This window comes from Cetorhinus maximus, chromosome 7, assembly GCF_964194155.1.
Source record: "Cetorhinus maximus chromosome 7, sCetMax3.hap1.1, whole genome shotgun sequence".
Lineage (NCBI taxonomy): Eukaryota > Metazoa > Chordata > Chondrichthyes > Lamniformes > Cetorhinidae > Cetorhinus > Cetorhinus maximus.
In genome coordinates, this window is record NC_135885.1 from 52044983 (window position 1) to 52573437 (window position 528455).

At 41.2% G+C, this 528455-nt stretch overlaps 3 protein-coding genes across 3 annotated transcripts; 2 read left to right on the top strand and 1 right to left on the bottom strand.

Annotated features, from left to right (window-relative positions):
* Window positions 1–100266: 100266 nt before the first annotated feature.
* Window positions 100267–388795, bottom strand: ddx10 (DEAD (Asp-Glu-Ala-Asp) box polypeptide 10). The gene is made up of 18 exons (XM_078545489.1): window positions 388567–388795; window positions 368977–369037; window positions 361769–361899; window positions 359797–359955; window positions 351376–351496; window positions 343974–344163; window positions 337136–337262; window positions 335870–336032; window positions 331833–331917; window positions 319918–320019; window positions 315514–315601; window positions 314689–314777; window positions 310665–311103; window positions 237043–237174; window positions 233938–234096; window positions 208997–209047; window positions 133570–133715; window positions 100267–101059 (listed from the first exon to the last, which is right to left on the bottom strand). The coding sequence occupies exons 1-18, from the start codon at window positions 388759–388761 to the stop codon at window positions 100855–100857; spliced, it is 2643 nt and encodes an 880-aa protein (XP_078401615.1). The 5' UTR covers window positions 388762–388795; the 3' UTR covers window positions 100267–100854.
* A 26833-nt stretch (window positions 388796–415628) lies between these two features.
* On the top strand, window positions 415629–470901 carry LOC144683114 (uncharacterized). Its single transcript, XM_078546132.1, has 6 exons — window positions 415629–415918; window positions 433212–433369; window positions 446297–446474; window positions 449008–449065; window positions 461190–461310; window positions 461609–470901. The coding sequence occupies exons 1-6, from the start codon at window positions 415629–415631 to the stop codon at window positions 470899–470901; spliced, it is 10098 nt and encodes a 3365-aa protein (XP_078402258.1).
* A 16604-nt stretch (window positions 470902–487505) lies between these two features.
* poglut3 (protein O-glucosyltransferase 3) lies at window positions 487506–508532 on the top strand. Its single transcript, XM_078545490.1, has 8 exons — window positions 487506–487844; window positions 488315–488512; window positions 493817–494097; window positions 494198–494408; window positions 501095–501291; window positions 502986–503180; window positions 504975–505079; window positions 507797–508532. Exons 1-8 carry the CDS (start codon window positions 487637–487639, stop codon window positions 507920–507922), a joined length of 1521 nt encoding a protein of 506 aa, XP_078401616.1. The 5' UTR covers window positions 487506–487636; the 3' UTR covers window positions 507923–508532.
* The last annotated feature ends 19923 nt before the right edge of the window (window positions 508533–528455 follow it).

The following is a 528455-nucleotide window of genomic DNA, read 5'->3' on the forward strand; positions in this document are numbered from 1 at the left end:
CCCATACTCCCTTCCCCTCCTAACCTCACCCATCTCTGACACCTTAGTTTACCGCCACCCCCCCCAACCTCACTCCACCGACACATCTTTCTCTCCCAGTCAAACCTACACCTTCCTCTCCCCACCCCCAGTACCACTTCCTCTCCCCATCCCCGGTACACCTTCCTCTCGCACTCACAGCTGACCCTTCCTCTGCACCCCCTCAACGATCATCCATAACAGACCACGGCCAAGACACTGAAATCCTGAAGCAGACCCTCAAATGTGATTTTCCACCTTCCGTGAGCTACTTCGTAGCGGAGCCATGTCCATAAGAATCCTCCCAGCATGCGATGGACATTCCTCCAGGGCCCCATTGTACCTTCTGCTCCTCAGATGTCCGCGATGTGAGCAAGGCCCTGCAGACTTCTACACATCACACTTGCCAAGACATGTTCTGCACCGGCATGTTTTCCCGCCGACATGGGCGGTAAATTTGACATGGGGGGTCGATTCAGGCGAGCTGTCCTTATAATGATATGCAAATGTATTACAATGAAGTTCCCAACGTCCGACGGTCTGAATCGTGGCCCGCCAATGTCATGAAACCGATTTCTGGCCTTCCCGCCATCTTGTTCGCTCACGCCCACCATGATGCTTGATGCCAATGGGCTCAGAAAGTTCCGCCCATAATTGGCTTTTCATCTGGTGACTCGCACTTCACAAGTCAACAAGATGGTGATGATAGGGACAGCAATGGAAGGACTGCATCAGAGGGCAAAGGCTTCTCCAAGACGTGCTGAGCTGGAAGCAGAAGCTGAAGCCCAGGGGACAATGATGAAGAGGGTAATAACTGAATAGCAGCAGAGAATGTGCAATGTACTATAATCAAAACAGAAAGTGCTGGAAAAACTCAGGCGGTCTGGCAGCATCTCTGGAGAGAGAAACAGAGAACATTTCAAGTTCAATGTAGCTCCTCCTCAGTTCCAAAGAAAAGTCATATTGAATTTGAAATGAGAAGCAGTCAGCCCACCAGGATGTTGGGGTGCTGGCTATGGTAACATGGCTATGAGGTCTCCATTGACATTGTGACACTACACTTCTCCTTGCATTGATTTAGCAATTAAATGGAGAATGCAGATTGCAGATACCTTATACTTTCACCAAAGGCAAACACCAGAGAAATAATCATCGATGCACAGCCACATGTGGAATAGGAAAATAAAGTGGCTGCATCTTCGTTTGGATGTTTGTTTATGACTTGGTGGTTGGAAGGATATATAAATGTTGGTGCTGAAGGTAAATATTTTTGGCTGGTGGTGAGCTATGCATATGGAGGTCATGGAACATTTTTGTGCATTAAAGGCGCTTTATAAATAAATGTAAGTTGGTGTTTTATAAATTTACAGCCCATTTTACATCCTGCCCAATTTTGTTTTTCATTGTGGAATGTAACATGGACCGCTGCACCTGGTTGAGTTACTGCCAAAGGCAAATTTCATCCTAAATGTGTATATTTCTCATTCCCTTGCTCCATTTCTAAGGCTTTTCTGCTATTGAAATTTTTTTCTTTTTCAAATCACTGCATTATAAATAATCATTAATCTCATATGCTTCCAGTACATAAAACACAGACCTGATTAAGCTTTTGGTATTGCTGGCATATCGCTCAATCTGCTTAACAATAAAGCTTAAATTTGGTATGTTAAAAATAGTTAATTTCCACATCAGCTATTTTGAAAAGAAAATCACAGAAGAATTTAATGCAAAGCTGATGGATCCCTTTTTCTACATCAATAAGCACTTTTAATTAGCTTTACAGATCAGGAAAAGTCAACTGACTAAGTACCTTAAGTGACAGACTAATACTTGAGTAACCCACCGGAAAGGTACAAGTTCAGATTTTGAAGATGCATGTTCCTCAAATGTGTTTGCCCATTTTGTTGAGTTTTGTTCACTGGAAGAATTGAGAGAAAACATGATTTGAAAAAATGGTATCAAATTAGCCCTCTTATGCCAAAAAGGAATAAGGGCGATTGTTATTTGTTGGATATAGCAGTCTGACGATTTGGTTTGTACTGGATCTCTGTTCAGACTTATAATAACCAAACCATATTTTTTTATTAATATTTTTCATATTCTTCTCCTATCTCCGCGCTAAGGTTTCTTAATCGTAAATTGCTCTCAAATGTTTTCCAAACATTCCTCAAAAGCATTAATGTGATGACGCAAGTCCCTTTCCATCAAAAGCAAATGTTATACTGCAAGTTATTATTCAATAAAAATTGATCGTTTTCAGAGAGTGCATAACGTAATCTAGTTTAACAGCAAAATGGTGCAAATAACGTCACCTTCAACAGCTGTACTCAGGCTGGCGTTTCCATTACTGTAAGAAATACTAATGTGCAAATTAGATTTTCTTTATCTGTATTAAAATTGATTTACCGTTTACAATAGTCTCACCTCCATTTTGTCTAAAGTTATTTCCCCTTCAGCTTTTAGGTTGCTTCATACTTCTCCCTGACACGGAACCCCAGGATCACCAACTTGACCTCCAGACTCAGGCGACACATGGTTCAGAGCAGACAAGATGTGGCCTCACGGTTAAGCAATGCCTCCCTGCTGGTTCTCCTCCAGGCTGTCCGGGAACGGCGAGAGGTGCTCCTCCCTACTGACGGTCGACATCAGAAGACCCTCCCACCTGACCAAGGCAACCTGGACGGAGATTGCAGTGGAGGTTAGCAGCTGTGGAGTCCACAGGCACACCAGTGAGAAGAGGGTCATCAACCTCCTCCACACCGCCAGGTTGAGTAGAATGGCGGCGTTAGATCAACATGGCTCTCATGATGGCAACAAGCAATGTGCCTCAGCAAGGGGAGGATATTGTGGTGGGAGGATGAAGTGTAAGGCACAGCTACAGGTGCATCATGAACCTTGGTGGATTTGGGCCTAAATTTGTAGGCTCGCACTTCCATCGCAGTTCAAGTGCTGAGATTGGGTATGGACAGGTTACTTGGGAGGTGCCATTATCTGGAAGAGGAAGGGAGTTAGGTGTTAATTGAGCTCAGACTCATTCTCCCTTTTGTCTGCAAGAGAAAATGACACATAACATCAAGGAACAGGTAAAGATGGGTGAAGGAATGCCTGACTTTAGGGCACACACACAACTGCAGAGAAGGAGGCAGTGGAAGTGGCCAGAGAGCAGGGAGGCCAGGCAATCGAGGCAATGAGGCCAGAGTTCAGAGAGAAAAGAGTGAGGAGACCTCAAACCACTGGCAGAGCGGAAATGTGCATCACAGAGGAATTGGATGGGTGATTTTGAATAATGTGAACCTAATTCTTTCTGTTACTTTGTGAACTGCAAATTCTCACATTCCAGAGGGCCAGCCTGCTCCATTGTGTGTGACCCCGCAGAGCAGTTCTGAGGAGGAGGGCATTGATGCCTCAGAGAGTGCAGCGTCATACCTTTCGCCCACACACTCCATCAGTACAGATACAGTCATCTCAGTGGGAATGCAATTGTGATTAAAGCTGGGGTCACACTCCAGTGAGCACATCACAGATATGCCGGAGCAGCTGATGGAGGCTGTGACAGCTGAAAGCCCTGACAGTCAGAAGACTGTTGGAGGCCAGGCCCATGCTGAGTCCCAAACTGATGACAGGCCTCTTGTGATGGCTACACAGACATACTGTCAACGCAGCGACAGGTGAGGAAGCCTCTGGCAGCACCACCAGGAATATATGCAGTCATGTGCAGACACTGGGGGAATCCATCCAGACCACGAGTTCCACCATGTCTCAGGTGTGTGAGCACATGGCTCCCTCTATAGAGAGGTTGGCGACCATCATGTAGAGCCAGATTCAGCAAACCACTCAGTGGCCATGTGTTGTATGAAGCAGTAGCCAGACGTGAGGGGATACAACTGGCTTGGACCTCCCTCCAGCTGCCCTTTCTACCCCAGTAGTCAGGGAGGAGAGGGCTCCTCTCAGGGTGACCAAGGTGAGCAGCTGCTCCTCAGCCTCCCAGCCAGTGACCCCAGTGCTTCTAGTAACTGAGGCCAAAGAGGAAGCACCTGGACCCATGCAAGAGCCCCTTAGCATACCAGAGCCCTCCAAGCCTCAAATAACCAAGGGACGGTTGCCAAAGTCATCTCAGGCAATGGGGCCTCACACTCAGCCTCCAACTCAGCCATGGATGTTGGGTTGCACCACATCGTAATGACTGAAAACGTAAACAAAAGAACACGTAGGTGTTCAAACATTACATTGCAGTCAACGTTAGTGTGTGATTAAATAGTCTTGTTCATTTTATTCACCCTGTTTGTGGATGATCTTGTTGTTGGGACCTGATTAACAGTGCGACCGCTTGCATAATAAGTTGCAAGCCTATATGAGTAAAGGGGGAGTATTGATATCTCTGTGATTTGGGTGGCAAGGATGGAGTAGCTTGTTGGAGCACACCTGTGAAGTGCTGTCAAGTGGGGATGCAGAGGTCCTGTGTAGGTAAGGCCTGGAGCTGTTGGCTTCTCAAAGGTATCATCCTTGCTGGAACCAGTTCAGAATGAGGGTCTCACCATCCATGGCCGTGGCATCCGATCCTGAAACCCCAAAAAGGTAGCCCTTCCTGCTCTGATGATTCCTCCCCATCACCCTGATCCAATGGGGACTGTGACTCCTCTTTGTCTGTGGATGCCAAGTCCACTCCCCTCTGTTGTGTGAGGTTGTGCAGGATACAGCAGACGGCTTTAATCCTCAACACTCTGTGAGACCCAAATTGCGGAGTTCAGCCAGAGGGGTCCAGGCAGCTGGACTTCATTTTCAGTAAGCCAATGGTCTGCTCTACTGCAGCTCCTGTGAAACCATGGGAAACATTGTAACGTTCCTGGACTGGGTTTGAGGTGTCATCAGCCAGGATAATGGAGTGAACGCTTTCCTGTTTATGAGCTTGCAGGCTGCTCCCAGGGAGTACTGATCGCCGTATGCGTGCAGGCGAGTACCCAGAACCTGTGGGAAACCCACGATGGCTGCAAAGGTCACTGATCTCTCGGCCTGGCTCTCTGGATCCGTTCTGAAGGGCACAAACTCTCCAGCCCTATTACGAGGGCATTCGTCACCTCTTTAATGCAGCAATGTGTGGCTGCCTGTGGGATGGCACACGTGTCCCCCTGGATACTAGAAGGAGCTGCTTCTGTAGAAGCTCATTACTATAGTGATTTTTAAAGCCACTGACATTGGGTTTCCTCTCAGTCCAAGGGGCCACAGCTCATCTTGTAGAAAGAGCACATTGGTCAGTGACTGCCTCCCTAGACATCCTCAACCAGAATTGGCATTGCCTCTCCAATATCTGCTGCTAGTTGAGACAGGGGCAGTAGACGCTGAAATGCACCAGTGCTCTGTGTTGTACTGGACAATGGTTGTCTCCTTCCTGACTGCCCTCAACATCTGGTCCCACAGCATGTGGCGCACTTGTAGCCCTTCAGGCCACTTTTTGACTCACCTGGTTCCATCTTTCTTCTGCACTGTTCCTCCTCCAGCTGAGGCTTCAGGAACATTGGGTTTAAAAGACCCATTTTTCTTGTTGAAGTTCAGCAGAAGGCAGAAACCTGACTAGGGTGTGTCCTGCATTGGAGGCCTGGCTCTTATCAAATACCTTGCACCTATGGCCAAAAGGCACTCACTTTATTCTTAGCAGAGTTCACCCTTGTCCTGCTTTCAGTGACCCTCAACCTCCCCTCAGTCACACTCGACCTCCCCGCCAGTGACTCTTGACCTTCTTTCAGTTGCACTTGACCTCCCAGTGACCCCCAACCTTCTCTCTGTGACTTTCAACCTTCCCTCAGTCACCCTCGACCTCCCCTCAGTGACCTTCAATCGTCCCTGAAATGCTTTTCAGCCTCCCCTCCACTCCCAAAAAAATCTCCAAGCGGCGAAAGGCAGCTCCAAATTGCTCGGCTTCCACCTCGAGGGCTGCCTCAGCTTCCACCTCGAGGGCTGCCTCGGCTTCCACCTCGAGGGCTGCCTCAGCTTCCACCTCGAGGGCTGCCTTGGCTTCCACCTCGAGGGCTGCCTCGGCTTCTACCTCGAGGGCTGCCTCACCTGCTCACCACCAGCTTTAACCAGTTGTGAAAGTGAAGGCCTCATGTTTCCCTTGTGCCTCCAACTTAATTGCTAAGGTAGCATTTAATTGCTACAAGTTGTTGTTTACTGAGTAGTCATTGCATGCCTATCCATTATCGTTTTTATTCATTCTCGGGATGTGGGCTTCGCTGGCCACAGAATTTATTGCCCATTCCTAGTTGCCCTTGAGAAGGTGGTGGTGAGCTGCCTTCTTGAACCGCTGCAGTCCATGTGGTGTATGTACACCCACAGTGCTGTTAGGAAGGGAGTTCCAGGATTTTGCCCCAGTGACAGTGAAGGAACGGCGATATATTTCCAAGTCAGGATGGTGAGTGACTTGGAGGGGAACTTCCAGGTGGTGGTGTCCCAATCTATCTGCTGCCCTTGTCCTTCTAGATGGTAGTGGCCATGGGTTTGGAAGGTATTGTCTAAAGGAGCCTTGATGAATTCCTGCAGTTCATCTCATAGATGGTACACACTGCTGCTACTGTGCATCGGTGGTGGAGGGAGTGAATGTTTATGGATATGATGCCAATCAAGTGGGCTGCTTTGTCCTGGACGGTGTCAAGCTTCTTGTGGGAACTGCACTAATCCAGGTAAGTGGGGAGTATTCCACCACACTCCTGACTTGTGCCTTGTAGATGGTGGATGTTGGGGAGTCAGGAGGGGAGTTACTCGTCGCAGTATTCCTATCCTCTGACCTGCTCTTGTAGCCACATTATTTATATGGCTAGTGCAGTTCAGTTTCTGGTCACTGGTAACCCCTAGGATGCTGATAGTGGGAGATTCAGTGATGGTAATGCCATTGAACATCAAGGGGCGATGGTTGGATTCTCTCTTGTTGGAGATGGTGATTGCCTGAAACTTGTGTGTCGCGAATGTTACTTGCCACTTGTCAGCCCAAGCCTGGATATTGTCCAAGTCTTGTTGCATTTGGATATGGACTGTTTCAGTATCTGAAGAGTCGCAAACGGTGCTGAACATTGTGCAATCATCAGCAAACATCTCCACGTCTGACCTTATGATGGAAGGAAAGTCATTGAAGAAGCAGCTGAAGATGGTTGGGCTGAAGACACTACCCTGAGGAACTGCTGCAGTGATGTCCTGGAGCTGAGATGATTGACCTCCAACAAACACAACCATCTTCCTTTGTGCTAGGTATGACTCCAACCAGTGGAGAATTTTCCCTCTCATTCCCATTGACTCCAGTTTTGCTAGGGCTCCTTGATGCCACACTCGGTCAAATGCTGCCTTGATGTCAAAGGCAGACACTCTCACCTCACCTCAGGAGTTCAGCTCTTATGTCCACATTTGAACAAAGGTTGTAATGCGGAGCTGAGTGACCCTAGCGGAACCCAAACTGGGCATCAGTGAGCAGTTTATTGCTAAGCAAATGCCGCTTGATAGCACTGTTGATGACCCCTTCCATCACTTACTGATGTTCGAGAGTAGACTGATGGGGCAGTAATTGGCCGGGTTGGATTTGTCCTGCTTTTTGTGTACAGGACATACCTGAGCAATTTTCCACATAGACGGGTAGATTAAAATGACCTCCCTGCTGTGTGCTATTGGCATTGCCATCCCGCTTCCTCCCCGTCTCCAAGATAATTCAGCACTTTCAACCCAACATCAGGGACTCGACACTGCACTTCCCGTGCTATTGAACACCCTCATCCATCTCTTTCCCTGCTCTCTCGGCCAATATTAAATTCTGCCCTTAGTCTCCTGATTTCCAGATTTTCCTATTTTCAGTTATGTTTATAAATGAAAATCAGAAATTGCCACAGTGAACACGTACGTTTCCTGCCTCTGAAATAAGCAGAGATTGTTGAACCCAATGTTGCCCTCACCTCACATTTAATTTTAGATGTTCAGTTCTATAAAGGAAAGTGATAAACATTTTCATGAGTTTGGGAGGAATTTGCAGCAACAAAACTGATAAACTTAGCAACTTAGATCAGAATCTTGAGAGCAAAAATATCTTTTCTCAACAATTAAGAATCGTGTTGCAAAAACAGTATTTTATTTCAGAACTGTGTTCACTAACCACCTTTTTTGCTTCCAGGCAATAGATTATTTCTTCCATACATACCACAATGAGCTACTCCTGTTTCAATGTTTCTTATCAATTTCTGAATCTACCTGAATCACTTCAATCAGGAGACATCTCCCTGAACAGGCATTCTGCACAGCACACATGCAATGTTTACAAATGCATCATCATAAACAAAAGATCAATGGTTATATACAATAAATGCTACAGCTCAGAGGGTGTAGAAATCCCAAGCTAAGGATTGTGTCTTTGGGCCCCACAAGGTCGTGGGTTGAAGTAATAACAGGAAACTTTTTCACATTGCATCCAAATATGAGGGAGCTGGATGAAAGCATCGATTGGACCAAAGAATGTGGATCACAAATGGGAAAGAAATATGCAAAAGGTAATTTAGAAAGAGACCTAGGGTCAAGTGTAGAACTGTTTCTTTCCACATTCAGACAATAGACAAAACCATTAAAAATATCTATTGGAGCGCATGAATATATTTAGGATAATGGAATAGCAAGTACACAGAAGCTGTGGTAAAGTGTTACAACTTACGTGCAAGCCTTACCAGAATTTATATTACAAAATGGACTGAAAGAAACAAATAAAGGTCACCCCCATGAAAACACTCCTCCGCCCTCACCAACCATGTCTCCCCCCCACCAGGTTACAAAGAGAACAAAGAAAAGTACAGCACAGGAACAGGCCCTTCGCCCTCCAAGCCTGCGCCGATCATATTGCCCGTCAACTAAAACATTTTGCACTTCCGGGGTCCGTATCCCTCTATTCCCATCCTATTCATGTATTTGTCAAGCTGCCTCTTAAACACCACTATCGTACCTGCTTCCACCACCTCCCCTGGCAGCGAATTCAAGACACTCACTACCCTCTGCGTAAAAAACTTGCCCCGCACATCTCCTCTATAGTTTTCTCCTCTTACCTTAAATCTATGTCCCCTAGTAATTGACTCTTCCACCCTGGGAAAAAGCTTCTGACTATCTACTCTGTCCATGCCACTCATAATTTTGTAAACTTCTATCAAGTCGCCCCTCAATCTCCGTCGCTCTAGTGAGAACTATCCAAGTTTCTCCAACCTCTCCTCATAGCAAATAACCTCCAGACCAGGCAGCATCCTGGTAAACCTCCTCTGCACGCTCTCCAACGCCTCTATATCCTTCTGGTAATGTGGCGACCAGAATTGCACGCAATATCCCAAGTGTGGCCTAACCAAGGTTCTATACAGCTGCAGCATGACTTCCCAGCTTTTATACTCAATACCCCTGCCAATGAAGGCAAGCATGCCATATGCCTTCCTGACTACCTTATCCACCTGCATTGCCACTTTCAGTGACCTGTGGACCTGTACACCCAGATCCCTCTGCCCGTTGATGCACTTAAGGGTTCTGCCATTTACTGTATAATTCCTGCCTGTATTAGACCTTCCAAAATGCATTACCTCGCATTTGTCCGGATTAAACTCCATCTGCCATTTCTCCGCCCAAGTCTCCAACCAATCTATATCCCGTTGTATCCTTTGATAATCCTCTTCACTATCTGCAACTCCTCCAACCTTAGTGTCGTCTGCAAACTTACTAATTAGCCCAGTTACATTTTCCTCCAAATCATTTATGTATACTACAAACAGCAAAGGTCCCAGCACTGATCCCTGCAGAACTCCACTAGTCACAGCTCTCCATTCAGAAAAGCACCCTTCCACTGCTACCCTCTGTCTTCTATGACCAAGAGTCAGTCAGGTTCTGCCTGACTGACCCCACTGATCTTGACCTCACTTATGTTGGTCTAAGTGTAATATCCATGATGCTTCTCTAGGCCAGGTGCAGTCCCAGTAGCGGCCAGTATTCCCAGAGGTGTTGCTGGGACTGAAGAGCTGCTGGACCTCCAATTGGCCAGCAGTTTTTGGATATGGGATATCGCTCCTTAAAGGGAGGGGAGCCCGGATGCCAGACAGGTAATTGTTTGATTGCCACAGAACCAGATCGGAGCTCCTGAAACAGCTGATTCGGGAAATTACCCCCAGTTTGCTTGCTCGCCGTGACAGAGCTCGTCCCTGCCCCTCCCCTGCCCATCAGCCCACACAGCCCCTGCTTTTTGTCACTTCACTTTACTTGCCTGTATTCCTTTAACTTCGATCCATTCTGCAATATTTTGCTGGGCCACGAGGTTACAGATTGTGGTTGAGTCCAATTCTACTTGTGCTGATGGCCCACAGTGTCTCATGGTTTCCCAGTCTTGAGTTGCGAGATCTGTTTGAAATCTATCCCATTTAGCATGGTGGTAGTGCCACACAACTCGATGGAGGGTATCCTCAATGTGAAAACAGGTCTTCATTTCCACAAGGACTGTACGATGGTCACTCCTATTGATACTGTCATGGACAGGTGCATCTGGGGCAGGCAGGTTGGTGAAGATGAGGTCAAGTATGTTTTTCCCTCCTGTTGCTTCCCTCACCACCTGCTGCAGACCCACTATCAACATCCTGGGGGTTGCCATCGACCAGAAACTGAACTGAACTAGCCATATAAATACTGTGGCTACAAGAGCAGGTCAGAGGCTTGGGATCGTGCAGTGAGTAACTCACCTTTTGACTCCCCAAAGCCTGTCCACTATCTACAAGGCTCAAGTTAGGAGTGTGATGGAATATTCTACACCTGCCTGGATGAGTGCAGCTCCAAGATTCACACCATCCAGGACAAAGCAGCCCAACTGATTGGCGCCCCATCCACAAACATTCGCTCACTCCACCACCAAAGCACAGTAGCAGCAGTGTGTAGCATCTACAAGATTCACTGCAGGAATTCACCAAGGCTCCTTAGGCAGCACCTTCCAAACACACGACCACTACCATCTAGAAGGACAAGGGCAGCAGATACGTGGGAAAACCTGTCGCTGGGTCAGAATCCTGGAACTCCCTCCCTAACAGCACTGTGGATGTACCTACACCACATGGACTGCCGCAGTTCTAGAAGGCAGAGCACCATCACCTTCTCAAGGGCAATTAGGGATGGGCAATAAATGCTGGTCTAGCCAGCGACAACCACATCCCATGAATGAATTTTAAAAATTCTAGCAACTATGTCCTTTAGGGCTTGGCCAGCTCGGTTTGTAGTGGTGCTACTGAGCCACTCTTGGTGATGGACATTGAAGTCTCCCACCCAGAGTTCATTCTGCACCTTTGCCACCCTCAGTGCTTCCTCCAAGCGGTGTTCAACATGGAGTGCACTGATTCATCAGCTGAGGGAGGGCGGTATGCGGTAATCAGCAGGAGGTTTCCTTGCCCATGTTTGACCTGATGCTATGAGACTTCATGGGGTCTGGAGTCGATGTTGAGGACTCCCAAGGCAACTCCCTCACGGCTGTATACCACTGTGCCTCCACCTCTGCTGGGCCTGTCCTGCTTGTGGGACAGGACACATCTAGGGATGGTGATGGTGGTATCTGGGACATGACCTGTAAGATATGATTCCATGAGTATGAATATGTCAGGCTGTTGCTTGACTAGTCTGTGAGGCAGCTCTCCCAATTTTGGCACAAGACCCCAGATGTTAGTAAGGGGGGCTTTGCAGGGTCAACAGGGCTGGGTTTGCCATTGTCGTTTCTGGTGCTTAGGTCAATGCCGGGTGGTCTGTCCAGTTTCATTCCTTATTGACTTGTTTTTAGTGGTTTTATACAACTGGATGGCTTGCTAGGCCATTTCAGAGGGCAGTTAAGAGTCAACCACATTGCTGTGGGTCTGGAGTCACATGTAGTCCAAACCAGGTAAGGATGGCAGACTTCCTTCCCATTCCTTGCTTCCTTTGCAAAAATCAACAATGGTTTAATGGTCATCATTATACTTTTAATTCCAGATTTTTTTTATTGAATTCAAATTCCATCATCTGCCGTAGTGGGATTCAAACCTGGGTCCCCAGAGCATTACCCTGGGTCTCTGGGTTACTAGTCCAGTGACAATACCACTATGCCACCCGGGGTTCAATGAAGACAGCAGGAGGCTGCATGTGCTAGGTATGACTCCAACTGGTGGAGAGTTTCCCCCTCATTCCCATTGACTCCAGTTTTGCTTTATTGAGAGTAGACTGATGGGATGATAATTGGCTGAGTTGGATTTGTCCTGGTTTTTGTCTACAGGACATACCCGGGAAATTTTCCCTATTGCCGGGTAGATGCCAGTTTTGCAGCTATACTGGAACATATTGGCTAGGGGCTCAGGAAGTTCTGGAGCACAGGACTTCAGTACTATTGCCGGAATAGTGTCAGGGTCCTTAGCTCTTTCAGTATCCAGTGCCTTCAGCCATTTCTTGATATCATATGGAGCGAATCAAATTGGCTGAAGATTGGCATCTGTGTGTGCAGGTGACCTCTGGAGGAGGCCAAGATGGATCATCCACTCAGCACTTCTGGCTGAAGATTATTGCAAATGCTTCAGCCTTATCTTTTGCACTGATGTGCTGAGCTCCTCCATCATTGAGGATGGGGGTGTTTGTGGAGCCTCCTCCTCCTGTGAGTTGTTTAATTGTCCACCTCCATTCACTCCTGGATGTGGCAGGGCTGCAGAGCTTGGATCTGATCCGTTAGTTGTGGAATTGCTTAGCTCTGGCTATCACTTGCTGCTTATGCTGTTTGGCACACAAGTAGTCCTGTGTTGTAACTTCACCAGGTTGACATCTTATTTTTATGTATGCCTGATGCTGCTCCTGGCCGTTTCTGGTCAATGGTAACCCTCCAGGGTGTTGATAGTGGGGGATTCAGTGATGGTAATGTCATTGGATGTCAAGGGGTGATGATTACATTCTCTCTTGTTGGAGATGGTTATTGCCTGGTACTTGTGTGGCACGAATGTTACTTGCCACTTTTCAGCCCAAGCCTGGATATTGTCCAGGTCTTGCTGCATTTGGACATGGACTGTTTTAGTACCTGAGGAGTCATGAATAGTGCTGAACATTGTGCAATCATCAGCGAACATCCCCACTTCTGACCTTATGATGGAAGGAAGGTAATTGATGAAGCAGCTGAAGATGGTTGGGCCGAGGACACTATCCTGAGGAACTCCTGCAGTGATATCCTGGAACTGAAATGATTGACTTCCAACAAACACAACCATCTTCCTTCGTGCTGGTATGTCTCCAACCAGTGGAGAGTTTCCGCCTGATTCCCATTGAACCCAGTTTTGCTAGGGTTCCCTGATGCCACACTTGGTCAAAAATTGCCTTGATGTCAAGGGCAGTCACTCTCACCTCACCTCTGGTGTTCAGCTCTTTTATCCATGTTTGAACCAAGGCTGTAATGAGGTTAGGAGCTGAGTGATCTTGCCAGAACCCCAAATGAATGTCAGTGAGCAGATTATTGCTAAGCAAGTGCCGCTTTCTGGCACTGTTGATAACCCCTTCCATCACTTTACTGATGATTGAGAGTAGGCTGATGGGGCAGTAATTGGCCGGGTTGGATTTGTCCTGCTTTTTGTGTAGAGGACATACCTGGATAATTTTCAACAATACCGGCTAGATGCCAGTGTTGTAGTTGCATCAATTCTTAACTATTAAAACAGAAATGCAACAGTGCACGAAAATCAATAGTCAATGTTTCTTCACTCCAAGGCATACCAACTCTAGACCAACTCCATAAGCACTCTAGTTTGACAGACTACTCTGAGTACTCCTTTTCAATTCTGTGGGATATTGTGGGTTGGGCATTACTATAATGTATTTGTAATTCAAAAGGAAACAGCATCACATTTGTGAGGAAAGAACAATGTTATCTTCTACGGTAAATGATCACAGAAAACACAATGTGAACTTATTCACTCTATGGCCAGGAATTTTAGGATGGTGGGGTTTCCAGTCCTGCCATCCAAATAGTCGGTGGGGCACACATCTCCGCCAATGCCCTGCAGTGATTTCACTCTCCGCTGAGCATTAATTGGCTGGAGGCAGGACTTCCACCCCTCAGGAGGGAGGGAGTCCCACCTCAGAGAGCTACCAGCCAATCTGATTGGCCAGCAGCTCTATAGTCCCTGCAGCACATGAAGCTGCAGTGGACAGGACTGGGAATGCATGCAGTCCCCGGAGCCTCAATCCTGGGATTTCAGAAAGAGGTAAGTTTTGGGGGTCTCAGGTCAGGAAGAGTGTGGGCAGCCTGGGAGATGGACAGTGGACGATAGGTGTCGGGGAGAGCCCAGGGGGGCAGGGAGGTCAGGTGGTTACCATACCTTAAGGGTTGGGGGTGAGGGGAGGAGCGCCTGAAGTTAATAGGGGGCTTCTGATGGTGGTGGCCCCAACCAATTCCCACCATGGCCTGGATCTGATTATTTTCAGTTTCCCCTATACCCAGGAACTCCACCCACCAGCCTAAAACTTGAGACTGGGCGTGAAATGGCCCTTAAATGTCAACTAAGTCTATAATTGACCACTTAAGGGCCTTATTTGGGGCAAGGGCAGGTGGCCTATTCAAGGCCTCGCCCAGTGTGAAATTGCAGAGAGGTCAGGGTGGGTGGGAAGCCAACAGGAAGCCCATACGAGGAATTTTACATTCACCTCCCTCCACCTACAAACCCGCCGGCAGGCGTGGGTAAAATTCAGGCCTATATTTTAAATGCTCTTTGAAATGCTAAGAAACTGTTTGCTTATCCGCAACCTATTTTATTGCTTAATGATATATGTTTCATATTCTTTTGGGAGGATCCATTTCTGTTCATTTGAAAGTGTTACAGAGCATGTGAAAATCTGAACTTCTCCCAAACAATGCAGTCAGGGTAGGTCAGCACAAGGGGCCAGTGTTGGTTGGAGGTCAGTGATCTCAGTTCCAGGACATCACTGCAGGAGTTCCTCAGGGTAGTGTCCGAGGCCCAACCATCTTCAGCTGCTTCGTAATGACCTTCCTTCCATCATAAGGTCAGAAGTGGGGATGTTCGCTGATGATTGGACAATGTTCAGCGGACGAGATTCCTCTCTGGAAGCATATATTCAGAAAAGCAACCCTAATGTATTTCAATTTAACCAAAGTCTCAAAGCAAATAAACTGAAGAAGAATGTAAACTCATATGATTGACAGCAGATCCTGTAATCCTGCTTTCATGATGGCAGATTGACTCTCAAGCCTGTAAAATCCCGATATAAAGATTAGCAAGGCAATGGATAAGGATAAAAAACACAATTTCAGTCAGACAAGAACACACAAAACAAAAGAGTGCAGCAGTGTTCATGTGCAAGTAAAATGTTAAGTAGGAGGCTGAGAAAATTGAATCTGAAGGCTACAATATTCTGAAGATAGATCTGTAGGACTGAAGGCGAAAAGTGCTAAACAATCATTCATGGTGCATGGTAGATGAATAAAAAGACTGGTGTAATGAAGATTAAAACTGCTGTAGTTGTTACTTTAGTGCAAATAATACATAATTTCAGGCAAAATTAGCACATTAGATAGTCAGGTCTTAGACCGTGAATTACTAATAACAAAGAACGATGATTTACTCTTCTTAGAAGAAAGGTATTGGAGGAATTCAATTAGACAAATCCAGAATTAATTCTGTATCTGTTGTATACAAGCTGCAAAGAAATATTGGACGTATTCAGAATGAAGATGGGCACTTTTAAGTCTAAAGGCAAGATTAAAGGTAACTGAAAATCCTGCACATTGGGCTACATTTTCCCAGCCCTATGGCAATGGGCTGGAGGGGGTATCAGCTGGCAATATGGCAGGGAAAAGCACCAGGAGAGGAGCACAACATCTTCCCAGCACCATGGCAAATTACCAGCAGCGGGAGCCTCAACTGCATGGCTGCCTGGCAGATAGCCAAGTGAGACACTTAAGGGCCATTTCCTGCTCCTGCTGGCATTTTGAGGGGGGTAAACCCTGGCAGCCTCCAGCGGATTCCCGCACGGGCCTCCTTAATGGCCACTCCATGGTCCACAGTGGGCCTCCCCAGCAAAAATGACCACACCCACGTCAACAGCACTAACTGACTGTGCCCGCCCACCACTCACTGGGGGCCTAAATGCCTGGCCCTGGCAAGGTCAGAAAATAAACCTAACTTGCCGTCAAAGGTGCCTTGGCTTTGTGACACTCTCCCCTTCATCCTGCAGCTTCATCAGTGGCCACCTGTAATAGGCCAACAGGTCTGGGAGGTGGGCCGTCATCCTCATTTGGATGGTGGTACCAGCAGCAGCCAATTAACAGGCTGCCCTGAGCAAAATGCCATTCCAAGGCTCCGCCACCCACCAGCACATGTTCGGCTCTGGCTTTCAGCCCCAGCATCGGGACTACTGCCATGGCAGCAAAACTCAGCCCTTCCTTGTTTTTAAACATAGGCTCAGTCCTGAGGGTAGAGAAGCCGATAGAGAAATTGGAATCTGTACGTCACTTCAATGATGTATAGTGAATGGACGGCTCCTGTTGGATCCACACACAAATTTGATGGAGCTTTCAGCAATAAAAGGAAAGATGCTGGAAGTGCACAGCAGAGCCATCAGCGTATGAAAGGAGAAAAATGCCGATGTATTTTCTGCTTTAATTTCAGCATTTTTGTTTTTATTCAGTACTCTAAACGCTTGTGATCAAGTAGAAAATGAGCACCAATCCACAGTTAAATATGAGCCAGTCTTCATTTCCACAACCTCTGTATTTGTTTGTTGAACTTGTGAAAGAGCAGAAGATCCCAGTGAGAGCCCTCAAAGGCCGACCAACATTTCACTTTCGATGACACCTCTATCCAGTGCCCCACTGATGTTGTGTCTTGATTAGTTTGCCATTACCTTCGAACGTTTACATCAGATAAAACTAGACAAAAGGCTCCACACAACATCTAGAAATACTAAAATGTCTGGGAATTATTGATTTGTATTATGCTGGGGTGCATATTACCAAAAGTCAAACCAAGTGGAAAAACCATTTGGGCTCATTTTTTGCACTCAAATTATTAAGAATGAGAAACATGAGATAGTGGCAAGGCTGGAAGTAAAACAGAGCTTTTAAATGATTTTCACTGTAAGAGACCTTGATAGCATTCCCAAGCTGATAACTAAAGTGGTGGAGGATGCAGGCATTTCTATGGATGAGAGAGTAATTATTAATTGATTAGCCATTGTGAAACATGATTTATTTAATGACCAATGAAAGCCCAGATGAGGCGCATCCAAACGTACTATAAAGAATGAAGATGGTGCAGAATGGGTACATAAATTTTATGAATAGTTTTCCAGTTACTAAATAGGATCATTCTGGGAAATAGGGTGCTGATTTTTCAATAGGGGCACAGTGGTAATGCACCAGAATTGTGTGAGTATATCTAATGGAATGAATGTCACAAGTGTTAACAAGAGCCATGCATTTAAATAAATGTTCAGCAGTCCCAGTATTGATTTAGTCCAGCGCTGGCTGCATTCAGGTCACAAAAGCAAACTATCCAGCCGTGCAGCAGATTTAAAGACTGCTGCTGTGCCTTAAAGGGCCAGACAATATTTCAGCAGTGAAAGTTTGCAACAGGAAAACTGATGTTGCACACCTTGAACCACACAGCTGAAGGTCATGCAAAGAGCCCAGGGAAGAGGCAGCATAGCCTCTTTCACAACGAGAGCCTCAGAAATGATGATATGGGAGATGCAACAAAAAATGGATGGCTGCCATCTGTGGGTCAAAGGGGTACCTTCTTCAGAAGTCTGCTTCTTGGACTCCCTGGAAGAGATGACAGAGCAAGTGAAAACCGTACACATCAGTACACGTGGTAAAAATGTAACGTGTTGGATAAGTTTCCAAGCACCTTGAATGTAGATGTTCGGTGTAAATAGACGGCATGGCTGCATCATACATTTTCACCTCAGCCAACTGCAGGGGCAGGATTTTCCACACCCACCCACTGCCGGGATCGCCCGGTCCCGCCGCAAGTCAATGGAATTCTGGCTGGGGCACTGCCTCGCCCATGGCGGGTCCCACCCACGACAGGGCTAGAAAATCCCGGCCCAGGTTTGCTGTTGGATGCATCATGATCATCTGGGAACCCTTTCTCACATAATCACAAGGCCTCCTATATTTGTATATGATGCGCCTCACATCTTCCCAAAAAAAGCTTTCAAAAGATGTAACTCAGTTATCAACACATGTGGGCATAAAAACAAACGCTTACAGCAGATTATGGGCTGAATTTTCCCCCCCGTCCGGGGGGGGAAGGTTGATGGGGTGGGTGCATACGGGTGCGCGCTTCCGATCAGTGCCCCCGATTGGAGGTGCAGCGCCATTTTATGTGGGCGGGCCAATTAAGGCCTGTCCTGCATGACGTCCACACAGAAGCGCTATGCGCTCCCTGTACGGGCGGGGGGGAGATTCCCAAAACAGAGAGTGCGCGCTTTCGCGCATGCACACAAAAGAGCGCACTCATCTCCCTGAGGCTAAGTGCAGCCTCAGGGAGATTGCTTCTACTTTCAAAAATATTAAAAATAGAAATAAAAAATTTCCCTTACATGTCCCCTCATGTGACAAAGCCACATGAGTTGGGACATGTCCATAATTTTTATAAAATCTTGATTAAAATTTTTTTAAATCCCTACATGAAACCTCATCCCGCCTGTGGATGAGGTTTCATGTTTTTTCTAGTTCCCGCCGGGGCTCCTGGCCTGCCTGCCAACCTTAAGGTTGGACGGGCAGGTCCTTTAATTACTTAATTGACCCAGTCAATGGTCTCAATTGGCCATTGACAGGTCGGCGGGTGCGCAGCTGATTTTGCTGCGCTCCCGCCTTCCTGAAAATTTAAAATCGGGCGCGGTGATGTCGGGAGTTCCCCCCGACATCACCGCACGTCATTTATGCGTCGGTGAGCGGGCCCCGCCCCCACTCGCCAACTCGTAAGATTCTGCCTATATGGGTTTGCATAGTGGTTGAAGTTTTCTTAGGATTGGTATATTGCACAAGGAGGGAAGCAGCCTGTTTCTGAAAAGACGAGATTGGAATTTTATTTTTAAAACTTAAATCAGCTTCTTTACATAGGGAGCTGAGGGGGATCTTGAAGGGGCCTCTAACACGCTCAGCCTAAGTGTGGCAGTGAGCGGACATTGTGGCTGCATGCGGTGGTAGAGGTGCACTCACAGTGGCTTGAGTAACCATCAGCCCCGTGCACCCGAGGTCCCCGCTCTGTGACTTTCACAAACTCCAGTTGAGGTCAGTGCTGGAGGACACCGGTGGATCAAATCCCAGTGTTACTGCCAGGAATGGGGCCATAAATTTTTAGAGCTCTAAGGCTTACAAGGTAGATAATAAAAATGAAAAACATGACTAATACAAAAGATAAGAAAGCTAGAAAATTGGAGATTAGAAAAGTTAAGAGAGAACATTTTCCAAAATAAACCTGAAGCGCAATAAAAAGATTTGTTATAGATCCATCAATTGCATAAGAATATTTATTTATGAGAGTTGAAGGATTTGACAAGAGACGGAGGAGGTATGTTTCTACTGGTGAATAAGCGAATAAGTACTTCACCCCAGTTTTCACGGAGTAGGTGGATTTCCGGATTGTAAGTTAGGATTTTATGTGGAGACAGTGGGTCTGCCCCTCCACTGCATCCCCACCGCTGAAAAGCCAGGGGCGAACCTACCTCCGCTTGGCCGGGTCATTCTGAGTCAATTTTACTGCCGTGATACTGTTAATTGGCTCAGGCGAGTCTTGCGCCCCCATCTGGGAGGAAGTAGGTCCCACTCAGATGGCTGGCAGCTCTCTGGTCTCAGAAACTCCGCTGGGAATGGCACCACTGCTGGCAATTCATCCAGTCCCCATCGATGATCATCAATGCAGCCGGATTAGAAGGAAAACTGGTGTCTTCTGTTGGGGCCAGTCTGGCAGGCCCTAGCAAGGGGGTAGTGGAGGACTGGGTTCAGGGGGCCTACCTTTGCAGTGAGGCCTCCATTGGGCTCAGGCTTCCCAAGCGAGTAGGAGTTCACACAGCCTGTAACAGGCTGTCAGGTTTCAGGCGTGGACACTGCTCATTTGTAAAATACCAGCAGCAACTGGAGGAGGCCCTTAAGTGACCATTAATTAAACTTAAATTCTACTTATGGGACAATGTAAAGTATATCTGTGAAATGTGTTTATTGGTTGTGTTAAAAGTAAAAGGGGAAACTTCTGTTCTGTAGTTTAAAATATAAGTTGCCTACAAAAATAGTGTTTAGCCAATGTTACTCCTCGTTTGCTTGTCACAGAAATAGTCTTAAAACATGAAACTTTGTCGTGTCATCCATGCAGCTATTAACTGGAAGTTCGAATTTCTTTTTTAAAAGTTACTGGTCTCTACAGGGATCATAACACATTCTAAAAGGCAGTGCGGGGGCAGGGGGACCTGGAGGTGTATGTGTACAAATTGTTGACAGTGGCAGGGCAGGTGGAGAAAATGGTGTATAAGACATATTGGGTCCTGGGCTTTATAAATAGAGGCCTAGAGTACAAAAGAAAGGAACTTTTATAAAATATAGGTTTGGCCTGAATTGAAGTGTTGTATTCAATTTGGGGCACTATACTTTAGGAAGGGTGTGAAGGTATTAGAAAGGGAGCAGAAAAGATTTACGAGAATGGTTCCAGTGATCGGGGACTTTAGTTTCATGGATAGATTGGAGAAGCTGGGGCTGTTCTCCTTGGAGTAGAGAAGGTTAAGAGGAAATTTGATGGAGGTGTTCAAAATCATGAAGGGTCCAGGCAGTTTATATAGGGAGAAACTAGTCCCATTGGTGGAAGAGTCGAGCCAGACATTACTGATTTAAGGTAAATTGCAAAAGAACCAAAGGCAACATGAGGAAATACTTTTTTATACAGCGAGTGGTTAGGGTCTGCCTGAGTGTGGTGGAGGCAGATTTTCAAAAATGAATTGGATAACTATGAAGAGAAAAACTTTGCAAGGCCATGGGGAAATGGGTGGGGTCTGGGACTCGGCGAGTAGCTCTTGTGGGGAGCCAACACCAACACAAAGGGCTGAAAGACCTCCTTCTGTGCTGTAACCATTCTATGCTTCTATAAGTTGGCAGCAAGAGTGTGGATCCTCGAACCTGGAGACAATGCACCAAGGGCATAAAGGAGCCTCAGAAGGGTGGGAAAGTGGAATTGCATAACACCTTCAAGTACCAAGCTCCACACTCTGACTTTCCCAGCAGTCTCCTGATTAACATTGCTCAGAACAACACACCTTGCAATTCGATTCATTCTTCTCCCTCAAGGCACCTCCTTATATCTCCATTTGGACAGCCAACATTTACACTCACCCTCATTCTATTGCCCTCTTGCCCCCATGCTTCACAGCCATCACAACAAATGTTATCCTTCCCTCCTCTCCACACAAGCCATTTCTAACGCTCATAACTCGTTTCTTTCTCTGCAGAAGAGGAGAGCACATAACCTTAGGGAGAGGCAGAGATTCAGGGGTGAGGCGATGGCCTTCCAGTATCAATCACCTTGACGGCTGTTGGAACAGTCTGTCCACTTGGTCCACTAGGGAGGAGGTCTTGTTCCAGGAGGCTTCATATGTTAGCAATGACATGCCTGAGAGCCTGAGCTTCCTGAGGCACTGGTGCTCAGACATGTTGAGAGAGCTGATCCTCTGCCTGTAGGCCCTGAATTAGGGATCTGGTCCCTGTGTGGAATGGTATGTGACCAAGGTGAAAACAGCTGGTGTTGCTTCTGCTGCTTCTGGTGTTTGTGTTGTTCTTGATGCTTTTGGTGTTGGCGATGCTGCTTCTCTTGGTAAAGGCTGACAGCAGGGAGGTGCAGATCAAGGTGAGTGAAATATAAGACAGGTGAACTGACTTCAAAGAAATTGGTAATCACCAATCAAGCTCAGTGAAAACACAACCTCAAAAATATTGAGAGCGGTGGCCGCTAATGTAGGCAGGGCTGCGGCTCTGCTGTTTCACTGTTCAAAGGCTTCCCAGCCTGTCAGGTTCACTGAAGAGGTTCTCCCCATTGTGCTCACACCTAGCCGACCCTGCCAAGTCACTAATAGCTCAGGAAATAGTTGTGCTGGTTGTTGAAACCGGAATGCTTGGTTAAAACTGCAGCTAATGATCTATTTGAATATTTGAATTACTTACCTGACAACTCCAAGGGGTTTCCCCACTCACCTGAAAAGATTCCCCCCCCCACCCAGGTGAAACTCAAAAGTGGGAGGGATGATGTCAGGATCCTGACCTGACCTGACCTGACTTTGAGTGGATTTAATTCCCTGCACATAGCCCAGCCCAGACCTCCACTGGCCTGTTAAAATTCACCCTGTGGTGTGTCTTCCACTGGGGTGTGTGTTGGGGCTGCTCTTATTTTTTTATGGGGTAAAAGTTCCATGGGAGTCATGGGGGGGGTGGGGGTCCCCAAACTTGCCAAATTCAGCAGAAGTCCCAGAGAAACTGTACTGTTGCACTGAGGTTTCTGCCATTTTCCATCAAAGTTACAGCAGGGGATCAGGGTAATCAATGCCTATTACTTAAATAAGCTGCATTTATATATTTAGGGAACAATACTGAGGCTTGCTAATGACACTAAATTGGGGGTATAGTAAGTTGTGACAAAAATTGTTTAAAGACTACAGAAAGCCCTAGGTAAGTTAGTAGGCTGGATAGCCTTTGGAAGGTGCAGTTCAATGAAGGAAAATATGGAGTAAAGCATTTTGGAAGAATAAGGAAATAAAATATTCTTTAAATAGCAAGATCTTAAATGAAGTAGTGGAGCAGAGTCACCTTAGTGTGCAGCTACATCACTCATTGAAGCTGGCATGCATGTAGATGAGGCCCTAAAAAAAAATGGAAGCCCCAGTTTTGTATCTGGGGCATAAAATATAAAAGCAAAGAGGTACTGTTGACATTGTCTAAGACCTTAGATAGGCTGCAGTATTGTGCATCATTTTGGTGTCATTTCAGGTATCGCTCTGACACAATTGCAAGCATGTGCAACATTCTTTCAATAAAACCAATATGCTCTTTATTGACCTGATCTAAAGGACAATCTGTCTCTGATTGTTCTGAGGAAAACCATTATAGGAACAGGAGTATAAAAAGACTGTTAAAAGTAAAGTGAGGGGAATTGCTTTTAAAAGTGATTAAACTGTACAGCGATGCATACAGTATCTGTAATAAAACATGGGAACTGAAGGTAATAATATGTTGGGAGGAATTAGATAAAGTAGGCATTCCTGAGACATAGACACAGAAAAATCAAGACTGGGTATTAAACATTGCAGCGTATAACATATTTAGAAAAGATAGAGAAGAGAAAAAAGGGAGGTGGAGTAGTTGTACTTATTAGGGATAACACCATGGCGGTAGGAAGAAGTGACTCAAATCACAGGCAGCAAAAGCAAAATGACAGGGATATTAAGTAATTACTTAGATTCAGTATTTACCAGTGAGCTAGATCAGGTGGACATGAAATCAGTATTTCATTAGTCAGACAGGAATAGAATAATGTGAAAAAGGTGAAGGATAATAAAGAATGAATCGCATTAATGGGGTTAGTCTAATGGTGAAAGGGAGGTGTAGGACAAAATATGCAAACAAGTAACAACAATGAGTGAAAAAAACATAGAATAATAATCATGAGGGATTTCAACTTCCCCAAAATTAATTGGTCGGAAAAGGCTGAGAGAATGGCATTCCTACAATGCACACAGGGCTCCTTTCTAACCCAAAATCTAAGACCAACAAGGGAGGATTTGCTGCTGCATCTAGTAATGGGGAATGAACCATAGTAGAGAAGAGAAGTAAAAGCAGGGGGAAATCTAGGCAATAGTAATCATAGTAATACATCTTAAAGGAACTAACTAAGAAGGACAGAAGCATGACAAAGGCTAGTGTAATAGATTGGAGAAGGGGGACTGGAGATAAAACTTGGGAAAATAAAATGGACAACAGTGTAGCAGTATTGGCAAACAATGGTGTGGAACAGCAATGGGAAACGTTTAAAATGGTGTTCAACAGAGTTCAAGTAAAATACATTTTGCTAAAAATCAAGAGTAACTGAAAACTCATGAGACACCATTGATGAATAAAAGCATAAGGGAAAAATTAAGAATACAGAAAGCAGAAAGAGGCATATACTAAGTACATGAACAGTAGGGAGAGCATAACAAAGCAGGATATGAAGAGGTTGGGGAGAAGTCAAAAATCAATTACAAAGGAAAAGTGGGGATGATGAAGTTGAATTATCAAGGAACATAAAACAAAAGAGCAAAATATTTTAGAGTCACATCAATAAAAAACAGAGAATCAGATTGTGAATAGAACCCCTAAGAGATGGGCAAGATGAAGTCACAGGCAGCTGTAGCAAAATGGCAGAAATATTAATTAAGTACTTAGCTTCAGTATTTACCAGTGAGACAAATCAGATGGACATGAAATTGAAAGATGAGATCAGAAATTATATAACTGCATTTAAAATAAGGATGAGAAATATTAAATAAACTGATCAATTTTAAAAAGACTAAAATCCCAGGTCTGAGTGGGTTGCATCTGTATATTTTATAAGAATCTAGAGAAGGAGTAGCAAAGGCAATATTAAACACACTAAATAATTCATTGGAAGCTCCATGCCTCAGGGAGATTTCTGTGCTCTTTCGTGTGCAGCCGACCGAGGGTGGCGATCGCCACGCGCCCGCCCACACCCGCTCCTGACCGGCCCGGCCAACGGGGAAAAAATTCTGCCCATGGATTTCAGAAGGAAAATTTTTGCTTAGCCAATCTCATTGAATTCTTGGGAGAGAATTCTCTAACAGAGAGGGTAGACAATGGTAATTTGGTGGACATAATCTATTTAGATTTCTGAAAAGCTTCTACATAACAGATAGATGAATAAGGTCAGAGCGTGTAGAGTCAGGGGACAATTAGAAGGATGGATAGCTAGCTCACTGCAAGACAGAAAGAAAAGAATTGGTATTCAGTGGGGCAGGAGGTGGAAAGTAGGATCACACAAGGATCAGTGCAGGGACCACAGTTGTTCACAATATGTATTAATGATTTAGACATTTGAATCACAAGCTCAATTTCAAAATTTGCAGATGACACCAAATTGAGGGAGAGTAAATACTGAGGGGTACTGCAACAAATTACAAGACATTAATAAACTTGCAGCATGGGTATATAAGTGGCAAATTAATTTAAACACAGGAAGTGTGAGGTATTACATTTTGCTAAAGAGATTGCACATTACTTGGAAAGGAAGAATCTAAATTGGGTAGAGAAGCAAAAGGAATCTGGGAGTTTAGCATAGACTTTAAAAATCACTAAAACAATAGTAGTGATGCAGGTTAATAAGGCCATTAAAAAGCCAACTAAGCATTAGGCTAATTTTTAGAGGGCATTAAGACCTTCTTTGGAGGTCAGGAGCTCGGGCTTCCCGTGTGTGCTGCACATGCGCAGTTCAGTTATTTTACGCTCATCAGGCTGAGGACTTGCTCTGCATGCCTGCACAGAAGAAAAGAACAGCGCAAAAATGCGGGTCAGATGACCTGGACCAGAGTGCCATCGGGCTGAATTTTCCCCCCGTCTGGGGGGGGGGTTGTGTGGGGGCAGGTGGGAGTGAACACGAACCCGATCGGCTGCGCGCCGCCATTTTACATGGGTGGGCCAATTAATGCCTGCCCAGTGTGACGCTCGCCCGGAAGCGCTGAGCACTCCCTGTGCGGGTGGGGGTGGGGGCGGATGGGGGGATTCCCTGAGTCCGGGCCTGAGTTCGTGCTTGCGCGTGAAAGCACACAGAAATCTCCGAGGCACAGAGCTGCCTCAGGGAGATTTGTTTAAGGTTCAAACCTTTAAATAAAGAATTGAAAATATTTTAAGGCAGGTCACCTCCTGTGACAGTGTCACATGAGCTCGGACATGTCAAGGAACGTTAATTAAAAAATGTATTTAATTTATAGACACTTCATGAAACCTCATCCCACCCGCGGATGAGGTTCCATGAAAAATGCGAAGGCCGCCTGGACTCTGCGCCTGCCCGACAGCCTTAAGGTTGGACGGAAAGCTCGTTTAATTGATTTAATTACTTTTAAACAGGCCTTCATAGGCCTTTGACAGTGCAGTGGGCACGCAGCTGACTTGGCTGAAAATCTAAATGAAGCGTGGTGACGTCGGGACGCTCGCCCAATGCCACCGCGCGTCATTTTACGTGTTGGTGAGGGGGCCCCGCCCCAGAAAATTCTCCCCATTATCTAGTCGGTGTTCCAGGGAGGAGGACATGGGAGGGGACATGGAGGGATCCCAAACCAGGGAGAGGGACAGGGAGAGGTCCCAAAAAGGAAGTTCCAAGTAAGGGACAAAGCCAGGGGACAGAAATAGGTCCCGAAAAGTTACGTTAAAAGAAAGGAACAGAGAAATAGGCTTAAAATTAAAGAGCGAGCTGTGGGGAGAAGGCTTTAAGTGAAGTGGGCATGAGAGAAGCCTTGAGGATTGAGAAGGCAGCTGAAGGGCCGTTGGGGCAAAGCACCCCTTTGGAGCAGTGGTGTTCTGCTTGGCATGGCCAAAGACCTGAAATGTGCTTGGAAGGTGCAGCTTGAGCATACTCGGAGATCCAGGGGAAAAGGATCTCAGAAGGCGAGATTCAAACCCTGCGAGGCGGGTCATTGTTGAAGCCGTCTGACTGGGAGTGACTTTTGGAGACAATTCCAAGGCAAGATCTTCAAATCTCATGAGAAAGATAAAGTTTCAGTGAGATTGGTTGGCTCATAATGTGACAAGTGCCTGGGTGGGTTGCTGAGAAATCCATAGAATTGGGTTCGGTCGCACCTGTCATTTTTTAAAAAATTCATTCATGGGATATGGGCTTCGCTGGCTGGGCCAGCATTTATTGCCCATCCCTAGTTGCCCTTGAGAAGGTGGTGGTAAGCTGCCTTCTTGAACCGCTGCAGTCCATGTGGTGTAGGTACACCCACAATGCTGTTAGGAAGGGAGTTCCAGGATTTTGACCCAGCAACAGTGAAGGAATGGCGATATATTTCCAAGTCAGGATGGTGAGTGACTTGGAGGGGAACTTCCAGGTGGTGGTGTTCCCATTTATCTGCTGCTCTTGTCCTTCTAGGTGGTAGCGTTCGTGGGTTTGGAAGGTGCTGTCTCAGAAGCCTTGGTGAATTCCTGCAGTGCATCTTGTAGATGGTACACACTGCTGCTACTGTGCGTCAGTGGTGGAGGGAGTGAATGATTGTGGATGCGGTGCCAATCAAGTGGGCTGCTTTGTCCTGGATGGTATCCAGCTTCTTCAGTGTTGTAGGAGCTGCACTCATCCAGGCAAGTGGAGAATATACCATTACACTCCTGATTTGTGTCTTGTAAATGGTGGACAGGCTTTGAGGAGTCAGGAGGTGAGTTGCTCGTCGCAGGATTCTAGCCTCTGACCTGCTCTTGTAGCCACAGTATTTATATGGCTAGTCCAGTTCAGTTTCTGGTCAATGGTAATCCCCAGGATGTTGATAGTGGGGGATTCAGTGATGGTAACGCCATTGAACATCAAGAGGCAATGGTTGGATTCTCTCTTGTTGAAGATGATCATTGCCTGACACTTGTGTGGTGCGAATGTTACTTGCCACTTGTCAGCCCAAGCCTGGATATTGTGCAGGTCTTGCTGCATTTGAACATAGACTGCTTCAGTTTAGTTTACTGTTTAGTATGGTGTGTTTGACCACACTTTGCCTGTTAATTCACATACCTCATACTTACCCTGAATGTTAAAGTATAAGATAGATATTATAAATTGTTTTATCTTTCTGAGATTGTATAGTAAAATTTATTTTTGTTCGGTCCAAACCCATGGAATCTTGTGGTTTTACTCACTCAGTAAGCATCTTGAATCTCAAACTTTATCTATTTTAAACAAAACATTATTGGTCCCTAACTGGATCTCTCCCACAACCCAGGGTCTCTCCAAGTATCATAATAAGGAATAGAGTTGAAAGATATAGAAATTATATTAAACTTGTTTAATCTTGTCTAACTTGGTTAGATGACCCTTGGAGTGCTATGTATAGTTCTAGTCGCCATATTATAAAAAGGATATAGAAGCACTCGAGAGGGTGAAAAAACATTTATAATAATGATATCAGAAATTCAAGGCTATTTCTGTCAATAAAGAATGGACAGGCTGAGATCTTTTCTTTTGAACAGGCTGAGGAGTGACTGAATAGATGTCATTCAAATTGTGAAAGGTTTTGATACAGTAGGCACATAGAGAATGGGCTGCATTTTATGGTCCCTTGGGGTGGGTTGGCAGGTGAGGTGTAAAATTCCGCACCGTGTGATGGGTGCCATTCCCAATGCCTGGCCACTCACCCTGCCACAATTTTATCAGCAGGGGGAGGCATCAGTAGGCACACACATGGGCTAATTGGGGCCCTTAAGTGGTTAAAAAATAGTCACTTACAGACCTCATCCTACCATTGCTGGGATTTTACCAACAGCAGGAAAGGTCCATGCCAAATGTGCAACTGGCAGTTCTTACAGATTGGGCTGGTCAAGGGGAGTGCCTCATTTACCGGCACCGGAAGCACCCCCGGGTCTTCCCACACCCATTTTTCTCCTCAACCCCTGCCCTGTCCACAGACCCCCATCCCAACTAGGACCTGCCAGCCTGGCTCCAGCAAGACCTCGGTCTAGGCCTGGCTCCATCACAGCACTTCTTCTGGACTGGCTGCAGTCCCAGAAATGGCCACCACTCCACTACTAGAATCTGAGAGCTACTGGCCATTTGATTGGTTGGAAGCTCCTAGAGGCAGGACTTCCTCCTCGGGTGGGAGTGGAAGGCCCGCCTCAAGCCAATTAATGGCTCAATGGTTGTTATATGGCTGCAGGGTGAGACAGCCAAGTGGAGATGGGCCACCCCACCACCAAACCTGCCACAGGGGGAAGGTATTAAATTCCACCCACTGAGACTACTGGACCTATTGGAAGGTGAAAGTTTTGATTACAGTAGGCATTCTTGCCACCCAAAAGGTTATACTAGATACTGTACTATTTTGTGCATGTACATTAATAATGTGAGGTATATTCCTTTTGCAATAAATGTACTGTTACAACTGTAAAATTAATCTAAATTAAAAATTGAAACATTTTTAAAATTACCCTCTATTAAACTCTATTTAAATTCAACCGAACATTAACTTCAAATTTTGAATCAAAATAACAGTTGAAACTTTTTAATATAGTCAATTATTATTTTGGCACAAAGTTATTTCAGAAAAGCTGAAATTTGAATAGATTTATATTTGTGTTCAGTGTAGCTGAGTAACAAGCCTTTGCAGTAAATCAATCCGTTTGCATTGAAGTAATGGAATAAGGGTATTATTTGTAGTTGGACCGAACAAATTTTGGATTGATGTTGGTCCTTCTTCATAAAAGAGTGATTTCATCATGATTATGTAAGATATTACCTCTGATAAAAATGATTGAAAAATATAACAGTGTGGATTTATTCTGCCTTTCAATTGCCATCTCATTTTAAATATTTAGACATAGGTAACACTTGTACTGATGTTAACCATTTATCAGTAGCCCCCATATAAACCTCCTCTCCTGGTAAATTCATAACTTTAATATTTATAAATAGGCCATGTTTAATTCTCTTTTATTTGTAAAAATATAAGTATAGGTAATTTTAAGTTTTTATATCATAATATGGATTAGTTTTTTCAACAGGCTTCTTCATAACTTTAATAGTTTATATATTTCTGTCCAGTAAATCAACTTTACTAACATGAAAATGTAAACCACAGTCCAACACACAATCCAGGGGAGGCAGTGGTATCATGGTAACATGACTGGACTAGTAATCCAGCAGCCCAAGCCAATGCTCTGGTGACATGGGATTGAATCCCACCAAGGCAGCTGGCAGAATTTAAATTCAGTTAATAAATCTGGAATTAAAAATCTAGGCCTGAATTTTTTGGGTGCGAGCGATTGGCGGGCCCAGAAGTGGACGGGAAATGGACCTCCGAACGCGATCAGCCCTGACTGCAATTTCACGCTGGCTCGCCAATTAACAACCAGCCAGCTTGAAAGGCTCAGCACTGCCGGGGCGTGGGCGTGGGCGAGGGGGGCGGGGCAGGAAGAGGGCAGGCACCAACCCAACTGAGGGTGTGGGTGAGCACTTCTAGTGAGCTCCTTGAAGGTAAACAGCTGCCTCAGGGAGCTGCAGACCTCCACAGAGTAAAAGACACGACAAAAATGCTGAAAAATATGTCCATGTGGCACAATCAAGCACCTGAAAGCATACCTCATAAAAAACAGTACCTAGATATCTCTTTATTTTATCTCTCCATGGAGATTTCATCCCGCCCTGGGTCAAGATTTGAGAAAAAATGTGAATGCCACCAGGCCTGTCCGCCAAGCATAAGTGTAGACCAGCCACATAAAATCGCTGTTTATTTCATCATTATTGGGTTTAATTACCCACTTAATTGTCAGCGGGCGCGCTTCCCACTGCCTCGCACACCCACTGAGCGGAATATCACGCGAGTGCACGATGACATCGGGACACGATGTCGTCTCGCGCTATTTCACATCCGTTTGGGTCAGGCATGCACCCACCCGCGGGACATAAAATTCTGGCCTTAGTCTCAGTAACAGTGACCATAAAATTATTGTCAATTGTTGCAAAAACGCATCTGGTTCACTTAAGGAAGGATCAATCATCTCAGTTCCAGGACATATTGTGGCAACAAGGGCAGGTCAGAGCCAGGAATTCTACAGAGAGTAATGCACCTCCTGACTCCCCAAATCCTGTCCACCATCTATGAGGCTTAAGTCAGGAATGTAATAGAATACCCTCCGCTTTTCTGGATGAGTGCAGGTCCAATAACACTCAAGAAGCTCAACGCTATCCGGGGCAAAGCAGCTGGCTTGATTAGCATCCCATCCACCACCTTCAACATCCACTCCCTCCACCACCAACACACAGTGGCAGCAGCGTGTACCATCTACAAGATGCACTGCAGCAGTTCACCAAGGCTCTTTCAACAGCACCTTCCAAACCCGTGACCTCTACCACCTAGAAGTACAAGGGCAGTAGATGCCTGGGAACATCACCACCTTCAAGTTCCCCTCCAAGCCATACACCATCCTAATTTGGAAATATACCGCCGTTCCTTCACTGTTGCTGGGTCAAAATCCTTGATCTCCCTCCCTAACAGCACTATGGGTATACCTACACCACATGGACTGCTGTGGTCCAAGAAGGCAGCTCGCCACCATCTTCTCTAGGGCAATTAGGGATAAGGAATAAAAATGCTGGCCTAGCCAGCGATGCACAAGTCCCCTATAAGAATGAAAAAACTATTCATTAACATATGAAATTGTAGTGTTTTTTTTGAGATTGTGCTTCAACATTGAGTTAGGAAGTATAAAATAATATATAACACTAAAATCCTGTGCTTGGTTAAAAAAAACTGATGTTATAGATGATAAAGCACAAAATTATAAAAATACATAGCTTGAGGATCAATACTGGAACTGAAAAAAATTCCAGAAGGCAGAATATTTGAAGGATGAGAAGTTCCTCTGTTAATTTAAGCAAACCTTATGTCAGCTTCTCTCCATAACCTTTATTGCTATTTAAAAAATACAATAGGCTCTCTCTAAGAAAGATTTAAAGGGGACAGAAAGGAGTAGCAGAGAAAAATGAGACCTGATATAGAAAACGATTGTGAAGCCATAAGGAACTACAATACTGAAAAAGAGAAATACTACCACGTTAGAACCAATCTTGAAAGCAAAGCACCACTGCTATCTACAGCAAAGGCAGCTGAGAATGATTGAGAAGTGTGAAGTAGTGATTAATAATAATGAGTTCCTTTAGTGTCTCTAAAGTGGATCATATGGAACTCCACGAATTGAAAAGAGACCATGCACAACTTGAACAAAATTAATTTAAATCTCCAAGGAATTCAGGAAGTGGCACAGGACTCTGAAACGAACTATATATCTCTGGACTTCTATCAGATAAAGAGTAAATGTTAACTTCACTGGGAATATATCACATCTCCCTAAAACCAAATGAGCTTACCCAGTAAGTAGCTAAGTTCTACAGATCATGCATCCTCAGGTTTGATCCCCTGGTCTTTAATGAGTTAGCTAGCCTCAGTTAGGATCATGGTTACAATTTGTGAATATAAGCTGTGTCTCAGTTTGTGGTAATTTAGCCTCTCAGTCAGAAGGTTATGGATTCAAGTCCTGCTCCAGGATTTGAATACAACAATTTAGGCTGACACTAGTGAGGGAGAACTGCACTGTTGGAAGTGCCATCTTACAATAAGATGTTAAACTGAGTCTTTGTTTGTCCTCTCAGATAGTTGTAAAGGATCCCACGGCATGATTTTGAAGGAAGAACAAGGGAATTATCTCCACTGGCCAATATTTATACTTCAATCTCATCACTAAAACAGATTATCAGGTCATTGTCCCATTGCTGTTTGTCAGAGCTTGCTGTGCACAAATTGGCTGCCACATTTTCTACATTATAGAGTGGCTACACTTTAAAAATTACTTAATTGGCTGTAAGGTACTTTGGGACATCCAGTGGTTGTGAAAGGCGTTAAATAAATGCAAGTCTTCCTTTGATTTCGCTGCCGCTAGGGCAGGGAGAGGGTAACAAACCTGTGTTCCTATGCTCTTGACCACCATTTAGTGAAACTGATGAAAGTGTGGACATCAGGTAAAGACAGTATCCAAATCGGCTGTGATACCTCCCACAGTTAAATGGTTTGCTGGGATTCACTGTGAAAGACCATCCATAGACAATAACCAGTTGGGTGAAGTACCCTCCCTAATAGCACTGTGGGTGTGCCTACACCACATGGACTGCAGCGGTTCAAGAAGGCAGCTCATCACTACCTTCTCAAGGGCAATTAGGGATTGGCAATAAATGCTGGCCTAGCCAGTGAAGCCCACATCGCATAAATGGTTTTTTTAAAAACTGAGAGGTTGGAACTGTACTCCAACAAAGAGGTAAAACATTCAAGAGAGAAGAGACTTGATAGAGGTATTAAAGATCTTGAGGGGTATGAACAGGGTAGATAATGAGACAATGTTCCCACTCAAGAGAACGTCAAGAACTAGAGGGCATGAGAACTAGAGATTCAAGATAATTGACAAAAGGAGTTAGTATGATGTGAGGAAAAATTTTTTCACCCAAAGGGTGGTTGGAGTCTGGAACAAACTTCCTGAAAGGGTGGTGGAGGCAGGTTTGATTGAGGTTTCAAAAGGGAATTGGATTGCTACCTGAAAAGAGAGAATGTGCAAGGTTACGGGGATAAGGCAGGGGAGCGGGATTAGGTGGAATGCTCTTTCAGAGAGCCAGTGCAGACTCAATGGGCTGAATGGCCTTCTTCTGCACTGTAAAGATACTGAGGTAGAGGAGGGATGGGAAGATCATTGGTGATACAAAGGGAAACAGCAAGAAAGATCCCAACATTTCCTGACTAGTTTCAGTTCCATGGTGAACAGATATCTTTGCTTTAAAACAATAATGTAGAGGTCTTTCTTCTTCAGGCAATGTTTAAAGTTGCACCTTCAGTGATCATGTTTAGCTTCTGTTGATTGTAACTTAGTCATTTAGACACTTGAAATACCTTGGCACAAGAACCTGTAGGTCAGTGGGCAGATTTCTGCAGTGGACCAAGACAAATCTGAATTTCAACCTCATGATGTGCATCTGGTCCTATCCAAATTCCTGGGAGTAGTGGTATCTGATAAATGTTGGTGAATACTCATACCATTCTCATTAACAGGGCAAGGTGCCAAATTCACCAGTGGGGCTCAGTGGGAGAAAGATGTGTCTGGCTCTGGCATATTATCAGAGTGAGAGGGCTGACAATGCTGGGTATAGAGATTTAAGATTTTTTTGTGAAAGGCTCCAGTTTTCAATTTGTTGCTTTCCTCGTAGAAATTAATCTCTCTGTGTGGAAACTGGCTTCTAAAAGAAAAGCCAGCCTCATCTCAGGAAGTACTTCATGCAGACATCTACAGCAAAGGGGCAGGGGATACCTAGGTGACATCATCCTGCCATTTCTGCCTTTTAATATAACTGTTACATGGAACTGAGCAAACACAACAATCGCTTTGCATAGAATTTTGATGAGATGTGCAGAGAATGTAAAGGAGCAGTCAGCATAGCTGGTAACACCCAGATCTATGGTGCAGATGGAAAAGATCATGACTCTCATCTACATGAAGCCATGAAGAGAAGCAGGAAAGCTGGGATCAAGCTAAACACAGAAAAATACATTGTGAAGGTGACAGAATGCTAGTTCTTTGGAATGGTGTACACACCTGATGGAGTCAAGCTGAGTCCTGAAAAGTATTACAGCTAATTCTGAGATGTGTTATGATCCTGGACCAGACCCCTGCATTTTTAGTACGATCCAGTTAGGGACTAGTAATCTCTTGTTTAGACAAAGTTTGAGATTCAAGACACTTGCTAAGAGAATAAAGCAACAAGATTCCACGGGTTTTGAACGAACAAAAAAAACTTTACAAGACCGGAAAGATAAAACTATTTACAATATCTATCTTATACACTAACATACAGGGTTAACATGAGGTACATGTGAATTAACAGGCAAACTGTTGTCAAACACACCGCACTGCACAATAAATGCCAGGTCTGATCAAGACAGATTCCAAGGATTTCTCAACAACCAACCCAGATGTCAGTAAACACTGTGAGTAAACCAATCTTGAAACTCTGTCTCTCTCATGAGGGATTCCAGCCTATACTACAGGCATAAGGACATATCCACTATACAACCAAACCACTTTAAAATACCTGAGTTTATACATGGCCCAGGAATGATTTCCGGATTCTTCCAGAAGTGTGTCTGTGGGCCATTTGGTCTTTCAGTGCCACATTTGGACATATGCCCCCTTTGTAGGCTCCTGCACCAACCAGTCAACTGATCCTGACTCCTGGATTTGGGATGGGCTCTGTACCTTCCTTCATGGGTGGATAGGAGTTCCACTCTACCTCACTTTCATCAGCTGAAACACTAAAATTTAAAGCCTATGGATATGAAGCAACGTACTCGTTCTGCATATTTTCTGTTGTAATTGATCACCTCATGCCGAGTTAATCACTTCTAATAAACGAAGCAAACTGCTCACATATATTATTTAATGGTTAATTCAATCTAATTGAACACTCAGTTATGTCCTGAATTTAAGCTAATACACCCATGATTAACGGGGTTGTACCCCCAATTTACACCGCACTTAATTTTCAACTCCATTTGAAGTCAATGGAGCATAAAATTGGGCGTGGCCCAAAAGCATCCCATTCTCTTTGGGTACATTAGGTTAAAATTGGAACTATAACATGGATTCCAGTATGATGACAATGTCACATGCATAAACACAAAGTAGTGCAGTCTTGCCCATTAATAATAATAAATCACAATGGAAGCTGGTGCTTCCTAATGCCAATGTTCAATGACATCAATCTTTGAAGATTGGAACTTGAGATAAACAGAAACTGTTCTGTTTAGCAATCTATTGTCTCAGCCCTATGGTGTCAATCATTTCAGAAGTGCCTGTCAGCAATTGCAACTCAGCTTCCTTCAATCCAAAATTCTTATTATCAGCCTCACTTATTCTGCCTTCACAGATGGTTGCACTTTTCTATACTTTGAGACTTTGAAAATACTACAACTCACATTTACCCCAGGATATCTAATACAGAACTGTGTTAATTCTATCCTCACATCATACCTTCACAACAAAAATCTCAATTCAACATCTGGCCATTCCATCAAAGCACAAAGTTGCTGTGATATAGTCGAACATCATAAAGCTGTCAGCAGGTGCTATCAAGTCATTACAGTCCATCGAGTCCATGTTGACTCTCTGCAGGGCAATCCAATCAGTCCCATTCCCTCGTTCTATCCTCGTATCCCTGCAAGTTTATTTCCCTCAAGTGCCCATCTGAATTTGTTATTCCTAATCTCTACCCATACTAAATCTACTTACCCTTTTTCTGAGCCAAGGTCCTTTCTAACTTCTGTCCTTATGACATCCTTTATCAGGGCTACCCCTCCTCCTTTCCCATCCTGCCTGCCTTTTTGAAACATTATGGTAACCTGGAATTTTTATTGTAACCATGGCTGGGATTTTATGGGGCCCCAGGAAATGTGCTGGCAGGCAGGTTTCGGGGGTGATGGATGAACAATCGGTGGGAGTGTGGGAAAGGTGGCATACCTGTTGCCTTCCTGCCGCTGTTGGCATTTTATCAGTGGCAGGGAAGGTGGTGGACAGTGACCCCCCCACACACCCCCCCCCCCCCCCCCCCCCCCCCCACCACCGCCCACCCCAACCTTAGGCTAATTGAGGTCATTAGGCTGCCAATGAAGGGACACTTAAGGGCCTCTTCCTGCCTCCCTTGGTATTTTACCCTGGCAGCCTACATGTGGGCTCAGTGGGAGCCCTCGGATCTGGAACCTTCTGGCCTGCAGAGAGCGCCCTTGATGACAAGTCTCAGCCCCTCAGTAATACCTCCCCTGCCCAATTCCCCTGCTGCTGGTACTGGAGAGCTGCCAGCCCTCTAATTGGTTAGCAGCTCTTGGGGGTGGGATCTCGTCCTTTAAAGGGATGGGAGCCCTGGCTGCAGCTGCCTGCTGCACATCAGCTCGGGGCTCCCAAAACTGGCCAAGGCGGGGTTGACCCCAACTTTCTGGCCAGTGGGTGGAGCCACCACCACCCTGCAAAATCCCAGCCCATGTTTCTGCAATGGCGATTAGGTCCAAACCGCTTATGGTACAATCAAACTGAACTCTCTCAGATATGCGAAGATTTACCAAACAGACCCAAATCAAAACCTCAATGTTCACTGAAGATTGAACAGATTGGTCCAGAAAACTGGGCATACCCATTTTTGGAACATTCCCTGAGCCTGAATAGTGAGATTTGAGGGTGAGGTGGGGTGGGGTGGGGTAGGGAACAATAACCGGGGGTGGGAAACACTGACCTAGAGTGAGGGAACACTGACCAGGGGCGGTAGCGCGGCGAGAGAGCTCTGACTGGGATTGAGGGAACACTGACTGGGAGTGAGAGTGTACTGACTGGGGGTGTCAGGGTGTGAGGAGCTATGGTAATTGAAGGGGAGAATGGGATGGTATCACTCACGTGCTTTCAATAGGGGATCAGAAGGAACTCACCGAGCTCCACATTCAGGTAAATATATTTAAAACTCATGCTTAAAACTCCTGGATGGTTCAGGAAAACCAATCTCGCAGTGAGGTCATTAAATGATCATTAGTTCCCTAATTGCATATATAAAGGGACTAAGTCCTGTTTCAGGCATGAGCACTGCTCACAATTCTTGGTCTTTACCAATATGGCGGATGGCACATATCCAGCTCATATTGAGTTTGTATATATTGCCTGCTACATTGGAGGATTTGGAAGCAGTCTAGATCAAATTTCTAGGCCAATTGTTTTCTAAGTGTGCAATTTTTACAAAAATGCACCTATTACACAGTGTACTTCCCTAATCTTAATTTGTAAAGCTTCCTAGGTAACTAAAAAGATCAATAATTATGGATGACTGTCCATGCTTGAATCATAAATGAATACTTCCTGCTGCCAACTGAGCTTTTGTCCAAAAGAAAATTGGATTAATATTTGTAGTGAAGCTGGAAGTTGCCAATACAGCAGGGTATTTTCTATTTGTCTCTTTCTGGATTTTGGAAAAGCCTTCACTATTAATCAAATGAAGTGCCCCAAACTAAAGTGTCCATGGCCAAGTCCCATTAGCATGATTGAAAATTATTAAACAAAGCCATTAAGTTAGGTAAAGTACTCGAGGAATACTGAAAGTACATGAATGATTTATGATGCAGCCATCAACCAATTACGTCGAAGTACAATAGAATATAGAGCACAGAAACTGGGCATACGGCCCAATTGGTTTGCGTTGGTCTTTCTACTCCACGCAAGTCTGCATGAACAAAAACTACATGCCTATACAATTATACCAAATTTCACCTTGTGAATCATGTACAAAGCTTCTTCTGGATGCTGTGATTCTAGCCAGTCTGACATTTTGTTTTGTCAAACTCAAATTCTGTTATCATAGAATGCAGGAATGGTTACAAGAGGCCTGTAGAGTCCACACCAGCTCTCTGCAGGAAAAATTCAGCTGGTTCCACTCCCCCCTGCTTTCTCCGTAACCCTGCAAATTTGTTTTCAGGTGCTTATCCAATTCCCTTTTTAAAACCACAGTGAACCTGCCTCCACCACCCTCGCAGGCAGTGCATTCCAGATCTTAACCACTCACTGCAGAACAAAATGTTTCCTCACGTTGCCTTTGTTTTTTTTTTGTTTAGTTTGTTCTTGTCTTTTTAACAGAAAATACTTTTCCTGGGTGCTGTTGAACTTCATTTTAATCGTTTCACATTGCTGTTCTGCATCATTATTTACCAATATCGTTCAACATTTTATTTCCTAGGTTTTGTCAGCCCCTTAAAATCAGTTTTGCTGCAAAGAATTCTCATGGTCTTTGTCATATTTACGTCCTTCTGAATTATCATTTTAAAGCATAAATTTTATGTTTTCGTTATAGTCTCAGCTATTTTCATTAAATGATAACTTGCATTTTTGTAGCAAATTTAGTATAGTGAATCCCTGATTCTGCAGTAAAATTAAACATGAGACCATCAATGCACACCACTATTAAGGGATAAATTGTATAGCATCTTCCAGCATCCAGGCATGTGCAGTTAAAGACAGGAATCAGGAAGTTGAACTGCGTTGTCCTGCTCATCCACAAGTTTCTCTATAAACAGTATCAGCGAACACTTATATGGAACAAAAAGAAGTTGCAATACTTACCATCAAATACCTAATAAACATGCCAGGAAAGGTTAGAGTTTGCCCATTCATGTGTACATGAATTTTTAATAGAGTAACATGTCTTCATTACTGCCAAACAACCTCTCTGGCACTGAGCATTATCTTTTAAATGTTTGGAGTCTCATTGCTTCATATTTTAATTATTGTTGGAGATCTTTAAAGAAATAAAACGTTTTTCACTTTTTCTTTCCCCTTTTATTTCTCCCTCTGCGGGCAAGACTGTAACCCATTCAAAATCCACCCACTGACACAAAGTAATAGACACATGACTCAATTTGATTAGTTAAGGAGTTACATAGTTCAACAGGTGCCGGATCGCCTGTAGAGGGCACCACACTGTTTACAATTGCTAGTAACTATAAGTTGAATTGTAAAAGCCCACAGAAAGTCTGAGGCCAAGTGTTATGAATGGCTCATCCAATATCGAGGCTATTATATAATTTCATCAGAAATATAAATATGAGGCCTTTTACACATATATTAAATAATATTGACCATAAACTGTTAAATGTTATAAATTCTCTAAAATCGTTTTAATCATGTCCAAATTGTTTGATCTTGTGTCCAAGGCTAATACAATCTGCAGAACCTGCCATGGATTCCAACCAAGATTTTTTTTTAATCATTCATGGGATTTAAGCATCACTGACAAGACCAGCATTTATTGTCCAACCCCATTTGCCCTTGAGTAGGTGGTGGTGAGCTGCCTTCTTGTAACGTTGAAATCCATGGAGTGTATGCACACCAACAGTGATGTGAGAGAGGGATTTCCAGGGTTTTGACCGAGTGACAGTGAAGAAGCGGTGATATAGTTCCAAGTCAAAATGGTGTGCAGCTTAAAGGGGATCTTGGCGCTAGTGGTGCTCCCATGGGCTATATTTAATGCTCTCTCCCATGGCGGGTTTGGAGGCAAGAAGGGCATTTAATCAGGTGCAGACCCTGACACCTTCAGCCCTCCAGCCTGATTAAGTCCATGACAGGAAGGGCCGTGGACAGCCTTCCTGCCCACCACCAATTAATGCCCAATTAAGGGTCTCATCTCACCAGCACTGGTATTAACCCAGTGGCAGGTGGGCCTGTAGCCACGTGGAAATCTCGACTTGCAGACCTGCGTGGGTTGCTTGTGGTCTCCCAGGGGGTGGGAGGGGGCCAGGGAGTGAATCCTTCATTCGTAGGCACTCAATGCTTGGTTGAGGGATGCAGCATCAGAAAGAGGGGCCAACTGAGAGCCACACCCCTGCTCTTCCTGCCGACTCTGCCTACAGTCCTTCCCATGCGATCCCCATCCCGTGAAACACCTTCCACCATCATTTAACTCTGGCCTGGGTCGCTCTACAATCCTGGGACTCCATTGGGTGTCATTCTGGCAACAACCACCACCTCCCTGGTGTCGCTGCTGAGCTATAGAGCTATAGAGCTATAGGGCTTCTGATTGGCTGACAGCTCTCAACAGGCAAGACTTCCCATCCCCAAGGTCCTGATCCCTTGGAAGGCCTCTCAGCTACCCGATTGACACATAATACACGTGGGCCTTCCTGGAGGAGGAAGTGCAGATCTTTCACTGGCTCTCCAGCCTGCAGCTGAGACCCCTGTCACCTCCATAAGATTCCCCCCATATGTCTGCTAAATATGTCAGATTAATGGTAGAGGTCGCAGGTTTGGAAGGTGTTGTCTAAGGACCCTTGGTAAGTTGCTGCAATGCAGATTGTAGATGGTACATACTGCTGCCACTGTGCACCAGTGGTGGAGGGAGTAAATTTTTAAGGTGGCAGATGGGGTGCCAATCAAGCTAGCTGCTTTGTCCTGGATGGTGTTGAGCTTCTTGAGTGCTGTTGAAGCTGCACTCATCCAGGCAAGTGAAGAGTATTCCATCACACTCCTGACTTGTGCCTTGTAGATGGTGGACAGGCTTTGGGGAGTCAGGAGGTGACTTACTCACTCCAGAGTTCCCAGCCTCTGATCTGCTCTTGTAGCCACAGTATTATATGGCTAGTCCAGTTCAGTTTCTGGTCAATGGTAATCCCCAGGATGTTGATGTTGGGGGATTTAGCGATAGTAATGCTGTTGAACATCAAAGGGAGATAGTTAGATTTTCTCTTGTTGGAGATGATCATTATTTGGAATTTGTGTGGCGCAAATGTTATTTGCCTCTTAAGGTATTGAAATTTTTGAGAAACCATTCTCACATCTAAGGTTAAAAATGCCAACTCTCTCTATTGACCCAATTCTCCAGTCTCAGCTAAATCATTCCTACAGGTAATGTTCAGTCCCAGCAGCAGTGAAACCATTGGCCTCTGTAGAGTATTTCATCTCCTTTATAACCTTCACTAGCATCCTATCCAGATATTGATTTTTTTTATTGTATAAGAGTGCATCTAAAAAATATCAATTGCATTTTTAAGGATTGATCCAAGATAAATAGTAGCCAACAGTTTAAAGGTGTGGACTATGTTCCCTCTTGTTTTCTCTTCTTCAGTGAAAACCAGTGCAGTTCTTAGTCACTCCTCACAACCTAAAAGCTCAGTTTTGGAATCACTATTCAGAAAAAATATTGCGGCCATAGAAGGATAGAAAACGGATTGATTAAGATGATAGAAGAGATTAGCTGCTTTAGTTAGGAGGATAGATTGGAGAAACATGTTTTGATCAAAGCATTACACCAATATGTGATCTGACACAAGTGTTCAAATCACAGAGGATACTTCGTAAGGTAAATAAGAAGAAACTATTTCCACTGCTGGTGAGCCAGTAACTATAGTGTATAAATTTGAGACCATCACCAAAAGAATGAAGAGAAAAGGTGGGAATTTTTTTTAATACAGAGGGCTGTTGAAATCATTCCACAATCCGCAATGACAATCTTTTTGGAACTTTCACTAACACACCAATCTTCTTTGAAAGTAGCTTATCTAAAATTACTCAAAATATTCCATACCCGACTCCTCTAATGAACTACACACAATTAAAATAGTTTGCTTGTAATTGTATGCTAATGTCTTTAGACATAATTAGCCATGTTCAAAAAGAGAGGGAAAGGGGAGGAAAACAAAGCAGGAGAGAAGCAAAGAGGAAAGGAGCAAAGCAAAAGAGGTTAACAGGAATCACAGGCAAAAGCAAAGGAGGGAAGGGAATCTGAGTAAAATTGTGATGAGAAATAGAAAGAACAAAGCAACAAAAGACTTTCAAAAGACTTGAAAGCAGGCAAATAGGAAGAAAGTAAAAAAGAATGAGAACAAAGAAAAAAAATATTGAAGCTAAGTAGTATAATGACAAAAAAATATATAAACAGCCAGTAATATAGCTGTTTGTCACAAGCTTGGGTTCTTGTACACTGCAGTGGAAAAAAGCATGGACACAGCTGGATTATCTCAGACATGCTTTTGACATAATTATGCCTGTGCGTACAGGAAAACATACAGAACAAGAAGGAAACTACAGAGGAAGTGGTATTGCATAAGGAGAAATCTTATATGGGAGATATGGGAGGACGAACTGGTTTGAAATTTGTATTCTTTCTCCATCCACTGATGGGATTGCCAATTTGGAGAAAAATGCCAAATCTTAATATTTTAAAAAGAAGATATTATTATAAAAGATTGCACAGCCTTAAATTTGTGGTATATGCTTTTAATATTCTTTGACCCTTACACCTAAATAAATATCCACTATGATTTTAACATTCTGCACAATTTGCTGTCCAATTTAAAACTGCGCTTCAGAATCAGAATGCAGAATCATTGGCCACATGCAGTTTTCAGATAAATGATGATCACAACATTTAAAACTACATTCATGGGTATTATCATTAACTATTTATGCTGAGAGTTTTATATATTGATTGGATGTATATCAAATTATAAAATTTCCATAATGGATTTAATGATTTGTCATAATCATAAATAGTATTTCTATTTTTTTAATTGCTATTTCCCATTTTACTGGAGGACTTACCAAAACATTGCTGTGAGTTAAAATAGATACCTTTCTAACCTATATAGCTGTGGTTGCAAATTGGTGTAATAAAATACACCAATCAATTTCTAAAATCTATTCAAACATTAAGACAATGTGCAGATCATTAATCACAAACTCAAGATTGGCAAGGCATAGCTGGATCAGGGGATGATTTTTTATATTTGGTAACATTATGGATAATTTTTTTTAGAACATCTGCAAAGTGCACATAAAAACAAATATATATAGGGTGTGAAACTTTCTTTAAATGCTAGTTTTAATATCCTAGGATGATGGAATGAAGTTTTTTTTTCCCTGTAGGAATCACAAGAACATAAGAAATAGGAGCAGGAGTTGACCACACAGCCCATCGAGCCTGCTCTGCCATTCAGTACGATCATGGCTGATCTTAGGATCAACTCCATTATCTTGCCCACTCCTCATATCCCTTAATTCTCTGAGAGACCAAAAATCTGTCTATCACAGCCTTAAGCGTATTCAACCATGGAGTATCCACAACCCTCTGGGGTAGAGAATTCCAAGGATCCACAACCCTTTGAGTGGTATTTTTTCCTCATCTCATTCCTGAATGATCAACCCCTTATCCTGAGACTGTGCCCCCGTGCTTCAGATTCCCCCGACCAGTGGAAACAATCGCTATGTCTACCCTATCAAGCCCCTTTAGAATCTTGTATATTTCGATGAGATTGCCTCTCATTCTCTAAACTCCAGAGAGTATAGGTCCAATTTACGCATCATGAGACAACCCCCTCATCCCAGGGACTAATTAAGTGATCCTTCTGTGCACTGCCTCCAATGCAAGTATATCTTTTCTCAAATGTGGAAACCAAAATTGCACACACTACTCCAGACACGGTCTCACCAAAACCCTGTACAATTCTTGTAAGACTTATTTATTTTTGTACTCCAATCCCTTTGCAATAAAGGCCAACATGCCATTTGCCTTAATCCTTAATGAACATATTTTGGAAGCCCTGAGGTGTAAATTCAACATACTTTGCCTGTTTTACAGAACACAATGGCCCAGATCTTCTGGCCTCCGGATCGTCAGTGATCGGATGTATCCCCCAAGATGCGCTACAGAATCCCTCAGAAATCCCAACGCACTGACTCTTTGGGAGTTGCCTGGGAAGTTTGAACTTCCAATGGGCAATTGTCCTGCGCCCTGGACCCTCTGAAAAAGCCATCAACTTGAGATTGAATTGGATACTTCGGACAGCTCCGACTTACATGAATAGTTACCAAGGAAATATTAGACAGAAATGTCTTAGTCTAACTTCTGGGTAACTATACAACTGACCCCCTTCCCCTGAAACCCCTTTTGACCCCCCGACCCGACTAACCCCGACCCAACTAACCCCGATTCCCTGGGCAAAATTTTAGCAAGGCCTTGTGGAATTAGCAGTCTCCCACATGCACAAGCAAACTGAGCATGGGCCTTCCCACAGCAAATCTTGTTAATGTTGCACTCATTGGCCTAAATCTTCCAATCAGGGTCAGAACCCCCTTTTCCAACCCTGATGAGATAAAAAATACACCTTCACCTTCTTTTGATTTTAGCAACAGCCGCCATTTTCTGGTAAGTAAATATCTCAACGTTTCTTTAAAAAGCTAAGAAGAAAAGTTAAGTAGATAAGGGGGTATGTGCAGGTGGGCTCATGCCCAACCCGATAGAGCATAAAACCAGGTGAGATGACATCGGGATATCATGCACTTGCGCGGAATTTCGCTTGGCGGGCATGTGAAAAAAATCGGAAGCACGTCAGCTGACAATTAAGTGGGCAATAAACACCAGTAAAGTGCCAGATTTAATTCTTGATCTATACTAAGATAGCTGATCTCAGCCAAAGAGGCTAAAACTGGCTTCAGCACCTATTGGGCTAGCAGGGAAAATCTGCCAGGAAGTTCTGGCTCTGATGACCATCCAGTGCTGGGACTTGATGAGTAGAAGTTAACTGAGGAGGGGATTGGATTTCACTTTGATGCTGTTACAGATGTTGTTCATTCGGAACCACACATCATGATGTTGGGAATAATGGTGCAGAACCATCAAACTATCTTCCCTTTCATCTAGAGGATTCATGGTAATGAGAAAATATGGGGGGAGAAATTAAGATATATAATAAAAGGAGATGGGATTAAAACTGGGTGCAATAAGGTAATGGTCAGTCGGGAACTCAAAACAATTATATTGCTGCATTAGTGACAAAAAAGAGAAGTATTAAGAATGTAATACTTGGCTAAATCACAATAATCTAAAAAAAGATTCAAGTCAGATATAGTTAGAATATAAATCATAAATAAAGATTTAGCATTTAACATAACAGTTAATAATCATTCATTTATATTGCCTTTGGATAAAATGATAGATTTTCACATTAACATGCTTATGAGCATTTTTGCATTAGCAAACTAACACCTATATTTCCTCCTGTCGGATTCAAGATAATGAATCTACTTTTTTGGCAGCAGCCGGCACTGTTTTTTAAGCTATTCCCAGCATTGTGGCTATAATTCAAGGAAAGTTGATGCCAAATAGAAAGTGAAGAGTCAACAGTGAGTACTTATTAAGGGTGGCAACATGGACAATGTTTGGTATCAAATCCTTTGTAAATCATGCAGTCATCTGGAGCATCAGCAACAGAACATTCCAGAAACGCAGCACAGTGTAATAGAACACCAACATGTGGCATCAGACACTGGCACAAATAGATTTCTTTCCTAGCCTGCTGAACTTCCTGGGCCAAATTTCTCTTCATCTGCAGAGGCAGGGCCAAAAGTAGATCCGCCCACAATTTCCCATTATCGATGCCGTGCCCACCTCCTGCCATGGTCCCGCTTCCGGGCAATTTTCCTGGAGGCAGGATCAGGGGAGTAACAGCTATCTACCCATAAGGGACAGGTAACCAATTAGGGTAGTTAAAGAGGATGTCCTATTTAGGCCACACTGCAGATGCCGACTGAAATTTTCACAGCGAGGGATTGGGGTGGCCTCCCAGTGGCAGACTAGGGGGTCAGCGCTCCGTCCTTCTAGGAAAACACCACCCACCATAGTCAGAGGACTACAGCTTTGCTACTGGCCGACTAATGGAAGGCTCGCTCCTCCATGATGATAGCCTGGCATCTGTGGCCTCTGATTTTGAACATTTGTAAAAGCTTTTCAGCGGGTGCCTCCAGTTTAAGGCGTCCTCTCTTTCTCCCACCTACATCGGCAGCTCCCACCTCTGATAGTAGGGCATATCCTCCAGCTTCAGGAGCCCACCCACCAACTTTAATTGGACACCCCCACGAATATCGCCCCCTGAATCCAGGTACCAGCATGCGTGGATTCCCACCACTCATTTCCTCCAGACAGCAGGATCAGGAGCCACAAATGAAAATCCAACCCCCTATCTCAGATGTGCTGCTATGGAGAAAAATGTTTGGCATTTTGGTACCAATTACAACCAGAGCTCCAATGAAATGGAGGATGTTATTGCTCAGCTTTTCCCATTGGAGGCCTGGAAATAAGTCTCCCTCTCACAATCTCTGTCAGAAATCCAATGAAAGAAAAACTGAGACAAAAAAATTCAGGAGTATCCTTGTCCTCAAAAATATATTTTTTAATTTTCAGTTATGGTCAATTATAGTTAATAAAGAGAGAAAAAAATAGAATGTCTTTGCAGTCAAGTGGAGCATCCATCTCTGTACCGAAGTAGACCACTCAGTCCTCAAGATAATCATGGTTGATCTGAATTTTTAAAAGTTTCCTTCTATCACTAGACGTTAACATTTGACAACACAAATTAACATGTCAGCTATCACCATTGTTTCTAGCTAGAGATGAAATCACTGTTGTTGTTTTCTGGAACAATTGTACATTAAAATTGCTGCAGTTTTGAATGGCAGACTTGAGTCATCAAATTCAGAGGTTTTTTTTTACTTATTCTTTCACAGGATGTGGGCTTTGCTGGCTGGGCCAGCTTTTGTTGCTCATCCCTAATGCCCTTGAGAAGGTGGTGGTGAGCCACCTTCTTGAACCACTGCAGTCCATGTGGTGTAGGTACACCCAGGGTGCTGTTAGGGAGGGAGTTCCAGGATTTTAACCCAGTGACAAATGAAGGAACGGTGATGTAGTTCCAAGTCAGGATGGTGTGTGACTTGAAGGGGAACTTGCAGGTGACAGTGTTCCCATGCATCTGCTGCCCTTGCCGTTTTAGGTGGTAGAGGTCAAGAGTTTGGAAAGTGCTCTCAAAGGAGGCTTAACAAGTTGCTCCGGAGCATCTTGTAGATAGGACACACTGCTGCCACTGTACATCAGTGGTGGAGGGAGTAAATGTTTAAGGGGATCGATGGGGTGCCAATCAAGTGGGCTGCTTTGTCCTGGATGGTGTCAAGCTTCTTGAGTGTTGTTGGAGCTGCAAGTGGAGAGTATTCCATCAGCATCAGACTTGCCCCTTGTAGATGGTGGACAGGCTTTGGGGAGTCAGGAGGTGAGTTATTTGCTTCACAATCTCCAGTCTCTGACCTGCTCTTGTATCCACAGTATTTATATGGCTGGTCCAAGTTCAGCTTCTGCCCAATGGTAACCCCAGGACGTCGATAGTGGGGGATTCAGCAATGGTAATGTCATTGAATGTCAATGGGCAAAAGTTTTTTTTGTCGGAGGTGGTCATTGACAGCACTTGATCGACGCAAATATTATTTGCCATTTATTACGTCCTGGTATCAGAAGTCCTCAAGTCCAGATCCTGGAGGTTTGAATCTTAATTTCCATGTTCAATTAACCCAAACTAGAGTCATCGTGAAACAGTGTGAAACCTGGTATTAGCTAGGAATTCAGGAAGCTAACGTAGAGTTCATAAGCACCATGGGCAGGATTTTCCAGCTGTCGGTGGGGCCCAGGAGTGGCCGGGAAGTCGACCACCGCCCGCGATCGGGCTCTAACCGCGATTTCACGCTGGCCGGCCAGTGTGAATCCCGCGCTGCAGCGCTGCTGGGGTGGGGGCAGGAGGAGCACAAGCATAGAAGTGTGCACATGCATGGGGGTGTGTGCATTAAAAGCTCCCTGAGGCACAGAGCTGCCTCAGGGAAGTGAAGAATTTTGAAAATAAAAAATAAAGTTAACAAGGTTAATGACATGTCCCCTCATGTGACTATGTAATGTGACTATGTCACATGAGCAGGGACATGTTAGAAATTAGTTTGAAAATTTTTTATTTTTTGAATCACTGATCGAACACTTATCCCGCCTGTGGATGAGGTTTCGCAAAAAATCCAAAGGCCGCTTGGTTAAGGCCATAAGGTTGGACAGGTGGTAAAAAATTTAATTTAATTAGAACTTTAATAGCCTTAATAGGCCTGTTAATTATTAGTGTGCACATTGCCAACTCCCGCCAAGTGAAATGTCGCACAAGTGCGCAATGATGTTGGAACGCTCACCCGACATCATCACGCTTCATTTTACACTCACTTTGATCAGGCGTGCGCCCGCCTGATGAGTGCAATATTCTACCCACGTGTTCTATGCTGCAGCAGATGCAGCAGGACACCCATTTCACTTTAAATTTTTACATCCTACTCTCAAATCCAAATAAAATATGAACAGCAATAATCCTCTTAATAAGCTCTTGACTGAATTATTGACCATTTTGTAGAATTATCACCCAACTTCCCCTCCTGGCCCCCATGTTAGCTAATATTGCAAATGGCTCTCTATCTTCAGATGTTGTTCCTCTCTCCTTTAAATCTTCCATCATCACCCCACTCCTCAAAACAAACCCTTGACCCCACCATCCTTGAACTACCACCCCATCTTCAACTCTGGAATACCCTCCCTACACCTCTCTGCCTCTCTACCTCACTTTCCTCCTTTAAGACACTCTTCCCTCCTTGACCAAGCTTTTGCCTGTGACCTAATATCTCCTTATGTGTCTCAGTGTCACACTTTGTTTTATTATACTTTTGTAAAGCACCTTGGGACATTTCATTACATTAAAGTCACTATGAAAATAATAGTTGTTGTATTATTGTAATTATCACGGTTTTAATTAGCCCACGTAAAAATAAAATTTATAGTCAAACTGACAGTATTTTCTATCCAAACCAGCCTGAAATTACTTTTCACATCCAAGATAAGACTGAAGTATTTGCAACCATCTTCAGTTTCAAGTGGATGATCCTTCTCAGCCTCTCCCTAAGGTCCCCATCATCAGAGAATCATAGAATGGTTACACCACAGAAAGAGGCCATTCGGCCCATCGTATTCATGCTAGTTCTCTCCGAGAGCAACTCACCTAGTCCCATTCCCTTGTATCTTCCCCATACCCCCTGCAATTATTTTCTCTTCAGATAATTATGCAATTCTCTCCTGAAAGTCTGAATTGAATCTGCCTCTACCATCCCTTCAGGCAGTGCATTCTAGATCCCAACCACTCGCTACATTAAAAAGATTTTCTTCATGTCACTGTTGTTTCTTTTACCAATTAGCTTAAATTGGTGTTTTCTGGTTCTGGATCTTTCCACCAATGGGAATGGTTTCTCTCCATCTGCACTGTCCAGAGGACACCACAACTTGTCTCGACAGGGTCCTGACCAATTCTAGCCATCAAGGATTGGACTCATTTTCTGAAGAGAGTTTATTAAGTATCACAAAGATATACAAAGCTAATACTTAACAACAGCAATAGAGATACAGTGAAACTCAGCTCCAACGGTTCCTTCTTCTGAGCTCTGTGGGTACAGTCTTCTCTTCTCTTGTTGTGTTCTGTTGACTATAGCCTGTCTTCTTCCTCTAGCTGTGTGCCAGTGATGTCTTGTAGCTCCTTTCTTTTATCCCCTTTAGGAGACCCTTACCATGTGTATCAGGCCATAGATTGTTCAGCCAATATGATTGGATCAAGTTAAGGTCATTGATAGTTGACCCCCTTTGCTCCAACACATAGCAAAACAGGAAACACCTGTCAGGGTCTAAAGGTTCTAAGATTCACATTTCTGTTAATGGCTCAACTTCTGCAGTTTCACTCATCTTACCCTTTACTTTCTGCAAATGAATTCTAAGTCTTATCTATAGTCTAGTCCTTACACAAAGGTTTTAACAGATTAAAGCTTTGAAAAAACAACTTCATAATAAAACAAGCTTTAACTCAAACAGACTTCAATATATTAGTGCACATAATATATAATTAGTTCTATTAGTTTAACTGTTTCATCCTTTACAAGCATAAACTATGTTTTTGTAACTCCTGCTTGAATTGTATTAGTCAATGCACCCTTCAGGGTGAGTTATGTGCTGTTTTACTCACACACATATTAAAGCCTTTACAAATTGACAGTTTTCAGTGAAGCTAACCATCATGCTTTGCAGGTCAACCTTGACATTACAGTTTCTTAAGAAGAATATTACAGAATGATTATTATAAACAACCCATGAAAATATACTAAACCCAGTAGCCTTTCACAGTTTAAAATACTTCCAAGTTTTCTGTCATCAGTGAAGTTTGAAATTGTGTCATGCACACTCAAGGTCAAGGTCATTAATATAGGTCAAGAAAAGCAGTGCTCCTAACATTGACTCCTGAGTAACCCCATTATATACCTTCCACCGGTCCGAAAAACAACAATTCATCATCATTCTTTGTTTCCTGTCATTCAGCCAACTTCATATCCATGCTGCCACTATCCTTTTTATCCTATGAGCTTTAACTTTGATAGATGAAAGTCTTCAGATAATTCAATTCATTCAATGTGGTTACAGGAAATGGCTGAAGGTACTGGATACAGCAAAGGCTATGGGCCCTGATAACATCCTGGAAGTAGTACTGAAGATTTGTGCTCCAGAACTAGCTGTGCCCCTGTTACAGTACAAACATAACACAGGCATCTCCCTGACAAAGAGAAAAATTGCCCAGGTATGACCTGTCCACAACAAACAGGATAAATCCAATCCAGCCAATTACTGTCCCATCAGTCTACTCTTAATCATCAGCAAAGTGATAGAAGATGTCGTTGATAGTGCTATCAAGTGGCATTTACTCAGCATCAACCTGTTCACCAATGCTCAGTTTGATTCTGCCAGGACTACCTGGTTCCTGACCTCATTACAGCTCAATTCAAACTTGAACGAAAGAGCTGAAATCAAGAAGTGATGCAAGAATAATTGCCTTAACATACAAACATACATACAAACATACAAACAAGGAGCAGGAGTAGGCCATTCAACCCCTTGAGCCTGCTCCAGCATTTAATACGATCATGGCTGATCTGATAGTAACCTGAAATCCCACCTATTCCCGATAACCCAAACTACCCCCTGCTTACCAATCTACCTCTGCCTTAAAAATATTCAAAGACGCTGCTTCCACCACCTTTTCAGGAAGAAAGTTCCAAAGACTCACGATCCTCTGAGTGAAAAAATTTCACCTCATCTCTGCTTTAAATGGGCAACTCCTTATTTTTAAACAGTGACCCCTAGTTCTAGATTCTGCCACAAGAGGAAACATCCTCTCCATGTTCACCCTGTCAAGTCCCCTCAGGATCTTATATGTTTCAATCAAGTCGCCTCTTACTCTTCTAAACTCCAGCAGATACAAGCCTAGCCTGTCCAACCTTTCCTCATAAGACAACCAACCCATTCCAGGTATTAGTCTGGTAAACCTTCTCAAAACTGCTTCCAATGCATTTACATCCTTCCTTAAATAAGGTGATAAATACTGTGCATAGTACTCCAAAAGTGGTCTCACTAGTGCCCTGTACAACTGAAGCATAACCTTCCTACTTTTGTATTCAATTTCCCTCGCAATAAATAACATTCTATTAGCTTTCTTAATTACTTGCTGTATTTGCATACAAGCCTTTTGTGATTCATTAAGGCAACATTTAACTGAGAGTGGCATCATACCTAGGACAGAGCTCAATGGTTGTGTTATGATCCATGGCCAGACCCCCAAGTTGTTGGTTAGACCCGGTTAGGGACCAATGACTTTTTGTTTAAAATAGATAAAGTTTGCGATTCAAGATGCTTACTGAGTGAATAAAGCCACAAGATTTCACGGGTTTGGAACAAACAAAAATAAATTTTACTATACAGGTTCAGAAAGATAAAACAATTTATAATATCCATCTTAAACTCTAACCTTGTAAGTACATGAAAGTACATGCGAGTACATGTGAATTAATAAGTGAGCTGTGGTTGAACACACTTCCCACCCAGACATCAGTAACACTGTGAGCCAACCAATCTCACTGAAACTTCATCTCTCTCGCAAGGGTTTCCAATCTCCACATTCAGAGATCTCACCTTGGAATTTTCTCCAAAAATCGCTCCCACTCAGACAGCTTGAATGGCAGCCCACCTCACAGGATTTCAATCTCACCTTCCGGGATTCCATTCCCCTGGATTTCTGAGTACACTCAAGCATCAACTTACAAGCACAATTACAGATCTTTGGCTGTGCCAAGCAGAACACCACAGCTCCAAAGGGGTACCTCTGCCCTAGCGGCCTCTAGCACAGAGTCACCAACCTTTGGCTGCCTTCTTGGACCTTCAGGGCTCCTCTCATGCCCACTTTGCATAAAATGTCCTCTGGGACATTTCCTGGGGCCTTCTCCCTATCCCTCTGCCTGATCCCTCCCTCCGGGACACTTGTTTACTATGGCATTCCTCACCCAGTCACCTGAGCTGCGTTTTTGCACTATTTTTTTTTTCCTATGCTCAGGCACACAGGGCCTGGGGCCCTGGAGAATATGAAATGTCTGAACCGCGCATGTGCAGCCAGTTCCCAGCTGGCGCATGCACGGGAGACTCAGGGTTCATCGGGAATTGGAGATCCTGACCTCTCAGGTAAATTTGAGTTTATTAACAGTGTGATTGTTAAATGCCAAACATCTCAGTCCCAGGATATTGCTGCAGGAGTTCCTCAGGGTAGTGTCCAAGGCCCAACCATCTTCAGCTGCTTCATCAATGTCCTTACCTCCAAAAGAAAGACAGAAGTGAGGATGTTCACTGATGATTGTGCAGTGTTCAGTATCAGTCCTGGCTCTTCAGATAAAGGCTAATAGAATGTTGCCCTTTACCCCAGGGGCTGGAATACAAAGGGGAGGAGGTGAGATTACAGTTATATAAAGCTCTGGTACAGTTATATAAAGTCTGTACCCGCAGTTAGCAAAACCTGGAAAACATTCAGCCTTGGGCTGATAAGTGGCAAGTAACATTCGTGCCACACAAGTGCCAGTCAATGACCATCTCCAACAAGAGAGAATCTAACCATCACCCCTTGACATTCAATGGTTTTCCAATCGCTGAATCCCCCACTACCAACATCCTAGAGGTTACCATTGACCATAAACTGAACTGAACCATCCATTTAAATATTGTGACTACAAGAGCAGATCAGAGTCTGGGAATTCTGCAGTGGGTAACTCACCTCCTGACTCCCTAAAGCCTGTCCATCATCTACAAGGCACAAGTCAGGAGTATGATGGAATACTCTCCACTTGTTTAGCTAAGTGCAGCTCCAACAACACTCAAGAAGTTTGACACCATCCAGGACAAAGCATTTCAATTGATTGGCACCCCATTTTCCCCACCACTTTAAACATTTACTCCCTCCACCACTGGCACACAGTGGCTGCAGTGTGTACCATCTGCAATATGCACTGTAGCATCTTGCCAAGGCTCCTTCATCAACACCTTCCAAATGCACAATCTTTACCATCTGGAACAAGGCCAGGTGCATGGGAACACCACTATTTTCCAGTTCCCCTCAGGTCACGCACCATTCTGATTTGGAACTATATTGCATTCCCTCACTGTTGCCGAGTCAAAATTTTGAAACTCCCTTCCTAACAGCACAATGGCAGTGCCTACAACACATGGGTTGCAACCATTCAATAAGGCAGCTCACCACCACCTTCTCAAGGGCAATTAGCAATGGCTAATAAATTCTGGCCTAGCCAGCGACACCCACATCCCAAGAACGAATAAAAAAAAGTGTGTGGCTTGCTGAGGTCGAATTGGCGTTTATAAATGCGTAACTCGTTTCATAGCTCCCAGGATAATTAAAGGTGACTGTGCAGACTCTTATCCTGAAATCTTGCCCATTACTCACATATCAAGGTTTCAAGTCACATAATGTGTGTGTAAATATATATATAAATGTGTGAGAGAGAGAGAGAGAGAGAAAGGGATATTTTCATGGTGCACTTCAAACCTCACACTGTCTCTCTTGAAAATGATGAAACTGGAACTACAGCTTCTCCTGCTAAAATATCACAAATGGGAGCTGCTTGAAGGTGATTATGCTAACTGCAGTGCTTCTCACCATGGAAAAAGCTTTTCTTCAAATTAGGATATAAATACCGGCAAACAAGAAAATCTTAACATACAAAATTCTTAAAGATTGCAATTATGAGTCAGCACAAAGATCCATTACCTGCTGAAATACTTATCCGGGATTTGCTTTTCCAAAATTGCAGTAAAGCAGCTTTTTTCCTCACATGATCTTTTTCAAACAGCCTTTGGATATACACCAAACCCTACTTAGCATATTCATGCCATTCTCCATATATTTCTGCATTTTAATTCATGTCTCAAATTAACATTGACGGTTCATGGTGGGCTCAATAATAATGGCAGCTAGGGGTTAAAATCTGGTTTATTGTCATATCACAACAAAGAAAGAAAGAAAGAAAGACTGCCATTTATCTAGCACCTTTCAGAACTTCACAATGTCCCAAAGCACCTTACAGCCAATGAAGTATTTATGAAATGTATTCACTGCTGTAAATTCGGAAATGTGTTAGCCAATTTGCACTCAGCAAGCTCCCCCGAACTGCAATGTAATATGTTTCTTAATCAAATTATCTGGTCATTATGTTAGATCTTGCATTATAAACCCACCACCTCACAGATTCTTATGCTGTTGTCCAAGGAATCAGGTTGAAGTAAGAAAAAACTCACATTTTGTTTAATAATGAGAGTTGAACCCCTCTTTTGTTTCTCAACATACAGTTCAATGAACCTTTTCAAGTATCAGCTGTTGGTAGCGCTCTTGCCTCTTAGTCAGAAAGCTGTGGTTTCAAGTCCTACTCACTCCAGAGCCTTAAGCACAAAAATCAAGGCTGACACTCCAGTGCAGTACTGAGGGAGTGCTACACTGTCAGAGCTGCCGTCTTTCAGATACGACCTGAAACTGAGGCCCTGACTATGCTCTTAGCTGGATACAAAAAATCCCATATTGTTCAAAGAACAGCAGGGAAGTCATGCATGGTGTCCTGTCCAATATTCATCGTTCAATCAATATCACAAAAGCATTTTATCTGATCATTATCATGTTGCTGTTTGAGAGACCTTGCTATGCACCCATTGGTTGTTGTGTTTCCTCTATTACAACTGTGACTACACTTCAAAAAGTACTTCATTGGCTGCAAAGTTGCTTTAGGGTGTCCTGTGATCAGGAAAAGAAATGTATAAATGTAAGTCTTTCATTCTTTTGACAAGTAGCCTGGTATCTCAGTAACAAGTTACTTTACGCTACTGTTTTCAGGTTTGTCAGATCTAGCAGCATCTGATGCGCAGATTTGTCAGACATATGCATCATGTGTTTTCTTATTTCTCTGAAAGACTATTGGATAGTTGAAGCATTTTGCTTTTGGCACGAGTGGGTGAGAATAACACCATCTAACCCACAATACAAGCTCATGCCTTGTTAGATGAGTCCACTGCACAATGACAGATTATAGAGGAGTGAAAATAAAGAAAGTTTATCTAAGTAACTTTGGTTTTGTTTCCAAATAGTTCAATGATAGCTATTGCTTATTGTGCTAATGCGCTACATAAACCCATTACTGTGCTGATCATTCATTCCCTTTAAACATCCGTGGTGCCTATGAAAAGTTTCAAAATTTCAATCTCTTAGAATGGGGTTCTCATCATTGTCATCAATCCCTCAAAATGAGGATGACATCTGGCAGGCTTCATGATTCATGTGTCCTCAGATGACTCAGCTGGCCAATCTGGAGCTATAGGCTTTTGGGCAGAAAGGACAAGTGTAGCCCTGAGGGAGGAAAGGGGGTTCCTGAACCAGGGTTCTGCTCTCCTTACCCTTCTGCTGCTTCTCTGCACAAAGTCCATGCAGGCGGTTTCTGACTGTGTTGCGGGTTATTGGATGAGGCGCTGCCACATGTTACGATATGTGGTAAATTCTGCACACGCACCGATGTCAACTTGCTCCCTCTACTGATGCCTCCAAAACATTTCCCCTGTACTTCCTGAGGTTAGGTACCACCCCCAAGTTGTGAAAAGAGGGGCTGCTTTGGGAGCTGAGTATTTGTCATGTGGATGCAGTGTCAAGACCAGCTCACCCCACATGACCACTGGATGCTGAAGGAATTGGCCTCTGTGAGGACGTTGGATTTTGTTCACCCGTCTTCCCACCTGACCTTGTGTATCCTGTCGAGACATCACTGGTGGAAATTCTCAGGTGCCTTTGGTAGGTGACCCAAGTCTCGCTGCCATATAGAAGGGTGGCAACAACAGTGCCACAGACCAAAGCCCCTGTCTTGCCATAGAGGTCCCCGTTATCAAAGACCTGCTTATGCAATTTTTGGAAGACTGCACCAGTGAAGTTCTAAAGAGGTGCTAACTGATTATGTGCTCCCCTGCCAGTCAACTTTCAGCAGTATTATTACATAATAAAATAGTGATTAATCCACTCCCTTGGCAAGCTAGTCAATACTCCAGTTATAATTGAAGTTAGCAGGCCAACCCTGGCCTGTTTTCATCAAGCACTGAAAACCCTGGGCCTTTATGAAGTGAGCAAAGACCATAAATCTAAATGGAGAAACAATACCTAACGTGTCTGCCAGGGCAGTGAACTGTGGTGTTTGCAGCAGCAGCGCATATTGCAATTCAAATTCTGTACACGAGATAAGTACTTGTGCAAACAAGAGACCTGTACCAGCTACATTCCGTCTTCTAGAAGCAGAGTCAATGTTGAAAGAACTATCCCCTTAAGCTCTTGTGATGGAAACTAAGAAGAGCAGCAGTATGTTGATGGAAGCTAAGTTAATATAATAGCACCATAGAACTGGAGACAAATCAACTGTTCAAGCATGGAATAGAACAAATGGAGATTAGGTGTTGCCAAAAACCTCAATTTTGCTTCCAAGTGTGAACCTGACATTGTTGCAATTTTAACCCTTTAACCTTCCACTTTCTGTTCACGCAACGTGCTCCCCATCTTTGGCTCTCTACACTATTCTAAATAAAAAAGCCTCAATGCAAGTGTCAGGAACAGCATCAAATCTTTTTCCAAGGAATCTTCAATTTTCTGATCTGAACACTGATTTGAGTAATTTCAGAATTTAGCTGTCCTTTGTCTTTAAAGAAAAAACATACAATTGGTACAGGTGATGTGAGGTTGATCGATCAGAGCCATGGTAAAGGGTGGAAGATTGATAGTTTGAGCACAGACCCTTTGCCAGACAGAGAATTAGCATCTAGTACAGGTGGAGGAAGGGATGTCGGCCGATATTTTCATTCCTCTCAGCTTACTGGATATTTCTTGCAATGTCTTGTCATTTCAAATCTCCTGCATTGACACTTTCACCCATTTCATTTTTGTTTTCTCGGCCTATCCCTTGTTTTTTTTCTCCAGCTTACCCGTAGTTTTGTCCTTCTAATGGCTTTACATCGAGCGGATTGTTTACATCGAGCGGATTGTTTACATCGAGAGGATTGTTTACATCGAGAGGATTGTTTACATCGAGCAGTTTGTTTACATCGAGCGGATTGTTTACATCGAGCAGTTTGTTTACATCGAGAGGATTGTTTACATCAAGTGGATCGTTTATACTGAGAGGATTGTTTACACTGAGAGAATTGTTTATACTGAGAGGGTTGTTTACTCTGAGAGGATCGTTGATACTGAGAGGATTGTTTACACTGAGGATTGAGAGGATTGTTTACACTGTTGTTTACATCGAGCAGATTGTTTACACTGAGGATTGTTTACATCGAGCAGATTGTTTACCGAGCGGATTGTTTACATCGAGAGGATTGTTTACATCGAGCGGATTGTTTACATCGAGCGGATTGTTTACATCGAGGAGATTGTTTACATCGAGAGGATTGTTTACATCGAGAGGATTGTTTACATTGAGAGGATTGTTTACATCGTGGATCGTTTATACTGAGAGGATTGTTTACACTGAGAGAATTGTTTATACTGAGAGGATCGAGAGGATTGTTTACACTGAGAGGACTGTTTACACAGAGAGGATTGTTTACACAGAGAGGATTGTTTACACTGAGAGGATTGTTTACACTGAGAGGATTGTTTACATTGAGCGGATTGTTTACATCGAGCAGGTTGTTTATACTGAGAGGATCGAGAGGATTGTTTACACTGAGAGGATTGTTTACATCGAGCGGATTGTTTACATTGAGCGGATTGTTTACATCGAGCAGACTGTTTACACCAAGCGGATTGTTTACATTGAGCGGATTGTTTACACTGGGGGGATTGTTTACATCGAGCAGATTGTTTATACTGAGAGGATCGAGAGGATTGTTTACACTGAGAGGATTGTTTACATCGAGCGGATTGTTTACACTGGGGGGATTGTTTACATCGAGCAGATTGGTTATACTGAGAGGATTGTTTACACTGAGAGGACTGTTTACACAGAGAGGACTGTTTACACAGAGAGGACTGTTTACACAGAGAGGATTGTTTACACAGAGAGGATTGTTTACACTGAGAGGATTGTTTACACTGAGGGGATTGTTTACATCGAGCAGATTGGTTATACTGAGAGGATTGTTTACATCGAGCAGATTGTTTACATCGAGAGGATTGTTTACACTGAGAGGATTGTTTACACCGAGAGGATTGTTTACACCGAGAGGATTGTTTACATCGAGCAGATTGTTCACATCGGACAAATTGTTTACATCGAGCGGATTGTTTATATCGAGCAGCTTGTTTACATCGAGCAGATTGTTTACAGCGAGAGGATTGTTTACACTGAGAGGATTGTTTACACTGAGAGGATTGTTTATACTGAGAGGATTGTTTACACCGAGAGGATTGTTTACATCGAGCAGATTGTTCACATCGAGCAAATTGTTTACATCGAGCGGATTGTTTACATCGAGCGGATTGTTTACACTGGGGAGATTGTTTACATCGAGCGGATTGTTTACATCGAGCAGATTGTTTACACTGGGGGGATTGTTTACATCGAGCAGATTGTTTACATCGAGCAGATTGTATACATCGAGTGGATTGTTTATACTGAGAGGATCGAGAGGATTGTTTACACTGAGAGGATTGTTTATACTGAGGATTGTTTATACTGAGAGGATTGTTTACATCAAGAGGATTGTTTACACTGGGAGGATTGCTTACACGAGAGGATTGTTTACACTGAGAGGATTGTTTATACTGTGAGAGTTGTTTACATCAAGAGGATTGTTTACACTGGGAGGATTGTTTACACTGGGAGGATTGTTTATACTGAGAGAGTTGTTTACATCCAGTGGATTGTTTATACTGAGAGGATTGTTTACTCTGAGGGAATTGTTTACTCTGAGAGGATTGTTTATACTGAGAGGATTGTTTACTCTGAGGGGATTGTTTACTCTGAGGGGATTGTTTACATTGAGAGGATTGTTTATACTGCGAGGATCGAGAGGATTTTTTACCTTGAGCGGATTGTTCATACTGAGAAGATTGTTTATGCTGAGAGGATTATTTACATAATCTTTTTCTATTAAATAGTTAACAGATTATTCAACCTATTAAACTTGCTTTCTGCAAGCAGAGTTTTCATTATTTCTCTTCCCCAATGTGTGAAATCATTCTTGACACTGAAGGAGATAGTTGTGGTCATCAGACAGGAGTCACTTAGACTCAGGATATCACTGCTGTAGTTCCTAAGTGAAGCAGGCTTGGCAGACAAGTCTTCAGTTGATTCATTCTTCTTTCTTCCACAATGTCGGGAAAGAGCATGTTCACTGATAATTCCACAGTTTGTTACCTATTGCAACATCTCCAATCATGAATCAGCCTACGCAATCCTACAATAGGGCCTAGATACCGTCCAGGTTTGGACTGACAAGTGGCAGATAACATTCGTACTGCATAAGCCACCTTTCCCTTGATCTTTAATACCACCACTACCACAGAGTCTCCAACCAAAAGATATATTAAGGGGCCACTGCTGCCCAGATGCTTAACTGGACTAATTATATTAATATTGGGCTGGATTTTACGCTCCCCCGCCGACAGGTTTGAAGGTGGTAGGGCTTGTTAAACCCAGTGGGCGGCTTGCCCACCGCCTACCTGCTGGCCACCACCCCAACATGCTTATACCAGCGGCCAGGTGCTGTCGGGCAGCCCATCCACCAATGGGCAATTGAGACCCTTAAGTGGTCAATTAATGCCCACTTAAAGGCCTCGTTCCATCACCACTGGGGTTTAACCAGCAGTGGGAGAGGCCCATGCCAAGTGGTCACCGTGGTAGGTTTCTCCATGCAGGCTGGTGGTGGTTGGGGGTGATCCCTCCTTAATGGGCCCCCTGGGCCAATGGTAGGCCCCCCCTAAGGTTTTACACCCCCAGGTTGCCCTTCCCCCAAGCCCTCTCAATCCTCCTTGCCCACTCACTATTACCTGCCAGTTTGGCACCCAGCAAGGCCCCCAAACATTTATCAAAATCCTGATCAAATGCTGCATGCCTCTGTCCCAAATTGCTGGAGAGATGCCTCTTTGAGGTGGAACGTCCTGTTCCTGAGAGGCAAACGTCCCAGCTCCAGTCTTTTAATGACCAATGGCTGTGAAGGGGCCTGTGTTCCCCTCAGCAGGGTCCCCCTTGACTTTTTGACCAGAGAGGCAGGGAATCCAGCACCTTGTATAATTCAGCCCATTATGTCTAACAAGTAGGGCGGAGCCTGGACATTCTGTAACAAGTGGCTCACCACAAGAGTCTTCAAAACCTCTCCACCATCTAAAGAGTTCAGGTCAGGAGTCTGATGGGATAACCACAACACACCTGAATCCATGCTGCTACATTTATACTTAATAAGCTCAACACCATCCAGAAAAGAGACATTTGCTTGAATGGCACACTAGTCACCAGATTTAATATCCATCTCCTCCATCACCAATGCCTCTATCTGCAATATATACTGTAGAGTAAAGGGTTAATATCAGAAGCATCAGAAGATGTTGATGTCATGACGATGTAACATCGCATGGTTGAGTAACAGAGACCTGGAAGAAGGAGAAGTTCCAACCTCATGCAGAGGTCCCAATATGTATGAGCTGCCTAAATTCTAATCACAGGACCATATCCCCCTTCCTACCTAAGAATGTGTCTAACCTGGTAGCCACATCCATTATTGTCAGTAAGTACTGATTTCCACTTTTAGCCTTAGGAAGGGGTCCTACACAATCAATAATTACCCTAATAAAAGGTTCTTCAAATGCTGGAATGGGAATTAAAGGTGCCGGCTTAATCACTGCTTATGGTTTCCCTATCACCTGACATGTTCTACATAATTTGTCTACATCCTTATGCAACCCAGGCCAATAAAAATGTTTTTGTATTTTTGCCTGTGTCTTTCTAATTCCTAAATATCCCCCCATTGGAATTTCATGAGCTATCCTCAGGATCTCATTCCTATATCCAAATGGTATTACAATCTGATGTACCTCCCTCCAGCTTTAATTTGCTGAAGCATGATAAGGCCTCTATTTTCTCAAAAAACATTACCCTTAAGGTAATAACATTCTGGAATACACTTCACTTCTGTTTCTGAGTAATCTGTCTGATATAACTGTTTTATTTGCATATTTTTTTCTGTAAATCTACCAACAGCCTTCAGTTAAACACCTCAGCTGCATTGAACTCCAGTCTTTCTTCCTGAACAATCTTATCAAACACAGTGTCAGCTAATTGGACTTCCACACCTTCTCTCTGTCTTTGAACTTCCTGTTCTTCTTGCTTTAACCTATGAGCCTGTGATCTTGTAATCACACAACCTGGAAACAATCCAGGATGCTCTCTCTGCAACACCTCTGTTGAAAACACTTCTACAGGCTGCTCAACTACCAAAGGCATCACCCACATCTGTGACCCAGCTATATCATTACCCAGAATAAATTGAACTCCTGCAATAGGCAATTTTTCCACTACTCCAATTGTCACCTCACCTGCTTTATACTTACTCTTTAAATTTACCTTCCACAATGGAATAGGTTTAGCATCTCCATGAACCCCACTTATATGTGATAACCTGTTCCTGCAATACTCCCTTTGAACAACAAATGTCACTATCCCACAACATTAAGGATTGACTAGCCCCTGTGCCTCTTAAAATTTAAAAATCTTTACCTACTCCACCCTGTACACATGGAAAGACTTTCCCTTCACACACAAAATCTCTAAACATTTCTGCAACCTGCTCCTCAGAATTCTCTTGGGTAAATTGTGAATATATTCCCACTTCTTTACCTAACACTGATTCTCCCTGTTTTACCTGTACACAGCCAACTGGTTTTTCCTGTGCCCAAACCTCAGAACCCACAGTACTTTTACTTCCTGTACTTTTCTGCACCCCTATAATTCCAACAGATTTTCCCTGCAATTTTCAACACACTGACTTTGTGTGTCCAACTTTATTACAAAGAAAACACCTCAACTTTTGACTGTCACTTCTATCCCCAGCATATTCTGAGAAAAAAAAATTGTGAATTTCCACCTAATCCTTCTCTTCCCTCACTACCTACCTTCCTTTCACCTTCCTACTTTCTACCCGTCTCTGTTTTAAAAGAGTGATGAGAGAAGGTTTAGCTCTATGAACCAACTCAATCATCAGCTATCTCTGCTGCAAGTTCCTACCAAATTTGGCTGAGACAGCTATTGAGACAGGGTCAACAGTTGTGTTGGAACATGTACCAGCAAAATGCTTTTGTAAAGATTAAACAACATTTAATCTCCTCCAAAATTTTGGCACATTACAACCCAGAGCTACTGACTATAGTTACAGCAGATGCATTATCAACAAGTCTGGAGGCAGTACTATTTCAAATGCAGAGAGATGGCAAATGAAGACCAATTTACTATGCCTCAAGGTCATTATTGGAAACAGAACCAAGATATGCCACAATCGAGAAAAAAGCATTGGCAACAGTGTGGGCATGTAGAAAATTCTCAGACTATGTTATGAGGTTGCAGTTCAAGATTGAAACAGACCATAAGCCACTAATTACTCTTCTGAACATGAAAGAAATTACAAAGATCCTGCCCAGAATCCAGCGGTTCAGGTTAAGATTAATGAGATATGACTCCATTGCAGAGTATGTTCAAGAGAAGTATCAAATACCACCAGAAGGAACCAAACAAGAGGATTTACACTTCATTGAGGAGGTGAAAGCATATACATCCCTAATTACTTGACACTTACCAGCTACTGCAAAAAAGATTCATGAAATAAAACAAGCACAGCAGCAAGATGAAGAATGTCTCCAGGTTAAAGAATATTTTCTGGATCAATGGTCAGACTATACCCCGTGTAATCTACTATATCCCGGTAATTGGTACACCAATACTTTGAACAGCAAAAGCACCTCACAGTCATCGACGATGTATTAGTCTTCAATAAGAGAATTGTCATACCAGGAGCACTTCAGCTTAATATTCTTCAAAGGCTTTCACCAGGGTCACTCAGGGATAACAAAATGTCATGCAAGAACCTAGCAATCAGCCTGGTGGCCAGGCCTTACTCGTTCTATAGAAGAAACGATTTCTAATTGTCTTACGTGTGCATTAAACAACCAAGAGCAAAAAGAACCACCATCACCATCTACTTTTCCATCAAGGTGGTGGGAGCGCTGAGAATAGATTTATTTGATTTTAAGAGGAAAACGTTCCCTGTTGTCATTGATTACTACTCAAGGTGAATTGAAGTAAACAAATTGCAAAGCATCACTGTGGAAGCAGTCATTTAATCACTGAAGAGAATTTATGTAACACATGGCATTCCGGACATTGTAGTGTCAGACAATGGGAGCAATTTGCTAATGAGTTATTCCAAAATTTTGCAAAGAAATATGGATTCGGTTTTGTAACCAGTTCACCTCGCTATCCTCGAGCGAATGGAGACAGGCTCTTAACTTTAACCACAAGCACAGAGCACAGGAGTTACCAGTGCTGAAGCCCGGGGAGAGAGTATAGGTACCAGACCAACAGAGAGAAGGCACAATCATCGAAAAAACACTATAACCAAGATCATACAGCGCGAGACTGGGGAAGCAGATAAACAGCGCGAGAGTGGCGGAGCATATAAAACAGCGTGAGCAGAGGGAGCAGGTAAAACAGCATTAGAGGAGGGAGCAGATAAAACAGCACAAGAGGAGGGAGCAGATAAAACAGCGCAAGAGAGGCAGAGCAGATAAAACAGCGTGAGAGCAGCAGAGCAGATAAAACAGCGTGAGAGAGGCAGAGCAGATAAACCAGCGCAAGAGAGGCAGAGCAGATAAAACAGCGTGAGAGGAGGGAGCAGATAAAACAGCGTGAGAGAGGCAGAGCAGATAAAACAGCGCAAGAGAGGCAGAGCAGATAAAACAGTGCGAGAGGGGCAGAGCAGATAAAACAGTGCGAGAGAGGCAGAGCAGATAAAACAGCGCGAGAGAGGCAGAGCAGATAAAACAGCGCGAGAGAGGCAGAGCAGATAAAATAGGGCGAGAGGAGGGAGCAGATAAAACAGCGCGAGAGAGGCAGAGCAGATAAAACAGTGCGAGAGAGGCAGAGCAGATAAAATAGCGCGAGAGAGGCAGAGCAGATAAAACAGTGCGAGAGAGGCAGAGCAGATAAAACAGCGTGAGAGAGGCAGAGCAGATAAAACAGCGTGAGAGAGGCAGAGCAGATAAAACAGCGTGAGAGAGGCAGAGCAGATAAAACAGCGTGAGAGAGGCAGAGCAGATAAAACAGCGTGAGAGAGGCAGAGCAGATAAAACAGTGCGAGAGCAGCAGAGCAGATAAAACAGCGTGAGAGAGGCAGGGCAGATAAAACAGTGTGAGAGAGGCAGAGCAGATAAAACAGCGTGAGAGAGGCAGAGCAGATAAAACAGCGTGAGAGAGGCAGAGCAGATAAAACAGTGCGAGAGAGGCAGAGCAGATAAAACAGCGTGAGAGAGGCGGAGCAAATAAAACAGCACAAGAGGAAGGAGCAGATAAAACAGTGTGAAAGGAGGGAGCAGATAAAACAGTGCAAGAGCAGGGAGCAGATAAAATAGGGCAAGAGCGGTGAAGCAGATAAAACAGCACGAGGGAGGCTGAGTAGATAAAACAGCATGAGAGCGGCGGAGCAGATAAAACAGCTGGTGTAAAAAAATTAATTGCAATAAATTGTAAAGAGCAGGGGCTTCTTCAAGTGTAAAGAGCAGGGACACTAGAGTAATTAATTAATTAAATTAAATACGGTAGTGATGTTAGGATGGGTGATGTGTTGCTGCTGCAGCATGTGGGCGCTGCTGGACACCAAGGTGATCCAGAGCACACGCATCTGTAGTAAATGTTTACAGATCGAGTAGCTTTGGATCTGAGTTGAGGAGTTAGAGTCCGAGCTGCAGACATTGCACCAAATCAGGGAGAAGAAAAGTTACCTGGTCACATTGCTCCAGGAGGCAGTCATAACCCTCAGATGAGGTCATTCAAATTGGGTCTGTGATCAGGGACAGGAGGGTGTGACTGCAGGTAAAGCAGGTATGGGGACCCAGAGGATAGCGTTCGAGGAGCCTTGGACCCTGCAACTGTCCAACAGTCACAAGGTTCTTGCAAGCTGTGTGGATGAGAATGGGGACGGAAGGGAGGGTGAGCAAACTGACCATGGCACTGTAGTACGGGGAGACATTCAAGTGGGGGAGGAAATAGGAACTTAGTAGTGGTAGGGGACAGTATAATTAGGGAGGTAGATACTGTTCTCTGCAGCTGTGAGCACGAGTCCCGAAGGCTGTGTTGCCTGCCCGGTGCCAGGGTTAAGGACATCTCCTTAGGACATAGGGCAAATAAAGTCAAGGAGTTAAATGCATGGCTCAAAGGTTGGTGTGGGAGGAATGGGCTTCAGTTCATGGGGCACTGGCACCAGTACTGTGGTAAAAGGGAGCTGTTCCAGTGGGACAGGCTTCACTTGAACTGTGCTGAGACCAGTGTCCTGGCGAATCAAATAACTAGGGCTTTAGGTAGAGAGGGCTCTAAACTAAACAGAGGAGGTGTGGGGTGTGGGGTGGGGGAGGGTTCTGGAGAGGCCAATAAGTCCCCTGGACCTGATGGGCTGCATCCTAGGATATTAAAGGAAGTAGCTACAGAGATAATGGATGCACTGGTAGTAATCTTCTAATAATCCTTAGATTCTGGAAAAGTCCCAGAGGATTGGAAAACTGCCAATGTAACATCCTTATTCAAAAAGGGAGGGAGACAAAAAACAGCTAACTATAGGCCAGTTAGCTTAACATTTGTCATTGGGAAAATGTTTGGCATCCATTATAAAGGATGTAACAGCAAAGCATTTAGAAATACGTAATCTAATCAAGCAGAATCAGCATGGCTTCATGAAGGGGAAATCATGCCTGACAAATTTATTAGAATTCTTTGAGGAGCTAACAAGCAGGATAGATAAAGAGGAACCAGTAGATGTATTGTATTTGGATTTCCAAAAGTTGTTCGATAAGGTACCACACATAAGGCTACTTAATAAGATGAGAGCCCATGGTATTGGGGGTAGTATATTAGCATGGAAGAGGATTGGCTAACGAAAAGAAGACATAGAGTTGGGATAAGGGGACAATTTTCAGGATGGCAACCTGTAACTAGTGGAGTGCCACAGGGATCAGTGCTGGGGCCACAATTATTTACAATATATATTAATGACTTGGATGAGGGAAGTGAATGTACTATCGCCAAGTTTGCGATATACACAAAAATAGGTGGGAAGGCAAATGGTGACAATGACACAAACAATCTACAGAGGGATATAGACAGGTTAAGTGTGTGGGCAAAAACTTGGCAGATGGAATATCATGTGGGAAAATGTGAGTTTATGTACTTTGGCAGGAAAAGTAGAGGAGCTGAATATTATTTAATTGGAGAAAGAGTGCAGAAAGGTGCAGCACAGAGGGATTTGGAGGTCCTTGTTCATGAATCACAAAAAGCTAGCATACAAGTTCAGCAGGTGATAAGGAAGGCAAATGGAATGTTAGCCTTTATTTCAAAGGGAGTGGAGTATAAAAATAGGGAAGTCTTACTAAAACTATACAAGGCACTAGTTAGACCACACCTAGAATACAGTGAAGAGTTTTGGTCCCCTTATCTAAGAAAAGATATACTGGCATTGGAGGCAGTCCAGAGAAGGTTCACTAGGTTGATCCTGAGTACGGAGGGATTTTCTTATTGGGAGAGGTTGAGTAAGTTGGGCCTGTACTCATTGGAGTTTAGAAGAATGAGAAGCAGCCTTATTGAAACATATAAGATCCTTAGGGGGCTTGACAAGGTAGATGCTGAGAGGTTGTTTTCCCTTATAGAAGAGTCTAGGACCAGAGGGCATAATCTCAGAATAAGAGGTCACCCATTTAAGACAGAGATGAGGAGGAATTTCTTTTCTCAGAGGGTAGTGAATTTATGAAATTTTTTACCGCTGAGGGCTGTAGAGGTTGGGTTGTTAAGTATATTCACGGCTGAGATATACAGATTTTTAATCAGTAAGGGAATCAAGGGTTATGGGAAAAAGGCAGGTAAATGGAATTGAGGATTATCAGAACAGCCATGATCGCATTGAATGGCAGAGAAGACTCGATGGGCAGAATTGCCTACTTCTGCTCCTACATCTTATGATCTTTATGTCTTATGGTACAGGATTGAGACAGACCAGAGTATCATTAGGAGAAACAGCAGTGTCTTAATATTCTTGGAAAGAAAACCAATAGAAATTTGGGCTTACTACTCAGATTCTGAAGAGAATGAATAGGTCAGACATAGTTCTATAGCTACCCAGGAGAAGAACACTCACACCGACAGAGAGGAGAGGGGAATATCCCCAACCTCAGAAAGAGATCAGAACATCAGGGAGACTTTGTTCCCTCCTGCTACTACTAATGACAAGTGATGGGATGTATCATCAAATTCCACCCTAATACTACCTTGACCTATCACTGCAATATTCTTATTGAAATAACTAGTCAGTTTCACACCAATCTTGTACAAGGGAATGTGACTCGGACTTCTCGTGCTCTACTTCTGAGATAACAGATATTGCTATAGCTATATCAATGATGAAAGTAAGACATGGATCTCAGACTTTCATTTGTACTGTGGGCACTGGAATTATATCTTCAGCCCTATTACTCTTGTCTTCCATGTGCTATTTTTCTTGTTCTCTGATTGAATACAATGCTTGATTTTTCTGCTTGATAACATCAACTTCCATTTCCACATCTATCTTAAGCACATTCAAGGAATTCCAGACTCCTGAACTAGCTTTAAATCTATTATGGTCTCAATCTGGTGCATGGCTGTGATCTGGAGCTTTACCATGACCTGGAGCATTACTGTTTCCTCTACTCCTGCATGCCATCTGGATATGACCAACTTTCCCACAGGCATAGCTCTTTGACTGGAAATGGGGGCATTTAGATGGTTGGTGGCTACAATGGCAATGGTAGGCATCTAGTTTTCTGACTTTGAGGCCATGAACTTGGCTGCTGTGGCCTGGATCTTGCTGAAATCTGGTGGACATCCCCTGCTGGCTCAGAAAAAAAACTCCCTTTCAACCTGCAACTCTCTCTTTCTGCCATTTCCATGGCTGCAGCCTCAGTCCAGACCTCTTTCCATGTCAGTTGTTGTCTCTACTCAAAATCTTGGCTCAGATTTTTATTGTTTTCTAGGCCTCCTACTAAAGCATCTCTAAGGTTGCTCTGTAAGTTTTTGTCATAACCACAATGGCGAGAGAGTTTCTTTAACTGCAAAATGTAATCTGCTACACTTTCATTTGGCAACTGCTTCCTTTGACTGAATACACCTCTCAGAGCAATTTTATTCTTAATTATGCCATAATATGAGTCCAATATCTCATTAATTTCAGCATATTCCATCGTACTGGGGCCTTGCAGGCAACACTAGTTAGAAACTACATCAAAAAGCATCTGGTCCCAACATGGTGAGGAAAACATTTACTTTATCCATATCTCCTATTTTATTTAAATATCTAACCTTTGTTCATAGTTACTCATAAGTCCTCTTTGCTAGGGTTTAAATCCCCCATTGTCTTCAAATATGTCTTTTGTGCCATTTTTTTCATTCAGTTATGTGCCGTGGTGACTCACTGTGCTGCACATGAATACATGGAGCAACTTTTCAAACTTCCCAGAGTTCCTCAAAATCAACTCCAAGAGTTGCAAAAAGTGTGTAACAATGTTCTCTAGTCCTTATTTCATAAGCGAAATGTTAAAAGAAGCCCATCTGACTCTCATCGCCACCTTTCAGTTGTATGCTGCACTCAAAAAAGAACATGTGGGCTGGAATTTTCCCAGAATTCCACCAAGTGCAGTGGCGGGCGTGAAGGAAGTGATTTTTCCCACTGGCTGCAATGGCGGGTTTTTGCGCCAAATTGTCGGCTTCCCGGCACGCCCCGTCTCATTAATAATGCATGCACGGGAAACACGCTGGATCACTGGTGGGCGGGCTCGGATTTGCCCACCAGGCCGTGACCTCAGCGCTTGTCCGCTCCAGGCGCCATATTTAAAGCGCACCAGAGCACAGCCTACTTCAGATCTACAGACCAGGACTGCTCCAGGCGACAGGGGTGGCCCCAAAAGCAAAGAAGACGGCAGCCCCCAAATTTAGTGATGCCTCTCTGGGGCACCTGCTAGGTACATTGGAAACATGTGCAAACTCCTCTACCCCTGCTCTGGGCAAAGACCAGCCACCAAGCTCACCAATCCAGCATGGGAGGTAATGGCAGAGGTGGTGAGCACCAACGCCCCCCAAAAGAGGACAGCCACCCAGTGCCCCAAGAGGGTGAAGGATCTCTTCCATTCCACCAGGGTAAGTCATTCTTCTCATCACTCTCAACTCACATACTCACAAACCCATCACGCATCCACAGGGACCTCACTCACTGCCAGCTCAAGGGACATCATCATTCACTCTCTCACAAGCACCCTCATCTCCCTTGCCCATTGTGTCCTCATCCCGTCCATGGCACCACTCACACATCCCAGCCATCCTTCTCATCTGGCCTGGCAGGCATTTTGCTTACACTCTCTCCATCTGTCTCGATGCAGGATAAACTATCCCACAACAGGAGGGAGACATTCCAGACTGGGGGAGGAATACCCAACATCAAGGTCCTCACAGCCTTTGAAAGTAGAGCCATCCAGCTGGCTGGTGAGGATGTGGACCATTCCTGTGCAGATGGTGAGGTCAGTGGCACTCAACTAGTTAGGATTCTGCACTGAGACAACCATCAGTCAACCAATCCATCAGACAACCATACTGTGAGTGATGTCTCCTGATTCACAGTTCCCTGCCATGCACTAATTATCTCTCTTTTCTCTCACAGGCACACCAGGGAATCAGTCGAGAGTGGCCACGAGCCAGGTCATTAACTCCAGCCTCGAGGACACTGCAGACACACCATTTGAAGACCCATCACAGTGCTCATCCACACCCTCCACCAGCACAGAGATACACACCTCAGTGGGACATAGACCTAGATTAGCCTCGGGGTCACAATCTGATGTGCACGCTGCACTGCCTGATCCACAGCAGGGGGGAGGGGACAGGGAAATCCAAGGGTGCCAGGGTGGATGTGGAGAGGACGTTTCCTCTTGTGCTCTTGTGGGAGAATCTAGAACTAGGGGGTCACTCTTTAAAAATAAGGGGTCGCCCATTTAAAATGGAGATGAGGTGAAATTTTTTCTCTCAGAGGGTCATGAGTCTTTGGAACTCTTCCTGAAAAGGCGGTGGAAGCAGAGTCTTTGAATATTTTTAAGGCAGACGTGGATAGATTCTTGGTAAGCAAGGGGGTGATAGGTTATTGGGGGCAGGCAGGATCATAATAAATGGCAGGGTAGGATTGAGGGGCCGGCTGGCCTACTCCTGCTCGTTGTTTGTGTCTCTGGGGACTTGGGTTCAAATCTTGTGATGGAAACTAATGGAATTTAAATTCAATCAATTAATTTAAAAAACAGGAATATAAAGCTAGTCTCAGTAATAGTGATGATGATAACTATCATCAATTGTAATATACCTTTACAACATGTTTACGATGCTTATTACACATTGTTTAAAAACCCATCTGGTTCACTATCGTCCTTTAGGGAAGGAAACCTGTCACCCTTACCCAGCCTGGCCTACATGTGACTCCAGAGCCACAGCAATGAGGTTGAATTTGAGCTGCCCTCCGAAATGGCCGAGCAAGCCAGTCAGTTCAAGGGCAATTAGGGAACAAGTGCTAGACTTGCCAGTGGCGCCTGCATTCCATGAAAGAATAGAGAAAAAGAACCTGACCTCTGAAATGGCCTGGCAATCCACTCAGCTTTAGGGATGGGCAATAGATATCATAGTGCCACTCACCTCATGTAACTGCATTAAAGAAAGTTGGTTTTCTTTAAAGAAATCGATGAGGAGAGGGGTTGCGGGACATGGGGGAGGTGTGGGTTGGTGTTAATGCTGAACCTGGAGATGGTTTAGATTTTCAACTTGCTGTCCACATTCATGGAGAAACACTCCCTAGGGGCAGGAGACATATAAAGGAACTGTTTGTAGAGCAACAATTCCTGTTTTGGAGAAGCTGCTGTCCATTGTACCACATGAAACTGTTACTTTATGATGAAATCCTGTTGTTAACTGAACATGTCACTATTGGATCCAGTGCCTCTGGTTTGTAGGGGCTAAAAGATCCGGTTTGCACACTTGTTTCGGGGTGACTGAGTTGGTACCCAGACAGAGAAGATCAGTAGGCTGTTCTTAGAAGAAACACATTCTGTTTATTTACAAAAGGAACTCGGCAGCTACACTTGTGTGCTTACAACTCAAATCTCTGTCTTTACTCTTCAGAGTCTAACTCAAGACTTCTCTACAGAGGTAGCCTGCGCCACTCTGCTATTGGGTATCAACATCATGTGATCTTACATTACAACATTTGTCTTAAAGGTATATTACACATCAGATTACTACAGTCATACTAGCTGTGGAATTTGTATATGAATTCCCAGTAATGTCTTAATTTCCCAGTAATCTCCTCTGGATTCCTGCAATTGTTAAGAGCTGGGCTGATATTGATATTTTTCCACAGAGGCCCAGAGAAAAGGCCAGCCAGATTTAAACATGGCCAACGTCATGTGTCATCTGAAAATGTCTTGATATCACTGTGTTAAATGATGGAATGATAGCAGTATAAAGAACCAAGAATTAAAAAGGTCATTAAACCTTTTTCTTCTAAACAAATCCAGTGGGAAATTCATTCTTGTGCTCATTTGGTGGGCCAGTGCAGACACGATGGGCTGAATGGCCTCCTTCTGTACTGTAAAAATTCTGTGCCAGAACTCAGAGGAAAGCTGGAGGCCAAGAATCTGCTGAGTCCGAGTCAGATGACAAGCCTCTGGACTCGATCATACCTCAGTTGCTGGAGCTGCAAAGACAAACTCGGGTGCATCAGGAAGGGATGTCCGCTGCACTCCTCAAATTGCAAGGCACGATGGAGGAGTCTATCCGCCTTCAGTCTGAGGTGATAGCACCAGCATAGCAATGCAGAGAGGTCAACACTGGTAGGATGGCAACCACCATGGAGACTTGGTCCAGGTCATTGGTTCTGCACTGCTGCAGGAGCTGCACTCCATTGCTTCTTGCTGACATTCTTCAGTGTCAATGTGAGAAGGGGCAGGGCATCTCAAACTCATTCCAGCTGTCCCTTCCTCTCAAGGAGTCAGCCAGGGGCCCTCAGGCACCCATAGGGTGGAGGATCAGTAGGTGCACACCCCGGGGCCATCCACCCAGGTGACTCTGGGAGTGTCCAGTGCATCTAATTCCCCTCTTCCTGTGATCCCAACAGCTCCAGCTCTGCAGACCAAGTAGGGTGCCAGTGCCACACAGCAAGACCCTGAACACAGGCCGGGGCCCTCCAGGTCTCGGCCCTGCAGAGGACACCAGCCAAGATCACCACAGACAGGGCGCAGCAGTCGGCAGTCTGCATCCACCTCTGCTGTGGATGTTGGGGGAGCACCAAGGGTTAGGAAGGTTGAGAAGACATAATTGCACAGCGTGAGCACGAGTGTTAATCACTTGTACATAATTTCACTATTGCAAATAAACTCCCAAGAATGTCTCCTTGTCTATGGCTCCTTGTTATGATGAGCCGTGTTTGTGTCAGATGTGAAACCTTGGTTCCTGCACAAGATGAAGACAAGTGTCTCAGTCCAGGGCCTCTTCCCTGTGCAGTGTGTAACCTTCAGAACAAAGTGATGGTCTGGCTTCACACTCACTGGGCACATTACTGATTCCTGCACCTCGATGGTGCTTGTCATTGCTGCCAGAATGTTATGGGCAGGTGTCACAGAATTCCGTCATTCTCTCTGTGTGTGCAAACCTGAATAAAAACATTGCAAGAGGCTCTGAGCATCTCCATTAGTGACTGTTCCATGCCCATCTTTTGCAAGGTGATTCTACAACTTGCCCAGTCATCCAGTTCTGCTGCCCCCTAAAACGCACATTAATTTGCAGTCTGTGCCCAATGGGTGATAGGCTCTGGAGCATTTGGTGGCACTTTCATGCTTTTACATTGCTTGAGTGGGTAGAAAAGCTTCAGAGGCCCGACTCCCAGCATGTCAATGGAGCTGCTGCTGAACGGTCTCAGCTGCGGAAGAATGCTCACTTTTGACAAGCTTTTCCAAGTGTGTGGCCACTTTCCTCACCCTCCCGTGCCCCAAACATGTGCATGTGTACTTCCATCTATCTGTGCTGCCTTGCCCCTAGTGGCCTCACATGCACTGGAGCCCTTGCCCCAGCACTGCACTGAAAGCCAGCCAGGAAAATGCAGCTTGCCTGTGTCCCACCCTGAATGCGCGATGCCTCTTCCTCATGTCCTATGGGTGATCCTCATGAGTGCTGCGCAAGGTTGTGTGCACTCACCTCCAAGTTTCCCTCGAGGTTCAGCTCACCAGGTGCACACCTTTTAAAGGCAGCCGTAAATCACGCCGTTCTGACGTCACGCCGACTTGGGAATTAAATTTGACTTTGAGGGGTGATTCCGTCACGCGGGCACAATAATAGGATGCAAATGAATTAAAATTAAATTCCCGACATTGGCTGCGGAACCGCAGCCTCCCACTGACGGGGGAGGAGACCTTCATCTCCTGGAATCACGTTGCTGGGAAATCCAATGTGGGCCACCTTGCGATATTTTCCACTCACACCACCAAGCGTGCCCACTGCAAACAGGAGAGGAAAATTCCGCCTGTGGACTCACTGCAAGTAGCCATTGTTGAACTAATTTTATTTACACCTCCCCAACAGAGAGGGCAGCAGAGAGGCAGCAGTAATATACAACACTTCTAACAGTAAATCTAATCCTCATACACCCATATTGCCAGTCACCCCAAACGGTAAATTTTTTCAAATTACTTTTTGTTAATATAGTGTCTTTTATTTGTTTGTTAGCTTGACTCATTAGGAACAAACGTGCGCCTTTTACATCCTTAAGACAACCCAAACTGCTTTCATTGCTGATTCAGTAATTTTGCAGTGAGGAAAAAACAGATCTGAAGTGACGGTAAATTAAAGTTAGCAGAATGCTTTAAAAGTGATGTTTCTGTTTAGCGATTAGGGAACCATCCCACCAACTAATGTGTTCTTGAACTACATAGTCTAGTGAGGTAACAGCTTAATCCCTTATCTGTGCTGAACGAGGTAACCTTACCTGGGGAAGCATGGCAAGTGTTAAAATTGGCATCGGTGTTTCCAGACTTGCCTGTCATTCCTGGTTCTGAATGCTTTGCAAGCAATAACCCTTGATGGAAAGTTGTGTGGGTGGACATATGGAGATAATTGACTTCATAATAATTGCCCCAATATGTGAACAATGGCGATGTGTGCAAAGTTATGGATGAACACCAACTGTCTATGAAAATGCATCTCAGCTTGAAGTGAAAATTGAGAAGAGGAAAAATATGAGGTGGGAAATAAAACAAAATCCTTCTATATTATCTTCCCACTCACCAAAAATTGTTTTTTTGAATTTTAGCCTGGGGAAATAAGATTTATTAAAATACATTCCTCTTAAGTATAGAGGAGGACATAGTAAATAGTGAAGGGGATAGTAACAAATCTCAAGAGGACATAGAAAAACTGGTGAAACAAGTGAACAAAACAGAGAGATGTAATGTAGAAAAGTGTAAAGTGATATGTTTTGGGAGGAAGAATGAGGAGAGGTAAAATGAACTAAATGATACATTTCCAAAGGAGTTGCAGAGAGGATCAGAGAGACCTATTTCACATGTATCAATCCTTGAAGGTGGCGGGACAAGTGATAAAGATGTTAAAAAAGTATATGGGATCCTTGACTTTATAAATAAAGACAAAGAGTATAAACGCAAGGAAGGTTTGTTAAACCTTTACACACCAGCTGCACTCTTGTGAGCAATCATTTAGGAAGGATATCAAGGCCTTGGAGAGGGTGCAGAATTGGACCATAGGTGAGGGACTTCAGTTATGTGAAAGACTAGGGAATTGGCATTGTTTTCATTAACACAGAGAGTTAAGGAAAGATTTAATAGAGGTAATCTAAATGATGACAGATGTTGATAGACTAAGTATGAGAAAGCTGTTTCCATTAGCATGGGGATCAATAATTAGAAGACACAACTCTAAGGTAATTAGTGAAAGAATCAGAGGGAAGATGAGGACTTTGTTTATGCAGGTAGTTATAATATGGAATGCACTGCTTAAAAGGGTGGAGGAAGGAGATTTTTATAACTTCAAAGGGGAATTGGGTAAATGATTAAAAAGGAAATATTTGTACACTCATAGGAAAGGAGCAGGCAGGTCAGACTAATAGGTAGTTCCTCCAAAAACTGGTACAGAAAGAATGGGTCCCTCTGTGCTGTATTATTCTGTGATTCTAAAGCTAACAGATATCCTGCTGTAGGGCAACCAGAAAACAGAATTTTGCAACCCTGGAAGCAAGGCATTACACAGGAAAGAGTCATATTCAGTTATGTCTTTCTATAGATCTTTCTGTCTTAATAGTACTAAAGGAAACTTCAAATATAGGCTACATTCAGTAGCTTGAAGCCCTGCAAGGCAGCCCAGGCATCTTCAGAGACAGAATTGTTAATGAATGAGTGAAAGGGCTAGTTTTCTATAAAAGATTAGTTCTGCTTTAAAGAGCTACAATCCTTCTTGCCTGCTTCATGTACATTTAGGGAATGGAACTATTTGTTAAGTAAAAAATGAAAATATATCAAAGACCATTCAGAGACAAGTTATTTAATCCAAAAAAAAATCATTGTATACATCCAGTAATATGTGTTTTTCAGAAAGGGAGTGAATGACCCAGTACATTGTATTCAATTCCTCAACACTGTGTGACAGTGTAGGAGCTTATGCAAGAAAGTCAGGGTAAAAGATGCAGTGAAATTGGTAAACTGTAGTATAAGGGTTAACATGGGATGGGGTACAATGCTGCCTACACAGTGATTTAAAGGAACACATGACCCAAGTCTAGATTGCAGTCTTGAACTGGACAGAGACGTGTGTAGAGGCAAGCATGGAGACAGCTCCTAGCTTAGACTTTATACTGTATATATGTACATAGTTATGAGTAGTTAATAACCACTTACTGTTAAGCTATACAAGACTCAGAACCTCTTAGTGAGATCTACCAAGCTACACAAAATATCTTATAACATGGTGGCAGTAATCGGAACAACCAGAGCCTCACAGGAGCTGGAGAAGAAATTTAAAACCTGGAAGGTTGAAAAAGTAGCATTCTGGCCTGACGAAAAGCACCAGAAGTGAAGGCACAACAGGAGATTAGCAGAGAAAAGTTCCAAAGCAGGATTGAAAGCAGAAGGCAGAAATTAAACTCCACACTGCAGCAGAAGATTCCATTGATTCCCTTGGAAGTCCAGCTTCAATACTTAGAGAACAGAGTCAGAAGACCTAGCAGGGGTGAGCTAAAAAAACTTAAGTTCTTGGCAAGAACGAGTTTAAAAAAGCTTTTAAATCAGCAGCAGTCAGGATTGCTGTTTTAAAATGCACCTCTAACAGCCCACGTCCCAGGTAATGGCCTTAGGCACATTCATCAGTTTGCATGTTATACAGCACAAAATGATCTGATCAGTGTAGCCATAATCTTTCAAGATGTCTTTGATGTGCCCTATTTCAGCATCAAGCTTGCATGGTGAGCAAATGGCTCGGGCCCTATTTACAAGGTTGCTAATAAGGTCAATCATTTTTGGCCCTGAAAAGTACCCAGTCTACCTCAGATTATGCTGAAAGGGCAAGCTATCCCAAATATTTGAGCAACAGGTGAAGCTAGCTGTTTTACGCTGCTACTATGCATTAGCAACACAAGTGGTATTCGCCACTAACCACATGCTGCTGTCAAGCCAGAAAGACTTTCTGCCTATCACACAAATGAGTTATGTGATATATGAATTTCAGTGCCAGTGTGGTATGAAGGACATAAGTCCCAAAGACTGGTGAATCATATCAAACAGCACATCCCTTCCGCTGTTCACGACAGGAAAGGTACAGGCCCTATCCAACCAGCCCTTGCTGGCAAAACTCAAAACACAGTGTACAACTTTAGATGTGATTCTGCGATTGGACAACATTTGCTAAATAACCCTCTGTGTGCTAAGAATTACGCTGACAGCCAATTTAAGATTGTCAGTCAGGCTCGCAATGTGGTGCATTTGCGTGTACTGGAAGCTACATATATTAATACACAGGACCCTGTTCTTTGCAGACAGAAGGAATATATACACACATCATGCCTGTTGCAGCTAAACAAAATAACTGACAACCATTTGCTGGTTCATTCTTCAGGGCAATGCCTTGACAATCAGAGTCCAGAACCAGGGGGGCACTGTTTTAAAATTAGGTGTTGCCCTTTTAGGACAGAGATGAGGAGAATTTTTTTCTCTGAGGGTTGTGCAACTTTGGAACTCTCTGCCTCAGAAGGTGGTTAGAGGCGGGGTCACTGAATATTTTTAAGGTAGATAGATTCTTGTTAGGCAACAGAATCAAAGGTTATCAGGGGTAGATGGGAATGTGTAATTCCAAACACAAACAGATCAGCCATGATCTTAATGAATGACGGAGCAGGCTCAAGGGGCCGAATGGCCAATTTCTGCTCCTATTTCGTATATTCGTATGTAGAGATGTAGGCCCATGAAAATCAATGGTAATCATGAATGCATTTAGTTGAACCCATCTCTCTTCTTAATAAGTAAAACAACAATAAATTTAAATATTAAAGTCTTTTTTTACCCAAATGAATTTTAAACAAAAATAAAATTAAATAACAGAGTCTTGAAACACAGAAGTTACAACACAAAACAAGCCATTTGGTTTGAGTTCATCTCAATGTTTAACCTCCATCCAAGCAAACAGTGCATTTGCATTCTCTGTTTCCATATCCCTTTGGTCCCTTTTCCTTGGCCCACCTATCCAATTTAATCCTGAATGTTGACATGGCTTCTGTCTCAACCATTAACACTGCAACTGAATCCCACACAACTCTCTGTGTGAAGAAGTTTCCCTTGCTCTCTGTTCTAAATCTCACCCACTAATGTTGCAGCTATAATCCTTCATTCCAAACCCCTCAACTACTTCAAACAGTCATCTTCTATCTATCCTGTCCTATCCTTTCATTATGGAAACAAAGCTGTCCTGGAATACTACATCACACCAATTTTGACAGAAGTGAGTGTTGAACTATCACTGAAGCAATGCGGAGAAAAAAATGAGGCTGCAAGTTGTGGTTTTTGAGGCAAACAATGAAGATATCTTGGAAAAGCCACACCACCAATGAAGAGGTGCTGATAACTTCTAAGACCAAAAGGACCCTGCTGACCAAGATCAAGAAGAGGCATTTGGCATTTTTTGGGCACTTAATAAGAAACCATAATATAGTAAGTCTGAGGCTGATGGGAAAAATTGATGGTAAAATAGATCGAGGTAGACAAAGAATGACCGTTCTAAAGAGACTAACAAACTGGATGAATGCACCATCAACAGAGATGATCCACGTCTCCAGAACAAGATTAACATGGAGTTCCATGGTCATCAATGCCCTCTCAGGGCATGGTAGCTGAAGACAGAGAGATTTAGTGGCTCTGACAAAGACCTAATTTAAAAATGGAGAATAAAGGGAACTAAGTACTTCTGGCTATGATGTATTCAGGATGGATAGGGAAGGGAAAAAAAAAGACAAGAGGGATTGGGGGTAGCAGTATTAATCAGGGCTGATATTTCAGCTCTATACAGGGACAATAGATTAGAAGGTTCAAAGACTGAATCTATTTATTTAGAGGAAAAGATCAGAAAAGGAGTTCTTATGTTGTTGGATGTTTACTATAGATCCTCGAATAGTGAGAAGGAAATAGAATAAATCTATAAGTAAATTTCAATTAAATGCAAAATTAATCAGTAGTAAATGCAGGAAATGTCAAATGCCCTAATATAGACACAGGGTGGGCAGGGGGTGGTGGTGGGAGGTGCGGGGGAATAGAACAAAGGACAAGGAGGGTGAAGAATTCCTGAAATGAATACAGGAAAACTTATTTTTTAATCAATGAGTTTTTAACTCAACAAGGAAGAAAGTGGTGCTGGATCTAATTCTGGGGAAAACGTAAGACAAGTGGAATATGCTGCGGTGGGAGAATATCTGGGAAAGAGTGATCATAATGAAATTAGATTTAAAGTAGTTATGAAAAGGGTCAAAGAAAAATTAAAGATGAAAATACTTAACTTGGAACGAGCCAATTTAAGCGATTTGAAAAGGGATCTAGCTCATGTGGATTGGAAATAAAGAATGGAGTCATGTAAACAATAAATTATCAATAGTAGGCCTTCAAGGTGGAAATATTTTGAATCATTGGGCAGAATTTCCATCCCCAAAAGATGCAGGTACGGAGATGAGCGGTGTGAAAATTTGCGCTGCTGGCCAGTGCATCAGTACAATCTCCCTACCCCGGGTCATTATCCAGGGGGTGGAATGGGGGTCGGCAAAACTACCTGCCCACATTGGCCAATTAAGGAGCTAAAATGGCCAATTAAGGCCTATTTTCAGAGGTCTACTGGAGCCCCTAAGGCATCGGGGACTAGGCCAGATGCCTGGAGGCAGCTTCCTGATGGTAGACCAGGGGGCCAGCGCTCCATTCAGGCACTGGGGCTCTTACCCCCTGCCTGGCCTCAGCTGAGGGGTTCCCGCTCCACAATAGTGCCTTAACTGATGATGTTTTTAAATTTAAAAGTATAAATAGTTGGAAAGAGAGCACCTCAAAATCGAGGCACCCTATCTCTCACTGTCTCTCACCTGAGCTACAAACTTTATCTCCTTCCATACTGGGGGGACTCTTGTTGGTCCTCCAGCTTCGAGAGCCTGCCCACTATTCTTAATTGGTCAGCAAGCCCACTATCTGGCCAATTTGGGGAAAATCATTGCAGGGTGATTGTTTCTCAAACAGTGCAGGGTTGTGACCCCCATTTGACCCCGACACAAAAGACGAAATCCTGCCTATAGAATCATTGAATGCTTACTGCAGGGCAGGGAGCCATTGAGCCTGTCGAATCCGTGCCAGCTCTCTGCAAGAGCAATTTAGCAAGACCCTCTCCTCCACCCTTCCCCATAACCCTGAAAATATTTTTCCTTCACATGCTTATTCAATTTCCTTTTAAAAGGCACAATTGAATCTGCCTCCACCACCAGACACTCTGAAGATCAGAGAGGGCAGCCAAAGGTTGGTGATTCCGTGCTGTGGGCCGTAAGGGCAAAGGTACCCTTTCGGAGCAGTGGTGTTCTGCTTGGCATGGCCAAAGATTTGAAAGTGTGCTTGGAAGGTGAATCTCGGAAGGCGAGGTTGAAACCCCAGAGGTGGATCCTTGTTGAAGATTTCCAAGTGGGAGCAATGTTTGGAGAGAATTTCAAGGTGAGTTCTTCAAATGTGGAGATTGGAAACCAAGTGAGAAAGACAGAGTTTCAGTGAGACTGGTTGGCTCAGGATGTGACAAGTGTCTGGACGGGTTGTTGAGAAATCCATGGAATCTGCTCTAGTCGCATCTCTCATTTACTTTGGAGTGTGGTGTGTCTGACCACAGCTCGCCAGTTGGTTCACATGTACTGCATACTAACCCTGAATATTACAGTGTAAGAAAGATATAGTAAATTATTTTAACTTTCCGAATTTGTGTGTCTGTAAAGATCTAGCTGGGGTGAAGGAATCGTGAATATTTGAATTATTTTCTTGTGCTTGTATTGAGATCTTTCCAACCTTTTTTGCTGGTGTAATATCATTCATTTTTCTTGTTTTATTCTTTGTGTTAAAAGTTCATCAGCAGACTCCTGTGAATTTGTTTAGTAACTTTTCTCCATGGTTTAAAAATAAAGTTAGGATCTATCAAGCCATGTTCCCCCTGGAATCTGGCTTGTCCGGTAGTAACATCAGCTGGGATTGTAACAGTGGCCAGCCTTTCTCATACTTCCACTTTATCAATTTTTAGCCCATCTATTGTCACAACTACCTCCTCTTTCAATATGACTTTGGTCGCATCTTCTTCCTGCCAAATTCTGATTCCAGTTTCCCTGTGACGTATCAGTTCTCAACCCACAGAAGTTGGCCCTCCTCCAATTAAGCGTTTTTACTCTACACTCTATTATTTTTGCACTTCGCTGTAATTTCCTTGCAAATTTGTTCCTCTATATCTTTCTTACCAATTTGCAGCCTGAAGAATACACCCAATGGTGTAATGTCACACCAATTGTTTCTTAACTCGAGCCAATTAGATTCTTCACTTGATCCCTCCAGGATATCCTCTCTCTGTGGCACTCCTTAATCAATACCGTCACCCCTCCTCCTTTCTTTCCTCCCCTATTTCTCCTGTACATTTTGTATAGGAATATTTAGTACCCAGTACTTTCCCTTTTTTGAGCCAGATCTCCATTATTGCCACAACATCATATTTCCATGTGAAATATTTCCATATTTCAATCTACACCTGCTCCTCATCAAACTTATTTACCAAGCTTTGTCTTTTACATACGTGCATCATAAACCTGAATTAGATCTCATCATATTCCTCCTTAGTCTGACCCCATGTAATACCTTACTATTTCTTACTTTAGTACCATCTATCTCTTCCAATCCTTTTTGCACCTCGTTTCTCCTTTCTAATGCTATACCCTGGTTCCCATTCCACTGCCAAATTAGTTTAAACCCTCCCTCAAATCAGCCCACAAAGACATTGGCTCTGGCTATGTTAAAGTGCAACTTGTCTGGTCTTTATAAGTCCCGCCCCCCACCCCCCCAGAACTAACCCAATGTCCCAGGAATCTAAAGCCCTCCATCATGCACCATCTCTCCAGCCAAGCATTCATCTACTCTGTCCTCCTTTTTCTACACTTTCCAGGGCATAGCACTGGGAGTATTCTAGAGATTACTACCTTTGAGGTTCTTCTTTTCAGTCTTGCTCCTAGCTCCCTAAACTCTGCCAATAGGATCTCATCCCTCTTTCTACACATACTGTTGATATTGACATGGACCATAACCTCTGGCTGTTAACCTTCCCCACTCAGAATGTTCTGCCGTTGCTCAGTGCTTTCCTGGGCTCAGGCATGGAGGCAATGTACCATCCTGGAATCATATCGCAGCCATAAAAATGCCCGAATGTTCCCTAACATAGAATCCCCTATCGATATTGCTTTCCCAATCTTCCTCCTTCCCACCCCACCTCATAGCTGAACTACCCGTACTTCAGGTACAAACCAGCCATATTCCTATAAAAAGGATTTCCAAAAGGCACTTGATAAAGTACTACACAACAGACTTGTATGAAAATAATAGAAACCCATGGTATTAAAGGGACAATGGTAGTTTGGGTACATAATTGGCTAAGGGATAAGAGACAGAGTGTAGGGGTAAATGGATATTTTTCTGACTGGAGAGCAGTATGCAGTGTGGTCTCCCGGTGGTCACTATTAGGGGGCATTACTTTTCTAGTGATATATAAATGACCTGGACTTGGTTACAGCGAGTATAATTTTGAAGTTTGTGGATAACGCAAAACTTGGCAGTGTGGTAAATAGTAAGCAGGATAGTAAAAGACTTCAGGAGGACATAGACTGATGAAATGGATAGACACATGGCAGATGTAATTTCATTTAGATAAGTGTGAATTGAGGTACATTGGTAGAAACACCAAGCAGAGACAGTATAATCTAAATGGTACTATTCTGAGGGGCTCCAACAGCAAAGGGACCTGCGGGAAGCACATTCACAAATCCTCCAAGGTGGCAGGGCAAGTGATAAGGCAGTTAAAATGGGATTTTACTCTGAAGAAGTCATACAAACTCGAAACGTCACCTCTGTTTCTCTCTGCACAGATACTGTCAGACCTGCTGAGTTCTTCAAGCATTTTCTGTTTTTATTTCAGATTTTCAGCATCTGAAGTATTTTGCTTTTATCTTAGTTAAAATTAGATATTTGACTTTGTAAAAACGGATATTGAACACAAAATGAAGGAAGTCATGCTAAACCTTTACAGATTACTGGTTAGACCTCAGCTGGAAAATTGTGTACAATTCTGAGCACCATAAAGGATGGCAAGGCCTTGGAGAGGGTACAGAGAAGGTTTGCCAGAATGATTCCATGGATGAAGGATTTCAAATATCCAGACAGATTGGAGAAACTGGGGTTGATCTCCTCAAAGCAGAGAAAGTTAAGGGAAGGCCTCGTTTCAAAATTAGGAGGGGTTTTGATAGGGCAACAAGAACCATAGAAAAGTTACAGCACAGGAGGAGGCCATTTGGCCCATCTTGTCCATGCCAGCCCAGGTGCCCTTTCTAATCCCATCTTCCTGCACCCAGCCCATAGCCCTGCAGCTTTAGGTGCAGATCCAGGTACTTTTTAAAAGAGTTTAATGTTTCTGCCTCTACCACCAACTTGGGCAGCGGAAGGAATTGTTTCTTTTCGCAAGTGGGTTGATAACCAAAGGTCTTAGATTTAAAATAATTAAGAGTACCAGAGGGATACAAGGAGAAATAATTTTACAGAATGTTGTGATGATCTGGGTGGGTGGTTGTATCAGATCCCTTAAGAACTTTCAAAAGGCAGCGGGACATGTATTTGAAGAGAATAACTTTGCAGGGTTATGGGAAGAAAGCTGGGGTGTAGGATAAAATTGGGCAGTACTTTCAAAAAGCCAACACATCCGTGCCAGGCTGAATGGCCCCCTTTTGTGCTTCAAGATTCCATGATTCTACTTCTATTTTTCTTGTTGTAAGCGTTACTTGTTTCAGGTATTGTTGTAATCCTTAAAATCTAACATTTAACACTCAAGGCAGGATGTCAAAGTGACCTAGATCAATGTAGAGCGCTGGCGTAGAGCTGTCAGGTTTTAAAGAATCCTAAATGAAATACGTTTGGAAATCTCAATCTAGTGCCCCTAAATCACACAGAGATGAGTTGAAACAAAACTATAATGGTTTGCTAACAATTATATTTAGAAATCTAGTTCAGATATGTCACATAAGCATAGGCTATGTGAGAAATGGGAATGCTATTCTAGTATAACATCCATGGTTAATCAAGGTGACCCTGGTTGGAAGAGTACTTGAGTCTGCATATGAGGTCAGGTTCAGGTTCAATTTAAATACCTCCATTGATAAAATAGTCTGCTGATAGCCATAATCTGGATTTGCATGTGAAGAATAACCATTTGAGTGAGGTGCTGGAGGACACATACTAGGAAATAGGGCATCATGAAATGCCTCTGAGAATTCTTAAGGAAATGAGGATAGTTATTTAGCCATGGCTGAAGTGTTTCACAAATCATTAAGTACAAGAATATCAGATTCCTAGAATAAGTAATGTTCTGTTATTTTAGAAAAATAGCTCTGAGACAGAACAACAGACAAAAGGGAGAAAAATATATTTTTATAATGCCTTTCACATCCTAGGGCCTCCCAAAGCTCTTTGAACTTTTAGAGTACTTTTAAAGTGCAGTTACTTTTGTAATGTGGGGAAAAGAGCAATCAATTTGCACTTAGCAACAACACACAAACAGCAGAGATAAATGGTCAGATATCTGTTTTTGTGATGCTAGTTGGAGGATAAATTTCATCACAAATCACATTAGGAGAGCTCCCTTTCTCTACCTTGAATAGTGGCAAAAGTTGTTTTATGTCCACCTGAGAGGGTGGATAAGGTCTTAATTTAATGTTACATCCAAAATACAGCATTTCTAATGCTGCAGATCTCCCTCACCAAATTAACAGTTTAGCTTATGTGTTCAAATCTCTGGAATGGCTTTCAACCCACAGAGGCAACTATGTACCACTGAGACAAAACTAACAGCTAAGTAGCAACCACCCATTGAGAATTATAAAATAAACAATTTAGCATGAGACATTATTTACTTGCCAGTTTGTATATGTTAAAGGTACACTGTAACAAATACATTCATCTCAATTTCTTGAGGAATTGAACGTTAACATCGTCACTTTTTGTTAAAGTGATTGATAATGGCCCTCACAAGTGGCACATCTGAGTAGCGGGGGAAAAAAGAATGAATGAACTTGCATTTATACACTGCCTTTCATACATTCAGAATGACTCAAAGTGCTTCTCAGCCAATTAATTACTTTTAAAGTGTTGTCACTTTATGTGATAATAAGCCTAGATGGCATGCTCAGTTGCCTGAAATGAGGTTTGAATTCATAATATTCTAACCAAGAGACAGAATTGCAACTATTGAACCCATCTGACACTACTTGATAATATGCTGGCAAAATAAGTGTTACAATCTTGGTACCGGTACTTTGAAAAAGAAATTCGAATTACTAGTTATTACTGAAAAGACTATGCAACAAGATTTTACACATTAAAGGTAAAAATTTTTACTGACAAAAGAAAAGAGCAAGCACTATTAGCTTAACTGTAAATCACATAATCACTTATACTTTAAGCCGGAATTCCATCAGAACTCTCCCCGTTCTAGTTATCTTCATCTGAGAACTTACTTTCCACGTTAGTTAATTGAAATTATTCAATTCCCTGGAACCAAACCAAGGTGTGGTTAGGGTTAGCTCCCAGGAATTCACCTTGATTATCCTTAGTTTCTCAGTTATCTTCTGAAGTGAGTGGGTTCTAGGGGTTCTCCCACTAGCATCCAACTAGGTGAATCCTCTAGCCCTACTTCAAGGCCTGATGAATTTGGATTTCCACAGCCTGAGCATGAGCCTGACTCGCATTCTTGCATAATGACTCCAAATCAGGAACAACACTGGTTCCTGATGGTCCTCTGCTCCTTGTCTTTTCTGCTGACAGGTTCTCTCTCTGTCCTCTTCAAGCTGCTCAGAAAACAGACTGACCAATATAGGTGAAATATACCAAAACAGAAAGAAACTTCCTTACCCCACAACCAATCTCAAATGTGACACACATAGCTGTTCCCAGATAGAAAAGCAAGTTAACTATCTTTAACATTAAATCTGCCCTTTGATCTGAAAAGTACATGGATACTTTTGTTTACCAGGTGCCTTCAAACCTGCCTGTGATCTTATTACATGAATAATTTACAAAACTCCAGTTTACACCTTAATTTAAAACCCTCTCCCGAGATCCCTACAGACAGCTCATCTCCTCAAGAGATATTCAGAGAGGCCACTATAATTCTAGGTGGATTCTAGTGAATACCCCTCACCACCATTCCAGCAACGCAATAAGGTTTCTCCTTTGATCTGAAACTTCAGGCCTATCAGATAAGCTATCCAGGTCATGCTTTCTCTCATCTAGCCCACATCTAAAATCAGTCTCCTGAAGCAGAATATTATCTCATAAACCAAAAGTTACAATGCTAAAACATGTTAATCCTACATCTATACATTTGTAATTTAAGAGATTAAGGTTTGCAAGCCTGGGTAATTTTCATTGTGCATATGATAAGCAGAATGCAGCATGGATCAGATCTGGGCTATCCTCGTTCACAATATTTGTAGAAAGAAAGATTGATTAAGGTATTAAAAACAAAATCAGTGGAATTTTAGAAGGGAGGCTTGTGAAATGCAGTGTGTGGCCTGCCTGCCGCCTACTCTTCTGTCCCGATCTGTCTTCCATTTTATGGGGATGGGGGAGGCATCAGATGGCCTTGGGCTTTTGAGGTACCTAAGTAGCCAATTAATGGCTACTTAAGTGCCTCATCCCTACCCCACTGCTACTTTTCCTATGGCAGGAGGAGGCCCACACCAAGCGGGTAGCCTGGTAGCTTTAGTTGCGTAGGATGGTATCAGGCAAGATGGGGGTACCTCCTTTGTGGGTCACCTGTGCCCATCAGAGGCATCCCCTCCTGAAGGCCATATCTCCTCCTTTATCCCTGCCCCTGGCCTCTCAAACACGGCCTTCCAACCCCCTCACTCTTTTTGCTGGGGCCAGCCAGGCCCTGCCGATACCCCAGACATCACAACCTCCTTGTCTTTGGGGACTGGCTATAGTCCCAGCAGTGGCCACCGCTCGAGTCTGGCAATGCTAGGACTACAGAGCTGCTGGCAATCTGATTGGTCAGCAGCTCTTTAAGGCAGGACTTCCTCCCCAGATGGTGGCAGAAGTCTCGCCCTTAGCAAATTAAGGCCCCGCCAAACATTGAAAACATATGGGGGTAGCCCATATCTGTGGGGACGTGTTCCCTGCAAACTCTTCGAGTGGCAGGGTGTCCACAAAATCCTGCCCAATGTCTAAATTTGTTGGCGATCCCTGGGTGAGTAAAAAGGGAAACAATTAAAAATTCAAAAATAATTTAATTTGGAAATGCAAGATGATATACAGTAGTACAAGAACAGCAAATAAAATTTCAAATTGAAGGCTAGATTATTGAATAATGTGTCAGGAAAAGATTTAGGTACAATAGTGGAAGTGTAATGAGAGGTCCAGTTCCAAAGAGAAACATACGGGTCTATTCATAGAATGCAAGCCCACTTTATAAAGCAACAGTGCTCGTGTGGAATAGTGTGGCCATTGTGTGAACAAAAGGATGGAGAGGTGGGAAAGGTATTCAAGGAAGGATAAAAAGATGATTGCAGGAGATATGAAGCTCTGCTAAGTAAATCTAATTTTATTCGGAAGAAGAAAATTAAGCATGCACACAATTCAGGTTTTAAAATAACTAACAATCAATAATCTAGATATAAAGAGGTATTTTTCAGGCAGAAAATGCAACTAGGAATTCATAGAATCATAAAATGATGACAACACAAATCATTTGCCCATCATGTTTGTGCCAGTTCTTTGCAACCCAGCCCGTCCCACTCATCCACCTTTTTCCCTTAGCCCTGCAATTTCTTTTTCACTTCAGATAATTATCTAATTCTCTTTTGAAAGTCATGAGATTGAATCTGCCTCCATGACTCTTTCAGGCAGTCCATTTCAGGTCCTAGCCACTTGATGATTAAAAAAAGGTTTTCCTCATGTCACCTTTGGTTATTTTGCCATTCAGTTTAAATCAGTTTCCAACAGTTCTCGGCCCTTCTGTCAATAGAACAGTTTCTCCCTATCTACTGTGTCCAGACAAACCTGTAATATGGCCCTAGATCAAACACCTTTTAGAAGCCCATATACACATCACCCTCATCAATCCTCTCTGTTAGGTCATCAGAAAACTCAATCAAGTTAGTTAAACACCATTTGCATTTAACAAATTTGTGCTGGTCATCATCGAGATTAAACCAACTGGCTTATCCTTATAGTTTTTTAAACAAGGGTGTGACCTTTGCAATTCTCCAGTCCTCTGACATCACCATTGTATCTAAAGAGGGAGGGTTGGAAGATTACGGCCAGTGCCTCATAATTTCTACCCTTATCTCCCTCAGTTTCCTCGGATGCATCTGATCTGGTTCTTGTGACTTACCAACTTTAAGTACAGCCAGCCTTTCTAATGTCTCCTCTCAAACAACTTTTAGCCCATCCAGTGTCTCAGCTACCTCCTATTTCACCATGGTTTTGGTAGCATCTTTTACCTTGGTAAAGACAGATGCAAAGTACCCATTTAATACCTCAGCCATTTAATACCTCATGCCCCCTACCTCCATGCATAATTCTCCTATGTGGTCCATAATTTGCCCCACGCCTCCTTTTACCACCTTTTTACTATTTATATGCCTATAGAAGATTTTTGGACTTCTCGTTATACTAGCTGCCAGTATCTTTTCATATTCCCTCTGTTCGTTTCCCATTTCTTTTTTCACTTCCACTCTGAACTTTCTATATTCAGCCTAGTCCTTACTGGTATTTTCAACCTAACATTTGTCATACACACTCTTTTTCTGCTTCATCTCACTCTCCATCTTTTTTGTCATCCAGGGATTAACAATGGCATAAGCTAAATTTGAAGGAGAAAAGTCTATGATTCATTTTCAATAGAAGCAATTCCTATCTGCATAACACTATATATGTGTGTTTTTTAAGCGTATTAGTCCCCGTTGGCCTTTAGTGCAGTAACATTTCCCTCCATATTTGGATGAGATGTTAAACCAAGGTCGGTGTGCTTGCTCAGGTGAATGTAAATGATCCTATAGCACTACTTCAAAGAAAAGCAGGGGAGTTATCCTTGTGTCCCAGTTAATATTTGGCCCACAATCAATGTCAGAAAAAGAGATTATCTGGTCGTTGTCATGTTTCTGTTTCTGGGAAGTTACTGTGCACCAATTGGCTGCCACATTTCCTACATTACAGCAGTGGTTACACTTCAAAAGCACTTTGGGATGTCTGATGGTCAGGAAAGGCACGATATAAATGCATGTCTTTCTTTTTTCCTTCCTTTATCACGGAGACCCTCTATTTCAGATGCCTGTTCACACTGCATGCCACTCTGATGATGTGATATATGGCAACCCAGTGCAGCTCAATTCATTACTGGGGAAATCACCTCTTTCAAAAAAGCCCATCAGAGTTTGGAGCGCAAAACCAGACCAGTGCATGACAGAATATTGCTAGAGCAATCCAGTACAAATGTCATTATTCTAGGGTCTCCGCATAAGCTCATGTCTTCCCCTGCTTCAAATATTTTTCAATTTTCTCTTATAAGATGTAATGATCTCTGCCTCAGCCACACATGTGGTAAAGCATTTCATGGTCCAACAACACTGTAAAGAAATTTCTCCGCCCTATCTTAAAGGCAATTTTAAACTGATGTCCACCCTCACCCCTGACTCCCTAAGCAGAAGGAATAGTCTTTCCTTATTCACCTTTTCAAGAGCCTTCATTTTAAAAATTGCCTCTTAGCTTTCTCTCATTGTGAAAATAGCCCTACTGTCTCAGGAGTTTAGGAAATACTAATATATATTGGGGCACTTGATAATAAAGCAAGTGAAGTGCGCGTTCTGTCCATTTCATACTTTAGACCAATGTTCCATCTAATTTTTTTGTTGTGAGTGGTACATTTAGAATTTTTGGATTCGCCACGTGCACACATTGACCCAAACTTTCCAGTCTCCGGATAGTTGGAGATGGGACATAAGTTTGGAAATGCCCATCTGGACCCTGCAGAAGTCCTGACATACCCAGAAATTGCTGGAGAAGTCTAAACTTCTGATAGGCTGTGTCCTGCTGCCTTAGACCCTCCATGAATGTCTCCAACCCTGAGGTTTGGGCCAATGTGTGTGCGTGGCGAATCCAAAAATTCTAAATGTATCACTCACAACAAAAAAATTAGATGGAACATTGGTCTAAAGTATGAAATGGACAGAATGCACACTTCACCTGCTTTATTATCAGGGCCAAATACCCCGGATTCTCCCTGGACACCCCTCCAAGTTGACCCATCTATCCCCTGATCAGACCCGACTACCCACTCACCCACCTATATCCACCTCACCCACCTCATTCACTCATCATTCACTAACTCACTCACTTACTGAAAGACATGAGCCTTCAAAAGCTTACCTGAAAACGGCAGCTATTGCTGCGTAAAGGGAGCGTGTTCTCCCTTCTTCCAACTCTTCCTGCGCCCAATGATCTTTCCCTGGAGAGGCTGTGCTGACCCTTCGATGCTTCAGCTGGGGCTGGAAGATACGGTTGAAAAATTGTAGAACGATTGGGTCACAGGAATCTTGGTGGGCAGCATCAATGTGCTCAGCATTGACCCTGACCGAAAGGTTTGGATCATTATTGTCAACAGGACAATTTGTGAGCAGTCTGTACAGTACCTCCCGAGTCACTCTGTGCACCTTGAATGTTGACTTAGACTCATGAAATGGAAGATCTCTCTTTTAGGCAGTTTTAACCCAATTCCAGAACTGTTAGAAAGATCAGTACAGATGAAGGCAAATCAGCCCAACTAGTTCACCTTTCCTTAGATTCCTACAGTACCCCCTTCTCCCATCAAAGTATCTAACTACCACTTGAATGAAAGCAGGGTTTTTGCCTCCATTACCCATCTAGAAGATGGTTCTGGATATAATTAGCTATTGCTTTAAGTGCTTCTTGATATCAGTCCTGAATTTGCCTTTTGCCAGTTATTACTATTGGCTCTTGTCCTGCAGTCATGGTTTAATTTGATATTTTCTTCCAGAGTTGACTATTTAAAAAAACGCGTAGTAATAAAGATGCATCTACATTGCTAGTTTGGCAATTCCCACTTCACACTGATGCTGAACACGTAAAAGATTGGGGCCTGAGCTGTCTTTTGTAATGAAGCAGTGACACTTCCTGGAGGCGTTAGTCTCACACTACTTCAGTTTGACACTATATTCAAGTGTAATTCCAGTTCAATGTCAAAGCTGACTTAATTTAAATGTTTAAAAAGCAGAGACTCTTCCAAATGTCTAAGCAGTTAACTTTTAAAATTATGGGAGAATGCTACCCACGTGCATGAGTCAAGCCCTCTCTTAAACAGAACCGTTAAAATTCTAGCCAGAGAACATCCAAGCAATTTAAAGAGGGTTCTGCCTGGCTAGATCTCAAATTGCAATGACCAGACTCAGATCAGCAGCTACATAGAATATACAGCACAGGAACAGGCTATCCACTCCTACTAGTAAGCCGTGAAGTTTATGCTCCACATATGCCTCCTCCTATTCTATCGACTTCACCTCAGCCTTACAGCTTATCTTTCTACAGTATTTCCTTTTCTCCCATGTACTCACCTAGTTTCCTTTTGAAAGAATCTAAACTATTTACCTCAACCATTTCCTGCGGTAGCGAGTAAACATAATGTAGTCATTGCTGAGTAAAGAGATTACTCTTTATTTTTCTATTGGATTTGTTAGTAACTATTTGGTTCATAGATTTGGATTCTCCCACAAGTGGCACAATTCTCTCTACCTCTACCCTGTCCAACCCATTTCTAATGTTAAAGGCATCTATCAGGTCAGGTCCTCTATCTTCTCTTTTCTAAAGGAAAAGTAAATCTAACCTTTCAATCTTTCCCAATAACTGGAATCTCAAGTTGGTACCATCCTTGTAAATTTTTCAGCATTTCTATGTCCTTTTTATAATATGGATGCCAGGCTGTGTGGTGTATTCTTCTCCTTCTCCAGGTAGCATCCTCAATTATTCGAGGGTCACCAAATCACGGCTCATGCTGTGATTTTACTACCAGGCAAGACGAGGAGGTGGGTCCCAAGTGTACCTCAGCCAGAATAGGAATTGGACCCCGTGTTGTTGGCATTTTTCTGAACCACACACTAGCCAACTGAGCTAATCAGCAACCCCCACAGGATACTCCAGATGTGGTCTCACAAGGGTCTTAAACAAATTTAACAGCTTGAATACTTATGAATTTTATACCCCTAGAAATAAATCCTTGTGCTTTGTTAGAACTTTTCATTGCTTTGTGTTTTTCACTTGTATTTCTAGATCTTCTACCCCATTCAGTTTATTTTCTGAGGCACGGATAATATTTCTGTTTTTCTGATCAAAGCGCTTCACCTCACATTTATCCATATTAAAGTTCATTTGCCACTTAACTGTCCAGTCTGCAAGTTTTCTAGTGTCTTCTTGTATTATGTTGAGTCTTCCTCAATGTTAGTTATATTCCCATCCCCATGCCATGTTAATCCCCACTGATCCCAGTTTGGTATCATCTGCAACTTTTGCTATTGAGTTATTTGTTCTTCCTCCTCCTTCAGCTTCTGCCATTTTACTTCGGGTTGTCACAATGCTGGTTGACCACTCTTCTCCATCTCCTCTAATCAGTCACCCATTCCTCTTCCAATCCTGCTGCGTTTAAGGGCGGAATCATCCCAGAATTACACAAAATGCGGTAGCACGCGTGAAAAAAGATGTTTACCCACCAGCCGCAATGGCAAGTTTTCACGCCATATTGTCCGCTTCCTGCCTCAATAATTATGCAGCACAGGAAACACACTGTCTCGTTGGTGGTTGGCCTCTGAATTGCCCGCCACACTGTTACCTCACCATTTCCTCATTTTGGGTGCCATATCTAAACTGTAGCCGCACACACAGTTCACAATGCTTGTAGCCCAGCACTGCTCCAGTGAAGACATGGACCTGTCACTGGAATGCCTTTTGGAGGCCCATCATGATGTCCTCCACCCCCAACTCTGGCCGCAGAGGGTCCAGCAATCTCACCATTCCGGCTTGTGAGGCAGTGGCAGAGATGGTCAGTGCCAATGCTGCACAGAAAAGGTCAGCCGTCCAGTGCAGAAAGAGGATGAATGATTTCATCCGTGCTTCCAGGGTAAGGCAACCATCTCATCACTCTAAACTCACACATTCACAAGCCCATCACACATTCACTGGCATCTCACTCACTGCCAGCTCAAGGGACATCACCATATGCTGTCTCACACACACCTTCACATCTCCATCTGGCCTCATGTCTGCTGGAGACTGCCTCCTCAGCCCTGACCATCTTGAGGTCACTAGCACAGATCAACAGGTGCCCCCACACACATCCTGGGATATTTCCCCCCCCCCCACCCCCTCCCCCAGTAGGCCCTTGCCTGAGGCCACTTCTCCCCCTTCCCCAAGCAAATCCTAGCCCTGCAGCCATTGAAAGGCCACCCCCGCCTTACGGCAGGCCTGGTAGTAGAAATCTGCTTGTGAGCCCCCCTAAAAGTGATGTGGTGCCGCCTGCGGAGCCTGGCGCTGATGACTGCGAGTGCTGCCCGAAGCAAGGTAGGCAAACAAACCTTGAAGTCCTGAGTGAAGTGCAGCTTGTTGGGTGCACATCGCTTATGTACAGTTGTAAAACATGTCGGCGTGCTTATAATGAGATGCTAAAGTATTGAAATTAGGTTCCCGATGTGTGGTGGTGGGAAATGTGGCCCGCCGTTGACGGGTGGAGCGGACGATCGCAGATTGGTTTCATGATGGCGTAAAACCAATTTTTGGCCTTCACACCATGATTTCATGGAGTATCCATGAGTGCACATCATCCAGACCTGGAGCTTTCTCCCCTTTCAGTTTTGTTAGTTTGTCAATTATTTTCTCCCCATCACAACTACATTAATATTCTTTTTAAGCTTATTACTGACTTAAGTATATATTTTGTTATTTTATTTAGTAAAAGCCAAGGCAAAGTAGTCAATACTTCTACCATTTCTCTTCTAATGGCCCCATCCTTAATTTAACTTTCCTTTTGTTATGTGTGGGCATGGAACACTTTTTTTAATGTTCCTTAATAATTTGATCGCTTAACTTCTCTTTGCTTTACTGACGCTATTTTTTTTTGTAAGCTTTTCATAGTCCCTTTTTGTCCTCTGTTCCTTTAGTGACTAACTTCTTATATGTCTGTTTTATTAGATTCAATTTTCCCTTCAAGTCTTTATTCATCTACAGTGCCCCATAATTAGCTTGCTTGTTTTTGGCTTTTAGTGGAACACATTTCTCTTGAACTCTATTGATTACTCTTTTAAAGATTTTTTTTGTCTCATTGTTTTCCAAGATTTTTTTTCTGTTTACCTTTATTTCCACCCTCATTTGCAATCTATTAGTTAAGTCATTTTCCAACTTGCCTTACTCTCAATTCTAATCTCAAATTTAAGATGTTGGTAATGCACCCTTATATACCTCTATAAGATTACAACACCTCATATGCTTCCTTTTAAGTTTGCTGTGCAAGTTTATCTCGCTTTTCCTCCTAACTTTACGATGCTACAAACTTAATCCTCTAATACTATGGAGCAAAGTAATGCCCCTAGTCTGCACTACTTCCAGATCTTGGGATGTTTCTCTTGCACCTCTGAACTATACCAAGATACAGCCTGATCAGATCACTGCACAGCCTGAACAGGACTGCAGATTTACATTTTACTGATGTAGCAATAAACAGTTATTTGTTTGCTTTATTCATTACTGCTCTGCAATGACTGGATAGGAAAGAACTTGCATTTATATAAGCACCTTTCACAACCTCAAGACCACCCCAAGCACTTTATAACCAATTGAACGGCAGCCATTGTGTAATGCAGGAAACACAGTCGCCAATCCCACAAACAATGTGATGAATGGTTATCTGTTTTTATGGTGATATTGATTGAGGAATAAATATTGGCCAGACAAGGACATGGTCAGTGTTGAATTTACGATCACTTCCAGATCTCTTTCAGGCTCTCTCCTAGTTCATTCCACATCTTTCACTAATGATTTTTTTTTTAAAAATCTGTGTGCAATACCTTGTACCATTTACATTGAACTCTCCCTGCATGTTTCTGCTCACTTGAACATTTTATCTAAGTCTTTCTGAAATTCTTTACCTGTTTTATTGGATTTATGTCATTAAAGCAATTATATTTCCCACTGAAAATACAGAGTTATAGCTTGCTAACTCAGAAAAGAATCTCATTAACATACTAGTCATATTCATGAGAACCTGCATTGTTTATCACAGTAGTCTGGAAGGATAACAAGAAAACAGCAGAAACACAGATATACTAAAATCTAATTTTGGGTGACAATACCACAGGTGTTCTTTATTGCTGTACTGCATGCTCCATCTAAGGTGTTTGCACGCAAGAACAGGGCAATTTGTTTCGGTTGACGTGAATCAAAGTCGCACTGCGTTTTGTACTGTGGATGGATTTGATTAAGTAGATTAAATTGGTTCTATTCAGAAATCACCACCACACCCTCAGGAAGCGCATTCCAGGTCCCACCCACTCATGGAGTAAAAAATATTTTCCTCATGATCAATTTTCCTTTGGCAAAAGATCATTCACCTTAAATCGGTGTACTCTGGTTCTTTTTGCCAATGGGAACAGATTCTATTTACCTATCCAGACCCCCCATGATTTTGAACACCCCTATCAGACTTCCTCTCAACATTCTTCCCTGTAAGAGCAGCAGCTTCAGGTTTTCCAATCTGTCCACATAACTGAAGACCCTCATCCCTGGAACCATATTTGTAAACACACTCTGCACCCTCTTCAATGCCTTCACATCCTTCCTAAAGACCAGCTTGTCAATGTCCTTTTGAAGTCTTTCACTATCCTCCTCAGTTTACAACACTTCTAAGTTTTGTGCTGTCAAAAAATTTTGAAATTGTGCGCTGGTCCAACCCCAAGCCCACTGTATATCTTCCTAGAGTCTGAAAAACAATCACTACTCTGTTTTATGTCAATTAGCCAACTTTCATGCCACCACTTTCCCATTTATTCCATGGGTTTTGACTTTACCGACAAGTCCATTATGCAGCACTTCGTCAAATATTTTTGGAATCCCTTGTACTTCGCATCAACCAATTACCCTAATCTGTTGGTTTATTAAAAGACTCTAATCAAGTTAGTTAAACACGTTTTGCCTTTAACAGGTCTGAGCTGGCTTTCCTTAATTAATCCACGCTTACCCAAATTCTGTTAATTTGTGTTTCTAAAAGCTTTCTCACCACCAAGGTTAACTGACTGGCCTTTTTGTTGTTGGGCTTATCCTTACACACTTTTTTGAACAAGGGTGTAAAATTTGCAGTTTGCAATTCCTAGTTCTCTGGCACCACCCCCGAAGCTGAGGTGAATTGGTAGATTGCCATCACTTCTGCAATTTCCACCCTTACTTCCTTCTGTCTCCTCAGATGCATTTCATCTGGTCCAGGTGACTTTATCAACTTTAAGGACAGCCAGCCTTTCTGAACACCTCTTTATCCACTTTTTAGCCCACCCAGAGACTCATGTACCTCCGCTTTTGTTATCACTTCGCCAGCATTTTCTTCCTTTGTAAAGAGTTGTGCATCAGCCATGCCCGTTGCCTCCATGTGTAAATCCTCTTCTTGGTCCCACCCTTCCTTCTGCTATTCATATCCCTATAGAAGACTTTTGGGTTACCTTTCATATTAGCTGGCCGTTTGTTCTCATACTCTCTGACCTTCATTTCCATTTTCATTTTCTGTTTGAACTTTCTATATTCAGCCTAGTTACTTACATTATCAACTTGACATCTGTCATACGCACTTTTTCCTGGTTTACGAATGTACCTTTACTTTGGTACATTTTTTCCATTACGCTTCTGACAATCTTTTAATTTTAATTTATCTGGGCCAGATCTAGTTTTGCCCCACTGAAATTGGCCCTTCACCAATTAATTACTGTTTACTCTCGATTGCTTCTTATCCCTTTTGATAGTTAATCTAAGCCTAATGATATTGTGACCATTGTCCTCTAAATGTTCCCCTACTGCCTCTTGATTCACTTGACTCACCTCATTCCTGAGAACCAGGACCAAAAATGCCTCCTTCCTCTTTGTTCAGAAACATACTGATCAAAAAAATTCTCCTGAACTCACTTCAGAGACTTGTTTGCCCCCCCTTCCGTTTACATTATTACTATCCCAATCTATATTAGGATAATTAAAGTTTACCATTATAACTACTTTATAGTATTTGCACCTCTGTCATTTCCTGGCAAATTTGCTTCTCTATATCCAGTTGGTAGCCTATAGAATATACCCCATACTGTAATGATATCTATTTTGTTGTTTTGCTCTAAGCGAATAGATACTGCCCTTGAAGGAGGTCGAGAGTTTTCCGTGTTATCGCAATTAAATTAAATCTAGATTGCACTTTTGGAGTTCTAACATCATAAGCACGCCAGATCCAAATATCTGTCTCTGACTATGATTCACTTGCTGGCTAAAAAAATGGTGGAAACATGCAAGAAATGACCATACAACATATCCATAAGGCAGCCTGGAGGCTATTTAAAGATACACAAAGTCCTTTCAGATTGAACAACTACTTGATGTATCATAGAACAGTGGATGTGTATAGCAGATTCCCGAACAAAACCATTAATTTCTTCAAAGACAGCGGGCTAATTATCTGGCTATTTATAAGATTGATTTATAAGAATATGTATAGGTACTCTTTGTTGTGTGTGGCTGACACCAAGGAACTGTCATACGGAAAGCAACTAGCTAGAACTTAACAGTAGAGACAAATAGATGAGGCTAAATGGTTTTGTTTTGGATGGGGAAGAGACAGCTGAAGTGTTTGATGTTCAGAGCCTGCATAATATAAGGGGACCTGGGTATTTTGCTCATTCGAAGTGACCACACAGTCATGCAATATCTCCAACTGCTTCTGCTCAAACTCAAATACTCTGAGCTTGCGAAACATCTGGAGATATATTGTTTGGCAACCCTGCAGGAATTGGTGAAGAAGCAAAGTTGGTGACCAGAAAGAAAAGGCAGTGCATGGAATTCACAAGAGCACTGAATTGACCATATTTGTGACAAGGACAATATCATGCATCATGTGGCTACTAAGGGCGTGGAGGCAGTGAAGTGCAGAAAGATGGTAGTAATTTGTGATTTCATAGTCATGAGAATAGACAAGTGGTTTTGTATTCACAACCAAGATTCCCAAGTACTGTGTCATAGTCAGGAGCTTAGGGAGATCACAGTTATTCATTCAAGGAGTTCCTTGAAAATAGCTGTTGTGCCGATGGAGTGCTAATGCAAAGTGCCTATTAAAAAAGGGAGAAAGGGATAAAACAAGGAAGTATAACCACCAGTTGGCCTAACATTAAAGGATATAATACAAGATAAAATTAATACTCACCTAGAAAGATATAACCAAGGACAGCTTCAATGGATTTGTTATAAGTCTGACGGATTTAATACAGATCTTTGAGAAATGTTAACAGCGAAGAAAATGCACTGGATGTTGTGTATGTGAATTTTCAAAATATGTAGTCCTCAACCCCAAAGTGAGTTTCCATCCCCATGTCAGTCCCATTAACAAGACTATCTTTCACCTCCATTACATTGCTTGTTTGTGACACGTGCCCCTACTGCTGAAATCCCAATCCACATCTTTATCATAAAAGGCCCGATTTGGTCTCTGAGTCAACCTCCACCCTTCAGAAATGAAAACTTATTCAGACTAATTGGTGAATTACTAACAAGGGGGCAATTGCCCACCACCCCAAGTGCACAAAATCCCAAACTGCCACATCCCTCTTTGCCAAGCTCCATTAGATCCTCATTCCCGCTTCCCATGCCTTGCCCACCCTGCCTCAGCTATGTGTGCTCATACATAACTGCCGCTCTCTGAAACTTATTTTCCACTTTCTCCCCTCCCTCAGTGGCTGCCTTTCTGACCACAATGGTCTAATCTCTGACACTGCCTCCCTCAGTCATTCCATTCTGTCAATCCCTCCCTGTCTTCAAAAGCCATCTGAAATCCCTTCTGGTCAACCATGCTAATGTGCTTTTCAGCCGCTCTGTTCTCACAATTTTTTCTCTTCCTGCGCTGCATCCATTGTTTTTTCCTTCCATCATACCCTCTGTACACAATTATCCCCTCTGTTTTGGTTGCATAATCTCATAAGTACCTTACCACTATCATGCAAAAATATCAATGGTTCTGCAAACAGGAAGTAGCAGAACTGTTAATATGTTGATCTGCTGCCCATGCACCTTTATAAAACCAATTAGATGACAAGATTATTGTATGAAAACCCTAGGAAATTGTGAAATTATGTTCCTAAAAGTTGACTTGCAGAAGCAAGGGCAAGATAACAGGAAGTGAAATAACATAAGATCCATGATCAGAGCTGCATGTGAATGGAGCAGACCAAATAAATTAGGTGTACACAGCACTCAACTTCACAAATAAATCTTTGTATTTCTTACATATTTTCATCCCAACAAAGAGTCTGGAAAACTAATGACTGTAATTTAATAAGCGAATGTCTTAATTTGAGGCTTACTCTTGTCCAGTTCATTTTAGTTTCCAGCTACAAGCTAACACCTGTGTATAAATGTTACTTTATTATAGAGAAACTGATTGGTCACTTCAGTCAAGTACAATGTGCACATACAGGAACCTATTGTAGCTTACTGACAACTGACAATTTTCTCAGATACTCTTCATATCTGAAGCCATTTATAGGTTACTTGGAATTAAAACATTTATAACAGACTGTCAATTATATAAATCAGACATTTTAACAAGAAAAGTTATGTAGAAAATCCAACTTTTGTTGCCTACTGAAGGGTAACAAAGATTTTTCACTCCTGCTGTAAAGCAGACAGTGTCTTGGCAGTCATCTATAGATCTGCAGAAACCTGTTCAGAAAGCACTCATCACTGTCAGACAGGGACCACCTGCTCTGGTTTGATTGCAACAGCACGAACGTGGCTAGAACAGTAAAAGGAATGACCCAGATAACTGCCTGGGGACTACAATTAGTTTCTGCTGTTCAACAGATGAAGCACCAGCTCTTCATCTTCAGCCAGAGAGAGACCTGTGTCCAATGGCCTGTGCTCATCAGAGTCAATTTCAGACTTCATTCTCCTCTTCCCCTTCTGAGCTGCTATCATCTCTTCACATTCGTCATTGCTACTGCAGCTGTCATTTCTCTTCCTTTTGAATTTCCCTTCAGCTGGTTTGCTGCATTTTAGAGAAATGAAAAAAAATCAATAACAGGCTTTAAGCGTGACAATAAATTACCTATATTACAATGTGAATCAATTATTTAATTTGGAAGGTGAATTTTAGCATACCGAAAGAAAGGTAATCCATAAGTGGCACAAAGAAAGTAACCAATATCAGGACTCGGCTATTGCCACCCCTGTGAAGAAACTTAATTAAGCTGCTAATTCATTCCTGCCTTCAGCTTATTACAGGCAGACTGACCATGAAATATTTCTTTCCATTCATAGAGTACCACATAAATTATCGCGCTAATGCATCCACAAAAACACAGATTTATTATACTTTCTAAAGCAAATGCACATGCAATCAGGATTCATTGGCAGTTAATAAAATAATTCATAGTGCAAAATAAATATTCTGTCTGAATTAAAATCAGCCTGTTACACCACATAATGCATTGTACTTACGGCATAGGGGGTCAGTCAGCTCAGTAGCTAGGTGGTTATAGTGTGGTGCAGAACAATGTCAACAGCATGAGTTCAATCTCTGTACCAGTGGTGGTAGTTCACGGAGGCCCTGCCTCCTTGTCTTACCCCATGCTTGGAGTGGAGTGATGCCCCTCAATCTATATAACAAACTGTTTCTCTCTAATGGAGAGAGATGCCTAGGGTCCTTCATGGACCATGATTAATTACCTATCTACCTACCTACAGCGCAGAAACAGGCCTTTTGGTCCAACAATTCCATGTTAAAGTTTATGCTCCACATGAGTCTCCTCCCACCCGTCTTCATCCAGCCCTATCAGCATAACCTTATATGCTCCTTCAGCTATTGATCTAGCTTCCCCTGCAGTGCACCATGCTTGAAGCCCCAACTACTCCTTGTTGGAGAGATTTCAAATTTTTCACCACTCTTTGGGAGAAAAACTTTCTCCACTATTGGATTTATTGTGACTACCTTATATTTAAAGCCTATTTCTGGCCTCCTTCCATACATCTACTCCATTAAATCCTTTCATAATCTTAAAGGCCTCTATCAGGCCATCCCTCAATTTTCTTTTTGCTAGAATCAGAGCCCAGTCTGTTCAATTTTTCTTTGATATGTTTCACCCCTCGGGTCTGGCATCATCCTAGTAAATCTTTGTTGCACCTTCTCCAGTGCCTCTATATCCTTTGCACATCATGGAGAAACTATTCAAAGTACTCCATGTGTGGTCCAATGGAGGTTCAATACAAGTTAAACATCTCTGCTTTTCAGTTCTATCCCTCAAGAAGGGAACCCAATGTTTTGACAACTTTTTTATGGCCTTATTAACCTGCATCACTATTTTTTAGTGATTTGTGCATTTGTACTCCCGCTGTTCCGCAAGCTCATTTAGACACCTTGTGTAGATGGCCCCCTTATTCATCCTACCAGAAATGTACCACTTCGTACTTGTTGTAATATACACATACACACTGCAATGTTACATCTGCGAATGGCACCTCTAAGTACAAATATTCCATTACCGGCAGAACTCATGTTCAGCAGGCTAGTGCATACTAATCTACCTACTCCTACCCATTCTACTTTCTCAGAAACTAGAAAGCAACTTTTAGAACTGCAAGAAAAGGTGGCCAACATACATGATAATGCATGTACAGAATTGCCAAGTTTGCAGTTGGGACAAGTTTGCAACCAGGATCCCACAGATAGGTTACGGGGAGAAGGCGGGAGAATGGGGTTGAGAAACTTGTCAGCCATGATTAAATGGCGGAGCAGACTCGATGGGCCGAATGGCCTAATTTCTGCTCCTATGTCTTATGGTCTTATGGTCTTATGGTCTTGTGGTACATGGCAAGCAGCCGAGGTGACAAGGATTTGTTCAAAAACAAGGTGCTATGAAGTCATTACAAAGGCGCAACAGTGAGGTGTAACCGAGGACAAATCAGAGCCATTCCAGCTCCTCAGCCACTGTACAGTCCTACTGCATCAAGGACAAGATCCCAAATGTAACCAGGACCAACATCCAAGAATGAGAATCCCACAGATCACTGTGAGCAATTAAAGAAACCTCCAGACATGGTTACCATCACAAGATCTGGGCGTACCAGCAGGTTACCTTTATGCTTAGGAGACTCAGATTAATTGGTTCTATGGCACTATGTAATGGTAACTAAACATGAACATGTATTGTAAATAGTTATACTTCTCTAGAAGGGGGAAAATATCTTTAAAAAGAAAGGTGGATGTTGTAATATGCCTTTAAGGGATAGCAGCATGCTGTTCACCAGAAAGGAAGTGTGTCATGCAACTCAATTTTAGTTTCACTTAGACCTGGACACAAATACAGCTCTGATGTCCTCAAGCTTTCTGTCCATGTATATATGTTCACATGTGCCTAGAATTAATAAATGAACCCACAATGTGTTTACAAAATCCCTCGAGTGATTAGTGCCTTTATATCATTATTAACACATGCGAGGACTCATTCATGCTGAAGTTCATTTGCCTATTATACACCCATTCTGCAAGTTTTCCTGTACTTTTATTGCAGTTCTCCTGTATTGACTATATCCAGCAATTTGCTGACATCTGTAAATCAATGCAATGAAATGGACCTCCATATCGTGTATAAAAATGCTATTTTAGTCAGTTTCAGATGTTAGACTGTTAATTATTGACAAATATCAATGTCACCCAATGCACGTGCAGTTTTACATACATGCTACACACAACCCACTATCAACATCCTGGGGGTTACCATTGACCAGAAACTGAACTGGACTAGCCATATAACTACTGTGGCTACAAGAGCAGGTCAGGGGTCAGGAATCATGCGACGAGTAACTCACCTCCTGACTCCCCAAAGCCTGTCCACCATCTACAAGGCACAAATCAGGAGTGTGATAGAATACTCTCCACTTGCCTAGATGAGTGCAGCTCCCCCAACACTCAAGAGGCTTGACAAGGGGTCCAGGACAAATCAGCCCGCTTGATTGGCACCACATTCACAAACATTCACTCCCTCCACCACTGACGCACAGTAGCAGCAGTGTACACTAACTACAAGATGCACTGTAGGAATTCACCAAGGCTCCTTCGACAGCACCTTCCAAATCCACGACCACTACCATCTAGAAGGACAAGGGCAGCAGATAGATGGGAACACCACCACCTAGAAGTTCCCCTCCAAGCTACTCACCATCCTGACTTGGAAATATATTGCCATTCCTTCATTGTCGCTGGGTCAAAATCCTGGAACTCCCTTCCTAACAGCACTGTGGGTGTACCTACACCATATGGACTGCAGCGGTTCAAGAAGGCAGCTCACCGCCACCTTCTCAAGGGCAACGAGGGATGGGCAATAAATGCTGGCCCAGCCAGCGAAGCCCACATCCCGTGAATTAAAAAAAAGTGCTTACAGAGTCCAATCACCATACAGATACTGCCATCCCATGGAATTAACCATCTGACAACTTGTTATGATTTTCTCAGCTTGGCAAATATAATTTGCAGTAAAATTCAAACCTTTTTGAGCACAGCTAACCAATTATTAATTTAAATATACACAATAAAGAATAGCTTAGCAAAACTGGTTACATTGGCCTCTGAAAGCAGCTGCACATCAAATCTGTCTCTGTTTTCTCCCTCTCTTAATCCAATCTTTTCTTCCCCTCTCCATATTTCTCTTTCTGTACCTGATAGGGCTAATTCACCCACCTTCTCAATCATTCCTGTTTTTTTCAGTCCTGAAATCTCTTTTAAGGAGATAGATTGTTGCTACTACTTTTGAGGTCCCAGATGCCCCACAGCTCTCGCCACACAGTTATCATCTTACATTTAAATACAAATGATGATGCAAAACATTTTGAGATGCAGAAATGTCTAACTGACGGCACGCAGTCAAGATGCTCCACTCCAGAAAGAATCAGCGCATTATTGAGGAGGGGGGTAGAACATTGGAGAGTATTTCAACACTGAAAATGTATCTATGTTAACTTCATCTCTAGCATCCTAAGATGTTAATTTTCCTCCTGTGATGCCCGATAGATCCGTTGTCCCCATTACCAGTGAAGTGATTGAAATATATCACTACAACCTCTCCAAACTCAATGGCAGCTTTTTTACAATAAATTCACTAAAGCCACACACGGATGTCACCTCCGTAACTGTAAATGCTGTTGCTGCTTTCTCCCAATCGTTAATCACATTGTCTCAGCTTAAACAGCAGGTGACTTATTTCACATTCAGCACCCAATATCTGATGCTGAACATTTTGTAGAAAGCAAGAATCATACAGCCGCAAGGTTAAAAAATCAAGCAGGTTAAAAAGAACCTGAAAAAAATAAAAGAACATTCAATATCAAAATATATAAACTGTGAATTAAAAATAATGCATAGCAATAAAATTCCCTTTAAAATATTGATTTGGTTTATAAAAGATTAGAGTGAATTGGTTCCTTTATACCATTTGGATGCTTTGTCTGGCACCAGTGTTGCTTTAGCATTAGGGTAGCTCAGGTTACTTTTATTAGCATCTGTTTTTACAATATTATATTAATTTGTATCGTTTGCAAAAAATGGAGTGGTATTCTTATGAAATTAGCTAATAAGGAATGAAGTTTTATTAAATTTCTTCCTCTACCAATTAATTAACATTTAGAATCATAAAATGGTTACAGCATAGAAGGATTCCATTTGGTCTGTTGTCTCTCTGCTAGCCCTGCTCCAGATCAAATCAGCTGGTCCCAGGCCCCAGCCCTTTCCCCGTGGCCCTGCAACTTCTCTCTCTTCAGGTGCTTATCCAATTTGCTTTTGTAAGTCACAACTGAAATTGCTTCCACCACACTCAGGCAGTGCATTCCAGATCCTAACCACTCACTGCATAAATTTTTTTTCCCTCATATTGTCTAAGGGTCTTTTGCCATTCACCGTATCTCGGCATCCTCAGGTTCTCAAACCCTTCACTAACAGTTATACTCTATCCGTTTCGCTCTATCTATTCTCTTTAGACCTGTCATGATTTTATCTAATTTCTACCAAATCTCCTCACAATCTTCTGTTCTCTAACAACAGGCCAGCTTCTTCAATCTATCAACATAACTGAAGTCCCTCATCCCTGGAACCATCCTTCTAAATCGTTTTTGTACTCTCTCTAAAGTCTTCAAATCCTTCCTAAAATGTGATGCCCAGAATTGTACACAATACCTCAGTTAAGGCCAAACCAGTGTTTTATAAAGGCTCATCATAACTTCCTTGCATTTGTATTCTATGACTCTACTTAGAAAACCCAGGTTCCCATATAGTTTTTTAAACTGCTTTCTCAACCTGCCCTGCCACCATTAATGATTTTTGCACACAGGCCCCCAGGTCTCTCTGTTTCTGCACTTCCTTTAGATTTGCACCCTTCATCTTACATTTTTCTTATCAAAATGTATCACTTCACACTTTTCTATGTTAAATGTCATCTTCCACATGGCTGCCCATTCAGCAGCCTTTCTTATGTTCTCTTGAAGGCTATCATCACTATCCTCACAGTTCACAATCCTTTCACATTTTGTGCTATTTGCAAATTTTGAAGTTGTGCCCTGCACACTCAAGTCTAGGTCAGTAATATATACCAAGAAAAGCAGTGATCCAGCACCAATCCCTGTGGAATCACACAGTATACCTTCCTCCAGTTTGAAAAACAACCATTTAACTACTACTTTGTTTCCTGTCACTCAGCTAGCTTTGTATCCATGTTGCACTACCCCTTTTATTCCATGAGCTTCAATCTACTGGCATGCCAATTACTTGTCACATTAGGAAATGCCTTTTGGAAGTCCATATACGCCACATCTTAAAAAACTAATATGCTCTACATTTATACTCAAAAACAAATCACTCTTTACTGAATTATGTTAACCGCCTCAAATATGACTACATAAGGGCAAAAACTTTCAATGAAGATTTAGCAAACAACAAAATAAAATCATACAGGACAAAGACAACCAACAAAACTCTCGAGAAAATCTTCTGAAATTGATTTTTGCCACAGCTCCTCATTATTCAGACTCAAATATTCCAATGATCTCTTGGCAGACCTTCCACCGTTCAAAATCTTCCAAGAACCTCAGCTCATCCAAAAATTGTGGCGTGAGTCAGGATAGGGACAGCAAGTCCTGTTCACCATCAGCCTCCAGCTCACTCATCAACACTGGCTCCCAAGTAAGGCAATGTCTCGATTTTAAAATTCTCATCCTTGTACTCAAGGCTTCAACTTTCCTTGTCTTTATAACATACTCCAGCCTTACAACCCTCCAAGATATCTACTCTCCTCCAATTTTAGCCTAGCAATTTCCATCACCTCACCATTGGTGGCCACGCTTTCTGCTGTCTGGACCTTAAGGTCTGGAACTTCCTCCCTAAAACGTATTCCTTTGCCCAAGCTTATGGCCACCTGTCTCAACATCTCTATGTGGCTCGGTGTCAAATTTTGTTTGGCAATGTTCCTTTGTAGCCAGGGATGTTTTACCACAGTAAAGGCAAAAGTTGCTGTTAATATGTTAAAACAATGCCCTGAAATCTCTGGATTTGAAAGCAAAATTGCAAATGTGTTAGCTGCAGGGGCTGGAATTTCTATTTGTTTCTGTCCATGACCAAAAATTCCAATGGGAGTAGAGTGGGCAGCTCTCACACTAGAGGATTTTCTAAAAATAACTTTTTTCGTGGTCTACCCAAAGGCACAACAGTGAAGTGCCACTCCAATATTCCAGATCTAAATGATCAAATTCACAGAGCCTTATTGTTCCTGTGCTCCTGGAGTCTGAATAGTAGTACAGAATGTGGAGGGCAGAGGCCAGGGTTTAATACTGGGATATAGGAGAGAATTTTCCCCCCATCGGGGAGAGGTGGAGGGGTGGGTTGTGATGGGGTGGCTGATCGGTGCCCCCGATTGGGTCCACGCCGCCATTTTATGTGGGTAGGCCAATTAAGGCCCGACCAGCGTGACACGCACATGGAAGTGCTGTGTGCTCCCTGTGCGGGCAGGGGGACGGGAGTTCCGTGAGTCGGGAGTGCACATGTGTGCGAAAGAGCGCAGAAATCTCCCTGAGGCACAGAGGTGCCTGAGGGAGATAAGTTTTAAGTTTTAAACATTTTAATAAAGAAAAAAAATTTAAGACATGCCCCCTCATGTGACAGTGTCACATGAGCTGGGACATGTCAATTAACTTTAATGAAAACATTTATTTAATTTATAAACCCTTCATGAAACCTCATCCCACCCGTGAATGAGGTTCCATGAAAAATGCAAAGTCCGCCTGGGCTCTTCGCCTGCCTGCTACCTTAAGGTTGGATGGGCAGCTTTCTCAATAGGGTTAATTAGTTAATTAATGGCCTTAACAGGCCTTTGACAGCTCGGCGGGCATCATTTTACGCCTTGGTGAGGGGGCCCCGCCCCCGCTCGCCGAGCCGAAGATTCAGCCCATAGAGATGGGTGAATGTACTGGTATTCCTTCTCTCCTTCCCTCAAAAATGCTGTTCAAAATGCAGGATTGCAAGCAGGATCAAAAACCCAAAGGAGTCTTCCAAAATGATGCATGTCAAATAATGAACAAATTAGTTTTATGAAGAACATGTCCTTTTTAAACAGGAAAAAAAATAGTAGATCTATACATTGATTGACTTACATTTACTAACCTGGCTTCCTAACTACTGAACTCAAAGGATGGGTTTATCAAGCTGTTTAGGTAGGTAAATAAATCAATCTGTGAGCAATTGTTACTCAGTAACTTTAACATAACTTCCCACCACCAATGCTACACACAATGAAGTCGAGGTACTCACCGATCACTGGGATTACAAAATTATATTTACAAGGAGGAAACTACTACACTACCGTATACCCAAGGTTTGTCATTTCCCTGTTAAGTACACAAAACAATTTAACTGCAAAGTTATAACCCACAGCTGATCCTAATGTATTCTGTATTAATGTTAGAATAAAAGATCAAATTAAGGCAGCAGGTAGAAACATTTAGTGACAGAGAAGATACTTATTTCTATGGCAATGCTTAAATGAAAAAGGCTGGAAATAGTTTAAAACTGCCAATCAATACAAAATGTTAATTATTTAAATGGTTCAGCATGTTTCAGGCTAACACACTCAGGATCTAGTATTCTCAAATAAATTGCAGAGTAAATAACCTAGTAAAGGTTTTGAAAAAATTACCTTCCAGGCATGGAGTTCTGTAATCGCAGTGACGGCACTTAGCGCATAGAGTTGACATCACCATTATTCTCGGAGATTGGGGCATTTCATGAAGCCTTTGGTCATCTGACCTAACATGTCCTTATGTGGCTTGGTGTTACATTTTCTTTTATAGTGTTCCTGTGAAGTGCCTGGGAATGTTTTATTATATTTATAGAGTACCTTTAATGTAAGCTGTTGTTGACAATTAAGAAGATAGTTGGTTGGCTTTATAGAAACACTTCAAATAAGAGTGTTAATTTTGCTGGTCAGTCTGAAAGGAATATTAAAGCTCCTGTATCTTCATAAAACAGAATCTTTCTGGTGAAATGCCTGCTACAAATCACTGTCGGCTCAATGATACCACATAACCTACTACATCCTGTGGACTGCCTACTCAGTTCATGCTCCTATAGCATTCACCACCTCCTAACGTTAAAAACAATGTAAAGTATGAAGTTTAATTTTTAGAAGCTTTTTAAAGGCTAGAATTTATTTTTAGAAGGCTGTTTTCTTATATTAACTGCCACTTAAAAGATAGCTAGCTCCTCATTTATACTTTTCATCCATTTTTTAAAAACACAAATATGTATAATTTAAGGTTTATTTCTTTATAACAGCTGTTCAAGAAGTCCATTTGCAGCAACATGTAATATTGGAATAAATATTTTCATTACTGCACATAGCATCTACTAAAACCACACAAATGTGAATATTTCTATTAATTTTAATCCACTTTTAAATGCTATGGCTTGATTTCACAGTGAGTACTGAATGCACAGTGTGAGCCATTCATTATATTTGTGCACAGACTTCATGGGATTTTGCACTTTGTGGTCATTAGAAATTCAATGCAGTGCCCTCTACAGACAATCCGCTACCTGTATGAACAGGGCAAGCAACTGTGTATCTGCTCAGTCAATCAGGCTGAAGAATCACGCAGAGTCTCACAAGAACACAAAAATTAGGAGTAGGCCATTTGGCTCCTCAAGAATGCTCCACCATTTGATAAGATCATGGCTGATCTGACTGTGGTCTAGACTCCACTTTCTTGCCTGCCCCCTATAACACTCGACTCCCTTGTTGATCAAAAATATATCTTACTCAGCCTTGAATATAATCAATGATCCAGCCTCCTCTGCTTTCTGGGGAAGACAATTCCATAGACTAACAACCCTCAGAAAAAAATTCTCCTTTTCTCAGTCTTAAATGAGAGGCTCCTAATTTTTTAAATAGTGCTCCCTCGTTCTATACTCCACCACAAAGGGAAACATTCTCCCAGCATCCACTCTGTCAAGTCCCCTCAACCGTATTCATTTCTATAAGATTACCTCTCACTCTTCTAAACTCCAATGGGTATAGGCCCAACTTGTTCAACCTTTCCTCATAAGATAATCCCTTCATCCCAGAAATCAGTTGTGTGAACCCTTTCTGAACTGCTTCTAATGCAATTATATCCTTTCTTAAGAACTAAATTGTACACCGTACTCCAGATGCAGTACAAGGCCCTGTATAGTTGCAGCTACACTTCCAGATTTTTTATACTTGATTCCCCTTGCAATAAATGCCAACATCTCATTTGCCTTCCTAATTACTTGCTGCATCTGTATACCAACGTTTTGTGATTCATGTACGAGGACACCCAAATCCCTCTGTACCACTGAATTCTGCACTCTCTCCATTATCTTTTCTATTCTTCCTGCCAAAGCGAACAAGTTCAGATTTTGCTACATTATACTCCATCTGCCAATTTTTTGCCCAATCACTTAACCTATCTGAACCCTTCCATAGACTCTTTACCTCCTTTTGACATCTTACTTTTCTACCTATCTTTGTGTCATCAGCAAACTTAGCTACCGTACATTTGGTCCCTTCATCCAAGTCATTTATACAGATTGTAAATAGTTGAGGGCCCAGCACTGATCTCTGTGGCACACCACTAGTAACAGCTTGCCAACCTGAAATTACCCATTTACCCCCTGCTCTCTGCTTCTTGTTAGCTAACGAGTTGTTACCCCCTATAACATGAGCTTTTATTTTGTGAAGTAACCTTGGTGTAGCACCTCGTCGAATGCCTTTTGGAAATCCAAGTACACCGCATCTACAGTTTCTCTTTTATCCAGCTTGCATGTTGCTTCTTCAAAGAACTCTTAATAAATTAGTCAAACACGATTTCCCTTTCACAAAACCATGCTGACTCTGCCTGATTGCATTATGATTTTCTAGATGTCTGCTATAGCCTCCTTAATAGTGGATTCTAGTATTTGCTCTATGCCAAATGTTAGGCTAACTGGTCTATAGTTCCCTGCTTTCTGCTTCCATCCTTTCTTGAATAGAGATGGCACATTTACAATTTTCCAATCCACTGAGATCTTTCCAGAATTTAGGGAATTTTGGAAGATCACAACAAATGTATCCACTATCTCAGCAGCCACTTCTTTTAAAACCCTAGGATGAAAGCCTTTAGTTCTTAATAGCTTTCCCAGTATCATTTCCCTAGTGACTATGATTGTATTAATTCCCTCCCTCCTTTTGCCTCTGATTTTGAAATAGTCTTGGTATGTTTTTTTGCGACTCCTTCAATGAAGACAGACACTAAATACTTGTTCAATTCTTCTTCCATTTCCTTATCTTGCATTTCTTTATTCATTCATGGGATGTGGGTGTTGCTGGCTAGGCCAGCACATATTGTCCTCAAGAAGGTGGTGATGAGCTGCTTTCTTGAACCACTGCAGTCCATATGGTGTAGGTACATCCACAGTGATATTAGGAAGGGAGTTCCAGGATTTTGACCCAATGACAGTGAAGGAACGGCGATATATTTCCACGTCAGGCTGGTGAGTGTTCCCATGTGTCTGTTGTACTTATCATTCTAGATGGTAGTGGTCATGGGTTTGGTAGGTGCTGTCTAAGGAGCCTTGGTGAGTTCTTGCAGTGCATCTTGTAGATGGTACACACTGCTGCCACTGTGTACCAGTGGTGGAGGGAATGAATGTTTGTGGGTGGGGTGCCAATCAAATGGGCTGCTTTGTCCTGGGTGGTGTCAAGCTTCTTGAATGTCATTGGAGCTGCACTCATCCAGGCAAACGAGAGTATTCCATCACACTCCTGACTTGTGCCTTGTAGATGGTGCACAGGCTTTGGCGAGTCAGGAGGTGAGCTGATTGCTGCACGATTCATAGCCTCTGACCTGCTCTTGTAGCCACAGTATTTATATGGTTAGCCCAGTTCAGTTTCTGGTCAATGGTTAACGCCCCCTCCCAGGATGTTGATAGTGGGGGTTCCAGCAATGGTAATGCCATTGAAAGTGTCAAGGGGCGATGGTTAGGTTCTCTCTTGTTGGAGTTGGTCATTGCCTGGCATTTGTGTGGCACAAATTTTACTTGCCACTTGTCAGCCCAAGCCTGGATATTGTCCAAGTCTTGTTGCACTTGGACATGGACTACTTCAGTATCTGGGGAGTCACGAATGATGCTGAACATTGTGCAATCATCAGCGAACATCCCCACTTCTTACCTGATGAAAGGAGGTCATTGATGAAGCAGCTGAAGATGACTAGGCCTAGGACACTACCCTAAGGAACTCCTGCGGTGATGTCCTGGAACTGAGATGATTGACTTCCAACAACCACAACCATCTTCCTTTGTGCTAGGTATGACTCCAGTCAGTGGAGAGTTTACCACCTGATTCCCATTGACTAAGTTCCCATTCTCACCCTCTAAGGGGCCAATGCTCACTTTAGTTACTCTTTTCCTTTTTAAATACTTGTAGAAAATTTTACTATCTTTTTTATATTTCTAGCTAGCTTTCTCTCATACTCTAATTTCTTCATTTTTTAGTAATTCTTTGCCGATTTCTAAAATTTATCCAATTTTCTGGTCTATCACTAATCTTCACAGTATTGAATGCTTTTTTTTTCAATTCAGTGCTATCCTTAACTTCCTTAATGGATGGTACATTCTCAGAATCTGTCTTTCTCAATGGAATATATCTTTGCTGAGAGTTATGGAATGTCTCTTTAAATGCCTGTCACTGATTCCCTACTGTCCTACCTTTTAACCTCATTCCCCAGATCACTTTAGCCAACTCTGTCTTCAAACTTAAATAAAGGCAATTACCAGGGTAAGACACTCGTCTTAAGACCCACACTTCTCACCATCAAACTGAATACTATGAGATAATTAACTAATCCTGTCTTATTGCACATTACCAGGTCTAAAATAGCCTGCTCCTCGGTTGGCACTAGAATGAATTGCTCTGAGAAACTCTTCCGAATACACTCTATTAACTCATCGTCCATGTTACATTTGCCAATCGGAATTGTCCAATCCATAAGAAGATTAAAATCACCTATGTTTATTGCAGTATCCTTCTTACAAGCCCTCATTATTTCTTCATGTATACTTTGTCTTCCAGTGCAGTTGTTAGGAGGTGTATGAACTACTCCCAAAAGTGACTTCTTGCCTTTGCTATTTCTTATCTCTACCCAAACTAATTCTACATCTCGCTCTTTAAAACTAAGGCCATCTCTCACTAGTGTACTAATTTCATCCATAATTAACAGAGATACTCCACCACCTTTCTCTACTTTTCTATCTTTGCGAAATATCAAATAGCTTTGAATATTTAGGTTCCAACCTTGGTCACCTTGCAACCACATCTCTGTAACAGCTATGAGGTCATACATATGAATCAGGAAGTGAAAGTTAGATTAGTTAATTTAATGCCAAATCACATACTGGTGTGTAATAATGAGGAGGAAAGAAAGATGGATAAGAGAGAAAGATATGAGACAGAAAGAAAAAAAATTTAAATTTCTTAAAATATCCAACAATAATTAAAATCTGAAGGAATGAAGTTTCATGCCTGTGAAAGTTAATTTTCAATGTCAGAGACGTTGTTTGGCAGTAGATGAGGCTAAATATGCCATTAAAAATTCACTTGCACTTGAATGGGCAAGCCCTAACGTTTTCTTACATTGCAATGGGTATCTAATAAATGAGTACTGCAGCTTCACACATTCTACACATTTGAATGCCGAATTTCACAGCAAGACATCGGTATAGCAAAGCTTCTGGAAGAACGTGCAATTGGGACAGCAACTGTCCCATTTAATTCTGTGTGCAGTCACCAGAAATTGCTGTCCAGTTAACTCTAACATCACTTTAGCCAACTCCGTCCTCAAACTTAAATAAAGGCAATTACAAGGGTGAGACATTAGTCTCAGACCCACACCTTCTTGCCATCAAACTGAATGTGAAATTCTATCATGATCATACTTCATCTGTCAGTGAACACAGATAGTCTCACAGTTACTTCTACCATAAAATCCAGGTGAATATTTTATGCATGTTAGCTTTTCACTTTTACTATTAAGAGTGGCTTTTCAGAAGCATTTCATAACATATATATTGAAAGCAACATTTTTTATTTTGAAAAGGCTATTTTGGCCTATACTGGCTACTGAAGTTCAGCCTAGCGCATGCTTTCGCACCTCCACTTTTACTCTGCTCCATTCAGTGTATCCCATTCAGACCTTCTCCTGCTCAAAATAATTCCATCTGCTGATCATAGCATAAATTAAAGCCAACATAAAAATAATTAAGTAACCTACACGTACCTGACACCAGCATTATGCTAGCTATGCTCCAAATTAATTTCTCCAGATTTTTATAACTAATTCCTCTACCTTTGCATAATTCCTACCATACTATCAATTCTAAAGTCTTTAAATATCAAACTATAATTAATAATTTATTCCTGCACCCTAAAAAACAAATAACTGCATAATTCTCTTCGAGTATATTAATTCAACTGATCTTCCATTTTCAATTCAACTTCTCGCTCAAATCAATAAATATAGAATTAACTTTTAATCACACCACCCAACATGAAAATAGTTTATTGAGTAACACCATCTGACCAATTTTCCAAAAATGTAATAAATTATTCATTTTCTACAATCACAAGTTATTTAGTTAAATCTTCACACTTTATTTCAGTGCTTACTTGTTACTTTTCTTCAAACACATAAAAGAATTCGCTAACAGCTATCATTATACAAATCAGACATTTTAATTAAATATCCTCAATCCATGTATACATTTGCAAATGAGATGGACTAATTATGTTAGATGTGAAATTAGACCTCATATAGCACCCATTTTCCACCGGGTCCAACTTAGGGGGCCAATGTCCTGCACCAGAACAGAATAGAACATACTGGTTTAGCCTTCCCTGGAGTCGTCTAACAGATCTTTGAACCTCCAATCAGGTTTCCGCCCATGCCAAGTTATCAAAACAGCTCTTCCCAAAGTCTCGAAAGACATGTTAGGTGACAGTGACAAAGTTAAACGATCCCTCTTCATCCTTCTTGACCTGTCTGCAGCATTTGACATGCCTGACCATGCCATCCTCCTCCACTGCCTCTCCACCCCATCTGGATGGGACTGCACTTGCTTGGTTCCACTCTTATCTATCTAATCGTACCCAGAGAATTGCTCAAACTTGGCTTTGTTTCCTGCTCTGACTTTGTTTCCTGCTCTGACTTTGTTTCCTGCTCTGACTTTGTTTCCTGCTCTGACTTTGTTATCTCTGGTGTTCCCCCACCCACAAAGGATCTGACCTTTGCCCCCTCCTATTTCTCATCTACTTGCTGCCCCACAGTGACACCATCGGAAAACATTGTCACATGCACCCTGGCAATACCCAGTTCAACCTCAACACCACCTACATACAAACATACGAAACAGGAGCAGAGGTAGGTCATTTGGCCCCTCAAGCCTGCTCCACCATTCAATAATTTCATGACTGATCTGTTTGTGTTTCGAGTTTCACATTCCCATCTACCCCCAATAACCTTTGATACCCTTGCCTAACAAGAATCTACCGACCTCTGCCTTAAAAATATTCAGTGACCCCTCCTCCAGTGCCTTCTGAAGCAGAGAGCTCCAAAGTTGCACAACTCTCAGAAAAAATTTCTCCCCATCTCTGTCCTATAAGGGTAACCCCTAATTTTAAAAGTGCCCCCTCTGTCTATAAGGGGGACCCCTAATTTTAAAACATTACCCCCTAGTTCTGGACTCACTTACAAGAGGAAACATCCTTTCGACATCCACCTTGTCAAGGCCGTTCAGGATCTTGTGTACTTCAATCAAGTCACCCTTCACTCTTCTAAACGCCAGTGGAAACAAGCCCAGCCTGTCCAACCTTTCCTCAGGCAACACACTCATTCCAGGTACCAATCTAGAAAACCTCCTCTGAACCACCTCTGACACAATTCCATCCTTCCTTAAATAAGGAAACCAAAACTGCACACAATATTCGAGATGCAGTCTCACCAATGCCCTGTATAGGTGAAGCATAACATCTTTACTTTTACGTTCAATTCCACTCGTAATAAAGGATAGCATTAAATTAGCCTTCTTAAATACTTGCTGAACCTGCATACTAACTTTTTGTGACTCATGCAGGAGAATATCTAGATCCCTCTGCACCTCGGAATTCTGCAGTTATTCTCCGTTTATTCTTCCTGCCAAAGTGAACAGCTTCACGTTTTCCCACATTATACTCCATTTGCCAGATTTTTCCCCACTTACTCAACCTATGCTCACTCCCTGACTGGTTTGAAGGCGATTGGGGCTCGTTAAATCCAGCAGGCACCTGCCAGCAGCAGTGGTGGCCTCAGGTCATCTGCCAGGGGCTGACTGAGTCTCTTTAGTGGGCAATTAATGCCCATTTAAGGGCCTCATCCCGCCAGAGTGGCCCATGCCAAGTGTCCAGCCTGGCAGCCTTTCCTGTGCGGGCTGGTGGCAAGCGGGTAAGGGGTTCCTCCTTAACGGTCCCCTAGGCCCATTGGAGAAACCAAGGTTTTACCCCACACCCGCTCCATCCCCTCCAGGTTGTCCCCTGCTAGCTTGGCATCCGGTGAGACTGCAAAATACTTACCCAAATCCTGATCCATTGCCGTATGCCTCTGTCCCAAAGTGGAGAGCTGCTGGCTTCTGATCGGTCAGAAGCTCTCTGAGGCAGGGCTTCCTGATCCAGAAGGACAGGCATTCTGCCTCCAGCCTATTAATAGCCAAATGGCTGTTAAGTGGCTACAGGGTAGCCGGTGTTCCCCTCAACGGGGTCTCCCAGATTTTTAGCTGGAGCTGTGGGCGGGAAACTCAGCACTTCATATAATTCAGTCCTGACAGCTGGAGTCATATTTGACCTTGAGATGAGCTTCTTACTATATACCTAAATTATTAAATAAGACTGCCTATTTCTACCTTCATAACATTACCTACCCCAGCCTGCCTTAGCTCATCTGCAGCTGAAACCTTCATTCATACCTTAGTTACCTGTAGACTTGGCTAGTCCAACACATTCCTGGTCAGCTTCCCGCCCTTCATAAACTTGAGATAATCCAATATTCTGCTGCCCACATCCTTCCTCCTTCTCCTTCAGGTGCCATGTCCTAAGAGGGCAATGGCGACCATGAGCTTCCATTGGATTGGTCCATGATTATGCTTGGCAAAGTACTGCAGTGGTTTGCTGCTGCCTTCTGCAGTGCGGCTGACCAGGAAACTTTTCAGGATTTACAGGCTGATAATCAATGTGTATGGTCACATTATGCATGCACCTTCCATAGCCATCAAGTCTTTATGTGGGACTTGAACCCGGAGCTTCTGGCCCAGAGGTAGGGACACTACCACTGCACCACAAGACCTCTCTGCCCATGCCCTTACTCAAACCAAGTCCCTTTCACCCATCACCCCTGTGCTTGCTGATCTATAATGGCTCCTAGATAAGAAATACCTCAATTTTAAAATTTTCATCCTCTCTCCATGGCCTCATCCCTCCCCATCTCTGTAATCCCCTCCAACCCCACAATCTTCCAAGGTTTCTGTACTCCTCTAATCTTGATGCTTTGAACATCACTGATTTTAACTGTTTCACCACTGGTCGTCATGCCTTCAGCTGCCAAAGCTCCAGGCCCTGGAAATTCCTCCCCAAGCTTCTCTGACTCTCTACCTCTCATTTCTCTATTAAGACACTCCTTAAAACCCATCTTTGACTAAACATTTGTTTGCCTGTTAAATTGAATTACCTTGTCGATAGGCAGTCTAACCATTAATCCTTAAAGGCAACACTGGAGTTCAGCAATTAAAAAGTAAGATTTGTGGGAAAAATGCTCACCTAAATGTGGGTCTATAAGGAGAAGTGCTCCTCTCGACTTTACATGAAAAGTGAACACTGCTGTTGGCTGCTGCACACCCCGGCCTCCTGATCGCTTCCCGTGAGCGGCATCTGGGGCCACGACTAATAATTTATGTGGTCCTGCCTCATTAGGCTCCTTTAACGTGGGGGCTGTACCTGGTTTGTGCCCTGATCCAATTTCTCCCCTTAGCATCTAACCATAATTTATTTTACCTCTTCCTTAAAGTTTCTAAGTAAAGAAAAGTAATTAGTTTGATAAAGAATACTACAGTGTCACTTAGCAATATTATGAAGGTAATTTATCTGCAAATAAAATCACAAAGCACTCATGGATAAAATTATAGAACTCACAGATGTATTACAGAACTAATGAAACATTAGTATCTTCACAAATGGAGAGACTGTGCAGAAAAGTGGCTGAAAGTTAACAAATGTCTATTGCTTGTTTCTGCTTGTATTCAAGTTTTATATGATGGGAAGAACAATCCACTACTCCTCCCTTCTGAAAGAGGCTAGCTTATCAGCAAGCTGGAAGCCTAAACCTAAATTCATGTCAAAGAATTCAAAACAGATGGTGATGGGAGGGTAGAATGTAGAAAGTAGAGATAGAGAACATTTTCCAATGGCAGAATATGACAAAGTGGCATTCCCCAACATTTATTTATTTTTACATATGTGTATATAAATCTATATATAGAAATAACAGTGACTAGTATGTCCATGTATGCAGATGACACTAGGTTTTAGCTGCACTAAGCAAACCCTGTAGATGGGAGCAGGAAGTCAAAGGGAAACAGGCAGACTAAAAGAGATTTTTTATTTTTTCATGGGACGTGGGCATCACTGGCAAAAACCACATTTATTGCCCATCCCTAACTGCCCTTGCGAAGTTGGTGGCGAGCTGACTTCTTGAACCGCTACAGTCCATGTATACTACACCCACGGGGCTGTTAGGAAGTTCCAGGATTTTGACTCAGCCACAGTGAAGGAATGGCGATGTAGTTCTAAGTCAGTATGGTGTGTGGCTTAGGGGGGAACTTGCAGATGGTGGTGTTCCCATACATCTGCTGCCTTGTCCTTCTAGGTGGTAGAGGTCACAGGTTTGGAAGGTGCTGTCGAAGCATCCTTGGTGAGTTGCTGTAATGCATCTTGTCGACGGAACACACACCTGCCATTGTGCGCCGGTGGTGGAGGCAGTGAATGTTGAAGGTGGTCGATGGGGTGCCAATTAAGCGGGATGCTTTGTCCTGGATAGTGTCAAGCTTTTTGAGTGTTGTTGAAGTTGCATTCATCCAGGCAAGTGAAGAGTATTCCATCACACTCCTGAATTGCACCTTGTAGATGATGGACAGGCTTTGGGGAGCCAGGGGGTGAGTTACTTGCTGCAGCATTCTCAGCCTCTGACCTGCTGTAACCACAGTACTTATATGGCTGGTTCAGTTTCTGATCATTGGTAACCTCCAAGATGTTGATAGTGGAGGATTCAACAATGGTAATGCCATGGAATGTCATGTGGAGATGGTTAGATTCTCTTTTGTTGGAAAACAGTGGGCAAAACTATGTCAGATGGAGTTCAATATGAGGAGGTTTGAGGTGATTTACTTTAGGTTTGAGAAATACAAATGTTTTCTAAGAAGAAAGGCTCTGAATTGTGCAGGAGCAGAGGTGTAGGTATTCATGTGCGCTGGTCTCTAAAAGCTAGAGCAGCTATACAGAAAGTAATCAAAAAAGCTAATGGGATATTGCACCTTATCTCAGAGGGAATGGAATATAAAGTGAGGAATTTATAAAGAATTGGTCAGACTTATCTGGAGCACTACATTCAGTTTCAGGTACTGAATGTCAGGAAAGATACATAATATGAGGGCTTAACGGGCCAAATTATGAGGATAGGTTACATAAAATTTGGTTTGCATTCGCATGGGGTTAAGCAGTGATGTAATCAAAGTCGCTAAAGTGATAGAGACATTTAGTAGGATAGTTACAGAAAAACTATTTCATGGGGAGGGGGAATCCAAAATCTCACAATTAGAGCTAGGCCGTTTAGGAGTGAAATTAGGAAGTGCACTCTTCCAAAAAAAAATTAATGAAAACCTGGAACTGTCTTCCCCAAAAGGTTATGGGTGCTGAGTTAATTAAAGTTTTCGGCAGTGATTGTTAAATTTTGTTACATAAGGGTAACAAGGGGTACCGATCAAAGACACTTAAATGAAACTGAGGTGCAGATCAGCCATGATCTGTGAGCCTTCTGTTCTCAAGCTCCTATGAGGACAGACAATGACAGCTGGAGGGGTAAACAGAGGAGACACACTGATGGGGGGAGGGCACAGGGAGGAGGCAGAGCACTCATTTCACAAAGGATTCCCAAATTTTCCTATGTGACAAAGTTATAATCCTTCTCATTACTCTTTACCTAGCATTTAATTCAAAATGATGACATTTTTAAATTTCCATTTTCCACTGAATCTAAAATATTTCATGCTTGAGTTTAATTATTGCTTGCAAATGCACAATGGCCTGTGCACTCTAGTTAAATCAATAAAACCAGCTGTAGACTTTTGAAAGACATAGTCTACAGTGTGCAGCTTTGCAGTCTTTGAATGAAATCAGCTGTCTAATTAAATTACACCACCAATACTTCAGTGCTGCTATTCTGTAAAATAGGAACTCAATAACCAAAAAGGTCAACTAATGAGGGCTCGTTCTACCAATGGAATTCGGTATACTACAAGGATTTCTACAGGAGCTCACCATTACACAAAGAAAAGATTTAGTTCTATTGTTCCTTGCAATGCTGATGTTAATTGTTATGGACCAATAGCTTTTATACTTCATTGTGAAATATAACCTGCAGGATTTGACTGAGCTGTTAAATAAAGATTAATAATTCCAGTCTTTTAGAATAAGGCTTTTCATGTCACCTTCACCGAGCTGCTTCAGCAAGTTAAAAGATATCACCACTTCTACCTCAGCTTCTCGAATGACTCTGAGTTAATCTAGTGAGGGGGTGAGTGATTTGGACTGGCGAGGTCTCAGGTTCAATTCTGGTCTTTGCTAAGTTAACTGATCAGAGAATGGCAGTTGAAGTGTTGTAATTGGCGTCAGCATTCCGAGTTTGAGAGGTTGACTGCCTGAAAAATACTGCCCATGTTTTCTGCTACTGGTGAGTGCATGAATGTTGGGTAAGGACAGAGTCAGGCTTTGCTGTAATCCCTGCACGGTTAAATATTCCGCCACCGTAAGGATTCACAAATGAATAGCAGTCCCATTGGTCGTCTTCTTCTGGGGCAGTCTCTTAGGATCGAGGATAACTTGCTGCCACTTTAGTTCAATGGGTTCTGAAATAGTTGACAAGTCCAATGTGCGATCTGCAGACTCTGCAGTACATGCAGTCAGATGGTGCTTGAAGGGTTGGAATGATGAATTGTTTGGAGTGTGTGCTCCCTCCAACATCTTGACTTCACCTCTGGACGTTCCCGATGTGTCAATGGGTATATCTGACTTCTTCAGGGATGCTTTGAGGGCATCCCTAAAGGTTTCCACTGTCCTCCTGCGAGTCTCTACCGTGTCCAGGTTCAGAGTAGAGCAGTTGCTTTGGGAGTCTGATATCAGGTATACAAGCAACATGTCCTGTCCAGCAGAGCTGGTTTTGAGCAATTAGCACCTCGGTGCTTAGAAAGGTAGCTTGGGAGGGCCTTTCTTGCCACCAGGCAAGAAAGACACCAAGGTGGTACTTCTCCAGTGCTTTGAAGTGCCTGATGTAGGTTGTCCAAATCCAAAGGATTGTGAGGATCACTGCTGCCTGTAAACCATGACTTTAGTCCCGGGTTTGAGGTCTTGGTCCTCAAATGCTCTCTTCCTCAGCCAGCAGAAGGTTAAGCTGGCACATAGATATGAATTTCGTCATCTATGCCTGCCTTTGTGGAGAGAAGGCTGCCAAGATAAGGAAAGTGGACCACATTTCTCATATGAATAGCAGTCGCTTTGGTAAAGCATCTGCACTTGTGGAACCACACTCTAGCCAAGAAGCACTGTCTTCAGGGGAGGGGAGAAATGGGAAAAAATTGGCAGGGATAACTAATGAAAAAAAGGATTGTGTGCACAACTAGCAATATTAACAAAACTGCAGTGCACAAAAAATGCTGTGAACTTTTAATAAAATTGACCTGCCTTGCTTAAGCTGTAGACCATACAAAAAGAACAGAGAGAAAACAGCATTAGTTGATTGTTAATAAAATGTGTCAATTAATTGTAGTAAAATATTATCTACATGTTGCTGAACTCTGCGACCTCAAAAGAATTCACATTTAGCCAAGGGTTTTGTTTTTAGGACACTACTTAGTAAAAATTGAATTTTTCATGCATTTTGTATTCATGTTAGTTGTTTTGCACTAAAAATTGGTAGTTTGCAGCAAGTACCATCATCCTGCAACATTAACTAATCATGCAGTCAGAAACTTGTGGCACAGACTGCAAGGGCCATTTGGAGCTGCAGGCCATTCCTCATTTAAACACCTGACTAAAGACACAAATACAATTTTAAGGGAATGACATTGAATTACGGGTCATATATAGTACATATTATGAAGGACTAAAGGTCAGTGAACTCAGGCTTACTTGAGGATTAGAATAATGCCTGTGATATTATTATTGTAGCTAGAAAATTGTGTTTAGTTATACCATATCATTATTATAATGGTAGATATTAGTTACAGATTATAAACGTTAAAAACAAATGTGTAGCCTCTCTTCCTAACTCATGCTAAGGCTTTGAAAATAGCTCCAGTAAACCTAGCATTTGAATTAGTGTGACCAACAGAAACAGGTTTATATGAAGAACTGTCTAAGAGAAGGTAAAAAGCAGATCAATATGCTCTGAACATAAATTAGCACATATTCCCTTTGACAACTGTGCTCAACCTCGTACTTCAATGAATGGCATCTTTCAAACCCCACCACAGCACACCAACTTTCAATGAAATTGAAGTATCAGCACTCAACAATTTAAACTGTCAAATATCATGGGATGCCATATAGCCAGACATCAAACCAATAAGACCTTCAGTTGCAAAGTATAATTCTCCTAATTAAAATAAATTGATGTCAGTACTTGTAACTCTCACTTGCAATTCAATTGCTCATGATATAGTTGTGACAGAGATTGGGGGTGGGGGTGGTGAGGAAATGGGGTTGTGGGAAGGAGTAGGGGTGGGTGGGCTGTGCTTTATAGGCCAGGGCGTGGCTTAAAAGGGGTACATTCTTGGGGCGGGGGCCTCCCCCAACAGAAGCCTGAACAGTAAAAACTGCTGGGCTGACTACCTTGTTTCCACTTGGTCCCAATAGACCCAAGGGCAGGTGGGTTGCCTGACACCTTACTCACCCACCATCATATGGAAGACGGGTTGGGGATGGGGGAGAAGGCAGCGGGCAAGCCACCTGTTCCATTTTACGAGCCCTCCTGCCTTCAAATATGCTGTAAAATTTACGCTTTGATGCAGGTTTATATGAAGTTCCTTTCTTTTAAGTTACGGATTTAACAACGTTAACTTCTGCTTTTGCTATGTCCATATCACAGACTGACCTCTGTATTCAGCAAACTTTTATTTGGTTAGCACTAGTTAACCAGGCATAACCTGCTGATATGGTAGTCCTGAATGAATGGAAGTAATCTAGAGATGTGTCTTGATTTCAAGTGATGGGGCTGATACTATTTCCTTTGGCAGCTTGTTCCTTGGGATTGTCCTTGGGAAGAGAGATTGCTGATGCACTGTATAGGAATCAAATGGTCTTTGTAGTTTGTGTGGCTACCTTATGTTTTGTCATTGCCGGAGGGCACTGGGTACTTGTTTCTGTCAATTCCCACTAACCCATCCATACTTCATAGAACATGGCTAGTCTACTTTCCTCCCTCCTTTGCTTTAGTGATTCCCATTCGAAATCTTGTCATATAAGGATCCCATAACTTGCGGATACCAGGGTTGTATGAACAAATGTTTGGTAAGCCATAACTCTGATATTTTTGTTGCAATACCAAAGATTCCTCCTCAGAAATCCAAGAATGCTGTTTCCTTTGATGGTTATCTGCTGAACGTGGAAACCCCATTGAAGATTGTTTTTAAAGATGAATCCCCAGGTTTGGTTGTGTATCCACTTGTTAGAGAATTTGAGTACAGAATTTAAAGCTGTCGGAAGGTCCTTTTTGTTGGTAATACACATGATATAGCATTTTTTGGCATTGGATGCCATCTTCCATTGGTCCTGCCAATTTTGGAATTCCAGAAAATCATCTTGCAGTGAATTTATACGATCTTGAGTTTTCCCTGCTGCACAAACCACGCAGTCATCTGCAAATAGCTGCATCCTGTTTTCAATTTGTTGGGAAGGTAGTTTATGAATGTCAAGAGAGTAAAGGTCACAACACAGTTCCCTAAAGCAGTCCGGAGGGGACATCTCTAAGAGAGGATGATTCCCCAAGACACACCATTTTCTGTCTTCAGTTGGTTGGTAAGTGCCAGGTCCAATTTAATAATGTCCTGCTGACTCCAAGGTAGTGAAGTTTAAACAAGAGCAATTCATGAGGGACTTTGTCAAAAGCTTTTTGAGAAATCCAGTATTGCCATATGAGTACTTTCATCTCTTGAGACTTGAAGCTGTTCATAGTTACATTGACAGTTTGTAAAAGATGCTTTTCAGTAGGTTTTTTTGACCGTAAACTATGCTGACTACCTACCAAGATATTGTGAGCTTCAAAGTGCAAATGACACAGGTGAGAGATACCAGTCTGTAGATTCTGGCTAACTTTTATCCCTTTTTTGAATATGCTACAGATGTCAGCTTGTCTCCACTGGTCTGGTAAGTAGCCAGCGTTGATTGACTCTTGAAAGAGATTTGTCAATATTGGAGCCAGTTCCTCGGGTACTAACTTTAAGATCCAGGGAGGTATTTCATCTGGACCTGGCTGCAATTCAGGATTTTATCCAATGGCAAAACCCATGTTATTCCTTCCTACTGGATCCTGGCCATTTTTGCTCCTGGATGAGTTTGGGAAGTTCCTTGTACTTAATCATGAAGGAATATATTTCTTCTCCTGGAAGAGACATATTTTCAATGCACAAATTCATTCCCTCATACAATGCATGGTTGGTGATTTTAAAGCCAGGGCATGGTACAAAGTTAAAAATATTAAGTCAAAATTGTAAACTCTGAATTGAAATGAATTGTTGAACCCAGAGGACAAAACAAATTTTAGCCTTGCCGAGTAAAGGTTTTGCATTTCACTCCAGGGAACAGCACAATATGACTAATGTCACTGAAAGAATAAAAATGCTTGATGGTAGCAATGGAATTGAGGGGTGGAGATGGCGAACAAATACAGGTTGTGGGGCTGAAAGAGAATCTTAAAAGGGATAAGAGCAACTGATTCAATAGGTATTTGATTTTTTTTAAAAACACCCATCTTGGTCATGGGCAATGAAAGACACAGATTTATATCCCTAATCAATTCCCTGAAGGGAAAAAAAATCCCTCTCCATTAAAAAAAGAGTTCATCCCATCAGGATTAAATGGTTTTAAAAGTATTACTGTAACAGGGGCTTTTATAAAGTGAGATAATAATAGTGACTCTTATAAATATAGTACAACTATCCAATGCTTTTCAATCTCTGCCGTGAAAACTTTTCAGCCCATTAAAATTTCTCAGTACCACAACCCTTGAGCTGTGCGTGCCAAGAAAGAGGCAATTAAGCCAATAAGAATTTTCATGTATTTTAAAAATAAAACCAAGCAAACAAAATCATGTACAGTTAACTGAGATTCTTTTGAACAGAAATTGAGATAGGTAACTAGAGGGTAAAATTCATTCCACATGCAACAAAAATGTGAAGCATTACGAGATGGTTTCCCAACCATGAAGAACTATAGGAAATATGATACAGCAGTAAACCCTGATGCACAAAGGTGATGTGCAACAAAATTGCTCATTTCATCTATATTTCAGCGAAAATATGTGTCGCAAAAATCCCAGCTGAAAAATATTTTATACATTCTTCATCTACTTGTCATTTATACTAACCAATTTAAGCATGAATGACATGGATGGCTTCTCAACATATTGCTGCGTTCAGCTTTGCTGCCATAGTTACGTTTTCAGGAAGGATGAGTGGGAAGTAACCCCATGACAGCAATTATGTGTGGTAAAGTGAATTGCATTTTAAAGATAACCCTGCAGAAGCAGACATGAAGCTACTGGAGACTGAGTCACAATGGTTTGCTTGAAATCAAACATCAGGATATACCAGTAACAATCCCACATTCACCTGGATGCTCCAATTTCTGAGAGTGCATTTAACTTATCTCATGTTTGTAGAATGTATCTCATTTTTAAAAATATATTTACAATTGAATGATAATTACCTGGATCCACTGAGAATCACAGGTAGGATGGCTGACAAAAAAAACCTCTCAATCGCCATGGCAATTGAGGTTACAAGACTGGCAACCTAGAAAATTGGAATAACCAATAACTTATATTTATGTAGCAACTTTTTAATATAACAAAACATCCCAAGGCACTTCACAGGACATTGCAAAGCAAAATATGACACTATGCCACATAAGGAGATATCAGGGCAGAGAACCAAAAGCATGGTCAAAGAGATAGGTCTTAAGAAGTGTCTTTAAGAAAGGAAACGAGGCTGAGGTTTAGGGAGGGAATTCCAGAGCTTAGGGTCTAGGCACCTGAAGGCATGGCCACCAATTTGAGCTATGGTAGAGCAATTAAAATTGGGGATACCCAAGAAGCAAGATTCAGAGGATTGCTGATATCTCAGAGCCAATGCTGATTATGGAGATAGAGGAAGGTGAGGCCATGGAGGGATTTGAAAACAAGGATGAGAATTTTAAAATAGAGGTATTGCTTAAATCGAAGCTTATGTAAGTTAGCAAGCACAGGGGTGATTGTGCAAGTCAGGATGCACACAGCAGAGTTTTATATGACCTCAAGTTTACAGAGTGTAGAATGTGGGAGGCCAGTTAGCAGTGCATTAGAATAGTCAAATCCAGGGGTAACAAAAAACAAGGATGAGACTTTTAGCAGCAGATGAGCTGAGGCAGAGTGAAGCCTGGCAATGTTGAGGAGGTAGAAATTGGCAGTTTTAGTGAAGGTATGTGTATAGCCATCAGTAATTGTTAAAATATCTCAAATTGATGCACATGATAACTTCTCATTCCTTGGATTGAGGTCAATGTTGGGTAAGAACCATTATTTTTCCAATTCTGTAGCATTTTGCAACTAAACCCATTTGAAAATTATGATCTGTGTACTGTAGTTGGGGAGAAATATATATTGCAGGTACGAAGAGCCACCAGGTCCAAGGATTACGTAAAACAGCTTAAACATCTTTATGTTCTATCAGCAGCTATAAACTTCATACTGCACAGGAGGCAGCTATTTGGCCTATTGTGTCTGTGCTGGCTCTGCAAAGGAGCAATTCACCCAGTGCTACTCCCCATAGCCCTGCATGTTTTTCATTTTCAGATAATAATCCAATTCCCTCTTGAATGCCTCAATTGAAACTGTCTCCACAACACTCTCAGGCAGTGCATTCCAGATCCTAGCCATTCACTGTGTGAAAAAGTTATTTCTTCATGTCACCGAAGCTTCTTTTGCTAAGAACTTAAATCTTTGCCCTCTTGTTCTGATCCTTCTGCCAATGGGAACAGTTTTTCCCTATTTACTATTACCAGACCCCTCATGATTCTGAATACCTCTATCAAATCTCCTCTCAACCTTTTCTCCAAGGGAAACAGTCACAACTTCTCCAATCTATGTAAATGAAGTTCCTCATCCCTGGAACCATAAGAACCAGTCTTATCTGCACTCTCTCTAATGCCTTCACATCCTTCCTGAAGTGTGGTGCCCAGAACTGGACACAATACTCCAGGGAGGCTGAGCTGATAACATAATTTCCTTTCTTTTGTACTGTATGCCCCTATTAATAAAGCCTAGGATGCTGTATGCTTTATTAACCACTCTCTCAACCTGTCCTGTCACTTTCAGTGATTTATGTACATATAAACCCAGGTCCCTCTGCTCCTGCACCCCCTTTAGAATTGTACCACTTATTTTATATTGTCTCCCTGCAATCGTCCTACCAAACTGAATCACTTCACACTTCTCTGCATTAAATTTCATCTGCCACTTATCCTCCCATTCCATCAATCTGTCTATATCCATCTGAAGTTCTACACTATCCTCCTCACAGTTCACAATGCTTTCAAGATATGTATGATTTGAAAATTTTGACATTTTGTCCTGTACACCAAGTTCTTGGTCATGAAAATATATCAGGAAGAGCAGTCCTAACACCGATACCTGGGGAACTCCACTATAAATTTGCTTCTAGCCCAAAAAACATCCATTAATCACTACCCTATCACTCAGCCAATTTAGTAACCACGTTGCTACTGTCCCTTTTATTCCATGAGTTCTAATTTAGCTCACAAGTCTGTTGTGTGGCACTTTATTAAATGCTTTTTGGAAGTCTATGTACACCACATCAACAACGTTACCCTCATCAACCTTCTGTTATCTCATCAAAAAACATAAGCAAGTTAGTTAAACACAATTTGCCCTTAACAAATCTGTGCTGGCTTTCCTTAATGAACCCGCATATGCCCAAGTGACTATTAATTTTGTCCTGAATTATCATTTCTAGAAGTTTCCCCATCACTGAGGTTAAGTGACTGGCCTGCAGTTGTTGGGCTTATCTTTACACCCTTCCTACATTATCTTTATCCAGGACATGGGAATTGTCCTAGAGCTCCCACATAGCACAGGATGCGCACCCTACATGTGCACATAATGGATAATTTAAAAAAGCTACTGATCCAAGCTTTCTGCCATGGCAGCTTGCCATAACACTTGTGATTCTAACTGTATGCATATAGAAAAATGGAGACAAACCCATAGCAAATTCAAGACAGCAACATTTTACAGAGCAGGACTGGAAAATAGGCAAGTGCACTGCAAAACAAATAAAACAAGACATCTCTTCTCAACAATATGCACCTTATAAAACACAAACCTCAACAAAACTGACTAGTGCCCTGGAAAACAAGACATTGAGTGACACATGACCAAATAACTCTGAACTACCAAAGGCATTATTCTATGAAAACTATGAAAACTCAGAAGACACAAAATTCCTATCATGTCAAAGTTGGTAACCAATCCTACCTGCAGAATAGCAAGTCTCATAGAACAATGCCTGTGATAAGCCAAAATTCTGGATTAGCTGAACTTGCCCAAGCTGGTCATATGGTCTTTCCGACCAAGTGGATTAGACCACATAAGTGTGCGAAATCATGGTGCGTTGGGCAAGCCATCGTTTGGCATTAAAATCTCCCTGTGAAAGAACGTGCAACACCTGCAAGTACGGCTAAACCTATGAGAAAGTTTGAAGTGCTGTCAATCGGAGAGAAGGTGAAATTGATACAGCAAGTGGAAAACAGTGGTGCGAAGCAGAAAGTGGACATCATAAAGGAGTGGGAGATTCCGCCATCAAGTTTATTCACCATTATGAAACACAAGGTGAACATCTTGGACAAGCAAGCATTCTCTCCAGCAAGGAACAAGATGAGAATGGTCGCCTATCCTGATGTTGAAGAAGCTCTGCTAACATGGTTCAAGGCAGCCTGAGCAGAGACCATTTCTATCTCCGATCCAATCCTTTTACAAGATCAGGCCATTGTAAGGTTCTGAAAAAATTGAATAAAGACTTTTGCACACATTCTGTTTTCATTTGGCATTTGAATTTGTTGTTTTTGACATAGACTGCATGTGTAGGCATATCGGGTTACATAGAGATTTGTGTGGGAACAGGGTCTCCTCAGCTATCTCAAACCTCTGCTTTACATAAGTTTGTGGGTGGAACCCTAGGACTTGGCTCATCAGGAGTTTACTGTATCTTGAAATTAACACACACGGCTAGATTTAATACAGCTCGTGACAGCTGGAACCATGGCAGCTTGACCCACTTAATTGTGGAGATGCCTCACTCCACTCTCCTGGCCTCTGGTGTGTGCCCTCTGGCAGCGCAAGGAGCTACCAGTCTTTTATTGGCCAATTGTCACTGGGCGGGACTTCTGCCACCAGGGACATCAATCATGGGGAAGGCCTGGAGGCCAGTTAAGTACCTGAAGGGCACTTGATTTATTTGTGAGAAATATCTTCAAAACCTAATTTTCTGCTGACCCTTAGGGCAGAATTTAATGCCCTCCTGGCTTTTTAACAGGGCAGGAGGATGGTGGGCTGGGGATCCTGCCAGCTTCCTGCCTCTGCCTGATTAAGTACGGGGCAGGAAGGTTCGTGGACAGCCTCACCGCCCCAACGCCAATTGAAGCCTTTAAGTGGGCAGGGCAGTTGCTATGCGTGAAGCCTGAAAAGCAAACCCTGTTGTGTTTGCATGTGGATTCCCGGGTGGCTAGGGAGGGTCACTTGTTCTGATCGAGAGAAGGAAGGCAGGGGACCCACAGAGAGCCACCCTCAGGCTTTCTTTCAGACCTGTCTGCCCCCACCCCACAGCCATCACGTCCTCATTTATGCTGGGCCTGGGTTCCTCACTGGTCCTGGGCCTCTGGTGGGTACATTGGCAGCAATTAACTACACCCACCATGTGGCACTGCTCCCAAGGAAAGCTGCTGGCTCTGATTAGCCTGCAGTTCTCAAGAGGGGCAAGACTTCTGAACCCCAGAGCACTTGATCCCAGGAAAGGCCCACCACTGGCCACTTAATTCAGCAGGCCTTCCCCAAAGGAGGCAATCCGGGACTCTTGCCGACTTTCTAGCTGGTGGGCAAATCCCCCTGCTGCCTGGACTAAATTCCGCCCTTAGTTTGCCTGATAATACTACTGATGCACACTGCACCTGCTCAGACTGCAAGATCTGCCTTCAGTGACTGCTCTGGTAAAATTATCAATTACAAGTCCCATCTCTGAGAGGTTGGGTAAAAATTTTAATGAAGGCAGAAAAGGCAACTGAATGGAAAAATGTAATTGTTCTTATGAAGCATGAATTTTTTTAAAAAGTCTTATTTTAGACATTACAAATATCAGTTACCAAGAAATAGGTCAGTGAACGAATTTTCTTTACGAAATGCATTTTGATTGATTCAATTGAATCATCAACAATCCAGTTATGAGCTATTTATTTGGATTTCCCACTATAAATGCTTGCATCATAAATATTGATGTAAAAAGTGCTGCAGGAAGTAATAACAATGGACAGGAAATGCACACCATAAGCAAAATTTGTCATTTAAATTATTTCTTCTGGAACAAAATGATTTTTTTAATAAGTAGTCTAATTACTGCAGTGTATTTGTACACACAAAGTCACACCATAAAAATATAGTGGGTCAGACACTTCCAATGGTGTAGTAAAACAGATTTTCAATTTGAATTTCATTCTTGATGGTCATTTAGAATCCAGGTTCATTTTTAAATGAGTTTGGTTAGCTCTTGTCTAGTCACTAGAGGGTGCAGTTGCAGTGTTAAAATACAGACGGCCCAGGCCCCATCTGGCAGAGGATGACCTCATGTTTGTGGCTTTGATAGTTCCATGAAATAGCTGTGATACAGTCTACTCCAACAATCATGAATGGAGGAGCAACTGTCATAGGAGGGAGGAAGAGGTGTGGATCATAGGAGGGAGCATTGGGGAATCAGATGTGGGCAGTGGTGAAGGAACAAAATGAAAATAAAAACACTAAACAGGAAAAATAAATGAGCCTAAAAGTACTTCATTGTGTTGTTTTAAACATCTTTTTAAGATTCTCACAGTAAAAAGAATTATGTTTATCTGATCTACATTGCAAAGTTAAATAATTCTAAATGAAATGGACATCTCAGCCTTCAAAGTGCTTTCAAGTGGTATGCTACCACCAAACATCAATCTTTTGCTTTCATATTAACATTACAGGTTCCAGGCACAATTTAGAGCCTAATCAATCTAAATGAAGAAAAAAGTACACTGCTTAAGTATCAATGAAACATCTCGTTTAATAAGATACAAGAAAAAATGCATTTACAGCACTCAAGGAAAATGCATTCAATTATTAAATCAGCAATTCAAAATCCAAAGGCTGTGAAGCAAAGCACTTTGCAATTATCAAGTTGTAATTAATGTCAAATATGAAGTGCACATCTACTTGCACGACTGTCAGAATAGCTTTTGCAATGTGAGCTAGGTACACCTTTAAAAGAACAGGGACAAGCAGTCAAGATAGGACATATGGTACATGAATGGTAAAGCTTCATCCACAACCACTGTTTCTTTATTTAAAGGCTTCCAACATTACAGGCAACATACTGTATTAATATCCAGCAGTCTAGAGAATTAGATTTGGCAATCCATTTTGACAATCATGAAAGTAAATGCTGGCACATTATAATGAAAGAAAATCAAACAAAATGGAAGGCAAAACTACCTTGTAGCTAATATTTTCAAGAATAATCATGCCAGCAAGACATAAGCGTTTTCCCATGAAGAGGCAAAGTGATAAATCAAGAAAACATTTACCAACAAAACCAGAAACAAAATGGGACTGTCTTTTGTTTTGTATCAAGGAAAATATTTTTCAGAATGGCTAAAACTGAAGAACATAGTACATAAAACACACATCTTCTGTATTTAGAAACATTGTTAAAAATTGTAATCTATGGTCCCATACCTTTGTTCCAGCTGTGAAGGTGCTCAATTACTATGCTGATCTCGAAGGTCATCACAGTGATTCCCACGGTTCCTAAAGTACACCATGGTCACAAATATACTTACCAGAACAATGCAATACTTTCCATTCCATATAGTGTGAAATGGGTCCTTCAATTTGGCATAAAGACACCAGAGACTGGTACAGCTAATACCAACCATAGCTCACGAAAAGTATGCAGCAGTGAAGTATTGTCATTTTCAGCACATTAGTCTTAACTCATTACTGGTATTCAGGGAACATTTTCAAGTGAGTCACACTACATACTTTTATGTCAGGACTCGTCAGTACCTTGTGTGAAAGGAAAAAATGAGATTCCGCTGCACAAAGTGAACTAACCTGTGATTGTCTTCAGCTTCAGAAATATCATGGCTATCATCCTCCTCAGAATCTCTGTATTTATCAGGATCAGGAAGGTCAGCAGGGTCAAATTCATCTTCACCATCACTCTGATCAAGGTAAGCAACGGTTTCCTCTTCAGGTTGCTAAAATATCAAAAAGTAGTCTCATGATTATTTAACTAAAGAAACCTCAACGTAATAGTTCTTTATATGTGGTGGCATCATACAAAAGCTTCAGGAAATGTTCTCACTTTCAGTTTGTCCCCACAATAACATCCATCCCATCTCACAGTAAAAGCTTATGGACTAGAAAATGACATGCACTACTCTTAGATGTCTCTTGGTGTGGCTGGTAGCCATTATGCATGAATCCTACCATCAAAATATTCTGAGGGATCCATTTTCCTTAATATAAGTGGCAAAGGTGAAGAGTATAATGTTCGGGGACATATATAGGGAAGGCCCATGTGCTCAAATCTCTTCAATTGGTGAGCTGCTACAGTGCAGCTTATGGATCGTACACATTGCAGGAGAGATGGAATGTTTACAGTAGTGAATAGGGGCTCATCATGCAAGCTGCTTTGTCCTGGACAGTGTCAAGCTTTTTAAATATTGTTGGAGCTGCATTCATTCAGGCAAGTGGAGAGTGCTCCATCAGACTCCTGACTTTTGCTTTGTAGGCAGTGGATATTCTTTGGGGAGTCAGGGTGCAAGTTACTTGCTGCACAATCCCAAGCCTCTGACCTGCTCCTGTAGCCATAATTGTATTATGGTCCAAGTTAGTTTCTGGGTCAATGGTAATGCCCAGCTTATTGATAATGGGGATCGAGTGATGAACTAAATTCTCCCATGCAGTTTGCTAAATACAATACTAAGGCATTCGTGCAACAAAAGATAGTAAAGAACAACACAACATATTCTGCTGTTCCAAGAACTGCAATAGACTGTTGGTCTCCCTTCTGGAACCTGAATCACAGGTTTAAGAGCTGGAGGTCACATTTAAGATTGTTCATGGAAGGCAAAAGTGGCCAGGAAAGGGAGGCGGGGGGTGGTGTGTGTGTGTGTGTGTGAGGGAGAGGAGGGGAGGGGGTGTTGGGGTGTGAGGGAGAGGAGGGGAGGGGGTGTTGGGGTGTGAAGGAGAGGAGGGGAGGGGGTGTTGGGGTGTGAAGGAGAGGAGGGGAGGGGGGTTGGGGTGTGAGGGAGGGGAGGGGGGGGTTGGGGTGTGAGGGAGGGCGCGGTGTGAGTACAGAGTGATGGTTACAGACAGCGCGTGCGAAGAGGGACGTTGGGAGGGAGCACACGGGGCGAGCGAGGGAAAGAGAGGTGAGGGGGGGGAGTAGGGGTGAGCGGACAGAGAGCATGGGGTGACGGAGGAAGTAGAGGTTGGTGGACGGACAGAGCAGGGTGAGGGAGGAGGAGAGCAGGGCATGAGAGTAGTTTAAGACGGTGTAAGATATAATTAAACAGAATTAAAAATGTGCAATAAATTCTGTATGGTAAGCATAATGGTAGCAGTACTACTTTGAGACTCACAATATGTATATTTTCTTCCATAACAAATAAAGGCACCATGCCATTTTCAGTGCTTATTTAAAATATGAAGTATGTAAGGTCATTTGCATTACAATAAACGTCTCTGGGTTCTTCAAACTGAAGTCACATGATACATTTGTAATTTGATTGAAACGTGTTCTTGGGCCCATAGGGTTGGATTAAACAGAAAATATTACAAATTCTTTTTTCAGAAGGAAACTACTCAGTTCAATAAACATTGGAGAAATAGAAATTAAATGAAAAGAAAAGAGTGAAGCTTCTTCTATCTGTTATCCTCATTAGACATCAGCCTGATAGATACTGTGCAAGACAAAAAAATCCCAATTATTGGACATATGATGTAAAAACCAGAAAATGCTAAAAAATGAATAGCTGATTGATCAGTATCTGAAAGTGAAAAACTCTGAAGTCCAGGTGTGATGAAAAGAAACATGCAAAATATTAACATTTCATTCTCTTTCAGATGCTAAATCATCTACTGCAGCCCATTTTAGTAATCCAGGTGGCCTTATACAAATGAGTTAATATCAAAAGCTCAGAATAAGTTATGATCTACCCATGAAAAGTAGGATATCCTGCACATAGCATCCTTCTTGATTCTCCAATGAGGTGCCTGTCAGCTTTGTAACTAAGATTTTCCATTAAAAAAAAAGGAAAACCATATGTGACTAGTTGCTCAATTTAAAAATAGGTTAAAACAAATCTTCTGATTTAGTTGTGTCGGCATCCGCCAACATTTATATGGGTAGCGCTAGCTAAAGCAGGCATGACCTGCTGAGATAGTAATCCTGATAATGAAAATTCATAAATGAAAATAATTGAAAGATGGATCTTGAGGGTTTCCAGTGATGGGGCTGTGACTATTTCTTTGGCAGCTTGTTCCATTGTGGGATTGTCTAGGGCAGAAAGATTGTTGATACACTGTCTTGGAAACAAATGATCTTTGGTAGTTTGTGTGGATGGCTACCTCGCATTATCAGAGGGCAGCAGGTACTTGTTTCACATCGTTTATAGTAATAGTTCTTGATACAAATTGATGGTACTTGCCGCACCCAGTACCAGAATTGGCATGCTATGACCTGACCCAGCCTTTATGATCCATGTAATTCATCGCAATCCTTAATGCTTGGCTTCACACAATAGTATCTCATCATGACAATGACGTAATACTATTAGATGAACTACTTATTAGCCACCTCATTCAAATGACTGCTTTAGGACTGTCTTTGATTATTCCCATTTGCTTGGTTATAGAAGATGACAAAGTTGGAGCAGCATTAATTAATGTGGAAGATGTAATGTTTTTAGGGTGATGAATAATAGCTTTCATGTGAGACTTTTCAACTTATGATGTGAAAGACACAAAAACATTCTCCACATGTGACACAAATGGAGAGGGACAAGTTCACAAGAAACAACAGTAAGTTTAAGAGAGGGAGTACAAGTAACTGCCACAGAGATCATAGAAACATCAACACATGCCACTGATGCTGCAGAATGACTTTTCCACAGAAGACATTTTCACTTGAATCTAGCAATTCTTTTATTACGGTTGAAATAGAGTACACTCAGCTCGACGGGAGCTTTTAATGATTAAAAAAGTTTTTAAATTCTGCTATAAGCAGGATCCTGGGAACACAGTTTGACATACTGGGAGCAGCAAAGCACAGATGACATCAGTGATCTTCAGCTCTAAGTACTTTTAGAACTAATACACTTTAGATATTTAGAAATGGGTTGAACATTTGTCTTCCATCCATTATTTGCTATAGTTTGTGCCAATTTGAGAACCAGAGAAGATAATATGGATTCCTTTTTAATGGTTGTGAACTCTGTAATGCTTGTATACACCGAACTATTAAGACACATTAAGTATTAAGTATGCAGCAAACTTTATGCAGCATACATGACAGTGATTAGTGACACAAAAAAACACCCAGCTAGAATTATCAAGACATTCATATTTATTTCAAAATGTACTCTTTCTACAGGTACAAATGATAACTAAGATAACCTAATTGCAAATGAAAATAGTTGTCCCAATCACACTGTTATGTGCAAACTGTTACCAATCATGGATGAACAATTGGTCCAGATTTTACAGTCAATGCCAAAGCTGCAGCACTCACTGCTAGCTTCAAAGATAGCTGCCCACAAAGATGTAGTGATTTTTTTTGATGTGAATTTCACCTTTTCAGATATTAGTTTGAACCCAGTGCCAAATCAAGGGGATCTCCCAGCTCCCAGCAACAGTGATGTCATCAAACTGGATAAACAGTCAATGGCGTTGAAGTATTCTCACAGATAGCGAACCAGGAAGTAAAATGTAAAATGCACCGATTATTCTTCACTTCTAATTAAATTTTAGAGGGGAATAAATGATTGGGACACACACATAGGATTAACAAAGAAGCTGAAATATTATAAACCAACATAGGGAAAAGAATAAAATAAAATGTGGATCTTTTGAAATCATAAAGGACAAATTTGGCATTCCACACATATAGAATTAGTTTCTCCAGGCCGGTGAGGGTGTTCAGTAATAATTATGAATTTAGTGCCCCATTAAAAACACAGTTACACCCCATTCAATGAAGTGCAACTTTTTCACAGGTTTTTACAGGAAGACTTAAAAGTCCAAACAGGGAAAAATCTCATCAGTTCAGAACTTCTGCAACTTCTGTATTTCCACATTTAACTATGCATGCATGGGCTCAGTGAAGTAGTGATACTGAATGCTGATAGTTTTGGTGGCATTACTGCCCCAAAATCCGGGCCACATTCTTGTCTAATTGGTCTCAGCAGAATTTTGAAACCTGAGTTGTTTCAAACTCTTAAGTTTCAAAAATAAATATGCAGTCATATTGCAGTGACGGATTATACTGCTAGGGTAGAATCTGAGTAACTATCCACAGGTTCAGAAATGATTTCAAAGCTGCCTGCGCGAAAAAATTTTCTCCAAGTCCCTTACTTGCAACAAGCAACTTAAATCAAGTCTTCTGGCAGAAGAGTTGCCAGCCCATCTCATTTGTCACTGTTGGGATACACAGACACTGTGATACTACAGGTAATGTAGTGTGACATCAGCAGCTGAGAAACTAAGTTATCTGCTCCAAAGGCCAATTAGCATTTCTGATTTTCTTTAACTACCAAGGGATGCTTGATGTAAAGGATTAGTCAAGTATGAAAGGAATGAATTTAACTGCTTTTACCGGATTCTGATTTAGAAAATATAGACTGGCCCCTGGGGTAACAGAATGGTCTTGTCAGATAGTTCATTGAAAAATATTTTGCCCTACAGCAGAAAATTGGATAGTAAAGTAATCCTGAGCAAGCCATGTCCAAATTCTACTCTTGTTGCAACTTTTTAAAAAATGATTTACCTTTCCTTCAGCTTTTGAGGGCAAAAATTATATTTTGTTCTAATTTAAAAGGCATTTCTTCCACATCTTTTGAAACTTCACACCATACACTAATGTCTAGTTGAGAACAGGTAGCTGACAAATTCTTAGCCTCTGGCAATGTTGCTTAAACCAATTCCTCGTAAATGTATTATATATACTACATCTATGTATATATGTAGTATATATATATATATATATATATTTATATATCTCTAAATAATATATGAGAATGAGTCCAGCAGACTTGGGCTTAGTGCATCCACCTACAGCACCAATATATACATTTAAGGGAAAGTTATATAAGTACTTGAGGGAGAAAAGAATAAAAGGATATACTGATAGGGGGAAATCAAATAAGGTGGAAGGAGACTCTTGAGAAGCATAATCACCAGCATAAGCCAAGGGGGCCAAATGGCATGTTTCTGTACTGTAAATTCTACATAACATTGTGAAATCAATGAACTACAAACCATGGAAACAGGCTGTTTTTAAAGCACTTGACTTCTAACGACACTTTCAATACTTTAGCAGAATGTAAGTTGATATTAAATAAAAACTCAATGCTGGAAATACTCAGCAGGTCACACAGCATCTGTGGAGAGAAACAGAATTAATGTTTCAGGTCAATAAAATGATAACTATTTCTCTTTAGAGATGCTGCTTGATCTGCTGAGTATTTTCAGCATTTTCTGTTTTTATTTCAGATTTCCAGCATCCACAGTATTTTGCTTTGGTATTGTCGTAGACTGATATTATTTGCAATCCTTTTATTAATACAAATATCAACTCACATTTTCTAAATAAAGGGCACATTTTTACATTTTCTGCATGAAAACATTCTACCTTCCAACTTATTTTCGGAATGAGCCGACATCAGCCACCAATAAGAGTCATGGGGCATATTCTAGTCAGAGTCTAATTGTAAATCCTGCTTGTCGAAACATCAAATTAGATTCCATATTAAAAACAAACTGTGGCTTCTGTGACTCTGTCAAAAATTTGCTTTATGATGCTCCCTTGAGACATTATATTATGTTACAGGGGCCACACATAAGTTGTTGAAAAGCAGAATATTGCAAATGCTGGAAATCAGAAATAAAAACAGAAAATGTTGAAGAAAAACTCAGGTCAGGCAGCATCTATGAAGAGAGAGAAAAACAATGTTTCAGGTCTGTAAACTTTCATCTGAACTGGGAAAAGGTCACAGACCTGAAATGTTAACTCCGTTTCTCTCTCTACACAGATGCTGCCTGATCTGCTGGGTTTTTTTTCCAGGGTTTTCTGATTTTAAATACAAGTTGTTGTTGGTGCACTCGAGTAATTTGAAGCTTCAAAAAAAGTACAAAGGATTAAAATAATGGGCTGGATTTTATGGTTTCTGGTCGGGCATTAGAGGCAGAATGGAAACTGAATGGTCTGCTTCCTCCCACCCTGCCATCTCAGCATGGTGCCGCCGCCCGCCAGCAAGGCAGCCAATTAGCAGTGTGAAAGGGAAGGGGAGCACCTTATTTCTTAAGGCAGGCTCAAAACAGTGAATAACTGAAGTCAAAAAACATACAAATGCTGAACCTTCACCAGCAGACCCTGCTGCTACATACAGCCATGGTCCTGTACGAAGTCCTTATCTTCTACTTTGTGCCGCCTCCTCATACCTGGCATAAAGCACTCACTAACGTTTTCTCGTATGACGCTTGAAAAATGGGATTGGGCAATGAAAAATTGCACAGAATCGGCTTTTTAAAAAGCTTAATAGCTTTTTAATTGGATATTTCAAAATGGCAGGTAGGCTTCAGATTTCTGTGCCCGCTCACCTTCCATAATATCGGAGACTGGCGTGACGACCTAGCATTGTCAACCTGACGTCATCATGCCTTAATTTTACATACATGCAGGCTGGAGGGAGTTGCAAGATTTGCAGCTGTGAAAAAACGCATCCACCCAAATCTTTCTGCACTTCTGAGAAAGCAAATTAAAAATGTGGACCATGGTGCTCTCTGATTTGGAGACTTCAGTCTCAAATTCAAACAAGTGCAAATAACCTTGACAAGATAGCAACACAATCTCTTGAAAAGACTGAATTAAACTGTCGAATTAGATGGGATTTCGAGTTCAAAATTCTATATAAATGAGTCATCATAGTCTGCAAGCTCAAACCTTTATGTTAAAATAAAACATTGCTCACAGGCAGATTTCAACTGTGACAAAAATAGAACTATTGGCCTGTTAGGCAGATTTATATATTGTATGCGTATTTTAAAAAGCCCTTGGCCAAGTTCTTAAAATAAAATGGTTGCTTGGAGATGGTTGGGCTGTTTTATAGGTCTAGAGGTGTAGTCAAGTTAGCCAAGTTAAAAGCTATCTTTGATAGGATTTAAATTACTCCTTTCCTATTTCAGTAATGAGGAACATTGTTGCTGTGCCTTGCGGTGCTAACCTCCTTATCTCATTACTTGATAAGGTGAAAAGACTTAAAATTTTCTTTCACTTATCTTCTTCATTGAATTTCTTTGAGTTGCCATGATCTGGAATACACTGCCTCAAAAGGCGGTGGAAGCAAATACAATAGTAGCCTTCAAATAGGAACTAGGTATATACTTGAAAAAGAAAGAAATTGTGCCACTATGAGGGAAAACCAGGTGAGTAGGCCTAATGGGATAACTTTTTCAAAGAGCCAGCACAGACAAAATGGGGTGAATCGCCTTCCTTGTGGGCTGTATGATGTTATGAAATTGCTTGAAAATCAAAGAGGAACGGTATGTCTGGAATACAGATATTCTAGTGCTCCTCAGATTCTGTTTGTCACATCATAAAGGTTAGAGTTATAGAACTCTGTAATGTACGGTTATGGTTTTCCCAACAGGGATGGTGCATTTCCAAGAATTTTCCAGAAGAGCTTAAGCACACGACAGATAGTTGAATGTAGTGTAAATTAATGATTGGGTTGGATAGTATCTTGCTATGCATTTTTTGGGAATTGTTTTTATTTGAACATAAATCTTGACAATATTTTAGTCTGTACAATGTGGACTCATGTTATGAATATTTTCTGCCTTCCAAATGTAGTGTACATCCCTTGTGTTCTTCAGTAATTGATTTAACTGGGTTTAAACGTTAAACAAAGGCTTTAACTCAGTACAGCAAAGAGTTCAGATCATAGGAGACACCATCTACTGAAAACTGTCTTTAAATGATTTACATGAGAGAAGAGATGTTGGAGAAAGCTCAGGCTGCAATATCCAGAGTTGACATGATCATTAATCTAGAAACAAAAACTTAAAAATATAACTGTTGCTCAATCACCTGCACTGCTTATTTTCATGTTAGAGAAAAGTTAAGCCAACATTTAAACTTGGCTTGTGTCAGGTCTTTCTGGCAGAAGCTGCAACCTAAGGAGATAAATAAACAGCACATTCATCTAAGTGTCTAAGCTGCCTGCAACAAGAGAAAGATGCCGACTACTACAAAGCAGGCTCCGGAGAGCCCAAATGTTTTCCTCTGTTGGTCTGATTAGGCCCTCGGGGACACAGAATTTATGAAGAGGATATGGTTCACATCAGGCTTTTACGAGGAGCACCAAGATTTGGTTTGATCATCTTGATGGCAAAATTATGCCTCAAGAATTCTTGGTCCAGATTTTATGGTCAGGGACAAACCAAGGACGTTGACCTTGAAGAAAGCCTCTCTTGAGCTTTAATTCTCTCGACATGCAATTGATTGTAACTTCGTTTAATGACAATTCCAGTGTGGAGTTACAGTGATCTCATCTAGTTACTATCATATTAGAATTTCCCACAAACTGCCAACCAGGAACTGAAAAGCACTAATACACTGGGGCAGAGCTATAACATGGTCTGCTATAGTGTGGAGCTTGGTATAATGTAGGCCCATCTGGGACCCAAAATTTTCATTTAAATTTATCCTTGCACTCATCATTGCCACTTTTCATTTGTTTATGTATTTTATTTCTTTTTAGTGGATACAGTAGTAGGCTTAAGGGTCTCCTGGTTTGAGTCACATATAAGTCAATCTTTATTGCCGTTTTGCAGGTGAGGTGACTGAAAACTTGTGTTCAGGAATTAATATGAATACTCACAGCTGTGCTGTGCTGTTGCAGCTTCTGCCAGAAAGACCTGACACAGGCCAAGTTTAAAATGTTGGCTTAACTTTTCTCTAACATGAAAATAAGCAGTTAAATCATTTACTGGGGAACACAAGGGATGTACACTACATTTGGAAGACAGAAAATATTCATAACATGAGTCCACATTGTACAGAATAAAATATTGTCAAGATTTATGTTTTCAAAATCACTTCAAAAGCAAAAGCTTGTTTTTTCTGAAAATTGTGTCTCCTTTTTGCTGTTTGTCAGATGGCTCCTCCCCACCCAATCACTTTTACTATAAAGACTGAATCGTACAATACTCTCATATCCAAAGAGATTCCTGTATTTTATAAGGAGGAATACACGAACTGGGTAGAGCAGCAAACATTACAAACCCGCTGTATGAAGAGTTTGGGATTCTAATGTTTTCTCTCCCCCAGCCCAAAATACCACCTGTGTCTTCAAAATCTCATCTAGGATAAACATAACTCGATAAAGTTTTAACACAGCATACCTATAATGCAATATCGAGGTGTAGACCCTGTGGACCGCATGATAGCGGGGCCCCAGTGCAATCAAATCAGTTTTTAAAATTTTACCATGAGCAAAATGAAGATTTTGACATACACATGCCGTTAAGGTAGAAGCTGAACTATCATTAATTTCTTTAGTTTGTTCAAGAATCAAGTGCTTAATAACAATGGTGGCATTAACAACATCCCACAAATATAACATTTTCAGGGCCAGGTCAGTTGTTCAGCAGTAGTTATTATTTAGATCTCTATTAAAAACCCAGTTACAGCTCATTGAATAAGGTTTAGCTTTTTATGATGAAAGCAAAATACTGCGGATGCTGAAAAACTGAAATAAAAACTAAAAATGCTGGAAAAACTCAGCAGGTCTGGCAGCATTTGTGGAGAGAGAAACAGAGTTAACGTTTCAAGCCCATGTGACTCTTCCGAAGCAGTCCATGTCCAAATGCAGCAAAACCTGGATAATATCTAGGCTTGGGCCAACAAGTGGGAAGTAATATTCGTGCTACACAAAAGCCAGGCAATGACCATCTCCAACAAGAGAGAATCTAAGCATCACCCCTTGATGTTCAATGGCATTACCATCAACATCCTGGAGGTTACCATTGACCAGAAACTGAACTGGACTAGCCATATAAATACTGTGGCTACAACAGAGGTCAGGGGCTAGGAATCCTGCAACGAGTAACTCACCTCCTGACTTCCCAAAGCCTGTCCACCATCTACAAGGCACAAATCATGATTGTAATGGGATACTCCCCACTTGCCTGGATGAGTACAGCTCCTAGAGCACTCAAGAAGCTTGACAACGTACTGGACAAAGCAGCCTGCTTGATTGGCACCAAATCCACAAATATTCACTCCCTCCACCACTGATGCACTGTAGCAGCAGTGTGTATCATGTAGAAAGTGCACTGCAGAAATTCACCAAGGCTCCTTAGACAGCACCTTCCAAACCCACGACCACTACCATCTAGAAGGCCAAGGGCAGCAGATAGAAGGGAACACCACCACCTGGAAGTTCCCCTCCAAACCACTCACCATCCTGACTTGGAAATATGTCGTCCCAACTGTCACTGGGTCAAAATCCTGGAACTCATTCCCTAACAGCACTGTGGGTGTACCTACACCATATGGACTGCAGCGTTTCAAGGCAGCAGCTCACCATCACCTTCTCAAGGGCAGCTAGGACGGGCAATAAATGCTGGCCCAGCCAGCAACGTCCACATCCCATGAATTAATTTTTAAAAATTACCTCAACATCCCTTTTGCACCATTTGTTTAATGCACGATTCCTATTTATTTAAAAAAAAACACTTGATAATACTTGATGCAATGGATTTGTGCCCAGGGATTACAAAAAAGACATTAAAAGGTTCAAATAAAAACAGTTTTTCATCCTCCATTTGCTTATTTCACTGCTATAGAACTTTTTCATAACATTTCCATGGCTGTGTGTTGACAACACTAACCAGGAAGAAAGCCATAGAAACATTCTCAGAAACGAAAAAAACTCAATGCAAATATCACTATGCAATATCAGGAAATCATAAAGGTGCAGCAATGTTCAATCACTTGGAAAAGCAGATGGCAGGAACAGACCTGCATCAGAGCATGGATCCAGCGAGGTGTCATATTGAAGGGAAAAGGGAATCTAGAACAGTGCTGAAGGTATTAGGGTTCATGGTTGAAGTGGAGGAGGGCAAGCGTAGGAACATGACTTTTAGGGGGTGTGCAGAGCATGAAATTAGAATGGGAGTGGAAGATGAGAAGAATATCAGCCTTATTTGGGGAAATAAGGAACATAAACGCCATTTTGAACTAGGTGAAAAGCCAGGAAAATATAATCTTAAACTGAGGATGGGTGCAGTGGTTAAAAATTGCCAAAGCATCAAAGGGACATGAAATGGTTAACAAATCCTGGGCTTTCCTCAATAAGTGATATTCGCAGCAGGATATAGTATAATGATTGTTTAGTAAAAACAAATGTTTGCACATCATTATACACAGAACATTACAGCACAGCCACATCAAGTGTGCAGTGTATTAATAGCCACATAATCTAATCCCACTCTTCTGCCAATTTCTCATTGTTAAAATTATTTTTGCGATCAATTTGAATTCCCTTTTAAAATAATTTATGAACAGTCCAGGAACAAGTTTGTAGTAGAGAATAACAGATTCTTATCACCCTCTGCATAAATAATTTTCTATTTTTATTTTAGATAATCTCAAAAAAAAGATTTTAATAAGATTTGTGCCATCTAGTTACCATCTCGCTGACCAACAGAAATATTCTATCAATGTTGGAAATCTAAATCTGATTACATTATCTAGCATTAGTGAAAAAAGCTTCAACTTCTCAAGTCTCTCTTTATAACGTCTTCATTTAAAAACAGCGGATAAAGATTCCACAAGATACGACCAAGATTAAGGAGTTGGATATTTCGCTTCATAATTGTAATTCCTCAACCTTGATAGCATCCCACCCACCCCCCACGTTACTCACCTGCGGCCCAGTCTCTCCACGATCCTAGGACTCCATCGCACGTCCTTCCGGCAGCAGCCGCGGCCTCCCTAGTGACGCTGCTGAACACAAGAGCTGCTGGCCTAGGTAAGACTTCCACCCCGAGGTCTCGATTCCAGGGGAACACCTGCCGCAGGCCTCCCCACTGCCTGGCTGGCTTGTGGTTCGGCAGGCTTCCTGAAAAGAGGCAGCTCTTGCCAGCTCTCCAGCCAGTAGGTGAGACCCCCACTGCCTCAACATGATTCGGCCTTATACCTCTACTTGTTTATGGCCTCATCTATTTAGGATGTCACCTTCAATGTCCACTGTATCTATTCACCAAAACCTTTCTGCTCTTCTACTCCATGTAAAACCCTATCAGTTAAGGTGTACTAAATCTCTTTTGCAAATTTCAATAGTATTCTCTGAACTTCTAAATCCAGATTACTCATATGCATACAAAGTAAATACAAGACTGGCCCAACAAATCCTTGTGAAACACTTTGCCACTTTGTGGCAGGAAACAGAGGGTGATGGTCGACTGTGACTGGGTGCCTGTGTCCAGTGGGTTTCCACAGGGATCGGTGTTGGGTCCCTTGACGTTTGTGGTATATATAAACGATTTAGACTTGAATGTAGGAGGGTTGATCAGTAAGTTCGTGGATGACATGAAAATTGGTGGGGTGGTAAATAGTGAGGAGGATAGCCTTAGATTACAGCAGGATATAGACGGGCTGGTCAGATGGGCTGATCAGTGGCAAATGGAATTTAATCCGGATAAGTGTGAGGTGATGCATTTGGGCAGGACAAACGAGGCACCGGAATACATGATGAATGGTAGGACCCTGAGAAGTACCGTGGATCAGAGGGACCTTGGCATGCATGTCCACCGGTCCCTTAAAGTAACAGGGCAGGTAGATAAGGTGGTTAAGAAGGCATATGGGATACTTGCCTTTATTAGCTGAGGCATAGAATATAAGAGTTGACGTTTCGAGTCCTCACGACCCTTTAACAGTCGTGAGGACTCGAAACGTCAACTTTTTTCTTCTCTGCCGATGCTGCCAGACCTGCTGAGTTTTTCCAGGTAATTTTGTTTTTGTTTTGGATTTCCAGCATCCGCAGTAGTTTTTTGTTTTTATCTATAGAATATAAGAGCTGGGCGGTTATGCTGGAACTGTATAAAAGGCTGGTTAGGCCACAGCTAAAGTATTGTGTGCAGTTCTAGAATCCGCATTATAGGAAGGATGTGATTGCACTAGAGAGAGTGCAAAGGAGATTTACCAGGATGTTGCCTGGGCTGGAGAGTTTTAGTTATGAGGAGAGATTGGATAGACTGGGGTTATTTTCCCTAGAGCAGAGGAGATTGAGGGGGGACATGATTGAGGTGTATAAAATTATGAGGGGCACAGATAGGGTAGACAGGAAGGAACTTTTCCCCTTGGTTGAGGGATCAATAACCAGGGGGCATAGATTTAAGGTAAGGGGCAGGAGGTTTAGAGGGGATGTGAGGAAGAATTTTTTCACCTAGAGGGCGGTGGGAATCTGGAACTCACTGCCTGAAAGGGTGGTAGAGGCAGAAACCCTCATAACATTTAAGAAGTATTTGGATGTGCACTTGCGATGCCATGGCATACAAGGCTATGGGCCTAGTGCTGGAAAATGGGATTAAAATAGTTAGGTACTTGTTTGACCAGCGCAAACTTGATGGGCCGAAGGACCTTTTTCTGTGCTGTAGACCTCTATGGCTCTATGACTACTTGTCACATCCATCCAGTTGGAGAAACTTCCTTTTATTTATGCACTTTACCTTCTGCTTTGTAACCATCTAACTATTCATATTCCCCACAATTCCATGCAACATTTTTGCCACAAATCTCAAATGATGCCTCATCAAATGTTTCTTTTGAAAACCCATACAAACTACATCCATTGTGTTTCTTGTATCTATTCTCCATTATTTTTAGAAGAAACTTTCAAGGAGCAAATTTGAGCCTAGCATAGACATCTCTCGGGCTCAGTGGCATCAGTGGGCTCTCTTATGCGATCAGAGTGCTTTATTTTTATAGGATCTGACAGTGCCCTAGATCTACTTATTTAATAACATCCCCGTGCAATTTGATCTGAATATCTGCATTTATTGTATGCATCTCCTTCATATCTCAGGCGGTCGACAGTTAAAATAGGAATGGTGAAGCTTAGTTTGAATCATTAAGCTGCTCTATTCCACAGTAAACATACAGGGCAACAGTTGTAATTAGGTTCACATCATTCAATTGATACAATTTGGCATTGCATAATGATTGTGTTGCACTTTCCCACTCTGAAGAGGTGTCAGCTGTGGCTCAGTTCATAGCACCCTCACCTTTGAATCAGAGGGTTGTGGGTTCATGTCCCACTCCTGGAAAACCAAGAACTGTGATTGTACTCGAAAGAAGTTGCAATCTGTGACTGTTGGTAACTCGAAAGAGTTTCCCACTCTGAAAAGTCATCTTACTCTCTCCAACCAGACCCAACCGCCCAGTGCTTGTGTTTAGTATTAGCTTAAAAAGCCTGACTACAATGTCAAATTTCAATCAAATTTACTTCCCCCTCCTCCAATAATGTTCACCAGTCTAAACTGGTAATAACCTCTTCAAATGAAGAGGGGTGTTGCAGCAGTAATGATGTGAATAGCCACTGGAAGGCCAATTTACCTTTCATTGGTATGTTGGTTCAGAAACCCCCTTTTAAAAGAAACTAACACAATACTTCCAGCCCTGCTGTTCAGGAAAATTTAAAACATTAAAGCACTATTTAAGACAACTCATATATGCATATATATCCATTCCATGGAGAAAGTTAAAGAATTACTAAACATGATACCTCACTTAGCTAATCACCAGCACACAGACTATTAAGTAGAATAAATTCAATTCCAGAAGTTAAATAAGCTATAACATTACCTTCAAATTCTTTGATCAAAGACAGATCAGAACAAACTATGGGAAGAATTCTCCCCCCGTCGGGGAGGAAGTGCAGGAGCGGGCGCGCAGCCATTTTACGTGAGCGGGCCAATTAAGGCCCGCCCAGCGTGACGTCCGCCAGGAGGTGCTATGAGCCCCCTGTGCGGGCTGGGGGGGAGATTCCCTCGGCTGAGAGTGCGCTCTTTCGTGCATGCGCATCAAAGAGCACACTCATCTCCGAGACTAAATGCTGCCTCAGGGAGATCGGCGCCAAATTTAAAAATGGTAAATGTACAAAAATAAAATTTCCCTGACATGTCCCCTCATGTGACACTGTCACATGAGTTGGGACATGTCTATCACTTTTAATCAAACTTTTATTTAATTTTTTAAACCCTACATGAAACATCATCCCGCCTGTAGATGAGGTTTCATGCTTTTTCTGAAGTCCACCAGGGCTCCCAGCCTGCCCGCCAACCTTAAGGTTGGATGGGCAGGTCCATTAATCACTTGAATTAGTTTTTAAATGGCCTCAATTGGCAGGTCAGTGGGCGTACAGCTGATTCGGCTGCACCCCCGCCGACCTGAAATGACGCGGGGTGATGTCAGGAGTTCCACCCGACGTCATCCTGTGTCATTTTATGCGTCGGCAAGCGGACCCCACCCTCCCTCGCTGACCTAACTATCCTGGCCTATTGATCTAAAAAGATTAACAATGGTTTTTTTTTTGCAATCTTAGTCCTGAAACATCAACATCAAAAGCAATCACTGTACATAATTCTGTTTCACATAGTTGAAAGTGACCAGGTGCATCAAGACTGGTCCTCTTCTACATATGCAGAATATCCCACTGCAATTGGGGATGGCCAACTTTTGACATTGTGTTGCTTCTTTCCATTAGTGTTTGCGTGCCTTATGCTATTTTGTGCCACAATACAAGATGTTCTGAATCAATTTAAAACGTTCATCAGGCTGCAGGAGTTTATCTTTCCGATAACCAATCAGAAGGCTCTTAAAATTTGTGTCTCTGCTGCTGCTGGAACAAGATAGATTGGGTCATTCAAATTTGGGAATGCTGTCAATTATGCAGAACATGTATATTGGCAGCCAAAGGCACTCTTACTAACAAAGGCAATTTATGATGGTTGGTGAAAATCTGTGAAATCATGCTGGAGCCATCCTGTACCTGATTTGGCAGAGGTTGGGTCCACTATTTGGAAAAGGGGTTAACCATGGATCACTGCAGTCTTCCCAAGTAGACTTCCCAGACTTAATGCTCACAAACCAAATTTCGATAAAGAGAAAAATATTCTCCAATGTTATTGAGACATTGGTCAGTACTAAGATGGTAAACTGAAGCCCTGTCTGTCGTCTCATGTGGGCTTAAAAATCCCAAGACACCAGTTTGAAAAAGAGCAGGGGAGTGATTCCCAGTATACTGGTCAACATTTTTTGCTCAACCAATGTTACTAAAATAGGTTATCTGGTATCATCACATTACTGTTTCTGGGAGCTTCATGTGTGCAAACTGGCTGCCATATTTCCTATATTACAACAGTGACTACACTTCAAAAGTACTTATTGGCTGTAAAGTGCTTCCTGAGGCTGTGAAGGATGCTACATAAATGCAAAACTTTCTATCTTCCCTTTAGTTATTGCACACCCTTCATTTTGGCCTGCATTTGAAATCCCCTTCCTTTAATGATGTGAAATCCTGATTCACATTACGATTAGCAAATAGCATGATTTAGTAAATAGTACTGACTGGCTCAAGCTAGTCAAACAGATCTATCGTCAAAGCTTTCTTGCCCTGCAGGTGACTGTGGCAGAATTTTTTTTTAATCTATAGCTGTACAGAATGCCTTTGATTACTAGATGTGAATTTATGCTCTGTGTTTTACATAAAATGTCATATCGTTGGCAGCAATGTTTAGATGCCTCAGTCAATTAACCTAACCAGTCCATTCACTGCAATAGGCATGCAGTGTGACCTTTCAGATTTTCACTGGAAAACCACCATAACTACAAGAATTTGCAGATACTGTATAATGCTCATTCAATAAATTCAATTATATATGTCTAATTTAGGTCACATCTCATTCATTACATTTAATACATTTTCCAGGAGCTACATTTACGTCTGAGGTAAAATGCGTTCTCACTAAAAACACTCAGCATTTGAACAAAGATGATTTGAAATAGTGCCACTATGAGTTCAATTCCTAAGCATTTTTTGTCTTCAATAAAATTTTGCTGCATTGGCTATTTTACAACACCACTGGTCAACATTTTTAGTTATGTGTAACTCAATACCACTGTATCAAGCCTTGCAACATGTGACTTTTAAATAATCTGTATGTTTCGGAATCTTAATTCTGCTCTCCTTCAGCTCAAAGGCCACAAATCAGTCTGGCTAAGGAGCAAATCCTTTCAAAACATTAGGTCCAAATCCCACAGCTGCATAGCTAACATGCAACTTTATGGCACAGTCTTGTATAAATCTGAATTTACTGAACTATTTCAAAGCACATTGACAGTTCCAGGTATAAGAATCTAGCTATTTTTGCGCATTGCATCCTAATTGGTCTATCTTGAAGTTTCATGACTTGTGCACCTAAGAGCTTCACTTTTACCAGTATGTTTTACTATAACTGCAAAGTGTACAGAGTGGGGTGATGCTAAGGAAATGGAAATAGGTCATCTTATGTGGTTAGAAGTTCATCTCGGCATCCAATATGACTCCAGGTTTGCAAACAGTCTGGTTCAACCTCAGACACTTACCAAGGAGAGGGATGGAATCAATCACTATGGAAGAGTTTGTGGCAGAGGCTGAAGACATTAACTTCAGATTTACCAATATTTAATTGGAGGAAATATCTGCTCACCCAGTATTGTATGTTAGACATCGGTCTGACAATTCAGAGACAGCGGAGGGTTCAACTGGGGTGGTGATGAGGCAGAATTGTGTAGTATCAACGAATCCGAGGCTTTGTTTTATGATATAGCTGAGGAGCAGTATATTGATGAGAAATAGATGGGGTCAAGGATAGTTCCTTGAGGGACACCAGAAGTAGCTGTGCGAAGCAGAAAGAAAAGCTAATGCAGTTGATGGGAGTTAAGGCCCCAAAGCCTCTTCGAAACTCATCTTTACCTATTTCAATACCATTGAGTTTGTATGGTATTCATTTTCCTTTCTGAATCCAATACTTTACCATTGTCTGCATTAAATTCCATTTGCCATTGTTTGCCCCATTCACTTTTTTTTTTGACTCATTCCATAGTTTCTGGGCTTTCAGCTTCAAGTCCAGTGCCCATCTAGTTTGGTATCATCTCCAAACATACCCAATTGAGAGATAAATAATATTATCGAAATTTGTAAAAGTTGTGGTCCCAACAACTATGCCTTCGGGCAATTACTCAGCACTGCACCCACCCCCCCAACCAATAAGATTATCACTCTAATCAGTTATCTACTGCTTTCTATTCTTCAGCCAGTTTTATTTTTACAGATAGCCAAGTTAGGCTCTGAACAATGATTCTAAATTACATCTGGCGTGTCACCCAATTGAATTAGACTAGCCTCATTGCCACAGCAATTTGGGATGCATGCCATGTATGTGTGTGTCAAATGGAGGTACATAATATAGCAATTACCAATTGAAACAGGTATAACACACATCGATAGCTGAGTTATAGTACATTGAAGACTGCAGCTGCCTCCCTGCTTGGTCAGACTGGGATTAAAGTGAATATTGTGGTCAGCGACGAAGGAATGGCACTCACTGCTGACTTCAAAAAATATTGCTCACAAAGATTTAGCAGTGCCTAGAGCATCAATTTCCTCTTTTCCGAAGTGGCTTTAAATCTAGCACCATCTATATTGGCCTAATCAGCCAATCATATTAAAAAATTCTCAAAGACAGCAAAGCAGGAAGTAAAAAGGTGATTCTAATTTACATTTTAATCATTTTACAGAAGACATTAAAATTGGGAAATACACATAGGATTAAGTATCAAAATTTAACAAAAATAAAAATTAATTTATTTTAAAAGTCATTGATTTTTGAGGAAATAACTCCATGCTTGTTGAATAAGATATAGCTAAGTTTTTAACAGCATCCCAAGTCACAATTACTGGGGAAAACCTCTCCGGCCCTGAAAAACTAATTTTACAAGGCTTAACATTTTCAAAGGTTTCTACAGTGAGAGTAGTGCATAAAAAGTTGAAGTGCACTTTCATTCACTGACTCTGCATTGATTGTGGCTGTGAAGACTGCAACAGCGCATGCTGTGGTGGGGCAGGGCATCAATGATGGCAACTTCCAGATTCCCATGTTTAACCGTGCACATACAGACACCACAAGTTGATGACGGTTTTACATAGTAACAATGCTGAGCGCTGACAATTTCATCGTTATTACAAATGCAAATTCAAGATCTTTATATTTCTTAACCTACTATGATTATAACTTGTGCTAGCAGTTTGCCAAATGGCATACACTGGACTACATCTGATTATCGCGCTCTTTATCTGGTGTTCACTATCTGCCTGATGGTGGAGAAAGTTACCAGTCAGTATGCCTGCTATAGTGTTTACTGGAATGCTAAGCATACTCCTGGTAACATTATAATTCTAAATGTTTAAAATGTTAATAGGTCCAGAGTTCATGTGAATGACAACACCAACTGGTTACTATACTAGCTGGTAGCTCTTTTTAGTTAGTAGAGCACTGGGATTCAGGCTGCAAGTGCTTCCTGATTTGTGCTTAATCCTTGTTCTATAAACACGCACATAAGAGCAGTGCTGTACTTCAGTCACATCATATTGTTTTAATGCAGGAAATAATTCCATAGTTTACTAACAGAATATCAATTTTAAATGGCAGTGAAACCAATATAAATATCTAGTGAAAATATGATATGGATATAAAAAGAACAATGAATATGTTGCAAGTGAGAATTCTGAGAAATGCTATAGCTAGGTTGTTGTACTGTATAATACGGTCATGCATGAATGTACATCTTACATTTATATTATAAGCACTTGAACCACAAAATCTCATTGATATTTGCACTTCAGCCCCAGCAACTTGAAGCAACAGCCACTATTGCTGATGTTGAATCTTCAACTTGTATGTCCTATTGATCCCAACATTCACAGAGACATTCTTGAGCTATTCAGGACAGACTGTCTTCAGTTTATTTAACACGCACTAAAAAAAAAAATAATTCTTTGGTAGAACGATGGTTGAATTCATAAAACAGATTATCTGGAAGTTCACTATTTATTTTCCATACCAGTGCTTAGGTTGACACTTTTTTTTAAGCACTTACATTTTCTGGATGTATTTGCAAACAAAATGTCCTTGTAAATACTGGAGACCTAAATGCTTACCCACTAATTCATGTGTATGGTATGACAGTGAATTACCTACAGTGCCTCCCCAAAAAGATGATCTAGAAAGTACAAGATAGTCAGAAACTTTGAGGTTTTCCACTAACAGGATGCTGCCGTCAGTCCAAGACGACTTTCTGCCTACTACACAAATTGAGCAAATTGTGTATGAATTTCAGTGCTGGTGTGATGCCAGCAACATAGGTCGCACGTCCCAACAACTGGCTGATCGAATCAAACAGCACATTCCTTTGGTTTTCATAATAGGCAGAGTGAAGACCGTACTCAACGAGCCCACACTTGCAAAACCCAAAACAAAACATCTGCTATTAGATGTGATTCTGTGATTGGGCAGCATTTGCTGAACAATCCTGAGTGCGCTAATAGCTACACTAAGAACCAATTTAAGATAATCAGTCGAGCTTGTAACGTGACTTATTTATGCTGCTAGAAGTGACACACCTTTACATACAGGGACCCGTTCTCTGCAAAGAAAAGGAATATGTTTGAGCCTTCTGCGCTTTTTAATTACTCGGAAGCTTGGGGAGCCTAAAGTTCCCCATTGCTTTCTCCACAGTAATGCCTTGGCCAATCAGAGTCAATTTGCCTTCTAATCAGAATCCTTTTCTCCTGTGGTCTAAATTTTCGTAATCATTTGAAATTTGGCATTCTTGCATTTGTCCCAATGAGCGCAAGATGAAAAGCTTTGGCAACACGTCTCTCTTTTCAGCAATATTCAAAAAACAAGGAACAGGAGTCTCCTTATGATTGGCGCATTCTAAATGAATGTCAATGAATAAAGGGACCCAAAGATTCAAATACATAATTGCCTGAAAGTGAGATCACAGGTAGACCATAAACTCGTACAGCACAATAGGAGGCTGTTCACCGTTTCGTGCCTGTGCCAGTTCTTTGAAAAGGTTATCAATTAGTCCCACATTACTATTTTTACCTTCCACCCTATAATTTTTTCTTTTTCAAATATATTGAATCTCCTTTTACCACTGTATTGCAGATAACAACTTGCTGCGTAAAAACATTTCTCATGTTCCTTCTGATCCTCTTGCCAATTACCTCAATTCTCTGCTAGCCAATCCTCTTGCCAGTGGAAACAAACTGTTTCTCCTTACTGTATCAAAATTCCTTATAATTTAAAACATTGTAAATAAAAAGACCTATAGAAATGTGGGTTTCATAAATAGGGGCAGAGAATATGAATGCAAAAAATTCATTTATTTTAAAAATCTGGATAGGTTACAATTAAGATACGGAGCACAGCTTTAAGCATCCTATTATAAAAAGGACATTAAAGCCTTAGAGCTTACATTGTAGGCTCACCAGGACAACGCCAGGGAAAGGAACTATAGTTGAAGTGAAACTGGAAATCATTTTCACTGGGACAAACAAGGCTCAGGACAGATTATGTAGAGGTTTTTAAAATTATGGAGGATTTTGACAGGTAAGACATTCTGTTGGTTGAAGGGTCAGTATCGAGGGGTCATCAATTCAAAAATGTTACTAAGAGAGGGAAGAGAGGAGTTAAAAAGAAATTTCTTCACAGGAGGGTTGTAGCAGCACCAAACGCTTTACCAAAGGGAGTAGTTGAGGCAGAGACCACTGTACCTTCAATGGGAAAATTAGATAAATATTTGAAGAAATGGAAAATATAAAGCTTTGGGAACAGAGCAGGGAAGTACAATTAATTTTGGACTGATCTAGCAAAGAGCTAATAAAGACACGAGTCTTTTTCGACTTCAACCTTCTAATCAAAGTCCTGGCTACCATTGTTTTCTCAATCAACACCATGGATTCGCTGGTCATTTATCTCAATGCTCTTTGAGGCCTTGCTTTGCACAAATTGGCTGCTGCATTTCAAAACACTTCAAGACTTGCTACAGTTCTAAAGCATTTGGTTGTACAGCACTTTGGGACACCCAGAACATACGAAACAGGAGCAGGGCATTCAATATGATCATGGCTGATCTTGGGCTTCAATCTCACTTTCTTACTTGTTCCCCATATCCCTTGATTCCCTGAAAGACCAAAAATCTATCTATCCCGGCCTTAAATATATTCAATGATGGCACATCCACAACCCTCTGGGGAAGGGAATTCCAAAGATTCACAACCCTTTGAGTGAAGAAATTTCTCCTCATCTCCGTCCTAAATCATCGACCCCTCAGCGTGAAACTGTGCCTCCTTGTTCTAGGCAGGGAAACCATACTCTATCTACCCTGTCAAGCCCCCTCATGATCTTGAATGTTTCAAGGAGATCACCTCTCATTCTTCTAAACAAGACATGAAAGATACCATATAAATCCAAATTTGTTCTTTCCATTATTCCTTACAGCAATGGAGATGTTAAAGTTGGTTCCACACATAAAAAGTACAAGGAATGCATACCTAAATAGACAGATTTTAACTGAATTCTATTTTATGTGGTGTTACAAATCCTAGCTCTGTTTGTGGTAAAGCTGTCTGAAGATTTTCCGCTTTTATACAACATTCTAATGTCTTGGCTAAAATGAGTCATAATTCTCCACCGATAATGGACAGTGTGGTGAAGGATGCATTAATTTGGAGTTGTAATTGAAGGCTCATTAAACATGGAGCCTATTTTTACTTAATATTTGTATTTATTTGCTGTAATTAGTTCCAAGCTGACTGTCTGTAGTACACCACTACTACTTTCATAAAATGATGCTAGGTTCAAATAAGTCATTACAAACCAATAACAGACCAAAAATTACCCAGTGATAAATGCATTTCAGCTGTTTAAGTCTATTAGCTTCACATGTCCAAACTAAACTGCCATGTATCATTTACCATAGAAATAGGAGGCCATTCAGCCCTGCAAACCTGTTCCGCCATTCAAATGGATCTTAGCTGATCTGTACCTCAGTTCCATGTACCCACCTTTCATCCACATTCCTTGATCCCTTACTTCATAAATATCTGTGATCTCAATATTGAATTTCTTTTAAAACAACATTCACAATTGTTTGAGGGAGAAAGTTCCAGATTTCCACTACCTTTTGTTTGAAGAGGTGCTTCCTGATTTCATTCCTGAATGGCAAATCTCTAATGTTAGATTGTGTTCCCTTGTTCTGGATTACCTCACTAGAGGAAATAGTTTATCTGTATCTACTCTACCAAATTTCTTTTTGCATGTAGTCAAGATGTTTAACATCACCACACAGACCTCTACGCTCAAGGGAATACAAGCCAAGTTTATGCAACATGACCTCATAATTTCTACCTTTAAGCCCCAGTATCATTCTGGTGAATCCAATGAGGTTTCACTTGGTAGCTGACAGTCCCTCAACATTAAGTTGTAAGACTTGGAGAGCATGCCCGATTGCCATAAAGCCAGAGGGCTGCTCAATGTTGAGACTGGCAGTTCTGGGGGGACTGAGATTCTACAAGGTGGCTCTTTCAGAGTCCTTTAATTTGGGAAGAAACAGCAGCAGGGCTCAATTTCACTCATTCCAGTCAGAAGTGCTGAAGCCCAAAATGATCTACATTAAATTACCCATCAGTCACCCTGAACCAAGTTGCCAGTCATCTGCTCCACGTAGCAAGGACACCATTGGAAAAAAAAATAAAACGTATCACCTATAGCAAACTGAAAACCAACACCAGCAACATGCAAACACAGCAGTCCTGATCCCTTCAAGATCACAGAACTGGAGAAAGCGTTAAGGGGCTTGAAATGTGTCAAAGCAGCAGGATATGGCAACAACACCAGGATTCCTGAAACAACTTTGCGCTCCTGACTGACTCAGTTCTACACAAGAATCATCAGGTCAATCTCACTCGTGAAGGTGTGGCATATGGCAAATATCATTGCCATATGCCAAAATCTGGAAAAGATCTCACATTTGCAACCAGCTATTGACCAATTTCACTACTTTCTGCGTGCTTTAAGTTCTTTGAGCATCTTATCCTGCAACACATATCTCCGGAGGTAGAGACCACCCTTAATGTTGACCAAGCTGGCTTTGTAAGGAGTGCAGCATATGTGATCAAGTTCTGGCACTCACCTCCTACATTGAAAATGGTTTCCAAAAGACCCTGAAGGCAGGTATAGTGCCTATGACACAATGTGGCACACTGGCCTGCTCTTAAAGCTGTCAAGAATGCTTCCAACCTGGTTCGGAACAGTTGTTGAAACACTCCTTCATAACAGATGATTCAGAGTCCACCTTGGGCAAGGGAGAAGTGCATGGAGAAAACAGGGCAATGGACTACCACGGGGCTCAGTACTAGCCCCAATCCTGTTCAACGTATATACAAATGACCTGCCAACAACCACATCCTGTGGGTTTATCAATGCTAATGACACCTGTAGTGCCATCCAAGCTCCATTCTTCAGTATACTGGACCAGATCCTTAACAAAGATGTTACAAAGTTGACGGGCTACTACAGCACATGGCACATCAAGTTAAATCCCTCTAAAACCATATCCAGTGTATTCTATCCCCACAATGCCAGTGCCAAAAAAGAATTGCATATCTACAAGGATGGCCAGAAACTGAAGTATGATCCCAACCCAACATCCTTGGGAGTGATTCTAGATAGGACTCTGACCTTCCAGGAACATCGGAAGGAAACAGCAGCAAAGGTCAAAACCAGAAGCAACCTATCAGCCAACCTTGCTGGATCTACATGGGGTGCTGATACCACAATACTCTAGTCCTCAGCACTCCTTGATAATGTGCAGCATTGTTGGTGTCTTTCGTCAAGTGAGTAAAGGGTCTGTACTGAGGCCCGAGTGGTGGAGGTTGGCTGCACAGGGGCCCTGACCTGTCCTGAACCTAGTTAGTAATGACTACTGTTGCCGTGGCAGTTCAAAACCTGCCATTCAACAGCGGGGTTTATCACGAGGGACTTGTTAGTAACTTCCCGTGTTTTCTATTCTTTGATCCAAAGGAGGTATGCTGGTAGATCTTGCTCAGGAAGGGTGTTCCATATGGGATGCTGAGATGGAAGGCAGGCAGTAGGTGGGTTTAACTGATCATCATGAGTGGTAAGTCAGGTGTAGCACAGATGGTTGCAACCAGCTTGTGGGTTTTTGTCAGCCAGTGGTTGTGTGGGAACGTGATGTCTGTGAGGACAGGAAGCCAGGGAAGAGTGTTGAGCGGAGAGTTCTAGTTACGATGCACATTGTTGCATTCAATTGAGTGACAACAAGATGTGTGTGTGAATATCTTTGCCAGACAGGTGCACAGTACTCTGCTGTGGAGTATGATAGGGCCATCACTTGGAGCAGCACAAAAATTACTGAGGAGTGTCCCCTCTACAGACTAAGTGGCAGACTACTCACCTTAAAACTCAACAAATGAAGAGGCTATCGCTTGGCACCAGGGATTTGCATTCGCAAAATGAATCCTGGTGAATCTGTGCTATATCCCTTCCCAAGACCAATAAATTCTTCCCATTGCTCAGAACTGAATGCAATACTTCAGATTGGGCCTGACTAAGTTTCTCCACAATTGAAGCATAATTTCCTACCCTTGATTTTTCAGTTTCCTTGGGATAAAGGTCAACATTACACAAGTTTTTAAATTACATTCTGCACATGTGTATGAAGTTTTAGTGATTTGTGTACATGGTCAGCCCAAACCCTTTGCTCCTCCATAATTCCAAATCTCTTGGCATTAACAAAAGATTCTGAACTGTCTTTCTCAGGTCTAAAGTGGACGACCTCACATTTTTTCAAATTTAACTGCATTTTATACAGACTCAATCACTGAAATTAAGAATTAATTAAGGAATTCTGCAAAAAGACACAATTATTACTTTTCACACCTTTTTTCCTACAAAAAATTGGGTTTCGATATAAATTAGTTGGGTTTTCCTTTTCATAACTGCCTTTACCCTTTTCATTTATCACAAATCATTTCTCAAATAAAACTTAGCTCAGGCCAAACTTTGGAACCTGTCATGTCAGAAACTATAATCAAAAGTCTGTAATCAACATGCACTGCACCAGAGCACCAACAGGTAGGACACCACTACTACAGAACAGTTCCTTTGTTGTTTATCCTTATGACTTGTAGTAGTGGTGTCCTACCTGTTGGTGCTCTTAGAAGTAGCACATTTTTAAATAGACAAATTAACACACATAAAACACTTGAAATTCCTGTTCTGGTAGCATTTTGATTATTGCAACTATCTAAATGTGTATTCTGCTTTTAGTGACATTTAATTGCCAAAGTTTATATGCCTGCTTTCAAATGTTTCAGTTTGAGTTGCAAACAATCAACAAGTCATCTATAAGCAGCCTTTGATAACCTTAGAATGAACGTAGGAAATATCCACAACAATATAAAATCAAGTCTGTTCAAAAGTATTTGAATTGAGAAATCCACTGAATACAGAAAAACGGAATTGGTTCAGGTTGAGAATTTCTGACCTTTTATTCAGATTTTACAATTACCCTATTAAATCACCCAATGGCAACTAAATTAATACATTATAGCATGCTTATACAGATAATATTTTAGGCAAACTTACCATATAACGTGACAGGCTAAAATCCAACTAATTGTACTAAACGTTTATTTCACATTAGTTTCCTCCTCTCAATATTTTGTTTGGTGACTTTGAATTAAGTCCTTTGCTGTGTTGTTCATGTTGCTTGATTCAAGACATTTTCTCATTTTTAGAATATATTCTCCATTTACCAGTGAACAGTGTTCAAGTCATCAATGGCAGAAACATTACTATGTGACGGGAACCTTACAAATAGTTCATTTGTCAATCCCCTGTTTAATCAACTAGTGATCAAAGATGGATGTACGACAATTTATGCTTTGAACCACAGGGAAGAATTCTACTCCCCTGTCAGGGGGGAAGCACAGGAGTAGGCGCGGGCAGGTGCACCTCCGATTGGCGCCCCCAATCGGGAGTACACTGCTATTTTACGCGGGCGGGCCAATTAAGGCCCACCCAGCGTGATGTCCGCCAGGAAGCACTATGCTCTCCCTGCGCGGCTGGGGGGATGGGATTCCCTCAGCCAAGAGTCATGCGGACTCGAAACGTTAACTGTGCTCCTTTCCACAGATACTGCCAGACCTGCTGAGCTTTTCCAGGTATTTTTGTTTTTGTTTCCCACTGCAACTTGGTTGAAACCCCAGACAAACTCCGCAAGTGCTTCTCCTGAAGCTGCGGTGAGAACACAGAGAAATCGCCTTGGAAATTACTAGCGCATAGTAAATGCACAAGAAAAGCTCCACATAACAGTCCTAAATCATCCAGAAAATAAACTACTTGAAGTAATTGCTGCTCTGGGGATTGACACTTTGGGAGGTAACTCTTAGCAAAAAACAATTAGAGAAGAGCAACACAGAGTTCACTTAACTGGCCACAGAACTTGCCTAAACAAAAACAGAATTACCTGGAAAAACTCAGCAGGTCTGGCAGCATCGGTGGAGAAGAAATCAGTTAACGTTTCGAGTCTTCATGACCCTTCGGCAGAACTGAAGCATAGTTAGGAGAAAGGCGAAATATAAGCTGGTTTAAGGTGGGGGGGGGGAAGTTGAGGGTGTGGTGATTGTGGAGATAAGCAAGCAGTGATAGGAGCAGATAATCAAAAGATGTCACAGACAAAAGGATCAAAGAGGTGTTGAAGGTGGTGATATTGTCTAAGAAAAGTGCTAATTAAGAATGGAAGACAGGACACTCAAGGTGCAGCTCTAGTGGGGGTGGGGTGGAAAGACTAACAAAGTTTTAGTTTTAGATTTAAAAATAATGGAAATAGGTGGGAAAAGAAGAATCTATATAAATTATTGAAAAAAAAGGGAGGGGGGAGAAACGGGGTGGGGATGGGGGGAGGGGGAGTTTAAGATCTAAAGTTGTTGAATTCAATATTCAGTCCGGAAGGCTGTAAAGTGCCTAGTCGGAAGATGAGGTGCTGTTCCTCTAGTTTGCGTTGGGCTTCATTGGAACAATGCAGCAAGCCAAGGACAGACATGTGGGCAAGGGAACAGGGTGGAGTGTTAAAATGGCAAGCGACAGGGAGGTTTGGGTCTTTCTTGCGGACAGACCGCAGGTGTTCTGCAAAGCGGTCGCCCAGTTTGCGTTTGGTCTCTCCAATGTAGAGGAGACCGCACTTGCCTATGCTAATTAGATTTCACTGGTGCCTAACTAAATTGAATAAAAAAGTCTAGTCATTTTAGCGCCTTTGAAACTGCAGTAAACCAACTAGGAAAGTGTAATTTTAACCACAATTCACTTAAGGTTTACCTATAGCTTGATGCACGGAGTAACATTTCTTGTGTGTTTAGTTTTTCCACAACATTGAGGAAAAAAATTGGGTTGTGATATAACATCAACTAGGTTCTCAAATCAAATAAACTAAGGAAATTCAAATCAAAGCTTCTACCTCAAACTCCCCATAGTGCTGCAAACTTAAGCCACTGAGAAAATGTCTTTCCAAGGCATTCTATTCTAAAACTATGGCTTTGCTGGAACATGACTGCTGTTTTTCCCCCCAAAATACTGTTTTCAACTTTAACAAGAGGAAGAATTCTACTATAAATTGAAGTGCTTGCTAGTTGTTATACTTTGCAAACCTGAAAAATGGCAATATACTGGGAGTTCATGATCGTGTATGCCTAACAGCATGAGTGCAAATTATTGTGACAAAACCTTTCTGGAACAAGGTTTTCACTGGATGCCTCCAAACAAAAGAGCTGACACCAGTAAATAATGTGAATAGATTGGGTCCACCATTTTGAGACTAGCCATTCAAACCAGAAAGCACTTTCCTTCTCCCTCTCAATATTTTATTTTAATCGATTGTAATTTTACTTTGAAAATTTTCAACCAATCACAATCGAAGGCTATTTAGTAATTGCAATGTTGTGTCCTCATTCATAAAACCATAATGGAGAGCCCATGAAGTTCAGGAAGAGTTGCTGTAGAATTCAAAGTGCCACAATAAAATGAAACAGGACTAGAAATGTTGTGCAGATTTGCACCACTCAGATGTAAATTAGACCTTATGGAATTCAACTGGTAAGGTTACAGCCACTTATGGGCCAATAAAACTTTGCTACTAGAAAAGGCTAAAGACACTGCTTCCTGGACACTAACTAACTATGCACGCAGAGTATACTTTGATAGCATTTACTTAAGAGCAAAGTTCAGATAAAGGGAATGTTTTGCTTGTCATGAAATTATTCCCATAATGAACGTCTATTTCTTTGTGAATGTTGCTCTTAGTCAACAAAATATGATTTGTAGCTCATTTTATAACTTAATTCCAAACACTCTTGCTTAAACTCTCACCTTGTAAATTTGACACTTAATATTCATTTCCAAACACATTTAAAAATAATCTGCATCTAAAGCTGTTAATAACCAGCTCTGCCTTATCTTCCAAAATCTCAGACAGTGAAAATGCTTTGTGACTATAGCAACAGTTCCAACTGTTAACATCTCAGTTCACTACATGCCCCATCATATCAAAACATATTGCTGACAGCAAGATCTTAACAATTGTAACAGTTCACATTTCAGATGGAAAAGGCACCAAAGTATGATTTTCTTTTTAAATGGGAGTTTTTACATTATAATTTGAAACTGAAGTGCAAAATGGTTAATCAGTTGGTTATAGAGTTGTGCAATATCACTGCTTCTGTTGTTAATTTTCTTTAGTGTCGCTTATAGAAAGCAGCTACAAAATAACACTGGCTTTTATCTTTCACCAGGATTCCAAATTAATATTTATTATTCTACTGCCTAAACATCTCTTGTATTCTGAAAGATTAATGTTGAGATAGGACAATTACTAACTAGTAGTAAATGGCTGCGATTAAGGTTCATTGAAATTGTAAATTCTGAGTAGCTGCAAAGGTCCTCCTGTGCATTAAGAAGCCTGCAATTTGCCCTTTATTGCTATAAGGAAATGAATCAGCATTTTGGCTGAGGAGAGTGCCTCATTACTTCAGTTTTAGATGTGATACATACCTCACATATATTGCAGCTCACAGTCCCATCAGGCAACAGTATAGTCATTTGAAGAAAAATATCAAGTACTAGTGAAATATGATTTTACTTTGTCTTGATCACTAACGGAAAGTAGCTGATTAAGGATTTGCATTTCAACAGGGGAATAACCTGGAGCAGTATTAAAGCTGCTGGAATGATGTGGCCATACTGTCAGGATAGTTAATCTTGGAAACATTCTGCTCATGTGTCAAATAAGCAATGTAAGTGAAAATTTTATGTCAAGCAAATTCACTTCAGGAGGACTGCACCAGGAGCATTACACAGCTCTTAGAAAATGATAATGAAAGAAGGAATCTGCATTTCCTCAGCCTTGGTTTGTATTAATTTGCAGTTGTATAAATCATGACTCCTAATGAGCACTTTCCTAGCATGAACAAGGGTGTCATTCTGACAGAAACCATTTTTGTAATTACATTTACTCAAAGGTACAGTTACATTTTAAATAGTTTCCCTATTTAGCACATGAAGAATGATGGAACAGAACTGGTGGCAGTTATTTTTGTTTAAAGTAAAAACAGTTTCAGAAATGAGAGTTATTGAAATCTATCTAATGTGGTGTCCATTTAATTTAATAGGAAAGCAAAATCTATGGAAGCACTTCCTGTTCAAAGTACTGTACCAAACTATAAGAAAAACGGGTGCATACCAATATTGAAATAATTTTGCACAGCTTGAGCTTGAGCTCCAAAACTGTCATTTTGGGTGTCGGTATTTCCAAAGCAACTCCAGTACACTCATTGTGCGATTAGCCTCCTGTGTACCAGAACAACTCCTTTCATTTCAACTGACTGGGACTTTAGACTAGCCTAGGAGATGCCACAGATCTGTTTGGCCTTGGAAAAATTCCACTACTACATACCACTGTTGAGTATTGAAAAATAGCCAAAAGGCAACACAATTAATAGGTGAAGTATTGAGAGTAAAAATTCCAGTGGTATTGTCACCCCATCAAAGATGAGGCAGGGCTGAACCTCTGTCCAGTGCTCTGCTATAACTCTGCCTTAACTCTTGGGGATGAGGTGGCATTGTGGTATTGTCACTGGGCTGGTAGCCCAGGGTAATGCTCTGGGGACCCGGGTTTGACACCTAAAGAAATGAAACTTGGAGCAGCAGAATGCTGGAAAAAATTCCAGCACTCCGTGACAGGTCTACATCTCCGAAAGACAAAAGAAGTGTCCATTTCAGATACCTGATCACTAAGTCTGCCAGGAGAGCTGAGTCAAACATGTCAACTTGAGTCCGAAAAATAAAACCTCATCCTCCCAATCCAAAGAAGAGTCACTAGTAGCTCATTAGACAAATATTCCGTGAGCAGTGTACATGACCATTAAAATACAACAGCACTTTTGCATAAGCTCCCAATCATAGCATGGAAACACATATTAGATAACACAACTCTAGAACATATGAAGTAGGAGCAAGAATAGGCCATTCGGCCCCTTGAGCCTGCTCCGCCATTTAATTAGATCAAGGCATCTGATCTACCTCAATACCAAACACCATTCTCTCACACTATCCCCATATCCTTTGAGTATTTACTATTAGAAATCTATCCATCTCTGTCTTGAATATATTCAATGACTGAGCATCCACTGCCCTCTGGGGTAGAGAATTCCAGAGATTTACCACCCTCTGAATGAAGCCGTAACTGTTGTAACCTGTAAGCTAGGTCTGAGACCATGATTAGAATGACCTAGACAGCAGTTTGAGATGTGCTACTATCTTGACATTCTAAACACCCAGATCCATTATCACTCACTTGTTACCAATTACTTAATCCAAGTATTCCTGAGAAAAGCTTTGACAAAGTGACATGGCCACTGTGAGCCCGAATCCCCTTCCAGGGTGCTGAGTAACATATTAGTGTATATTAGGTCTCTCTTTCCCTGGGATTATTTACACTTCGTCACAGGTTAGCCCTGGATCTTGCATATGAGCCAAAAGAAAGCCCCAATGGCTAACTGGAAGGACAACTACAACTATTCAGACAGGCTTTACATTTTTAGATTCTACACTAGGTATTCTATATGGGTGCATTGTCCCATTTAAACCAGACTGTATATTCACCATAATTACATACTTTATGGCTCAATAAATATATTTTTTTATTCATTCACGGGATGTGGGCTTCGCTGGCTGGGCCAGCATTTATTGCCCATCCCTAGTTGCCCTTGAGAAGGTGGTGGAGAGCTGCCTTCTTGAACCGCTGCAGTCCATGTGGTGTAGGTACAACCACAGTGCTGTTGGAAAGAGAGTTCCAGGATTTTGACCCACCCTCTGAGTGAAGAAATTCCTTCCCATCTCAATCCTAAATGGCCTACCCCTTATTCTGAGACTGTGTCCCCTGATTCTAGACACCCCCCCCACCCCGCCATTCAGGGGAAACTTTTTCTTTTAGCTACCTCTCAACAAACAGCCGTGATTCTTCACTTCTTTCATAGTGAACACTTGGTAACAAATTATTGATATAGCAGTCTCTCTGCCAGCTTCAAATTGGCTAACGACCTGGTCGCAGACAGCCCTAAAGTCCATACGAGAAATTTACAACCACAAAGCTGACAATTAAACACCATAGCCTGTCACAGACTCTGCTCCTTCTCAAAGATGTCATTACATACTTCCATTCCAAGCTAGCTTGGTTCTTCAGTCTATGCCACACAACTTGAACTGCCTGCTAAACAATCCGTGAAGCTATGTCAATTACATTAACAAAACAACTGCCATTTGGAGTGTTCAAATAAAGACGTTGCTTGTTAACTATTCCGGAATGATCATAGGTTTGTATATTCAAAATGAATAACTTAGGCCACTTAAACAATTATTATTTTTTGCTTTATAGGAATCAAAACTCAGATGTAAAGTAGTTGACTTCAGCTTCAGAGATTTGAATGCGAATTCTTGTACCTTGCAAATATCAAAATTAATCCTGGACACTGCAGCCTAAAATAAACTAAACAAACAAAAATTAGGGCTTTGGTGTCACTGAAAAGATGAACAAGACCAAAACATTTTATCCTTCCTCAGCACAGACTCAAAACGCTAAATATTAAAACTAGCGTACAGCAATAATTCAGCGGTTAAGAGGATAGAAGTTGTGAATATTAAGGGTTTGGAAAAGTTAACAGAGAAAAGGATTTCCACTTGTCAGTGAGTCAGTAACTACTGTGCATACATTTAAAATTATCAGCAAAAGAGAGAAGGGTGATTAATAGATTTGTACGCGATGGGTTGTTAGGGCATGGAATTTCCTACCAGAAACAGAATAAATAACTTTAAAAAGGGGAAAAGATAAATATTTGAAAGATAAATAGTGCAGGGAATTGGCAGTAAGTGAATAGGTCTTTCAGAATGCTAGTACAGGCAAAATATCTGTCTTCTGCAATTTACAAGTTTGAACGCAAAATTTGTAACTTGATGGCTGAAAACATACTGGATCCGCTGTAGGGGATAAGGTTGGGGGTGCGGGGTGGTTGGTGTTGAAAGTGCTATTTAGGCTCTTTCTGATTGGCTAGAGTTTGTCAAATATAAGGCCACCACCCTTGCTCTTTCCCCATCCCATAGACTTTTCAAATATTGCCAAGTTCAGCCCAGGCTATACTTCCCTAGCAACTCTAACGGTGAGAGGGAAGACAGAAAGAAAAGTGGGAAACAGCAAGAGAAAGGAGAACTGAAGCAGTGGCAGAGATGGATGATGTAGCAGAAATATAAGTAATTGCCCTTGAAAATGGACAGGATGCAGAATATGAAACTTAGCTCCAGGTCAAACAAGGCACCAAGGTTCTGTGAAGGCTGGATCGCTATGGTGTGTTTTCTAGAAATGGGCATTAAATCCATTATTTGTCAAACCACTAGTTAAACTGTATCTATATAAGTATCAATTTGTGCGGATGCACAATGCAAGTGAGCCTCTACATAGCAAGCTGTTGTCATTTGCAAGTCTTAGCAATTGTGAGGGAAGTTACAGATGTAGCTTAAATCAGAAAATTAGAATTCTGAAACCACAAATTGAGGGTATCAGGTGGCATCTGATCTAAAGCAAATTTGAGTAAAGGAAAATGCGCATTGAGAGAGAAAATTCAGAAAGTCCACATAAAGGATTTTGTGCCCTACAAGAGGATTACAGTCATTATTGCCATGATTCACAGCTATGCTTTGCCCATATTTTGGATCCTGCTTCTGTGGTAGCAAACCTGTCTGGAAGAAAATAAACGGTATCCCATCCTGATGTTGAATCAGGTATCTTCAAAGAATCCAGCTGAAACTTCCCTCAGATCCCAGGTATTCCAACCGTGCCAGTGTCTTCATTATTATTCCTGCCCCGGAAAATAGCCATTCAAGTGGGGCGAGTTAATAGGAATGTAGTGATAGTGGGGGACAGTGGGAAAGTATAATCATGGGGATGGACACAGTTCTCTGCGGCCGAGAGCACGAGTCCAGAAGGCTGTATTACCAGGCCAGGGTTCAGGGCATCTGCTCTGGGCTAGAGAGGAACTTGCAGTGAGAGGGGAGGATCCAGTTGTCATGGTCCACATAGGTACCAACGACACAGGTAGGATGAGGAAAGAGGTTCTGCTTAGGCAGTATGAGCAGCTAGAGGCTAAATTGAAAAGTAGAACCTCAAAGGCAATAATCTGTGGATTATTACCTGAGCCATGAGCAAATTGGAGTAAGGTAAATAAGATTAAGGAGTTAAATCTGTGGCTCAAAGATTGTGTGGGAGAAATGGGTTTCGATTCATGGGGTACTGGCACCAGTACTGGGGACAGTGGGAGCTGTACCGTTGGAATGGTCGTCACCTGAACCATGCTGAGACCAGTATTCTGATTAGTTGTGTAACTGGGGCAGCAGAGAGAGAGCTTTAAACTAAATATTAGTTTGGGGGGGAGGGGTGTGGGTGGGATTGAGGGGTTGAGGGATCAAGTGAGGGAAGATGTGATACACTAAAAAGAGAGGAAGATAGCTATAAGGGAATTGATCATCTGATTGTAGCAGGAAGGGACAGAGCATACAAATTAGGAGAGCGCCAGCAGATAAGGATAGAGGTTGCGAAGATAATAAAAAGAATTAAAGGCACTCTATCTGACAGCACATAGAATTCGCAACAAGGTAGATGAATGGAGGAGACAAGAAGTAAACTGATATGATCTAGTTACCATTACGGAGATGTGACTGCAGGGTGGCCAAGGCTGGGAACTGAATGTTCAAGGGTATTCGAGATTTAGGAAGGATAGGCAAAAAGCAAAAGGAGCTGGGATAGCGCTGTTAATAAAGAATGGGATCAGTTCAGTAGTGAGAGAGGATCTTAATTTGGAAGGTCAAGATGTAGAATCAGTTTGGGTGGAGCTAAGAAACAGCAAGGGGCAGCAAACATTGGCAGGAGTTGTTTAAAGGCCATCAAACAGAAATGGTAATGTAAGTATAAATCAGGAAATTAGAGATGCATGTAACAAGGGTAGTGTAGTAATCATGGGGGACTTCAATCTACACACGGACTGGGTAAATGTAATTAGCACTAATGCTGTAGAGGACGAATTCCTGGAATGTATACTACAACAGTATGTTAAGGAACCAGCTACAGAATATCTAGATCTAGTATTGTGCATCGAGTAAGAGCAAAAAAAATCACTCTAGAGAAGAGTGACCATAACATGATAGAATTTTATGTAAGTTTGAAAATGATGTATTTCAATCCAAAACTAGTGTCTTAAATCTAAACAAAGGAAATTACAAAGGTATGAGGGTTAAATTGCTGTGGCAGATTGGGAAACTGCAGTAAAAGCTATGACAGTAGACAAGTAATGGTTAGCATTTAAAGAATTAATGCATGGTTTACAGCAAATTTACATTCTTTTGAGGCACAAAAAGCCATCAGGAAAGTTGATCCAAACATGACTAACAAGGGAAGTTAAAGTAAAAGCAAAATGCTGCAGGTGCTGGAGATCTGAAATAAAAACAAAGTGCTGGAAAAACAAGTTTTGAGATGGTAATTCTTCTGCAGGCCATATGCAGGCTAAAAGACCGACTCCCTGCAATTTTCCAAAGGCTGCTTTATTGACTTCCAGGAAACCCAAGGATGTCTCTCAAGTTGAATAAGGGGAAAGTAATACTTACAATATAGGGTTCTACTTCTTACTGGATTCCAGGATATTGTTTCTTTTCGATGGCAGAATTCTCTATAACGCAGCAAGTCTTTACTTGGACAAGTGTTCCAGAACATAGGAAATAGGAGCAGGAATAGGCCATCAGCTCCTTGAGCTTGCTCTGCCATTCAACTAGATCATGGCTGATCTTCTACCTGAACACCCGTCTTCCCACACTATCTCCATATCTCTAGATATCTTTAATATCTAGAAGTCTGCCACTTTCTGTCTTGAATATACTCAATGACTGAGCCTCCACAGCCCTCTGGGATAGAGAAGTCCAAAGATTCACCACCCTCTGAATGAAGAAATTCCTCCTCATCTCAGTCCTAAATGGCCTAACTCTTATCCTGAGACTGTGTTCCCTATTTCTAGACAATACATCCACCTCACATGGGGAAACATCTTTCCTGCACCTACCCTGCTGTGCCCTGTGAGAATTCTGTATGCTTCAATGAGATCACCTCTCATTCTTCTAACCTCCAAGGAATATAGATCCGGTCTCCTCAATCTTTCCTCATAGGACAATCCTGCCACCCCAGGGCAGTACCTCTGGTAAACCTTTGTTGCACTCCTCTATGCCAAGTATACACTTCCTTAGGTAAGGAGACCAAAATTGTACAGAGTACTCCAGTTTTTCTTATTCTTTCATGGGACGTGAGCATTGCTGGCTAGGCCAGCATTTTTATTGCCCATCCCTAATTTCCCTTGAGAAGGTGGTGGTGAGCCGTCTCCTTGAACTGCTGCAGTCCATGTGGTGTAGGTACACCCACAGTGCTATTAGGGAGGGATTTTGATCTAGCCACAGTGAAAGAACGATGATATAGTTCCAAGTCAGGGTGGTGCGTGGCTTGGAGGGGGATTGCAGGTGGTGGTGTTCCCATGCATCTGCTGCCCTTGTCCTTCTAGTTGGTAGAGGTCGTGGGTTTGAAAGGTGCTGTTGAAGGTGAGTTGCTTTAGCGCATCATGTAGATAGTACACACTGCTGCCACTGTGCGTCAGTGGTAGGAGTGGATGTTAGAGGTGGTGGTTGGGGTGCCAATCAAGCTGTCTGCTTAGTCCTTGAGTGTTGTTGGAGCTGCACTCATCCAGGCAAGTGGAGAGTATTCCTTCACAGTCCTGACTTGTGCCTTGTAGGTGGTAGACAGTCTTTGGGGAGTCGGGAGGTGAGTTACTCTCCAGGGATGGTCTCGCCAAGACTCTATATAATTGCAGCAAGACTCCTGCACTCAAATCTCTTGTTTGCTGCACCTGCATATTAGCTTTCAATGACTTATGAACAAAGACATCCAGGAATTTGGACATCAACACTTTCCAATCTCTCACTATTTAAAATACTCTGCATTTTTGTTTTTCTTATGGATAACTTCACATTTTTCCACATTATATTCCATCTGCAACGTTCTTGCCCACTCACTTAGCCTGTCTAAAACCCCTTGAAGCCTCTTTGCATCCTCCTCACAACTCGTATTCCCACATAGTTTTGTGTCATCAGCAAACTTGGAAATATTACATTTGGTCCCCATATCCAAATTATTGATATAGATTGTGAATAGCTGGAGCCCAAGCACTGATCTTTGTGGTACCACACTAGTCACGGCCTGCCAACCTGAGAATGAGCCGTTTATTCCTACTCTGTTTTCTTCCCATTAACCAATTCTCAATCCATGCCCCCAATCTCATGGGCTGTAATTTTGCTGACTTCTTATGTGGGATCTTATCGAAAACCTTCTGAAAATCCAAATATGTCACATCCACTGGTGCCCCCTTATCTATTCTGCTAATTACAGCCTCAAAAAAACTCCAACAGATTTGTCAAACATGATTTCCCTTTCACAAATCCATGTTGACTCTGCCCAATCCTACCATTATTTTCTAAGTGTCCAGTTACCATGTTCTTCATTATAGATTCCAGCATTTTCCATACTACTGATGTCAGGTTAACAGGTCTGTAGTTCTCCATTTTCTCTCTCCCTCCTTTCTAAGATAATGGGGTTATATTTGCTACCTTCCAATCTGCAGGAACTATTCCAGAGTCTATAGAATTTTGGAAGATGACCACCAATGCATCCAACATCTCTACATCCACCTCTTTCACCACTCTGGAATGTAGATCATCAGGCCCATGGGATTTACCTACTTTCAGTGCCATTACCTTCCCCAGCACTGCTTTTTTACTAATACTAATTTCTTTCAGTATCTTATTCTCGTTAGTCCCTTGGTTCTCCAGTATTTCTGGGAGGTTTTTGTATCTTCCTCCATGAAGACAAAGACAAAGTATTAATTTTTTCTGCTGTTTCCTTATTCCCCATTATAAATTTTCCTGCCTCTACCTGTAGTAGGCCAACGTTTGCCTTTGCTAACATTTTCCTTTTTACATACCTATGAAAGCTTTTATAGTCCTTTTTTTTGTTTCTCACTATATTGCTTTCACATTCTATTTTCTCTTTATCAGTTTCTTGGTCCTCTTTTACTGAATTGTAAAATGCTACCAATCCTCAGGCTTACTACTTTTTTGGCAACTTTCTGAGCCTCTTCCTTTGATCTAACACAATCTTTAACTTCTCTGAGTTCTGAAGAAGAGTCATATTGGACTCAAAACGTTAACTCTGTTTCTGTCTCCACTGATGCTCCTATTTCCTATGTTCTAGAACACCTGTCCAAGTAAAAACTTGCTGTGTTATAGAGAATTCTGCCATAGATAAGAAACAATACCCTGGAATCCGATAAGAAGTAGAACCCTATGTCGTAACTATTACTTTCCCGTTATTCAACTTGAGAGACATCCTTGGGTTTCCTGGAAGTCAATAAAGCAGCCTTTGGAAAATTGCAGGGAGTCAGTCTTTTAGCGCACATATGGCCTGCAGAAGAATTACCATCTCAAAACTTCTTTCAAGAATGGTTCTTATGATCCAGGACAGATCACATTCCCTGTATTGGAATTGTGAAGGGAGAAGGGAGCAGTTGGTAAAGGGCAGCAGCTAGGTGGGGGAGAAAGGAAGGATGCAAAAATGAATAAATGAGAAAAAGAAAGAAAATGAGGGAAAGAAAGAGAATGAGGGAAGTTAGAAACAGTGCTTTGAGGACGCTGAGTGGTGGGGCTGATTCTTCTGTTTTTAAAGCCAAAAATCAGACTTTTAAACATTTAAATAAAAGGGAGAAAAATGTCTTAAAAAAATGTTGAAAGTTAACCATACATGATGTCACCATTTTTTCCTGAGGAGCACATTCTTGCAAGAATGCATCAGTGTTGTGGAGAGAGGCAGCATTTTGATTATATTTCTAAACTTAGCCTGACTAAAGTGGCTCCACAGTCCACAATACCAGGTTTCAATCTACTATTAGACATTTTTTTAAAACTATTTTCTCCCAGTAAATTAAATGTTTTGTTAAACATAGGAAATAATTCCTAACTGTTATGAAAAACACAATAGGAGGCCTAAGGTGCTGAGATAAATGACTGCATATTTCACATTGCACGGCAAGCACCAGATGCCACTCTCAAAATTTGGTTATACATTTAATACTGAAATGAAATGCAGCCCTTTGCATTTGCAATTTTATTTCTTTCAACTTCAGAGGAACTTGAATTGCATTGCTGTGGTGATCCTGAATACTAAAGGCAGAGTCCCTTCATTACAAAATCAGTGGACAGACAGCTCTTCAGGAAGCAACAAAGTTATGGGTTTATGGATGCGACAGCAGAAAAGCCAGGGTCAGTTTGAAACTGCAGCATGTTTCACAGTATAAGAAGCGAGCTTCTGTTTTAAAACCTATATGTAGACAGTAGGTGAGTGTTTTTTATTGATGTATCAAAGATGGATAATGAAGTGTATGACTCACTATTTTAGACATAACACTGTTCATTTGCTTGCTTTAATTAAATAAACCATCTGCTGTTTGGAGCCTGTGTTGCCGTCTGACAGTTTATGTTCAGTGTGCTTTTCACAGAGGATAATTATGTGGTGGCATGTAACACATTCCATTTGTTTGTATAAAGTGTGAGGATTCTCTGCAGTGACCCCTGGGTCTTGCAATCTAGGTATTGGGCAGGAAAAGGTACACTCTAGATTATTAGAGACAGTCTGTTTATGGGAGTGGTTGGTGACAATGTACTCAAGGGGTATATAGTATAAGAACTCAAAAACTTGACAGTGGTGGCAGCCCTGAGGTCTGAACACTCAGACTGAAGGCTGGTTAAACATTTACAATTTAGCTGAAATGGTATTAAAAAGCTTTCAAAAGAGTTCATAATACTTGGGTACAGAAGGGATGGTGTTAATTCTTTTGACTACAAAAAGAATACCAGGATCGGGCATTCCAGCTAGAAATAATGTAACTTGAGGCCAGGAATAGAGCTCAAGGAGAAGAAAGGTTAAGAAGAACAGGGAGGAGAGAGATAACATTGCAAATCTAATAAGGTGCCTTTAGCCACTATCATTCATTGCTCTGGAATTTTCTTCTTAAATCTCTCCGTCTTCAGATGCCTTCTTAAAAGCTAATTATTTGATCATGCCTCTAGTTAGCTCTTCTTCAAATTCCTGCTTTGTGTTTCATCTCGTTTTCCCACAAGAAGTATTTCATACTTCAAAAAGTTGGTCTCTTGCCGCCTGTACTGTTTAATCTCCTCCATCATGTAAATGAGATGGATTCCACTTTACCTGGGGATGACAGCACCAGAAGCTCCAGTATATTACAGAAGTAGTTCGACTTAAGAGGTAATTCTTGAACAGAAAGGATGTGGGGAGAGGGGGTGAGGAAAGTAAGAGGAAGAATGGAATTTTCTTTAATACTGGTTTAGCAGTTTTATGGTATTGATAATGCCCATTAGTCCTGGCTCCTCTTAAAATTTCAAATCATTTCTAGGTTCTACAGCACTCTTTATTTTCAATAAAACCAAGCTTTCTTAATGTACCACAGCTTTGAAATGTTACTACATATGACCTTAACAGACCTGACATTTTTTGGTCAAGACTGCAAACATTCTAACATTGTAATTTCTCCATATCTATTTCCAAAAGAAAACTTCCAAAATACTTAAAGCTACTGCCAGTATGTTGCCTGGTAAGTGGTAAATTAGCACTCCATTTGTCAACTTTATTTTGGGTGGAATATGGGAGGCTGACCAGGAGAGCACTGGAATTGTCAAGTCTTGAGGTAACAAAGGCATGGATGTGGTTTTCAACAGCACATGAGTGGAGGCAGAGGCAGAGTTGTGTTTTTTATAACATTGAAAGATTGCAGAATTCAGTTATACAGTGGGATCTGGGTGTCATGGTACATGAATCACAAAAAGTTAGTATGCAGGTACAGCAAGCGATTAGGCAAATGGAAAGTTAGCATTTATTGCAAGGGGAATGGAATATAAAAGTAGCAAAGTTTTACTACAGCTGTTTAGGGCCTTGGTAAGACCCATATCCAGAATACTATGTACAGTTTTGGTCTCCTTAATTGGAAAAAAAAGATAACATTGCGTTAGAAGTAGTTCAGAGAGGGTTCACTCGACTCATTCCTGGGATGAGGGGTTTATCTTATGAAGGATGGTTGGACAGGTTGGGCATATACACATTGGAATTTAGAAGAATGAGAGATGATTTTATTGAAACATATAAGATCCTGAGGGGATTTGATAGGGTAGTCACAAAGGGTCATTAGTATGTGGAATTCTCTTCCCCAGAAAGCAGTGGAGGCTAGGTCATTGAGTTTATTCAAGGCAGAGTTAGACAGATTTCTGATAGACAAGGCAGTCAAGAGTTATGAGGGGCAGACGGCAAAGTGGAGCTAAGATACAACCAGATCTTATTGAATGGCGGAGCAGGTTCAATGGGCTGAATGGCCTACTCCTGCTCCTAAGTCCTATGTTCTTGGACACCATCAGACAGCAATATACAATTTGATACAACCAAATTTATGGCACGCAACTTTTTCCAGTCACTAACAACTATTTGTTGCCAGCAGCCAAGAGTTGTTCTTTTTAAGGGTGCAAGGCAAAATCAGTTATTGAAAATGACTACTGCAGTTTTTCTGTGGTATTATATGATCAAGGTTGTACTGGGCTGCTCTCAACACTATTTAGAATTTAACAATGAAAAAAATTGAATATACTGACAATGAAACATTTATCAGTGAAATTCAGAACTGTATAAGATGATAGTTTTAGAAAGGATAAAAGGATAGTTTTTTTCTACAACCAGATAAAACAGTGAGATGAGGAGATATGTAAATGAAAGCTCTTATCACTGAGTTGCAGCAAACCAATGCGAAGGATAGTAATCGAAACCATCACTGCAAATATCAGGGCTGCAACAATACAAGTAAAGACCATAAACTAGAAGCCTAGAAACTTCTTCCTAATACTAAATGAAATATGAAATATATTCATTTGTTGCTTCCTTCTCTGGCCATCTGACTGACCTCATAGACTCAGACGTCTCGTGTCCACGCGGTCAACAAAGATCTGACTACATTAATTCCATTTTCCAGTGCTTGGCCCATAGCTCTGAAGGCTATGGCAACGCAACTGAATATCTAAATACTTCTTAATTGTTACGAGAGTTTCTGACTCAACCACCCTTTCAGGCAGTGAGTTCCAGACTCCCACCACCTCCTGGGTGAAAAAATTTCTCCTCAACTACCCTCTTAGCCTTCTACCTCTTACCTCAAATCTATGCCCCCTGGTTAATGACCCCTCTACTAATGGAAAAAGTACCTTCCTATCCACCCTATCTATGCCCCTCATAACCTTATACGTCTCTATCAGGTCCCCTCCCAACCTTTGCAGCTCCAAGGAAAACAACCCCAGCCTATCCAATCTTTCCTCATTGCTCAGACCCTCCAGCCCATGCAGCATCCTGGTAATCTCCTCTGCACCCTCTCCAGTGCAATCACATCCTTCCCAAAGGTTGTGGCCTAACCAACATTTTATACAGTTCCAGCATAGCCTCTCTGCTCTTGTATGCTATGCCTCGGCTAATAAGGCAAGTATCCCACATGCCTTCTTAACCAACTTATCTATCTGCCCTGCTACCTTCAGGGATATGCACACCAAGGACCCTCTGATCTTCAGTAATTTCCAGGGTCCTACCATTCATAGTGTAATCCATTGCCTCGTTAGCACTCCCTAAGTGCATTACCTCACACTTTTCTGGGTTGAACTTCATTTGCCACTGCTCTGCCCACCTGATCAGCCCATTGATATCCTCCTGCAATTTACGGCTACCCTCGTCACTAGTTACCACCTTACCATTTTCGTGTCATCCGCGAACTTCATGATCATACCTCCTACATTTAAGTCCAAATCATTGATGTGCACCAAAAACAGCAAGGGCCCCAGCACAGAGCCCTGCAGAACCCCACTGGAAACAGGCTTCCAGTCACAGAAACACCTCTCTACCATCACCCTCTAGTTCCTGCCTCTCAGCCAATTTTGGATCCAACATGTCACTCTGCCTTGGGTCCCATGGGCTCTTACTTTCTTGATCAGACTGCCATGAGGGACCTGATCAAAAGCCTTGGTAAGGTCCATGTAGACCACATCAAATGCATTACCCCCATCAATACTCCTGGTTACCTCCTCAAAGAATTTGATCAAATTTGTCAAACAGAACCTTCCCTTAACAAATCCAAACTGACTATCCCTGATTAACCCATATCTCTCAGAGTGCAGATATATTCTGTCCCTCAGAATTCTTTTTAGCAACATCCTCACCACCGAGGTTAGACTGACTGGCCTGTAATTTCCTGGTCTGTCCCTTCCTCACTTTTTTAATAATGGGACAATGTTAGCAGTCCTCCAGTCCTCTGGCACCTCATCTGTGGCCAGAGAGGGTTTGAAAATTACTGCGAGGGCCCCTGATATCTCTTCCCTTGCCTCCTTAAACAGCCTGGGATACATCTCATCCGGGCCTGTGGGTTTATCTACTTTTAAGGCCGCTAAACCCGCTAGTACCTCCTCTCTCTCTCTCTCTCTCTCTATGTTAATTTCCTCTAATATTTCACAATCCTCCACCCTGATGTCTATACCTGCATCATCCTTTTCCATTGTGAAGACTGACGCAAAGTATTCATTGAGGACTGTACCTATGTCTCCTGTGTCCATACGCTGATTACCTCTATGGTCCCTAATTGGCTCTATTCTTTCCCTAGTTATTCTCTTGCTCTTTATATATTTAAAACCCCCTTTGGGTTTTGCTTTATTCTACCCACCAATGCTTTCTCATGCACTCTCCTAGCTTTCCTAATTTCCTTTTTAAGTTCCCCCCTGCACTTTTTATACTCCTCTAGGGACCCTGCCATATTGAGCCCTCGGTATCTGTCATAAGCTTCTCTTTTTTCCTTAATCCTAACCTTTATATCCCTTGACATCCAGGGTTCTCCGGACTTTGTACCCCCTTTGTCTTTACGGGAACATATTTGCCCTGTGCTCGCTATTTCCTCCTTGAATGCCTCTCACTGCTCTGACAGTTTTATTTGCAAGTAGCTGCTCCCAGTCCACTTGGACTAAATCGTAAATCATCTTAGTAAAATTAGCCTTTCCCTAGTTTAAAACTTATATTCCTGACCCAACTTTATCCTTTTCCATAACTATCCTAAATCTAACTGAGTTATGGTCACTATCTCCAAAATGCTCCCCTACTGATACACTTTCCACCTGCCCAGGCTCATTTCCAAATATTAGGTTCAGAACTGCCCCCTCCCTTGTTGGGCTTTCTACATGCTGGCTAAAAAAAGTTCTCCTAGATGCAACTTAAGAATTTTGCTCCTTCCCTACCTTGCACACTAAAACTATCCCAGTTAATATTTGGGTAGTTAAAATCCCCTATTACTGCCTTATTATTCTTACACTTCTCTGAAACTTGATTACATATCTGATCCTCTATCACTCCCTGTTTGTTTGAGGGCCTATAGTACACACCCAACAGCGTGTTTGCCCCTTTTGTGTTTTTTACTTCTACCCATATGGTCTCATTTGATGATCCTTCCAAGATATCAACCCTCCTCAATACTATAAGTGATTCCTTGATCAATATTGCGACACCCTCCTCTTCTATCCCTCTCTTTATCTTGTCTGAATACCCTATAATCAGGAATGTTGATCTGCCAATCTTGCCCTTCTTTTAGCCAAATCTCAGTCATAGTTATGATATCATACACCCACGTGCCTGTCTGTGCCCTCAGCTCGTCTGTCTTATTCCTCAGGCTCCTTGTATTAAAACATATTCCATTTAGCTTTGCTAAACTCACTTCTTTCTTATCTAGCCTATGTTTCCTTTGCCTTCCAGACGCGCTTACTAACGTTTTAACTTCTAATTCCATCTCAGCTTCTCTCCCCTCTGAACTACTTTTCAAGATCCCATCACCCTGCTAATTAAGTTTAAATCCACCCCAAAAGCATCAGCAAACCTCCCCACGAGGATATCTCCCGTTCCTGTTCAGTTGTAACCCGTCCAACTTGTACAGGCCCCAACTTCCCCAGAAACGGTCCCAATGCCCCAGGAATCTAAAGCCCTCCTTCCTGCACCAACTCTTCAGCCACGCATTCATCTGCTCTATCCTTCTGTTCCTATACTCACTACTGCATGGCACTGGGAGTAATCTGGAGATTACTGCCTTTGAAGTCCTACTTTTCAATTTCCTACCTAACTCTCTAAAGTCTGCTTGCAGGACCACATTTCTCTTTCTTCCTTTGTCATTGGTCCCAACATGAACCACGACCTCTGGCTGTTCACCCTCCCCCTTCAGAATGCCCTGCAACAGTTCTGTGACATCCATGCCCCTGGCACCCGGGAGGCAACATACCATCCTGGAGTCACGTCTACAGCCGCAGAAGCACTTGTCTACTCCCCTCACTAACGAATTCCTGACCACAATTGCCCTTCCACACTTCTTCCTCCTGCTCTGAGCAGCTGGACCACCCACAGTGCCATGGCCTTGGCTCTGGTTGGTCTCCACAGAGGAGGCGTCACTCTCACCATTTTCCAAGGTCAAAAAAACAGTTTGCGAGTGAGCTGCACTCAGGGGATTTCCTCACTACCTGTCTGGTCCCCTCCTTCTGTCTGGCGGTCACCCATTCCCTCTCTGCTTGTATTTCCTTAAGCTGTGTGGTGACCGTGCCCTGAAACATGCTATCCATGAACCTCTCAGCCTCATGAATGCACTGTAGTGCTCCCAGCTGCTGCTCAAGCTCCAAAGCCCGGCGTTCATGTTGCTCCAGTCGGAGGCACCTCCTGCACACATGGTCATCCACACCGCCAGGAGCGTCTAGGATTTCCCACATTGCGCAGGATGTGCAAATCATGGGACTGAGGTCCCCAACTAAATAGAATATGGACCCTTGCTTATATTTTACCCTTACTCCCACTTGAGTATAGCCTAGATGCTAGAACCTCTAGATAGACTAGATCCTCTAGGTGCTGCTGACTGCCTGTCCCAGGGTCCTCCCCTCACACACTCCTCTAAGTGCTGCTAATTGTTTGTCCCAGGGGCCTCCTCTTGCACTCTCTTCATCGATCTGTGTTTGCTTCAGTGAACTGACGAGAAACATATGACTGATGGCTGTTATTTCTTTCAATAACTTCATTGCGATAAGATGACCACTCTGACTTGTCTGCGTGAATCATGCTTTTCATGAATCTTTTCTCTTCTTGTGAAGACCATGACCCTAAGCCTCTGGTTGCTTGTCTCTTTTCTTCTCCATCACACTCTGACCTGGGCCTCCTACACTGTTAAAATGAACCTCAAGGAACAGCACCTAATCTTTTTTGACAATTTTGGACATTAACAACCTCCCCTATTTTCTCTCGGACAGCAGGTGTGGCAAGGTGCAACCAGAGCCACTGGGAATAAGAGGAGTGGGCTAGTGTTTGAATCCCTATTGGTACACACCCCTGGGTCCACCCACCTTTCTTCTGTCACATTTCTGGGACACAGCAGCCTTGTCCACTTTACTAGATTTTCCATCTTTCCCTCCTCCTATTCTGCTGTAGCCATTCACACTTCCTTGTGCCATTTTTTGCCATTTAAATTGCTCCTGTACTCCAGCTTATCACAGTCCTTTCAAAATTGTTCTTGTGGCATAAAGGGTTAATGTGGAACTGAGTACAGTAACACCCACACAGTGATGTAAAGAGAACACATGACCTGCACCTAGGAGTCAGTGTAGTGTTGGACAGAGCCGTGTGTAGAAGCAAGCATGGAAACAGCTCCTAGCTTGGACCCTTCCTGTACCTATGTATATAGTATCTAGTAGTTAATAAATACTTCCTGTTGAACTATCCAAAGCTACGAATACCTTAATAGGAGCTACCAAACTATGCCCAACACCCTACAAGATGGTGGCAGCGAATGGGCAACTCAAAACCTCGCAGAGTCTGTAGAAAATAATTAAAATGCTGGAAAGCTGAAAAAAAAATCAAAGAAGCATTCTGACCAGAAGAAAAGCTCAAGAAGCGAAGGCGCAGAAGGGAGTCACCAGGGAAAAGCTCCAAAAAATGGTTTGGAAGCTGAATGCAGAAATTAAATTCCTCACTGCAGAAGACTTCGTTGAATCCTGTGGAAGTCCAGTTTCAATACCCAGAATGTGCAGAGTCAGCAGACCTAGCAGGGGTAAGCTAAAAATTTAAAATTCCTGGGCAACACAAGTCCTCAAAAAAATTAAATATTCAGTGGTCAGAAATTGCCGCTTAAATCACAGTCCGAGAAACCAGATTCTCGAGCTGGCGCCTGAATATGTAGCAGCCGAGCTCGCTCGGAACCAAGAAAAACAAATTAATTAAAAACTAATCGTGACTGAGTAAGCAACTTTAAAAACCCAGCAAAAGCTGGGATTCAACGTTTCCATGACACAAGAACATAGCGCTAAAGTGAGGAAGACTCTAATCAATCAATCCAGAGAGCCATTGTTGGAAAATCTGAACACTGAGATCGCGAATACCATTACTGCAGGAGCCCGTCAAAACTGCCAAGCACAGGGAAACGCTCAGTGCAGAAGCATACGGCAGTGCTGTCTTGGATTTTCGGAAAGCTCAAAGCTGAGCCTGCAATTTAAAAATTTTAATCATGGATCAGAAATCCACTCTTCCAGACCAGTTTGGACTCAGGCGAGGGCCATACCTGGCAAAAAATTGGGCCTCCTGGAGAAGCAAAATTTAAAATTCAGGAGTATATCAGGTCTAAGTAGAAAAATCAGAAGTCCAGATTAATACTTTTTATACTCATTCGGTGAATTTGCTGACAAAGCAACTCAAATGCAACGCATTGATGAAGCCTCAGCCAGCTGACAAAATATTAACGCCTCTGACAAATGCTTGACCTTCAAGTTGTGGAACACACACAGCTTAAAAAGAGGGATAGAAAACCCCCAGTAAATCTACGAAAAGAACAAAGACACTACCCAATCAAATCACACGAGAGTGCCAGAGAGGCAGGCAAACTTCTGGAAGTCTTAAAGATAAATCTTTTTGAAAATGCCAGCATATTTCCTGAACTGCAACAGCAGGTGCCAATGCTGAGCCAGCTGACTGTGGTCAAGGGGAAAATTATGGACACTGTGAGCAGATAATGAAACCACGTGCACCATTACATAACTGGGACAAGTTAAGACTTCACTGGAGGCAGACCTGGCTAACATTGAAACCGAAGTGAATGACGAGGAAAAGTTCTGCAGCAGGTGGAGAAAGAAAAGGCACAAGAAAGACTGGAAAATGTCCACATCAAAGCTGAACTGGGAGATTTGAAACATAAGGTTCAAGCTGACTATGTACTTTTGGAAACACGTGATAAACTAACCAAACTGTTCAAGATCTGAACCAACATATTTCTGAGGTGTTATAAAGGCACAAGGAGGCTCTGAAAGAAACAGAAAGGTTGAAAGTTGAAAAAGAATTGCTGATGCATCAGAACAATTGCTTTAAAGCAGAATTAACAACCAAAACTGATGAAATTCTTGAACTTCGATCCAATCAGAACAGCCTGCAGGACGAGATGCGCAGTATGGGACAGCAAATCCAAACTTTTAAAGCAGATAAGGAAAATTCTAAGAAACAGACTGAAGATCTAACAAATGAATTGAAAGAGTCTAAGGAGCAGTCAGTGACCAGGGAAGAAAGATTCTGAAAGGAACCGAGTGCCCAGGAGAAATTATTAAAAGTTATATAAGAGATCCGCAGATAACTCTGAAACAAAGACAACTGAACTTACCAGAGTAGTTCCGAAGCTGAAAGAAAAGACTCGTAAGCTCAAAAAACAACTGGAAAATAAGAGAATAATCAAAGATCTGGGTGCAATTGTAAAACAAGTAGGAATGAAGGTTCCATTTTTGAATTGTCAATCTCAACATGTATCACACCGAGCTGCACAAAGGAAGAAAAAGAAAACACACTGTATAGACGAGCTGAAAGTGCGTTTGGGATAAACTAACGACCATCCATAATGAAAAAAATGGGGAATGAACAAAGAACAATTCAATGCCAAGGAACAGAAAATGAAGATGAACGGAAAATGAAAATGAAAAGATACCCAGATGCCAGAACAGCCTCCGATTCAACAATGTTTACCTGCAGCGACATAGCCTACCACTCTTCCGACAGTAGTGATAAATGGAACAATTAGGAACAGTTTTTCCCTATCTATACTGCCCAGCCCCTCATAATTTTGAATACATCTATAAAAGGGTGATATTATGATGTTTTTTGTGATTTTGAAAGGAATTGACACGGTACTTGGAGAGGAACATTTTTCACTGATGAGGAAGCTTAGAACAAAGGGACATAACCTTGAAATCAGAGCTAGGTCATCCAGGTGGGAAGTTGGCAAGCATTTTTTTAAAGATTGGTAGAAGTGCGGAACACTCTGCAGTAACAGTAAGTAACAGTAGATACTGGATTAGTAATTTTAAATCTGAGATCAACATGTTTTGCTAGCCAAGGATATGGAGCCACGGTAGATTAATTCAATTAAGACACAGATCAGCTATAATCTCATTGAATGGTGGAACAGGATCAAGGGACTGAATTGCCTACTCCTGTTCCTATGTTCCTATTCCCCTCAATATGTTAGAAAGGGGAAAATTGCTGTTTTGAATGTTTAATTAGCTTAAGTGGACTCATTAGTCTTTCCTCATAGTTAAAAGATTTTTAGATCTTTTTACAATGCCTGGAATTGTGTTTTCCTTTCTCAATCTTTTTACCATTTATAATATTCAATAACCACGTGAACATATAACTCCTTTAGGCTTTCACAAGTTTTAGTAGAACCTCAATGCACTGTATATTGAATTTACATGAACTAGACAATATTTTATTTACCTTTGTAATTGCAGACATACAACACTGTGACACGATGTTCAGCTAGCTATTGGACTCACCTTTTCTTCCCTGATTCACCATATAGCTTTAATTTTTTAATCATGTTTGTTATTTTAGTACCAGTTTGTGCTGTGAGCATTTTACGATACATCTGCCTAATTGAAATATCATTGAGTTTCACCCCTTCCTTCCGAATATTGTTTTTCTAACATCTTAGCACCATTTGCTAATATTTCATACCATTATAGAGATTCTTTGGGAAAATAGCCTGCAGCAGAGTTTCTTCAATTTAAAATTAAAGCAGAAAATGCTGCAAAGTTGGCATTTCAGGTCAATGCCCCTTGATCAGAACTGAAAGATCTAAGGGACGAACTGCGTTTAAGCAAGCACAGAGCCAGGGAAAAGCAACAGGAAAGAACTGTTGTAAGGCGTTCGGTAGCTCTTATTAAAGTATTCGTAGTCTTGGGTAGTTCAAAAGAGAGTATTTATTAACTACTAGAAACTGTATACATAGGTACAGTAAAGGTCCAAGCCAGGAGCTGTCTCCATGCTTGCTTTTACACACAGCACTGTCCAATACTATGCTGACTCCTAGCTGTGGGTCATGTGTTCTCTTACATCACTGTGTGGGCGGCACTGTTCTCAGTCCCACTTTAAGTGCCAGACGTTATACTCCTCCCCCCCCCCCCCAAGTCTTTATCCAATATATTTACAAGTTATCCCAGTTTACCCCATATATTTACATCATTACTACAACCCCATCTCCCCCCACTCAAGTCTCTGAGTTCATAGTTTCAGCAGGACTGGAGGCCTTATAACCCTTTCATATCTTGTCCTCACTACTGTCAGAAGAATGGTAGGCTCTGTCACTGCAGGTAAACTTTGTTGAATTGGAGGTTGTTCTGGCATCTGGGTGCCTTTGCATTTTCATTTTCCGTTCATCTTCATTAGTGGAAGGATAGAGGACAAGAGGACATTTAAGGTAATTGGCAAAAGCAGTAATGGACATGAGGAGAAGCTTTTTCACACAGCATGTGGTTAAGATCTAGAATGCTGCGCCTGAGTGTGTGGTGGAGGCAGTTTCAATCAAGGCATTCAAGAAGGAATTGGATTATTGTCTAAAAAGGAAGAATGTGCAGGGGTATAGGGAGAAGGCAGGGGAGTGGCACTAGGTAAAATATTCATTCGGAGAGCCGGCACAGACATGACGAGCCGAATGGCCTCCTTCTGTGTTATAACAATTTTGTGATTGTGATCTCCATGTTGAAATCTATCCACCACAGTTTTGACTACTCAATTTATCAACGTCTTTTTGTAATTTTATGCTCCTGATTACACTATTTGCTGTACAACCAACCTTTGAGTCAGCCAAAAATGGATTTATGGCTTTCTATTGTGTCGTTAATAAACAAGCAGTTGCGGCCCCAACACAGATCCTTATGAGACATCACTAGCCACTTCCTTGGATTGGGAATCCAAGCACATTTCCATTATCACTACTCTCCATCTTCCACCACCTTACCAGACAATAATTTGCCTTTTATTTTTCAATTCCAAGCTTTAATTTTAGTAATTTTTTATGTGGAATCTTATCAAATGCCTTCTGGAAGTCAATATCAACTACATTTCAAAGGCATTTTCCCTGTCCACGACTTTAGTTACTTGCTCAAAAATTTAATTAGGTTAATTAGACAAGACCTACCCATTGCAAATCCTTGTTTGCTCTCTCTAATCAGTTCAAATTTCAGCAAGTGCTCAGTCGCTCTGTCCTTAATTATGGATTCCCCACAACAAATGTTAGACTTACAGGTCTATAATTTCCCAGTTTCTCGCTGACATTTCTTAAACAATGGAGTCACATATGCAATTTTCCGATCCTGAAGGAAAATTCCTGAATCAAGTGCACTTTGGAAGATTATGGCTAAAGCATCCACAATTTCCTCATCTACTTCCATTTAATCAGACATATTATCCTCATCCCCTGTTGTGAGGGCTGAAAAAAATTATTTGACAAGTCTGCCATTCCCTTTTTTAATTTGCAATATTACCCCAAAACTATGCATTATTCTTGATATTCCTTGCAAGTTTTTATCTTTTGTTTTACAGCTATGTTTGTCTTCCTTTGCTGTTCTTTATCTCTCTCCCTGCCCTCTGATTCAAACTATTCTTTGTACTTTTAAACGCTCCTTCCTTTCCATACCGTTTTTTTCAAATCATGGTGATTTTATTTGATAAGTAGAGTTCTCTCCTGTGGTAAACTATTTTTTAAAAAACATCTCCCACTGTTCATCTGTAGTTTTGACGCTCTCTGGCTCATCCTATTAAGGTGAGCTAGGTCAAAATCTAAATATCTGAGTAACAGTGTTAAGTTTCTCCTTTGATCAGATTCTGATCATTGTCATATTAATTAATGTTCCCTTTACTGTTAAATTGTTAACCAAGTCAGGTTCATTACTAAATCCATTCTAATAGATGGTAGAATGAGAAAAAAGGTTGACCTAAACCACTGTCCAATTATCCATTAATAGACCATACATAAAACTTACTTTAATTATCCAATGTGGGTTCTTTTTGGAAAAGTTGACTTTATAGAACAAGAAATATGCAGTTTTCAGTCATTTGTGGCTTGCTGCATAATCTCCATGTGCAGTGCCTAACTAACTGGCTCCACCTATGTAAATATAAACTAGTCAACCCTACTGGAACTGCAGTATTCTCCAAAGAATGGAAGAGTGTATTTTGAGAAATCAATGTGGAAACACAATTAGGATGCTGTGACGATCTTTTGCTGACCATTATTTCTTGAAAATATTGTCGTCAGTACCATGTGTCAGTTTTTCATGACCATATTTAAAATTACAATTATGTTTGAAATTGTTCAAGCTTTATGATACAGTAGAAATTAGGTACTTTGTCTTATAAAGTGAAGGTGAAGCACACACCTTTATTTTTGCTTTACAAATCATACAATGTATACTGTGTTCTGAAATACAATTTAAACATACAAATTTTAACCGATACTGCGCACAAAAATGTAACTTTCTTAAAGGATTCACTAAATTGGTGCTTTACATGACCCTTCTTCAAGACAGTTTAAATGTTGTAACACATCTGTTTGTTAGCAGTCTAACTCAGTCTAATATGGTTGTGCAAACGTGCTGTTTATGAATATCTCAAACAGTTGAATCAGCACAATTCTAGCAAACTAGTATGGTCTGTACACTACATTATTGTGACAGAACAAATAACACCTGGCAGTCCTCATTATAGCCTTGATCTAAACATGGACAAAAGAATTCCAAAGGAGAGGTAAAAGTGACTGCCCTTGACAACAAGGCAACATTTGAGCTCGTGTGACATCAGAGAGCCCTAGAAAACGTCACTGGGAATCAGAGGGGTGGGGACTCATGTTGTCGGAGTCATGCCTTGCACAAAGGGAAATGGTTGTGGTTGTCAGAGTTCAATGATCTCAGCCCCAGGACATTGCTGCAGGAGTTCCTAAGGGTGGGATCCTTGACCTGACCATCTTGAGCTGCCTCATCAATGACCTTCGCTTCATCACAAGATGAGAAGTGTGGATGCTTGCTGATGATTATATAGTGTTCAGTGACTCCTCATATACTGCAGCAGTTCTTGCCCTTATGCAGCAAGACCAGGACAACATCCAGGCTTGGGCTGATGTATGGCATGAAAGTTACTTGACAATTAAGTGCAAGGCAATGACATCTCTAACAAAAGAGAATCTAACCTTTTCCCCTTGATGTTCAACGACATTACAATCATTGAATCCCCCACCATCAACATCCTGGGGATTACCACTGACCAGAAACTTAACTGGACCAGCCTTATAAATACTGCGGCTACGAGAGCAAATCAGAGGCTGCAGCGAGTAACTCACCTCCTGACTCCCCAAAACCTGGTCACCATCTACAAGGCACATGAGGGGAGTGCATTAGAATACGTTCCACTTGCCTGGATGAGTGAGCTCAACACTAAAGAAGCTGGGCACCATCTAAGGCAAAGCAGCCTACTTTTGGCACCCTAGCCATCACCTTAAACATTCACTCCCTTCAACGGTGGGCACATAGTGGCAGCAAAGTGTACCATATACAAGATGCACTGCAGCAAGAAGTCTCTTTCAACAGTATCTTCCAAACCTGTGGCCTCTATTACCTAGAAGAACAAGGGCAGTAGATGTGTGGGTACGCTATACCTGCAAGTTTCTTTTCAAATTACAGGCCATTCTGACTTGGAACTATATCACCATTCCTTCCTGTGTCACTGGGTCAAAATCCTGGAACTCCTTAACAGCACTGAGTGTGTACCTATACCATGTGGACTACAAAGGTTCAAGAAGGTGGCTCACCACCACATGCTCAAGGGCATTTGGGGACGAGCAAAAAATGCAGACCTCGTCAGCAATGCTCACTTCCCAAGAACAAATTTAATTTAAAAAACCTCCTTAACCCCAGGAAGGCATTTCAGTTAAAAGGATATATAAATTTTATTTGTTTGAATTAGAGAGCGTAAAACAGCTGAGTAGAGGTCTCTTTGATGGTCAAGAAATGTCAGAAGGCAACTCAAGCTTGATCTTTTTCCCCACTCTGCAATTCAAAATGGGAAAAGCCAATGAAGGATCCTGACCATGTAAAGCCCATTTACAAACACACTTTGTATCCATCGTGTAGGACTGCAGATATTAACCATAGAAGAGGTCAACTGTGCAAAAATACTATTGAAACTTTTCTCAAGCTGCATTCCACTTTGGGTATTTAGCAAATCCTCAATTACAGCATAACTTTTCACTTTTTTTTTTGGTTGAGGACCACTCTCAAAAATGCTCATGTTGTATCATGGAGAAATGGGACATTGATCTTGGTTCTTCACATAATGAATATCTGATTTCAAGTGTGATCCTGGGACAAATGCTGATGAACAGCAAGTACTTTTCTGGTAGGGAGGATGAGGCAGAGAGAATATACACAGCCAACATTGAAACAATATGACTTACAGTTCCGATAGCATCTTTCCATCTTCTCTATGATACGGTGTTAATTGTGGTATTTAATATCTATCCAGTATTTAGTCTCAGTGAACAAGAAAACAAAACAGCACCGAATCCCACTTCTGGTAATCTCCTCCAGCATACCATTTGCATGGCTGCAAAATCTTTGCCTTTAAAGGGGTGTCCAATATTTCATGCAATAGTCTAACTGTGACCTCACCAATCCTCAATACAAATATCACTTCCTTGCTTTCATATTTAATGCCCTTATGTAAAAACAAAACTCAGAACTCTATTTGCTTTTGACTGCCTTATTTAAAATGTACTTCCTTATTCCATTTCATTCCCAAAGATACAATTTCATATTTTGATTTTTCTGCATCCCCACCCCCAACAGCCAATCCGGATCTTGTTCTCATGTTTTTGCTTTCAGTATAGCTGACCTTCATTCTGCTATTAACACCGACTCTGGACCAATACCTTGTTTTTTAACTATCATTATCATTCCCTTTGCCTTTTGTTCCATGACAACTTTAATCTCTCCCACCTTCCTTTTTGTTCTATCTGATCCTCCCCCTTGTTCAACGGCATAAAACTCATCACATTTCTACCTTTCAGTTCTAAAGAAGTGTCATTGTGTACTCAAAATCTTAACTCTGTTTCTCTCAATAGATATTGTCAGATCTGCTGAGTTTTTCCAGCACTTTGTTTTTATTTCAGATCTGCAGCATCCACAGTATTTTGCTTTTATTCAATTTTCTCTGCATTGAACTGCATCAACCACTTACCGGTCCACTTTATCAACCTATCTGTATTCTTCCTCATAGTAGGCTTTGTCCTTGAATTTTGTATCAAGCAAATAATTTTGTATTACTTCTCTTGTGCTTGTGCCCAAATTCTTTATGAATAGAACGTAAAGAGGTCCCCAGCACAAATCTTGAGGGTACACCATGACCCAGGTCCTTGCAATCTAAAACATATATTCACCCCATCTTTGCTGTCTGCACCCAAGCCATCTCTCTATCCACATGGATATGCTGCTATTAGTGTCAAGTGCCTTAATTTTCTGTCAGATCAATATTAATCCAAAAGATTTATCCAATTTTTGCTTCAACTTGTTTTTTGGTCTTCCACCTAAACAGCTGAATAACTTTTGAGTTTCTCCTGTTTGTTGTAGCCCAGTTAGTCAGGTGGTGAAGAATAGAACTGGAGCCTAGTCCTTGTACACTTATACACTTTCATTTACAGAGACACACATTACATAACATGCACTTTCAATCCAACATCCACAGTTTCAGCCTACTCCTATATATATGAGTACAGATGAGACCTGAACACATTAAAGCACCCAATTAAACTACAAATTAACATTTTTTTTCCTGTCCTTTTATTTTTCCATATGGGTTAATGGACAAGAGGCATATTTTTGTGGTAGAGGGATATGTCTCCACCACATTACAAATTATGGTAGGTGGAGTAATGCTCAAGACCATAAATCACAGACATCAAACTTTAAATATTGTTCTCCTAGGCTTCCTACATATCATAGTACACACAGAGAAAATTCTTCTGCTTATATGTTGAGAAAATCTTTGACTTCCCAGCTGAAGATGAAAATTCTCTACTGAAAGCATTATTTACCATTCAATTTATTAAAGTTGCAAGCCTCTATTATGTTTTCTACCTTAAATTTAATTGTAGTTAGAAAGTGGATTAAAAATTAAATAAAAATAGGTCATTTGTACTTTTTTTTAAAGAGAACAAACATCTTTTCTATACACGGGATATTTACCAAAGCTGCCAGAAAAACCTGTAATTAATATTTAAACACATTTTAAAACAATTTTCTGAAGATTCTCTAGTGCATCAATAGAAGAATATTGCAGAGCCCATAATGTATATTATATAAAATTTGTTCAATGACACACAATGCTCAGCACAGCAGAAGCTTCTTAATGGGCATATCCAGTGGTCAGCAAAAAATGTCTTTAGCTAGTTATCCCTCTGAAGCAGTTGCCATACAAACTACAAGTAAGATTCTGTACCTGAGCAAAGTGTTCTTTTTAAAGGAATACTCCAGGATAAAGTTTTATAATGACCTTTTCCTCTATTATATGTCGATATAATCCCATAACATGCTTCAAAATTAAATGCTAATACAACTTGAGGCATTCATAGGACCACTACCATTGTCACATCAAAGGGAGGTGTACATTCCTTGCTGAGTCTGAGGTCCTGGCCAATCCACTCCCCATACTGTTTCACTGTGATTCTTAGCATAAATTTTAAAAGAACATTGTCAGGTGGCACTGTGCAGTATTCATTTAACAAACAATTCCATTGGACAGCTGCAAGCCTTTTTAAAATCAATAGCTGTTATGGACTGAGCTGCAAGGCCGATAACCTTTACACACTATTATAAATATATTAAACTCCTATACTGGTCACTGAAAGCTGCTGGAGTTGCAATGTTGAAATGTTATGCCAATCACAGTTCCCTATCTTGCCTGTACTTGGTCCCCTTATAAGGCTTTCCTTGGTAACAATCAATGAGCTGTCACAGTCTTGTCACATCACTAGGCCCATCTGTACCACTAGGTGGGGCTAGAGAGGTGTTGCCCACGATAGCTTTTTCCTCATGTGCTGCTGCCTGTGGACTTGAAAGTAGCTCAACTTATTTTAATCTTTGTAAAACTGTAGTTGTACAATTTTGAAATTTCTCCTGTCAAGTCAGACATCATGGTTCATCTATCCTAATGACATGTAGCACTCATCAAATTCTTCCACACTCTTCTTTGACAACTGAATTAGGCCCTCGATGCACCATAATCTTTTCTCCTGCTTTGTTTCCAGTGTGATGATAGTCACCCATTCCAGCCCTCACAGCCATATTTTTGCTGTTTCAGTTCTGTCACAGGACTTCCCCCCACACCCCACACTCCAGATTTCCCACCAACAGACCCACATCTCTTCAGATTTTTAGCGCACCAGGGGACAAACCTAATGCAACTGGACCAGCAGCATTTGGTCCCTGCCAACTGACGATTGAAGCTTTTGCTATAACAAGTGACTACTTCAAAAATGCCTGCAAGTTAGGGTTTCAATCAGTGGTGGCAGCACTGGAGGGTATTGGTATGGAGCACCGAAGCAAGTGAGAGTACCTCAGAACTGGGGTAACTGTGTGAAAGCAGCGTTCCAAAAATTGTTTTCTGCCTTGGCTTTTGCTAACTATATGGCTAAACATGATGAGTTAGCTTAAAGAATTCATATCTGAGGCTCACATTCCTCAATATTATACTTGCACAACAAAAACTAATAATTTAGCTGAAATAACTCCACACAGAGGGTACTTGAAAGTTTAACAAGTTTTTTTTTTAATTCATTCATGGGATGTGGGCTTCACTAGCTGGGCCAGCATTTATTGCCCATCCCTAGTTGCCCTTGAGAAGGTGGTGGTGAGTTGCCTTCTTGAACTGCTGCAATCCATGTGGTGTAGGTACACTCAAAGTGCTGCTAGGAAGGGAGTTCCAGGATTTTGACCCAGCGACAGTGAAGGAACAGCGATATATTTCCAAGTCAGGGTGGTGAGTGGCTTGCAGGGGAACTTCCAGGCGATGGTGTTCCCATCTATCTGCTGCGCTTTTCCTTCCAGGTGTTAGTGGTCGTGGGTTTGGAAGGTGCTGTCGGAGGAGCCTTGGTGAATTCCTGCAGTGCATCTTGTAGATGGTACACACTGCTGCTACTCTGCATCAGTGGTGGAGAGAGTGAAAGTTTGCGGATGTGGTGCCAATCAAGCGGGCTGTTTTGTGCTGGACAGTGTCAAGCTTCTCGAGTGTTGTGGGAGCTGCACTCATCCAGGCAAGTGGGGTATATTCCAACACACTCCTGACTTGTGCCTCGTCGATGGTGGACAGGCTTTGGGGAGTCAGGTGGTGAGTTACTCATCACACGATTCCTAGCCCCTGACCTGCTCTTGTAGCCACAGTATTTATATGGCTAGTCCAGTTCAGTTTCTGGTCAATGGTAACCCGCAGGATGCTGAAAGTGGGGGATTCAGTGATGGTAATGCCATTGAACATCAATGGGGCAATGGTTGGACTCTCTCTTGTTGGAGATAGTCATTGCCTGACACTTGGGTGCAAATGTTACCTGCCACTTGTCAACCCAAGCCTGGATATTGTCCAGGTCTTGCTGCATTTGGACATGGACTGCTTCCATGTTGAAGTTGAACACAACATTCAAAATTCAAGCTCTAACTGAAGTGTTGAACGGAATTCAAGGCTTGGAGCTGGTCAAGCCATGGGTTCTCCAGATAAGCCTAAAAAGAAATAACTTGCGTGCACTTCATAGTTTGTGAAGGCTTTTTGAAGTTTAGTCACTGTTGTAATGTGGGGAAACACGGCGGCCAATTTGCACATGGCCATGTCAAACAAACAAACGAGATGAATGCCTGGAATATCTGTTTTAGCGATGCTGGTTGAGGGAAAATAATTAGCCAGGACACCACGAGAACTTCCTTACTATTGTTCCAATAACACAATGGGATCTTTTACATCCGCCTGAGGGTGTAGATGGAGCCTTAGTTTCACATTTCATCTAAGGGGCGGCACCAGATATTGAGGGAGTGCTGCAGTAAATTTCAATTTATGATTAAGTCCAGAGACACTAGCTTCTAAGGCCTACTCCATAAGACATAGGTGCAGAAGTAGGCCATTCGGCCCATCGAGTCTGCTCTGCCATTCAATGAGATCATGGCTGATTTGATAATCCTCAATTCCACTTTCCTGCCTTTTCCCCATAACCCTTGATTCCCTTACTGATTAAAAATCTGTCTATCTCAGCCTTGATTATGCTTAATGGCCCAGTCTCTACAGCCCCCTGCAGTAAAGAATTCCACAGATTAACAACCGTCAGGGAAGAAATTCCTCCTCATCTGTCTTAAATAGGTGACCCCTAACTCCGAGATTATGCCCTCTGGTCCTAGACTCTCCACAAGGGGAAACAGCCTCTCAGCATCCACCCTGTCAAGCCCCCTAAGAATCTAATATGTTTCAATAAGGTTGCCTCTCATTCTTCTAAACTCCAATGAGTACAGGCCCAACTTACTCAACCTCTCCCCATAAGAAAGTCCCTCCATACCCAGGATCAACCTAGTGAATCTTCTCTGGACTGCCTCCAATGGCAGTACATCTTTCCTTAGATAAGGGAACCAAAACTGTTCACAAAATTCTAGGTGTGGTCTAACCAGTGCCAGAGCTTTGTGAAATGAAGGTCAACATTCTATTTGCCTTCCCTATTACCTGCTGAACTTGTATGTTAGCTTTTTGGCATTCATGCATGGGGACTCCCAAATCTCTTAGCTGCAGCTTTCTGCAGTATTTCTCCATTTAAATAATATTCAGCTCCTCTATTCTTCCTGCCAAAGTGCATAACCTCACATTTTCCCACATTATATTCCATTTGCCAAATTTTTGCCCACTCACTTAACCTGTCTATATCCCTCTGCAGACTATTTGTGTCACCCTCACCACTTGCCTTCCCACCTATTTTTGTGTCATCCACAAACTTGGCAATACTACATTCACTTCCCTCGGCAATTCTGTTTTTAGAAAAAATATTTTGCCCATGATCAACGCAGGAAATCAATGGTAAACAGTAATTAAAAATTTCTTGGTTAACTTGGGGTTCATTGGCTTGGCATTACTTGCTAAACACAAGTTGGAAAATGTTGAATGACGTACCTAAATTCAGATCAGATACATGTCTTTTAATAGAAGTATGGCTTTGTTAAACCTTTGTTTCCTACTGCAAATTTCAAAATGGTTAATTGTTATAGTAACAAAGGTGATTCTGAAATCCTAATCATCTTATTTAGTTCTATTGTTATCCTCTTAGAAAGTAAAGCAAAGTGGTTCACAAACTTATTTATTGGTGACATTATTACAAATGATACCATAATTGCAACTTCCATTCATGTAGGATCTTTCACAAATTTCCAATACATTTTGTTTGAAGAAGTGCTTCCTGACATGGCCCTTGCATAGCTTAGTCCTAATTTTAAGGTTATTCTGGACTGCCCCCACCAGCGGAAATAGTTTATCTTTATCTACCCTATCATCCATCTTAAACAACTCAGTTGGTTCACCCCCTAATCATCTCCACTCCAAGGAATACAAGCTAGTTTATGCAAACTGTTGGTAGTGTTAAAAACTGATTGTGGTCATTATGGTTTTCAGTCAATATCACTATAACATTGTACTTATGGCCGATGGTATTGTACTTCTGATAAAATTTACCATCACCAGAATAAAAAAAAAACAAAAATGGAAACAGCACAGAACACAAACAGCCATTTTGAATAAAGCTTTTCAGACTAACTTATGTCACGTCTGGGTGAATCACTTTATTTGTCTTCACTTTTACTTGAAAGAAAACAAACCCTACCTGCTTAAGTCCCTTACATCAATCTATTTTCTAGTCTCAGACCATCCATGCAGCAGTGAATTTTTAATTAAAAAATCTTCACTTCCTTTCATTCAGGTTGTTATGTTTCAGTTATCACAGGTTATTGCGAACTGCAATGATTTTCTGACCTAGATATTGAGCACTGCTTGCACAGCCAACAGTGAGCACTGGAAGACAGGTCATGGCCTTGCTTGATGTGAACTCTGGTAAATGTCAACTTAACAGCATTTCCAAACCTCCTGTCATAGGTCCTCAGCTGTTACTCAGCGTGGTGGGTTTAACCATATGGGGTGATGTGAGGGACGGTAACGCCTAGCTATGAAAGGGCTATTATTTGGCTCTGTGACTATGCACAGGCTAAAGAAATAAAAAATAAATAAATGAATGTTTGTCTGATTGCACTCCTGTAAAGCATTGCAGAATGTTTTATGTTAAAGACACTATATAAATGGCAAGTTCTTGTTTTCTTAGAGAGCGGACTTTAAATTAACACATATCCATCATCAAAGCGTGTTGCAATCACTCAGTTTTTAATATTCCTGACCCAAGTAGGTTTTAATGTTCAGCACACAATAAAGCACTAATGCACTGCCGAACTTGCCCACTAGAGAACAGCATATTTTTATGAAGTCTGCAGAATGTTTGACAGGTTGTTTTGTTACAAGTCTCCTTTTTGAAGTCACATGATTAAAAAGATTTACTAACTTGTTTACATCTTTGGGGTTGATGATGACATTTATCAGGAAAATTGGCAGAGAGCTAATCTTGAAAGAGCCAATTAAAGAGGTGTACACTTCATTAGAAAAAAGTAATTTCTCATCTACTTACATGCACTCCATGCAAAAACAATTCAAATTAAAGCATGCCATTGCATCACTCATTAAAAATATTACACCAACAGGAACGGCAAACTACTGGCCCTTCCAGCAACGAAAGGTTGGTTAAGTGCTTGTTCACGAAAATAGTACCCCCTAACATATTGCACTGAAATAAAAAAGACTGCTGAAGCACTTTGAATTTATGGTTATTTCAACTGATATTAATTCAGCTCCCTCATATGGCCAGGCTCAGTAATTTCTTCAAATCCATTCTTACAAGAAATAGAAACAACATAAAAAGGTCATTTGGCCCATCAAGTGAATGCCAGCTCTCTCGGAGCAATCCAATCAGTCCCATTACTCTGCTCTAACCCTGTAACCTGCAGGTTTATTTCTCTCAAATGCCCATCCAATTTACTTTTGAAATTCTTCTAATTTCCCAATCGCTCTTGTTATGTTTCAATGTTTACCAAATTATATGTTTTTTCTCCAAAACACAAAATTTCCTCCTATACAGCCCCTTGGACCTGCTCTGCCATCCAATACGATCATGGCTAATCTTCTGCCTCAACTCCACTTTCCTGCCCACTATCCTATATTCCTTGATTCTGAGAGTCCAAAATTCTGTCCATCTCAGCCTTAAATATATTTAACGATGGAGCACCCACAACTCTCTGGGCTAGACAATTCCATCACAGCCCTTTGAGTGAAGAAATTTATCATCTCAGTCTTAAGTGATCAGCCCCTTATCCTGAGACTTTGACTGGATCCCCAGCCTGGAGAAACAATCTCTCAATATCTACCCTGTGAAGTCCATTCGGAATCTTGTATGTTTCAATGAGATTACTTCTCAATTTTCAAAAATCTAGAGAATATTCTTCTGATATAATTTAAAGTCAACAGAAATGGACAACAAAATGACAACCGGAATCAAAATGATTGGGCTGATTTACTAAATGATTAACAATACTGAATTACAAGATTTTTAAATTGCCAAATTTTACCTTCAGTTTATCAATGCCGTCACCACTTCACTGCAATTTTGGCACTAGCATTGAGCGAAGATTTTAACTATATCAGTGGCAAGTGTTTGAAAAATCTCACTTATGTCAGCCTAATCTTGGCAGCATTGGTCCAGAAGAAAATATCCTCAAAAGGTTGGCTGAGATTGTCTCTATAACTGCATCTAACTATAACTGCACCCAATACAAAGCTTGCTTTTATTACGCTTCATCTAAAAAAAAGACTTGGTAATCCAGAAGGTTGCCCTTCCATTACCTATTGATTAAAAAGTTTACCACCGATCTGTTCTTCCAAATCAGTGAAAACACAAACAATACGAGATGAATTAAACTGTATTGTGCGTATAATTTGGAGAATGCAAGTATGAAGCTCTCCCATTCCACAACAAAAATGACAAAGACTGGAAAAATCAGTTGGGTAAAGATGGCGTAGATGAAGAGTTCATAGAATTGGATAGTTTCTTAGAACAGCACATTCTGGAGCCAACCAGAGATCAGGCTATACTAGACCTGGTATTGTGCTATGAGATAGGATTCATTAATAACCACAGAGAAGGCACCCCCAGGTAGCAGTGATCATAATATGACTGAATTTTACACTCAGTTTGAAGAGGAGAAGAGTGGGCCCAAGACTAGTATTTTAAACTCAAATAGGGGCAATTATGAGGCCATGAAAGCAGGGCCAGCTAAAGTAAACTGGCAAATGAGTTTAACGGATAGATCAATAGAGATGCAGTGGCAGACATTTAAAGGGATGTTTTAGAACACACAGAATAGATACATTGCAATGAGGCATAAAGGGAAGGGACATAAGGGAAGGACCCATCATCCGTAGTTCACTAAAAAAGTTAAAGACAGTATCAAACTCTTAAAGACAAAGCATATAATTACGCAAAGACAGGTGGCAGGTCAGAAGATTAGACAGAATATAAAGAAGAGCAAAGAATGACAAAAAGATTAATAAGGAGCGAAAAATTAGAGTACAAGCGAAAGATAGCTAGAAATATAAAGACGGAGAGCAAGAGTTTCCATAGATATTTAAATAAGAAGAGTTAACAAAGTGAGCATTAGTCCTATAGAAAGTGAGTCTGGGGAATTAATAATGGAAAGTGAGGAGATGGCAGATGAATTGAATAGGTATTTTGCATCGGTCTTCACTAAAGATGATAAAAGTAACATCCCAGAAATAGCTGTAAATCAGGAAATGGAAGGGAGGAAGGAACTCAGGAAAATTACAATCACTAGGGAAGTGGTATTGAGAAAATTGTTGGAGCTGTGGGCTGACAAATCCCCAGGTCCTGATAGACTGCATCCTAGGGGTCTTGAAAGAAGGTAGTTGATGCGTTGGTTTTAATTTTCCAAAATTCCCCAGATTTGGGGAAAGTTCCATTAGATTGGAAAATAGCAAATGTAACTCCTTTATTCAAAAAGGGAGGGAGACAAAGCAGGAATGTACAGGCCAGTTAGCTTAACATCTGTCATAGGGAAAATGTTAGAACCTATTATTAAGGATGTCATAGCAAGGCACTTAGAAACATTCAAGGCAATCAGGCAGAGTCAATATGGTTTTGTGAAAGGAAAATCATGTTTAACCAATTTATTGGAGTTCTTTAAAGGAGTTACATGTGCTGTGAATAAAGGAGAACTGGTGGATGTACTGTACTTAAATTTCCAGAAGGTATTTGAAAAGCTGTCACATCAAAGGTTATTGCAGGAAATAAAAGCTCATGGTGTAGGGGGGGCACATATTGGCATGGATAGGAGATTGGCTAGCTAACAGGAAACAGTTGGCATAAATGGGTCTTTTTCTGGTTGGCAGGACATAATGAACAGTGTGCCACAGGGATCAGTGCTGGGGCCTCAATTTTTTTACAATTTGTATAAATGACTTGGGTGAAGGGATCAAAAGTATGCTTGCTAAATTTGCTGACGACACAACAATTGGTAGTAAAGTAATTTGTGAAGAGGACACAAGGAGGCTACAAAGGGATATAGGTTGAGTGGATAAGCAAAGATCTGGCAAATGGAGTATAACGTGGGCAGATGTGAAATTGTCCACTTTGGCAGGAAGAATAAAGGAGAAGCAGATTATCTAAATGGTGAGAGATCGCAGAGCTCTGAGATTCAGAGGGGTCTGGGTATCTCAGAGCATGAATCACAAAAGGCTTGTATGCAGGTACAGCAAGTAACTTGGAAAGCTAATAGAATGTTATTGTTTATTGCAAGCAGAATTGATTACAAAAGTAGGGAGGTTATGCTTCAGTTATACAGGGCACTGGTAAGACCACATCTGGAGCACTGTGTACAGTATTGGTCTCCTTATTTGAGGAAAGATGTAACTGCGTTAGCAGTTCAGAGAATGTTTTCTAGACTAATACCAGGAATGGATGGATTGTCTTATGAGGAAAGGTTAGATAGGTTAGGCTTGTTTTCAACTGGAGTTTAGAAAAGTAAGAGGCAACTTGATTTTAACCTTTAAGATTCTGAGAGATCTTGACAGGGTGGGTGTGGAGAGGATGTTTCCTCTTGTGGGAGAATCAAGAACTAGGGGTCACTGTTTAAAAATAAGGGGTCACTCATTTAAGACAGATGAGGCGAGATTTTTTCTCTCAGAGGGTCGTGAGTCTTTGGAACTCTTCCTCAAAAGGTAATGGAAGCAAAGTCTTTGAATATTTTTAAGGCAGAGCTAGATGTATTCTTGATTAACAAGGGGCTGAAAGGCTATCGGCAGTAGGCAGGAATGTGGGGTTGAGGTTACATTCAGATCTTATTGAATGGTGGAGCAGGCTGGAAGGGCCAAGTGGCCTACTCCTGCTCCTAATTCATATGTTCGTATGTTCATATGTAATACAGCATGACGATGCACTCTTTATTCATATCCCTGCAGAATTGATATCTATACCTCACCAAATAACAGGAATAACTCCTGATGTAAGCGTAACATTAGTTCTGCCTTTTTCAGAATTTCAGTGAAAACATCAAAAGAAACTTTAAATTTGCTCGATATTTTCAACAGAGAGTTAGTTGGAGTGTTGCCCAATTGTCCAGAACCACATCTGTTTACTCTGGTAAAAATCACAGGCTGCAATGCTCTCCCAATTTAATTTTCCCAACTTTCCCGGAAAATATTTGCATTAGTATATTGTCTTAAACAATATGTTTTCAATATCTCATTTATATTGTTTATAGCAAAACATTCCAAGGTGGTTGGGTACAGTCAAGTAGTTTCAAGTAGATAGATTGTAAGAAACTTTTGAGATGTTTTAAGATGAAAATATTTTGAAGCAAGTTCCAGAACAAGACGACCAGATGGCCAAAGATGCTACTGCCAATAGTTGAGGAATGGAGAAATGTACTGTAAACAAGTTTGAAGAAGAGGGTGCTGACAGGGATGCAAGGCTGGAAAACTTTGCAAAGTTGGAAGTGAGACATGGCCATTTGGGACTTGAGATGAGAATTTCATACTCAATGTGCTGAAGGGCAGGGAGTCAATGGAGGTCAACATGAAGGAGGTGATTTGAGTTGGGCAAGATATGGGCAGTTGGGGTTGATGTAGCTTGGCAGCTTAGCAAGGAGGACACTTGAAAAGGGCAACCCGAAGTGATAAGCATGGATAAGAGTTTCAATGGCAGCGGTTGTAAGGTAGAACTGGAAAGAGGTGATGTTTCACAGTTAGAAGCAGACACTCAGTGCTGATGTAGAGTTTGAAACTGAGGCCAGAAATTTCCCCCCCACCGTAGGTAGAGTTGTGTGGGGACGGGTGCGAAGCCGATTGGCGTTGCCATTTTACGTGGGCGTGCCAATTAAGGCCCGCCCATCATGATGCATGCCCGGAAGGGCTGAGCACTCCCTGTGCGGGTGGAGGAGGGGGTTTCCTGAGTGGTTCCTGCGCTCTTTCGCGTAAAAGAGCGCAGAGATCTCCCTGAGGCAGGGAGATTTGTTTCAGTGTTAAACTTTTTAATAAAGGATTTTTAAACTTTTGAAACATGTCCCCTCATGTGACAGTGTCACATGAGCTGGGACTCGTCAATGAAATTTTGGAAAAAATTTTACTGATTTTTTTTGAATACTTCATGAAGCCTCATCCCGCCCACGGATGAGGTTCCATTAAATATGCGAAGGCCGCCTGAGCTCTTCGCCTGCCTGCCAACCTTAAGGTTGGACGGACAGCTCATTTAGTTATTTTAAATAGTTTTTAGCAGGCCTTAATAGGCCTTTGACAGTTCTGCAGGCACAAGAGTCCCACCAAACTGAAAATCTAAATGACGCGCGGTGACATCGGGACGCCCGCCCGACATCACCGTGCGTCATTTTACGTGTCGGCAAGCGGGCCCCACCCCCCGCTCGCTGACGGGAAAATGCTGCCCTGAGAGTTAAACAGGTCATCCAAGCTATGTTTAAACTTTTGTGGGCATCCAGGATGGGGTTGGATCAGGAAACAGGACAGGGAGATTCGGATAAATTAAAACAGCTCTAATTTTGTCAACACTGAGTTGCAAGAAGTCATGATTCGTTCGTAACTTAGGCCTAGATCTTCCGATAATCGGAAACTGGACATACCCGGGAAGATGCGCTACAGGACCCCTTTGAATTCCCAATGCAAGGACACCACAAGAATTTTCTGGGAAATTTCAACTTCTGATGGGAAATTTTCCAGCTCCCTGGGACCCTCTAAAAACATCTCCAATTCTGAGTTAGAGTCGGAGACTTCAGAGGGTTCCAACTTACTTACCTGGTTAGTTACCCAGGAAATGTTAGATGGAAAAAAAATTGTGTAACTCCTGGATAACTATACAACTCATTGCCCCTCCACACTCCTGAATCCCCATTGACCCCCCCACCCCTTCAACTTCGCCACCTGATCCTCCAACTCCCTCCCCAACCTGACCTTGCCACCCTACCCAGTTACCTCACCCACACTCACTCACTAACACAGTGAAAAACTACTTAAAGGTCCCAAAGCTTTTCAGTGTATAAGTGAATGAAGACTTAACAAAAAATGGCAGCTGGTGCCATAAAATGCGGGTACGGCTTAGCTGTCCCCCAACTATCCTGCACAATGAGGAAGGGTTCTGAGAAACAGATATGCTCCGCATTTCTGAAGAGACCTAGTCCGGGAGTCCTCGCCAGAAGTGCAGAGCTCCATCTTAGTGCAAAAAAATAGGAGCAGAGTGGCAATCTGATGGTGATTGCCACTCCTTGGGAGATTCAGCCCTTAATGTTAGACAAAGTCTAGAGTCATAGGTGGTAGTGGAGAACATTTATATAGCACCTTTCATGATTACAAGACATCTCAAGCGATTAACAGCCAATGAAATATTTTTGTAGTGCAGTCATTGTTGCAATATAGAAAACACAGCAGCCAATTTGCACACAGCAAGCCCCACAAACAGCAACGTTATAATGATCAGATAGTCTACTTTTACGATGTTGATTAAGAGAATGTTGGCCAGGCCGCTAGAGATTACTTGTCTGTTCTTCTTCAAAATAGTGCCATGGGATCTTTTATGTCCACCCGAAAGCACCTCCAAAAGTGCGGCACTTCCTCAACACTGCACAGGAGTGTCAGTCTTGATTTTTATGCTCAAGTCCTGGAGTGGGACTTGAATCCACAATCTTCTGACTCAGAGGAGGGAGTGCTAACTGGCCAATAGCTGACAAAGCTGGAAGGTATAATGAAAGCTGACTCAATGTTTATGGATATTGTTGTTGAGTTACAAAGAATAGGAGTGGCATACTTAGTTGACCTTGCCAGCAAGGGAAGAGAAACGTTTGCACTAGATTAAGTGAGGCTGGGATAAGGTTCCATAGAGCTAGATCATCGAAGACAACAGCGTGGTTAACTGAAAATTTATGGAGAAGCTGGAGAGAGAGACAATGAACCATGCTTATACAATGTAACTTTTGGCTTTGACTCAATGCAGTGAGGGAAGTGAAGACAGAAGCTAGACTAAAGAAATGTGAACAAGCTCTGGTCAGATGTGGATACAAAATTGGATGACAAAGGCACATTCCAGGAAAGGAAAGATGTTGCATATGGGGTTTGAGTAAGCTGATGACACACTCTTAATAGTTTTTGTTCTGTTATTGCTTTTGTTTTGAGAGCTTCAAAAAACATTAAGCTGAGTGACTGTGTCCTTCCTCATTATCATTTCAGCTACTTTTTTTCAAAAAAAATCATACAAATTGAACAATACAAACAGAAAAACGATAATTGCAACTTTCATCACTGGGCAACAGACAAAAGTAATCATCAGCTCATACTATACCTGGTTTGATTTTCTTTGTTTAAAAAAAAAAATCAGGCGAGGTGCACAATGGGCTGGCAATTTGCTAACGCCTTTTTTTGGACTGGTGATAAAAGTTAAAAGTACCTTCAAAACCACTAACTATGTCATCTGTTTTGCTGAGAGAATGGCAAATATTGTAATTGATAAGGACAGAAAGTGAGCCAGAAATTGATCCTAAATTGATTGCATTTTTTTTAAAAAGTGGATTGAATTTTGAACCCAAACAAAAGAGGGAAACTGAAGAACAGGGTGAGGAGGGACAGATGGCAAAAAACATGGAGGGTGAGAGGCCTCTAGCCTCTTGGCTCAAAATAGAAAGTCAGGTGAATGGAGGTTTAAGGGTGAACTAAGTGACAACAAAGCAGGGAGGGTGAAGATACAGGGTTAAGTGGGTAGTTCAGGAGGAAGCAGGTAGTGGTAGTGATGCGAATGAGTAGGGGTAACAACATGAATAAGAGTAGCAGCAGTGGAGGGAATAATGGGAAGGCCAAGGGTTATGAGATGCAATGAGAGGAGCTCAAACAATGGTGCAGGGTATGAGGCAGGAATTATTCAGGTCCTTGCAAACCTCACAGGAAAATACAGCTGAAGTTGTCAGTGTTCTCTCCAACTTAACCACGTGCAGCATTACAAGAGATCCACTTGCATAATTCTAGAGTAATAAAATGTTTTTGTTAACTTTATGGTACTGCTCTGTATTTTTCAAAATACACATTTTCTATCTTACAACCTTTTTAGAAAGACTGTGCATTTCCGAAACAGAACAAAGAAATTTACAGAACCATGAACTATGACTTCATTCATAGTCTAAGAATAATCTAAGAATAAATAAAAATTGTCTCAATCTTGAAAGATCTGGGATGACAGTGCCCAAAGTAATTTAGATAGCAACGCTTAAAACTTTTGAGAGAAAAGGTTTTCATCAACTGCTTGGGTTAATTGCAACCCAGGTTCCTGTGAAATAAGAGCATGTTTACTTTCAAAGTCTCGATAACATCTTGTATATCCCTACAGGACTCTAATTTGAATTTACAGTATAGCTGAGTTATTATTTACCCAATAGATAAAATGGATATTGATGACAGAATAACTGAAAAATTATTTCAGTTGTAAAATGAATAGATCTGATGACAAAAATACATGAAATTAATTGGAGTTTAGGCAGACAGAAACTTTTCATCTGCATAAACATGCTTTCCATCTCTTCCAGTTGTCCAATGCACCATTATTTGGGAGTCACCAAAGGATTTATCCTCGGTCCACTAATCTTCCTCACCAAAACTGGCAACATCAGACATGGGGTCAGCTTCTACAAATATGCTGTTTGCATTTGCATATACACTCAGCTTTTTCTTGTCAACTGGTCTCTTGCCCTCTCCTCCACTATCTGCTGTCAGACTGTCCAAAAACCAGTCTCTGATGTGCTGCAATTTCCTCCAGTCAAATATTGGGAAGATCGAAGTTATAGATTACCTCCGCCCCTTCACCACCACCTTCTCCTACAAGAATCTCCTTAATCATGCACACCACCCCGCTCCCCCATCTCCACTATCATTACCACCACCAGAGCAGAATGGCTAATGGAGGGAAGTGGAAGAGGAAGTAAAATGAGAACAGGCTAAGTGGTGTCTAATTAAGGTGAGCAGGCATCTATGCCTGCCTAACACAGGAAGAAGAAGAATTCAGTGTGATTTTAGCAGACAAGAATCAGCGCCAATAAATGGTTGGCAGACACAGATTTTAATTTTTTTAAAGCAAAATGTCTTCCCAAGGAACTAACAGCATAGGATGCTAAAATTTGCTTCTAAGAGGCTGGCGTCCATAATTAAACCCTGTGCTGCAGTCTTGCTCGAGAGCACAATCCAAATTGAATGCAGCTTTCATCGTTAAGTTTGATTCATAGGTAGATAGTGCATCAAGAAGCTGTAATAGCAGCAAAAGCTAGCAAGTTGGCTCAAAATCATGATGTTTGTGCAACATAATATAAAATTCATGATTAATTTAATCAAACAGCTGTCACTGTACACAGATATAATTAACCTTGTCTAATACTATATTCTGCATTTTTCAGCACAGTGAGTTTAACACCATTAAAAGTTACGAGATTGGAATCTGAAACTTTGACCGGGGTTCTAAAATTAAAGAATTCACTTGCCTACCCATCCTAGCATTACCACTTGTACTCCCAAAAGAGGTTTCTCTGTAGTTGACCAGGATGTTATGCCTGGAGGTGTGTGGTTCTCCACTACTTTTTGAGAAAGCAAGACAATCTGTCATAGGTAAAATGCTCAAATAAGTTCACAGCAGCAAAACTTTCCTTCCTTTCAAACTGCAAGTCAATGAATACGGTTCCAGGATGACTCACTGTAGGTGTTCGATGGAACTCTTCCAGGTTTAAAGTAACTTGCTGCTGTCTCCATACAAAAACTTATTGGCACCAGTGTTAAGTGCCATTTTCCCTGGTTCATATTTAGCTAACTAAATATTTCCAAAATCTTACTTTTGAGATCTCAAACAAAGCAGGTTTTATAATACATGAATACTGGTATATACTGTGGCAATTTACAGAATACTATAGATTTTTGTTTCAGCTATCAACATCTCACTGCCAATTTAAAAAAAACTAAGAAAAACTTACCCTTGGGTAATGAAAGTTATATAAGACATAAGCAGAAGATTGAATTTATTTCATGCATCCCAAATATGTGCATCAGTTTTGAAAAGTCCCTACCCTAAACATCACCTTATCTTTTCTCTCCACAGATACTGCCTTGACATGCTCAGAATCATTCTTGACTGCATGTGCAGTTTTGTGCTTTTTGTACCCTTAATTGTTTTCTTAAGCTACACAATCACATTCAAGCAATGCAATACACAAAGCTCAATTCTCATTCTGTAATATGTAAACAGTGTTCTCATTCTTGCTGCGTTTTGCTTAATATCTTCTTTCACCTTAGAACTGCGTGGTTCATTAAATACACACAATAAGAATTAATTAATTCAATACTTATTTCATATGCTACTGAGACTTCAATTTTTTGTTAAGATACAACAAAGAATACACTTAATTTTTACTCACCTTGATGACTGTGTACATGAAAATATACTTGCATTGCTTAAAAAGGACACATGACTTTATTTTGATACAAGCTTAACTAATGCAGCTTGCAAAGCAAGCTGCAAACAAATTTGACAGCAAGTATAAGCTTACTCCAGAGATTCTGATCTTCACTGGGATTATGAAAACACAATGAAATAAAGATACACAGAATAATAAAAGTATATATTATTAGGGCAAAACTTAAAACATTCGGTTGAAAGCTGTCTGAAATACTGCCCTGTACAGGATGACTAATTTATTGCATTCAGTAAAATATATGAGCTGACATAGATGCACACCTCAATATTAGTCTACAAGCCAATGCACATGTAAATTCAAATAGTTGACTAGTATTAAAGCAGGTATTTGCAAACAGTTGTTTTCTATTATTGTTGACCTATCTACATTTGTAAACAGACTGCACATCGAACATGCATCAATTACCTCCAGTGGGTGTTCTGTCCTATAAGCAGGAGAGGTTCTCTGAAGATTAGGACACTGCATCCAAAGTGATGAAGTCTGTGAATCCAGGTCAAACCAGGCTAAGAACTCCTGCTGATTAGTACCCATCACCCTTCCACTGATGAATCAGGTCTCCTCCACGTGGATCATCAATTGGAGGAGGTTCTCGCAGCATGGGGACAGGGGGTTGCGTGGCAGGGTAGGGGAGGCAGCAACTTCAATGTCCACCATCAGGAGTGGTCTTGTAGTATTACCACCGCTGGCCAAGCTGGCCAAGTCCTGAAAGGCACTGCTGGGCTGGCATCATGTGCTAAAGGAACTAGCCGACGTGAACTGTTTCTCACCAATCAACATGCCACAAGTGCATCTATCCACATATTCGGATGCATAACACACACCTCCAAACTTCCCTTCAAGTGACAAATCATGCTGATTTGAATGTACATTGGCAGTATAATGTACCCATAGGCATTGCCCTTCCCACCCATCCCACTAATGATTCAGAAATGTTTAAAAGTCAAAACATCTTAATGGATTGTTTAGGGAAGAGAAGGGAAAGGGAACTTGCTGGTACCTTGTCCTTAACTCTACAAAATTTTTGTGCACAAGCATCTCATCATATGCTCAGTAAAAGTGGATAAAACTTTAAGAAAATGTTCACGCCTACAGAAAAATACCTTATTCTGTTGTTTGCCAACAACCCCTGTGTGGTGCATTTACAATTCTCACTGACAGTAATCTATTCATATCAGATACTTATTTCAACAAGACTCTGCACCAACCATCATTTCAAGGCTGCTATAGGCTGAAAATTAAAAAGCAAAACACTAAAACAGGATTTGTATTCAATGAGTAAAGGATGTAACATGATAACTCAGAAAAAGATAAATACTATTAAATTACTTCCAAGCAGTGATCACATATTAAAATGTTACTGGTAAACTGTTTGTTAATGTATTCATCACGAAGTTGATTAAGGCAGCTGAAACTCGAAGATGCTCTTATGATTGAAGTTACTACTGGAAACCTATAGTTCATTGTTTTAATTCCTGATAATCAAAGCCGTGAATTGGCTTGGAGACATTAATTACAAAATAAAAATAATTTTAAGGCTTTTTTTTAAAGGAAAAACATTAATTGCTCAATCAGCCCATTGCATATATTTAGAACCTTAGTAATAAGTCAGTGTTGACAATTCAGTTTCATATCAGTTCTAGTTTGAATGCAGAGATGAGCTATCTGTACCAAGTTATTAGCAGACTTGTATCTAAGCTACTTTTGTGTTGTTATAGTGTGCTATATTTGAATGATATACTTTCAACTTATAGGAATATTGATTAATGTACAAAAGCAAAATACTCACATCTTTCTTTCTGGTTCCCTTTCTTGCTGCTTTCTCCTTAAGCCTCTTTACCTTAAAACAGAAGAAAAAAATGAATTCAATCGCTGAACAGCAAAAGCCACAAAATACCTAGTGAACCAATCCTTTATGTTTAATTTATTTTTCAGTAAAAAGTAATTTCTGTTTCTTTATCGCCTAAGGTAACAACCGTCACTTGATAATTATTTTTTGCTTTTGTGATTTTGAAAAAAGTTTCCCATGGGGTTTAAGTGGTGCTAAGTAGTAAGAGCTGTGATAATTCTGCCCAAGATAACAGAATAAAAGTCTCTTTTGTCTGATGACTGGAAGTTCCTAGCTAAAATTATTCTTGGCAGTCTCAGCCCAGTTCCTACTGGGATGGGGCACAGAGCATAAAAGTGAAGTCAATCTAAAATTTAGAGACACATAGCCAGGAAAGGAGACAAATACCATAAGCTTATGAAAGAGGGTAGCTCTCCCAGGTCAAACTCAGTGGGTACATTTCCAAGAGGAAATGGATTAATTTAAAGATTTTTTTGCAAATTATTTCACATTTTTATGAGGTTAGGAACAGGCGTAGGCCATTCGCTCGTAAGTGTGTTCCGCAGCCAATGAGACCATTCTGCTCTGCAACTTAACTCCATTTACTCACCTATGCCCTATATCCTTTAATACCCCTGGTTAAAGGAAACCTGTCAATCTCAGACTTAAAAATAACAATTAACTCAGCACCAACTGCCATTTCCAGAAGAGTGTTTCTTAACTTAATTCCTAAAATGCATGACTCTAATTTTTAGGCTATGTCTCCTAAACGCAAGATTCCCCAACCAGTAGAGATTGTTTCTCTCTATCTACCCTGTCAGTTCCCCTTAATATCTTGAAAACTTTAAGCAAATTACCCCTGAATTTTCTAAATTCCAGGGAATAAAATCCTATCTGGCCCTAATTTACCCTGCCAATCAGAGTAGCTGCTCATATTCCCTATTCCCTGTCTCCTGCTGCTCAGCCAATTTCTGAACCTGGCCAATAATCTTCTGACATAATTCCATGAGCTTAAACTTTCGCTAACAGTCTCTTAAGATGGTCTTTCTGAAATGCCTTCTGGAAGTCCATAGACATCCCCATCGACTACTTTAGTTACTTCTTCAAAAAAATTCAGTCAGGTTCATCAGATATGACCTGTTCTTCACAAATCCATGCTAGCCATCTCTGATCAGCTGAAAATTTTCAAGGTGTTCAGTCACTCTATCCTTAGTTATAGCTTTATTAATTTCCCAACAACACATGTTGGGCAAAGTGGTCTCAATTCCCTCCCAACTTCTTAAAGTGGAGTGACATACACAATTCTTCAACTAAAGGAATAGTTCCCAAATTAAGAGAACTTTGGAAACTCATAGTTAAGCATCAGCAACCTTCTCAGAGGCTGCAAAGGGATATAGATAGGTCGGACAAGTGGGCAAGGGCATGGCAGATGGAATACAACATGGCAAAGTGTGAAATTATCCACTTTGGAAGGCAAAATAAAAATAGCAGAATATTTTTGAATGGTGAGAGACTGGAAGCGTTTGAGTTCAGAAGGGCTTGGGTGCCCTGATACAAGTATCACAGAAAATTGACGTGGGTGCGGCAAACAGTTAGGAACACAAATGATATGTTAGCTTTTGTTACAAAGGGAATGGCGTATAAGAGTAAGGAATCCTTAGTACAATTATACAGGACATTGGTGAGGCCACACCTGGGGTAGTGTGTGCAGTTTTGATCTCCTTACATAAGGAAGGACATACTTGGCCTAGAGGGAGTGCAACAAAGGTTCACTTGATTTGTTCCAGGAATAAGGGGTTGTCCTAAGAGGAGCAATTGAGCACGCCAGGCTTATACTCCCTGGAGTTTAGAAGAATGAGAGGTGATCTAATTGAAAACTATAAAACTATAGAATCACAGAATAGTTACAGCACAGAAGGAGGCCACTTGTGTGATGGATCTCTGCAAGAGAAATTTTACTAGTTCCACTCACTTGCTTATTCCCTGTAGTCCAGCAATTTCTTTTCCTTCAGATAATGATCCAATTCTCTTTTGAAAGCTATAATTGAATCTGCCTCCACCAAACACTCAGGCAGTACATTACAGATCTTACCCACTCACTGCTTAAAAAAAATGTTTTTCCTCATGTCACCTTTAGTGCTTTTACCATTCGTCTTAAATTGGTGTTCTCTGGTTCTCAACTCTTCCGCCAATGGGAACAGTTTCTCCATAACTGTTCATTCGAGACTCATGATTTTGAACACCTCCATCAAATCTCCCCTCAACCTTCTCTTCTCTGAGGACAACAACTCCAGTTTCTCCGATCTATCCACATAACTGTTAAGTCCCTTATCGTTGGAACAATTCTCAGTTCTCTCTTCACTCTCTCTAAAGCCTTTACCATCTTCCTAAAATGTGCTGTCCAGAATTGCACACAATACTCTAGTTGAGGCTAATTGAGTGTTTTATAAAGATTCGTCATAATTTCCTTGCTTTTCTCCTCTATGCCTCTATTTATAAAGCCCAGGATCCCATAAGCCTTATTAACCACTTTCTCAACCTGCCTCACTATCTTCAATGCTTTGTGTACATATATCCCCAGGTCCCTCTGCTCCTGCACCCTATTAGGGTTGTTTCCTTTATTTTATATCCCCCCTCTTGTCCCTCTCACCAACTTGTATCAATTCACATTTCTCTGCATTAAACTGCATCTACCACGTGTCAGTCCATTCCACCACCCTGTGCATGTCCAAGAAGTTCATCACTATCCTCACAGTTCACAATACTTCAACGTTTTGTGTCATACGCAAATTTTGAAATTGTGCCCTGTGCACTCAAGTATTGGTCATTAATTTAAGTCAAAAAAGCAATGATCTTAGTACCAACCTGCAGGCCCTCTATAAACCTTCCTTCAGTCCAAAAAACACCCACTCAAAACTACTCAATTACCTGTCACTCAGCCAACTTTATATCCATGCTGCCACTGTCTCTTTTATTCTGTGAACTTCAGCTTTGCTGACAAGCCTATTATGTGGCACTTCATCAAACATCTTTTGGAAGTCTACGTATGCCACATCAACCACATTACTCGCAATCATCAACCCTCTCTGTTAGCCCATCAAAAAGCTTAATCAAAGCAGTTAAACAGGGTTTTCCCTTTGACAAATATATATTGACTCCCCTTAATCAATGCACATTTGTCCAACTGACTATTATTTTTTGTCCCGGATTATCATTTCTAAAAGCAGTCCCACCACCGAGATAAAATTAGCTAGCCTGCAGTTGCTGTGTTTGCAATTCTCCAGTCTTCTGGCATCACCCCTGTATCCAAGGAGGGTTGGAAGATTGTAGCCAGTACCTCTGCAATTTCCACCCTTACTTCCCTCGGTATGTTCAGATGCGAGTGATCCAGTCCTGGTGACTTATCAACAGAGGTCAATTTTGACATCCCTTTTAGGTTTCTTTTCCGGTTCCCTTTTTGTAGCTCTTACTGTTTGTTTTGTTAACCTTTGTTGTTTTAGTATCTTTCCCAGTCACCAGGATGTGTTTTTTTTTGCATTCTTGTAGCCTTTTTCTTTTACTTTGCCACTTACCTCCTCAGTCATTCATGCCATGTTTGACAAGTAAAGGTCTTGCTACTTTTCTGACATTCTGCTTCTTCTAAAATATATAGAAGTTGAAATCCTCCATTACACCTATTCTGTCTTTGCCACGTGCTTGTCTGATATCTGTATTAATATATTCTGTCACTTTACAGCTGCTACTGGGGTCAGGGGGTGTGGGGGAGAGGGGGGGCACATTATACAATTAAATCCTTTTCTATTACTTAATTCTATCCATAAAATCGCCACTGTCCATTTACCTCATTATATTATCTTTTATCATAGACGTGATTTCAGCCTTAATCAGCAATGCTGCTCCTCCCGTTCTACCAGATTCCAAATTCTTCCTGTAGAGTTTATAACCTGATGTGCTCAGTTCCCAGTTCTGACTGTCATGCAGTCATGTCTCAATCTTGGCTACCTAGTTGTATCCTCCAAGTTGAATTTGCACCTGCAATTCATCCAATTTGCTCCTTATACTCCAAATTAATAAGCTTTTTATGCTTAAGCCCAAAATAAAAGTACTATAGAATTCTCAGGTAACTAACAAAACTGTAATACAATATTGGTTCCATCCTTGTATACCTGTGGTATTGCTAGCCTCTAACAGGCTCAATTTTCCTTACCCTTAGAAGTTGATGGCCTATCTGCTGCCGTGGTGTTTATTCTATCAGATGTCTGAGGAGTTTATTAACCTTTATAAATGGATATGTGAATCGTAACATTGAAATAATGTAGGTTTACAATAGGTACTGTTAATTATCCCACCTCCAAAGGTAGAAAATACAATTCTGCCTGAACTAAATTTCAATGTGAACTGAACCTAGAGTAAGGTTACTGACCTATGTAGTGGTTCACTTCCACACACTCACTCTCACTTATTAGTGATGTTTTCAAATGGACTATTTAATTCGAGCAAGATAGATTGAGCTCTATTTTTAAAATTGACCAGGACAAAAGAGATTTAAATGAAACTCAAAGTGACCAAGGATAGAGGTGGAGCTGGTGGTTAGGGAATGGAATTTGTGGCAGGGATAGAAGACAATGATTTTGGTCTTTTCTTAGTTAGAGGAAATTTCTGCTCCTTCAGGACCGGATGCCAGAAAAATCAGTATGATCAGAGAGATATGGCGGCGAGACAAAGCAAGGTGCTGTCACAGTACATGTAGATCTTGACGTGTTTTCGGATCATGTAGTATGCAGATGAGAGACAGGGAGCAGCCAAGGATGGATCCTTGGAGGACTCAAAATAATAGTGCAGTAGCAGGAAGAGAAGTCATTGCCGATGATTCTCTGGCTACGACTGGACACCTTAGAATGGAATAAAGGCATTGCCACCCCACTGGATGACAGAGGACATGCTTTAGGGAAGGGTGGTGTGGCCAACCATGTTAAAGGCTACAGAAAGTTAAGGGCGAGGAGGGAATTTACCATGATAACATTCAAATATGATTCCATTTGTGACTCTGATTATGGAGTGCAAAGGGACTTGGGAGTCTTGGTCCAGGATTCTCTTAAGGTTAACTTGCAGGTTGAGTCAGTAGTTAGGAAGGCAAATGCAATGTTGGCATTTATTTTGAGAGGACCAGAATATAAAAGCAGGGATATGCTGCTGAGGCTTTATAAGGCTCTGGTCAGACCACATTTAGAATATTGTGAGCAATTTTGGGCCCTGTATCTCAGGAAGGATGTGCTGGCCCTGGAGAGGGTCCAGAGGAGGGGAGAATGATCCCAGGAATGAAAGGCTTAACATATGAGGAATGTTTGAGGACTCTGGGTCTATACTCGATGAAGTTTAGAAGGATGAGGGGGGATCTGATTGAAACTTACAGAATACTGAAAGGCCTGGATAGAGTGGACATGGGGAAGATGCTTCCATTAGTAGGAGAGACTAGGACCCGAGGGCACAGCCTCAGAGTAAAGGGAAGACCTTTTAGAACAGAGATGAGGAGAAACTTCTTTAGCCAGAGAGTGGTGAATCTATGGAATTCATTGCCACAGAGGGCAATGGAGGCCAGGTCATTGAGTGTATTTAAGACCGAGATAGATAGGTTCTTGATTGGCAAGGGGATCAAAGGTTACGGGGAGAAGGCGGGAGAATGGGGTTGAGAAACTTATCAGCCATGATTGAATGGCGGAGCAGACTCGATGGGCCGAATGGCCTAATTTCTGCTCCTATGCCTTATGGTCTTATTGGCCATTTCAGCACTGTGGGAGAGGTGGCAGCCTGACTGGAATGGTTCAGACATGGTGGTAAAGACAGGCACAAGTTTGGGAAGCAACAGTTTATACAAAGAAGAGAAGAGAGAAAAGAGAAGCGAAGAGAAAAGAGAAGTTTGCCAGGACAGAGGATCAAAGGAATCAATCACAGATTCAACCAAAAAGCACAATGTGTTTGCATTTGAATTGAATGGCTTGGCCCTGATCTTGAATATTTGTGTCAGGCACAAATGTGCCTTGGCCAGTGCTGCTTTTCTAAATTTTTCTGGAGAGCTAATTTCATCTGCAATTTATTTTTGGAGTAAGAATGAAGGTGTGCTTCTTCAAGAGGTCCTTCTGCATAAGCTGATAGGGGCTATTCTCATCTGAAGCAAAAGGATAGATTTCAGATGTGCCAGAAAATGCGAGGAGGCAATGGTCCCAAGAGTAAGCGCATTGACTATAAAACCCGATGTTTCACTGCAGCTCTGGGTGGGTCTTGATAGACTGATACTGCATGTACAAAAAAAACCTTCTCAAAGTCAGTGTTAGTAAAATAAAATGCGACCACGGCTAAAGACCAAGAAAAGCATTACGAACCTAGAGAACTTAGTCACAGAAACGACCATAACTGCACAGCTTAAATGGACTGAATGTTTTGCTTTGTGTGCAAACAGAAGGCACTGCTCCCAACAAAGAGTGAAAATTTGACTCAAAATGGGGCCCTTACATCAATGTATAATTCTCCACCTACCTCAGCTCATCTGCTGTTAAACCCCTCATTGATGCCTTGGTTACCTCTACACTTGACTGTTCTATTGGTCTCCTGGCTGGCCCTTCTTGCACAGGCTGCAGATCTAAGCTCATCCAAAACTCTGCCACCCAGATCTGAACTTGCACAGAGTCCCTTTCACCCATCATCTTTGTGCTTGCTAACCTACATTGACTCCTGGTGTGGCAGCACCTCGATTTAAAATTTGTCATCCTTGTTTTCAAGTCTGTCCTTGGCCTCACCTCTCCCTGTAAACTCCTTCAGCCCCACAAGTCTTCAAGATCTCTGTACTCCTCCAATTCTGGCATCTTGCGCATTATTAATTTTAATCTGCCCACCATTGACAGCGTGCCTTCAGCCCTAAGGCTCTGGAATTCCCGCCCCAAACCTCTCCACCTTGCTACTTATCCTTCCTCTTAAAATGCTCCTTAAAGCCCAACTCTTTGGCTAAGCTTTAATCATTTGTAACAATATTTCCTCATGAGGTTCAATGTCAAAGTTTCCTTCATTATACTCCAGTGAAGCATCTTGGGAAGTTTTGCTATGTTAAAGCGCTATACAAATGTAATTTTTGGCTGTTAATGGGGTTGGAGAAGAGCAGTTGACCAGATGAATTCAGAATGATGTAAATCTCAAAAAAGGGAATGAAGTCCAGATATTTCCTCCTTTAGATGAAGGAGCGTTCGTTTTTAACCGAAGGTTGAACAAGTGAGGAACAACCGATTTTTATTTGCAATCAGATTCAAATGAACCATTTCCTATTTAATGAGAACATACCAATCACGAAGACGTAATTTTCATTAATTTTGAATATCTTTAAAAACCTACTATATTTCACTTTAAGTATTGTCTCTTACAGGCTACATAGGCCGTTTCCTGTCCCTCCCCTTTGATTCATATTATTTTAAGAAAGATCACAATGACATCATTCCTTTTACATAGAACATTAGCTTATTTCAAGCAAAATTAGAAATCTCTAGTAAAAGCCTTGCTGTGTTTCGAAAAGTTGTCAGCCAGCGTGTCATAACATTTAAAAGTCCTTAGTCAGGTTTGGTTAATCAGCTGAGACTCCTTATAATAAATTGCCTGGCTTCCTCTCACTGCCACAAGCTCCAAGGGAATTGCTATTTTTTCAATATTTATCTCTAGCATTTCTATGAACATCTCATCGTCCTCTCAGCTCATAATTTACAGCATATCATGACCCTTATTCAGTCAATCCCACTTCGAAACAGCTAATATCATTAGAAATATATACCGCTACAGATTCTTTACAAAACCAAACTTTATCTAGAGTCACTGTAGACTAAAAGTAGAATCTAGCAGTTCTACTTTCAAATTTGTGCCTTAAAATAACTATTATTTAAAAATAAATGGTGCAAAATTCTCCAAGATATCTGACATCAAGGGTTGGCAATTGGCCGCGTATGTTTATCTTGCAACTCTGCTATAAAGTGAAGCGCTTTGTGGGAAATGTGTATAACTGAGATATACAGCTAGTGCTATTTACCCAAATGATTGCCTGCATGGTGCACAGATCCATTAAAATTCCAATCTTTTTATGGATGCAATTTTCAAGAGTCTTAAGCTGACTGTAGCTCAGGAATCTCCTGTTGCTGCCTTGGTCAAAGAGGAATGAAATAAAGCTAGCTGTTACACATCTGGGTTCAAGCCCCTCTCAGATTTGAGTACACATTCTAGGCTAACATTTCAGTGTAATTCTGCGGAAGTGTTGCATGATCAGAGGTGCTGTCCTTTGGATAAGAAAAGGGTGCAAGTGAAAGATCTCATAGCATTATTTCATAGAAAGGTAGGGGAGTGTCACTCAGTGTACTGGCCATTATTTATCCCTCAACAATTTAACTAAAACAAATCTCATTGCTGTTTATGAGGCCTTGCTGTGCATTATTTAGTTGCTGCCCTTCCCTACATTACAATAGTGCTTACACTTAAAAAGCACTTCATTGGCTGTAAACACTTTGGGATATCCTGAGGTAGTGAAAAGTGCTCCATAAATGCTATCTTGTTCTTCATTTCTAGAACAATTTTTGTCACTTTGAACTGCATGTGCAAAGTGTTAATAGGCTGCGCTTGTGCAGGTAGAAGGGACAAGGCAGTGGGAGGTCAATACTAAAACAGACTGAGTTTAAATCGGCAAGACCAAGCAAGTAAATAGAAAAAAAACAGTTTTGAAGTTAACACTCAGAAGTAGTACTGCTGTTAAGAATATAGAAATACTGTATATGAGACAGTGTGTATTATAATTTGAAACGCCAGACACGTGCACAAAGGTTCAAGTGAGTAATTTAAAGAGGCAATCTGCATGAATATCAATTGGAGATTGTTAACTGAATGTCTGAGCTAAGGGTCGACGAGGAGACCAGAGATAAAGAACTATATAATTCTAAGTCACATGTCAAGTGCAATCTGTGTATTCCAAGTGAGAGAGATATTAATCAAACATCAAACTTTCTGTTCCAACACCAAAGTGGAAGCAATTTGAGCTCCTACACTTTAAAGCAGCAGGACACAAATAATGACTGCCTTCAGTGTCAGACACGTCATTCAAGTAATCTGCTCAGCTGCCAGTTTCAACAATCAACTACAGCATTTTTTTTTTAAATCAAATGTCTCTGCTGGAAAGTTTAATTTAAAATCTACTGTATACTCACTTTATTCCAGGGATAAGCCTTCAATGTACCCATTTGAAATCTGAAACCATGCAATCTAAGTGATACCTTTCTGCAGCTGCTTGAGATTCACAGTTTGGTCCAGGATTAAACCATGAAGCTTGCTACATCGTTATATTATTATTACTCTCAATTCCATTGAGAAACAGGTTTCACTGAGAAACAAGTCAAGTATGAACAATTTTTAGCTATAAAATGATTTATTACTAAAGCACGGTGGTGTATTTTCTACACAAGTAGGAGAAATGTGATGTCCCTTACCTTCAGTTTCATATAATTGCAGGTTATTTTTATCTTATATCTCAAGCTTATGATTTTATTACAAAATTAAGCTCTCACTGATAGGAATATTTTGTGAACTTCCATTCTGCTCACTCCCTTAAAAAGTATGATGGTCTTGCAACAAAATTGCATAGGCTTTAATATCAATAGCAACTTGCATTTACATAGCACCTTTAATATAATAAAATGTCCCCGGAGTGTCGCTGACCAAAATTTAACACCAAGCCACATTAGGAGATAATAGGACATGTGCCCAAAGGTTTTATCAAAGAGGTAAGTTTTAAGGAGCTTCTTAAAGGAGATGGGGGAGATGGAGAAGCTTGGAGATGGAATTCCAAAGCTTAGGCTCTAGGCAGCTGTAGGCCCCCTAAGCTCTGGAATTCCATTCCCAAACCTTTCCACCAGCTTTTGTTCTGCAACCCGTAGGTTTACAGCACATCAACTGCATATCCAAGTATTTTTAAACACAAGGAAGATTTCTGCCTCTACCAGGCAGTGAATTCCATACTTCCACCGTTCTCTAGATAAAAACAATTTTCCTCACATCCTCTCTAATCCTTCTGCCAATCACTTTAAATATGGACACCTGGTTATTGACTGTCTGCTAACAGGAAAAGGTCCTCCTATGCATTCTATCTAGGCTCCTCATAATTTTACACCTGAATTAAGTCTCCTCTCAGCCTTCACTGTTCCAACCTCACCCTATCCAATCTTTCTTCATAGCTCAAGTTATTCATGCCTAGGAACTTCATCGTAAATCTCTGTACTCTCTCAAGTGTGATCACATCCTTCCTGTAAGGCACTGACCAGGACCATAAGTATTCTAGTTGTGGCCTGACAAGTATCTTATAAAATTCCAGCATGATCTCCTTGCACTTTTATTCTATGCCTCAGCTAATAAAGGAAAGTATCCCATTTGTCTTCTTAACCACCTTATCTACCTACCCTGCTACCTTCAATGGTTTGTGCACATGAACTTCAGGTCCCTTGGTTCTACCACACTTCTCAGAATCCCAGCACTCCCTGCATACTCCTTTGCCTCGTTTGCTCTCCCCAAATGTATTACCTCTCGGTTCCCTGGGTTTGGATTCCATTTGCTACTTTTCTGCCCACCTGGCCAATCAATTGATACCTTTCTGCAGTCTACAGCTTTCTTCTCACCATCAACCACACAATCCTTGTAATCATGCCCCCTACGGTTAAGTCTAAATCATTAGTATATATCATGAACAACTTGGAACTTTGTACTGAGCCCAGCAGAACCCACTGGAAACAGCCTTTCATTCACAAAAACACATTTCAAACATTTCCCTTTGTTTACTGCCAATTTTGGATCCAATTTGACACATGGGGCTTCGTCAAAAGCCTTGCTAAAATCTATATTGGCTATATCATATAAACTAACTCCTTGCTGTTCCACAAAAAATACACACAAGTTAGTCAGACACAACCTTTCCTCAACAAATTCATTCTGACTGTCCTTGATTAGCCTGTGCCTTTCTAAATGATGATTTATACAGCCCCCTCAGATTTTTTTCCAATTATTTGCGACCACGGAGGTTAGGTTAATGGCCTGTAATTACTCGGTCTATCCCTTCCACCCTTTTTAAACAACTGAACGTTAACAGTCTTCCAGTCCTCCAGCACCATGCCTGTAACCAGAGGGGTTTAGAAAATGATGTACAGAGCATCTGTTATTTCTTTCCTTGTTATTCTTAGCAACCTGGGATAGATATTATGCATGCCCAGTCATTTATCCAGTTTCAAAGATGCTACCACCTTTGATATTTCCTCTCACTAAATTTAAACAATCCAATACTTCCCACTCCTCCTGCTCAACCACAATGTCTGCATCATCCCCTTCCTTTGTGAAAATAGACACAAAAGTATTCATTAAGAACCAGGCCACGTCTTCTGTCTCCACACGTTTCCTTTTTCATCTCTTAACAGCCTTATCTTGCTTTAGCTACCCTCTTGGTCTATATATTTATAAAGCACCTTTGGGCTTTCCTTGATTTCACTTGCCAATATTTTTTCATGCCCCCCCCCTTTACTTTCCATATTCCCTTTCAATTTCATCCTTGTACTTTATAAACTCCTCTAGAATTTCTGCAATATTGAGCTCTTGACATCTGACATAAGCTTCCCTTTTTGTCTTATCATACTTCGTTTGGTCTTTGACATCCAAGCAGCTCTAGATTTGGGAGTCCCATTCTTTTTACCCTGCTGGGAGCATATTTGTTCCAAAACCTTTCTATCATCTCCTTGAATACCTCCAACTGGTCTGACACTGATTTATCTTCAAGAAGCAGTTTCCTGTTCATTTTTTACAAATCAGATCTCAGCTTAGTAAAATCGGCCTTTCCCCGATTTAAAACTTATATTCTTGGTCTACTTTTTTCCCTTTTCCTAAACCACACTAAATCCAATTGAATTATGAACACTACATCCATAAAGCTCTCCTATTGATACCCCTTCCACCTGTCCAGCTTCATTTCCTAAAGATAAATCCAGAATCTTGGGGTTCACTACAAACTGGCAAACTACAACATTTTCCTTAATGCACTTTTAAGAATTCTATACCTTTCATACCTTTCACACTGATTTTGTCTCAACTAACATTGGGCTAGTTGAAATCTCCTACCATTATTTCCTTATGGTTTCAGCACTTCTCAGCAAATTGCCTATATATTTGTTCTTCTATTTCCTTCCGATTGTTTGGGGATCTATCATATATTCTCGGGTTTCAGATAAGAGCCCATCAAGTGCTGTAACCTGATGGGCTACAGACCACATGCTGGAGAGTGGGATTAGGCCGGATGGCTCATTTTTCAGCCGGTGCAAGTGGCCTCGTTCTATGCCATAAACGTTTGACGATTCTAAGAGCAGTTGAAGTACAGATCAGACAATATCTCATTCAATGGCACGACAAGTTTAAGTGACTCAGTGGCCTACTCCTGCTCCTATGTACTCATGCCGAATGAATCAAATCTCCTCCGGTTATATCAGAGCTCTCTCAGACATTGCACATTTCCAGTTGTGCATAAACCCCACAAAAAAAAACTTTTTTGCAGCCACTTAACTAGTTAAACTGTAGAGCAAGAGATAATTGTAACAAAGCAAATAATCAAACTTGGCTTTTCTTCTTTACAGTTTCTTGTCTCTAACATCTCAACATAGCAGATAGCTCATTTTAAAATGGGATGTGAGGCATTCCAATTGTATTTCATCCCCCGGAGTTATTCAACATATATTCTACAAGATGCATCTTCCTTAAATTTGTCTCTACTTTTCTCCCAGCATGCATTTAGATTGGTTAATTTTCTGTTTCTCAAGGGAATTCACAAATCATGGGTGTTCTTCATTGTGTTGATGAAGGCGCCTGAGGCATCAATTTTGTCGTACATTCAGTCTCAGTTTCACAACAAAATATCTATTCCTGTTGAACAACCTCTACAGTTTCGTTTGCAACAGTCTGAGTTTTCTCAAAACTGCACTTGGGTAATGGACTCTGAAAAAAAGGTTCAGGTCAAAATATATAAATGTTGAAATCTTCTACAGTAATGTAGAAAATGAAGTGACCAGACATGCAACTGATCAACAGATTGACAGCTGGAGTGACAAATCACAGGTTGAAAACAATAAGCTTTCTAAAATCAAAAGTCAAAGACTTAGCAAAAACAGAGATATGGGAAGAAAAATGGAAACCCTAAATTTCCATATAAGTTTGCAAAGTATAAGGCTGTTTTTAAACACAAAGCCATGTGTAGAGGAATTTATTTTAGTGAAGAGGAGTGGACTTCCTAATGTCATGACAAAAAAAAGTGTTACCAAAAATAAGAAAGTATAATGAAAGTTCCGTTTACAATGAGAGTGGAAAAGGATCTTAAAATTGCCTGGGACATTTTTGTTCGTTCTTTTCTCCTCTTTGAATAAGCTATTCCTCAGTATCTGGTGATCAAATTCTGATGTTTATAGAAGGAACAATGAATTGACAGGAAAAAGACAGCAGAAATTTCAGAATTAGATGCAAATAATTTAGATAAAAATTATTTCCACAGATTAGTAAGAGACTACATGCTGAATCAGAAAGGCCTTACAAAATATCATGGGTCAAGTAGAATCTAAAAGCTTAGAATATGGATTGGATATGAACACCAAAAATAAAAACAATGGTAGTTAGAAGGAATACATTAGAAGAAACAAGAGTGAGGACTGAAGTCGGACACAAGTTCAAGGTGAGGGGGCAGGAGGTTTAGGGGGGGATGTGAGGACAATCTTTTTTACCCAGAGGGTGGTGACGGTCTGGAATGCGCTGCCTGGGAGGGTGGTGGAGGCGAGTTGTTTCAAATCCTTTAAAAAGTACCTGGATGAGTACTTGGCATGTCATAACATTCAAGGCTATGGGCCAAGTGCTGGTAAATGGGATTAGGTAGGTAGGTCAGGCATTTCTCACGTGTCGGTGCAGACTCGATGGGCCGAAGGGCCTCTTCAGCACTGTGTGATTCTGTGATTCTGGATGGTGTCACACTGGAACATGTAGATAAGTTTGTCTACTTAGGACAAATGATAACAGAAGATGGCCGATGCAATGCCGAAGTCAAGAGGCAAGAGATAGCCAGAAGTAATTTCATGAAAACAAAGGATGTATTAAAAATTCAAGCTTAAAACAAGGGAAAAAACTCATAAGATTCCACATTCTATCCACTTTCCTGTATGCCTCAGGACAATAAATAAAGATCTGTGGAAGAAAATAGAGGCCTTTGAAATGTGGATGCTAAGACATATTTTAAAATTCCACACAGCCATAAGACAAATGAAGAGGTGTTTGAAATTGCAAGAGCAAAACAAACTCCAAAAAGTGACATCGAGAAATGAAAATGTTAGTTTTTCAGCCAGTTTTTGATCAGAGCTGAAAAGCTACAGAGATCTCTTCTAGAGGGCAAAGTGGAGGGAAGCAGAAATGGGGGCTATCCTAGGTATAGTTGGGTGACAGACACAGAAGTAAGAGACAAATTCAGGTCTGATATTAGGAAATCCTTCTTCACAAAGAGTGACCAGCACTCTCAGAGTAGCAGGGGCATAAACCCACAGATACTGCAGTAGCGGGGCTTCAGGATGCTCCTGGATGGGTAAATTGGGATGACCGAATGGTTTCTCTCATTCATAATTATTGTGTGAATGAAATGAAAAGAAACAGCTTTAATTTAAGGCTATGGCAATATGGATGGAAAGGGACAATTCTGATACCTTTATTATGAAAGTGCCAGAATTTCATATTTCTTGACCATCGAAGAACTTTGTTTATAACCAAGCCAAAGCATTTTAAAAAACCTAGTGAAGGCCTATGAATCGATAAATAAGTTTCAAGTGTTTGATGGCCAGAAAATTTGCTCCTATCTTCAATGACTTCCCACTCCACTTAGAACATAACATTCAATTTGTGCTGATGATCAGGGATGTAGTACCTTCTGTACATAATACTGATTTCCATAAAAAAAGAAAAATTTAGCAATTTGCCAAAATGTTTTCCCAAAGGGCAAAATCTCTAGGGATCCATTATATTTGTTGATCCATTGATACACTTAGTAATTGCCACATTGAAATAAATCTTTGCTAATCTATTCATATTTGGATTGTAGGTGCTGAAATATGTTAAATCTGCCACTGTCATCTTCTATTTTCATATCAAACTCAAACTTGTTGATTTGCACAACTTGCAAATAAGTTGCATCCTGTCTTTGATGACTGCGCTCAAGTTTGTAAGAAGCTTTAGTAAAACATTTGCCTCATTCGCAATGAACCAGAACATGTTTGTCAAACAAAATTAAAATACATCTATATCTGAGATTTTTTACTTACTAGTGTGTTAGAATAAAAACTGCTTCAGATGAAGTTGCTTGCCTAGAAATCTAGATTTTAGCAACAATTGCAGAATATACTTTAAAGTTCCTGGTCCCAAGGTAAGTTATTTTGTTAATTCAGTAGTTTTTTGTGGTTTTCATCACATTCTACCAATGACACTCCTGTAAACATCTTGCTACATTTTGTTGTTTGCTTCCACTCCCTGATAATATGGTGCTATTTCTATTGATTTAACTCCATACTGTAATATTCACGGTCATTAACTACATCAACAGATCTTTCATTGTCTGAAATTCTTCTGCACCACAAACATCGAATACCCTCAAACCCCATGTATCCACTCACCTTCGTTGTGCTTAAATGTAACAAAACACTGAGAATCTGATTCTCTCATCTTAAGTACTATCCAACACATAGGATGCACAGTTAGGACAGCTACATTTTGTTTAGTTTAAAATCTTTAGTTGCCCTTCTAACAAAGTTATAAATACAATAATTACTATAAATGATGAAAGTTTAAATTTCTTTCAAATATTGCTCACAAAAAACAGAATTTCAAAACAGATTCATGAAATCATTCATCACCCTTTGCCTAAAAGCATGCTATAATGCATCTGAAAGCCTTGCAAAAATACAACGTAAGAAGTACCTGATGCAGTATCTGAGCCCTTATTATTTTAGGATAAAAATCGAGTTAATGCCTTTCACCTTTGACGATGCAAGTTTTAAGTCTTTAGTGGTCATGATCTAAAAGGAATGCTAAGGCAGCCTTGGTTTCACAGTTCATTTGAAAATAACTCAAAATTGCAACTGCTTGAAAACTTTCAATATCAATCTTCATTTTACCTGGACTGTAAATCTAAATTAGAATTAAAGACTTAGATTAACAGGCTGATTATAATATTGCAGATGAAGAAGTACTTTTTATGTGTGGTGCCTTTGAGAAAAAGATCAACTTGCGTACTGGCTGCACATGTCAATCAGAAATGGATTGAGGAATCAAATCATTGACATAGGAGTTTTGTTAACCCTTTCAAATTATTGGCACCTCCTGTATGTTCTTTTTTTTATTCATTTACATGATGTGGGCTTTGCTGGCTAGGCCAGCATTTATTGCCCTTAAGGTGATGGTGAGCTGCCTTCTTGAACGACAGCCATGTGGTGTAGGTACACCCACAGTGCTGCTAGGAAGGGAGTTACAGGATTTTGACCCAGCGACAGTGAAGGAACGGCGATATATTTCCAAGTCAGGGTGGTGAGTGGCTTGGAGGGGAACTTCCAGGCGGTGGTGTTCCAATGTGTCTGCTGTCCGTTTCCTTGTAGGTGGCAGTGGTTGTGGGTTTGGAAGATGCTCACTGCCTGAAAGGGTGGTAGAGGCAGAAACCCTCATAATATTTACAAGTATTTGGATGTGCACTTGAGATGCCATGGCATACAAGGCTATGGGCCTAGCGCTGGAAAATGGGATTAGAATAGTTAGGTACTTGTTTGACCGGCAAGTCAAAGGGCCTTTTTCTGTGCTGTAGGCCTCTATGACTCTATGAGACTTGATGAGTTTCTGCACTGCATCTTCCAAATGGTAGACTGCTACCACTGTGTGTCGGTGGTGGAGGGAGTGAATGTTTGTCGATGTGGTGCCAATCAAGTGGGCTGCTTTGTCCTTGATGGTGTCAAGCTGCCTGAGTGTTGTTGGAGCTGCACTCCAAGTGCAGGCAAGTGGAGAGTATTCTGTCATACTCCTGACCTGTGCCTTGTAGGTGGTGGATAGGCTTTGGGGAGTAAGGTGGTGAGTTACTCGTCGCAGGATTCCTAGTCTATGACCTGCTTTTGTAGCCAGTGTTTATATGGCTAGCCCAGTTCACTTTCTGGTCGACGGTAACCCCCGGGATGCTGATAGTGGCGGATTCAGCAATGGTAATGCCATTGAATGTCATGGGGAGATGGTTAGATTCTCTCTTGTTGGAGGTGGTCATTGCTTGGCACTTGAGTGGTGCAAATGTTACTTGCCACATGTCAGCCAAAGCCTGGATATTGTCCAAGTCTTGCTGCATTTGGACATGGACTGCTTCAGCATCTGAGGAGTCATGAATGGTGCTAAACATTGTGCAATCATCAGCAAACATCCCCGCTTCTGACCTAGTGATGGAAGGAAGGTCACTGATGAAGCAGCTGAAGATGGTTGGGCCTAGGACACTACCCTCAGGAACTCTTATAGTGATGTCCTGGAACTGAGATGATTGACCTCCAACAATCACGGCCACCTTCCTTTGTGCCAGGTATGATTCCAACCAGTGCAGAGTATTCCCCCTGATTTCCATTGACTCCAGTTTTGCTAGGGCTCCTTGATGCCACACTTGGTCAAATGCTGCCTTGATGTCAAGGGCAGTCACTCTCACCTCACCTTGGGAGTTCAGTTCTTTTGTCCATGTTTGAACCAAGGCTTTAATGAGGTCAGGAGCTGAGTGACCCTGGCGGAACCTAAACCGAGCATCAGTGAGCAGGTTATTGCGAAGCAAGTGCCACTTGACAGCACTGTTGATGACCCCCTTCCATCACTTTCCTGATGATCGAGAGTAGACTGATGGAGTGGTAATTGGCCGGGTTGGATTTGTCCTGCTTTTTGTGTACAGGACATACCTGGGCAATTTTCCACATCGCCAGGTAGATGCCAGTGTGGTAGCTGAACTGGAACAGCTTGGCTAGTGACGTGGCAAGTTCTGGAGCACAAATCTTCAGCACTACTGCAGGAATATTGTCAGGGTGTGTAGCCTTTGCAATATCCAGTGTTCAGCCATTTCTTGATATCACATGGAGTGAATCGAATTGGCCATAGACTGGCATCTGTGTTACTGGGGGGCTCTGAAGGAGGCCGAGATGGATCATCCACTCGGCACTTCTGGCTGAAGATTGTTGCGAGTGCCTCAGCCTTATTTTTTGCACTAATGTGCTGGGCTCCTCCTTCATTGAGGATGGGGATATTTGTGGAGCCTCCTCCTCCAGCCTGTTGTTTAACTGTCTACCACCATTCATAACTGGATATGGCAGGATGCAGAGCTTAGATCTGATCCACTGGTCATGGAATCGCTTAGCTCTGTCGATCGCTTGCTGCTTATGCTGTCTGGCACACAATTAGTCCTGTGTTGCAGCTTCACCAGGTTGATACCTCATTTTTAAGGATGCCTGGTTCTGCTCCTGCCATGCCCTCCTGCACTCTTCATTGAACCAGGGTTGATCTCTTGGCTTGGTGGGAATGGTGGAGGGGGGACATGCGGGGCCATGAAGTTGCACATTGTGGTCAAGTACAATTCTGCTGCTGCTGATGGCCCACAGCGCCTCATGGATACCCAGTCTTGAGTTACTATATCTGTTCAAAAATCTATCCCATTTAGCACGGTGGTAGTGCCACACAACACGACGCAGGGTATCCTCAACGTGAAGACGGGACTTCATCTCCACAAGGACTGTGCGATGGTCATCCTACCAATATTGTCATGGACAAATGCATCTGCAGCAGGCAGGTCGGTGAGGATGAGGTCAAGTATGATCTTCCCTCTTGTTGGTTTCCTTACCACCTGCCACAGACCCAGTCTAGTAGCTATGTCCTTTAGGACTCAGCAAGCTCAGTGGTAGTGCTATTGAGCCACTCTTGGTGATGGACATTGAAGTCCCCCACCCAGAGTACATTCTGCACCCTTGCCACCCTCAGTGCTTCCTCCAAGTGGTGTTCAACATGGAGGAGTACTGATTCAGAGGGAGGCGATGGCGTAGTGGTCTTGTCGCTGGGCTAATAATCCAAAGACCCAGGGTAATGCTCTGGGGACCGGGGTTTGAATCCCACGACTGGCAGATGGTGGATTTGAATTCAATTTTAAAAATCTGGAATTAAAAGTCTAATGATGACCATGAAGCCATTGTTGATTGTTGTAAAAACCCATCTGATTCATTAATGTCCTTTTGGGGAGGAAATCTGCTGTCCTTACCTGGTCTGGCCTACATATGACTCCAGACGCACAGCAATGTTGTTGGCTGCCCTCTGAACAAGGGCAATTAGGGATGGGCAATAAATGCTGGCCTAGCCAGTGATGCCCACATCTCATGAATGAATTTTTTTTAAAAATCAGCTGAGGGAGAGCAGTATGTGGTAATCAACAGGATGGTTCCTTGCCCATGTTTGACCTGATGCCATGAGACTTCATGGGGTCCACAGTTGATGTTGAGGACTTCCCCAGGCAACTCCCTCCCAACTCTATACCACTGTGCCGCCATCTCTGCTGGGTCTGTCCTGCTGGTGGGACAGGACATACCCAGGGGTAGTAGTGATGTCTAGGACATTATCTGAGTATGACTTTGTCAAGCTGTTGCTTGACTAATCTATGGGATAGCTCTCCCAATTTTGGCACAAGCCCCTGGACATTAATAAGGAGGACTTTGCAGGGTTGATAGGGCTGGGTTTGCCGTTGTTGTTTCTGGTGCTTAGATTGATACCAGGTGGTCCATCTGGTTTCATTCCTTTTTACTGACTTTTTAGCGGTTTGATACAATAGAGTGGCTTGCTGCGTCATTTCAGAGGACATTTAAGAGTCAACCACATTGCTGTGGATCTGGAGTCACATGTAGGTCAGACCAGATGAGGACGTCAGATTTCCTTCCTTAAAGGTCATTAGTGAACCAGATGGGTTTTTATGACAATCGGCAACGGTTTCATGGTCATCATTAAACTTTTAATTCCAGATTTTTTTTTTATTGAATTCAGGTCCCCAGAACATTACCCTGGATCTCTGGATTACCAGTTCAGTGACAATACCACTACGCCACTACCCCCTCTCTTCATTCTATATAAATTGAGATTGCAGCTTGCTAAACTCCTTAATGATCTGGAACTTGAAAAGTATTGATGTGATGGATAGTCATAAATCATCAAATATGTTAAATACCCAATATTCCCATTTTACAGCAACGCTTTTGGTTCATCCCAGCCTGCAGTCTGTTGTTGTCCAATTGCATCTTTAAGGTCACTATCAGTAAATTAACAAAAGCAAAAAAAAAGAGCCAAGCCATCTAGTTCCTCTTTGGATTGAGAACACAAACAGCTGTAATCATTGGCACATACGAGCAAGTCCGCAGCAAGGTTCTAATCAGGGTCAGGATAACACCTCTATTTTGCACGCAGAAAGTTTGAAGTCCTTCACAACTTGGCCAAATGCTTTTGCAGCATCCAATGTAGTTTTTGGTTTTAGAAGTGATGTTCTTTTCTATTAGAATGAATGCAGCTGGTTTGGAGTGTGTCTGGTGATGAAAGATTTTTTACAGAATCATAGAAGGCGTAGCACAAAAGCAGCCATTCAGCTCATGTCTGCCAGTGTGATTTTCTTCCATTGAGCCACCTAGCAAAATCCGGTCTCCAACTCATCACTATGTCAGTATTTATCTTCCCAAACAACTGCATCAAAATGTGAGTTCAGAAGTTATTTGGGGAAACTGGTCTGAAAGAATTAAAATTTCAGATTTGAACAGTGGATTCACTTTAAACCACTACAATTGAAAACAAACTTCCTAATTTACGAGTGTTCTGTATATTTCTGTGTCCAATTTACAACTGCTTTAATTAATTAATAACATTTGGCATTGGTAGACTCCATTTAATTTCTTAGCTTTGATAGGCCACAATTAAATACATTCCTCTAATTAAATTAGTAAAGTCAACAATATTGTGGGACTTGATTGCAGTCAGTAAGGTTTCAAGGTCTCCATGATGGGCCAGTAACCCATAGACAATAGAGACTTGCAATGAGACTGAAGACAGAGATAAGAGGAGTCCAAAAACCATTCTGTACCTGGAAATGTTTGTTCCAACTCCATGGAACGATACATGATTGGGTCAATGTTGCTACAATTTTGTTTTGGGCTATAACTATAGGGAACTTGGTTCCTTCTCAGTTTAGAGGTTCAAGCTGAGGGTGCAACAGGTCAACTTCTGCTCAAATCGACTATAAACTGATTATAATGATGAGCCAGCCAGGAACTGATTAACAGCTATTGGTATAATTGGAGTGGTTGGCTATTTAGCCAGCTAAGGAAAGGAACCTTGGGAAATATAGGACATTGTGACCTACCAGCAGTGTTCCCTCTAAGCTGCACAGTCCAGAAGTTCCTACACAGTCCGTGAATAAGTCAGCCCTTTTAAGTTGAAACATGCAATTCAGAATGATTTAGTGTCATTTTGATTGGTCCAAGTAGAGTCATCAAAAGGCGACAGGTATGAAACAAGGTTGAAACCTTGAAGCACTGAAGCTGATGGTATATGCTGCAAGCTTCTCAGAGCCATTACAGCTTCTCTTCCAAGAAAAATTAGGTTTAAGTGGAAGAATTACTGAGTGAAAGAAAATGTAAAGGTTCCTGGAATTTCAGTTTGTGTGGAAATGTGTGTCAATGTTTAAGAAGTTACAGCAATTCCTTTTGTTTGAAATGCTCTCTTTTAAAGAAAATGTGTCTGCTGTTGTCCTCTGGTGTCCCCTGCACCCTCTATTCTGTTCACAGGGCTAAAAGCCATTCAACCCTTTGTAGTTTTGTCTTTGATTAAAATGTTTAAAATGATTCCAGAATCCATGTCCTTTCAACAGTGTTCACTGTTTTAAGTTGTTAATTGTACGAACCACTGCTCCTCTTTTTAATGAATTTATAAACTCCACTTCAACAATGATTTGGTCTAACCACCCTTTATGTAAAGGAATTTTATGAGCCTCAACATAAATTCTATTTTTTTTAAATTATCTTAAATTACTGATGCCATCATCCACCTTATTACAACCCAGGTCACCTCAGCTATAGTTTGCAGCATTCTCATCTACAGTTACAAGGCCTCAACTTCTAATATCGCTTTTAATAAGTGAAACCCCCTCATTCTGTAATGACTAAATAAAAAAGAAGAGTTCAGCAGGGAAATCATTGCCCAGGGGCATTCCCAGAAACCATTATTCTCATTGAGTGTCATCAATTAGAATTCAGAAGTCCAAAAGCTGGATTCTCCCTGACCTGTGGACGGAGGGAAATTGCCACTCAGCAGCCATCTGTTTCCTCAGTGTGACTTGGGTCTCGGATGTACAGTGAGGCACCAAAACTCTCAAAAGGTGTCTGAAGAAAATTAAATGTAATCCAGTTGCAAAAGAGTTCATGCATATTCTGGATTTCTTGATCCAAAAGCAAAATATTGAGGATGCTGGAAATAGAAACAGAAAATGCTGGAAATACTCAGCAGATCTGTGGAGAGAGAGTGAGTTGACATTTGAGTTCAAGACCTTTCATCCGATCAAAGGTCACAGACAATAAACATTAACTCTGTTTCTCTCTCTACAGATGCTGCCAAACCTGCTGAGTATTTTCTGGATTTCTTGATGTCACTTTCAGCTCTTCCTTTCAACAGAGAAGTTGCTTTTAAGGCTTAAGAAATACAATCGGTTAAAATTGTAGTTTCAGCATTGACTGAAACTTACTATGGCTGCTTGGTAATTGAAGATCCAATTTTGTTTTTGCCAGGGAAGTTGTGAAGCAATACTTGCTGACTTGTACCAAACAGTGTCAAGGAGAATTTTAATTGGCCCTAATCTTTTCAGCAAACAAGAAATTAATCCAAGAAAAATAAACAAAATTTTGAAGGAATAGTATTTTTTAAATAAGTTAAACATTGCAACATTATACTAAAGCTGCAAGTAATCATTATCATTCATAGCCGTCATTCTTTAACCTTTCATCTGCACAGAGATGATAAAACCAATCCTAATCCTTTCTTTACAGAACGTATAAAGGGCTAGACACAGATCTAGAGAAAAGAGAAAACTCTACCACATGTTGGGAAGAGGGAGGAGAACAATGAGACTGGCTTGCGGGAGTGGGAAAGGTAGCGGGGAGCATTGAACGAGATGCCAATTTCTCTCAGATCTCTGGCAGATTGCACTGTGGAGAACAGCATCGTCAGCTTTGCACATGAAAATAGGAAGCTGTAAGGACTGAAAGGTGAGTGTAAAAAATAGATTTCCAGGCATACCAGATAGATGTGACAAAAGTAGTGCAGCAGGAAAATATCACAAAAAGTGCTGCCCTTAGGTAAAGTAAAATGCCCTTTGCTGAAAAGATGAGGGTCAATTAAAAAGGCTTTTATTATAGATATTTAATTCATCAGGAAACCAGAATTTATTTCTCAACCTTCTTGAGAGGCGATATAAAGTCCAGCTCTCTCCACCATCCATGCTACCTTAAACAGGAAAGAAATATTTCCGATCCCCCTTTTTCCAATAATTTATAATTTTTAAAAAATATATTTTTCTTTTCCCACCTATTTTTAAATTTATTTCCATCTATTGTTTTATCTCCACCTTTTAGCCCATTTCGATCCCTTCCCCCCCACCCCACCCCCACCAGGGCCATCTGCCACTTAATATCACCACCGTCAACACCCCTTTGTCCTTTTATCTATGACATCTTTGGCAATCTCTTCTTTGCCTCCAAAAATTCAGCAGGTCTGACAGCTTCTGTGGAGAGGGATACAGTTAACATTTCGAGTCCGAATGACTCTTCATCTGAACTAAGGAAAATAGAAAAGAGGTGAAATATAAGCTGGTTTAAGTGGGGATGGGGGGGGAGAGACAGGTAGAGCTGGAAAGAAGGCCAGTGATAGGTGGAGATTGCCAAAAGATGTCATAGACAAAAGGACAAAGAGGTGTTGACGGTGGTGATATTAGCTAAGAAATGTGCTAATGGAGACATTAAGGGTGGAAAGCAGGGCAAGCAAGGGACAGATAGCCCTAGTGGGGGTGGGGGGTCGAAATAGGCTTCCATCCATTGTTTTATCTCTACCTTTTAGCCTATTTCGAACCCCCCCACCCCACCCCCACTAGGGCTATCTGTCCCTTGCTTGCCCTGCTTTCCACCCTTAATGTCCCCATTAGCACATTTCTTAGCTAATATCACCACCGTCAACACCTCTTTGTCCTTTTGTCTATGACATCTTTTGGCAATCTCCACCTATCACTGGCCCTCTATTCAGCTCTACTTGTCCCACCCCCCCCTTAAACCAGCTTATATTTCACCTCTTTTCTATTTTTCCTTAGTTCTGATGAAGAGTCATTCGGACTCGAAACGTTAACTGTATCCCTCTCCGCAGATGCTGTCAGACCTGCTGAGTTTTTCCAGGTATTTTTGTTTTTGTTCTAGATTTCCAGCATCCGCAGTATTTTACTTTTATCTTCTTTGCCTCCACCTATCACTGGCCCTCTATCCAGCTCTACCTGTCCCACCCACCTCTACCAGCTTATACTATTTCCTTAGTTCTGATGAAGAGTCATATGGACTCAAAACGTCAACTGTGTTCCTCTCTGCAGATGCTGTCAGACCTGCTGAGTTTTTCCAGCTATTTTTGTTTTTGTTTAAGAAATCTTCAAAGCTATTCTTTCTTAAAATTAACAAATTTCAAATATTTCCACTTGGGTTCCATTCTTCAAATTACAGGATGGCACTTACCCTGTGTTTTTCTTTTATCTTTTTTCTATAAGCTTCCTTGTCATATTTGTCCTCCTCACGTAGCCTCTCTTTTGCTTTCTCCATATTTATTCCTCCTGTGTCATCATCCGGGTCATTGTCCAGTTTGCTTTTTTGCACCGGTGGCCATTGCTGAATCATCTTCAGGATTTAAATAATAAAACATTAATGTAGAAACAGCAGACTGGCATTGGCCATTACTTGACAATTGCTCCAACTGTATTCTAATGAGTGACATCTCAAAATAATTTGTTGGTAGAAGTTATTGTCCTAAACACACACAAAAAGTACATTCTTTGTGCAACTTCTACTATAAGAATACATATCGACTTGCTTAAGACATATCTTAAATTCAGCTTTTAAACCAGGTTCGGGGTTCAAATTCTAATCTAAGCTTCAAATCAGCTTTTGCCCACAATTAGATCAACAGGGTGAGCAGAAATGAAGATTGTTTTCAAATTAGGGGGTGGAGGGGGTGGGTGGGAAGAGAAATTGAGCATGACTTCATAGACTCTCAAAACAGAAAACCAAAAAACAATGTTGTATATTTTAAGGAATTCACATCAAAAACAGGTACAGGATTATTTATTTATCATTTGACATTAATGTTAGGAAACAGGCTAAGGTTCAAATCTCTGAACCCACAATAGCTCTCCAAAATAATTCCTTAAAAGTAAAAAGATGATATAACCAAGTAATCAATTCCTGCAAGACAACCACTTTGGAAGATGGGGTGTATTTTGTAAAGTAATTAGGAAAGGAGCCATTCTTTCATTTGGAGAATCATCCTGTTGTTTTCGTCTCAGGTAAAAAGTTGTACCTGCTGAATCTGATATTTTGATCAGTCTGAAGCATCCACAACTCAACCTGTCTGCTTGTAAATTCTTTAGTTTCACTATTAGAGCTGCTAAATAGAACTATAATGAAAAATATTAACTGTTCAGCAGCTGTACTTCTGATCCCCTCCTCCCTTTCAGAAACAAATTTCACAAATTGCTTAAATTCTCCAATCCGATGTCTATCCATCCTGATCCTACTAGCTCTCCTAAAGAGCAAGGCAACATTTTGGATCACTTCTCTCTTCTAACTCTTACATCCAAGCTGTTGCATCCACTAGTATCTGAAGTCCGGTAAGAACTCTGGCGCTGGTTTGCTCAATCCTTAAGGTATGTTCCTCTTAAACTTCCATGTGTCCTTTGACACCTCATTCGCTTTTTTTTACTTGCAGACCTTCCTTTTTCCATGAAAATTTGCCTATTCTCTAACTACAAACCTGTTTAACCATTCGTCAGTATTTTCTCACGTTATAAAAGCTGCAATTAACTATCAAATTTCCATCACCTTCAAAGTCTTTGTGCAATCTATGATTGCTAGCATGATCTTTGGCATGGCCATTCCACTGATGATGCCTTTGTTATACGTCCTGGAACTCTGCTTTCAAGTACCTCAGTGAATGACCTTTCATTACCTCAGACATCTCTAAAACTTTTGACAGGGTTTGGCACCAAGCACTTCTAAACAACTTACCACCACATGGTCTGCCATGAAAGTTATACTGATAGCATCTATTTTATTTTATGGCTCATCCTCCAAACTATTTTTCCATGCGTAGAGGGCTTCCCAGGAATTTGTCCTCTCTCCTTTTGCCTCTTGGTGGCATCCTATCTTAGGAGTTCAATTTGGTTTCTTAATTGAGAGCAGGTTTGTTGGGTTTGCTTAGGACAATCACATTAATTTATCAGTCATCCATGTGACATAATTGGACAGGGAACATTACTGGAAACAGGAAGTGAAGTACATCACTTGGCAGAAAAAGCATGCCCTATTTATCAATATAGAGCAACATTTACTGCACTAGTGGAAAACTGGTCAGAGCTGATGGCCTTTAGGCCTGGAAATGACATTGTGGAGTCTGAATGACCGCAATGAGATAAAATGAGAGAGGAAAAGTACCAATTCTGAATTCAAATTTTATGTAACGTGCAGCTCAATCACAGTATTAATAAATTAACAGATACTGTACAATCTAACCAAAAATATAATAATTATTATTTGAAGTATGTGCCTGTTTAATAACCATATTCAAATATTTATTCATTCAATTCATCTGATTCATTGCAACATTACAATGCATTTAAAGCTAATTATTTATGTCAAACAATTTGGAACAATTAGTTTCATTTCAGTGGCAAAAATTTAAATTTGGCACAAATACTCCATAATGCAAATGCTCTAAATACAGATTTAATAAGCAAGCTTTCAAAAAGCTTTTTTACAGTTAAGCTTTGATATTATTTTCTTGATTTCTAGATAAATTTATGAAAATAATTAATATTACGAACATACAAAATAGGAGTAGGCCACTCAGCCTCTTAAGCCTGCTCTGTCATTCAATAAGATCATAACTGGTCTGATTATAACCTCAACTCTACATCCCCACCTACCCCTGATAACCTTTCACCCCCTTGCTTATCAAGAATCTCTCTAATTCTGCCTTAAAAATATTCAAAGACTCTGCTTCCACCGCCTTTTGAGAGTTCCAAAGACTCACGACCCTCAGAGAAAAAAATGTCCCCATCTCTGTCTTAAATAAGCAACCCTTTATTTTTAAACAGTGACACCTAGTTCTAGATTCTCCCACAAGAGGAAGCATCCTTTCCACATCCACTCTGTCAAGACCCCTCCGGATCTTGTGTGTTTCAATCAAGTTGCCTTACTTTAGAAATGTAAAGAGTGTTCTGTAAAGAATGTAGCCTGAACCCATGGCAATTGCAGGGAGAGTGAAAAGGAAAATGTTAGAATATTCCATAGCTTCTGTGAAATGACTGCCATCATCTAATTAGAACTTGAGATAAACTTTCTTACAGGATTCACACTGGTGTGAATTACGGGATTCAAAACAAATATTTGTGATTGCTTTCTGTATCGTATCTTATCAATCAAGCACTTCAATTTTTTTTAAACTTGTCTCTTAAGTTCTGAAAATATATACTACATAAAATGACAGATGACTGAAGTTTAATTGATGTAACGAAATGAGTCAGAAAAATAATCTACTTGTTTGTGTGTCTATCTGAAAAAGCTCACCTCTCCTTCTTCATTGAAAGTGACTTTTGTATTCACTTTAAAATTTTTCTTCAAGGCTTTCTTTGCTTCTTTGACTTTTGTCTTTTTTGTTGCTGTTTTCTTTATTTTTTCTTTCTCTTCTTTAACAGGTTTCTAAGAAATAAAAATATGAACATAAATGTTTTGACTCTATACAAACAAAATCTGACTGGATTACTGGAACCCAGGGCAATCAACTTATATGTACACTTTTATCTTAAGTAGCAAGATTAATGTTTGCTTACAGATCAACAGTATTCATAAAGAATGTTGCATTCGTATTGTTCGGGTACAGTTGTAAATGCTTCCGTAAAATTCATTACAACTTGACTTGGCCTACATAAAAACTGCACAGAACTAAACCTGCAGCATACTGCGAAAGAAATGTTACAAAACAATAGCAAAAATTCACCAAACCGTAAAGATTTATCAGGGAGTAATTCCCATCATAAAAGAACAGGCTTCTTCTTTGCCATTTTTCACATTTGTAATTCTTAGAAATGCAAGAGATCAAAACTGGAGAATTACAATAACTTTTTTTTTGCTGTTTTCAAATTAATGTATGTATGTAAATAACACATATGACTTAAAGCATCTCACTGTGGACATTGAATTAAGCAGTCCAGAAAGTTCAACCTTGAATTGTGGGGAAATAGTTGTTCTGAGCAAAAATGCCAACAGAGGTCTACAAGTGGCCTCCCCTGTGTAAGAGGAGTAAAACAGAGTTCCCACTCTAAATCTAATCCAGTTATCTGAATTGCAAAGTGCAAAGATGGACTCAGTTAAAACATAAGAACAGAAGAAATAGGAACAGGAGTAGACCATTCAGCCCCTCAAGGTGCTCTGCCATTCAATAAGATCATGGCTGATGATCTTGTGTTTCGATTTCCACATTCCCATCTAACCCTGATAACATTTGATTCTCTCGTCTAACAAGTATCTATCTACCTCTACCTTAAAAATATTCAATGACCCCGCCTCCACCACCACCTGAGGCAGAGAATTAGAAGTCACACAACCCTCAGAAAAAATTTCTCCTCATCTGTCCTAAAAGGGCAACCCCTAATTTTAAAACAGTGCCCACTAGTTCTGGACTCAACCACAAGAAGAAACATCCTTTCAACGTCCACTTTGTCAAGGCTGTTCAGGATCTTGTATACTTCAATCAAATCACCCCTCGCTCTTCTAAACTCCAGTGGAAGCAAGTCCACTCTGTCCAACCTTTCCTCATAAGACGATCCACTCATTCCAGGTATCAATCTAGTAAACCTCCTTTGAACTGCCTCCAATGTATTTACATCCTTCCTTAAATAGGGAGGCCAAAACTGCACACAGTATTCGAGGTGCAGTCTCACCAATGCCCTGTATAACTGAAGCATAACATCCTTACTTTTATGTTCAATCCCTCTCGTAATAAAGGATAGCACTCCATTAGTCTTCTTAATTACTTGCTGTACCTGCATGCTAACTTTTTGTGACTCGTACTAGAACACCTAGATCCCTCTGCACCTCAGAATTATGCAGCCATTCTCCATTTAATTAGTCCTCTGCTTTTTTGTTCTTCCTACCAAAGTGAACGACGTCACATTTTCCCACATTAAACTCCATTTGACAGATCTTTGCCCACTCACTCAACCTATCTATATCCATCTGCAACCTCGTGCAGCCAGTTGTGAAGCCTTTTATGGAAACTGGCTCATCAAAATAACTGTTATAAATGAGATTCTAGATAGCTCCTAATGGCCATAAGTTAGAAATTTTCACAGAAAAGATGGATTAAAGAAAGAAAAAGCATTTCTAATTGCAACCATAAACAAACCATAACACTGATCAATGAATTTGGCCCCATTTGTCACATATCTCACAGTGGTGAAGTAGTACTAACTACCATGTGAAGACAACAGTTATGAATTTCAAGGAGCAGCCATTTTCTAAAAGAGGATAAAGCAATTTTAAATATTTTCATAAGACCTGGAGTACAGGGAATCTAGCACAAATTCTTAGGTATATATCATAAAATTGTTTTGTGCTCTACTGGCTTAAGTCTCATCAAAGCAACTTAAAAAAAACATGGTAATCTACTAAAATGAAAGTATTTTCATTTATATGGCATCTTTCACAACCTCAGGACACCCCAAACGATGGCCACTTTTATAATATAGTCAAATGTAGTAGCTGATGTGTAGGTCCCACAAACAACAATGAGACAAGCGGCCAGATAATCAGTTTTACTGATATTGGTAGAGGAATAAATATTGGACTGGACATTGAGAATTCTCCCGCTCAAATAGTGCCATGGGATCTTTTAAGACCTCAAGGGGGCAAAGGAGGCTTCAGTTTAACATCTCATCCAAAAGGCAGGACCTCTGGCAGTGCAGTACTCCCTCAGCACTGCACTGAAGTGTCAGCCTAGACTATGGGTTCAAGTCTCTGGAGCGGGGTTTGAATGCCCAGCCTTCTGACTCAGAGACTGGCTTTAAAAAGACTCATTTTACATGATCATCTGTTACACTCGGTTGTTATGATCCCTGTAGAGACCGTTCACAATAAAAAAGAAATTCAACGAATTTCGTAATGAACGAAATTACACCAGAGGATTCCACGATTTAAAGCAAATGAATTTACTAGACAACAAACAAGTAAAGCAAATACTACCAAATAAACACTGTCTTCAGTGAATACTTATACTTTAATTATGTTTTTTATTCCTTCATGGGGTGTGAAGTGGTGAACCACCTTCTTGAACACTAGTCCACTTGGTGTAGGTACACTCGCAGTGCTGTCAGGGAGGGAGTTCCAGGATTTTGATCCAGCGACAGTGAAGGAATGATGATATAGTTCCAGGTCAGCATGGTGTGGGGCTTGGAGGAAATCTTTCAGGTAGCATTGTTCCCATTCATCTGCTGCCCTTGCCCTAGGTGGCAGAAGTTGCAGATTTTGAAGATGCTGTCAAATGAGGCCTGGCGAGTTCCTGCAGTGCATCTTGTATCTGGTACACCCTGCTGCCATTATGTATCAGTGGTGTAGGAAGTGAATGTTTAAGGTGGTGGATGGGATGCCAATAAAGCAAACTGCTTTATCCTGGATGGTGTCAAGCTCTCGAGTGTTGTTGGAGCTGCACTCATGCAGGCAAGTGCAGAGTAAATGCACACTCCTGACTTCTGAGTTGTAGTTGGGGGACAGGCTTTGGGGAGTCAGGTGAGTTGCTCACCCCAGAATTCTCAGCCCTGACCTGCTCTTAGCTACAGTATTTTTATGACTGGTTCAGTTAAGTTTCTTGTCAATGATAACCCCCAGGATGCTGATGGTGCAGGATTCAGCAATAGTAATTCCATCAAATGTCAAGCGCAGATGATTAAATTCTCTCTTGTTGGAGATAGTCATTGCCTAGCACTTGTGTGCTGCCAATGTTACTTGCCGCTTATCAGCCCTAACTGGAATGTTGTCCAGGTCTTGGGACACAGACTGCTCAGTGTCTGAGGAATCACAAATGGTATGAACACTGCAGTCAATAGAACATCCCCACTTCTGACCTTATGATGGAGGAAAGGGCATTGATGAAGCAGCAGAAAACAGTTGGGCCAGGGACACTACCCTGAGGAACTCCTGCAGTAGTGTTACATTTTTGCTCTGCTATTATTAGAAAGCACCCATAACAAGTTTACTTCAAGGATAGTATCAAACTTTATTTCCCAATCCATTACAAAACATTTCTGGTACATGATGCCCTTGATAATTTAGTGCACGTTTTAGCTAAGCTTCTGTTTGTACCATAAGTGCCTCCTCGTGTTTAGTCCGGGCTGTCATTACAAACTCGCCAAGAACAGACGAATAAGGATGGTTGGGTTTGGAAATATTCATGCAAGGTGAACATTTCACTTAAAAATGGAATGCTTCATAAATTTTCTTGTCACAGTAAAACTGATCAGTTAAAACATGTGTTGTCCATGCTAACTCACTCTCTTTAATAGGAATGCCTTAGAGTAAAATTAATTCGACTATAACTGACCCATGGATAAAAATGCTTACAGCTGTGAAAAGAGAAACCACTTTCTAATGATGTATGTCAAGCTGTAATATAGTTGAATTTATAACCCCAAGATCTCGGTTTTCCAGTGTGAAGTATCTGACCAAGATGTAGCTCATGAAAAATTTCTGGTCACGTTCAATCTTTCTGGTGAAATAGCTATGCTTCTTGCACTTTAAAAATAAAAAAATAAAGTGCAAAAGAAAAACTGATATTTGCCATTTTCAAAGTGCCACTTATTCAGAATGCTACAAATACTATTTTATATAATCTTCATACATTGAGTGGTACATTTGCAGAAGCTATGACATGTAGCTTCTTTGGATGAGAGTAGGGGCTGCAGGCTGGAAGAGCTGACTGATCATGGCACTGTGGTACAGTAAGCCATTCAAGTGGGGGGAGCAAAAAGGAACGCAGTGGTAGTAGGGGACAATATAGTGAGGGGAATTGAAACTGTTCTCTGCAGCAAAGCAAGAGTTCCTGCCCAGTGCCAGGGTTCAGGACATTTGCTCAGAGAGGAACTTAAAGTGGGAGGTTGAGAATCTAGTTGTCATGGTCCATGTAAGTACCAACAACATTGACAGGACGAAAAAGGAGGTTCTGCATAGACAGTATGAGAAGCTAGGCACCTAATTAAGCAGAACCTCAAAGGTAACCATCCCTGAATTATTACCTGAGCCATGTGCAAATTGGCACAGGGCAAATAAGATTAGAGAAATGAAGGCGTGGCTCAAAGACTGGCATGGGAGAAGTGGGTTCCGGTTTGTGGGGCACTGGCACCAGTATTGCGAAAGCGGGATCTGTACCGTTGGGACGGTTTACACCTGAACCATCCTGGGGCTGATGGCCTCGCAAGCCGCATAACTAGAGAAGTAGAGAGGGTTTAAACTGAATAGTGGGGGCAAGGGATCAAATTTGGGAAGATGTGGTAAACCAAAGAGAAGAGACCAGGCAAGAAAGGAACATGTTAATATGGAGAACAGAATGTGATAGGAAGGAATAGAGAGTACTAATCTAAAAGTAAAACAGCAGTCAAGGCTAAAGGTTACAGAAATAATAAAAGGAAAAAAACTAAAGACTCTGTATCTGAATGCACACAGCATTTGAAACAAAACAGGTGAGCTGATAGCACAGAAATAAATAAGTACGATTTGAAAGCCATTAGAGACATAGCTGCAGGATGACATAGATTGGAACCCGAATATTGAAAAGTACATGGCATTTAGGAAGGTCAGGAAGCCAGGAAAAAGTGGAGGGGTGGCTCTGTTAATTAATGGTGGTATTAGCACATTAGAGAGGGATGACTTATGCTCAGGAAACTGGGATGTCAAAGCAGTTTGGGTTAAAATGAGAAATGATAAAGGCAAGAAGTCACCTGTGGGAGTGGTGTACAGGCCCCCTAATTGTGATGACACATGGGAGAGAGTATAAAGGAAGAGACAACGGTAGCTTGTCAAAGATGCAGCAATAATCATGGGGGATTTTAATCTACATACAGACTGGAAAAATCTGATGGGCAAAGGTAGCCCTGATGGGGAGTTCACAGAATGCTTTCGGGATAGTTTCTTAGAACAGCACATTCTGGAGCCAACCAGAGAGCAGGCTATATTAGAACTGGTCTTGCGCAGTGAGATAGGATTAATTGATAACCTCGTAGTGAAGGCACCCCTAGGTAGCAGTGACATAGTATGATTGAACTTTACATTCAGTTTGAGGGGAAGAAGAGTGGGTCCAAGACTAGTATTTTAAACTCCAATAGGGGCAATTATGAGGCCATGAGAGCATAGCTAGCTAAAGTGAACTGGCTGGCAAATGAGGTTAAGGGATAGGTCAATAGAAGTTCAGTGGCAAACATTTAAAGGGATATTTCAGAATATACAGAATAGATATATTGCAATGAGAAAGAAAAATTCCAAGGGGAGGACCCACCATCCATGGTTCACTAAAAACAGTATCAAACTTAAAGGAAAAGCATATAATTGCGCAAAGACAGGTGGCAGATCAGAAGATTGGACATAACAAAGAAAAGCAAATAATGACAAAAAGATTAATAAGGAAGGAAAAATTAGAGTTCGAGAGAAAGCTAGCTAGAAATATAAAGGAAGATAGTAAGAGGTATTTAAATAAGAAAAGAGTTAACAAAGTGAGTGTTGGTCCTGTAGAAAGTGAGTCTAGGGAATTAATAATGGAAAATAAGGAGATGGCAGATGAATTGACCAAGTATTTTGCATTCACTGTAAAGGATACAAGTTACATCCCAGAAATAGCTGTAAATCAGGAAATTGAAGGGCAAGGCACTCAGGAAATTACAATCGCCAGGCAAGTGGTACTTAGAAAACAGCTGCAGGCTGGGTCCTGATGGACTTTATCCTAGGGTCTTAAAAGAAATGGCTAATGAGACGCACTGGTTTTAATTTTCCAGAATTCCGAGATTCTGGGAAGGTTCCATTAGATTGGAAAATAGCGAATATAACTCCTTTATTCAAAGAGGGAGGGAGACAGAAAGCAGGAAACTATAGCAGAGCACTTGGAAAAATTCAAGGCAATCAGACAAAGTCAACATAGTCATAGGGGTTAACAGCACAGAAAAGGGCCCTTCGGCCCATCAAATCTGCGCCGGTCAAACAAGTTTTGTGAAAGGGAAATCATGTTTAACCAATTTATTGGAGTTCTTTGAAGGAGCCACGTGTGCTGTGGATAAAGGGGAACCGGTGGGTATACTGTACTTGGATTTCCAGTAGGCATTTGATAAGGTGCCACATCAAAGGTTATTGCGGAAATTAAAAGCTCGTGGTGTAGGGGGGAACATACTGGCGTGGAGAGAAGATTGGCTAGCTAACAGGAAACAGAGTTGGCATAAATGGGTCTTTTTCTGGTTGACAGGATGTAATGAGTGGTGTGCCACAGAGATCAGTGCTGAGGCCTCAACCTTTTACAATTTGTATAAATGACTTGGATGAAGGAACTGAAGGTATGGTTGCTAAATTTGCTGATGACACAAAGATAGGTAGGAATGTAAGTTGTGAAGAGGACATAAGGAAGCTACAAAGGGACATAGATAGCTCAAGTGCATTGGCAAAAATCTGACAAATGGAGTATAATGTGGGCAAATGTGAAATTGTCCACTTTGGCAGGAAGAATAAAAAAGGAGCATAATATCTAAATGGTGAGAGATTGCAGAGCTCAGAGATTCAAAGGATCTGGGTGTCCTACTGCATGAATCACATAAGGCTAGTATGCAGGTGCAGCAAGTAATTAGGAAAGCTAATAGAATGTTATTGTTTATTGAGGGGAATGGAATACAAAAGTAAGAAGGTTATGCTTCAGTTGTACAGGGTGATACCACATCTGGAGTACTGTGTACAATATTGGTCTCTTTATTTAAGAAAGGATGTAAGTGCATTGGAAGCAGGTCAGAGAAGGTTTAACTAGACTAACAACAGGAATGGGCGGATTGTCTTAGCAGAAAATTGGACAGGCTAGGCTTGAATCCACTGGAATTTAGTAGAGTAAGAGGCGAGTTTATTGAAACCTTTAAGATCCTGAGGGGTCTTGACAGGGTGAATGTGGAGAGGATGTTTCCTCTTGTAGGAGAATTTTGCTTATTTATGCAGACTAAAATAATCCTTTTTTACTTATTTTGGAGCAGCTTGCTGGGTTAGTACTCTAAAATACAAAAATAAAGGTAGTAAACTTTTAAATAATTCATTCCATACCAAAATAAACTGGAATCATTCACATTTCTAATGTTTCATTTATAGCAGAAACAAAAGTTAAATCAGCAAAACTGGGAGGGAAATAAAATTAATTGTGCCCATCTAAACCATAAATTTAGAGCAGACAAAATGAACAAAAGTCATCGCATTGGTGTACTTAGTTCATTGTAAATGTACAAACTACATAGTCTTAATAGCTTAGACAATGATTTAGATCCACATTAAAAGTACACAGCAGTGACTCAACATAGAACTCAAGTAATTGTGTACTAAAATGCTTTCTGTAAAGATACCGCCATACTGTGTAAAAGAAAGCCTGAAATAATAAAAAGCTACTTGTGAAAAAACAGCACTGTAATTGAGACTTAAGAAAGGATTGTGCACACTGAACTTCTCAATATATTTTGGCACGAAAAATTAATCTTGCACTTTGTATATTGAAGTTTCTCTAATTTCTGTAATAATCCTGTATCTCTGATGTCACACATTTCTATAGGCCATTTTATTCACCAGAGAAGCTTCCCCAATGCAAAATAATGCCTGCCAATCTTTAAAAACTAAGAAAAATTGTGTACAGTATATATAAAAAAAACTAGTAGCCGGGCAGAATATGAATTAGCAAAGATAGGATCATAAGAAATTGGAGCAGAAATAGGCCATATGACCCCTTGAGCCTGTTCCACCATTTAATAAGATCATGGCAGATCCTTGACCACAACCCATCTTTTTGCCTACCCTTATGCCCCTCAATTCCCTGAGTACACAAAAATCTAGCACTCTCAATCTTGAATATACTCATTGACTGAGCATTCACAGCGTTCTGGAGTACAGAATTCACAAACATGTGAATGACGAAGTTCCTCCTCATCTCAGTGCAAAATGGCTGACCCATTATCCTGAAGCTATGACCCTTAATTCTAAACTCTCTGGTCAAGGGAAACAGCCTCTCAACATCTACCTTGTCAAGCCTTCTAAGAATTTTACAGATTTAAATGAGATTACACCCCTATTCTTCTACACTCCAGGGGGATATAGGCCCATTCGAATTAATATCTCTTCACAGGACAGCCTTCTCATCCCAGAAAAAACGTTAGAGATGTGAGAGAAAGTTGATCTGATTCTTCTAAGTCACAAGTATCTTAATCAGTTAATAAATTATGGTAATACACATGGGAATCTGAAGAATAACCGCAACATTTTCACAAATTTGTAACTCACACTAGCACCAGCAACTACAGAAATGAAATGCAATTCTGGGGCCACTATAAGTTGTAGTAATACAAATCATATTGTTCAATCATTTACCTAGGCACTTTTTTTTTAACCGTGCTTTTTCTAAATTAACAGCCTATACCTGGTATATGTAGAATATGCTGTAAAGTTCTTTAAATTTTTTTGTAAGCATTAGTAAACCAGGAAGAAATTTTGGAATATCTACAATTCTTTTACAACTTTTAACTGAATGTTCAGAACTTTGGATCTGCTTATGCTATTCATATGTGGCATCAATTAATTAACTACTTTTCCAAGTGTTACTTCTATCAACGTCAAGTTTCCATAGGCTACTCATTCCAATTTAAATGGAAACCACAGGTAGCACAAACTGAAATGGCAGTATATTACTATCATCATACAATTGCTATTTTTTCCATTAATACGAGTTTGTCAGATCTAAGCTCAGCAAAATTTAAAGTCAGTGAAATATCCACAATTTGCCATTAAATGACGTACTAATTTTAAGTATACTAAAATTTTGGTCTTGTAGCCTAATGATGCAGCAACTTAGTTCTTGGTGCACTAAGTAACAATACACAGAGTTAGCAAAGAACAAATCTTCCCTAAATTTCTCTGCAAAGAGTTTCTGATATCAATGAACCTATTTGAAGGAAGGGTCTGAAGAAGGGTCATACGGACTTGAAACGTTAAATCTGTTTCTCTCTCCACAGATGCTGCTAGACCTGCCGAGTTTTTCCAGCGTTTTCTGTTTTTGTTTCTATTTGAAGGAAATACCGAGTAGAGAAGAGAAATGACCAAATTCTATCAGTAAATGGCATCGATCTATGTGCTACAACGCACGAGCAGGCTGCACTGGCTCCAAAGGGGGCAGGCCAGATTGTGACTATGATTGCTCAATACAGACCAGAAGGTAAGAACTGTGGCCTGAACTGAAGTGCCTTTAAGGATGATTATATTGATGTTTGTTTGATGAGCTTAATATATGGACAACTAGTCCGGCTTTGGGTAAGCATAGCCTAATTATTAAGAGTCCAGAGAGAGCTTTAAAGTAACCTATATCAAAACAGGGTTGCATAAGGATTGAAGGACTAAGCTTTGAAAACCCAAAATTCTGTGATAATCACAGAACAGATCTTCTTTTTCTAAAGTGGTCCATTCATATTTTTCTTACTTTAATGTGAGAAATTTGTCTTATTTGTCTTTAGTGTTTGAATTCAAAATATTGTGGAAACTCTGTAATTTATATATTCAAAATGGATACCAGCTTCTCTCGAGTAAGTGGGATGTCTGATCTACAAAGGTGGTGGTTCTCGGAATTGTGCCATGCCCTGGGAGCTGAGAAGAAATAAATTTCAAATTGTTTTAATCTTCATACTCAAATTGCAGGTCAGTTAATCAATGGATCAATGACAACTGTCTTTACCTTTGCTGCGTTCTACACTTGATTTCAGTAGACATGGATTCTGCTGGACCTATCTGGGATTCTTTTGGTGAAATTTCTGGACAAGCTCTAACTGAAGGGACATAATTGACGCAAGCATTAAAAATGCCTCCCATCTGTACCGCAGTTTCCTGTCAGAAATTAAATAGGACAAAAATCTGGTGGTTCAAGTTTCCACTTCGAATTTGTGGCCCTGTCAAGAGAATTAAGCCCCAGTTGTACCTGTTTCTCTCACTTCTTCAGAGACATCCTCTCAAATTTTTAATGAAATAAATGAAGCAATCAATTTATCAAGAACAATAATATCAAAGTGAGGAAAATGCATCAGGACACAAGCAACTAATTAAAACAATTTCTTGAGTTCAGTAACTTCTGTACTGCAACCTGAATTGGTATCAAGGTAATGTTGTGGATTATAAGTATACTTTTATCTCAAAAAACATAAGATAATTATTTTTGGAATTGGAAATGGTGCATAGATGTGGTAATAGATGCAATTCTGAGTTTTGAATTTGTCAGATTGTTAAAGCAGAGTAAGAGAAAACTTGCAAATCCATCTAACCAATAATATATTTAACCCTAGTTTGTTTGATGTCGGCATTTGGAGGAGATTTACATTAGCTGTTACTTAGCAGCATTAATGGCACCACCCATCATGATCTGATATGCTAAATAATCCTATAATTATTGGCTATTAGATTGCCATGATATTGTTGATCTTTGAAAGCATTTACAAAAAAAGTCTTGCATTTATATAGAGCCTGCTAACTAATAGAAGACAGAGAGTTGGGATAAGGGGAGCATTTAAAATCCTGAAAGCAATTCCCAAGTTTGCAGTTACTTTATTCAGCATTAGACAGTCCTTCATGTAAAGCACCCTTGTTCTTTAGCAGAAACCAGCAAGTGATGTGGGCACTCCATCTATGGATCAATTTATAATCTGAAGTAAAGATCACAAAACTCTAGCATCCAAAGCTGTTATCCGCAGCATTCCCAGTTAATTATCAAACACAATGAGGTGAGATGATGGTGATAGTTTTGTAAAGAATGTTGTTTTCATCATTTTAACATGGTGTGAACTTCATATTCTTACACTGAACAGTTACATAAGGCACAGCCAATAAATTCAATGTACATTCTGTGGGTTAGACCTTTAAGTAACATCTTCAGACTTGTGCAAATCTAAATAAAGTGTTTAATAAATAGATATGTGGCGTGCCTTTGGTTTGGTCACAGTCAAATAAAATTCAGGCAATCCTTTATCTTCACCAACTGGGAATCACTAAAATGCACGCTATCTGAAAGAAACCTTTACATGTAGAAAGACTTTTTCTGTTTGGAAGAAACTAATTGTTAGATTCTGGCAGTTGACTGTCTACCAGGACATGGTCTTCTGGCCATATCCATGGAGTTGGATCGATGTCTATCCTCTCAAACATGACACACTAACTAGGTGGAAACTTAGTGCAGGCGTAGGGAAAGTCATATTTAATAATTAGTTTTGAGGTTTGTTATGCGTAATGATCAAATAATTGAACCATATTAATCAATTAACCTAATGTGATGTTCTGCTTAATTGTAATCAATATAGGACACCAGTATCATGTAGCATCCTTACTTGACAAGTGAGATACACCACATGGCCCTAAGTCTGTGGAAAGCTACACTTTAAAAGTTTAATTACAGAATAAATGCTGTGAAGTTCATCAAAGTTGGAGCAGCTAAGGCCTATAACCTTTAACTCCCCAGTCATTGACACTTTTCAGTTATACTTGAATTAGAAGGTCCTACCTGTGTGAAAAAAAACAGCTGTGAGGTTTCAAACCTTCAGCTCCATGTCCTAAATTAATTTAGCCTTCCTTTTAACTTGTAGTGCCTTGAAGAGAAACAGTCACTTTCTTTCAAATTACAACAGGCCTATGTATTGCTTTGGTTCTGTAAACTCTATGTAATTCCTTTGGTTCTTACTACTTATAAACATGTATCAACTAAATGTATCATGCTGTATTTTAAAAGTGTATATTGCTACCTTGTCTTTAACGCACTGATTATCTTTGTATACATTTTATGTACGAAGTAACTTTGTAATTTCTGTATTAGTTTAAGGGATGTGCTACTTTGTACTCTTTTAATTAACTTTGTTTTATAGCAGATGCTGATGTTTGGAACAAGTAGCTTCCTTCAACCAAAACACACTGATAGGCACACACTTAAGGAGAACTCTACAGGATACCTGTACACCAATTAGGCATTTGGGCCACTGAGCCCAGAAATATTAATCATTAAGACCTGACAATACATGCTTTTTATCTCAAATAAGCAAACAAAGAAAACATCTAAAATGTCCCATTATCTCAGTAGAAAGCTATAAAAGTTAATGAAATAGTAGAAAAAGCTACAATGAGGGGGACTATCCCATAAATAATTGACACCTTAGGGAACTAGTCAGGAGATAGCAGGAAATGACATCAGTAGAAGACAATCACCCTTAAGAAACTAATCAGAGATTGATCATGTGCTGTCTGAACCAAGTGGAGTTCAGGAACACCATCTAATTATTCACATGGGCTGTGCTAGAAAGAGTTAATAACCATCAGCTTTCAGCTGCACAGTGCACCACTCGAGGCAGATGAGCAGGAAGGAGATAGACTACAGTCAACAGAACAAGAGACAGCACTGCGATGACAGGAGGATCGCGAGCCAAAGTTCCAGTGTGTATCGCTGCCTTTCTTAAGTGTCACATTTTTGTATGCATTGTGACTTACTTAATAAACTCTGCGAAGCTTGTGACAACATAACCAGCATGGTCTGTAGCTAAAAGCAAAATACTGCGAATGCTGGAAATCAAACAAAAACAGAAAATGCTGGAAAACCTTAGCAGGTCTAGCAGCATCTGTGGAGAGGGAAACAGAGTTAACATTTCGAGTCCATATGATCCTTCTTCAGAGCTGAAGTCTGTATTACCCTTCTTCTGGTCTGTAGCTAGTCTGAACAAAGGGTCCAAAATTGAAACTTAAACAAATGAAATTTACACAGGGGAATTCTGAGGATGTTAAACTGTTCGTCAACTGGTCTTTGTTCAGCCTTTCCCCTATGCAGTTTCAATATTTTGCCCCTCAAAGCAACATTGGCACTGGTGAATAGCATTGTCAATTTATAGTCTGTAATCAGCACCTCCCAGATTCCACATTAAATCTATGTAAATACTTGAATTCTTTCTGCTTCAAGTTGAGTTCAGCAACTTCAAACTGTGCTCAGGCCACCTTAACTGACCTTTGATCTTAACCCCTATAAAGAAAAAAAACAAGAGCTCAGTGTTTAGAATACTGGCGGGCCACCTGAAATTTATGGTAGTATGAAGGCTATAGGAATATTTTCATGTTCTTTGATGTGGCGTCTATAGTGTCCAGTTCCCACAGAAACAGCAGGGACAATGCCATACACATTCCACAGTTAGTCTTAATTTCCAGCTTATGTTTATCCAACATATGGCTTTCAGTAGAATCTGAGCAGGTATTCCTAAATTGATGAACCACTTACATAACTAAGATGGGTGGGCTGCTGCCAGGTAAGTAAATTACTGGTCTGGACTCATTTGTGTTCAATGAACTGAAATAGTGGTGTGTAAATGAAGTGCCACCTGGAATGTAATTTCAATTTTCTTCAGACTGATCAATGGGCTATAATTCTCAGCTGCAGACACGAAGCAGTTGCTGATAGCCTGGTCCAACACATGGGCAAACAAGTGAACAGTCATAGGCTGAACATTCACAGCAATAGTTTATTTGGCTGTGCTCTTTGCTTGTAATCTTTTTAAGTTCAACAGCTTTCCATCTGTCTTGAATTGGATGTATACTCCTTTATATGTTTGCTTTGCCTTTATATTTCTCCTATCTCTATCTTGCAACAAAAGATCATATCCACAATGATTTCTCAAAATTAAAATCTGCATTGTGTCTCAAGCAGAACATGGTCTCCAATAGTATTATTCAGAAGTTCAGGGAGGATGTGCTCAAGGATCTTCCCAGCCACAGACAGAAGCAAGATGTTATTGTAGTTAACACAACATCTTTACCATTACAAAAACAAAAATACCTGGAAAAACTCAGCAGGTCTAACAGCATCTGTGGAGAGGAACACAGTTAACATTTCGAGTCCTCTTCAACAGAACTAAGGAAAAATAGAAAAGAGGTGAAATATAAGCTGGTTTAAGGGGAAGGGGGAGAGACAGGTAGAGTTGGGTAGAGGGCCAGTGATAGGTGGAGATAACCAAAAGATGTCATAGACAAAAGGGCAAAGAGGTGTTGAAGGTGGTGATATTATCTAAGGAATGTGATAATAAAGGTACACATAGCCCTAGTGGGGGTGGGGTGGGGGGGAAAGGATCGAAATAGGCTACAAGGCAGAGATAAAACAATGGATGGAAATACATTTAAAAATAATGGAAATAGGTGGGAAAGGAAAAATATATATAAATACTTGGAAAAAAGGGGGATCAGAAAGGGGGTGGGGATGGAGTAGAGAGTTCATGATCTAAAATTGTTGAACACAATATTCAGTCCGGAAGGCTGTAAAGTGCCTAGTCGGAAGATGAGGTGCTGTTCCTCCAGTTTGCGTTGAGCTTCACTGGAACAATGCAGCAGGCCAAAGATGGACATGTGGGCATGAGAGCAGGGTGGAGTGTTGAAATGGCAAGCGACAGGGAGGTCTGGGTCATGCTTGCGGACAGACCGAAGCTGTTCTGCAATGCGGTCACCCAGTTTGCGTTTGGTCTCTCCAATGTAGAGGAAACCGCATTGGGAGCAGCGAATGCAGTAGACTAAATTGAGGGAAGTGCAAGTGAAATGCTGCTTCACTTGAAAGGAGTGTTTGGGCCCTTGGACGGTGAGGCGAGGGGAAGTAAAGTGGCAGGTGTTGCACCTTCTGCGGTTGCATGGGAAGGTGCCGTGGGAGGGGGTTGAGGTGTAGGGGATGATGGAGGAGTGGACCAGGCTGTCCCAGAGGGAATGATCCCTGCGGAATGCCGCCGGTGGGGTAAAGGGAAGATGTGTTTGGAAGATGTGTTCCAGCATCCGCAGTTTTTTGCTTTTATCTTCACCATTATGTTTGTGCAACATGACAACAGGCACAACTGGCAATTCAAGGGTTTCTGCTCACACCTCCACATCCAATTTCCACTTTAAGTCACACACCATCCTACAGTGGCATACCTCATTGTTCCTTCATTGCTGTTAGGTATGGAGTTCTAGGATTTTGACCCAACAGCATTTTGGGAGTAGCTGCACTCCACTTAGATTATAGCAGTTCACTAAGGTGCCCCACCACCACCTTAAGAGCAACAAGGAGTGGGCAATTGCTGACAATGCTCATAAAAAGCACCATCTCTTCATTCTAATCAAATTCTAAAGAAGTGTTTTGCAATACCTGAACTACCATTCTGAATAATTCAGCTCGGATACCATTAAAAGATAGGTATTTTGCCACTCAGCCTCATTAATGGCCTTGTATACTCCACAAAGTGACAGTTTCAAAAAATTTTGGATCAACTGCTGTGGAGTTCCGGCTAAGGTGGTATCATCTATGAATGTAGGACACTGGAGGGTCTTATCAAATTCTCAGCCCAACGTGCCAATAGCTTGTGTTTCTGTGAATAGTGTTGAACCATCTGCATGCCTGTAGGGAGCAATATTTGTTTCATACATAATCTTCAATCCTTCAGAGTTATACAGATATTCATTTGAGAGTCCTTCATTTCTTTCAGTTCAGTCTTGTATTATGCTTTTGATGTTGGCACAGGGTTTCCTCTTTGTGAAGGTTTATTGTCATTCAAGTATCTGAGGCAAGTGGCACATTTTGCAACAAGGGGAGCTGGAATCTTCAAATATTTTTTGTCAAACCAATCCTAGTGATGACAATGCATTATTTTTAATTGATTTAAAGATAGATAATTGGATTTCAGCTATTCACCTTCCTCGTCCAGAGGCCATTGATTTTCCTTATTGTGCCTATGACTGCCTCACATGAAATGTGGGATACCAGGTAACACTCATGCAACCTTTTACATGGTCTTGACACGCAAGATGATAAGATGTGGCTTTAAGTTGATTAGGCAGTGACCTCACAATCAACACGGTTAAAGTCCTATACACCTCGAGTGACAATGCAGTACAACAATATATCAAATAGATACAAATGTTTTAAGCAAAATTGCATCTACAGGGCTTTATATATCAGATTCCTGAAATGAGATGTTGGCAATCACCTAACAATAAAATCTGATTACATACTGAAAGCTATTAAAACTACAAAGAACTTACTCTTCATGTTTGGCACTTCCACTAAAGAATGCAGAGACTGAGGTACCTAATTTGTGGAAAAACATCAGTGTTAGGAAATAGAGATAGTTTAGGTAAGTTATATTGTAGGTGTTAGGAGTGAGTTTTAGCTTTAATGTTTAAGTTTGATTTGTATTTCTGTATCTGTGTGTTAAGAAGAGGTCAAATTGAGTTTTAACTTCACTTTAAATGGTGCCTGCATTTCAAATGAGAGTTTTACGACTGTTGCAGCTAAGTGAAACAAACAATAGTAGAGAAACTGGGCTGTTGCCTAGCAATAGGGGTCCAGAGGGGCAGATCCCTCCCACAGACAACAGAGGAAACTAGAAACAGCAGTTTGATTTGGAAGCTGTTTGAGTTCAGTTGGTTTTCAAAGTAGCTGCAAGGAGAGACTGGAGCAAAGGAGACAGATAGCCAGTCTCAAGCTAAAGAAAAGACCCCAAAACCCAGGAGAGTGGAACAGGAGAAAGTCCCAAGACAACGTTCTAGACAAATGAAAGGGCAGGAACTAAGGAAAGGGCAGGAACTTGGTAAAGGTCCTGTTAAGTGAAGTTAAGAGTGAGGGCCAAGAGAGAAAGACTCCAAGCTTTAGATTTAAAAAGACAAAAGCTGCAGAAAGCAGATTTAAAGCGAGAACAGCTTGCAAGAGGCCAGAAAGTCCAAAGAGATGGCTGAAGGACTGTAACTCTTTGCTATGGGCATGTGAAGCAGTGGTGTACTGTTGACAGCTGAGTTGGTGAGAAAGAGTGCGGAAGACAGCCTGAATGCATGTGGTGACCCAGGGAAGAGGGAAACCAGAAGGAGAGCTCAAAACCCTGGAGGTGAACCCTTGCAAAAAGCATCTGAAAGAAAGTGATGGTTTGGGAGAAGATTCCAAGGAGAGTTCTTGGAGATTGGAAACCCTCGTGTGAAAGACGGAGTTCAGTGAGACTGATTGGCTCACGGTGTGACAAGTGTCCAGGGGGGGAGGGGGGAGTTGAGGAAAGATCCATAGCATTTGGTTGAGGTGACATCTGTCACTTGGTTTCAGAGTGTGGTATGCCTGACTACAGGTCACCAATTGGTTTATATGGACTCTGTACTTACTGTGAACATTACAGTATAAGATAGTTTTTGTAACTTGTGCTATCTTTACAAATCTGTATACACCTTGGTATATATCTTTTTTATTTGTTCATGGGATGTGGGCATCACTGGCTAGGCCAGCATTTATTGCCCATCCCTAATTGCCTTTGTTCAGAGGATAGTTAAGAGTCAACCACATTGCTGAGAGTCTGGAGTCACATGTAGGCCAGACCAGGTAAGGACGGCAGATTTCCTTCCCTAAAGGTCATTAGCGAACCAAATGGGTTTTTATGACAATCAACAATGGTTTCATGGTCATCATTAGTTCCAGATTTTTACTAAATTCAAATTTCACCATCTGCTGTGGTGGGATTCAAACCCAGGTTCCCAGAGCATTAGCCTGGGTCTCTGGAATACTAGTCCAGTGACAATACCACTATGCCATCGCCTCCCCTATAGTTTTGGGTGAAAGAGTATTGTAATCTAGTTCATTTTTTCTTGTTGAATAAATGTTTTATTCTTTTGTTAAAAGTTCATCAGTTGACTCCTGTTCAATAGCTAGTCTCCATGCATCTAAACAAATAAATAAAAATTAGGATCTATCAAGCTGGGTTTCACCTTGGGATCAGGCTTGTCCAATGGTAACGTCAGCTAGTGATCATAACAATAGCTAACATTATCTTGCCACACTACTATAGTGAGAATTAAAACAATATAATTTAAAGTTAAGATACTAAAGGCCAGATTCGCTAGTTTCTTTCTGATTACTACTTAATTAAATAATATTGTGAAGTTTACTAGCAACTGCCCTATGTGGTTCAGCAGCAGTTGGATTTATTTCCATCCCAACCTTTAACATTTTAAAATGATACCATCAGCCTAATATTGTACAACATGTAGAACTCAAAATGATGAGTGGCTAGAACAATAGCTTGTTCAGCCCATTGTTTTGGTTCAACAATATTCATAATCAAGTTTCAAATACTACAAATTAAAGAGAACAATCCTTTAGAATACACAGATACTTCATAATTAGATCTCAGGAAAGTTACCGTTTGTCTTGTTGAAATAGGCTCAGCACAAGCCACGCTGTTAAGCTCAACAGTGATTCATTGCTAATTTTGAAGAAGCATCTGAAATCATGCTTACATGGAAAAAGTCACAGACTGCTGACTCAGTTCCTAGTTTCATTAAATGTTTCAAACTGACCTCCAAACTCAAGACCTATTGCATGGCTCAGTTTCAAACCTATCATTAGGGATTCTAGTATGAAGCCCTCTTTCAAAATTTAGGGTTTTTTCTTAAATTACTTCCAGAACACAATTTGTAAGGTTACGAAATACACCACATTACTTGGCAATAAGCTGTGCATAGTACGTGACTATTTTAAAATAATACTGAAAAAAGCATTTGGTTTGGCAGATGTTGTACAATGCACTGAAGTGCGAAGTTGTACATTGAGAAAGTAGTAAAATCCTAAAAACATAGGATAAAGAAAGAGTTCCAGGAAGCAGATAAACAGGAGTTAAATGAGGGCATCAGATTAAACAGGCCACTTGCCTTGCCAACCCTACCTCCCTGGCCACTTATTGAGGCTGAACTAAATCATGTCAAGGTTCAGAATGCTGTTAAACCAAGGCCTGAGCTTCCAACCTCACTTCCTTTCTATCATGAAGACCATCGACTTCCACCACTACAGCACTGCTTACTTCTGCCCTTAATTCTTCCATTATGTTGAAAACATCCATGTAGATTGGATTTCTCCAAAGTCCTTGCTGTCCTCCCACACTCCTTCAACTCCAATTTACCCAAAACACAGCTGCTGAGACCATGTACCACACTAAGCCCTGCTCGCCCATTAGCTTACATCCTCCTTGACTTACACTGGTCCCCTCTACTGCAAAGCATTCTCTCTAAGATCCAACTCATCTCATATTCGTAGACCTCTTCTAATCTCATGTGCCTTTCCATAATCTTTGGTCTTCCAAGAACCTTCTATCACCCTGTTGCCCTATCACTTGTGTCAGAACCTTCAGCTGCCTTGCTCTGCTCTATGGAATTCTCCCCCTAAACCACACCATCAAACGCCATTTAAAAAAAAACTTTCAAAACTGATCTTTCTGATCAGACTCTCAGTAACATAGGAATCACTAGATGACAAAGACTAAGATCCATCTAGTTCACCTTCTACCATCCTGATCGTTGCATGATATACCTCTGAGTCTCCACCCTTAATTGCTCAACACCCTTCCTTTTGATATTATTCTTTTCTTCCATATAAAGCATTTTAGCACATTTGCAATGTTAACGATATTATGGATGGATTTGTTAAGAGAAGGTTGTGTCTGACTAATTTGATTGAATTTTTTGAGGAAGTAACAAGGAGGATTGATGAGGATAGTGCAGTTGATGTGGTCTACATGGATTTTAGCAAGCCTTTTGACAAGGTTCCACATGGTAGACTGGTTAAAGATATAAAAGCCCAAGGGATCCAGGGGAATATAGCAAGCTGGATACAAAATTAGCACGGTGGCAGAAAACAAAGGGTAATTGGGGTAATTGTTGATGGGTATTTTTGTGACTGGATGACTGTTTCCAGCAGGGTTCCGCAGGGCTCAGTGCTAGGTCCTCTACTTTTTGTGGTATATATAAATGATTTGGACGTAAATGGACGACACAAAAATTGGCCACGTGGTTAATAGCTCTAGACTGCAGGATGGGCAGAAAAGTGGCAAATGAACTCAACCCAGAGAAGTGTGAGGTGATGCATTTGGGGAGGTCAAACAAGGCAAGGGAATAGACAATAAAGGGGAGGATAGTGAAAGAAATAGAGGAAATGAGGGACCTTGGAGTGAATGTCCACAGATCCCTGAAGATAGCAGGATAGGTCGATAAGGTGGCTGAGAAGGCATACGGAATCCTTTCATTTAGTAGCCAAGGCACAGAATACAAGAGCAGGGAGATTATGCTGGAACTAAAACAAACATTAGTTAGGCCACAACTTGAGGACTATGTGCAGTTCTGGTCATCTCATTACAGAAATGATGTAAGTGCACTAGAGAGGGTACAGAGGAGATTTATGAGGATGTTGCTAGGTCCAGATAATTACAGCTATGAGGAAAGATTGGATAGGTTGTTCTCCTTGCAACAGAGGAGACTGAGGGGAGATTTGTTTGAAATGTACAAAATTGAGAGGGGCCTGGATAGCGTGGATGGGAAGGGCCTATTTACTTTAGCAGGGAGGTCAATGACATGGGGCATAGATTTAAAGTGACTGAAAGAAGTTTTAGAGGGGAGATGAGGAAAATATTTTTTATCCAGAGGGGTGTCGGGATCTGGAACCCTCTGCCTGAAAGGGTAATAGAGGCAGAAACTCAACTCATTTGAAACGTGTCTGGATATGCACCTGAAGTGCTATAACCTGCAGGGCTACGGACCAAATGCTGGAAACTGGGATTAGGCTGGGTAGTACATTTTCTGCCGGCACAGACATGATAGACCAAGTGGCCTCTTTCTGTGATGTAAACTTCCTATGATTCTGTATGAAGGCAAGTTCTTCCTATTAATGCATGCTCACTTATTGACCTTATGCTGTTGCTAATTAAATTGGGACATGACTGTTAGCCAACATTATTCAAGCTTCTCACCTACTAGTTTACCACTCCCCTAAACTGCCTTTTTCCACTGGCTCTGCAATCGGTGCAACAACCGGAGAGCAAAGTGGCACCTTTAAATAACTCAGACTAAACATTTTAATAATATATAAAAAGAAGTACAAGCATCCTAGATCAATTTCATGGGTGGAATCTCAGGATTCAGGCAATCAGTTATCAGTCATTTGAGTTTATCATCTGAAGCCCCCGATTTAGATAACTGGTTTGCTGTCATTTGACACATTCATTTTTCAGTTAACAACAATAACAGCTGGTGTTTATCTGACACAATTAGCATAATAAAACATCCCAAGGCATTTCACAGGAGCAGTTAAGGAGGTATTAGGTTAGATGACCAAAAGTGGGCTATCAGGACCGTCCTAAAGGTGGAAAGAAGATTAGGGACATGGGACTTAGGAGCAGTAGTAGGCCAGCTCCTAAATCCTAAAGAGAGGTGTAGAGCGGAAATTCCAGAGTTTAGGGCCTAGGCAGCTGAAAGCTTGGTTACAATTGTTGTGAGATTAAAATTGGAGATGCTCAGGTCAGGAGATCAGGATTAGATGAGCATAGATATTTCGGAGGGTTATAACTGTGATGATGTACGCTCTCACCTTGGCCAAAAATATCTGGGCGTTTTCTAAATGATGTTTGAAAATAATTTCCATAAGCCAACAACTTAGATCACGAGAACCGTCAATTAATTTCTCACCTCAACATGTCAGCTTGTTAAATTTTTTAAAATCTAGCACGAAATTTCAACAAATTAACAAATCAATGTGAAAAAAGATTTTAAAAATTAAGACATAAAATTAAGAATGTTAAAAATTGATTGTAACAAAATTGAAGATTACACATTGCAACAAAAATACATGCTCAATTTTAGGCTTCATCATTTTGTCAACCAGCACAGAAGCCAATTTGCATACAACAAGGTTCCACAAACAGCAATGAGATAAATGACCAGCTAATCCAGTGTGTGTGGTGTTGGATGAGAGATAAATATGGGTCAGGAGATAAAGAACTTTCAACTCTACTTTGAATAGTGTCCTGGGATTTTTGACAGCCACCTGAACAGGCAGGTTTAATGTCTCATCTGAAAAATGGCGCCTTTTAGCGATAGAGAACTGTTATAAACAGTAACTCAAAACAATTCAGAGTTTGATGGTTACTGGTTATATATTGGTTACTTTAATAGCGAATGGAGTATTTAAGTTATTAAAAAGATAATGACTCTGATTTTGGTCAAAGAATATTCTAGCCATTCAATTCTTTGCACACTATAGGCTTTTCCACATTCAAGATGTGCACCAAAATCAAATTATTTAAATTCCGAGATAGCTTTACCTCCCAAATATATATACATTACACACCAACCTTTAGCCCATTCAACAAAATTGAAAACATGTTGCAGCTTTTAGAAGAACTCTGATAATTAGTTTGCACGAAAATCAAACCTGCAAAATAACTACACTGATGGGCAGCAGTATTGATGCATCTGGCAATTCTCAATACTGCCAGTCATTTCTTCCTTTCTCCAGACTACATATAAATAAATATCTAAAAAAAAGTGCTCCACTCCATTTGTAATTCCTCAGATAATAAGGAATCCTGCATGCAGCAAGGTCTAGACAACATACAGGCTTGGACTGAGTGAGAAATTTATTCAGGTATACAAATGCCAGGTAATGACCATCTCCAATGAGACAAAGTCAATCCATCTCCCTTTGACATTCAATGGTATTACCATCACCAAGTCCCCACCATCAACATCCTGAGGGTCACCCTTGAACAGAAACTTAACTGAATCAGTTATGAAAATGTTGTGGCTACTAGAGCCAGCTCAGAGACTGGGTATTCTACAGCAAGTGATTCACCTCCTACTCCCAAAAGCCTGTCTACAAGGCACAAGTGAGAATGTGATGGAATATTCTCCACTTGCCTGGATGAGTGCAGCTGCAATACCACTCAAAAAGTTCAACACCTTCCAGGTCCTTCTGTGACTCTATGAAACATGCACTCATTCCCTCATTGGCACAACGGAGCTGCAGCATGTATTGTCTACGAGCAGTGCAACAACTCACCAAAGTTTCTTCACCTCCACCTGGAAGAACAGGGACAACAGATACATGGGAACACTAACACCTCTATGTTCCCCTCCCAAGTCACACACCATTCAGACTTGAAAATATAATCACCATTCCTTCATCATCGTTGTGTTAAAATTATGAAATTACTGACCCAAAAGTATTGTGGGAGCTCCTTCACCATATGGACTGCAGCAGTTCAAGAACAAGGTCCACTACCACTATATGTTCTCATGGGTAACTAGGGGTGGGCAATGTATTGATCCTTATGTCTGTGACATCTTTTGATTATCTGCTCTTATTACTGCTTGCTTATCTCCACAATCACCACACCCTCAACTTCTCTCTCCCCCCGCCCCACCACCTTAAACCAGCTTATATTTCACCTTTCTCCTAACTATGCTTCAGTTCTGCCGAAGGGTTGTGAAGACTCGAAACGTTAACTGATTTCTTCTCCACCGATGCTGCCAGACCTGCTGAGTTTTTCCAGGTAATTCTGTTTTTGTTGTGGGCAATAAATGTTAGCTTTGTCAGCAAAACCCATATTCCAAGCATGTTTATTTGAAACCATAATCAGAAGAGTTTCTACTAGTGTAAAAGAGGGTTTACTTTCCTTTTTCCACCTCCTGAGCTTAAATTATCAAAACATTCGAAAGGCCTCTAGTTCTATTCTATTCAACTGGTAATTTGAACAAAGCCATTATTCTCATCCCACTGTGAACAATCTGGCCAGCTAGAACAGAAAATAGCATTGCATTAGATGATTATCCTTTAATTAGTTTATATAAATGAGACAACTCTTGGTCCTTGCTTTTAAAAAACCTCAGGATTACTTTTATATAATGATAAATGAAGGCAAGTAATGCAAAAGAACTTGTCAATGAGCAAGACACACATTATGTCTGAGCAATTAAATTGCGTGTCATTATCAAACTCTGCCAAATTTGGAAATCATAAACAAAAAAATTAGCCTCTAAATAAAGGTAGGCCTTGTCCTGGCCAACACTCTTCACTCAGCCAAAAATATACTCTGATCATTAATTCATTTTCTATTTGTTGGACTTTGCTGCATTCAAACTGGCTGTCATATTTGCCGACATAACTACAAAAGTAACCCATCAGTTGCAAAAAGGTTTTGGAACATCTGAGGACATTAAAGACACATGCTACAGAAATGCAATTTTGTGCTTTCTTTGCCAGCATGTCAAAGGACTCTGGCAGCTTCCAGACCTGTGATTTGAGATAGATGTTTTCTCTTTCTCCTTAAAAATAAATACTTTGCTAATCACAGGGAGATCTAGATTAGCTCTCAGGGGTTGCAGTTGCAAATCTGCACCAAAATAACATTTTCTCGGAGAACTCTGCAAATGAAGAAACACCCTGTGGTCTTGTACAGTTTTCAAATGCTCCATCATATTCATTATTAGCAATTTAGTGATTTCCTCCAAAACCACTTTGAGACAAGGCGAGTAGCTTTTTTTGTTGTCTTCCTTCCACCATTTTTCTCTATAAATGTTGCTAAGATACATTTTATTGCGTATTTCCTCACTCATTCTCTATTACTCTGTAAACTGCTTCTTCCCCACATTTCCTTACTAATTCATTCAACTTGTACATCTTACATTTGTTGATGTACATGGCACACTATAAAATGGCAGCCAATGGAATCAGGCTGCAGTAATGTATTAAGCTCAACTGGAAGATCGCCAATGAGCTAGCACAGAACATGTAGATGAAAGAGAAACTGAAGCATTAGGACTTTTTGCTGAAGCCATGAGACAATGGAGGGATGGCCACATGAGATGGAGAGGGCAGCAATGATTGGCTTGGAGTTTGGGAAGGAATTTGGGGTGAGGCAGGCAATCTGGGCTTGAAATCAAGCACGGAGGAAAGGTACAACCTGACAGCACTCAGTGGAGAAGGAGTGATCATAGTCTGGTAATACTCAGGAGATGGAAGGGAAAGGAAGTACAGGACTACATCAGGAACCAGGTATTGGCAAGATGAGAAAGGCAGCATTATTTTAAAAATATATTGGCTTTGTAATGGAAGCCTGGCCACATGGTGGGCTCTGAGAATTGTGGCGCAGTTGTTTAGTACAAGTCCCAAGCCCTGGGTCAGGCCATTTTTCTAAAAAAAAGAACATTCCGGCTGTCCCCTGTCCAGTTGCACCAGGACAAAAGGCACAGGATAAACTCCAGTAATAAGGATCTGGATTTGCAGAGAAGTTGTTGAATTGATAGGAATAGGGGAAGTTGACAGATGATTTACATCGTTAATTTTTGCATGTGTTTATCACGTCAGAATTATTTTTATATGGGAGTATGTAGTGGAATGGGTGGGGAACCAATACGACTTCTCAAAAGAAAGAAAATTATATAACTAAACCCACAGAAGGTAAACTACTCAACTTAACAGCAATTGGAATTTATATAGTACCTTTCATGTAGCTAAATTTCTGAAGGCACTTCACAGGAGTGTTGTCAAACAGAAACTGATACCAAGACACACAGGCAGAGATCAGGGCAGGTGATCAAAGCCTTGGTCAAAGAGGAAGATTTCAATGAGCATCTTAAAAGAGAGAGAGACAACAAGGCACAGAGATTTAGAGGGAGAATTCCAGGCTAAGTACCTAGGCAACTGAAAGTTTGGCTGTCAACGATGGAGCAGTGAAAATTTAGGTCATACAAGAGGTCAGAATTGGAGGTGTGCAGAGATCTTGGAGAGTTGCAGAACAGGAGGAGGTGCAGTTGTCCCAACCTGTGAACATTCTGTTCCATATACAATAGATAATGGTCCAAAGAATAACCCACATAAAATCTTTATGAAGTTCTCCCTGGGAATACTGTACCCATCTGCTAACTTGTCCTCAAATATCAGTTACTGTTGATTAATTCAATTCTACAGGCAGAAGATAGCTCATTTGCTAAGCAAAGCCCTAAATATATTTCACACCAGCATGATACATATAATGGAACTAATTTATAGTTGACTTATATCTGGTGAACAAAAATCAATATTCCAATTCCTTTCAGGCACAACTGAAATTAATCCAACTACTGTCATACCAAAATTGGATCTATTTAGTGAAAAATGGAGTACTTATTGTGTAAGCTTTAGCTCATAAACAGCAATGGAATATGTATCACAGATCGATGGAAACGAGTAACTCCGGTCTTGAAGAACTTAATCTTGGTCACCACGCTGACTGAGTTACTTAAAGAGAACATTTGATTCAGTTAACCATAGAAAATAACCCCAGGATTACAATCAAGTCAACACAAGTCACATGCTAAACAGCACAGATCTCAATTCTAAGTCACTAACTTCCATGAATCAAGCTAACTTGCCTACTTTTCCACAATTCAAGGTGCTAACCAAACATTAATGCCAAATCAGTAAAATATTTGATGCATTGACGTTTCTCCCCACCATAGATTTTACTTTCAAAATTCCACTATATTTATTAGTGCATTTAGCAACCGAAACAAACTTTCCACTTAAAATACTCCTGCAGATTATAACAATTTTTCAGACATTCCACAAAGTTTTTTAAAAATGAGTTTTTACTGGGCTAAATTTCATGTTGAAATGTCTGACAAAATAAATGCCAACTGGCAAATGTATTACCAGCATAAGAACATTAGAAATGGTATCAGGAGTAGCTTAAAATGTATATATAGCTCTCTATCTCATAATATGACCAACTGGCTGAATTTTCTAAAAAAAAAAATTCCACCTAATCTCTGAAAGACCTACACATACCCTTGTGTTTTTAAATACAAATACAAGATTGGGGGAAGAGAGCAGGAAATTGAAAAGCTTGTAGGAGAGAACCATCAAGGCTATCATGAAAAGTTTCCCCATAGGTTACATTAGTGTCAGATCATTGCAAATTTCATACAATATATCCTGGGTAAAGTTACAACAGCATGTTGAAGCACCAACATGATTTGTTCTTGATCCCAACTATGCTACCACTGAAGAGATTGAGCAAAAGTCAAGCACTTCCCGACAAGAAAGAGGCCTGCATTTATATAATGTCTTCCACAATCTAAGGACACCTCAAAGATCCCCTTGAACTAGGTGACTTGAGTATATTTTTCCTACCTTTTTAACTTCACCACTCGTATCTAAAATTGGAAATTAATAACTAAACATATGAAAAACTGCTGCTTCTTGGCATGTTTTTTAAAAACACACAATACAAAATATAGTGAAGCAATACATTTTCTCAAACCAAATGAACATTTTACTACTAAATTGCTATTACAGAAAACTGATTTGAAAAGTATAGAAAGCATGGCACGAACAATGGAGGAAACATATTACATCTATATCCACTGACATACATGTTAAGCAACGTAAGGCAAAGGTGACTGAAATGCAATGGTTTCAAATCTCTCTTATACTTAAGTAAAGAAATGAATTTAAACAATCTAAATATTCTTTTTTCTGATGATTAGCAAAAATAAAATATATGCTATTCAATTCTACACAAAAAAAGCAAATACAAGCACTGAAATTTATCTTCATTCTAAGAATACATCAGCACTATGTGGAAGGCGATTTAGGCCTTCCCAATGCAATTTTATTGGCAAGGTAATGCTGACAGCAACAATTTCTAACGTCGGTATAATACCCAGTATACACACAATGCACTCCTGGAATCTGCAGAAAATGCAAATACTTATTCACCAGACACTTATAATTGTGATTATCTTTCATCCTGCTTCCACTTGGTACACAATTTGCAAGCCTCCAGAGTCTTAATTGAAGGGAATTTTTAATTAGCATAATATAGCACTGCTGGTGTATCCTTAGTACCATTCCAGCATTGAAATAAAAGTTAATTTGATATTGAGAAAACATTTTTTAGGTGAAACAAAAGAGTTAATCAGCTCCATTCATTCACTTTGCTGAATACCTCCATTCAGTCTGCAAAGGTGACCACTAGCTGCTGGTAGCTTGCCATTTTACTGTCCTAATCCCATTCCAACCTATCTGCCCTGATTTCTTATACAGTTTCAATGAAGTTCAACAAAGCTGAAACAACAGCACCTCATCTTTCAATTAGGCACTTTACAATCTTCCTGACTCAACATCAACTTCAACAATTTCAGACAAATAATCCCTGCTCCAATTTTTCAGAGAGCAGGTATTGGTAATAACTCTTCTGTTGCCATTTACACTTCCTCTAGACCCATCTTTTCTTTCTCTACTTGGGCCATTACCGCCCTTTTTCCTTGTACCATCATGCCTTGCCATTTAATCACTCCTGTCTTCCACACTATCACAGATTTACCCTTTGTTCTTTCTTCCCCTTCCCCTCCACCCACCACCCCCACCAACATCCACCACCCCCCACCTCCCTCCACCGGCCCCTCCTCTGTACTTGCTTAAACCCTTTCACATCTCTTAGCCTTTTCAGCGCTGAAAGACTACCAACCCGGAACAGTAACACTGTTGTTCTCTCTCCACAAATAGCCAGATCTGTTTGAGTACTTCCAGCATTTTCTGTTTATATTTATTCTTTCTTTTAGGCACACAATTTCAATTCTGCCGTGACTGCATAACTTTACAACTTGACTATCATCAAAATGTACCATATGCCCTAGATAATTTACAGCTTCCATGGCAGAGTGGAATATACACAGCAGTTAACAATTAGTGAAGAATCATTATATCTGCTCAGTTTGGAGGTAACTCGCTATCACACAGCTCATTCTTTAATTTTCTTTATCCACAAATTCACCACCACTATGTTCAACTTCAGCTAGATACAAGGAAATTATTGAATTGTGGTTTTTGTTAAGAATTAACAAATCAAATTAAAAATGTTCAATTTCCTCTATTTATAAAGGAGGACATTGTTGGCTATTATCCTCCTTGTCAGTTGCAATTGAAAGCTGCTGAAACAAAGTGTGCCACTCGATCTGGAAGTTAGCCCAAAATTGATCTATGGCACCTTTATATACCCCCATATTCAGCAAGATGAGCAACTCAGAGCAAATTAGAAGGGTCAAGAATAGGTTAATGTTGAGTGATTTCAATTGATCATCTATTAAGTAGATTGATGAACGCAGATAAGTTTAGAAGGAAGCAAGGTAGATACATTCATTAATGATGTTAGTGATTGCTTTCTTGTTCATGTTGGGCTGAATATAATCTATCAATTTAATTTAATTCTTCATAGCAACACTGATGAAAGCCGATGCACATAAGATTATAAGAAACAGGAGTAGGCCATTCAGCCCCTCAAGCCTGCTCCACCGTTCAATATGATCATGGTTGATCTGACTGTATTAAACACCACGTTCGTGTGCCCCCCCCCACCCCACCCACACAGGGAGAGTTCAGCGCTTCAGGGTCCACGTCACACTGGGTGGGCCTTAATTGGTGCACAGCCAATCACGCCCAGTACCCCCAACAGGGAGAAAATTCTCCCCATATGTTTTAATAAGATCACCTCTCATTCTTCTAAACTCTATTCAGCTCAAGCTGCCCAACCTTTCCTCATAAGACAACCCTTCAACCCAGGAATCAACCTAGTGAACCTTCTCAGAACTGCTTCCAATGCAAATATATCCCTATTTAAGTATGCAGCCCAAAACAGTGCATGCTGGGGAAGAATCTGGCAATTGTGCTAATTTTATCATCAGGTTTCAGTTGTTAGGAAAATTATTGTAGCAAATAGTTTACTGTTAAAAGCTGATATCAGGAGGTGGCAGTTTTGAAACTCGAGAAGAGATTTAAGGAAGCTAGGTTTGGGTGTGCAGCTAGACAGGTGCAATAAAGAAATATAAGTTTTTAAAAATGTATAATCATTGGTGTGGTCACGGTCAGCCATGGCTCAGTTGGTAGCACTCTCACCTGAGTCAGGAGGTTGCAGGTTTAAGTCCCTGTCCAGGACCTGAGTATTAAAAATCTAGGCTGACACTCCAGTGCATTGTTGGGGGAGTGCTGCACTGCTGGCGGTATCATCTTGCAGATGAGCCATCTCAGTTGAATATAAAAGATTCCATGGCATTATTTTGAAGAAGCGAAGAAGAATTATCCCTGTGTCCTGGCCAATATTTATCACTCAATTAACATCACAAAAACAGATTAGTTGGTCATTATTCCTTCGCTGTTTATTGGAGCTTCCTGTGCACAAATCAGCTGCTATATTTCCTACATTACAACCATGGCCACATTTCAAAAAACACTTCATTTGACTGTAATTTGCTTTGAGACATCTCATGTCTCTATACATGGCCCTATACAAATGCCAGCCTCTGTTTGACATGGAAACGTTTTAAATTCTGCAGATTAAAAGGAAGGCAAATGATAAAGTGATACCTAAATGGTTAAATAAGGCGGCTCGTGGAGAAATCAGCATATAAAAATTAATATTTCACAGGCCATAAAGCCATCAACTGGCAGCAGAATCAGAAGAGATGGAAGATATTTGAGGATAACTAAAACCGCTGTTAGGTGGGAATAAAATTTATAACGGACAGGCACTAGTAGATGGTAAAGCATTTGTTAGGTACAGACACCTGGAAATGACCACAGACCATATAGGTCCTTTAAGAGAATTAGCAAGGCAGGTAACAACACTTGCATTTATACAGCACCTTTAACATAATAAAGTGCTTCACAGAGGCATCATAACACAAAATAGGATACCGATGTATTTAAGGAGATGTTAGTGCAAATGACTAAAAACTTAGTCAGAGATTTTTTTTAAAAAAAGAGTATGTTTCAAAGGAAGAATCTGAGGTAGAGGCAGAGGGGTTCAGTAAAAGAAATCCAAAACTTGGGATCTAGGCAGTTGAAGGTACAGCCATCAAAGGTGGAGCGATTAAAATTGAAGATGCTCAAGAGAGTGGAATTAGATGAGCTGGGATATCTTGGAGAGGCGAGAGGCAACACCATTGAGGGATTTGAAAACAAGGATGAGAATTTTAAAATCAAAGCATTGCTTAATTGGGAGCCAGGGTAGGTCAGCGGACACAGGGGTGATGGGTGAACAGGATTTGGTGCAAGTTAGGACACGGCTAGTAAGGTTACTCCAAGGTTACAGAGGGTAGAATGTGAGAGGCCAGCAAAGAGTGCATTAGAACAGTCTGGGGGTAACAAAGGCACAAATGGGGGTTAGGCAAGGGCAGGATCAGGTGATGTTATGGAGGTGGAAACAGGCGGTCTTACAGGCAGTACAGAATTGTGGTTGAAAACTCATCTCAGGGTCAAGTAGAATACAGCGATTGCACACAGTATGGTTCAGCCTCAGATAGTCACCAGGGAGAGGGATGGAGTTGGTGGCGAGGGAGCAGAAATTGTGACGGAGACCAAAGGCAATGTCTTCCATCTTCCCAATAGTTAATTGAGGGACCTTTCTGCTCATGTAGTACTGGATGTCAGACAAGAAGTCTGAAAATTTAGAAAGAGGTGTTAATGTCATCAGCATACATGTGGGAACTGATAGGTTTTCTATTAGATTAGAGGAACAGGATTTGGCTGAAGAGCTAAAGAGGTACTTTACATCTGTTTTTATTATTGAAAATGATGCTAAGGTGCAAGAAATGGTAGCTAACAGTGCTGCAACAACTGATTTTTATAAAAGCAAATGCAGAAATAGTTTTAGCCAGGATTAAAGTGCCCAAGGTTAATTGAGCTACAGGATCTGATAGCGTTTATGAACACAACAGTCCCCACAGAAATTAGGAACTATTGAGCCAGACATTCGCTCAGATTCAATTTTTCATCGAGATCTTCCAATGATCTGGAGATAGGGACATGCAGTTCCAATATTTAGATACCAGAAACCACTGCCCTGTTAATTTGACATTTGATGGCCTACTCCTACACCTATGTTCCTATGTTACAACAAAAAGACTGCAGGACATTATAGGGCTTGTAATTTTTCCCATCTGAGAAACCATTAGACAATCCCAGCTTGGCTTTAGGAAAAATGATTCAGTCACACTAACCTGATTCAGTTCTTCAAGCTACAATCCCCAGAGTTTATGGCAGGACACATTCACGTGAACTCAATCTAGCTGCTATACATAGTAACAGCTGTATAACAGCAACTGCGCGAAACATTAATAAAATTCAAAAATAAAACAGGTAAAGATATTTATTAGGAGGGGAAATGGGTTTCCAAATCTTCAAACTGTATAGCACAGACCTTGGGAGAACTACGGACCGCGGGAGCTTCTAATCCAGCCCACAGATCTGCATCGGGGAAGCACGCAAGGTGCACCAGCGACCACAATGCAACCAGAGTGTGTCTGGCACCTGGTCAATTGGTGTCGGGGGCTGAAAGTAAAATGCTGATTCTGGAGAGATTAAAGGAATCACTTCAAGGCCAATGGAAGTACTTCCAGATAAGTTGGAGTTGGCTCATGATCCGGAGGCCAGAGACACGCTTTACTTGGAGAGTGCAGCCAGCATGTTAAAGAAGGCAAACACAAGTGAAGCAGCATGAGAGCAGCACAAGGTAAGTGTGCATTTAAGATTACTTATTAGATTACTGTAGTTTTGCTTTGCTTTTTGGTTTTGCAAGTATATACACTGTATTTTTAAACTTCAACCTATTTCACATTTAGGTTTTAGTACTCTTTATGAAAAGTCGAGTCAACTCATATAAAAGCAAAATACTGCTGGAAATGTGAAATAAAAACCAAGTGCTGAAAAAAAACTCAGCAGGTCTGGCATCTCCGTAGAGAGAGAAAAAGTGTTAATGATTCGATGACTTCTTCAGCTCTGAACAGTTAACTCTGTTTCTCTATCCACAGATGCTGCCAGACGTGCTGAATTTTTCCACCACTTTGTTTTTACTTCAACTCTTATGTAGTTTTGTTTTCTCCATTTTTCTCTTTTCCTCACTGAAAGGGCTGATTCTTGCTGAGGTCTGGTGCCATGGGTGCTGGCAGTCCAGGATTTGAACCTAGGACCTTCATGTCTGCATTGCATTAGTTACACCTATACCCACCAGAATGGTTATATATCTACAATCTATTAAAAAATCTTGCATCTGTATGTATGTCCTGTTAACTTTTACATTATAAATTCCTACTGCCACCTCAAAACTGAGAAAGTCAAGAGTAGATTTAATAGAGGTGTTCAAAATCATGAAGGGTATTGATTAGGTAAATAAAAGAGAAACTGTTTCTGGTAACAGAAGGGTCAGTAACGAGAGGACACACATTTAAGGTAATTGGCAAAAGGACAAGATAGCAAATTTGTAGACTGAGAAAAAAAACTTGATCTACAGTTCTGCTTATGAACAGGGAATGAGATATTGAAGCAGAAATGCTGCTCTATACAGTGAGTCCCATGATATGTATGACTAAAGGTCTCCACAAGCAATAAAATAAATACTGAGAATACTGGTCATCTGAAATAAAAACAAAAGTGAAAAAACTCAGGAAGTCTGGAAACATCTATGAAGAGAGAAACAGAGTTAATGTTTTGAGTCGAATATGACTCTTCCTCAGATCTGCTGTAGAAGCGGGCTGTTTGCGGTTGGGGGGGGGCAAGAGCTGTGAAGATGTGAAGGGAAGATCTCCAGAGGAGAGGAGGGCAGCGACAGTCCTGGAAACAATTGCTTAGTGTTTGGTGATGGGGTCATGATCAAGGGAGAGATAGGAAGAAGTGTCTGAGAATTGGCTCTCAGCCTCTGCAAAGTAGAGGTCAGTACACCAGACATCAATAGCACCCCCCTTGTTAGTAGGTTTGATAACAATGCCTGGGTTAGACCTGAAAGAACTGAATGCAGCAAGTTCAGAGGGAGACAGGTTAGAGTGAGCAAGGGGAACAGAAAAATTAAGGTGGCCAATGTCATATTGACAGTTCTCAATGAAAAGATCAAGAGCAGGTAAGAGGCCAAAGGGAGGAGTCCAGGTGGAGGGAGAATACTAGAGGTGGGTGAGAGGGTCCGCTGGTTGGGGAGGGTGGACGCCTGCCCAAGGAAGAGAGTACGGAGGCAAAGGCGACAGAAGACAAGCTCAACATCATGCCAAGCTCAAAATTCACTGAGGTGGGGCATAAGGAGATAAAACTGAGTCATTTCCTAGGAACCGATCGTTCAGCGTTAAAGGGGTGGTGGCGGAGGCAGGAGCATCAGAAGGTATTGTGAATTCATGGCAAGAGGTGGGACTAGAAGAGGAGATGGAGTCAGAGGGAAGTGAAAGGAAAGATAGATCCGTAGAGGTGTTGGAGCATATGTTAACACCTAAAAGGAAGAGAAAAGGCTTTTAAAGCACCGGATGAGACAAAGGATGAAATTAACCTCCAGACCAGAACAGCTGTGAGGTAGGGTGAGTCGATGCTGCTGGAGAGAGGTTGGGTGTGTACATGCGGTGACACATGGCCCTGAGTGTGCATCTCAGGATACAGCGAGATCAGTAGTTTGAAGAACGTTGGCTGTCTCAATACCTGTAATCCTGGGTTGATCTGAAACATGAAGGATGGAACTTCAGTTGGAGTCCACATGTTCTGAAGTGTCGCATTTGATTTGATAGACCTGCTGTTTTTATTGTCTCCACAAGCAATCACATTTTGAGATCAGCATCTCAGTGATTAATTTTTGGAAGTGCATAAACAACTACGGTTGAAGAGCATCTTCTGTTCCTGCCAAAGGTTTAGATTTTAGAAGAAGAATGATGAATGTAAGAGAAAGAGAAGAACATGTGATTTTAGATTAGGGTTTTATGTTCTGAATAAAATGAAAATTAGGAACGTGTGCCTGAACAGTTGTTGAACAGATGACAGATGCACTTGATAGCACCTCCTAAAACGTGCTGTAAGGTTTTTAAATCCCAGCTCTAGGAATGAGGGGTAGAAATACATTTCACTGTATTCCCCACAGGTATGGTGACTGCCTCGGAAATGCCTTTTAGCCTCTCCACATTTTCTTTCTCTTTTCTTTACTGTCTTTCCCCTGGTAGTTCTTGCAACATCATATTGTAGATCACAAAGCAGCATTTACACTGTACTGGCAAAAGGAAAGTACTGTGGACCCTGAAAATCTGAAATAAAAACATGAAGTACTGAAACTACTCTGGAGGCCAGACATGTATGGAGAGAGCAAAAGAACAAAACCGGAATTTGATGCCACTGTAGAGACCGGTGACTGTTCACATTTAGCCAAGGAGGCGTGAAAAAGGAGGTTTGTTTGGTTTTGTTTTTGCGCAATGCATTGTTATATTGGTATAGTTATCACAATCATAAAGGTTTTATATTTATTTGCACAACAATTTATCTTTGATTTAATTATTTTAATTATAACTGTTAGTTTCTGGGGCATTTATGGACACCTCTCATACAATTTCCATACCCAGATGTGGCCTTCCAGCCGAGAAGTTTGCTCAACCCTGGTCTAGGTACTGCATTTAATGCTGCAATTGTTTCTGACCTTGTCGACAACATTTTGATAAGTTTTTAAGCGGTAACAATTTGTTATTTTTTTTAAATGGGACATATTTATGTAAGAAAATATATTACTAAACAACTCTTGTAAATTCCCTGAAAAACAGCAACTTTTCTTTAAACAAAATGCCTGGGAGACAAACTGTTCATTTTCATATATATTCTACAGCAGTCACAATAAAGTCTTGCAAAAAATCAAAAAGTCTTAGATTTACCAACAGGCCAAATGCATCCTGCTATCATCACACTGAATCAGATGCTTTAAGGAAAACTTAAAAAAGTGTGAACAGGGTGAATAGTAAAGGTAAAGCTGAAAAAGTTCTCTTATTGTCTCTCTCCATCAATGAGTCCATATTGGGAGAAATATCTTACACAGCAGGCAGATTTTGGTGAAGGATTTTCATTCAAAAATTATTAAAATGAAGTCTGTTTCAACAAGGTTCCTTTACTGGATTCAAGAGGACCTTAAGAATGTTGTCGTGCCCAGTAAAGGCACATCCTATAACTTTTAAAAACATGAACTGTAATCAGTGTGGAATCTCCTGGAATGGACTTTTCTTCTTTAAAAATTGACATTAAAATGCTGAAAAAGATGGCTGCCAAGAATTACCTGACTTGGTCTGTTGGGTTGAAACTTCCACACTGTCTCAAAAGGACACATTCCAAGTTAAGTAGTGTCATTACTCATCTCCTGAGACCATCCTGAAGAGATTTCCTGACCTGAACAGGTCTTTTCAGAAACAAAGACAGTAATTATCTCAAACCCCCAGGGTGAATGTCTGCACACAATAATCCAGGTTGTGGCTAATCAACGCCACATGGTAACGCAGCCATGTTGATCTCCCTATTTAATCTTTAAACGCTGTCTGGAAGACACAACACACCAACTGGAGAAATAGCAGCAGCAACAACAGCAGGAAGGGCAGCAACGCCTATGCCTTAAGACCTGAAGACTGTAACATCATACGGTCTCCAAGCCTGTTCCTTTGCAAGTCCACCAATGGAGAAAACCAACCTCCTGGTAACAAGATTACAGGTAATTAACTTTGTGACCTACAGAAACTCCATCTCCTCAAGAGAATCCTGCAACGTCTATAGTATTCCACTTCAGCTATTGAATTCACACAGCTGCACTTCAGAAGTAAAAATCCTCTTCTTCACCAGGCCTGCACTGTATTTCTTCCAAGATGAGCCAATCATGTGAATTACGCACTATTCTTTAGTTTATGACTCGTAGAAGTGCACTGTTCTCTTTAACTGTATTTACTTCGGTGCAAGCATGAAAGAGGTATGTGCTTGAGAGAGGTGCACTCTGTGAGGTAGCATTAGATTTTCGGGGTGAACTTCCTACATACGGACAAGGACTACTTCAATATCTGAGGAGTTATGATTGGTACTGAACATTGTGCAATCATCAGCAAACATCTCCACATCTCTCCTTATATTGGAGGGAAGGTCGCCAATAAAGCAGCTGAAAATGATTGAGCCTCGCCAATAAAGCAGCTGAATATGATTGAGCCTCGGACACTACTAAGAGGAAATCGTTCAGCAATGTCCTGGGCTGAGATGATTGGCCTCTAACAACATAACCATCTTCCTTTGTGCAAAGTAAGACTCCAACCACTGGAGAGTTTTCCCCGATTCCCACTGACTTCAATTTTACTAGAACTCCTTGATGCCACTCTCAAATGCTTCCATGATGTCAAGGATAGTCACTCTCGACTCAAGAATTCAGTTCTTTTGTCCATGTTTGGACCAAGGCTGTGATAAGGTCTAGAACCAAGTGGCCCTTGCAGAAGTCAAACTGAGCATCAGTGAGCTGATTATTGGCAAGTGACGCTTAATAGCACTGTCAATGATACCTTCCATTGTTTTGCTGATGATTGAGAATAGGCTGATTGCAATCATGGTACTTCATAGATCATTTGACAAAAATCGCCTACATTTATCTCTGCAATTTACAATCTCTAACATTGCCTCATCAGTAATATGTGGTTGTCAATGGATATAGATCTGCCTCATGTGGTATCCTGCAGTGATCAGTGTTAGGACCCATACTATTTACTATTTTTCGTTATATAGTTAACGAAATTAACTATTTTTGTTAATGGTCTATCGATATGTTGGGTTATATTTCATCTAAGCTACATGCCTGCGTGGCTGCTCATCAACTAATGAGGTGCCATGCAATTATTACATCAGCACAATCCTTGTGCTTAGGTTAACATGCTTTCACTCATTTTCTCCCTGCTTCTCTAATCACAGGCTGGTTTCCCCCTCTCACACATGCTGCTAACAGGTTCATTAGTATGATTCAATTAAGCTTATTAGCAGCAAGCGCAGGAGGATATAAAGCCTCAAAAGGAGCAGGGAGGGGGAAATGGATGAAGGCATGTTACTCCGAGCACCATAGCGGTGATGGTGCTGAGAGGGGCTTGGTCACCAACGGATGGGCTCCAGGAGCTCGGTCACCGATGGAGGAGCTCCAGGATTCCCTGAGGGAGAGTATCATTCACAAACTATAAAATCACAATGAAGAAATTTAGTTAAGCACAATTTTGGTAATTCATGAGAAATTCAATGATTCCATGTTCTGTACTATAAATAAAATCTAAAATATTGCACCAAGAGAAAGCATTTACTTCTGCAATATTTCAATAGTTTCTGTCTGTAGTTATGTGAATTCGCTAGGGTCATTGACCTGAAATGTTAACTCTTTCTCTCCAAAGATGGTGTCTGACCTGCTGAGTATTTGCAGCAATTTTTTGTTTTGATTCCTGGAGTTAAGTGCACAGTGTTATTCTCCATATTTAAGGAATGATATACTTGTATTGGAGGCAGTAAAGTGGAGGGGTCACTGGGTTGGTTCCTATGATGAGAGGCTGAATAAATTGTGCCTATATTCTGGAATTTAGAAGAATGAGATGATCTCATTGAAACATACAAGATTTTGAAGGGCTTGGCAGGGTGGGCACAGAGGTTGTTTCTCCTGGCTAGGGAATCTGGAACATGGGGGCACAGCTTCAGAATGAGGGGTTGATCATTTAGGACTGAGGAGGAGGAGAAATTTCTTCACTCATCAAAGGGTTGCGCATCTTTGGAATTCTCTGTCTCTGAGGTTGTGGATGTTTCATCATTAAATATATTCAAGACCGAGAAGCACAGATGTTTGACCTTTCAGGGAATCAAGGAACATGGAGGGCAAGCAGGAAAATGGAGTTGAGGCATGACCGTGTTGAATGGCAGAGCAGGCTTGAGGGGCCACATGACCTACTCCTGCTCCTATTTCCACCAGAGTGGAAGAACGTGAAGCAAAAAATTAAGTGGCCCAGCAGACCACAGAATTTGCCTCAGGGGTAAGTCTCTTGCAGGAAGGCAGCATGATCAAATTCTTTGTAAGAGATGCAACTTGTGCTGTTCACTGGAAAGTTGTCATTTACATTAACTAACTGTAGCTAACCAATCATAAGCCAAAAAAAAGTGGAAAAATATAATTATAATGGTCAAAAGTTGGAGCCCATTCAAGGGATTTCCCTGCCACCCCCATAAGGTCAATGGAATGAGTGAATATTATATATATGAATTTGTGTGACCAAAGGGTACGATTAGCCTAATGAGGCATTTTCCACAGCACAGACAAAACAATGTCTAACTGAATAAATCATCTGTCAGCAATGGTGAAAGCATACTGTAGTCCACGGCACACCTTACAGTACATGAATGACAACAAGTGTTGAAATTGAGATGAGAACAAAGTTATATGAAGCCTCAGCAGAGGGTACAATCTGGCCCACCCAGATACAACAGCGTAATCTTTCCTTCACTAATCTGCAGTGCAATTATTATTGTAAATACTAGAAGGTTTCTCCACTCTGTTGGAGCAAGACAAAACATCAAATCTCAGAAATCCTTTTCTCCTTCTGCTTTTAATCAAAGAGGCAATGCTCCTTGTCAATATATAGGGATAGCTGAACACAGGTTTTATCACGTCTAACAAAAGGTTGTTTCCCCTTTCATCTGATAAAATAAGAATTGACTACAATTCAATCAAATGAAACCAATTTTGTTACTAAAATATAGTGTGCCTAGTCAAGCATTAGTTAAGATAATAAAAAGTCCCAATAATAGCATATGAATAAAGGACATAGTAGAACTGTCCTCAGCACCCTTTAGGATCTCCAAATATCAAAGATTATTTTTTCCTAAACTTTAATTCTAAACCAGCTTGCTTGGAAAGGAATTGCTTTTTCTCCCAAAAATCACACTGTATTATAACAACTTACCACAACTTTATAGCAGATTTAACACACTCAAGGAGAGACTTTAGCAGCTGCAATTAACAAATTAGTGCTTTCAATCAGGATAGCTTGCAACAGTTTCCATAAGATCCAAACCAGTAACATCTCTGGATGCACGGACATTACAGGTTCAACAACAATGCAAAATAGTTCTGGCTTCACAACAACACTAAACCCGTGTTTTGTAAATCAGATGGTAAAACCTCAATTGATTCCAATTGGTTCAGGGGGTCCCACTTCAATGTCAGGTCAAGTCCTGACTACAATATAAGTGCAGCACCTATGTCAAGCAAAGCAGTTTTGCACAGGTACTTTAGTTGTGTTATAAAAGCACCATCTGAATCAAAAAGGTAGAAGAATTAATGGCCACCAACAGCAACAAATCAGATTAAACAAGTCAGCTTCAGTGTTAAATAATGGTTGACTGGGTTTCTTCTTTCCACTGGGCAAATATATAAACTTCACACATTTGGCAAACTTGCAAAATGTGTATGGCTGAAAATGAAAGTGATGGGGAAGTGGAGGACAGCTACTCAATCTACATCTATAAAGAGATGAACAAGGTTCACCCTAACATGCCTATCTCCCCAAGGCCATGAGCATTGTGAACTCCTTTGTGAATATTTTAAAGCGCTGGTGTAGTTTCGCGCTTAGCTGATTACAACAAGTAATCGACCATAGCTGCTGGGTAATCCAGACCAGTATGTGCCTACTGCTGCTTGAGCACAAGATGTCAGAAGGGACAACGGCTGTGAAAAGAACACCAGTTCCAAGCAAAATTTGGTGCCAAAGAACCCTGCAAAACGCACAAAAAACGGTGCAAAAAAATGGCTAATGAAGATGGGTAGGCACTGGTACACTTAGCATGCAAATAATCAATGAGCATTCACAACTTGAAGCTCTTTCAGTTTTCCTTTTCTTAGTCTCATCTATCTTTTTTTAAATGTCACAGGGAATCAAATAGTACTGTGAAATGATTTTCATAAATGCATTTTGGCTATAATACAGTTTGTACTATATGTGCATCCATAGCATTATTTTCTACATTTTCTCATGGTTCAAAAATAAGTTAATTTAACAAACATGTAGATTGCACAATATAAATACCCAGAAAGATTTAAATATCAATATATCAAATACCATATGATCTCATTCACAAATCAAAATTAGTCTTTGGCATATCTCAAAAACAAAGAATGGCTGGTAAATTAGGTTCTTCAGCATTTCAACATTTATTTATTGCATTTTGCTGAAAGAATGGGGCTGTAAGAAAAGGGACAGAAGCAAAGAGCTTCTTTAATAGTACGAGTGCCGCAAATGAATTCAGTTACGAAATGCATCATATGCATGGAAAGCAACAAGATTTGCATTCATTCCAGCCCAGTTGTTCTGAGCTTGGGCAGTTGTGGAAGGTGATGTACTTCATCTCCATACAAACATGTGAATAGATTGTATCCCATTGTCAACTCCCCGCAGGCAATAGTCCCTGGGATAAATCCATGAGCCAAATCACAGCATCAGTTGTTTTCTGCACAAGTCAATGGATCAATGGAACCAATTCAATTTTTAAAGTTAATATTGTTAAAATGCAATAATTATACCAACAACTACAAAAATATGCACTAAATCAACTAGCTTGATAAAAGGACTCGATACCCTGATTTCAGTATTTCTGATTGTGAATGTCTCAAATCAACATCTATAGAGCATGATACACAAGACTTAACTGTTGCATCCTGCATCCTGTAACGAGACAGAAGTTCTGCTTCTTGACTAATTTATGTAACATTAAGAAGGTGGGCAGGTGTATCGATGTTCGCCAAGTACTAAAATGATTTGAAAGCTTATAAAACTGCTCAGGCAATTGACTGGATTCCTTGGCCACTTTTAAACTATGGATTCACAGTGGAATAAAACTATAATATGCCACACTTAAAATCAAAACAATGTGAAACAATCTATGGGAGGTAGCCTTACATCATGAGACCTCAATGTGCTTAGGCATTAGAATGAGACCTTCCTCCAGAGTTATGAGTTTATGTCTGCATCCAAAACAGCTTTGCACTAACACAAAAATGGAACTATAACAATAATCGGTCCTCTGTGCAGGACAACGGCTTACAGAATCAACTGCAGCATGGGACTGAGGAACTGCACAAATTGAACAGTAGTAACAACCAATGATGGAGCATTTCTGCATACTGTTGACCATGAAGATTAACAGACCTAGTGTTGTATTGTGGCGCCAGGCAGTAATGGATAATCATTAATTTAATTGTGCTTAACAAAATACAGGTGGCAGTGAAATTAGCAAACATTAGCTTATACAAGCAGAAATTTATCCAATTATGTAGCTAATATATGAAATATACACACCCAACGTCAGTGAAGCTAAATGACTTCAATTCTGCTGGTTAAGTGCCACTAATGTAAAAATATGATTAACATTTATATACATTAGCAGGGCTATCAAGATATCATTCATATAAGCAGGGGAATGAGAAAACTTAAAGTGGACGATGAGAACTGGAAATTATGCTGATTCAAATGACTGGGGAATGGGATAATTGTGATCGAAGGGAATGCTAGTGTCTGAGAACTGTCAGGGAAGCCAGATGTAGGTACTAAACATAAATGAGGAGCATAAGCACTTGGAGCGGTAGTGAAATTTCCTCGAGTGAATGGGTGGAGGAAAAATTAGAGCTTTGAGGAGGTAAATATGACTGGAAGTTCGGAGAAGTTTAGAGCTGGGGACAGCAAGAGCAACAGACTACAGCAGAGAACAAGCAAATATAATTCTAAAGTTAGCACTAAATTCCAGCTTTCAACAGTTCCATTCTGCTTCTCCACCCTCTTCCTCATACTTTTATAATGCTGAAACATAGGAACAGAAATAAGTCATTCAGCCCCTTGAATGTTTTCCATCATTCAATGAGATCATGGCTGATGTATATCTTAACTCCATCTGGCCTTTACTGCATCTCCTATTTCCTTCACCCCACGATTGGCAGCCATGCCTTCAGCTGTCTAGATCCCACTGAGTGTGTTCAGAGCAGAGGTCGATAGATTTCTCGATGCCAATGACATCAAAGGATACAGGGATAGTACAGGAAGATGGCGTTGAGGTAGAAGATCAGCCATGATCTAGTTAAATGGTGGAGTAGGCTCAAAGGCTGAATCGCCTACACCTGCTTCTATTGTTCCTATTCCTACTTTCAAGAGGGTCATTGTATGTCTTGTAAAAATATTTCTAACAGTCTTGAAGAACCAGCTGAGTTTATGATCAGCACCTAATCTGCTGCAACAATGCTAAGAACCTAATTCTGGAAGCAGACACAACAATAAAATTGATATACCAAATACAAGGGACCTGTTAACAATGAAATTCTCAGACAACCATGGAGTCGAGAGTGTGGGTATCTTCTAGATCCATACGAAATTGGGGCATGCACATCTTCTGGTGTGCATGGTAAATGAGGTTGCTTTTGGAACAGGGGTGATTCAAACCCCAACACCAGAAAAATAGACAAAAAGAAATCCAGTAACAATCCATTAGTCATCATAACTTTCAGTCCCAGATACAGCTGTTACTTTGGAACATTTTGAAGTGCGAAGACAGGCTGTGTCTGTTGTTTTACATTGTAAAAGGACTTGACACATTGAAGGTAGTGCATAGCTCAATTTGAAAGTGCCCATGGTTTCAGGGTAACTTGTGTATGTTTTACAGTGCAAGTTATTAATTGGGACTGTCAATAGGTGTCCATTTTTTGACAGTGTCCATTTATACAGGTTTAACTACATTTCCTCCTTCCCAGAACTATCACGACTGCAAGCTTTAAAAAAAGCCAAACTCACAGATGTTCAACAATTCACAACTTAGAGGTGATCCCACAAACTAGAAGCATTTTGGAAGGGGGCACCATGAATCAATATGCAGAAGGCAGGGAGCAAATTAAGATATTAAACACTACTCAAACCATCTAATTGAGCCACATAAACACAAAATCTAGTGCTAGCATTTTTTCTGTTCCTAAAACAATATAAAAGCACCTGAATTATCAGCGTTATTATATAGATAAAATAATTTGAATATAAGATATCAAATGAGAATTATCTAACTGCCCATAGATAAACTTATGAAAAAGTTGACTGCCACGTTTGTCTGTAAAACAATGATTATTCTTCACTGTGAAGAGCTGCGAGGTGTCCTGAGGACATGGAATGCCCTATATAAATATTGGCTCTTTCTTTAAAGGGCAAAATTTTGAAAGGCCCTTTAACTGCTTCAGCAAATGTACAATCAAGTTAAATCTGGCTACCTCATAAGCTAGCTCTACAAAAGGTCAACAAAATGTCCACAACAATCTTTAGTCTACATGTAGTACTGAGGAAGTGCTGCACTGTTGGAGGTGTCATCTTTCGGATGAGACATTCAACTAACACTTCCCTGTCAGGTGGTACAAAGAATCCCATGGCATAGAAAGCAGAATGTTCCACTGGATGTACCTTATTAATTATTTATTCTTCAACTAACATCACAACAGCAGCTTATCTGGTCATCGTCTCTGGTTATGTGTGGTGTTTTGCTGTGCACATATGGTTTAGGATATGGGGCAACAATTAACAGTGGCTACATTTCAAAAGTTAACCATTGGCTGTAAAGCAATTCTTAAAATTCTGAGGTCATGAGAGGCATTATCAATGCCAGTTCATTATTTATCTAATTTTTACATGCTGTTAGAATTCAGCTGACATTAATTAAAATTTAAGAGTGAACACCCACTGAACCAGCTTGAAAGTTCAACACATCAGTGGGTCCATCAAAGCAAGTCATCACTACAGACATGTAATCGTTCAAACCACATAAGTTTCACAACCTGAACCATGGTTAAAATAATACCCAATCACACAGCTTACATAGATCAAAGTGACAGTTTACTTGCTGTACATATTTTCTAAGTAGTGGCAATCATTCACTTAACTGAAGCATGGATAAAAATATTATTGATGTTATACTGAATTAATGTATGCTTTTATATTATTTAAGAGTAAATTTTTCAATTCTATGATATATTGAGATGTTAATTCAGGTAATACAATATTTCCTGTAAGGCACCTAACTGGAACACAAAACTTATCACGCGAAGGTAGTTGCAAGAGATTGTTTTCTATTTATATGCTGAACATTAGATCACTGACCATTTTCAACCCCAGGCTGAAAAACCTTACATTGTCAGAAGAAAAGGTTACCACTCGAAGCAGGACACATGTACCATATATGCACAGTGACAGAATATAAAGGGTATGGGATATAGAAACCACATCTTGCAAATGAACATTGAAAGGTCAGACAATGCCTTTGTACACCATTAAGGATGACAAAATAAAAACCGGGTGACTTTTTCCAAGTGATTAACTAAGTGTTTAGGAAGAATTATGCATTTCTGAAATGTAGTTTCCTGCCAGTAGATGGTAATTTCCCAAGAGCTTTTGAGTCAGTGTAAAACTGCAAACCATAACTTATATCAATGTTGTTGCTTCAGGGCAAACAACTATCATCAGAGCAGTGAGAAAGACCCAATTTGTAACACTCCACACTGGCCATGCAATCAGTTACTTATGCCATTTCCCTCCTTTCCCTACCCCACCGGGTCAAACTTTATTTAAACTGCCCCTCCCCCTACCACCCCAACTATAGCCCTGAACTTGCATCTTTTTCTAGTTTCTCTCCTTTCTTCCCTCATGCCCCACTTTGAGCTCAAATTATTCATGAGGCCCATCTCCTGCCCCTTCGAAACTATTGGATAATATTGGAATAATTGGATATTGAAAACTGTGGGTACAAAATTGGCTGAAAAATAGGAAGCCGAGAGTAATGGTTAATGGATGCTTTTTCAGGCTGGAGAAAGGTTTGTAGTGGAGTTCCCCAGGGGTTGGTATTAGGACCCTTGCTTTTCCTGATATATATTAATGATCTGGATCTTGGTGTGCGGGGAACAATTTCAAAGTTTGCAGATGATACAAAGCTTGGGAATGTTGTGAACTGTGAAGACGACAGTGTGGAACTTCAAGAGGACATAGGCAAGTTGGTGGAGTGAGCAGACAAGTGGTAGATGAAGTTCAATGCGGAGAAGTGTGAGGTGATGCATTTTGGTAGGAAGAACATGGGCAGATAAGATAAAATAAGGAGTGAAATTTTGAAGGGGGTGTAGGAGCAGAAAAATCTGGATGTATATGTGCATAGATCATTGAAGGTGGCAGGGCAGGTGGAGAGAACAGTTAATAAAACATATAGTATCCTGGGCTTTATTAATAGGGGCATAGGGTGAAGAGCAGGGAGATTATACTGAATTTACATAAGACCCTCGTTAGACCTCAGCTGAGATATTGTGTACAGTTCTGGGCACCATATTATAGGAAGGATGTGAACACATTGAAGAGAGTGCAGAAGGTTTACAAGAATGGTCCCAGGGATGAGAAACTTCAGCTATGAGGATAGATTGGAGAAGTTGGGATTGTTTTCCTTGGAGAGGAGAAGGCTGAGAGGAGACTTGATATAAGTTTTCAAAGTCATGAGGGGGCTGGACAGAATAGATTGGGAGAAGCTGTTCCCAATTGTAAAAAGATCAAGAACAAGAGGGCACAGGTTTAAAGTGATTTGAAAAAGAAGCAAATGAGGAAAAACTTTTTCACACGAATGGTTCGGGTCTGGAATGCACTGCCTGGAAGCGTGGCGGAGGCAGGTTCAATCGAGGCACTCAAGAGGACATTAGATGATTATTTGAATAGAAACAAGGTGCAAGGGTACGGGGAAAAGGCACTAGGTCATTTGGAGAGCCGGTGCAGACACGATGGGCCGAATGGCCTCCTTCTGTGCCGTTAAGATTCTGTCATTCTATTCCCACTAAACTGCCGACCAGCCAACTTCCCATCCTGGCTCCCATTTTAGCTAATATTGTTAGCAGTTCTCTCTCTTCGGGTATTGTCACTCTCTCTTTCAGAGTTATCAGTTCTCTGCAGATGCTGCCAGACTTGCTGAGTATTTCCAGCATTTTCTATTTTTATTTTACATTTCCAGCATCTACAATATTTTCTTTTATATTAACAAATTTAAATCTGTGTTCAAAAAGATTTCTGAAATAGTTAGTGTCATACACTTGCTGAGCAACTTTTGTCCTTTGCGATTATAGTACTTTTAAATTAGTGGGGGCCATAATAGTAGTGTACAGTTACATGGAGCTAATGGGGATTCCAGATGTGACTAATAGCATTTCTGATTAATAACTAGGTTATAGTCAGTATTGCTGGGCGTGTGATCTCAAGAACATACTCCCATTGCATTCTCACATGTTCTTTAACCTTTTAGTGCTTTTGTTGGTAAAATGGTTAAGACAACATGCAGTGTATGCGAGTGTTTTTTGCCATTGCTTTACTTCTTTCATTACTTGGGTGAAAGACTGCAAAATTTTGCACTGAGGTGCTTGTTAACTAATTATACAAGTGAAGTACATTTACCTGTATTGTGAGAGGCAATTCTGCTAAAACGTGTACATAAGCTAAAATGGTATCCCCTCACGCATTTGTTATTATAATGATATAGTTCAAAGGGTGCTATCTTCAAATAGGTTTCTTGTCAAACTAAACCTCCTTTCTCAATATTAATTCTTTACTTTACAAAAAGTGCTTTCTATAATACTGCATAATTACGATCAAGAGCACCAACAATTATTCCACATTTTATTTTTTTCAAAAATTCTTTTCATGGGACATGGACATAGCTGGCTATCGCCCATCCCTAAATGCCGTTGAGAAGGTGGTGAGAAGGTAGGAGGAAATTCCAGAATTTTGACCCAGCAACAATGAAGGAACGGTGATATAGTTTCAAGTCACGATGGCATGTGACTTGGAGGGAACTTGCAGTTGGTGGTGTTCCCATGCATCTGCTACCCTTGTCCTTCCAGGTAGAACAGGTCATGGGTTTGGAAAGTGCCAAAGGAGCCTTGGTGAGTTTCTGAAGTGTATCTTCTAGGTGGTGCACACTGCTGCCACTGTGCATAGTGGTGGAGGGAGTGGATGTTGAAGGTGGTGGATGGGGGTGCGAATCAAACAGGCTGCTTTGTCCTAGATAGTGTCAAGCTTCTTGAGTTGGAGCTGCACTCATCCAGGAAAGTGGAGAGTATGCCATCACACTCCTGACTTGTGCCTTGTAGATGGTGGACAGGCTTTGGGGAGTCAAGAGGTTTCAATAAAGTAACACTACAAGGTCACAATAAAACTACATTTCAATGCTTGTATCTGCATGTTTTGTTACCAAATTCTGTATTCTGAATGCTCAGCAGTTGTGTAATAGCAAATTAATATAGTCAATTCAACAAAAGAAATCTAATTTTTGAAGTAACAGCAGCAAAACAGTAACAGATAAAATTGAAATAAGCCTGAGACTAACCATTCTAGTTTTAAACGTCTTGTGAAAAAACATGTCATCTAATTTTGAGACCATACCATGGCTATTGCAATGCCATTTCTCAAAGTAATGGGTAATTTGGAGTTCTATTAATGAGCTACATCTGAACAGATCCACCTGCTCAATCTGCCCTATGAACTGTTCAATAATTAAGGTTGCTCTCCTTTTGATGCACACACCTTCACCTTTTGTCTTTCTTCATTTCTGCTGATTTGTGAAAAAAAGCCTGCGCTGCAAAACAATTATGTCAATACATATGTACAGTATGTTGTATAAATATGTGGGCAGTTAAAGCGCCTATCAGTGGAATGTGTTATGAGTAGGAAATATTCGCCCCAAGAGCTGCCATCTGGTTAAAAACAAAAACTGCCATTCATACTTTTTAAAAAATACATAATGTGACATGTGGGTCAGCTGGAGACACCTGTATCAAGGACAGATATTGAAACAAAAATGACACCCTGGTGTTTGCTAAAAGTACAGGAAACCTTGGAGAAATTGCCAATACCTACAACCAATGTGTTGAGTGCTCCAGCTACTCCCAAGATATGCCCTAGGCAAGTGTTTCAATAACATAGTTTTGAAAACATTCACACTGACAGGGCTTCTCCATAGAGATTTTTTTTAAAAGCCCTCTAACAGACTAAGCTCACTGACACCAACACCAAGGGCAGCAGACACTGCTTGGGCAGATCCTCATTTACTGAAGTCACCCAATCACCTCAGCTCCACTGAGCACTCCTGAAAAACATTATAACGTTTATCAAAGCTTTCCAATAAATACAAAAATAAACGAGGGATGAGCAATAATCATGTTTTCTCGATTGTCAGACATGATACAGGAACACTCCAATTTCAGCAGTAGACACTGCCACCACGAGCTTCAAACTGCAGTATTAAGAAGTCTAAGAATTATGTAGGAATACCTTGCAGCTTTCAAAATCATGAAAAAGTCAAGCCACTGAAGGTTTACATTCAATGCTTTATGCAACCATCAAGAAATCTGCATCAAATATTTGAAAGCTTTGAAGATCATGGCATAATTATAACAAAAATTCCACAGAAATTGTGGGCAACATTTTCTGCCAGCTGAACTATAACTTCTACAAAGGCAAATTACTGCAATGCTGGAAATATGAAATATAAACTGAAAATGCTGGAAATACTCAACAGGTCAGCCAGCATCTGTAGAGAAAGAGTGAGAGCGTGCGCGAGAGATTTTGAAACCTTTGGATCATCAATCTGAAACAGTAACTCTCTCTACAGATTGTACTTGCCTGCTGAGTTTTTCCAGCATTTTCTGTTTACATAACTTCTACAAATTGACTTTGTATTTCAGGCAGATACATTTAACAAATCCTTAAAACCTCAATGAGAAAATTTTACAAAATGTCAGAGACAGACATGATCCACCTGCTCAATCTGCCCTATGGAAATCTCTAGGAGCAAGGATTATAGTACGAGTAGAAAAAAAACATTAATGTAAAATGACTACCTCGCTGCAACTGTGGGAGAAGGATAAGTTTGGAGAAAACAACAAGAAAATAAAGCTTTCATATAGAGCTGCTTACTGCAGTTTTCAAATGGTTCTTCAACTTTTTAATAAATGCAGAAATGACTCAATGCCTAGACAGAAAACATTTTGTACAAAATTGTCAGAAATCACAGGCATCACATTCCCCCTTCAAAACTGTAAAATGTGACTCAGTGCAGCATGTTGGAACAAAACACTGTGCCACACCCCTAGAAGATGCTGGTGGAAATTTTGGGAGCTGTCGTTGGGTCAACCATAGCAGTAGTTCAAGAAAAGCAATGAAAGGTGGTGATAAAGTAGGAGAAATTAGAGGTACTGAATATCCTCAAAATCACAAAAACTATTTAACAAAAATATACCATTAAAAGACAGAATTGTTTGCTTTTTAAATGGACTTCGACTTTGATCAGATGAATCAATCATTGGACTAAGTACAATGATTTCTAAACAGTACAACACAAAACTTAACCACAGAGCACTCAAGGTTGTATCAAATTATGTTACAATTTTCTACATAAATCAGACCTGCATTTCGTATGGTTTTGGCAATTTTCAGGTCATGAACTACTGACTTTAGATAAATTACTGTACTTCAAATATCATTTATAACCATTAAAAGTAATCAAAAGCCAGCAAAGCATGAAATCAAAGCCACAGGTCTAACCTAATAAATGATTTGAAATGTTCGGCAGCATGAAAACAAATTTCTCATTCCAACTCTGATGAAGGATTTGGGCTGTAACACTAAAGCTGGACTGAGCAAATTAGTGAACAGGTTGGAGAAACAAACTCCTTAGATATTATTTTAAATAAAATCTACATTCATTGAGAGTCTATCCCTTACATCCCACCAATCCCCAGCCACAAGGCGACAGCAAACCAATCTGCAGAACAGAGTTAACGTTTGTTGTGCACTAGCTGTGCAAGAGTACCCCAGGAATCTGGGCGGACAGGATGATGTAAGATATGGATAGCAGTTCTGGATGAACTGAAAGTTAGGGAGGGCGGAGAATGGGAGGCCAAGCAGGGTTAGTCAAATCTGCAAGTGTCAAACACGTATGAAGCTGTCAGAGCTGGAAGTGGGCAGTGTCATAATAGTGTAAACAGAGTTGAATGTTTAGCTCTTAAGATCAAAGAGGATGCCAAAGTCGTAAACAGTCTGACTCAACCTGAAACAATGGTTGGAGGAAGAGAATTGAATCAGTAGTGAATGAGTCAAAAAAAACGGTAATTGAAACAATCTGGAGGGAGTATAGTCTGTGGACCATAGAAAGTAGCATCAAAGATGCAAGTCACAGTTTAACCCAGACGCCTAAAGAAAGTGGGCTTCAGACAAGCAAAAGCTTATATCTATCCAAGACTCAGTAATACAACAGAGTAGAGCTGAGAAATCAGTAGTGCATTAAATCTACAACTAATACCTTGTCAATCTTTCCACCCCACCCCCACTAGAGCTGTACCTTGAGTGTCCTGCCATCCATTCTTAATTAGCACTTTTCTTAGATAATATCACAACCTTCAACACCTCTTTGATCCTTTTGTCTGTGACATCTTTTGATTATCTGCTCCTATCACTGCTTGCTTGTCCCTACAACCACCCCACCCTCAACTTCTCTCCCCCCGCCCCCCACCTTAAACCAGCTTATATTTCACCCCTCTCCTAACTATACTTCAGTTCTGTTGAAGGGTCGTGTGGACCCGAAACGTCGACTCTTTTCTTCTCCACCGATGCTGCCAGACCTGCTGAGTTTTTCCAGGTAATTCTGTTTTTGTAGTGCATTAAAGTGCCAATCTAAAGCTCAGAAGGTATCAATAGCAGGTGGGGCACAACTGTAAGCACTACAACACTCAACCTTGTCCGGCCTCTCTCCTGCACATCCGCCCTCACACCTTCCTCTCCCTCCCAGAACCATGATAGGGTCTCCCTTGTCCTCACTTATCACCTCACCAGTCTCCGCATTCAAAAGATCATCCTCCGCCATTTCCGCCAACTCCAGCATGATGCCACCACCAAACACATCTTCCCTTCACCCCCCCACCGGCGGAATTCTGCAGGGATTGTTCCCTCCGGGACACCCTGGTCCACTCCTCCATCACCCCTTACACCTCAACCCCCTCCCACGGCACCTTCCCATGCAACTGCAGAAGGTGCAACACCTGCCACTTTACTTCCCCTCTCCTCACTGTCCAAGGGCTCAAACACTCCTTTCAAGTGAAGCAGCATTTCACTTGCACTTCCCTCAATTTAGTCTACTGCATCGCTACTCCCAATGCGGTTTCCTCTACATTGAAGAAACCAAACGCAGACTGGGTGACCGCTTTGCAGAACACCTTCGGTCTGTCCGCAAGCAAGACCCAGACCTCCCTGTCGCTCGCCATTTCAACACTCCACCCTGCTCTCATGCCCACATGTCCGTCCTTGGCCTGCTGCATTGTTCCAGTGAAGCTCATCGCAAACTGGAGGAACAGCACCTCATCTTCCGACTAGGCACTTTACAGCCTTCCGGACTGAATATTGAGTTCAACAATTTGAGATCATGAACTCTCTCTTCCATCCCCACCCCCTTTCCGATCCGCCTTTTTTCCAATAATTTATATAGATTTTTCTTTTCCTACCTATTTCCATTATTTTTAAATGTATTTCCATCCATTGTTTTATCTCTACCTTTTAGCCTATTTTGATCCCTTTCCCCCACCCCACCTCCACTAGGGCTATCTGTACCTTGCTCGTCCTGCTTTCTACCCTTAATATCACCTATTATCACATTCCTTAGATAATATCACCACCTTCAACATCTCTTTTGTTCTTTTGTCTATGACATCTTTTGGCTGTCTCCACCTATCACTGGCCCTCTATCCAGCTCTACCTGTCCCACCCCCCCTTAAACCAGCTTATATGTCACCTCTTTTCTATTTTTTCTTAGTTCTGTTGAAGAGTCATACAGACTCGAAACGTTAACTGTGTTCCTCTCCGCAGATGCTGTCAGATCTGCTGAGTTTTTCCAGGTACTTTTGTTTTTGTTTTGGATTTCCAGCATCCGCAGTTTTTTGCTTTTATGTAAGCACTACATGCTGGAACAGGTTGCTTTAAAACTTAACTGAGGGGCAGAGCAGAGCAGCATCGGGGCAGCCAAGTCTTATGGTGTAGCCCTGGAGAACAATTTACTCCTGTTGACAGGGAAATCAAATGTGAGAAAAATCATAACCATTGAAAAGAGCCAAGTAAAAATGAAGACCACCCATGGCAATGTGCTTTATATAGGTAGCACTGAACTTATAGCTTAAGCTTGTAGGTTGAGATAAAGCACACCCACTTTAGGGACAGGAGATTTAAGCAATGGGAGAGAGATGATCGGCACAGAAATGGCAATGGATGGCCATGAATTGTTAGGAACAAAGTCTTTCCTTTCCCAGGAATTGATACATTCTGCTTCCACAGAGGTTTGTCCCAATGCATTCCACATCCTTATGATTTGGTGTGTAAAAAAAGAAAAAATCTCTACCCTTTTTAATCATTTATTCTAATTCTAATTCAAGTGATAGTGCTTTACTGAGCACCTCTGGTTTGCAACTCTATTCTGTTATGATCCCAGCTGATATTAATACTGGACAAGTCAGTTAAGTTTTGCCTAAAAAAGGAAAATTAAGAAAGATGGGGAGCAAACAGAAGGGAACAATTAAACCAGGCTACTCAAAGAAAAATACCAGCACAAATTTGATGGACTAAATGGTCTGTATTTTTGCTGTCACATTCTTGATTCTTCCTCCACTATAACAACATTTAAGATCTTGCCAGTGCTGTTGGATGATTATAAAACAGTTGATCCACTTGCAACCAAGAAATTCTTCCAAATCACATCTCTTGATAAAACATCCAGCAATCCAGCTGTGCTCAAGCTAAATAGTAACAGATGGGGTCAAGTAACAAGCAACTACAGAGCATTATCAGACAGGCCTGACAACCCCATGAAGTCTCATAGCATCAGGTTAAACATGGACAAGGAAACCTCCTGCTGATTACCCACATACTGTCCCCCTCAGCTGATGAATCAGTGCTCCTCCATGTTGAACACCACTTGGAGGAAGCGCCGAGGGTGGTAAGGGCACAGAACGTACTCTGGGTGGGGGACTTCAATGATCACCACCACAGAGCAAGTTGGCCAAGTCCTAAAGGATATAGCTGCTATACTGGGTCGGCAGCAGGTGGTGAGGGAACCAAAAGAGGAAAAAACATACTTGATCTCATCCTCACCAACCTGCCTGCCACAGATGTATCTGTCCATGACAGTATTGGTAGGAGGGGCCACCGCATAGTTCTTGTGGAGATGAAGACCCGTCATCACATTGAGGATACCCTCCATCGTGTTGTGTGGCACCACTACCGTGTTAAATGGGATAGATTTCGAACAGATCTAGCAACTGAAGATCAGGCATCCATGAGGTGCTGTGGGCCATCAGCAGCAGCACAATTGTACTCAACCACAATGTGCAACCTCATGGCCTGGCATATCCCCCACTCTACCGTTACCACCAAGCCAAGGGATCAACCCTGGTTCAATGAAGAATGCAGGAGGGCATGGTAGGCATACCTAAAAATGAGGTTTCAAGCTGGTGAAGCTACAACACAGGACTACTTGTGTGCCAAACAGCATAAGCAGCAAGTGATAGATAGATCAGGTCTAAGCTCTACAAAGCTGCCACATCCAGTCATGAATGGTGGCAGGCAATTAAACAACTCACTGGAGGAGGAGACTCCACAAATATCCCCATCCTAATGGGAATCATGGGGAACACTCTCCACTGGTTGCAGATGGAAGACTAGCTTTATATTCCAGGATTATTAATTGAATTTAAATTCTACCAGCTGGCATGGTGGGATTTGAACCCATGTCCCCAGAGCATTAACCTGGGCCTCCAGATTACTAGTCGAGCAACATTAATGCTATGCCACCATCTGCCCATAATTGACCCATCTTTTAGTCTACATGGTATAAACACAACCATGTGCATTTCTATCTGCATTTCAATATCTTTGCCATTGTATTTTAAGTATTTGACCTTTGAAGAGATACTCAATTTAAGAAAGATTGGCTGGCACAGAAGAGCCATACCTGCCTGAACAAGAATACATAACTGTAAACACAACTCATAAACTTAGTACAGTTGAACAATTATAATTGTTCAGGTAGATATGATTAGGAATAACATTTACCTGAACAATTACAAATGCAACACTGACAACAGTTTAAGTGGACATGTTAGCAATTCTGTGTGAAAATTTTTCAAGCTTTTTTTTTAAATTCATTCACAGGATGTGGGCTTCACTGGCCTGGCCATCCTTAGTTGCCCTCGAGAAGGTGGTGGTGAGCTGCCTTCTTGAGCCGCTTCAGTCCATGTGGTGTAGGTACACCCACAGTGCTGTTAGGCAGTGAGTTCCAGATTTTTGACCCAGTAACAGTGAAGGAATACCAATATATTTCCAAGTCAGGATGGTGAGTGACTTGGAGGGGAACTTCCAGGTGGTGGTGTTCCCATCCATCGGCTGCCCTTGTCCTTCTAGATGGTAGTGGTTGTGGGTTTGGAAGGTGCTCTTTAAAGGAGCCTTGGTGAGTTCCTGCAGTGAATCTTGCAGGTGGTACACACTGCTGCTATTGTGTGTCGGTGGTGGGGGGAGTGAATGTTTGTGGATGTGGTGCCAGTCAAGTGGGCTGCTTTGTCCTGGGTAGTGTGAAGTTTCTTGAGTGTTGTGGGAGCTGCACTCATCCAGGCAAGTATTCCATCACACTCCTGACTTGTGCCTTATAGGTAGTGGACAGGATTTGTGGAGTCACAAGGTAAGTTACTTGTCGCAGGATTCCTAGCCTTTGACCTGTCCTTGTAGCCATAGTATTTATATGGCTACTGCAGTTCAGTTTCTGGTCAATGGTAAGCCCCAGGACGTTGATAGTGGGGAGTTCAGTGATGGTAATGCCATTGAACATCATGGGGTGATGGTTGGATTCTCTCTTGTTGGGGATGGTCATTGCCTGACACTTGTGTGGCGCGAATGTTACTTGCCACTTCTCAGCCCAAGCCTGGATATTGTCCAGGTCTTGCTGCATTTGGAGATGCACTGCATCAGTATCTGAGGAGTCATGAATGGTGCTGAACATTGTGGAAATCATCAGCGAACATCCCCACTCCTGACCTTATGATGGAAGGAAGGTCATTGATGAAGCAGCTGAAGATGGTTGGGCCGAGGACACTACCCTGAGGAGCTCCTGCAGTGATGTCCTGGAGCTGAAATGACTGACCTCCAACAACCACAACTAATCTTCCTTTGTATTAGGTATGACTCCAACAAGCGGAAAGTTTTCCCCGATTCCCACTGACTCCAGTTTTGCTAGGGTTCCTTGATGCCACACTCGGTCAAATGTGGCCTTGATGTCAAGGGCAGTCAGTCTCATCTCGCCTCGGGAGTTCAGCTCTTTCGTCCATATTTGAACCAAGGCCGTAATGAGGTCAGGAGTTGAGTGGCCCTGGTGGAACCCAAACTGGGCGTCAGTGAGCAGGTTTTAATAAGCAAGTGCCACCTGATAGCACTGCTGATGACCCCTTCCACTACTTTACTGATGAAATACAAGCAGCTACAAGTAATAAGCAACATTCTGCATTTTCACCAGTTTAGCCTGTATCACCATACCAACCAACTAAATAGTTTCAAGTTAGTTAAGATGCAACAAGCAGGATGCAGTCAAATTTGTTATATTCAAGCACTCTCATGATGAGAATCTACATTTCAATAGCACTCATTAAAATACACCATCTCAGAACGCTTTAGAGAGTACTGGATAACAAGTAAAAACAGACCTGTGGCGAGCAAAGAGGAGAGGATCAGATAGGGAAAAAGCACGGTCAAAGAGAAGGGTCATGAGAGACTCTTGACAATAGGGAAAGTGAGGACAAAGCAGATATGGGAAGGGAGTCCCAGAAAGCCAGTCCAAGCTGATGGAGCAGTATGAGAGAGCAGGCAAGTAGGTGCTAAGAGAGAACCCAAGCAAGCACCTAAGGACATATTAAAGGAGGAAGGGTAAGGGTACTAAGAAATTTGATGTTAAGGATAAGAAAACAATTCTCTAATGCACAGAAAGCCAATGGAGTTCAGAGAAGATGAAGAGCTGGCATGTGGATCTCAGCATGGTTGGAGATACAAGCTGTGTCTTTTGGAAGCTCTATTGAATGCTTAAATGTCATATGCAAAAACCGTTTGGTGCAACTATGTTAATTTTTAGGTAAAATTAATTTATACACTTTCAGTATAGCCTGCTTGGATGAATTCAAGAACTGTAATACAGTTTGCATTTAAAAATTAAGGATCATGATCTCATAGTCACTAATCCAGATTAGCCAGGAAGCACCAATTGACCGTGGTGCATCATTAGCCACTTCTTTCCCTTATCCATTTCGCTCAGATTTTCCTTCCATTATGTATATTTTTTTTAAATGAGTCTAGTATTCTCGTGATAGTTCTTTCTGATCGCATGAACAGTTCATAATAAGGTTATTACCCATTTAATACAAATCATTTCACTGTAATTTCATTACATTTTCTCCCAAGCACATTTTACCATACAATATTTACAAGAATGTATTTTGCCTGCAGTAAACTTTTTTCCCTGCTTAATAACACCTACAATCTATACAATATATTTCAGTAACCCTTCATATCACAAAGCTCAAAACTCTACAAACAAGACAAGTTAATATTTGTACTAAGTTTGGAAAACCCCTTTTGGAACCCAATTTCAGAACTTCTTACCCCCACCATGCCCAGAATAATCTAGGCAACTCAGAAGTTCGACTAAATTCAATGCTGTAAGATGCAGAACGGTACTGATGTGGCCCTATTTCTTCCATGGTTTGGGTCCTCAATTCAGTACTTAAATGATGAAATTTATATGAACTTCAGTACCTGTAATGTAGGAATGGTGCATTGGTTTGCAATTTTATTATTTTAGTTCAATTTTACCCTTCTTTTAATATCCCATCCATCACTTGCCTGTTACCTGCTGAATTTGTCTATTTTTGTTACTACATGACTTATACATGTTTGCATGTTTTTAACCTGATTATTTAGCCTTTATGGATTTTTCGATGTAATCTACACTGCAATTCAGCCTTCAGGCTGAAATTTCTTGAATAAAACACTGAGACTTTAGGTAGAATTTTCCACTGGTCTGGATAACACAAGCACAAAGCAACTTCAGCGGAGATGAACAATTGTGATTTATGTCAACGAGGCATGAAGTCCACAGCAGCCCTTTTTCCCCAAAATTGCATGCCAGCTTCGGACATACAAGGGCAGCTTCAAACATGTTGCATCCACAAGGGCTCCATCCTAAAACCAATTTCCAAATTTAAACCACAAAAGCCTGCCCAAACATTACCGAAAAGACAGTGCCACAGCTTGGTACTGAGCCCCTCTACATTCTTCAAACAAATGCAGCAAGTGATTGAACACCAGTGGAGTCACATTCTTTGTCAACTGCACCTGTCCTGATTCTAAATTCAACAGCTGCATAGATTATTTTGGAATTGGCCCAACTATCTAAAAATTGTTCTTAGTCAGTTGCATAGCAGTGAAACAAACTAATTATCCTAGATAGCAACGATTAAAGCAAACAAGTTCAAAAAGTTTTTAAAAGTTTCCGCCCTGAGCAGACATACATGAGAGAGATGTCGCCATCCCGAATCTCTCCAGCTCAGAGACATTAACCTGGAGTGCAAGGGAGAGGGGACGCACTTCACAAAGAGGTACATCAGAATGAGGTTGGCATCACCAATAGTGTGCAACATAAAGGGAACGCAGGTGAGATAGAGAATGAGGACCCACAGAAACATATCCATTCAACGGGTATAATATACTTTCTCCCTGTGAGGATAAAGATAAAGGCTGTTGGAAGGAGCCAAAATGTGAACCAAAGCATCTTGGATCAGGAGGCTATCCAAATGGGGGAGAAAGTGAAGCATAATAAAGTAATGGCATCAAGTAAATCATAGAAAGTTACAATGTGGAAGGAGGCCAATTGACCCATTTTTCCCATGCAGGCAGACAGGGAGCGATCCGGCCTAATCCCACTTTCAGGCTCTTGGCCTGTAGACTTGTGGGTTATGGCATTTCAAGTGCACATCCGAGCACTTCTCAAACATTGAGGGTTTCTGGCTCTGGAGATTCAATAATTAGGGGGATGGGTAGCATTCTTTGTAAGCAGGATCAAGAATTCCACATGGTTTGTTGCCTTCCTGGTACCAGGGAAAGGACATCTTGAACTGGCTTGAAAGGATATTGGAGAGGGAGGTGGAAGGTCTTGTAATTACAATCCATGTTGGGATCAACAACATAGGGAAAAAGTCCTGTTTGCAAAGTACCAGGAAATAGGACCTAAATTAATTAACAGGACCTCAGGAGTTTTAATCTCTGGATAATTACCTGAGCCACTTGCCAGTTAGTATACAATAAGCAGAGTAGGGAAGTGAACATGTAGCTGAAGGACTGGTATGGGTTCCATTTCATGGAGCACTGGCACCAATATCAGGACAGAAAGGGATAGTATTACAGGAATGGGCTCCACCTCAACCATTCTGGGATCAGGGTACTAGCAGAAAGGGTAAATAAGGCAGTAACAAGAACATTCAACTGTTAAAGTGCAGGGGTAGGGGGGGGAGGATGTGGGGTAAAGGCTCAGCTGGAAAAAATAGTATATATAGTTCAAAAATGAAAGAGAAAAGGGTAAAGTAGCAATCAGAAATTGTTCTTTCCAAGTAAAGGGAAAATTAAAAGATGTAAAGTAATTAAACCAGGAGAGGAGGGAGGTATTCAAAAAATAAGTTATGGTGACACAGAACCAGATTATACACCTAAGGGGCAAGAGCCCTACTTGCTAAAAAGACTGCAAAGGCACCTAAATAAGTAAGGGACAATATAAAATAAAAAGGCATACAAAAATGTAAAAAAAAAGCACAGATTCTGGTAAATGGGAAAGATACAAAGAACATCAAAGGGTGACAAAACAGATATTAGGAGTTACAAAAAAGGAGTATGAAAAGAAACTTGCAAAAGGATATCAAAATCAGCACAAAGTTTTACAATGCCTTTGGAAAAAGAGTAATCTGGGGCAATATGAGCCCCTTAAAAACTGATAGTGGTGATAATGTCAAAGAAAAGGGCAGACATGCTGAATAATTACTTTGTGTCAGTGTTTACAGGAGAGGAAGAGATCAGCATGCCAGACATCTTCTGGAAATTAATTAAATCAGGAACAGGAATTCACCCAAATTAATGTAATAAAACTAACAATAATGAGAAAAATAATGGCAATAAAGTGCGAAAATCCCCAGGATCAGATGGTTTCTATCCCAGGCCTTGAAAATAATTTTAAAAACATTGAAAATGTCTTAAAATCTTCCAAAATTCTTTTGACTCAGGAAGAACTGTTCCTTTGGATTGGAAAATTGCAGCTGTCACTTGGCTATTTAAAAAGGTGAATGGGGAAATCAGGGAAATGGTGGGCCAGTTAGCCTAACATCTGTTGTTAGGAAATTGCTAGAGTTTATAATTAAGGATAGGGTGAGTGAACACCTTGAAAATTCCCAATTAATCAGAGAGCACCAGCATGAATTTGTCAAGGGTAGGTCGTACCTGACAAATTTGATTGAAGTTTTTGAAGAGGTGACAGGAGATAGGAAAAACAGATTTCCAGGAGGCAACAGTCCGTCATAAGAGGCTGTTAGCTAAAGTTGAAGACAAAGTATTGATCTAATTGGGAAATTGAGCGGCAGAAAGAATAATAGGTAGGGTAGGGAGAATGAGCAAAGGTGTGTGCTGGGGCCTCAACAATTTACTTATTAACAAGTTAGATGATGGGACAGAAAACCATATATTCAAATTTGCTGATCACACAAAGATAGACATTGTAAGCAGTGTGGATGGAAGCACAACATTATAAAGAAATATTGCTAGGCTAAGTAAATGAGCAAAGCTGTGGCAGATGAATTGCAATGCAGGCAAATGAGGTCACCCACTTTCGATCTACAAAGGAGAGAATGGGGGACTTCCTAAATGGTGAAAAGCTAGAAATGGTGAAGGTCAAAGGGGACTTGGGGGATCCAGGTACATAGGTCAGTAAAATGTCATAAAATACTTCAGAAAATAATCAAAAAGGCTAATGGAGTCCTGGAGGATTAGAATACAAAAGAATAGAAGTTATGCTTTAGCTATACAAAGCTCTGGCTAGGCCACAGCTGGAGTACTGCTTGCAGTTTTAGGCACGGCAGCTTAGGAAGTATGTACAGGCCTTGGAAGGAGTGCAGCATAGACTTACCAGAATGACACTTTGATTCCAAGAGTCAAATTAAGAGGAAAGGTTACACATCTATGGTTGCATTTCTTATTTAGAAGGCTAGGTGATGTTTTGATTGAAGTCTTCGATATTAATGCAGTTTAAAAAGATAAAAATATTTCTGCTGGTTAGCAAGTTTAGGACTAGGGTGCATAGTCTAAAAATTAGTGCCAGACCTTTCAGGAATGAAACCAGGGAACGCATCTACATGGAAAGTGGGGTAGAAGTTTGGAACTCGCAGATCAGCGATGATCTCATTGAACAGTGGAACAGGCTCAGAGCATAAATGGCCTTCTCCTGTTCCAGTACTACCAGAAGTCACAAAGCTGGCAATATTTCTGCCAAAATGCTTATGGTGATATGAATAAACATCAAATACTTTTGTACAAATACTAGCTTAATTAGGAACATAAAACCGTAATATTTGAAATAGCGCTGTACAGCTTCATGATCATAACAAATTACAGATGCTGACAAGACTGCAAAATGTAGAATGAACAACAGAAAATAACATTAACCAAATGCTGAGGCTGCAGGGCCCAGAGCTGGTGGTGTAGTCTAAGGATTAGGGGTCAGCCATTTAAGACTGAGATGACGAGAAATTTCTTCACTTGGAGGATTTGGAGTCTTTGAAATTCTCTGGATCAGAGAGCTGTGGAAGTTCAGTGGCTGAGCATATTCAAGACTGAGATCAATAGATCCTTGGGCACTAAAGGAATTAAGTGATATGAGGATCAGGCAGAAAAGCAGCGTTGATGTGGAAATTCACCCATGGTCTTACTGAAAGGCGGAGCAGGCTCGTGGGGCCATACTCCTGCTCCTTCAGTTTCACCTCTAGATCCTCACGGAGCCAAGCATGCTTCATTACTGGTGTTATAATCATTATTATTTACTATTTTATGTAGTTTTAAAATATCATGGGTAATATAATAGTACAGCAATCATAATTTTTTTCCATAACGGATCATTATTCAGGGGAGTGGGACTAGCAAGGAGGCAGCACAGACATGATGGGCCAAATGATTTCCTTCTGTGCTATAACCATTCTATGATTCTACGGTACTCAAAATACAAAGCCAGCAACAAAATCCACAGCAACTGATGCTGGAATTCCCTGGCCATGTTGTTGTTAATTCATATCGTCTTCATTTCACAAATATCACCACCGTTTGTCAGCTCTAGTTTCAGGTAACACATAATTGAACCACACAAAAAAGTGCAAGGTAAAAGAGGGCTAGGTACTTCAGAACAGCCATTAAAACTGGAAACATTACAATGGGCAGCTGCAAAATACAGAATTCGTATAAACCTGTAGATTAGGTATTTGGATAGTTTCATGAATATACATTCTTAGTTTAGGCTGTCTGGGTTTACAAGCATATTTGAAATTTTTAGCTTTAAATTAAAATCAAAATCAAACCAGTGCTATAGAATACCTGGACAAAACAGAGATTTTGGGAGGTGTGGGGAATGCATCTGCAATACAAGAAAGTCAGAGACAGAACAGTAACCGCAATTCCCATCTAAAAATCCCTCCATGGACTGGCTCTACCCTATCTCTGCATTCACAGAAATACATAGAAGTTACAACATGGAAGCAGGCCTTGAGCACACATCTGAGCTGGTGCTTCAGTGCCATACTGAGCAGTGCTGCACTATTAGAGGTGCAGTCTTTCAGGTGAAACATTTAACCAAAATCCACAGGCAAATGTAAAAGATCCCACATTACTATTCAAAGAGAAGAGGAATTCTCCCATTATCCTGGCCAACGTTAATCCTCAACCAATATCACTGGAAAAAAATTAATTGGTCATTTATCTTATTGCTATTTGTGGGAACTCTCTGTATTCAAATTGTTTGCTATATTTCCTTAAATTACAATAGCAGCTATACTTCAAAAGTATTTTAATGACTGTGAAGCTTTTTTGAACGGCCTGAGATTCTGCAAGGTACTATTAATTGCAAGCTCATTCCTTTCATTTTATGTAACCAGTCTTGGAGATCATACAGTGTAGATTGATCAGGGTGGTTCCAAAGAATGGAAACTATAGTGATGAAGAGGAACATGAGATACTGAGACTACTTTTAGTCAGGAAACAAGGCTGAAAGAAAATTCTTCTGGTCGGGGAGTTATGGATTAGAGCTCACCGATTTAAAATCCCAATTGAGAGAGCGCTGAGAAGCATTAGCAGAAATTTCTTTAAGCAGCAGGTTGCTGGAGCTTAGATGAGTGGAATCAAGAAAATGCTTGAATTCCAACAGATGATCCTTCTTGCCTAAGTTTCTCTATTTCATCAAATGTCACCATTGGGCTTGTTAACTTTCAATTCTTGTTCCACTTAAGCTTTAAATATGCCATTCTACAACAAGATGTCAGCTTTGATTCAAATGTAGTGCTCTCACCCGAGTTAGAAAGGCATGAGTTTAAGCCCTCCTCCAGAGACCAGAGCACACAATTTAGGCAGGCACTTCAGTGCCAGTCTCCCTTTTGTTTACAAAGTTGTCCTTGTGATGGCAGTACAACCCTGGTTGCTGGCAGGCCTTTTCTTTGAACTGTAGTTACTGTGATCATGGTACTCGCAACATGGTGTTAGGTGGAATATTTCAGGATTTTAATTCAGTGGTGATGGAATGGGGGTATATGTCAAGTCAGAAATACACATAACTTTGAGGGAAAGATGATGCTAATCACACATTATTGCAGCTCTTCATGATAGGCACCATGGACTCAAAGTACTGGTCGCAAATTGAGAATGCAACAGATCTGATTAACATTAAATATAAACCTTTGGAAAGAGCCAACAATCTCTATAAACTAGTTGGCAGAAGGTTAACTTATTGTCACATAGGATGTTATACCAACTTTTGGCTTCAGTGTTGACATAAATGTGATTAGATTTCAAAATCATTTCAATATAATTCCTTCTAATAAATACATGCTTTCATTTGACTTTATCAACATATTTCCTGTGTTGTATTTTGTTTTGATCGGCATCAGTTAATACTATTTTCACTATACAAATCTCTAGTATTCTTCCACTCACATTCAGCATAAAGTACATCAGATCTGAACTACAAAGCCACAAAAGTGGCAAGTTGAATAGAACGAATTTATGTGCCTGCTCACATCTCAGATACGTCAAAACACTTCATCTGCAATGAATTCCTTTGGAGTGACTGTCGGTATGAGGGCAAAAACAGAAATAAAGTAAGCTATTCAAAAGCTTGCATGTCAAATTCTTTTTTTTTGAAACTTCTGATTTCCAGTTTTCAACAGAAGCATAAAGCCCGAGACTATGATCAGTAACTTACCTGACAAACAACAAGAAAGAAATTCTATCAGGAGAATACAAAGTCAGATTCATTAACCATTAATCACCGGGCCTCTATCCAGCTCTTTTTGTCCCCCCCCCATCAGCTTATATTTCACCTCTTTTCTATTTTTCCTTAGTTCTGTTGAAGAGTCATGTGAACTCGAAACGTTAACTGTGCTCCTCTCCGCAGATGCTACCAGACCTGCTGAGTTTTTCGAGGTATTTTTGATTTTGATTTGGATTTCCAGCAGCCGCAGTTTTTTGCTTTTATCTCTGTGTTTAATTGACTGCCACTTCTCTTCAAGGAATGCCTACGTTGAAGAAGTTTTGCTCTTCTCTCCGTCAGGATTTTCGTATCTCTCTTTTGCCTTGTTCACTTTCATTGCTTTCCATTTCTCTCCTGGTGTTTGACAAGCTGTTTACTAAAACCCGCTTTCACAGCCATAATTCCTTCCTCAGTGACTGTCTCCGTCTTCGACTTACCCCACGTGGATTTCAACTGAAGTTCCATCCCTCATGTTTCGAACCCACCCAGGATTACAGGTATCTCCGGGACATACAACGCTCCTCGGACTGCTGTTCTCGTCACATTCTGAGATCCACACCCAGTGCCATGCGCCGCCATATGAACACACTCGACCACTCCCTCCAGCAGCACCGCCGCACCCTTTTTCAAAGTTGCGCGTGCCCCCAGTTTCATTTTATTCTTCGTCTCATCCGACGTCTCAACAAGAAACTTTGTCTCTTTCTTTCAGGTGCAAAGGAACGCAAGCTCCAACAACTCATCGACACCAACACCAATCCAGGGCCCTCCACCCCAGCTTGTCCCTCTGTCCCCATCCCGTCTTCCAATCCCAGCCCCGGCCGTGTATTCACTATACCTCCTGACCTTCCCCTCTCCGATGCAGAACATTCAGTGCTCAGCAAAGGACTTAGTTTCATACCCTTACGCCCTCATCTCAATGAATTTTGGGCTCAGCAGGATGCTGAACTCTTCTTCCACCGTCTTCGTCTCCATGCTCACTTCTTTGGGCAGGAGTCCTCTCCCCGTACAACGGATCCTTTTACCCACCTCCAATATTCTCCCTCCACCTGTACCCCTCCCTCTGGATTCTTAACTTCTCTTGATCTTTTCATTGAGAACTGTTGGCATGACATTAGTCGTCTCAATTTCTCTGCTCCTCTCACACATTCTAACCTGTCTCTCTCTATGAACTTGCTGCACTCCGTTCTCTCAGGTCCAACCCTGACATTGTCATCAAACCCACTGACAAGGGTTGTCTGGTGCACTGACCTCTACCTCGCAGAGGCTGAGCGTCAACTCGCAGACACTTCCTCCTACCTCTCCCTGGACCATGACCCCACCACTGAACATCAAGCCATTGTTTCCAGGACTGTTACTGACCTCATCTCCTCTGGAGATCTTCGTTCCACAGCTTCCAACCTGATAGTCTCCCAACCTCGGACGGCCTGCTTCTACCTCCTACCCAAAATCCACAAACAGGACTGTCCCGGCAGACTGATTGTGTCAGCCCGTTCCTGCCCCACGGAACTCATTTCTTGCTATCTTGAATCCATTCTCTCTCCCCTTGTCCAGTCCCTTCCCACCTACATCCGTGATTCCTCTGACACCTTACGTCACATCAACAATTTACAGTTCCCTGGCCCCAACCGCCTCCTCTTCACCATGGACGTCCAATCCCTCTACACCTCCATCCCCCACCGGGATGGTCTGATGGCTCTCCGCTTCTTCCTCGAACAGAGGCCCAAACAATCACCATCCACCACCACTCTCCTCCGCCTGGCTGAACTTGTTCTCACACGGAACAATTTCTCCTTTAACTCCTCTCACTTCCTCCAAATAAAAGGTGTGGCTATGGGTACCCGCATGGGCCCCAGCTATGCCTGCCTCTTTATGGGGTATGTGGAACATTCCTTGTTCCAGTCCTACTCCGGCCCTCTCCCACAACTCTTTCTCTGGTACATCGATGATTACTTCGGTGCTGCTTCATGCTCTCGTCGGGACCTGGAAAAATTTATTAATTTTGCTTCCAATTTCCACCCCTCCATCATTTTCACATGGTCCATCTCTGACACTTCCTTTCCCTTCCTTGACCTCTCTGTCTCAATTTCTGGTGATAGACTGTCCACCAATATCCATTACAAGCCTACCGACTCCCACAGCTACCTCGACTACGGCTCCTGTAAGGACTCCATTCCATTCTCTCAGTTCCTTCGCCTCCGTCGCATCTGTTCTGATGATGCCACTTTCAAAAACAGTTCCTCTGACATGTCCTCCTTCTTCCTTAACCGAGGTTTGACGGTGGTTGACAGGGCCCTCAACCATGTCTGGCCCATCTCCCGCGCATCCGCCCTCACGCCTTCTCCTCCCTCCCAGAAACATGATAGGGTCCTCCTTGTCCTCACTTATCACCCCACCAGCCTCCGCATTCAAAGGATCATCCTCCACCATTTCCGCCAACTCCAGCATGATGCCACCACCAAACACATCTTCCCTTCACCCCCCCTGGCGGCATTCCGTAGTGATCGTTCCCTCCTGGTCCACTCCTCCATCACCCCCTACACCTCAAACCCCTCCCACGGCACCTTCCCATGCAACCACAGAAGGTGCAACACCTGCCCCTTTACTTCCCATCTCCTCACCGTCCAAGAGCCCAAACACTCCTTTCAAGTGAAGCAGCATTTCACTTGCACTTCCCTCAACTTAGTCTACTTCATTCGTTGCTCCCAATGCGGTTTCCTCTACATTGGAGAGACCAAACGCAGACTGGGTGACCGCTTTGCAGAACACCTTCGGTCTGTCCGCAAGCATTACCCAGACCTCCCTGTCGCTTGCCATTTCAACACTCCACCCTGCTCTCATGCCCACATGTCCGTCCTTGGCTTGCTGCATTGTTCCAGTGAAGCTCAAAGCAAACTGGAGGAACAGCACCTAGTCTTCCAACTAGGCACTTTACAGCCTTCCGGACTGAATATTGAGTTCAACAATTTTAGATCATGAACTCTCTCCTCCATCCCCATCCCCTTTCCGATTTTCCCCCTGCTTTTTGTTTTTTCCAATAATTTATATAGATTTTTCTTTTCCCACCTATTTCCATTATTTTTAAATGTATTTCCATACATTGTTTTATCTCTACCTTTTAGCCTTTTTCGATTCCTTCACCCCACCAGGGCTATCTATACCTTGCTCGTCCTGCTTTCTACCCTTAATTAGCACATTCCTTTCGATAATATCACCACCTTCAACAACTCTTTGTCCTTTTGTCTGTGACATCTTTTGGTTATCTCCACCTATCACTGGCCCTCTATCCAGCTCTTCTTGACCCACCCCCACCTCCCCCCGACTTTAAACCAGCTTATATTTCACCTCTTTTCTATTTTTCCTTTGTTTTGTTGAGAGTCATGCGGACTCGAAACGTTAACTGTGCTCCTCTCCGCAGATGCTGCCAGACCTGCTGAGTTTTTCCAGGTATTTTTGTTTTTGTTTTTCATTAACCATTGCATCACTTTCATGTAATTTTACAAAATCAGGATCAATTTTAAAATATTCTACTAAAGCCTTATTAATTATGATTTCAAGCTTTGCATTTTATTGGCTGCCTCCTCTCCTCTTCCAATTGCATCCACAAACATTCACTCCCTCCACCACTGATGTACAGTGGTAGCAGTGTGCACCATCTACTAGATGCACCATCCCTAGATGCACTACAGGAACTCATCAAGTCTCCTTAGACAACACCTTCCAAACCCGCGACCACTATGATCTAGAGGCCAAAGGCAGCAGACAAGTGGAAGCACCACCTGGAAGATCCCCTCCAAGCCATTCACCAACCTGACTTGGAAATATAATCGCCGTTCCTTCATTGTCGTTGGGTCAAAATCCTGGAACTCCCTCTCTAACAGCACTGTGGGTGTATCAATACCACATGGGCTACAGCGGTTCAAGAAGGCATCTCAACACCACCTTCTCAAGGGCAATTAGGGATCGGCAATAAACGCTGGCCTAGCCAGCGATGCCCACGTCCCATAAATGAATTATAAAAAATCACAATGTCAAAACACATTGCTGCTGGTTTTGTTATTTGTAACAAAATGAATACTGGTAAGGAGCTGAAAATTTAGTTTCCAAACACTTAACAATAACAGCACTCCCTAACATTAGGAACATTTGGGATTGCTTTTCAGGTGGAGCAGTCAATACCTAATCTTTGGGGAGGCTGGGAGGGAAGGGAGATGGTTCGTGGAAAACGATGCCTTTTACAGGAATTTAGGGTAAAAGCAAAAAAGCTGAATAATGGTGCTGATTCATTTAAAATTAAAATGTAGGCTACTAAATGTTAAATAAACTGCAGATAAAATATTAGTGACTATATGAAATATGCAATAAGTGGTTCTGCATTATATTTATCATTAGAATCAGAAAGCGAATAATAACCATTAATAAAAAAACCTACGACACGGACAGGTGCCACCTTGCTGCTTACAGTTTGCAATATTATTGGTTACAGTGTAGTTTTTGCTAAACAAAGGGTGGAAATACAGGACTTCACCTAACAATTCAGGAACACTGGCAGATTATCATTTTGTTGGACAAAGATGCCCCTTGCATTTAAAATACACAGAAACACATATAAGTGCAACTTAAACACAGTTAAAAGCAATTTTAATTAGTGGTAGAAATGTCTCATTGTTGCATTAGCACAAGACATGATTTTTAATGATTTACATTTCCTTCCTATGAGAAATTAGAGCTCGTGAAAAGTATTTAGACATTTAAAATTAAAAGAATGTTATTTCGATAGCAGCTTTAATTTAGAATTCATAAAATTACACTGAATTGAGTGACATTTAAACACTGAATACATCATTTTTTGTTCACATTTTAACACTCATAACAATGTACATCAGATAGGACCCAGTGGAAGTCTTGTCATTCTGCAATAACCAATGAAACTTTCATAAAGTCATAAAGCCTCAAATAATTTTAAATCTAACAATGATTCCTATGCATATTTAATATGGAGAAGACTTAATTTGAATAGTTTAACCCAAGGATGGCAAATAGATCACCTTGCTAACATTCCACGCAAATAGTTTATAGAATTATATTTTGTCTCATTTCATCGACTATAATTTAGGAAAATAATGTTGCTACAATGATGCAGCCACTGTAAAACCTTTGATCTTTTGATAGAACAATGAAAATCACTTCAACTAAAGCAGTAAACAAAATTACTGTAATATGGATGACTAGTTGCATGAATCCATATTAAATAAATTCCTTTGTTTTTGGAAATAAGTACAATTGTTAACTTAACAAAACCATTAGATTTAACAACTGCAGGGCAAAATTTGCCACAGCACTAGTCAGGAGAGGAAGGACTGACTGAGGCAAGGATCTAAGAAATCTGTTTTATATCACCTTTTCCAAGAGCTAGTGATCTGACAACATTCTTCCATAATTTAGAAAGAACTGCCCTACTTTCACTGCGAGCCATACCTCAGTTGATAGAACTCTCACCTCTGAGTCACAAAGTTCCAGGCTCAAGAGCCACTTCAGGGCCTGATCACAAAATCAAGACTAACACTCCAACACGTCATGAAGAGATATTAATGTGTATAATGTTATTGGAAATTATTTTTAAATTGGAATTGTAGTAGGGTCTGTGTCTATGTGTGGCTTAATTGGATTAAAGCCAGCTATCTGGGTGCTTTGATGTATAGTAATTTGAGATATTAATTAGGTAAATGTAAAGATAGAAGGTAAAGGGTACATTTGCAATTGTTGAATAAACCAATTCAAAAGGGGGTAAAATCTTGCACCTAGCTAGGAGACGCCAAACAATTTGTTTATATTATTAATAAAATTGGTGCAATGAAAGGGGTTTTTTGTTAGAAGAGGTGGAGCTCAAAGACCTAGTGATACAATGAGAATTTACATTCAAAGGGAAGGCTAGGTATAAACAGGAGTTTTGTATGTGCAGGTCAGAGGCATGTAAGATCTAAGCAGCCTGTAGGCCCTACAACTGTGTCTGCAAAGGGACCTCATTTTGAATTCGTAGGGTCAAATGTGCTTTGCTTGGTGGCTGTTTAAAGTCGTGTGTTATTGTTGCCTTGTGGAGATGTACCTGAGAGTGATTAATTTGGGGATTTGTTTAAAAGTTATTATGGTAGTAATTTGTAGACATGTGTATGTTTTTAATTCATTGCAAAATTAATAAATGCTTAATTTAGCTTTATATAAAAAAACCTCTTAAGGCTTGGTGGTTTTACTTCTTGAATTCAGAGCTGCATCTCAAACATACCAATTGAAAATATAGGTTATGACAGTTGTTCAACTTTCCCTCTGGGATTTAAACAACTCAGCCTTTACCAACTGCTGTGTCATAACACACAGTACTGAGGAAGTGTGGTGCTGTCGGAGATGTGGTTTTTCAGAGGAGACAGATGAGGCCTCATCTGCTTGCTCAGGTAGATGTAAAAGATCCAACAGCACTATTTCAATTAATAGATTGGGGGTTATCCCCAGTGTCCTGACTAATATTTATCCTTCTATAGCATTGCAAAAACAGATTCATCCCTGGCGCTGGTTGGAATTAGCTTTAACTCCAGTAATAAATCTCACCCCCTATGTTCTGTTCTTCAGATTTCAGGTTGATACTTACTCCTGCCCCATCATATATCAATCTTTCTGGCACTGTGTCCCTGCTCAATGGAAACCTTGTCAAAACCACTGTGCTATGATACAAAATGTTCCTAAAATCCGTCTCTTTGGCCTTCAGTTTGCCTCTGGCTCAAAAATGCTCTACCTCCAGAGCATCAACTAATACAACATATGTATAGATTCCAAATGTTTCTATTCTACTGCAATTATCTTTAAAGTTTTATTCATTTATTTGCTTTTTTAATAATAATTAGTTCTTCTTTCCATCATTCCTTACAACTTACTCAGTGTCCATCAGATTCTGCTCCCAGAGTCAAAAAAGGCAAGTTAAAGCATACTGTTACCAAATCCGATTCGCATTCCTAAAGATGCAGTCACTTTCAGCTCACCTATAGTTTAGTGTCTCAATGGCATTTGCAGACATGTCAACGCCAAATTAATTTAACATAGAGTAGTTGTAATAAGTCACCAATGTCAATTAATATAGCATTAGTTGCAGGTAAAGAGAGATATTTGTCAGGAGTATAATAGTTTTTCCAAGGCGTATTTCAGCACTTTTGAAAGACATTACATTTGTTCCAATACGGTTGATTGACATAATGTCGCGTTAAGCAGAAAGCTGTACTTACAATTAAGTTATCTCCTCAGGCTAATTCTGAAAATGGATAATATTATGAGAATAGAACCAATTATTAAAGGTTATCCTGCCGGAATATAACTGAACAAGCGATCTGCATCAGATGTTGAATTGACCAGTATGGCAAGTTTCATTGAAGCAATCTGCAGGATCTCATGTAGAGCTGCATGTGATAACTCAAGAACTGCACCATTTAAAACACCTGTAATCTCTGCGACACAATACTTAGCACGACAAATCAGCACATTGGTTGAAGGATTATCAACCATTTCATATGCATACAACATTTAGAAAAAAAGGGAAGCCTGCACATGCCAATCCAAAGAAGAAAACCTGCAAGACTAAAGTTCAATCAGAGACACAGTAACCTGTGATACATAAACAGGTTCAATGGAAACCAAATTTTCAAATATAGAAATAGAAGATAGATATTAGTTAGAAATATTCTAAAATAAGTAAAACATTGCCAGAAACTCAGGATGATAAAAATCTGATTAATACTGCTGCAAACTTTTAACAAAAACTAGCCCAGAATAAAATCACACTCCACTGAGCACTTATGATCAAAGGATTTCAGTCACACTAGTGGGCTTACTGGGAGAAAACAGTCTGTCTTCGAACACAATATAATCTATAAGAAACAACACCTCCACCAGCAAGGTCTTGAAAATAAACCAAACATTGGATCCCAAAATAAAATCAGAATCCATCACCTATATGTAATACTGCCACAAAAAGTTTTCTATTAAAAAGGCCAAACATATTACCTCAAACAAAATATAACAAATATATCAAAATATGCTCTCCAACTGTCATTCTTTTCTTCCTAACTGAAGGTTACAGCTTCGGAGGTTTTCTAATTTTCTGTTAAAAAGCCACATTCCTCAACAATATAATTAAACTTTCATGTCTTTTTTTTTTGTCTGACGCAATTTCCTTGTATGAAGACCATGGGCTAGCATTTGAGGTGATAGGTTTTGTAGCCTTTTTAAAAAAAATTCTTTGTGGCAGTATTATGTTAAAATTTAATTCTGGAATCAAATTTTTGGTTTTCATAAGTACTTAACAATTTCAGTGGTAATGTTTCTAACCACATTTCTCAATTTTATTTGTCTGCTATCCATCATCTTAGTTTACATTTGCTGTTGTTTAATGAAATTAATCAGCTGAGCCAATCACCTACAAGAAATTTGCATACTGGTTATGCTGATATAAATCTGACACCTTAAGTGCGGTGACAAAACAAGAGTGAGGAAATGTTAACTGTTTTAGCATCTAATTTTGTTCCTTACCCTCAATAAGTGAAAAAGAACTTACTGTTTCTTCTTCAGTTTCAAAGCCAAAAACATTCCTCCGTTTCACTATCAGCAGGTCATGGTCATCATTGTCATCATCATCATCATCAAACTGAAATGCTACTGCTCCTTTATCTTTCTCTACTTCAGCATTTTGGTCACTTGGATCATCACTGGATTCGTCACCTTTATCATACACATTTTCCTCTCCAGCTTTTCTAGTTTTGTTTTTCTCCCAGGTTTCCTGTTGGGAAGAGGGGTCGTGTTTCCTAAATTGAGCTTTAAAGTCTTCCAATTCCTCATCAGCATCTGAAGCATCTTCCCGCAAGCTTTCAGCTGCAGTATCTTTAGCAACAGTAGGGCAATTGACTTGTGCTACATTTCTTGTACAAGACATTTCTCTTCCTTTTTGTGCTTTTTGAAGAAATCTAATTCGAGGTGGTATAGCAAGGCCTAAGGAGCTGTAATTAAAAGGCATTTTACATCTTTAACAACTTACATAGAATCACAAAATATACAGCACAGAAATGGGCCATTCAGCCAAACCAGTCCATGCTGGCATTTATACTCCACTCTAACCTCCTCCCATCTTTCCTTATCTAAATCTATCAGTATAACCCGCTATATCCTTCTTCCTCACATGCTCATCAAGCTACCTCTTAAATGCATCTATCGTATTTGCCTCAACCACTCTCACTGGTACAGAGTTCCACATGCTCCTTTCCTGATAGATATAACCTTGCAGTCTGGCAGCATTCTTGTAAATAGTCACTTGGTAGTGCAGAACTTGAATGTTGCTGAAAAGAGAGATGTTGCCGAAGATTTTCATCTTGCACTCATCAGGACAAAGGCAAGAATGCCAAATTTCAAACGATCACAACAATTTATATTACAGGAAAAAAGGTTGCTGGCTGGTTGGCAAGTCGACTCTGATTGGCTGATGGAGAAAGCAATGGGGAACCGTAGGCTTGTTGAAATAAACAGCATGTTCCTTCAGTTGTTTTTTAAATAGGCAGACTGTACTCAACCAGCACACGCTTGCAAAACCCAAAACAAAATGTCTACTGTTAGATGTGGTTCTGCAATTGGGCAGCACTTACTGAACAATTCTGTGCGCTAACAGCTATCATCTCAACCAATTTAAGATAATCAGCCGAGCTCATAACGTGGCTCACTTACACTGGCTAGAAGCAACATACATTCATAGGCAGGGGCTCATTCTATGCAAAAAAAAAGGAATGTATTCGAGCCGTGTGCCTTTTTTGAACTACCCAGGAGCTTGGGCACCCAAAGTTCCCCGTTGCTTTCTTCATAGCAATGGCTCAGCCAATCAGAGTCAGCCTGTCAAAGAATCAGCACGCTTTTCCCCAGTAGTATAAATTGTTGTGATCGTTCGAAATTTGGCATTCTTGCAATGATCCCGATGAGTGCAAGATGTAAAGCTGCAGCAACATGTTTCTTTTTCAGCAATATTCTTACAAGCCTTTATCGCATCCTCCTTAGTGCTTCTATATTATTTTCACAATATGGAGACCAGAACTGCACACATTTTGTTTAAATCTTTTAATTAGCATTAAATGCATCACTGATTTAACAAAACTTACCAAGTCATGTAAAGAGAAAACTGTCTGTTGATACTCATCAGCTCTAGGGTTATTGCACATATCCACTTCCAGCCTTTCGTATTTTGAACACAAAAATCTAGGCTGAAACTCCAGTGCAGTGCTGGATGGGCATTGCAATGTTGGAGACACCGTTTTTCAGATGAGACATTAAAACAAGGCCCAGTTTGCTTTCTCAGATGGGCGTAAAACATCCAGAGATGCAGCCTGACTTACTGAATATCTCCAGCATTTGGTGTTTTTATTTTAAATTTCCTGTATCTGCAAAATTTTGCTTTTATCTTGTTGTGCACAAATTGGATACTTTGTTTCCAACATCAAAATAGTCCCCATACTTCAAAAATATCCATTTAAGTGTTTTGGGATGTTGAGGTTTTGAAGGGAGCTATATAAATGCAAGCTCTTCCTTTTTTCCTTTCCCAAATGTTTTGAGTAGGTCAGATAAATGTTTAGCCAACACTTATCCATAAAAACAGTAACAACTATGACATTTCCAAGGGTAACATACCAGTTTTTGGTCTGTTTAATACAACCTCATTTAAATATATATATTAGGACTATGGAACTTTATTCCAGTAGCATACCCTCGCAGGGTTTGTAAATATGCCACCTTTTATCAAAATACAGCTTATATCAACATCAATTCCTTACTTTCTCCAAACCATAAAAAAGTCTGCCCTATTACACTAACAAATGGCTGGTTGGTGCTTCCACAGACTCTAAAATCATTTACATAGGTCTGTACCTAATTTATATACTGGTTTTACCATTGGGAGGTAAATAATAAAGAACCAACAAAAATGCATACTACCAACATCTTCAATTACCATTCTATTCTCCCACAAATACAGAACTTAAATGCAATTGCAATTCTCTTAGCAACCTGGGCTGAAAAAAGAACATTTGCTAAGCTATTTAGTACCCATTATATTAATAGTGCCATGCAACTATGCTGACAAGTGCAGCACTCGACTACCTCAATTTCACCTATTGGCAAAATTGGAAATAGGAATGTCAACATTTTTTTTCAAACTGGTCTAAGTCACATACTTTAGTAACAAATACTTGCATCATATGGTAGCAGTGATATGAATAATGTACCCAGCAAAAGAAATAATAAAGCTTTCTGATGTCACCAGATATGGGGTCCTAGCAAACTACAAAGAAGAATGCATGATAACATAGATGGACATGAATGGGTAAGCGGGGTGGACAGATATAGAATAGACTATTGCGCAATTTGCGGAGAAAGGAACAGAGAGAGAAATTATACCTAAAATGACATTACTTTTACAATAGAGGAACAGAAAGACCTAGAATTGCAGGTATAGTTCTTTCAAAGTGGAAAAGGACGTGCAAAAGGAAAATGCAATTCTGCTTTCATACATAGACATATTTAACATATCAGCAAGGAAGCCACATTAAATTTCTACAAGAAATTGGCAAGGCCATAAATAGATGCACTTCTAGACATTCAGATATGGGGAGAATATTAGAGCTGTGGAAATGAACTAGGGAAAATTTACTAAAATGATACCAAGAACAACAGGTTATAAAGAAAGTCACAAAAAACGAATATTTGACTGAACAGGGCAAGGTGAAGTGGGTCTAATAGAGGTTTCCAAGGCTGTGGAAGATTTTGAAAAGGTAAATAATGAAACATTATTTCTACTGGTTGTCAAATTGGTAGTAAGAGAACCCAGACTGAAGATTATCACCATAGGGCAAGGTGGGAGGGTGGGGAGGAATGTTGTTGGAAAAATAGTTTTCCACTGCCATTCCTACTTCTACAAGCACTTTCAAAATTACAGTGTAAAATTACCTGTCACAAAAAACACAAACACATCAAAACTGCAGCGGCTAAGCCCTCATCCTATCCGACCTCACCAACTTAATTACAACTAGTTCTCACAATAAAAATCATTCCTCTATAATGAGCAGTCAAAAACAAATAATCAATTTATTCACTGGAATGACAGATGCCTATAAAAATATAAATCCTTCTTCACCAAACAGAAATCTTCAAATATATTATTCATCGTTGCAAGCCATGGAGGAATATGGAGAAGGAAAGAGGGTAAAATAAGCTTAAAATGATTCTAGACTAAGATGGCATCACAAATTATGCTAACTGTATTAGATCTGTTAACCTTGTACGTAAAATCACATACAGAGAAATGGCATTGATGTTTAAATTGTTTGAATGAGTAAAAGATCAATATGCAAGTGAAATCCAAATTTTTGAAGAGGAAAGGCATCTTTAATTCATATCAGTCCATGCTATAGTTGACCCGCAATTGCATGATGCTGCCCTTCATTGTTGAAAGTGGCCAAGTGTTTTGTTCTAGATAAAGACATCCTGCATTTTGCTACTATGAGCCCACCTGCCTGCAACATACCACAAACTCATAAAACGTTACTTACAATGCATATTCCTTTAATGGTATTGCGAAAACATCAAAAACGTCTTTGTTCTTCATAAGGTAGACTGAACGTACATAGGACACAAAACACTGCAATAAAATAAACTTTTATTGCGCATTTCAGATATTATAAGCAATCACTAAGTAACAATTTACTTAAATGCATACCTCAAACTTCAATATGTTGAACAGGTGATTTAGAATTTAAAACTAAAGAGCCAAGTCCCTTTGAGGAACAAGATTATGGAAAAGCCCCCAAAGATTCTCATCCCTGCCCTCCTCCATTAAATGCCAAGTGTGGAAAAGACTGAGGTTCTGGCCACAACTGGCCATTATGACAACACTAATCCAGGGCCCAGTCCTTCCGGCATATTCTCATCAAAGTTATGACAGGAACATGCTGGAATGGCCAGAATCTTGAGGCCCCAAAGTCTTCAGGATTGTTTATGCCCTCTATTTGGTCATCATTAAGAAAATTAGACTAATGAAAAAAAACTGTATAAATCATTATCTGTATGTTATTCAAGCACACTGAACAAATCTGATCACAAAAATACTAACTTAATACAACTATCAGTACCAGCTCAATGTCAACTGCACAAGTTTATTACACAGTTTTCAAATTTCATTTTGAGGTAAAATGAAAGTCAATATTTCAAAACATGCAAGTGTCTTTGCAATTATAAAGTGCCTAATGCATTATATTTAATTCCAGCAGTGTGAAAAATGATAATCTATTGTATCCCTTATTACTTTGATTCATTTGGTGTAAAAGTATCAAAACAGTATTATCACAGTTGAACTTGTGAGAAATTGAAGGACTGACCCGTTGTGCTCTTTCTTTCAGGTCCTGTTCTTGAGCTAAAAAAGCTTCCAGCTTTGTCTGTACATTTGTTAGTTTTCCTGGGTTTATTCTGTTTAAAAAGATCAAAAAATATTAATTGTTTATTTTTTTCCATTGCTAACAACCCATTAATCTTCAATAAAAATATGAAATACTCCTAAAATAAGCAGATTCAAAATCAATAGAGTCAAAAACAAGATTCCAGGGTAGATTTTAAATTGCACAATTGGTATAAGCACTGACACAAGGACAATTTAGAGTGCTTTGGCACAAAATATAAATTTCAATCAGTTTTAGCTGTAAATATGTGCTGCTTTCTAAATGCGAAAAATATCAGCAACTTTCAACATGCTGACATGCCAAATTTCCACAAACAAAGATGCAACAGATCCACAGAGGAAAAGAAGCACCAGCATTTAAAAAAAAGTTATCTTGATTCCTAGCCCTGGTTATTACGAGGATGCATTTTTCACTGTTCAATTATCCACCTTACTGCCAAACTGTCAACAAAAACTTGCATATATGTAACAGCTTGAATGTAACAAAACATCTCAAGGAGCTTCACAGAAGCATTATCCATCAAAAAATTGACACCAAGCCACATAAAAGAGATATTAGAACAGCAAAGAGCTAGACTTTAAGGAATGTGCTTTCAGAGAGAGGTAGAGGCACTTAGGAAGGGAATTCCAAAACTTAGGGTCGAGAGAGCTAGAGGCACAGCTACCTGTAGATGGGTGAAGGGAATCATGAATGCACAATTAGCCAAAATTGGAGGAGCACAAAGATTTGTAGGGGTGGAGGTGGTTACAATGAAAGGGAGAAACAAGGTTATGGAGGCATTTGAACACAAGGATGAGAATCCATTGTTGGACCAGGAGTCACTCTAGGTTAATGAAAATAGGGGCGTTGAGTGAACAGGACTTGAGGAGAGTTAGAAAACAGGCAGCAGAACATTGGGTGAGCTTTAGTTTATGGATGGTGGAAAATGGGAGGTCACCCAGCACAGCACTGGAACAGCTGAGTCCAAAGGTAACAGAAGCATGTCAGGAGTGGAGGTGGGTAATATTACAAAGATAGAAGTAAGTGGTCTTGTTGAAAGAGAAGATGTGTGTCACAATTTCAGTTCAGTATAAAATAGGGGGAAAGTCTGCAGGGTTATGGGACAAAGAGCAAGGGGGAGTAGGATTAATTGGATAGCTCCACCAAAAAGCCAGCATAGGCATGAGGAGCCAAATGGTCTCCTTCTGTGCTGAATCATTCTATGATTCTATGACATGTTCATCCTTATTCTTTCTGCCTCCTTTAAATTTTAATGGTTTTTGATTTTTAAAAAAATAGCCTAGTTATTAAGATTCCCATTTGTAAATGGATTGGGAAGATTTTGTGCCCTACACTGCCTTTGTGACTCACTATACATACAGGAGACCAGAACATAGGGGTTCCCAATCTGTGGGTCATGACCTCTGTTGGGGTTGTGGGATGAGATCTTGGGGTTGTGAGCTCAGAGGCCTTTATGGAGGCCGTAGAGTGGAGGCTGTCAGGAAAGTCCTGGGGCCGAATCAGAGCTCCCATGATACACCCGCCCAATTTTTTTTCTCTCTGGCTCACAGTTCACTCAGAGGGGAGGGGAGTGAACAAGCTTTACACAGGAAGCCTCAGTGGCTGCTGTCAGCTCAGCCAACTTTTCTTTTTCTGGCTCAAAATTCATAGGGCGGGGTGGTGAGTGAACCTTCAAGTGACCCCATGCATGGCTGGGTAAAACCAACCAACGGGAATCCCAACTGGAAGATCAGGAAGTGGAGGAGGGAGGTCATGTTGCAAATTGAGGGTTAGACTGAGGGATTGATGCCAGGAAGTAGCCTCTATTTGCATAATATTGGCTCCTTGGATACGTAAAACAAGGCGGTAAGGAATGTTTTCGTAAATACAGTGAGGCTTTCCCTGAGTACAGGTTCATAAGTGTTTCAGTCAAATCTGGAGAAAGGCCATAATGCCTCATTTGTCTCCAAGCACTACCCAGCAAAAACATGAAGCTAAATAAGCTTAAGCAACACTTGCATATCATTCACAAGGAGTACATCGGGAAACCACAATCATTTTCCAACACTGTTGCTGCGAATGCTCCTCTTTCCAAATTCAGTTTAAGAGAGCCATAACAGTCTGAAGGTTACTATCCTGCTGGTTGGTTTTATTTTGGTGCCGTACCCCCACCCCACTCCGGGAAAAAGTCGGAAAGCCCTGCTATAACATCGATAAACTCAGTACACAAGAGGGTCCTGCCCAGAATACTGACTTGTCCCTGTTTTAAATACTGATTAATGCCTTGCAATTTTCTAGCCTTTTCTATTTTGTGACTGCCAGCATATTCTGGTAAACTTTCAAAGTACACAAAAGCAAATATTCATACGGGCCAGGATTTTCCCCTCGGCGATTTGGGGGCGGGGCCCGCTCGTCGAGGGGAAAATGACGCGGGATGACGTTGGGAGGAATCCCCGACGTCATCCCGGGCCATTTAAATTTTTAGGAAGGTGGGCGGACAGTGAAATCAGCTGTCCGCCGGCCGACCTGTCAATGGCCAATTGAGGCCATTGGCAGGCTAGTTAAGATAACTAAATACCTGCCCGTCCAACCTTAAGGCTGGAGGGCAGGCCAGGAGCCCCAGCGGGCTCCAGATTATTCATGAAACTTCATCCACTGGCAGGATGAAGTTTCGTGTCCGTTTTTTAAAAATGTAATAAATTTTAAGTGTTTGTTATTAACATGTCCCATCTCGTGTGACATTGTCACATGACGGGGACATGTTAATAATTTTAATATTTTTCTATTTTTCGACTTTACTTACCTGTCACTAATCTCCCTGAGACAGGACTTTGCCTCAGGGAGCAGTGCGCTCTTTCGTGCGCATGTGCGAAAGAGTGCACTTCGACAGCTGGGGATTTCCCCTCCCCCCCTTGCAGAGGAAGCGCATAGCGCTTCCTGTCAGGCAGGCCACTGGGCGGGCCTTAATTGGCCCGCCCACTCAAAATGGCGGCGGGCCCCATTTCGGTGGCGGGGTTCAGATGTCTGCCCGCCGCCGAGCCAGTGGGGCCCGCACGCCATCCGAGGGAATATTCTGCCCATGGGGAAAACTGACTAACTATGCAACACCTCCATGAAAGAAAATACTTAGCAAGACCAATGCACTTTTAAATTAAAAACTATGAACTTTCATCACCCCTATGATTGCTAGAACAGGTGGAGAAGCACAATTCTCACACTTTCAGCCCACACTGGGCTTAAAGAATGAACTGATGCACTTGAATTTCAACTTTCAGAACAGATAAATCCATCCTGTGGCATGGTACTCAGCTACACAGACAGGAGGACAGAGTATGATCCCCAGCCTATGCCAAGATAACTGATTCAGCTGGAGTAGTAAGCAGACAAGACATAGGAAATATGGAACAGAAGGAGGCCATTCAACCTGTTTTGGGTGGGCCCCATCATCAGGCACTGCTGATGTTCTCTATATGACTATATTGACAGAAAATATTAGTGGCAGTCCAGAGACCCCCTCTGGATAGTGTGTACTTTAACATCTAATGCAGACAGATGAGGTTTAGCTGTGATGCATTCTGCTCAAAAAGCCTGACAACACTCACCGTATCAGTTTACTTGTGAAGAATAGATATGTAGGACCTATTGCCTAAGAATAGACAATGTACCGGACAGATTTCAGGTCTATGAAACCACAAAACCAGTGTGAATCACTGCCTTCAGGAGACTAAACGAACTGAAGTAAAATCCTGACAATGTCATAAAAGAATATATTTTCATCACCATCATCATCCAAATCTATATTTCTTTCAAGGTTTAACATATAGAACACCACAAGATGCCTTTGTGGCGAACTATGTAGAGCAAGACGGAAAATAAAATCGTTTTGTCCAAAGGCACGAAAATGAGAAGACTGTTTAAAGCATGTTGCCTCAACTTTCAAAATAACTGCCCATCTGCCTCCAAAAAAAGGTTCTGAATGATATGGCTCTAATATTTGGGAAAATGTGCAATTTTCTTTTAATTTTTCAAGTTTCAAATATGCCTCTGTCTGCAGCAGTTTCCCAAACTATGTTCTTAAATAATGTAAAGAACTGCTTCCCCACCATGTACAGACATAAATCTCTATGGTTTAAAAAACACATTGTAACACAAGTTGTACACACTTCACCAGCAACCACCCATTATTGAAACTTTCAAAAGTAAGCTGATTTAAGTACATTGCTTTAAACTTGTAACTCTTTCATTTCAGGCAATGTAAATATTTTTACATTTTCTTAGCCAATGTAATATACAAGTAGAAACACAGCCACAGTTTAGTTCTGGGTGCTACTTAGATAAAAGTATTACTTTATTTTGCTGATGGGTATTTTTTTCTCCTCCAGCTGTTTAACCATGGCTTTCTCTTCAGATGGAAGTAGTATTAACAATGCTTCACCACCTTCCTTATACCTATAAAATGAAGAACAGGTGTTTAAATATCAATCTGTAATTAAATTCACATCAATTGAATATCAGAACTCAAAGTAGTAATGGTTAGGATTTCTTTCACCCTCTTTCCTCCTCCTAACTGTATAAGTAAAAATACATGTATTTACTTGTAAAGCACCTTAACATGTCCAAGAAACATCCAAAGATCTTCACAAAAATGACATGTTTACTACCCTCTCCTCTTCAATTTAGTCAGTAGTCCATTACATAAGCAGAACCGAGAGAAAAGAACTCTGGTGAATGGCATAATTTATTTTTGACATCAGTCTGTACTACAAAAGCTTAAATATTTTCAATGGGATGGTACAACTTTGCTATAGCCACATTTCATAGGATAATGGATATTTGGATGTTCCACAATTGTAAACTGATTGAAGGGTTCAGACAGCTTGCAAGGCATTTCAGTGGTTTATGAGATTAGGTTACAGCTTTATATCATTCCATTATTCTTCACCCTGTATAGAGTATTTAAAATTTACGCACAGAATTTAAAAATGTTTGGATGACTTGTTTTTAGGATCGCCAGTTCCAGTACAAAATGGGAAACATTATTTACTAATTTGGGATAATACTATTATAGGTTAATCAACAGTTAGATAATAAGCATACGCTATATGTATTATAGATTACAAATACATCTGCTGCAGGACCTCGTGTTTGTCAAGTGAGCTTAAACCCAAACCATTTGTGGGCATTCAAATAACAGATACTTACAAAAATCCCAAAGATGTTCAAAGGACAGGCATTCACATATTCTTCACACAACAGAAACACACAATTGACAAAGTATGCAAAAGTAAATCATATCTCCAACCACAGTAATATCCATCATAGATTTGAAAAAGAGGGAGAGGGACGCAAAGAGGGGGCACTGAAGTCATCAACTCCATCTGCTAACCTAGCCAAAGACTGGCAAAACTTCTGCAAATGTTGGCAAGAGAATTCAGATGGCAGATGAAGCTTTACTGCTAGAGCTTCTAGACTGCCCAGAGCTATCTTAATTATCCCATAGCTTCGCCTTTTCAAATTGATTCACATACTTATCTGTGCCAGCAAAATCCCCAATTCTTGACATAGGCTGCATTGCACAATTAATTACACTGCTGGTGCAAAGCCAAACCTCTTCACTCCAACATGCAAATACAGTGTGGACAGGTTTTCAATCAAATATTTTCAGATATTTACCTATGTGGAGTTGGCAACAAAATAAAATTAGAATTGTTATTTCGTACCTCCCCCTCCCCCAAAAGTTGTACATTATATACATTTGATACATATCAGTCAAGATTAACTCAACACAATTACTATTTTTACCAGGTACTTTTACTAAACCCTCCCCAATGGCCCCATATCACACCACCTCAATGCTGCCAGGCCCAGAATTCATTCTTCACCATCACCACACCAAGCAACCTCTTTCCAGTGCTCCACCATCCCAAAAACCACCTCTTGGCCACTGCCTCCAATGTCTCCCCTTCTCAGTGCTCCCCAATCACACAGGCCTTCACTCCTCCCAGGTCACACCATCCCTCCTCCTAAAGCTATCACCATCCAAAATCACCCTCCCAACATTACAAACACACATTTCCTGTCCTTGCACTTTTTTGTGCTGTTACATACACTATTTATCTACAGTTTCCATGAAATTAGCAATTGTGGAATTCAAGGAAAGTCAACCAACGTTCCCTAACCACTATGCAATAAAAACACAATCCACTTATTCAATCACTTGAGGTCAGGTGGTGTTACTTGTATGTCACAGCACATAAAAAAACCCAGATAGAACTGAAAACCATAACTTGTTTTAAGCTCATATAGAACCTTGGTTGACCATACTTGGGGGTACTGTGAACAGTTTTGGTCCTCATATTATAAAAAAAGGTATAGAAGCACAGGAGAAGGTGCAAGAAAGGTCTCCTAGAATGATACCAGAGCTGAGAGGCAGTACCTATCAGGAAAGATTGAACAGATGGGGGATCAGGGTTGAGGTAGTTGAGTGGTTGGGAGGTTAGTCCGGTTGAGTTGGAGAGGGGGTAGGTAGGCCCCGAAGTTCAGGGTCGCAGACATTCGCGGAGGGTCCCACACTGCAGAAATCAACCCATCATAAATTTAATCTTCCTGGGCAATTTCAGCATGTGTGCGCGCCAGGTCTGACTTTCGCGGGGTGCTCACGCAGATCTCCCAACTTACGACTCATCTCCAACAATCCAAATGCTGAAGATTTGGGCCCATGTATTGCTATATTTTCCAACTCTCAGTTTGGAATACCACTGGTATTTGATTAAATTAATTGATATGCAACCCAGCCCTCCACAATGGCCCAGTGGGGAAGACAACCCAAAACGTTTGGGGAGGAAGAGGGTTCTGATACTGCAGTTAGACTAAGAAACTAGGGGGGGAAATTAAAAAGCAGAGTCTCTAAATGTTGCAATCTCTGTATTGCTCCCAGTGCCACAATCTAGTGAAAGTAGAAATAGAAGGAAATGGGAGGTTAATTTGTGGTTGAAGAACTGGTACATGAGCAAGGGTTTCAGATTCCTGGGATATTAGGATCAATTCTGTAGCAGGAGACACCTGATCACGAGCAACAGATTGCACCTGAACAGAGCTGGGACTAATATTCTCACAGGCAGAATACTAGCACTGTGAAAGAGGACTTAAACTAATTCAGCAGGGAACTGGGCATAAGATGTAAAATAAAATAGTATAAACCAGACGCACAGAGGACTTGGAGGGACAGAGTTAGAAATAGTTTAGAATAAGGTGGAAACAGAAAATACAAAAGACATCTAAAGTTAGGTTGGGAGTGCATTTGTGAGGATGATGAGCTGCAGGTGCAAATAGCTATGTGGGAAAATGATTTGTGGAGAATGTCACAGTGGGATTTTCTCAGGAATAGTGATCACAGTCCCAAAAGATTTAGATTAGTTATGAAGAAGGACAAGGAGAAAGACAGATGAAATTCAGCACAAAAAAAGTGAGGTGATAGAGACAATACAATATAAACTAATTGGTAAAATATTAAAGGGGATGCAAGAAAGAGAGACCTGGAGTGTTTGCGCACAAATCTTTGAAGGTGGCATAGATTAAGAAAGTAGTTAATAAAGATATGGATCCCGGGCTTTATAAATTACAAAAGCCATGAAATTATGCTAAATCTTTATTGACACATAAGTTTGGTCCCAACTGGAGTACTGTGTCCAATTCTGGGCATCCACCATATTATAAGGACATGAAGGCTTTGGAGGGGGTATAGGGGGGATCTCCTAGAATGGTTCCAGGGATGAGGGGTTACACTTACGTCGATAGATTGGAAAAGCTGGGTTTGTTCTCCTTAGAGCAGGGAAGGCTAAAAGGAGGTTTGATAGAGGAGTTTACAATTCCAAAAGATTTGGGTACAAAGAATAAGGCAAGGTAAGGTAAATAACCATAAGTCCATGAGGAAATCATAGGCATCTCTCTCTGGTAGACAGGGACAAGTGGTTATATACCCAGAGGGCATCACTCCACTTTAAACATGGAGCAAAGCAATTAGGCAGGCCTCCATGAATTACCACAGTAGGCATGGGGCTTGAACCCACACCATTGGCATCATTCTGCACCACACTCTGCCATCCAGCCAAATGAGCTAACCGACCCCCACAAATTGAATAAAGAGAAACAGATTCCAATGGCTAAATGTTGGACCACCAGACAGCACAGTGTTACAATCTCCATACAGACTGGAAAGAGATTTGATCTTCCAGTTAATAGATGAAAGAATGACACTGTTGGTGTCATTTTTCACGTTTTAAAACTTTTACTGTAACGAATAAGTGGAAGCACTATTGAATAAACACTATTTTCTTGTCATAGGTAACTTATACTTTAGGCTACAGAAAATGACATTCCCCTTTTATACTTATCACCCATCACACTCTTCACAGAATTACAGCTTTTGTAGCAAACAGTCCACAGTTGCTCCCAGTTTCCAATGGGTTCCCATATCCCTATCTTGCTGAGTAATAACTTCAAATAACCATCTTCAAGCACTTTCCTCAGTTTTCAGAGTGTTCCTTAAATCCATCACCAGTAGTAAAGCCTGTTCCAATGATTCTTTTTCCCCTTGGCCATGCCAGGGCAACTCTCCCAGAATCGTGATGCAGGATGCAGCTCTTTGACCAGACACCGTCTCCCTCCCACATACAGCTGTGGTAGTTCACAAAGCCAAACAATCTCGTCTCTCTGCTAACTGTCTGAGATATTCATTGGTTTATAGGGAAGCCTGTAAACTGATCTCAAAAATGGCTTCCTCTGCCCTCTTCCACAGGCAACATGAAACATATATCTAGACAGGCCTTGTAGCTAGGTAGAAATGATAATTAGCTATCCTTGACCTCAACCCTTTTGCCTTAGAAGTAAATGGATAGTTTACACCCAGGTCCTTTCTAAACTTTTCTGGGACTTTGGGAGACTCAGAGTCTACTCATGATAAACTCAGACTGCTGCTATTGTCTCTAAGCATAAGTACCTTGCACCTTCTTTCCCGTAAAACAATCTTAGCCTTCCTTTGATCTCTAACAATCAAACCACCCATGCTTACTGTCAGACTGCGGAACAGGTCACATGACTCCCTTCATAAAACCTAAATTTAAAGCTTCAGTCTCGAAATATATCCTTATAAACCTCATAATTGTAACAACAGATTGAAGGTGATTGGCAAAAGAATGAGATAAGGAGATAACCACTTATTGTGTAAAAAGGTATGATTTAAAATACACTGTCAGAATGGGTGGAAAAAGATTCAATAGCAGCTTTAAAAGGGAATTGGATAAATACTCAAAGGAGAAAAATATTGCAAGGATCTGAGGAAAGAGCAAGGAAATGGGACTAACTGAATTGTTCTTCAAAAGAGCCAGCATAGACTTGATGAGTCAAATGGCCTCTTTCCATGCTGTAGTATTCTATGATTGTAGTACTGGGCTGCCAGAAAGGTCCCACGACTAATTTCCCTTAGCAAAGACACCCCTGTGCTAAGGAAGAGAGTGAAGCAAAAAGGCAGAGCTTCTGCTCATGCCACATTCAGTAACCCCTGCTGAACAATGCACATGTCAATAATGCACAACAACAGGCCTGGCCTCAGCTATAATACCTTCAAATAGTTTGCTGACACTCATTCAAAAGGCTTAAAGGGCAGACAAGAGTCTGGGGAACTCTACCCCAGGAAATTGAGAATGGGGTGGGGCAGGGAGAATTGGAGAATAAAGAAAAATAATCTATGATATGACTAGTTGTCCTTACAAGATGCTACAGAAATGCAAATAAACTACAAAAACTTCCAAACCACATGAATCATTAGAGCTGAATTTCAAGCCACTCAACAGCCTTTTATCAATGTGAATTGCCTGGTGTACCCATCAATTCTGTTCACACCATCCTACAGTTGCAGATTGCTAACATATGCTCAGTTATGTATTCTATTTTAAAATACTTTACAATGGCATGAAAAATGCACAATGCTACACTACAGCATTTTATGTTCACCACATACTTACTGAAATAGTTTTCATTAACTTATGTTATATTTATCAAATCAAGTCCAGGTTACTCTTATTCCATGCTTAACAAAAATAAGTCAATTTATTGCTCATCCCATCTTTTAGAATTTTTGAAGAGCCTGCAGCATTTGAACCAGCACCAGATAACAGAACCATCAAAACCAAAGTGCTCCAAAAATAGATAAAGTTCGATACCACATAGAAAACCAAAAGTCAACTTAAATGTGAATGCAGAACAAAAGACCAATTCCCTTTTTAAAGATTTTGTAATACAAGTTTTAAAAACACAATGAACATCTCCCCCTATTAAATTGCTAACATATGCTCATCAAATAAAGAAAGAGACACTCGCATTTATATACTGCCTTTCACGAGCTAAAGATATTCTAAAACACTTTCAGCCAAAGTACTTATGAAGGTAATCACTGTTGCAATACAGGAAATGCGGCAGCCAATTTGCACACAGCAAACTCCTACAAACAGCAATGTGACAATGACCAGGTAATCGGTTTATGATGTTGATTGAGGGGTAAATATTGGCCAGGACACTGGGAGATAACTCCCCTGCCCTTCTTCAAAATAGTGCCATAGGTTGCTTTACAATCACCCAAGGGGAGCAGATGGGAATCAGTTTGACAACCCATCTGAAAGATGGCACTACCAACAGTGCAGCACTCCCTCAGGATTCCACTGGCTAGATCATTGTACTCAAGACCTGGAGCAACCTTCTGACAGAGGCCAGAATGCTGCCAGATAAGCCACAGCTGACACTTGTAGGTTACAATCAAGTGCCACAGCTTTTTCTACTTGAGAGAGCAGACAGGGACTCGGTTTAACATCTCATTCAAGAGGCGTTAAGGCATTGTCCCTTTGGATTACAAAACTGCAAATGTAACTCAAATATTTAAGGTGAGAGAGAGAAACCAGGAAATTATAGACCTGTTAGTCTAACATCTGTTGTGGAGGAAGTTGATGGAATCCATAATTAAGGAGGGAGTGATTGATCACTTAAGAGAAATTTGAACTGATTGGAGAGAGCCAATGTGGATTTGTAGCGGGTCAATCAAACCTAAATAATGTTTTTAAGTAACTAAAGTAGATTGGGGAACATCTACGGATATAGTTTATTTGGACTTCCAGAAGGCATTTAGATTAAAGCTGATGGAATTGAAGACAAATTATTGACCTGGTAATATGATTGGTTATGCAGCAGAAGTTAGACAGAAAGGATAATGGGTATGTAAATTTGAAGGAACTGATGAGTGGTATCCCACAAGGATCTGTGTTCACTGAATTTCATTAATGACAACTCAATAGAGAACCACATATCCCAGTTTGCTGGTTATACAAAGGTTAGTGAAAGTAAATAATCTAGTTGACAACATAAAATTACAGAGAGACACTGAAAGATTAAGCGAGTGGGCAAAGCTGTGGCAGATAGATTTCAACACAGGTAAGTGCAAGGTTATTTATTTTGGACCAAAAGGAAGATAGCTCCGAGGATTACTTAAATGGTAGGGAAACTAGGAACAGTGGCTGTCCAAGAAATTTCGGGGTCCAAGAGATTTCGGGGTCCAAATACACAGATCACAAAAATGGAACAAAAAATGTAATGAAAATGGCTAATGGTATGTAAGGCCTGGAATATAAAGTGAAAGAAACTTTGCTACAGCTGTACAAAGTCGTGGTTAAACTACATTTAGAGTACTACTGCATGCTGTACAGTTCTGGGCATCGCACGTTAGGATGGATGGCCTTTGACAGAGTATAGTGCAGATTCATCAAGGGGTAAATTATGAGGAGCGATTACAAACTAGATTTGTTTTCCCTGGAGTATAGACGGTTAAGGGTTTTTTTTTTAAAGTTTTTTTAGGATTTTGATAAGGCAGATAGACAAAAACATTTTACAATGGCTGGGGAGTCTAAGACAAAGCAACATATCCTTAAAATCAGAATCAGGCCATTCAAGAGAGAAAAGTGAAGGGACGCTTTTTCACACAAAGGGGAGTAGAATTAGTGGAACACTCTCCCACAAAAAGCAGCTGGCACCAGCTCAATTAATTATTTCAAACATGAGATAGATTTTTGCTGGCCAAGGGTTTGAAATGATATGGAGCCAAGGCAAGTAGCTAGAGTTGACACAGATAAGCCATGATTTCATTGAATAGTGGAACAAGCTTAAGGGACTGAATGGAATATACAAACATGATTAGACCAATGTTCCTGTGTTCCTAATTTAATTTGTTATGCACAGGGTCACCAGAGTACTATGTTTCCTACATAAAATATTATTCATTGATACATACCCATTAAAAACATCTTGCATTTGAAAAGATAATTTTAAACGTTGCAATTTACTAAATATTATAACAGCATTTTGATAGATCAAAGTACAATTCCCCTAAAGGTTCACTTTGAGCCTCGCACAAATAGTAAGCTACACATGTTTTGACTGAATCGATGGAGGACAAAACCTTTCCACTGCTCGTGGAAGAGCTAAACCTGAAAAAAAGTGATTGCGTAAATCCACAGCTGAGAAAACACAAGTTATGAATAAATTCTATTGCATCAAAAAGGTTCCACTTCATGCCTTTGCTAGATTTAATTCTCTGGATTTTTGACAATGCACGTCACCACAGTAACTAAATGGAAATCAAATAGTTGAGATTGAACAGCAATAATACAAGGCAGAACAGAATCAACCAACCAGCTGTAGAATTTAGTGTTAGAATTTAAATACATGGCATAATGATAGATTACATAATTGCAGAAACAGGTCTCAACTGATAATCTGCAATTCAATTAGTTAGAGATGCAGAATTCATTTTGGACCAGTATAGATCTTTCTATATTTAGACTCCACCATTTTAGGAAGCTACATATATAAAAAAAATCAGGTGAATATTAACTGACATTTTTGTACTTCAGCTTTGAATACTTCCCCACTCCCTTTAACATTTCTGTAAAAACAGGCTAGAAAAACAAATAAGCTGGAAAGCAGTCAGTGCAATACAGTATTCTCTCAACATGCAATCTACATCATTTTATTGCCAAGCGTTTTGTCTCTTACTAGCTGTACAACTTCAAGTTAGTTCTTATCGAAGAGCTATGCTATTATAACTTGTCTGCATGAAACATGTGAGAAGGGATTGCTGAGATCAGCTTCAAGGGCAGTGGACTCTAGATTAGCTCATAACCAATAAAAGCAATGCACCATTTCCATTCAATACTTGGCAGGGTAAAGCACACCACAGGCTGAACCAAGGTCATATCACTTTTGACATTTGTTACAAGATTGTCAAGATGCAACAGAAAAAGGCATTTCTTCTCCTTCCCTGTTTCCTTCATCTAATTCTAAATTGAATATAACCTTCTTTAACAAAAGGCTGTTTAACTCAAAATTTGGGAGACCAATCTAATTCAATCAAAGCTTTGACCATAACTTGCATTTATATAGCACTTTCAATAAAGTAAAATATCCCAAGATGCTTCGCAGTATTGTGATCAAACAAAATTTGGCACCAAGCCTCATGAGATATTAGGACGGATAACCAAAAGCTTGGTCAAAGAGATAGGGTTTGAAACACTGGCGGAGAAAAGAAAATCGGAATACGCAAGAGGCCAGAATTGGAAGAGACAGAAATCTTGGATGGTGGTAGGACGAAAGGAGATATATAGGGTTATAGGTTATTATTCTGTGGAATTCTCTTCTCCTGAAAGCAGTGAAGGCTAGGTCATTGAATTTATTCAAGGCTGAATTAAATAGATTCTTCATAGGCAAGGGAGTCAAAGGTCATGAGGGACATATGGAAAGTGGAGACCACAATTAGATCAGCGATGATCTTAGCAAATGGTGGAGCAGGTGCGAAGAGCTGAATGGCCTTATCCTGCTTCTAAGTCCTATGCTCCTATATTTAGAGAGGACCGGGGAGGGGGTGGGTGGGAGGCCATGGGAGGATTTGAGCACAAGGGTGCAAATTTTAACATTGAGTAGCTGCCTAAACAAAGAGAAACATAACTAGTTCATCCTTAGTCACAAGACAGCAAGACCAGGTTATTTAGCGGTGTAATAAAACTATGCACCTAGTTAAATGAAAAAGGCTAATTTAATAGAAGTGCAAGATAGAGGCTGATTACCAGACTGGTGCCAGTGTAGATTAGCCAAGCGCAGGGGTGGTGAATAAACAGGTCAAAATATTGCATCCAAACCTCGCCAGTGGCAAGTAAACAAATTGACAATATATACAGCTCCACTGTGTTCAGATGAGTAAATCCATTGGCAGTGTTTGAAAGATTAATACGTGAAACGTAATTTGCAAAGTACTTTTGCATAAAATAGTTTTCAATTCTTCACAAACCAGTTAACCCATGAAACTTGCATCATATTGTACTGTGTAAGGCTTCATACAAAATATACTGTTATTTTAAAAATAATTTAAAAATCCAAAATGATGAGTAGCATCATTCTTATAAACAATAATCAATTGAAACAAAAAGAGAATTGTAGTGTCCTAGTGAATATATTATGACAGTTTTAAGACATTATTATATAATATCTTCTTTAAAATGTTATATGCTAAAATAAAATTCATGTGCCATCAGGTGCAATGGAAACTGGTCTCTTACCAACTATTTAACATGAATCTACTGTTTTCACCATCAAATACTTCTTTTCCAATAAAAAAAGTGCATCCATTCCCACCATCACCGACCACAACTACTCCTCCCTTAACCCACCGCAATCTGCAGCTAGAGGAGAATTCTCAGTGGACCACAAGACCATAAGAAGTAGGAGCAGAAGTAGGCCATTCGGCCCATCGAGTCTGCGCCGCTATTCAATGAGATCATGGCTGATCTGATAATCCTCAACTACACTTTTCTGCCTTTTCCCCATACCCTTTGATTCCCTTACTGATTAAAAATCTGTCTATCTCAACCTTGAACCAGCTCCCTAAAAATAAGATTGTTACAAATTTCAGGTCTATCTTAGATTATGGCCCAGATCTTTCGCTCTCCAGATAGTTGGAGACCGGATATACCCGAGAATATCCTACACACCTACTGCCACCCTGCCCACCGTAACCATCCCCACTCCTCACCCCCACAACCCCACCCACCTTACTCACTTACCTTCTCTCCGTAGCTGTTTTCAAAGCAGCTTTGGGACATTAAAACTATTTACTTACCAGAATACGGCATCTAGTGCCGTACAAAGGGAGCATGGTTTCTGTGCGGATTCTCTCCGCTGCTCCCTACGAGGTTTGCTGCACTGGGTCAGATGTGAAGGGCCCTCCATTGAAAGATTGCTCAGAAAAATCAGAGGAAGACAAACGTGTATCTCTGTTTTGTCTGATCAGAGTAGGAAATTGGGTTTCCGATACTAATTGGAAGATCTGGGCCATTATCACCGGTTCAAAACACAGGACATACCCAAAAGCAGCTCTCATGTCATGCACTCGAAAGTGCACTCCCCTCATCTCCAAAAAGTGGAACATCTGCAGAAACTCCACACTGAATTCAAATTAATAGTTTCACCTCAGTCATAGTTATTAGTGTGGATCTTTGTTGGGCAGCTGAAATGAAAATTAATTATCTACTGTCCCCAGTAATGGAGTGCATCTTCAGTGTTTGGTTCACAAACATATAAGCCACTCTTTGGCTTAGATTTGGAGTATAATTGAACCGGGCTGCGCAGCTGTAATTTGACCCCCAAGTAATAAACTCTGTCGCTGCATTTGATCTCAAATTAAAAATCATAAAATTGTAACCTAGGAATTAAATAAAATCATGAAATAAAATTAAATTAGTACTTGCATGCAATCTGTTTAAATTAAATATTAAAGTCCTTATTTATACATGTTAATTTTCACCAAGATGATTACTTTTTTTCCCATAGTTCACAAACAGGAGGTATTCTGCTAATACACCAGTCATGTACACGTATTATTTGGTCCTTTGCTACTTTCACTCACTAATAGATAATAGAAGAAATATGAAAGCCATTTAAATTTTCATGACAGAACATTAAAAAAAAACTCCCATTTCAGCTAAGAGAAAACAATTTGCCCAGCTGGAAAAAAAATAAAAATTTATGATCCATTAAAAATAAAATTAACATTTTAATCTATAATTTTCCAGTTCACATTCATCGCATGCACTCGAGTAACCTATATTATAAGAATTCACAAAAGAATTGTAAAACATACTGATATGCATGATCGCACATCACCACAATACCTGGCTGTCCTCCCTGCTCTATGAATGTAAGTATTAGCATCCTCTGGACAATCCAACTGAAGAACCCAATTCACAGCAGGAAAATCTGGAAAGAAAAAAAGTCAAATAACTTCATAAATAATTTACCGGTACATATATTCTGTGCCTTGCTTCTTATTTTAACTATGTGCAGTGAAACCATTATTGTAAAACTTAAAACATTCTCAATATTCTTATCACAAGCATACAGTTCCAGATTTGGCAGTCAACAGTGAAAGAACAGTGCTTGCCATTCACTACGCTGATAGCTGTCCAAAGAGTTTTCACAGGCTTTTGAGCATAGACTTGCTGTCATCAGGCATCTGATCCAGCACTGCACCCTCTGCAGGGCACCAGTGAGCAAGGCAAGAACCAACAAGGCTCTTCAACCAATCAAGGCTGAGCATCCTCAGAGAGAAACACAAGTCTAAAACAGCAAGTATAAATTAGAAATAGAAAGGAAGCAAAGATTAAGAAAGAAAGCTGAGATTAAGAGAAAAATAAAAGAAAGTAAAATTAGAACAAAAAAAACTTTTATGTTTTATTTTTCTTAAATTTCCAACACTGACCAAATTCTGAACAAATAGACACCATACTTCTAAAATTAAATTTTCAGAACCAGAGAGATTATTTGGCAGTAATTATGACTGATCACGCTATCAAAAATTCACTTATATCCAAATGCACCAGCCATAACTTTTCCACTGTGTTTATGGGTTGCTACTAGGGAACCGCAACTTCATGCCCTTACATTGATTTCAATGCAGTTGATCAACAAGTATAATTATAGGACACAAACAAAAAATGCTGGAAAAACTCAGTAGGTCCAATTTTTTTCCAACAATTTTTTCCCACTTTTTTCCCATTTATTTATTTTTTAAATTTTTTAATTTTAATTTTTAATTTTTACTTATTTATTTTCCTCCCACTTATTTTTATTATTTTAAAATGTATTTCCATTTTTATTCATTGTTTTATCCCCACTTTTTAAGCCTATTTTCGATCTTTTTTCCCACCATCGTCTCCTCCACCCCACCCCACCCCCACTAGGGCTATCTGTCACTTGCTCATGTTGTTCTTTCCAGAGTGCTTACCCTGGATCGGCTATTATCACATTCCGGTTTCTGCTCTTAATGTCACCATTAGCACCTCCTTTAGCCAGTACCACAACCATCAACACCCCTTTGACCTTTCGTTTATGACATCTTTTGCAATCTCTCCTTTGCCTCCACCTATTGCTGGCCTTCTATCCAGTTTCACCTGTTCCACCCCCCTTAAATAGTATATATTTCACCACATTTTTACTTCTATGTAGCTCTGAAAAAGAGTCATACGGACTCAAAACATTAACTGTCTTTCTCTCCACAGATGCTGTCAGACCTGCTGAGATTTCCAGCATCTTTTGTTTTTGTTTCAGATTTCCAGCATCCGCAGTATTTTGCCTTTATATAATTATCGGACAGCCTGGGAAGCAGGGAAACTGGAATTTCCAGATTTAATTGAGCATGGGCGTATTTTGGAAATTGCTGCCTAATTACTCCATGATAATGGTGAACGCCATTAGCCTGGCCATTATTCTCAAAGCAACATTCGAGCCACTGACATGATCACAGAATCTTAACGGCACAGGAGGCCGCCATTCGGCCTATCATGCCTGCACCAGCTCTCCAAATGAGCATCATGACCTAGTGTCGTTGCCCTGTCTTTTCCCCATACTCTCGCACATTGTTTCTATTCAAATAATCATCTAATGTCCTCCTGAATGCCTCGATTGAACCTGCCTCCACCATACTTCCAGGCAGTGCATTCCAGACCTAAACCACTCGTTATGTGAAAAAGTTTTTTCTCACGTCGCACCTTCTTCTTTTAAGTCACTTAAAATCTGTGCCCTCTCATTCTTGATCCTTTTACGAGTGGGAACAGCTTCTCCCTATCTACTCTGTCCAGCCGCCTCATGATTTTGAACATCTCTATCAAATCTCTTCTCAGCCTTCTTCTCTCCAAGAGGCTTAGTTCAAAACCTAAGTATTGACTTTTATAATAGTAGGTTTGTCCACTAAATAACTAAGACATGCAGACCAGGAAGATATCAGGGTTGACTCCTCAACTGTGCCGAGCTAGCTAATCTCAGCCAGGTCGGTAATTATTTTAAGCCACAATGGCCCTGGGTGAAAGAGATGAAAGTCAGTCACAATTCCTGATCTTGGCAGGTAAGCAATGGTTAGGTGTGGACACAATCAATTATGTTCACAATTCTGTGGACCAGAAGATGATCATAGTCTTTGGGTCTTTACACTGGTAGGGAGTCAACACCTTAGAGTGATGGAGCTGGAGGATGCTTTAAGACAAGGGGGTAGGTGGGGAATGAATGTTGTATTACCCACAACTTACCCTCTAATTATTTTTGCAGTGTGGTCAATTTGTTTAAGTGCATGAGCTCTTTAAATCTTTTTATGCAACCACATACATGCAGTATCTTAAAGGGCAGACTTGTGAGCAATCTACACGAGAGCTATAGGGTTGCTGCATGGCCCCGCGACGTAGAGGGAACATCGATGACTAACTTTCAAATTGGTCATCATCCTTAAAATGCACCATCCACAAATGAATAGGGAGTCAACAAAGTTAAGCGAGCTATAGCTTCTTATTTACCAGTTGATTACATCCCATGATGTAGAAACAGACAGATTCAACAACAGAAGCACATAGTCAAAATTTAGTTATGGGTGAAAAGATAGTTTTGATTTAATTACTTTATACGGAAAGTGACCAATGTATTGAATGAACTGCCAAGTGAGGCAAGAGGTTGATGGTATCAGCAAACTCAAGCAAAAATTGCTTAAGTGCCAGGAACCAGCCATATGGACTGCATAAGAATGTAAGAAATAGGTGCAGGAGTAGACCACACAGCCTGTCCTGCCATTCAAGACTATCATGGCTGATCTTCAACCTCAACTCCATTCCCCCCCACAACCTTCTCCCCATCTCCCTCGATTCCCTGACAGACCAAAAATCTGTCCATCCCAGCCTTAAACTATTCAATGATGGAGCATTCACAACCCTCAGAGATAGAAAATTCCAAAGATTCACAACCCTTTGAGTGAAGAAATTTCTCTTCAGTCCTAAATTATCAGCCCCTTATCCTGAGACTGTGCCCTAAATTCTAGATTTCCCAGTCAGGAGAGTCTCCTATCAAGCCCCTTCAGAATCTTGTACATTTCAATGAAGTCAACTTTCATTCTTCTAAACTCGAGAGAGTATAGGCCCAATTTACCCAGCCTTTCAACATAAGACAACCCCTTTCATTCCCCAGGAAACAATCCAGTGGACCTTCACTGTACCACCTCCAAGGCAAGTATATCCTTCCTTAAATATGAAAATCAAGACTGCACCAGGACTAAACAAAGCCTTGTACAATTGTAGCAAGACTTCTTTATCCCTGTACTCCAATTCCCATGCAATAAAGGGCAACATTCGTTTGCATTCCGAATTGCTTGTTATACTTCATGCTAACTTTGTGTTTCTTGTACAAGTACTCCAAGTCCCTCTGAACATCAACATTTACTAGTTTCACGCCTTTTTAAAAATTCAGCTTTTCTATTTACTGAAGTGAATAACCTCACACTTCCCCATATTGCACTCCATCTGCTACCTTGTTGCCCACTCACTTAACCTGTCTACAGCTCTTTGTGTCCTCTGCACAGTTTACCTTTTCACCCAGCTTTGTGTCGTCAGCAAACTTAGATATATTACTCTCTGTCTCTTCATCCAAGTCATTCTGGTTATCATCTCGGTGTGACAGGAGAGTTGGGGAAAAAGGTATAAAGAGGAGTTGAATACATGCATGACTGAGCACAAAGGACAGTACATGCATAAGCAAGCACAGAAAATACATTTTAGGAATCATAAAAATTAGTTTTTCAAAAGCCAAACAGGTAGGAAGAGAGAAACTTCTAAAAGGAAAGCATCAAACTGTCTTATACTTTTAAACATGGTCTTCACCACTGTACTCTACATACCAAGTCCTCGAGCAGCTATGTCTGTTGCAAACAGTACAGCAGCCTTTTTCCGGCAAAAATCATTGTAGACCTCAACTCTTTTCATCTGCTGCTGCTTGCCGTAAAGAGCCAGGATTGGCACACCGGGGCGAAGACGGCAAAACACACGGAACAGATACTGGACCTGATGTACAGAAAGAGAATGTGAAAGGTTCAATAAGTCTTCAGAGCCCCAAACAATACTTCAATAAAAGTTAATTCTGTTTCACCATTTTACCAATTTAAAGCTGCAGAACACATTTTTCAAAATTTCTATTTCAAGAAAGGAGTGCTCCACTCAACCCAGCATTTAAAGAATGCAGGCTGATAGTCAAACAATAGCATCTTGCACCCCTCCCCAAAAAAGAACATGTCAATGCTTGCAATTTGTAGCATTTCTTCAAACTATCCACCCAATGCAGTACAATTCAGAGTCTTCAACAACTCTAATGAATGTCTGCCTGCTGCTCCATTTTAGTTAAAAAAGTCAAATCGTGCAAAACACAATGCAGTTTCCAAGCTATATGCCATTCAAAATAAAAAAAAAACATAACCATAATCCTTGGCCTTCCAAAACTCAGACACAGCTGAAAAACAGCTTAAAGAAGAAAATTTCAAAAGCATACAACTGTATAACAACCCTTACTAAAAGCCTATGACAAAGGCAATTGCCTCTAGGAAACATTTTATAAGCTATATTTCTTTTCATTACATTGTATTTCAGAATTTTTACGAGTGTTTTGGGATCATATTCTACAATTCAGTGTGTTTCTGTGTAAACTAAAGCCTAATAACCGCACAGATCTATAATTGCCAGCTGTCTGCTTTTGAAGCAGTCAGCCAGCTTTTTCCACTGTTCCTGCAGGGGCCTGGAGAACTTAATCTGGGGCCACTTAAATTCTCAGTCACTTAATCACTTCTGTGTTCCTGCTGTGGTCGCTTTTCCTTCTGGTCAAGGCTGACTCCCAATTCAGCCCACGTGTGTGCAATGGTTCAGGATGGGTTTACAGTGTCCTCTGTAAGCAGCAAATGGGAGATCATAGATGTTTGGATACAAAATTGGCAGAGGGCAGTGCGCTGCTGATATTTGCTCAAAGTTTACTCTAGAAGCCGTGCCTGCTCGCAAAGAGGTTGTTAACATACTGAAGTGATTCTCTTAGGTACTTTGCAGCAGTGTGGAAAATGGCAAAAATCACATACTTTTTCTTGTGTGCAGGAATAGTTTGGTATTTCGATATCAACACCTACCTCTTTGCAGCTTGAAAAAAAGACAATTATCTTCTTATTCAGGTGATTCTTCACAAAAGAGTACAACATGTTAATTTTCTGTTGCAACTCACAGACCACGTAATTCTGTTCAAGTGTTCCAGGGGTGCTGCAAAGGAAAATGCTTTTTAATGTCCTTGTAAAGAAATAAAGTATGAAGCAGGAAAACAAAGTGCAGTTTACAGATATAATTTATACACGTATATACCAAAACCACTGACTGACCAAGAACAAATTGCCCAAAAGTCTAAATTCTTCTCAGATTAAAAGGGCGTCTGTCCTTTTAAAAGGCATGCTTTAATTTTATTTACTCTACATGTCCACTTTTGGCTAATATGTAATTCTTTTTCAATCAATATGCAATTGCTGCATAGTCATAATTTATTTCACTTCTGATCTTTGTTTCCATTATGGTGTGCTTACTGATACAGCAAATGGATGCAAGGCATCACAAATCTACAACGAGTTATTACCTAGTTAATGAGTAATCAAACTATCTCACTTATATCATCACCACTATATGCACCAAAACAAAATCATGTCCATCAGGTCATTCATCTAAAAGGAAGCCATCATAATTCTACAAAAGATACACAGAAGATGGGAATATCTATGAATTAGATAAATTGAGTTTCACTACAAATTGATCTTACTTAATATGATAATCTTCTTTGCATCAGTCAACTGATGTCTTTTGCTAAATAAAGTCTCAGAAAATATAATGCAATTACTTTCTGAATCTAATTTAACTCAAGTCTCCTTGTGCTTATTTATTTTTACTGTCAGCTCACATAACAGAACATGATGATGAAACTAGTCCTAATAGTCCTGATAACAACAAAGCTGTTTAAATATCAGAAATTGCTTCATTACTTCAATTACAGTATGTCTCCGTTTAACATTGTTTCACTCTGACATCAGTAAGTTAACGGGGCCTGTAATCTGATTGAGCTTGGCAAGGATCTTTTTAACATTGGTGGAGAAGAGCACAGTTGACGATTCGAGTCCTCATGACCCTTCAACAGAACTGAAGGGTCATGAGGACTCGAAACGTCAACTGTGCTCTTCTCCACCGATGCTGCCAGACCTGCTGAGTTTTTCCAGGTATTTCTGTTTCTGTTTTTGTTTTGGATTTCCAGCATCCGCAGTTCTTTGCTTTTATCTTTTTAACATTGTTTCCCCCGTGACCCGATTGGCGCCATTTTCGAGCAGCCTCTTCCCCTCCCCGACCTCCCACTCACAGCCTCTTCCCCTCCCTGACCTCCCACTCGCGGCAGTCGGGGGACTGAAAAGAGCTGGAGTGGAGGGGCAGTCGGGAGACTGAAAAGAGAGGGAGTGGAGGGGCAGTCGGGAGACTGAAAAGAGAGGGAGTGAAGGGGCAGTCGGGAGACTGAAAAGAGGGAGTGGAGAGGCAGTGGGGAGACTGAAAAGAGAGGGAGTGGAGGGGCAGTCGGGAGACTGAAGAGAGAGGGAGTGGAGAGGCAGTCGGGAGATTGAAAACAGCATGAGTGGAGAGGCAGGCATACCTTCCGGGGACGAGAGAGCGGACCTGCATGGGAGCACCCTTCCTGAGTTGCTCGGCAGATTTGAAAAAAGTGTGTGATGTCACAGGAAAGTCATGAGTTGATTGATTCTTGAGCAGCTGCTGTTAGGGACTGCATTTCAACCCCAGTGAGTAAGGGTGAAGAATTTCTACTATCTACAAATCCAGTTTATGGTTAATAGTACAAAAGTAAGATTAAAGTAAGTAAAAGTTAAAATAAATAAAGTGAATTAAAAATTTAAGGTTAAGACCACGGCAGGACAGTTCAGCCAAGCAGAATGCCCATTTTGTGGCATGTGGGGAGTTGTGGATACTTCTCGTGACCCAGACAAGCCCATGTACACAAGCTTGAGCTCCGGGTTTCAGGGCTTGAGCAGTGGCTGGAGTCACTTAGGTGCATCCATGAGGCAGAGAACTACGGGGATAGCATGTTCAGAGAGGTGGTCACACCGCAAGTTAGGGGCAAGCAGGCAGATAGGGAATGGGTGACCGCCAGACAGCCCAAGAGAAACAGGCAGGTAGTTCAGTCCCCAGAGGTCCCACTCACTAACCGGTTTTCCGTTCTTGATGTTGGTGATATGGATCCTTGAAGGAGTGCAGCAAGAGCCAAGCCAGTGGCACCATAGGTGGCCCAGCTGTACAGGAAGGGAGAAAGAAGAGCAGAAGGGCAGTACTGATAGGGGATTCTTTAGTTAGGGGGACAGACAGGCATTTCTGCGGCCGTCAACGCGACTCCAGGATGGTTTGCTGCCTCCCTGGTGTTAGGGTCAAGGTTGTCACAAAATGGCTTCAGGACTTTCTTGTGGGGGAGGGTGAACAGCCAGAGGTCGTGGTCCACATTGGTACTAACAACAAAGATAGGAAAGGGGGGTGTGGTCCTGCAATTGGAATTTAGGGAGCTAGGTAGAAAATTAGCAAGCAGGACCTCTGAAGTAGTAATCTCCGGACTACTCCCAGTGTCACGTGCAAATGAGGAAGATAAGACAGTTAAAGGAATGCATGGCTGGAAAGATGGTGCACGAGGGAGGGCTTTAGATTCCTGGGACTGGCTCTGGGGGAGATGGCACCTGTACAAGCCGGACGGGTTGCATCTGAACAGAGCCAGGACTGAGCTCCTTGTGGGGCGTTTTGGTGGTGCTGTTAGGGAGGGTTTAAACTAACTCAGCAGGGGTGTGGGAATCAGGAGAAAATATTAGAAAGTAATACCAGGGTGCACGAAATGCTGGGAGAGGCAGATAGCACTAAAATAGAGGATAGTAAGTTAATAGATGGAGTCTGAGTAAGGTAGCAAGTGATGGATTCTAAATCAGGGTTACACTGCATGTATGTGAATGCACGGAGTATAGTTAATTAAATTGGGGAGTCACAGGCACAGATTTCCTTGTGGGATTATGATGTTGTAGCAATAACGGAGACCTGTCTTAAGGAAGGGCAGGTCTGGATGTTAAATATTCCTGGTTACAAGTTGTTCAGAAAAGATAGGAAAGGGAAAAAAAAGGAAGAGGGGTGGCGTTTTTGGTTAAGGAGAGTATTGCAGTACTGGAAAAAGAGTATGTGTCAGAGGATTCAAGGACAGAATAAATTTGGCTAGAGCTAAGGAATAAGAAGGGTGCAATTACATTGCTCAATGTAATATATAGGCCACCATCTAGTGGTAAGGATATGGAGAAACAAATCTGCAAGGAAATTACAGAGAGGTGTAAACATCATAGAGTATTTATAATGGGAGAATTTAATTACCCATATATAGACTGGGATAGTGGTAGTGTAAGGGGCAGTGAGGGACAAGCATTCCTAGATTTCAGGAGAATTTCCTACAGCAGTATGTGTCCAGTCCAACAAGAAAGGAGGCACTGCTGGACCTGGTTCTTGGGAATAAGGTGGGCCAAGTAGATCAAGTAACAGTGGGGGAACATTTAAGATACACTGATCATTGTATCATAAGGTTCAGGATGACGGTGGAAAATGACATTGGTCAATCCAGAATAAGAATAATGAACTGGCAGAGAACGGACTTCAATGGGGCAAGAACGGAGCTGGGCCAGATGGACTGGAATCAAAGATTGGTGGGAAAAAGAATAGCTGAACGATGGGCTACGTTCAAAGAGAAGATGGTTTGGGCACAGTCAAGGTATGTTCCCTCAAAAGGGAAGGGTAGGACAAACAACTTCAAAGCTCCCTGGATGATAAAGGAGATAGAAATTAAGTTAAAGAAGAAAAGGTGTCCTTACGACAGGTGTCACGTAGCAAATACAATTGAGAACCAAGCTGAATACAGAAGGTTCAGAAGGGATGTGAAAAAGCAAATACAAGAAGCAAAGAGGGATTATGAAAAAAGACATCCCAAACAGAAATCCCAAAGTGTTCTACAAGCACATCAATAGTAAAAAGGTGGTGAAAGGAGGAGTAGGGCCGATTAGGGACCAAAAAAGGGATTTACACAGAGGCAAGAGACATGGCTGAGGTGTTAAATGAATACTTTGCATCTGTCTTTACCTACGAGGCAGATACTGCCCAGGCCATGGTGACAGAGGAGGAAACTCAGTCACTAGAGGGGTTTAAAATTGATGCGGAGGTATTGGATAAGTTGTCAGTACTTAAAGTTGATATGGCACCAGGACCAGATGAGATGCATCTGAGAATATTGAAGGAAGTGAGAGTGGAAATTGCAGAGGCGCTGGCAATAATCATTCAATGTACTCTGGATTCGGGGGATGTGCCAGAGGGATGGAGAATTGCAAACATTACGACCTTGCTCAAAAAAGGTTGTAAAGATCTGCTCTGCAATTACAGACCAGTCAGTTTAACTTCGGTGACGGGAAAACTTCTAGAAACAATTGTTCGGAATGGAATTAATAGTCACATGGAAAAATATGGATTGATTCGGAAGAGTCAGCATGGATTTGTTAAAGGAAAATCGTGTCTAACTACGTTGCTTTAATTGATGGAGAAAAAAAAAACTGAAACAGTTGGCAACTTGCTGGAAATCACATGGGTGAGAAAAAAAACTTAAGTTGTGAACCTGATTGTTTTGAAGGCAGTCTTGTTGGAGAAGACTACCCTAGCTAAATCCCTCTCTCTATCTTGCCTAAAAATTGTATACGGCCATCAACCTGTAGTCAGAGAAACCTCACCCGAGTGTAACTTGTCTGCATTTAGACCTATAAAGCTGAGACCAGTTGGTGAGAAAGACCAGACATCCACCAGGACCACCGGGTCTTCACACAAGGGAACTCCAGGTCGACAGTGTCAAGACCCTGCAGACTTCACCCTTTATTTTATAATGCCCATCCTCAAAATCCCAACTCTGCAGAGAGACCATCTGTTTGCCTTTTCTTTTTGTGTGTGTGTGTGTGTGTGTGTGTGTGTGTGTGTCGGGGGAATTGTTTAGAAAGAGATCGATAGTTATACTTCCCAATTACAATTGTGTGTTAATCAGTACTTGCAATTTGTGAAAAGTTGTGTTTTAAAATAAATTTATCATTTGAGTTTTTTGAAAGAAGCCTGGTCAATGTCTCTTTTCTTCTGTGTAGTAGAAGTATAAGTACAGAATTACCATTTTGGTGAGAAAATTAAACATTTAAATTAATGGTACAGTCTGTGGAATAGTGGTGCTTGATAGTTCGCACACTCCTCCAATCCCAGTCATAACAAACTGTTCTGCGATGAGTTCCCAAACTTTCATGACTGATTGCCAGAGATAGAGGGGTTTGAAAACATTTTTTATGTTAGCAGTGACTGTGCTCCAAACATTCAAATGGAACAAATAGAGCTTCAACGTAATGGCCAGCTGAAGAGCAAGTCTGATGTGGTGTGTATGCTGACATTATACAACTACCAGAGGAATCCAAAGGTCTGCACGCTTTCATTACTCAGCAGCTGGTGTGTGTGTGCAATAAAACATTTCTTAAGGAGAACCAGTAGAAGACATGCGCCTGCTCAAAGTTCACTGATAAACATCTGAAGTGCATTCTTTCAATAACCACAATAAGATAATACCATGAATGAAAGACTTGATGAAGCAAAAGCCAAGTTTAGCCATACTTAACATAGAAAACTGACATACTGGAAATGTGTGGAATGTTTGTTCAATAAATGTTTTGTATCAAAAAATAAACAATTGTGTTGGGTATGGTGTTCAAATAAGATTCTGCCTCATTCCAAAGCAGATGTAGCCACACTGTGGTCACAGAGTGTGCATCCAGCTCCCAATCCAAAAGAATGAACTCTGCCTTGCCACACAGCATATTAAACAACAGTGTTTTGGCAAAAAAAATGGCAATTAGCTCCAAGCCTAAGTATGCTAATATTTAGATACCCATCCTAGTATAATAAGTCAAATAATTTTTAAATCTACCAAAAATCACTTTTGCCTCTCGTTCTCCACCAATGCTAAAATCGGACAATTGGTTTTCATAAAACATCCAACTCTACTTTTGAGTGTGTGCAACAAGACAAAAGTGTTATAAGTGTGTGGAGAGTCAACTTGCCTCAAAAGCACTATCAATGGAAGAAGGGAGCACAGTTAGCAGCAGGGAGTAATCAGGCCAACTCAAACAACTGAGGCCAGTATCATAGGTGGACAGATGGTCAGTCTTGCTGAAGTCACAATGAGCTACAGAATAATTAGAACATAACACATCTAGCAAATGGTTGCTAAGGTTAGCCTGATTTGAATAGGGATTTAGCTATTTACAAAATAATTAATGTACCTGTTTTAAGTTTTAACCTCTAGGTAAAAGCAAAATTCAATATGTTGAATTTTTCCAGCACTTTTTGTTTTTATTTCAGATTTCCAGCAGTATTTTGCTTTTATTTCAATATCAGTAACATTGATGAGTTTTCTGCAATCTATATTTCATTGAATTCAATATTGATCTTCACCTTTTCAGAAATGGGGTTGACCCGACTCTCCAGGCTTCTGGGGAAGTTAAGAGCAAAAAGAGAGAAAAGGGAAAAACAAACAGCAGAATGAATGACCCAAGGAGGATGATAGAAAGGGGGCATAGGCATATTGGAACTTTTACAACAAACTTTCCTGCAACCCCATTTAAGTTGCATCTAAATTGCGTTTAAAAAAGACAAGTGAGCCAGAACAATGCTAACACATATGCCTGAAGCAGGAGACAAGTTGTGAATGTTTACAGGACACTCCAGATATAAGCAATTCACCAGACAAACATGATTACCATTTACAGATATCTGAAAAGAAAAACAATTCAGAGGACCTGCTGTAAGTTTACAGCCTTGTTATTAAACAAAATAACAACAACCTACCTGAATTTAGCATTTTCATGAACCCAAACATACTCTGGGTCTTTCAGACTCAGTCGTGCCAAGTCCTTAACGGATTTAGTTTGGGTTGCTGAGAAAAGCAAAGTCTGGCGCTTCTTAGGGAGGTTTTCCACAATGGCATTCATTGTTTCAGAAAACCCCATGTCCAAAATTCGATCAGCTTCATCCAAGACTGCAATGAGAAAGAAAAAAGGCACATATACTGATGAAGGCAAATGATTATATACACAACTCCAATCTGAGCACATTCATTGCTGAACCTTACACATTACTACAATAAATCATCGCACATTCTGTGGTAATCAAGGCTAGCTTCTGACAGTTTCGAGCAAACATATTCAATACAGACAACTTTTTTTCTAATTTTGTACAATGGAGCCCTGATACAATCAGCCACACTTATCACTTTAAGGACTGTAGTAGCATTTTCCCAGAAAATCAAAGGCAAGAGTATTCTATTGTATTCCAAGATTGATTTTGTTCCAGGGCAGTATGGTGTCACTGTAAATTAGATCTTCAATCCATTAAATACACCGAAAGACAAGATCAGTTAGTGATCATAACTAGATTGGCCACAGGCATTACAGATTTTAGCAACTAGAATCCCCCTCACAAGCTATACCAATCATCAGTCTGTGGTCTTCCCATACATCACCTCAGCTCTAGTCTCCCTACTGAAGTTATTCCAATAGCCTAATGAGTATAGTTCTACATCACAATCACCCCACTGCAACATGCTTGGTATGCAGGTCACTCATTCACTTCAATTCAGCGTTGGGTCACTCTACACTCTCAGTTAACATCTAACATCTCCATAAAGTGCAATCCAAAAACATACAACTTCTGCTTCTGTGATTACCTCAAGAATAAGCTCTCAATGCTATACAAGAATGTCAACTGGCACTAACTTGTACACATTCATGTCACAATCCAGGATAAAAATCTTCCACTTGAGCAATTTACAGTCTGTTAGGATACTTGCAGCTAAAACAATTTGTCTTCAGCATCTTCATACTTACTCTTCATCAGGCAATGAACATTCCAGGTATACAAACTCATGCACAATTTCTACCCAGCAATGTGGAAAATTGCCCAGTTATGTCCTGTCCACAAAAAGCAGGGCAAATGCAATCCTGCCAATTACAACTCCATCAGTTTAATCTCGGTCGTCAGCAAAGTGATGGAAGGGGTGGTCAACAGTGCTCTCAAGCAGCACTTAGCAATATTCTGTTCACTGACACTCAGTTTGGGTTGTGCCAGGGCCACTCAGCTTCTGACTACATTACAGCGTTGGTCCAAACGTGGACAAAAGAGCTGAACTTTAGAGGTGAAATGAGAGTGACTGCCCTTGACATCAAGGCAGCATTTGACCAAGTGCAGCATCAAGGAAAAGCTAAAACTGCAGTCAACGGGAATCAGGGGAAAGCTCTTCACTGGTTGGAGGCATACCTAACACAAAGGAAAATGGCTGTGGTTAATGAAGGTCAATCACCTCAGTCCCAGGACATCGCTGCAGGAGTTCCTTAGGGTAGTGTCCTGGGCTCAACCATCTTCATCTGCTTCATCAGTGATTTTCCCTCCAACATAATGTTATGATCCCCAACTAGGTTACCACTGGACAAGCCTGATCCCAGGATGGAACCCAGCTTGAGAGATCCTAACTTTTGTTTGTTTGTTTAGCTACGTGGAGAGTAGCTACTAAACAGAGTCACAGGAGTCAGCTGATGAACTTTTAACAAAAGAATAAAACATTTATTCAACAAGAAAAGATGAACTATATTACAATGCTCCTTCACCCACAGCTAATACTTTACAGATATATACAGATTTGTAAGGCTAGCACAAGTTACCAATTGGCAACCTGTGGTCAGACACACCACACTCTGAAAACAAGTGACAGATGCCACCTCAACCAGATGCTATGGATCTCTACTCAATTCTCCAGATTCTTGTCACACTGAGCCAACCAGAGTCACTGCAGTCCGTCTTTCACATGAGAGTTTCCAAATGCCACTTTCCAAGAACTCGCCTTGGAATCTGCTCCCAAACTGACACTTTCGCTCAAGCGTCATCCACAAGGGTTCACCTCCAGGGTTTTGAACTCTCCTTCCTACGTTCCTCTTCCCTGGGTCACCACATGATTTCAAGCCGTCTTCCACGCACTTTCTTTCACCGACTCAGCTGTCAACTGTACACCACTGCTTCACATGCCCATAGCAAAGAGTTACAGACCTTCAGCTGTCTCTTTGGACCTTCTTGCAAGCTGTTCTCACTTTAAATCTGCTTTCTGCAGCTTTTGTCTCTTTCAGCAGGATTTTCCCCTCATTAGGCGGGTGGGCCCAGGAGCGGCCGCAAGACAGGCCACCGCCCACGTTTGGGCCCCAAACACGCTAAAAGCCTCAGCACTGCCAGGGTGGGGGCAGGAGGAAGGCGAGCACTGAAGTCTGCGCTTATGCAGGGGAGTGCGCATGAAAAGCTCCCTGAAGGCACAGAGCTACCTCGGGGATCTGAAGAATTTTAAATATAAAAATAAACATTTTACATATGATATAAACATGACCCCACATGTGACTCAGTCGCATGAAGGGGGACATGTAAAAAAAAGTTTAAAATTGTGTGTGTGTGCTGTAACCATTGGAAACCTCATCCTGCCTGTGGATGAGGTTTCATTAACAGTGCAAAGGCTGCCTGACTTATTCACCCACCTGCCAACCGAACAGTTGAGCGGGCAGTGAAACAATACAAATTAATTGCTTAAGGGCCTTAATTGGCCTCTTAATTGTCAGTGGGCGGCTGCCACCTCTCGCATGCGCCCGCCGGCCAAAAGATTGCGAGAGCGCATGATGATGTCAGGACGCTCATCCGACCTCATCACACACTATTTCACTCCCGTTTGGGTCGGGCATATGCCCGCTCAAGGGACAAAAAATTCTGCCCTTTAAATCTGAAGCTTGGTGCCTTTGTCTCTGACCCTCACTCAACAAGGCCTTTTCCAGGTTCCTATCCTTCCTTTGACTAGAAGTTCTTTTTGGGACTTTCTCCTGTTCCACTCCCCTGAAATTCCTTAGCTTGGGGCTGGCTATCTGTCCCTTCTGTGGGGCTTCTGTTTGGCAGCTGTCTTCAAACTGAACTCAGAACTGCTGTTTCTTTAGTTTTTCTGCATATGTCTGTGGGAGGGACCTGCCTCTCTGGACCCCTGTTGCTAGGCAACAGCCCAGTTTCTCTGCTCTTGTTTGTTTAACTTAGATGCAACACTCGTAAACCTCTCATTAGAAATGCAGGCACATTTTAAAATGAGACCAAAACTCAATTTGACCTTTTCTTAACACAGATACAGAAATACAAATCAAGCTTAAACTTTAAAGCTAAACCTCATTCCTAAGACGTACAAATACCAATATAACTTACTTAAACTCTATTTCCTAACAATGAGGTCAGAAGTGGGTAAGTTCGCTGATGATTGCACAATATTCAGCAACACTTGCAACTCCTCAGATACTGAAGCAGTCCATGTCAATATGCAGCAAGACCTGAACATTCAGGCTTGGCCTGATCAGTGGCAAGTAATATTCGTGTCACACAAGTGCCAGGCAATGATCATCTCCAAGAGAGAATCTAACCATCTCCCCTTGACCTTCAATGGCATTACCACTGTTCAATCCCCCACTATCACTACGTCTGGGTTACCATTGACCAGAAACTGAACTGGACCAACCACATAAACACTGTGCCTGCAAGAGGTCAGAGGCCAGGAATTCTGGGGTGAGGAACACCTCCTGACTCCCCAAAACCCATCCACCATCTATAGTATTACGGACAGGAGAGGGGCAAGCAAATTGTACTAAGTTCTTCTCACCAGCTGTCAGTAAGCAGAAGGTATTTTAAATTATTTTTAGCATGCTGTAGCGTGTTTTCCAAAACCCTTGGTTTGCATTATTCCATATACTAATAACTCGCAGCAAACTCACGTTATGATTAACTCAGAAGGTTAGTTTATTTCACATTCAAAACCTGGAGGAGGAGCGTTCACAACTACACACACAGTAAAGGGGAGATAGAAAAAGGAGTTTTACAACTATGGAGAGTAACAGTACAAGAACCACATACATGAATATTAGTTCACGTGATTTCCAGAGACCTAGAAGTCAAAGTCCAAAGGGTGTTTCCTTCCTGGCAGACTTCAGACCCGATGAGCTTCTGGTTGGAGATGACAAGAAGAAAATCTTTGAAACGAATGGTGCTTTCTGTGCTTAGGCCACTTGGCAGGCATTGATCAGAGGCTTTTAAAACCAAGCAGGCTTCATGGAGTTGAGAGACGGTAACCAACAGCTTGCTTAGCTGGGCTCCTAGAGTCCTTACCAGTTCATGTTAAAACAGCAGTCTGCCTGTGAGGCCAAAAATGTAATATTAAAACTGTCCAAAAGGCCAGAGGAATGGGTCATGTGACATGGCCCATTAAGGGTTAATTGCAGTTTAACAATCATTTTCTGTGCTTCAAGCCAGAATTCCATTGTTCCCCTTTGGAGAGAGAGATGAGAAGGCTATTAGCATCTCTTTCGGATAATGAGTTCGATCTCCCGCTTTTGTGATAGTTCAGGTTGGGAAGTGTGTTTGTCTGCACTTCCTCTGCTTTCATTAATTACAAGGGGTCTGTACAATGAGGTGAGTGGTTCCGCAGGCTGAGAGGGGAACTCTTTTGTTCTTGTAACTCTTGGTGGTAGCTCCCAGAACAAAGGGCCAGTCCTGTGGTCATGTAACCTGTAGCAGCCATCTTTTTTTGTTCAGCAGAAATCCATTAAAAAAAATAGCAATAAGAATAAAGTTTTGATCATAAAGCGTTGGATCTCTTTTCATGTCTTAGGAACCCAACAACTAGGCACAAGTCAGGACAGGAATGCATGCTGATTGCATGCAGCAACAACAACACTCAAGAAGCTCAAGGCCAACCAGGACAAAGCAGCCTAGCTTGATTGGCACCCCATCCACTACCTGAAACATTCACTACCTCCACCACCAATGCAGTGTTAGCAGTGTGTACCATCTACAAGTCGCACTGCAGCAACTCACCAGGGCTCCTTTGATAGCACCTTCCAAGCCCACGAACTCTCCCACCTAGAGGGACCAGGTCAGCAGATGCATGGGAACACCACCACTTGCAAGTTCCCCTCCAAGCCACTCACCATCCTGACTTGGACCTATATTCGCCGTTCCTTTACTGTCGCTGAGTCAAAATCCTGGAACTTCCTTCCTAACAGGACTGTGGGTGCACCTACTCCACATGAACTGCAGCGGTTCAAAAAAGCGACTCACCACCACTTTCTCAAGGGCAGTTAAGGGTGGGCAATAAATGCTGGCTAAGCTAGTGATACCCACATCTCGTGAATGAATAAAAAGCTTCCATCTCCAAACCATTTTCCTCACACCAGCTATGAAAATTTCAATCTTCCCTGATCTTAATATACATTTCTTTACACTACAGGCAAACATTTGTTCTTCTTTCACTGAGTCTCTCTTTTTTCAGCATGTAAGTCCTTGCTCATCAAGAATACAGTAACCAAGAATGCAGAAAATAGTACCATCCTCCACATACTGCAGTTCCCTGGCCTACCCTTGGAAAGTCAGCGAACAACTTGGACCCAATCAGAGCCCTTCGTTCACTTTAAACCATTCTGACATTCTCATGTAAATTTTCATGTCTTTGGACATCATCTTTTATAAGTTGATAGTAGTAAGATGCTGCTCAATAGCTCCAATTCCCACACAACATGTTCCTAATATCATGTGTATTATTGAAGACAGAGTGAAGGCCAGGCACTTTGCCAGACGCAGGGTGGATAGGAAAAGAAGTTACCATGGCCAATCTTACATATTTCTTAGATGTCAGCTAAAGAGCAATTAGAAAATGCACAGCAAAGGGAGATCCTAAAAAGCAATAGGAAAATAACGGAAAACTTTGACTTCTTTCAATTAGAAGAACCCCTGAATATTTCTGGCTAATCACTATTTATAACAAGGTTAATGTTAGCTGGCCTTAACTGGTAGCTGACTGATTCTGCAACACTTATCAGCTAATTGTAATACAATGCACAGGAACAGCAACATTCTACACCACAGAGTAACAAAGCATTGCAATCTCAGACAGACAGATTCCAATCTCAGCTGTGCCAACAGGGGCAGTTCAGTCCTATTCCTCAGCACCTATTCCAGGACATTCATAACGTCCAACTTCAAAGCAGTGTTATCAGTTGTACAGAAGCACGCAGTTTTTTTCTTCATTTTACATAACCTAGGGCAACCTGCTATCACACAAAAAGAATTGTTTTTAAACTCAAATTCTTCAGAATGACAAGGATGCATCACTCGTCACAACTACATTCTCAAAACTATTTAAATATGAATGATAATTTTAAAACAAATGGATAAACATATTAATTTAGAAGATAAAAGACAAGTTGAAGGCAAGTAACTGTCACTCAAAGTAATCATCCATTTTATAGGCAAAAAATGGTCATCAGAATTGGTTTTTTTGTTGCAACCTGGAGACCTTCAATCACATTCCTCTTACTACCTAACCATTCCAGTGTTTACGAACAGAATGCGTCCCCATTATTCCACAGAGGCTCCAAAAAAACAATAGTCGTAAGCTCAGACCACACTGAAGGCCACTCCAGAGGTGAACGGTTCTGGGAAACCATTTCGCTCACCAGGTACCCTGCAGTCCCAGAATATGGTATTTCCCCAGAATCCTGCAGAGTTGTTTACAAGCTGGGCTGAACCTGTAGACTTCACTGTTCCCTGTGCAGCTTCTCTGGAACACAAAGGGATGTCACTGAAGAGGTCTGGGAGAAAAATGGTTCAAGGGTTTCCACAGGAATAATATGCGATTGGACAAAATTTGTTAAATAATCCTCAGCGTGCTAAGAATTGCGCTGACAACCAATTTAAGATTGTCAGTCAGGCTTGCAGTGTGGTACATTTGTGTGTACTGGAGGCTACATATATTAATACACAGGGCCCTGTTCTTTGCAGACAGAAAGAACATGTACACACATTGCGCCTGTTTCAGCTAAACAAAATAAGTGACGGCCATTCGCTGACTCATTCCTCAGGGCAATGCCTTGATCAGAGTCAAGCTGCCTGGTTTAAATTTCAAACAATGTTCAGCAGTTAACTGACAGTCACCATGGTGCATTCTCCATGGCAACACCTCATGTCCTGATGAGTGCAAGACAAAGCTTCAGCATGTCTCCTTTTTTCAGCAATACTTGAATAGTAACATTCGTGCTTTTACAAGGTATCAAAGAAAACTCTGCTGAGAATGCTGTTTTTCTCCTGAACAGAAAGTACTGCCCCAGATACATTTCCCTTAAATAAATGCACGTACCAAGCATTTGCAGGTTAGAAGCATGGAAGTAGGTTGTCTCATCCATATGCTGCAGAAGACGACCAGGAGTGCAAATGACAATATTGGTGCGATGGATCCTTTCAGACTCTACTTTCAGGTCCTATTGTAAACAAGAATATACATTCAACATCTCATTTAAACGATCACCAATGTCAGGCAACAGAAGCAGGTAAGAGAGAATTGATGCAAGCCTGAAACATGTCCTAATTAAATTGTTCAGATGCAGAAGTGGTAGTCCACTAACACCTTTAGAGATTTTAAAAATTAAATTAAAACTTTTATTAACAAAAGAAAAGAATTCAAACACATACACAAGATTACAGTTACTTGATATTATAACAAATCCCAAAATTCCTAATTAACCTGACTCCCAACTACACAACCCCTTTAAGGCAACAGTCCAAAATAGATGTTAAATTTAAATAGGCAATCCAGCAAGGTTACTACAGCACCCATTCGACAGTGGGATCCCAAAGGCTTTTAACATAACTTTAGTTACTGGAGCGGCACTTCTTCAGAGTGGCTAGTGGCTTTTCCCAAGTCTGGTTCACATGGTGTATCTTTGCAGATTTTCCATGGCCACACCCCCACAGAGACTTCCATCCTTCTTTATGTGTGTTTCCCTCTCTTTAATGTATAAAATTCCATTGTTCTACATTTCTTTGGAAATTTACTTTCTCCATACTATAAAAATCTTTCATATTATCAATATGGCCTTTTCCTTTATTTTTTGGGAAAAATAAACGTATTGCTTTGCCTCACTTATCTTGTTAGTTGTAAACATTACACCATCCCTTTGAAAATCAAACAACCCTTTCACTTATCTAAAAATGCAAATTTCATTCACACCCTGTGGATCCCTCATCCTAGCTTATCCACCTCATTTCAAAAGTCTGTTTTACACCTACTCTTTTGATAATTCCAATCTTGTAGTCTAAGCGTCTCTATTCTAATTAAATCAGTGACACAGACAGAACCATCCACACTCACACCCATAAGCTTACAATAATATTATGAAAAATATGATAATATGTTGTCACAAAACTATCAATATGAAAGATAAGTAACAGAGGAAAAAAGTGGAACAATGAGAGAAATGCAGGGAATCAGAGCAAAACATTGATCCTAAAGTAGCAGAGTATAATGTGACAAATATATGGTAAATAGGATGTAAGAAATTGCTCAGATAAATATCAAGCATTTCTATAAACATTTTCACCACATGCAGGTGTTATGAAATAATAATTTTCATAATACTTTTCTGATTTATTATAAAGTAAGTTTATGGGATAAGTTTAGCTGGGTCTGGCTGTGTGATTTAATTACATTTGGAGTCAAGTAGGCTGCAAGTTTAAATCATCAAAATAAGCTAGGTGCTTGATATGCTAATAAGTAAACATGGATGATGGCTTAGCATGTAATGTGAAGGGAATTTGCATTTTTAGATAAATGAAAAGGAGATTTGGATTTCAAAGGGATCGCAGTCAAACTAGCCAAATAAGCAAGGCTAAGGAATGTTTATTTTCCCAAAGGTTACTGACAATAAATAGTAGCAACGTGAATTTTTTTATATTATGAAGCAGATGCAGTTTCAAAGGCATATGAAACAATAGAATTTACATCTTAAAAAGTGAAAAACATGTATAAAGGAGAATGAGGCTGTGTGTCAGGAGAAAGCCATGTGAGATCTAACAGAAGTGTGTGAAATAGCCTTAATGAAGCCTCCAGTATTTGTGCATAAGTCTGCTGTCTACCAAAACCGAAGCTGGAGAAAAGCCATTTAGAATTCCACTGTCCAGGGTATTGTGTTAATTTGTTGGATCTGTTTAAAATCTAAAATCTATTTTGGACCGTTGTCTTAACGGGGGTGTAACTGGGAGTCGGATTAATTAGGAATTTTAGGAATTATTATAGTATTAATTGTAGTCTTATGTATGTGCTTGACATCTTTTATTTTGTTAAAAGATACTTTAATTTAATTTCTTTACATCTCAAAGTCTTGGTGGGCTTATTACTTCTGAATTCAGGTATGCATCTCAAAATACAAATTGCAAAAGCGCTGTGATAGCGCAGCCAAGTTTCCTTCATGGATTTGGTCTGTCCGGCTCACATCATCTGCTACGCCACAACATAGGTGAAAAAGAATGAGGACAATAAAAGTTCTGGCACAATACTAATTAAGGGATGAGCAAATACATTATTTTCTGTGTTCGTAGGCAATCTCCGAAGCACAGAAGTTGAATATCCCAGGGAACAGAGAGAAGGCCAGAGTAAGAAGAAAAACTGGAAATTTCAGATACAGTAGTCACTTACTGGCTGAGAAAGTTAAAGGAAAGCACGAACTCAATAACTCTCAGCAAAGATATATTCCAGAGAAAGAAAAACTCTACAAGGAGGATGAATCATTGGTGGCTAGCTAAGGAAGTTAAGGATGGCACCAATCGAAAGAAAAGGCGTACAATGCTGCGAAGATTAGTCAAAGGCCAGGAGATTGGGAAAATATTTAAAAACCAGCAATGGATGACTTAAAAATAAAGGAGAATTTAGAATACAAGAGTAAACTAGTAAGAAATATAAAAACAGAAAGTAAGAGCTTCTACAAGTATATAAAAGGGAAGCGAGTAGCTAAAGTAAACCTGGGTCCCTCAGGTGATGAGACTGGGGAACTAACAATGGGAAACAAGGAAATCAAAGAGACTTTGAACAAGTATTTTGCATCCATCTTCACAGTAGAAGACACTAAAAGCATCCCAAGAACAGCTGAATATCACGGAGCCAAAGTGAGGGAGGAACTGAAAACAATAACTATCACTAGAGAAAAAGTACTAGGAAAACTAATGGGACTAAAGGTTGACAGATCCCCTGGACCTGATGGCCTGGATCCTGGTGTCTTAAAAGAAGTGGCTGCAAAGATACTACATGCATTTGTCACAATCTTCCAAAATCTCTTTGATTTAGAAAGACCCTAGCAGATTGGAACCACAAATGTAATGTCCATATTTAACAAAGGAGGGAAGCAGAAAGAAGGGAACCTTAGGCTAGTCAGCCTAATGTCTGTCATTGGGAAATGCTGGGGGAATCCATTGTTAAGGAAGTAGTCACAGAACATTTAGAAAATCATAATACAGTCAAGCAGAGTCAACATGGTTTTATGAAAAGTTTGACAAATTTAGAGTTCTTTGAGGATGTAACAACTATAGTGGATAAAGGGGAACCAGTAGATGCATTGCATTTGGATTTCCAAAGGCCAATTGTTAAGGTACTATATAAAGGCTACTGCACAAGATAAAAGCTCATGGTGTTAGAGTAATATAGCACGGATAGAGGTTTGGCTAACTTATATGAAACAGAGTCTCAGGACAAATGTGTCAGTTTGCCAACCTAGAAATATCTAGCGGGGTTCCACAGGGATCAAGAGTTGGGGTCTCAACTATTTACAATCTATGTTAATGACTTGGATGAAAGGACCAAGTGTATTGTAGCCAAATTTGCTGATGATATAAAAATAGGTAGAAAAGCAAATTGTGAAGAGGGCACAAAATAGTCTGCAAAGGGATTTAGATAGGTTAGGCAATAGGCAAATATTTGACAGATGGAGTATAATGTGGGAAAATGTGAGGTTGTCCACTTTGGCAGGAATAGAAAAGCAGAATATTACTTCAATGGAGAGACTGCAGAATGCTGTAGTAGAGGGATCTGGGTGTCCTCATATATGAATCAAAAAGATAGCATGTAGGTAGGGCAAGTAATTGGGGAAGCAAATGGAACGTTGGCCTTCATTGCAAAGGGTATGGAGTATAAAAGTAGGGAAGTACACAGGACATTGCTGAAACCACACCTAAAACTGAATACAGTTTTAGTCGCCTTATTTATGGAGGGATATACGTGCATTGGAAGCAGTTCAGAGAACATTCACGAGGTGGTTTCCTGGGATGAAGGATTATTTTAGGAGGAAAGGACCTAGACTCATTGGAGTTTAGAAAAATGAATCTTGTTGAAACTTGACAGGGTAGATGCTGCGAGGATGTTTCCCCTCATGAGGAAATCTAGAACTAAGGGGCGCAGTTTCAGAATAAGTGGTTCCCCATTTAAGTCAGAGGTGGGGAGGAAATTATTTTCTCAGGCAGTAGTTAATCTTTGGAATTCTCTTCTCCAGAGAGTAATTGAGGCTGTATCATTGATTATTCAAGACTGAGATTTTCTTCTACAAGGGAGTTGATGGTTCTGGGAGGGCAAGCAGGAAAGTGGAGTAAAGACCACAATCAGATCAGCCACAATCTTATTGAATGACCATGTGGACTCAAGTGGCTGAATGGCCTACTCCTGCTCCTATTTCTTATGTTCTTCAGGGACCAGGTCCAGAAGGGCTTCATAGGAGAGAGGACTTAAAGAAGTGGTAGCAAAATTGGAAGCAGCACCCAAAGTAGCTAACATTGATAAAAATATAAAAATAAGGGGCACAGGGGTCATCCAGGAAACTACACACTATAATCTAATACCTAATTCCTCTATTGAGTAGAGGATTCAAGGAATCAAACACGAAGATAAAAGCAAAATACTGCGGGTGCTGAAATCTGAAATAACTGAAAATGCTGGAAAAACTCAGCAGGTCGGGCAGCATCTGTGGAAAGAGAAACAGAGTTAACGTTGAGTCCGTATGACTCTTGTTCAAAGCTCTGAAGAGTCATGTGGACTGGAAACGTTAACTCTGTTTCTCTCTCCACAGATGCTGCCAGACCTGCTGAGTTTTTCCAGCATTTTTAGTTAGTTCAAGGAATCAAGATGTGTTAAAAACCCCTAAATAATTTTGGAAAAATGGAGGTGTTGTAACTTTATGGGATGGAAGTCCCACATGTAACAAATTCACTACAATATCAAGCAAATTACAAATCCTGTTGACAATGGAAACTTTGTGGAAGAGTTATTTAGATTTCGGCCAAGTTTAGCTTACTTGCCAGGTAAATAATTAGTGTGCAAGGCAGGAAGGCATCGAATAGAAGGCAAGCTTCATATCATTGAAAATTGGCTTAACCAGAAAAAGGAGGGTTGTTATCAAAGCTTTGTCAATGTGGGAAGAGGTCAATAATTGGGGGCCACAGAGGTCAGTGCTGGGGCCACTTCTATATACAAACAATTGAGAACGAGGGGCAGAAGCAAAGCCGTCCAAGTTTGTAGATGACACTAACTTAGAGTGTGTTCAAATAATAGGCAAGGGTTTTCCCAATATACAGTTGTATCAAGGCTTCCTGACTTTTATACTCCATCCCCCTTACAATAAAGGCCAACATTCCAATTGCCTTCCTTATTACCTGCTGCACCTGCATGCTAACTTTTTGTGATTCATTTATGAGCACCAGATCCACCCATAACACAGCATTCTGCAGTCTGTCTCCATTTAAATAATATTCTGCTTTTCTATTCTTCTTGCCAAAGTGAACAAAGTCACATTTTCCCACATTATACTCCATTTCAATTGTTTTGCCTATTCACTAAACCTATCTATATCCCTTTGCAGTCTCTTTGTATCCTCCTCACAACTTGTATCATTGGCAGATTTGGATGCAATACAGTCAATCCCTTCATTCAAGTCATTAATATAGATGCTAAATAGTTGAAACCCCAGCACTGATTCCTGTGACACTCCACTAGTTACAGTTTCCCATCCTAAAAATGGCCCATTTATCCCAACTCTGTTGCCTGTTAGTTAGCCAGTCCTCTATCCATGCTAATATATCACTCCCAATACCATAAGTTCTTATCTTGTGCAGGAACCTCTCATGTGGCATATTATCAAATGCTTCTGGGAAATCCAAATACACTAAATCTACTGATTCCCCTTTATCCACCCTGCCTTTTACATACTCAAAGAGCTCTCATAAATCTGTCAAATAAGATTTGCCTTTCACAAAATCACATTGACCTGATTGCATTATGATTTTCTAAATGTCCTGCTACTACCTCTTTAATAATGGATTCTACCAATTTTCCCCAATGGCAGATGTTCAGCTAACTGGCCTGTGGTTTCCTGCTTTCTGTCTCCCTCCTTTTCTGAACAGAGGTGTTGCATTTGCAGTTTTCCAATCTGCTGGGACCTTTCCAGAATCTAGGGAATTTTGAAAGATTACAAACAATGCATCCACTATCTCCGCAGCCACTTATTTTAATACCCCAGGATGCAGGTTAGTACTGTGTACAATTCTGATTATCATACTATACGCAAGAATACCCAGGCTTCAGGAGCAGTGCAGAAAAGGGCAACCAAATGCTGTGGTAGCTTAAGGCAATGGTTCTCAAACTGAAGTCCACGGACCCCTGAAGGTTCATTAAGACTTTCCAGGAATTCTGCAAAATCATCTGAAAAGTAAGATTCAGAGACCTAGAGAGGAGAGGGACTTCACAGAGTAGCTGGGATGTGTCAACGAATTCAGCTGACCTGCTTTTATTTATATACCTTTATTGGGTGACCACAATTAGTGGCCCAGAGTAAGCAAAAGAGGGACAGCCAGAGATGGGCTTGGTGCAAGCCAGGAAGCAAGAGCAGAGTGCAGCCACCATCATGTGAGGAGAGGCATGTGCATGGAGAAGTGCTGAGAGTGGCACAAAGACTGACAATGTAAATGACCATCTGGTTGCCTCTTGATTTCTGCTGATTTTGGGTCAAACAGTGGAAGAGAATACATTGAACTTGTTTGAAAGTGCCAGTGAACATAGGATACGTAGGTTATTAAGTTTACCAGTCAAATAATTTCACTAATCTGACAAACATTTATGTTGTTTGTATTACATGAACATTTTACATGGTAAATAAGATTCCTGTATTCATTTCGCAAGAGAATATTCATATAGTATTATAATTTAGATGCCAGGGTGGGGGATACATGATCACTCGTCCATTTTAAAAGTAATCTTTCAATCAAAGGTTAAAGAATATTAGCTTATGTCATCAGCTTTAGAGAGTTTGAAAAATCACCTTTACTGTGAAGAAGAAAATTAAGGGACGGTGGTACTTAAGCATTCAAAGAACTTTAACTTAACAGATAAATAGAAACTCAATATGTCTAGGCCTAAAGCTGTCCGCCCCTCTAATTGTCACTCCTCCTTTAAGACACTCATTAAAAGCCACCTTTTTCACTTGTCCCAATATCTCTATCTAGCTCAGTGTCAAATTTTAATTGATAAATCGCTCTGTGAGGCATTCTAGGACGTCTTATGATGTTTAAGATGCAATATAAATGCAAGCTGTTATTATTGTTGATGGTTGAAATTGTCACAAACTATAGAACCAGGAGACATGGGTTCCAACTTAGTTGCAGGAAAATGCACAGATCATTCAGATTGAATTACTGAGGGTAGCAAAAGTATTCAGGCCAGCAAGGGCAGATAGTAGAGAAATTTCAGGAGACAGCCAAGGATATATATGGGTGTGGGCAGGGGAGAAGTATTAGATTTGCCATGCTCCAAATAACTGGCAATGGAGTTCATAATGCCATCAATTTGCAGCATAAATTTCAATGGAATATAAAGAGAGAGCGAGAGAGAGAGAGAGAGAGAATGTGAACGAGAGCGGGGGGAGACAGAGAAAGAGCAAGAGAGGACAGAAAATAAAGTTTTTAAAAATGTTTAAAATGTCATTTTTTAAATCTGCAACAACAATTAATAACTGAAGAAATAATAGTTAATTTTCAGAGTCGGAGAGGTTAATTGGCAGTAATTTACACTAATCACATAATTAAAAGGGTACCTAGACTTGAAATGACAACATTTAACTTGCCGTAGCGAGTTTAATTCATATCTATCAGGCAAATATATCTTTTCACCGTTTTATTTATTTCAAAAGTGCACAGACAGCAAGATGCCCCTTTCAAAAAGCCAACAGTGCAACTTTACAATTTGGGCAGCAGCTTTTGGGTCTGGAATTTAAACACACATCAGCCTGAAGTTGTAGCACCATTTACATATAAGTAACAGCAAGTGCCATTATTCTCACTTTGTTTTGAGAGCAAAATCAAGATCAATGTGTCCAATTAGATGGCAATTTTAAGACAAAATATTTGTAAATGTAAGATTTTCTTTTCTATTAACAAATACTTTCAATCTTCCCAGATAGATCTAATAAACCTACAAACTGAAGGAAAATAATTTGCAAATTCAGCATCAAATTCAGTAACCTCCACTAAGGTAATATTTAACCTTTGTAGTAATTCTGGAATAACCTGAGCAATGTACAGTTCCCAGGCGAAACTCATTGTTTGGCATGCCAAAAACTGGTCACTTTATAGCAAATACCCACAATATAGGTTCACCTAATATTATTCTTATAAAAATATTTTATCTTTAACGTGGCTTTAAACTTTAACCCAAAGGTAAAATAGTTCCAAAACTACAGTCCTTAATACCTACCTTTCCTCCTATTACAAGTCCAGCTGAAAATTCATGATTTTTCCCCACTTTGCGCAGAACTTCAAAGGTCTGATAGGCCAGTTCTCTTGTAGGAGATATGATGAGAACACCTAATCCATCTTCCGATGTCCATTGCTGACGATAAAGACATTCCAGTACCTACAGAGTGGCAGGCATACTGTTATCAGCTTAAACTTGGAGGCTTATTTAATAAGTTGACATAATTCTTGTGTTTTCTGCTGCTTAATGATCAACTTTCCTCCGAACCAAATGCAATGACCATGGGCCAAATGCTGTGTACACATCTGAGTTTGCCATTTGTACAATTTCTTGACAGTCAGCAGTAAAATTGGTATCAAGTTATTGGAAATTATTTGTTAGTTGTACAACTGATACATGTAGTAACTACGATATGGCCTAAATAAGCAGATTCACATTACTTGACAAAACATAATGCACATTTATCCACCGTTTTGTAACATTTAAAATAGTGTACCTGGTCAACAGATTCAGCAACAGTGCAACAATCAAATTAATCATGTCTTAGGTCCACTCACCAAATACTAAACAAATGTCATAAGAGACTGGAATCCTATATAAATAACACCAAATAATTACTAAGTTGAGTGCAGCTCCAGCACTTGGTTAGCAACTTGCCTTACAAGCAGCAAGTCTACTAAATTCACAAGAGCTGACAGAGGATGTTGTGTTAGGTTGCACCAAATCACTTGCCCTAGTCAACAAGGCTCCGTTCATAGAATGGCAATAGGCCTAGAGCAGTCACCCTTTCATGCAGATTTCCAGAAAGAAGGGTGGATGGGGGTTTGGGGGACAAAAAGTGCTCAATTTTCAATACCATACTTGAAGGTTTTATAATAATATGTTAAACAAATAATGCTGAAATGTTGAAGTCAGCCATGAAGCAATGGCGGACCTCGAAGAAAGCTGCCCACAGAGATCTAGCAATTGCTAGGATGCGGTTTTCCCTTTTCACGATGGTGGTTTAAATCTGGCAGCAAGCCCAGGGAATCTCTTGGTGAATCTGGCAGCAAGTCAAGGAAATCTTTTGGTGTGCAGCAGCAGTGAAATCAGTAAGCAGCCAATCACACGGAAATATTCACACACCAAACCAGGAAGTTAAAAGTATTTCACATCCCTCACCTATATTTTAAATTTTAAGAAGGTGAAGTAAATTGATTATTATTTTAGCTTATTTCCTAATTCAAATATAAATTTTAAAATAAACATTTTAAAAGTGGAATTTTTTAAATTGTGGAAAAATTTAACATTCTACAAATATAAAATTAGCTTCTCAGAAAGTTAGCATGTCATTAAAAGCTATTTATGTTTCATTCTACAAGATGTAACTTTTTCCAAGGGACCTTTTCTTTATGGGGGGTTGGTGGCGCAAGAGTAGAAGTTCTCATCAATTCAACTGATGTTCCACTGATCGCATTCTGGTGATCTCTGGTGATTTCCACATTATTCTGCACATGTTCGGGCTCCAAAAGATTATGTCAGTTTCAGTAGAATAACGACGGCAAAACTCTTGACAGTTTCAGCATCATTACCACCGCTAACTCCGGGTCTATACATAAAATAAGTCAACGTCCTTTTGGCAACGCACACAGGAAGTGAAGACCAAGCATTGCAGGTTAAAGGACAGGAGAATAATTGGAACAGAGTGCGCAAATAGAACATCATTCCTATGTTCAAGGTAAACATTTGGTTATTTGTATTTCTATAGATTCTTAAATCCACAATTATAATTGAAACTGCTTATTTAAACTTGTCAGATTGTAATTACAACATCTTGTCAAAAGTGCACATGGACACAAGATTATACAAAATTCTATTACCAAACAAACTTGCATACTATTTCATAAATTTTTGTTCATTTTATCTTGGCCTAGGTCTTCCAAATCAACTATTCATCAATAGAAACCCCCCTCCTTTAATCCCAGTCACTTACAGGAATAAGAAATGCCAATGTCTTCCCAGATCCAGTCTTTGCAGCACCAAGAATATCTTTTCCTTGTAAGGCTAGGCCAATTGTCTGCTTCTGTATTTCAGTGGGAATACGATATTGAGCCCCCATCAAGCCTACAAAAGATAATACAGTCTTTACAAATTTAACAGATTAAGCTAAATCTGCTGTATAATTCAAACACAGGTTATATTGTCAGTAGCTTTTTACACTCCACAACTCGAATCGATCAGAAGTACTGTTCTGAACAGAGCCAATATACTAACAAAATATATATCTTGTAATATGAAGAGTCAAGAACTTTTTGACACTGGTATTTCAATATTTCCTTAGAGCAATATTCCACCCAAGATGAGATGCACATTAAAATGGCCCACGAACCTGAAAGTAAATTATTAAAAATGAATTACCTATTTTCAGAACCTGAATGGCTAGAATATATTCTGCACCAAAAAAAAAGCTAATTTCAAAAATGGACCTATCCCAGCCTCTTGAAAAATATAAATATAGTATGAATGCACTGCTTCAACGTCTGGGTTGGAAGGGTGGTGACATCTTTTTACAAGTTTGTGCTGTCATTCCAGTCTCACACAATTTTTTAATACCTAGAACTCCACAAAAAAAATTACAAAGCACAATTACAACATCAATGATAAGTACGTACTATATGAAACAGGAAACGGTCCCTACAGTGAGAGCTATACGGAAGCAGCACAGTTCCAACATAGAATTACAGCTACTCATTTCTGTGATCATCACCAACTGACATACTTGCAGATTCATATAGATATTAACAGTAAAATTAAATAATTTTCAGCTTACTTCTGAAGGAAGCTAGACTCACAAATAAACACCCTTTTCCAGGCAACAGTCCAAATAGATTCTTAATCTCTAAAACATCCAGTGATTATATTCTCTTTACATATGTAAAGAGTACAGGCTAGGAGCTATCTCCATGCTTAGGTCTTTTCCCATCTCTGCTCAACACCAAACTAAGCCCCTGGGTCTGAGTCATGTGGCTTCCTACATCACTGTGTGGGCAGTACTGTACTCAGTCCTACATTAACCTTGTATGTGCCAAACCCTTATAATACACACACTGCTGCCGCTGTGCATCGGTGCTGGAGGAAGTGAATGTTGAAGGTGGTGGATAGGGTATCAAGCGGGCTGTTTTCTCCTGCATAGTGTCCAGCTTCTTGTGTTGTTGGAGTTGCACTCATCCAGGCTAGTGGAGAGTATTCCATCACACTCCTGACTTATGCCTTGTAGATGGTGGACAGGCCTTGGGGGGAGTCAGGCAAGTTATTCTCCACAGAATTCCCAGGCTCTGACCTGGTTTTGTAGCCACAATATTTATGTGGCTGGTCCAGTTCAGTTCCTCATCAATGGTAACCCCAGGATGTTGATAGCGGGAGATTCAACGATGGTAATGCTGTTGAATATCATGGGAAGATGGTTGGATTCTCTCTTGTTGGAGATGCTCATTGCCTGGCACTTGTGTGGCACGAACGTTACCTGCCATTTATCTTCGCAAGCCTGAATGTCGTCCAGGTCTTGCTCCACATGGACAGGGACTGCTTCAGTATCTGAGGAGATGCGAATGGTGAACATTGCACAGTCATCAGCGAACATCCCCACTTAAGATGGAAGGAAGATCACTGATGAAGCTGCTGAAGATGCTTGGGTCCAAGACACTATTTTGAGGAACTCCTGCAGCAATGTCCTGGGACTGAGATGATTGACCTCTAACAACCACAACCATCTTCTTTTGTGCTAGGTATGACTTCAACCAGTGGAGAGTTTTCCCCCGCACCAATTCCCATCGACTCCAGTTTTGCCTTTTCCTTGATGTCACGCTCAGTCAAAAGTTGCTTTGATGTCAAGGGCAATCACTCTCACCTCACCTCTGGAGTTCAGCTCTTTGGTCCATGTTTGGACCAAGGCTATAATGAGATCAGGAGCTGAGTGGTCCTGGTGGACCCCAAACTAAGCATCAGTGGGCAGGTTATTGCTAAGTAAGTGCCACTTGATAGCACAGTTGACGATCCCTTCCATCACTTTGCTGATGATCAAGAGTAGACTGATGGGGCCATAATTGGCCAGGTTGGATTTGTCCTGCTTTTTGTGGACAGGACAGGACATGCCTAGGCAATTTTCCACATTGCCAGGTAGATGCCAGTGTTGTAGCCATATTGGAATAGCTTGGATAGGGGGTGCGGCTAGTTCTGGAGCCCAAGTCTTCAGTACTATTGCCAGGATATTGTTAGGGCCCATAGCCTTTGCAGTATCCAGAGCCTTCAGCCATTTCTTGATACCACATGGATTGAACCAAACTGACTGAAGACTGGCACCTGTGATGCTGGGGGCCTCAGGAGCAAGCCAAGATGGATCATCCACTCGGCACTTCTGGCTGAAGATGGATGCAATTGCTTCAGCCTCATCTTTTGCACTGATGTGCTGGGCTCCTCCATAATTGAGGATGGGGATATTTGTGGATCCTCCTCCTCCAGTGAGTTGTTTAATTGTCCACTACTGTTCATGACTGGATGTGGCAGGACTACAGAGTTTAGATCTGATCTGTTGGTTGTGGGATCACTTAGTTCTTCTATTGCATGCTGCTTTCTGTTTGGCATGCAAGTAGTCCTGTGTTGCAGCTTCACCAGGTTGACACCTCATTTTTAGGTATGCCTGGTGCTGCTCCTGGCATGTCCTCCTGCACTCTTTATTGAACCAGGGTTGATCCTCAGTTTGATGGTAATGGTAGAGTGAGGGATATGCCGGGCCATGAGGTTGCACATTGTGGTCGAGTACAATTCTGCTGCTGCTGATGGCCCACAATGCTTCATGGATAGCCAGTTTTGAGTTGCCACATCTGTTTGAAATCTATTCCATTTAGCACAGTGGTAGTGGAGGATATCCTCAATACGAAGGCGGGATTTTGTCTCTGCAAGGACTTTGCGGTGGTCACTCCTACAATATTGTCATGGACAGATGTGTCTGCGACAGGCAGGTTGGCGAGGATGAGGGATGAATAGGTCTTTCCCTCTTGTCGGTGACCTCATTACTTGCCAAAGACCCAGTCTAGCAGCTGTATCCTTTAGGACTCAGGCAGCTCGAACAGTAGTGGTGCTACCAAGCCACTCTTGGTGATGGACATTGAAGTCCCTCACCCAGAGTGCATTCTGTGCCCTTGCCACCCTTAGTGCTTCCCCAAGTAGTGTTCAACATGGAAGAGTACTGATTCATCAACTGAGGTGGTAATCAGCAGGAAGTTTCCTTGCCCATGTTTGACCTGATGCCATGATACTTCATGGGGTCCAGAGCTGATGTTGTGGACTCCCAGGGCAACTCCTTCCCAACTGTGTACCATTGTGCCGCCACCTCTGGTGGGTCTGTCATACCCAGGGATGATGATGGTGATGTCTGGAACGCTGTCTGTAAGATATGATCCCTTGAGTATGACTATGTCAGGCAGTTGCTTGACTGGTCTGTGGAACAGCTCTCCCAATTTTGTCACAAGCCCCCAGGTGTTAGTAAGGAGTACTTTGCAGGGTCAATAGGGCTGGGTCATTTCCAGTGCCTAGGTCAATGCTGGGTGGTCTGTCCAGTCTCATTTCTTTTAGACTTCATAGTAGTTTGATACAACAGCGTGGTTTGCTAGGTCATTTCAGAGGGCATTTAAAGATCAACCACATTGCTGTTGGTGTGGAATCACATGTAGGCCAGACCAGGGAGGGAAGGCAGATTTCCTTCCCTAAAGGGCATTAGTGAACAAGATAGGTTTTTATGACAATCGGCAATGGTTTCGTGGTCACCATTAGACAAGCTCATAATTCCAGATTTATTTATTGAATTTAAATTTCACCAACTGCCGTGATGGGATTTGAACCCATATCCCCAGAGCATTGGCCTGGGTCTCTGGATTACCAGCCCAGTGACATTACCACCATGCCAGTGCCTCCTTCTTTTGTCACATTATAAACCTCTTCTTTTGCTATCCCTAACTTCTTTAGTAAATCATGGATTCATCTTTCTTGCTGAGTTTTTACTTTTCACTAGGATTTTTCACAAGTGTTTCTGTTGAACCCGCCCGGTTTTTGCAGAGTTTTCCCTTTCTCCACAGGCACGCTGGGCTCATCCTTGACTGAAACAACCCAAAATGCTGAACTATGCACGTGCAGCCCACTCCCGGTCGGTGCACGTACAGAAACTCCGGGGTCTGTCATTCCCGACATCTGCTCTCGACAAGAAGGTAAGTTGGCTTTCATATCACTTCCAATAAATCAAGGATATGGACAGTCCCTAACTTTTATTTATGCATTCTTAAACTCTCCTACACAGAATTTAAGTTTTAAAAGCACCTTGAGCTGCTAACAGCACTGATAAAAACGCAAGAGTTCCAGGAGACAACAAACTATGCTTGCACTGATTTGTATTATATGAAGCATGCAGGTGTGAAGTGTAATTCTTTGTCTGTAAAAACGGTGCAATGCCAAAACATAGAACTATATATATGTGCTGCACAGAAACAGGCTCATTCAGCCCAACTGGTCCCTGCTGGTACTTATGCTCCACGTGAGCCTCCACCTGCCCCTCCTAACCTTCTATCCCTTTCTTCCTCAGGTGTTTATCTCGCTCCCGTTGAAATGCATCAATGCTATTTGCCTCAGCTAGTTGTGATAGTGAGTTCCAGATCTAACCACACTCTAGAGTAAAGTATCACCTGAAGTCCTTATTGCAGTTCGAGTATCAGTGAACTTCACAAGAGGACATGAGGACCTAGACTAGCCAACAACATTTGTCCAACACATGGTCAAATCATATTGTGAGATTGAATCCCACAATGTGACACAATTCCTTTGTCCTCTTCCCTCTGGCTAAGATAACCAAGTAGCCAGGGGACATGTGAATTCAGGTCTTTGTTCCTGAAAGTTACAAGGAGGTATGTCAAATTACTACTACAGCAATAACTCTTGCACTATACAAACTTAAACTCTTGTTTGCATAGATTTCTTTTGTTAGTGAAGGCTTTTAAGGGAGTTTGGACAAGGGCAAATATTCAGAGTTAGGCTAGAGATCAGCCACGATCTCTGTGAATGGCAGAAAAGACACAAGGGGCTAAATGGCATTATTTCTGATACTACATTCGTAGAAGGGAGTCTTCAATTACACAGAACTCCGACATTCCAATCAGATAGGACATGTTTGCCCCCATAGATCATTATTAAGCTGGAAGTAGTTCTCACCAATTCCCAGAAAGGCTATCAGAATCAGTACCGAGTCAGGGCAGAACATTAAGCTCAGAGGGGGAAAGCTTCAAGGAAACCAACCTGCATGAGAAGCATGAATAATCACGAGAAAACAGCACGTTCCCAAAATCCCTACCTGACCATTCTATGCCAAACAGATCCTTTTAAATGATATTAAGAAGTCTTGCATTTATGTAATGCCTCGCACAACCACAACAGATGTCCCAAAGCACATTATTTTTTTTATTATTCAGTCAGGGGATGTGGGCTTCACTGGCCAAGCCAGCATTTATTGCCCATCCCTAGTTGCCCTCGAGAAGGTGGTGGTGAGCTGCCTTCTTGAACCACTGCAGTCCATGTGGCGTAGGTACATCTACAGAGCTGTTAGGAAGGGAGTTCCAGGATTTTGACCCAGCAACTGTGAAGGAATGGCGATATATTTCCAAGTCAGGATGGTGAGCGACTTGCAGGGGAACTTCCAGGTGGTGGAGGACCCATCTATCGGCTGCCCGTGCCCTTCTACATGGTGGCGGTTATGGGATTGGAAGGTGCTGTCGAAGGACCCTTGGTGAATTCCTGTAGTGCATCTTGTAGATGGTACACACTGCTGCTACTGTGCATCGGTGATGGAAGGAGTGAAATGTTTGTGGACGTGGTGCCAATCAGGCAGGCTGCTTTGTCTTGGATGGTGTCAAGCTTCTTGAGTGTTGTGGGAGCTGCACTCATCCAGGCAAGTGGGGAATATTCCATCACACTCTTGACTTGTGCCTTGTAGATGGTGGACAGGCTTGGGGAGTCAGAAGATGAGTTACTCGTCGCATGATTCCTAGCCTCTGACCTGCTCTTGTAGCCACAGTATTTATATGGTTAGTCCAGTTCAGTTTCTGGTCAATGGCAACCCCCAGGATATGGATAGTGGGGGATTCAGTGATGGTAATGCCATTGAGCGTCAAGGGGCGATGGTTAGATTCTCTCTTGTTGGAGATGATCATTGCCTGGCACTTGTGTAGCACAAATTTTACTTGCCACTTGTCAGTCCAAGCTTAGATATTGCCCAGGTCTTGCTGCATTTGGACATTGACTGCTTCAGTATCTGAGGAGTTGCAAAGGGTGCTGAACATTGTGTAATCATCAGCAAACATCCCCAATTCTGACCTTATGATGGAAGGAAGGTCACTGAAGAAGCAGCTGAAGATGGTTGGGCCTAGGACACTACCCTGAGGAACTCCTGCAGTGGTGTCCTGGAGCTGGGATGACTGACCTCCAACAACCACAACCATCTTCCTTTGTGCTAGGTATGATTCCAACCAGCGGAGAGTTTTCCCCCTGATTCCCATTGACTCCAGTTTTGCTCGGACTCCCTGGTGCTCTTCTTCACGTTCTGCTATTTAACGTAAATGTACCAATCACACGACAAGGATTGGTGAAATAATAATGAGGGTTATTTATTTAAAGATAGGACAACATACAAATATAGTTTACTAGGAGACTATGTGTAGTAAATCTGACACCTTTGCTTATAGGCTGAATACAAGTCATGGGACTAATACATCAAATCGTGTTGAGGTGGCAGTGATTGACAGTAGTTTATGATACATCCGTAAAGGTACACGTACCTCATATCACAACACGCTTTACAGCCAAAGTATTTTTGAAGTGTAGTCCCAGTTGTAATGTGGGAAATACGGCAGCCAATTTGTGCACAGCACGCTCCCACAAACATCAATACAATAATGAGCAAATGATACGTCCCTACAATGTTAATTGAGGTATAACGATTTGTCAGAGCGCCGGCGATAATTTCCCTATTTTCCTTCGCAAAAGCACATGAGGGACAAACAGGGCCTTAGCTTAAAGTATCAGCTGAGAAACAGATAGATATAAAGGAAGAAAAATGTACCGATATAACGAAGAAAGTGTTGAGAAAGATAGAATAGCACTTACCTTTCACGGTGTTTTTAGACAATGGAAAATCTGAAAATTTTGTCACCTCCTTGGCATTTATCTGAAAGTCAAAAGCAACAGATTTAAACACAAAGTGAGGTTTACATCACTTCACCACTCTCTGCTAATTATAAGTACCTGTACTCCTTAAAGGATTTAGTAGTAACTATCTTATATTTATGGTCCCTAGTTTTCAATAGCCCCACAAATGGAAACATATTCTCTATGTCTCCCTAATCAAACACTTTCATAATGTTAAAGGCCTTTATCAGGATGTCCAATACTCATCTGTTGAATATAATTCACGCCACTCAATAAATCATCACGCAGATGGGGTAAAATCATGGGATACTGCCTTCAAGATATTTTTAAATAACCTCACTTTTTTACAAAAGCAGCACAGACCAAAGAAAAAATACAAATAAATGATGCCCAATAAGGCAGAGAATACAGCAGAAGGGAGATCTGTACACAAACTATAATTAAGAAATGAGAACTATATCTACAATTCTGCCTCACCTCGTCACCTTCCACATGCAATAAATGTCAACAAATTATCTAATTTGACCTCATCCCGTCTTCCAATCCCAGCCCCGGCCGTGTATTCACCATACCCTCTGGCCTTCCCCTCTCTGATGCTGAACGTTCAGTGCTCAGCAAAGGACTCATTTTCATACCCTTACGCCCTCATCTCAATGAATTTCGGGCTCGGCACGATGCTGAACTCTTCTTCTGCCGCCTTCGTCTCTGTGCTCACTTCTTTGGGCAGGGATCCACTCCCCGTTCAACAGATCCTTTTACCCACCTCCAATATTCTCCCTCCACCTGGACCCCTCCCTCTGGATTCTTACCTGCTCTTGATCTTTTCATCGAGAACTGTCGACATGACATCAGTCGTCTTAATTTCTCTGCTCTCTCACCCACTCTAACCTGTCTCTTTCTGAACTTGCTGCACTCCGTTCTCTCAGGTCCAACCCTGACTTTGTCATCAAGCCTGCTGACAAGGCTGGTACTTTTGTTGTCTGGCGCACTAACCTCTACCTCGCAGAGGCTGAGCGTCAACTCGCAGACACTTCCTCCTACCTCCCCCTGGACCATGACCCCACCACTGAACATCAAGTCATTCTTTCCAGGACTGTCAGTGGCCTCATCTCCTCTGGAGATATTCCCTCCACAGCTTCCAACCTCATAGTCTCCCAACCTCAGATGGCCGCTTCTACCTCCTACCCAAAATCCACAAACAGGACTGTCCCGGCAGACCGATCGTGTCAGCCTGTTCCTGCCCCACGGAACTCATTTCTTGCTATCTTGACTCCATTCTCTCTCCTCTCGTCCAGTCTCTTCCCACCTACATCCGCGATTCCTCTCACATCCTACATCATATCAACAATTTCCAGTTCCCTGGCCCCAACTGCCTCCTCTTCACCATGGACGTCCAATCCCTCTACACCTCCATCCCCCACCGGGATGGTCTGAGGGCTCTCTGCTTCTTCCTCAAACAGAGGCCCGGACAATCCCCATCCACCACTACTCTCCTCCGCCTGGCTGAACTTGTCCTCTCACTGAACAATTTCTCCTTAAACTCGTCTTTCCTCCAAATAAAAGGTGTGGCTATGGGTACCCACATGGGCCCCAGTTATGCCTGTCTCTTTATGGGGTATATAGAACATTCCTTCTTCCAGTCCTACTCAGGCCCCCTCCAACAACTCTTGCTCCGGTAGATCGATGACTGCTTCGGTGCCACATCATGCTCTCGTCTGGATCTGGAAAAATTTATTACCTTTGCTTCCAATTTCCACCCCTCCATCATTTTCACATGGTCCATCTCTGACACTTCCCTTCCCTTCCTTGACTTCTCTGTCTCCATTTCTGGTGATAGACTGTCCACCAATATTCATTTCAAGCCTATCGACTCCCACAGCTACCTCGACTACAGCTCCTCACACCCTGCTTCCTGTAAGGACTCCCATCCTATTCTCTCCGTCGCATCTGTTCTGATGATGCCACTTTCCAAAACAGTCCCTCTGACATGTCTTCCTTCTTCCTTAACCGAGGTTTTCCAACCACGGTGGTTGACAGGGCCCTCAACCGTGTCCAGCCCATCTCCCACACATCTGCCCTCACACCTTCCTCACCCTCCCAGAACATTGATAGGGTCCCCCTTGTCCTCACTTATCACCCCACCAGCCTCCACGTTCAAAGGGTCATCCTCCGCCATTTCCGCCAACTCCAGCATGATGTCACCACCAAACCATGATGCCACCACCATTCACCCCCCCCCGGCGGCTTTCCACAGGGATCGTTCCCTCCGGGACACCCTGGTGCACTCTTCCATCACCCCCGACACCTCAACCCCCCTCCCACGGCGCCTTCCCATGCAACCGCAGAAGGTGCAACACCTGCCTCTTTACTTCCCCCCCCTCCTCACAGTCCAAGGGCCCAAACACTCCTTTCAAGTGAAGCGGCACTTCACTTGCGCTTCCCTCAATTTAGTCTACTGCATTCGCTGCTCCCAATGTGGTCTCCTCTCCATTGGAGAGACCAAACGCAGACTGGGTGACCGCTTTGCGGAACACCTTCGGTCTGTCCGCAAGCAGAACCCAGACCTCCCTGTCGCTTGCCATTTCAACACACCACCCTGCTCTCATGCCCACATGTCCATCCTTGGCCTGCTGCAATGTTCCAGTGAAGCTCAACGCAAACTGGAGGAACAGCACCTCATCTTCCGACTAGGCACTTTACAGTCTTCCGGACTTAATATTGAGTTCAACCATTTCAGATCATGAACTCTCTCCTCCATCCCCACCCCCTTTCCGATACCCCCTCTTCCAATAATTTATAATTTTTTAAAAAATATATTTTTCGTTTCCCACCTATTTTTAAATTTATTTCGATCTATTGTTTTATCTCCACCTTTCAGCCCATTTCGATCCCTTCCCCCCACCCCACCCCCAATAGGGCCATCTGCCACTAGCTTGTCCTGCTTGCTACCCCTAATGTCCCAATTAGCACGTTCCTTAGATAATATCACCACCATCAACACCCCTTTGTCCTTTTGTCTATGACATCTTTGGCAATCTCTTCTTTGCCCCACCTCCCTATACCAGCTTACATTTCACCTCATTTCTCTATTTCCTTAGTTCTGATGAAGAGTCATATGGACTCGAAACGTCAACTGTGTTCCTCTCCACAGATGCTGTCAGACCTGCTGAGTTTTTCCAGCTACTTTTGTTTTTGTTTCAGATTTCCAGCATCCACAGTATTTTGCTTTTATCTAATTTCAACCTCGATTTGAAGCACAGAAATGTCAAAATCCTTGTCACATTAGGGTTAATAAAAAAATGGTTGCTCAAATGCTAAAAACATTTGATGATCTGTTGCTGGTTTTCAATGCAGACAAGCCATTTGTTCCATTTCAAATTCATAACTAAATTTCAGCAGGAGGATTGACGGTAAATATTCAGAGAGAGTGGAGATAGCATGCCTGAGGGGAAACAATGCAAGAGGACAAGAGATAAAAGCAGTAGAGCTGGCTACAGAGAGTCAGTGAAAGCAGAATGAGTGAGAGTGAAAAGTCAAGAGTGAGAGCTTTTTCTATTCTTTCATGGGATGTGGTCATCACTGAAAAGGCCAGCATTTGCTGCCCATCCCTAACTGCCCTTGAACTGAGTGGTTTACTAGGTATTGTAGAGGGCAGTTAAGAGTCAACCATATGCTGTGGTTCTGGAGTCACATGTAGGCCAGGCCAGGTATGGACATAGATTCCCTTCCCTAAAGGACATAGAACATAGAAATCTAAGAAAGAAATTCAAAAGTGATGTCACTACTGCAGAGAAAGTAGATTAGTAATAGGCAAGTGTTAGTTTACTGACAAAAATGGTTTTTATCATTGAAATTCACTTGATGGTAGTTTTCATTGTTTTATATTGAAACATATAATTTCCAGTGCCTTTAGTTAACTTTTTCCTATTTTAGTATCTCAGTCTTTAAGAGATCAGTTTCATAAGACCATAAGACATAGGAGCAGAAATTAAGCCATTCGGCCCATCGAGTCTGCTCCGCCATTCAATCATGGCTGACAAGTTTCTGAACACCATTCTCCTGCTTTCTCCCCATAACCTTTGATCCCCTTGCCAATCAAGAACCTATCTATCTCGGTCTTAAATACACTCAATGACCTGGCCTCCACAGCTTTCTGTGGCAATGAATTCCATAGATTCACCACTCTCTGGCTAAAGAAGTTTCTCCTCATCTCTGTTCTAAAAGGTCTTCCCTTTACTCTGAGGCTGTGCCCTCGGGTCCTAGTCTCTCCTACTAATGGAAACATCTTCCCCACATCCACTCTATCCAGGCCTTTCAGTATTCTGTAAGTTTCAATCAGATCCCCACTCATCCATCTAAACTCCATCGAGTATAGACTCAGAGTCCTCAAACGTTCCTCATATGTTAAGCCTTTCATTCCTGGGATCGTTCTCGTGAACCTCCTCTGGACCCTCTCCAGGGCCAGAACATCCTTCCTGAGACACGGGACCCAAAATTGCTCACAATATTCTAAATGTGGTCTGACCAGAGCCTCAGCAGCACATCCCTGCTTTTATATTCTAGTCCTCTCGAAATAAATGTCAACATTGCATTTGCCTTCCTAACTACCAACTCAACCTGCAAGTTAACCTTAAGAGAATCCTGGATAGGACTCCCAAGTCCCTTTGCACTCCAGATTTCTGAATTCTCTCCCCATTTAGAAAATAGTCTATGCCTCTATTCTTCCTACCAAAGTGCATGACCTCACACTTCCCCACGTTGTATTCCATCTGCCACTTCTTTGCCCATTCTCCTAACCTGTCCAAATCCTTCTGCAGCCTCCCCGCCTCCTCAATACTACCTGACCCTCCACCTATCTTTGTATCATCTGCAAACTTAGCCAGGATGCCCTCAGTTCTTTCATCTAGATCATTAATATATAAAGTGAAAAGTTGTGGTCCCAACACTGACCCCTGCAGAACTCCACTAGTCACCGGCCGCCATCCTGAGAAGGACCCCCTTATCCCCACTCTCTGCCTCCTGCCAGACAGCCAATCTTCTATCCATGCTAGTACCTTGCCTCTAACACCATCTTACTGAGCAGCCTCCTCTGCGGCACCTTGTCAAAGGCCTTCTGGAAGTCCAAGTAGATAACATCCATTGGCTCTCCTTTGTCTAACCTACTCGTTACCTCCTCAAAGAATTCTAACAGATTTGTCAGGCATGACCTCCACTTGATGAAACCATGCTGACTTTGCCCTATTTTACCATGCACTTCCAAGTATTCTGAAATCTCATCCTTAATAATGGACTCTAAAATCTTACCAACGACCGAGGTCAGGCTAATCGGCCTGTAATTTCCCGTCTTTTGCCTCACTCCCTTCTTAAACAGAGGGGTTACATTAGCGATTTTCCAGTCCTCTGGGACCCTCCCTGACAGTGTTTCCTGAAAGATCACCACTAACGCCTCCACTATCTCTTCAGCTATCTCCTTCAGAACTCTGGGGTGTAAGCCATCTGGTCCAGGTGATTTATCTACCTTCAGACCGTTCAGTTTGCCTAGCACCTTCTCCTTGGTAATGACCACCATACTCACCTCTGCCCCCCAACTCTCTTGAACTTTGGGGATGTTACTCGTGTCTTCCACCGTGAAGACTGACGCAAAGTACCTATTCAGTTCCTCCGCCATTTCTTTGTTCCCCACTACTACTTCTCCAGCGTCATTTTCCAGCGGCCCAATGTCCACTTTTGCCTCTCTCTTACCCTTTATATATCTAAAAAAACTCTTGCAATCTTCTTTTATATTACTGGCTAGTTTACCCTCATATTTAATCTTCTCCCTCCTTATTTCTTTTTTAGTTGTCCTCTGATGGTCAATCCCCTGGTTTCCCACTGCTCTTCGTCACATTGTATGCTTTCTCTTTAGCTTTTATGCTGTCCCTGACTTCCCTTGTCAGCCATGGCTGCCTCGTCCTCCCTTTAGTATGCTTCTTCTTCCTAGGGATGAATTTTTGCTGTGCCTCCCAAATTACTCCCAGAAACTCCTGCCATTGCTGTTCCACTGTCTTTCTTGCTAGGCTCATCTCCCAGTCAATTCTGGCCAGCTCCTCCCTCATGCCTCTGTAGTTGCCTTTATTCAACTGTAATACCGTTACATTTGATTCCAGCTTTTTCCTCTCAAATTGCAGGGTAAATTCTATTATATTATGGTCACTTCCTCCTAAGGGTTCCTTCACCTTAAGCTCCCTTATCAAATCTGCCTCATTACACATCACTAAATCTAGAATTGCCTGTTCCCTAGTGGGCTCCACCACAAGCTGCTCTAAAAAGCCATCTCGTAGACATTCCACAAATTCCTTTTCTTGGGATCCACTACCAACCTGATTTTCCCAGTCTACCTGCATATTGAAATCCCCCATGATCACTGTAATCTTGCCCATCTTACAAGCCTTTTCTATCTCCTGGTGTATCTTGTGCCCCACATCCTGACTACTGTTCGGAGGCCTGTACATAACTCCCATTATGGCTTTTTTACCTTTGCGGTTCCTCAACTCTACCCACACAGATTCTACATCATCTGACCCTACATCGTTTCTTGCTATCGATTTAATTTCATTTCTTACTAACAAAGCAACCCCACCCCCTCTGCCAACCTGCCTATCTTCTCGATAGGATGTATATCCTTGGATATTTAGCTCCCAGTTTCTTAGCAATATATAAGTCAGTGACTCAGATGTCAGTTTCTTATTTTAGAGTTCAATGTTAAATGTTTGAATGGTCAGGGACCAGGTGATTTAGAGTTCAGTGGATTGGCTATCATGGCAGGCTATGGAGACCCTTCCCCACACATGCATATCCAGTTCTATTTGGGAACCCCAGAATGCTTCACGGGTCCTGGATAACCAAGTATTCAGGAAATGCCGAGTATTATTTGAGCTCAAGCTCCAAGGTTCAGAGCTTGAAGAACTGTTGGAATCACTGGTGTGCAGCTGGGGGTCCTAGGTTTTCTTCAAACTAATGATGCAGATGGGGTGGAAAATGGGTAACCGACCAGACTGGATAAGACACTGGAATGCTCAAAGACAGTGGCAATCTCAACTTGTCTTCAGTGTTGAATACCAGGGAGGGTGACAGCTCCTTGGGAGAAAGCAGGAAGAATCAAACCCCCAGAACCATTAGGGTATTCTGCGAGAAGGGGAATAGTCCATATTAGAACTAATAACATAGGTAGAGAAATTGTTGACACCTTTCAGGCAAAGTTTCAAGAGTTACAACAAAGATTTAAAAATGAGAGTTCAAAAGGTAATCTCAGGATTACTCCCAGTGCCATGTGCCAGTGAATATTGAAACAGGAAGGTAGTGCAGATGAATGTGTGGCTGAGGATGTGATGTAGAAGGGACAGTTTCAGATACTTGGGGCATTGGGGCAGGTTCTGGCGGACGGGGCATCTGTACAAGATAGGCTGGTTATGCCTGAAAAAAGCCAGGACCAATTCTCTCGTTGAAAGGTTAACTCGTACTGCTGGGAAGAGTTTAAACTAATTTGGTGGGAGAAGGGAACCAGAAAATAAGAAAGAAAATGAGACGTCTGGGATATAAACAGCAGCAAAATTAGAAATATCCCAAAAATTGCAGGGCCCACATTGAGAAAAATAGCAAAAGTGCCAACAGCAGTTCACAAATCGTGGGTCGCAACCCCAATGGTCGTTGAAACAGCAAAAAGGGTCACGAGTTCCCCCTCCTCCGAAACTATGCCCCATACCAGCACTGAGGCCCAGAAGGCGTCCGGCCCTGCTCTTGTCCTGCTAGTCTCTTGGCCTCTCTCTCTTGCTCTCTGAATCATGTCATTATGATCACGCTTTATTGCTGTATTATTGAAATGAAATAAGATAGTACAGTGGGAAAATGTTTCATCCTTCCCCCATTGAATCTTACTACTGAATCCTAACTCAGCATTGGCAGCATTCTTCTCAAGGTCATTTAAAAATGTCGCCTGCAGAGAAACTGCTGGCACAATAGCACAAGCTCAGACTGTCATTGCTGCCACCATCCCCACTGGCTACCGTCGGCTGGCTGACCTGTGTGTGAGCGCAGGTGTGTGCATGCGCGGGAGTGTGTGCGTGCATGTGCGCACATGTTTGGGTCGGGGAAGGCTGGGGAGAGATAGTACGGCACTGAAACTCTCAATAGAAAATTTAAACTTAATTTGAGTCACCTCACACTAAATTCAATTACTTCAAGGTGGCTTCAGGAAACCCTCCTGGGGAGCCGCAGGTACAAATTACTACATGGGATTATGACATGGTTGCATTAATAAGACATGGCTCAAACAAGGACAAGAATGGGATCTTAATATTCCTGGTTGCCAGTAATCAGTAATGGCAGAGAATGAAATTGAGGCAGGGGTGGGTGGTGGGAGGAGGGTGGATTGGCAGTATTAAGGATGAAGTTATAACTTATACTAGATAATTCTAGGACTTTAACTATTTGGCTTGAGTTGAGGAACAAAATGGGAACTGTGACATTGTTGGGAAGAAACAGAGTAATTACACAGCTTCTTTGTTTGGAACTCAATAAAAAAATTCCCAGTGAGAAGGCGATAGGTTGTCAAATTTCAAAGTTTGCAACAAAACTAGAGTGGTAATTTTAGAAGGCTTTTACTACCCTAGGGCCTCCATACCCAAAGATTCTCCATCTGGCGAGATAGGCAGAACCAGGAGACCAATAGAATGCCCAAGGCTCCGCTTCAAGAATGCTTGCATGGCACTTATTTATTTTATTCGTTTACGGAACATGGACATCGCTGGCTAAGCCAGCATTTATTGCCCATCCCTAATTGCCCTAAAGGTGGTGCTAGTGACTGCCTTCTTGAACTGCTGCAGTCCATGTAGTGTGGGTACACCCATAGTGCTGTTAGAAAGGGGGTTCCAGGATTTTGACTCAGCAACAGTTAAGGAATAGTAACATAGTTCCAAATCAGGGTGGTGTGTGGCTTGGAGGGAAACTTGTAGCTGGTGGTGTTTCCATACATCTGCTGACCTTGTCTACCTAGGTGGTAGAGGTTGTGGGTTTGCAAGGTGCAGTCGATGGAGCCTTGGTGAGTTGCCACGGTGCACCTTGTAGGTGGCACACTGCTGCTATTGTGTGTCACTGGTGGGTGGATGTGAATGCTTAAGTTGGTGGATGGGGAGCCAATCATGCAGGCTACTTTGTCCTGGATGGTATCCAGCTTCTTGAGCGTTGTTGGAACTGCATTCATCCGGGCAAGTGGAGAATATTCTATTACACTCCTGACTTATGCCTTCTAGATGGTCACCAGGCTTTGGAGAGTCAAGAGGTGAGTTACAAGGATGTTTCCTTCTTGTAGAGCAAATTAGGACTAGGGGGCATCATTTAAAAATAAAGGGTCTCCCATTTAAGACCAAGATGAGGAGGAATTTCATCTCTCAGATGGTCGTTAGGCTTTGGAATTCCCTTCCCCAGCGAACAGTGGAGGGTGGATCATTAAATATATTCAAGGCTGAGCTCACGTCAGATCAACTCAATGGAGGGGCCTACTCCTGCTCCTATTTTTTATGTTCTTAATACTTCAGGACATATGTAAAGGTATTGGAAAGGCTAAAGAGGAGGCTTACCAAGATGTTATCAGGCTGAAGTACTTCAGTTATATGAGGAGAGGTTGGAAAAGTTACGGCTGTTTTCCTTGGAACACAATGTTAAGAGGTTTTTTAAAGCCAATAAAGTACTTTTGAAGTTTCATCAGTTATAATGTAGGAAATATGGCTGCCAATTTATGCACAGCAAGTTCCCACAAATTGGTAAACACCCGTACAATATTTACATTCAAAGGATGGTCCATTTTTACTTAAAGGGGTTAGAGTTAAAGGTGTGAAAACAATAAACAACAGGTGGTCCTCGCTGAGCTTTGTAATAGGAGCCAAAGAGGCTGGTAAGATTGCTGTTGTCACCATTACAGGTTTATATTATTCATATAATTTCCCTAAATTAAAGAAAGGTTTGAAAGAAACAATGGAAGGTCGAAGTAGCTGTATACTTTTCAGATCAAAAGGGAAGATCTGGAGAGAAGGAAATAATTAGTTTAAATTTCTGCCTAGAACATTCCAAATATGCCATGTTGATATGGAGATAAATTGCAGGGAGGTATTTTGTTTGGTTTTGGGTTTTATCTCTGATTTCTCATAGAAGACCACTGGTGTTCGGAAGCCACTAGTGTCAGAAGATAGAAGACTGCCAGCAGTGGAGGCTTTAAAGCAACTGGAACCGGTAGCAGAGGATTATCAGGAACTAGGGGCGTTTTTGGTTTTGGAATCACTGCACAGGAATTGCGAGTGAGGCCCATGCTCGAGCTGGGGAGTCCACAACAATGAGGTGTGGAAGGAGAGTTGGAGGGTCACTTAGCCGAATGCCAGTGGAAAGACGTCAAGAAATTTCACACTTTGGACAATAGCTGGAACCCTAAGGGGAATCAAAGTGAATTCTGGAGAGCTGTAGCACATTTTGGTTTGGTCCCATGAGAAGTGAGGAAACCCTCAAGATCCTGTAAAGTATAGGGGAACTCAGGTGGAAATAAAAGTATAACGGGAAGTGTTCTGTTGAGATTTTCAGGTTTAAAATATAAATGTTTATGAGATATGGTGTTAAGTTAGTAATACTTGCCTTGTTCAACTCTTGTAGCCTAATTTTTTTTGTTCAAAACATTAAATTTTGTAGTGTAATTCTTTCAGTTAATAACTGTGAGTTCGAATCTATTTTTAAAAGTTACTGGTTTCCACTGAAACGGTAGCAGTTTCATCTAGTAATAAACCCCTCTGCAGTTGGGAATTTGGGAGGTAAAAGATACTATGATCTAATAGAGGTTTTCAAGGTGATGAGAAGCTTTGATATAGTAAATAGGGAAAAATATTCCCTCTGGTGAGTGGGTCACCAACTAAAGGTCATAAATTCAAAATCATTGAAAAAGTATCTAAGGGGGATATGAGGGTAATATTTTTCACTCAGTTGTTGGGACCTGGAATGCTCTACCTGAAGAAGTGATGAAAGCTGAATCCTAAATAATTTCATAAAGAAGTTCAACAGATACTTGGGGATGAGGGACTTACAGGGTTACATACAAAAGCCAGGCTGTGGGACAAAGCACGACTACTCTTTCAGAGAGCCAGAATAGGCATGACAAACAGAATCACAGAATTATTACGGTGTAGAATGAGGACATTCGGCCCATCATATCTGTACTGGCTCTGCGCATTTTAATTTAGTGCGAATCCCCTGCCTTTTCCCCCTAATCCTGCACATTGTTTCTACTTAAATAATCATCCAATGCCCTCTTGAATGCCTCAATTGAACCTGCCTCCACCACACTTCCAGGCAGTGCAGACCAAACCCTAACTACTCGCTGTGAGAAAAAGTTTTTTCTCACCTCGCATTTGCTTCTTTTGCAAAACACTTTAAAACTGTGCCCACTGGTTCTCAATCCGTTTACAAGCAGGAACAGTTTCTCCCTATCTACTCTATAATGGCCTCTAAATGGCCTCCTTCTCTGCTGTAAATTTCTATGATTCTCTGAAATCTATAATGGTCACACACTAAAATTTACCAGAATATTTTGGCCTTAACTGGTCTGGTTTCACACTAAGCATTCCTACATTTTGCCTTTTTTAATATTTGCAATATAGAATGTACAGCGCAAAAACAGGCCACTCAGCCCAACTGATTCATGCCAGTGCTTAAGGTCCACATGAGCCTCCTTACATACTTCTTCATCCAACCCCATCACCATCATTTTCAATCGCTTTTTCCCCTCATGTGTTTATTGTCTTAAATGTATCTATCATATTCACCTCAACCACAACACAACCAATGAAGTATTTTTAAGCGTGGTCACTGCTGTAATGTAGGGAACGCAGCATCCAATTTGCACAAAACAAAGACTCACAAACAGCCATGTGATAACGATCACATAATGTTTTAGCAATGTTGGTTAAGGAGTAAATATTGGCCAGGACTCCCCTCTCTTCTTTGCAGAGTGCCAGGGGATCTTTTATGTCCAAGTCCTCAACAGCAGAGGGCTTATTAACTTGTTAATAGATGAGTCATTAAACCAAGCCCCATCTGCTCCAAGGTGGTCATAAGCGATCCCATGGATCAAGGGGGAAATCCCTGGTGTCGTGGCCAATATTTATCCTCTAATTAACATCACAAAAGCAGATTATCTGGTCATCATCATATTGCTGTCTGTGGGAGCTTGCTGTGCATAAACTGGCTTCCATTTTTCCTACATTACAGCAGTGATGACACTTCAAAAGTATTTCATTGACTATAAGATGCTTTGGGACCTTCTGACATTGTTAAAGGTGCAACATAAATTGAAGTCTTTCAAGTTTTCCTTTCTTAATCAAACTGACTATTACACAGTAGCTAATTAACTATTTGTAGGTGACATAAGCACAGATATAAGTAGCAAGATAATTTACAGTCTACAAACTATATGAAAGGCATTTTCTAAGTTCTTACCAACAAACTACAGCTTGAAATTATGGTACCCATGTCAAAACTGGGAGTTACCAATGACCAGAAACTGAACTGGGCTAGCCATATAAACACTATGGCTACAAGAACAGGTCAAAGGCGAAGAATCCTGGGGTGAGTAACTCACCTCCTGACTCCTCAAATCCTGTCCACCATCTACACGGCACAAGTAAGGAGTGTGATGGAATACTGTCCACTTGCCTGGATGAGTGCAGCTCCAACAACACTCAAGAAACTTGACACCATCCAGGACAAAGCAGCCTGCTTGATTGGCACCCCTTCCACAAACATTCACTCACTCCACCACCAAAGAAGAGTGGCAGCAGTGTGTACCATCTACAAGATGCACTGCAGAAACTCACCATGGCTCTTTAGGAAGCACCTTCCAAATCCAGGAACACTACCATCTAGGAAAAGGGCAGCAGATATATAGGAACACTGCCACCTGGAAGTTACCCTCCAAGTCACTCACCAACCTGACTTGGAATTATATCATCGTTCCTTCACTGTCGCTAGGTCAAAATCCTGGAACTCTCTCCCTAACAGCACTGTGGGTGTACCTACACCACAGGAACTGTAACGGTTCAAGAAGGCAGCTCACCATCACCTTCTCAAGGGCAATTAGGGATGGGCAATAAATGCTGGCCTAGCCAGCGGCATCCACATCCCATGAACGAATAAGAAGTAGTCCATCATTTTATGCAGATGGAAGGATGCCGATGAATGTTTTAAACAGCCTCAACCTATCTGGTTACATATGTTGCCAAGTTTATTGTCATTATGCCCCAGGTAAAAGGCTTGGAGGCTGTCTTTGTGGGAAAGGGAGTGTGAAGGAGAAGTGAATCTTTTTCAGGATGAGGGGATCTCTAGCCTCAACATCCAGTCTTGAAGGGGGAAAGCAAGCTGCAGTGGGGGATGAGTGAATGATGAGGTGAGCAGCACTGGAACTAGGGAGGAGGAAGCATGCAGGGGTCGAGTAGGCAGTTCAAAAGTGATGGTGAGAAATCATGATGGGAGTGAGGCAGCAATAGGGAGCAGGAAGGTGAGTGAAGCTGTGGAAGATACAATGGCTGTGAGGGGGTAAAGAAAGCAGGAAGGAGGTAGAACAAGATCCAGGTGCTGAATGTTCTACTCCTGTGCCTATTGAGATGGGGGTTGTGGTATGGGGAGGGTGATGCCATAAGCTGCATCTTCCTCACAATGTTCACCTTAAATGAAGCTGTCAGTAACTCCTTTCTCCATCACACCAATGCCCATCTGAAAGAAGAAAAGGCTGTGAACCAAAAGGTTGAATAGTGAGAAGCAGAGAAGCAAGACACAGAGGCAGGATAAACTCAAACAATGTCAGAAACAGACTAAAATGATTTATGCATTGACTCAAACTGAGCTTTAAATTCCAGGAGGAAGCATCAGTGAGTGTGTGGTGAGGGGGTAGAAGAAGGGAGTCATGCTTTAAAAAAAATAGATTAACTAAACCACTTTCAGAAAAGCCTATCGGAGGCTTATCAGAGGGATATTTTTCATTTAATATGGGTAATTATTTCTTTCAAAAGATCTGGAACACTGAGCCCCTCTGTATCAGAACTTCTGCTGTTCAATATTAAGCAAGCCAGAGATTATTTGAACAGAATGATAATCTGACTCCCGAATTGGAAATGAGTACCTGTTATTTGAGAGCTAGGGTTTTTTTAAATCAAGTACAGTGTTATGAATAGGGTTACCATCAGGCCTCAGAAGCTCTGGGAGCATGAGCAAAGAGAGGAAATTCATAAAGAAACCTCCTTTCCTATCACAAGAGCTATGAAAGTGTCTGAGTTCTGATTCCAACAAAACTGCAGAAACCTCCCATTACAGTGCATCACAAACAAGTCTGACCTCCATGAAAATTCATGTCAGAAAGTAAGTCTGCAACTGCCAAGAGCAGGATTCACTCAGAAGCATCTGGCTCAAAGAGCTTCACATGGAATCAATGAGACCAAAGTTTGATCAAACCAGGGCCCAAACACCCAGAGAGGAAGATTCTTTAAATGTGAGAGAGAAACAGGAAACATTTCAAATTGAATTCCCAACAAGTGAATAAAATTTAACACTACACTAGACTTTCAATTAACATATCAGCTGAGAAAAATGATAAAATTTCTTCCTTTCTTATTCTACATGCACAAATGTTTAATCCATGAAGTGTGAATTATTCATGAATACATTTTCTCCAAACGTCATGAGCATTTTGATTTAGGAAAAATAGCAGCAGACAATCTAATATCCCAGTTAATGGGATTCCTCTTATGTCATATTATGCACAGAACAGAATTTGTATTATGCATCAGTGAAACCAAAAGATAGGTTAATTCTCTTCTAAAACAATTTAGTTTCATTTTGACAGAGGTACATATTGTACACCAAGTGGTTCCAACATTGCTTCTCTCACCTCCTGAGCAAATCTTTTTCTCCTGCCTACAAAGCAACGTTGGCCATTTCAGTTGCATCATTTTTGAAGAAGGAAAGTAGAGAATAGTAATTAAGCCCCCTGCCCCGACCATGGCCAGCAGCAACTGTCAGAGGTGGCTCGGAGTTGGGAACAGCACTCCTGCTGCTCCTGGCTACAGGTGATTTTTTAAATTTAATTTACTTACCTTTTCAATAGCAGCCCCTGGCTGGCCCACAACCAAGAATGAAAAGTTTGAACAGAGAGCAGGCCTGATTGGTGCTCTGCTCATGGCAGCCCAAATTCAAATAAAACTTCCGTTAGCAGGGGCCTAGCAACTATTTTAAGTAACTACCCAAACACCGGAGAAACAGCCCAGTTCAATTTCAGGTTGGATGTTTTTCAGGCAGTTGTGGAGTGCTGGATGTGGGTCCTTGAAATTGGGCCTCATTGCACCTGTTTCACAGGTATAAAATAGGAACATCAGGGTCAGAGTCATAGAGGTCTACAGCACAGAAAAAGGCCCTTCGGCCCATCAAGTCCGCACCGGTCGAACAAGTACCTAACTATTCTAATCCCAATTTACAGCACTAGGCCCATAGCCTTGTATGCCGTGGCATCGCAAGTGCACACTCAAATACTTCTACCAATTTCTACCCCAAAAGCTTTAATATCCCTTCAACAGACCCAATAACTTGCTTGATCTTGAGTGGTTACTGAGAAGGATCTTCCAGTTCCTGATCATGGTTGAAGGAAATACTAACAAAGAAATTCGTGTAACCTGAAATGGCATAGTAAATTTTAAAGCCTGAAGATGGCATATAATTGATAGGATTGGGTGTGCAGCTGTCTTTCCCTCTATCTGGCCCAATTTTGAATGTTTCTCACTTCAGTGGGATTTACCTCAACTCCAAGAATCCTTTCCAGAAGGAGACTACACAATTACAATTCAGCTCCTTATCAGTGCAACTTTAAAGCACAGCTCGTGTTATACAATACAATGCAATATCGGAGATTTGGTAGTTTACTGGTTATGTTACTAGCAACCTAGAGGCGTGGATGAATAATCTAGAGAAAACAAGTTCAAATCAACAAGAATACTGGTATTGATAATAGTGACCATGAAGCTGTTGGATTGTCACAAAAAGCCAACTGATTCACAAGTATCCTTTAGGAAAAGAAATCATTCCCATCCTTACCCAGACTGGCCTAGACACGACTCAAGATCCACACCGGTGTGGTTGACTCCTAACTGCCTTCTGCAATGGCCTAGCAAGCCACTCAGGTGTAACACCACCACCTCAGGTGATCTATGAGCAATAAATTCCAGCAATGCTCCTATTCACATGTGAATAAAAACCACAATGGCTATATAGTACTATATAGCCAATGCCTCAAAGTATCTCACATAATCAATTATTTCTGGAGTGCCAGGACTTATGCAGGCAAAATTTTGCCATCTCAATTAAATGTCAGAGAGACAGTAATATAGTGGGTAAAGGATTGTATATGGATGCTGTCTAAATGGACTTCCAGAGGCAATTCATAAGAGGCATGGTCCAAGGGACTACTGGCAAAAAGAAAAGAGCATGGAATTGGAAGCAAACTTGCAGCGGGTTGGAAATTGGTTGGCAGTTAGGAGACGGAGAGTAGAGGTAAAGGATAAGTACTCTGCTTGACAAAATGTGACAAGTGGCATTCCCCAGAGATCTGCACAGGAGCCTCAAGTTTTCACCATATTTATCAATGGTTTGGAAGAACGAATAGAGTTGTATGCAGGTAATACCAAGTTGGAAGCAGAAAGTTGCAAGGGGGCATTGATAAACTGAAGTGAACAAACAAAACTGTGGCATCTCAAGTTCAATATATGTGAGGTGACCCACTTGAATCCAAAAAAGACAAAGTAGAGTATTTTCTAAATGATAAGAAATTAGGAACCGTGGAGAAGCAAAGCACTTTGGCCATCCATGAACATAAATCACTAAAAGCTAGTGGATTTGTATGAAAAGCAATCAAAAAAGCTAAGGAATGCTAGTCTTTCTTCAAGGAGGTTGGAATACAAAGGGGAGGAAACGTGTTTCAGTTGTGCTTTAGCCAGACTCCATCTGAAGTACTGCATTCAGCTCTGGGCACCACATCTCAGGAAGCATATACTGGCCTTAGAGGGAGTGCAACATAGATTCACCAGAATCATACCAGGGCTAAAAGGATTACATTATCAGAACAGGTTGCATAATCTTGGCTTGTACACCCTTGAGTATAGAAGATTAAGAGCTGATCTAATCAAGGTGTTAATATGATAAACAGATTTGATAGGGTACTTATGCTCCAGTGGGGAATCCAGAAGAAGGGGGCATAATGTTAAAATTAGAGTAAGAGCATTCATGAATGAAATCAGGAAGCACTTCTTCATGCAAAGGGTAATGGAAATCTGGAACTGTCTCCCTGAAAGGCTGTGGATGCTGAGCCAATTGAAACTTTCAAGGCCAAGATCAATAGATTTTTTATTACGCAAGGATATCAAATAATAGAGTGCAAATAGTCACTTGGTAGCACAGCACTTGAATACTACCGAAAAAGGGAGGCATGCTATCAAAGCTTTCCATTTTGTACTTATTAGGACAGATTCGCAAGAATACCAAATCTTAAAGGGAACAACAATTTATACTGCATGAGAAGAGGATGCTGGTTGGCAAGTAGACTCTGATTGGTAGGTGTTGCCATGGAAAATGCACCATGGAACAGTTAACTGCCAAGCTTTTCTTCAAATTTAAAACCAGGCAAGCTGACTCTGATCAAATCAAGGCATTGTCACGTGCAATGGACCAGGGAATGGCTGTCCCCAAAGCTTTTGTTTAGTTGAAAAAGACGCAATATAAGAGCATGCTCTTTCTGTTTGGAAAGGAGAGTCCTGTGTGTGGATATATATGTGAGCCACACTGCGAGCCCAACTGACAGCCAATTTAAAACTGTCAGTGCAATTCTTAGCACAATCAGGATTGTTTAGCAAATATCGTCCATCGCAATCACATCAAATGTTGGACACTATGTTCTGAATTTTGCAAGCATGGGTTGGTTGAGTACGGTCAGTACTTTATCTGTTGCAAACAGCTGAAGGGACATGCTGTTTGATGCAATCCACCAGTTGGTGGGACGTACGGCCTACATACCTGGCATCACAGCAGCACAAACTCATATACCACATTATGCAGTAGGCAGAATGTCTTTTTGGCTTGATGGCAGCATCCTTTTAGTGGAGAATACCACTCATGTTGCTGCATAGTAGCAGCATGAAATGGCTAGCTTAGCCTGTTATTCAAATTTTTTGAGACACCTCACATTTCCAGGGTAATCTGAAGTAGACTGAGCACTTTTCAAAGCCAAACATGCCAGCCTTAGGCCCATTCATGAGTTTGTGCGATCCGCCAGAAAGCTTTGATGCACCCTATTTTGGCATCAAGCTTATGTGGTGAACAAATGGCTCAAGCCCTATTTACACTGTTGCCAATAAGGCCAATCTTATAGCACGTGAAACTGTAGGAATCCCAATGCGTATATTGGCCAGTGAAAGTAGGCTTGTGGTCGACAGTGGTAGTATATCATGCAGTATAAACTGTTGTTCCCTTTGAGATTTGGTATTTTTGTGAATATGTCCAGATGAGTGCGAGATGAAAAGCTTTGCTAGCATGACTCCTTTTTCAGCAATACCCAATACCGAGTAGTCAGGTAAATAAATGGGCAAATAAATAACAATGGTAGAACAGGCTCAAGGGCCTGAATGGCCTGCTCCTGTTTTATATTCCTATAAACAAACTGCCAGACAGTAATTCCTCAAAAGTTAAGCTGGACAGTTAACCAGCAATATCTCTGACTGGAGGCAAAACAGCTGTCAATATGATCAGATACTCCTCTGGACATGTTACTTTACTGGTTATAAAAATGTTTTTCTGTGGAAGTTTCAAGTTTGAAGTGGAGGTGTGAGGGTGATCAGTGTTCCAAAATTTCACTTAATTTCCTTTGAACAGAACATTCTCTCAGATTAAAACACTCCGACAGAAGGAATAGGCTAGGCAAACAGCTTTGTCTTGTTCAATAAAAGCAAAAGACTGCGGATGCTGGAAATCTAGAACAAAAACAAAAATACCTGGGAAAACTCAACAGGTCTGACAGCATCTGCGGAGAGGGATACCGTTGACATTTCGAGTCTGTTCAATGTCTTGTTCAATGTCCTGTTAACTTGTTCAATACAACTGGTACATCACCTCCCAGGTTAGCATAAAAAAGTCAAGCCAAAACAAGGAAGTATCAGATGATATTGATAAACAATTCCACTTCCTCTCCTGATTCTTTAAACCTTATATTAAATACTCAATGGTTTTAACTCTTCTGCACTGGAACTTCGCCTCAGCAACTACTACACTCTACGTTATTCCTATTATCTTATTGTTGTTTTGATAGGTTAGCCGGTCTGGTTTTGTTCCCATGGACACCGGATTTGTATAGAGTTGAACCGTGCTGCCCCCACGGGATCACGACAAATGTTATTCAGACCCTCACCCCCCCCACCCTCCAGCTTTAAGCGGGGGCTCCGCTCCTACCTGGGGATAGCGCTGCACCAGCCTGGCGATCACCTCCCTCTCCACTTGCCAGTCGGGTTTCTGCTGTTTCCTCTGTTGCTTTATCTTGTCCTTCTTGTATTGATATTTCTTTTTCCATTTCTCGTAGTTTTTGACGATATAGTTCCTTTCGGAAGCGGCAGCCCGAATGCCACTTCCCTCACCAGTCAAACCCATGCCTGACTCTAGCGTGGAGACAAACAGACTTCCGGCGGACAGTAATAACGTCAACAGGAAGCGGGCGGGCGCGTTCTAATGACGTTATGGAACACCCGGAGTTTGTTGATGGTTCGTTGTTCGTGACGCCTGGAGGGGAGCCCGGTAATTTAACAAAATTAGGACAGATTAATCCAGAAAACCCAATGACCACCAACTTCAAAAATAGTTAACAACACATTTAGTGAAGTTCTGCGAATGAGGTAGTGACATGCAAAAACAAGTAGATTGACGGTGCTAAGACATTGGCCTGCAACATGTTTCATGTGTAATGAAGGTTAAGGATTTAATGCTACTTTTAAGATTATGAAAGGTTTTGCCAGTGTGAATAGGAATTTATTGATTACAGAGTTAATGAAAACTAGGTCATCGATGTGAAATTTATTGAGGGATTGAGAAGAGTATAGATTTTTTAGGAGAATACTGTTATAGGATTGATTGCTTTTATACATGGGGAGCGGTTGAGGCAAAATTTGTGTAAGAGATAAGAGAAAAGCGGGTAACATGAAGGAAGAAAGCAAAGGACTGGCATTATTTTGGCACAAACGCCACCTATTCTGTAAAATGCTGTTTGTTATATGCCAACATTTCTTCACTTATTCTGGATAGGAAAAAAGCATGAAGTCCTCATATGTGTCAACCATCAGCATTTTGAGTTCTATTTCAGGATGTTAACAAAAAACCAGCACTCTCCCTTGGACCCAGTTTATACCCATGTCTTGGAGCCTCCAGCCTAAAACATTCCCCCCTTCTGTCCACCATGCTAATGGCTGTGATTGCAGCCTTTGGGTATCTTGCAAGAATAGAAATGCCAACCAACATTATTCAGACACCAGAATTTAATCATTAATGGTAGAGAGTCTAACTCAAATAGTGAGGGAGCAATGAATGAATGGCAATGAAGGGGAGTGGATAATAGATAGTAATGACAGAAATAGAGAAATGGGTGTTATGAAAGGGAACGGGGAGGGGTCAAAGAGCAGCACTTTGGGAAAGCGAAGGAAGGGACATGTCAGAATTATCTGACAAGGAATAGGTGGAGAGGGTACCAATATTATTTGAGGGGAAGAGTCTGCTTGAGCTGAGGAGGTTGTGATTGAGGGTGGGAAAGTCTGCAAGCACGAACTAGGCAAGTACCAAATTGAACTAGGATAGTGAAAGTAGAATACCAGGTAGGATTGAGTTAGAAGGGAGGAAGAGTGGATGATGAATTGGTAGGGAAAGAGAAGAGTTCAACTGTAAACTGCGACAATTGAAGGAGAGAGAAAGGATGATGAATTGGATGGTGTACAATCTTTCTGTGAACTGTGTCTGGCATATATAGAGTGCCCCTGATCCAGGGTGCGAATTGGGGGATGAGGAGTTTTCCTACAATAAAAGAAATTGGAGAATATGGAAAAAAATGATTGCCTCCATACTTTACATACTCCCTTCATGGGGTGCTGTAGGTCAAAGTTTTGACTTATAACCATAGGAACTGAGCCCCAAAAGTAAAATAATGCAAGTTAAGGTTGGTTGGTACTCTTAATTTATCACTCCTCTTCCTTATTGTTCCCAGGTAATATGGAATTTGATGATCAAGATCCTGCATTCCTTGAAACTAACAACTAACAGCCCGCTCCTGGGACTCCTGTATAAATCTAATTCTGTGACATCAGCATTAAAAGGGAATGATTCCTTCTCATTTCTCCTTACATTCTCTAATCATGAGCAATACAAGAACACAATAACATGAAAAGTAGGAGCAGGAGTATACCATATGGCCCATCGAGTCTGCGCCGCCATTCAATAGGATCATGGCTGACCTTAGGCTTCAACTCCACTTTCCTGCCCATTCTCCATATCCCTTGATTCCCCGAAAGACCAAAAATCTGTCTATCTCAGCCTTAAATGTATTCAATGATGGAGCATTCACAACCCTCTGGGGCAGAGAATTCCAAATATTCACAACCCTTTGAGTGAAACAATTTCTCCTCATCTCAGTCCTAAATGACTGGCCTCTTATCTTGAGAATGTGTCCTGCATTTTAGATTCCCCAACCAGCAGAAACATTCTTTCAGCATATACCCTATCAAGGTCCTTCAGAATCTTGAATGTTTCAATTAGATCACCTCTCATTCTTCTAAACTCCAGTGAAAATAGACCCAATTTGCTCAGCCTCTCATCATAGGACAGCCCATCATCTCAGGTGGAATTTGAGTGAAGTGAACCTTCGCTGTGATGTCTCCGATGCAAGTATATCTTTTCTTAAATATGGAGACCAAAGTGGCACACAATACTCCCAATGTGGTCCCACCAAAATGCAGCACAACTCTAGCGAGACTTCTTCATTCCTGTCCTCCAATCCCCTTGCAATAAAGGCCAACGTGTCATTTGCCTCCTAATTGCTTGTTGTATCTGGATGCTAACTTTCAGTGTTCCTTGTATGAACATACCCAAGTCTCTTTGAATATCAATACTTACAAGTTTCTCTCCTCTTAAAAAATGTTCAGTTTTTCGATTCTTTCAACCAAAGTGAATAACTTCACACTTCCCTACGTTATAATCCATCTGCCATCTTGTTGCCCACTCACTTGATCTGTCTACATCTCTTTGCACCCTCTCTGTGTCCTCCCCACAGCTCACTTTTCCACCGAGCTTTGTATCATCAGCAAACTTAGATACATTACTCTGTCTCTTCATTGAAGTCTTAATACGTAAATATCTGAGGCTCCAGCACTGACCCTTTTGGTACTCCACTATTGACTACCTGCCAACTTGAAAAAGTCCCATTTATGCCCACTCTCTGCTTCCTGTCCATTAACCAATCCTCTAACCATGCTAATATATTACCTCCAACTCCATGCACATTTATCTTGCCTATTAACCTTTTGTGTGGCACCTTATTGAATGCCTTTTGGAAATCTAGATATACTACACCTGGTTCCCCTTGATCTACCTTACTAATTACATCCTCAAAAAACTCCAATAAATTTATTAAGCAGGATTTCCATTTAGTAAAACCATGTTGACTTCTTCTAATTGTACTATGCTTTAATAAGTGCATTGTTAACACTTGATTAATATTAGATTCCAGCTTTTTCCCAACAATTGATGTTAGGCTAACTGGCACGTAGTACCCTGTTTTCTCTCTCCCTCCTTCCTTTGCCAACTTCTAGTCTGATGGGAACGTTCCTGAATCCAATGAATTCTGGAAAATCACTGCCAGTGCATCCACTATCTCTGCAGCTACCTCCTTTAGAATGCTAGGGTGTAGGTCATCAGGCTTTGGGATTTGTCACATTTTAGTCCCTTAAGTTTCTTCAATACTTTTTCTCTGTTGGTATTAATTTCCCTAATTTCCTCACTCTTTTTAGCCCCTAGTTTACTGTCTATCTCTGGAATGAAATTTGTGTCTTCTATTGTGAAGACAGACACAAAATATTTGTTCAATGCCTATACCATTTCCTCATTCCCCTTGATAATTTCTCCTGTCTCTGATTCTAATGGACCAACATTTATTTTAGCTGTTCTCTTCCCTTTTATTTACTTATAACAGCTCTTACAATCTGTTTTGATATTACTGGCTAGTTTACTCTCCTATTCTATTTTTTCCACTTTTATCAACTTTTTGGTTGCCCTTTGAGAACAGGTTTTAATTAAGAGGAAGGATTAACCTTTCAGAATTCCATGAAGCGAGCCTTTCCTATTTGCACATGTTCGCACACCTCAGACTATAGGCCCACTCCAATGACATTTCAAAATTGGGCTCAAATTTTCCTCATTCAGTTCCATGAAAGTATTTTTCCTTAATAGTGTAAAAGCAACTTGGGTTAAGTTTATAGTCCATATACACAGTAGGGGCAATGTTCCTAATTCACACTCTTGAATGGGATTCTTGCGTGTCAGTAGGTCATATTAGAAATTTGGTGTTTCCTTGATGGTAGCACTAATTCAGAACATTAACCCTAGTACATAGGGTAACTAATGAGCTTAACCATTTCAAAAATTTATGAACTTTCCTAAACTATGAAATTATTTAAACTTTAAAGAAGCATTTTTTAAAATGTTAACATTTGATATTCTACATTATTTCCAATATATGCCTTATAATGGTGAAAGCCAATTGGTGAAGGATAGAACTGTAGCCAGTACAATACTTGTATATTTATTTGCAGTTACACATTACAAGCATACACCTAAACCAACAACCATAGTTTTGGTTTGTGTTCATCATACGTCTTTTGATGAAACGAGGTTAGATAATGAAATAATTAGTTTATTGAAAAATCATCATGGTGACAGGTGCCAAATTGTGATGATGATACAAATAAAACAAGTAGTAATCATAATTCATAACATAGATATAGACAATAATTAAAATAAAAGTAAAGTATAAAATAATAAAGGGATTGCACAATTATGATCATTTCAGCATACAAATAATGACAATAAGTTGCAAAATGCAGGCCTCCTTAATTTACAGAACAGAAAGGAAAGATTGCCAATAAAGAGGAACGAAATGCCCTTTTGAAAGGGGACGGCACCAAAAATCCAACAAAAAAACTAAAACTTTAAGGGAAACTTAATCAATCAGGAGTTGATGATGTACTCCATCTCCACCAGCCACAGAAGGCCTTAAGCGTACCAACGGACGCTAAGTGCTCCCTAACCAGGGATGCCCAAAAGAGAGGCTAGCAGTCAGACCTCCAGGCCCAGCCCATGCAGAGTAAGTGCCATCAACCTCCTCCATAAAAGGCATAGGAAAGGCTCCAGGCAGATGACATATAACATGCTATGCATGGGGCGCCCCTGCCACATTCCCTTCTCAAAGCAAAGGGACGCTGTCAAGGACCCGGTAACTTTAAAGAGACATTCCGAGACAACATACAGATGTCAGATCCAGGCAATGAAATGTGCCTGAACCAGAAGGCCCACAGCATCCTGAGCAAGTATTGGTGATCCGCCTGTGGAATGCCTTCTCCTGATCTAGGGAAAGGAAAATGACTGACAGACCAGCCCTCTGGGAATGGTGGACTACATGGATGTTGTCATGAATTGTCCAACCTGGGACCATGTAAGACTGGTCAGGGTAGATCATGTGAGCCAGCGATCATGGCGGGCAGACATGGCCCTGGCAAAGATCATGTAGCCTGTGCTGAGGAGGGAGACCGAGCAGCAGTTCTTAAGCAGGTGGAGATCACCCCTCTTGGGCATCAGGACAGTGAGAGCCCTGAGCCAAGATGGCATTTCCTCCGTCACCAAACACACTCCCAGAGCCTGTGTATTGTCGCCAACCACGCCCCCAACCCCCCCACTGCCAAGAATGCTCTCTGAAGCTCTGTGGTCAACTCATCCAGCTCTGGGGACTTGGCCCTTGCGAGCACCAGTCAGCTCCGCCAGACTAATCCACTCAGCACATTCTGGGCCGACATTCAGCAGATCCAGCCACAAAGCTCTGCGAACATCCTTGCTGGACGGATCTAGAGAGAACAGAGCAATAGGCCCAGGGCTAGACTGAAAAAAGAAGTTGCTAAAAAAACGTTACTTTGGAAAGATATCATCTGGACGTGATATACAAGCAAGGGAAACAGATGTACGTTGCGGGCATGCTGCCAAGAGCAGCGCTTCCCATGAAGAAAGTTGAGGATGCTACAACAGAATGTGAAATCTTCCAGATTCAATGTGAAGTGGTAGCTAGACATGCTCTGGAAGTCATTAACCCAACAGAGATAGTGAATCTGACAGACAAGCACCTTGCTCAAATCAAGCGAATTACCCAACAAGATGCAACTCTGCAAGTGCTGTAAGAAGTAGTGATGAAAGGGTGGCCTGAGAGCATCAAGGAAACACCTGTGGTCACAACAGCCTATTGGGCATACCAAGGTGAAATAACAGCCCAGGAAATATAGTCATCATTCCTAAGTAGATGAGGAGAGATGCTGAAGTGCATTCATGCAAGCCATCAAGAAATTGAGTTGCCTCTGAGAAAAGCAAGAGAAGTGCTCTACTGACCAAACATGAGCATGGAAATTAAAGACCACATAGGCCATTGGGGTGCATGTAACGAGTACCAAGCTAAACAAGCTAGAGAGCTGTTGATGACGCATGACATCCTAGACAGACCATGGATGAAGCTGGGAGTAGATCTTTTCACTACAGCAGGAACTGATTATCTTGTCACTGGAAACTGCTATTCTGACTTTGGGGAGTTAGACCAGCTGACTTCAACAATGATGGGAGAAACAGTAGAATACCTGAAAGCCCATAATACATTCCAGACATTGTGATGAGTGACAATGGCCCTCAGTTCACGAGTGAAGAATTCAGCCGATTCACAAAGGATTGGGAAATTCAGCACTACACATTGTCTCCACGCTATCCCCAGTTGAATGGAAAGGCTGAGGTGGCAGTGAAAATCACTGAAGGACTCGTCAAGAAATCAAGCAAATCTAGCACAGACATATACAAGGCAATCCTCAAGTGGAGAAACACACCAACTGAAGGCATGGAAAATGGCCCTGTCCCGATACTGATATCATGCCACATGCAAACTACTCTTCCAATAGCAAAAAAGCTACTGAATCCAAAAGTACTAACAGATGTGAGTGAAAAGATCAAGGTGAAACAGCAGAAAGCCAAATTTCATTTTGACAAAACTGCCAAACCATTCATTGCCAGCGGTGAGCATTGGAGAGCCCATCAGGGTGCAAACCTTCAATGCTCTCAACAGGAGTCAGCCCACATGGAAACTTGGCACGTGTGTAGAGAAATTGTCATGTCAATTGTACACAGTGGAAGTGAATGACTAAAGATACTGGTGCAACCGCAGAAATGTCTGAACAACTAACAAAGCTGTTCCTTCACAGCAATCGGCCAGTCAGGGAGAAGGGATCTCACTAGCTGTACTGAGTACAGAGTTACCATCAATCCCGGAGGTCCACCAGTCCCCAGAAACCACAATGGAACAACAACAATCACCAAGGCAACAAGGGCCACGGGAACGACACTCCAGACAAGGAACCTCACGCAGATGAACAGCCAATGTCAATGCGCATTAATGTTCCATTAAGAGACCTGCACGGATTAAAGACTATGACTGGAATTTTTCATCCTCATTGGTGTCGGGCGTCATGGTGGGCATGAGCGGACAATATGGCGGGAAGGCCAAAAATCGGTTTCACGACTGCGTGAAATCAGTTTGTGATCATCCACTCCACCCGTCAATGGTGGGCCGCATTTCCCATCATTCGACGTCGGGAATGTCATTTTAATACATGTGCATATAATTATTATCCCTGCCCACCGGAATCAACCCCCACGCTGGATCATCCGGGCACAAATCATGCCAACATGTTTCACGACTAACTGTACATAAGCGAGGTGCACTTTTAGGGAGAGCTCATGGGCAGGTCTCTAAGATCAGCCATAAGGCAGGGGTGGCTTTTCAATGGCTGCACGGCTAGGGCTTGTTTAGGGAAGGGGAAGAAGTGGCCTCAGGCAAGGGAAGAGGCTGCAGGGCGAGGGCTGTAATGGGGATGGGGGGTATCCCAGGTTGTGTGTGGGGGCACATGTTGATCTGTGCAAGTGGCCTCAAGATGGTGTGGGCTAAGGAGGCAGTCTCCAGAGGAGATGAGGTCAGATGGCGATATGAGGGCTTGTGTGTGTGAGTGAGTGTTGATGTCCCTTGAGCTGGCGGTGAGTGAGATGCCAGTGAATGTGTGATGGGCTTGTGAGTGTGTGAGTTTAGAGTGATGAGGTGGTTGCCTTACCCTGACAGCACGGATGAGATCATTCATCCTCTTTCTGCACTGTATGCCCAAATTCTTCTGTGCAGTGTTGGCATTGACCACCACTGCCACTGCCTCCCAAGCTGGAGCAGTGAAATTGCTGGACCTCCTGCAGCCAGAGTCGGGGTGGAGGACATCACAGTGGCCTCCAAAAGGCATTCCAGTGACGGGTCACTGAACTCTTCCTGGCTTTCAGGGCAATGTCTTCATTGGAGCAATCCTGGGCTGCAAGCATTGAGGACTGTGTGCGTGGTTGCAGTTTAGATATGGCACCCGGGGTGAGGAAACACCGTGGTAATGTCATGGTGGCCGATTTCAAGGCCACCCACCAGCGAGATGGCATGTTTCCTGTGGCTGCATAATTAATGAGGCGGGAAGCGGACGATATGGTGTGAAAAGCTATTGTGGCTGGGGGGGTAAAACATCCTTTTTCCCGCCTGTTGCCTCACTTAGTCTAAATGTGGGACAATTCCACTCTCTATGTGCAATGCATGTGCAGAGGCGGACTAGTAGAACAAACAGTTGTTAATGTATGAGAACAGTGGGTGTATAGTGGTAACTTGGGCAACTCACAGTCACACAGGATCATGCATGCAAGTGTGTCTTTTGTTTGCTATGAAAAAGGGGATGTTTATATTTGTTATTTGATATGGAAATGGAGATGTTTGGGTTTGGAAATGCAATATTTACCTGGCTTGCCATAGTCATGTCACACTGCTATGAGGCAAGCTGACTGTAGGCTGCCATATCTCTTCAGTTCAATAATGCCTCTCACTGAGAACACACTGAAGAAGTGTAGCTGTCCTTATACATGAAACACTGAGGGTTATCTTGGCATTCCAGCATGATCCTGGAATAGTGAACAATTCTGGCATTCGAATGCAGGACCTGATGGTACTTTGTGAAGTCATTAGGCAGATCTGGCAGTGAATTACTAAGCCAGTTGTCTGCCATACCCATTCAAGTCTGCATTCCTTGGACTTAATGAAGCAGAGATGAATGCTGTACTGGAGGAATGGTCAGGGTGAGAGAGAATAATAGTTTTATTGGGAACTAGTGCATCACAGGTGGAGGTGAGTGTCCAGTTAAGCAAATCAATTGTTGCAGAAATGTGGAGAATGGGAGGCCAAAAGCTAGACAGTTGGGATTTTGAAAGTGCAGTTGTAAGTGAATTATGGAGTTTTTTCTTGCACTGAACATAGAGGAAGTAGGGCTGAGACAGTGAAGTTGATGTTGGTGAGAGTGTAACAAGGAATTGATCAGTGGTGCCCTTATCTGTGATTGACACAATGGGAGTAGCAAAGCCATATGAGATGGCAAAATTAAGGGGTGGCCATGAATATCGTTTGGGAAGAAACTAACGGAGAATAATACTTCAGAGGAGAGAAAACATGATGAGTTGAGCTGGAGGTTGAAATCAGGGATGAGAAGTCACTAGGCAGATGTGGGAGTAGTTAATGTTGATTCACTGCCCTTCTTCTGATTTTCCTATTCACATCTTACTCATGCCACTGGCCAATTGCCACTCTCATTCAGATAACCCATGTGCCTCTGGTTGCCCAATCCCATTCAGGCTCCTTCTTGGGCTTCTGTAATCTGGCCTTGCTCAGAAAATTGGTTGCATAGAGGTTCTAGTGTGGAAATTAAGGGAAAAAAAGAATGAGGGTAGGGCAGATAGGAGTGTGCACTCAGAGGGAACAGATTTACATGTGGATAGGGCGGACAGCCTGAGGGATAGTCTGAAAGAGCGCATATTGTTCCATCTGCAGAAAACATGTGGCAACGTGTTATACATTCTCATAAGACAGGAAGCACTAACAAGGACTCTCAATTTTTCCCCTTTGTCATGCTACAAAGATATAGGATAAAATTTAAAAATATAACAAAGGTATGTTGTCAAACTGAAGTCATGATGTATCACATGACAGATCTATAGGAACAGTCACCATCTTGCAAATTTTAACACTTTTATAAACAATAAGTATTTAGGACCCTATTTTGTATTGTTCTAGTCTGGGGTGAATTTCTGGAGAAGAAGCCCACAGAAATTCATTGGCATAATATTTTTAATCAGGGAACATCAATTAACTGTAAAAAAAAATCAAGGATTCAAACTAATGACAATTGCAATTCAAGCGTTTTAAATGCTGGCTTCATTCTTGTTTTACACGGTGTCAATTGCAAGATTATGATGATATCTGTTCAATGAGATGCACTTCAAAACAGGGACTCATTTAACAACAGCTCTTTCCCTTACACCTACACAAAATCAGGAACTTCAATAAATAGCTATAAAATTACCACAAAGTCACATTGTCTGCCACCTAGCTGTCACTGTTCCGTAACAATTTAGGCAGTTTAAAGTAATTATCAAAATTATGTCAGCTTCTTACCCTCCCTTCTATGTAATAATGCAATGAAATTATACTGTAAAAAGATTAACTCTTAGATTCCAAAATTCTTCATCATTTTATGTTGGAGTGACTTATTACTTCATTCTGTATACATCATGGGGAAAAATAATTTGATAAATTGACTTTTAACTGATCCTGTTTTAAAATTGTGCACCAGATAAGCGTTCAGACGTAAACTTACTATTAGGACTCTGTAAACAGAGCTTTGCAAGAGGTATGGTTGATCTAACTGAGGCTAAACAAATTCTGTTATTTTGTATTCTGTATCATTACAGCGTTCTAGAAGATAATGGTTCCCAAGTTTTAAAAATGTGTATTTTCTCCCAGAAACTTGGGATCATGGAATTTCCAACACTATTATGGACACTTTGGAACATCTATAACCTGTGGAATTATTTTGTTTAAGCATTTCAGATGAGATGTTAAACCAAAGTTCCAACTATTTGTTCAGGTGATGTAAAATATTTAATTGCATCATTCAAAGTAAGGCAAAAGAGTTTTCCCGGCCTCCTTGCCAACATTTAACACTCAACCAACACCAAAAAAGCAGAGTAACAAGTTTGTTGTCTCAATGCTGTTTGTAGGAATATACTGTGTACAAATTGGCTACTGTGTTTCAAAAACAACCCTTTTGCTGTGTACTGCTTTGAGATGTCCTGATGTCGTAAAAAGCAATATATAAATGATAAATTCTTTTTTATTTCTGGTTAAATGCCACAGTAAAAAAAGACCCATTATGGAGCCTTTTCATATAAGCTGCCACCTGGGAAGGTGGAGACAGCTCACAACTTGTTGGCTTTAAAAATGTACATTTCTTCAATGTAAATGAGTGTGGCCTCAAAGGCCACAGGAAAGCATAAGCAGACATCACTGCAGGAGTTCCTTAGGGTAGTGTCCTAAATCCAACCATCTTCAGCTGCTTCATCAATAACCTTCCCTTCTTCATAAGAGATGTAGGGATGTTTGCTGATGATTGCAGTATTCAGCACCCTTCACAACTCCATAGATTCTGAAGCAGTCCTTGTTCATAAGCAGCAAGACCTGGACAACAATGAGGCTTGGGCTGATAAGTGGCAAGTAACTTTCTTTACCTAAAGAAGAATATACCTGCCATAGACGGAGTGCAGCAGACATTCACCAGGCTAACTCCTGGGATGACAGGACTGAGATGAGGAGGAATTTCTTCACTCAGAGGGTGGTGAATCTTTAGAATTCTCTATCCCAGAGGGTTGTGGAGGCTCAGCCATTGAATATGTTCAAGACAAAGATTGATAGATTTCTAGATGCTAATGACATCAAGAGATATGGGGATAGTGCAGAAGAATGACGTTGAGGTAGACGATCAACCCAGAGCAGGCTCGAGGGGCTAAATGGCCTACTCCTGCTCCTACATTCCTATTTGTGTCACACAAGTGCCAGACAATGAGTGAGTGGCATTGCCATCACCTAATCACCCAACATCAACATCCTGGGGGTTTCCATTGCCCATAAATTGAACTGGACTAGCCATATAAATACTGTGGCTACAAGAGCAGGTCAGATGCTGCAAATTCTCCAGCGAGTAACTCACCTCCTGACTTGTCAAAGCCTGTCCACTCATCCAGGGCAGTGGAGAGTATTCCATCAAGGAATACTGTTCACTTGCCTAGATGAGTGCAGTTCCAACAACACTGAAGAAGCTTACCACCATCCAGGACAAAGCAGCCCACTTGATCGGCATCTCATCCGCCACCTTAAGCATTTACTCCCTCTGCCACCGGGACAAAATGGCAGCAATACAAGTTGTACTGCAGCAACTTGCCAAGCTTCTTTCAGCCGCCTCTTCTAAACCGGCAACTGCTACAGCCTAGAAGGACAAGAGCAGCAGATGCATGGGAACACCACTGCCTACAAATTCCCATCCACACCATCCTGACTTGGAACTACATCATTGTTCCTTCACTGTCACTGGGTCAAAATCCTGGAACTCCCTTCATAACAGCACTGTGGGTGTACCTACACCACAAGGACTGCAGCGGTTCAAGAAGGCGGCTCACCACCACCTTCTCAAGGGCAATTAGGAATGGGCAACAAATGCTGGCCTAGCCAGTGATGCCCACATGTCATGAAAGAATAAAAAGGTATAAAAATACAAGTTGTCATAAGGAAAATAACACAAGTGGAGACTAGAACCATTTACAAATTCACATATATTTGTTCCTGTCTCATTGCTGAAATTCTTTTGGCTACAACAAACTGGTGCATCCATTGGCTGAAAACGGAGAAAACGGGAAGTTGTTCAAATGTTTTATTTTTTACTTGCGAGGAGCACCATCCACTCAGCACTTCCAGCTGAAAATGGTTTCAAATGCTTCAGCATTTTTTGTGCTCACAGTTTGGGCTCCCATAAGTTATTTAGTTGTCCACTACCATTCACAACTATATGTGACAATGTTGCAAAGCTTTGACCTGATCTATTGGTTATGCAATTGCTTAGCTCTTTCTGCTGCTTATTGTGTTCATTGTTTATCATGCACATTGTTGCTCAGAATCCTGTGTTGTAACTTCACCAGCTTGGCACCTCATTTCCAGGTCCAACTGGTACTTCTCAGGGCATAAGTTTCTGCACTCCTTTTCCAACCAGGGTTGATCATCTGGCTTTATGGTAATGGAAGAGTGAAGGTTATGCTGGGCCATCAGTTTACAGATTGTGGTGGTATATAATTATGCTGCTGATCCATAGTGCCTCACAGATGCCCAGTTTTGAACTGTTGGAACTATTTGTTTTATCTATCCCATTTAACACAATGGCAGAGCCACAGGACATGAAGGAGATTGTCCTCAGTGTGAAGACGAGACTTTATCAGCGGGAGGACTGTGTGGTGGTCACTCTAACCAATGATGTCATGGTGTGACAAATATATTGGTGAGAACAAGGTCAGGTAGGTTATTCCCTCACGTTGGTTGTCTCCCCACATGTTGCGAGCCCAGTCTGCCAACTATCTCATTCAGGACTCAGGATGCCCTGCACCATGGATGGTGGTTTCACTCTTACCAGTTGCAGTCTGAGGTGAAGTATTTACATCTTCTGACAACAATAGCCTGTTTCGTTGGTGAAAAGGATAAAGGGTTTATTCTGAGTTAGGGTGTGGTTAACTTTTATTGTTAAAGTGAGCTCACTTGGATTTAACAGCAAATTATATAGCTTCACAATAGACAGTCTGTTGTCTTTTAACTTGTTGAAAATACATCAGAAACATGATGAGAAAATTACGGCAATATCAATAGAGTATGAGCAAACTTTACTGCACTGAACTTTAAAGGTTTCCGAGAAGTGTTCTGACGAGTGGGAGAGTTCGGGATTCTCTAATGGAGGTATCAAGGGAAACGAATGAGTAATTATGAGCCCCTCCTTAATCTTTGGGAGTGTCACTGATCCTCCTAGTTCCAGCGAAAAAAGTGTTTCTTTTTTTGGCTGAGTTTATACCTGCTTTCCTACCAAACGTACGCGGCGTTGATAAACAGAGATCGGGTGTACTGGTGTTTGGGGAATTCATTGATCATGGGAAGTGATGCTTGCCCGACCCCTTCCGAGCAAAAACACAGTTTGGAAGTCTGACTTGAAGAGTAAACAGAGCTTTGCACTGCGGAGGCAAAACTAGATTCCGGAGAAAACGAAATCGAGTGACAGTGAGTTAATTATTAACAGAATATTTCAATTCAAAATGTTATCTATTACAAAGTTTACTCGTGCAATCAAGTAACTCGGAGTTTTTTTTAATGTATTACAGCACGGATACACCTGCAAATATGTTGTTACAGTGATGTTTTCCACAAGTTAAAAGGCAGGGTTGTACAGCAATATTTTTAAAACCTGTAAGAACCAGTTATGAATGTTTTTGAAAGGCGGAGGCGGTTTGAAAAAATGCTGTTCAGGATTCTCTTTGTAGATATTTTCTCTCAGTCTGCATTCTGTCATTTAAACTCTTATCGCTTACATTGATCATGAAGGGAAATGTCAAGTCACCAGTGTGATGTCAGGCTGCCAGTAGTTAAATTATAGAATATCATTTGTCTTCCTATGGCATTGCTCAGAGATTTTCTTGAAAAGAATTAACAACTAATATCTGTTACAGTTTAGTATTATTAATTGATTTATAGTTTATCCAGCATCCCAGACCTTCAACTTAGCTAAAATTTCAGTTAGACCTTGAATTTTTAACCTGTATACTATTTCTGCTTGTCTAGTAATGATCAATTAGTATTGATAAACAATTTTAATCACATTCTTCTTGTTTATAATATGAATTAATCACACACTTTGCATTGATGGTTCAAAGTTTGGAATTAGAAAATGTTTCTGAAGTATGCTGCAATTTACCTGGAACTGTAAAATCTATTTTTAAAAACATAATTTTATTTTAAAAAGTCCTCCATTTGAAGGAATAGATTATTTTACATGGCATATGGATTTTAAATATACATTTGTAACATTAGCACTCTATCAAAAAGAGAATTAATATATTTTTTGTGGCTGTAGATTTCAGTACAGATAATGGCTTAATTATGCTCCGTTAGTTTTTTTATTCATTCTCAGAATGTGGACATTGCTGGCAAGGCCAACATTTATTGCCATCCCTAGTTTCCCATATTAGATGGGGGTGGGCTTTCTTCATGCATTAGGGCATGCATAAGGTCATTAATCTAGTAGCATTGCTGCAAATTTATAGGTAAATCATTTATATTCATACTTGTCACCTAATATATTTCAAAATTTATTTAGTGGTAGATTGGCCTCAGCTCAGCATTATCCAAAAAACTGCTTCATCCTCCCGTTAAAACAACACAGGATTTCAGATGTTTCATGTTATAGAGGAGGTGAAACCACAGAAAATAAATGTATCCAGTGTACCTAATGTCATATTACTGATATATATTTGATTACATGAAACACAATTGAGAGAGTTGCATTCTGGAAAGGAGAACATGCTAACATCCTACACTAGATGGTGCAAAACAGCAAATATGCAGTATTATTTTTGATCTGCTTTGAATTTAAATTTTGCCATGAATCTTAGGCAATAGGCAGAGAGCAAGTATGGTGTTCATTGTAGCTTGCTTAGGTTTTTGTTAGGAGTGGCTGAAGTTGAGCAAGTAATGGATGAAAAGACATCTCCAGTATCTGAAAGGAGAGTTTTTGGTCTATAACTAACTTTCCATTTGTAAGCCTTATTTCATACAGAGTGCGATAACGGCCCCTTCCTTCCTCTCCACTGGCGCAATTCCAGAATTCCAAATTCAGAGTCCGACTCGATGTGGTGCACTTGAGAAGTTTGAGTGATATATATTTGGGTCCAGAAGTATGAGCATTTTGTAATTTTCTTTTAGGGCTAAACAAGCCTTTTCCATCGTTGTATATCAATGCGGGTCTCAGGACCAGGTATTGATTACTTGCTGTCTGTCAATTGTCTAATATTGATCGCTAATTCCACTGCCCTCTGGAAGACACATATGTAGAACTCAAGGCAGCCTTTGTTGCTGTCAACAAAAACACTTTATAGATGGCTGTACAAGACATTGACGTCCCTGACATTCTCCTGAGGCTAATTTAATATCTACACCAGGGCTTCCCAAACTATGGATTGCATTCCCCAATGGAGTTGCAAGATGAGATTTTGGGGTCGCGAGCTCCAGGGCAGCAATGGCTGTCACGGAGCTCCAGGGCAGCAATGGCTGTCACGGAGCTCCAGGGCAGCAATGGCTGTCACGGAGCTCCAGGGCAGCAATGGCTGTCACGGAGCTCCAGGGCAGCAATGGCTGTCACGGAGCTCCAGGGCAGCAATGGCTGTCACGGAGCTCCAGGGCAGCAATGGCTGTCACGGAGCTCCAGGGCAGCAATGGCTGTCACGGAGCTCCAGGGCAGCAATGGCTGTCACGGAGCTCCAGGGCAGCAATGGCTGTCACGGAGCTCCAGGGCAGCAATGGCTGTCATGGAGCTCCAGGGCAGCAATGGCTGTCATGGAGCTCAAACTGAGTGCTAACCGCTGTGTGGCCCCTTTAATTCTCACATTTTTTCTATTGGTGATGTGGCCTAATGGACAGAACTTTGAGGTCTGATTCCTACTGCAAAAAAGCCTGTGAAAACATAGGTGTTTTTTTAAAAAAAACCTGCAGCTTAAACACTTCCCACCATGCTTTACCACCATACCCCACTCTCACAAATCACTACCACCTTCGCTCTCTCAAATCACGGAATCACACAGTGCAGAAGAGGCCCTTCGGCCCATCGAGTCTGCACTGACATGTGAGAAATACCTGACCTACCTACCTACCTAATCCCATTTACCAGCACTTGGCCCATAGCCTTGAATGTTATGACGTGCCAAGTGCTCATCCAGGTACTTTTTAAAGGATGTGAGGCAACCCGCCTCCACCACCCTCCCAGGCAGCGCATTCCAGACCATCACCACCGTCTGGGTAAAAAAAATTTTTCCTCACAGCCCCCCTAAACCTCCTGCCCCTCACCTTGAACTTGTGTCCCTTCGTGACTGACCCTTCAACTAAGGGGAACAGCTGCTCCCTATCCACCTTCTCCATGCCCCTCATAATCTTGTACACCTCGATCAGGTCACCCCTCAGTCTTCTCTGCTCCAACGAAAACAACCCAAGTCTATCCAACCTCTCTTCATAACTTAATCCACCCACCCTCTCACAGCTTTACTTCCCCACCCCACTCTCACTATGGGGTGATGGCAATTTTCAAGCCTCAAAATGGGTTCACACTGGGAAAAAGTTTGGGAAGCATTGGACTACAGACTCAGAGACTCATAGATGTTCACAGCACAGAAGGAGGCCATTCAGCCCATCGTGTCCGCACTGGTCAACAAAGATCTGATTACACTAATCACATTTTCCCATGTTTGGCCCATAGCCCTGGAGTCTATGGCAATGCAAGCGAGTATCTAAATACTTCTTAAATGTTACGAGAGTTTCTGACTCAACCACCCTTTCAGGCAGTGAGTTCCAGACTTCCACCACCCTCTGATTGAAAACATTTCTCTTCAACTCCCCTCTTATCGATCTACCTCTTACCTTAAATCTATGCCCCCTGGTTATTGACCCCTCTACTAATGGAAAAAGTGACTTCCTATCCAGCCTATCTATGCCCGTCAAAATCTTATACACCTCTATCAGGTCCCTCTCAACCTTCGCTGCTCCAAGGAAAACAATCCCAACCTATCCAATCTTTGCTTATAGCTCAGACCCTCTAGCCCAGGGAGCATCCTGGTAAATCTCCTCTGCACCCTCTCCAGTACAATCATGTCCTTACTATAATGTGGTGACCAGAATTGCACGCAGCACTCCAGTGCAGCCTAATCAGCGTTTTATCCAGTTCCAGCATAACCTCCCTGCTCTTGTATTCTATGCCTCGGCTAATAAAGGCAAGTATCCCATATGCTTTCTTAACCACCTTGTCTACCTGCCCTGCTATCTTCAGCGACCTGTGGATATGCACACAAGGTCCCTCTGACCTTCAGTACTTTCCAGAGACTCGAGACAATGGCCGGGATTTTCCAGCCCCGTCATGGCGGGATACACTGCTGGAGATTCGGCAGCCCAGCCAAAAGTCCATTGACTTTCGATGGGATGGGGCAATCTGGGCGGTGGGTGGGGCAGGAAAATCCCGCCCTATGAGTCTCATTGGAGAACCACAAATGTAAAACATTCTACATCATATCTGGAACCAAGTCAGAGATGCTTCGTGGTTCCATTGGTGTTCAATCATTTAATGGACTGTATCCTGGACTGCACCTCTGCAAGCAGTTCTCCATAGACCTGGATTACGCAGATGATGACCTCTTCACATCAGTGATCTCAGAGGTGTATTGGTAAGATTTCAACATGTTTGGGATATCCTTTGGGATATTCTGCCTGGGTAGTAAACTGTCACCAAATGAAAGTAGTGAGCCTGCCAAACTGAGGAGAGTTGGTTTAACTTCAGCAAGGTCTTGCACAGAATGTAAAAATCCCTCCAAAAGCAGAAATTTATCAGACCTGTCTTTCCAATAATTTTGTATGGATCTGAAAGGGTGCTGCTAAGCAAGACATAAAGAGATTGAAAACATCTCATATGCACTGTCAAAGTAACAGATAAAAATTAAATGGTTTGATTTTGTCTGCAAAATAGGAAAACAACCAGAAGATTGAACTCATCAATAATCATCCACACTGGGCACTCTTAACATCCATCTCGGAGATAAATTTCCCCTTAAATTGGGCACTGTAGATAAAAATCAAGGTCAGACTGAGACAACAACAATCTGGAAATTGGAGGGGGCTGCAAGATCATCCTCAGTTAAACTAGCTGTATCAGATCCAGTGGAACAGCCTGGTGCTTGAACCAAAAGCCATAAGGCGCAGTCACGGATGATCGGCTCTGCAATCCTTTGCCACATAAATGTAATTGCTTGCTTGTTGATTCAAATCACGCTCCAAGAAGTGAGCACATAATCTGAACTGACACTTTAGTACATTACAAATGAAATGCTTCATTGTGGTAAATGCAGTCCCTCAGATGAAATGTTATACTGGGCCCAATCTGCCTGTACAATGTGTATTGTAGTTACTGTTCAAAGAACAGAAATTTCTACAGGTATTCTAGCTCATCTTTATCCCACTAACCAACACAACCAAAACAGATTAACTGGTGATTGATTGTATTGCTGCTTGTGGGATCTTGCCATGCTCCAATTGGCAGTCATGCTCACCTATATAACAACAGTGACTGCACTTCAGAAGTATCCTTTTGCAGATACCTTTTACCACAATATCGGAGCTTTCTCATAGGCAGGAACCACAATGCACAGAATGGGAATTCCATTGGGCAATTTAATAGCAGTATGATGTGTGGCATCTCATATTTGTTTCAGTTCTCTTCCTTAAGTTCTGCCTCAGTGTGAAAAGTGTGGAGGCAAATTGCTGTTTCTCAGTGGGGAGCCTCTTGACAGAGCTGTGATACGATATTGCTCTATATTGAAACAGGAGATGACTTCAACTACTATCAGCATTTTGGTCCCTGCACTGGCTGGCTGTTCCTGCCCATGATTTGGCATCATTTTTGGGCTTTGGCCCAACCCAGCAAGTCCTCTCAATGTAGCTGCCTCATCGATGCTCCCTTTTGCCTTGCACTAGCTTCTGGGTATCTCCTGAAGGTGATTAGAGAACTGTTTGAGAACAAATCCTTGACAACCACTAGATGGTGTGAAGCCCAGTGCCATATTTCTGGATTACTTGATCATTTTTTTCTACAGGGAGAATTTGGAAAAAGGTTATATTTAATACTGAAGAATTGAAAAGTAAAATGTATGCTTTAAAAGAGACATCTTGATAAAATGTAGTTATATGCACATTGCTTATCCAGAAACTAGGAAATAAATAATTCAATAATTTGTCTGGATATTGGGAAAATATATTTCACCATTACATTAGAAAACCTTTGACTTTTGTTAGTTTATGAGCAAGTGGATAGACAATGGTTAGACTTTTTTATTAATTCATGGAATTCGAGCGTCGCTGGCTAGGCCAGCATTTATTGCCCATCCCTAATTGCCCTTGAGAAGGTGGTGGTGAGCTGCCTTCTTGAACTGCTGCAGTCCATGTAGTGTAGGAACACCCGTAGTGCTGTTAGGGAGGGAGTTCCAGGATTTTGACCCACTGACAGTGAAGGAGTTTTGATACTGTAGCAGAGTTTCTTTCAAATTAGAACTGACAGTTGGGCTTCAGAAGACAGAATATTGCACATAAAGGTAGACGGCTAAAGGCTGCAAAAGACAGGGGCATACAGGGTGAGTGGTTCTACGCTGGACTGTAGATAAGTAAGATGACCAGCTGATATAGGGTTTTGACACAATTTATTTATTTTATATCAATTGAACTATGTTGCTCTGCTCATACCTGTTCTGTAGATTTCACCTTAATGTGTAATAAAACAGTTTAAGAGTCCAATTTGCCTTACCTAACACTAACTTTGTCTGTCTTTGTAATTGAAGAAATATGGGTAAAAGACACAAATACCTGGTTCAAATCACAAGTGAATGCCACTGTTACACCTGGATTCCACTATTCTGCAAGTTGATAAAGGGAAGTGTGAGTCTACTGCCATAAAAGTGAGACATTCAGACTACTTACAGGACAACTGACACCATTCTTCCCACAAAGGTATCCAGCAGACCCAAATTCATAACATCCATGATTAATGTGTATACAGCCAAAGTCAATTTTCATGAGGGACACAACATTTTGCACCTATTTCTCCATGGATTTCCCTGCAAATGATTGGAAAGTTGTTACTGATCTTGTGTTGGCCTACAGATTTTACAATAGTTGCACAGATGTCAGAGCAGCACCTCCAACATACCATTCAGAAAGCTCTGAAGATACTATAGGACTGTTAGAATTCAAGGGTATCAGTCAATTAACCTTTTTAAACCCTTCACTCTCAAGTTCCAAAATGATCCAAAGTGATACCCTTTTTGGTGACAGTGGTTCTATTTTATTCAGTATAAGTAAGACTTGACACAGGTTAATGCCTGAGAAGTAGTATCAAAATGCAACAACATTACCATTACAAAAGCAAAATATTGCAGATGCTGGAAATCTGAAATAAAACAGAAAATGCTGAAAATAATTAGTAGGTCAGGCAGCATCAGCGTTAACAGAGTTAACATTTTAGGGATGGCAATGGCATAGTGGTATTGTCATTGGACTGGTATTCCAGAGACCAGGGTAATTCTCTGGGGACCTGGACTTGAATCCCACCATGGCAGATGGTGAAATTTGAATTCAATAAAAAATATGGAATTAAAAGTCTGATGATGATCATGAAACCATTGTCAATTGTTGTAAAAACCCATATGGTTCACTAATGTCCTTTAGGGAACGAAATCTGCTGTCCTTACCTGGTCTGGCCTACATGTGACTCCAGAGGGTTCTTAAAATGTCCTCTGAACAAGGGCAACTAAGGATGGGCAATAAATGCTGCCCTAGCTAGCGGCACCCATATCCCATGAATGAATAACTAGTCAGGTTAATGATCTTTCATCAGCTGGTTAGAAGTGTATCTCCATGTGATTACACCAAATGGTCATGTTATGACACAGAGAGTTGGTAAAGGCGGAGTTATTTTAAATCCCAGAGGGAAACTTTAAACAGCTGTCATAACCTATATTTTCAATTGGTATGTTTGAGTGCAACTCTGAATTCAGAAATGAAACCACCAAGCCTCCAGAGGTTTTTATATAAATTAAATTAAACATTTATTAATTTTACAATGTATTAAACATATACACATGTCTACAAATTACTACCACAATAACTATTAAACAAATCCCCAAATTAATCACTCCCAGGTAATCTTCCCCAAGGTGACAATAACCCATAGACTTAAACAGACACCAGGCAAAGCACATTTTATCTTACAAATTCAAAATGAGGTTCCTTTCAATTTGTTTCTTCGCACTGTTGTAGGCTTACAGGTGGCTTAGACCTTCCATGCCTCTGATTTACTCATACAAAACTCTTCGGTATATACCTAGCCTTCCCTTTGAAAATAAATTCTCATTTTATCACCAGGCCCTTTGGTCTCCACCTCTTCTAACAATAAAACCTCTTTCATAGTACCAATTTTATTAGTAATATAAATATATTGCTTGGTGTCTCCTAGCTAGGTGCAAGATTTCGCCCCCAGTCTTTGAATGGTTTATTCAACAAAATGCAAATGTACCCTTTACCTTACTGTTTAATATCTCAAAACTACTATACTCAAAGCACCCAGACTGGCTTTAATCCAATTAAGACACATACACTCACATCCACAGACACAGACCCTACTACAAGTCCAATTTAAAATAATTTCCAATAACATTATATACATTAATATCTTCTTGACACCTGGAACCATTGTGTCAGTCAGTGCATCATGTATACATACCCCTACCGTTATCCCATCCTTCCATCAGGGGTCATTTGTGAGGGTTCATTTCCCAAGCTTTCTCTAGCCAAATACCTCTACACTTTAAGTGCTTAGAGCAACCTTTCTTATATAAACATAAAATTCTGGAAAAACTCAGCAGGTCTGACAGCATCTGCGGAGAGAGAAACAGAGTTAACCTTTTGAGTCTGTATGATCCTTCTTCAGAGCTTTGAGTTTTTCCAGCATTTTCTGTTTTTATTTCAGATTTCCAGCATCTGCAGTATTTTGCTCTTACCTTTCTTATATCCTTGCTACCCAGCAAAGTCAATGGAAACTGATTTAACCCAATCATTACCTTGCTATGATTTTAGCTGCCCAATTGCGAGATGTGAAATACGTATTTGTCCACCCAGGCCACGTCAGTGTCTTTTGATTCCTGACCTCAACTGTTTTTTTTCCCTATTCCATGACCCTTATCAACATGTTGGCATTCCAAAGCAGAAAGTGCTGGAAAATCTCAGCAGTGCTGGAAAATCTCAGCAGTTCTGGCAGCACCTGTGGAGAGAGAAACAGAGTTAACATTTTGAGCCCAATATGACTTCTTCAGAACTAACTAACTAATCTGGGATAAATAAACTGGGATAAAAGCAAAAAACTGCGGATGTTGGAAATCCAAAACAAAAACAAAAATACCTGGAAAAACTCAGCAGGTCTGGCAGCATCTGTGGAGAGGAGCACAGGTAACGTTTCAAGTCTGCATGACTCTTCAACAGAACTAAGGAAAAATAGAAAAGGGGTGAAATATAAGCTGGTTTAAGGGGGGGGTGTGGGACAAGAAGAGCTGGATAGAGGGCCAGTGATAGGTGGAGATAACCAAAAGATGTCACAGACAAAAGGACAAAGAAGTGTTGAAGGTGGTGATATTATCTAAAGGAATGTGCTAATTAAGAGTAGAAAGCAGGACGAGCAAGGTACAGATAGCCCTAGTGGGGGTGGGGTGGGGTGAAGGAATCGAAAAAGGCTAAAAGGTAGAGATAAAACAATGGATGGAAATACATTTAAAAATAATGGAACTAGGTGGGAAAAGAAAAATCTATATAAATTATTGGAAAAAACAAAGGGGAAAATCAGAAAGGGGGTGGGGAGGGAGGAGAGAGTTCATGATCTAAAATTCTTGAACTCAATATTCAGTCTGGAAGGCTGTAAAGTGCCTAGTCGGAAGATGAGGTGTTGTTCCTCCAGTTTGCGTTGAGCTTCACTGGAACAATGCAGTAAGCCAAGGACGGACATGTGGGCATGAGAGCAGGGTGGAGTGTTGAAATGGCATGCGACAGGGAGGTCTGGGTAATGCTTGCAGACAGACCGAAGGTGTTCTGCAAAGCGGTCATCCAGTTGGACCAAACGCAGACTGGGTGACCGCTTTGCAGAACACCTTCGGTCTGTCTGCAAGCATTACCCAGACCTCCCTGTCACTTGCCATTTCAACACTCCACCCTGCTCTCATGCCCACATGTCCGTCCTTGGCTTGCTGCATTGTTCCAGTGAAGCTCAACGCAAACTGGAGGAACAACACCTCATCTTCCGACTAGGCACTTTACAGCCTTCCGGACTGAATATTGAGTTCAACAATTTTAGGTCATGAACTCTCTCCTCCATCCCCACCCCCTTTCCGATTTTCCCCCTCTTTGTTTTTTCCAATAATTTATATAGATTTTTCTTTTCCCACCTATTTCCATTATTTTTAAATGTATTTCCATCCATTGTTTTATCTCTACCTTTTAGCCTTTTTCGATTCCTTCACCCCACCCCACCCCCACTAGGGCTATCTGTACCTTGCTCGTCCTGCTTTCTACCCTTAATTAGCACATTCCTTTAGATAATATCACCACCTTCAACACCTCTTTGTCCTTTTGTCTGTGACATCTTTTGGTTATCTCCACCTATCACTGGCCCTCTATCCAGCTCTTCTTGTGTCCCCCGCCCCCCCCCCCCCCCCCCCCTTAAACCAGCTTATATTTCACCCCTTTTCTATTTTTCCTTAGTTCTGCTGAAGAGTCATGCGGACTCGAAACGTTACCTGTGCTCCTCTCCACAGATGCTGCCAGACCTGCTGAGTTTTCCAGGTATTTTTGTTTTTGTTATAAATAAACTGGGAGTTGATATTGATGTTGGGTGCCTAAAATGGAAAGAAATTCTATTTCACAGAATTGACAGAACTTGATTTTTATTTACAAGAAGGAGCAAGAAGGAAGTATTAGAGAGCACATCTACCTTGTTTAGGATTGAGATTAAGTTTTCCCTGCTCCACACTTTCTATTGTCTTGATTGTCATAATTTTTGGGGGTTGATTCCTCAAGATGATTCAGAATATAGAAGTTGTCATGTCTGCCATCAGATTAGTTTGCCTCTGTGGTGTGTGCCGCCTTCTCCTTTAAAATAATATAGAAAGGCATTCCAAAGCCCAACATACATCTCAATGTGTTCAAATTTATAACTGTGTAGTTTGAGTTGTTTCAGCTGCCATGTGGTAACACAACATGGAGCAGGCATGTAACATCGCAAGTTTTTTTTAGATGTCAACTATCAAGTTCAAGCTGAAAAATGATTGGTATGAATCATTGTATTGCGTGACTACCAGGAATATAGAAGGCAAACTGGATGGATCTTTCTTCATCTAGCAGTTTCTATTTCCTGAACAACATCAACATAAAATCTGAAATTTGTTGAGAACACTCCTAGGAAACGATAACCAAGAAGCTGTTATGATACAAACTGCAAGTCCAACCTACAGGTTAAGAAATGATGTGGGTTTTTTTTTTAAAGTCATCTGAAGAGAAGGTCCCTAATTGAAAATTGTTTTTTTTGGAGGGGAGGAAACCAAGCAGAAGTTACAATTATCAGAATTTTATGAGAAATGCACTAAAGGGACGCTGTGGGCTAGATGTACTGAAGGTCTACTCCTTCCTGAAACACCGACTGTGAACAGATGCCAAGCCATCACTAGGCGGGTAAGGAGAGGTGACTTTAAAATCGGGTTTGAAAAGGCTTTTAAATAGAGAAATGGAGAGGTGGGAAAAAAATATTTTTAAGTAAAGATAGGTTGGAAACAGCATAAATTTGGGGTTCCTCCTTTATTTGCACTGTGTGAATAAAGCAAAGCAATTGTACAAATACTGTACAATGAATATCAAATATGTACAATGCGAACTGGAATTGTTTCTTCTTACATGCTCGCCAAATCAAGATACAGATGTCTAGTTCTCACAAAGTGCCCCTCCCCTAAAGATACAGTGTAGTTTTGTTGATACTGTATATATAACTACATAATTCAGTTAAAGCTAGTACAGTGTAAAGAAATATTATCAATAGTTATCTCTTAAATGTATGGATCCTCAGCTCCCTTCGGGTAGAATTCATCTCTGTGATTATTTTTATAAGATTCTGGTTACCCAAAAAGCCCTTCAAAAGGAAAAAAGAAAAATTGAACTAACACCGATTTTATAAATCGTGAGCAACTTGGAGCCAAGTTTAATGATGTAAGTAACAGACACTTGTTAATAAATGATGCCTTCTTGTATCTTTGGCCAGTTAAGGCTCACGGGTTTAAGTTACCTTAAAAATCACCAAATATGACCAGTGAAAAGTAACAAATATTTGAATAAATCAAACAAAATTGAAGAGACGGAAAAGAAGACTGAAAGGTGACCTGAAAAGTGCCATGCCGAGTGGGTGTGGACCACCACACCATCCAAACTTTCCGATCACAGCAACACTGGACAACCTTGTTGGGGCTCTGGTTAAGACAGTCATTAATGTTGTCTAGCTGCTTCCTTCAATGATGGCCTCTTGCCTTTCTTCCATTAATCATTCTGCTGGTGATTTGGTGTTTCCTATCCTTCTGCGCGGATGACATGTGCGAAGAACTCCATTTGCCTTCTTTTGATACTATTTAAGAGTTCACTTGTTTCTCCGGCCTCGTTTAGTATTTCTTCCTGAGATCCTTTATCTAACTTACCCCTAGATCCTTCGTAAGCATCAGATTTCAAAACTGTTAATTTTCTTTTCTCCCTCTTTTTCCTGACCTGATAAAGGTCTTTATATTATGAAGGCGTCTGATATTGTGGAGAAAATGTTTCCATTTATGGGGGGTGTTCAAAACCACGGGCCATAAATATAAGATTATCACGAATAAATCCGAACTTTACATCTTTACTGAGAAAAATGTTAGAACATCTTAGAAAAAACAACGTGGAACTAGTTAAAAACTTGAGGAAGAAAGAAATGGAAGGGTTATGTTGATAGGCTGAGATGGAGTCAGGTGAAAGTCGGTTCTGTGGAACATAAACATCGGTAGGAATGTGTTGCTGTTTCTGTGCTTAAATGCTGTGTAATTCTATGCACTTTAGGGATCATGTTGGGGATAAGGATAACTAAAGTAACAAATATTTGAATAAATCCCTTTCTACTGCCGCTTTATGTACATTTGCGGTCTGAAAGCAACAGTAGAAAGAGTTTTATTCAACTATTTGTTACTTTAGTTAGCAGCTACTTAACTTTGCATTTTCTCCGACCAAAGTCGAAGTTATTGATTTGTAAGTTCCGGCGTTGTACGATCGAACTCACCTTGTCAAGGTGAGTGAAACCCAGTCTTTCTTTGAGCTGATTGGCGGCTGGCTGAGAGCTGCACCAATTGCAATGGTCGGGCTACGTCAGTCAGCGCAGGTTTCCCGAGTAACGGCGCTGTCAGTGGCTGCGAGGGAACTGCCGTCATTCAGCGGATACCTGGATACCTGGATATCTGAGCAATTTCACCTGGGGCTGAGCGCGGCCAAGATCCGCAATCGAGCGGCAATGTTTTCCCGAAGGACGTCCAAATCAAAGCACTCAGTGGATCTGAGTTTTCTGAACTGCGAGGAAATGAGTTCGATCCTAAAAGTGCTGGAGCGGGATAAGGAGGTTCAGAGGATAAATAACGAGAGGTTGAAGTATGTCGTCCGTGTGCTTCTTTTGTTTCATTACTTGTTAAGGCTTGGCCTCAGGGCTGATACTGACAGCGCTGTCTGAAACTCGAGGCTTGTTGAAATGTGGAGCCAGGGATGTTCTGGTTTTCTCATAAATGCTTTTGATTGTAGCTGTGTGAAACAAACTGATTGTTTACTTTTCTGGTATGCTATAAATACTGTCATAATAGTCATGCATTGATTACCTGATTTTAATGTTCCCAGACTCTCGAAATCGAGTGATCTTGTCCACTTCGATGCCAGAAACGTACAGAACCAAAATTTAACAAAATACCAGCCAACAGGAAAATGACCTGTTTAAGGTCACGAAACAAAAGCGCCTAAAGCATAGAGCAGAATTACTCATGAAAGTCAATGAGAAGTTGTAAAGATATCTCTTATCAATCATCCACACTATTAAAGTACAAAATGATAAAGGAAATTTAATCTTGGGAAATTGCCAAACTAACATAATCGTTAAAATATTACAAGCAGCACTAACAATGAGAATAATTTCACCAATCTTCGACCTGAGTGAAGTGCCCATTAATAAATCTCCACATACTTTCAGTTGAGTGTGCCTACCAAGGAGAGTCTCCACACCCACTACAGCTGTTGGATACATTCAATCCTATCGGTTTACTAACTCCTCCAGTGAGTGTTCTCCCCACCTCAGCACCATAAGATCAATGAAGCAGCATCACCGATTCCTATAGCCACTGTTTCCAGTATGTGGGTCCTGTAACTTTAAAAAATCACTGTTATGTGTATATATATTTGAATTAAGAAAGCATTTCTGCCAATCATATCATAAAGCTAACATATCGGACCGTTCACTGACAGGTTGCAGATTTGTGCTGATCAATCCTCCCCCATATTAGCTAAGTTCTGCATCTTAACTATGTTGCTGTAGTGAATTGCTAAAAAGTCAATTACTTCCATGTAAGGAGGGAAATTGTAAGGAGAGGCACCTCTGCTCCCCTGGCAGTCCTTAACAATGTGGATACCAGGGAATTTCTTTTCCAATAATATACTTTATTCATAAAATTTCTAGAAGTACATTACATGACCTTTCAAAGTCGACATTACATAAACAAACCAAATCAGTTTCTTCCAAAACTGTATGTTACTCATTCCATTTACAATTAGAGTTAATATTTATAATATTCATTACATGTCAAACACATAGCCCAAGGGGTTTTACCTAGTTTTCAGCCCCTGGGTGTACTATGGCTGAAAGGTCTCAGATGGTGGCCTTTCCCCATTACACTTTTGCAGCAGCTGCCCCAAGCTTTAGTACATCCCTCAGCACATGGTCCAGGGCCTTGATGTGCCAGTCTGCAACACTGGGTGGTAGACAACTCTTTGCACTGGAAGGCCAGCAAGTTTTGGGCAGAACTTGTCTTTCACCTAGTTGATGATCCTTCAGCAACAGTTGATGCTTATCTTGGTGTGCATCCTTGGGAACAGCCCTTGGAGCACAGAGTCATGAGTCTGGAGCTGTTCGGGATGAACCTCAACAAAACCCACTGCCTCTCTTTCCAGACCTCCTTCGCAAAGGCACATTCCAGAAGGAGGTGGACAATGGTCTCTTCTCCACCATAGCCCCTTCAAGGGCAACGTGCTGAGGGGGTGAGACTCCAGACATACAGGAAGGATCTGACAGGGAGGGCCCTTCCTACCTCCAGCCAAGCTATGTCTTCATGTTGTTCGAAAGTTCTGATGATAAGGCATTCTGCCAAAAAACTTTGACAGTCTTTCCAGGGAACCATTCAACAGAATCCACCATCTCCTTTTCCTGCAGGGCCTCAAGGGTATTACATGCAGACTGCTGCTTAGTGGATTTGTGGTCAAAGGTGTTTATCTGCATAAACTTTTCCATGAGTTAGGCGGTGTGGCATGGTCCAACTGAATGGACTGCCCCAGAATGTTCAGACGCATCCATTGTAGGGACAGGTAGAACCTCAGAAAGTAGTGACACTTGGCGTTTGTATATCGAGAGTCTACGTATTTTTTTTTTTTGTAAAAATATACTTTATTCATAAAATATCTTCAATCACATTCAAAACCATTTCAAAAACAACATTACAAGGGTACAATCCAGGTTAAACTTTTACAAAATGTATCACCAGGTGCATCAGTACAAACAATATTACAATCATTTACAGCCTTTCATTTTGATCTGTACAGCCCGAGGGGCTCTAAACAGTTCCCAGTCTCTCGGGAAGCACCTTCAGGCAGATTTTTTTTTTTTTTTTTTTGTAAAAATATACTTTATTCATAAAAAATCTTCAATCACATTCAAAACCATTTCAAAAACAACATTACAAGGGTACAATCCAGGTTAAACTTTTACAAAATGTATCACCAGGTGCATCAGTACAAACAATATTACAATCATTTACAGCCTTTCATTTTGATCTGTACAGCCCGAGGGGCTCTAAACAGTTCCCAGTCTCTCGGTGCGCTGTGGTAGAAAGGTCTTAGACAGCGACCCTTCCCCATTGCGCCTTTGCGGCAGCTGCCCCAAGCTTTAGTGCGTCCCTCAGCACGTAGTCCTGGACTTTGGATTGTGCCAGTCCGCAACAATCGGTCGGGGACAACTCTTTGTGCTGGAAGACCAACAAGTTTCGGGCAGACCAAAGCGCGTCTTTCACCGAGTTGATGATCCTCCAGCTGCAGTCGATGTTTGTCTCGGTGTGTGTCCCTGGGAACAGCCCGTAGAGCACAGAGTCCTGTGTCACAGAACTGCTCGGGATGAACCTCGACAGCAACCACTGCATCTCTCTCCAGACTTTCTTTGCAAAGGCACAATCGAGAGTCTACGTATAGCTTAATCCAGCTGCACACAAAGGTGACCATCAGGATGAGGGCAATGTTGAGTACATTTTGCCAGGAATATACCGATGCTCCTTATGCCCATAGTTGCTAAGTTGCGAATGATGGTAAATACATAACATGCTATGATCCTGTCATTTGGATCCTATAATAGTATACCTCCCCATGTTTGGGCAGATTTATTATACTCCCAATGTCACTTCCAGGAGAAAAAAAGTGTTGCATTTATACATGCACTTTTCAGGACCATCTCAAAGTGCTTTACAGCCAATGCAGTACTTTGAAGATGCAGTTACTATCGCTATTGTTGTCAGTGCTTCCAAACGAGGATGATGTGTGCCAGGATTCATGATTTGAAGCATGAGTTGGTATAGCCTGCTGTTGGTGGTGCTGGAGGGTGCATGGTGGAATAGCTTCTTGTCTGATTTTCCATCCCCCTCCTACGCAGGTTGCACCAGTGAAAAACATGAGGAAAGTTGACCCCATTACATTTTGTAACAGATGTGTCTTTAATTATGAGCTTTGTTTGAATTACATCTTTTGTGATGTATTTTGATTGTAGAACTGTTTCCAGGATATATGATAAAAAATACCCTAGGCCAGTTTGTCAGTGATGCTTCACTTTTGACCTTCAGTCCTCAATGGCAAGGAAAATTCATACAGACCAATTATTGGGCAGCTGCATTGCTTGTGGGGGGATCAGAAAATGACAGCTTGCATAGTTGGAGGCATTATTTACACTTTACTACAGTGCTGCTGCCTCAGATATGCCGATTTAAACCATTTCATTCTGAGCACCTTAGGAGGCTGTAGTGTCATCTCATTGATCTTATGCTGTTGTGCTGATGCCAAGCTGGTGAAAGTGCTGTGGTGTAAGAAATCAATTCATTTTTGGAGTGTGAACCTTCTTGTTTTTTTTATTGTTGACCTTTGCTTAGTGTTTATTTTAAGGGTATGCAGGGTTCTATGGCTAGTAACTTTGGTATTGATTGATTAATCCAATATGCACTCTACTTATTTTTTTAACATAATCTGCAAGTGCCCTCCCCCATGGTGAGCTTGGTCACAGGGGTGGGGGCATTTAATCGGGTGAGAGGATGGTGGTGGGGGTGTCAAGAAGGTATAATCATTCTCATAATGTTTTTGGAATTTATTGTACAATTGTGTGTGCGCGTGTGCACGAATGTGTGCATGTGTGTGAGATTTAATTGAATTAGAGGCAGCTAGTCTGGGTGCTTTGATCTAAGAAGAGAGGGTAGGTTTGAAATGTTAGACAAACATGGGAAAGTTTGGAAACATAGGTGTCAAGGGAATATTTGCATTTTGAAATAAACCAGACTACGTTGTTTTCAAAGGAGGGGTGAAATGCGTCATCTAGCCAGGTGAAGTTTCGAAACAGTGTGTTTATTTTTCCAAAAGATTACTGGTAAAACTTAGTGCTATGAGAGGGTTTTATTATCAGGGAGATAAAGTCCAAAGACATAGTGAAACAATGGCTATTTGCATTCAAAGAGGAAGATATATATAAAGAAGGTGCAAGGGCTGTGTATAAGATGGCATTTTTAAGATCTTACAAGTATGAAAAACCTTCAGCATCTATGCCTCAAGCTGCTGTCCTCAAAGGACTGAAGTTAAGAAAACTCACTTGGAAGCCGACTTGTTCAGGGTATCATGTTTCTTTGCCTGGGTCTTTTAAAATCTGTGTGTCTTACTGTTGCCTTAACGAAAGTGTAACTGAGAGTTAGATTGATTAGGGGATTTAGAAATTATCATAGTAGTAATTTGTAGATCTATGTGTGTATTTAAAATCATTTCTCTTATTAATAAATGTTTAATCTAGTTTCATAAAAACCTATAAGCCTTGATGGTCTTATTATTACTGAATTTAGGGCACACATCTTGAAATTTATACAAATTGAAAATTAGTTGTGACAGTTGTTTCAAGTTTCTCTCTGGGATTTGAACAGCTCAGCATTTACCAGCTGCTGTGTCATAACATGGTGACACCACCACCTTCCCGCCCTCATCCCAATTAAGTCTAGGGCGGGAAGGCCTGTTGACAGCTTTCCTGCTCTGCTGCCATTTGAGGCCCTGAAGTGGGCAAATAGTGCCCACTTAAGGACCTCATCTTGCCACTGCTGGTATTAACCCAACAGCGGGCAGGGGTCTCACCATGCAGAAAGCACGACAAGCAAACCCTGGTATGTTTGCCTGTGGGCTCCCTTGGGCGGGGGGATCCCTCTTTCAAGGGTACTCAGTACTTCATTGAAGGACCTGGCATTGGGAAAGGGGCCCAGCTAAGAGCCATCCCTTGCCCTTGCTAGGGGGATGGAGCAGTCCAACAGCATGTCTGCCAATTAAATTTTAGATGATACTCCTTGGATGTTTATCTCTTCAAGAACAATGGAAACTAATACTTCCTTTTCTAAAGTATTTCTGTTTGTTCATTGAAATTATGCTTTTAAAAAGTGTTTCCTTATAGACTGAACACACATGAACAATCAGTTGCATGACTACGATCCTTTTGCAAAGTAGTTAATCAGCTGCTAAAGAAATAAAATGGCTGATTCCATAATGGAATGTGGTGAAGGTATTTCCCAGGGTAAGCATGGCTTTAATCATTTGCTTTATATGGGCAGATTGGTTTATTTGTATGGTATATATTGAGGTGGTCCGGATGGATCCTAATACATAAGTCAATGCCACTTGACCTTCACAGGGAGGGAAAGAGCCACCCCAATCAGGAAATCTATCTACAGCAGTTGGCACAGCTCAGCCACTGTCTCTGAATTAAATCTTCTGACATATACAAGTTGGAGTCTTTTAAACACCGATCCTTCTTCTTCTTAGGCAGTCCCTCAGGATTTAGGATGACTTGCCTCCACTCGGGTTTGATGTGTTCTGAGATGGCTGATAAGCCCAAAGCATGATCTGCAGACTCTGTCACATGCGGGGGCAGTGAAGGGCTTGGTAGATGAGTTGTTTGGAGGTTTGTGCACTCCCTCTGACATGACTTCACTCTGCACGTTCCCAATGAAACCTCTTGATGTGCTCAGTGCCATCCCAAATGAGCCTTCTGCAGACATTTTCCATATCTTGGGAGTCTCTTCTTGACAAAGCGGACATAGACAATGAAATTCATCAATGCTTCCAATGTGTCAGCTCAGCCTTTGGCTGATTGAGGTGCTTAGGTATTAATAGCAGCAAATGTGCCATGTAAGAAGTTTCCTTATAAATTGATCCTCCATATGAAATAGCTAAAAGGACAAAGCTACTTTAACAATAACTTGCATTAATATAGTGCATTTATCATGAGGAGATATTAAGACAGATGACCAATAGTCTGGTCAAAGAGATAGGTTTTAAGGAGCATCTCAAAGGAAGAGAGATAGAGAGGTGGATTAGTTTAGGTTGTTGTTGTTCATATGCCTAACACCAGACTCCCGCAGCAACTGCTCTATTTGAAACTCAGTTGTAGCAAGTGACTCCCAGGAGGACAATGGAATCATTTTGGAGATGTTCTCAAAGCAATCCTTGAAGAGATTGAGCCCCCACTGAGTCAGAGGAGACCCTAGCGTGTGACTGACCAAAATGGAAGGCACCGAACACATCATTTGGGAAGGCACCGAACACATCGAGAGACTTTGTCAGGAACATGCAGGGGCAAAGTCGAGGTGTCAGAGAGAGCTCACAATCCTCCAAATAATCCGTCTACCCGACCCTTCAAGGGGCACATGTTCTGCAAATGGCAGAGTCAGCAGATCACGCGTTGGGCTTATCAGCCATCTCAGTACCCGTCAAGCTGGAGTGGAAGCAGGTCATCCTCGATCTCGAAGGACTGCCTAAGGAGAGGAGGATATGCTAATATTGGGGATTAGTCAGGACAATAGAGAAGTAAGTCATCCTGGATCCTAAGGGACTGTCTAAGGAAGAGAGGGAGATTTTAGGGAGGGAATTCCAGAAATTAGGGGCAGCATTTTTCCCTTGTCGGGTGGGCGCACAGGAGAACAGGAGAAAAATAGTGTGCAATGACATCGGGCGTGTGTCCCAACATCAACGCACAGTCGCGCGACATTTCAGTCGGCGGGAGTCGGCAGTGCACCCGCCAACAATTAAGAGGGCTATTGAGCCTATTAATTACTTAGTTAAATAGAATTTTTCCCTGCCTGTCCAACCTTATGGCTGGCAGGTGGACAAATAGGCCAAGCAGCCTTTGGATTTTTGAGGAAAGGCCATCCACAGGCAGGATGAGGTTTCTGATGTTAATTAAAAATAAAATAGAAATTTTTAGAATTAATTTTCAACATGTCCCTGCTCATGTGTCAGAGTCACATGAGGGGACATCTTTTCCTTTTTTTTGAAAGCTTTATTTTTAAGGTGAAAAACCTTCAGCTCCCTAAGGCAGCGCTGTGCCTTCAGGGAGCTTTCACTGAGCGCACCCACGCGTATGCGCCGGCTTCTGCGCTCGCCCTCCTCCCCTATCCACCCAGCAGCACTGAGGTTATCAGCGCACTTTTCACGTTGGCTGGCTGTCAATTGACCATCCAGCGTGAAATCGCGGTTGGGGCCCAATCGCAGGCAGTGGTCCATTGCATGGCCGCTCCCAGGCCTATCCGCTGCGCCCACCCGATGCAGTAAAAATTCTGCCCTAGGGCCCAGACAGCTGAAAATATGGTTGCCAATGGCTGTATGATTAAAATTGGGGGTGTGTAAGTGGTCTGAATTGAACAAAAGCAGATATCTTGGAGGATTGTAAGGCTGGAGGAAGTTACAGAGGCAGGGACTGGCAAGGCCATGAAAAGATTTGAAAACAAAGATGAGGATTTTAAAATTAAGGTCAGAACAGGTGCCAATGTAAGTAAGAGAGCACAGGGCTGATGGGTGAATGGGACTAGTGTGAGTTAGGATACAGGCAGCAGAGTCTTGGAGGAACTGAAATTTATGGAGAGTGCAAAATTAGAAGCCAGCAAGGAGAGCATTGGAATAGTCAAGTCCAGAAGTAACATAGGCATGAATGAGGGCTTCAGCAGCAGATGAGCTGATGCAGGGGCGAAGATGGATGATATTATGGAGGTTGAAGTCAGTGATCTTAGTGAAGAATTTGTGGTTGGAAGCTCATTTCGGGGTCATATAAGACACCGAGCATTGTGAATGGTTTGGTTCATTCTCTGCCAAGAAGAGGGGTTGATTCGGTGGATAGGAAACACAATTGGTATTGAGACAAAGACAATGACCGCCTTCCCAATAGTTAGCTGGAGGAAATTTCTGCCTGTCCAGTACTGGCCATTCAGAGACAGTGGAAAAACTGAGAGAGGTATTGCTGAATTAGAGCTGAGTGCCATTAGCACCTTATGTTGAAACTGATGTGTTTTCAGGCCATGTTACCAAGGGGCAACATATTGATGAAAAAATGGAGCAGGTGGGGGGTGCAGGGGGAAGCAAGAAGAGATCCTTGGGAGACTCCAGGGGTACCAGCACAGAATCATGAAAGGAAGCCAGTACAGCTGATTCTCTAACTACGACTGGATAGATAGGAATGGAACCAGGCCATCCAGCTGGACGACAGAGAGGATTTGGAGGCTAGTGTGGTTCACTGCATCAAAGGATGCAGTCAGCACAAGTCTCACAGTATCTTCACAGTGCAGAAGGAGGCCATTCAGCCCATCGAGTCTGCACTGGCTCTCTGAAAGAGCATTCCATCTAGTCCCACTCCCCTGCCTTATCCCCATAACCTTGCACATTCTCTCTTTTCAGGTAGCAATCCAATTCCCTTTTGAATATCTTGATCGAACCTGCTTCCACCAACCTTTCAGGAAATTTGTTCCAGACTCCAACCGCCCTCTGGCTGAAAAAAGTTTTCCTCACATCACATTTACTCCTTTTGCCAGTTATTTTGAATCTGCGCCCTCTAGTTCTTGATGTTCTCTTCAGCGGGAACAGTTTCTCAATATTTACCCTGTCCATACCCCTCAGGATCTTGAATACATCTATCAAGTCTCCTCTCAGCCTTCTTTTCTCCAAGGAAACATTCCCAACCTCTACAATCTATCCTCATAGCTACAGTTCTTCATCGTGGGAATCATTCTAGTGAATTTCTTCTGTACTCTCTCAAGTGTGATGCCCAGAACTGGACACAGTACTCCAGATGAGGCCTAAGTAGTGTATTACACAATTTCAACATGACCTCCTTACTCTTGTACTCAATGCCCCTATTAATAAAGCCTAAGATACCAAATGCTTTATTAACTGCTCTCTCAACATGCCCTGCCATCTTCAATGACCTATGTACGTACATACCAAGGTCCCTCTGTTCCTGCACCACCTGTAGAGGCTTTCCCTTTATTTTATACTCTTTTACCATATCTATCTTTCCAAAACAAATCACCTCACTTCTCTGCATCGAACTTCATCTGCCACTTGTCTGCCCAATCCATCAACATCTCCTTAAGTATTGTGGGCAAGGTCTTTGCTCTGACCAGATTGCAGATCCTGCCGTCACACATCTACTCTGAGTCTTAGTGTAGCTTCAGAACTGGCACATTGACAGTTGGCATGATTTTCTCACTTTGGCAGTTAAAGGAGAAATGCCGCTCTACACTGCCTCACAAGGCCTTTTGATCTCATCAGCAGAGACAGTTTTTAAACTGCTGTGGAAAATAGGCTGCCCACCTGGACTCCTGGGCGTAATTTCTTCTTTCCACAAAAACATGCACAGTTTCATTAGTTACAATGGAGCAACATCAGACGCATTCAAGATCAGCAGTGGGTTAAAGCAGGGCTGCGTCCTGGTGCCAATTCTCTTTGGCATATTTTTCTCCATGCTGCTTTTGTACGCTTTTGGTGACTCAAATGAGGGTATCTACCTGCATGCCAGAGCTAACGGCAAGCTGTTCAACATGGCAAGTCTGTGCGCCAAGACCAAGTGCATAACGTCCTGGTCAGTGAGTTGCTGTTTGCTGATGACGATGCATTGGCATCCCATACTGAAGTTCACTTGCAACAGCTTGTAGATCAGTTCTCCTGGGCCTGCAAGGTGTTTGGACTGACAATCTGCATCAGAAAGACTAATGTTATGGGTCAGGACATAAAGACTCCACCTTCGATAAACACAGACAACCTCACTTAGGGGCTCGTTGACAGCTTCACATTCCTTAGATCAACAATTACCAGCAAATGTCCCTTGAAGCTGAAATCAGCACCAGGATTGCCAACACCGCAGTGTCATGTCAAAGCTGAGAAGTTGGGCTGGGGAATCTAGAACATGGGCACAATTTTCGTTTCATTCACAGGATGTGGGCTTCGCTGTCTGGGCCAGCATTTATTGCCCAACCCTAGACATAGGCCAGGATTTTCCCCTTGGTGATTTGGGGGCGGGGCCCACTCGCCGAGGGGAAAATGACACGAGATGACGTCGGGAGGAATCCCCGACGTCATCCCGGTCCCTTTAAATTTTTAGGAAGGCGGGTGGATAGCGAAATCAGCTGTTTGCCCGCTGACCTGTCAATGGCCAATTGAGGCCATTGACAGGCTAGTTAAGATAATTAAAGGCCTGCCCGTCCAAGCTTAAGGCTGGCGGGCAGGCCAGGAGCCCCAGCGGGCTCCAGATTATTCATGAAACTTCATCCACTGGCGGGATGAAGTTTCATGTCTGTTTTTTAAAAATGTAATAAATTTTAAGTGTTTATTATTAACATGTCCCATCTCGTGTGACATTGTCACATGAGGGGGACATGTTAATAATTTTAATATTTTTCTATTTTTAGACTTTACTTACCTCTCACGAATCTCCCTGAGACAGGACTTTGCCTCAGGGAGCAGTGCACTCTTTCGCACGCATGTGTGAAAGAGCGCACTTTGACAGATGGGGAATCCTTCCCCCCACTGCACAGGAAGCGCATAGCTGTCCACCCGCCGCCAAGCCGGTGGGGCCCGCACGCCATCCGAGGGCAAAATTCTGCCCATAGTCTCAGACTAAGGGGCTGATCATTTAGGACTGAAATGAGAAGAAATTTCTTCACTCAAAGGATTGTGAATCTTTGGAATTCTCTAACCAGAGGATTGTAGATGTTCCATCACTGAATATATTTAAGGCTGAGATAGAATTTTGGTCTCTCAGGGAGTCAAGGGATAATGGGAGCAGGCAGGAAAGTGGAACTGAGGTAGAAGCCATGATAGTAGTATTGAATGGTGAGGCAGGCTCAATGGACCATATGGTCTACTGGTCCTAATTTTTATGCTCTTATCATGGAGGGTGAGTTTACCACGGTCACAGGCATAAAGGATGTAATTTGTGACTTTGACTAGGGCTATTTCAGTACTACGGTAGGAGCAGAAACCTGACTGGAGTGGTTCAAAAAAGCATTTATCTGTCTTGAATTTGTCTTATATGGGCAATGTGAACTATGGGAGCACAACTCTTCTGAAGTCATGAAATTTGGCATGGTACCTCAAATGTTCTGTGGAAAATTATAGTTCATGTGCTGCTGGCACAAATGAAGTGTAATTTGCAGAATGCAGCTTGTCAGCACTGAATAATGCTATGTTATTGCCTTTGAACTTCACCGGATTTAATTTCACCGGTTTTAATTCATCAATTGGTGGCTGTGCTTTCAGTTACCAAACCCCTAAAACCTGGGATTCCTTCCCTAAACCTCTCTATCTCTCTTCACCTTTAAGATTCCCTTTAAAACCTGCCTGTTTGACTAATCTTTTGGTAATCTGCCCTAGTATCCCCTGATTGGCTAATTGTCAAATTTTGCTTGATAACGCTTCCATGAAGCACCTTGGGACATTCCATGATGTTAAAGACACTACATAAATTGTTGATGTTGTTGGATTGTCTCAGGACAGAGGGAAATTTGAATCCTTCTCATTCTGTTCTTCATTGTGTTAATTAATTTGCTTTTGTGTAATATCTGGAAAAAGTATAGTTCATGTGGTGGAATTTGGTGGCATTAATCATTAAATCCAGGAGATTTCTTTCAGAAGAATGAGTGAAGAATTAAGTTTTTTTCACTTTCCATCGTCTGGGTGTGGACGTTATCACCTTCTTGTCTTTTGTCTTTTTTGTTTAGTCCAAGTCTCCTTTTATATTCTGCCTTGTACACTTTATTTGTATAATCTTAGTGTCCAGGGTATTGATTACCATGAGAACGATTTTCTCAATTTAAAATGTTTCGAACACAAGTTCAGCATGATTGACTGAAAAATTAGCAAATGAGCACTGTTCTATGTGACAGAAGTGTCATTTTGCCAATTTCTACCTGTAAATCATATTATGTAAAAAGCAATGTTTGCATTTGAGAAAATGGCAGCAAAGAGAAAAGAACATCAATCTTGCTGGTCACAGCACAAAACTCAGTCAGAATTCTGGGCGGGATGTACAGAATAGTCTTTATCTTGTGGGTATTTGCCCCTGTTAATCCTGCAATGCTGTAAATGTGCCACTAAGTTAATCAGAGACAGCTTGTGTAGCAAGAACATAAGAAATAGGAGCAGGAGTAGGCCATTCGGCCCCTCAAGCTTGCCCCGCCATTCAATAAGATCATGGCTGATCTGCCCCAGGCCTCAGTTCCTCTTTCATGCCAGCTCCTCAAAGCCCTCAACACCCCGATATTTCAAAAATCTATCTGCCTCCTCTTTAAACACTTTCAGTGACCTAGCCTCCTCAACTTTCTGGGGTAGAGAATTCCAGACATTCACTACCCTCTGAAAGAAGAAATTCCTTCGCATCTCAGTTTTAAATGAGTGCCCCCTTATTCTGTAACTATGTCCCCTAGTTCGGATTCCCCCCACTAGTGGAAACATCTTCTCAACATCTACCCTGTCAAGCTCCCTCAGAATCTTGTACGTTTCAATAAGATCACCCCTCAATCTTCTAAACTCTATTGAATAAAGGCCTAACCTGCTTAACCATTCTAGATATGTCAACTCATTCATCCCAGGAATCAGCCTAGTGAATCTCTTTTGAACTACCTCCAATGCCAGTATATCCTTTCTTAAATACAGGGACCAAAACCGTACACAGTGCTCCACCAACACCCTGTACAGTTGTAACAAGACTTCCCTATTTTTAAACTCCAGCCCCTTAGCAATACAGGTCAAAATTCCATTTGCCTTCTTAATTACTTGCTGCACCTGCATGCTAACCTTTTGTGTTTCATGCACAAGAACACCCAGATCCCTCTGTGCTGCCTTTTGATTTTTCCTACCAAAGTGCATGACCTCACACTTTCCTACATTAAACTCCATCTGCCAAGTTTTTGCCCACTCACTCAACCTGTATGTATATCCCCTTGTAAATTCCTTCTGTCCTCATCACAACAAGCCCTCCCACCTATTTTTGTATCATCAGCAAATCTGGATTCATTACACTCTGCCCCCTCCTCCAAGTTATTAATATAGATAGTAAATAATTGAGGCCCTAGGACTGATCCTTGTGGCACTCCACTAGTTATGTCTTTCCAACCTGAAAAAGACCCATTAACCCCGACTCTGTCTTCTGTGTGTTAACCAATCCTCAATACATACTAATACATTACCCCCAATACCGTGAGCTTCTATCTTGTGCAATAGCCTTTTTTGTGGCATCTAATCGAATACCTTCTGGAAATCCAAATACACTACATCTACCAGTCCCCCTTTATCAATTCTGCTTGTTATATCCTCAAAGAACCCTCGCAACTTTTTCAAACATGATTTCCCTTTCACAAAACCACGTTGATTCTGTTTGATTGCGTTAAGCTTTTCTGAATGTCCTGCTATTTCTTCCTTAATTACGGATTCTGGCATTTTCCCAATGACAGATGTTAGGCTGACTGGCCTATAGTTTCCTGCTTTTAGCAAATTAATGAAGGAGGTGCGGACATGGAAGAATATATATAATCAATAGCCCGTACCTTGTAGGGTAGATTTACATCTAATTATTGCACACACAATCACAGGCGGTAACAGAAAGTCAGGTATGGACCAGTTAAACTGGATTGCCATCCATTCCTTTGTTTCCAGCATCATTCCTGTGGCATGAGACAGTAATTGACATGGTAACATCCTACACTTTCTTTCCATCACCAGTGTCTGTTTTATGCTGGAAGTTTATCAGCCTGCATAAAACAGGCAACCAGCATTGCTTAAATTGAAAACAGAAGTGCATTTAAAGGGCAACTGAAAGTATAGTGAAAAATGTGGTAAAATCCTAATACCTACCATTACTGAATGTTGGGCTCTTATTTTTGCCCCACTCCCACCCTAAAGAGCCACATCGCTAATTGTTTACCAGAAGGGAAGTACTGCTTTCAATTCCTAATTGTCATTAAACAGGCCTTACCAAATGTAGCTGCTACATTTTGAAATTTAGCTTTATTTACAGAGTCCTCACTTCACACTGGAGTAATCCCTGGAGCAGAGCTAAATAAACATGAGCTGTATATTTACACTTGACTCTGGGAACTCCTTACTTCCCTCTGTGTCTGGAAATGAGAATTGGTTTGAAATACGCAGGTTCAAATTTGTTACCTTGACATCTGTGCATAAACTATGGCTGGTAACAAAATAATTCCGATCAGCATTTCATCTTTTTGAGGTATGAATCTTGCTTCTGACTGCACTGTGAGGCAAGGAAAAATTTGGTTGTGGTATATGGGCGATAGTGAGAGTCTTAGCAATGGGAATGACAACAAATGCTGGCCTTGCCAGTGATGCCAACATCCCATGAAAGAATAAAAAAAACTGCAAAACATATTATTTTCTTCATGCTACTTCACTTAGTTTTCCTACAGCTCATTGCTAACTTCATCTCGTGTCTGGAAATGTCTGTTAACTTTCACATCATGCCAGTAAAGCCCACCATTAGCAGTAAAATGTAAAGCCCCAAGTGATGAAATGCAGCTGTTTTAACCTAAGGTGGAAAGGGATAACTTTTTAAAACTCTAGCAGCATTCCATTGTGCCCATGCTGCCCAGACCCACCCTTCCCATCTCCTACAGCTCTGCAACCCTTCGAGATATCTGAGCTCCTCTAATTCTGACATTGTGAGCATCCCCAATTTTAATCACTGCATCATGGTGGCCACACCTTTATTTGGTTAGGCACCAATCTCCACCTCTCCCCCTCTTTACCTCACTTTCCTCCTTTAAGACACTCCTTAAAACCTCCTCTTGGACCAAGCTTTTGGTCAACTGGTCTCATATCTCCTTATATGGTTTGGTGTCGTACTTTGTTTTATAATGCTCCTGTGGAGTCCCTTGGGATGTTTTATTAATTAAACACACTATATAAATATATGTTGTTGTTTTTGTTAGCTGCTGACTATCCCAGAATTTCTGATTCCCTCTTGTATTTTCACATGTCTTGAGACTGGCCACCATTTCCCATTGATTATCCTTAATTTTTGAGTGAAAAGTCACCCAGTGGCATATTAACATGGCCTTTCCACTGCTATTCTCTGACAGATTGATCAGTGCTGGATTTCTTCACTGCCTGGGTGTTAATTCCTTCCTGCATGTTTGAAATGGAAGACCCAGTAAGAAGTACAAAATAGTTGTAAATCATAACTAATGAACTTCTGTTTGAATTTATGATGCACAGTAAGTGAATAATTTGAGTTTAAACTCATAAAAGCCTTGTGCTGAAAGGTTAGTATGCAGGTACTGCAAGTAATTAGGAAAGCTAATAGAATGTTATTTATTGTGAGGGAAATTGAATACAAGAGTAGGGAGGTTCTGCTTCAGTTATACAGGGCATTGGTGAGACCACGTCTGGAGTACTGTGTACAGTATTGGTTTCCTGATTTAAGGAAGCATGTAAATGCGTTGGAAGCAGTTCAGAGAAGGTTTACTAGACTAATACCTGGGCTTGACAAGGTCGATGTGGAAAGGATGTTTCCTCTTGTGGACCTTGACATGGTCTTGTGGGAGAGTCTAGAACTAGGTGTCATTGTTTAAAAATAAGGGTTCGCCAATTTAAGACTGAGCTGAGGAGAATTTTTTTCTCCCAGAGGGTCATTAGCCTTTGGAACTGTCATCCTCAAAAGGCGGTGGCAGCAGAATCTTTGAATATTTTTAAGGCAGAGGTAGATATATTTTTGATAAGCAAGGGGGTGAAAGGTTATTGGGGGTAGGCAGGAATGTGAAGGTGAGGTTAAAATCAGATCATCCATGGTCTTATTGAATGTCGGAGAAGGCTCGAAGAGCCGTGTGGCCTACTCCTGCTCCTAATTTGTATGTTCATAAGTTTCATGCAGGTAATAGAAAAGCTAAATTTTTTTGTTCTGTATTATTATAAACCTATGGTGTTACAGTGTATTATAACTGTGCTGGGACAAGCAAATGCAATGGCCTGTCATGGTTTGGGTGTGATTATATTAGCCTTAGAGTACTGATATGTCACTCTGATAGTGGAGGAACTGCCCATAATTCTGATATGGAAAATATCCTGCAGATATTTGAAAGAATTGTGGCCACAACTGTTTCTTCCCCTCTCTTCCCTTTGCCGTCACCAAAAAATTGTCATCTCGACTATGGTCTACTACTAAATAGAACAGAAGCCCTGAAAATCATTTGAAAATCAACATATCAGTTTTCTGATACTATCTGGATGTTAGTAATAGTGAAACGTGGCTATTCTCTAATGTCCTACATCCACAGAAATTTTCCCCCCGTCGAGGGGGAAGTGCAGGAGCGGGTGCGCGGAGGCACGCCTCCAATCTCTGGCCCGCCCAGCGTGACGTCTGCACGGAAGCACTGTGCGCTCCCTGTGCGGGCAGGGGGATGATTCTCCCAGCCGAGAGTGCGCTCTTTCGCGCGTGCACACAAAAGAGCGCACTCATCTCCCTGAGGCAAAGTGCTGCTTCAGGGAGATCGGCTCCACATTAAAAATCTGAAAAATAGAAAAGAAAATTCCCTGACATGTCCCCTCATGTGACACTGTCACATGAGTTGGGGCATGTCCATAACTTTTAAATACACTTTAATTACATTTTTAAAAACCTACATGAAACCTCATCCCGCCCGTGGATGAGGTTTCAGGCTTTTTCTAATCCCCGCCAGGGCTCCTGGCCTGCCCGCCAACCTTAAGGTTGGATGGGCAGGTCCATTAATTAGTTTAATGACTCTGTCAATGGCCTCAATTGGCCATTGATAGGTCGGCGGGCGCACGGCTGATTCTGCTGAGCCCCCGCCTACCTGAAAATTTAAATTGGGGGGGGGTGACGTCGGGAGTTCCACCTGACGTCATCCGTGTCATTTTATGCTTTGGCGAGCAGGCCCTGCCCTCTGCTCACCAACCGGAAAATCCTGCCATGAAGGAAAAAAACATTGAAACACATAATGATGGTGTCATGAACGATAGAAATTTTTCACATTTCTGGAAAGAACATTTAGCTTAAGTGGTTGGTGCAACTGTTTTCTCTGTAACACTACTAACAGTTGGTTTTATTTTTTAGGGAAGTCAAGAAGGCAAGTCAAGACAAATCATGGTTGAAAGGTGTAACAGGTCAATGGTTTGAAGAAATAAGGAAAGCAAAATTTAAAGATCAGACTGACTTAACCAAGATACTTAAAGTGCCCCATACCTGGAGTTTGATGAAGAAAAACAGGACAGGTTAGTAAATAATTTGTTATTAACAAAACTTGATCGAGACCGAGAATAGTCTATGATTTTGTCTCAGCATGGACATTTAATACAGCTAACATTTTCAATATTTGACAGTAATTGAAAACTGAGTTTTTCAACCTTAATAAACTAGATTGTTCATTAAAAACATTTGTCATTTTCTCTATAACAGAATACGTACAGGAATTATTACAGTTTGTTTTTCATAAGGAAGGAACTTTCTATATAGCAACTGTCACATCTATCAGAAGAGTCTTAGCTTGTTTTGCGTAGAATTGGAAATACAGCTGAGAATATTTACTCTTTCACTTTTGGTGGCAAAATCACAAAGCTGAGTATAAGGGATATGTTTACAGTTTTGGCACAAATCACAACAGAGGAAACATTAACCCAGTTTTTCTTCTGCTCTCCTTTAAAAAAGTATGTTATGAAAGCTGATGTGACGATGCCAGTTACTGAGAATTCTCACATATTGTTATTTGATTGAAGGCAAATTTAAAGTGGAAAGAAAGGATTGTTTATTTATATAAAATGTAGATAGCAAGAAACATTTTCCACTGGTTGGGAAGTTTAGAACAAGAGCACATGGGTCTCAAAATTGGAGTCAGACTTTCAGGAGTGAAGTTAGAAAACACACCGACACTCTCAAAGGATATAATAGAAGTTTAGAATTCTCTTCCACAAGTGGCAGTTAATGCTAAATTAATGGTAAATTTTAAATCTGAGATTGATAGATGTTTGTTAACCATTAAGTATTAAGGGATATGGGATAAAGGTAGGTGCATGGAGTTGGGTCACAGATCAACATGATCTCTCTGAATGGCGCAACAGGTCCAAGGGACTAAATGCCCTAAACCTGTTCCTATGTCTGATATGTGGCGATGTGAGGCAAAACGTCTTGTACACATGGAATGGTTGGAATGCAGATTCAATTATGGCTTTCAGAAGGGAATTGGATAGTTACCTGAAGAAAAACATTTGCAGGGCCATAGGGAAAAGGCAGGGGATTAAGGAATAGTTGCTCTTGCAGGGAGCCAACACGGACACGATGGACCAAGTAGCCTCCTTCTCTACTTTAACTGTGGTGTTTGCTGTGTGCAATTTGGCTACTGCATTTCATACGTTTCAAAAGTATTTCATTAGCTGTAAGGTACTTTGAGACGTACGGCGGTCATGTATATATGTAAGTCTTTCTTTCTTTAACCATTCTATGATTCCTAATTTGTGTTAGTTTCTCATCCACCGTTCGCCCATCAATCTGTTGCTTCCTGCACCGTCTTATCTCCACACTCCTTCAGTCAGACTTGTTCTTCGGAACCTATAATTTAAACTGCAAACTTGACTTTGCTTTAAAACCCAGGGAACAAGGAAGCTGCAAGGAACTGTTTTCTTGCCCTGCAAGTCCTGAACTATCACAACTGTAGTTGGCATTTGTGGACAAAAATAATGGCCATCCTTCTTGTTTGACTATTGCTCGGCATAAACTGTTAATTCCCTGCCTGAAATTTCAAAGGAACATGAGAAGAAATGAAAACTACCCTGGATGGTTAATGTGATCTGTAGCTAGTCTGTGTGCTGGCTTCCATGCCTCCACTATAGTGGCCAATCTGATATTAACACCTCACATGAGATGTTGCAGACCCATCGGCTTGTTCCTGCTTCTCCATTGTCCCAACTAATCCCAATATTAACATATCCTCCTCTCCTTAGGCAGCCCCTTGGGATTGAGGATAACTTTCTTCCACTCCAGTTTGAGGGGTACTGAGATGGTTGATAAGCCCAATGCAAAATCCGCAGACTCTGCCACATGCAGGACAACTGGTGTTTGGTGGGTTGAGTAGATGGGTTGTTTGGAAGTTTGTGTGCTCCCTTCGATGTCTCAACTTCACCTCTGCATGTTCCTAACAAAGTTTTGTATTCTATGCCTCCTGGATGAACCTTCTTGGTCAGTCACAAGCCAAGGTCTCTCATAAGTCGGCGGGGATGTTTGATCTCTTCCGGGAGGCTTTGAGGACATCCCTGAAGCACTTCTGCTGTTCTCCCGGGAGTCTCTTGCTTCCACTGAGTATCGGGTAGAGCAGTTGCCTTGGGAGTTTGATGTCAGGCATATGAATGACATGTCCTGCCCAGCGGAACTGGTTTTGAATGATTATCGCCTCGATGCTGGGCAAGTTGGCTTGGGAGAGGATGCTGCTGTTGGACCGCCTTTCTTGCCACTGGATTTGGAACCAGCTCCACTGGGTTGGACACGTAGTTTGTATGCCTGCACACCAGACTCATGAAGCAACTGCTCCTCAAAGCACTGGAGAAGTACCATCAGTGGTACCTTTGCAAGATCCTCCATATCCAATTACAGGCTGAGCATGGGGTACATGGGAACATGTCTGGCACTTGATTGGCAAGGGTGCAATATTCGAGGAAAGCTGAATGTCTATCTCTAAATGATGATGCACTTCAGAGGCCATGAGGCCAGGTCATGCGTGTTGATCTTACTTGTGTCTACACATAAGATGAATTCAGAAGCAGGAAAATGAATTGAGTCCAAATATGAATAAAATTGAATATTTAAAAACTATGGGACAAGGTTGATTTCTAACTGTTCCCGCCAGGCAGGAAACAGGCGGTCAATCTAATCTTATCAGTTTCCCATTGTTACGTTAAAAAATTTCTTTAAATTTGAAGGTATTCCTACCCATTCTGACTCAATCAGAGAGGCAAAAAATATTATATGCAATGAGAGGAATCTTTTAAAGTTGCTTGATGAGATGACAGCACTATTCAATTAAAGTTTGTCAACTAATGCTGAGGGGTTGGTTCTCACTATACTTAATGCCTTCAATTTCAACTCCCTTGCCCCATCTATCAGAACCGTGGTGTGGGAGGAGGGGCTAGTTAAAATGAGGACAGTCCTTATCCCCTCTGATCCTCTGGCCTTCTCGCCTTGCCTTGATGTTAACCTGCTGTTTAGAGCGGGCGTGCAGGAAGACAGCAGGATCCCTTTAAATATGCAGGTCAGTGTCCAATGCTGCAGTAGTTGGAGACCTTAGTGGGGCAGTGAAGATTTCCCCATCAGGTCAGAACTGCTGGGTGGACTATTATGGGCCCAATAAGAGCTAGACAGGTGAGTAATTGAATTTAATTTTAGGTTTCCTTGTGGAAGAAGAGAGACAGGAATGCTCCTCAGGGCCTCAAGTCATCCTCTCGATCATGTCCAGAGACCCCTCCCCCAACCACTTACCTGGATCTTTGGCTGTTGTCTCCTGCCACCCAATTTGCACTCCCATCTCCCCAGTATGGCCTGCACCATGGCTGCTTAGGGGATCAGGTGCCAATGACATCATTGGACACCGATTTTCATATTTTACAGGGACCCCATTGCCTTTGCGCATGCCTGCTCTAAACAGCAGGTTAACAATAGGAAGTGGATCAGACCAGGTTTGGGTGAGTCAACAAGAAAATTAACGATAATGCGGCCTGGCAATTGTCATCGACCAGAACTCCAATATCCCCCAACTCGCTGGTTTTGTCGTCAGCTTTGGGGCTCACTACAACATACCTCACCCTCCTTTAAAATGGGGCCAATGAGTGTATAACATGACCCACATATATCCACCAGCAGATACATTCATAAATAAAAAAAGAATAAGATACAGAATTGAATAAGAATGTAGATTATAAAAATGAAATTGTTGGGAATACACATAAGGCCAGTGAGTATCTGTTAAAGAATAAGGTTAGTGTTTGCCATACTATTGTATATCTTCATCATGATTATGGATTTTGCAGTAGCTGTTCTGCGTATAATATTAGTGTATACATATGTAATCCAACTAGGAGAGGTAACTATTTAAAATAGACATTAATTCATATTTAATTTGCAGCAAAATATGATATAGTTCATGTACCTGGCTGAAGTTACAGTTCTGTGTATATCTGTTTTATGCTATGTAATTATTCCATGAAGCAATGTAGCCAGTGCAGAGCTGAATGGGAGAAACTGCCTAAGATAAACTAAATGATTGGAGCCATATTCAGCTCACAGCCTTAGGTAAATGCCTCACCCATTGAAGGTCAGGTTCTGGCCTGGATGAGGCTACATTCCTGCCATTTCTAATGCCTGTGATTGGTGTACAATCTTGCTTTTAGGTTATTAATGTATCTCAACCCAGAAAGAAGTTGCACCAGGATATTTAGATGGAAATATCATCTGAGATAAATAACACACAATGGTCTGTATTTAATGCAGCCAGTTGTGGGGGAAAGCATGGTGACTGGGCCCACTTAATCTCGGGAGAGGCACTGCGCCAGTCTCCTGGCAGCAGCAGAACCTCCCCCGAATAAGTTGGAGAGAAGGGGCTGGCCTGGTATCCCCATGGCGACGGTGGGATGTCAATTAGGGTCATTAATGAGCCAATTGACACCCATTATCCCTGAGCCCACCACAATTTAGTGGTATCTCAGGGAAATTAAGCACATCTTTCCCTCACCTCCCAAAGACTGCCCAGCAAACCAATGGCCTACCAGGTGTGGGGTGTCCCTCGTCATCAGACACTCGGGAAGGGGGCTCTGCTGAAAGCCACCATCCTGCCCTTACCTCTGACCCCACTGCGGCTGCTGCCACCACTCCCCTGGTGTTGCTGATGGCAATGAGGAGTTGCCGGCCTCTGATTGGCCAGCAGCTGTAAGTGAGCAGGACTTCTGCTGCCAGGGACCTCAATTAAGGGGAAGGCCTGACAGTGGCCACTTATGTGCCTGAAGAGCACTTAATACCTTTGGACCTCCCCATGGGACTGAAGGGGGTTCCAGTGGGCAAGGCTCCTGACAGCCTGACTAACTCCATCCCATCATGTCTGACCTCCCTAAACCAAACCAGAATCCTAAGATAACCAGAATGTTTGGGTGTGACCTAAATGTTTCAAGGACAGACTTAACTAGACAAAGTTTCAGTCATTTGTTGTTTGATTAATGTACAAAGTTTATTTGGAAAGCCATTTTCTAACAAGGAAGCTTTATTCTTTAAGCTAGAAGCTTTATTCTAAGTGGAAGTTTTCTTCACATAAAACTTTCAAAGCAAATGGAAGGAAAAGGTTATTTCTGTCTTCTGTATGGAGGTGGAAGGGAGTAGAACTAATAATAAAGTTTGGGATTAGGAGCAAGGTTGTATTTTGTTATACATGCATATCCACTGTTTACATTTGGCCTGAGATACAGGCTGCAGCTGAACAGCCTGTGAGAGATGAGGAGATTGCATACTTGGCATTGAGGATATTGATCACTTCAAGGATTGTGTTGTGGTGTGTAGTGGATGATAGAATCAGTAGCTTTATGGATAAAGAATTGACATGATCACTGTATCTTGGAAATTTATTTTGCTGCAAGGTCATTGGGGAGAATTTTTGCTGTAATCTAATTGGAGTAGTGCAGAGCAATTGAAGGATTTTTTGCAATATAGTGAATGAGATAATGAAATACATAATAAAGAGGCCCAAACCGGAGACTAGACGTAAGCCGGGAGATACGCGTCAGGACCCTGCCGAAGTCTTGACGCATGGACATATGTGGGAATTGCCCAGGAAGTTTAAACTTCCAATGGGCTGATTTCCTGAGTCCCGGGGCCCTTCGCGAATGTCTCCAATCCTGAGCTTAGGGTGGAGATTTGGGCTAGATACACAGGACTTACCTGTATATTTACCCTGGAAATGTTAGTTGAAAACATAGTCAAACAGCTGGATAACTCCACGAGCCACCCCCTCCCCCCCCAACCACCACCCATCACCCCTCTGCCCATCCAACCCAACTACCGCTCCCCTGCCAACCACCCAACTAACCCCCAACTACCTGACTACCCCCTAACCACCCCACAACCCAACCAAACTAGCCCCCGAACCAGACTATCCCCCTAACCACCTGAATACTCCACTGACCTCCCAGCTACTCTACTACTCACCCAGACTAACCCCCCGACCACCTGACTACCACCCCTACCCAACCAGACTACCGCCAAACCACCCAACTACTCCACCGACCACTCAACTACTCCCCAACCCAACCAGACTACCACCCCAACCACTCAACTACTCCTTCAACCCAATCTGACTATCCAACCAACTATCCCCAACCTGACTACCCTCCCACCCGCCCGACCACCCACCCCCCCGTCAGACCTGACTACCCACCAAACCAACCAATCCCCTAGCCAACTGCGCACCCCCAACTACCCGACTATACCCTTGACCCGACTACCCACCAAACCCACTCACCCACCTACACTCCTACCCATTCACTCACTTAGTCATTCACTCATTCATTCACGTACCCACATTCATTCATTAAAAGACTGGACCATTAAATAAAAACTTACTTGAATTACGGCAGCTTAAAAAGGGGCATATCCTCTCCTTCCCCCAACTCCACTACGATCTGCTGGACTTGGATGGGAGACACTGCACTGTCCGTTTCTCTGTCAGCCGGAATTGCAAGATCCCAGAAGAAATAAGGGTTGGACGGCCCTCCGACCTCTCCCAGACCTTTCTTTTTGTTCTACCTCCCCCTCCCCCCTCCACCCTCCACCCCATGCCTTTCAATAGCATAAAACCCAACACCTTTCTATTTCCCTTCAGTTCTGAAGAAGTCATATTCAGTTTGAAAAATTGGGCAGAATTTTGCCCTTGGTGGGCGTGCGGGCCCCATTGGCTCGGCAGTGGGCGGGCAGCTGACCCCTGCCACCGAAACGGTGCCCGCAGCCATTTTGAATTGGCCCGCCCAGCGGCCTGCCCGACAGGAAGCACTATGCGCTTCCTCTGCAGGGGGGGGAGGGATTCCCCATCTGTCAAATGCGCACTGCTCCCTGAGGCAAAGTCCTGTCTCAGGGAGATTCGTGAGAGATAAGTAAAGTCTAAAAATAGAAAAATATTAAAATTATTAACATGTCCCCCTCATGTGACATGAGATGGGACATGTTAATAATAAACACTTAAAATTTATTACATTTTTAAAAAGCAGACATGAAACTTCATCCTGCCAGTCTCGCCTCAATTGGCCATTGACAGGTCGGCGGGCGGACAGCTGATTTCGCTGTCTGCCCGCCTTCCTAAAAATTTAAAGGGACCGGGATGATGTCGGGGATTCCTCCCGATGTCATCCCGCGTCATTTTCCCCTTGGCGAGCGGGCCCTGCCCCCAAATCGCCGAGGGGAAAGTCCTGCCCATTAGCTCTGTTTGTTTCTCCACAGATGCTGCCAGACCTGCTGAGCTTTTCCAGCACTGACTTGTTTTTAATCCAGATATTTTCCCAGTTGGCCTCCTATCTTCCACCCTTCATTGAGTGGAGCTCATCCAATTAACTGCTGCCCTTATCCTAACCCACCCCACATCCCACTTAGCCATCACCTTTGTGCTTGCTGACATATATTGACTCCTGTTCCAACATCACCTTGGGTTTAAATTTCTCATTCTCAGAAGGCAAGGTGGAAATTGTTCTAAATTGGATTTGGGTGAGGTCAACTTGTTCTTCTTGGAAAAATGGGGGTCACTTCGATTGTGCTCACTGTGGGGAGGGAAGCTGAATGTTTTTTTTCAATGGTGCGGTGGTAAGGTCCTCAGCAGAGATTCGATGGAAGGCCAGGTTTGTCCTTATATAAGTGGTTGGGTGGTTAGGGTACAGGAAAGGTTAATCTTATCCTTGCTAGTAGGTTTAGCCAAATATCTGATGATGGAAGGGAATTAGTAGCCAGATTCCTGTTCAGTGGCTGGGAGCAAGGGTGTGGTGGGGGGAATTAAAATAGCTTTCGGCTGAACATAGGCCCACTTACACAATGCATCCTAATCAAAGGGTATCTCTGCAGAGCAGAAGGCTGACCTGTGTACCCAATGATCTGGGAGGTGTTGATCTGGTCTCTGTGTTCACAATAATAAAATTATTGGAAGAGTTTAAGTAGACTATGTTACTCCTATTAGAGTAATTAGAAGAGATCGAGAGGATCTAAATGCAATTTGTTGCCTCTATGTTCTTATTCTGTTGCCACTTTTATCTATCTTTGTACTGTAATTTAGTGGTAGTATGCATGGATGTAGAGATCAATGGTAGAATTAGGGTAAGAGTTGTCAGTGAACCATCAGTTCATTGTATTCATGCTGGTTGTAGAATATGATATACCTGAGTGTCGGATCTTGTAATATGAGCTCGTTAAAAACCTGAGCATTCATAATGGATCATGTAGTGTAATGCCTCATTAAAGACCTGATTCTGTGGCTGTGCCTACTTACTCTGTTGCTTAAAGTAATTAAATGAATTAGAACAAGAAAACAGTGCCAACAACCCTGAGGAGAGATCACACAGGCTAGTGTTGTATTTCCTGGAATTTAGATGAATAAAGCTAATTCGGTTTTCAAAGTTTTCAAGATATTAAGTGGACTAGATAGGGTAGATAGAGAGCAAATATTTCTGCTGGTGGGGGAGTCTGGGACAAGGAGGCATATACATAATGCATAATACATTATGGAACCAACTAGGGATAAAACTTCCCCAACCCGCTTTTATTTGCTCAAAACCTATTGCATTTCTAACTTAACTCAGTTCTGATGAAAGGTCACAGATCTGAAACATTGGGTGAAATTGTTCCAGATTTGCACTAAGTGCAGTAGTGGGTGGGAAAAAGAACATTTTACTTGTTGGCTGCAATGGCGGGTTTTCATGCCATATCATCCACTTTCCGTCTCATTAATTATGCAACCACAGGAAACATGCCGTCTCACTGGTGGGCAGCCTCTGAATCGCTCACCACACCGTTACCTCACTGTTTCCTCACTCCGGCTGCCATATCTAAACTGCATCTAAACATAGTTCGCAATGCTTGCAGCCCACGACTGCTCCAGTGAAGACATGGCCCTGAAAGCCAAGATCAGTTCAGTGACCCGTCACTGGAATGCCTTTTGGAGGCCACTGTGATGTCCTCCACCCCTGCTCTGGCCGCAGGAGGTCCAGCAATCTCATCACTCCAGCTTGGGAGGCGGTGGCAGTGGCGGTCAGTGCCAACGCTGCACAGAAGAGGTTGGCTATCCAGTGCAGAAAGAGGATGAATGATCTCATCTGTGCCGCCAGGGTAAGGCAACCATCTCAACACTCTAAACTCACACACTCACAAACCCATCATACATTCACTTTCATCTCACTCACTGCCAGTTCAAGGGACATCACTCACTCTCTCATACACACCCTGACATCCCCAATTGGCCTCATCTCCTCTGGAGACTGCCTCCTCAGCCCTCACCCTCTTGAGGCCACTTGAACAGATCAACATGTGCCCCCACATGCACCCTGGGACACCTCCTTCCCCAGTACAGCCGTCACCCTGCAGCCTCTTCCCTTGCCTAAGGCCACTTATCCCCCTTCCCCAAATAAGTCCTAGCCCTGCAGCTGTTGAAAGCCACTCCCGCCTTACAGCTGCTTTGATAGGAGGAGACCTGCCTGTGAGCCCTCCTAAAAATGATGTTGTGCTGCCTGTGAAGCCGACACTTATGACCACGAGTGCTGCCCGAAGCAAGGTAGACAAACCTCGAAGTTCAAAACGAAGTGAAATACGCCGGTGTGCAATCACGCCAACGTGCTCAGATGATCCAGCGCAGGGGGATGATTCCGGCAAGCAGGTCTTATAATGATGTGCAGATGTATTAAAATGAACATCCCAATGTGGCGCGGCGGGAAACACGATCTGCCATTAATGGGCAGAACAGATGATCGCAAACTGGTTTCACAAATAACATGAAACCGATTTTTGGTCTTCCTGCCATTTTGTCCACTCATGCCCATCATGACACCCGACACCCGACACCAACTGAGATGGAAAATCCCACCCATTAACTCTGTTTATAGATGCTGCCTGACCTACTGAGTATTTCCAGAATTTTCTGATTTATTTCATATTTCCACCATCTGCAGTATTTCACTTTTGTGTCATTGTTGGAATGAAGCTATTTTAGATTTAGCATTGTGTAATGAGGCAGGTCTAATTAGTAATCTCGTAGTAAAAGATCTTCTGGGGAGAAAGTGACCATAATACAATTGAATTCCATATTAAGTTTAAAAGTGTCATATTCCAGGCCCAAACAAGAATCTTAAACTTAAACAAAGCCAATTACATAGGTATGAGGGGAGAGCTGGCTAAGGTTGAATGGGTAAATGGAGGAAAAGGCATGGTAGTAAATAAACAGTGGGAAACATTTAAGGAAAAAATTCAAAATGTTCAACAAAATTCCATTCCATTAAAACACAAAAACTCAACAAGAAAGGTACATCTGCAGCTTATTGGATTATATATTAAAAGAAGAGGCTTATAATGTTGCAAAGAATAGTTGTAAGTCTGAGGATTGGGGGTGTTATAGAAACCGGCAAAGGCGACAAAAAAGTTGATAAAAAGGGAATAAATAAGAGTATGAGAAGCAATAAGCCAGGAATATAAAAACAGATAGTAAGAGCTTTTATTATAAGTATGTAAAATGAAGGAGACTAGCTAAAGTAAACATTAATCCCTTCAAAGCATCAACAGGAGGAATTATCCTGGGGAATTAGGAAATATTTTGTATCTGTCTTCACAGAACATGGGAGCAGGAGTACTCCATTCAGCCCCTCAAGTCTGCTCCACCATGCAACCAGGTCACGGCTGATCATCTACCTCAGAGCCATTTTCCTGTGCTATCCCCATATCCCTTGATGTCATTAGTATCTAGAAATCTATCGATTTCTTTCTTGAACGTACTCAATGTCTGAGTTTCCACAGCCCTCTGGGGTACAGGATTCCAAAGAGTCACTACCTTCCGAGTGAAGGAATTCCTCTGCACCTCAGTCCCAAATGGCTCGCCATTTATTCTGAGACTGTGTCCCCTAGTTCTTTATATCTTGACTCCTGTGCTCAAATCCTGTTGCGATAAAAGCCAACATACAATTGCCTTCCTAATTGTTTGCTGCACGTGCATTTTAGCTTTTAGGGACACCAAGGTCCCTTTGGACATCAACACTTCCAAACCTCTTACCATTTCAGAACCTCCATTACTCCCACCAAAGTGGATAACCTCACACTTTCCACATTATATTCCATCTACCCCATCTACCATGTTCTTGCCCATTCACTAAGCCTGTCTAAATCCCCTTGAAGCCTTTTTGCATCAACCTCACAACATACATTCCCACCAAGTTTTGTGTGACCTGCAAACTTGGGCATATTACATCTGGTCCCCATATCAAATCATTGATATAGATTGTGAATAGCTGGGGCCCAAGCACTCATCCTTGCGGCATCCCACTAGTCACAGCCTGTCAGTAGAAGACACACGTTAACATTATGGGCAACCAAGTGGCTAAAAAGGCTGAGGAAATTAACGTAATTATTATCAGCAGAGAAAATGCACTGAAGAAACTTAAGGAACTAAAAGCTGACAAATCACCAGGACCTGGTGGCCTACATCTTGGGGTTCTAAAAGAGGTAGCTGCAGAGATAGTGGCTGCACAGGTATTGATTTTCCAAAATTTCCTAGTGTCCAGAGCAGCCCCTGTGGATTAGAAATGAGCAAATGTAACACCGCTGTTCTAGAAAGGAGAGAGAGAGAAAGCAGGGATCTATCTTGTCAGTTAGCCTGACAACCTTTGTCTGGAAAATGCTGCAATCTATTATGAAGGAAGTCTTAACAATGCACTTAGAAAATCATATCGTGATCAAATAGATTCAACATGGTTTTACGAAAGGGAAATTGTATTTGATAAATTTATTAAGAGTTTTTGAGAATGTAACTAGTAGGGTAAACAAAGGGGAACTGGTAGATATAGTATACCTGGGTTTTCAAAAGGCATTAGATAAAGTGCCATGCAAAAGGTTAATACACAAGGTAAGGGCTCATGGGTTTAGCATGGTCAAAGGATTGGTTACTGGATAGGCAGTCAAGTAGGAATAAACAGACATTTTCAAGTTGACAGGTTGTAATTAGTGGACTGTCACAAGGATCAGTGCTAGGGTCTCAGCTATTTACAATCTATATTAATAACTGTGACAAAGAGACCAAGAGTCTCTCATCTAAGTTTGCTGATGATACAAAGCTAGGTGGGAATGCAAGCTTTGAGGAGGGCACAAAAGCTGCAAAGAAATATAAACACGTTAAATTAGTGGGCAACAAGGTGACAATGGAGTATAATCTGGGGAAGTGTGAGGTTATTCACTTTGGTAGTAAGAGTAGAGAAGCAGAATCTTTTTTAAAAGGCAGAGAGACTGGGTGTAATTGTCCAAGGAAAACAGAAAGTTAGCATGTAGGTAAAGCACCCAACATGCAAATGGCGTGTTGGCCTTTATTGCAAAGGGATAGGAGTACAAGAAAAAGAAAGACTTGCTACAATTATATAGGGCTTTGGTGAGACCACACCTGGATACTGTGTGCACTTTTGATCTCCATATTTAAAGAAGAATAGACTTGCATTGGGGGTGGTACAGCAAAGGCTCACTAGATTGGTCCCTGGGATGAGAGAGTTGTCCTATGATGAGAGGATCCAGTTTGGGGCTGTCACATAATTTTAGGAGGTACCCCATTGTAATCAGTTAGACACGTGATGTTCAATTCACAGAATCATCTTCAGCTGCAGCACCTTTAAAATGCTGAGATCACGCTGTTTTTTTATATAAAATAGCTATATTATATAATTCTCATTAGTAAAGTATAATTCTTAATAGATGATATAGATAATAATATACAATAGTTTATCCAGAGATCATGCATTTTTATTAATAGCTGTGTTTAGTCACTGCTATAAGCATTTGTTTAGACTATAATTTAATTGAATTTTAAGCCTAATTCCATGAGAAGAACACTTCACAGTGAATCATGAAGACAGTTTCTAATCCATTATGCAATTTCCACCTGTTTGTTTTACTTCCAGCTTTAAGTGACTTGAAGCTTCCACCATCAAAAAGCTGTCTGCAAAGCAAAAATGGGATCAATCATATAGAGTTTTCAGGTGATTCCAGGGGAGATGACAGTCTCAATCGTGTTTCCAAGCCCACTGCCTTTTCTGAATCTGCAAGCCAAAACACAGAGTCTTATTCAGAACAAATCCAGTAAGTGTAATTGATACACTGTTTATTTCTAGATCAGTGTGTTTGCTATTTAAAATAGAGTAATAATTTTAAATAATAATTGTAAGTGCTGAAAGTCTGAAACAAAAATAGAAAATATTAGGAAGACCCAACAGGTCAATCAGCATTTGAAAGAGAAAGATCAATGTTTCAGGTGTAACCTACCTTTGTCTTCCAGATGCTGACTACCTGCTGTGTTTTTCCACCCACATATTGACTCTAGACCCAAGCTTTCTGCTGCTGGACTGCAACACTTTCTGAACTTTTTTCCTCACATTTGAGTCCAATCTAGAACTAGGTCCCGAGGAGCCGTTCCTCTCCCCAAGAATAGTCAAACCTCCACTTACAGCCTCTATCTGGCCCTGCATCCAAGCTAGGGGTTGGCCAATGTACAAGTTTCCCACAGCAATCCTCAGTTATTGCAAACCAAAGGTCAGACAAGTATGGTCCAGGGGGATTAACAATGGGAGTGTCAGAAATCATGGGATTGTACTGATTCCTGCCTTTGGTGAGACTGTAATGGGGATGGAGTAGTCTGCTTGTTGTCTGGTGACACAGCAGCAGAGGCATGACTAGAGCCTACAAAGAGAGGAGATTCCTGACACATCCTTGCCAATCCTCCAATTTTATGACCATCATAGTCCAAAGCATCGCTCATAAATGGCATTCATAGGCCTCAGAGCTGAAGGTCTATAATCAAATTGCAGGCCTGTAGTTTTATACTTATTTTCTCTCTGTGTTCCATAAACATTACAAATTGAGAGAAGGACAAGGAGAGGTAGTGAAAGAGTATCTTTATTCATTTAATATTGCTTTCATTTTCAAAACACACCAATTGAACTTTGAAGTTTATTAATTGTCTGCAACTTTGTCTTGTTGACATGTTAATGCTCATCGCTTAGACCTGTGACCACAAATTCTAATTTCTAAAGGGAGAGAGAGAAAGATAAAACTCAATTAAGACAAAGGCAGGAAGGCAGATTGTTTCCTTATTCTAATTTGAGTTCCTTTGAAAAATGTTGAATTTTGAAAACAAACAAATTCTTCTTCAGGTAAACAGATAGATAAGGATAGAAATGTGAGGGAGTTTCTGGCAGTCACCACCTGCCTTAGTGGAAGCGAGTGGAGAGTGGATGGAGGATTGAATCAGATGAGTGACAGTAGAGCAAGGGGGTGAATACAGAATTGAATTGGCAGTTCAAATGGGGGAAGGGCAGGTGTGCAGATGGTAAGAAGGAAATTATGTAGTGGGATCTGATGGGGAAAAGGTACAATGGGAACTGGGGTAAGGAATGGTAAAGGCAGTCACTGAGGGCCACATTTTCTCCATAGACTTCACCCTAAATGCAGCCTGCAGCCATTAGTGAATTTATATTCCCATGAATGGACCGTATCTTCTGCGGAGTGGCAACCACCATCAGATTGCCACTCCGCTCCTTTTTACTTTTCTTAGACTGGAGCTGCATATTTCCCGCCCAGACTTCCAACCCCAGCCTGTTGAGAAATGTGCAGTGCAGCAACTCCTGGACTCCCTTTTGTGCAGTGCAGGAGAGGTGAAGACACGCCGCCATTTTACGGCACTAGTTGCCGTTAACCAGTAAGTTCAAAGGTCCCAGTCGCTTTGACAGGACAGAAGATAAGTGGGTGAGGGATTAGGATGTGCTGAGTGCTCAGGGGGAGAAGGTGGGGGCGTGTCAGGTGGTTAGGAGGGGTTGGGGGGGATTCGGGGGGGCAGTAGGGGCTTGGGGGTGCAGTTGGGGGTCGACCACTGTCCAGGGGGTGGGGGTTGGGTGTGAGCACTCTTCGGGTAAGTAGTGGGGGAAGGAGGAACTGAGCAATATCCAGGAGTTTGGGGCAAGTGGGGTGAGCACCGTCCTGAGGGAGGGGGTGTGGTTAATATTGCTGTGAGTGCTTTGACACTGTACCTGATTTACTTAGAGTTTTGCAGGTTTTATACGTGCTGTGTAAATCCATGTAAAAACCAGGGTATGTATAGGGCATACAGCTCAAATCTGCGTGGTTCTGACCAATCACAGAGCAATCCGGGCAGGGTAAAACCAGCAATCGGAAGTTTAAACTTCCCACGTAAGTACCAGGGGTGTATTTACTTCAGGACTTCCGATGGGTCCCACCCGTATCTTTCAGGGTACCTCTAGTCTCTGGCTATCTGGAGGCTGGAAGATCTTGGCCAATATCACCACATCAGAGGAATTCAATGGGTGGAAGTAAGAGATCCCATGGCACTGTTTGAAGAACAGCAGGGGAATTAACACTTTGAATCCTGGCCATCATTTATCCCTTGCCAAACTAAAACAAGACAGATTAATTGGTCATTTATTCAATTTGCTTTGTGGACCTTGCTTTGTGCAAATTGGTTCCCACATTTGCTTGCCCAACAACAGCGACCACACTCCAAAAGTAATTAATTGGTTGTAAAATGCTTTGGGATATCCTGAAGATGTGAATGATGTTATATAAACACAAGTTTGTTCTTAATATATATTTATTTTGGCAGATGCAGTAACTACAATTCATTGCAATTGGAATCATCAAACATGTTTCCGCAACTCCAGGTAAGAGTTTTATTAATATTTTTTAAATATTCAGGGCAAGCAGCAGTGCTTTGGTAAGACCATTGTTTACAAAAACATTTAATATACTTAATCGTTACACACAATTGGACTGCTACTAAACACTAAACAATTAAGGCCATGAATGGGGAGCAAAATAAGGCAATGATTCCAGACAGACGCTGTGTTCACCAGGTTTCTATTTTGTTGAAGTTTCACTTCAGTTTGAAGTTTCTCCAAGTGACCACTTGGAGATAACCAGTATGTAGTTCTTCTTAAACTCTTTAATTACACTTTTTTTTTACAAAAATATGCTTTATTCATTAAATTATCTAAAAGAATATTACAAAACTATTTAATGAAAAGCCTCATGGGAAGTACATTGTTCTCTGGACACAGTTCTGTGTCTTGCTTTCATGGAGCCTCTTGGTTATCTGACCCTGAAGTCATGCTTACATCATCATTAACATCATTGTCTAATTAACATAATCATTAACCCTTTGTGGTTTTCACCTCTCTAACCTTGCCCTGTCCATGAGAGGAGGCAGAACTCTCTCATCCCCGAGCATGCTAGAAAACAACCTGAGGCTATTTTCAAGTGATGTTCTAACTTCTCCCCAGGAATTCTACCCAACTCTTCCTATAGGCCCTAGTTCAAACAGGCAAAGATCCCTTTTTGGACCTCATGAAGGTCCCAAGAGTCAAAAAGAAGTCAACCTCTGGGAGATCAATAACCTAAATACAGAGTATAGAAATTTTTTATACATTTGACCTGATACAGGCCATGGTCTCCCCATTTCAGACTGGGAGGGTACTGCACAGAGTTTTGGGTTGGGCTAGTTTACATGCACAGGCATCTGTCCCAACAATTTAGTATAGGTAGGGGTGACCAATGCACAGTCCTTGTGTCCTCACAATGAGCATACCTTCCATCATGTTGTGTGCCACGACCACTGTGCTAAATGGAATAGGTTCAGAACAGATCTAGCAGCTCAAAACTGGGCATCCATGAAGCGCTGTGGGCTTTCAGCAGCAGCAGAATTATATTTAACCACAATCCCTAACATATGGCCCGACATATCCCCCACTCTACCATTACCACCAAGCCAGGGGATCAACCCTAGTTCAATGAAGAGTGCAGGAGGACATGCCAGGCAGCTCTAGGCATACCTAAAGATGAGGTGTCAACCTAGTGAAGCTAAACCACAGGAATGTTTGCATGATAAACAGCAGAAGCAGCATCTGATAGACAGAGCTAAGTGATCCCACAACTAATGGATAAGATCAAAGCTGTACAGTCACATCCAGTCATGAGCGATGGTGGACAATTAAACAACAAATTGGAGGAGGAGGCTTCACAAATTCCCATCCTCAATGATGGGGGAGCCCAGCACATCAGTGCAAAAGATAAGGCTGAAGCGATTGCATCCATCTTCAGCCAGAAGTGCCGAGTGGATGATCCATCTTGGCCTCCTCCTGAGGCCCCCAGCATCAAGGATGCCAGTCTTCAGCCAACTCAATTCACTCTACGTGATATCAAAAAATGGCTGAAGATACTGGATACAGCAAAGGCTATGGGCCCTGATAACATCCGGCAGTAGCAATGAAGACTTGTGCTCCAGAGCTTGCTGCGCCTCTAGCCAAGCTGCTACAACACTGGCACCTACCCGGCAATGTGGGAATTTGTCCAGGTATGTCCTGTCCACAAAAAGCAGGACAAATCCGACCCGGCTAATTACCACCCCATCAGTCTACTTTCCCATATCAACAAAGTGATGGAACGGGCCATCAACGGTGCTATCAACCATACTTGCAAACATAACCTGCACACTGATGCATACCTTGGGTTCCGCCAGGACCACTTGGCTCTTGACTTAATTACAGCTTTGGTCCAAACATTGATAAAAGAGCTGAACTTAAGATGGGAGGTGAGAGTGACTGCCCTTGACATCAAGGCAGCATTTGACCGAGTGTGGCATCAAGGAGTCCTGGAAAATTTAAGTCAATGGGAGTCAGGGGGAAAACTCCGGTTGGAGTTATACCTAGCACAAAGGAAGATGGTTGTGGTTGTTGGAGGCCAATCATCTCAGTCCCAGGACATCACTGCAGGAGTTTCTCAGGGTAGTGACCTAGGCCCAACCATCTTCAGCTGCTTCATCAATAATCTTCTGTCCATCATAAGATCAGAAGTGGGCATGTTCTCTGATGATTGCACAGTGGACAGTACCATTCGCAACCTCACAGATACTGAAGCAGTCTTTGTCCATATGCTGCAACACCTAGACAATATTCAGGCTTGGGCCGATAATCGGCAAGTAACATTTGTAAGTGCTGGGCAATGACCATCTCCAACAAGAGAGAATATAACCAACTCCCCATGACATTGAATAGCATTACCATCGCTGAATTCCCCCCACTAAGAACATCTTGAGGGTTACCATAACTAGAAAGTGAACTGAAACCAAATTCTGTGGCTACAAGAGCAGGTCAGAGGCTGGAAATTCTGCGGCGAGTAACTCACCACCTGACTCCCTGAAGTCTGTCCACCATTAGCAAGGTACAAGCCAGGAGTGTGATGGAATACTCTCCACTTGCCTGGATGAGTGTGGCTCCAATAAAACTGAAGATGCTTGGCACCATCCAAGACAAAGCAGCCTGCTTGATTGGCACCCCATCAATCAACTTAAACAATCACCCCCACCATCACCAGTGTATAGTGACAGCAGTGTGTACTATATACAAGAGGCCCTGCAGCAACTCACTGAGGCTCCTTCGACAGCACTTTCCAAACACACAACCTCTACCACCTAGAACAACAAGGACAGCAGACACATGGGAGCGCCACCATCTGGAAGTTCCCCTCCAAACCACACACGATCCAGATTTGGAACTATATCACCATTCCTTCACTGTCGCAGGATCAAAATCCTGGAACTCCCTCCCTAACAGAACTGTGGATTTATCTCCACCAGACAGACTGCAGAGGCTCAAGCAGGAGGCTCACAACCACCTTCTCATGCGCAATTAGGGATGGTCAACAAATGCTGGTCTTGCCTGCAGCACCCACATGAGAGAATTTTTTAAAAATTCTGATCCTAAAAGCAATTGAACGGAATACTCTCTAATCTTATTCAGCTCAATATGTTGTATTCCCCAAATAACATCCATATGACTAGAACAAAAACAGAATTACCTGGAAAAACTCAGCAGGTCTGGCAGCATCGGTGGTGAAGAAATCAGTTAACGTTTCGAGCCTTCACGGCCCTTCGGCAGAACTGAAGCATAGTTAGGAGAGGGGTGAAATATAAGCTGGTTTAAGGTGGGGGGGGGGAGCGGGGGGTGGAAGAGAGAAGTTGAGGGTGTGGTGATTGTAGAGATAAGCAAGCGGTGATAGGAGCAGATAATCAAAAGATGTCACAGACAAAAGGATCAAAGAGGTGTTGAAGGTGGTGATATTTGTCTAAGAAAAGTGCTAATTAAGAATGGAAGACAGGACACTCAAGGTACAGCTCTAGTGGGGGTGGGGTGGAAAAGACTAACAAGGTTTTAGTTTTAGATTTAAAAATAATGGAAATAGGTGGGGAAAGAAGAATCTATATAAATTATTGAAAAAAAAAGGGGGGGTGGGAGAGAAATGGGGTGGGGATTGGGTGGGGGGGAGTTTAAGATCTAAAGTTGTTGAATTCAATATTCAGCCCGGAAGGCTGTAAAGTGCCTAGTCGGAAGATGAGGTGCTGTTCCTCCAGTTTGCGTTTCCCCCCCCCACCTTAAACCAGCTTATATTTCACCTCTCTCCTAACTATGCTTCAGTTCTGCCGAAGGGCCGCGAAGGCTCGAAACGTTAACTGATTTCTTCTCCACCGATGCTGCCAGACCTGCTGAGTTTTTCCAGGTAATTCTGTTTTTGTTTTGGATTTCCAGCATCCGCAGTAGCTTTTAGCTTTTTGTTTTTATCCATATGACTAGATTGGGACTGAAGTCTTGTATTCCATAGATTATTTGCTTCCTTATGCTTAACAACCTCTAGAACCTTTAATACCTTGCATAACCACTGATCCTTGCAATTTACAAGGAAGATTTAATGAATGAATACATCTTTACTACTAGAAGCAAACATAAACTGAGCTTTCCCCTTCACTTAGGTGAAATATGCTCATCTTTGACATCAGTGACATTAGAAAGGATTGTATTTGGGAATTCTTGAAACCTAATCACAAAGATTCAATACATGGGCCAGGAGTTTATGGCCCCTCCTACCCGGTGGGATATTACGGTCCTGCCGAACTCAAATGGAGATTTAAATGGCTCGCAGCATCTGCCAAGGGTGGCGGGGTGGACATGCCACAGCAGGACAGCAAAGTCCTGGCCATAAAGCTTTTTTTTAAAAATAGCATGGGCCCAGAATTGGATTGTGTAACTGGGCAGCCTGTGGCCAACTGCTCAGGGAGTCTTTTGCAATGAAAAAATACTTTAAAAACAAAATCTTGGCTGTTTGTTGCAGTGACTGCTGAAGAATCCTGAGTGAGACTAGCCCATCACCTGCCCTAGTCATTGATGTCTATAGATAACCCCCTCAGATGCTGGGGTAAACCTGTCAAAGTAATCACATAAACAATTATCTTCCTTGAACGCAAAGTTCTTTATCTCTTAAGGGTTCAAAGCCGACATAGTATACAAGGGTTTACGCAGAAGCTAAACGACTGCAGAACCATGCACACATTCACTCAGTCATGAGAGAGGGTCTTTTAAGGGTTCATTTGTATCTAAAGTCTAATCTTTCTTTAATTTAGCAAGTAACTAAATTTTTCTCTTTGGGTTGGGGGAAGGTAACTTTTAGTCCAGCTTTGAAACAGGGGTTATACAGGCTCTGCGTGCAGCTGCAGCTAGTAAATCAGTTAACTGGCTTAAACCGGTTTTCAGAAGCTAGATTCAGACAGCATAAAAGCAAGCCGTCTACAGTGCCGATTTTGTCTTTGGGCTGCATTAGAGTGCTTCAGTTGGAGTTTGGCGAGAGAGGGAGTTCAGTGAAGAGGGAAGGAGGTCATCCTTTCATTTTTTACCTTACCTCAGTAAGAAAAGTGGTGGCCTTGGTAAGTAGGACCTAGTAAGCATTTCTTCTGTCCTTAATATTCTCTAAACTAGAGGAAGTAAAAGTAAAGGGAGTGATTTAAGGCTGTGTCATGGCAGGGCAGCTCGGACAAGTGGAATGTTCCTCCTGTGCAATGTGGGAAGCCAGGGACACTTCCAGTGTCCAGGGCGACCATGTGTGCAGGAAGTGCCTCCAGCTACAGCTACTTGAAATCCATGTTTTGGAGCTGGAGCTGTGCCTGGAATCACTGGGGACCATCCGCAAGGATGAGATCTTTGTGGATAGCACATAGAGTGAGGTGGTCCCACCGCAGATAAAGAGTGCAAAGGCAGAAAGGGAATGGGTGACCACCGGACAGAGTAAAAGCACTAGGCAGGTAGTGCAGGAGTCTCCTGGGTTCATCTCCCTCTCCAACAGATTTTCCGTTTTGGATACTGCGAGGGGGAGATGGTTTCTCAGGGGAATGCGGCAAGAGCCAAGACCGCAGCATCACAAGTGGCTCAGCTGCACAGAGTGGGGGAGAAAGAGTGGGAGAACAATAGTGATAAGGGATTCTATCCTAAGGGGAACAGATAGACTTTTCTGCGACCACAGGCGTGACACCAGGATGGTATGTTGCCTCCCTGATGCCAGGGTCAGGAATGTCACTGAGTGGCTGCAGGACATTCTGAAGAGGGAGGGTGAACAGCCCGAGGTTGTGGTTCATATTGGTGCCAACAACATAGATAAAAAGAGGATTGAGGTCCTGAAAGCTGAATATAGGGAGCTAGAAAATAAATTAAAAAGCAGGACCTCAAAGGATTACAGGATTAATCTCAGGATTACTCCCAGTGCCATGTGCTAGCGAGATCAGGAATAGGAAAATAGACCAGATGAATGTGTGGTTGGAAAGATGGTGTAGGAGGAAGGGATTTAGATTCCTGAGGCATTGGGACCAATTTGGGGGAAGCTGGGACCTGTACAAGTTGGACGGGTTGCACCCCAGCAGGACCGGGACCAATATCCTCACGGGTATTTGCTAGTACTATGGGGAATGGTTTAAACTAGATTGGCAGGGGGATGGGAACCTGAGCGGAAAGACACAAGAGAGGGAAACAAAGATAGGAATGAAAGACAGAAAAGTAGAAAGCAAAAGTGGAAGGCAAAGGAAACAAAGGCTAGCAGCAAATAGAGCCATAGTACTTAAAAAGGAATGTAAAAATGTTAAAAAGACAAGTCTAAAGGCACTGTATCTGAATGCACGGAGCATTCACAATAAGATAGACAAATTAACAGAGCAAATAGATGTAAACGGGTACGATATGATTGTGATTACAGAGACATGGCTGCAGGGTGACCAAGGTTGGGAACTGAATATCCAAGGGTACTCAATATTTAGGACAGATAGGCAAAATGGAAAAGGAGGTGGCTTGGCATTGTTAGTTAACAATGAAATCAGTGCGATAATGAGCGAGGATATTGGCTCAGAAAATCTAGATGTAGAATCAGTCTGGGTGGAACAAAGAAGCAACAAAGGGCGGAAATCATTACTGGGTGTTGTCTTTAGGCCTCCAAACAGTAGTGGTAAGGTAGGGGATGACATTAAACAGGAAATTAGAGATGCATGTAACAAGGGTGGTACAGTAATCATAATCTACATATAGACCAGGCAAACCAAATTAGCAATAATACTGTGGTGAATGAATTCCTGGAGTGTGTACAAGATGGATTTTTAGACCAGTATGTCGAGGAACCGACTAGGAAAAGGCTATCCTAGATTTGGTATTGTGCAATGAGAAAGGTTTAATTAATAATCTTGTTGTGCGGGAACAGTGACTGTAACATGATAGATCTCTTCATTAGGATGGAAAGTGAAGTAGTCCAATCTGAAACTGGGGTCCTAAATCTTAACAAAGGGAGCTACGAAGGTATGAGGCATGAGTTGGCTAAGATAGGTCGGAGAACTTCATTAAAAGGCATGACGGTGGATAATGGCTAATATGTAAGGAATCAATATGTGCATTGCAACAGTTATACATTCCTTTCTGATGCAAAAACATAACAAGAAAAGCAGCCCAACCATGGCTAACAAAAGAAAGTAAGCATTGTATTAAATCCAAAGAGGAGCCACCCTAAGGTCTTGAAAGAAGTGGCTAGTGAAATAGTTGATGTACTTGTTTTAATTTTCCAAAACTTCTTAGATTTGGAGAAGCTTCCATTAGATTGGAAAATAGCAAATGTAACTCCTTATTTCAAAAAGGGAGGGAGACAGAAAGCAGGGGAAGAAATTTCCACTCTCCGACACATAGTGACGTCATCGGGCGGATGTCCCAACGTCATCGCGCGTCATTTAGATTTTCAGTTCAACGGGCGCACAGCCAACTTGGCTGCGCGCCCACTGAACTGTCAAAGGCCTATTGAGGCCTGTTTAAAAACTAATTAAAACAGTTAAATGAGCTGCCTGTCCAACCTTGAGGTTGGTGGACAGGCGAAGAGTCTAGGCGGCCTTTGCATTTTTCATGAAACCTCATCCACTGGTGGAATGAGGTTTCATGAAGTGTTTTAAAATTCAGTAAAAATTATTTTAAAAATTCATTGACATGTCCCAGCTCATGTGACACTGTCACGTGAGGGCACATGTTTTAAAAGTTTTCTTTCCTTTAGTTAAATTTTCAAATATCAAACTGGGAATGTTCAGCGCTTCCAGGCGAGCGTCTCGCTGGGCGGGCCTTAATTGGCCCGCCCACGTAAAATGGCAGCGCGGACCCGATCGGGGACATCGATTGGGTTTGCACTTGCTCCCGCCTGCCCCCACACAACCCCCGCTACGGGGACAAAATTCAGCCCCAGGAAACTATGGGCCTGTTAGCCTAACTTCTATCATAGGGAAAATGTTAGAAGCTATTATTGAAGATGTTATAGCAGGGCACTTAAAAAAATTCAAGGCAATCAGACAGAGTCAACATGGTTTTGTAAAAGGGAAATCATGTTTAACCAATTTATTGGAGTTCTTTGAAGGAGTCACATGTGTTGTGGATAAAGGGGAGCCGGTGGATGTACCAGTTAGATTTCCAGAAGGCATTTGATAAAGTGCCACATCAAAGGTTATTGCGGAAAATAAAAGCTCATGGTGTAGGGGGTAATATATTAGCATGCATAGAAGATTAGTTAGCTAACAGAAAGGAGAGAGTTGCCATAAATGAGCTTTTTTCTGTTTGGCAGAATGCGACGAGTGGTGTGCCACAGGGATGAGTGCTGGGGCCTCAACCTTTTACAATTTATATAAATGACTTGGATGATGGGACTGAAGGAATGTCAGCTAAATTTGCTGATAACGCAAAGATAGGTAGGAAAGTAATTGTGAAGAGGATGTAAGGAGGCTACAACACGACATAGATAGGTTAAGTGAGTGGGCAAAGATCTGGCAAATGGAGTATAATGTGGGCAAATGTGAAATTGTTCATTTTGGCAGGAAGAATAGAAAGAAGGCTTATTATCTAAATGGTGAGAGATTGCAGAGCTCTGAAGTCCAGGGGGATCTAGGTGTCCTGGTGCATGAATCGCAAAAGGTTAGTATGCAGGTACAGCAGGTAATTAGGAAAGCTAATAGAATGTTATTATTTATTGTGAGGGGAATTGATTACAAAAATAGGGAGGTTATGCTTCAGTTATACAGGGCACTGGTGAGACCATATCTGGAGTATTGTGTATAGCACTGGTCTCCTTATCTAAAGAAAGAAGTAAATGCATTAGAAGCAGTTCAGAGAAGGTTTACTATACTAATACCAGGAATGGGCAGGTTGTCTTAAGAGGAAAGGCTGGACAGGTTAGGCTTGTATCCACTGGAATTTAGAAGAGTAAGAGGCGACTTATTTGAAACCTTTAAGATCCTGAGGGGTCTTGACAGGGTGGATGTGGAGAGGATATTTCCTCTTGTGGGAGAATCTAGAACTAGGGGTCACTGTTTAAAAATAAGGGGTCGCTCATTTAAAACAGAGATGAGGAGAAATTTTTTCTCTGAGGGTTGTGAGTCTTTGGAACTCTTCCTCAAAAGGCAGTGGAAGCAGAGTCTTTGAATATTTTTAAGGCAGAGCTAGATAGATTCTTGATTAACAAGGGGATGAAAGGTTATCGGGGTTAGGCGGGCATATGGGGTTGAGATTACATTCCGATCAACAATGATCTTATTGAATGGTGGAGCAGGCTCGAAGGGCCGAGTGGCCTACTCCTGCTCCTAATTCGTATGTTTATATGTATGTTCATATGTATATAATGTTGCTAGAAAATGTAGCAAGCCTGAGGCTTGGGAGCAGTTTATGATTCAGCAAAGGAGGACCAAAAGATTGATTAAGAGGGGAAAAATAGAGAATGAGAGTAAACTTGCAAGGAACATAAAAGCGGACCATAAAAGCTTCTATACAAATGTAAAAAGAAAAAGATTAGTAAAGACAAATGTAGGCCTCTTACAGTCTGAAACAGGAGAATTTATAACAGAGAACAAGAAAATGGCAGAGCAACTAAACAACTACTTTAGTTCTGTTTTCACAGAGGAAGACACAAATAACTTTCCAGACATACTAGGGCCAGGATTTTACAGTCGGCTTGCGGGGGCGGGCCCGACACGCCGGCATGTAATAATGACACGTGATGACGTCGGGCATGCGTCCTGACGTCATCGCACTCTCTCGCGATGTTTCGTTCGGCGGGCGCACACCAGAGTCAGCTGTGTGCCTGTCGATAACTGATAAGCCTATTAAGGCCATTAAACAGGTAATTAACATGAATTTTACACTGCCCATCCAACCTAAAGGTTGGTGGGCAGGCAAAAAGGCCAAGTAGCCTTTACATTTCTCAGGAAACCTCATCCACAAGTGGGATGAGGTTTTCTAAAGCTTTTACGAATTAAATAAAAACTTATTGTGAAAAGTAAAAACATGTCCCATCTCATGTGACACACTCACATGAGGGGACCTGTTTCCTTAAATTTTTAATCCATTTATTTATTTTTTTAAAAAGCGCTTCAATCTCCCTGAGGCAGCTCCATACCTCAGAGAGATTGAAACGCTCTTTCGCACGCATGTGTGAAAAAGCGCTAGATCCGACTCTCCCTCCTCCCCCTGCCCGCATAGGTAGTGTTTGCTACTGCTCGCACATTACGCTGGGTGGGCCTTAATTGGCCCACCCGCATAAAATGGCAGTGTGGAGCCAATCGCGACCACTCCTGCCGAGCCCACCCGACGCAGGAAAAATTCAGGCCTAGGGAATCAAAGGTCTAGTGAGAAGGAAGAATTAAAGGAAATTAATATTACTAAAACAATAGTGCTGGAGAAATTAATGGGACTGAAAGCCAATAAATCCCCAGGGTCCAATAATCTACATTGCAGGGTACTAAAGGAGGTGGCCATGGAAATAGTGGATGCGTTGTTGTCGTCTTCCAAAATTCAGTAGATTCTGAAACAGTCCGGGCAGATTGGAGGGTGGCGAATGTAACTCCACTATTTCAAAAAGGAGGGAGAGATTAAACAGCAAATTACAGACCGGTTAGCCTAACTCAGTAGTAGAGAAAATGCTAGAGTCTTTTATAAGGGATGTGATAACAGGACACTTAGAAAATATCAATGGTAGCAAAGTCAACATGGATTTAGGAAAGAGAAGTCATGTTTGAGAAACCTATTGGAGTTTTTTGAGGCTGTAACTAGCAGAATAGATAAGGGAGAACCACTGGATGTGGTCTATTTGGATTTTCAGAAAGCTTTTGATAAAGTCCCACATAAAATTAAAGCACATGGGATTGGGGTAATATATTGGCATGGATTGAGAATTGGTTAGCAGACAGGAAACATAGAGTAGGAATAAGTGGGTCTTTTTTGGAGTGGCTAGTGGGGTACCGCAGGGATCAGTGCTTGGGCCCTAGCTATTCACAATATATATCAATAATTTGGATGAGGGACCCAAATGTAATATTTCCAAGTTTGCTGATAACACGAAACAGTGGGGATGTGAGCATTGAGGAAGGTATTAAGAGGCTTCAAGGTGATTTAGACAGGTTGAGCGAGTGGGCAAATACATGGCAAATACAGTATAATGTGGATAAGTGTGAAGTTATCCACTTTGGTAGGAAAAACAGAATGGCAGAGAATAATTAAAAAGTTATAGATTGGGAAATGTTGATGTACAAAGGGACCTGGGTGTCCTTGTACGCCAATCACTGAAAACAAGAATGCAAGTGTGGCAAGCATTTAAGAAGGCAAATGGTATATTGGCCTTCATTGCAAACGATCTTGAGTACAGGAGCAAGGATATCTTACTGCAGTTGTACAGGGCCTTGGTGGGACCATCCCTGGAGTATTGTGTGCAGTTTTTGCCACCTTACCTAAGAAAGGATATACTTATCATAGAGGGAGTGCAGCAAAGGTTCACCAGACTGATTCCTGGGATGGCAGAATTGTTGTTTAAGGAGAGATTGGGCCAACTCAGCCTGTATTCACTGGAGTTTAGAAGAATGTGAGGGGATCTTATTTAAACATACAAATTTCTGACATGGATGGACAGACTGGATGCAAAGATGATGTTTCTTCTGGCTGGGGGTGGCGGGGGGGAAGGGGGGTGGTGGTTGTGTCTAGAACAAGGGGTCACAGTCTCAGGATATGGGTTGACCATTTAGGATTGAGATGAGGAGAAACGTCTTCACTCGGGGTGGTGAACCTGTGGAATTTTCTACCACAGAGGGCTGTGGAGGCCAAGTCACTGAATATATTTAAGAGGGAAATAGATTTCTGGACTCTAAAGGCATCAAAGGGTATGGGGAGAGAGCGGGAGTATGGCGTTGAGATAGAGGATCAGCCATGATCATACTGAATGTCAGAGTAGGCTTGAAGGGCTGAATGACCTACTCCTGCTCCTATTTTCTATGTAAAGTTTAGAAACAGGAGCATATTATGTTTTTTTAAATATACCTGTGCTGTAGTTTATATGATCTATGTAGTCTCCCTTCATAATTTTGTGACTTAAACTGTAAATTCTATGAATCATTAATTAAGAGAATGTAATTTACCTCAGGTACGATTGAAGGCAGCGGTAGTCCCCCAAGTTGAAAGAAAAATACATGTGTATCATGACTTTGGTAAACAAATACATTCTGAACTCCTCAGTCAAGACTTGGAAACAAAGACCATCAGTGGTAAGTAAACAGCAGTCATGATATTTTAAAATTATGAAAGATTTTATATATTTTAAAATAACAAAATATAATTTTATGATGCCTCTAGGACACACATTATTCAACAACCAAGAAGGTGAACAGATGTTTTGTTCCAAGGCATTTTCCAGTATCAATCTTGCTTACAATATATTGCAAAACATTTTTGTGCAGTCAAATGTTTTATCTTTATATAGATAAATACATGGTGTATTCTGTTCTGTGGTTCCAGTGCATACCTATTCCTATATGTTAATGCTTTTTCTTGATCATTTTGTAGTTGTATTGGATGAACCTAAAAAGATCTTGGGAACTGAAGATTTAAGTAATTTCGAGTTACAAAGAAACATCACAAATGAAGAAGGTGCTAAAAGTTATAACCGCCTAGCAAAACAATACAGAAATGAAAATGAAACCAACGCTGTGCTGAATTCTTCTGAGTTAAGTGAAAATGCTGAACTACAGTCACTGCCAGTTTGGTGCAGCATTGGAAATGTGAGGCACACTCCTTCAATGAGAAACCTTCATGCTGTTCAACGGCAAGGAAATGTTTATGCTTCTGTTGAAACAGGTCAATACAAAACTGACAATGCAATATCACCAAATTCAGCATCTGGCCCATGGTCTTCTGTTACTGAGCCTAAAAAGATGTTTGAAAATCATCCAATAAACTGTACTGATGACATTCTGAGAACAAATACTGATGGTTGTTTGTCGAACAGCAAGCATGAAACCGCCAGAACATCATTACTGGACCTACAAACCAAATCTCTTCCAGTTGTTTCCAACAGCAACAGAAATAGTCAACAAAGCTACTCGTCAAACAATATTTGTGTCCCTTCACAAAGAGACGAAGGTTATTCACAAAGCAACAGTGAGTCTTCATCATTAAGCTCAATTACAGGCCCAAGTCTTAACATTGGCAACAGAGATGTGCTACCACAGAACTTGTCAAATAGTTCTCTCAACATTTCACAAAAAAATGACGCAGCTGCTTATTTAAATGACAGCAAATCAAAATCCAGCCCTCCAATTTCATCATCTGTTCCAGCACATATTTCACACACTCCTCTGTTTACCATATATACTCATGGCAGGTGGAATATTAATTCACAAAGCTGTAATAACACCATTTTCCAAAGAGGCAGTAGCAACGATTCTTTGCAAACCAGTAAACATAGACCCATTAGTTCACTTTCCCTGTCAGAACCAGTGTATCAACCAAGGGCTAGTTCATTTATCACAATGAGCAGCAAAAATAGGTGGCAATATTCTGGGACAGACAACACTAACATTGCTACACAAAGTACATGTAATGATGATCATTTACAAAGCAGTTGGGACGGAAGAGAAAGAACCACTTTGTTTACATACACAGAGGGTGAAAAATCTTCAGATAATCTCAGATTGAGCGAAACTAGAATGGAACCTGTCACATTAAGAGATGCTGATGGCCTTTTGCCAGAAAGAGAAAATAATAGTTGGAAACGCAATTGTGAAAATGATGGAAAAAGCACATCTTCATTAGCAACTGAGCTGATTTGTTCACAGCTTCCTACACATGTAAATACATGCATGGACAGTAATGTGTTACAGACAAATAGAACCAGTGCTGCCTTGAAATCAGGTGGTAACAATTACTTACAAAAAGTTAAACGTGAAACAGGTCACGAACTTTCAGTAGATCCAAAACCTGTACCAAAATGTGTAACAAATATAATTCATTACAACAGTGCATTACTGAGCAACCATTTAAAAACTGATGATGTCTCCTTTGAAAGTGTGAGTAACGATTCTTTACAAAATGGTGAATCAGAAACAAGTTATGCAGTAGAAACGGCTATAACACAATCTCCAAACAATGCTTACAAAACATTTGCTTCCCAAAGTCTGTCATCAACCAGCAACGCCCTTAATTTGGATATAAATTCTAAACAAAACTGCAGACAGGCATCTGGCATAAAACCATCAACAGATCAAGTGCTCAGCTATAAGTTTCCTATATGTCCCAGCTACAAATACCATTTACTGGATGATTCAGCCAAGAGTACTGACATAACATCAGACAGAACAGGTAATGAGCATAAATCTGATCCAAACTGTGCACTTCCATTATCAGATTCAAAAGAAGCATCTCCTTCAGATACCAAAAATAACATGAAAGATACTTTACAGATTTGGCCATTTCACACAGTCAATAACAATTTGCCTGAAATACATAGTGTTCATGATGCTCAAAATTATAAATCTGAAAAGTCAAGTACACCATCATCAGTTGTATTAATACAATGTTTGTCTACAAATACCAACAAAGGCAAGTCATCAAAAAATTACCCAAACCGTAGAAGCAACAAAAATGCACAGAAAAACTTATCTGAAACAGTAAATGGGAACCAGTCTTCTACAACTATCACATCCCATTTGAACCAAAATACTTTATTGACATATTCCTCCCTTAACAGAGGCAATGAATATTTGCCAAAGGATAAATCTGACACCAACAGTAAACTTTCAGCACAAGATTCGCTGAGCGGCCAAGAGCCTCTTACAAATTTCATAGACAGCCAAGATAAATCATTGCCTTATTTCCCACTCAGTGGGAATACCACCATGAATCCAGGAACTATTAACAATGCAGAAAATTATAAACCTGAAGAAAATATTCCAATTTCACCACATGATGCAATGAGTTACCAGCAGTCCCCTACAAATTCTCATCGTAATATGGACAAGTTACTGATTCATTCCCCGGTGAGGCCTGATGTTATCAAGAATTTAGAAAATGACCAAACTGAAAACTACAAAGTTTTATTGTCAGACACAGCAATTGACTTGAAGACTCCTTCAGATATTATACATGATACAAAAAGTACATTTCAAAATTGGGAGCAAAATGGTGCTGACACCACTATGCGAGGAATTACTAAAGATTACAAAGAACCGGATATACCTAAGATGGATAGTGCCCTTTCTGTACTGGATCCAGTTTTTAACCAGTTGTCGCTTATAGATAACACACATTGCAATGAACACAAACTGCTGTGTCATTCTCTAAGCAGTGCCGATGTCACATGGAAGAGGAAACATCTTGGCTGTTCGAAAAATTGTGAATCTGAAACCCACTCTGCAGTTGTGTCAAATAAAGGGACTCATCAACTGTCTCCTATAAATACCATGTACAACAAAGATAAGCAACTGAATTATTTGCCAAACAGTGCTGAAATAAAAAGAGAAGTTAAAGGTCTTGCAGAGCAGGACGAAGCAAAAGCTACTAATCCACCTTCATCCCTGGGTCCAGTAATTAGGCAACCATCCCCTGTAAATATCACACACAAAAATAGATACGAGTCGCCGAATTGCTCATTCAACAATTCTCCGTTGACTGTGGATACTGAAATAAATAAGCATTTGCAAAAGGACAACCCAGCAATCAGTGGTGTAGCTCCTTCAGCAGATTCACTGCACAGTACTGCTGTTGAATACTTGCAAGAATCTCCTACAGCAATCAACAAAAAAAGGAAAAATGGACTTCAGAAATATTCAAGCATAACTGATATCTGCTGTGATGAAGGGCCCTGTGATCAATACAAATCTAAATGTTCGGGTAAAACAAATAATGCATTCTCATCATTACCTGGAATGACCAGTCCGTGGCTGACTTCAAATATCATACATAACAACCAAAACAAACCACTGATTCATCCTTTACTCAGCAGTGACATCTATGTGGACAGAGAAGGCAATCTGTTACAAAAGAACAAATCTGAAAGCCAGGTTGCAGATCCATCACTAGAATTGTTACCTGTTTTACAGTTCTCTACCACTAGCATTGATATCAAGAAAGGTGCTTTGCACATTGATTCAGCAAAGGTAAATGATGTTGCTCATGATGAGAAATCTTGTGACAAAAACGTGGAAAATTACCAGTCAGAACATCATGGTGGAATTTCACCGGGTAGAGCGACTGGCCAGAGAAATCCAACAAATATCACACCAGGAGGGGAAAATACTCAGCAGAATTTGCCCTCAATTAATGATGACATCACTTTGGATAGAAGGTTGAATAAAGATAATGTACAACAAAACAAATCAGAGACTATCCAAATATCATCAGCAGCGGATTCAGTGATTGGGCAACAATTTTCAACAAATATTCCACACAGGAGTAAATATCAGTTACTGAATTATTCACCAAACTGCCCAGCTGTCATTGTGGACAGAGGAGGCAATAAATGTTTACAAAAGGACAACACTGGACCTATACTGCCTGATTCATTGTCTGAACAACCGTCTCCTACAAATACACATAACAAAGTCAAGCCATTGACCCATTTCCCAATCAGTGATGACAACAATCTGGCCGCAGAAGTTACCAAGAATGCTGAAAATTATCAATCTGAAGAAAACAGTTCGATTCCATCACCTGGTGCACTAATTGATCAAAAGTCTCTTAGTAATTCACACAGCAACTTAGGCAAGCCATTGACTCATTCTTTGGGAAGCAGTGACATAGATATAAATGAGAATTTACAAAAGCACAAACCTGAAATCAGATGTGTCACTTCACCAGTCTATCCCTTTAATACCCATCGCTCTGCTGCAAATGTTACAAATGTGAAGAAAAATACATTGCAGCATTACATAACGAAGGTAACTGACATCTATCATCGTAAGAGACCTTCTGGTAAATTCAAATTAAATGCTTTGCATAAAACAGAGAGTGCCCCCTCACCATCATCTGCAGTGACCAGCCAGTGGCTCCCTGAAAATATCTCACAAAGCAGCAACCAAGACAAATCAAAGGCTCTTTCGCTGGTCAGAGATGACATCAGTCTGTTGGCAAATAGCAAAAATATAGAAAACTACCAATCTGACAAAAGCAGTGCAGTTACATCAGCAGATAAATTGAATGAACAATGGGCCCATAAAAATATCACACAAGGCAGGAAAAATACATTACAGAATTGCTCCCCAAATATTGATGGCAGCACTGTGGACAGAGAAGTTAATAATACTTGTGATGTAGTAGATACATCTGAGACTAAGTATAGGCCTTCAGCACTGAATCAAGTATCCAGCCAGTTATCTCCTACAGACATTGCACATAGCAATGAACACAAGCCACTAAGTCATTTGTTAAACAGTGCTGCTGTCACTGTATACAGAGAAAGCCCTGACTATTTGGAAAAGTGCAAATATGAAACTAAAAGTGCACTTTTGTCAGGAGATGAATTTGCTCAACAAAAATCTCCTACAAGTACAACATACAGCTACAAAGACAAGCCACTGAGTCATTCATCAGTCACGACTGATGTCAGTGCAATTAATCAGGATTATAATCAGGATAAATTTAAGACAAGCCATATACTTGCAGCACTCGATCCAGTGACCAGGCACCATTCTTCTAAGAATATCACACACAGCAGTAAATGTAAGACACTGAGTTATTCACTGAACTGTGCTACTGTCACTGCAGATACTGGAGTCAATGAACATTTAAAAAAGGACTCACCAGAAACTAACAAAATTCCAGCAGTAGACTCACTAAGTGACATACAGTCTACAACCACTCTCACAGATATCAAGGAAGATGCCTTGCTGAATGATTCATCAATGGTAACTGAGATTGCTCATGATAATAAGTCTTTTTATGTGCTTACCTTTGAAATATCGGATGAAACAAATAGTGCACCCTCATCACCACCTCCAGTCACCAGTCAGTGTTTTCCTACAATTCTCTCATATAACAACAAAAGCTATTCGCAGCCTCATTCCCCACTTAATGGAGATACCACGATGGACAGGGGATGTGTTGAGTATTTACAAAAAGAAAACCGTGATCTTTCAACACCAGATTCATTGACTGACCAACAGTTTCCTACAAATAGCACATGTGACAGCATGAATAAGTCACCCGCTCATTCTCTGCTCATGGGTGGCATCTTTGTGGCTCCAGGAAGTGTCAATAATTTAGAAAATTACCAATCAGAACATCATGGTAGAATTTCACCGGGTAGAGCGACCGGCCAGAGAAATCCAACAAATATCACACCAGGAGGGGAAAATACTCAACAGAATTTGCCCTCAATTAATGATGACATCACTTTGGACAGAAGGTTGAATAAAGATAATGTACAACAAAACAAATCAGAGACTATCCAAATATCATCAGCAGCGGATTCAGTGATTGGGCAACAATTTTCAACAAATATTCCACACAGGAGTAAATATCAGTTACTGAATTATTCACCAAACTGCCCAGCTGTCATTGTGGACAGAGGAGGCAATAAATATTTACAAAAGGACAACACTGGACCTATACTGCCTGATTCATTGTCTGAACAACCGTCTCCTACAAATACACATAACAAAGTCAAGCCATTGACCCATTTCCCAATCAGTGATGACAACAGTCTGGCCGCAGAAGTTACCAAGAATGCTGAAAATTATCAATCTGAAGAAAACAATTCGATTCCATCACCTGGTGCACTAATTGATCAAAAGTCTCTTAGTAATTCACACAGCAGCTTAGGCAAGCCATTGACTCATTCTTTGGAAAGCGGTGACATAGATATAAATGAGAATTTACAGAAGCACAAACCTAAAATCAGCTGTGTCACTTCACCAGTCTATCCCTACAATACCCAACGCTCTGCTGTAAATGTTACAAATGTGAAGAAAAATACATTGCAGCATTACATAACGAAGGTAACTGACAGCTATCATTGTAAGAGACCTTCTAGTAAATTCAAATTAAATTTGCATAAAGCAAAGAGTGCCCCCTCACCATCATCTGCAGTGACCAGCCAGTGGCTCCCTGAAAATATCTCACAAAGCAGCAACCAAGACAAATCAAAGGCTCTTTCGCTGGTCAGAGACGACATCAGTCTGTTGGCAAGTAGCAAAAATATAGAAAAACACCAATCTGACAAAAGCAGTGCAGTTACATCAGCAGATAAATTGAATGGACAATGGGCCAATAAAAATATCATACAAGGCAGGAAAAATACATTACAGAATTGTTCCCCAAAAACTGATGCCATCACTGTGGACAGAAAAGTTAATACTTGTGATGTAGTAGATACATTTGAGACTAAGTTCAGGCCTTCAGCACTGAATCAAGTATCCAGCCAGTTATCTCCTACAGACATTGCACATAGCAATGAACACAAGCCACTAAGTCATTTGTTAAACAGTGTTGCTGTCACTGTACACAGAGAAAGCCCTGACTATTTGGAAAAGTGCAAACATGAAACTAAAAGTGTACTTTTGTCAGGAGATAAGGTTGCTCAAGAAAAATCTCCTACAAGTACAACATACAGCTACAAAGACAAGCCACTGAGTCATTCATCAGTCACGACTGATGTCAGTGCAATTAATCAGGATTATAATCAGGACAAATTTAAGACAAGCCACATACTTGCAGCACTAGATCCAGTGACCAGGCACTGTTCTTCTGAGAATATCACTCGCAGCAGTAAATGTAAGACAATGAGTTATTCACTGAACTGTGCTACTGTCACTGCAGTTACTGGAGTCAATGAACATTTAAAAAAGGACTCACCAGAAACTAACAAAATTCCAGTAGTAGATTCACTAAGTGACATACAGTCCACGACCACTTTCACAGATATTAAGAAAAATACCAGACAGAATTATTCATCACATCGTAGTGAAACCTATCAAGATAAAATACCTTACAAACGGTTAAAGTTTAAAGATTTACATAAAACAAATAGTGCACCCTCGTCCCCACCTAAGGTAACTGAACAATGGCTTACCACTAATATCACTCACAACAACCAAGACAAGTCATCAACTCATTCCACACTGAGTGGTGAATTTATAATGAACAGAAGAAATAATAGTTATTTACAGAAGTACAACTCTGGAACCAACAATGAATTTTCATTCCCGACTTCATTGGCTGAACAACAGTCTCCTTTAAATATCATAAAAAGCAAACAAGCCAAATCACTGGCTCATTCTCCAAATAGAAGTGGCTTCGTAATGGACACAGCAGTTAGCAGGAATCTACAAAATGATCAGTCTGAAAGCAACAGAAGAGCTTTCTTATGGCCTGATACAGACATTGCATGTGGCAAGAACACTAAGTTTCAGAATTGGTTTCCAACCAGTAATATGTCTTTGCGTCTTCAACGTGGTGATAATATGAAGCACTATAAATCAGAAACTGACATTACTGTTTCATCACTGGATCTATTGATTGATCAAGAATCTTTTATGGATATCACCTGCAGCAAGAAAAGTAAGTATTTGAGACAGTCAACAAAAAGTAGAGGTACCCCTCCAGCCAGAGGATATTATGGCAGCTGTGAACAAATCAATAAGGATTTAATCAACAACATTTCTTCATCACATGATTTGTCACCCACTCTTCTGTCTCCTGCTAATATTGTACATAACAACAGGAATGTAATGTGTGACCATTCATCAATTAGTGCTGACCTCCCTGCACAAGACTGTGACAATGCAAAAGAAGATGGCAAAATATTCAGACGTAAAAGGAAATCATTCGGTGGAGGAATGTTTCAGAATCAGACATTGGCAACATGGATGAAAAATACAAATGTTTATAACTCCCTGCAGCAAAGTTCTCCAGAGGAGAACCAAATTGATTCAGATATCACAGAGATTAATAACTTTCGGAATAGGTTAAATGCCTACAGTGATTTTTCTCAATACAGAGCAAGTTCCTCTAGTATTGACGAAGATGATACAGAAAACAATAACTATCAGGCAGGGACAGCCAGATTCTCAAAAAATTATTTCAGGTTTACACGTTCTCTGAGAGCCAACCGTCAGGATATTCACAATAGGTGTGGTAATATGTATAAGGCAAAAAGTTTGAAAGATATTAATTCAGATTACAACCAAGATCATGAAAATTTATTTTCCACAAACGATTTGCATAATTCTAAACTAACTGTTCGAAACAGACAAGTTCACCCAAGTCTCCAGTTTTCAAATCGTATAAAATCTAGCAGACTTTATCGATCTTATTCTGATCTCCCTTTTTCTAATCAGAATGAGTCTGACTCTCACAAATGGACTTCATACCATGGCAGTAAATTCAGTGAGTTAGTCATTGGAAATGATGACACAAGAAATGTTTCTAAAGAAGAGAAAAAGAAAGAAACACATCTTGAGAACCTGAATAGAGTATTGGTAGTGGACAGATTGTGGAAACCTGGATATCTTCACAAGGAAGCCTCATCTCTGAGAAGTGAGGATATTTTCAATCCATGTACCAGTGGAGTAAACCAGGATCCAGGGGTGAATGATGATCCGGAACAGAATGATGAGTATTTTCCTGTAGACATTAAAATATTCTGGCCCAAGGAAAATCCCACAGATATAATAAGACTTTTGAGTTCATCATCCACAGGGAGTAAAATATCAGAAGACAGTCTTTCACCACAGCATCACCGTACACCAGCTGTGTTTGACAAACAGAATCTCTCTAGTTACTCAGATACAAACACAGACACCACTACTGATGATGAGTACTTCTTGGATGGCAATGAAACTGTAAAGGAATCTGCATTATAATACTGTTCACCATATATAAGTCTGAATGGCAGTGTATTTTATTGATTTGTAGCAAATCATGTTTTATGATCCTTGTTGTTGGTAGTCATAGTCTTCCCAATATGTGTTAATATGCTGTCAAGTATGCTACTAAAATACTTAGTAGTATTGATATTATTTGTCTGCGTTTTCAAAATTTATACTTGTCCCTTGTTGTCCCTTTCCCTTCTTTTTGTCAGTTATTTGACACATTTTCCAAGGTGGGACCCAACTGTTTTATTGCTGGAAACATTTATGTTTTACTTTTATGTTTTTTAGGTAGACTTAATTCATACCCATATGCTAAATAGTGATGCAAAGTGTATATTTTATTGCGGTTTTGTATAATTCTATCAACGTGCACAAAAGGCCATCTACTCTATAAGCATAAATACATGCGTTTTGGTTAAAAAATTATAGGTTAACATTTTGTTTAAGATCTTTTTGTCAGGTTTCTAATGAAGGATCTCATCTGTAACACTAACCTATCCTTATCTTTCAAATACTGATGGACATGTTGTGCAAGTCTTTTCTGTTCTCATGTTTTCAGCTTCTGCAATTTTCTTTTTTATTATATGTGATTTCAAGTCTACATTGCTCTAAATTCTATGATCTTCAAAAATATATTTAAGGGGCAAGCCAACACGTTTTGCAATAGAACATGCTGCTTGTTTGATCATAGGTTTTACACAGTATGTATAAATAATACTGTCCACGAAATAGATGTTAAAATAGTCAGATAAAAAATTATGCTGCTAATAAAATGGTGTCGTTATTTTTGCATTTGTATAAACTTCCAAATGTTTGGGCCATGAACAAAGTACTTGTATGGTTTGTCATAGAAAGTATGCACTTTTTCTTTGCATATTTTCCTATCTATGAGTTATACATAAATAAAGACATAAAGCAACACTTCTGTTGTATATTGAGGCTATGAATGTAAGTACAAGATTGGGAGATTTTCATTTATAAATGAGAAATACAAATTTAGATTTTTTTGTACAATGGCTTGCTTAACAAACTAAGTCAATAATAAAAAAGGGAAGATCTTGCATTCATACAGCAACTTTACCCTCATGATGTCGCACTGTCTTTCACAGCCAATGAACTACTTTTGGAGCATAATCGATGTTGTAATGCAGGCAGACGTGACAGTCAATTTTGTACAGCAATGTCCTAAAAATAGTAATGAGGTAAGTGACCAGGTAATCTGTTTTTAGATGTTAGTTGAGGAATATATGTTACCTAGGGTGCCAGAAGAAATCCCCTGTGCCTCTTTGAATAATGCCATAGGATCTTTTATGTTCACCTGAGAGGGCAAACTGGGCTTCAGTTTAACATCTTATTCCCTCACTAGCACATGGAAGTAAGTTAGCAACATATTATCTGACTATTGTCTTTGAATTGACTTGATAGATGGCAACTGAGCAAAGTGCCTGGTAGTGATGATCAACTGATTACATTCAATATCTTGAAAATGTAGCAAACCAATTAAAAACAGATAAATTGCTGGAATCAATAGCTAATATAGTAGAGTATAAAGTTCCAGATGTTATACTGGGGTTTGATAACACAGTAGTAAGACCATCCTTGGATTGTTTGTTCACCATTCCACAAAAAAACATGTACAAGAATCAGAGACTAGGCAAGGAAGAGGAATAACAACAACAACTCATATTTATATTGCACCTTCAATCTGATTAAACGTTTCAAGGTGCTTCACAGGAACATTATAAAACAAAAGTGTGATACCAAGCCACATAAGGAGATCTTAGATCAGATGACAAAAAGCTTAGTCAAAGAGGTAGGTATTAGGAGTGCCTTAAAGGAGGAAAGCACAGTTTGGACGCAGAGAGGTGTAGGGAGGGAACTGCAGAGCTTGGGGCCTAGGCAACTGACGCATGGGCCACCAAAAGTGGAACAAATTATTTTGCTTTGCACAAGAGGCCAGAATTTGAGGGATGCAGATATCTCAGAGACTTGTGGCACTGGGGGCAGGGGGGGAGGGGGTGGATTACATAGATAGGGAGGGGCAAGGCAATGGGGCAATCTGAAAACAAGGGTGAGGACTTTAAAGACAAGACATTGCTTGACCATTGCTTGAATAAAACAATCCCAAATATAAAAGGAATAAGCCATGAGAAAAAAAATGGAGAATTTCAAGCTCTGCAGTCCACAAGAGGTGTTTAAGGGTAATCAAGGCACAAAAATATTAAATAGCATATTGATAGATGCAGAATATTACTTTAAAATTCATCAAGGAAAGTTCATCCAAAAGACATAACTGAAAATTGATGAATAGTAAATTCAAAACAGATATTAAGAATAATTTATTCACTTAAGTCTGTGCCATTTGGCTCATGAGAGTGAAAATGGGGATCATACCAGGGTGAGCCATATTTGCAGTCCCCTTCATAAATTTTTAAATCTGCTTTTACGTATTGACAATGTTTTTCCTACAGTGCAAGTCATTAAGCAGCAGATTAATGCTATGACAATCTCATTGTTCTACTGCACTTTAAGTGTAACTACTTGGGCTAGATTTTCATCTCAGGGTTTGGGAAACAAAGGTCAGGGCAGTTCCCAACTTCGCCAGCCTGAACCCATCACCTCCTCCCATAACCACCATATTTTCATCTTCTAGACAAGTGGATGGGCAAGGTTCAGGTCTGCCACCTCTCTAAACAGGCCTGAGGCAGCATTGGAGGAGTGCAGGTGCCAAGGTGGGCTGGTTGGAAGGCATGGCTTAGTTCCCGGGGACATCGTCCTAGCTTTCTTCATCGTTCTTATGTCCCCAATCCTTGGCCCTCAGCCCCCTTAACTTCCACCACCTCCATGCCCCCTCAGATCCCCCATGCACTGCCCCCCTTCCGTATTCTCCAAAGAAACTCACCCATATCCACTATGGACCAGATTCAGGAGCCACATAATGGCAAAGGGGAGTCTTTGAAATGGATTTGAAAAAAATCAAACCTCTACCAATCTAATATATTGGTCACTCAATCATACCACCATTCATACTGCACAGGATAAAAAGACTCTAGACCCATCAAAAGAAAGTTAAATCCCCTCAAGTGATTATTGAGTTGTAAAAACAAACATTTATTCAGAAACCACATGAAAGATCCTTTAATAACCTCTTAAAACTGTCAAACTGCTGAGTTAACTGCTTCATTGGCTTTTGAAATTCAGCCAAGCATTCATAATGGGTTCAGCTGTCAAAACAAACCATCACAGCTCCTGACAATGGAGCCTATTGAAATTGAAAGAACAGAGGTCTATTTTTTTTCTAAGCTATACCAGATGACCTGTCATTCAAAGAATTCCAGGAGTAGGTGGTAGTTTTTTTTAAAGTTAAAGAAGCAGGCTGATTTTTGTTTCGAAGTTAAAGCACTGTGGGCATTCAAATCAGTTCAGATCATGGCACAAGAGTTCCAAGCACTTTTTTTTATAGCTTTGAATGCAAAGCAGCACATCTTTCAATGAGAAATGTGCTGTAAGGCATCTCAACACTTACATGCTATTGGTCAATGTAATGGTCAACTTATCCTTTAAGGACAGAGCCCTATGATCAATCACTGCAGTAAAACACACATCTAACTTATAAGACAGCATCTAATAATGTCATTTGAAGTTGTCAAAACATTTAACACCTACCTGTCAGAACATTTCCAACTCTTCAGCAGGCTTTCCCCCAAGGTTCCTGAACTCGCTTACCTGGCGGGTTTCCCAAAAGCTTTCAAATCCCCCGCCCCCAACCTGATGAAAATAATGAAGGCCATGAAATAAAAATTTCCCTAGGCCTGTCAATGGCAACACTGACGTCACAGGCAACCTGAACCTAAGCTGAACCTTTTCCTGCCTATGGGAAGTTTGTTTGAGGCTTTTGTGGAGAAGGAAATTCAAATTTTGGGGCCTGTGACCTCAGTTTTGTTGACTCCTGCACCCATTCCTGACTATTTTGGGACACAAAAATCTGGCCCCTTGTCTTCACTCATTAGTCAACTCTCTGAGCTTTTTATGCGCTGTCTGCTTTTTGCATATATGTGTACTATCAGAAATGGGTTTATCACATGCAAAGACGGGCTTACAAAAATAATAAGAAAAATAATTTTGCTTCAGAGCATTTGTGCTCATTTTGAACAAAATTATTTGTGCCCATATCTGACAAGGCAAACAGCATAAGGCATATCTTTCATTGTAAGCAGCCAGAAGAGTAGCATCAACAGAGAAACAGGTCACTTGCCTGTTTGTTCAACCTCTCAGCCAAAGGATAGTCCATGATACTGGCAACACTGAAGTTGGGGAAATAAAATTTGAGGGGAACTTATATGTCAAGAATGATGTATTCTGTACTGATTTGCATCTGCTTACACAAACTAACAAACATAGAAAATGTCAGATAATGCTATTCTCCACATCAACATTTTCACTAGCTTCCTGCTTCCACACACACAACAGCAAGATGTCGTACAGAACCATGAAGGGTTAACAAAACAAAGTAAACTCAATGAAACATATGAAAGAAAAGTTCAGTATGCATACATTAAATGGCTAAATGTTGTGTCAAACTATGATACTATAAAATATATTTCAAAAATACAACTACTGAAGTTCAAAAGCCACTTATTTTTACTAAGTCTATAATAAACTTTGCGCAGTGGTGTTGAGCACTGGAACTATATATACCACGTTCATTAATGCCTCTGTACACTGATTATCCAATCTCAGATGTGACATTGTAATAAAGCTGAAACCAGCTCATAGGGAAATAGGATAAGCCACCCTGGTTTTCTCTCAAGTCCCTGCGTATAGCTGGATTCAGATTGGCATTAGCAGAAACCTGAAAGCAGATCATCTCTCTTTTATGGAATTGTGCCAAGCATAAGGTGACTCAAATTGTTGCATATGGAAGAAAACAACTTCAAATAGACGTCAAGCACTTCGACTCTAACAATGGAAACATAGAGTGCTGCATCAGTAGTTGATTTGCCATTATTCAAATAATGTTTGCTCAATACTGCAATGATCATAAAACCTTTCTAAAACATATTGTTTCTGGCCTATGTATGAAAATTCTGAAATAGATATCTGTCTGTACATTATTAGGAGGCACAAGCACCCTGTAATACACATTGTAATATTATACACACATGTCCTTCAATATGATCACATGCTACATTCTATGATAATACAGATAATTTCTGGCTGATAATGAAGACTGTTCATTATTGTTTTATAATATTGCTTCTATACCTATTGAAGTACATCTACTTAACAAGTATATGTGTATAATAGGTAGCATAGCAATAGGATGGTGTGGGAGGGATCTGTATCTCAGGAAATTGACCCTTGAGAATGCTGGTGCTGTGTGGAGAAATTGGGTACCAGTCATAATTATCCTGCTGAGTTTTTCCAGGTAATTCTGTTTTTGTTTTGGATTTCCAGCATCCGCAGTAGTTTTTTGTTTTTATAATTATCCTAGCCTAATGCATTCTGGCAGCCATAGTTCAACAAGTATTTTTAACTGAATTTGAACCTGTGTTGAAGTGACACTTTCAGGTGTTAAGACTGGGAGAGTCCTACACGCAGAAGAAGAGGTGACCATGAGAATCCGGCACAGACTTTCTGAACTGAAGAAAAATGTTGAGAAGGTACAGCAGATCGGGCATTAAAAAAGTCCATATTTCTATGCAATGTTGCAAGAAAGAATGTCCTTCAATATGATCACATGCTACATTCTATGATAATACAGATAATTTCTGGCTGATAATGAAGACTGTTCATTATTGTTTTATAATATTGCTTCTATACCTATTGAAGTACATCTACTTAACAAGTATATCATTCGAGGGGTATCAGATAGCTCCAAGGTTTCAGCAGTTGAACAAAAAGGCTAAAGAGAGTATTTATTGAAAACAGAAATACTAAATGTAATTGCATCTTTAGCATTTTGTTTGAAGTATTGGTTTGTACTGCAGAGCAGCTTTTGACATTTAGATGTGTGTGAAAGGGAGAAAGCAAGGAAAGTCTGCTAGTTTTACAGGTGGAAAGTCTGCTTAGCTTAAATTATATGCAACAATTTCCCTTTCCTGAAATATTCATAGTAGAATGACACTATTTAACTTTGGTAGAGTACAGAGAAACATTAAGAAGTGATCTCGTCCTGCTTCAAACTTTCCCACGAAATAGTGCCACTGGAGTCTGCTTTACAGAAACCAGAGAGTCTCAAACTGCTAGCTGAGGCACTTCCAGCCACCCGGCGGCACAGGCTGCATGGCATCCCATGCTTGGAAGGGTGCTAATGTAAGCATGCCATGGATACAATAAAAACTTTGACACTGGGCAGATGTAAAGTCAAATATTGCGCAGGTTCACTGAACACATAAGAAGCATAACATGAACATAAGAAATAGGAGCACTTGGCCCCTCAAGCCTGACCCACCATTCAATTATATCATGGCTGATCTGATTGTGGCTTTAACTCCATTTTCTTGACTGCCTCCCAAAAACCCTTGACTCCTTTTTAGATCAAAAATCTGTCTAAATCAGTCTTGAATGTATTCAATGACCTACCCACCTTCAACTGCTTAATTATAAACTCTAGCAATTTCCCAGTAACAGATGTTAGGCTAACTGGAGCATAACTTCCTCCTTTCTCACTCTCACCTTTCTTAAATAGCAGAGTGACAATTCTCTAGTCTAAAGGAATGGTTCCTAAATTGAAAGAATTTTGGAAGATTATAATTAGGACATCTGGAATGTTCTCAATATTTCCTTTTAAACTCTGCGAAGAAAATGATCTGGTCCTGTTTAGTGCTATTAGTTTCTTCATTATCTTACTTATGTTTATTCTGTTGAGCCCTTGTCCCTGATTTAATATTAATTTCTTTGAGATATCCAGCATTCTGGCCTCTTCCTCTACTGTAAATACTGAAGTAAAGTTATTATTCAGCATGTAAACCATTTCCATATCTTCATTGACAACATTACTGTTATTAGTTTTCCAGGGGCTCACATTGCTTCTGACCACACTCTGTTTCCTAATGTAATTGTTCAAAATCTTTGTGTTAATTTTGATATCACTTATGAGTTTCTTTTCATACTCTCTTTTTGTATCCCTTACTATCTTCTTTGCCACCCTTTGCTGTTGTCATGAAACTATAATATTTTTCATAGTATTATTCTGGGTTTATGGTTTTCTGTGTGGCTGATTTAATTAAATTATGGTCAGATAGACTGCAAGGTTGAAATTATCAAAAGAAGTTAGGTGTAAAAAGGCATTTGAAATGCTAATGAGTAAACATGGATGAGGGCAGCATGTAGGATGTGAAGGAAATTTGCATTTTAAGATAAGTGGAAAAGGGTTTGGGTTTCAAAGGGCTGGTAGGATATTTACAACCAACAAGATAAATAGGGTAAGGTTATTATGTTTATTTTTCCCAAAAGGAAAGGATCCATATTGACAACATGAAATATTTTAATATTATGGGAAAAGTAAATTTCCAAAGACCTGTAGAACAATGGAATTTACAAATTAAAGAGAGAGAAAATGTATATGAAGAAGGATAGAAGGCTTTGTAGGGGGTGTGGCTGTGGGAGATCAGAAGATACGCCATGTGAAGCACTCCTTGGGGAAAAGCCTCCAGGCACTTTCACAGAAGTCTGTTGTGTTCAGTGACTAAAGTTGTGTTACAAGCCTTTGGAATTCCACTGTCGATTGGGTGCTGTGGTAACCTTGCTGGGTTAATTTTACAATTTCACATCTGGATTGTTGCCTTAAAGGGAGGGTGTAGTTGGGAGCCTGTTTAATTAAGAATTTTGGGAACTGTTAAGATTAAATAACTGTGTAACTGTAATCTTGTGTATGTCTATTGTTTATTTTTTTCCTTTTAATCAATGGTTTAACTTAATTTTAAAATCTCTAAAGGTGTCAGTGGATTCAATTATTCTGAATTCAGTGCATGATTCTCCTCATAATAAATAGAAATTGCAAAACCATTGTGATAATGTGGCCAAGTTTCCCTTGTAGATTTGGTCCGACTGGCACATATCACTTGCCATGTCATAACATTGTTCTTTATATCTTTCCCATTTGCCAGGATCTATGATTTTTTTTGCATTTTTGTATGTGCTTTCCTTTAGTTATATGTTGTCTCTTACCCCTTTAGTTATCTATGGCTGTCTGTTTCCAACAACTCATCCAACAATATATACAAAACTGAACTGTTCAAAATTGTGGTACAAATCATGACATCACGCCAAAAAACAGCATCAATAAATTTTTTAGCTCCATATATTTTATAGCAGTGTCATAAAGGTATTGATGGATATGGAAAACTCAAATCAAAACTATCAATCTGATTTGCTTCCCTCCAATAATTTTGTTTTCTTCTGTATTATACCTTTCTATATTTCTCATGTCTCTTTTTGAAATGGAAATTTTGCTTTTCTTTTGCTTCTTATCAATGGAATCCTTGCCTTGTTGTAAACTCTTTACTACTTATCAGAATTGATTTATTTTCCAATAGTATATTTCTTTATTATTAATGCAGAAACAAAATTGGTTATGCCCATTCATCCTTAAGTGTCCTCCTGCTTACAGGACAATTACTTTTTCTATTTCATCCAATAGTCAGAGCCAAATCCAGCAATGCAAATGTCCCTTTTGGATATGAAACATATTGAAAAATACATAATCAAATACTTATAACCTAGTTAAGGATCTCTTAGGAAACTCTACCTGGGCAGACTCCATTGGCAATAATTTCAACCTATTTCTCAACACTACTGATAGATAGACAATTAGGCATCCAAAATGGCATCCAAGGTACACGTGCACACTTGTGATACAAAGTGTTGGAGACCATCTTGGTGATGGCATTAGCGTGCATGTAGTGAATGTCCATATGCAGAGTAGGCAGATCATGACGTCAATCAGCATGTCCTCTCTTAAAGTCACCCAACTGAACATGTGTTAAGCACAGGAAGGATGCCCCCATCTGTACTAACTAATAGGATCGTCAACCAATTACAGCTTAGTTACTGGTTGATTTTTTTTCTGGCTGTTGCTGCAATTCTACATGTTTTTGGCGCTTTGCATAGTTGTTCCAAAGTGTACAGGGTGTGGTGTGGCAGGTGCTGAAGTACTTTTTGCTTTTGCACAAACCAGTTGCTCCCTGACATGGTTGCAATATTAGACCTACCTCTCGGAATAGAGAATGACTGGGAGAAAGAGCAGAGGCCAGAAAGAGTAGGACAAGCTGCTAAAAGAAGGAGGAGAAGAAGGAAGGCCTGAAGGTCAGTAGGAGGCTATATCTGCCCCGAGTATTCAGGGAGCAATTTTCCTACCTGAATCTCAGCAAAGAACAATGTGTGAGACACCTTCATTTCACTAATTGAAATCTGCCAAGTGCTTCATCCACAACTCCAACCTCAGAGCAGGGTGTGGACTGCAATGCCACTTGCTATGATAAACATTAATGCATCTGGTTCCATCCGGTTTGAAGCTGGAGATATTGGTGATATCCTGCAGTTTTCCAACCACTGTTGTACAAGGGAGATCATTGAAGCTCTCAATTCAAAAAGAGCTAACTACATTTAATTTTCTCTAGCCAGAAACAAGCAGGTGAAGGAAGTACGAGGAGTGATCAGATTGCAGACTTCTCCATGATACAGGGTGGCATTGAAGTCAAATTTTGATCAAAGCTGCAATCCTTTTTTCTGGGTCTCTGACATCATTTCTAAATGCTTTGTACATTCACATATAAATGTATTCATCCCCCTCAGAACCCTTTTCCCTTTTCTTAATCTTTCTTTTACTATTCTTCTTCTTAACTGATACTCTCTGGGTATCCAACCATTCATTTATTAATTACTTTGGCCATCATCCAACTTACTGGTTCCTCACTTCCTCATTAATCCCATTTGCTAATACATTGATATCCCTCTAGTTTAGAAGAAGCCCATTCCATCTGTACAGGGTCTACCTACGCCCTACGACCTCTTCTTTCAATGCCCTGAGAATTTGAAGCCCTCCCTTCTACATTGTCATTCTACATAAAACAAAAGGCAGGACCTCAGTTAGAAACACAATTATAAACATATGGAGCAGTGTGAACTTTTCATGTGAAATGCATTTAATTCATAGACATGTTACGATTCTAAGTTGGAATGACAGATAGTTCTGATTTAAAGTTTCACAATGGATTTCAGCAATACATGGCTCTTCAGCCCCTCTCAAAGCCCCATGTCGAGGAGCTGCCTTTGCCCAATGTGTGTATTAAAGAAACATGTTACCTACTGTATCATTTCTTATTCTGTCCTGTGCCTCTGAATTCCACCCCACTGTTTGTTGCTAGCACGGGGAGCTGATCAGAAATCCTGTTTCCAATGTATTTGATCTGTGTATACTTCCATCTCGGCAACATCACCTGTTTTCGCCGAACTGCCTCAGCTCATCTGCTGCTGGGACACTCATCCATGCCTTTGTCACCCCTACAATGCTGTTACAAGCATAAAATGGGGTCTTTGTTGTTTCAGACTATTCCAATTTAGCTGTGCACTACTGGAACCTAAATTGCCCTTTTAAACTGTTTGAATTTGACAGAGATGTAACCATCAGGCAAAAACTCAGACACCACATCAGGAAATAGTATTTAAGTTTATTGATTATAAGCAAGTTTTAGAAACTAATCAACTAACTAACAGAGACAGAATATAGGTAAAGTATACTTGTCAATGAAACTCTGCCAACTCCGCGCTTTCAAATGGGTGATCAATCCTAGAGAAGTGGACAACAACTTGAACTCCTCATGATAATCACTGCCTCTGAGAAGCACTATACCTTCCTGGGGTTTTTACTGGCAGGGAATCCGTCACTGAACCACTCCCAGTACTAGCTACTCATCTGTCCCTTAAGTTTATTGGAAGCGACCTTCGCGCTAAGATACTCAACTATCCCCGAAGATCTAAACTGGTACTTCGACACTTGATGTACACAAAGATGGTTCTCACATTCCTTTTTTTATGCTCAATAGATGTTGTAAGCCCACATTAGCCAAGTTGTTGGAAATGGCTAATTGGTCTGTAATTTGTCAATAATATGATAAGCGTTAACTCCATTGGTTCTAGCTAATTACACACATTGTCTTAAACTCAGGACAATGCCTTCCTTTAAGCTATGTCTCTTACCTTGATATCTTTACATGAGTCCCATTCATTAAGACAGATTCAACAATCAAGGACAGTTTGTGTTCCTGATATGGAGGAAGTCCACGGCTTATCCCATTTCTTTCCCAGCACTTTAATTTTACATAAGAACACAAGAACAGAAGAAATAGGAACAGGAGTAGACCATTCAGCCGCACGAGCCTCCTCCGCCATTCAATAAGATCATGGCTGATCTGCTTGTGTTTCGATTTCCACATTCCCACCTAACCCCGATAACCTTTGATTCCCTTGCCTAACAAGAATCTATCTACCTCTGCCTTAAAAGTATTCAATGACCCCATCTCCACCACCACCTGAGGCAGAGAATTCCAAAGTCGCACAACCCTCTGAGAGAAAAATAATTCTCCTCAACTCTGTCCTAAAAGGGCAACCCCTAGTTTTAAAACTAGTTCTGGACTTGCCCACAACTCACCCACAAGGAAACATCCTTCTGACATCCATCTTGTCAAGTCCATTCAGGATCTTGTATACTTCAATCAAATCACCCCTCACTCTTCTAAACTTCAGCAGAAACAAGCCAAGTCTGTCCAACCTTTCCTCATAAGACAGCTCACTCATTCCAGATATCAATCTAGTAAACCTCCTTTGAACCACCTCCAATGTATTTACATCCTTCCTTAAATAAGGAAACCAAAACTGCATAGAGTATTCGAAGTGCAGTCTCATCAATGTCCTGAATAACTGAAGCATAAGATCCTTATTTTTATGTTCAATCCCTCCCATAATAAAGGATAGCATTCTATTAGCCTTCTTAATTACTTACTGTGCCTGCATACTAACTTTTCATGACTCATGTACTAGAACCCCCAAATCCCTCTGCACCTCAGAATTATGCAGCCGTTCTCCATTTAAGTAACACTCTGCTTTTTGTTCTTCCTGCCAAAGTGAACAGCTTTACATTTTCCTACATTAAACTCAATTTGGTAGATCTTTGCCCACTCACTCAACCTATCTATATCCATCTGCAACCTCCTCACATCCTCTTCACAACATACTTTCCTACCTATCTTTGTGTAATCTGCAAATTTAGCTACCATGTCTTCATTCCCCTCATCTAAGTCATTGATGTAAATCATAAAAAGTTGAGGCCCCAGTACAGATCGCTGTGGGATGCCACTCGTCATATCCTAGCAATCAGAAAAAGACCCATTTATGCATACTCTCTGCTTTCTGCCAACCAGCCAATCTTCTATCCATGCTAACATGTTACCCACTACACCATGCACTTTTATTTTCTGTAATAATCTTTAATATGGCACCTTATCAAATGCCTTCTGGAAATCCACATAAAGTACGTCTCCAGGCTCCCCTTTATCCACTGCGTATGTTACTACTTCAAAAAACTTCAATAAATTGGTTAAACATTATTTTCCTTTCACAAAACCATGCTGACTCTTCCCAATTGTCTTGAGCTCTTCTAAGTGCCCAGCTATAACCTCCTTAATGATTGATTCTAATAACTTCCTCACAACAGACGTCAAGCTAACTGGCCTATAGTTTCCTGTTTTCTGCCTCCCTCCCTTCTTGAATATAGGGGTTATATTTGCTACTTTCCAATCTGATGGAACCTTTCCAGAATCTAGCAAATTTTGGAAAATTAACACCAGTGCATTGGCACCTCTTTTAAGACCCTAGGACGTAGTCCATTGGGACCCGGAGACTCGCCAGCTCGCAGCTCCATCACTTGGCTCAGTACCGTTTCACTAGTGATTTCAATTTCACCAAGTTCCTTTCTCCTGTTCATCTCCTGATTTGCAGCTATTATTGGAATGTTTTTTCTATCCTCTATAGTGAACACAGAAGCAAAATATTTGTTAATTTCTTCTGCCATTTCCTTATTATCTACTCTTAACTCCCCACTGTCACTCTCTAGAGGACCAAAACTCACTTTACTTACTCTTTTCCTTTTTAAGCACCTGTAGAAACTCTTGCTATCTGTTTTTACATTTCTAGCTAGCTTCCTCTTATACTCTAATTTCTTTCTCCTGATTAACCTTTTAGTGATTCTCTGCTGTTCTTCATATTCTGTCTAATCATCTGTCCTGCCTCTCATCTTTGTGGAGTTGTATGCTTTTTCCTTAAGTGTGATGCTTTTCTGAACATCTATAGTTAACCACGGATGGTGGGTCCTCCCCTTAGAATTTTTCTTTATAGTAGGAATGTACTTATTCTGAATACTCTGAAATATCCCCTTAAATGTCTACCACTGCTTCTTTATTGATCTATCCTCTAGCCTAGTTTTCCAGTTCACTTCAGCTAGCCCAGCTTTCATCCCCACATAGTTGTCCTTATTTAAGTTTAAGTTACTGGTCTTTGACCCACTCTTTTCTCCTTCAAACTGGATGTAAAATTCAATCATATTTTCTCATAAGAAAATCTAATGGAGAAATACAGAAATGGCATAAAGTGACTTCTAATTAACTACTGATTATTAATTACTTATCCTTCAATTGATGTACTTCCTTCTAATGAAATCATCTATGGCTAGCCAGTGACTGTTTTGGGTTAGTTCGTTGTAAAAATTTAACAACATCAAAATGGCTTCTTATTTCAGTGTTAGCACAAAATTGCATTTTGACCTTGTTAGCTTAATACAATGAATATAACTTAAATTAACCTGAAAATGGGTGGTTTACACTAAAATCTAATACCCAGACTTACTTACAACGTTCTCCTGGCCAGGCTCCCATCTTCCAACCTTCATAAACGTAAACTCATCTAAAACTGCATATCCTAACACAGCAAGTCCAGTTCACCTCTCAATTTTGTGTTTCTTTATCCACTTTGGCAACATCTCAATTTTACAATTCTCATCCTTGTTTTCAAATCCCTCCATTGTCTTACTCCTCCCTATAGCTGCAACCTCCTCCAGCCCTACAAGCCTCTGAGATCTCTGTGCTCATCCAATACTACCCTCTTGCACATTTCCCGATTATAATATTACTCCATCATTGGTTACCTGTCCTACTATCTCCTGCCTGTATCAACGTCAAATTTTATTTGATGCTTTTAGTTAGTTGATAAGAATAATTAAATCATCAAACAGGAACACATAAACCATAACTGCCCCCTTTTTAGAGGCACACAAACCTAAGTTTGAAATTAGAACAAAACTAACTAATAAAAACTGTTCAAATTATAATTTTATGTCCTTTATTCACAATGCACTTCAATCCCTCAGTTGCCTATCAGTTGCGGAAAGCCTCAAGTATAACAGCAGACACCATATGCTCCCTTTCCAGGCACACCCAAACTTGGACATACCTGGAGAAGAAAGGCAGGTATCTTAAGTGAGCACCCCCATCAACTGCACTATGCATGGATCTGTTAAAGCTCACCGAACTGGACAGGCCCAAGAGCAAGTCTGTAAGGGGGTCTGTGGAGCTGCCTGCTCCTCTCTCTATCGGGTGGTCAAAGATCAGGAGCATGGGACTAAAGAGCAGCCAGCAGTAGAGGAGCAACCCCCTCACACTCCGTGTAATCATGAAACAAAAACTCAACCAGGCCGGAAAAATTTACAGGCAGCCCTGGACTCTGTGAATTGACATAAACACATATTAGACAGTACTGCACCGTGCAACACTCTCCACGCCAGATCCCCAATCGGGCAGGGAGGACTCCAGCATAGATCACCCTCCACTGCAGACCACTACCTCCACCCAACAACAGGAATGTCAGGACGTTTCCGCACCACAGATGTCAAATAAGACATAAGACATAAGACATAGGAGCAGAAATTAGGCCATTCGGCCCATCGAGTCTGCTCCGCATTCAATCATGGCTGATAAGTTTCTCAACCCCATTCTCCCGCCTTCTCCCCGTAACCTTTGATCCTCTTACCAATCAAGAACCTATCTATCTCGGTCTTAAATACACTGAATGACTTGGCCTCCACAGCCTTCTGTGGCAATGAATTCCATAGATTCACCACTCTCTGGCTAAAGAAGTTTCTCCTCATCTCTGTTCTAAAAGGTCTTCCCTTTACTCTGAGGCTGTGCCCTCGGGTCCTAGTCTCTCCTACTAATGGAAACATTTTCCCCATGTCCACTCTATCCAGGTCTTTCAGTATTCTGTAAGTTTCAATCAGATCCCCCCTCATCCTTCTAAACTCCATGGTGTATAGAGTCCTCAAACGTTCCTCATATGTTAAGCCTTTCATTCCTGGGATCGTTCTCGTGAACCTCCTCTGGACCCTCTCCAGGGCCAGAACATCCTTCCTGAGATACGGGGCTCAAAATTGCTCACAATATTCTAAATGTGGTCTGACCAGAGCCTTATAAAGCCTCAGCAGCACATCCCTGCTTTTATATTCTAGTCCTCTCGAAATAAATGCCAACATTGCATTTGCCTTCCTAACTACCGACTCAACCTGCAAGTTAACCTCAAGAGAATCCTGGACTTGGACTCCCAAGTCCCTTTGCACTCCAGATTTCTGAATTCTCTCCCTATTTAGAAAATAGTCTATGCCTCTATTCTTCCTACCAAAGTGCATGACCTCACACTTCCCCACGTTGTATTCCATCTGCCACTTCTTTGCCCATTCTCCTAACCTGTCCAAATCCTTCTGCAGCCTCCCCGCCTCCTCAATACTACCTGTCCCTCCACCTATCTTTGTATCATCTGCAAACTTAGCCAGGATGCCCTCAGTTCCTTCATCTAGATCATTAATGTATAAAGTGAAAAGTTGTGGTCCCAACACTGACCCCTGCGGAACCCCACTAGTCACCGGCCGCCATCCTGAGAAGGACCCCCTTATCCCCACTCTCTGCCTCCTGCCACACAGCCAATCTTCTATCCATGCTAGTACCTTGCCTCTAACACCATGGGCTCTTATATTACTGAGCAGCCTCCTCTGCGGCACTTTGTCAAAGGCCTTCTGGAAGTCCAAGTAGATAACATCCATTGGCTCTCCTTTGTGTAACCTACTCGTTACCTCCCTTGTCTCGTGACCTCCCTTGATGAAACCATGCTGACTTTGCCCTATTTTATCATGTACTTCCAAGTATTCTGAAATCTCATCCTTAATAATGGACTCTAAAATCTCACCAACAACTGAGGTCAGGCTAATCGGCCTGTAATTTCCCGTCTTTTGTCTCACTCCCTTCTTAAACAGGGGGGTTACATTAGTGATTTTCCAATCCTCTGGGACCCTCCCTGACTCCAGTGATTCCTGAAAGATCACCACTAACGCCTCCACTATCTCTTCAGCTATCTCCTTCAGAACTTATTGTTTGATAACACTCCTGTGAAGAGCCTTGGGCCATATTACTTATTAAAGGCGCTATATAAATGCAAGTTGTTGTTATTCGGTTCGGCTCCACCAGGAATCCGTTCCAGGTTTTCCTTCCATTCCGAAGCAGCCATTGGAGTTTCCGCGCTCCAGTCAAAGGCGGCCAACGATATTGAGCAGCCCCGGGTGGCATTGAAGTTTTTGGGTGGTGTGGCTTGCAAATGCATTCGGGGTGAATTGGAGGCAAATCAAAAAATGCGGCGGCAGCGTTTATTATGGGTGTTTTCGGTGGGGTTGTTTTTGATGGTTTCTGTTGGCAAATGTGAAACAGGGAAAGAGGAAGTGAGTGCTGCAAAAAGTTTAGTCTGGGGGCCGGGTCTGAGGGCTGATGTTGTGCTGCCGGTTCGATATTTCTATATCCAGGCAGTTACCTACACAGGAGAAAATGTCACCTATTCTCCCGGTATGTAAATTGTTCCTTGGAATTTGGGCTTTTTGGACCATGTTTTGAGTCTGTTGCTATGATTCACTTTAATAACTATATCGATTGTAACATTTCCGAGCAGGCAGATGTGGGTTAACTTCATTGAAGTCCAACAATACAGTCATAATTTTTAAGCATTTCCTTCAGTATTGTTCTGCATCTACCCTGTTGTAGTACAATAGAATAGATTCCCCACATTGAATTATAACGGAATCATGACCACCATCAGACATCTGGGAGTCATTTAAAGACTGTAATCAAATTTCCACGCTCACGTTTGTGTAAATTAAAAGCCACTCTAAAGTGGATTTCCTTTTAAGACTTTCCTCTCCGACCAAAATCTTTTAAAATGACAGAATTGTAACGAGACTTTTTTTAAAAAAAAAACTATATGCATAAGTTAATAAAGATGGAAAAGTAAAGTCATTCATTTTACCCTTTTAATTCAGGAAGTAATACATTCAATGTGGTGATCAAAGTGCTGTCCTCCAGAGAACATGTTCGGCGTTACGTACCAGCACCCTTGGATCGAAATGATGGAACTTTTCTTATGAGGTATCGAATGTATGGAACTGCCAGTGAGGGGCTAAAGATTGAAATATTTCATCAAGGTCAACATGTAGGCCAGTCTCCATATATTTTAAAAGGTAAATTCAGATTGGAAAAAAAAACATTTGGGTAGAGAAGTTGTGAGAAATCTGCAGTTAGCAAATATCTTAGTGAATGGAGGTTGGCCTGAACTGGAGCTCAGCACTGAAATGTAATTGGTTTGACGTTACATTGTTACAGCAATGCTATTTCGGTATGCTGGGACAGTGGAACCGCATGATAAGAGGGGAAGGGTACTGAAAACCACAGATGAGTTATTGAGTTCCAGAGATAATTGGGGAAACTGCATGCTGTAGGAGCCCGGAATGCATGTTCTGGAGGTGGCTCAGGACAAGAGGAAGTGCCACCGGAATCGTAGAATCATAAAGCGGTTACAGCACGGAAGGAGGCCATTCAACCCGTCGTGTCTGTTCTGGCCTCTGAAGGAGCGCTCCATCTAATGCCACGCCCATAACTTTTTCCATAGTCTTGCCATTTTTTCCAATGATCCAATTCCCTTTTGAATTCTTCGATTGAACCTGCCTCCACCCCACACTCACTCTGCATTTCAGATCCTAACAACTCGCTCCATTAAAGTTTTTCCTCATGTCTCCATTGCTGCTTTTGCCAATTGCCTTAAGTCTGTGCCCTCTTGTTCTTGACCCTTCCACCAATGGAAACAGTTTCTCCCTATTTATTCTGTCCAGGCTCCTCATGATTTTGAAGCGCTGTAACAAATCTCTTCTCAACCTTCTCCAAGGAAAATAGTCTCAACTTCTCCAATCTTCCTGCGTAACTGAAGTATCTCACCCCGGAACCCATTTTTGTGAATCTTTTCTGCACTCTCTCTAATGCCTTCACGTTCTTCCTAAAGTGTGGTGTCCAGAACTGGCCTCAGTACTCCAGTTGAGGATGAACCAGTGTTTTATACAGGTTTAACATGACTTCCTTGCTTTTGTACTCTTTGCCCCTATTGATAAAGCCCAGGATGTCGTATGCTTTATTCACCACTCTCTCAACCTGTCCTGCCACCTTCAATTATTTATGCAAATATACACCCAGGTCCTTCTGCGTCTGAACTCCCTTTAGAGTTGTATTCTTTATTTTACATTGTCTCTCCATGTTCTTCCTACCAAAATGCACCACTTCATACTTCTCTGCATTAAATTTCATCTGTCACTTGTCCCCACATTACACCAACTTGTCTATGTCCTTTTGAAGTTCTACACCATCCTCTTCATGATTCACAATACTTCCAAATTTTGTATCATCCGCAAATTTTGAAATTTTGCCCTGAACACCCAGGTCTAGGTTATTAACATACACTAGGAAGACCAGGGATCCCTACACCAATCCCAGGAGAACTCCACCATAAACCTTCCTCCAGTCCGAAAAACAACCATTCACCACTACTGTTTGTTTCTTGTCACTCAGCCAATTTTGTATCCATGTTGCTGCCACTCCTTTTTATTCCATGAACTCTAACTATGCTCACAAATTATGCTGCACTTCATCAAATGCCTTTTGGAAGTCCATGTACACCACATTAGCAGCATTCCCCTCATCGACCCTCTGTTAGCTCATCAAAAACTCAAGCAAGTTAGTGAAACATGATTTTCCCTTAACAAATCTATGCTGCCTTTCGTTAATTAACCTGCATTTTCCCAAGGGACTGTTAATTTTGTCCTGAATTGTAGCTTCTAAAAGCTTCCCCACCACTAAGGTTAAATTGACTGCCTTATAGTTGCTGGAATTATCTTTACACCCTTTTTTGAACAAGGATGTGACATTTGCAATTCTCCAGTCCTCTGGCATCACTCCTGAATCTAAGGAAGATTGGGAAATTATGGCCAGTGCTCCTACAATTTTCACTCTCACTTCCTTCAGTATCCTTCGATGCATCTCATTTTGTCCTGGTATCTTAACAACTTTAAGCATAGAGAGGCTATCTGATACCACCTCCTTAGTAATTTTAAACCCTTCAAGTGTTTGAATTATCTCATCTCTCACCATGTCCTTGGCAGCCTAATATTGGTGGCATAGAACCATTTAAAAGATGATGCTCCTGGACAAAATTAATTGACATTTGGACAAGTATGGGCTAATAAACAAAAGTCAACACAAGTTTGTTAAGGGCAAATTTTGTTTGACTTATGAGTTCTTTGAAGTAATGAAAAGGGTTGACAAGGGTAATTCTGTTTGGTGTTGTATATAGAGTCATAGAGGTCTACAGCACAGAAAAAGGCCCTTCGGCCCATCGAGTCTTCTAATCCCATTTTCCAGCACTAGGGCCATAGCCTTGTATGCCATGGCATCGCAAGTGCACATCCAAATACTTCTTAAATGTTATGAGGGTTTCTGCCTTTACCACCCCTTCAGGCAGAGAGTTCCAGATTCCCACCACCCTCTGGATGAAAACGTTTTTCCTCTCATCCCCTCTAAACCTCCTGCTCCTTACCTTAAATCTATGCCCCCTGGTTATTGATCCCTCCACCAAGGGGGAAAATTCCCTCCTGTCTACCCTATCCATGCCCCTCATAATTTTATACACCTCAATCATGTCCCCCTTCAATCTCCTCTGCTCCAGGGAAAATAACCCCAGTCTATCCAATCTCTCCTCATAGCTAAAACTCTCCAGCCCAGGCAACATCCTGGTAAATCTCCTCTGCACTCCCTCTAGTGCAATCACATCCTTCCTATAATGCAGATTCCAGAACTGCACACAATATTCTAGTTGTGGCCTAACCAGCATTTTATACAGTTCCAGCATAACCTCCCTGCTCTTATATTCTATGCCTCGGCTCATAAAGGCAAGTATCCCATATGCCTTCTTAACCACCTTATCTACCTGTCCCACTACCTTAAGGGCCTGGTGGAAATGCTCACCAAGGTCCCTCTGACCCTCAGTACTTCCCAGGATCCTACCATTCATCGTGTATTCCCGTGCCTTGTTTGACCTGCCCAAGTGCATCACCTCACACTTATCCGGATTAAATTCCATTTGCCACTGATCAGCCCATCTGACCGACCCGTCTATATCCTCCTGTAATCTAAGGCTATTCGCCTCACTATTTACCACCCCACCAATTTTCATGTCATCTGCGAACTTACTGATCAACCCTCCTACATTCAAGTCTAAATCGTTTATATATACCGCAAACATCAAGGGAACCAACACCGATCCCTGTGGAACCCCACTGGACACAGGAATCCAGTCACAAAAACATCCCTCCACCATCACCCTCTACTTCCTGCCACTCAGCCAATTCTGGATCCAGAAGGCGTTTGACAAAGTACCATGTGGGATTAAAGGGGCACTGGCATCGTGGACACAAAATTGGCTAAGGGACAGAAAGCAGATCAGTGGTTTGCAGCAGTTTTTCAGACTGGAGGGAGGTATACAATGGTATTTCCAAGCAGCCTGTGTTAGGACCATTGTTCTTTTTGATATATATTAATTACCTGGACTTGGGTTTACAGGGCAGCATATCAATGTTTGTAGATGACACAAAACTCAGAAATATAGTAAACACTGAGAAGGGTAACAGACTTCAGTAGGGTGTATGGCAGATGAAATTTAATGCAGAAAAGTGTTGTGATACATCTTAGAAGAAAGACTGAGGAGAGGCAATGTGTACTAAATGGCACAATTTTAAAGAAGATGTAGGAACTGAGTGACTGGGGCGAGTACACAAATCTTTAGAGGTGGCAGGACAAGTTGAGAAGACTGTTTAATAAAAAATAAACCTGTGGGTTTCTTGGTTTTATTAATAGCGGCGTAGAGTACAAAAACGAGGAAGTAATGCCAAACCTTTGTAAAACAGGTAGGCCTCAGCTGGAGTAGTGGTGTCATTTTTGAACATCACACTTTAGAAAGAAGGTCAGGACCTTAAAGAGGGTGCAGAAGAGATTTACTAGAATAGTACCAGGAATGATGGACTGGAAAAGTGGGGTCATTCTCCTTAGAGTAGAGAGGTTAAGAGGAGATTTGATTGAGGTCTTCAAAATCAGGAATAATTTTAATACAGTAAATGATGGGTAACTGTTTCCAGTGATAGAAGGGTTGGTGACCAGAAGATACAGTTTTAAGTTGATTGGCAAAGAACCAGAGGCAACATTAGAATTGCATCTGACTTTCTTTTGAGCTGTTTCTGAGGCACACAGAACTATATTAATGAGATTTTTCTTCCGTTCCTGTAGCTCTTTGGGCATCTTGCCAGAATACTGGGCATACGCCCTCCCAAACAGGAACTGGTTATGTGAGACTTTAATTAGCTGATAGTTCTTTTCAGCCAAGTCTTTATTTAAACTCTCCAAAGGATGCAGGTGTTTGACGTTGAACATTGCTGAGTGGGACTTTGTGGGCAAATGTCCTCTTCAGGTGCTGTAACAATCTGACTTCTAATGGGGACTTGGATCTCCTAGTCTCCAAAGGTAAACTACCAGTAGTAAGAAATATAAATGGTTGGGTGTCAAAAGCTACTATGTTGTTCTTAACTTGCTTTACTTTTAATATTTAAAAAGAAACAACAATGATAAGCAACCTCTGATCGTCCTCTCATATTGTTCTCTGCCCACATCCCCCTCCTCCCTCTCAAACCCACTTCATTCTGGACCCTGGAAAATATTCTCTCCCCAGAGCCCTTTAACCCTGCACACTCATTCCCTACTATCTAGACTTCGGTCTTTAATCCATTAAGATATTTGACAGCTATTGATTTGCTAAACAATTTATTTTGTTTATTTATTTTTATTACATTGAAAGTGCTATATAAATGCAAGTTGCAGTTGTCCTGAAGAAGCATCATATTCCAATTGAAATATTAACTCTTGTTTCTCTCCTTACAGATGCTGCCAGACCAGCTGAGTTTTTTCCCGCACTCGTTTTTATTTAAGATTTCTAGCATCCGCAGTAATTCGCTTTTATTGTAGCTGTTGTTATTGGTCTTTTCATCCTTTTCCCCAAATTCGGGGAAGATATTTGTCCAAAAATGTAAAGTTACAGAGATGACTTTTAGGTAATCTTGTGCACCCTTTTACTGCCCTGTTACCAAGTTGCTGCAGGCAAGTTGCTTTCCGGCTGCAATAAGGAGAAAAAGACTTGCAAATTGACAAGTTGCATTATTGTTGATTGTTCTTGCATATGCGTAGAGGAATTCTTTTTTTATAAAATTTAGTGAACAATTTACCTTGCTAACCTATGAAAATTGTTTGAGCTTTGCCACTGCATAGCTTAATATTTGTGGGGAATTAATATAAAGAAGCGTCTGCTGAACAATCACTTCTGATAGAGCTTATTATTACAGAGGTAATTTGTAGTTGCATGTAACAGTAATATTTTGTGTTCCTGCTTCTGTTATCAGGACCAGTCTATCATGAATACTGTTACTGTCCAGAAGAGGAGCCCCAGAAATGGAAAGATACTGTATCTTGTCCTGCAGAAGAGGAACAGATTTCTAGCGACTTCACTAATTTTCCCAGTATAGATCTCGCACTCCTACTAGAAGAAGTACCAAACAGATTTGGTGATCGAGGAATTGTTCACTACACCATATTAGATAACCAGATTTATCGACGAACCATGGGACGGTACACTGACTTCAAAATGTTTTCAGATGAAATGCTGCTTTCTTTAGCAAGGAAAGTATGTGTTAATAAAACCACAATCTAAAAACGTTATTCTTTACACTGTAATCTGTTACGAAATGGCTCATTATTTTGTTTTTTTTATGGACTTTCCTTAGGTTCGCTTGCCCAATGTTGAATTCTATGTGAATGTTGGAGATTGGCCACTAGAAACCCGTCAGATGAAGGATAATCCCTTGCCCATCATTTCTTGGTGTGGCTCTGAGGATACTGCAGATATTGTCCTTCCAACATATGACATCACACGCTCTACATTAGAAACACTGCGTGGTGTAACAAATGATCTTCTCTCCATTCAAGGACAGACTGGTAGGTTGTTCGCTTATATTTCTATTTGATTGTATATTTTTACCTTAAGTTTTATCAATGACCTGACACCTACTGTTGCAACAGATTTTTTTTTATTTAAAATGAAATTTTCTATACAGGACCATATTTCCTAACCATTTTATTTGTCCCTCATTCCCATTCTCCCATTCTCCTTTTCTTCATTTACTTTGTACTTAGAAATTGGTCAGTTCTGCAGAGGCTGGAGATTTTCCATTATGCTAAACACAGTTGAGGTTTAATCAAGGGAAATACAGCCAGCAATATAAAAGCAAAATACTGCAGATGCTGGAATAAAAACAGAAAATGCTGGAAATACTCAGCAGTTCTGGCAGCACCTGTGGAGAGAGAAACAGAGTTAACATTTTAGGCTGATGCTTTTTCAGTTCTGATAAAGAGCCATGGGCTTGCAACGTTAACTCTGTTTCTCTCTCCGCAGATGCTGCCTGACCTGAAGAGTATTTCCAGTATTTTCTGTTTTTATTAAATGTGGTCACTATCTTCATGTGCTCCATCCCCTCTTTCTTGTACTTTAGCCTCAATTTCATCCAACCTCAGCAGACTTCACCCCACCTCCAACCACTGAAGCTCTTGAACAAATTGTCATGTTTCAAATTCATGCCTAGCTGTTCTAATTCTTTGTGTGAACTTCTTCAATCATGTTTCTGTACCTGCCACAGTACTGAAATCACCTTAATCAAAGTCACAGATGACATCCTATGTGACTGTGACCAAATGCTGCTGCTCCTGCAGAACCTTGCTACTTTTTTTTTTGCACAGTTGGTACACCATCCTGCCCAGTTTCTCTCTTCCATTGCCTAGCCGAATGACTCTGCCTTCACCTAGTTCCTGTCTTACTTATCCAATCACAGCCAAGAGAAGCTTCATAATGTCTTCTCTTCAGACCCCAATCCACTGAAGAACCCATCCTTCTTCTCCTCCTATTTCTTTTCTACATGCTACCATCAGTGACATCCAAAGATAAGACATCAAGTTCTGCATGTATGCTGATGACACCCAGTGCCATCACTCTAGACCGCTGCACTGTCTCGGAGTTGTCAGACTGCTTGTCCAAGAATCTAGTCTTGGATAAGTTACAATTTCTTCCAGTTAAACATTAGGAAGACTGAAGTTATTGTCTTTGGTTCCTTCCACAAACTTTGTTCCCATGTCACCAATTCCATTCTCTCTCCTTGGCCACTACCTTGGGCTGAACCAGAATCTTTGCAATCTTCCTGTCCTTTAGCCCTGAACTGAGTGTGCAAGCACTTATCCTCTGTATCACAAATATAGCCTACTTCCACCTCTGAGACATCACAAGTCTGCATGTGCCTTACTTTATCTGCTGCTGAAACCCTGACCTGTGCTTTTGTTACTTCCAGACTCTATTTCAATACTTTCCTGCTGATTTACCCAATTTTCCATTCTCCATAAACACCGACAGTTTTGGATGAGCTTGTTTCCTGAAACCACCCAGGTCTCGCATCATCCTTGTGCTCACTAACCTCCTGGTCCATCAACACGATGTAAAACTTCTCATCCTCATGTTCAAATCCCTCCTATGGTCTTGCCTCTCCTACCTCTGTAACCACCTCCATTCCTACCTCCTATGGTCTTGCCTCTCCTACCTCTGTAACCACCTCCACTCCTACCATCATCCAAGAACTCTGCCTTGCTCCAATTTGGGCATCTTCTGCATCCCTCCTTCCCTTTGCCATACCCATTAGTGACTGTGCCTTCAGCCATGTAGGCTCTAACCTCTGAAATAGCCTCTCTAAACCTCAGTGTCCTTTTTAAGACCCTTAATATTATCTCTCTGATCTAGCTTCTAGTCATTTTCCCCAATAGCTCTTTCTTTCCTTGGCACCAATTTTTATTTGATCATGATTCAATGAAATGCCTTGGGATATTTCTCTATGTTAGAGGTGCCATAAAAATGCAAGTCATTGTTAACTTGCTTTTGTCAATAATAGGCTTCCTTAAAGGTTGTTGAATAAGGAATATAAAATCATAACAAATATGAGCAGGAATAGGTCATTTGGCCCATCGAGCCTGCTCTGCCATTCAATAACTATTCATGGCTGATCTAATTGTGGCCTTAACTCTATTTTCCTGCCTGCCCCCAATAACTGTTGACTCCTTTGTTGATCAAAAATCTGTCTAACTCAACCTTGGATATATGCAATGACCCAGCCTCTACTACTTTCTGTGGAAGAGAATTCTTACGACTAACAAGCCTCTGAGAGAAGAAATTCCCCCTTATCTCTGTCTTAATGGGAGGTCCCTTATATTTAAACTGTGTCCCCTAGTTCTAGATACCGTCATGAGGGGAAATATCCTCTCAGCATCTACCCTGTCAAGCCCCCTCAGAATCACATATGTTTCAATAAGATCACCCCTCATTCTTCTAAACTCCAATGGATATTGGCCCAACCTGCTCAAACTTTCCTCACAGGGCAGCCCAATCATTCTAGGAATCAGCCGAGTGAACCTTTTTTGAACTGTTTCCAATATAAGTGTGTCCCTCCTTAAGTAAGGAGACCAAAACTCTACACAGTACTCCAGGTGCGGTCTCACCAATACCCTGGACAGTTGTAGCAAAACCTCAGTGGAATTTTGGTGATCCCATCAAGGAGAAACACACAGTAGAAGTGGAGGGATGAGGGAGGTACTTTTGGATGTTGTTTTTATTGCCCATCCCTAACTGTTCTGAGTAGGTGGAGTACAACAGAGAGGCTTGCTAGGCCATTGCAGAGGACAATTAAGAGTCAGTCACATTGCTGTGGGTCTGGGGTCACTTGAGCCTGACTAGGTAAGGATGGTGATTTCCTTCCCTAAAGATCATTAATGAACCAGATGAGTTTCATGGTCACCGTTACTGATGCAGGATTTTTATTCCAGATTTATTTAACTAACTGAATTTAAATTCCCACTGCCTTGGTGGGATTTAAACTCATATTGCAGAGTCGTTAGTCCAGGCCTTGGGATTACTAGTCCTAACAGTACATGGACTATTGTGGCTCACCATCACCTTTTTGAGCAATTAAGGGTGGTCAATAAATGCCAGCTACACCTATATCACATGAGTTAATGGAAAAACTTATCATTGTGTTCACTCCAAAAGCTAATTGCACATTCCTGAATTAAGTAAAGAAAAAACTCTAAATTAATTAATATTTTAATTTCTGATCCCCTATTTTAAGTTTCTTTCAGAACTTAAATGTATTCTAAATAAGCCACCAGAATGTAATTCAACTGATGTACCCTTGCAACGTACATTTTGGTCCAGATTTTATGGTTAGCACCGAATAACCGCCACTTGCCATTCATTACACTTACAGTTGCCCACAGAATTTGTCTTGGCTTTTAGACTGCTATATGCAGTTATCAGTTAAAACAGTGCATCACCCTCTGCAGGGTATCTGGGACCTATCTTCCTAACCAATCAGATTGAAAAAGCCTCACTGATAAACTCAGTCTAAACTAGGAAGTGTGTGTTTGAATTCCCAATTTAATGTAAAATAATGTATAAAAAGTGAAATAAAGAAACATGGGAGACATATGAGACAAAGAAAAAGTAAAATGTTTTTGTTTTAATTTAAAAAAAATTTCCAACAATGGTTGCAATCTGTAGGAATGTGGCTTCATGCTTGTAAAAACAAATTTTCAGTGCCAGAAGGTTGTTTTACATTTACTTAGAATTATCCACTATTAAAAATTTAATTACACTTGAATGGACAAACACTACTTTTTTTCTGTTGTGTTTAATGGGTATCTAGTGGGTAAGTATTGCAATTTCGATGCCAAGTGTCTCGGTACAATACTGTTGAAGCAAAGCTTTTTGAGAAGCACAGCAATTCTGACAGCAATTTCCTAATTCCTGCATTTAACTGTGCATGTGGGGTGCCAGAAATCGCTGTCCTTTTCCCTCCTTAATAAAATTGAGCATAATTTGCCTCACTGTTATTTCCACCACAAAATCTGGGCAATAGTTTAAAATTAGGCAGGACAGATCCTTGATCTGAATGGATGTATGAACTGTTCTTCAGCCACCAGCTATATAACTTGTCACATAATTTGTCAGTTGATTGTAAGTTGGTGCCTAATATAAGCATAAAACAAGATTTCCTGACCTTTTAATGTAATACTAGATGTACATCCTGTATAACAGAAGAAAAATGTTTTTGAAGCAATGTATTTGAATTAAAGTACTTCCATAAAAATACAACTGTTCCTCATCTCTAATTTTTGGAATTCCTCTTTCTCTCTAGCTTCCCAACCACCTTTAAAAACCTTCTCAAAATACAACTCTTCGATCAAGCTCTTGGTTGTCCCTCCTAACTCTTGCATAATGGGAACTTATTCTATGTGACATTTATTAGTTGCAGGTGACACTTTTATATTCCAAGTTACTGTTGGAGGGCAACAACAACTTATAATTATATATCGCCTTTAACAATAAAATGCTCCAAGGTGCTTCACAAGAGCAGCATAAAACAAAATATGACACTAAGCGACATACGGAGATATTAGATCAGATGACCTAAACCTTGACCAAATAGCAACATTTTAAGCATTCTCTTTAAAGAGGAAAGTGAAATAGAGAGGTATAGGGAGGGAATTCCAGATCCTAGGAATATGGCCACCAATGGTGGTGAGATTACACTTGGGATGCTCAAGAGGCCAGAATTAGGTGAACACAGATATCTTGTAGGGTTGTGGGACTGGAGGAGATTACAAAGATAGGAAAGGACAAGATCATGGAGGGATTTGAAAACAAGGATAAGGATTTTAAAATCAAGATGTTGCTTGACCAGGAGCCAATGTACGCCAACAAATACAGGGCTGATAGGAAAACAGGACTTAGTATGAGTTAGGACACAGAGCTTTGGATGATTTCAAGTTTACTGAGGATAGAGCGTGGATACCAGCCAGGAGTGCTTTCAAATTGTCATGTGTAGAGCACTAATGAGGACTCCAGCAGATGAGCTGAGGCAGGTGCGAAGTCAGGAGATGTTACGGAGTTGGAAATAATTGGTAATTGCGATGCCGCAAATATGTGAGAGGAAGATCACCTTGGGGTCAAATCTGATACCTAGGCTGTTTTAATCTTTGACTGTTACCAAGGAGAGGGATAGAGTCATTAGCTAGGAAACAGAGTTTGGAGTGTGGATAGAAAATAATGGGCTGAATTTTACGGGGAGCGTATTGCTCATGCCCCTGTTTCAAAAGTCAGTTTCAAACTGACTGACATTAAAAAAAACTCTGCCCACAGTAATAACATGCTGTGGGCAGCTTTAAGTACCCGAGAGTGGGACTTCCGACCCTGAGTGGGAGGAAATCCAGCACTTGAGATCTGCCAGCCAATCTGATTGACCAGTCCCAGCAACACCAGACCTCGATTGTGGGCACTGCCAGGACAGCAAGCAGACCCTAGGAAGAACTAAGATAATTCGCGTGCTTTTAGGCTGGAAAGGAGCCTGGGAGCATAGGGAGCAGGATCAGGGTGGATGGGGGATCAGGTTTTGGAGGCCAAAAGGGGAGGGGAAAAAGGAGGGACATCATCTTGGGGAGGGGAAGTGTCCCCAATACATGCAGGGCACCCCCCCCACCCTTCCCGCCTTTTCAACAAAGTTATTTTTAAAGAATGACTGCTTGCCCACACCAACCATTTTATGGCACGGGCAGTGTAATATTTGGGTCAAGTGGCTTGTTAACAAGTTCAATTGCCTGTTAATGATTTTTTTTCAAATGGAATTGGTAGGCCGCCCACCTACTACATCATGGGGACTGGGTCGGGGTGGGTAGGAAGGCAGTGGGCTAGCCACTTGTTCTATTTGATGTACCCCACCGCATACGGCGAGGGATTCATCAAATCCAGCCCAATGGTTTCAGGCTTCCCAATATTTAATTAAAGAAATTTCTGCTCATCCAGTGCTGGGCGTCGGGTAAGCAGTCTGATAATTTTGCGAAAGTAGAGGAGTCAATGGAGGTATTGGGGAAGTAGAGCAGGATGTCATCATTATACACGTGAGAACTAATGTGTTTTTGGACAATGTTGCTGAGGGGCGGATGTAGATGAGAAATAGGAGGGGGCCAAGGATAGGGTCTTGGATAACTCTGCAGGATCAGGAAAAGAAGCCATTGCGAGCAATACTCTAGCTATGATTAGATAGATAAGAATGGAACCATGTGGGAGTAGTTCCACCCAGCTGGGTAACAGTGGAGAAGGATGGTGTGGTCAACTGTGTCAAAGGCTGCAGACAGGTCAAGAAAGTTTACCTTTGTCACAGCCACAAAGGATGTCATTTGTGACTTTGATAAGAACTTTCAGTAATGTGGTGAGGGCAGAAACCTGAGGGATTCAAACATGGAGTTCCGGGAAAGATAGGCACTGATTTGGGAGGTGACAATACGGTCAAGGATTTTGGAGAACAAGGGGAGATTGGAGATAGGGTGATAGTTTGCAAGGATGGTAGGGTTAGGGGTTTTTTTTTTGATTGGAGGGGCATTGACGGCAGATTTAAAAGAGAGAGACAACACCTTAAGAGAGTGAACTGTTAACACTGTTGGTTGAAATGGGAAGCAGGAGGGGAAGTTGAGAGATTAAGAACTTTTCCCTTTATTTAAAATTGCTCAAATTATTTTTATTCCTTGCAAAATACAAGGTCCTGCCTGGTGTAATAAAACAGAGCAAGCTTTTTGGCGAGGCAGGGACAGTCGCGAAGAGAGGCTGAAACTAGTGAGGATCTCCAGAAACAATCCTGAGCTGTTGGATGCTGGAATAACTGCCTATTTCTTCTTTCGTGAAGAAGAGAAAGAACTTGGAAAAGCGCAATTGATCAGTTTCTTTGACTTCTTTAAGGTATGATTTGATGGACAAATGAAACAATTATTTTAAAATCTTGTGTTTTTATTTTAATTTCCAAAGTTGATTGCATTTTACAAGGTTATTTAGGATGCAAAATTGGAGTATCAGCATACACTTCCATGTACTGGTGGACATGGTTTCAATTTCCCTCATCCTGCTGAATTCCTCAACTCACTCACATTGATGTAGAGAGGTATGGGATGGAGGGATGGTCATTGCTTGGATTGTAGGTTTATTGGTACAGATCTGATCACAGATGGTGGGGGCTTGTAGACTTATTGGTACAGATCTGATCACAGATGGTGGATGGACAGAGTGTTTAAAAAGAAAAGATATTAAATGCTAGGTTTACTTTTACAAATTGGTAGCCTAGCTATTAATATTGCAGGGGTTTGAGTGGACACAGTAATTCTGAAGCATTCTATAGGGAGAGCGCCAGGCATGGGAGAGAATTGTGCTGCCTTGTGTGATATGATCTGCTATGTATGTTATCACTCCTTTTCTTCCACTAACTCTGCACTACAACCAGGTGTTGTATTAGCTGCAGTCATAAGATGTCATCAATAATTACTCTTATGCCTGAAAAATACTTCTGGGGTTCATAAGTATTAGTAGCCTTCCAAAGCACGAATCCATTGGATCCTGAATTTGGTAACACCTGAAACTGCACAATTCCTGTGGCGCACAGCGATCATGCACCAGATTAGAGAGGCCTGAGGATCACCCAACATTTATCCTTAGACTCTTTCATTCTGGTGAGCTGCATGAACCTAACCAATTTTGACCAGACCTACAGGTAGGTCTATTGCCTTTCCCCTCTCCCCCAATCAGGACAGGGTATGGCAGGCCAGTAGCTGCTCACCATTGTTTTCTGGGGCCAGGAGAAGCATTGCTACTCCTTCCAGTCACAAAAAGGGCATTACAAGGAGATTTGAGGCTGTCTTCTTGAATGGCCTGTAGTGGTCCTTTTCAGGATTGCTAGGTAGGCAACTCATGACCCAGAAATGATGATCAGCAAATAGCCTAAATGGTTTTGGATATCTGGGTCAAAAATGGGCCCAGGAGCCTTTATTTAAATATTGAGACCACCTTAAATAGAAGCTCCACCTGTTCAGCATCAAACCAAATGTTCCTGCGGTTCACGTGCGGGTCTCTGGCTGATAAGTTGGCCATCATTGTGCCCATTTCACACCTGAAAAGCAGGTGCAACAATGTTGAATTAGACCACATTCTATTTCCTTTTCCCACCTTTTTAAATATGAAGCAGAATCTATCTATGGGATAAAGACAGATCAGTGTGCTGAAGCTCAGCAGCAACACCGACAGCTTTATCTCTTGTATGTGTTAATTTATGTTTCTGGAAAAGATGTTCAAATAATAATTTTCTTGAAAGCTTTGTATTAACATATATTGTTATCTGTTGTGAATCTAAACTTACAAAATTTCGGCAAAGAATGAGCTTCAAATCAAAATGTTACATCAGGCCAACTATATTTTTCATTATATTAAGTGACTTGTAATTATTAAAATTGAACTTTTAGGTACTTTTTAAGGTAAATCCTCATTAATACTATTATTATTGAAAAAAATGAGACCTTTTAGAAGGGTTTTTGTGGATGCAATTTTTTTAATATTCATGTGAACTTTTTTTTTATTGAGATGAGATGTGTTTCTGAACATTTTTCCAGTATAAATACCAAGTGAATGTGGATGGTACTGTGGCAGCTTACAGGTTCCCATACCTTATGTTGGGTGACAGCCTTGTATTGAAGCAGGATTCTAAATATTATGAGCACTTCTACAGATCTCTGAAGCCATGGAAACATTATGTTCCACTGAAGAGAGATATGAGTGATGTTATTGAGAGGATTAAATGGGTGAAGGTAAGTAAGCAAGTTGCAATGTTATTCAATTTTAATGCATAGAATCTCCCCAAGGGCTCAGTGGGTAAATGTGATGTGTCACTGAACTATACTTTGGAAGGCCTTGCTCAGATTCTGATTTATGCTGAGTTAGTCTCTCTTTGGGGGCCGGTTAGCTCAGTTAGTTAGATGGCTTGCGTGTGGTTCAGATTGGCACCAACAGCATGGGTTCAATTCTTATTCCAGCTGAGGTAGATTTGCCTCCTTCCCTGACCCTGAGAGTAGAAGACAATGGCAAGCCATCACTGACCATAAAACAACTGAGAACAGCTCAGAGTGAAGCATCAGCAGACAAAGAGCCACGGAAGAACCTGTTTTCAGGCAGAGCACACGTGAAGGAGGGAAGTCTCTCTCTATTCAATATAAGTGCTACAATAAGCTTTGACCTCATAGGCTGGATGGGGAATAAAATGGCCACAGTTCAACAAGTGGCCACATTACTGCAAAATCAACTTCTGTTGTTGAGTAGTCTCTTGATACTCATTTGGTTACCTAGAATCAGACCACACCACAACCTGCATTAGCACCTTTTAAGGAAAGGAGAGTTTTGGGGAGAAAGTGGAAGAGAAATTGAGACTTGACTTTGTGATTGGCTAATTTAATCATAGGGATCAAACTTAGGACTTCCAATCCTTCAAGCCTCAGTGCTGTTCACCCACTGAGCCATGGGGAGGGGCTCCTGTCATTTAATCTGAAGTTCACTACACTTCCCGCAATAATTATTACTATTTCCTGTTTAACTTCAACTTAAAAACTGTAGAAATGTATGAGGGTGGGAAAGGAGCAAAAGTTAGTATTTATTGATGTTACTTAATATAATATGCAGCAAAACAAAGCAAATTGTGCACAAATGTAATAGCAGAACATATACAGTACTTCTCAAAACCTAGATATAATTAACATTACTGAGCAATATATTTTAAAGCAAATTTATTCAAAATGTCAGCACTTTTGATATCTAAGTGTTTCCAGATTTTTTTTTCAATTCATTTATCAGGAAAAGTATCTAGATTTTATAAACTTTTCTTCAGACAGCTCAAAAGACTTTATCCAGAAAGCTTTTCTGAAGTGAAGTTTATACGGCAATAATTAAATTTAGCAAACTCCTTCAGTATGAATCGTGTAATAATGGCTTGAGTTATTGCAAATTATTGAGTCCAATGCCTGTTAATATAATCACTTTGCAGTTTCCTCTAGGGATACATAGTTTTATTGATAGCAGCTACAAGTTATCTACCCATGGGACAAATGTTAGGATAGTGCTATATCATTCTGTCATATTGGTCAGACTTTAACTTAATTCTTACCTTATTAGGCTTATTTATTTGATGTAGAAAATTTGCAATAAATGCACTAATCTGTGCCACAAGAGAGTGAAGCAGATTGTCATTACAAAGCAACTTAATTTTCTATTGCTGTTGTTGCTTGGAACATGTGATTTCTTTATACATATTAATGAAACAATATGTTTGTGGAATAGTTGAATCTTTTCTTTTTGTAAACCTTTACTTTCTATCTTTTAACATGAAATTAATTCTGGCAATACAGTATAGTAAGAAAGTATAACATTTAGAACATGAATACACAATAAGTAAAAAAAGTAATCTTGTGTTTTGATGGATACAATCCCAGCACAAGGTATGCATCAAAAGCTTGTTTTATATTTGTAACAACACAATGGGTAACAGAAGTTGCTGAATGGAATGCTATGTACATCTTGCTAAAATCTTTTTCATTTACTTGGTCTTCTCTTAGGATAATGATGCTGAAGCTCAGAAAATCGCCAGATCAGGACAAGCTCTAGCTAGAGAGCTTCTGCAGCCTTCAAGTCTTTACTGTTACTATTACATAGTCTTACAGGTTTGAGAGACTTAATAGATCCATTTATTAGATTGCATAGTCCTGCAAGGCAGTTTTTTGCTGAATTATCTAGGATGTGGTACTCTGATTCAACTGGATCAGTGGATGATAACATTAATGGAAGGAAACATTAGGGATAACTACTCATCCTGGATGGATCCTTGGTAATTTCTTTAAAAACACTTTTTGTCATTTTTATGTCTTAATATTTACAAACTTAGGGGTTCCTACATGGAACCTTGTACATCCTTAATTTTGTCAGTAAAGTAGTCATGTGGATTTACTGGGATAAAATCAACAAAGGGAAAGTCACTGGAATGCTTATGCTTCTCAGTGTTGCATCCATTATGTCTTTTTTGATTGTAAACTGCAGTTTTATACTCTCTTCTCAGTCTCTGCACAAAAATTAAAGACCTAAGGATCGTGTTTAAATTATAGTCATTTCTATGTACTAATAACTTCCTAATTTTCTCATTTGGTCGTCTAGTGGTGAGGGGAGGAGATAATCTTTGGAATTTGTGTGAAATTGCACCATTGTGGCGTGACTTGATGTTGGATTGGCCTGGAAGCCAAGAGACATCACTCTCTGCAGAGAAAGAGATGAAGATGTACTAATATGATCCACACTTGGTACATTTATACTCCGAGTGTCAAGGTGAAGCTTCTGCCGAAGCTAAATAGTTTCCAAATTGGAAAATAATCTATTACGTCATTTTTTTTTTCCATTGAGGGGTATTGTTGCTAAAGGATGGGCAAATGCCATATACTAGGATATTATTAAAGTATCTTGTTGTACCAAATACGCCCTTAATGAAAATTGCGTATAAACAAAACAAGCTAATTCTCATCGCTTGCACTTCCACAAAAATGTGAGTTGTTGGATGTAGGTTTGGTGTGAATTGACATTCCTTCTGAAAAACTTTTGTATTACGATCTCATTAACAGAAATGGATGGGATGTTTCTACCTTTCTGGCCTTTTTAAAGGAGTAAGAAAACTTTTGACTTCAATTTTCTTCTGTTTAGAGATAATTTGGGGAGTGAGCAATCTTGGAAGTGGGTTCTTGCTTCTACTTTTCTGTGTTCCTCCTGGTGATGAGACAAAAAGGGACGGACAAAATTGACAGATCGAACATAAAAGTTTTTAAAAAAGACTTGCCTTCATAACCTTCAGTCCTTCCCAAAGCCAATGAAGAACCTTATGAAGTGTAGTTACTCTTAAAATGTAGGAACTGCAGCACCCAATTTGCACACAAACAAGGTTCCACAAACAGCAATGTGACAATGGCCAGATTATCTCTCTTAGTGATGTTGATTGTCCTGGCCAATGTTTATCCCTCAATGAGGAGAATTTCTTTGCTCTTTGAAATTATACTGTGGAATCTTTTTATGTCTATCTGAATGAGCAGACAGGGCCTCAGTTTAATGGGTCATCCGAAAGACAGTACTTGTGACAGCACAGCCCTCCCTCAGTAATGCACTGAGTGTCAGCCTAGATTTTTGTGCTCCTGTTTCTGCAGTGGGACCTTCTGATTCAGGGGCGAGACTGCTACCAACTGGGCCATGGCTGACACAGTAAAGAGAAGATCATTATATAGATTATCGTACTGATACAATAGTTCTCTTTGGATCATGAACATAGATTTCCAAAGTCAATGGCCATACAAAAACTGGGGATACAGGAAAGCTGAAACAAAAACACTCAGCAGGTCAGGCAGTATCAATGGGGAGAACAGATATGCTAATACGTCAGTTGTGAACCCATCATCAGAACTGGATAATAATTACAGATAAACCTGCTGATTGTTTTGAGCATTTTCTGTTTTTGTCCCAATGTTACAATAATTTATATTTCAAAATCTGATTTTTTTTTTTGGGAAGTTATAATCTTGTGTTTTGAGCTTTATGAATCCTGTTCTGGTGTTTCACATTTAGCAATGATTTTTTTTCTCCAATGTTTATGAAAGGGGCTATAACGTTGCAAAGTGATTGCTAAATTACTAACAAAATCTTTCTTTTCTTTATTTATTATGAACAACTTTTAGATTGTTAATAAGGTGTAACTAATATTTCTATAATTCTTTGAGTTAATAGGAAAAGAAAAGAGGATGTACATCATTTAACTAGTTTGATATAACATGGAAGTAGTATTCTCAATTGTTGCCAGTAAGGTTTTGGATCAAATGATTCCTAAGACCCTCCCAATGATTCAAGTTTTTATTTTGTATAAGCATTATGAAGTGGAGAGAGTGGTTCCTTCCCTTTCTCACTAAATGTGATTCTCTGTTCTTTACAGACTGCTAATCATTCAAATATTTGTTTGAAAATGTTGACTAATGCCATTGTCATAGATTCCGTTGTGCTATTCTCCAATGGTTTGTTTGATGTACTGCAAATAGTAGATACATCAGATTGACCAAAGTCACAATGCTATCTCTGCCCTTCAGAAATTACTCTTTTATCGACAAAATGATCAGAATTTCAATTTCCATCAAGTTTAGGGGTTGTAACAGGACAAGTTATTTTTCCACTTGTAATAAATCCCTCCATTTGGAGTAGCACAACATTGATCATGATTTGGGACACCTAACATATTTGTACTGTCTTGTCACTGCCTGTCATTAGAATTTAACCTCTCTATACTACAATATTATAATCACAATTGTTAAACTGGCAGCAACTCTTCTAATTCAAATTATTTTTCATTTTTACTGTTTAGGAGTATGCCAAAAGGCAGGCTACTAAGCCTGAAATTCGAGAGGGAATGGAGCATGTTCTTCAGCCAACTGATAATGAATCTTTCTGCAATTGCAAGAGAACGGCCAATATAAAGGAAGAACTTTAATTGTAATCAATACCATTGCCTCTGTTAATTTTGTATGCAAAAATCTCTCTTTCTTTCTTAGACTGTTTCCAGAAAGGGCCTGAAGTAATGTACATTTAGACATGAATGTCACTTTCAGTAGCCATTATTCACCACACTTTTTTTCCCCCTCTAAGCCTATTGCTGCTTTTGTGTAAAATGTTAATTCTACCCTCGTGGTGTCAAATTGACTATATGAAATGTGAAATTAGAAGCTGAACTTATAGCAGGAGTGATATGCTGAAGTTTGTAACTTGGGATTAGTTTGTAGTAGTTACTTGAAAATAGTTCAAGCTATAATTTGCAATTCAAAACACACCAAATTGTATTTAATCTGGTTTTATTTGTCAGTAAGCATGATGCAAAGTGTTGCGTCTAGTCTATCAGGGCTCATCTGACTTGATCCTAGAATCAGATTTGTATTTATTACGGGACAGTTTTCAAAACAAATTTACTTCAAAGTAGGCTCACTGCATATATAGATATAGTGGATTTTTTAAGACTTGTTTTGTAAAATACAATTCTAATATACTTTCACCAGATATGTTATATATTAAATTGTCATACTAGTTGTGCTGAAACTTGCAAGAAATACCGAACTGTATGTTTGTAAAGTAATAATATTTGTAGTGTAAAGAACTGATTTGGGTATATAGCATGAGTTATGATCCAAGGGTCAGAGGTATCTCCAGTGCAGTGTGGTTCATTTCTTTTACAAGTGAAGAGTTTTGATCCCAAACTGTTCACTTTTTAGGGAACGAAATAATTATTACAAATGGTTTGTAAATTAATTCAAACTAAGTCTTATACTAGAAATTGGAGATCAAAATGACTGCAAAACATCTGACTTGACTATAAATGATTCATAACAAACTGGTTCTGTCTTTAAACAACAGTGGTTGCTCTTGGGTTCCTGGATTCACTCAGAGACTGAAATCTGAACACTTGGCTGTATCCAACAAGTTCCGTTAACTACATCTAGTCCTAAATAGCCACTCTCTGATCTCTTCACCATATACCAAAAATTGTGGAGAGATGAGCTATGAATTCCTTACGTCTTATATGGGCACATAAAATTTGATTTGTTTCTGTACAATAAATAAAAACTAGTATAGTTACAGATAGTAAGTTGCCCAACAGATGGGGCGGCTCCACGCCACAAATCTTGGGTTTTTTTTTTCTTTCATGGTGTGTGAGCTTCTCTGGCAAGGCCCGCATTTATTGCTTTTTCTTAATTGATCTTGAGAAGGTGGTGGCCAGCTACCTTCTTGAACCAATGCAATCACTCTGGTGTAGGAAGGAAGTTCCAAGATTTTGACCCAACAACATTGCAGGAACAGCAATTATAGTTCCAAGTCAGGATGACATGTGGCTTGGAGGGGAACTTGCAAGTGGTGGTTCCCATTTGTCTGCTACCCTTGTCTGGTAGAAATCGCAGGTTTGGAAGGTGCTGTCGAAGGAGCCCTGATGAATTGCTGCAGTGCATTTTGTAGATGGTACACACTGCTGCCATTGTGCATCAGTATTGGAGGGACTGAATGTTGACGGTGGTGAATGGGGAGCCGATCATCAGGCTACTTTGTCCTGGTTTGTGTCAAGCTTATTGTGTCCAGGCAAGTGGAGAGTATTCCATCACACTCCTGAGTTGTACCTTGAGGATGCTGGACAGGCTTTGGGAGTTGGGTGGTGAGTTTCTCGCTGCAGAATTCCCAGCCACTGATCTGTTGCCACAGTATTTATATGGCTGATCCAGTTCAGTTTCTGGTGAATGGTAACCCCCCCAGAATGTTGATTGAGGAGGATTCAGTGATGCTAATGCCGTTGAATGTCAAGGGGAGATGATTAGGTTCTCTCGTTAGAGATGGACATTGTGTGGTGTGAATGTTACTTGCCACTTATCAATCCAAGCCTGAATGTTGTCCAGGTCTTGCTGCATATGGACACCAATTGCTTCAGTATCTGATTTGTTGCATATGATACTGACCATTGTGCAATCATCAGCGAACATCCCCACTTCTAATCTTAAGAATCAAGTTCTTGAATTGTGTTTGTACTAAGACCTATCCCTCACTGCCGAACTTCTGAATTCTGGTCATTAAGGGGAAAATAAAACAGCTGGTTCCTTGATGGAGCACTGCATGCTTGTGCAGTGCTTGAGACTGCACATTCCAGACACAAATCAATGCAGTTACCTTTCCACTGTCAACTTGCTTTAATGAAGATCAAAAGTTGTCAAATATTGGAAGCTAAAGTCTACAACCAGTCTGCATTGTTGCCTATAATGTAAAAAACTCTAAGGTTAGCTTTACAAAATATGTAGATTGCTGTAGGAAATCTTTGCTTTATTTGATTAAGAGTTAAACATTTAGTGGTTAAATTATAAGTCTTTGAGTATTTTGATTGATTCCACCAGTGTGTCATTGTAAACTTGCTGCCTTCAAAGACATATACTTCCTAGCAAATCAGTATTTATTAAGAAACTTTTTAAACACTGCTTTTGTAGCTGTGGTTTGTGCATTTTTTACATTAATGATGTTTTTAGAATATCTCAAACTATAAATTTGTATTTTCATTAAGCAGTCAAACAGAGGTACTGCAGGACAGCTTTGATGCAACTTGCATTTTATATCGTACTTTTAATATAGCCAAATGTACCAAGGCACTTCATGAAAGGAAATGGGCAAGAAAAACAAACATAGCAGGAATTAAGAGCTTGATGGAAGATAGAAGTTTTGAGGAAGCTTTGGAAGATGGAGGAGAGATGTTGCAAAGTGAAGTTTTTTGCAAGAGAATTCCAGAGTGCAAAATTATAGTATCTACGGCCAGGCAGGAGTACAGATTGGATTTCGGGAGCAGTGTGTCTGGTGAGACCTGGGGTGGGATTTTCCAGCCCTGCCTGCTGCTGGGATCGTCTGGTCCCGCCTAAAGTCAGTAGACTTTTGGCTAGGCTGCTGAATCTCCCACAACAGGGCCAGAAAATCCTGGCTCAAATCAAATTATTTTGCTTTTGTTTGTGTTAAAAATTGAGAGTGTTTACTTTAAACTCATGCCTGACAATTAGACGGATAGCACAATAGTTGTCGCTGGTGTACACATGAGGTAAAAGAGAGTTGATAAGAATAAAGCAGTGTTATGTGGTCTATATAGGCTTCTAAAGGGCATTTAATAAAGTGCCACATAAATCTTAAGTCAGCAAAGTTAAAGCTTAAGGAATATAAGGGACAGTAGCAGCATAGATATGAGATTGACTGACTGATTGACAAGAAACAGGGATTAGTGTTGAATGGTTGTTTTCAGACTGGTGGAAGATATAGAGTGGGGTTCCCCAGGAGTCGGTGTTGGGACCCCTGCTTTTCCTGATAATATATTGATGACCTAAGCTTAGGTGTACAGGACGCAATTTCAAATTTTGCATTTGACATAAAACTTGGAAGTATTGTGAGGTCTGTGGGGAGAATAGTAATGGACTAAAAGAGAACATAGACAGGCTGGTGGAACAGACAGACACATGGCAGATGAAAGTTAATGCAGACAAGTGTGAAGTGATACAATTTGGTAGGAGGAATTAGGAGAGGCAAAATAAAATAGAGGGTGCAGTTCGAAAGAGAGTACGGGAACAGAGACACCTGGGGATATATGTGCACAAATCGTTGAATCAGTTAAAAGGACATATGGTATGCTGGATTTCATAAATATCTTTAGAGGTGTAAAATGGAATCTGGGAGTGGGAAGCGAGCATTTAATTGTGCGGGAGGCAAAATGTCAGCTCCCCAACAATTGTATGAAAGTTGTGAATTAAGTTGGCAGCAGATTAAAGGTAACATGGCTCCTGATGACAAGTGGTGGGAACCTGTTTTTAATAGATTAACATATTATGCATACTCATTAAAGCACATGGTCACCAGATTAAATTGTATCTTTGCGATTAAATTGGCAACAAACATGAAACATGTACCTTCAGATTCATGGCTGGTTACAGGTATGAGGTAGTCTTCATAGTGGATTTTGAGTGAGTAGGAGTTGTTTCTCTTGCATGGGGAGCTTTTTTGGATCTGGGAGAGGAGGCTTATCTGTTGCACTGAGCTCAAGTGGCAGCTGTCCATGGAGGTCAGATGGTGGATGTCAGGGATCCAGATGTGGCAGGTGGGGAGGGGCTGTAAGCAAATTCAGGGGGTAAAAAAACCCTGAGGCAGAATAATGATGCTGTCATGCAGGGTGCTGTTTAAATAGGGCGGCCAGACATTCGACCCCATAAGGAAACGGCAGAGTTGGCAACTTACTGCTCACTCCACTGCGGAATTGGCCAGGCGCCTTGCCTCTGAATGCGTAATTGGCTGACTGCCATATGAAAGCTTGTGGCCAGATGTCCTGCATTCAAGCAGAATTCCTGCACACTTCTGGTCCTGTCATCAGGAAAGTCGTCACTGCAACAAAACTCTGCCCATAGACTACAAAGTAAGGAAGCTATGATGAACCTTTACAAAACTCTAGTTCAGCCTCAACTGGAATATTCTGCCTACTTGGGTACAACATTTCAGGAAGGCTTTAGGAAAGGTGCAGAATAGATTTATGAGAATGTTTCCAAGGTTGAGGGACTTCAGTTATGTGGATAGGTTGGAGAAATTGGGGCTGTTAGAGAAGAGAGATTTGATAGAGGTGTGCAAAATCATGGCTCTAAACAAGAGTCAATACCAAAAACTGTTCCCAGTGAGGTGGGGCAAAGAACCAGAGGACTCATACAGGGTAAATGGCAAAAGAACCAATGGCATTGAGGAAAAGCATTTTTATACAGTGAGTGGTTAGGATCGAGAATGCACTGCTTAAGAGTGTGGTGGAGGCTGATTCAATAGTGGCTTTCAAAAGGGAGTTGGATAAGCACATGAAGAGAGAGCATTTATAGGGGTATGAGGAAAGGATGGGAGTGGAATTCGCTGATTTGCTCACGCAGAAAGCTGGCAGAGACATAACAGGCTGAAGGGTCTCCTTCAGTGCTACAATTATTCTGTGATTCCATAAACCTGTGGAAATAATTGGGGTAAGCAGGAGTATATACTATTTTTTAACAATAGAGATGCTATCATTTAAAGTTTTTACAAGATGTAAGTGTTACAGGGAGTAAATGTTATTAATACATGTAACACGCCAAAGCTTTAGCATCACTTCCCACAGCCATGATCTCTGCCACCTAGAAGAACAAGCCTCCAAGTTCCCCTCTGAAGTCATACATCATCCTGACTTGGAAGTATGTCACTGTTCCTTTGTAGTTGCTGAATTAAATTCCCGACATAACAGCACCATGAGAACTCCTTCATCACATGGACTGCGGCACCATGAGAACTCCTTCGATACGTGGACTGCGGTTGTCCGAGAAGGCAGTTCACCACCAGCTTCTTAGGGCAAATAGGGATGGACAATAAATGCTGGCATTGCCAGCAATGCCCGCACCCCTTAAATGAATATATTAAAAAGTCTACAAGATAATCTTATAGGAATTTCAAACATCACTCAGGAATTGTATGGTAAGGGATAATGCTTTTAGCACGAATCTAGTGTGGCAGGCATTACAGGCTGAATGGTTGCCTTTCGTAGTGTAATTTGTATGAAGGCAATTCTTATTTTTTTAAATCATATTTGTGAGATATTGGCACCACTGATGAGGTTGGTACTTATTGTCCATCCCTAGATGCCATGAGAAAGAAGGTTGAGAAAGAATTGTTGCCATCACTGTGGTGAAGGTGCTTCCATAATGCTCTTATTCTTTGTAGCAACTTGATACTAATGGATGGCTTGCTAAGTCACTTAATATTACAGTTATGAGTCAGCCATGTTCAGGTGGAACTGGAGTCATGTACAGGCCAGACCAGGTAAAGATGGCATGTTTCCTTCCCTAAAAGACATTAATAAAACAGTTGGGTCTTTATGAAAATTTGATAGCCTCATGATCACATTTATTAATCTCAGCTGTTCATTTCAGATATTTAATACTCAGTCCAAGTTCTCAAACTGCTATGGTGGGATTTGAAGACATAGTTTCTAGATAGTCCAGTAACAGAACCACTTGAGTGCCAAACAAAAAGAACATATTCAGCTAGATCAGAAATTAAAATATTTGAAAGAGTTGTAAACATTATTTGGGTGATTGATTAATGCATTTTATGGTATTGATGTCTCCAGATTAATTATTGATTTAATTGGGTGGTTTTGCATAGATTGTTTCTGATTGGTAATGTTAACTTTCTGGTTATTTCAGTAAATCAACATGACTTACTGAAAATATTTATATCTGTCAGAAAAGTATAACATAGAGTTAAAATATGTCTTTCAGATCACAATCTAGATTCGACACTTTTGATTAGAGAGATTTTCCCTACTATTCCATTGGCTCCCCTAACTGTACAGTGTCACTTTTATAATGGGAAGAATATATTGAATCCTCCTCTAATTTATTTTCTCTTTACAACATTGGTCACACACCTTTAAATATAATTTTTGTTGCATAATTAAAAAAAAACTGTTCAAACTGCCCCATGGCATCCAGGAACCAATAAGATTTTACTGGATAAACAAATCTACTCTGGCCCTGCCTATTCTGCCTTTACCAACATTTGTCTAGAATCCTGTCAATTAAACATTGAACAATCAATATGGTGATATGGTTACTGGCACACAGAGATTTGTTAGAAAACAACATGAGTGGGATGTTTATGTTGATTATGTTTGCCAATGAGATTACAAGACAGCATTAACAACTTTTTCAAAGGATTTGCAATTATCACTGTCTACACCTATCTCAATCCTGAGTCCTATTCATTGCCAGATACTCATTTAGTTCTTCTTTGAAATATGCTAATTGAATTACACAATGATTTTCCACATATCGATTGTGTGGGGGGGTGGGGGGACTTCTTGGTCAACATTGCTTGAAGTCTGTTAATTTATATTTATTTGAACTCGAGGTCCAATTAAAATAAGCAACATGTTTAAATTATCCACTTGTCAAAATTTTAAACTTCTACTCATCTTTCGACTTGATCTTCATTTCTTCAGTGAAAATTGAAGCAGTTCAATAAATCTGTTTTTTTCCTGATTTAGCCAAGAAACTAGTCATCATTTTTACAAAGAACAAAAAAAAAGTACAGCACAGGAACAGGCCCTTCGGCCCTCCAAGCCTGCACCGATCGTATTGCCCTTCAAACTAAAACATTTTGCACTTTCGGGGTCCGTATCCCTCTATTCCCATCCTATTCATGTATTTGTCAAGCTGCCTCTTAAACACCACTATCGTACCTGCTTCCACCACCTCCTCTGGCAGCGAATTCCAGACACTCACTACTCTCTGCGTAAAAAACTTGCCCCACACATCTCCTCTAAAGTTTTCTCCTCTCACCTTAAATCTATGTTCCCTAGTAATTCACTCTTCCACCCTGGGGAAAAAGCTTCTGACTATCTACTCTGTCCATGCCACTCATAATTTTGTAAACTTCTATCAAGTCGCCCCTCAATCTCCGTCACACTAGTGAGAACAATCCGAGTTTCTCCAACCTCTCCTCATAGCTAATAACCTCCAGACCAGGCAGCATCCTGGCAGCATCCTCTGCACCCTCTCCAATGCCTCCATATCCTTCTGGTAATGTGGCGACCAGAATTGCACGCAATATTCCAAGTGTGGCCTAACCAAGGTTCTATACAGCCGCAGCATGACTTCCCAGCTTTTATACTCAATACCCCTGCCGATGAAGGCAAGCATGCCATATGCCTTCCTGACTACCTTATCCACCTGCATTGCCACTTTCAGTGACCTGTGGACCTGTACACCCAGATCCCTCTGCCCATCGATGCACTTAAGGGTTCTTCCATTTACTGTATAATTCCTACCTGTATTAGACCTTCCAAAATGCGTTACCTCACATTTGTCCGGATTAAACTCCATCTGTCATTTCTCCGCCCCAGTCTCCAACCGATCTATATCCCGTTGTATCCTTTGACAATCCTCTTCACTATCTGCAACTCCTCCAACCTTAGTGTCGTCTGCAAACTTACTAATTAGCCCAGTTACATTTTCCTCCAAATCATTTATGTATACTACAAACAGCAAAGGTCCCAGCACTGATCCCTGTGGGACACCACTAGTCACAGCTCTCCATTCAGAAAAGCACTGCTACCCTCTGTCTTCTATGACCAAGCCAATTCTGTATCCATCTTGCCAGCTCACCTCTGATCCCGTGCGACTTTACCTTCTGTACCAGTCTGCCATGAGGGACCTTGTCAAAGGCCCTACTGAAATCCATGTAGATAACATCCGCTGCCCTTCCATCGTCAATCATCTTTGTCACTTCCTCGAAAAACTCGATTAAGTTAGTGAGACACGACCTCCCCTTCACAAAACCATGCTGCCTCTCACTAATACGCCCATTTGCTTCCAAATGGTAGCAAATCCTGTCATGAAGAATCTTCTCCAATAATTTATCTTCCACTGACGTAAGGCACAACGGCCTATAATTTCCTGGATTATCCCTGCTACCCTTCTTAAACAATGGAACAACATTGGCCATTCTCCAGTCCTCTGGGACCTCACCCATAGCCAGTGAGGATACAAAGATTTCTGTCAAGGCCCCAGCAATCTCCTCCCTTGCCTCCCTCAGTATTCTGGGGTAGATCCCATCTGGCTGTGGGGACTTATCCACCTTAATATTCTTCAAGATGCCTAACACCTCTTTTTTGATCTCAACATGATCCAGGCTATCTACACACTCTTCCCTAGACAAATCGACCGCTAAGTCCTTCTCTTTGGTGAATACTGATGAGAAGTACTCATTTAGTATCTCTCCCATTTCTTCTGACTCCACACACAGATTCCCACCTCTGTCCCTGAGTGGGCCTACCCTTTCCCTGGCTACCCTCTTGCTTTTTACATATGTACAAAAGGCTTTGGGATTTTCCTTGATCCTGGCTGCCAATGACTTTTTTGACTCCTTTTAGCCCTCCTGACTCCTTGCTTAAGTTTTCTCTCGTACCTGGTGGGTTTCCCAAAGCTTCCAAAACCCACCCAACCCAATGAAAATACTGCGGAACACTAAATACAAATTTTCCCTCGGCCTGTCAATGGCAATCCTGATGTCATATGAACATACAATTAGGAGCAGGAGTAGGCCACTTGGCCCCTCGAGCCTGCTTCGCCATTCAATAGGATCATGACTGATCTGTTGTATCCTCAACTCCATATTCCTGCCTACCCCGATAACCTTTCACCCCCTTGCTCATCAAAAATCTACCTAGCTCTGCTTTAAAAATATTCAAAGACCCTGCTTCCACTGCCTTTTTGGAAGAGAGTTCCAAAGACCTACAACCCTACAAGGGAAAAAAATTCTCCTCAGCTCTGTCCTAAATGGGTGACCCCTTATTTTTAAACAGTGGCCCCTGGTACTAGATTCTCCCACAGGAGGAAACATTCACCCTGTCAAGACCCCTCAGGATCTTATATGTTTCAATCAGGTGGTTTCAAGTTTCAAACATGTCACAGGGGTTGCAACCAGAGCCTTTCCCCACCCATGGGAAGTTGTGTGGGCTATTTTTGAGGGGGAAAATTCAAATTTATGGTCCTGCGGCCTCAGCTTGGGTGATTATCGCACTCATTCCTGACTTTTTTGGGACATGAAAATCCAGTTCCAAGTCTCTCCTCTTCATTCTGACACTGGGATCAGCCTCGTGTCTCCTCCCTGCACACCCTGCAGTGACTGAAGATCCCCCTTGCAACAGTACTTTTTTTTAAAAACGTGATATTGTTGAGAAACTAGGAAACAGGCAAGTTGAAGAGAATAGGAAAGCAGTTGAGAAAACTTAACAAGTAGTGATGTCAGCAAGTTTGGATTTCAACCCAGTGTCTGGGTTCTTCGGGGTAACTGATTTGTACCACTTGTAGATCCTGTGGAAGAATGGACTAAAGTAAGGGATGGAGCTAAGAATCTTAAATTCAACGTAGGGAGGATAATGGATTATACTGATGCGAGATTACTTAATTAAGGCTTATATTCCCTGAAACATGGAAAGGTAATGGGTGCTTTTATTGAGACTTTTAGGGTTTTGGAAACTAATTGATGGGTTGCTTGGAGGATCATTTTTCACATGTGGGGGAATTCAGGAGACTGGGACATAATCTTAAAATCAGGTCGGGCCATTCAGGAAATATTTCTTCATGCAGGGGATGTTAGAAGTGTGGAACTCTCTCTCACAAAAAAGCAGTAGATGCTAGCTCAAGTGATAATTATAATCTGAGATTGATAGCTTTTTGCTATCTAAGGGCATTGAGGGACATGGAGACAAGGTGGGTGGATGGAGTTTGGATACAGATCGACCATCATCTCACTGAGTAGCAGACAGGCTTGAGGGGCTGAATGGCCTCCTCCTGTTTCGATGTTCAAATGCAGGGAGCAGGAGAGTGAATAGCTGGAGTGAAGGATGAAGAGGACAAGAAAGTTCTGAGGAGATTCAGAGGAGAAGGGAGGCTAGAGGTGAAAAAATTGTCCATCGAACAGCAAAAAGTGTTCACCTGTACCAGCTAAGCTATAATCAGGGCCAACAAACATATGATCCAATGAGTGCTGGTCCTAACAATCAGTTTTCTTTCAGACCTGTCATTTCTAATTTTTTTTCTTTCTTGATTACTTCACGGTTCCTTTGTCTTTCCCTCAGCTCATGGCTCATCTCCTTTCTATTTTCAGCATCCGTTCTTTACATCACCGTGCCCTTACCTGTTCTCCTTTCACTCCTGTTTCACCTGGAGGGCCGGGCATCCCTGGAAGTCCTGGACATCCGCACTCTCTATTGTTTGGCGTCTCCTCCTCTGTTCTTATGAAAGATAGTACAGAAACGTCAGGAATAGTTCACACTCAAATCTTGCTAAGATTTAGCTGTCAGAGCAAATTCGTGCTGTGGGAGAAGCTATAACAGAATCAGGGTTTTACATCACAGAATGCAGGCCATTCAGTCTATTGTATTTGCTGACATCTGAAAGAGCTTCCTGATTATTGTCATTCCCCTGCCCATTCTCCAACACTTTCAATCTCTTTTCTTTTTCAAGTACTTATCCAGTTCTCTTGTAAAAATTATTTTTAAATCTATTTCCACTATTGTCTTTGGTAGGGCATTCTATGTCCCTCTTGTAACATCACAATATTTTGTGATATATTTTACTGATTTTCATTCTAGTTTTTGATTCAACTGTACAGTCCAAACATCAATGCTTTCAACTGAGGCACAAATGTGACTTAAACATATAGGACCAAATTTTGCTGCAGCAATGCATCTAATGCTGTCTTCCCTTAGTTAACTGTGGCCTTGCACATGTAGGCTCTTAAGTTTTTTGCATTGTGTGTTGTTGAAAATGAGAACAGGACAGTGAGGGAAACAGGGCACCTGGGACCTAAGTGAACAAGGCAAGCAATTGTTTATCTCCTTAAACAATCATATTGTAGAATTGAGAAATAAATAGAACTAGACTGAGAGGGAAGTGTAAATTAGAGTGGGTGAAATCAGTGTCAAATCAGAGACTAAGTGAAATAAAGAGAGGGAAAGAAAAATTGGATAGAGAGAAAAAAGATAAAGTGAAAGTTTTTTTGAAAAATTACCATTTTTATTAAACATCAGCAACAATAAGTGCCTCAATGAATGAATCTCCACATCAGTAACATTTAATTTTCAATGCCAGAGAGGGTGATGGGGAGTAATTAACATCCCATTATTGAAAGGGTATTTAGACTTGAAATGACAAGACTTAACTTACTGTGGCAAATTTAGTTTGTATCTTGCACACAAATGCAGCAACTTTACAGCATTCAATGTATTTCAATGGTGAGACAGTCAGCAAGATGCTGTTTTCGGAAAGCTAAGGTAGAACAACGCATCTTGGACACCAACATTTGGACATTGGCATTTAACATGTGTCTGCCCCTTGCCTGAAGTTGCTATAACACTTATGCATAATTAACAGTGAGCATCATACACCACAACATTATTTTGAGATCAAAAACTGACACAGTGTTGATTGCAGTTTACTGGGAATGTTTTTTCAATTTGTTGAAAATGTTAGATGGCCACACCATTTTGAAAATTACAGATTAAAATGATTAAGCATGCTTTACAGATGACAGCTAGACAGGATTATTTAACGTACTGTTATTTCCCAGTGAAATAACAGGCTCAATGAAGAGTTGACAAATTGCTTAAATTAATAAAATCAAGATGTGCCAGATTCTCACTTTCTAATAGTCCCATAAGAAGCTAATGCAGCCAAAGTTATTACAAAGACTTACAGAATACTGAAAAGCCTGGATAGAGTGGACGTGGGGAAGATGTTTCCATTAGTAGGAGAGACTAGGACCCAAGGGCACAGCCTCAGAGTAAAGGGAAGACCTTTTAGAACAGAGATGAGGAGAAACTTCTTTAGCCAGAGAGTGGTGAATCTATGGAATTCATTGCCACAGAAGGCTGTGGAGGCCAGGTCATTGAGTGTATTTAAGACCGAGATAGTTAGGTTCTTGATTGGTAAGGGGATCAAAGGTTACGGGGAAAAGGCGGGAGAATGGGGTTAAGAAACTTATCAGCCATGGTTGAATGGCGGAGCAGACTCAATGGGCCGAATGGCCTAATTTCTGCTCCTATGTTTTATGGTCTTATGGTCTTATCTCTTTATCAGAGATTTCAGGCATCCCTCTTTCAGAATATAAACATACTATTCAATCTACAAAACCTGCTTTGCAACTCTGATTGACATAGTAGTCCTATGCCTTTAATTCCAATTTCCAGCCAATTTTTTATATCCCTTAAATACCCTCAGGAGAATAACAGCAACAATTTTCATTTATAGTGCCTTTTCCAAAATAAAACGTCCCAAGTCACTTCACAGGTGAGTTATTGGAACAAAATTTGAAATCAAATTGCATAAAGGATTAGGGAAGATTGCCAAAAGCCTGGTCAAAGAGATTTTAAGTAGCATTTTAAAGGACGGATTCAGGGAGCAAATTCCAGAGCTTAGGGCCTTACCAACTGAAGGCATGGTCGCGGATGTTAGAGTAATTAAAATCAAGGACGCTGAACAGGCTAGACCTGGAGCAGTGTAGATATCTCTGAGAGTTGTAAAACTGGAAGAGATTACAGAGAGGGGGAGGGGCGAGCACATGAATGGGTTTGAAAACAAGACACGGAATTTTAAAATTGAGGTGTTGCTTAACCAGGAACCAGTGTAAATCAACAAACACAGGGATGATGGTGAAAGGGTTTGCTGTGAATTAGAACACACACAGCAGAGTTTTCGATGACCTCAAGTTTATGTTAAGGCTAGAACATGGGAGACCAGCCAGGAGTGCATTAAAATAGTCAAGACTATAGGTAACAAAGGCATGGATGAGGGCTCATTAAGAACATAAGAAATAGGAGCAGAAGTCAGCCATTCGGTCCAGAAAGCCTGCTTCGCCATTCAATAAGATAATGGCTGATCTGATTGTGGCCTTAACTCCACTTTCCTGCCTACTCCCAATAACTCTTGACTTCCTTGTCTATCAAAAATCTGTTGAACTCTACCTTGAATATATTCAATGATTCAGCCTCCACTGGTCTCTGTGGAAGAGAATTCCAAACATTAAGACCCTCTGAGAGAAGAAATTTCTCCTCATCTCCATCTCAATTGGGAGAACCCCTATTTTTAAATTATGCCCCCTAGTTTTAGATCCCCCCATGAGAGGAAACATCCTCACAGCATCTACCCTGTCAAGCCCCCTCAGAATCGCATATGTTTCAATAAGTTCACCTCTCATTCTTCTCAACTCCAATAATAGGATCAACCTGCTGAATCTTTCTTCATAAGACAACCCCTTTATCCAGGAATCAACCTAGTGAACCTTCTCTGGACTGCTTCCAATGCAAATATATCCTCCCTTATGTAAGGAGATTAAAACTGTACACAGTACTCCAGGTGCAGTCTCACCAATGCCTGTACAATTATAGCAAGATTTCCCTACTTTTATACTCCATCCCTCTTGTAATAAAGGCCAACATTTCATTTGCTTTCCTAATTATTTGCTGTACCTGCATGCTTTTTGTGTTTCATTTACAAGAACATGCAGGTCCCTCTCTACTGCAGCATTCTGCAGACTCTCTCCACTTAAATAACATTCTGTTTTTCTGTTCTTCCTGCCAAAGTGGAGAGCTTCACATTTTCCTGCATTATACTCCATCTGTCAAATTTTTGTCCACTCACTTAACCCTTTGCAAACTCTTTATATCTTCCTCACAACTTGCTTTCCCGCCTGTCTTTGTAGCATCAGCACATTTGGCTACAATAAAGTCTGTTCCTTCACCCAAGTAATTAATATAGATCCTAAATAGTTGGGGTCCCAGCAATGATCCCTGTGACACTCCATTAGTTACAGTTTGCCAATCTGGAAAGGTCTCATTTATTGCAATTCTCTGTTTTCTATTAGTTAGCCAATTATCTATCCATGTTAATATATCATCCCCAATACTATAAGCTCCTTTCATGTGCAATAACCTTTTATGTGGCACCTAATCGAATGTTTTTTGGAAATCCAAATACACTACATCTACTGGCTCCCCTTTATCCATCCTTCTTGTTACATCCACAAAGAGTCAAATAAATTTGGCAAGCATGGTTACCCTTTAGTGGTGTTACATTTGTAGCTTTCCAATCCATTGGGACCTTTCCAGAATCTAGGGAATTTTGGAAGAGTACAACCAATCATTCACTATCTCTGCAGACCCTAGGATGCAAATCCAGGGGACTTGTCAGATGTTAGTCCCATTGGTTTTCCTGTATTTTTTCTCTAGTGATCGTGATTATTTTAAGTTCCTCCCTCCCTTTTGCCCCCTGTGTTTCTACTATTCTTTCAGCACCAGAAGCATTGAGGCAGGGGTGAAATCAGGCAGTGTTAAACAGGTAGAACTAAGCAGTCTTAGTGATGGTAAGGTTCTAAACTATGCCCCCTAATTCTAGGTTCCCCCATGAGAGGAAACATCCTCACAGCATCTACCCTGTCTAGCCCTCTCAGAATCGCATATGTTTCAATAAGATCACCTCTCATTCTTCTAAACTCCAATAATAGGGCCAACATGCTCAATCTTTCCTCAGGGTAAAATATGACTCCAAAGTTGTTAAGTGTGGTACAGCCTCAAGGAGTTGCCAAGGAGAGGGATAGAGTTGGTGGCTAGGAAATGGAGTCTGTGGCAGGGACCAGACAATGGCTTCAATCTTCTGTGTCAGGTATGGGTCACTTGGTAACACTCTTGCCTCAGAGTCAGGAGGTTGTAGGTTTAAATCCAATTTTAGAACTTAAACAGACAATGTAGTAATGAGGGAGTGCTGCACTGTTGAATGAGACATTAAACCAAGTCCCCTCTGCTCTCTCAGATTGACATAAAAGCTACTGTGGCTCTATTTTGAAGGGAAGTTATCCTGAGGGTCTTGGCCAATATTTATCATTCAATCAACAACACAAAATGGATTATCTGGTCATTACCACATTGCTCTTTATGGAAGCTACCTGTGTTCAAATTGGCTGTCACGTTTCCTACAAAAGTGATTAAAGTTCAAAAGTATTTCATTGGCTTTTTAAAAATTTATTCATGGGATCTGGGCTTCACTAGCTGGGCCAGCATTTATTGCCCATCCCTAGTTGCCCTTGAGAAGGTGGTTTGAGCTGCCTTCTTGAAGCGCTGCAGTCCATGTGGTGTAGGTACCTCCACAGTGCTGTTAGGAAAGGAGTTCCAGGAGTTTGACCCAGCGACATTGAAGGAATGACGATATATTTCCAAGTCAGGATGGTGAGTGACGTGGAGGGGAACTTCCAGGTGATGGTGTTCCCATCTATCTGCTGCCCTTGTCCTTCTAGATGGTAGTGGTCATGGGTTTGGGAGGTGCTGTCGAAGGAGCCTTGGTGAATTCCTGTAGTGCATCTAGTAGATGGTACACGCTGCTGCCAATGTGTGTCGGTGGTGGAGGGAGTAAATGTTTGTGGATGTGATGCCAATCAAGCGGGCTGCTTTGTCCTGGATGGTGTCATGCTTCTTGAGTGTTGTGGGAGCTGCACTTAACCAGGCAAGTGGGTAGTATTCCTTCACACACCTGACTTCTGCCTTGTATATGGTGGACAGGCTTTGGGAAGGTCAGGAGGTGGGTTACTTATCGCACGATTCCCAGCCTCTGACCTGCTCTTGTAGCCACAGTATTTATATGGCTAGTCCAGTTCAGTTTCTGGTCAATGGTAACTCCCAGGATGTTGATAGTGGGGGATTCAGTGATGGTAATGCCATTGAACATCAAGGGGTGATGGTTGGATTCTCTCTTGTTGGAGATGTTCATTGCCTGACACTTGTGTGGCGCGAATGTTACTTGCCACTTGTCAGCCCAAGCCTGGACAATGTCCAGGTCTTGCTGCATTTGGACATGGATTGCTTCAGTATCTGAAGAGTCGCGAATGGTGCTGAACATCATGCAATCATCAGCAAACATCCCCATTTCTGACCTTATGATGGAAGGAAGGTCATTGATGAAGCAGCTGAAGATGATTGGGCTGAGGGCACTAACCTGAGGAACTCCTGTGGTGATGTCCTGGAGCTGAGATGACTGACCTCCAACAACCACAACCATCTTCCTTTGTGCTAGGTATGACTCCAACCAGTGGAGAGTTTTCCCCTTGATTCTCATTGACTCCAATTTTCCTCGAGCTCCTTGATGCAACACTCTGTCAAATGCGGCCTTGATGTCACTCTCACCTCACCTCTGGAGTTCAGCTCTTTTGTCCATGTTTGAACCAAGGCTGTAATGAGGTCAGGAGCTGAGCAGCCCTGGCAGAACCCAAACTGAGCATCAGCGAGCAGGTTATTGCTAATCAAGTGCCAAATGATAGCACTGTTGATGACCCCTTCCATTACTTTACTGATGATGGAGAGTCGACTGATGGGGCAGTAATTAGCCGGGTTGAATTTGTCCTGCTTTTTGTGTACAGGATATACCTGGGCAATTTTCCACATAGTCAGGTAGATGCCAGTGTTGTAGTTGTACTGGAACAGCTTGGCTAGAGGTGCGGCAAGTTCTGGAGCACAAGTCTTCAGTACTATTGCCGGAATATTGTCATGGCCCATAGCCTTTGCACTATCCAGTGCCTTCAGCCGTTTCGATGTTGAGGACTCCCAGGGCAACTCCCTCCCGACTGTATACCACTGTGCCGCCACCTCTGCTGGGCCTGTCCTGCCGGTGGGACAGGACATACCGAGGGATGGTGATGGTGGTATCTGGGACATTATCTGTAAGGTATGATTCCGTGAGGATGACTATGTCAGGCTGTTGCTTGACTAATCTGTGAGACAGCTCTCCCAATTTTGGCACTGGCCCCCAGATGTTGGTAAGGAGGACCTGCAAGGTCGACAGGGCTGAGATTGCCGTTGTTGGTGCCTAGGTTGATGCCGGGTTGTCTGTCCAGTTTTATTCCTTTTTTGTGACTTTGTAGTGGTTGGTTACAACTGAGTGGCTTGCTAGGCCATTTCAGAGGGCATGTAAGAGTCAACCACATTGCTGTGGGTCTGGAGTCATGTGTAGGCCAGACCAGGTAAGGATGACAGATTTCCTTCCCTAAAGGGCATTCGTGAACCAGATGGGTTTTTACAAAAATTGACAATGATTCCATTCCAAATTTTTATTGAATTCAAATTCCACCACCTGCTGTGGTGGGATTTGAACCCTGGTCCCTAAAGCATTACCCTGGGTCTCTGGATTACTAGTCCAGTGACAATACCACTATGCCATTGCTTTCCCACCCCCTAATGCTGTAAAACACTTTAAGACACCCAAGTCAAGCAAGAGGCTAAATAAATGCAAGTATTTCTTTCTCGCAATATTTAGCTGGAGAAATTTCAGCTCCTCTAGTACTGGATGCCAAACAAGCAGTCTGATGATTTAGAGACAGTGGAGGGGTCAAGGGAGGTGGTGGTGAGGTAGAGCTGGGTTCGTCAGTGTACATGTAGCAACCAATGTTGTATTTTTGGATAATGTCGCCAAGGGGCAGCATGTAGATGATAAATAGGAAGAAGCTAAGGAGAGATCTTTGGGAGACAGCAGAGGTGCTGGAGAGGGAAGCCCTTGCAGGCAATTCTCAGACTGGATAGATAAGAATGTGACTAGGTGAATGCAATCCCACCCAGCTGACTGGCAGTGGAAAGCAGGATGGTGTGATCAACCGTGTCAAAGGCTAGAGAAAGATAGTTTACCTTTGTCACAGTCACATAGTATGTTATTTGTGACTTTGATAAGAGCCGGTTCGATACTGTGGCAGGCGCAGAAACCTGATGGGAGGGATTTAATCATGGAGTTCCAGGCAAGATCGGCATGGACTTAGGATGCGGCTGAACATTGAAGGATTTTGGAGAGGAAAGGAAGGTTAGAGATGGGTGGTGGTTTGCAAGGACTGAAAGGCCTAGTGTTGGTGTTTGAAGATGGCAGATTTTAATGAGAGGCTAATGAAGGAGAGAAGCGTGAAACTTGAGAAAGATGCTAGTTCAGGTCTAGGGCGAGGGTTGGGAGAAACCTTAGAGGAAGTCTGGTCTGGTTAGCTAGTGTAAGGGAGGGAAGTGGCAAAGGCAGCTTTTTAATGACCAAGAAGCCCATGAGATCTTCACACTTTTTGGATTTGAGTGTGAACGAGACAGGGGGGAGGGATTTAAGAAAATGGTTTGCAGTAAAGAAGCTGGCGGTTATCTTGCATTCCAGATGATTCCGGAATTGTGAGCAATTTTGGCAGACAAGGATAGGGCCAAAACAAAAAGCTAAAAGCTACTGCGGATGCTGGAAATCCAAAACAAAAACAGAATTACCTAGAAAAACTCAGCAGGTCTGGCAGCATCGGTGGAGAAGAAATCAGTTAACGTTTCGAGTCCTCACGACCCTTCGGCAAAACTGAGTATAGTTAGGAGAGAGCTGGTCTAAGGTGGGGGGGCGGGGGGAGAGAGAAGTTGAGGGTGGGGTGATTGTGGGGATAAGCAAGCAGTGATGGGAGCAGATAATCAAAAGATGTCACAGACAAAAGGATCAAAGAGGTGTTGAAGGTGGTGATATTGTCTAAGAAAAGTGCTAATTAAGAATGGAAGGCAGGATACTCAAGGTACAGCTCTAGTGGGCGTGGGGTGGAAAGACTAACAAAGTTTTAGTTTTAGATTTAAAAATAATGGAAATAGGTGGGAAAAGAAGAATCTATATAAATTATTGAAAAAAAAAGAAAAAAAAAGGGGGGAGGGGGGAGAAACGGGGTGAGGATGGGGGGAGGGGGAGTTTAAGATCTAAAGTTGTTGAATTCAATATTCAGCCCGGAAGGCTGTAAAGTGATTAGTCGGAAGATGAGGTGCTGTTCCTCCAGTTTGCGTTGGGCTTCACTGGAACAATGCAGCAAGCCAAGGACAGACATGTGGGCAAGAGAACAGGGTGGAGTGTTAAAATGGCAAGCGACAGGGAGGTTTGGGTCTTTCTTGCGGACAGACCGCAGGTGTTCTGCAAAGCGGTCGCCCAGTTTGCGTTTGGTCTCTCCAATGTAGAGGAGACCGCATTGGGAGCAACGAATGCAGTAGACTAAGTTAGGGGAAATGCAAGTGAAATGCTGCTTCACTTGAAAGGAGTGTTTGGGCCCTTGGACGGTGAGGAGAGAGGAAGTGAAGGGGCAGGTGTTGCATCTTCTGCGTGGGCATGGGGAGGTGCCATAGGTGGGGGTTGAGGAGTAGGGGGTGATGGAGGAGTGGACCAGGGTGTCCCGGAGGGAACGATCCCTACGGAATGCCGCCAGGGGGGGTGAAGGGAAGATGTGTTTGGTGGTGGCATCATGCTGGAGTTGGCGGAAATGGCGGAGGATGATCCTTTGAATGCGGAGGCTGGTGGGGTGATAAGTGAGGACAAGGGGGACCCTATCATGTTTCTGGGAAGGAGGAGAAGGCGTGAGGGCGGATGCGCGGGATTTGGGCCAAACACGGTTGAGGGCCCTGTCAACGACCATGGGTGGAAAACCTCAGTTAAGGAAGAAGGAGGACATTTCAGAGGAGCTGTTTTTGAAGGTAGCGTCATCAGAACAGATGCGACGGAGGCGAAGGAACTGAGAGAATGGGATGGAGTCCTTACAGGAAGCGGGGTGTGAGGAGCTGTAGTCGAGGTAGCTGTGGGAGTCGGTAGGCTTGTAATGGATATTGGTGGACAGTCTATCATCAGAAATTGAGACAGAGAGGTAGGCGAAGGAACCGAGAGAATGGGATGGAGTCCTTACAGGAAGCGGGGTGTGAGGAGCTGTAGTCGAGGAGGCTGTGGGAGTCGGTAGGCTTGTAATGGATATTGGTGGACAGTCTATCATCAGAAATATTGAGACAGAGAGGTAGGCCCGATAGTGCTCTATGTGTTCCAGCCAGATCTGGTCATGGATGGGTAAACCTGTTGTCCACCATATCCTTTCAAGTTTGTGGTCCTTAAACGTAAGGG

Bases quoted from the DNA above. Each gene is read 5' to 3' on its own strand.
- poglut3 (XM_078545490.1), top strand. From the start codon at position 487,637: ATGCGGCGGCAGCGTTTATTATGGGTGTTTTCGGTGGGGTTGTTTTTG. The intron at 503,181-504,974 runs GTAAGTAAGCAA...GTCTTCTCTTAG, and splicing joins AGAGGATTAAATGGGTGAAG to GATAATGATGCTGAAGCTCA. The intron at 505,080-507,796 runs GTTTGAGAGACT...TTTACTGTTTAG, and splicing joins ACTATTACATAGTCTTACAG to GAGTATGCCAAAAGGCAGGC.
- LOC144683114 (XM_078546132.1), top strand. From the start codon at position 415,629: ATGGTCGGGCTACGTCAGTCAGCGCAGGTTTCCCGAGTAACGGCGCTG. The intron at 415,919-433,211 runs GTATGTCGTCCG...TTTATTTTTTAG, and splicing joins ATAAATAACGAGAGGTTGAA to GGAAGTCAAGAAGGCAAGTC. The intron at 433,370-446,296 runs GTTAGTAAATAA...TTTTACTTCCAG, and splicing joins GATGAAGAAAAACAGGACAG to CTTTAAGTGACTTGAAGCTT.
- ddx10 (XM_078545489.1), bottom strand. From the start codon at position 388,761: ATGGGTTTGACTGGTGAGGGAAGTGGCATTCGGGCTGCCGCTTCCGAA. The intron at 331,918-335,869 runs GTATGTAGAGTA...TTTTCTTTCCAG, and splicing joins CATAGCTGCTCGAGGACTTG to ATTTTCCTGCTGTGAATTGG. The intron at 237,175-310,664 runs GTAAGTTCTTTT...TTTATTTCTTAG, and splicing joins TTGAAACTGAAGAAGAAACA to AAACCTGTTAAAGAAGAGAA.